This window comes from Phaenicophaeus curvirostris, chromosome 3 (genome assembly GCF_032191515.1).
Source record: "Phaenicophaeus curvirostris isolate KB17595 chromosome 3, BPBGC_Pcur_1.0, whole genome shotgun sequence".
Taxonomy (NCBI): domain Eukaryota; kingdom Metazoa; phylum Chordata; class Aves; order Cuculiformes; family Cuculidae; genus Phaenicophaeus; species Phaenicophaeus curvirostris.
In genome coordinates, this window is record NC_091394.1 from 30,050,538 (window position 1) to 30,627,253 (window position 576,716).

The 576,716-nt window shown below is 41.2% G+C and overlaps 15 protein-coding genes across 21 annotated transcripts; 11 read left to right on the top strand and 4 right to left on the bottom strand.

Moving 5' to 3' along the window:
- Positions 1–17,976: 17,976 nt before the first annotated feature.
- Positions 17,977–115,336, bottom strand: BCL2 (BCL2 apoptosis regulator). Its single transcript, XM_069853549.1, has 2 exons — positions 113,884–115,336; positions 17,977–22,766 (listed from the first exon to the last, which is right to left on the bottom strand). Exons 1-2 carry the CDS (start codon positions 114,466–114,468, stop codon positions 22,632–22,634), a joined length of 720 nt encoding a protein of 239 aa, XP_069709650.1. The 5' UTR covers positions 114,469–115,336; the 3' UTR covers positions 17,977–22,631.
- A 9,878-nt stretch (positions 115,337–125,214) lies between these two features.
- KDSR (3-ketodihydrosphingosine reductase) lies at positions 125,215–149,463 on the bottom strand. The gene is made up of 10 exons (XM_069853550.1): positions 149,308–149,463; positions 141,691–141,780; positions 140,531–140,587; positions 136,921–136,986; positions 136,675–136,770; positions 135,398–135,589; positions 133,530–133,613; positions 130,875–130,958; positions 128,926–129,027; positions 125,215–128,592 (listed from the first exon to the last, which is right to left on the bottom strand). Exons 1-10 carry the CDS (start codon positions 149,413–149,415, stop codon positions 128,473–128,475), a joined length of 999 nt encoding a protein of 332 aa, XP_069709651.1. The 5' UTR covers positions 149,416–149,463; the 3' UTR covers positions 125,215–128,472.
- A 17,597-nt stretch (positions 149,464–167,060) lies between these two features.
- On the bottom strand, positions 167,061–189,682 carry VPS4B (vacuolar protein sorting 4 homolog B). Its single transcript, XM_069853551.1, has 11 exons — positions 189,496–189,682; positions 183,400–183,511; positions 181,878–182,028; positions 180,538–180,605; positions 177,999–178,118; positions 177,600–177,756; positions 175,972–176,120; positions 175,716–175,797; positions 171,903–172,122; positions 168,929–169,066; positions 167,061–167,661 (listed from the first exon to the last, which is right to left on the bottom strand). The coding sequence occupies exons 1-11, from the start codon at positions 189,520–189,522 to the stop codon at positions 167,560–167,562; spliced, it is 1,326 nt and encodes a 441-aa protein (XP_069709652.1). The 5' UTR covers positions 189,523–189,682; the 3' UTR covers positions 167,061–167,559.
- A 13,043-nt stretch (positions 189,683–202,725) lies between these two features.
- Positions 202,726–219,364, top strand: SERPINB5 (serpin family B member 5). Its single transcript, XM_069853553.1, has 7 exons — positions 202,726–202,882; positions 208,461–208,635; positions 211,782–211,919; positions 212,981–213,098; positions 214,759–214,901; positions 216,429–216,596; positions 217,900–219,364. The coding sequence occupies exons 2-7, from the start codon at positions 208,462–208,464 to the stop codon at positions 218,290–218,292; spliced, it is 1,134 nt and encodes a 377-aa protein (XP_069709654.1). The 5' UTR covers positions 202,726–202,882; position 208,461; the 3' UTR covers positions 218,293–219,364.
- Positions 219,365–223,244: 3,880 nt separating this feature from the next.
- LOC138718873 (leukocyte elastase inhibitor-like) lies at positions 223,245–234,987 on the top strand. 2 transcript variants are annotated; one of them, XM_069853556.1, is made up of 8 exons: positions 223,245–223,402; positions 228,068–228,252; positions 230,273–230,386; positions 230,756–230,887; positions 231,746–231,863; positions 232,502–232,644; positions 234,275–234,445; positions 234,570–234,987. In XM_069853556.1, the coding sequence occupies exons 2-8, from the start codon at positions 228,082–228,084 to the stop codon at positions 234,972–234,974; spliced, it is 1,254 nt and encodes a 417-aa protein (XP_069709657.1). In that variant the 5' UTR covers positions 223,245–223,402; positions 228,068–228,081; the 3' UTR covers positions 234,975–234,987. The 2 variants fall into 2 exon arrangements, with proteins under 2 accessions (XP_069709657.1, XP_069709656.1); XM_069853555.1 differs by lacking the exon at positions 223,245–223,402 and adding an exon at positions 227,207–227,298.
- Positions 234,988–245,209: 10,222 nt separating this feature from the next.
- On the top strand, positions 245,210–250,563 carry LOC138718877 (serpin B11-like). Of its 2 annotated transcripts, XM_069853561.1 has the most exons (8): positions 245,210–245,436; positions 245,557–245,674; positions 246,190–246,252; positions 246,862–246,990; positions 248,190–248,307; positions 248,647–248,789; positions 249,546–249,710; positions 249,881–250,563. In XM_069853561.1, the coding sequence occupies exons 2-8, from the start codon at positions 245,627–245,629 to the stop codon at positions 250,283–250,285; spliced, it is 1,071 nt and encodes a 356-aa protein (XP_069709662.1). In that variant the 5' UTR covers positions 245,210–245,436; positions 245,557–245,626; the 3' UTR covers positions 250,286–250,563. The 2 variants fall into 2 exon arrangements, with proteins under 2 accessions (XP_069709662.1, XP_069709661.1); XM_069853560.1 differs by lacking the exon at positions 245,210–245,436 and having other exon boundaries at positions 245,469–245,674.
- An 8,620-nt stretch (positions 250,564–259,183) lies between these two features.
- Positions 259,184–374,046, top strand: LOC138718875 (ovalbumin-related protein X-like). 2 transcript variants are annotated; one of them, XR_011337151.1, is made up of 8 exons: positions 259,184–259,421; positions 260,089–260,154; positions 261,300–261,428; positions 262,203–262,320; positions 263,005–263,147; positions 263,448–263,603; positions 264,775–265,535; positions 374,034–374,046. XR_011337151.1 is itself a non-coding variant. In XM_069853557.1 (7 exons), exons 1-7 carry the CDS (start codon positions 259,197–259,199, stop codon positions 265,195–265,197), a joined length of 1,260 nt encoding a protein of 419 aa, XP_069709658.1. In that variant the 5' UTR covers positions 259,184–259,196; the 3' UTR covers positions 265,198–265,583. The 2 variants fall into 2 exon arrangements, 1 of the variants encoding a protein (XP_069709658.1); XM_069853557.1 differs by lacking the exon at positions 374,034–374,046 and having other exon boundaries at positions 264,775–265,583.
- On the top strand, positions 274,562–279,920 carry LOC138718881 (ovalbumin-related protein X-like). Its single transcript, XM_069853567.1, has 8 exons — positions 274,562–274,594; positions 275,309–275,493; positions 276,177–276,227; positions 276,879–277,007; positions 277,752–277,869; positions 278,097–278,239; positions 278,562–278,717; positions 279,513–279,920. The coding sequence occupies exons 2-8, from the start codon at positions 275,326–275,328 to the stop codon at positions 279,912–279,914; spliced, it is 1,167 nt and encodes a 388-aa protein (XP_069709668.1). The 5' UTR covers positions 274,562–274,594; positions 275,309–275,325; the 3' UTR covers positions 279,915–279,920.
- On the top strand, positions 293,148–299,245 carry LOC138718880 (ovalbumin-like). Its single transcript, XM_069853566.1, has 7 exons — positions 293,148–293,315; positions 293,908–293,958; positions 294,546–294,674; positions 295,347–295,464; positions 296,696–296,838; positions 297,004–297,159; positions 298,749–299,245. The coding sequence occupies exons 1-7, from the start codon at positions 293,148–293,150 to the stop codon at positions 299,142–299,144; spliced, it is 1,161 nt and encodes a 386-aa protein (XP_069709667.1). The 3' UTR covers positions 299,145–299,245.
- On the top strand, positions 307,456–315,545 carry LOC138718872 (serpin B10-like). The gene is made up of 8 exons (XM_069853554.1): positions 307,456–307,579; positions 308,667–308,844; positions 310,128–310,241; positions 311,867–312,001; positions 312,405–312,522; positions 312,905–313,047; positions 313,587–313,742; positions 314,618–315,545. Exons 1-8 carry the CDS (start codon positions 307,521–307,523, stop codon positions 315,020–315,022), a joined length of 1,308 nt encoding a protein of 435 aa, XP_069709655.1. The 5' UTR covers positions 307,456–307,520; the 3' UTR covers positions 315,023–315,545.
- LOC138718876 (heterochromatin-associated protein MENT-like) lies at positions 318,345–326,949 on the top strand. Its single transcript, XM_069853558.1, has 8 exons — positions 318,345–318,492; positions 319,825–320,001; positions 320,910–320,993; positions 321,365–321,502; positions 322,017–322,134; positions 322,700–322,842; positions 324,217–324,384; positions 325,427–326,949. Exons 2-8 carry the CDS (start codon positions 319,834–319,836, stop codon positions 325,838–325,840), a joined length of 1,233 nt encoding a protein of 410 aa, XP_069709659.1. The 5' UTR covers positions 318,345–318,492; positions 319,825–319,833; the 3' UTR covers positions 325,841–326,949.
- A 6,168-nt stretch (positions 374,047–380,214) lies between the features above and the next one.
- On the top strand, positions 380,215–387,549 carry LOC138718878 (serpin B6-like). Its single transcript, XM_069853562.1, has 7 exons — positions 380,215–380,263; positions 380,743–380,920; positions 381,953–382,090; positions 383,191–383,308; positions 383,526–383,665; positions 385,223–385,390; positions 386,123–387,549. The coding sequence occupies exons 2-7, from the start codon at positions 380,753–380,755 to the stop codon at positions 386,525–386,527; spliced, it is 1,137 nt and encodes a 378-aa protein (XP_069709663.1). The 5' UTR covers positions 380,215–380,263; positions 380,743–380,752; the 3' UTR covers positions 386,528–387,549.
- A 1,507-nt stretch (positions 387,550–389,056) lies between these two features.
- On the top strand, positions 389,057–399,496 carry LOC138718879 (leukocyte elastase inhibitor-like). Of its 3 annotated transcripts, none has more exons than XM_069853564.1 (7): positions 389,057–389,112; positions 390,909–391,084; positions 394,337–394,474; positions 395,267–395,384; positions 396,023–396,165; positions 396,918–397,085; positions 397,829–399,496. In XM_069853564.1, the coding sequence occupies exons 2-7, from the start codon at positions 390,917–390,919 to the stop codon at positions 398,228–398,230; spliced, it is 1,137 nt and encodes a 378-aa protein (XP_069709665.1). In that variant the 5' UTR covers positions 389,057–389,112; positions 390,909–390,916; the 3' UTR covers positions 398,231–399,496. The 3 variants fall into 3 exon arrangements, with proteins under 3 accessions (XP_069709665.1, XP_069709666.1, XP_069709664.1); XM_069853565.1 differs by lacking the exon at positions 389,057–389,112 and adding an exon at positions 389,378–389,489; XM_069853563.1 differs by lacking the exon at positions 389,057–389,112 and adding an exon at positions 390,274–390,413.
- A 6,837-nt stretch (positions 399,497–406,333) lies between these two features.
- WRNIP1 (WRN helicase interacting protein 1) lies at positions 406,334–434,267 on the bottom strand. The gene is made up of 7 exons (XM_069853570.1): positions 433,820–434,267; positions 421,736–421,927; positions 420,445–420,689; positions 413,676–413,905; positions 408,527–408,682; positions 407,589–407,668; positions 406,334–407,093 (listed from the first exon to the last, which is right to left on the bottom strand). Exons 1-7 carry the CDS (start codon positions 434,261–434,263, stop codon positions 406,818–406,820), a joined length of 1,623 nt encoding a protein of 540 aa, XP_069709671.1. The 5' UTR covers positions 434,264–434,267; the 3' UTR covers positions 406,334–406,817.
- Positions 434,268–480,695: 46,428 nt separating this feature from the next.
- MYLK4 (myosin light chain kinase family member 4) lies at positions 480,696–514,793 on the top strand. 2 transcript variants are annotated; one of them, XM_069853568.1, is made up of 14 exons: positions 480,696–482,078; positions 492,890–492,956; positions 493,445–493,904; positions 494,737–494,756; positions 497,527–497,632; positions 498,493–498,586; positions 501,235–501,344; positions 502,329–502,470; positions 504,735–504,805; positions 505,548–505,676; positions 506,199–506,351; positions 506,688–506,760; positions 508,271–508,346; positions 510,635–514,793. In XM_069853568.1, the coding sequence occupies exons 1-13, from the start codon at positions 481,419–481,421 to the stop codon at positions 508,316–508,318; spliced, it is 2,133 nt and encodes a 710-aa protein (XP_069709669.1). In that variant the 5' UTR covers positions 480,696–481,418; the 3' UTR covers positions 508,319–508,346; positions 510,635–514,793. The 2 variants fall into 2 exon arrangements, with proteins under 2 accessions (XP_069709669.1, XP_069709670.1); XM_069853569.1 differs by having other exon boundaries at positions 508,274–508,346.
- Positions 514,794–576,716: the final 61,923 nt, after the last annotated feature.

The window sequence follows — 576,716 nt, forward strand, 5'->3', positions numbered from 1 at the left end:
TCTCAAAAGACTGTTATCTGTGGGCCCCTTCATATTTATATCAGCTTTAAGTATGGAGCTGTAACAGCAGCTTCAGCAATGGTCTGCATCCTCACAGCTGTCATTTTCATGCTGACTTCCCTCAAGTCCTGTGTTGCTGGCCACCCAAGCTATATCTGAAACCTAATCATTCATTTTCTTTTTTCTGGTTCTTAAGCAGAATTGTAGTAGGCTGAAGCCATTTTTCCCCTTCAGGAATGATGAGCTAATCCAAAGTGGCTTTTGAAATTTGAGAAACTGTTAGCATTAATATTTCTCCCTTGTTTCTTATCAGTCCCTTCTCAAAAATTCCATCTACATTGTGCTGAAGTAGGGGGAGCTCCTCTCTGAGAAATCTTGGAGACCATCTGCAGTCCCATACTCGGTTTTCTGTAATAATACACCAATTAAATGTAGAAGTATTTCAGGACTGAAATTTGCTTTCAGAGGACATTTAGACCCTGTGCAGGTCTTTGCAGCCTTGGTGGCTCTAAATTTCACGCTGGTGGACCTTTGTGAGGTGTCTTGACTGACCCAGAGGTCTGAGGAGTCTTGGGTTTATCAATCTATTCACCAGCTTGCAACTTGCACAAAATTGCAGCAAGAGTTGCTGTCTGGGAGCTCGCACCACTTCCCTGTCTCCTGGCATGAATATGTAACATTCCATTTTATATTACTAAAATATTTATGAAGTTTTATTAACATGATAGGAGCTCTTGCCTCTTTTACAAGAGGTAGGAATTATGAGCAGTCTGCCTTCTCTCTCATTTAATCTATTTTCCCATCTAGTGTTTTTCTTTTCTCATCTGGACGTAGATAAAATCCAATAATAGGATATTTGTTTTGTGGTCAAAACTATCAGGGCTGGAGTCAACACTCCTGGCAGTCATTGGAGAAGTTTCTTGTGCATAGAAAATTTATGAAGACATTCAGTTACTACGTTCAGTAATCTGGCCTTAAAAGGCATCCAAACATTTTCTTCCTGATCAAAACACATAATCTTATGCAGCTCTGAGCTATTTACATCTTCTTCGTCTGTCTGGGTCTGTAACATTGGCAGTTGTATGTGTTAAGAAGGGAAAATAAGCATTAAATGTAGGTGTCCAGATCACACAAATGATTTGTCACTGGTTCTTTTGACCTCCTGAAAAAGAAATGCAACAGTGGCATCCTGTGGCCCGAGCAGTTCATGACAGGTGGGTCTGGTGGAGGGCAGAATCCACCACCGAGATCTTCCCACACCGGGCTGGAAACGAATCAAGTTATTTCTAAGGAAGTTTAGAAATGAAGTCCACAGTATTTCAACCCGGTGCAAGTTTTCAATCCGAAGTACAAAGCTGTTGTCTATTTATTAACAGGGGCTTTCCACCAATTTATCTTATATTCTGCTGCTTATATTCCTGCCAAACACTTTGGTGTTTGGGACGGAGAGGATGACTTCAGTTACCCACCAAGGAGACAGGACTTCTGTGTTACAGCCTCTGTCCTGCTGCACATTTCCTCAGAAAAAAGGAACAGAGGGGAGACTGAGTGTGTCCTGTTTTCAATAAACCCGTGTTTTTGTGCAGCATACTTGTTCTAAAAGTCGCTGTTTCAGGAAAGTTTGATGAAGAGAAGACTAATAAGAGTTGTTTTCCCTTGCACCTACATCATACTGAAGTGCTCACTCCCACACACCACGTGTGTGCGTATGTGTCTCTTGAGTTTTTCAAAGTCCTGGACTTTACTTGTTTAACTTGGACTGCCTGTGATTTGCTTACCCCCCTCAACAGCACATGTTGGCAGCTGTGACCACCAGGATCTTTAAAAGCTTGCAGGCATGCCAGAAGGTATGTTAATAAAGAACATACAGGCTCACCTGCACTCCTGTGGGCAGTTGTCAGGGAAGATGCGGTTGGCATGATTTTTTGTCTGGAAAAGAGACATTGAAGTGGTGTCTTTCAAAGCCTCTTCCTACTTTTTACCTTTGTACTTACAGCTGTAAATGCTGTTGAAGGCTCAGCATCAGGAAGGAGTAAAGGGTAGACGAAACATCTTTGTTCATTCTAATTTTGCATTTTCTTGTATCCAGAAAGCTCCAGCTCTGTATGTTTTGAGTGATCTACCTTGAGAACTGGCAAAACAGAGTAGGGGCAAGGTTGGCCCCTGCTGACTGGCTGTGGAGGAATTTGTGAGCATTAAGTTTTCTGTTGTGCAGGAAAGTCACCACAATCCCCTTCTTCGGAAGGCTGAAGCAGGAGGTGAGTGAACAAAACCAGCGGTGGGCAGGGGCTTAATTGTTGCCTTTAATAACAAGTGAGTTAAGATTTTTGTGAAATTGCTTAACTGAGCTTGCACCACAGTTTCTTGCCAGTATTAATCCTGGGCTGCCTCTTAAAACATGCACATTCATGAAAACAACCAAATGTTAAGACTGTCTGTGGCTCCAGTGTTGTTAACCCATGTTCCTTTTTGTCAGTTAAACTGACAGCCAAGATAAGAAGAGCCGGTGTTGGTATCGTCTCTTGCATAACAAACCACTCTCGACAAAAGAAGCAGCCTCCTGTCAAACGAATTTCCTTTACAACTGCCAGGGGACTATTTATAGTTTCATCTGCCATTCTTTACTCCTTAATCATCTCATTCACTTTTCTCCTTTCTTCTGTCTTTTCCCCCTTTCCTGCCAGCTCCGATACCAGGTACTGCTGTTAATGGGCTGTGGAAGAGGAGGGCACTGGGCTCTTGGCCCTTCCCTCTTCGCACATTGTCTGCACTGGGATGCCACCGGCCTCGCCACATCCAGCTCAACTCTGGCGTGTGAAGGGAGGAAGTCTTCAGAGAAAGACATATAGACCGCCCTGAATCTAGAGGAGGGATTTCGGAGACCAACGAGTAAATGAGATCAGTTCTTGTCAGGAAAGGGTTTTTGCTAAGGCTGCATTCAGAAAACAAGCTTTAAGTTGCGAGAGGGGAGCTATGAATGTCCAGTGTTCAAGCAATGTTGCAGGCATACTGCATCAGGCAATGAACTCTTCATATGCCATTAGTGAAGCATGGCTGAGCCCGGCTTTTCCACCGGAGATAAAACTAAAGTGCTTTAGGAATTATGGTGTTTATTCCATAGGTCTTGACTCTGTGGTACTGGCTGCTTTCTCTTTTGATCTGTTTGGCTCACTGCATGTTTTTAGCCTGCTGAGCAGCAGAACGATTCTTGTCTTCTGACTGAGATGTAAAACAGAAGTCCTGCCTATCTGTAACCCAGAAGAGATTTTCTGGTACTGTTTGCAAGCGTAAGAGTGTGTCCTAAGGCTTTGGTCATTCAGGAAATAACACTGCTTTGCTCTGTTGCACATTGTGGTTTGTTCAAGTCCATCATCCTCTGCAGCACCTTTCTAAGGTCTAATTTGTGTGGATTATTGTATATTCTATACCTCCACAGTACAGAAGAGCTTCACAATAATGAGTGCTTCTGTAAGGTACAAGTTGCTATAATACCCATATTATAGCTGGATTTGAGGAGTATAGAGGCAAAATGAATAGCCCAAAGTCAAGAGGGAAGTGTCTGGCAGCAGCAGGAGTTACGCTTCTGTTGCCTTAGTGAACACAGAGTCATAGAATGGTTTGAGTTGGAAGGGACCTTTAAGATCTTCTAGTTCCAAATTAGCACATGAAGATGTTCGAGGAAAGTTCTACAATTCTCATGAAGAAGGAATCACTAGAAATGGTTAAATTTTTTCACCTTTACAATTTTCATGTGAGTTTTCAAATGATACAGGGTTTTGGAAGAAAATGTCTGTATTTTGAGAAAGAGAGGTAAAATCTGTTGGATTCAAATCAAAACAAGTTAGGTGTATTTTGTAAATGTTTCAGTTGATCTCTTTTTCCCCAGTGGAAAAAGAAGGAGTAAAACCTTCGGAGGAGGAAAGCCAAAAACAGACCTGGTTTCTCAAAGGGAATGAAAAGACAGTTGTGTTGTTGATGGAAAAATAAAAGCTATATTACATCTTTTCTTCAGACTTCCCCCTCTCCAGTGCTAGTCTTTTCTTTTTTGTCTTCTGACTAATGCAAGAGTGACCAATCTCCTTAACCCTAAGAAATGTTGCAGTTTTTGCTGGCTCATCTCCTTCCAGTGCTTGGGTTTGAATTGCACAGTAGCTCCCAAATTCATGCCACTATGTTGGGAGTCATATGGTGTATTCCCAGTACACACATAGTAGAATCATTTGTGTGCTTCTCAAGGGCTGGTTACCCCTGCTGTGGCACACACTGCTGTGCAGCCTGTGGGCTGGCATAAAATTGTTCCTGCTTTTCTTTTCCCCTTTATTTGTTACTTTCAACAGTGTAATTCCTTAGTTTCAGCTTTCTTTATTAGGACATTGGTGAGCTCCATTTCTGATTCTACTGTTTTCAAGCCTCTGAATTTTTGTTTTAGGAGCTGCAAGTAGGGGAAGCACTAGAAGCAAGGTCAGTTTTGTATTTTTTGAAGATGCTTGGAAGTCTGCCAGAAAAATGTCAGGTTAGTGGCTTGTTACATATCAAAGCAGACAAGCAAGGGTTCATAGTAATTCAAGATCTGTTGAAAACCAGATTGAAACACAGCTAACAGTAAGGGCTTTTTAAAGGGAAAATTATAATCATGGACATTCAGACTTGTAGCTGTATTTCAGCCCTTGCTGTGGGAAGGACCTGCCATTTTATTCTCATGTGCGACCTTTAGATTTTGCCTGTCTTATTTAGATTTTCAGTGTTTTCATCCCAGTTCATATGCCACACACCTTGCTCGGGTGCCTGGCAGGGGCACTGGCCTTACATGCCTGCACATGTGGACTCCCATTTTCCCTGTCACCTGTGCACATGGAGCCTTTCTTTTAGGCACTTATCCGCTTGCGCACTAGTCCAGTTCCCTGCCTCTGTAGGGTCTTGTTGTTTGTAAAATAGAGCAGTTGCATCTTCTTCTGGATCAATGGCATGAGAAGTAGCAAGAAACTTCTTGGTGGAGAGCCTAGAAAAAAATCATTTAGGTTCCATCAGAAGAAGAGTGTCTGGCCCTCAAAATTTCTTGTGGAGTGTTAAGAGATTTTGGGCAAAGTTTTCAGGAAGAAATGGGAATGCTACTTTTGAAATGACTATTAAATGAGAAAGACAAAGGAAAAAAAAGTATTTTTCTCTCACAGTGTAAAGGGCCTCTTGTGCTGAAGACATCACCAGCTGAATGCATATAAGAAGTCACCAGCAATCATTAAGCTCAATTAATCTTATTCTTGAGCCCATGATAACATCTGTGGGTTGTGTAAACAAAGGGATGCTGAGCAATTGGGAGAGGAAAATTAAAGAAAATAGGTTCTGCTGTGAACACTCATACCACCATCACCCAAGTGACACTGTAACATAGAAACTGGGTCAGAAACACCCTTCCCCCTCCACACTGTCAAAGTTATTTGAGCGTCTATTGAAAACCTCACAATGAAGAGTTTGGCTCATGCATTCACTGAGCAAAACTGATTTGTGTTTCTTGGTTCAGAAAAAACTGCCGGGTAATTTTCCGTGCGACTACAATGTGGCAGTTCAGCTTATCCCTGAAAACTGCTTTCTTGGTGACTTGTTTTTCATTTAATAAGGCACTGCTACTTTTATTTAGTATTTCTAAATTTTCGTGCTGAATCTGTATTTAGAAGCCTTAAACCCCTCTGTTGCCTGTGTTAGTATTGGGAGTTGTACTGGTATCCTTCATTGAAAGTTCAAAAGATTGCTGTAAGTCTCTTCAGATGTTGTTCACTCTGTTGTCGTACTGATGATATAAATCTAAGTTAATTAGTTTATTTGCTTCTAGAATAATTGAATTAAGATATATTGGTTTGGAAGCATGGCTTGGATAGATTCAAACACAGCTCTTCTGTACTCTTCCCACTACCCTTCTTAATCCTGTGTTTGAGTCTTTCATCCTTGTTTACAGCTGTCCAATTGGCAATCTCAGCCTTCTGGTGTGCTCTGCCTGCTCTGGCTTCTTGTTTTCTGGCATGTTTTTCTATCTTCTGTCAAGGAGTCCCAGTGGCTGCACCTTGTCCTAAAAAGAAAACCAAGCTACTCTTCATATTCATAATGACAATCTGCACAGGTTGTTAATGAGCACAGAACCTGGGAATCGGGCTATCAGGAGTGACATTGTTTGGCAGTGGCTGTAAGCACTTTTTACAAAGGAGACACAAGTGAAGTGAAATAGCAGGGTCTAGAATATGAACCTGCTTTCTAATACTTAATTAATACATTCTCTAATCTTACTTCCCCTCCCTGCTTCCCTCAGCATGCAGTTTCACAGAGTGAGCACACGCCCTCTCACACTTTTTTCTCCTTATGTACAACATAATTTGTTTCTTGAAAACTGCCTGACTTGATGGGCAGTGTTGCCTGGAGGTGTCTGGGGGACCTACTTGGCCAAGGAGCCAAGAAGGCTGTTCGGGCAATGGCTGCTTGGAATCACATGCCCTAAGTAGTTGTATCATAGTGTGTTAAGAAGGCGTGCTTGGGGGTGGTGGAGGAGGAGGACAAGGAACATTTTTACCTTGTTTCCTCTGTAGCTTAGTCCAGTCCCCGGACAAGGTGCGTACTGTTACCAAGCAACAGTGAGAACCTTTCTGCCGATTCATGTCTCACTCCATTCTGACTCTTCATCTTATTGTGTGTTCAAAAAAAAAAGGGGGGGAAAAAAGATACCCCAGTTTATGTGTTAGTTTCAACAGTGAATGCTTCTTGAAGTACCTTTCTTGAACAGGCACATAACTATCGATGTCAACGTGCCTTTCTTGTATCCTCACTACTAAGAGTAAGAAATAGGAATTCTTGCTATTCCACCTCGTTGCCCAGATTTGGGGAGAAACTCAAGAAGGGAAGCCATTTGCACTCTGAAGTTTGATGGCAGAATGATTTCCCTTGTTATCAAGGCTAATCATTTTCTATCCCTGTCTCTGGCAAATACTCTATCTGTAATAATCAAATCAGTGCATGTGACATATTTTTTTGACAGGACAATATTTCTTAATTATTTAGTAGCATTGCACACACACAGACATAGAGCTATAATTAGCTCTCATCCCTAAAGTTGGAAGAGCTTTTCAGTTCATTTGAGGCTGCTGGCCAATTCTCTTATCTAATTGGATGAAGCTCCTACTTTCTCCCATTTGTGTGATGTCTGCTTTTGCACAAACTCATTAAGTGCAGCTGTACTCAAAGTTTATAACAACAGCCCCAGTGAAGACTACGCAGAAGTTTAATAGCCATTCTGTTCTCTCTTTTTCATCTGATCTCAATCCATTTTGGTGGTTGATGTGTGCCCAAACATATTTCCCTAGCACATAATTCTCCCCCCCTCCAGCTTTTTATTATGAATTACCTTAATAATTACAAACCAGACAAATTGCATAAGATTGTTCTGTCTGTTTTGAAACTGTAGAGCTTACAGCTTGCTTTCAGGGAAGATGGATTTAAAGCAATTACTTGTTTCTGTGAAGCATCCTAAAGTGATTTTTTCCCTTCATTTTAAAGCTAGAATGAAGGTGCAATCACATAATTGCTACACTATTCTTTAAATCTTCAGAGGCATTAAGCTGATTATACAGGTAGAATACCAGCACCATAGTTAACACTATATTAACCTTTTTTGTTTAGATGGAATTTTTGTCAAAATAAATACTTAAGAAACCCAACACTTCTGCCAGCACAACTGCTTTTTTTTCTCATATTCTTGTGTATAATTTTGATTTTCTACTTAGCAGAGTAATAGAAAGTCTTCATTTTCCAGAACTTGAATTTGTCTTACAGTATTGCCTACATATATTCAAATTACATTTACGAAAAAAGATTCACCGTGTAATTCCTGCAATATGGATACAGAAGCTTTAGAAATGATTTTATAACCCATGAATGTTTTTCTTCCACTGGAGAACTATTCCAAGGTTTCCTGGGGAACTTCCAGCTGTACAATTTCCTTCCCTTACTGTGTTCTGTCTTCTCACCAACAAGGTCAGGGAAGCTGGAGGAGAGAGGGGAAACTCAGGGAAAAATTTGTCTCACAACACTGATTGCTTCATGACGGTACTTATTTGTGATGGTAAATGCTCTCTACATAACGCAGTGGCTGGGAGACCTGCCTGACAGCAGAAAGGACATTCGTCGGTGCTGGAGCCTTGAGTTACAGCTATGTATGTGCCCACGTCAGCAGTGCAGAAGAGGGGAGTCAGTGAACAGAGTGAGACACCAATGGGAGGATTCTAAGGAACTCCATGCCAAGCCAAATTCCAATATGGAAAGAAACATCCTTCTGCTGGTACCCCACCTCCTCACACTGACATTCCCTTCAGGTTGTAATGCTCTCCCAGCTCTGAATCCTACCTGAATCCTACCTGAGCTTATTCTACCTTACAGTCCTCCCTCAGTTCAAGTAATCATAAAGAGGTACCCAAGTTGAGTAGAGTACTTTGTTTCTGTTCCTGTTGAAGTACGAACAATTAGCAGTGTCATAAACAAGTCTCTGGTTATTGCTGTTGGTAGACCTTTACAACAAAGCTTATGTGTGCAGGTTGATTATCAATCTTCTCTATGATGACACAAACAGGTGGTTTAATTGATTGTTCTAATATAAAACTTAATCTCAGTATGAGTCACAAGTAGGTCTGTCTGATAAATGTCTTTACAAGAAAAATGAAATCTGCTAACATCTCCTGTTTTCAGATAGTTGGCTCCATCTGTAGATACATCCCATCATGTGCTCAGATCCTGTTTAGACAAATATGAAATATGGGCATTCTTCTTGTTTAGAGTCCCATTGCTGCTGCCTGACATTTGTGAAAATATTTAGGTGTCTTCTACCTAGGAAAGATAATTTTTATAATTGCCCTCTACCACCCTTTTGATCTTTAAGTATGCAAGCTTACTTTTATAGGACATACTTTATGTATTGAAAGGGCTCATATAATACTGGAACATTTGTTTTGCTACAGGCATCATGGGCACATCATTAAAATGGCAATGGTAGCTGCTCAGTGCTGTCTAATTTCATAATGTTTTGACAGAATTTAAGATATCAATGTATGTTTGTGCTACTAGTCATCATACCACTTAGTTGGATGGGTCAACAAGGTAACTAGATGTGGTCTTTGGGAAATGAAAATGGCTTCTTTCATTTGTGACTTTGAGTTTGTTTGCACACTGCTTTTGTTGGAAGTAGCATTAGTCGATGAAGATTATGGAAAAAGTGGTGAATTATTTTCCTAACACTTGAGTGAGTGGTGATAGATGTTGGAGGATGTGATGACAGAAGAAAAGTGGGTTTTAATTTTGGTTCTGAAGTGGGTGGAGATGGGCAAATGGATACTTACAACACATTAATGAAGTTATGTTGACAACTGTTAAGTGTGAAGTCTGTCATGTATCTTATTGCAACGAATACATCTTTATGAGCACACTACATTAGAAGCATCTGTGCAATTGTCAGCTGTAATTAAAGAAAAGATGATTCGGCCGTGGGCATAGAGATGAAAATGAAGGACAGGGTGGGGTTTTTTAATGTGGATGTGTATACTTCTGTTTGCCAAAAGTGACGTATTTTTGACTGGCTAATTCTTTCCAAGTAACTATTAAATTAAAAAATTGAATTAAACCAGGGACTTTGTCTTTTTAAAAAATATTTTTTCTTCTGTTTGAGAGAATTTGAACATTTTCTCCAAGAAATGGAGACTTTTTGATCATGTACTTTTTGGTGCGATTCTAGAGGTACATAGAGAAATTACTTCCACAAAGCCTTGTGAAAGCATGAGGTAAAATGTCACTTGTCCAGCATGCAAAATAAGCAAAGAAACTGATACTGCTTAGACCAGGGTACATCTGTGTTTGCACATGTTGTGCACACTAGTGATACATGTCACAGTTGTGTGTCATGTTCGACTTCCCTAATACCATTCTGACATGTTCTGACATGTACTCGGTGCTGGTGAGACCGCTCCTTGAATACTGTGTTCAGTTCTGGGCCCCTCACCACAAGAAGGATGTTGAGGCTCTGGAGCGAGTCCAGAGAAGAGCAACAAAGCTGGTGAAGGGGCTGGAGAACAGGCCTTATGAGGAGTGGCTGAGGGAGCTGGGGTTGTTTAGCCTGGAGAAGAGGAGGCTGACGGGAGACCTCATTGCTCTCTACAACTACCTGAAAGAAGATTGTGGAGAGGAGGGAGCTGGCCTCTTCTCCCAAGTGACAGGGGACAGGACAAGAGGGAATGGCCTCAAGCTCTGCCAGGGGAGGTTTAGGCTGGACATTAGGAAAAAAATTTTCACAGAAAGGGTCATTGGGCACTGGAACAGGCTGCCCAGGGAAGTGATTGATTCACCTTCCCTGGAGGTGTTTAAGGGACAGGTGGATGAAGTGCTGAGGGACATGGTTTAGTGTTTGAATAGCAATGGTTGGACTCGATGATCCGGTGGGTCTCTTCCAACCTGGTTATTTTATGATTCTATGGATTTTGGTGTTTCTTTCAAAGGGGCTTACAAGTATTGTAAAGGAGCAGCTGGGGTTTTGTTCTTATTCGGGATGAACCAGACTTGGGATGGGTCTCTGATTTTTTCCAGCCACAGAGCTTCCCATCACAATCAACTTGAACTTAAAAAAAAAGTAAAGGTATTTGAAGAAAAAACCATACTTTTCTCAGATAATTGAATAAACTTAGCAGTTAAATTACTGTAGCTGTTACAGCTGTTCTGCAGCTATCAAAGACTCCCCTGCCAGTGCATGTACTAAAATATCTTTCCCTGGCTCTGGTTAAAATTAATGAGAGTTTCACAGTAGATAGTGATGGAAGTAGTTCTCAAGTTGGCAGCATGCTTTGAAAAGTGTGTGATGTGAAGAGGAGTCTACACCTGTCTGAACCTCAGATGCCTTCTTATCTCTTGTTGGATATAGTTGTTGAATTTTTTGCTTTTATACGTCTTGAATATCTTTTATGACCTATGAACTGGCCTTCCTTTCCGCCCTCCATCTTGGCAAGGAAGCAGCCACAAAGTAACAAGATTGACATCTAATTCCAGAACTGAAAGCTGTGACTTGAATGTAACTGGAAGCAGTGCTATTTGTCCTTGGTTAAAGATTGATTTTATGTCCCTAATGAAAACACTGGAACAATTCATCATGCTGATTTAGGTGGTTAGCAGCTAGAGCGAAGGGTTCATTAGACACCTTGTCTGTGGAGCCGAGGGGCAAGGAAGACCTGAATGTGGGCACTTTCATTTAAAATACATGTTTCTTTTCTATGGACAAGGTTCTTTTAGGTGTAAAATGTACCAGCTCCTTTTAAAGCTCTGTGATGGAGGAAGTTGCGTCTGCTGCTAGCAGCAAATGAATTACTTAATGGGAAGAACGTTTGCAAAGCCTGGAGAGTAATAACAGGTGCTGGTTTAAGTGCAAAAACCTCTATAACATTTTGAAACTGAAGCAAGATTGGGGATTTTTTTTATTAAGGCCTGGATGAAAGGGTATTATTAATGTGTATGGGGTGCTGACTGGCCAAGGCACCTCACCTGTTTTATCCCTAGGTGCAGAGGGAATTCAAAGTTCAATGCCAGATGGAAAACAAACGCAGAACCACCTGAACTACTAGCCAGTTTCCTTCAGCAACATTAATTTACAGTCTCATGAGAGAGCACCTTGGTTTGCTGCCAGTTTTGGCTTCAAGTGAAATTATCAGAGGACAGAGCAGTGCAGGCAGTGGTCCTTTTCAGGCCACGCTGTCTGGGCAGTGGAGCTGACGGCACAGGCTGCTGGCTGTGCTCTGCTGAAAGCATTACAGAGTACGTTTGTGTACTGGCTCCCTGCTGAAAAGGAACATTAATTATACTGCACCACTGTGGCCTCTTCTCCACCTGTCAGGCACATCACAGGGTGCTGGCATCTTTACTCTACAAAAGTTGGCTTGCCTGAACTCACATTTGAGGTTGGTTGATGTGTTTTGCATGGCTGGGTCCTGCCAGTGGGTTCCTCTGTTGTTTGGTGGGAGGGGCCTGGGGGATGTGGCACAGGTCGCAAAGAGGGACTATTTAGCCAAAGCCTCTTTGATTTGCTGTTTGCAGCACTGTGGGATCACATAGGAACAGGTATGGAGGTGTAATACCTCTCAGCCTTTTCCAGTGATATTGCCTTGAAGGATACATAATGCATGTTTCTAAACCGCCTTGTTGCCTCTTTGTGTTTCTCTCATGGTTTGGGTTCACTTTCTAATCTCTTTCTATTTTCTTTCCAAACTATCCAGTGTAATTTTTATTTTTTCAATGGTTCTGAAGTGCTGTTAAAGTTTGAGATGTAGAAGATTGTGATAGGACAAGGGACAATGGTTCAGGCTGAAAGAGGATAGGTTTGAATTAGACATAAGGAAGAAGTTTTTTATGATGAGGGTCATGAGACACTGAAAGAGGTTGGCCAGAGAAGTTGTGGATGCCCCGTCTATGGAACTGCTCAAGTTCAGGTTTGACAGAGCTTTGTGCAGCCTGATCTAGTGGAAGGTGTCCCTGCCCATGACAGGGGAGTTGGAACTAGGTGATCTTTGAAGGTTCTGTCCAACCCAAACCATTCTCTGATTCTGTGAAATGCTGCACAGTTTGAACATTGTTAAGCACGCTCAGACAAAGAGAGGTATGTGCTGGCACACAAGTGTCTGGGAGGGCTGAACCCCAGAAGAAAGCAAGAGACTTTTTGACAAGTAAGTTGTTTTTATTTTTTTCATGTAAACTTTTAGTAAATCATGGATAATAATTTCCATTGCAGCAGTAAAGTACAGCATAGCTTTTTGGCTTAGTGCTGAATGTAGCATTTTCTTCTTTCACAATTTATGATGTAGTTGTCCCAACAAAGACAAAGATTAGCAGTCAGTCAAAGCTATTATCATCCCAGTGTGAACAAGCAAGTTTATGGCTTCAGTCAGTGGACAGAGTAAACACCTTAGCATGGGCTGAGGCTGCTTTGACAGAAATGGCATCAGGAATCTGTTCATAGTTTTTGATGACATTTTCTGAGCTTGGTGGTCTAACAATGCAGAGATCACCACGGTGCTTATGATCACAGTAGCATAGTCTAAGATATGTACATTGCCCTCTGTTATTAATCCACTAATAGCATTGTCCACAAAAATTACACATATGTGACAAAAGTTCTTTAGTGTTCTCAGAGAGGTGAGAACAATAACATTCTGGAAGGCACAGGTGGGAAAGTGAAAAGTTTACTCACTGGATCAAATGGAGTGTTAATAATCTTTTTAGAGTGGGAATGTACAGGTGAGGAGAGATTTAAACCAGCATGAAACTCCAGATGACCTCATGAAAATTACTAACTATGACATTGGACAGCATCTCTGACCACACAGTCAGGTGAGTGTCTCTAGCTTATCAAGTGGACCAAGGAATAGAAGGTTACTTTTCTGTTTCATCTCCAAATAAATAGATTGACTGGCTTTTATTTCTGTCACCTGTGCCTTTATAAAGCTTTGTGCCAGTACTCTCTGTTCCAGATGCACATTTTTATCTGTGTGAGCAGGACCTTGTTTGAGTTTGAGTGCTGATTTCAGAGATTCTCGGTATAATCGAGGCATTGTATTCCCACCGTTGTAGTCATGCTTGTAAATGGGAGTTCTGGAGAACACATGCAGAAAAGATTGCATGAATACACTTGTCTAGGATATCCAAGATGCAAATCTATACATTTTAAATGAGTTTCACATGCCAGTAACAGAGGAGGTATCCCCACTGGGGAGGAAAAGGCATTTCCTGGGCAAACTCAGCCAGAAACTCTTTTGACTATATGGCAAGATCACGCCTGCAACTTGAGAAATCCTGAAAAAATTATCATAGAATCACAGAATGTCATGTTGGAAGGGACCTTAGGGTTCATCTGGTCCAACCTGTTAGGTAATGTATAGTTTAAATTAGATGGCCCAGAACCTTGAATTAGATGCTGTCGTTTTTTAGTGACTTGCTTATTTACTCTTAATGGTTTTAGAGAATCATACAGAACATTTTCTGTACTTGCACTCAATTGTAGTGAGGTGTGATAAACTACAAACTATGATGGGATGCTTCAAGAGCTATGGGTTTTTTTGTCCATCTATGCAGGTAAGTTTCTTTCAGGGCACAAATCTTGACTACTTTGTCTTTCACCCTGAGTAAAATGTCTTCAGAATCAGGTCTTGATACCAAAAATTTATTTAAAAGAAGACTAACCAGTTTAGGGTCAGGTGTTATGTGAAACAAATGTCATGCAGTTGTTATCTGGCCATTCATACTGGAACAAATTTCACTTCGTATTACTTGCAGTCTTCCATTAAATATTTAATAAGCTAGGGAGACAAAAGCAAGAGCTATAGGTACTATGGGACTGAGAACCAGCTGCTGCAGCACACTGTTAGCAGTGCAGCTTCTGTAGAGACACATGAGTGCTTGAAATTTGAGTATATTTTGAGAAGGGAGCTTCCTGGGTTTTGCCCAAAAAAACTTGTTTCAAATGTGCTCCTCACTAATTTTCAGATATCCAAAACCCACCTTAGTTATCAGGTCTAACGTTCATTTTGTCTTTAACCAGCTCTCTTCTATGGTCCCCATCTGTTCACTGTGCTTGGTCCCAATGGTGAGGTAGACATTTAATTATGGGTGCTAATCTGCTAGCTTTTCAGAAAAGCTTGAGTCATCTGTCCAGGCAGAAAGAGAAAAATCACTGAACTAATTTATCTGGTTTTGTTGAACTTGGTTTGCCTCCCTAGGGAAACTTAATCCCATCTTCCTTTGGTAGGTTTTTAGAAAAAAGACAGTGCTGAGGTTACTTTCTTTCAAGTCCTTTTCTCTTTTTTCACTCTCTCAGAATAATGGAGGGGGATGGCAGTACTTGCTGAACTGCAAATTTGTTTACCTTCTGCCTTGCAAAGGATTTAGCAACCTTGCTGGACAGTTTAATCCCAGAGTCTATTAGTTGTGTTCTGCTGTTGTTGCTTCTTGTTTCAGTTTCAGGCTGACTTCCCCCACCTCCTCAGTCTTCATGGACACAGACAGTGGGGCCGATGTTTCACACATGTGTCTGAATTGTCCTTGGAAGGCATTAAACTACAAACTTCAGGCGCTAACAACAAGTGCATCCCTGACAGCACAATGCACACCCTAGATTACAAAACCCATTCAAGAAGCTGGGTAAATTCTCAGGGCAGTTAAATAATAACTACCTCAGCTCAATTAGCTATGTTACACATGAACTAAAGCCACAGAAGGTATGTGTCAACAACTGTTATTTGAGGGCCAATTAATATGAGCCTTTAAGAAGCAAAATACCTCAATACTTGCTGGAAACCAGTCATAACTGGTAACAAACCTTAAGCAGTAATAAGAATGCTTCTTCTGCTGCTGAAACTTGCTAATATGCTTTCTCAGCTCCTTTCTTCAAGGATGAAAAGTAGTTTTAGCACATAAATAGAAGAGTCTTGCTGCACTTCCCACAAGATATGAGATGAATACGACAGAACAAGTGACACTGTCCTTGGGTCCCAAAGTGTACAGCTGTGGACTGCATGTCAATGATATTAGGATTGGAGGCAGCCTGGGCTGCAGTGATCATGCACTGGTGGAATTCAAGATCCAGAGGCATGTGGGACAGGTGAGGAGCACAGTCAGGACCCTAAATTTTAGGAGAGCATACTTCCAACTCTTCAAGGAGTTACTCGGTAGGACACCATGGGACATGGCCCTCAGGGTCAAGGGAGAGGAACAGAGCTCGCAAATATTCAAGGATGCTTTCCATAAAGCACAAGAGCGCTCAGTCCCCGTATGCAGAAAATCAGGCAGGAAAGGGAAGAGACTGGCGTGGATGAGTCAAGACCTGCTGGTTAAACTAAAGAAGAAGAGGGAACTGCACAGGCAGTGCAAGCAGGGACAGGTAACCTGGGATGTGTATAAGGACGCTGCCCAGTTGTGTAGGGATGGAATCAGGAAGGCCAAGGCACAGCTGGAGCTGAATTTGGCAAGGGAAGTAAAGACTGACAAGAAGGGCTTCTACAGGTACATCAATCAAAAGAGGAAGATTAAAGAGAACGTACCCCCACTGACGGTTGGAGGTGGTGAACTCGTATCAACAGATGAGGAGAAGGCTGAGGTACTTAACAACATTTTTGCCTCAGTCTTCACTGATAACTGCTCTCCTCAGCCCTCCAGGGTGATGGGATAACAAGATGGTGACCGGGGAGGCAACCCCCCTCCCACAGTAGAGGGTCAGGTTCATCACCACCTCAGGAACCTGATGAGATGCATCCCAGAGTCCTGAGGGAATTGGCTGATGTGGGTGCCAATCCGCTCTCCATGATGTTTGAAAAGTCATGGCAATCAGGAGAAGTCCCTGGTGACTGGAAGAAGGGTAACGTTGTGCCCATATTTAAAAAAGTGTAGAAAAGATGACCCTGGGAACTACTGACCTGTCAGCCTCACCTCTGTGCCTGGGAAGATCATGGAACAGATCTTACTAGAAGCTATGCTAAAGCACATGGAGGTTATGGAGGTGATTAATGGCAGCCAGCACAGCTTCACCGGGGACATATCCTGTATGACCAACTTAGTGGCTTTCTATGATGGGGTAACCACAGCAGTGGTGATGGATGTGATCTATCTAGACTTCTATAAAGCCTTTTGACATAGTCCCCCCCAACATCCTTCTCTCTAAACTGGAGAGATATGGATTTGGTGGGTGGGTGGTACAGTGGATAAGAAACTGGTTGGATGGTTGTATTCAAGGAGTACTGGTCAATGGCTCAAAGTCCAGATGGAGATCCAAGACAAGTGGTGTCCCTCAGGGGTCCTTACTGGGACTGATGCTGTTTAATATCTTCATCAATGATATCGACAGTGAGATCGAGTGCACCCTCAGCAAATTTGCAGATGACACCAAGCTGAGTGGTGTAGTTGCCACACTGGAAGGACAGGATGTTATCCACAGGGACCTAGACAGGCTGGAGAAGTGGGTCTGTGAAATCCTCATGAGGTTCAACAAGGCCAAGTGCAAAGTCCTGCGCCTGGGTTGGGGCAATCCCCGTTTTCAGTACATGATGTGGGGTGATGTGATTGAGAGCTGCCCTGCGGAGAAGGATACAATAAGGGTGCTGGTTGATGAGAAGCTTGACATGAGCTGCACTCACAGCCCAGAAGGCCAACCATATCCTGGGCTGCATCAAAAGAAACATGGCCAGCAGGTTGAGGGAGGTGATTCTGCCCCTCTATTCCTCTCTTGTGAGACCTCATCTGGAGTGCTGTGTTCAGTTCTGGAATCCTCAACATAAGAAGGCTATGGAACTGTTGGATCGGGTCCAGAGGAGGGCTACAAAGATGATCAGAGGGCTGGAGCACCTTCCATATGAGGACAGGCTGAGAGAGTTTGGTTTGTTCAGCCTGGAGAAGAGAAGGCTCTGAGGAGATCTTATAGCGACTTTCCAGTACCTGAAAGGGGCTACAAGAAAGCTGTGGAGGGACTACTCATAAAGGCTTGTGGTGATAGGATAAGGGGGAACAGGTATAAACTGGAGAGGGGCAGATTTAGTCTATGATATAAGGAAGAATTTCTTCATTATGGGAGTGGTGAGACACTGGAACAAGTTGCCCAGGGAAGCTGTGGCTGCCCCATCTCTGGAGGTGTTCAAGGCCAGGTTGGACGAGGCCTTGGGCAGCCTGGTCTAGAGGGATGTCCCTGTCCGCAGCAGGGGGGTTGGAACTGGATGATCTTTAAGGTCCAACCCGAACTATTCTATGATTTCACGCAGCAGCAGCTTATCAAACCTGTGTTACTGCACCTTGATGCACAGAGGCATTTGAGGAAGGCTGGCGAACGTGGGCCAATATTGAGCAGAACGTGTCAACATAACTATCAGGAAGGAAACATTGTGTTTCATTTATGGTATTACACTCAAAATGTTTGAGTAGTTTTTGTCAACAGATCCTGAACAATGCAAATGCAAAACAAATAACTCACAGTGTGCTTTATTATTTTTCACAATATCGACTAGACAGACATAGAAAGTTTAATGGCAGCATGTTCTTATAACATTTTAAAGACAAGGAACAACGTAATCATATTAAATGATGATAAACTGACAAACTACATTACCATACATACATCATCCAAAGGTACTGGATAAACAATATCTGCTTATGTACATTTATGCTGGTGATACTTAAAATTCAAATATTCAGAAGAAAAAGAAAAAATATGCTATTTAAATTATAAAAATATATAGTTTTCATGTGGAATTCTTAATGCTGTATAACTTCTTGAAAAAGACTTCACTGTGTGATGAAGCTGCATTAATGCAGTACAGGAGAGTGATTTAACTAAATACAGATTAAATTAGCTCTTTTATCGTCCTTGTATTTAGCCTTGCTTGAAAGAGAGATAGGGATGAAAAACAAAGCTAGGCTTTTGCAATGAGAAAGAATTTTAATACCCATAAATCAAAAGATCTTTAATTTTTCCTATTGTACTGAGCCATGAACTCATAATACAAATGAATCATTTTACTAGCTTGTTTAAAGATGAGAGGGGAAAAAAAAAAAAGGTAGGCTTTAAACACTCTACTTCACTATACTTTAATCAATAGGACTTGTAGATTTGCGGAGTGCAGGTGCCCAGCTAAGCACAGTGTCATGCTTCAGGGTCAAAGCATGCAGTCCTTACAGAGAGCTGACTCCCAGTGCCTCAGCTGGGGAGACTGTGTGCATGCAAGGATTAGGGATACTGAGTCTGCGTTCTTTGAACTGCACCACCTTCCTGTTGCTTTGCACATCTGGTTTCAAAGAAACATTTTTTTCATAATTCTTCCTTATTAGTGCAACCCTACTCAAGCAATGTAATCCCCAATCACAACAGCAAATCGATGCATTTTTAATTTTAAAATAATTTACAAATACTTTTGTAATTGAAAACTTTTAGCAACAGTAGTCGCATAGTATGCACATTTATAGATGGCTTTAGTTAAAATTTATTTTCAGAACATCTTCGGTGAACTAGTCCATCATATAAAACTTGAGATTTTCTTACATACCAATGTAATTCTCCGTATCTTCCAGCCCCCTTCCTTATCTGTACAGTCTCTGTTACCTCGACAGCCTCATTACTCCTTTGGTGGATCCAGTGCTTGTTCTACTAAGAAAAATCCTCTGTGTCAGCTCTGATTTCAGAATACTTAACTTGCAGATTTTTTTTCTTGTTTTTTCATCTGTTCCTAAGTTACTGATCTATAACAGATCTTAGGTGATCTTCCAAATTCTTTTTCAGAAGCAAAATATTTTCCTTTGTTATTTTTTTGATAAATGGAGTGAAAAAGAATTAATGACAAATAAATTGAATACAGCAAAATCAAGTATTTCTCTTAAATTCCTAGGGATATTCTGTTTTGCAAAAGACTGCCTTCGGTATTAACAGTGTTATAGTAAAGCATTATTGTGAGATCTCTGCAGTCTTTTAGTCTGCCCTTGTGTCATCCTTTTTCAAGGGAAAGGATGAGAGATGAGCAAATTCCAGGTAACAGTTGTCTTTAACAAAGATGTTTCAAGGATCTCTTTGTTCCCTCCACTTCTTCACTTCTTCCTTTGTTGTCTTCTGATCTTCCACACCTAACCAACTTCAGAAGTGTCCCTCTTTTTTTATGTTTTGCTTCTACAACTAGGATATGCTGGGAGTGGTCAGCTGCGCGTGCATATATAGTGATGGATTTTCACTGAAGCATAGTCTTGGAGCATGGAAGTCTATAAGGCATTTAGTGGGGAAAAAATCTTATGTGAATGTGTAATGAAGAAAAGGAAAGACAGGAATTACTGCAAAAGAAATGCAGGAGTGAGAGGAGAGGATTTTATTAAAGAAGTTCAAGCTTTTATATACATTCAATGTTTCTAATATGTTTCTTAATAAATGTATTATCAACTATCATTATACCTAATGCAGCCACAATACTGTACTATTCTGCAGTCAGGATGGGAAAACTCCATTAGCTCTTTAATAAAATAAAATCATCAACAGTCATCATGACTCTTCTTTTTGCCTGGTATTAACTAATACACTGGGAAGTCCAGTGAGTAGACACAACAGAACACAAAATCCTCAGTATTTATTTAGACATGTATCATGTGTCATCTTCATATTATTTCTAAAGCAGCTTTAAAAAACTTTTGCCATTGGAAGGTATTAAAAAATAAAACCCATTCAAATTATCCTGGCAGTATAGCAGCACTGGAATTGATACTTACTCTTTTACTACTTTTGAAAATGTAAACCTTTAATTAAATAAACAATATTGAAACAATTTGAGGTCTAATAGTTCATGAACTTTTATGGGCGTTTGGGCGCAAATTGAAATGAAGACTAGGTTGTGAAACGAAACATTAGCTCACTACCAGCCAATTCCAGTTGTGAAATTGGCTGCAGACAAATTTGACTTGGAAGCTTAAAAAAACCAAAGCCCACACTCAATCCACATAATTCCGTTGCTCCCATTTCAAATATTTTTGATATGAACCCTACATGAGCATGCCTACTTCTGAAGAAGCACTCTGAAAACACGGCAGGTGCTTTTTGTTTGATGGTGGGATTTTTCATTTTTCTTTAATCAAGCCTAGTTCACATTTTTTGTGTTCTTAGAAACATTTCCTTTCTATGTTTCTATAGAATTAAAAGCAATTGCAAATTTGAAATGTAAGCTTGCTCCATCTTTGCTCATACCAAGTGTAGGTGCCATGACTAAATAGCAGTAAAAATGCTGAGATGTACAACTCTTAAAATAAACAAACAAACAAACAAAAAAGCAGCTTTGAAGACACAACATCAACTACAGCCTTAACATTGAACATATTACATTCCCAAGTTAATGGAGATATCTTGCATATAATGCCACAAAATTATTTGACTGAAATCTTGAGGTTGAATCTACAGTTTCTTCACTGTATTTTTTCCTCCCTTAGAGCACTTATGTATTATACGGTACATTTTATCCAGAGCTTTGCAACCTTCTTTTTCGTCTGGAAATCCATTTACCCACAAATCCCAGATTTCAAGAGTTTCATAGAAAAAATAGGAGTGCTTGACTTAAACATTTGAAGCTGGACATTTCCATGCCTTGGAGCGGCCCGTGGGACATGCTTCAGGCCCTTCAGCTTTGTCAGGACTCCTGGCCCCTTCTGAGCATGTGGAAAGCCCCGCTTTAAAATGCATTGAGACATCTGGTTTCAGAACACAGGTCTGTTTATAAAACTGTACACTTAGTACTCTGCATTTACTTGAGTTGCATTTTGCTATGTGAGCAGATGACTTCACTCTCTGCCCCCTCCTTTCCCTCCACCCTATTTTCACTTGAAACGACAGTAGGCACCTGTGCAAATGAGGTGTCAAAGAGTCTCTGTCCAGAGAGAGGACTTGGAGTTTCATCAAATTTTCTTCTGTAGACAGTCTCAGGAAATTATTAGCATGAAAAAATTTTAAGGGCAAGGGGCAGGAGGATAAAGCTCACTTTCTTTTCCTCTTATGAAAATGAACTTGATTTTGGTGTCCAGTTTGATAAACAAGGATAGTCAGAGCTAATCTATAACTCAGCTGAGGTCTGCTTCTTGCCAAATAAAATTAAGATCTTTTTCAACTTTCAGGGATTTAGAGACCACATCTAATTGGTTTCAAACCCCTAGAGGAACTCAGTAAGTAAACAGGATTAGTTGCAGATATGAGCCCACTAAAGTGGGACACAGGTCAGGTCTTCAGACTCCAGCTCTGCTCTGTCGAAGCAGGCACTTAAGGTCTCCTGATGTGTCTGTGTCAGTAGCCGCAAAAAATGTTTTACTGCTGAGAAAATCATTGGAACTACAATTTCCTGCAAGCCCCAAAGATTTAACTCCACACTTCTATTAAAAAATAGTATTTGAGTTGACATGTACTAGGGTATTGTGATTATGACATGATGGCACAACTGGTAACTTGAAAATGCATGTTTACAAGGCATAGGCAATCATATTTCCAACTGTTCTCCTGTAGGGATAGCCAAGTGTCCTTCAAAAAGTTGCCATCTTGACTCCACGGATGTACCATGTTGAATTGTTTACTCCACCAGTTCTTGCCAGCAGGACAGGGTAAGAACTTTGTTCACGCTGACCGTGTCATTCAGATCCCTCCCAGCCATCCAGAAAATGCAAGGAAAACCAACACAATTATGCAGCCTTTAGCAGCTTAAGTAACTGTCCTCATAAGTGTAAGCAGGTAGGTCATTCTTTGTCAGTACATTTGCTCTTCACAGATAAAATAATCCAGCCAGCCGTGTGAATTAAAAAAAGAACCTAGAAGACTTTGGGGCTCATTAAAGTTAAGAATAACAACATGATGTGATGACAGATACAACTTGCAGAGTTTCTGAAAATAGCAGGTTAAAATGTAAATATCTTTTAATAAATAATTTTCCTGCAATGTAAAAATAAATGATATTTCCTTTGGCAGTAATAGCTGATTTAATCTTTAGCTGGGACGTTGTTTTGCTCATAAAATATAATTGTGCTACAGAAAAAAAATATTATTTTGTTGTTTTGAAAGACTTTTGTAATCCATGATAAACTGGGTGACTTTACTTATGTCCAAGATAAGCGCCAAGAGTGATGCAAGCTCCCACCAGAACCAGACTCAGGATAGTCTTCAGAGAGATCCAGGAGAAATCGAACAAAGGCCTCATATTGTTGCCATACAACTCCACGAAGGCATCCTAGAAAGGGAAATAACAGAATTTCAGAATTGCAGTAGCTTTTTCAGAGAAGGGAGGGACAGCTTCTTAGTGCTCACTGGTCATTCAGCAATCACACCAGCGCAAAAAAACCCATACAAGCCTATTAAAATAGAGATTTGGGAGCAATATGTTTATGCAATGCTTAGCACAAAGTTCTACTATTTCTTCACAAATATTTCTGTAATTACTTATCATCATGACTCCTTTAGGCACGCCCATTCTAACAGAAAATATAGAGGCAGCATTTTTAAATACAAGTACCACCGTTTTGGCTTCTGAATGTTGTGTATACAAACATACACCAAGGGGGTAAACAGACCTTCGTTCTCCAAACCTTTCATTTCCACTGGACATGGGGCATCTATATTGCTGGTCAGCTTCACTGAAAATAAGGCAGTGTTTATTTGGTTCTCTTGGGATGGGTTCAGAAGACTACATGCAGTACCACAGATATTTCTTTCACACGAACTGAAGTGTTAGGGTTGTGTTACATCTTTGATGATCTTTCACAGTCGTCACCAAAAGGGGTGACACCTTTGTCCTGTGTTCCTGTGTAATCACGCCTTGGATGTGGCAGTGGTCTGGCTATAGGGTCCCTTGGGCCAACCAGCCTATCTGACAGCTCTTCCTAAAAAAGAGCTGTCTTGCCATGGGATCATCCTGTCAGCCTGACTTGGCCTCTAGCCTCTGGCCAAGACATTCAGCTAGAGGAAGAGGAGGAGAAGCATACAGTGATGCCACTTCTCATGGCCACCCAGAAGTCACCTGGTGTGATGAGGAGGGGGAGTCCTCTCCTTCAGCCCAGCCCAAACCATCCCGGGTTTCTCGTTTGAGCTTTTTTGTAAAGCTGCTCTGTGAAAGTCTGGAGGTGCACGTAGGCATTGAATGGAAAGGCTGTTTAAGTAACAAAGATAAGTTTTTGTGACTCATAAATAAAAATGGATTTGACTGGGCTTGTGATTGGTTTGCGGACACTCTGCACGTAATGTCTTTCCTTCAGGCTGCAGTTCCTAACAAATATGAAGCTTCGGAGCATTCCTGAGAGATAGATAAACTGTACTGTTATGGCATGCAAGCAATAAATAGTGAAGCTGAATGACTTAAAAAATGTGACAAAACTGATAGCATCATTTAGAGTAACTCTTTTATTGTGCAGCCAGTGAGGTCCTCCCAAACTGTCATACTGAAATAAACCCATGAAGTAGCTATGTAATGTGAAGGTTTCTGCCTCTACCTTTATTACTCTAGACTTCTCATTTTTTAGTAGAAGTTAACAATCTCTCTGTTATAGTGCCATTAGCTGTTTTGCAATGTTACTATGCTAGGAGGTAACCTGCCTTCCAAAAATGCGTACATGTTATGGTTTATAGAAGAAGTTAAGGACAAAAAGGTCTCTGTTATTAATATAAACCTTCCAGCCAAGTTTATTTTCTGTAAATTGTGTGGTTAAATTAGCCACCGTCATTAGCCATCTCTAGCTATAGTCAGAATAAGTGTATTTGTTTTACCACGAGAGGGCGTGTAAGGTTTTTCAATATTTTGCCATTTTGACTCCTGTGCACTAGACACTGAATGAGATTCAAATAAATAGTAGGCATTTACTTCCAAAATAAGTTATTACACGAAGTAATATTCTAGGTAAGAGCGAGTGTCAGTAGGTAAGAGTCAGTAACAGAAGAGCTATAGGCTTTGTTCAATGGTTTGGCCTTCAGGCCAGTACGTCTGCCTCCTGCTATTTTTCAATGCTTATTCCTCCAGGCAATCATTTTCAGACTCGGGTTTCCACAGGTATATTCTCAAGTGAAAGCAGTTTAACCTTTGTGGGGAATGTTTTAATGCAAACTCTTCATTCCGGAGAAAATCCGGCAACCTTTTGGTTAGCTGCTTGGTTTTTGAATACACATTTGCAAACTCCGGCCTTAACATTCTGCTGTGCTGTTGCAGAGCTGAAAAAGCAAATTCAGTTCGCTGTGCAGCTCCTTGGAAAGCTGCTTTTATTTCTCCTTAAGGCTATGAAGTAACACAATATCCTACAACGTTAGAGACTGGGCTAAATCCTGTTGTCGCCAGTGCAGACTCACTGACTTCCATGGGAGCTTTGTCTGTACAGCGAGTTCAAGATTGGGCCTTATAAAAATACAGCAAGGGTGAAGTTCAGTACTCGGTGATATTACTATGGGTGGAAAAGAGAGGAAATGAAAAAAAAAACAAACCACCCATGGTAATGCAAGTCGTGCAAACATTGTAACGTTAAGATTTCCAGGGTTTCTTTATGTGGGGAAGGTCTCACTTCTCTATGTTCATGATAGACAATGCATATGCAATATCAATATCAAAATGAGCGTATTTTCTAACTCCCATTTATACCAGTTTAGGAACATTCCTCCCAGTTTTCCTGGGAGACCATTTCTAATGATTCAGTAGAGCTCCTGGTATTGGGTATGAATATGAACAGAGAGTTACAGTAAAACTTGAAGACAAGGCAAAAGTATGGCATAACCTATGGCTCAAAAGAGGAATGTTAACAAAAAATGTGCAGCATGCAGTACTTTTTCATCTGAGATTAATACAACAATAACATGAACTCAACCTAATGGTGTCTGCACTATATATTACAAGTAGCTCTTTATGATCATTCCCCCTCCCCTTCTCAAACATCCTGATTAGGCCTATTTCCGAAGCTTGTTTGAACAGCCTGTCACTATTTGTTTAAGTTTCAAACCTGTTTTAAATAAACACATGTCCATTTTATGTACTAAAACAAGGAGGGGGGGAGGGAAGTATGACCCGTTGCTGAAAACTATTTTAGCACAAAAAGAACCCTAAACGGATTCTCAACTGCTTCATAAGCTTTGTCTCCTTCTTTAAACCCGTGTATTTGTCACTGGAATTTTGTTGCCTAAACCAATCTGTATAAAATAACAGAGTCTCTGCTAAAACAAATAAAATTAGGAAAATTGCTTTAAACATTTGATGTCCCCTGAAAAGCATTTTTTATAATGAAAACAAGGGTCCCCTTGGCAAATAGACTGAGGCAAGCTCTGGCTTGGTCAGCCTTTCTGGAAGTCTTACACAATTGGAAAGAAAATCATTGCAGGGCTTGCTTTTAAGACCTACCTATTCAAAATTTAATGGAAAGTTATATCCTGGATGTAAAATTATATCAGGGCAGTTAAAAATTATATGGAAAAGAACTCTTCATTCAGCTCTGTAAGTTTCTAAAAAGTAATTTCTTAAGAAGCTTTTATTGAGTCAAATCAGTCTATTGCTGGTTTATTGTGCAACTTTACGTTGGCTGTTTCCATGATGCAAGAAAGGTAGCAGCAGGGAAGCAGAAGATGCTCTGCCTAAGCTCCTCTTAGCCCCAAAGCACCTGAGATGCCTGCCTCACCTGCTTGGGCTTGATTGGCAGGCCACGAAGATTGCCCTGAGGGCATTCCTCCCTACCCTCTTGCCTGTTCAACAATATGCAGGCATGACATAGTGCATTCCTGGCTGGAATTCCTGGGGTTTGCAGGGAACCCAGGAGGATTAGGAGGCATAATGATGCACTGAGTCAGGGCAGCCTCAAAATAAAGCATCCGTATCACACTACCCTGCTCTTCCACTGGCCCAAATTTGGCAGATCTGATCCAAGAGACAAATGTCATCTTTAACTACACAGGCACTCCTTGTTTGTGCATTGAGCTGAGCTTGTTCAGTCTCAATCCTTCTGCGACTCAACCTTCACCCCTGCTTGAAAGGCAAGGTGCAGCTTCTCGGCTACAGAGAAGTACATACTTCCCACAGGTTGAGCCCAGCTAAGCATTACGGAGCTGATTCCTTACTGAAAATACGGAGGGAGAAGGCAGTTTCAGCCTGGCATTTCTGACTGAGGGGGTGGTGGGGAGAGCAAACACAAGGAAGTAAAGGCTTCCTTTTTCTACCTGAATCAAACAGCTGGTAAGGAAGTGACTTTATTTCCCTCGTTATCATTGGGTTGACAGGATATCCTCTTGAGCCACATTGTATTGAATGAAGAGTCAGTGAGACTTCCATTTTACTGAACGGGAATTGCCTTTACGCTGCCCTCTCTGTGACTCCCAAAACAAATCAACAAACACACACTAGCTCCAGGCTTTTGGAGAAACTCGCACAGGTCTGAATGAGGCAGCTTTGCCACCCAGTACAGGGCAGGAGAGGGAATGGCATAAGCTCCAATGCCAAGGTTTAGCAGCTGAATGACTTCTCCCTCACCCTGCCTCCATATGAACAACATAAATTCTCATAAAAGCTTTTGTTCCTGAATGGTAACTCATTTCAGAAAGAGTTTGGGGAGGGAGAGAAGGAGCAGACAGAGTTGGTTATATTGTCCTATGCTTTCTATGCAGTGAAACCTCATTAAAATGTCATCTTGAAGCTAACAAGAAAAGTTCTTGGAACATAAAAAACCAGACAAATCTGTAGTTGTTCTTTTCCCAAAGAGTTTATGGGTCTTTTATGCAGGCCTAAGTTGGGAGTACATGAAAATAAGCACTGTGCAGATCTTGACTGTGCTGTGCTGAGGTGCAGTGTGTCAGGAGGTTGGTATCTTTAGAGAAGCTGATATCTTTTTACGCCTGGCAGTGCCGACATGCTGGCAGTTCAGCCAGGTGCATGTTATCGAATTATTATGGTAAGGAAAAGAAGGTGTCATCACACGAGCCCTGCTGACCACAGGCAGATAACCTGCCTAAGGATGGGCTTCGGCACGTGCATCCCTGATCAAATCCCCTTCCAAATTTTTCTTGCCCCATCATCTTTGCCTGGGGTAGAAATGGGTCTGTTTTGAATTCTATTTCCACAATGCCCAATATAGTCTTAGGTCTGCAGCTGATGTTTTAGTTGCTGGCTTCATACCCTTTTGTTTCTTCAGTAATATCTTAGGTTTCTGACTTTGGACAAAACTGGTTCTCAGCACAGCAGTCTTGCCTAACTTCTTTGTTCTTTGTCCATGCTATCTATTTGTATAAATTCTTACCTGAGCCTGTGATCTAGGGGGACAGAATGTCTTGGATGTCTTAGTCTTGCCAGGCTCTCACTGAAGTCTGTGTGAATTGAAATCAGTGGAAATCTTACTTGCGTAAGACTAACTAAACATGGCGCTCAGAAGGAAACATCTAAGGAGCAAGGACTAATCGTGGTTAGGTTTGTTCATGAAAACTGATGCCATCTGCTTAGAAATATACAAACATGAGTGGTTACAATAACAGGGATGACTATTCCTCCTATTTGTGCTCCCAGAGAGAGACCCCAAAGGCAGACAGATTTTCTCTGGACCTCTGCAAGACGAAGGGTAAACCCAGGCTCTGGTGAACGGTCAAGAAATCTCTTTAAACACAGGTTTTGAAAAGTGTTGATAATTCAGCTTGCGTGGAAACCCATGCCATGTTCAGACTACGCTACATTCTTGTTAAACCAAGTCAGCGTGAGAAATGTTTCAGTAATTTAGTCTTGGTGTCTCTACTTAATTCAGTTAGACGTGGCTCTGCAATATGCAAAAGCCCAGACCTAGTGGAGGCTGTCTTGTTTTCTTATTCCTGGAAAGACCCACACTAAAATGAGGTATTTCTGGCATCAGCATAATAGCCGTAACTACAGCTGTAGTGTGGTCACTACAGCAGCTAGCTGGTGGTACTCAATGGTTGCCACTTTTGAGGGATCAATATTAGCATTAACGCAAGAATGGAGGTGAGAAAGCCTTCTAGTCAAAATCCTCAGTGTTCAAACAACTTGGTCAAAGCTGCTCTACTCCATCCTTCACAATTTTCTTTTCAGATTTTTTGTGTGGATAATCCTATTCAACTAATTTGCCTTTTGTTTGCATAAATATTTAGCAGTCTCAGTTTTACTTTACAAAGGTATCCTACTTAGATAAAATGCTAGAAGCTGTGTGTAAAATGTGTCCCTGCATATATTTTCATGAATCTCAGTTGCATTGAGAAGTGTTCAGTTTTAGGCCACCTTCTTCTTCTACTCAAACTTATCAAACCCATTCTAGAGGGTTTACGTTCACGTACAACAGTAAACTTATCAAACACCCATTTATGGATTTGTGGATCACTTTGGAGGAGAGTACAAGTGTCAAAGGGTTGCTGGGGGCACTCATCTCAACCCGTAACATTGCTCTTACACCTGCATTCTCTCAAGAGAAGCTAAATGCATTAGGACACCTATCACATATTCAGAATTACTTTAAAATGAAAATAATAACAAAAAAGGTCTGAATGACAACGCAGGCCTATTTCTCTCAAATTCTTGTCTAAATTCTCCATCTTTCTTGTAACTTAGTTTCAGTATGAGTGCACTGACACTGAAATAGCCTATCTAATTTAAAAGCCCAAATCCGACTGCAGCAGGCACATTGGTAATAGAGGGAAATGTGAACACACCCCATGTTACGTTCCCTGCCTGCTCCAGCTCCTATGCCACTCTCAGGCTGCCACAAAAGAGTTAAACCACGTAATCACTGGAGAAAGGGGAAGCGAAAGTAGCTGCTTGTAGAAATGCTCAAAGTGCTGTGGCACAGCATTTGCCGTCAAGGCCATAAAGGTTTTTGTTTAAGAAGCCTGCGCAGCTTTGCTGGGCTTGAGGCGCAGGTATTAGGGGAGGTAGAGAGGGTAAAGCAAGACAGCAAGATTGTCAGTCTTGTGAGGAGGGCCTGGCTTGGGGCAGTCTCAGCCAGAAAAGGCAGAACGTTCTTGTGAACAAGAGGGTGAAATCAGACCAGTCTGAGCAGGTTGTCCCATCAGCTGAACCATGAGGGACCAGTCATGCATTTTTCTGCTTCTTGTTTTAACATCCCTCAGGGAAACACTCCATCCCATGTTTGTTTTCTCAACACTCAGCTCAGACCCAAATCCCTTTGGCTTGACTGACTCGTGCTTGGCATTGAGCAAGAGTAACGGAGAGCTGGGGTGGTGGCCTAGGCGCTCCTTGGTGGTCCAGCAGCAAAAGGTCACGCAGAGCCACTGGCACCTTCAACAGAAATGCCACCCATTCCTCATGTAACCTGAAACAGGTTCACATTTTTCTAAATTTGTGAAAATCAACTGATTTATAAGGGCAATGAGACAACACAGCAAACCTTATGATAAAGTAACCTCACAATAAATCTGCAGTTTAATGGATAAGTGCAAAAAAGGCTTATGCTGTAGACTTCAATGGACAGTTACGCTTCTACCAGCAGCCACCTGGAAAATATGAATTTGCGCATGTGTTTTTTTTGGCAGCCTACACCTCATTAGCAGCCCAAACCATTTCTGGTCACCTGTAAAAGCCTTATTTGAGGCAGAAAAGAGGGAGTATTTTTTGCTTATTGCTTTCTCTTGCCATTTCCTAAGTCAGCCCTCGGGCGCTGTACTCCACTGGGCATTGTGTGTCAGCATTAGTGGCAGGGGAGGCAGACACGTCCTGGGTGTCAGGCAGCCTGACGGAGCAAGCTGCAAGTCCCCCGCTTCCAACACGGTGCATGCTACAGTGGAGGGCCCCCAGCAGCTTGCTCCATGTTTTCATCATTTCACAGCTAAGTAATAATGGGAAATTAAAATAAGGGGAAGTTCCTGGTCTGCATCTGCTCAGAAGAGATTGGTTTTGGTCTGGGTGCTTCCTCTCCACTCCTCCTCCTTGTCCTTTCTTTCCTGTTCACCATGAGAACAAAAAAAAAAGAAGTAAAAAAAAAAGCATATGACCTAGAACACAAATGATGGAGGGTGAAGGATCAGGGTAGGAATGAGGAGGGTCTATGTAGACTGAGACAAGTGGGAATTTAGACAAAATGATCTGTCTGCATAGGACAGGTGAAAACTGCCTGTTGCCACAATAAGCTGAATCCTACTTTTAAGCCAAGACAGCTTTATGAGTTGCTTTGCCCTGTGAAGTGGGTTGGTAGGTCAAGGTTGTCTGGTAAACCTTGAGGCTTTGGGTTCATCCAGAAAGTCTTTTGGCAAATGTTATCAGGTACGAGCTAACAGGGACGATATGAAAAAAAAGGAAGAGTCAGAGTATAAGAATACTGTTCACAAACAGATGGAAAGATTTTGTTTTGTTATTCAAAAGAGCTCTTAAATTCATGTGCACGCACAGTTGTAACCCATTAAACATGACCATTAGATTTTATTCAAATGCCACCACACAAAACCAAAATATAGACTTAATAAAATGCAAACCACTTCTGCCCCTCCGCCTCCAAAACCAACATCAAAACAAACAACAAGCATCTACAAGAGAAGTGGGATCCTCCTCCTGTCCAAGAGCAAGTACCACTTGGATGTTTGAAAGTGACACACCTCCCACACGTGTATACTTTAATTCCTCTGTAAAAAGAAATAATGTCTTGCTGATACAAGACAGGGCATAGATGCTGTGTGTTTCCTTTTAGCAGGAAGCTTTAAAACTGACAAAATGTTGAGACTGGTAGCAGGAGAAAAAAGGGTTATTCTGTACTGCAGGGGCTTTGCTGATGTCACTGTTCTGGCCAAATCCCTTGATGGAGACGCGGCTTATACCAGGTCAAGGAGTCTGCCGGTATGGTTGAAGTACCTCCCAAACAACGTGAGTTATACTGGCAAAAGGACTCCTCTATTTGGTTTAAGTCTACGTAAGTCTACATAGTGGGGAAGGGAATTATGCCAAAATATTTATCTTTGTAGGCTAGGGATGTGATTTTTTACCCATGAGATAGTTAGGCTGGCCAGACTTTGTCATGTAGACCCTAGGAACTTTTATTTGCAAAATAAGACTGTAATTTATTTTAACCAGATGTTCAGCACTGATCTGTGTCTGTGCATTCACGGTGCACTCCAAGTAATTTTTACTGTTAAGGACGTATACCTTGGACACCGATAAGATTTTAAAAACATAACGCTGAAACTTCAAGACTTTGGTGGGCTTAACTTCCCTTTTGGTAGTGATGTGTAGCTGTCCATGAAGTAAGTTAGTGTTCTGGGTATTGAGTTTTGCTCCTATCAACTGGATCCTCTACAGGTCCTGTAAGGACAAAGGCTCAGCTCTCCAGTCTATTAGACATTCACATCAATTGCTAAAGGAAGTCATGCAGTTCCTTACAATCTAATGGTTGCTGGGAGTCCAGGGTGAGAGCAGAGGTGACCTAGGATCTCTCCTTTTTGGTAAAAAGCAGAAGGTATGAGTGCCAGTCCTTCGAAACAACAAATCCCTCTTTGTTTTCTTTCATGCCTGCTCTTACTCACAGGAGGCAGGGGCTGGTTCTGCTACAGGACAATGATCATTAGAGTGGTCACATAGCTGTCACTGGAGCCTGAAGTACCTACCACTATCAACAAGTTAACATACACATCCTTGAGAATAGCTGAAATACAGCTTAGCCTGCATTCCTATGGCCAGTCATTCAAAACAGAAACTAAAGGATTTGGTTAACTGCTGCTTTTTTTTTTTTATTATTATTATAAGCCTGCATGTCCTTGCAGATTATTCACAAAGGGCTGAGCATTTCTATTTCCTGTTGACATCCTTTGAAAGAGAGAACGCCAATGGAAATTGGATCTTTTAATGAACAATTTCTGTGGACAGAAAGTCAGATGAAAATTCATGAAGGATTTAAATCTATCATTGTGACCTTGGACTAACAGCATGAGGAAGGAGAAGGCCATTAACTTAGGCAGGAAAGATTGGTAATTACTTCATGTGCTGGTGTTTCTAAGTGAGTAGAAATTTCATGCAAAATTTCAGATACTCAAAGGAAAGAATAAAACCAAAATCAGATGTATCAGCCAAGAAAAAAAATAAACTCATCACTTATGAAATCAGTCTTGAAAGCTTTCCCACTAAATAAGACCCCACAGATTGGAAGCTGCAAATCAAAACTGATATAAGGTCCTAAACTTTATAATTTACTTTTCTTAATACTTCTAAGTGCAGGTGCATCCACACAGCAGAATGCAGTTCTATGGAGAGGAAGGGCGAGCTGACCTTGCACTGAACAAACTGACTCACGGGCAGGTACACGGTTGCAAGCAGTATAGGTATATTAACATTGTACTCCAGGTAGGCGAACTATTCCTGCTGTGAAACTAGTGCAACCGCTGTTTAGAGGCAGCTCAAGTATTCCTGTGCAAGGTTGCACTGTGCTGTGCAGATGTGCCCTGAGGCACTACCAGAGAAAAATGATGGATCCTGCTGTGCACAGAGAGTCTTATAACACTGCCTTCCCTGTACAGCAATGTGTGCTGTGACTCTTGCGCCAGGAGCTGATGCTGAAAGGCAAATCTCTCTTGCCCAGTCACTTCAAAGTAGCCTCAAGAATTTAATTAAAGCATTAATCTGCAATTAATAGCTACCCTTACTTAAGAGCCAGAGGAAGTGATTACAAGAGCTGAGGGATTCATGTGGTAGAAGGAGCGGGACTAGATCTGGAAGTACGTACAGCAATCATCAAGAGGATGACCACAAATAACTCCCATGTGCAACCACCGCCCGCACATGTCTCTCCTCAAAGGATGACCTGTGCACCTCTTGATGCTATTTTAATTGGAGTCCTCCCATTGCTGTTAACCCTCTTCTTGTCCCCCAGATCTTCCATCACCAATACCCACTGCTTCTACCCTTGAGTGCGAAGGCATAAGGATGGTTTCCACCAGCTTTCTATCAATAGGGGCTTCCTGCCACAGGGATAACTCTCAGCCAGCAATTTATGCCTGGAATCTGATGTATAAGTGACATAACTCACCCAGGAGATGCCTTCAGAACCTCCTATAATTAACTGTTGCTGCTATAAGTTTAGACAAACCCAGGAAATCACATGCAAAATTCTGTCTGATTTGCTACCTAATCTTTTTCTATCTTCATTCTTATACCACACACATTGCTGTTGTATCTACGTATCTTGGTGCCTGGACGCAATTCAGTTAGAAACTTTTCAAGCTAGCAGTCTAAGCTGCAGTCCTGACACTTCTACATGCAGCCGACTGTTTTGGTATGAGCAAACTGTGAAGAAGTTTCTTCAAAGGCTCCCTGAACGTACCAACTTCTCTTGTCTTCTTTTTCCAGATAATGTAAGGTTGGGAACTTGCCAAGTATCACGCTAAACCGAAAGAGACATTCAAATTGCAGTGAATACAGGAGCCAAGGGAGCCAGGGCTGCCAGAATCTTATTGTAGCATTCTCAAGAAGCTCACAGCATTAAGACTTCATTTTGCTGTGTGCCTGTCCGTCTGTCTAGGAGATGCTTCACTGGAGGGCAGAATGTCATTGCTTCCTCAATATTAAATACAAGTGTCTCGGCCAACTACAAACCACTTGTTAGCTTCAAACTTTTGAGTCAGTTTTCTTTCTTTTTCTTTTAAGATTGGAGGCATTTGATCCTGCGGTAGCTGTTGCTTGAAACAGAACTTCTGCTTTCAAGAGGATTTTAGGTATACCATTTTCTGATGACCATACAATCGAAGCAAGAACACAGAGAGACCAGCAATCAAAAAGGTGATGAAAAGAAGCTGTATTATTTCTAGATGGGAAATACTAGATGTGGGTTTGATTGATTTAAGTAAGTAAAGGAAGAGAAAAGTTCAGAACTTATCTACACTTTAACAGTAAAGAAGCAATCCTCCCCACAGGAGGAACCATTTACACCGATATCAAAGTGCATTCTGACTCATTAACTGAAATAAGTTGTGCTGTTGGAAGACAGTTATATCAGTAAGATTTTGTTTTCATATGGATTTGCAACAGTATAATTTATATCTATTAAAAAAAAAAGTAAGATGTCTAACTAACACAGGCATGCAGTATAGTGCAAAGCAGTCATGAAACATGGGACAATCTGCAGGTCAATGTTTTGGGCTGTGTTTTCAATTTTTACAAATTTTTGTTTTAAATGTTCCTGTATGTCTACAATGAGAGCAGTTAAAATGAAATAAAACCAAAAAAACCCAACTACCTAAACAACCTAAAGCAACACAAGCATCAAGAAACTAAAAGGAAACCAAAGTCTCTTCCTTTTTTGGCTATTTATTTCCACAGCTTTAGCCTTAAACTTGTTGAGGAGGAGGGGAAGAACCTGAACTGAGCTTGTGATCACCGCATTAAGTTGATTTGAATATTAGAAAATTTTAATTTAAATGTTCCCCATGGGGTTTCTGGTATTTATTTCCTTATTTACTTCTTGAGCCTATTTAATACTTTGACCTGAAGGAAGAAGACTTTGCACAAGCAAGAGGATTAAAGGTTCAAATTAGTTAAAGATGAAACAAATCTATTGATTCATTAGAGCCTGATGTTCTCAGTGTCACCAGTGATTCTATCGTATATCAAATTGTTAATATGCTTGAAGTGCAGAAAATAGACATTTTAGCATAGGATACAAATGACATTTGATTGGAAAAAAATACACTGGTCCTTTGCAATCTTTTTGCCTAACATTTTCTGTCCCATCCAAACGGACTTCCTATGTATGTAACAACCACGGGAGGTGTAGTGAATCTCTTGTCATGCCTGCCTGAGTGTGTACATTGGTTTTAGTCTGATTTTGTCATCTTTTTTCACTCCTAAATTGTACCTCTCAATTTGTACGCCTTTCATTCCTTGGGGTTTTCTGCATGCTTTGTTTACGTTCTCACTTCACTTCTCGTGTGTGTTTCTTCAGCTATTCCTTGCATGATTCTTTCTTTCTATGGTTGTGTAACCTGCCTTCATCCATTACCTCTGTTTTCACTATTCATTTTCATGCATCCAGTACGACCTTGCACAGTTTCTGCAAACCATTTGTGTGTACACAAGTTATGCCTTTCCTCGATGGTATATTGCTTATTCCTTTCTATAGAGTTGAAGTTAGCGGAGAGAAATACACGCTTGTCATCGTGCCAGCTAATTGTGTTTGAGCTGTGGTCCCAGCAGGTTTTGCTTGCAGCTGGCTGCCACAATGCTGAATGCAGCCTAGGTGGATGCAATTGCCAAGTCATCATGGGCACTGTGCCAAAGATGACTCTTCAAGGTTGTGTTGTGACACAGAGGTAGATTGCAATGAAGACTTAGCCATGCCCAGTACTCAGTGAGACTCCAATATCTGGTTTGTATCTTGAATAAACCTAAGTTTTAAGTGGCATTCCTTTAGAAGGATTAGGTTAAAACAAATCTTGATACAAACACCAATTGTGCCTGTTTTGTTGTGAAGTCAACACAAAACCATGCTCAGAAAGCAGGAATACCTGGGCACTGTGTAGCTGTAGTTCAGCCCTTCTTAGTGAATCCTAACACGTAGAAGGTGTAGCACATCTGTGTGTTTTATTAAGAAGCTGGTAGCTGCTAAGCCATATGAGGAGCTTTCTGAAGGCTTTCACACTCCTGGGAGGAGGAGGAGCTCATAAAGCTGTGTTTAATACTTCTCCTCTGGCAAATTTTTAAGAGTAGACTTAGGAAGAGAAAGATTAAATTGCTTTTTGTTGAATTTCTTAGATACTAAGATATGTGCTTATGTCACAGAGTTTAAAGAGGATGAAATAGCATCTCCTCTAAGAGATGAGAGGTATGATCCATGGACATAGGAGCTGCTACACTGAATTAGCCTTGTGGTCCACTTAGACGATAAGAGTCAGTGAGTCAGCTACAGTCGGTTTGTGATTAATACCCAAGTTAAGACTAGTTTCTTCCCTTTGTGTGTCACTTTTCCAAGATGCTGTTATGTCTTGTGTCAAGAAATCTCTCTTCTAACCTGTGTGCCTCTCATCTATCTGGACAGGCATAGGGGAGTAGCCAAAGTCCCTATTTCCACAATTTTGTTAGCAGTCCTTCTGAGTTCAACATTGGTCACTCCATTTCCTTTTTCTTAGGCTGGATATTAGCAACAAAGACATTCTAATGTCTTTAGTTACCAAAAGCTGTTAAAATGCATTGGAATTTTTAGTTTAGCATTTATTTATTGGTCTTCAGAGATGCAGTTGTATAGTGCTTCCCACTTAAAGTTCAGCTAAATAACGTTCAGATTATCCTTCTATAGAAGGTATCTCTATAGAGAATACCACTCTATAGAGCAGTATCTCCTTTGCCACTGTGGCCCAGACTTTCTTTCCTAAATGGATTGTAAGTATATAATGATACTGATCCACTACATTTCCCTATCACCCATTATTATTGAAATCACCCTCCACAGTAAAATACTTTGACAGTTCTTTTGCTTTTAAGCTTGGTACATTTGTCTGAATACTTATGCTTACTGAACTCCTTTTTCTAACATCTTCCCAGTTCTACTGAATTCCCTTTTATGCATTTAACAAAATTATGACTCTCCAATGGGTTTAATTGCATCACATTCTCTGAATTCACAAGACACTGCCATATGTACAGATGTCTTTAATAGACATATCTAACTAATATGTTCCCCAAATTCTCGTAACTTCTGGCTTATTTGCAGAATCTACTTCTGTTCTGGTCCTCTTCATTTTCTAGGCTCTTTTTTTCCCAGAAGATTTCCTCACTCTTTAACAAACCAAAACACCTTCTTGTACGATCTTTTCTGGCCACACTCAGAACTAGCATAGATCTCACTGCCTCGTGATGAAACTTGCAATGAAACTTGCAATGGAACTGGGAACAACTGAGTCAAAGTCATTAGCCTTGTCTTGGACCCAGAGTTTTCTATCTAGCCAACTGATGCTAGTTCCCAGACAGAGTCTATTGCTTACTGGTAAGAAAAGCTCATCCAGTGTCTCATGATATCCACTGTGTTGGCTGAATTTAAGAAGCTTGCTGAGTTAATGTTCCTCACGATTGCGTAGCTGAGGACAGTTGGGGATATTTGTCTCACCAGTCTCATTCTGATCAGTGGAAAAAGTTCAGTTGCAAAGAACTGCATTTTCTGCCAGACAAGGGTGATGCAACCCTCTGCTCTGTAGCCGAGCATGAGGAGGCTGGCTTCTTAAAACAAAACATTGGCTAGCTTGTGCCTAAGAGCCATCCCTCCCCTCCCAGGTGACCTTCAGCTTCTGAGGTTCCTCAGTTTCTCAGAGACATTTGTGGGATTTCAGACCATTTGAAAGTAAAGGGTCCTTAACATACATTAAGATGTTTTAACCAGCTCCCTAGTCAAAATAAGAGTTACTGTCTTTTTATCTACTTGCTCAAGTTTTAATAATGTGTTGGGCTTTTAGTTGGGCAAATAACTGTCAGTACTGTATTGCCCAAGGGAATTCTTTCTCATTCTCACTATACTGTATCCCATTTCCCTAAATCTTAAAAAAATAGGCTTTCAAGTTAGATTCCTAAATATATGAGCAGACACCTAAATGAATAGGCTGAGTTTCACAGGGGGGACCTCTTGCCTTGTTGTCAGATGTTAGGTAGATGTCAAGCATTGAAAGTATCGGGCCAAGTAACACAGTAAAAAACTACAGTTTGAATGGGGACAGAAGTTAAATACCGGATCCCATTTCTCAGATTTTAATATTATGCACTGATAATCCTTGCCTTGACAAAAATGTAATTAAAATTGTTGGGATTTAGAAAATCTTTCCTGAAAATTGTGTTTGAATTTTATGCACTATTTATTCGACAGGGATCAGAGCGGAGCAATGAGACTACAAAAATAGAATAAACATTTCAATAGGAAGAGCACTGGAACTATCCATAACATTAAGTAACCAACCAACTGAATAAGGAGTCCATTGAAGAATAACAGGGAGAAAGAATGTAGGTATGTCGAATCAGCACTCCTGGTCCTCACCACGCAAGAAATAAGGGGACTTCAATTACATGAAGAATGACAGGAAATTCACAGCTGGTAAGAGGATGTTCTTTTGCACAAGATCCACAATTAGACTATTTTATTATTTAAATTATTTAAATTAGATGATTGCTACAGGATACTGAGAAGTGAGTTTAGCAAGCTTCGAAGAATAATTAAATATTTCTATAGTAAACAAAAGCTGTTAAAAGTTATTTCAAAATAATATCAATAACAGTAGTAACAGTAATAGTTACGGTGGTAGTAATAATAATAAAAATAATAATAATAATAATGGAAGACTTATGCTTGAAGGATTAAATCAATCTCTGAATTCTTGGGATTAGTGTGAGGTCTCTAAGGGGACTATGCAGGACAGGGGGAACAATGGGAGAGAGAAGAGATTATCCTAAATCTACCCTGTGGCATTTCTTTGCCTTCATCTGAAGCAGGTGGTGCTGAGCACAGGCACAGGCACAGTGTGTGCTGGATAGGTCATGACTTTGGTGAAGGAGGATAATGTTTAATGCTTGTGTATTAGCTGAGGGGGAGTTTTGTGTCCTTCAATGTTTTACAACAATTTTTTTCTAAACTTTTTAGTGTTCATCAAACTAAAAAAGACATTGAGAAAAAAGCCATGGATTCCTAAATTAAGACTTGTATAGAAATTTTAAAAATGCAAAACATAGTACCTATAAATTAAGAAAAAAAATCATAATATGTCTTTTTATCTAGAAAACTAATGTGACTATTCAGTATTCAAAGAATTGCTGGAAGTTAAATGCTAGTCATAATAAGAGGTTAAGAAAAGAAGTTAAAGATGGATTTTTAAAACAGGCAACTTTTTTAATCTTAAAAGGCACATTTTCTTAAAATATATAATGAAAACTGAAAAGTAAACAGAATATTTGGCTTTGTGCATGTGATTTCTCTAAATGAAAGTAACAGTAATTAAACACATAACGATAGCAACATAAAGAGAGAGCTGGCATTGTTTAGCCTGGAGAAGAGGAGGCTGAGGGGAGACCTCATTGCTCTCTACAACTACCTGAAAGGAGGTTGTGGAGAGGAAGGAGCTGGCCTCTTCTGCCAAGTGACAGGGGACAGGACAAGAGGGAATGGCTTCAAGCTCCACCAGGGGAGGTTCAGGCTGGACATCAGGAAAAAATTTTTCATGGAAAGGGTCATTGGGCACTGGCAGAGGCTGCTCAGGGAGGTGGTTGATTCACCTTCCCTGGAGGCGTTTAAGGGACGGGTGGATGAGGTGCTGAGGGGCATGGTTTAGTGATTGATAGGAATGGTTGGACTCGATGATCTGGTGGGTCTTTTCCAACCTGGTGATTCTATGATTCTAAACGTAAGAGGCTGTATGAAAAAAAAAAACAAACCACAAACAAAAAACTGTGTTCCTATTTAACTGAAAATAAAGCAAACCAACTTTCTAATGATACTGAATTTAAAATTGTTCCAGGGTATAAAATACTACTGTTCACATACAGCTGCTTCACTCCTTTCCCAGTTACAGACAACCATGATGATTAGTTGTGCCTTCTTTTAACTAAATTCATTACATCAAGGGAGCAGGCTCTCCCAGGCTGCTCTGAGGTCAATCCCTTGCCCCCTACAGAGGCGTCTCTGCACCATGCTGAGCTGAGGTGCATCCTTGAAGAGGCCACAGAGGTATTACTGATGGCGCTGAGTAAGATGAGGCTCCACCAAGCCTTAGATGGGCAACTGGACCCCAGGAGTAGACCTAGGGGAAGAGGGGCAGCCTGAGTGCAGCTGTCCTCATGGAGGGCTACCTGTAGGACCAGCGTCCCAGACTATATCCCTGCACATGATAGTGCTGCAGAAGACAACAAAGCTACATTAAAATCTGTAAGGCTGTATCAGTCTTCGCTTCTTCTCTACTCTCCCTAGAGGATGCCTCAGTTTATTTTTGTTTTTCAGCCTTCCTTGAATCTCTTTCATTTCCTCTCCTCCTTAATTATACATCACTATATTATATATTTTTAGATAGAAGTATGTGAATATTTTTAATGATAACAAATCTTTTAAAATTGCATTCACAGAAGAGAATACAGCATATTTGCCTGTAGTGTGCCATGGGTAACATAGTGGTATCTTTCTCACGGTCACCGGTGCTTCCCAAACTCCCCTCCCCCCAACCCGGGTACTTTCACTCACCTATTTTCAGACCACTAACCAACCACTGTCAATCACCCTTCACACCCCATCCCACCACTTTCGCTCTCAGTCATAAGCCCACTGCCATGACTCTGTCAGGATGCACCTCACCAAACCATCGCAGACGCCCATCCCTTCTTACTCACCTCCCGAGTTCTTTCATGTGGGCAAGGATATTCAACAGTAGCTCGGCTAGAGCTGGTGGTACTGTGGTAAATGCACAAAATTGAAAGCAAGAGAGGGAGGAGGTAACTGAGTGATATGGGCACTAGGTGGGAAATTCCTTAGTCAGAAGATTTAGCAGGTATGACTGTCTTGGAGGGACTGGGTAGTGCAGGAAACTCATCTGCTTGAAGCACTTCTGCAATGCAACAACTACACCCAGAGGCGGTTCCCCTTAGGTTCAGTAAATACAATGATCAAGAGAGAGAGAAAATGTTCCATAAGGGGATTCAGAGAAGAAGCTGCCTAACCTGGCTATCTCCAACTTACTCTCTGGAGAAACCTATCTCCCCATCTGTTGAGTGTATAGGGAAAGTCCTTGCCTACATACCCAAGTGAGAATGCCTCACTTAATCTTTGTATCTCAGCCCATCATCTGTGGATGGTGGTAATGAAGTGCATGGCTGGGGCATGTGGAGGAGTGTTCCTGGAAGGTAAGTGCTACAGCAGCTGTGGAGGATCACCTGCAGCAGGAAATTATGAGTGGCTCTGTGTGTGCAGAGAGCTGGGAAGTCTCACACAAAGAAACTGTCTGTGCCTGCTCAGATCAAGGACAGATATTCTTCCCTCTGTTACTGTTACAGAAAGGGTCATGGTATTTCCCTTTGGGAACTGTGTATCATGGCAAGTCAGTTTTAGCTGTGCTTATCTTAAGTGGGGTTATATTCCCGCATTAGATTGCTGAAGCAAAAGAAAGATTCCTTTTGCATTTGCGTATCTCCTCAGTTTTTGAGTGGAAAATGATACCGAGAAGAAATTTCTCATCTACTCTTCAACCTGAACATTGCTTATCTTTTCTTTCAGCCTATTGTTAAATGAAATATTGTTTCAAGCTAAGGGAGGCACTATTTGACAGAACAATAGATATTCTCCACATCTGTCAAGTTAAAGAGTAACTGGAAGGTACTATATTTGGATCTATTCTCTTACGTAAGTATAACGCAGAAGCCAAACATATTTTTCTTTGTAAATAAATCTAAAGGCTAAATATTTGAGATACAGGTATATGCACATATATATCATATACATATGTCTATTATATGTATTTTTTATATATGTGTGTATATATACATCAATACATGTACATATATATATGTGTATATATACATCAATACATGCTGAATAGCCTGAACCACTAAGTGATAAATCAAGACCCATGTAAAGAAATTAAATTTGCTATTCCATAACTGTTTCCCCAGCTAATGACTGCCCTCTAAAATAGCTTGGTTCATTAGTGGAGTCAACTATGGAGCGGTTGCAGATGCAATAAATACATTCTAGACACTGTAAAGCCTGAGTGCTACAGCCTGCACATTCCTTACGCATCTGCTTCAGTCACAGCTTAGAGGTGAGCAGAGTTTCCCTGTTTTCATTTGACTTCAGTCAGGTCCTTGACATGCTAAACTGAACTCTCCCACAGTTCAAAGAAGAGTCTCCCATCTACGAAAAGGACCCCAGAGCTAAGCTCATTGTGTTATCAGGGCTTTGAGGGCAGTATCTGCACCGAGACCAAGCACACCCTGGAAGAGAACAGTCTGGACTGTGCGCTGAGGGTTTCAACTATGATGTCCACTTAACTCAAAAAGCCTGTTGCTGCTGCAGAAGGCCACGGATGTTTCGTTACTTTTCCTTGGTTCTTCCTATCTTTACAGACATCACAAAGACACCGTGCATAACGCAGATTTATTCAAGCTTTCCACTTGGGACTGTGACCTGACCCCACATCACTGAAGAGCCGATTTCATCCCAGCAAGCAGTTGCCTGTGTGAGATCTTACAGTTCTTGTCCTTCACAAATACTTCTTAGCCCCATCTATTGCCAATTAAATCTCCCTGTTGTGAAGCAAAGAATGATAGCAGCATTTTCCATGTCTACACGTTCCCTAGGCTGATAAAATGCTCTGTATATATTAAGAATATAAGTACGCTCAGTCCATTCACAACACACAATGAGTGTGCAATTCAATTAACTAATGCAATTCATATTTCATTAGGACAGAAGCTGTTTGTGACCTTAAACGGACAACAATTTCATGACAGCATTGCAGAATTTTAATTAAATATGAAAATAACAAAGACAAACGAAACAGAGGGAAAATGCGCTGCCTGGCAGAATTGTTCCAAAGAACTTAAAAACAAAAGATGCAGTTGTTCTGCTAAGTCCTTCTGCTCCTTCTCCCTTACTAATGATGCAGAGAACAAAGCATTACTGCCTTTCTTTGCCTCTGATTAACATTTGTAGAGAAGGATATCTCAACATGTGTGGCATGTACCTGGTATGGTACCAACAGGCACAGGAAAGAGAAATGGTTTGGTTTACCTTCTGTTTACGGGCATCTAAGGGAGAAGCAGCTACCCTAAGAAGAATGAATCACTGTTTTACATCTCTTTTTCAAATTTGTTTCAAAGGCTCAAATATTGGTCCCTAGATAATTTGTGAAGGGAAGTGGTAAACTAGCAACAATAACAGATATGATTAATAAAATTAATTGTTAGTATGATTACAGTACAAAGTAACACACAAAATCACTGTACATAAAGCACTGTGATTAAAGTAGAGGATTCCAATGCTAAGCTGTGATTGCTGTAATATTTCTTTTTGTGATACTCTTAAGAAAATGAGAAAAGATTAATAAGGTTAGTTATTACAGTCCCATAGTAATTTCATCCTTAATCCAAAGTATTACCATGTATGCTGGCCCATATGTGAGAAAAACGACTCCCTGCCGTCTGTAATTCCATTTTGTTATTTTACTGTATATTACCGAAACTGTGTCTTATATTACAGGAACATAAAAGGACAAAATCCTTTGGGTTTTAAATAGCACATTTTAAAGAGACGACAGAAGGATGAAACTACCAGATCAGAGTTCACAGACTGGAAAACATGTTCCCTTCCCCCTGCCCCTCTCCCGGACTATGTTTTCTGTCTTCTCTTTTGAAGATAAAATCAGTAAATAAATTTTGTACAAAGCTGTATTTGTATTAAAGGCAAGATGCTGTATAGGAAGCAATTGGATGTGTAGTGAGATGTGCCTGTTTAATCAGGATATTTCTTGATCTGGGTCAGTAACAGGATGGTTATTTGTCCCTGGCCAGTGGGTGGCAATGGCAGCAAATGGCTTATAGTAGACAAGGACTGATTTTGATAAACATGTCCAGATGGGTATGATTTAAATAAGTAAATATACTGCTTTGTATAAAGGGATATTTTAAAATTAATTTTAAACCAATGTTTACATCTATCAGTCACTAGATGCTACACACATACTCCTAAAATAATATTTGAAGGAGTATAAGCAGTGAATAAAATGGAAACCAGCCTTGCCTTCTCTAATCCTAGCACCTCCGATGTTTTTCTTCTTTATGACATATTAGATCAAAGCCCTGTTGTCTGTAAATTAATATTATTTAGTAGTGCTTTTCTCAAACATACTGTGAGCTGAAGCTAATTTTACTGGAACAGATGAAGTTATTTTATTGGCAGTATCGTCAAATAACTTTTTAATGCAATGAAAGCATCAAAACAGTACAGCTGCTAAACGAGAGAGATCATCAAAAGGGAGTTTCCAGAACTCACTGATATTAGCTGCTCACCCATACATTCCCTTCCTCTCAAGTTTCAAGATGAGATTATTATAAAAAAAGGCTGATTTGTCAAAAAAAAAAAAAAAAAGAAACTGTCTGAACAAATCTGCAAATAAACCAACTTGGGGGAATTCCCACGTCTGTGTGTGACCTCCACAATCAAAATAAAGCATCTTCAACCTGATAAAAGATTCTGCTATTTTTTTTAATACTTAACTCTTCACCCAACCGGGTATCTGACCGTCACAGCTCATGCTTCAGGAAAGGTGCATTTTAACTGTGGTCGGCCCAGCCCGTGTCAGACGCTCTGCAGGCTGGAGGGGTGACAGCTTGGGGATGAGCACCGCTCCGGGGACAAGGGTGGTGGCCACCAGTGGTCACAGCAGCAGTGGCTTGCCTGGACCCTGAGCACTGCGCTGAGTCCCCGCACCACGGAGGAGCTGGGCCGAGGCTATTCATTTGTAATGAGTACCACCGTGCAGCCAAATCGCTCTGTACAGCTTCCTTTTTATCTTTTTTCCTGTTAGGTTTTTGGCTTGGCTGATGGAGGACAGGGAGGAAATGCATCCCAGCAAAATTGCCTCTCTTCAGACTTGCAAGGGCCTCGTTCCAGTCTGTTTGCTGGCCTTGAGCTAACCATGTTAGAGACACTGCGCTGCAATTATTTTAATTTTTTTTTTTTTTGCCTTTTCTACATTTAAATTTAGTAATCTGATGTCAAATCTTTTTTCTTTCTCTTACAGCACTGCAAAACTGGAGTCACTCCGCAGCTGTGCTGGGTCCGGCTCTGCACTGCCAGTGATGCCACCGACAGCTTTTAGATAGAAGGAAGCTGAGGCTAAAGAGCACAGAATATTTCTCGCCCCACATTGTTCTTGGAGACTATTTCTGGCACACAGGAAGGACTCACAAAATCACCATCAAACTTATTTTAGCTTACACAACTTGAAGTATTCCAGAGGTATGTGCCAAGCATTGGAGAACTCATGGCAAATGCCATTCCCTGGTTAGACATAGAAATAAAACTATGACACTCTAGGGGCCGCCTGGAAGCACTTTCTTATGAACAGTGGAGAAAACACCCTTCAAACGACACACAAGAATATTAATGGGAGTGGGTCCAAATATTGTATTCTAAAATGAACACTTTGATAATCATAACAATGTGGTTTGAAAAGCATCGCTTTAAAAGGTCAGCTATACCACCCTCGGACTGCACATTGAAAGCATAGCGGATATATTGAGTCATACATATTGTTCATTGTCATTTGCATTTGGTGAAATCCCTGCATTTTACCCAATTTAGTAAGCAAGCACTGCTTGGGCTCCCTTGGCAATACTCACCTCTAAACGCAGTTACTGTTTGTTGTGCTAAAACAACATCTTGTCCCATCCAGCACCCGTAAATCACTCTTCAGTCTTTTGATCAATGTTTCCAAGCCTGTGAGTCATTTTGCATTAATGGAAAGAAAGGGAGCGGCACACTAGAGTAATGTGGGTATTTTGAGATTCACCTCTGAGATACTTTTGTGCCTGTTGTTCTGAACAAAATGACCACCTGTATCGGTTTGTAGACAGTCACTAGTGCACCGCAAGATCTAACTTCACAGCTGTGTGGATAAAGACCTGCTTAATTCTACAAACATCATCTAACATCATTGGGTTATGTGTCCTGGAAAAGCCTTACCAAAGTCAAGTACACTTTTTGCATTCCAGCCTTTTTGTAGAAAACTATCCGCAAGATTTGACCTCAGGGCCTTTTCCTTAGTTTTGCCTGTCACCTATCACTGGTAGGGACTGTTCGACTTTCCTACAGTCATGTGAGTGATATTTCCAACCAGAATACGGCGGAAGCTGTCCTCACCCTTCCGGGGTCTACACCTGAAGAGTAAGCAAATTTTGTGGGTGTTTAAACCTTTTTTTATTTTCTATGAGCAATGTGAAAATGACTCATTTGTGCTTCAGCTGGAATGTATAGTTGGTAAACACTGCAGGGGAGCAATTGTATTTCTAGATTTGTAAATAAAAACAGCTCATACCATGCTTACTTTTTGGTTCTGTTATTATTGTGAGTCTTCACTGGGAAGGGCAGGGCAGGCACTCAGCCCCACAGCCAGGGAGGTCTGAAACCTACAGCCACGGAGGTCTGAAACCTACAGCCACCGGTATCCGGTGGAGAAACCAAGAGCTGTCCAGCAACAAGGAAACTAGAAGGAGGCAGAAGAAAGAAACAGATGCACCTTCCTATCATAGTGCTGATAGAGACTACAAATCATTTTGAATAGGAAAAAAAAAAAAAATTCCCCTAATGGAGATGCATGGATATGCAAAGCAACATGGAGCCTAAACCAAAGACCACTGAAGGCAAAGGAAGACTGAAGTCGTCAGTGCTCCTAATAGAGCTCTGCATGGAGAATAGTCAAAACACATGCCTCTGCAAAACACAAACACTAGTAGGTTTGCTGCCTGAATAAGAAATAAGACTGAATTGTGTGAAAGCACATACGTCTCTTGCAGAAATTGCTCAGGAGAGAAGTCACCTCGAAGTGCATTTATAAAACCTAACACTTTTATAATGTCCTGGAAACCATAAAGTTTTTTGTAAGGATTCAATGAATACTCTCCATCCAAGAAGGTATATGCCTTCTCCCTTATATGGACAGAAAGACCAACGCTCATTTAGACCCCAAACCCAAGCTGCATGAGCACTTCAGAAAGAAAATTTGGAATGGAAACCTATTCTCCACTGTCTACCAGAAGGAGTGCATGGTAGTCCTACTGAGGCAAAACACTGTTATTTGTGGATCCTTCACATTTTCCCAGTTTTTTTGGGCTGGGGCATCTGGGCTGCCATGCCCAGATACCTGGTCCCCACAGTTGTTTGCCTGTTGACTCCTCAGTCTCCACTGCAGCTGCAGCTCATGCTGCTCTGCATTGGTCCCTTGCTGCTGGGCCATGAAAAGTTTTCTTTGAGAATCTGCACATTCCTCCAGTGACGCCGGTTCGCAGGTACTTGCTGATGAGTAATAGCATGTAAGAGTCAATTACATTTATATTCATAGCTGGCTGCTACTTTAAAATGTTAATGATGGGGAAGGTTGCCCTACAGGAATGAAGATGGGGGCAAACTTTTATTAGCCCCACACGGGTTTTTATCTGTTTTAAATGTTACATTGTCCTAGGGAAAGAAGGGGCATTGTTAACAGCATTGGAGGCAGTCAGCTGCACTCAATTTAAAATTAAAAGAGGAAGAAAAAATAAATGAAAAGGAAAAAAAACCCAACCAGTCTGCCTGATGCACTGCAGTATAGCAGGCTATGGTAACTTGCCCCAGAAACTTTTTATTGAATCCAGCCCTTCAGTACAAAAGAATTTGTTAACTACTTCATGATGTAAAGTCTGCTAAAGACATTACACTCACTGGCCAGCGTGAGGCTGTTCCCATATGCCATAAGCGTTGCCTTCACTGATCAGTGCTGAGTCCAGGGTTGCATCCACAAGACAATATTATCAAGTCATGTGCACAAATGGTGTCTCTCTGATTCTGACTCAAGCACCTGCCTAAGATAACACCACTCAAGTCAGCACTGGCAGAGCACAGCTCAGCCAAAGGCACGGACGAGGAGCATTAAATGCAAGGCTGGTGTTTAAAATCAGCTGGTGTTGGGGTTCTTGGCGGCTAAACTTTCTCCCCAAGTCTGCACAAAGAGGGCTGTACTGGGGCTTAAAGAGACCCCTTCACCTGCCTTCTCCAGCACATTGCCTGTGCCACACATGCTGTACAAGGATGGCATAAGAACCACTGTGCCAGCTGTATGCACCAGACTGATCGTGCACAGCTGGGTACACCTACCCTTGGGGCAGTGCAGGATCTACTCCAATAAAGTTATCACGGTGTAAAAACTAGCAGAACCAGATGTCTTCTGCGTGAAAATACTACATGAATGTAATCACTCTGTTATTGGGGGAACCTCACCTTTGAAAATGTTCTTTTATTTCACTTAGAAAGGCCAGGGGAAAAAGAAGTCAATGTGACTCTAGAAACTGCTACCATCTTCACATCCATTTAAGATTTCCATTCACTATTATACATTTTCCAGCTTGCACTTCATTGAGCTGAAAGAGATGCAGGAGGGGATGTTTATTATATTTATCGACCAGCTGTCCCTAACTGCCCAAATTACACTCATTGCCTCCTATTCATCACAACAACTTAATGAACAGAGAGGCTGGTGGATGTCAAACAACCACCCTGGAGAAACAAAAGAGAAGCCAGGCACGGTGTCACTCAGCTTGAACTAGCCCACCAGTACCTTTCACGCAGCTGTATCCATTCAGCTCCCCTGCAATCCTGGTGTGAATGAACCAGAGCCATTGTAAAGCAAACAGATAAGAGCCTGGAGGAACTGATCAATATATTTAGATAAGGTGTAACAAGAATACGTAGCAACCCACGCCTTTGTCCATGCTTGGTAAAAAGGCAAGGAGATGAAAATAAAAATCTCTGTACTGGCTGCTTCAGGACGAATTCTTCTCTTTGATACTACAGTCAATCGACACCACCGTAACCACGGAGTTAGCCTAAGTTCAGGATAACACGGTGGCTTTATTAAGAAACTCAAGCACAGAAATACAGTTGGAAAGTCCTGGGTCTCCTCGGCAAATTAATCCTTTGAACTCAGCTCAGCCACCTGCACCTTCATGTGCACTGCTGTTACAGAGAAGATGCTGGAAGTTTAAAAATAATTCAAAATAAGTTAGTCATGCTTGAAATGGCCAAATGAAGGCTAGAAAAAAGCTGAAAAAAACCCCCTCAACAACCTAACTGAACATGAGGTGACACTAAAGGGCATGTAAATATTTATGTGTAATTTTATAGCAGTACGCTATATGCTGTACTATTTTGCTCATGCACCGATTCCAGTGCTCACTAATTGGAATTTCTTCAACTCTAAAAAGGGTCTTTATGGGATTGAGAAACGAAAAACTAGGACAGCATTGAATATGAACTAGCTTTTTAGACAAGAGCCACTTACGTGACCAAGCCTGTATTCAGCTGCTTTTGCTGTTTTCTTGCAGAGAAGCAGCTGAGCAGTTTTAAATAATGGAAGAAAAGAGTTTGTAGAATAAACTGGAAATGAGAATGTACCTACAGAGGCCGAATACACAGCCCAAGTCTTCCTCTGGCTTCCCTTAAGTTTGAGTGTATTACAAAGCTACAGAAAGCCTATTTCATCTTTTTCTTCTCTAAACTATATTATATATACACATATATATACACACACGTAGATGTATAGAGGACAAAAAGAGCAAGTCAGCCTGTATAAAATCCCCTCTATCTTTAGCTAAAAATTTTCTGCCGTGTCAAACTCAGAATACAGTGCAAACCCAAAATCTAGAGAAGAGTATTTTGAGACCTGTTTAGTTTTCAGGGGATTTTTTCCTTATAGATAAAACCAAGCCTATAAGCTTACCTGTGGCTTGTGTAGGAATCTCTTAGCCTTCTTTCACTATATATTTGTAAGACAGGAAACCCACCGATTACATATCATAATAAAGCTGTTGCTAATAAAATTTTACAGAAAATCTTATCAAATTGCTTAGCAGGGATAAAACCCCTCACATATTGTATTCATGTTTGTCCAGATGTATTTGTTGTAAACACACACTGTATTATCCACTAGAAAAAAGGGCAACAAAGCTACATCCCAACAATAAAGTGCAAGGTGCATGGACAGGTACCTTGCTCTGCTTGGTTCCTTTAAAAACAATTTATCCTCAGTTTACTTAGGTACCTTATTTATAGCCTAGCCAAAACTTTCAGCTCTGGTTTTAGCTTCAGTTTTCACTCACTGAGTCTAGTAGATGTCAAGTGTTGTTTTGGCCTGAGAGGTGTCAATCATCCATCCCTTAGGAAGGCTTTGCTGCTTGGCATCTGGCAACGCTGAACTCTTCAACACCCAAGGGCATACAGGCAGGCCTACAAAATGATTCATACCTTTAGCTGTCATTTTAGGCATGCCAGTCCCAAATTCAGGTAATCCCTTGTAGTTTCTGTGAGCATTGATGCCCTAATTATGCTCAAGTAATATTTTCCTAGGTCTCTAGGTGTTGGCTGCCTATCTGAGTTTGCTCTGGCTTGATGTGGTATGCACCAACACAGATCCCTCAGGATAAGGTTCTACAAAAAAGGGACTTGTATTATCCTCATGATAATACTCCTCTCTATGGGAGAATCAATGTTTATTCCCTCCCTTACTCACTACAAGATGACCTACATGACTACTCTGTAAGAGAGTATCCCTTTTTAAGTAGGTTTCTCGCCTACTGAAGCTTTTCCATTTTGTTTTAAGTATCTAAAATTAGTCACTGGAAGAGGATGAATCCCATATCTTATGCCTGGGCAAGCATCAGGCTGCCCAGTCAGTCAGCAATGGTGTCTAACATGGTTATTGCAGGCAAAATGAAACCACATCTAGAGAAGACAACATAGATGAGGGCTTGCTGTGTAACTCAGGGCCGTGGCAAGATTCCTTGGGGATGGCCACTGCAGTCCTCAGCAGCTTCTTTGTGAAGACTAACCCAATACATGTTGAGATTATGCTTCCAGATTGCAATATGCAATATTCACAGTAATTATAACCCTAGCATTTGGACTCATCAAAAAGAAGCAGCTCATGGCCAAGTGCAATTGTAAATACCACTTACATTTTAGAAAAGCCTAAGCCAACAGATAGATCCCTACAATCCAGAAAATGCTGAGCTACAATGTTCCTGATTTGCCTGCTAAAGCCAGGGATGTTGTAATAACCACGGCCTTAAATTGCAGTCCCCGATCTTTTCCCTCACTAGTATTTGCTTTAAAGATCCTAAATTAACTGCAGACATAATAATGATACAAACTGCCTTGTGATCACCTAGGACAGGAACGTTATCACCTGTTGGAGCGTAACACTGTGCATTGGGTGTTTTTCCCCTGGTTGAAAAGAAAAAGTATTTTCTAGCAGAAAGTACTGTAAAACAACCAACAGCTGTGACAGGGGTGGTAGCAACACCATCTAGCTAGCAAAGACTAACACTCAGCTTTAGAAGCACTATTTCCAGTGAGGTGGAGATTTCTGGGGCAATCCCCACACTGACAGTGAGATACTGGCTCCTTAGAAAGGAAAAAGTAACATCACAGTGCGGAGACATTAGAGGTATGCAAGAGCAAAGCTTGACAGGGAGGACAAAGTCATCCACTAGCTCCTCTACCTCTGAGCCACCTGAAAGCCTTAGAATATCCCCCAACAACTGTTTCCCAGGACAAACACTTGAGATAAAAAAAGAACAAGAGCCTGGGAGCATCCTTAGCTGCATCTTCAGAGGCAGAGGGGCGTATTCTACTCAGAGGCACCAAAAGAAGTGCAGCTTGTTTTCTGCAGATGCAAACTTGCCTCAGCAGCCCCTCTCTCCTGCCCACGCTAGGGAGTAACTTTCAGCGAGGCTGCCCAGGTGGTTATGTGTTACTACTTGCAGATGAAGAACACCATGCTAAAGTGTATTTTAACTGCATATCCAAAATGCTCTACATCTGTTCAGCTTGGATGGGTTCAGTGGTTCAGTTAACGTAAGCTCAGGCTAGTCTGAACCTGTTAAGTGCTCAATTACGCCTGATCCACTGCGCTTCTTTCTTTATTTTCTGTTTAGCTGGATTCTGTTTTTTCCATGACACAAGCATTTCCCTAGCCTTTTGGAAAAGGCATTTAGCTGAAAAGCATGGAGTAGCAGGAAATTGTTTGCTCTCTGTATGCTGCGATGGAAATAAAGTCAACATGATAGATTGTACTGAGTGAGTGGAAGTTATTTTTCCCAAGATGTCACATTTGTGCTTCAGAGATGAGTGATCTTGAGCTTCAAATAAAGTACCGGCAGAAACACCAAAATATACACCATGTATAGCAAAACAAATGCCATAAAGAAAGGCGTTATAAGCTCGTGCTGAGCCATACAATGCCCAATAAACATTTTCTTGTTACAGTGCAAAACAATGGTTACAGCATGCAGAGGAAATTATATCTATACTGCAGGAGTGTGTGTCTGGACTTAACATTAGGTGAATGGATCAGATCTTCATCTGGTGTAAGTCAGAAAAGCTACAGAGATTTCAGTCAGGTTTTAAATGATTACTCCTAATGAGCTCTTGTTCCCTGAATTCTGCAGAGATGCTTGGTTTACAAGGCCTGGCTTACAAGGCTTTGAGAATTCATAATCTTCCTTTTAGGCTTCTCCATCAGGAATTCCTTATACAGATTTGTTGTTTGATCCTCCATGGGAGGAAATAAAGCTGAATAACTCCCATTCCATTTGGCTACCACTGACAAATTGACATAGGCACAAAAAATTAAAACTCTGCTCAATTTAATTTGAGAATGAAAGAAGAATCTGATCAGGGGGTTAAAAAGTAAAGCTCACACAGCAGATTGCCTCCAGCAGCTCTTCCAGGTCCTATGAGCTGCTATGACACAGACAAACTGCACCTCCCGAAGCAGGGATGACAGGGTGTCTCCCTTGAGGGCTGTAGATGTAGTTTATGAACGTACAACTTCATTGGCAGCCTGTGACCCCATTAGATGGGGCTCTTCATTTCTCGGCTCTGACAAGACTCTCCAGGGACCATCACAGCTGTATGCCACACAGAGAGATCTCATTGCTGGGGTGAAGGAGACGGCTTTCAAAGTCACCTTGAGGAAAGGCTCAGTTATTTGAAGATCATCCTTTGTACTTGCCCAAATAAAGTGTTTTGTTTTGCATTTTGCCAAATCCGATTGCTGTAACTTGTTAAGACAGCTATTCTGCACTACAGAAAACCACTCATCCTCTCAGGTGAAGAGCTGACACTGAAAATCACATGTAGCCTAACATATAGCTCTTTCTATAATTAAGAGAGAAGTATGAGAATATTTATTTCTAACATGACTTCATATGGTGGGGTTTTTTTAAGAAAAAATGAGAAATGAAAAGATGAAAACTCATAAGCAGTTGACGACCTGCTCCATGTAGATCAGTCACAGAGGAGCAACTGTGCTCTTCACAAAGGACTTTTGATGTAGGCAGCAGGCAAACAGTGATTTAAGACAGGCTGGGCTTGCAGGGTGGTGATGGCAGGGTATATTTGCAGCAAGCCTCAACTCTTTGTTGATTAGGTCAAACCACAACAGACCTCAGAGTCTTGCTCTCTGGGGATAAGGCTGTTTAGGAACTAAGTGACAATGTACGGCTAGCTGGGGGATGATGCTGAGGCCTGGAATCCCTTTACAATAAAGGAGAGGGAATAAAAGACCCTGCAACTACTGGTCCTGGTGGGATGGATGCAGTGAAGTGAGGTACATATCGGGTACTGAGACTAGAAAGACAGTAGAGATTCAAACACCTACAGAGAAAAACGGAGCTGTGAGAGCAGTGGGGAAGGAAAGGTCATGCTGAATGTCACTTTTTTCACTATTGAAATCCACTGAGTCACAGGTGCTTTCAAACAGCCTGTAATGCTTTAAGCCGGTTTGTTCAACTGAACATCACAAAACTTTTGACTTGAGTTTAAATTTTGGCTGGAGACATAAGCAACAGCAGTAGCATTCAGCAAAAATCTACAGAGACATCAAGATAACATGAACTTTGTACAAACAGAGTTTCAACAGTGTGCCCTAGCTGCTTCTGTAAGGTTCTCACATGTATTTTGGAGAGAAAGGGCATATATGTGTTGTCTTTTGTACATGCCGTATCAACTGCTGTTCCTAATGCGTTCGGTCTGGCATGATTTCTGTTCCTTTCCTTAAAAATCTCCTTTTATGGCTGTCACACAGTAGATCTGTTATTTTTAAACTACTGCATTTTTTCTCTCTTAATACTCATCTGATTGTTCAAAGCCCCACCATGGATTCTGAAAATATACATCTCCGTTTTTCCACAGCTTCATGCCATGTTCATTCTAGATTTTTATCAGTGGAAGATTTCAGGCTGGTTTTGTTGCTTCAGCCCCAGTGGCTGCAGGTGGTAAGTGTTGATTCCTTAGCAAGCAAGTTTGAAGGCTGCAAAACAACCTTCTGCCATGGCACTGAGGCTGAGCAATAAGCTATCTGACCCACCGGAATTTCCAATGAAAGGCGTTTTTCAAGAAGTATCAGCAGTTTTAAACTGCTGGTACGAGCAAAGGGTAGTTTTTAAAACTGTCCCAAACTCTCCCCTCTTCTCACTTTTGTGCTGCTGTTCTACTCTGGAAACTTCTTTTTGTTGTTGATTTCCTAATATCACTGCTTTCATATGAGAGAGCTGCTTTTCAAGGCAGCACCATGGCTGATGTGAAGTGGTTCAGTTCCACTGATTTTTCACCAGAGCTGTACCAGCTTGCACCACCTGAGACAGAGCCCTCCCTGTATTTTCAGAATCAGATCTGCTGTATTTAGAAGCAAAAATGAATTTCAACAGTTTCTTAATCCCGTTAGCTCTATAAAATCACACAGCAGGGCAGGGAATGGCAGCTGGCAAGCATCTGTTACAGAACAAATTTTACCAGTGAATGGAACATCTCCTCAACCATCTGTTTGTAATGTGTAGAAAGAGGAATTACCATCACTGGTGACTTCAGCCTTGGAGATATTTGCTGGAGATCTCATGCGGTCATTCAAAAAATACCTCAGACTGTCATGCACCCAGTATACTTGAGATGAGTACTGACCTCATCCAGGCAGACCAAAACAAAAAAAAAAGAAAAAGGGTTTACAGATTGAAGAATTAGCAGGTGTCTGTCCACAAAGATGACCATATTAGGATCAAGTAGAATAAAGCATCAACCAGGAAAATGTAAGACAGACATTCAAACTCATCAGTATCTCCAAACTAACATTAGCACAACTGACTGGCAAACTTGCAATACAAAGAATTGACAAAAAGTTGTTTTATAAAGAGATATTCACAATTCCACGGGCAAGCTCAAAGTAAAAAAATACCCTAAACCCATCAGTGTAGATAGAAGGATATTTCTACTAAAGAAGGAGATATCGAAGCAGTGATAAAACATACAAGTACAAAAGATGGTGGAAGAAACAAAAAGACAAATTCAGTTAGTAAAGTATTTAAAAATCAGTATAGGAGGCTGGTGTGAAAAGCCTACTGCCTGTTCCCATGGTCTCAACCCAGTGAAAGGGAGATGGGGCATATCTGAGGGGAAGCACCACATCTGGGAGCCACACAGACAACGGGGCATGGTGCAATGTTGTGTTTGTCCTGATTTGCTCTTGTGCTTCTTGATCCATAGCTAACCCAGAGCCTGCACATTACTGCCCCACACAGTATTGGCACAGCACGATTTGGAAAGGTCCCACCGTGGGGAGAGAAATGGGAAAACTCAAGAGAGAATAATGACCTGGTACTGGGAGACAAACCTACCACTGTGATCCATCCTCCTGCTGCGATCATCTGACCTAATTGTCTGGGCCCACCCGGTGACACTTGATTTTCCCTTCTCAATTGTGGTGTGAAACATTGCAATATAAAATTTTTCAGGTTGAGCAAATGTGGGGGAAAACTTATACATGACACACAGGCAAGAAAGCTAGAAAAGTCAATAGCCACTATGCACCTAGCCTCTACAAACCCAAGGAGACTCATATTCTTCCACAGATCAGAAATACAGTTAGCTACCCTCCAGCTAGTTCCCTTCCAGACAGTCTGAGACAAGACTTGCTCTTCATCTTGAGGCAGAAGGCATGCAAAGCCACACCGGGTTCAGTCTGGTGGCAGAGGAATGGTGCCAACCCTAGTGAATGAAGGCTGGAAGGTATTTGGATACATCTGCGGGTATCATATCATAAACAGACAAGCTTTACTTGGAAATTTTGCAATAACAAAGTCCAGTATTTACAAAGCCCTGTATGAAGGTACAGGAGCACTCCAGTGAGCTTTGCTGATTCACAGAAACTTTGCAGTGAAAGGAGACCACAAACTCTTAAGGAGAAGTGTATGTGTGGCAGAGGAGCTCTTGGGAGAGCAGAAGAGGATGTTTATTACCATCAGAGCTTCTGTCATCAAAGCTGAGCTCCTTTCCACCCACAGAGAAAAAAATTAAGGGCAAGAGAGTCTGGCCATTGGCCAGCAACAGTGGAATTTCTGTGAGGAGAGAAAGTCTGGTAGATGCTGTAGGAGGAAGGGTACTGCTGCTGGGCTGCTGAAATTTTGGTGTGGAGAGGGGGGAAGAGTCACATATTTCAGCATCTGAGAGCTGAAACATTTTGCAATGAACTTGCAAGTTCATTAGCTATGTAGATGGCACAGGTTGCACTGGGCCTACAGCTAGAAAAACGAAATCCTGTGGCACAGAGATCTTGAGAAAGATTCCTTATGACTAAGGATATCTTCACACATCCAAGCAGAGGGTGCCAAAGCCACAGGCATTCTAATAAGTCGCTGGCACTACACATGACAACCCACCTTGCCCTGGGAGAGGCTCACTACGACAGTCCCAAGCTCTGCAAGCACCACACTATTAGGGTAGAGTCTGGCCAACCCTACCTGTGGCACCAGGGTTCCCCTGCTCGAAGCACAGGGAGTTTTAAACATTTAAGAAAGGACTTAAAGGAAATCGGCTAGCTCAACAAAGAGCTAGCACAGACAAAATGTGGGAGACAAACCATGCCCTCACCCCAAGGCCAAAGTGTGGGGTTAACTCGGGACTGCAGAGTGATGCCTCCTCCTCGGGGAGTTTAGGCTCTTACATTTGGAAGCACTTACTTTCCTTCAAAGAAAAAAATAACCCCAAAGCCTGCACATTCCTTTTCCTTCCAAAATTACTTCTCTGATCTAATCCAAGGGGGTCTGAGCTCACCCCACGTTGTAGGGATATGGGAAGATCTGGGATCATTCCTCTTCCAGACTGAAGGGATTGCAGCCTGCTATTTCACGTCATTTCAAACCCAACACTGCGGGTTATCTGGAGGCAAAAACGCAGCAAGCCCCTGCTGCTGTAGGGTTTCCACAGCTCACAGCTAATTTATTGAGACAGAGAGAAGAATGAGCCCTGTGATCCAGCAGCAGATGCCCTCACCCAGGAAGAACCAGAGATCCAGTATGCACGGCACCAAATAAGGACCACATGCCCCAAAGTGCATCTGCTGCTCACTGCCACTCACTAGAGGAGGAATTTTATACCACCTCTGATTACAAAACCTGCCTCTCTCTGGCATTAGTATTTACCAGGGCAGGCAGCAAACTGCAGATCCCTACCCACCCCGCGTGGCACCTTAGGCCATAGAAATGCCACATTATCACTGTAGCAGTTCCTTTACAGGCATGCACCCCGTGCTTTCCTTCCTTTCTTTGAAAGCTGGCAGGAGCATTTAAAGGAAAATAATCCGTTATCCTTTGCTTTTGCAAATAGGAATTACCCTGTGTACCTAAAACTTCCTGTGGAACAAATGTAAGTCCCAAGTGCTAAAGTGGTGAAGAAAAAAAGGAATGTAAAGGATCTAAAAGGTATGAAAACCTCTTGCAAAACTTAATGGTTTCCATGTATCTTTGCGAAAGATAATTTTCTATGTTTGTTTCTTTATGCAATCACGCATATGTTATGTTATGAGGTAGCAGATACAAGCAATAGGGTTTACTTTACTTTTATTTTAACAATTGTTCTGGATACATTAGGTCTTGTGCTCTATACCTCCTATCACTTCATAGAATCATAGAACAGTTTGGGTTGAAAGGAACTTTACAGATCATCTACTTCAACCCCTCCACACACCGCGATGGGCTTCGCTTGACTTAAAACTGGAACTATTGCTCTTTGACCTAGGACTGATGAGTTTTTCTAGGCTGTTGCTCTACATGCTCATAATATGACAGCCCAGGTTATCCAATACGTGATTAACACAGGTGGATTTTGAATATCTGAGGGGAAGGGAGCAGAAACCATTTAGAGTTGACTGAAAAGGAAAGTAGAGATTTGGCAGGGAAGTGAAGAGAAGGTTGTGGGGAAAGCAGATTGCCTTTCCAAAAAAGTCACTAATAATGGTTTTAGCCTCTTCCAGAGTGATAGCCAGTAGATTAACTGTCTTCTATGAGCAAATATACTCCTAAATATTAAACTGGTCTGTATGCGAAATTTTGGTGGGTTTTTTTGTTTGTTTGTTGGGGGTTTTTTGCTAGTATCAGTTGCATTTAGAATTTCTTTAAGGATGAACAGCTTTATCTGTAACTTGGAAGCACCCAACAGCCCTCACTTAGAAGATACAATTAACCAATCCATACCCACATACCCACACCTGTTTTTTTCTGAGTCTTGAATGTACTTTGTATTAGGTTACTACTCCCTGTAAAAAGCACTGCACTTCTCACCTTCTGCCTGCAACTTTGCCATCGACAAAGTAAATATTTAGGCCTGCATTACTGAAAATGCAAAAGTACCCAGTTCTTTGAGTTCCACTTAAATATGCAGTTATTTCTAAATAAGCAGAGCTGTGCTGCCCTTAAATAAGCCCATCCCAAGTGAACAGTTTCATACTCTGCTTCCTAATGTGCCACAAACTCCATCGCTGTGACCTTGTCTCAGAAAGCTCCACTCCAAGAAAGGTCACAAACTCTGGGCCTCAGTTGTGACCTTAGCTCTTGCATTTTTTAGGTATGTCAACAGCCTTAAATACAATTGATTAAATACATGATACTTCCCTGCCACGGGACTGTGGAGCTGGATACCAAGGAGGTGATTCCAGTACTGCATTGTGAACCATCCATCCTCCCTGCTTCCTTATCAAAATGCTCCCTCATAAAAAATGCACCAGGTGTTGAATTTATATAGTGATTTCTGTCACTAGTAAGCAAGGCAGGTGACACCCACAGCTGTCGGCTGTCAGTGGTTGTCTAATGCCCCACCAAGTCCCTTGGCAGCATCATCTCAGTTACAGGCACATGCATGCCCATGCTACAAAACTGAAACTCCTTTGCACCATCTTTACTTGGATTGCCTCCTCAGCACTCTCCTTTTGAGTGTAAGGAAACAGCAAGAGGTAGAAGGACCTTGGAGCCACCTAGGTGAAGGCATTACTCGTGGTATGCCTTTAGGCAGCTGAAGACTGCGAAGGCAATGCATAAGATGAGCTGGAAGATGGAGCTCACCACCTCACTGACAAGTGTCTTCATCACAGCTTGTTTCAGGAGACTGCCCAGCCCAGTGCCCTAGAGAGATGGGGAGGCCAAAGTTAACATCAGCCTTCTCATGGCAGCAGGACACTGGCGTCTGAGTGTCTGTATGATCCTTGCAACTTGCTATTGCATTCGTAACATGGAAAACACTGGTGATCAGAGGCTGTATTTCTAGAAGAAGTTGTTCAACACCTATGGTCATGAATATAAGCACCCAGTATGGACACAAAACTTGTCCATATTACCCTGCCAGTGGCCTCAAGCCATGAAGCCCCCTGGAAAAAATGTCACTGCAGCTCCAGCTGTCAGCCTGTTGGGACTTTGCCCACGCTGGTGGACAGCCACGGCACGGGGGTGCCTGCCTGGCTCTGAGTACCAGTGGCAGCACTGCCGCTTGGGGTGCAGAGGCAAGGGCGCACCCCTTCTGAAGTCATTGTCAAGGTCACTGTCACTGCTGAGGTTTTCCCTTCCACTCTCTCCTCCATCTGCAGGAAGCCTCTCCGATGTGATGGCACGATGCGGCACAGCGGCAGCCCGTGCCTTCCCGGCTTCTAAGAACCCCAGCTCTCACCACTACCGGCCTTCTGCGAGGCTGTGTGCCGCAGCCAGCACGGCACCCGCCTGCTCTTTTCACTGGAATCCCCGTCTTTTCGCTATTTACATCCTTTTCTTAGAGAGAGACAGGAAGCCGAATGAATCAAAGCCATCTATGGTTACCTCCACCCTGGCCCTTACCAGGCTCCCAGCAGTGCCTTGTGCCTTGATGGAGATAACTACAGCTCTGCCCACACTCTGCACGATGCTAAGACAGGGACCAGAAGCACCCCAGCCTGCTCTATCCCTGCTGGGGCAATGGGTAGGACAGGTGAGAGAGAAGACAGGTCCTGGGGCAAAGGCGCAGCATCCCCAATGCTGCAGCCAAAATCCCAGTCCTGGGCACGCAGGGGTGCACACCAGAGGGAGGGAAGGAGGAAGGGAGGATGCAGGTGAAGCACTTCATGGTGAGATGGCTGGTTCCACAGAAAACTAAAAAGCAAACTGTTCCTCTGAATGAGCACACAGTGTACAAAAACACCCCACCAGAGGAAGTATATCCTTTGCTTTTCTCTCACAGAAGCTGGCTGACACACAGGGTTAAACACTAGCAAGCTCTGTTGCATGTCTTCTGCGGGAAGGTTTTCTTCTCTCCAAAACCCTGAAGGATAGGTGAAGCACAAGGCAGCAGCTTAAACTGACACTTCCCCAGCAAGGAAGCAAAGCCTCCGAGCAAGGACAGGGCACTTCCTTAGTGTGAGAGAATCAGTTACAATCTCTTCTGCCCATCAGATGTAGGAGGCTGCCTCTGAACCCAAGTGATGCATCTGTGCGCTCACCACTGCCCTGCTTTAAAGGATGCTTCTTGCTTTGGGGAATTATTTTGGCTGCCAGAAAAAAAAAACTACAGGGAGAAAATGAACATGGTATTTGGGCCACCTTTGTCCAATCCCACTGTCTGAGGCCTTATTATCTAAGGATTGCTGCTGTGAAGGAGTGCAACCCCCCACAGCTTTTAACAGGGCTGTGCTTGGCTGCCAGGCCTCCCTGGAGCTGCTGGGATTCCAGGTCTCAAAGCAGTTTTCCCACTGGCTTGCAGAGACAGATTCCTGCTGCTCCAAACACTACACAGGGTACTGCAAGGAAAGTCAGATGCCTCTGAATAGCACTTTCAGAGCATCAAATATTTCCTACAGAGCTCTGTCGAATGCCTAACAGGCAGCAGCATTCAGCTGAGCAGTGGAGTGGTGCTGGGAAGACCCCCTGCAGCCCTGGGAAACGCACTGTCCCACAGGCTGCAGGCTCCTGCTTGTTCTGCCGGACACAGCTCCTAGACCCTGTGTTGTCTCATGCTGCAGCCCTTGTACAGGAAACAAGAAGTGCTCAGGACTTCTGAGGTCCAGGTCCCTTTTGCCAACGTAAAATATTTACTGGCATGCCCAGAGGGCCAGAACAACACACCCTTTGTGTCTCAGTTGAATCTCCAAAACAAAGCGTATGTCTTCTCTTTTCCACTTCTTTCATTAAGGGAAAAAAATATCCATAAGTTACAGCAATAGGACATCCAAAATCCTCTTTCCAATCAAAAGAATGCTACATTTGCAAAGGCAAGTACTCAAAAGGTTGGAGATGCCAGAACTGAGACTGCCTGCTCAACACCAGAAGCAGCAGGTGATTGAAATAAAGGACATACGTCCTGCCCCTCTCGTGGAGAGAGGACCGCATTCTCTGGCCACGTCACACTGCCATAAAGTACCTGGAGAGAACAAATGGAAATATTTTCTTCAGCAGCATGAGAGTGACAGGGAGAGGCAACGCCAAGAAACTCTGAGCCAGGGAGCTCTAGCTTGGATGCAGTCCCTCCCGCACCCAAGCTCTGTCCCAATGTGTGTCCCAGTGGAGAAAAAAGGAAGCTCCAAGTCTGATTCAATATTGTCTTCCTCCAGTTTTACACCAGTTCAACTCCCATTATTTGAAAACAAGAAATCCCTAAGGCAAAAAAGTCAGACTTTTTCTCTTTTTAAGGAAGGGAAAGAGGAAAGAGAAGAGAAGGGAATAAAGGACTTTCTATTGATAATCCATTACAAGGAGCTGTGCCACAGGAATCACATTGCATAAAACCCAGAAACAAAGCAATGGGTTTAAGTCTTTCCCAAACAGAAGGTGCTTTTTATCAGTATGACAAATAACAAGCTATATATTTTGGAACTTGCACTCGGATGTATTTCTGCATTGCGAACCTAGTCATAACAGCTTGGGTTGTGAAACTAAACATACATGCTTACAAACAAACCAAAATATTCTGGAAGCCCAAATTCACACAGCTATACTGAGTGCACACCCTTTATTTTCTTAATCTAGCCTGCTTCCTAATGACCTTGTTCAAAACGTACCTTGTTTGGAAATTTAGGCAAACTCTAGCATTCATATGTGTTTCAAAGGAAAAGGTTTTGTTTCAAAGTTTCATGTGCTCCATGATTTCAGTCATTCAGTTTATCAGAGGGTGTGATTTATTAGAAAATACAAACGGCAAAGAGAAATTAAAAATCCAGTGATCTTTCACTGCAAAGAACAGCAGTTTCACAATGCATTCCTGGTTAGAAAAGAAGATCAATGAACCACATGCTGGTAGCTCAGCAACTGCAAAGCTGACTCTTTGCAACTACAAAATCATGATTTTATTTTTTATTTTTTCTTTATAAATTATAGACAGTCAGTGTTAGTGTTCCCAAGTGGAGAAAGTGCCTGAGGACTTATTTACAGATTTGAGAGGACAGGCTAATCCCTTGTCCTTGCAGCCACTTCTAGGAACTTTCAGGTTTTTCTTGGCAAATACTCAAATGTAACATTGATGTCTTGCTCAGGGAGCTTTAGTCAACACGATTTCTCTTAAACTCACCTGCAACATGAATTGGACAATTGTTTGGCCTTATTACTACCAAACAGTTATTTTAAAGAGTAATCCTTACGGTTAACGAAATGACAGCAGAAGCCTAGGTTTAGATATGCACCAGGAAGAGAGCTTTTTCTTAGAAAAGCATAGTTCTCGGTAAATGATAAACCACAGAGCTACTGCTGTGCACATTAAACCACAAAGCTCTATTTATATAGAATTAAGGGTCTTAAATCCCACCTCCATCCCCACCCCCTAGCTTCTGCCATCCAAAAGCAAGGATTTGCAGATGCACATCTAGCATTTTGACTCCCAACACAACCTCCTGACACACTCTATTAGGCATCCACACTACAGCCATGGGGAATGCAAGCTCTTTTTCCATATAATTGTTTAATTTAAGGCATCTGAAATGTCTCCAACACCTATTATTATTATTGATCTTCTGGGTTACAGTGGTGCTGAGAGGCCCTATCGTGTCAGCTTCAGAGCAAAGTAAGAGTCCCTCACTTTCAGAGCTGCAATCCAAAGAGAACACAGACACCAGGAGTCAGAGGAAGCAAGTGCTCTGATCCCAAACACATACAGGAGGAAATAAATCAGTCTCCAAAACAAGCAAGCATCCCGAGACAGATACATACTTTAAAAATGCCCACGCTTAACCCTTTGTGGAGACCTGTGGGACTAGCAATCTCCACAAGTTCCTGCTCGCCTGAGCAATGTGCTGTGGCCCAGCCACAGCTGGTGCTGCCACCAGCGCTGCTGGGTTAGCAGGGACACCTCAGTCTCACTTGATTTTTCCAGCAGAGAAGCTTGAACAGCCTTTACAGCATGCTGGTAACCAAAGTTGGGTCCACATGAGCTGCACCGTTACAAAATATTTGGTAAAACAGCTTCTGTCCTAGGGAGAGCAGAGGGCAAGCCTTGTGGAACAGGACAGCAAAACAACCCATGGAGATGTTTTCCTATGCCTAATTCAACAAACTGCCAGTAATATTACTTTTTGTGGGGTTTTTTTCACTATTTCATATAGGCAAGAAGAAATAGGAATTAACAGTGCTGCACCTGCACAGTGCAACCCAAATCTAAGCTTCAGAGACACAAAACCATCCTCAGGAGAAAAAGATTTGTCAAGCATGTCCTGCAGTCATCCAAGCTCACAAGTCTGTTCCCTTCCCAAGGAAACCAGTGAGAGGAAGAAAAGGGCACAGGGGTCTTGTTCCAGCACAGCCTTCAGCCATTGCTGAAGCACCCACTTGAATGTGGGAGTCAGACAGTAGATGGACTCACCTGAGGCTCTGTCAGTGTATTATAGCATTTCAAGAGCAACATGGAGCTTTCTAGGTGACTTGAAAATCTTCTATTCAGTCCAGGTTTAATCCTCCTGTCACAGAGCAGAGTTAGCTGAAGGGAAGGAGCACCTTTCAATGAAGCATTTATTGGCAGAATTTCCCGGGACTCAAGGGAAGCACCACTGATCAAGCACCACTCTCAATCCAAGCTTGCAAAGATTTTGTTCTCCAGCTGACAAACAGAAGTCTAACAAGCTCTGTCTGACAGAAGAGGCTCCAGGTGACCGCAGTCAGACAGTCTCTGGCCTTCACTGTTAGGTGAATGTCGGGACTCAGCAATAAAACCAGCAGAACTGAAAGGTTTCTCAATACTTCAACAGTAAAAACCAAGACGCTCTTTACAGGATTAGTGGCCTCTGGTTGTATCAAAGCCTCAGAGTGATAGCTGATATTTTCCCTGAATGTATTTACAAATTGGGGCAGTATTTGCTGTAAAATGACAACTGCCTGCATCGTATGGGTACAGAGTAATGCAGGACATCCACGTATCAGTGGAGCAAGACCTGTGAAAAGCAGTGAGTAGTAGAAAAATCAGTTTCTCAACTCCCTCAGCCCTCGAGAGAGCTAACAGACTCATAATTACAGAGGACAGAAATTAAAATGCAGTAATAGGCAGGACAGAGGCCACGTAAAAGTGGGATGTACCAGCTCAGCCTGGCAGTGCCTACTCCTATGCCTACTCCTACTCCTATGCTCAGGCATAGCCCTGAGCAGCTCTGCAGTAGTTTGTGCCATAATCTAAATACGGTCTGAGTACTATTGAACTGAGTAGTTACTAATTGCTACCTGCATTGCCTTGAATTGGGCAAAGATTTCATGCACCTGAACCTGTAAGGCTGACAGCTCTGGGGGGAAAGTGGAAAGGCTCCAGCAATGTCTAGAGAATAACAAAAACCACTGGGTGACTCACTTTTCCATATAAAATATGGTTATTTTGTATCTGTAAAGATATTCAATTCCACAGACTCCTACATCAAGTTCACTCATTTCACAAAATAAATAATAACTTTCCTCCTCTGAAGCCAGCTGATTCAGTGTGGCACCTGTTATCAGGGAGAGTCAAAACACGTTGGGCTGGGCTGAAGGTACAATTGGTAGTTTGACTAAGGCTGACCAAGCCAAAACACTACGTACCGCAATTTCCAGGCTGCTGAGGAAAGGGCAGACATGGGTTAATAGTGCTTAAATGACCCAGTGTGGAAATACAAATACAATTCTGGTACCACTGAATTCTGTATTAACAATATATTCACTGGCGGGAGGAAAGGAACATTTCTGTCACATTTTGAAAGCAAGTGGGAAAGGAGCGGTATGCTGGAAACACAAATAATGCTTCAATAGCCCTTACTATATCTAAAGGGGTTTCTGTTTGGGGATAAGTAACTTATTTTCCTTCCAGGGGCTGCCTTACTTAAGTGCCTTGAATAATGAGGAAAACAATGACAAAAATAATCATTGTGCTCTGTAAGCTCACGTGCCACATAATCTCCTATCGGGAGATACTTTGGACAAGTTTTATTCCCTGATCCACACATGCAGTCACCGAGAGCCTCGTTTATGCTTCTCCAAGATTGCACACATAATGTTTAACTACAATGAGCATGAAACAAATCTTATTAGATACTGGGTGACTGGAAAAATGCTCTGAGTATTTTCAGACAGCAACCTGAAGGACACCGCAGATCCCTGGGTTTACTGTGGCTCAGCTCTAATTTACGATACAACAGTCTGGCAAGAAGTAAAAAAAGCACATGGATGCAGGTATTGCACATCTCATGATCAGTTCTTAAACGGAAAAACAGGTGAGGTACCTGAGCTTGGAGTAAAACTGCTCCATTCAAAGGAAAACACAAACCAAGTTGGTTTTGAAGTATTTTAAAGTAGTAAGATAGCACTCTAACATTCCATCACTATATATTACACAGAAGCAGTCTCAGATGAGGGATCAACCAGTTTGTGCTTGTCACTCATATTATGCAGCACCTAAGATAAAGAGTTTAATTGCTGCATAAAATTAAGGTAGGCGATTCTAGTTTATGTCTCTAGAGTAACTGATTATATACTCTTAGCATTTCTATAACCTTAGAAACATTCAGATATAAATTTAAAAGAGTGGCTTAGAGCTGCAGAAACTATAGAAGGTAAGTGCCTAGGGAAGTGAGGAATCCCTGTTTAAAAGGAAAGGGATTGGGTAGAAGAAATGTCAAGAGAAAATATCAATGGAATTGTAGCAGAACCCTTACTTATGAGATCAGTTTAGCTACAGAAGGAGTAAAACCACTACCACTGGATGCATATAAAATTTTACTAGGCTCTCACAGACATCTTCCATCCTTACTCGCAACCTTTTCAGGTTAAAGCTTCCTTTGCACAGATGTGTAAGCATGAGGGAGCAAAGAATTGGTTCCCGAACACTTCTACTACCAAAAAAGTTACGTCATAAGACAGAAGGGAAACTTTTCAGTCTTGAAAGAGGTGAATTTAACAAAATCTGGAACACTACTGTACAAGTTCTGCACAGAGCGGAGGAGGCAATTTTACCTCTTTCTTTGGGTACTAACAGATAGGAAGCCTGGGAGGAGAAAATCTACTCAGTCATCTCTAGAAATTTTAATGGCATCAACAAATGTTTAGTTTGACTCCCCCCAGTACAATCAGCATTGAATAATCCTTCCTTTACCCTGCTGCTTGAGGTTTGAAGAAAATGGCATCTCCTTGCAACTGTGGCAATCGAAAGGACCTTATTTCGATTCCTCCCCCCATCTCCACTTTGCACTGAGAATACATGGCTTCAAGAGCGTTCACGAAGGGATTTTTTTCCTCCTCTGGCTTAAACAGTGAATGGCAGAGCTCCGAGTCTGAATAAACAGTGTGGGTGGTGACTGCTCTGTGAGGCCCATGTAAAGGATGCAATCATTTTCTGACTCTGTTCAGCATTAAATCATGTGAAACCAGCTTGATTACCACACATAACATTGACTTTGTTACAGACTATAACATACCGTGTATCCTTTCCTAACTTTGCAGGGGAAAAAAAATAACAATTAATTCTCCTAGCTTCAAGTGTTTAATTGTGTATAAAGTTCATTGACCTCACTGGTTGCTGTCAGATGATCTTGCTAAGGCCTGTGAAAAACATCCCAGGAATGCAGTGATGTGGGCAGAAACAAAGTGAGTTCATGCCACAAAATGCTTTAAATGGAACAAAATCAGCAACCATCCGGAGAGCCTGCACTGAAAACAGGACTTCGGAATAATCACTGGCTTAACCTCACCTAAGCACGGCTAGTGCTTGAAAAGGGGCCTTTATAAATCACAGCCTTTAAAAAAATAAATCCTTCAGGGATCCTGCATGTGACTACATGAAGTAACTTTGTTTACTGGGAAATCTCCACAGCTGACTGGGAGTCAATGTTTTGGAATGACTGGAGAAACTGGGACACGTAGGAGATAAGCTGAGAAGGGGGGAACCTGTTCTCGTGTCCTGCCCAGTTCCCTTAAGGGCAACCATAGATAAGTCGCTTTGCCACCATCCGACTCAATTTCTTCCTCTATAAAAATGGAAATAGGACTGCTTATCTACATGCAGACGCATGATGCTTTTTTCTAGGCAGGGAAGCCACTGTTAATGGGAGGAACTATCACATATTTGACACATACGTGAGTACTCATGCTGCACCATTTTTAACATCTCTCAGAAAAGCACCTTCTGAGCTGCTAGAGGAAATCTTTCCGTGAATGACCCCAAAGAAGCACATCACATTGCTCATTTCATATGCTGCTACCAAATGAATAAAATCAGCATGAATTTTGCTGGTAGCCCCTGTTAAAAGAGAAGATGCTTCTCTTAGGTACTTTTCACAATTGACCTATGCAATTTCAGAGGGATGTCATAGCCTAATTTTCTAGGGAAGCAGCACATGAATCACTGATTAGACGGCATTTTTCATTAAGCCTTAAATCTTAGCCCAAGTTGAAAGCACGTCTGCTGAATATTGGTTAGACTGCGAGGCCTTTGGGACACAGAACATGAACACCTATGGGCATGGATGGCATTTTGACCATCCCCACTCTGGCCTCAGGGAGACGCAGTCAGATGAGCCTCAGATCTCACCAGGGCTGGAAGCACTGCTGTAGAGCTCACCCTGCTTATGATGCTTTTGTGAACGATCCTGGCAGTGCCTGACTGTGTCCATAAAGTATGACCAGAAAAGCATCACCACACAGCACCTCTTCACAGCCTTTTATTTGTCATCCTCTCCTGTGCTGCTCTCACTGCTGCTTCCCTCCTCGCCTCCAAAGTATGATGTTCATGAGGAGTGAACAAATGGCTTGAAGACAGCAGTAAGGTGATTGAAAAGCCCATCAGAAGTGATGACCCTTCGCATCCAGTATGTTGCCTAGCAGCAGCTCTCCGTTTGCTTGGGGGCACCTTGTCCAAATCCTTTCCAATATACTTCTGATATTTTGCATGTCTTATAGCTGCTCCAGCAGATAAGCTCCTGAATAAATCATTCTGGTGAGACCATTTTCCATTTGGTTATTTGGTTCATTTTGGTGATCATAACAGGCTTGGATTATAACTTCTACCATCTGGAATTTAATCTTCTTCACAGACAGATAAAGCCAGATAATAGCCATATTAAATTGTGGATTATGATTTCTCCTGGTATTAAGTTCTAAAGTCTTACCCCAGAAGGGTATGGGATTAAGACAACCTATACTATTAAGCGCACTGGAAAAGATGTAGTTCATAATTTCTCATATCTATTTTATCTAGTCATTATCAGTGATAATAGTGGCCTTAATCTTTTAAGAAAATACTCTGATCAAACTCTATAACCAAAACAAAGTGTATGAGGGAGAAGGGGGTTTAATTTTTGCCTTCTATTGCTCAGTTGCAAATGTTTGGCTCGGAGGGGAGGTGGATGGACAAGGAAGGAAAACCCAGAAAGTGTGATGCAGCTTCATGTTTATGGGAAAAGTATTCGGAGGACAAGATATCTATGAAATCAATGGGTTCCAGGCTGCAGCCAGCATTTCATGCTTTTCACAGATGGTGACATATTGGAATGTTTTCCCAACAGCATGAAGTCAAAATGGGGTTTCTGCAGCTGCAAATAGGTAAGAAAACTCTAACCCATTTCTTCAAAAACCTGCAAAGTATTAAGCAATTTCAAAGTACTTTTGAAAAAAACCCTGTAATATGCAATGACATACCTTCCTTCTGGATTGCATTTTTGCTAATAATAGAGTTAAATACCTACGCAGTAACAATAAAAAATAGGTTTCTGAGCAACACCCACACATTTAAAGGTATCATGAAGACTTGGGTTTAGTTCAATCATTTGCAAAGTTCAAGAGAAATAATCTGTAACAAAGTATTTAATGTAACTGCAACCTTGTTTTATTACCCAGAAAACTACACTGCACCAGAATAAACTGGAGAGCAAATTCATGGGGTTTTCAGTGTGTCAAAAATGGAGAAGACGTTAAACTTGCCTTAGGGGAAATACACATATACACTACACAATACCTGGGCATTAATATTTTCTCTTACCTGAAAATGTCACTCTCTTTTGTTTGGAGCTGAAAAATACAACACTACTAATCCACAAACACTAGGTGAAAAAGCAAATAAACCTAGGAAACCGCCTGCATATTGATTCAGAAATTCTTGCCACATCGCTCCCTTTCTTCAATATTATTTCAGGAAACCTAATGGATCCTGGAAGTAGGAGTTTAATCTGAAAAAACTGTATACTTCAGACACATTTGATAACAAACAGCACCTTGAATCCTATCCTCCCTTCTCCTGTCTGTTGTTTAAATACAAAACTATTTTAGCAGCCCACAAGCTAAAATTTCCTTGGACTAGCAGCCCCTGCTTCGTACCATCTGAATGCTGCATTTCTGGAGTGTTTGAAGAAGGGGGTTGTTATGTCTAATAGTTCCTGACACAATGGACAGCAAAAGCATGTTGAAATTTGAATTAAGATGACAAGTATTATCTATATACACATGAATAAAGACTTATATTTATATAAGGTTAGTATCCTCAGATATACAGAGCTAGAACATTGTTTGGATACTGTTGCAACAGTATAATCCCAACATTCCCATGGGATATGGCATGTGTTTCTATCCCTGGTGATTTATGAGTTATTGGACTTTAAAACTCTTGCTGCTTCTTTCCTCTAGCAATGTTGCACTGGCACAGCTCCAGCTCTGAATATAGCCAGTCCACAGCCTTTGACTATTAAAAATACTCAGTGTCTGTTCATTTCATAGAATCACAGAATCATAGAACCATAGAATCATAGGATAATATGATCATAGAATCATAGAATAATTAGGGTTGGAAGGGATCTTAAAGATCATTAGTTCCAACCCCCCTGCCACGGGCAGGGACATCCCACTAGACCAGTCTGCCCAAGGCCCCATCGAATCTGGCCTTGAACACCTCCAGGGACGGGGCAGCAACAGCTTCCCTGGGCAACCTGTGCCACTCTCATGATGAAGAAATTCTTCCTAATGTCTAGTCTAGATCTGCCCTTCTCCAGTTTACACCCATTCCCCCATGTCCTGTAACCCCAAGCCTTTATGAATAGCCCCTCTCCAGCTTTCTTGTAGGCTCCTTTCAGATACTGGAAGGTCACTATAAGATCTCTTCAGAGCCTTCTCTTTCCAGGCTGAACAAGCCCAACTCTCTCAGCCTGTTCTCGTATGGGAAGTGCTTCAGCCCATTCCATTTCAAAGTGAGGGACCAGAAAGGTCTGCACAACCCACTCCACAAGGCCAATTTCTGGACTTGTGCAGACTTATACAACCCCACCAAGTTCAGCAGCACTGTCCTGATTTACAACCCTTCAGTATCTTTTCCATGATCCCACACTGATATGTTAAAGATACACCAAATTTTAAAAGCAAACAAACAAATCGACTCCACATTCCCATTATGATAAAAATGTGAAATTGCCATAAAACAAAGGGGGATACTGCTGTCACTTCAAGGAGTGAGGATTAAAGGACTCCCATCTCATCAGATAAGAGTCTGGATTTTCTTGTCTAGCACTCTTGTTTTAATCCATTTTTCAGTTCTATATAAAATGAATTATAGCTAGATCTGCATAGCATTTAAGGACATAAATCCATCCCACAGTGTATTTGAATTTAAAATACACACAGCCTAATATCTTTCATGCCTGAAAAAAAATGGAAGTGAAATCTCAGGGGGAACAGAGCAATTACCTATTTCAGTCAACGTGTGAAGATTAGTCAAATAAATGGGCTGACAGGCCCACCAGCTGGAAAAATTAAACTGAAAGCCTGCTTCTGAATATATGCATTATATCACCCTTAGCCAGAATGGGTTTAATTATTCTTAAATATACCAGTGGAATGAGAAATAGGAAAATCTTACAGCCCTTTGCTCCAACAATGGAGAAAGAGATGAAAAATGCCATCATTATAATTTTTATTGCCTTTAGATAGATGGGTAGTCTTGGGGTCACACTAATCCTTCTCAGCTTTTTATCATCTGTTTTGCCCAAGGATCTAAAGATTTTTTTTTTTAAAATGCTTGTGAATTCTGTCACTCCTCTGTCATCTGCTGAAGATAGAAATAGTGTTGTGCCCACTTTAAGGCGAGAATAAACACTGATGTGTCAGTGACAAAGCATGACTGCTGATTGAGCCCTAGCTATCAGCTCCCTGATCAGACAACTCACAGAAATTAAGACACATAGGTGGCATGCCTTTTACATAGCCAGAGTTATCTTAAAACTGCAAGTCCAGACTAAGGCCATCATGTAATTTTTTTTTCCCTGGACAAATCATCTCGTTTCACTCCAGTTACTTTAGGACAAGATGAAACCCTTTCTGAAAGCGTCTGTCTGGTGGATACCTAACTTTTGGTTTTCTCAAATCTGTCCTATGCAGAAAAGCATAATCATCTCTAGCTACTAAATAGTTAGTAAACTCCATAATGAATCTATCTAAGACTAGTAATGTACGTGTAATTTCTTGCATTCTTTGATGGTAATTGCAAAAAATACCAAATTCTTAATTGTCGTAATCTCAACAATTTCTCCTTTCAGAAAATGAATGAAAGAGCCACTACATCTCAACAGAAAATGCTTGAAGAAACTATTACTTCATCAGGCATGCTGAAATTGAAATCAAAGTCTCTCAGTTGAGATGGTGAGGAAGAGAAAACAAGCACTTCACTAAGCTTTGCAGCAAACTTGCCTTTTTCTGTAGTTCTAGTTTTCTACATATTTTTAAGAGGAGTTGAATTTACATTTGTGTTTTCTCTGCAGTCATCTGCTAGATGGATTCTTTCTTGAATATGTGTTGTCGTGAGACTTAATTTTGCGTGCAAAAATAGAGGAGAGCCAGACTCAACTCCACTTTGATGCTACAGCTGGACGCAAATCTCTACTGCCGATATAAACCTGTGCCTGTTGCTCACTCTACTCTTGGCATCCAGTCCTGAAGAAGATGGCGGAGCTCAGTACAAATCTAGCTGAAGGAATTAATTGCTTTAGGATGACAGAGATGACAAAGAGTTTCCCCTTTCGGGAAAACTCCCAAGAGAATTCCCACGTGAGAGCCAAAACCCTTCCAAGCCATCAGCTTAAAAATAACACATTAGGTTTCAGGAAAAACATATAATTCTGGGGGGAGTGGTAGGGGCTTGTAGCCTCTGGTTTTGACCCTTTAAGGTTGCACTGGTGTTGAGTTTTCAAAGGACTTCTCTGCAACCAACTCCAGAAGCAGAGCCCTTAAGAACAACAGTCAGGGTGGGACTCAGCCCTCTAAGACTTGGCCAATGCATGTGGCAGCTCAGAAGGCCTCCAAAACCCAAGAGGCCTGTCTGAGCAGAACTATAGACAGTCAAAAAGCATGTCTGCTCCCACAATGGCAAGTGCCTTAGAGATACCAAAAGGCACTTGCAACAGCAAGTAAACAGACCACCTCAAATTCAAACTGATGAGTCTCTACTTCATGACTGATTTCACTCTTACGGGTAATCCCCAGGGTAAAAATTTCTCCCTGTTTCATGCCAAACTGCTACCAACAGGTTTTGGGGAGGTTCTGCATAGCTTGGGGATTTTTCTTTAAGTATTTTAAAGCCTACATGATGAAAAATACAGTGACTAAAACTGAAAGCCTGGGCATTCTGCACCATGTTACTGCCTTGCCATAGAAAACTTCAGTGTTTTAGGGTTAGCAGCTAGGAAATTCTGACCTCCTGCCCACAAAACTGCAGGTATTTAGCATGCTACTGCACCATTAGTTCTTTGATTTCATTAGCGGAAGGAAAAGAGATGTTTGGGTTTTTTTCCTTAAATCTATTTTTCTAAAAAAATATCTTTTAAAACCTCACAGCAGAAATGGACTTAGTGGATGCACAGAAGGACTTCTCTTCTAGTCCTAAAATGCAGTTTCCCCACTTTATGCAGTCAGCTCTTACCTGATATGATGCTCATATTCTCAAGCCTACCAGCACACTCCGGGAATCAAATCCTGTTGAGCTATATGGCCAACTTAAATGATAACAGCATCAAATTGTTGCACTGCTGATAATATTAATGGAACAACTCCCTCCCCAGGTGTAATGGCAGAGCTGGTGGTTATGGATGAGCCTGAATATAGCCATACTTCTTTCCACTAACTTCTAACCTTATAATGCCTTCGCTGTTATAAAAAGCTGACAAAAATACAGAGGTTTATGAATCTTCCTCTACTTAAGCACTGAAATCTATGAAAGAGATTATATTACATTTTACCTTACGATGGACTAATTCCTTCTCAGCATGTCCATTCCAACGCCAGGTTTGTGAAATACGCCACGATAGTTAGAAAAACTGGCAGTAAGCACAACTTACTGCTAAGGAAGTTATTTATCTAAAAAAACAGCAAGGAGAGGGTTATAAGCTCCAAAATATTGCAACATAAGTTCTACTAAGATACATATGTAAAGTAAGAAGTGAATAAAGGGTGGTAAAACTGAAGGCACTTTCCCCTGTTCTGGGTGACAAGACTATTTGGGATTAACTTCTGCATTGGATGGATGACTCTGAGTACACTGTGGGTAAGAAGGAAATAATACACATTTTTGTGGCTACAAACACTAAACCAAAAAGCTAAACTGTCTGGCTTTATATTGCTGAAACAGAGAACTGTGGAAACACTGCTGAAGCCTTGTTGGTACAGACCACGATACAAATTTAGTCTCTTTCTCAGTTTCTTTATCTCATGCTTTATCTTCCCTTACTTTCTACTTTTTTCCCCTTTTTCCTTTTCTCCCCCTTTTTCTCACCCCTTCAGCATTCAGTTTCTTTCTGTCTCAGGTAGAGCAAGCTCAGTTATTAAGGAAATCCTGATGCAATCATGATGCTTTCCTGTCACCCTTCACTACTCACTAAGGCTACAAAACCATAATGAATGATATCATTATTGCTAAATAATTTCTGCACAGATTACATCTCAATAGTCTAAATTTTCCCCTTTTGTTTCATTAAAAAAAAAAAAGACAAACGCGTTTTTGGGTTTGGTTTTTTTTTTGGTACAACACACAGAGGGCACAAGCACATCGACATCTCACCCTGTGAGGCCACAGTGGCGGCGCAGGGTGCTCGTGGTTTTACCAGTGGGACGGCCCATCCTCCCATCTCCCACCAGCACTGTTTGTCCTGGTGGGACTTTGGACACTAAGGTGGGCAGCTGCTTCCTGAAGATGATGGACCACATCCCTCTACCTCTCTGTACCCATGGTGGAGAGGAATCTGAAACTCAATCCTAAGGCTTGAAAAGGCATGTCCTAATATCTCCTCTTCATTTGCTCCCCGCATAAAGCTGTAGCCACACTAAGGTCAGCAAGATAAAAGATATACATACTGTGTCTACTGCTTCCCCCTTGGCACTCTCCTACTGCTTCCATGCTAATTTCCATCTGTGCAAAGTGCATGTAAAACAACTTAACCCCTTGTCAGCCAGACACTGAACCATGGGATTTGAACCACTCTTGATTCCTGGGCTTCCTTAGGTACATAAAAGCTGCACTCGTGCTTCAGGAGGCAGCTGAATTGCAGCCTTTGTGTCCTGGGCTCAGGGGAAACGGAGCCCAGCTATGGGCATGTGCCAGTCCCTGCCGGGTAAGTGCTGGCATTGTCTGCGCAACAAAGCATTGACATTTCTACCAAGCGCACTGAGTAAATTCTCAATGGCATAATCGGGCTGTACACAGCAAAACAGACAAGTCTGAATTTCCTAAAAGTAGGAAAGCTTACAATCAAAACACACAACGAAACGACCTGGATTTCCTAGCCCGGGCAAAAAGCAGAGAGGGCAAAACGTTCGGAGCATCCTTGAACGCCAAATTTTAGAGCATCCTCAGCTGCAGCACCCAGCACCTAAGAAGAGGCACCACAGTGGGTATGAAGGATGCTCAGCACTGCAGGACATCACCCAGGGGTGCTCAAGGGGAATGTGCTGGGCATGCAGATGGTTCTGAATGTAGCAGCTCTATGCAAAATAGTCTTCACTGTGTCTTGTTTCCACCAGATGTATCTTGTGTCACGGGCACCAAGCTTATACGACATGACAAAACAGAAACAGAGGAGCCTTACAATGCCACAGTAATTGCAGCACACATCTTCCAAGAAAAGAAGAAAATAACTTCCAGCCTTCCGTGTTACAAGGTCTTTCAGCAAAGTTTTTTCCAGCTACAGTGAGATGCACATAGCTACATATTTACATTTAGGACACCAGGGAGATAATCTATGTACATATACTTCCAAAGTGCGTTTGGACAAGAACTGGAATTTTCCTCTTCAAGTAGCATAACAACTAAATATTTAAATGGTTAGAAGGCCAAACAATTGCAAACAAGTCAGTAACAACCATATTCCTCTCAGTTCTTGGTATCGCCCACTAAGGACAGCTGTAAAATACAGTCTGCATAAACCCAAAACTACTCCTTAAAACTGAACATAATATTTAATAAACAGGTATATGGAGTGGAAATATGCATACCTCCCTTGGAAAATCTACAAAAAGACAAGATCAGTGTTTTAGAGAGCTCACCATTTTTTCATGTACCAATCACTAAACAATTCTCTGGCAAATTGTTATGCAAACTGATGCGTGATGGTGTTTGGACTAATTAATAGTCTTATGTCAGAGACAGACTTGTAGAAGAGCCTTATATGGGCACTCAGCATCTCAGTAAATACACCAAATTCTTCCTGCTCAACTGATGCTGTGTCCTGCAGACAATATGTGATCACTGGCACCTTAACGAGCCCACACTTTGGGAGTAATGACCAACTGGGCTGATATTTCCTGGTCAAAGGCTGCTGTTCTCCTCGATGCAAGAGAGAGGAGAAGGAGGGGGGACACGGGGAAAGATATCATATGAAGGAAGAAGCGACACACTACAGATGTCCCGCTTGGGACAATGCTGTAGTGTTCCCTCTACATCTCAACAAAGAGGAACATGAGCAATGCGAGCGCAAGCGGGGTTTGTATGCATTCAATGACATTTTTTTTTGTATACAAAGAGGATTTCAGCTGCTGTGAGGCAGATGGAAGATGCTTTTGGCCGCACTGAAATGTCTGGTACTGCCTGCATTCAGAAGTATGTGTAGGGCAAGAACAAAATACACTACTATGCAATTTAAATTGTCTGGTAAAAAAATTAATTCAGCACAGAGCTACCCAAACTACAGGAAAACACGGGGGAGTGGATGGTTTACTCTGCCATTCTGCTCTTTCCTTTCTCTTAGAAGAAGGAGAGCTGCTCGCGCTGTTAGTCATGAACCCAGGCAACTCAAAGGAAGGTGAGAGGACAGTAAATGTCAAAGGTCAGCAACAACCATGAGAAACTTCTTTTTCAGAGCAGAGGACAGTGAACAAGGAGCAGCTACAAATGAGGAACCTTTACCTTTCACAGGACACTGCTTACCTCCTTTAGTTGCTGGCAGCAGCTCATTCTCTGGGCTGGGGGCAGGCACAGTCACCTCCAGCCTGTGACTTACAGCTCACCCTCCCTCTGTTCAGGAGTCAAGTTGCTTTTGCATGGCTTTCAGGGTGGCACAGAAACAGGTGAGGCAAAGGGGAGCCACGCTTTCAGAAAGTTTGAGAAACTCCTCACTAAACCCGCCAGTTCATCCTTCTAGGGTGACTGCATGACTTAAATATCTGGTTTGCTAGAGCCTTAATTGGGCAAGTGTTTTTCTACTGAAATTTGCAGGTCTCCGTAGATCATTTACCTTCCAGTACCCCATGCCTGTTAAAAATCTTTCTCCAGCCCTGTTTTGTATGGTGCTAATGTCAATCCACATCAAAGTCCACAGGAATTCTACACATGTGAATCCAAGTTTAAGCAAGAAAAAAAAAAAAGGGCTCAGATTTTTATTACGTGAATTTTATTGGAACATTCCCTTCACGTCCCTACATACAGAAGAGCGTCTGGATTCAGTTACAGCTGCACTTACTCCCACACATCTGCTACGTTATTGTTATAGTTACCTTTTCTCAGGGGATTTAAGAAACTACCCCCCAAAAAAGCCCTTCACCTTTAGGTCCATGACAACAAAGATCAAAAAGCCTTCAGCATTCCTGTACCATGACATGAATTATGCTTTGAAGCTGTTTAAAAATTGCTTTTCTAATTCAAACGCTGCCGTCTGACTGCTGGGTTTCTAACACCGGCATGCAGCAGGGCCAGTGCCCTTCTTCTCCATGTAGGTGTACAGCTTTTGTTTATAACGCATAACCTGTCGATGAGTGGTGTTTCACTGGAAGGGATGTAAGGCAAGGTATAGCAGAGCTCCTTAGCAACAAATGTAGAAACAGAAAAATAAACTTTGGATGTGCAGGGTTCAATTGATTACACAAGCTGCCGGGCTGGCTGTGTGATGGAAAGCAGTAGGACAGCCCCAAACGGGGCTGAGTCCATCGGCGGGATTAAAGGTACCCGGCACATAGAAACATAAGGTCCCAATTGTGTAAAAAAATCTCACTTTAATAGAATAATACAGCATGAGGCAAGATACCTCCCTACTTGCCAACTACTCCTATGTGCAGACCCTCCGCAAAGCTGTCAAGACCAGATCTTAAAATGGTCTCACTGCAAAGATGAATCCCACTCCAACTGAAGTCTGGAGCAAAGTTCTGGTTTATTTCAGTACTAACAAGGGTGGGCACTAAATGCACATGTTGATGAACCTCAACACGGGAAGGCAGATGAGGATGCCAGGACCTCAGGGATGAAGCACTGCAGCAGCACACCTAAACATACACTGGGGAGGGCTTGGAGAAAGGGGGGAGCGTGGGGAAAAGGGGTATTTCTTAAAGGATCCCTAGCACAAAAGGTTGGGAATGAAACGAGGAACCAGCAAACTCCTGCAGTGACTGCAGTGGCTATTACTGACATGAACATAAAGACATGGTCCATGTTGCATTGTTCTCGTTAGCTGGTTAAGGCCAGCTAGTGCATATTTGGGGTTGGAGCTTGAACTGATTGAAAGATAGACACTGGCTTCATTTTTTATGCAGAAAAACATGAGTAAGTCCCAGAAGCTGTCATTTTCCAGGGAGACAGTTTAAAATTATTTGGTTTTAAGGATGGATGGACATGATTTTCAAGAACCAAAGTGGCCTATCAAGAATCATATGTATAGCAGGAATAAAGGTTAAGACAAGGGGAAGCGTAGCTTATCTGAACTATCTCCTAGTAACCTAACATTACTGGGACCTGAAATGATGTGGGCAGACAGAAGTGCAGGCTGCAAGGCTGCTTTTGCCCTGGCCAACGTGCTGACTGCCCCCGGAAGATGCTGGTCTCGACAGCAATATGCGCATTATCCTTCCAACCATACAGTAGCAGTCCTATTTGGAACCTGTAAGTAAGGAGAAACAGCGTATTCCTCAGCTTGTAAATTAATTTAATTCCTGGAGTGCATTTATAGAGTAATGCCTGAGGCTTACGAAAGCAGAATGGAGCTAGAGACAGCACATTAGTCTCTGGAGAGACATACCAGCTGTTTCACATCCTGATGGGGGTAGGGTGGAAAACAGTTGTATACGGTCTGCACCATCCACTTGAAACCAGAATATTTTCCCTTTACTTTCCGATACTATTTTAAAATCATATACTTGAGTAGATATAGGAAAACAGCAACTTCACAGAGATGCTTTAAGTCCTGTGGTATACCTCTGGGGTGCAATGCTGAAATAAAACAGCAGCCTTCTCCTCCTACAGAGCAATACCTAGAAATCATGATTCTTTCTGATGAAGAAACAGATTAAGAGGCAAATTAAACCGTAGATTTAATTTCAATAGTAGTGCATCCAAGTCAGCCCGTAAATAAGCCAATCTCACCATCTAAATTAGGCATCGAGAGAGAATTGAGGTTGACCTTAGGAAAATTTTAAGCCTTAAGAAAAGGAAAGGATAGATGAGCATCCCCCTTGCAAACATGAATCTATAACCAACCCTCTAAAAAATAAAGATGGTTAGGGGCTGATGGCAGGCAAATTTAATTTAATAGATCTGTAAAGGGTTTTCATCTCCCTGAAAGGGGAGAGTTGAGCCAAATTTGAGATCCAACTACTCCTAAACTTTGTGGAGGTCCAAACTTATATCCAGACATTGTGACTAGTCCATATATTTTTAATATGCTATATCAAGAGCCTGCATTTGGATACCTAACCACATTGAGATACCTCACCACATTGAGATACCTCAGATACAAAGCTCCTCTCTAGATCCCAAGCGTTGATTTCCAGAAGAAAATCCTTTCCAGAAGCTTACAGTAAGTACTAGGGGTTTCTGTTTTGGCATCTTCATTTCTGTCTCCCAGTGAACAGCGGTTTGCACAGTACTGAGCCAGAATATCATGTCTCCAGCTCAGCTTGAATCAGCCAGGTAAGGCACAATGCAGCTGATAGCTTAGAGCACGTAATTATAGCATCCCTGAGCAGCTCAGAGGATGCTGGCACTGACAAAGTGGGAAAGGCTAAAAGCATCATATTAAAATGTCATAAAACATTCATTTTGCGTGATTAGAGAAACTGGTAATTAGCATTTTTCTTCTAGTGCTTGACTTTTTATTCCAGCTGCTCTAATCCAGCTTCTTTCTACGACAATTATTGCCAGGAAAGCTGAATTTGGCATTCTTTTCATGTCCACTTTAAAACCTGCTCTGTAATCTGTCAGCTAGGCAGGTCTCACATGCAGTATTTGAAGATAAGTGAGGGTTTTTTTTTCCCCATAGCCAAATTATGTTCACAGTAAGCTTCAGTTGCTAGACACTGAATTGTAGGAATTGTCCATGCTTTATTAAACAAATCATACAAATACATTCCTTCTCTGCTAGTCTAGATTTATCTTGCCAAGGCTGAAGTTTTGTGTAAAAGGACTGACCCAAGGAGTGCATATATCAAGCTGAACTAAGGAAAAGCAAAAAAAAAAAAAAAAAAAAAAAAGTAGAGCCCTATCTAAACTTCCTAAGAATAATAGGATGTTGATTAAATTGTTAGAAAGTTAAATAAACAAGTGAAACAAGTGATTTTTTTATAACTGTCCTTTGAACACCTCAGACTTTCATTGCCCTAGCTGTCTCTGAAGGTAAAGAGGAGTAACAGCCCATTGCTAGAGGACATGTGGATTTCAGGAGGCAGTGCACTGCCAAAGCTTTTTGAGTGACGTTGGGTAAGTTAGTTAAGCCTGGGGCATTTTGACATCTAATTTCCATCAAACAAATTGAGTTGTTGAAGGAGTAAACGGAGAACACAGCTTTGCAGCAGGAGGGTAAGCTAAGGTCTGTTTCAATGGGTAAGGTGAGCAGCCTTGTTCCCCTAGCCAAGAGCCACGCATGGATGGTGGGCTGCCCTCTTGGAATGCAAACACCAGCATCATCCTGTTAGGAGTACAGTTGGAAAACCCAAGTCAGGAAGCATTGAGAAAACAAGCTGTTGCAGGGCTCTGGCCATGCACTGTTGTGCTAGTGGTACCAAGAGAAAAAGACAAAAGCCATCAGGTATCCCCAAACCTGGTGGCTGCTTCTGACCATGAGAAGGTCATACACTATCTGGTGCAGACTTAGGCAACACTGCCATATCTGTGCCACAGGCAGGGAACCACATGAGGGATGGAAAGCATATGTTTTGGAGGCTAAAGCAGTCATCCATCCCTCCCCTGACTCTGAAGGTTTTTCAACTGGGTACCATTTTTGTCTGGCCTTTGGAGTGCTATCCCAGCTCATGTTCTGCAAACAGTTTGCCAACTCTCATTTCCCTCAGGAGACAACTGCAAACTCTAAAAGCTCCTAACCTATGGGAGAAAGTTTTCCTTGGCACTTAAGCTGAATTTTCGCTTTTTCACTGGTGTTTTGCCCCCACCGAGCTCTTCTGTCAGTCCTCGTTATACCAGTTCTGCTTAGCAACAGCCAGTCACTCCACAGACCCATAAGCTGAACTGCCTTCACATCTCTGGAAGGACCTGTGTCCATGTTAGGGTGGCACCATTCTCCAGGCACTGTTTCCAGCCTCCCAGCAAGTGCTTTACCTTGAGAACAGCCTCATGCTCACCCACATAAATAGATATTGAACTGGAACTAGCTTAGCTTTTACACCGCCCTTGCTGGGTAAGTGGGGCAAGTGCAGGATTTTCTGCATCCCCTCACTGTAACCCATAACCACTTAGAAAAACAACAGGCACCTTTCCTTATACGTACCCTTCTAGCACTCCTCCACTAACATGCTTTTGTTCCGTCCTGAACCCCTGCAGAGCTATCCATCTCTGACAAAAAGTGTCAGTTTTTACAATTATAGCAAAGCCATACAGAAATGCAATAGTATGTCTTGGCTCATTAACAATTTCAGAGAGATAACCCCATTTTCCCTGTGTTGTATGATTTACAAGTTCGTTTGTCACCTCAGATCAGATATCATAGGTAGACATTAATGAGCTAAACAGAGATACTATTATTTCTCTAAAATAAGGCAGAAAGTTCCAGATGTTTAGCCTGGAGAAAAGAAGACTGAGCAGGGATCTTATCAATGCTTACAAATATCTAAAAGGTGTCAAGAGGATGGGTCAGACTCTTTTCAATGGTGCCCAGCGACAGGACAAGGGTCAACAGGCACAACCTGGAACACAGGAAGTTTCACCTGAACATGAGGAAAAACTTCTTTACTGTGAGGATGACAGAGCACTGGAACAGGCTGCCCAGACAGGTTGTGGAGTCTCCTTCTCTGGAGATATTCAAAACCTGCTTGGATGCACTCCTGTGAAACCTGGTGTAGGTAAACCTGCTTTAGCAGGGAGATTGGACTAGATGATCTCCAGAGGTCCTTTCCAGTCCCTACTATTCTGTGATTCTGTGATATTTCAAGTTCCAGTCACATAAATTCCTAATTAAAAAAGTAACTAATAAATTATCTTCTTCAATATGTTAATAAGTAACCTCAGTATGTCCGCACATGGCCATAGAGCTCTTTAATATTAGAGAAACTTAGAAAGGTGCTTGTATTAGTTTTACTTACTTACAAAAGGGTCTCATCAGCATTTGAGGAAGAAAAACATGAAAATCATGAAAAAACAAGAAATATAAATACAAACAAGATATTAAGCCACACAGGAGAAGTTCATATGTCAATGGACATATGACATGTAACCTATTTTTATACTACATAAAGTATTTAAGTGAGCACATCTGCAATAATTTTCTATGGGAACTTATACTGGTGACCTTGTTCACACAATGTAAGCAGGAGAATTCACATTTAGATGATGGACTCTGGAGCATTGCAAGCCACCTCTACTTTCTGCCCACTTTCACTGTTACACACAGCTTTGAAAAACTGGTTCAGCCTTGCTTGTCAGCATTTTCAAGATCTCTCTGCATATGGATGTGTATTTTCCTATTGCCTCTCTGGCTTTGCTGGAAGAAACTGTGATAACCAGCACTTCGGTTTCCCCCTACTATTTCCCCACAGCATGCAGGCAAAAGTACCTCTCTTTACCAAATCGAATCTGGAGCCTGGTGAATGCCTCTAAGGAAAGCGCCTGCCTTGCTCTCCTTCATCACCCCTTCCCCTTTTGGGATCCTTTGGCCTTTCTGTATGCGACCTGGCACACCGAATCAATATGAAAGGCTTCCGTGTTGCAAACAGCTTCCCAGCAGCTGAAATTATTCCAGTGGAGCTGACTGCAATGCAATGCCCAGGGGAAATGGCAATTCCTGACAGATACCATCTCCTGCCTTCAGATAGGATGTCAGCAGTGCTCTTCATTTACCTTAGCAGGCGATAAGACAAAGTAGCAAGGTAATGTTGGACCTCACAAGAGAAACCTGAAGAGCAAAACTTTCAGGGCTGATCAAAACCAGTCCTTTCTAGTCACTCTTCTCTTTAGCTTGCAGAAATGGTGAGCTCTGTAAATGTTTTCATTAGGCTGTAATTCCTTTTTGTGCAATTATAAATATTTTAACATATGACATCAGTACAATATGTTTTCATTGTGTTTAGATCTCTTTAATTAGGATGGGGCCTGAGTTCTCCTTGCTGCCTTTGGTACTTGGACTTGGCAACCAAATTTGTTTTGTCTCAACTTACTGTTCGTTCTTCCAGAGCAGAAGGAGCAATGCGCACTTCTTTTTTATTTATTGTTCTTGATAATTGGCTTCGTTTTCAGTCAGAACTGATCTGATCATCATGGAAAAAGAAATAAAACACATAAAAAAACCATTAAGGGATATTTATCTCCAAGTTAGAAGGGTAGTGAAAATAATCAGAAGGATGAGATAAGTGGTATTTCTAATCTAAAGGATAAAATCCCCACTTAAACATCTACAGATGATGATACAGCTTTCAAATGCAACTATTTATGTCCCTTTATTTCTGGACTTTGCACTTAATATGGTGGTGAATTTATAGCAAGTAAAGGCATAATTTACAGGATTGCAATAAGCCAGGAGTTCAGTACTGATATGAAAGAAGCCAATGACACACCAGCCGTTCCCTGTTGGTAAGATGTGTGCTGAGTCGCACCTGGGCAATGCCACCAGCCACAGCCCCGGATACTGACTGGAGCAGGGCCACTCCAGGCACCAACCACCCCCTTCACCAGGTGAAGACAAGAAGAGGGCCCTGTTCCATTCAGCTGCTTCAAAAAGCCCTCAGCACCCTCCCAGTTCCAAGTCCCACCACCTCACAACTGTGCTGGAAAACTATGAGATTATTCACCCTACATCTAGAGCCCTCATGCGCCACTTCATAGTGTGAGAAGTGCCAGCTAAGGGTACTTTCCATAGCTTGTTTAATGTTTCCTGGTAATTGCTTAGGTGAGAAACAGGCCCAGAGGCTGGGCAGAGGGAGCTACTTCACTGGGGCTTAGATGAACCACATGTAGGGGGCGAGAAATTTCTGTTTCGGTATGGCCGACTACTAGAATTAGTCTGCAACTTTTCCTTGATCATTTGTGGTCATTGAAAATGCACTCCTACACCACATTATTAGTCAAGGCAGACATTAAAATGACCAAATAGCTAGAAACAAGCTAGTTAGAGTGAAAGATGACAAATTAGCAAAGTACACAGAGTAAGAATGCGACTCCCTTTGTGAGCCAATATGGCAAGGACAACTGGTTTTTTCCCTCTAAGCAAGCTAATAAGGAATGTTAAGCAGGGCTCCATTTACTCTCGAGAGGGAGGCTTTTTAAGTAGATTTAAATGTATTAACTAACATACCAAGATACTTTATGAGAAATCCTAGCAATAGAATTACAGAGGTTGACAGCACATTTGAAGTGAAAAATTAAATCATAACTGGTGTGTCCCATCTAATCCCATTCACTTCAATCAGTATGAGAGCAAAACTTGTTGTAGAAAGGGCAAGAACTAAATGAACAATATGCCTGGGGACTTTTGGGTTCTTTCCTCAGTGTCTCCTAGGGGCCTACAGAAGAAGTTTCATCTTGTGTTTCAGCCAACCAGCCAAAGATTGCTCATATGTGGGTCTGATTCTCTGCTCCCTGTCTGACTCTGGCCACATCATACACGGCCAGATCCAGAAAAGGCAATTGCAGGCATTTAAGCAGGACATCAGCTCCACGGGTCTCTGTAAGACCCACAGCAAGAATGAGAGCCCAGCTCAGCACCACTTAGTGCTCACACCAGGGGAACTTGCTGTGTCACCACAACTTTACTTCTTGAAGCTGCCCAACCCAATCACGTAGGCTCCCTGTTACCTATGGAGCCAAACCAGTAGAGCATGCCTGACACATACAGAGGACTAACTTCTTCCATGTAATATAGCCGCTTACCTAGGGAGTGGCATTCTCAGTCTGAAGGCTTTCAAGGTTTCCACCACCAAGAAAGCAGACTACCCAGCTGAATGGGAGCTGTCAGTGAGGAAAAGAGGCCAAGCATGGAAAAAAAAGGAGATGGTGCATTACAACCTCACATGAACACTGAGAGCTAAATTCATTAACCTGTACAAAGTGCCTGGGAAATCAAACTTTACAGTGTATCCTCCCGGAGAAAGAACAACAACACTGCAGATGTAACAAAAATGTGTTTCTCTGAATTAAAAAAATATTTTATGTATTTTATTAGACAGCATTAAATGCGCAGATAGGGCACGTGGAAGTACTGAAGCAGCAACATGAAAGAGATGGATATTTATGTTTAAAACCCTCCAACTGTTATGCAACTTACATCTTTTCCTTTAAGGATAAAAATTTGCATACAAAAGAGAGAAAATGTTTGGGGGATAAAAATAAGGACGAGGATCTTCCTTCAAGTTGTGAAAGAAATCGGGAAGGAAAGCAAAGGCAAAGCTTCCAATGATACCATAAGTTACTCAGTAAAAATCTTTCGGAGCACATGTCTTTGAAGTAATAGGGAAGGCTCAATCCTATTACAGCCCTCCTGAGGAAGCGCTAATCTTTTTGACAAAGAAACCAAGGCTCACTTTTTATGAACTCGCATGTATTTTTGATTGCTTCTGGCTTGGTTTATTTGTTTCTTTAAGGCTCATCAACCCCAATTTTTTTTTCTGAACCACTAAAACTACAGTTCAAGTCAAACGCAAACGGAAGCTGCTACAAAACACCAGGCCACTTTCTTTTAAGAAGGCAAATTTATGGGCCTATATTTAACTGTTATTGATGAAATGCTGGCATTGTGGAAATCAATAAAATAGCCTATTGCCAAAAACAGCACTAGGATTTTGCTCTTGATTTAGAAATTGCTGGCTATGTTAAAAGAAAACAGAAAAGGAAAAAACATGTTTTGCAGGTGCATAAAAAAGGACGCAACAAAAATGGCACAGTACTAGGAGATAAGCTATATTGATAAAATGCAATCCTTTTATCTTGGAATTAAAAAGGATTCAAGGTTTACATTTCTGGTGCTTTAGATTACATTTCATAAATAAGCCTAAGTTAGTATAGTATTGTGGCACAGTCTGTTGAGAAAAATTTATAAATCAGCCCCTTTATTAGGATTATTGTTATTACTTTAAGGAAGGGCACTCACATCCGAACTCTGGGCTTTTTCATATCTTCCAGAGACAGACAAACAGCTTTTGGTTGGGTTTTCTTTTTTTTTTAAGTATAAAAACCAATTACTGGTCTTGACTGAAGCTGAATTCAATTCCTTTTTTGATGTTCTGCAGTGCACTTCTGAGCAGCTTTTGCAAGCTATGACTAGCATAAAGCACTCATAGTCCCTCCAACAAAACAGAAAACATATTTGTAAGCTTATTACTACTAGAATAATGGCACGGACACGACTCACACAGTTTGTTCTGACAGCGACGATACAGAAAATTCCCAGTACGAGCAAGGGGAAAATCACAGCAATCAATTTCTGATTTATTTCATCAGCTGGGGATTTTTTACATTTAGGTGTGGATTCATCAAATCAGACATTTTTTGTCACCCTCACCTTCTTGGAGAAACACTGGCAAGTCCCAAAGGCAAGTTGTCTCAGAGGGCAGACCACATCTTATGCGAGCCCATACCCTGCTCAGGCGGCCTTCAAACTGTGTTTAAAGGATTTAAAGACATGTTGTATTTCTTTTTCCTTCATGAGGATCAAGGATGCATCGTATTACTCTTACTCTAGTTGACGAGCGGATCAGCTGCCTGAGGCTTGCCTGCTGTTTCCCTGGGGGGCCCAGCCTTGTTCCTGGGCTGTGCGTCGTCCTGCCTGCATTGAACAAGAAATGCTGCACGCGGCCAACCCATGGACAAGGAGAAGGTTTTGTGACCTACAAGGAGAAGGCTTTGTGACCTACACACAGGCTCCTTGGTATCCAAGACCAGGATCAAGACTTAAATGCAGCAAATGCATTTGTTGTCACACTAAGGCTGGTCTGCTTGCACACCACAAGCCGCTCAAGTCAGATATTAAGATGGGAAAAAATGCACTGTGGAATTTATTTATTACGTTAATTTGATTTTGTTAAAGAAGGAAAGGGAATAAAAAAGATACATGAAAGCAGCTTCAGACATAAACAAAGGGAGTATCCCATTCTGGACAGCTTCACGTACTGTGTATGGCACATCATGTAGTTTTCTTCTTTTTGTTTGTTGTTTTCCGTTTAGGTTTTATCCAATTATATATCTATTGTGTGACAGGCCTGGCATGAGAGATCCCATTTACAGGAAATATTTCTGAGATCACAGGCCCTGCAGGCTAAATGCAAACACTGGAGCAGATGGTAACTGATCCAGTAGAGCAGTACCTAGGGGTGCTGGAAGGGGGAAAAGACTTGGAAAGTAAAGCTGCTAAGAAAATAACCTCGCATTATTAAAAACTACAACCAGATCAGCCCAGCGAGCAGCTAGGGACCTCATTAGGGATGCCTCCGACCACTGCCGTCAACCTGTTCACAGCAAGAGGCCGGGGAAGAAGGGAGGACGGGCAAAAGAGGGTGCTTGGTTATAAAATGACCTTCTACCAGCCCAAAAGGAGGGCAAAGGGGGTGTTTTACCTGTCAAGAAATCATCACTGGATAGCAGCAAAACTCTTAGAGAAGAAACATGAGAGCTAAATGTCAACCACCCTTTAACACAGTCATTCCCAGGCTCTCCCTTTGGCACGGCCAGAGGATGTTGAGACTAGCTCTGCGAGACGAGCTCCCTCCCGCTCCTAACAATACGACGTCTGTGACTACCCTGGGCCCGCTGATGCTCCTATTCTATCTGCAACGCATCTCGTGTTTACAGCAGCCTGGGCTGAGACCAGGTCAGTACCAGGGAATAGCTGACCAGCTTAACTACAGCTGCTTAATCGCACAGGCAAGCTTAGGCGGTGCAAACGCCATTTATCCTGGGGGAGGGTGGGGATTAAGGAAGGAAACTTGCATCAATATGCTCTCTATCACTTTCTTGCAGCAAAACCCACCCTTTTGATGGTAAAACTGCATTTATGTTAGGGTTATAAAAGCACCATTACAAGGAATCACAGCCCTAATGAACTGTACTATAGCAGGAAAACAATTCAACCACAGACCTGCAGAAGCAGGTAACTCTGCCTCCCTGTATATTTAAGTAGCATCCACCACAGTGAATTTCCAACCTCAATACTATGACAGTATCTCAGTTCAATGACAGTAATTGGTTTTAAACACACGAGAAGAAGCTCAGGGAGACTGGATGATAAAAGTGAGATTCCAGACCAGTAAATGGGAACAGCTGACCAAAGCTCTTGAGAAACACTGACTCATTCACAATCAGTATTTTAAAGGTTGGTAAAAGTTACATCATTTCATAAGCCAAAGCGCAAAATATCAGCTTAAGTTACTTTACCTACTTCATTTGCTGGAGAGGACTAATTATGTCCACTTTCCCTTGTTAACGGCACTGCCTCATTGTTACAAAGTAAAGTTTCATTAAGATAGAGGTAGTCCCTCAACTATGCCTATGTAATTTTTGACACTTCTGCTTTGACACAGAACCTTTCGGGCTCTGTGGCTGTTTCTCACTTATTTAAGACTTATCCTGCCATCCCTTAACCTTCTGTGCTTTCATAGACCAGACAAGCAGTATTTGCTCTGGTTTTCCTTGTGGGTGACACTCCCCAGGCCACAAGCAAACCCTCCGGATTCCCTCTCAGACTGGTCAACTACTTTTCTGTTGAAAGCAGGACACAGAATCCAGCTGAGACTTCACCAGCGTGGAAGCATCTGTATAAAGATTTCTTCACATGCCTAAAGTCTCACTCCCCTCATATGACTTTTTCACCCTTTGGAATGCAAAATAAGCCTTGATTTACATGAACAGTTCAGTTTTACCAGGATCCTCTAACATAAACCCCGCTGCTGCTGCAGAGCCCTGTTTAAATCAAGAGGCCTTCACATGGGTGAAGATAGATGTCTTAAAGAAAGACTGGGATGTAACTCTGTCACAATTATTATGATTAGGTAACATTTAGCAGCTGTGTTTTCTTGCTGTAGACATCAGTTTTATAGCTGAAACTGTTCCTTTAATTTTTTTTGCAAGAATGTTTCGCTATTTTTTTGTCATTGTTGTTTCCTGGACTCCTAAATATAGCCAAGTGGAATAACTAGCACCTCTGTAAACTGTCGGTTAAATGCCACACTGAGTTTCATTCTGCACTCTGGAAGGCCATTTAAAACACATAAGACTTCTAGAGCTCAAAATTTAGGAAATTATTTACATTCTGGGAATAGCTTCTAACCATTTCCTCAGGCTTTTCTGCCTTTAATACATGTTAATGCTATTCTCACCAAATAAAAGCATGGCCTGAAAAATACCAGGTGTCAAAATAAATGGCACTTCAAAGTTTAAAAAACACAATTGTGAAATGAAAAACTGGAAAGGTTGCTCTGCTGTCATGAGGTGTTTTGTTACTGGGATGATAAACAGCAAGTGGACCACTCTGGGCTTCACAGAAAATTTCAGGCAAAGCCAGAGACGCAAACTCACTGGCAGCAGATGAAGCCACTGCTGCACTTAACCCTACAGAGCGGAGTTCAATAATGTCGTTATTTAGTATAAAGGCACACTACTTCAAACCTAAAAACATCACAGAATTGAGTGTCACATTTCTGCCTGAAGGGGAAGTACGACGTCGATCCCTCTAGAGTCTACACGCCACAACGTGCATGATGGTGAACGGCATGGCCATTGGAGGCAAGGCATGAATCCATCACTCCATGCCGAACCACCACCCCTGATAACAGAAAGCTGATGTATGAGGCCCAGCACTGGAAAACTCGGTGATCCAGAAGCCTATGTTACGTCCCTTGACTCTCAAGTCATTTCAAAGAATGGAAGCTCTGAAGTCCCTTTGAAAACAAGACTGACCAACCCACAGAGTAAAACCTGCTTATTTATTCAATTTTCTGTCAACTTTTCAATGGAATTGTCATCCTCATTTTGCAGCAACCAAGCTGTTTGCCTAAGGTCAAAGAGTGAATTAACTTTAAAATAGATTACGGAGTATCGTGGTTCCCATTCCTGTGGTCAACCAGCTAACATCTGATTAAGTCACCCCAGTACATTTAATTTAAAAAGAATGTTGAATGTAACACTCTGCATAAGAAGTGCTGGAGCCCCTCAGTAAAAAGTCATGTGAAAGTGAGAGAGGGAACAATAAACAAAAAGGCTTCCGAAGTCTCAGTAACTTCCAAACCCAATGAGACAAGAGAGCCATGCAAAGTTCTGTACTGAAACATTGGCATTTGCTGCAAAAAAGGTCACATAAATACTCTCAGCTTTTTTGGCATACATGCAGCCTGCAGGGCCTGACCATTCCTGCAGCCCGGGGCCAGAGCAAGCAGCTCTGGGGTGGCTCAGCGGCTGCTCTCCAACAGCCCCAGAAGTCAGCATCACAGCCTGGCCAGAGAATATATGATGACAAGTAGGTAGAAAGAATACCACTTCAAATGACTTTTTGTATTTTCCAGCTTTTAAGCAGAAGTTAGGCTATGGGACCTGTCCAGAAGCACAAACGAAGAGAGTCTCTTTCAGAAACATCAGCTGGCCTCTGATGGAAGGAAGACTGGAGAGGTTTTAAATTATGAACTACATCACATTCCTCTTTCAGGTGCCGATGAAATCCATGACACCAAAACAATGAAAACTTTGCTAAATTTTTTTTTATCTGCTGAAAGGGCTGGAGCTTCTCAGAAGAAGAGAAACACATGTTTTTGCAAGGCCCAGCTATTGCTTCTGTTACCGTTGGCTACCCAGCAAACAGCTGCCTGCCCAAACCACACTGAAGCACCTCACACATGAGCACTTGTACCCATGCACATCTAATATTCTCAAACCAACCCTGACCTCTGAATTTGTACTCTGAGGCAGTAGGAAACTTACAAAGGTGTTGATGAAAATACATATTCAACATCATTTGTTGACAACTGCAGACATCAAATAGCCTCCTGTACCTGTTTGGTTTTTCAGCAAAGCTTGTTCAGTTTGCCTGCCAAGCTAAACGTTTTTGAAATGACCAGACAACCACTGAGTAACATAAACTCTGACGACAGGTTTTCAGATGCCCCAAACATAGCCCTGCAGCACATCCAGAGCCCACTGAAAGAACAGAGCTTGACTTTATGTGGGATTGCGCAAGAGCCGCTATTTCTGTATTTTTCTGTGAGTTGCCACACTTGCTCTGCAATAAGAGGGCTTTGTACCTCTTTAGCCAAACCCAATGCTGTAATACAATAAAGACTGTTCAGGAGCAAAGCAGCCTCTTTCCAAAAAAAAGGCTACTGGTTCATGGACTTGTTTAGGAACAGCTGCTCCTCCATACGTGTTTCTGAACAATATGTGAGTAGAAATCTGTGTCATCAAAAATGTCAAGCTATGGACTACTGAGATATGTTAGCTACCCACATGCAGGTCACCGCGGACCAAATACGAACAGTGGGGGCTAACGAACTGTCCTAGATGAGCTCTATGAAAACCTCTTAGGAGATCAAAAGAATGGTCACTTACAAACCCTTAAAGATCAAAGCGCAGAATCTCTGATAGCAGAATCACCATGGGTTTCCCAGAGGGCTTCTGTGGAGCCTTCACCATGGTACCTCCTTTCAGCTTAGGTATAACCAAATCACTGGCGATTTTCATGGCCTATCACTCCGTATCCATGTGATCCCTCATGAACATGCCTTTTCACACAAAAATTGGTATTCTCTCATGGAAAATACGCAATTTATTTTGTATTTTTGCAGTCTTTGTATATGAAAGATAAGATGCAAACAAGTACGTGAAAATCAGTGTCATGTTTTCTAAATTTAATTCAATTTAATTGCACAAGGAGTACCAAGAAGACATAATGAACAGCTAAGTACAATTCATACATTTTAAGATAATACTTTCTTCTCCTACCCTTGCCTCTCTGAAGATCTTTTCTTAATTCAGCCGAGTTGGCCACATACCCACTTGCCTTCAAAACATCCCACAAAGGTTTGTGAATCTGTAATAATGTACAAGATGTGACTCCCATGGGTTGAATTAATAAGAGTAAGGTTACATTTCAATCAAAGGGATGGTAATTATGTACTTAAAGAAACTTTTCTTAATGGGCAAGCAGCAGTGAAAAAGAATGTATTCATGCATCTGCGCAATGTGGTCTCTGTCCATAAAAATCCATCAAGGCTTAATAGTTGCATAAGAAGGATGTGGGATGCTTTTCCTCCTGTCATCTTCTCCTGTCTCATGCACTTCTGAAAGGTCCTCCCAACGCAGATCTACAGCTCTATTGGTAATTTCACCATCCAGTTTTACCAAGCCTCTCCTCCAAACTCCCACACAGCAGAAGTATCCAGCTTGCATCCACATCTTGTATGCTAGCATGGATGGAAGCTCAAGAGATACCACTACACCCACAGCTGTTTTCCACAAATCTGAAGAACACAATCAGCTTAATTGTTTCCTTGAAGATAGACCTTCCTTTTCCAGTGGCCTAATTTAGACTCAACATTAAAAGCATACAAAGCTAAAAATGGAAAATCAGTCATAACTGAACTTGTAAAATATAGAATCTATTCTTTGTAAAACAATCTCAAATTCTACTGTTTTTTTTTTTCTCATACAGACCATTATCTACCTGAAATGGAAAACACTGATCAGTTATCAACTCCAGCACATCTGACCTGTAGCAATTAGGACACAACCTGAGGTGAAAAAGGACAGCTTCAGATCTGATTCAAAGTGTACCAAGGTCAAGTGAGAGTAGGCTGGGACTGGGTCATGCCTGTAAGGACTGTAGACCTTCTGAGACAAAAGCAGTACATGACAGAAGAGCAGATAGACAACAGCAAGAGGCCAATTGGCCTTCCGCTGAAAATAAGCAGCTGTTGGGTGTTATGATAAGCCGCTAAAATAATGCTGTTTACTGACAGTGAGTAAGCGGTTTCAGAGCATGCTTAGTAGAGAGAACGTGACACTAGTTATTATACTATTTGCAACACACTCAGTAACCTGTTTGGCTCAGACCTCAGGGTCCAAGCTGCACCCAGCTGATGGTATTACCTCCACACAGACACCAGCATGCAAGAAAGATAGTAAAATGTCCCCATATGAGAAGTCTTAACGGGTCCTCGCAAAACCCGGGAACTGTGCTATCCATTCTTCAGCACCATCTACTGGTACCGTACCAATCATCAAACTTTTTATTGTGTTTGCCTGCAGGCCACGGCCAGCTGCCACTTGCCCATTACTCTAAGAAAACCATGGATCCCACCAGGTCAAGGGTCCCTCTGTTGGTAACAACAGCCTTTCCCGAATGGCAGATACACACCAATGGCACTTCTGGGACTTACCAAACTCCTTCCCATGCTCAGATGCCCAGAGCTTGGACTTGAACTAGCTCAGATGATACCTGGGGCCTGAATTAAGGCCATGCCAGCTCAAGAAATGAGATGATGTATTCCCACGACCAAGGAATTCCCGACCATACTGCAATACCGACCTACAAATACCCTTGGATCTGCTAACTACAGAGTGCTATCTGACAAGGGCTATCCTCCTTCCTTTTCATGTCTCTAACACCTTTTGGGCCTCAGTTACATCTAAGTGGCATCATGACGCTCAAGTGACTTGGATACTCTGCTCATTCAAGAGTGGCTTCAGGAGTTCAAGAGACAAAATGCAAGGTATGTCAGCATTTTCAAGGATGGTACACATGCTAACCACATGCAAATATATTAGCTTTGCATGGTGCAAGTGCAGACCACCCCAGATGAGCCTTCTAAAAATGGAAAGGTGTTTGTGTCTCAGCACACAAGCTCTGAGCAGCACTTGCAAAACTGGCCCTCAGCAAATATCGAAAATGCGGGTCACAGCTGGTTAGGCTGCTTCTGGAAAGCAAAGCAGTTGAAGGAAATGTTTTCATTAATAGAAAGAGGCTTTCTGGGCCCATGTGGACAGTTCTGGAGACTGGAGTCCTTACAATGCACAGGCTCTCATCTCTGCTTCAGTGTCCTCACGCCCTGTTGTTTCACTGCTTTAGTTGAATGTTGGGAAAGTGTTGACAGGGATTTCAAAGGGAAGTTTCAAGTTTAAATGCATTGTTGAGTCCAGGCCCTTGGTAGTTGTTTTGTTGCACAAGAGAAAGAAGGGAACACATAAAACAAAAAGCCACTGCAAGCACTTTCCCAGGGCACAGGCAAAATCACCCAAAGGATTGAAGTGCAGCCCCAGGCTGCGCGCAGGGAGTTGCAGCCAGTCTCACACCCTGCCCACCCACCAACTCCCTCATATCATCCTTCCACCAGCCTCCAAATATCATGCTGTTAAGTTGGTCAGCATCGTTTCCTTTGTTTAAATGGTGACTGCACGGGAGCTGATCGGCACCTCCACTGTCGTGGAGCTAAGCCCTATCACACCTGGTTTTCCCCTTGCCTGCCCACCACCCAGCTGGAAGTAATGACCGTTCCTCAGGGATGCTGCCAGGCTACTTAGCAGAGCATAGCCTAAAGAGAAAATGAAAATCACTACTGGCAAAAAAAAAAAAAAATCCGACTGGGATTTTTTCTTCCTCTTTTGGGAAGACATAGTACATGCAAAGACCAAAAAAACCTCCAATCATCTTTCTTATCTTATTGCATAAGGAATCATCTTCGAAGATTCAGAATAAAAAAGATTTACCCAAGTGGAAGGCAAAGGAGGACCCAAATAAAGATGATGATGACTACTGACACTCCACTTTAAGCCCATTCTTTAGGTCTGAACACGGAATTTAAATATACAATATATCATGTAGGCAGAAGAGAATTTCTCTCTCTGATACCCATGAGATTTTTCCTGTTTGGCTCAGTCATTTAAAGGAACAACTTTCCCCTTGAACTCTAATCATTTTTGAATGAATTATTAAAAAGCCTGACTTTACAAGCAGATTTCCTTTTATATACAACAGCACACAAATAAAAGAGGAAACTGATTAAACAGAGAACATGACAGTATTCACTTGACAGCATACTTTGTAAAAAACAAATTGGGCATGTGTGGTGCACGTGCACACATCTGCAGGTGAGGAGGGGTGATTTATTTTTTCAGTCTTCTTTCTCATGTAGAACAACCAAGTGCCGTTCTGGCACTTTTAATTTTAATATATAAAGCTAATTATGATTTTTTTTAAGTCGGTAGTGCCTCTTTAAAGAGGTAAAATATTTTAGCTTGCAGTTATATTTATTTCTATAAATTTACTTTGAGGTAATGAAGCTTAAGTTGCATCCTTGAATGGCTGGCATTTCATCTCAAAGAAATCCTAATAACTCTGGAATATATAACTTATTCTTTCTTGCTGCAAACAGACTCTAGATTATATTCAAAATAAAAACCAAGGGATGCTGCCAGCTCTCTTTTGAAAAGTCACAGCAATAAGATGTCTACATTTTGCAACTCCATGTACTTATTCAAGAGTGATAAAAGGCTTCTTTTGAAGTAAATTACAAGCATGCAGTACCTTGAAGTGATTAAAGACTAATAAAATAGCTAAATATGCCTATTTTATTGAGAAAACAATCACTTTTTTTAACAGTAAGGATGTAGCATGAACGCAAACAATTTTCCCATAACTCCATGCATTAAAGCAAAGCTTCTCTTGGGATGGGTTGGTGCATGGGACCAACCACAGTTTTTGTGCCAGAGCCATCCAGCCCCCGCACCACTCATTGAAGTGTTTCTCACCTGTGTTACCTTTGCCTTCAAAGATCAATTTAACACAAAACATAGCAGACAGAGTTCCCTTAGCTCTGTGCTTCCTCTGCAACACACTTTTTTCAGATACTTTCCGTCGATTTCTGTGGAGGGCATACACGTTCAATAACTTCCACATTTGTCCATATTACAAACTACTAGCTTCACATATGAATCTCATTAAAAAAAGAGAAAGATTAACGAGGAACATGAACATACTAGCCAGCTTGCTTTCAGAAAACTACAAATCCATGCAAGAACATGATGACAAGATGATTTTGAATGAAAATAACACCAGTATAATCCAAGCCTAGGAAAGAATTCCTCTGATGATAAGGTCACAAAACACTAAGGCTCATTTTGTTGGGGACAAATCAGACTGTGAATCTCAGCCTACATGGCTACCCAGCATGATACCAGTTATCTCTGTAAAACTCCCCTGCTCTTCAGAGGACCAGCGCAAGCCTACTCATCACTAAAGCCAGCTGAGGCTCCTTGGGAGCAGCACTGTGACGCTGATGCCTTGCCCTGACTCTCAGCAGTGGGATGACTTCTGCCGACAGTGAGTAACGGGAGGGGACACGCTGCCTAGTGACATACTCGATACCAACCAGCCAGATCACGTACCCAATTACTGGCTAACGGCACAAAGCAGACGGCATGTATCCTCTCCAGTGTGCGATCCTGCAGCTTCGAGTGACGCTGACGTCCAAGGACTGTTTGCCAAGATACTGACTGCTGCACCGGGCCCTGGGGTCATACATCAAATGTTCACATGCACTGACAGATGTTTATGTTGGTCATCCTGATTTAACTCCCATTACATCATTTACCAAGCTACTAATGTTATCATAAACGATTAAACAAACCGGCAAAGGAGACTTGAATACAAATTTGATTCCCTCGTGGTATGAGGGCATTACACTCCAGACTGCACTTTGCTTTTAAATCAAATTGAACAACTGTGCATGTTCTTTAATTCACTTGAATTCAGTATGAAAAGGAGCCTTTTTTCCTTTTTTTCTTTTTCTTCCTTTTTTTCCCCCTAGGAGACTGACTTCATTCATCATTTGACCATCTCAGGATGAATGAAAGGTATTTAAAGGTAGTGGGGGAGGGTAAAGGTTTGAATCACAAATTACAGGTATAAAACTAAAAAGTTTTGTCTTTTAATTAAGGGACTGTTCAGGCTTGGATTCATTTCAGTTACCTTAATTCCTGAATGTCTACCGCATTACTTAGTGCTTCCAGTTACTTCTGGTTTGTGTCTGCACTATTTTAACATACTGAAAATAACTGAAAGTTTTGAGGGAGCAAAATTAATAAGCAGAGGAAGTCCTCAATCTAATGTTTACATAACATGCTTGCTGCCTGCCACCAGCATACAGCATTATTATCAAATACAAGGGGTTAAATTTAAACTCCATGACCACCTCCCTGCCTGCTTGGTTGTCATTAAGTGTGGGGAGGGAATAGGAAACACTTCACACATCTTGTTTTCCGCTTCTAATATATTTTCGAGTTTTCTAGTGCAGGCTTTGCTTGGATGTGTAATCACTGTGGAATGGCTACTATACCCTTGCTACACTGCATAATACTTTCCCTTCCTCGTTCTGTAGGATTCCTCATGAAAATAGGCACTTTGTGTTTTTGGCCCTAAGGACAGAACATAATGTACTGTCTCTAGGAAAAAATAATAAAAAAAAAATCATTAAAACATTTTCCACTACTTAAAAAAAACCCAACACATGAAGTACTACTGTATTTCTTTCACACACATGACCTCATAGATAGATGTGTGCATCCACACACACACACACACAAATGCATTCAATTTTCAATTTAGCTATTTATAGAGCTCTGTAATTTTTCCTGGCTCAAGCTTTAGTAAGCCTTCCCTGATGGGGTTCAGTTCACACGGTTTTGCAGCTCTTTATTTTGCTTTGAGTTCATATCCATGGAACATCCCTTCCCCATCCCCACCTCCTCCCAGAATTCCATTTACTGTTTTGTTGATTAAATCAGCTGGTTGCTTTACTAAACTCATCACAAAAACTAGTGTTTCTTTTCTTTCCCAGTGTGCCCCATGTGTTTTGTCAGTTTTTCTTGCAGTCTCCTAGTGGCAAAGCTCATGGATGCAGTTGCGTCTGTCTACAAGCACCTTTTTTTTGATCTAGAGGGTCTTGGCAGAGAGTCACATAAAGGTCTTCCAGCCATGCTGCTGTTCCCTTAAGTAGAAGCAATGCAGGTTTTGGGAATATTTGAGAGTCATGGAGCCTTCCAGCCAATCTGGCAGCAGTTCTGGAAGATGGGCACCCACAGGATGCTGTTGGCTTGCTCCACTTCCAGTGAGATGAGCAGTAAGATCTTAGTGCTCAGAGACCTCAAGGCTGGGGAAACTTTTTCTCACACTGGAGTCAGTCCACTCTTCTGTCCCCTCATATTTCATCAAACTGGCTTGTCCCAGGGTGAAGGACACTGCTGGCTGACTTAGGACAGTTGGCTCTGGTGGTACTTCATCTCTTCCCATTCCCTTTCCAGCTTTCCAGGCGGGGAGGCAAGTCAGAACTGCACTGCAACGCAGCAAGCTTCTGTTGCGTGCATGCCTGCTGAGAGCTGAAGGCCTGTTTGTGTAACTTCCAGTTAAGCTCTGCTTTCTTCTGGTAAGAAATCACCTCCCTGCCATGTCAAGGTGCAGTGCTGGAGCAAACAGGCACACAGCAACAAGAGAGAAACAATTAATTGCCCCCTCTCTCCACTTTACAGAGTTCAGCCGACATGGGCCAGAGGCGCACAGCCTGCATAAAGGACAGAGAGGTAGAGCTCCGAAAGTAAAAAGCTATTAAAGCGAAAACCCATGAGGCAGATAACAGCTTGCTGCCAGACTTTTCAAAATTTAAGTGTTGATTGTTCAGAATTTATGTCTAGATTTTTCTTAAGAATGCAATTTCCTGGCACATGGTACAAGTCGCTCTAGACCTGCATGTCAGCACAGCAGGCATCCTGTTGCAAAGGTTATTATGGAACTATTGAATGTTTTCATGCCAAATTTGTCCAAATTAAACTGAGAGGAATGGAAACACTTTCCCTGGATAGGTGGTGGTTGCATTACGTGGGTTTGTTTATAAGGAGAATAAAAGTTACAGCTAAATATAAAAGCAGATATATCACAATATTGTCTGAAAACTTGAATAACATGTCATTCAGCCTGCATGCTGTGGAAAGAACACGAAGGTCAAGTCTAAAATAAGATCAGTGACTGTTTGACAATAGAAACATGTAGGAGGTAGAACAGGAGAATTTTCCACATTTTTTTAAATGACATTTTTCTTTCAAAAAATATTCTTGCCTACCTCGCTATGGGTCCATTGCAAAACCCCATTGAACTTCATGCAAAATATACTGCTGAATTCGGCATGGTTTTGATCATAACTTGGCATTAGTCATTTGTGCCAACTGTTTACTTTTTGCATTATGCTTAGCTGGGAAAATGAAAGAAGGCTGCTCTGTTGCATTTTTTGTTTTGAGAGTTTCACTTTCTGCTTCAGCCCTCTCATCCTGCTTCCCTGGAAGTCAGGGACTTCAGCGAGGCTACTGCTACCTCTTAAGGTAAGCACATTGGAGTTCACAGTACTGGGGAGCTAGCAGAATCCCCGGCAAACTCAGAAAGGGGGAGAGGGCGTAAGGAAAAAGACCCACATCACTACTTAAAACACTTTATAAAATCTGAAGTGTTCCTTTTATTCATCCACCAAAACCTGGGGTGAAGGTTTGACATCAAGGAGTTGCCATTTCCAAAAGTGCAACCAAAGCTGGGATCCCAGCCCCTGCTGGGGTATCCACCCCTCAGCAAATCTTGTAGGAGAAATGGGGAACTCGCACATCAGTCTTGACAGAGACATCCCGCGTACTCTTACTTCAGTCAGTGATGTTGGAGGCACATTTCTCTTTCCTCCCCTATATTCACTTTTAAATATAGTTACAGCCACCTACCTGTAAAAGGTCTTACAAAATGAGCCTTGCAAATGCCCTAATCCCCCTCCCCAACAACCCCACTGACAAAATCCCATGATTTTGAAGCAATGTGGAGACAGAAGTCAAGTCCAAGGCCAAGTTCTGAAGGCAACCCCCCCGCTTTCCTTCAGCTGTGGCAGACAGTCCACACAGTTTACAGAGCTAACACTAAAACAGTCATTGCCTTCATGTCACACTGCAAGCGGACTCAGGGTTTCCAGGAGCAAGGGTCTGGGGCACAGGAGGGAGGTGTGTGGTTAGAGCATCCTCTCCACAGCTCCCCCAATTTGCCACTGTTCTCTGGAGATTCTGCATCAAAGCTAAGTGTGGATGAGGGATGCCAGCTGCCCTTTGGCAAGCCCAGCCCCACAGCCATCCTTTTGCTAACAGGCAGCCCTGTATTTCACGAGGGAAGTCACATCAAAACGAGCCATAAGGTGCCTTCTTGCTTCTCAAGTGCAAAGATGCTTCTCTGAAGCAGCAGGGGAAAGGAGGTATGGAAATGTTCTGCAAGGTGTCTGCCCAGGGGAAGACTAGTCTCCTCTGAGGGACCTCTGATGAGGCTGCAGGAGAGGTAGAACAAGGAGCCAGTGGCTGGTAGCACACCAGCCTTGCTGGAGGAATCAGGAGAGCCCCCAGGCGCAGCCCAGCCAGAGCTTGCTGTGGGGCACGGGGGCTGCAGGGACAGGTCCTGCTTGGGTCCATGCTTCATGGTCCCCTTCTGCCTGACCTCCAAACCTTGGAGCAAACACAGCCAAAATTAGTATCATACTGAGGGCTGGCACATGATGGCTTTGACCCTAACGATCCCACTGGGAATGAAGTATTGTTCTGGCCCTATTAAATATAATTTGCATGTTGTCTAATGACTCTGGCAGGAAAAAAATTAAAAATAAAAAAGGGTGGCAGGCCCTGAGGGAGAAGAAGAGGAAATGGGAGTGCTGCCATTTTCTTCTGAGAACTGGCAAAATAAGAAAGCTGACTTTCTTACAGAGCCAGAGGTAAAACTAGTCATTGCAAAACTTTTTAATATCTAACTAATCATCCAGCCTTCGTCACTTCAAGGCACAATTTTACGAACCTGGGTCATTTAGCTATACCGAAGAGCTTTTGTCAAACCAGCCTGGTAGAGAACTTTCATGATAAGGAGTTGCCCTCAATAGAAGAATCTGAGCACAGAGACAAGGGACTTCTGCATGCAGCATTTCTCCATCATACTTAGAGCCTTATGTATAAAAACTAGTCAGTAACACCAAGATGCCACAGTTCCAGTCTTTTTTTCTGTTGTTGAAAGGAGTTTCTTTAGGGATCAAAGCATCCAAACCAAACAAGCTAGCTGTCCATCCCTTCCAAAGGAACAGGTAGTTTATTCCAGCTGTTGGTGACTACAAATCAAACAGCTCCTCTCCCACTGTCAGTTTTAGCTCTAGGCCAGTTATTAAAATTAAACAGTTTCGTTCATGAGAATGATGTATTCGTGTCTGCAGGAGGGAGAGAAGGGAGCAGAGAGGGAAAAAAGAGAGCAAGTTTTCTAAAACAAACCCTAAGCCCGCTGACACAGCCTAACAGCGTGCCAGCGCTGCCTCTTCCTTCAGCCCATCAAACTGCCACAGAAGTCCCAGCCTGCAGGATGTGCTACCATGCCCCAAACATACTCTTTCTGGGTTGGGAAAAATAAAACAATTTTTAAAAAGGCAAAAAATTCCAAGTGCTTGCAAAATAAACATAATATTCCCTCGTGAAACAACCAACTTCAACTGATATGAAAAAAGGTATGAAGGGATACCTTGACAGGTTTCCCCATCACTTATGCCACACAGGAGGGAGCTCCTCCTCTCGTGGTCCTTAAGCACCAATGGAGGCTCATCAGCTTGCCCCTGGGGCTGAGACATGGCTTTACTTAACCTGAACGGGACCGATTTCCAGAAAGCCACTGTGGTTTTGGTGGGACACCACCATCACTGGTCCACGCAGGCATTGTCAGAGGGACATCTGTAGCACCCCGCACCAGGTCCCCCTTACAGCAAGGATGCCTAGGAAAGCTGAGGAACACTCTCCAGGCAAAACCTGAAGCAGCATCACTCTAGTTTTCCACCACTGCACAGACACACCCCACCATCCACTACAACCAAGGCTTTGTACGACACTTTATAGATCCCTTTTTGGGTCTGCCCACATGGTCACTGCTATACAAGGCTAGACACCACTGGTTTTAGCATCCATACTGGAAAAAACAGCTATTGACTCCAACCGGGCAACGATTTCACACATTCAGTCCAGAGCCAAATACACAAATTTTCTATGGGATGAATTCTTTGCAGACAGCCATAAGTTGCTGTAGAAGCCTGAACAGACTCCAGGCTGGCTCCTTTACTCATCGCCTTGATTGCCACCTGACATTTCAAGCAGCTGGTTTTATTTTCTCCCTTGCCGGTGCGTCCTGCAGCCGCACTCCAGCCCCACAAGGTGGGCAGCCTCTCCCTTTCCCAGGCTTCATGGCAGCACTGCTACCTATTGTACATCTGGAGAACAGAGAAAGGAACAGGTCAAGCAGGAACCTGAAAATAATACGAGCATTAGGCGTCCTTCTCAGTTGTATTCGGGACCTTTCAAATCCAGCAGCAGACTGGGGATTAGATATTTAGACAGAGTGATTTACTGTGATTTGCCAGATGACTTGAGGAGAGGGGCTTTGGCTATGTCTAACTTGAACTAAAGTTTGCAGACACTTGGAGCACGACGCAGGATTTGCTTCTGTTATGAATGAGGGAGTTTTCACTTCAGTTTTTCATTTTTTTTAAGGTCATTTTTCACTTGAGCTGTGCGTACATTCTTGAGGAGTTGAAAAGCTTTTACTAATCTACAACACTGACCATCTTATTCTGCTAATGGAAATGCCAACTCCTTTACTACTGTATTTGAATATGTCTTTGCATTATTTTTAATTCTTTTTTCTTTAAAAGAAAGATTAGAAACAGGCTCTTCTCCCACACTTCATAATACACCGTCTGAACATGTGAGGAGTTTTCTTTAGTAAGGAGTTCTTTCCTTTAGAGACAAAGATGGCAATATTCTGTCACAAAGACATACTACAGGACTGTCTCAGACCAAGAATGGAGGCATTTCACTGGCCTCTTGTCTGAGGACCTATCCTGACTTTCAGTGACTCATGCAAGCTTCTCCAGAGCATGAAACAGGAATTTTGTCTCCTAAGTCTGAGCTCAGCAAGACAGTTAAAACTAACTTCAACCTCATGGCCAAGGCCAAAGACTTGATTACTACTAATTTTTTTTTTAATGTTTTACAATTGTGTTTTCTGCCTGTATCTGAACACTTAATAAAGCTTGAGAATGGAAGTAAAAGAATATGTGTGCATGAAGGTACTTCTCACAGGTGAAAGTAATACTGCTTGTTGCCCCTTCCTCTGAAGTGACACAGACAGGTTTAACATAGGGTACAAATGGAAAAGGAAGGACAATTTATTTCATGAAACATCTGATGAACTGTGCTCATACATAAAGGGAAACATTACCACTGCCAGTTGCCATTTCTCACACTGGTTACCCTTTTCCTAAATAAAAACTAGAAATCAACACCTGAAACTCATCTCTCTGATCTGTTTCCATCACAAGTGTTGCTAAACACAACTAAACAGTACAGCTGAAAAAGTTTAAGCCGAATTTCCATTCAACTTCTTTTTCCTCCTTCTTAAATTTTTCTTTCTTTCTTCTACCTCCACTCTCCACTCAAATCTCACCCCTAGGTAGTTTCACAGTCTGACTCACTTTGCACTTTCCCAGGCTAGCAAGCTCCAGAAACGACAAGATGTGATGCTACAGATTTGAATTTTACCGTACGCCCCAAGTTACCATGACAGACATTTTGTTCAATGTTGTACCTTATATGACTTTATTTCTAATAAAAAAACCCATTAGCTCAGCTCATGACAGTGTTGTGGGTAACAATACATTTCCCAGATCTGGTGTGCTGTCAAGCTAGCAAGAATACCATTTCATAGCTGGATTAACCAAAACAGAGAGAGATTAATCATTTGCCCCATATCCTATCATGTACTGAGTACTAGAGCCAAGAAGAGGAAGTTAAGTTTTGACTCTCAGCTGCTTTCTCGAACAACTGCGTGACAGCCTCTTTCAGTCACTGTGGGGGAAAATGGGGCCTTTTCTTTTTGATCGTACCTGGACCATGTACATAAATTACTCACAAAAGTACCCCAGAACCCATCGCGTTGCCTTTTCAATCAACAAAATGGAATCATCCTTTTTATGCTCCAATAAAATAAAATAACAATAAAATTATGTGTGAGCTGAAGGATGCTGACTATTTGTTTTAACTCACTCTAAACTCTTCATGGAAAGGGTCATTGGGCACTGGAACAGGCTGCCCAGGGAGGTGGTTGAGTCACCTTCCCTGGAGGTGTTTAAAGGATGAGGTGCTAAGGGGCATGGTTTAGTGATTGATAGGAATGGTTGGACTCGATGATCCTCTGGGTCTTTTCCAACCTAGTGATTCTGTGATTCTGTAAACGTGGCAATTCATAATACATCTTCAGTCAGTGCAGGAGTTCATTCAGTGAAGAGGGTGCTCTTAGCAACAAAATAAACACATTTACAATTACCTTTACTTTCACAAAATACATGCAGAAGTAAGATGATTTCCCTGGCTGGATAAGACTGGCAGTGCATCTATCTCAGTACCCCCAGTCACTGACCAGCACCAGGTGCTCTGGGGAAGAAGCAATGCAATACATAATTTCACAATAGCATTCCCTGGAGAAAGGTCTACCCTCAGCACCTGGTGATCTCGTTTCAGCAGCTGATGTTAAATTTACCCCATTTCATCAAGGTGTATGGTTGTCCTTACCAACAATTTTATTTTAACATAAATGTAGATGTTTTCCTTACACTTATAAATACCTAAAACCTTCCTGAATGCAACTTAGTACTTCCATTCACAGCTTTCCCATTAAAACAGCTCCCAAAAGTTAATCATGCATTGCAAAAAAGGCTGTTTTTCTCTATTAGGTAAAAAACTGTGGCTCTTTCATTTGATCTTACTTTTCTTGCCGCATATACGAAGTAAACATAACCACAATTGTCCAATTAAGTGCCTCTTCCTGTTCCTACTGAAGTCAATGGCAACACTTTCTAAAATCGGATTTGTTTTCTTACTCATTAACTGTAAAATCCAGAAACCCCCAAGGAACTTTCCAGCTAGGGGGATTTAGCAAAGTCTATCAGTATACTATAATCATGACAGCAAAGTAACATTAGGATAAAATAACAGAAAATAAATTCCAGACTTTTAGATGCATTTGGAAAAGTTATCCAGTTTCATAGTCTTTCAGGAGCCAAAAACAGTAAAAAAAAAAAAGGGAAGGAAAAAAAAAAGTCATCAGATTGTTAATGAGACTGAAAGCCAGAGTAAAATAAAAATCCCTCAAATCTGTCATCGGTGTTCGTGTTTGCCAAAAAGGCCTGGATGTTATCCTGCTGGGGAAGAGAAGATTTATGGCACCACACACCTTCACCCATCCTACTATTATATATGAAATGGAAAATAAAACAGGCCGGTACTGCCTTCAGATATAATCAGTATTTTGCTGCCACCAAGTAATAAGTGTTATTATTATTACTACATCAGCAGGTACAGGAGCAGCCGCGAGGTTCTCATAAATAAATTATTTCAAAGCCCCAATAAAATGAAGAGGGCTGGGCTCCACCCCACCAAAGGCATAAAGAAAAATAAAACAGGCAAGGGAGGGAGGAGGCAAGGGCTGGACCCGGCACACCCTGCGGCTGATGGTGGGGCAGCAGTGCCCAGGATTATGTCCAGCACCCAGTGCCCGGTGCCAGCAGTGGTGATGGGAAGGGAAGGTCAGAAATGCCTGCAGAAAGCTGAGGACTGTCAGCTCTCTGTGAAGTGGAAAGACGAAATAGGCAAAGAACCAGACACCCGCCAAATACACGCGTGCTGTCCACGGGAGCAGGGAGCATGCCTAGCCAACATGCCATAGGGTGCATGGCTGCGTGCTCACCCCTGACCGGCTGTGCCGTTCACCGTAACCCCCGTCACTGAAAGGCATGGAAAAGAAATGGCCAGAAAATAAAAATTCACTTTGCCACAGAAGTGTTGTTATTTAATCAGACATATCGTGTTGTTCTCTAGCTACAGCTGCTTGACTGCCAAGGCTGCTGACCCAGTTTGCAGCTGCCCAGACCCCAAGCCAGTAACGAGCGCCCACTGCCCCGTTGGCAGACTTTGGGTAGGACTGCAGCGCTAAAACAGCAAGGGCTGGCTGGGCAATGCAGCTGCAGAGGGAGAGAAGGAGATGAGGACACAGTAAGATTGTTGGCAGCTCACATTAGGGAGTTGAGTGGCGTACAGAGAGCCCCGTGCCCGGCATCCCTTGGTGGTGACGGTAGAGTGTGAGGCTGGTTCATTGGTGTGCCTGGCACAAACCCTCACACGAGACCAAAACCACAGCAGAGGTTTCGGAGCGACACTCTAGTGCTGCTCCTGTTTCTACATTCACCTCCCTCCACTATCCCAGGTCCAGCCCACTGAGAGATGACTTTCTTGTACAGGACGCCTGTATCCAGCACAAGGGCTTAATGTTTGCCTGTGATGCAGTACAAAGTTCCCATGCTGCCTTAGGAAGCCTGGGCCCTGGTATCTGGCCACTGAGAAAATGCTTCTGCTCCACATTCAATTTCACACATCATTGCATAGGTCTTGTGATTTTCCTGCTAGAGCCATGCTTTGCCATTGCAGAAACGCTTGGTGTCTCGGCAGAAAAATTCAACCGGATTTTCTTCATGGATTACCGGCTCCAAATTTCAAGCTACATACTCAAAAAACTAAGCTACTTACTACCCAGCAGAGCTAATGCAGCAGCTTGAGAGAGGCCCACGCTGATGCAGGCACAGACTAACTTCTTTCTCAATATTGAAAGTAAAGTAAAACTTTTTAGTAGGATTGCTGTTTGAACTTTACAGTTCTTTGCAAGATCAAGGCAAATGACATCATCTCCACAACCGAGACCCCTAGTTCTGAAATGTTAAAGGTTACGGTCAATACATATATGAAAAGAAAAGAAAAGAGAGAAAGAGAAAAAGAGAAAAAGAGAGAGAGAGAGAAAGAAAGAGAGAGAGAAAGAAAGAGAGAGAGAAAGAAAGAGAGAGAGAGAAAGGAAGGAAGGAAGGAAGAAAAAGAAAGAAAGAAAGAAAGAAAGAGAGAAAGAAAGAGAGAAAGAAAGAGAGAAAGAAAGAAAGAAAGAAAGAAAGAAAGAAAGAAAGAAAGAAAGAAAGAAAGAAAGAAAGAAAGAAAGAAAGAAAGAAAGAAAGAAAGAAAGAAAGAAAGAAAGAAAGAAAGAAAGAGAAAGAAAGAAAGAGAAAGAAAGAAAGAGAGAAAGGAAGGAAGGAAGAAAAAGAAAGAAAGAAAGAAAGAAAGAAAGAAAGAAAGAAAGAAAGAAAGAAAGAAAGAAAGAAAGAAAGAAAGAAAGAAAGAAAGAAAGAAAGAAAGAAAGAAAGAAAGAGAAAGAGAAAGAAAGAGAGAAAGGAAGGAAGGAAGGAAGAAAAAGAAAGAAAGAAAGAAAGAAAGAAAGAAAGAAAGAAAGAAAGAAAGAAAGAAAGAAAGAAAGAAAGAAAGAAAGAAAGAAAGAAAGAAAGAAAGAAAGAAAGAAAGAAAGAAAGAAAGAAAGAGAAAGAGAAAGAGAGAAAGAGAGAAAGAGAGAAAGAAAGAAAGAAAGAAAGAAAGAAAGAAAGAAAGAAAGAAAGAAAGAAAGAAAGAAAGAAAGAAAGAAAGAAAGAAAGAAAGAAAGAAAGAAAGAAAGAGAAAGAAAGACAAACTATTCTTCTGAGAAAATACGCAACCTAATGCTGTTGCAAGATGCAAAGAAAGCTATTATAAATGAAAGGGACTAACGACCCACAATCATTTTCTCTTTCTGCCCTAGCTCTTCTTGCTTCAGTACAAATCCTCCACAGACTGAATTTCTTGCTGCTCTTCAGCAACAGCAAAAAGAAAAATATTTTGATAATATTTTGAGTATTCAATTATAAACCCACAAAGCCACAAAAACTGGCAAAGGACCTAGAAGGTGTAACACTTGAAACTGACAATTCATTTTTTTATCTGAGTGGATTTCAGACAGTTTCCTTTTACCAGTCAAACAGCGACTTGGGGTTAGCCCCGCTGGGGATTGAGTCGTTACAAGGCCGCATGTCGCTGGCAAAAAAACCTCAAAGTGCCTCTGCTCCAGTGCGGGGCATCTGGCTCCATGCAAGGCACCATTCTGTGTGGTATGAGCGAGAGGCTTTTGCTCAGGACTTGCAACAGAAGCAACGTGCTGCACAGGTGGGTGCCTGGCTGAGGTGCTGCGTGAACAGCTCTGGAGCTTGAAAAGGCTGAGATTTCAGTTGGTGTTCCTCACCACAAGCACGGGAAGGCCCTTGTGGCACTGATACCCATGACCTGTAGCACTGTCCTGGAGTCAGATGCATCTGCCACCCCTCACCTTTTATGAGGGGCCTACGGACCATCACGGGGCATGGCAACTCTCCACATTTCCTCTCCAAGGCGTGCCACTGAGCAAAGAGAATTAATGATTTACTAAGGAAAAAAAAAAAAAGAGGAAGTTTAGTGATTAGGGCAGTCGACCCAGGAGAAGGGAGACCTAGTTGCTGGTCCAAGAAACATTTAATCATTTGGCCCAATACAGCCACGTGAGAAAACGTGTCAGACAGCAGCAATTAGATACTCTGGTTCTTCCTTCTCCACCAAATGAAATCTCACCCCTGGAGAAGGAGGAGGAGCCCTGTTGCCAAAGGGGAAGACACCTTGGCAAAACCAGCAGCCATCTGGCAGGCGAAGCCTCCTGATATGTTGGAAATGTAACTACATACCCCCCCGTCAGGCTGGAGAGGGTCTTGTAGGCAAACTTCCCATTACCTCAAGAGAGGCTTTAACCAAGGAGCCACAAGGAAAAGCAAGGTCTTCTCCCTGGCTTCATTTGCAAATAAGGATGACATGCGATTGACAGCAGCCAGGACAAAGGACGTCTGCCAGCTTTGGAACATGGAGGTTCTTGGGAAGGGTGTCCCCCAACAGCGTGCCGAGTGGCTCCCCTTTCTCAAGGTAGGAGCAGCTCCTGGCTGGCCTGGACGAGGAACAGTGAGAAGCCAGGGACTTCTGCCACCGATCTGGCTAGGCAGGCAAATCCTTTGCCACACCTGGCCTTTACCCTCAAACAGAATAAAGAACCACAATAAGAGAACAGAATTGGATGAAAACATACAATCATCACATTCCTGGTTCAAATGTAAACATTGTCCTTTAAAATGATGCTTTCTTGGCTGAATTTTCATGACAATGCTGCTTTTCTCATCTAGGCTTCTTTAAATTCTTTACACTAAAAATGTACTTGTCTACGCATGTAAGATGGTGCCTGTGTCTCCTTTTACAGTTCTCACACTCTTGCTTTTTCTTGAACAGCTTCAAGAGGATGCCATATGTTGGACTAGAAGCACCCGGAGCTGTGCTCCCACATATGCTGAGCTGTGTCCAAAGAGGGAAGCCATCACTGCAAGGCAAACACAGTTATTTCCCCTGCACTCACTGCATCACTTCAACATTCCCTGCATCAAAGTCAAAAGTCACCAAGTGCAACAGCCCGCTGCCAAGCCAGTCCTTCTGCAGCTCGAACATCAGGCTCTAAAAAATGAAATGAGGCCATTAAGTTGTCGGTCAGAAAGCATACATTATACCAAGTACCATAAAATTGCAGAGATGAGCTGGTTCTCCTCTTATTTCTTTTGTAACTCGCTTAAGATGTTATCAGGCCAAAAGTACAATATTGTGGTATCCTGGCCTACGTGAAAATCTTTGAAAGCTGCATTTATTTGCCACCAGAACCACAAGGTAATAATACAGGCTGCGTGCAGGCAGTCCCCATCTGCTGCTTTTTCTAAGTTTTGAACAAACCCACGATGCTGGGTATTGTAAGGCTATTAAATAATCCCCAGACACCATTAACAATGATGTCTAGTGGCTAAAATCTATACTCCACCGGCTATATCCTCTCCCAACCTGCACTTTGATATTCTTCCTTCCCTCTTTGTTTTCCTTGCAATGTCAAGAATTCATGCCCTGAAAATACATTGTCAATTTACAGAACAGATTCAAAAGAGACAGATGAATACAAAAGACATTTCAACTGAAATTCAGACCTGAGTGTGAGACAGGCTCATAAAACAGACTCGAAGCACGCACTGTCCAACTTACTCATTGGGAAACGTATGCTCATGACTAACTTCGATGCTCTCTTCTCTAGTACTACACAGCCTCTAATAAACTCACCCTTCTGCAACATACTGGGGAGCCACAATGTGAAAGGTTACAAGAGCAGGCACTCCCCACTTACTGCAGGAAACTATGACAGGGAAATCTCACACGCAACTGTGCTGAGGTCCTCCAAAGCATCTACCTACCAGGTGATCAGCTACTCTGGAAGAGCCATTTATGATGTTTCATTTGTACTTAGGGTATGGTGCAAGTGCCAAGCTGAAGACTGAGTGCATATGTGAATGTTTGCTTTTCCACTGACAGATCCTGAAAGCTAGAAAAAGGAAAAAAAAAGAAAAATCCACTGCCCCATATCATCTGTGATTTCCTCTCTCTGAAGAGGAGATCCCAAAAGCTGTGTCTGCAACTACACGTTAGTCTTTTGCTCTTTGTAATGAGCTAGAAGATTTTGTCTGTGTTTAATAATCCTGTGACTCAAAGGTACGAGCTGTTTACCAGACAGACAGGCAAAAAGCCACCCTGGCATAATACTTTACACATCTTCTTCCATGTGTACATTACAAATAACATGTGGCAGTAAATGGCATCACATGCAGCCAAACTCTGGAGCTTTTGTTTATAGGAAACCTTAATAAACAACTAAACAGCTATCGATAAGAAGCATCTTTACCTTTTAAAGGCAGTCGGTGCTTATGGCTCCAGTTTCTTGTATTTCTAACTGTCATGAAACAGCTCCAGTACTCGCCTCATCTGACCCATCACACCTGGTAACACCTGTCTTTTCACGTTCTCAGTTTTATTCATTATTTATGTTTCTCTTTACACAATACACCCACAGGACAATGCATCTCCAGCATGCTTGCAGATTTGATCCAAAGCTCACTGGAGTCAACAGAATGACTTCACTGGCTCTGGAGCGAACTGAGGGCCCCAGCTCCGCAAACAGGCTTCCAGCCTGAGGAAGGACTTACGCACAAGTCAGGCATCCCAGCCCAGAAGTGTGATCGCAAAATCCCTAACCCTTTAGCTGCTCGTCTTTTAAACGGCCAAGGTCTCCAAAAGCCTGAACTACCTCCTGCCCCTCCGTTATCTGTTTTGTGAAAACGAACCCACAAACCCTCTGCAGTGATCAGTGAAACAGGGGGTCAGGGGATAGGACTCCCTTTCCGAAGTGTGGTCCCAACCACTAGGCGCTGGAGTAATTTTATGTGTGTGTGCGTGTGTACGTATACTTGTATATGTGTGGGTCCGTATACGTATTCATATTTGTATATGCATATGTATGTAAATACACAGACACACACACACATGCACGCACACACATTTTTTGTTCCCTGTTCTGGCCCCATGAATCTTGAATCTTTTTTCTTCTTGGTGGAAGCAGGGGACGGCAAGAGAATGATCCTGCTTCCAACATAACTTGTAGCCAGGGATGAGCAGCACTCCTCTGGGAGGTGCACAGTGAGGATTCCTGCTCAGAAAAGGGCCCCAGACTTACTCCCTCTGTTACAGCAGCATGTATATGTCCTCTGGATCCCTGGACAAAAATATCCTTTAGTCAGGCAGGTTCAGCTGCAGGAAGGCAACATCTTCATTTTTTCGCAGAGGTGGTCAATGCGGGTGGCACATCACTGTGCCTAACACTGCCTTAGCAAGAGACTCAATGCTGAGAATTTAATGTGGTAAAGCTTCACAAACTCTGGGCTTGCAAACCATGTTAACTGGGAAACATCCTGTACTTCACATTCCTCTACACCACCTCTTAAAGATGTGCTGCTCAAATGAGTCAGCTCTCTCGTTTCACAGGGGACCAGATCTGAAATTGCCGGTCTCCAGCCTAGCAGACCTCCATTTCTAGGTGACTTACACCAGCTCCCAGCCCATGTGTAAAGTTTCTTCTTCAACATAACTCTTACTGTTGCTTTCCCCAATGCATTAATATTATAAGCGTCACATATACAACAGGTTTGGTTTGCAAGGGAGCAGCTGGGACCACATTTTTTTACAGTCCATCAATTAATACAGGAAAAAAAGAGATACCCTTCCAAGTTCAATGTGGATATTTATTCTGGAAAGAGAGAGGGAGAAAAAGGAAAAGGTTTTGATTGACTATCAGCGTAAAAGCTGTCCATTCTCCACAAGTGGAAATCTTCTCTTTCTGGAAGATGCTGAAGCCAGCCCTGGCCAGACGCGATCTCTACCCCAGACACACAGTCACCCACTGGATTACCGCAAACACACATTTTCCAGAACAGTCCCACACACACACGGGTCCTGGCACCTTTGTTTCATCTCGAGACAAAGACAGATTTTTCACACTAGACATATCCTACACCGTAAAACCCCGTCGCCACCGCAGCTGTAGACGCCAGCACCAACCCGTCAACTGCCTGCCCACAGCACCAGGATTTCATGTTTGTTGTGCACCTGCCCAGCGCGTCACCCTTAGCGGGCAGGGATGCCTGCAGGCACACGTACACCCGTGGTCCCTGCTGGCCCCAAGACCTGCCGTGACCTCCCTGGCCCAGGCAGCTGGACGGGCATCTCCGCTGCCCCTTCCCAACCTGCTGTGGGACCCTGCCTTTTGGCCAGGTATGGTGCTGCCAGCAGGTGAGGGTAGACGGGAGTAGGAGAGCAGAGACTGCTGATGAGGAAGGTTCCTAGCTCACTCTTTTTTTGCTCCCGAACCGCAGCCACGCTCCACCTCAAATTGCCCCACCGTAACCCCACGGCAAGGTGAAACGCGACAGCCGGCCAAAGGCTGATGCTGCTTCGGCACACAGCAGTGCAGGTGACCATCAGGCACACGGTTTGCTCCCCACAACGCGAGTGCAACCCCCCGGGGCACTGCCCACCCCACGGCCCCGCGAGCCAGAGCTAGGAGAAGGAACAAGCAATCCGGGGACGTACCCAGCCTCCGTTGTCCTGGATCCAGTTGTGCAGGTGCCGGTTCAGGTACTCGGTCATCCAGGTGGCGATGCTGTCCACGAGGGGAGACATCTCCCGGTTGACGCTCTCCACGCACATGACACCACCGAACTCAAAGAAGGCCACGATCCTGCCCCAGTTAACCCCATCTCGGAAAAGCTCCTCCACCACCGCCACGAAGCGGCCCCTGGCCGTGAAGGGTGTCAGGTGCAGCTGGCCAGACATCTGGGCAAAGTCCCTCTGGTAGCGTCGGGAGAACTCATCCCCTGCTTGGCGCAGGGTGAGGTGGACAACCTGGGGCGCGGGACGCAAGCCCTCGGCCGGGGGCGCGTGGCTAGCAGCAGCCGAGCCGGGGGGCTCGGGGTGCGGAGACACCAGCCCAGTGTGATCAGAGGAAGTCCCAGCAGCAGCAACCGCAGCAGCAGCAGGAGGAGGAGAGAGACCTGGAGGCAGGGGTGCCCTGTCCTCGCCGGCAGCCCAGTCGTATCCCCTCTGCGAGAGTTTATAGTGGATGTACTTCAGCACTATCTCCCGGTTATCGTAGCCTCTTCTCCCCGGATGAGCCATAATTCCCAAGAAGAAGCAGCAAGAGGAAGGGAGAGAGGAAGAAGAGGAGCAGGATGAACCCAAAAATGTAAAGCAGCCAATGACACTAAAACTAATAACACCAAAAATTATAATCCAGTTACTGTATTGGGCACGGTTTCATTCATGGTGACGTGGGGGAGTTCTCGGGGGTCTTGGAGGTACTTCTGTCTTCTCAAGCGTTTCCTCCTCGGTCTGAGATGCGCGGTATAAATAGGGATTAAAATGCTGCGAATACTTTACTTCCAGGTGTGCGTTTATTACTTAGTCTAAATTTACTTTAGGGCCATTTCCTCCTCGGTGTCGAAACGTATCGTAAAAAATTCTATCCCGATTCAAAATCAAGTGCATCTTCCCCTGGGCACTGAACTACCGCGGACACGAAGGAGCAGATCAACGCACACCGTAAAAACGATTTGCTAAACAGCCTCGGATGAATATTAATCCAATGCGCTTTAAGCTAGAGACCTCAACACCGCTTTTTTTTTTTTTTAAGTTACACAAACTAAATTTCCTCTGTAAAGTACTTACTCGGACTATAAATATGTTCCTCTGTCAAGTTTCCTCTAAAAAAAAAATAGCAACAACGAACCCCAAACACCGCAAGTCTTCAGAAAGGTTAAGTTCTGGCCGCTTTGATGCTACAAGTCACCAAGGGGACGGGAAAGGGACAAAAATCTCTCTCTCTCTACGATTGGGACTGTTTTTTCCCAGACTCGCGTTTAAGAGGCATCTCCAAAGATGCGTCAAAGCTCAGAGAATCCCGCCTGGCAGCGACGGGAAGGCGAACGACCCCAAAGAGACGGCAACTCCCGGCGAGCAGCTGCAGCGCGATGCGGATCGAGGCTCTGGCCGCGCGGCTCCGCTCTTCCCTCCGGCGCCGGGCGCAGCCACAGGCATTTACGTAGTTTCATTCAGACACCGATCGCAGGAGCCCGGGGCTTCCACACACGCGCACGTAAAAAATAAAATAAAATATACGCATAGAAAAAGGAGAAAAAAAAAAAAGGAAAATTGCACCTATTTCAGAAATTCTTTTTCACAAGGGCGAGCGTGAAAAAATTGGTGGAAAATAAAGCAGGCGGATGGTTTCTGGCTGCGGGGAGCGATGCCATTTCCCGAGCAGCTTTGCATGGGAGGAGGAGGAGGGAGGGAGGGAAGGAGGGAGGGAAGGAGGGAGGGAGGGAGAGCCCCGGGCTGCCGCGAGCGCCCCGGTGACCGGAGCCCCAGCGGCTCCTCCGGGCGCGGCGGCGGCGGCGGGAGGGGCGGCGGCGGGGGGGGCTTCCTGCGGCTCCGCCCCGCGCCTCCATTCAAGAAATGGGGGAACGGGGAGGGGGGGCTGGAAAAAAACCAACCGGGGAGGCGGAGGGACCCGGGACCGCCCTCTGCATGGCGGGGCGGGGCGGCGCCGCGGGGAGGGAGAGAATGGATGGAGAGACGGAGGGAGAGGCGGAGGGGAGGGGGCTGCCGGGGGGAGGGAGCGCTGCAGCTGCGCGGAGGCGAGTGGAAAGGGGGGGGGGGAAGGAAAAAAGGGGAAAAAGAAAAAAAGGAAAGAAAAAAAAGGAAAAGAAAAAATAGGAAAAAGGAGAGGAGAGGAGAGGAGAGGAGAGGAGAGGAGAGGAGAGGAGAGGAGAGGAGAGGAGAGGAGAGGAGAGAGAGGAGAGGAGAGGAGAGGAGAGGAGAGAGAGGGAGAGGAGAGAGAGAGGAGAGGAGAGAGAGGAGAGGAGAGGAGAGGAGAGGAGAGGAGAGGAGAGGAGAGGAGAGGAGAGAGAGAGAGGAGAGGAGAGGAGAGGAGAGGAGAGGAGAGGAGAGGAGAGGAGAGGAGAGGAGAGGAAGAGGAGGAGAGGAGAGGAGAGGAGAGGAGAGGAGAGGAGAGGAGAGGAGAGGAGAGGGAGGAGAGGAGAGGAGAGGAGAGGAGAGGAGAGGAGAGGAGAGGAGAGGACGAGGAGAGGAGAGGAGAGGAGAGGAGAGGAGAGGAGAGGAGGAGGAGAGGAGAGGAGAGGAGAGGAGAGGAGAGGAGAGGAGAGGAGAGGAGAGGAGAGGAGGAGAGTGAGAGGAGGAGGAGGAGAGGAGAGGAGAGGAGAGGAGAGGAGGAGGAGAGAGAGGAGAGGAGAGGAGAGGAGAGGAGAGGAGAGGAGAGGAGAGGAGGAGGAGAGGAGCATAGAAAAAAAATGAAAACATGGAAAAAAAGAAAATAGAGAAAAAAGAAGAAAAATTAAAAAAAAAGAAGAAAAAAGGAAGAAAAAAGACGGAAAGAAAACATAACAGGAAAACAAGAATGGGGGAACAGAAAAAAGAAAATAGAGAAAAAAGAAAGAAAAAAGGAAGAAAAAAGACGGAAAGAAAACATAACAGGAAAACAAGAATGGGGGAACAGAAAAAAGAAAAATAAATAAGAAGAAAAAAGAAAAATGTAAAAATGAAAAAATAATGGGGGAAAATTAATGTAGAAAAAGAAGGAGAAAAAAGGAAAGAAAAAGAAAAGAGAAATGAACAAAGAAAAATAGAAAAAGGAGAAAAAAGAAAATAGAGAAAAAAGAAAAAAATAAAAAAGAAGAAAAAACGGAAGAAAAAGAGAACATGAAAGGAAAACTTGAATGAGGAAAAGAAAGAAAAATAAATAAGAAGAAAAAAGAAAGAAAAAAGTGAAAATGAAAACAAGTATGGGGGCAAAATTAATGTAGAAAAAGAAAGAAGAGGAGGAAAAAAGGAAAGAAGGAAAATGAACAAAGAAAAATAGAAAAAGGGAAAAAAGAAAATAGAGAAAAAAGAAAAAAAATAAGAAAAAAGGAAGAAAAAAGACAGAAATAAAACATAAAAGGAAAACAAGAATGGGGGAAAAGAAAAATAAATAAGAAGAAAAAAGAAAAAAATGAAAACAAGTATGGGGGCAAAATTTATGTAGAAAAATAAAGAAGGAGATAAAAGGAAGGAAAAAGAAAAGAAAAAAGAATAAAGAAAAATAGAGAAAGGGAAAAAAGAAAATAGAGAAAAAGATAAAGAAAGAAAAAATAAAAAGGAAAAAATAAAATAGGAAAAATAATGCAGGAAAAAGGAAAAAAAATGAATGAAGAAAAGGGTAGGAGAGGAAGAAAACGTAATTAATTGCCTTTTCTAAAAGAAAAGTGTCCCAGGGGCTCCAGGAGGGGTGTTTTGGGTGGTCTGCCCTGGCAGCAGCCCCTACACAGAGGGACAGGCTGGTCCCCACCTCTGCAGGTGGCCTGGCTGCGATGCGGGGTCCTGCACACCTGCTCCATTCACAGCACTCTGTCGGCTTTCAGGAGTTGGATTTTGGGAGTTGGTTGCAGAAACGGGACTCTGACTTGTCCCTGCACCTGGGAGGACAAATTTTCACATTGAAGAGGAGGGAATCAAAGTGCTTGGAGGTGAGATTAATCTGGAGCTTGACCAAAGAAGTGGAGTTAGTCTTGAAAGTAGGTTAAACCCACAGCACTAGGAAATAGGGATGGCTTAGCCCCTCTGCTACTCCCAACAAGTGACACCAGGGCAGGGATAAGGGATGCTGGGACAGACCTGGCTGAAATGGGGAGCCAACTTTGGATAAAACCAAGTGAACAGGAGCAGGAGATAGCCGTCACCTTGCTCTGCTGACCTGGGAGGTGGGTGGGTGGGTGACAGGCTGGCAGCTCCCCTTTTTGAGGAAAATGAAGTGGAGTGGGGAGGGTAATCAGCTTTCAGTCCAACCAAAAGTCTTGGCATCCCATTGGGAAGGATTCTCTATGTACTAGGAAGAATTCTAGACATAAGGAAGAAATTCTTCACCATGACAGAATGGTGAAGAGCACGGGTTGCCCAGGGAAGTTGTGGCTGCCCCATCCCTGGAGGTGTTCAAGGCCGGGTTGGATGGGGCCTTGGGCAGCCTGGGCTGATGGGAGGTGTCCCTGCCCATGGCAGGGAGGTTGGGACTGAATGATCTTTAAGGTCCCTTCCAACCTAAACCATTCTATGATTCTGTGATCACTTCAGGAAAAAACTTGTGGAGCCTGAGCCTCTTCAAGCTAATCTAAGCGTGAAAGCCAGAGTCTCCACTTAGAGATGCCTGACCAGTGCCTAGCACGGATCTCCAGGTCCTTGGCAGAGGGGGACCTTAGCATGACTTGCTTTAGCTTGAGGAGCCGGGTCTGCTCTCTGCTCTGCGCAGAGAAGGATGCTCTCTATCCACAGGGGCCAGAAAGGAAGCCTAAAAGCCTTTTATTAAGGTTGTCCATATTAATTGGCTGCAGTGGCCCTTTTGCAGCCTCCTCCGGGATATTCTCGCTTGTGCCTCGGCTGACGCGGCGACTGGTTTCAAGGCCGCGGTGCGGAATTTGGTCTGTAACGCGCGCAAACCGGCACCTCCGCAGGTACCCGAAGAGGCGCTCGGGATATCGAATGGCTCTGGTGTCTCTCCGTTAGAGAGGGGCAGGGGCAGGCGCTCGGCCCCTTCCTTGGGGACAGCGTTTTGCATCCCCCCTGCCATCTCTGCTGGATGCTCCGTGTCCCGGCGGGCGGCTGTTGCCCCCCAGCGGCCGGTGCTCGCCCCGGGAATCCCCCCCACTCCCACCCCTCCTACTCCCACCCGCCTGATGGTTTTTTAAAACGGCGTTCTCGGGAATTAAGAGGGACCAGAGGCTGCTGGGCTCACCTGGAGCTCAGTGGAGCTCTCACCTGAGTGAGACTTCACCTGGAGCGCTGTGTTCAGCTCTGGAGTCCTCAGCACAGGAAGGACACGGATCTGTTAGAGCGAAGATGATCCGAGGGCTGGAGCACCTCCCATAGGAGAACAGGCTGAGAGAGTTGGGGTTGTTCAGCCTGGAGAAGAGAAGGCTCCGGGGAGACCTTATAGAGACCTTCCAGACCCTGAAGGGGCTGCAGGAAAGCTGGGACGGATTTCTTATCAGGGAGTGCAGTGATAAGATAAGGGGGAACAGTTTCAAGCTGAAAAAGGGGAGATTTAGATTAGATACTAGGAAAAAATATTTTCCTGTGAGGGTGATGAGGCATCCTCAACCCCAGGTTGCCCTAAGAATTCGTGGATCCTCTGTCCATGGAGGTGTTCAAAACCAGGTTGGATGGGGCTTTGAGCAGCCTGGTCTGGTGGGAGGTGTCCCTGCCCATGGCAGGGAGGTTGGAACTGGATGATCTTTAAGGTCCCTTCCAACCCAATTCTATGATTCTGTGCCAGGAGGTAAAATGAGGTCAAAAGAAAATGCACGATGCCGTAGCCCACCAGTGCATGCAGGTGTGGCTAAATGCTAGGGTGCAGACACGCCTCATCTCTCTATGAACAACTTCAGAAAGTAAAGCATTTGCAATGAGCTGAGGGATTGTTTTGGATGACAGAAATGCAGACAAGGGATCTGTTAACCAAGTAAAATTGCTGCCTTTATACTCTTGCACCAAGAGGAACAAGAAAAAAAAAAATCTCCTCTGAATACAGAAAGTAACCTGACATTTCCATGTAACATGCTACGGCTTAAATGGAACAAGCAATACAGAAAATCAAAACAGACATAATCAACCGGGCTGCTGATTCAGTCTGTCACTGTGCTAGTGACTAAATCTAATGTAGTTGGTCCTGCAAGTAAAAATATATCAGACACAGATGTTAAGTAATGCAGAAGAACTGTCTGGGTAAGCTGCATAACAATGTCATAGCAGGATCAGTTTTAAAGCCCAGAGGATAAATCAGTGTGGGACTGATGCAGAAAACAAAGATGCATATAAAGTCAATAGGCCTTTGTAAGGAGAAATTGAAAATATTACTGAATTCACTTATTTAGATGTCTTTTGTATGCAGAAAAGGAAATGAGACCGACTAAAACACAGTACGGAGTGCATGTGATTAGTAAACTAAGAGTTTCAGAGTTCATAACTGATTTCTGACAGGAACAGGTACAGCAAAACTCTATGAGATACTTACTGTTTGGAATGGATTTAGTAATAATGCTGTTTCACCACCAGCTCCACATCCAGCACTTGGCTGCAGGAATGAGAGATCCCAGCATTTTTTAAATGTTAATAGGGAAGTAGTGATGATGGTTCACAAGCAAGCTTGCTAATAGCAAACACGGCTGTACCAAAAAAGAAAAAAAAAAAAAAGAAAAACACTAGGGAAAATCCTAGGAGCTGTTTGCTTTAGACGAGGATATTAGAGATGAGTCATGGGAAACAAAAACTGTGCCTTGAAGAATGACAAATTAGGACTCTGTAAGAAAGCAAAACAAAATTGTGTCCATTTAAACAGTCATTCTTGTTCTTAACCTAATGTGTCAAATGCATTGCATCTGACCTGCATTTATGGCTGTAATTGAAGGGAGCGGCACCTTAAAACCAATTATAATGCTACCTGACTGGTTGATAAGCATCTATTAAAGTGTCAAAAGTTTGCATCACAGTACTGCTTTTTACCTTGCTCAGCGGGATAAAACAACACTTAAATCCAAAATAAAGGCATTAGGGTTTTGGAGGTAGATATAAGAAACTGGCAAGAGAGGCTCAGGATTTATCAAGTAACATGGAATGAGCACATTAAGTCAGGTAAGAAATTATTACTCTGCTTTTAGGTAGGAGAATAATATGCTGACTACTGAAGATCTGATCCTGCAAATCCTTCCACATGCACATTTACCTTTATGTGAGCTGGCCCACTGAAGTTAATCAGATTAAGGAGGAGAACTAGCTGTATCAAAGACTGGAACTCAATTAGGAATGCAACACAAACCATTGTGAAAAAAGCTCCCCTGACAATTAGAGAAGCAGGAGCATCAACAACAGGCATCAGTCAGTGTAAAGGGCAGATTATTTTTGAGAGACAGCTTTCTTATCCGTGGTTGGGCAACTGACCAAACAGGCAGGATCCTGCAAAGCCTGCTGTTTCTTTGATAGCTTCCCAGATGCTCGATGCACAGTGGATGCATTATTAACAAAAGTTCATAATGCCTGGCAACACTGAGCTTCCTGACAATCTGAAAGTGGACACCTTTTCCCTGTACCTTCTTTATTAGCATCAACAGGATTTCAACAGCAACCAATTGTCAACAGTCACAGTTCCTGGTGACTTGCCCACCCTTTTATTTCCTTGGCTCATGAGCAGGCAAGTTGGAGAAAAGCAAGCTATTGTTCAAAGCCCTGCCCGAGCAGGCATGAAATAAGTAGAGTGTATGTTTGCACTGCTGCATGACAGCACTCAAAGAGAGCAAGGACACTGATGCATGTTTTGTTGTGCATCTGCAGAGATTTTTTCAATTTTGCAACAAATCAAAACACAACACACCTCCCAAAATACATTTGAGTAAACCAAAAGTAGTATTTAGAGTGTTATAGGTAAATACAGTTATGAAAAATGAAGTTCTTTGCCTTATGATGTTCTAGCACAGCTTAAAGATTGTGCCCATGGGTGGGAAATTTGCACATATGGAAATCAGCAGTCACTGGCACTGTGAAGCAGAGTAGTTTGGGTTGGAAAGGACCTTAAAGATCATTCAGTCCCAACCCCCCTGCCATGGGCAGGGACACCTCCCACTAGACCAGGCTGCCCAAGGCCCCGTCCAACCTGGCCTTGAACACCTCCAGGGATGGGGCAGCCACAACTTCCCTGGGCAACCTGTGCCAGTGCCTCACCACCCTCACGGTGAAGAATTTCCTCCTTATGTCTTGTCTAAATTTTCCCCTCTCCACTTTACAGCCATGACCCCTAGTCCTGTCACTAAAAGCCTTTGTAAATAGTCCCATCCCAGCTTTCTTGTAGGCCCCCTTCAGCTACTGGAGTAAATGCTTGTTGGTGCTTATGCCCAGTGAGGCATTTGTGTGCGCCACCCACAGCCGTGCTTCACCTGTGTTCCTCTGTTCAAGGCATTCAGCCCTCCTTTCCACTCCAGCATGCATGTGCTTTGCACACCTTTGTGCTTGCAAGAGCTTTGTCTTGCCCTAGCTAAAACTAGCCATCAACTGCGTTATCTTTCATGTTTGTGTCTGTCCATCAGACCACCATACCACAGACCTGCAGTGTCTTGCCAAAGCTGCACAAAATGCCTTGAAAACAATGTTCTTCTAAAGACTTCCATGTGTGCACGTAATTCTCTGTTATTAAACACACACCTCCATCGATTGCCGAGCCGGTCTCATCTGTTTTGCTCAACGTGTTACCCATCTAGGCAGCAGCTAGGGTCTGTCGTGTCCAAGGTTTTAAAGAACAGTTTTCTGCATGTAAACACCACAGGGAAAAGTGGCACCCACAAAGCCTGGATGCACATTTTGCTCATTTTTAACCAGGACTGTGGCAAGTTAACCTGAACAATCTTCTTCATTTCTCCAGAGTGCATTCCTGAGATGGGAGACTGCTTTCATCCTGCCGACACTGCAAATGCTACAGGTGTGGAGTGGATCCTTTTTGGCTGGAAGCACTTGCAGAGCAGAGTATGGTACTGTAAAATGCTTAAAGCATGCTCAACCTGCAATTACGGTTTATTTCATGGGGTTTAATTGCACTCATCAGGAAAGGCAGCTGGATGAGATCCTCTGATAATACCCTCAGGGTCAAACACAGCAAATCGCTCCTGACTTTCAGACCCCTTCTATTGTACTTATCCCTCAACCATCTTCATTTCTTGTCAAGATAGAGGCCACATAGTTTGGATCGGATGGAGGCAAAACAACTGCATTCAGGTTCCAGAAATCCTTCTCTTCGACATCTCTGCTTTGCTATGTGGCAAAAGCATCTTGCCTCTACAGTACCCGAGTTGTCTTACCACCTTTCGCAAAGCTACCAACTGATTCTTGGGATTTGGGTAGTGCCGTGTTATGCACTTTTTTCTTTCTGCTATGGAAAAAAGAATCAGAGGCCAACTTCCCAGTTGAAACAACAGAAGAGCGAAGAGGACTGTTTCAGCATGAAGGAATACGAAATGGGAAGAGTCTGCTTGACAAACAGGAACATCCACCTCTGATCCATAAATCTTTATTACACTCGTTAAAACCTCTCAAAGTAAAAAGGGGGAAGGCATTTTTTGAGTAAATGCTTTGAAATAAAGACTGACGTACCTCATTTTAACTTTCTTTGAAGCACCCATTACCTCTAAAAAGGATATTTCCCTTTAGTTTCAAGTTACCTAGAACATTTAAAATTTGGTTTTAGACTTATTTTTATACACATTATTTACAGCTGATATCTGTATAGATTTAGCATCCTATTTTGCCCAAGAAAGTTGATTCTAAGTACTTGGTAGCGTGATTTAGTGTTAGTCAGGCAAGTTTTACTTTTGCTCCTTGTGTTTATTTACACTGCTCTAGCAGCACTACTACAGAATGAACTTCATAGTTAGAACTCGAAAGGTTTAAAATTAACATGGGGATTCCCCTCCAAGCTGAAAACAAACTTGTTTTCTACTCTGAAAAATAAAATTTAAGACTGGCTTGGTGGTGTTCTGTCACAGAGGAGGTTTGGTATTATATTCCCTCATCAACCTTTCCCCAAGCAGCAAACCTCCCCAATAAGCTTTATGAAATGCTCCCCCCCAATTAGATATGCATCTTTGGGGTTTTAAAAAAGCATTTACACTTTCCACTTCCTTCAGTGCAAGTTTCTGTCCAAAAGCTTAACAGCATTATTTCCCACCCACCGCAGACCACCAACAACGGAAGATTAGCACAGTTGCCTTTTTCACCAATTTAGCGCATCTAGGTCGAAAGAAAGGAAATAAAAGAGTACCGGAGGTGTGGCAAGTCATGTCATTTAGAGGTCTTTGTCTCTCATGAGAGTCTCCCCCCAGCGACAGAGGAAAGGAAATGACTTCATGAGGTTTTACTACCATCTATGACAGACCATCAAACATGCACCTACTCTTAAAACATGCTCAGTACTGGCTAGACTAACAAAAAAAAACCCCAAAAACACAAACCAGAAAAACAAAAATGAAGAGCAATTATTTTGGTCTGCTCTTTTACTGTAGTGGAAAAATCAGAAGCTCCACTTGCAACGTGTCTTTCTTCCATTTCAAAGCTCTTAATTCTCCAGTGTTCCAAGATTAATGTCAGCCCCATAGCTTTAACACACACTGTAGGCAGCACGCACTTCCCTCAATCCATCTTTGATTTTGGCCCTCTAATAATTTAATAAGAAAGTCTTTCTAAAAGATTGAACTTCAGCGATTTTGGGTTTACTTTGAGAATAAGTATCTTAGGGCTATTTATCCGCTACTATCATCTTTCAGCTGGCCATCCACTCAAGTCCCCCTACCACAGAGCTGAAACATAATACAGTAATTTTCTGCACAACTTCATGCTCAGAGGTGGTACAGAAAGACAGCTACTGTAACTGTGATTTCTATTGTTTTGCACTAGGAAGAATGAGTATCACTTAGCTCAGCAGGATTCACAAGCACTTCCAGACAGCACAAGCACTGGTTATACTGGCACGGCCTGCAATAAAGGCAGATTTTGTCAATTTAATCCCACGTCCATTATGGATCGATGACACTGAATCTGCTGACAAAATTCAGCTGAGTTCTTTAAAATCCTACATCTGCTGTACACCTCCGCTCTAAGCTGCCAAAATGGAGAGACATACTGCTCCCCCTGCTGTCCTACAAAATTAAGAGGATCTTGCTGAACTAAACCCATATCATTTTTTTAAAAAAAGAAAATAAAAAAGAAAAATACCAAGCCCTGCAGGTGAATTTGTCTCTTCATCCTCTCAAAGAACTTAGAAGTTACAGGCTTTGTTGATTCGCCATTTATTTTGAGAAATATAAAATATGAAAACTAGTTTACAGTTCTGGCACAAAAATGATGAACCAATAAGCACAAAATCTCTTTTTTACAAATAATGCTATATATTTTTACCATTTAAAAGTGCCTAGAGTTTTTCACAGCAAAGAAAGTTGATTTACCTGTATTTCTTTTCTTAGTAAAATATTAAATTTATTTAAATTGCACATGAACACCTTCGTGAAGTAAACTATAGGTAGAGTTACAATAAATCTGTATTTAAAGCAGACAGTCATTAGAAACTACATGGAATGGAAAAGACTATCAAAGCCTAAATTGAATCTAAGATTGACCAAGAAAACTAGAGACAAGACACCAAATGATATGGCACAAGTGATCAAATTATTGACAATGTGACAAAAAGTAAATAAAGCCTATTTGAAGTTCTTCATGGATCAAATACACTGCTAAAACATTTCAATGCAGAGGTTTTGTAACATTTCAACTGGCAAAACAGTTTTTTAGCTGCTAAACATTTTCCCACAAAATTACAAAGCATCTCCTTCACTTAATATTGGACCTTAAAATGAGTACATTGGCAGATAAGAGAATGTGCATAAGAAAACAAAATTTACTCCAAAGGTTGCTGTAATTGACCGCTTACTATGTTTTGACAAGAAAACAATTGAAAAGTTCATCAGTTAATTTTAACTGCATTAACTTTCATCAGCAGAAACTAGAACATTTAAAAAGATTATTATTTACTTATTCCTTCAAATAACTTGCCTCATTTCATTTTCCAGAACTGCTGAGGGGTTCAACCTACAGTTTTACTGTCAATACAACCACTTACACTATGCAAAAAACAGGTGTGAACTGAAGTCTCTGTAGATCAGAGCAATAATTTTTACCCAGTAGTCTTACTTCTCTTTCAGAAACACTTGCATTGAATTACATCAGTCATTATTTGGAGGGCTCTTCAGTCAAGAAAGTGATTAGTGGTCTAAGTTATCCAACCTGAAATATTTCAGAGGCCCAAGTCCCATAGTGTCTCGTGTGCGCTCTGACCTTCTGGATTATGTTTATTGAATGCAAAGCATTTAACATTCCAAGTTGAAGATCCAAAAATTCAAGTATCAAAAGTCTTACTTACTGGTTTTAAGTCCTGACCTTCAAGCGTGTGTTGATGTCAGTCATCTACATAAGCATTTCTTTCAAACTACAGCACAACTGATTCACTCATCCTGGTATCTCTCACAGGTGGTCAAAGGAGTATTTGATTTGCATCAAACTAAGCATTAACATAGTTAATAGGGTCCAAATATCATTGTTATGTTGCTGTACGAAACCCAGCACTGTTGACAATGGATGTATGATAAATGCTCCATTAAGTCATTCACATTAAGTAGCACAGGAAACGAATAAGCACATTAGATTTCTTTGCACTGAGGCCCAGCTGTTTAAAAATGCAGGAATACACTCTGTTCTCAAAATTAGTATTATAATACAGGCATGCACAACTTCACGTATCTAAACAAAATCAGGAGGCAGGACCTAAAACAGTCTTTGTAAAGAATTCTACAATGCCTTAATGTTTGCAATCTAATGGAAGCCTAACCACTTAAAGTAAGAGTGCCAATGTGACCCTCCCCAAAATACATGTTTGTAAACCAGGCATTAAAGCCAGTTTAGTCTATGTGAAGAGAATTTGGAAAGCAATCAACCAAATTGAGAGGGAAAGTGAAACAGCCTCAATAAATTACATTTTAAAGGTTTTCCAGTTAACCACCCATTATTTAACTGAATACCTCTTCTTAAATAGATGTAGAGAATATCTTAACAAAAGCAAATCAATTTTGCCTATTTTGCTACTAAATACTGCTTTCAAAGAAGAAGTGCCCAGTTTTATGAGTAATTTTAGATTCAGAGTACTGAATGGAAAATACAACACTGAAAACACAGCAGTGCTAACAAATACAAAATATGCAGCCTTTGGGGGAAAAAAAGCAGCTCACAAGGCACTTGCTATAGTGGTCCATTAAATAAACAGTATCTATAGTGCATCCTTAAAACATCATTGTTACGCATCAAGCTTTTTCAGTGTTAAAATCTATTAGAAACAACCACTGGGTTCTGTGTATTCTGAAGCAGTTATTGAGCAGCCTTATTTCATATAACGTGAATGAAATGAAGCAGAAGTGGGGCATAGAAGGAGAGTATTTTCAATCATTTCTTGCCATGTGGAAATTTTTCCATGTAGGGGTAAAAGTGAATGTGGAATGCCATTCTGACACACACCCCTCCCCTCTCTGCTCACCCTGTCCCTTCCCCCCAAAAAGCTACATTCCTGCTACTGGAAGAGCCTGGCAGGTTGATTACAGTTGAATTCTATCATCAACTACTGGTTTGGCTCATCATTTGCAGCTTTGAAAAATAATGAACATAACAGTAGCATTAAGTACTTTCCAGAGCAAAAGCTGGCAGATAAGAAAAAGTAAGTATTTGTAAAACTTGTACATTATTTCAATGGCTTAAAATGCTGAAAGTCATAATCAACACACTAGATACTGGTTTGATTTTTTTTTTTGTTCACAACATACTTCAAAGGCCAGAAGAGCTACCGATCCAGCCACATCTCCAAGCATTTCTCTTTGGGAACGGGTTCTTCATCTCCCTTTATAAAGTATGCATATATTAAATCATACTTTTTAATTACTCCCAGAATGAAAAAGCTTGGATCATACAAATGTATCTGCCATCTTATGGCTTCCGCAGTTGCATGTTGGATAGAGTAAGGAAGGCTGTCGCTGACAGAAGGATCTGTAGATTGGCCAAAGGTAAAATTAACATTCTAAATTAAAAACCATCCCAAAACATTAGCAAAAAGTACCAACTTGTTCAGGGGACTTCAATCGACTTCAGCCCAGTCTGTTATGGTACTTATTTTCCCCATAAGCACCAAAGTGAGAAAACTTAAGCATTTATCCAGAATTACCATTCCATTACCATGTCCATTCTCAAACTCTACACTTTCAAGTTCCCTAAATTCTCTCAAACTCAAATCATCAAAAAAAAAATTCTGCTCCTCATTCACACTTCTGCTGAGTTTGGCACTTTCTGGAGTTATACTTTTGTTTTCTTTCATGGCTTTTAAGGAGACTCATCTGTCACATACACAAGTACTTCCAGTCTAAATCCTTCAGGATAGAAACCGAGTCTCACTTAAGCAGCAAGCTGTCCAGGACTTTTTGACATTCTTCTTTCATTTCAAAGTAAGAATTACTCAGTTTTATCTGCACTTTCAGATTTTTCCCTTTGCATCATGCAGCGACGAACTATGCTGTCAAAACTTCCTAGGTAAAACAGGCCAACGATGCGAAAAATGCCCATGCAAACGACCTGGAAACAGACAGAAACATCTTTCAATTCGTTCAAGATCCTAGATTGCAGCATAGTATTTACTTGTAAAATAAAGAAGTTCCAGGCAGGTACGTTACATGACCTCAAGAAAACAAACAAACAGTTCAGGACTGAACAGCAGACAGTAATCTTAACTTTCCCACCAACTTGCTGCTTCAGCTTGAAAATACTACTTCAGTTTTCTAAACCCAGGTCTCAACATTATTAACAGCCATTTGATGAAAAAAATAATGAATGCTTGCATAACGTTCTACATTTTCAAGTATTTTAAGCTACAAGAAGCTGTGACTACAGGGCCTTCCCAAAGCTTACCTGCTGAAGACCTTCAGTAATAGAAGTGACTGGTGACATTCCACTGGTCAATATTGACAGCATGTAACCATCTGAACCAACTGAGCTGTTAAAGTTTCCTTGCTGGATGGAAGGAAAAACAGCAATTAAGAAAAGAAAGAAGTAATCTACTCAGTTGTGGCAAATCATGATGTATCTTATTTTAACAGCTATTCTTGACGAAAAAAGCTGACTGATGTCACTAACAACAAATATTTTTATGTTAAAGATATTAACACAAGAATCAAAATATTCAAAAATATTTTCTGCTATACAACAATATTGTGAAAGGCACGCACTAAAAAATGGACAAGGAAGCCAGCCTCTCTTAGAATCACTCTCAGAGTGGTGTGTTAATTTACTAGGTTTCTTTACAAGATAGAAAGGTTCTAAATTTCTTCTTGAAGCATGCTTACTGGCAGCAAATGCATGACAGTCTCCCCATCCGTAAATATATCTCAGAGACAGAATTACACCCTAACCTGGTCAGATCACCAATCGCTGCTATAATTGCAGAATAAAATACTGTTTGCTTTTTGTTAAAATTACTTCGGTATCATGCGGCAGGGGGTGTACCTCAAATTCTAGGTAACAGCTCCTCCTCCATCTATGCCAAGGATTTTTAACTTGCCCTCCCCAAAACCCCAAGACACACAGCCTGCTAAGCATTTCAACAGGCAGAAGAGCGGGGACAGACAGTGTAAAAAGTTGTTTGGTGGGCTTTTGACAATTCATTAGGAAAATTGCAGCTCTATAGCTCTGACTCCTAGGCTTCTCCCATTTGTTTTCAGCAGACTTAATGCTGGAAAACTGACTTTCTGCAACATTGCAAGAATAAACCTATGTAATGCAGAAGTGAAAGGAGGAGGTAGTGTTCCTGAATCAGGGTTAGGATTGAATCTATGCAAAGCAGTAGAGGATGTAAGATTTGATTATTTCCCCATATAAACCTGATAGGCCTGCGAGTTCCTATACTACAGAGCTACCTACCTTTTGATCGCTATTTTAGTCTCTCAGCTGATGGCTTGAGAGCATATCTGAATATATGTATCATCCAGAGTGAGGGAAAGTATGGCATAGAAATACTGAATGCTTAAAATTAGAGAGGAGATAATTTTTCCTTAAGCACCAAAGCAGACTACTATGTGACATAGTACCTGCTTTTAAAACTCACCACCCCCAAACCAGACCTAAGTATGTATTTGTGTGTTGTATTTGTAAAAATATTGTAAAAGCTTCACAACTGAACACCTGCTGTTGATGCAAATCATGTTGAAATTCACAGATATTTGGAACTGTGAAATAATTAGACTTAAGGATTGCTGTGCTTTAAGAATACAAAATTTCATGTTTATTTCCATTCTGAGGTGCTTTACTAAGCAAGCCTTCCATAGCACAAAACATTAAAAAAAAATCCTCAGAAAGGCAATACACCTTTAACCACAAAAAGCAGCGTTTTACATATTCTAATCACACATAAATCATGTACTTAAGACATTAAAAGCCAAAAAGGCTAGACTGCCTTCATTACCTCTAAAATTATTTTTATATGAACTCATCTTCCAGAAAAATAGTCCAACAAGCTTTTAAGGTTAGACAAATGGTATTTGATATATAAAAAGTCAATAGAGTTTAGTGCTTTAAAGTCAGCATAATCTGCCTTTGAGACATTGCATCATACTGGTGCATCATTTTGTTATGTCTAATGTACAACTTCAGATACATTTCTAAGAGATTGTATAAAATCATTTGTGGGTACAGTGGCAAAAGAAAAATGAAAATACTTCTTGTTCAAACTAACCAAAGAGTACTGTTTCAGGTAAATTGATTTTGCATTTAGCTTAGCCACTGTCTTGTAGTCTTAAACAAGCATTACAGGCGATCCTAATCTCTCCAATGATGAATACAAGTTAAAAAAATAATTTACTTACTATGGCATCTTTGACTATAACTCTGGCGACTTGTTCTGCTTGGCAAACAGATGAGGTTTCAGAGATTAGCTTCGTTTCTAAGGGCTTTAGTAGAAAAACACCAATATAAGTTTGACTAACATAGGAGAGAAAAATATGAAGGTCAGATTTTGGGTTTGGGTCTTTTGTCATGAATGACATCATTGTTAGCAAGCAGTATCATACTGTTACCTAAAACTTAAAGGCAGAAGCACCTTCATAAATAAAAGTGGATTTTATGGAGGGAAATGCCAACCTTTTCTTGACCAGTACTTTAACAGTTTATTACTAACAAAATAGTGGTATTTTATTTGCCATAAAAGCTATAGAAATTCTTAAATTATATCTCTTGAACACCTGTATGAGTTCTTTTATGTTTTTTTTTTCCAGAAATGAAGTAAAAGGTAAGCTTGAAATATTTTATAATCCTACAAAACAAATTTATTATTTTCTTTTTTTAAAAAAGTAAGTTTCTCAAACTTCACACTGATATCCACCAAAATCCATGGCTACGTTTTTTTCTTTGTGTTTTAGAGCATTCATGCCACTTTACCTCATTAGAAGAAAGTAGTTATGGCAGTTAGTTTAGTAATCACACTTTCTTCCATAGGAAATATAAAACCAAGTCTGGTTTGTGACAAAACAAACTGCAAAAACATGCTTTGAAATATTTAGAAGCATGCCTGTCATTCATGAATTTTAAACAAATAAAACAATGATGGAGCTAACTGCACAGCATTAAATGCGCAGCATTTAAATGCTCAATGTTAGGATAGATGCTTTTGTTGATAAATTAAAATCAGAACTAAAATAGGGAGAAAGGAGTGCTTGATTGCAAGCCAACCTGTTGTAATGTGTCTTTGCCAGCAGAAACCACATAAAAACAACTTTTACATGCCTTCCTACAAAGATATGGATTACGCCATCAGATCCCCTTCTTGTAACCCCCATGTACTTTTGAGCTTACTGGCCTGTATCAACCAAGTCTGAAAGAGGTATAGGGTTGTCAACATTACAATACTGTAAGTTTGGGGGAAAAAAAAAAAAGTAGCAGCTGTTCAGCTAAAGTGAATGACATGTTGAAAAAAAGGCAAGACAGAAATCAGCCATTAAATACTTGATCTGGCGAGTCAGCCAGCCAAAGCACAGTTGTTATTTATAAAGCAGTTCTCTCTCTCAAAAGAAAAAAAAACCAACAAAAAAACCCAACAAAAAAAACGCTTAATGATTAAACACAGAAAATATGTATCCTAGTTCCTGAAACCATCTTTAACTGTATCAATGGTTGCAAGAGAAAAACAGCTTAGTCCTAAAGAGATGCAAACTACAGAGACAGATGTTCTTAGCTAGGCAGTATTAAATAAATGCAACAATGATAAATTAATACCTGAACTGTTACAGCAATGCAATATTGCAGATTTAAGGTGCACTATCACAACAGAAGCAAGTTACTCAAATTTCATGTACACTAAAAGGAAGTGTAAGTCTTTACTTAAAAGACAACACCTTTTCAAAAAATGAGAAAAATGTCACTGAATCTTTTTTAAAGAGGAATCTTAGCTGAACAGTGCATTTTGCTGGTGAATATTTCCCTGAAACATGCTATTATGAAGAAACAATCCCCCAGAGAACATGCGAGCTATACAAGTAGCTGCAGATGTCTAATTCTGGCACTTTGTGGGAATATGTGGAATTAAACATTTAATACAGAATATCTACATCAAGAAATGATGAAGTAAGAATTGAATTATAATATCCCTGCTGATTCCTATACAAAGGATGGAAGACAAAATGGAATTCAGCCCCAATAATTTTGTATTATGCATGATGGGCCATCTTGAAAAGGCTGATCTCCTTAGATATTAGGTTTCTAGTTCACAGTACGCAAATCAAAAATAGACACATTTTTCTCTGGTTACCTGATACTTCAGTCTGAACAAGGGGCTTGAACATAGTTTTTGGAATTACACTTCATGCGTAGATACATGACAAATTACAAGAGGCAAGTAAAGTTTTGAAGGTCAAAACATTCACTTTTAAAGTAAGCCAAATGATGAAGGCGTACTGTTGACATGCCCTTCTGAGAAGTAGTAGTGTCATTTGCACTACAAACACAATGCAAGAGTTTCCTTCCTACCTTAACACTAGACAACAGCCACTACTGAACTGTATCATTACAAATATTCATAGAGCATGGTTAGCTTGCAGACTTCACTGAAGGAAATGAGCTTTATTGTAATCTGTCACATCTATCAGAACAACTCCATGTTACCAAAGACACAAAATAAGAATATTAATTTTGGCTCATTAAGCTTTGGCATCAAAACAAATAGTGGTTTTACAGTTTACTATTCCAAAACAGTATTTTGATTGTGTACAGAAGACTTTGCAGCATTTCAGACATTAAGGGTAGGTAGTTCTTCTATTTAAAGTCAGAAAAAGAAACTATGCAAAATTATGCTACAACCTATTTAACTCCGACTGGTTAAGTTGATAAAACCGCAGTGTTTAAAAGTACTTCTTAAAATCCTTATATGCACTGATTTCAAAAGTACTACAGAAATGAATGAAATCTGAAATGTAATCCTTACTACAAAGTGAAGCTTAAAAACATTACATTACTGAAGGAAAATTTACCTTTGTTTTACTTTCTTCTACAAAGCCAGGTGTGTCAGTATCTGGAGGATAGGCCACTGTTACGTAGATATTATAAGGTTTTACCTGTATTATACAAAAGTGAGTGTTATCTTAATAATGATAGTCTTCACATGCCCCTCATAACTTCACTGATTTCTCTTGTACTGAAGAAATACAGCAAACATGAATTTAAACTGCTTCTAGTGTTAAGTAACCCTCACGTTCAGCAACTGCCAAGACTCGAAGCTTTGTCAAATGGGAAAGCAGAACAACAAATACTTTAGAGACAATTTTGTTGTTTTGTTTAATAAAAATATTTTGCGTTCAATGTAAGTTATTTGATGAATCTTAGCCCTTTTTTAAGACATTTAGGAGGAATGAGAGCAGTTTAGCTCTATGATTTTACCCATTTCAGTTTTAAAAGAATACTAAACCATTTCAAAACACCAGTACTCAGCATTCATAAACACAAGATCAAATAGGCTTTCACTGAGGCTTGTGAGCATTGTGTTGTTGTTTATATCAATATATTTTCACTGGTGGACAAATATGACAAAAAAAGCCCAGAAATGTAAAACTCAAATTTGATGTCTAAGAGCCAGGAACAAGTCACAAGGTTTTTTAACCCATGGTATAAACTTGCAAGGGGTCAAAGTCTAAGAAGACAAAAAATAAGTAGAAAGTGTGAGAAAAAAATTGAATGTCTCACAGTAAGAATTATATTTAGTTACATCACTTACTGCACTACTATTCATAAACTCCTACAATGCCAGTATGTGCTCCAATATAAATAAAGAAGCTTTTAATGAAAGTATTCAGAGAGTTAAGATAAACCAGAATGCTGTAAAACACTAAGCATTTTTAATCGTATTATGAAACATTCTATATTGAAAACACTTATTGAAATACCACATCACAGGTCCATAAACACCCTCTTTTTAGTTTTGAATAATTCAGTCTTCACAAAAATAGCTGTTGCCAGTCTGAAGAAGGACCCTGCCGTCATGTTATTCTATTTAGCAGGTCAGAAGTGACTGGAGACAGTTTTACACCACATATTCTTATTCTGATCAAGGCATACAACTACATCGAGCAGAACAGGGTAACAATAGGGACTAAGCAAGGGTCAAGAACTACATACAGGCACTTAGTGTATAAACACTTAACTAAAATATACATTCCTAACAGAAGAATAACGGAAGCAATTTTCAAATCAATTTTACCCATCTTACTACAACGTACTTACCAACCTCATTCCATTCACCACTGCAAACAGCATTTGGTTGTTTTTTAGCCTTAAGTGTAAGCTTAGATAATTGCACTAGGAAAAGCTCATATATACCAACATTTAGAGGGGTGAACCACTTTCAACACATTTTTCTCTCCATGAAGAATCCTCAGATTCTAGCTTGTGAGTTTTACTGTTTCATATGGTTCACATACTGCCTACCACAGCCTCGCAAACAAGCCAGGAATCACTGACCTGCCCCTCATGCCTCCATAATATCTTCAATATCATTCTGCACTTAAGAGCCTAGAAGACTTCTACTTTTAAAAGACTTAAAATCCCAGCCCTTTTAGTTAAAATAAAGGTTAAAAAAACCCCACATGTCTGCACATGTGGTCATCTTCAGTTCTAGGAAGAGATTCAATCTGTTCTCTTTTATGCAACTGAAATCAGCTTAGTTTCTGCAACCCCATGCAGAGCAATAGGATTGTACTGCTGCCAAGAAAAGGGCCAACATAGTGCACATATCAGCAGTGCTGCACAAGAGAAAGAGAACTATTTAAACGAGAATGTGCTGTGCTGCTAGTAAAAAAAATATTTTTGTTTACAGTCAAAAATACTTAAATTATTGCACACATACCTCCATTTGCAGGGCTTCAGCCAACCCTCGAAGAGCAAACTTTGTTGGAGAATAAGCTGTATAACCAAACAGGCCTAATTGCCCAGCCTGAGATGATACAAAAACAAGCCTTCCCATTCTTCGTTCTTTCATGGTAGCGATTACTGCTCGGCTTGGGTAAACACTACCCAGATAATTGACTGCCATTAATCTCTGTACAAACGATATTAATATGGTATTTAAGCCACAGGTTCAGAAACCTTCAGCTGTTATTTATCAAAAATTCCTATTCCAGTCTGCTTTAACAATGAAGTTCACTAGATTTGTAGTTCTATCAGTTGGAAAAAGAAACATATTTTTCTATTCCACAGCTTCATAAACTGTTTTATAGCTACAATTCTCACTTTAAGCCAAAAGAAATCCAGTCTATCTACAAGCCTCAATAGCATCCGGGATACTGATAATACAGCTAACCATATGGCCTGCAAGGAACAACTATTTGAAGGGAAAATCTAACCTCAACAGTGTCCAGGAAGCAATCCATTTAATGCCTGATGTATGAAAACATATTGAAATGAAGTTTAAAGAGCTTTCTAAAGCAGGAAACAGGAAAAATATCATGTATTTAATTTGTGCATTTCAGAGATTTAATCTTCGGCAGGATAAGGGAAGTCTTCAGTTTGACACTCTACAAGATCTAAACCACAACCGATAGCCTATAAAAGCAATAGGATGGATGATTAAAATTTATTATAAAACTATGTCTAATTAGTATTTTCAGATGATTCAATACCATCTGTAGATGACTGGGGGCCTGAGAGCCGTGGGCATAAAGTAACCAGCATACAGGAGTTTTGGCAATTTTTTTTTTTGTCTTTTAATCAGAGCATCAGCTTCTCAAGCTGCAAACAATTTGTGCACCTCAGAGTTGGAACACTGATTACAGCCAAATTTTTCTTACACTGGTTAAAAACATATGTAAAATCTTCACCAGAAAAAAAATGAGACCATGTGAAATCCAGTGCCTTTCGTGGCACTATAAAAATTCAGGCAAAGCTTTTTTCTGATCTTAAGGATGCTCTCTATCCCAGACAGAATCCACTGTTCTGACCCATCAAAGGAGTAACAGGTGATAAATTAGAGGCAATACCTAAAGATACACTCTAATTCTGATATCTACTACAAATCAAGTGTGTAATTACTTATAGAAAGTCTGTAAAGACACAGAAGTACAATTTATTTGTTAGAACGGTTGAATAAGAAATCACATAATAAAATAAAAAAGTATGCTCACTCACTTCAAAAGAATTCACTTCAATATCCTCAAATTTTCCTGTAACTGATGTTCCTGCACAGTTTACAAGCATGTCAACTGGTCCCAGTTTCTCCTGAGCCTGGAAGAGGGACAGAGGTCAAAATGTTCTTTAGCAGGAAAAAGCCCCACCTTCCTACAGTACAGTATCAGTATAAGAAACTATTCCCATTGGAAACATGACACACACCAGTAAATTTAAGATACATAGGTGAATCAGTTGCTTCCTCACCTGTTTTAGAACATTCTCCACCTGTTCGTAGTCTCTAGATACATCAACAGAAATACATAGTACAACCTAGAAAAGGAAAGTGAAAGAACATTTTTACAACACAGTTACGTCCAGTAACTGTTGACTCTGAGCCTTTCAAAATGAAATAAAACCCACCGACATATCTTTTCCAGAAAAACAAGAAATCTTTTTGACAGGACAGTCTGCACTTCTCCCACACTGGAGAAAGCAATACCTGCCCCCTCTGAGCTCCTCCTCACACACACACAGATATTCTAGTATAACAGAGATTCTATTAAGAACAAATAAGCACTTTAGTAGCTGTTTCGAAGATCCTGAAGTGCAAAGTATAATTTCTAATATAAGAAAGAAGAATATATAAGAATATACTAAGACTATTCCAATGTGCTACATTTAGCTTTCTTCAGTGTTGAACACAAATCAAACCATTTGTGTGGCTTTGGCTCATCTTAAAAAAAGACAAACAAACAAACAAAAAAAACCCCCAAACATTAAAAAAATGAAAATAAGCATTGCCCCAGGGAGACAGGCAGGACAGGATGACAAGAATAGATGACAGTAATATCCAAGTCTTGTTGCAGCTAAAAGTCAGGGCCTGTTTTAATTTGAAGTTACTGATTACTTTCAGCAAGATTATCTCAGAATCTACATTTTGATGTACCTACAAAACCAACTTATGGCCAAAGGAAGCACTGCCTTTGGGTTACCACTTAGAAACTGTAAGATCACCACAAATTCTATCTTGGCCAGGTATTCGGGGCAACCAATAATCTTAAAAGGAGAGGCAATCTCATATCACAATAAAAGGAGGGACTCCTGTATTCCTTTTCCAATTTCTACCCTTTCTATTATTTTGGTCAAATAATTTAAAGTCAATTTGAGAGAAAATAAAACAAAGACATCACTAGTTTTGTAACAAATATTATCATGACCACTTGTTCTGGAGCAAATGGACACACATAAACAAAACAAACAAACAAACAAAAGCTTACCACGGTGCAACCAACTGCTTTAGCAGTTGGTCATTTGTCAGTTCTGCCTCTGGTCAGACTGCAACACTTCTTACATGCATGAACAGAATCTGCTTGCCATTCCTGTACAGCAGGTTGGCTATTCCTGCCTCCTAGCACTGTGTATAGTTAGACATCAGAGTAAACTTGTGGTGCATGTTAATGGTGGGTTAATGCGTGCATCTTCCCTTAGGGCATTTATTACATTCTGGAAATATTTCTCTTTTATGTAAGTTTGAGAACAAAAAAGGAGTGGAATGAAAACACTGCTTTATTGCTTGGTGTCCTTGCTAGATCAGTAAGGAGGCTAAAAATCACAGTTCTGTATCAAAATTGGAGCAGCTGGACTAGTTAGCTATACTGCATGAAATCCACATTGGGGAACTACCACAGTTTTTAACTGTCACATTATCACATTATATTACCACAATATATATATCACATTATATATATTACCACTATCACATTATACAATCCACCTCTTTGCTTCCATTACCATACGTTCTTTCATCTGCTACAATATACCTTCACTCCAAAACACACATTAAAGATCCATGACCAAGACACAGAAAATGCTGCCAGAAACACCCACCCTGTTCCTCATCTTTCATTCAAAATATTGCACAGTGTTGGGTTATTAAAGCTTTCACAACAAAAGATCAATTCAAGTACCAGTGATGAAATTAGGAATACTATATACTAGGAAAGGTATTTAAAATAATATTGAAAAAAACCTCTAAGGGCAAGGATTTTGTGCTGTTGCACACTTACACATATAAAGGCTGTGCACTGTCAGCATTTTAAATAAATTGCATGTAAACGCCTTTAAAAGAACATTAGCTAAGTCGAATGCTAAAATGTACTTAGATGCCAGACCCTGGTTGTCAATGCAACCTGCTTTCACATATCTATCATGTATATATCCAAGCGCTGAAGGGTGAGAGCATACCCTGACATAAAAAGTAACCTTTCCTGAGAACCTCTGCCTCTTAGCTCAACAGCCAGGACACTTAATAGTCTGTGTAAATGATCTGTATCAGACAACACCTTTCTTCATGCTCTTTCAGCAATCCTTTTGTACAGCTTCTCCCAGTTCAGCTACCCTCACTTCCTAGTCCTAGCTTCTGGTCTGCTGTTCCAGTGAGCTCTGCCCCAGTCTCCCTGCTTTTTCCAGTTCTGTTCTTTGCATTTAGATCAGGCAAGCTTCCCTGAGACATTATCTACCACCCAACAAAAGCTAGAGAAGGACCAGAATCTGTTAGTTCCACTGCTTATGCTTAACCTTGCTGCAAGTCTAAAGCTGCTTCTGGAAAAGCAGTCCTGTTCAGTCCACACTGGAGCCCACCTAAACCCTGAAGGTACTTTCTGAGATTTCAACTGAAACTCATATGAACACACACCAAGAGATGTTCTTTTTAAAAGTTTGCATCTATCAAGCTTGGGCAAGAACATCCTGACACAACGTTTGTCAAGGGATTAACTTTAAAGCTAAGCTTGGGAAACTACTAGAACAGCTAAAAGAAAATGGTTATCGGGATTTTTTTTTTTTAATTGGCAAAATATAGTTTCTTCTCACCTCATATGGCTTAGTTTTTCAAATAAAGTCGATCTGAGTAAGGCAGCATGCACAGAAAAAAAGTCAGCTTGAGCCATTTGACAAGAATATAAGGAACTGAAGGCAGAATCTTATCTAATAAGAGGTGAGAATATTGAGGTGCTAAGAATATTTTCTATTGGCTAGTACTAACATTAGTGCCTCTAAATATTCAGCTTCTTTTCAACAGAATAACCAATTAATCAACTCAAATCCCTTTTCACAGGCAAATAAATTTATTCTATTTGTAACCATGACAGTAACAAAAAAGTTCTGGAATACAAGAAAGAAGAAGTTAGAGATGTTAACAGTCTCAATATTGGTTTCCCTCTCCCCTTGACTGTTAGTACTGCAAAAAAGTAGTTTTACTATTTCATCTTGAGGTTGCGTATTTTGAAAATAGTTAGCTTACCTATTTTAATCTGCCCATGCTCTAGAACAGTGCCTTTATGCACAAGCACGCTCTCTATTCACTACAGCAGCTTCAGTGTTTAGAAGTCTCAGAACTTCAGAAATTTAACTTGTGTACCTGTTACAGTATTTTGCCAGGGAAAGGAATGAAAGTATGATGTAGTGAATGAAACCTGGAAGCAAGTATCCAAATTTCTTTCCCAAGACAAAAGCTGTATTTACGAACTGCAAAAAGTGAGATATTTGAAAAAAATTTGTTCTTCCACTTCGTCTTGAAGAACACAAACGCTTGTCAAGTGACAGTCAATTGCAGCTATCCAAAAATGCTCGCTACTCCTACAGCTGAAGACATCAACCTTTTTCTCCAAGAAAAGCAGGTTAACGCACAAGCTATGCAACATCAAACATAGTATAGTTCAGAACATCTCATGTTACCAGAACAGTATTGCTGAATTCAAACACTGAGTCGTCACTAATTTCTGTCAAACAGCTTTTAAAGATAGGATTACTGAACTATGTTGTAGTGACTATCTCAACCAAAATGCACAACAGCCACCGTTAGCAGTGATCTTACCTGCTTGTCATTAACAGAGTACTTTTCTATCTCTTTCTTTGTCTGCAACAGCTTTTTCTGAAACAGATACAAGAACAGATAAAGCACTGCAGTTCTGAGAGTAATATTCATCTTCAGTGTTCCAATAAAGCTTAAATAACCCTAACCCCCATCCCCCCAAAAAGATAGCCTCAACACTATAACACTTAACACTTCATGATTGTCATTTTACAGATTTATGAATATATGCTGAAAACATGAACTCAATCAAGCTACTAGAACTTGCTTTTCTATTTTCCATTTCACCTCCTAAAGCCAGTAATGACTTCTATAATAGATTTAATGCTTTTGCTTCATACAACTACACAGAGCGCATAAGACTGCAGGTGTTAATTTTTCTCCTGTATTTTGGTTCTGGTTTACAAGAACTACTCTAAAGAACCATAAATATAATGGAATTATCGTAAAATTTAAACTAAAACTTGCTAAATTCAAACTGTCAGTCCTTTCAAGAAAAAATGCATTAGTTCTGGCTGTATTCCAAGTTATGCAAATTAAGTTCTCAAGTAAGTAAGCAATCAAAGACAGCTGGGACTGAAGCCCCTCCCCTCCAAGTGCTTTTATTTCCTTAATAATTAGCTTTTTCTCTACAAATAAAATAAAAAAACATTATGAAAAGAGAGTCATTCCAACTCAATTCTGAATACCTCATACATAAAAAAATGAAAGCAACCCTTTTTCTTCCAAAGCTACTTTGAAGAACAGCTTTTCTCTAGTAACAAGTATGATAAAACACTGATTAGATACCAAAATATTCTGTGAAGAATTGCCCTTAAACCCTCAGTTGTCACTTATGGTAGGTAACTACTAACTTTTTAAAGAATATAGCTTTTTTCCTGCTTTTGTCCTCTACCACATAGCTGGACAGTAACAAAATGAATTCTATTAACAGAAGTGATAGCACTGGCAGTTTTAAGGCAAGCTAATCTTAAATTCTACGTTAGGCTATACTCCTTAAAAAGGCATACACCTCTGCTATTCAAATGCAGTGACTTGTAATGCTTAGGATCCTCCTAAAATATACACTGAAGAAAGCATGAATAATTATCAATTCCAAAATTATTCTCCGCCCATACAGATTTTGTGAAGAGTTTAGTCAGTAAGAATACACATACACTTACCTCATCCCTTGCAATCAGTGTTATGAAAGCACCTTGCTTATAGCATTCGATAGCAATACATTTTCCAATTCCACTCGAGCCTCCAGTTACCTAAAAGTTATTTGAAAATTGCAGTTAGTCCACTATTCTCATCCCTCCTCCCATACGACAGCAGTAAAATCAAATGAAAACTGTAAAAATATATTGAGATTAAAATATCACCCCATGACGGATGAATAGAGAAGTTACAAAGCTAATTTACTTATTAAGTATGAATAAAAGTGAAAACAAAAAATCTGAGTAGATCGATGAGTATTTGTTTCTACCCCAAAACCAGTTTTACCCTCAGGGGGATTTTTTGCTTATTTCTTACATCAGGCATGCTAAGACCCACTCCCACCTGAGTTCCATGCTTTTGACCAAGTTCTGTAAGTTATTTCTAAAAGCAGAAGTAGTTAACAGTTTGAAATCACTATCACTGTTAGCCATAATAACAATTATGTACTGCCCCTCCATACGTGGTCACAGTAGAAATTTAAAGCGACAATTGTAGATTGCCTGTTGAAGATAGAAACAGAAAACACCTTCTGTCTTATTTAAAAAGAATCCAACAATTGGCCCACTGTACAGTATTTCTCAGTCACCCCATCTGGACCTTAAACTGCCTGTGCCATCCCACAATTCCAGTTTTGTGGGGATGCCAGCACCTAAACTTCCATTATATTTTCTTCTTCCTCTAAACTGTAACACTGAATAGTCTTATGCACAAACAGGAAATTAGTAATTCATCTACAGACAAACACAGCGATGCCTACAGCCCTGGATCGTATGTTGCAGCAGGATACACTGCCAAATTATACTAATATACACGTTAAAGTTACCTTAACACCTCTCTCAATACCTTCAGTAAGCCAACTTACGAACTCCATGTGGAACAAGATGTAGACAACAATCCTGACCCCTCTTTTTGACTAAAATAAAAATGTCTGCCTGCCTAATATTGCCTTCAGCCGACTTGTTCATTTAAGCCCAGTTTCAGTTTGCACATGCCTTCAGTCCTTAAACAAACACTGGTATCTTACTTACATACCCAAATTATTTGAATTTTCTTTCAACAGCATATTAAGAGGCTCTAATTGAGAAAATACTAGAACAAAATGCCTAGAAGCAGTTATTGTAAAAAAATTAATTTATGAATCTAGTTCTGAAATACAGACTTCCTAATAACTAGAAAAAAGAAGTGATTCAGATTGCTCTGGAAATTGTCATTTTTTTGTTCTTTATCAAAACCTTTCAAAAGTCTTCAGAGCAAGTAAGTTATCAGCTCCATTCAAGTATAAGAAAAGGCAGGCATTGAGCTAATTAATGGAAGAACAAAGGCCCCCAAGTCTCTATCAAAAGCCTCGTGTTGTCTCTTCATTTGACAATGCTTTAAGAGTTTTATTTCAGAGATGCATTACCCTTAGAATTCTTTCCACTGCTGGAGGCAATAGTCAGAAAAATCAGAAGAACATTACCATGTGTCACTAAACTCATCTTTCATATGAATATTTTATCACTAACCTTCAAAAGTAGTTTAGTGCAAATCAAATAATCTCAGCAAACAAAGATTTACAACATGTTTCATGATTTCTGGCTGCAAGCCACAAATGCCCAAGAACGGGTGTAACATCCACAAAGACTAATTTCAGTTCTTTAGGCTTCCTCTGCTAGAAATAGCTGCTTCAGATTAGCTTCTAACCGACTCTCTCTGCAAGACTGGCTTCATGCTTTACTAACCTGTGAGGATGACTCCAAGATGCGTGTTGTGTTCTGGAAATGTGAAACGTAGAACACAGAGTTCTGAATCAAGGACGACTGCTTTCGAAGAAAATGAAATCCATAAGAGTACAATGTTAGCTAACTATTTGGGACTTCACCAGAACCCAGAATTAATTTAATGCTTCATGACGGAAAGAAGTTAAGAATTTTAGTGTATTCCCAAACTAACCTGCAAGGTTTCAATATATCTCTGAAAAGATTAAAAGACACAGTTCAATACTCTCAGGCAGGACTCAGTTCCACAGCACTCATGAGCTGCTTCTACAGATTTTCAACAGCAGAAGGCACATCAGCACATGAACTCAACTGCACATGGAAGACTGCTCTAATTCCCATTTTTGGCATAGCACTGAGAGACAGCTGATTATTAACTGCACAAACTGCTGAGTATTGCGCACAGATCAACTACACCAGTGCCTGAGGAATTCCTTGAAGGTGAAGGTACTGAGAACAAGCCTCTGGCTTGTCAGAACGCTAACATTCTTTTCAGAAAGACAAGGTCTGAAGTTATGCAAGAAACAGCAAAAATATTTTCTTCACAGTGATACCCAAAACCGCTAGATAGGGCTCATGTCAGATAGGTCAGTGACAGAAGCAATATCAATTAGATGCTAATATCATTAGCACTTAGGTGGGAGGCTGTTACTAGTATGCAGCAGGTTGTTATTAATACGCACACTCTTCAGGAACATTCACCATCAATACTAATGAAACAGAAACACGCCTAGCACTAGTGAAAACTGCTTTGTCGTACAATGAAGTTAGCCTAAGCCAGCCTATGAAGTCTGTTAGGTGTGTCAGTTATTAACACAGATGCTCAGAATTAAAGGAGGAGCATACATGTGCTCCATTAAACAAGACGTTATTACGGTTACTTATCCTTGTGGCATACAGTTCTACAGTGCTACCGCATTTTATTAGTTCCAGACATTTGAATTGACACCGATCTTGGTTTTAAATTTCATTGTATCCCAGCCTCAGAGGAGTTAGCAAAACCAAAAATGTGGTGAGACCAACTCAAAACACAGACTAATTTCTTAACAGGAAGTGACAATTAAATCACAGCATAAATTCAGATGTTAAGAATGCAATACTACAAGCCCTTGAGCGGTGCTTTTTTAGCTGTGTTTCCGTGTTAGAGAAGAACAAGTACCAAATCAGGTATTCCAGAAAGGGTCTGCTCTAACTTCAACCTATGATCCTTGATAACAGTTCCGCTTCTAAGGATCACAGGGTTCATTTCCCTTTGATAAATGGAAATGTTGGGGTGAGGTACACAGAATTGCTGTTTGACTTTCAAACTGGGGATACTACAATTTCGCTTCAATTGATGAGACAGTCCAACTCCAAATTAAAAGAACCATCACCAGGTACGATCAAATTCAAAACTTGATTCATATGGTATCTCCAGTACACCTTAACTTTCACTTAGCACTGGATTGCAAGATGACTTCATGCTTTCAGACAGTGCTCTGACGAGAGATAGTTAATCCACTGAAACAAAACATCTCTGTAATCTAGTTTAAGCAGTTAGCACATCTGATTAGACTTTAAGACCTCTTGTCAAACCACTTGGATGCACCTAAACTACAGATTGTATCACTCCCAACACAAGAGCTACAAGCTTGGTGCTGACATACCAAGACTGGCCATCCTTAAAGCTGATGGCAATTATTAAGTTGGGCTCTGCACAGAAGTGGTGAATCTACTTGTAAACCAGAGACTACCCTTTTGCATGTGGATTTAGCAAGAACATCCTGAAGTGTGTCCAAACAAAAGGCCCTCGTCAATCTGAATGTTCCCAGGCAGAGAATATCTTTACATTTCCTGCCATTGTTAGTCTATAAACTTTAATAAACTGCATTCGTGTCACTAAGATCTTGGGGCTGTGCATTTTTTTGCAGAAGTTTCAACTTGGTTTTAGAAAGATTAAGGCTGAAACCAGGAGGGTAAGGTTAGCATTGGCATTTCAGCAGGGCAGTTTCAAAGTGTTACTCATCATATTTACAGAAGGCTGCTTTTGCCCTAACATCTTTTGTTGCATTCTGCTCCATCAAGCAATGTACTTTCCTAGAGAAATGGAAAGAAAGAGCAGAGAGAAGAGGTGTAGGGCAGGTCTAAGTTCCCTGGCAAAGGGATGCAAGTGAGGATGATGCACACAAAGCAATGATGACTGCCTCATCCTACTTTCATTTTCCTGTCTACTGTTATGACCAGCTACCAGAAGAACAGCTTATTCTCACAGAAGAGCTTATCCTCACATCTCACAGATGTGAGCTAGGTTGTAGCCTAAGATCCAAGGAAAGAGTTAAAGGCAATGGCAAAATAAAAGATGTATAAAGTAGTCCTCTGGATTTCAAAACAGTTCAGGGCAAGAAGTAGCAGTTCTACAGCACAAAAATAACTTTTACACCCTTTATTTGTGGACAGTTTCCTAGCCGTGCTAGAAACAAAGAAGTAGTATTAAACATCTAAGAAGTCTTTGGTTTCAAATAAACTAAATCTGATGCTTGAGCCAATTTGATAGCAGAGATGTCCTTTTTATTTAACCATGTTCACTAAGATCACCAAAATACATAACAGCTATGACAAGGCGTGGGGCGGGGGAGGGAAACACACAAGATGAGACCATTACTACTTTGGAGTTCTGTAGACTCTCACTCTGCATAGCAATCCTCCTTTTTCCTAAGAAAAAGAGACTCCTATGACCAGGACTCTACCAGAAAGAAAGCCTTACTTAACAAAGTGAGTGCTTCCATCACAAACGCTCTGGGAGAGGACAGAGAAAAAACCTTCAGCATTTCTGCTTCAAGTTCCGATCTCAAAAGGCAGCCAGAGACAGTTACTGAGCCATAACTCAAACACCTATTAACCCTAATTGTTAGGGGTGAAGAGAAATACTTTTTATGAAGGATTAAAAGCGAGAAGAACACTGACTTAAGCTAAAAATTCAGTAACTGGTTTTTAATAGCATCTGAAAACGCCCAATGACCTTCCTTCAGAAACGCAACAGTTGCATTTTCAGGGTACTTTCAACGGGCCCCCAGAAACAGAAGTTTCTAGATAAGACTGACTTTTTCTGCTTCAGAAAAACTATTTATTCAATTCTACCTTGAAAATTATATTTACTGTGCAGTGGCAATCACTTGCTCTCTTGAGAGGGCTTAACCAGCAAAATATGCTATTTGCAGGTCTTTATTCTTTGTTTCAAGACCAAGTTTAACTGAGGCCCGAAAAAAAATTACCAAATTTTAATCTACAGTCTTATCTTAATCGAGTTACAAACTAAAAAGAGCATACACAGATCACTTAAACAGATTTTGATTATTTTTTTTTTGTGTGTGAAGACCCAAAGAAGCCCTTATATAAGTATATGGTCTGTAAATATTTTCATGAAGTCTCTCGGTCATTTCAGTAGCAGAGAACATTCACTCCCAGTATACAATGTAAAAATTCACTTTACACGCACAGTGTGGAAAACCTCTCTGAACAAATTTTCTGATTTACAGTACCATCATCCAATAATATTTCTTATGCATTACAATGGGAAATCTGAAATCCAAAGGTACAAGTGTACAGTCCTATTAACAGCATCTATGAATCTAAGAACTAGTGAATTCTGAAACAAACGTTCCATATTTCATTAGTTTGCACGAATACTTTAAGAGCACAACTAAAGCCAAAATAAAACAAGTAGTTCTGCAAGTCATGACACTAGTAAAACAGTTTACTTGCAGACTTTGATTTGTGTCATCAAGTGTATAAAGAGCCTTTTCCTCCGTCAATATACTATACAGTTACTTCTGTAGCCAGACTTAATACTAAAAGACATGCAGAAATACTGCTTTTGAGACTTCCCCTTGTATCAAACTGAGCTTAAATTCCCAATATAAGTAGGGGCAGTGGTTATAAGGAGATTTCTCCAACACAAACATTCTCATTATTTTCAATGCGAACTTTTGAAAATGAACCACTGATCAGAAGAATCAACACAGCAGCTTTTAAAGAGTTTAATCACATAAAGAACAGGTAAAACATTGGATAATCACATTACAAATAAGAAAACCAAACTAACAGAAGTTCGGAACAAAATCCATTAAACTTTTTATTGTTTGCTCTTCTGTTCCTGCATAGAACTCACAGCAAATCTGCTTCACCTCTACTTTCCCATAGTATTGAAGGGCTGCTAAAATCCTGTTGAAGGGTTTCCCCTTAACAAGTACTAGTCCTGCGGGAAGAACCCTAACCAAAGTACTTTAATGCAAGCTTGAACACACCTCACATAGTATATGGTGCTGTAAAGCTAGTTACAGCATCCAAGTTAACACCTATTGCATAAAACAACTTGGGAATACTGTTGCAACTTGGACAGGTGTAAATTATTCTGGAGACAGCTCTATCCTCCAAGGAGGAGCTCCAAAAATAATAATAAAAAACTCGAAACAAAACAAGAAAAGCACCACAGAGAGCTAGAAGAAAAAGTTTAACTGTAAGCTGTAAATTCACTTGCACCTAGAAGGCCTAACTTCTGGGTTATCCCAAACTTCCACTGTAACAAGGGGCACCTGCAACAATATTCAGCCCTTACAAGCAAAGTTAACCAAACAGTAAACTACCGGTTCTCCGCTTAAAATATATTTCAGGAATTTCAAGCTAAATTAAAAGAGCTGATTCTAGGACAATGATTCTTTCAACTGCCTAACTTACTTTTTCCTCATACATCCAAATTCATTACTTTGCGATCCACCTGGATGTTGCTCCCTTTCCTTCCTCCCCCAAAGCCACACACCCATACAACTTCTAGCGGTGTTACTGCTCACAACCTGTTTCAACCGTATGTACCTCTGAAAAGTTCCTTCTGAAGGTCAATTCCTACCCTCTCAACTATGGACAGTAAAAATATTGCTCACAGACATCGATGACATCTAGGTACTTAAAGATGAGAAGGTGCATGAGTGTCACCTGACTACTTCCTTCGCATTAGTCTTCCACTTCCCCACATCTGACTTGGTTTTATAGACTAAAGAAAACACGCATTTTTTGCCTAGGAATGCACACACCGCTTTGCAACCTTGGGAGGTGATAAAAGAAAACAAAAAGGTAAACGGTAACTTCGAGAGTACAAAAGAAACGACTCAAAAAGTCAACACGAAGCCCGAGGAGGGTTGGCATTCCTGGTGACTCTGAAGATCGCCTTCAGCGACCCGAGCAAGAAAGCGGCTGTAGGAGTCATCAACACGGGTCATTTCCTTATCATTCGGACTCGTGCCTCCCATCTGTAGGTAGCTCGGGGTGCTACCGCCAACAGCCTCCGCAAACCGGCGGGGGACCCCTAACGCGGGACCCTTCCCAGCGCTGCCGCAGGGATTCACCGCCGCCATTCCCATCGGCGGGAAACACGTCCTCCTCTCCCCCTTACCCTGGAGAGGGTCATCCCGGAGGGCTGGGAGGGGGGCTGGGCCTCACGCCGCCCCGCTTTCCCCTCTCCCCGTGTGCCAAGAGCGCCGGGAGCTGCCCCACTCGCTCCCACCCGCCAGGGACCCGAGCGGCCGGAAGTGGGGGGCGCGCGCGCGGAAGCCCCCACCCAGGACCCGCAACTGACACAAATGGTCGTGGTCGGCGCGCGCGGAAGCGCCCACTGTCCTCGGCCGGGGGTGTCTGTGGGGGCTTCCCGACTCTCCCCGCTCGCGCGACGGACGGAACGGAGCGATCGGCGCGCGCGGACTCCCCCCCGCCCCCCGCAGCCCTTTCACGGCGTAGTAGGGGCCGAAAAGCCAGGCCGCTCGCTGCGCCTCCCTTCACCCCCGCCTCACTCACCACGACGTGAGCGCCGGGCAGCTTGAGGGGCTTGGGGCTAATGAGCGGCGACACCATGTAGAGGAGGAGGACGAAGGCCACGATGAAGGCGGCCGCCAGGAGCAGCATGGCTCGGTCTGCGCTCGCGGGAAGGGTCGGGTCGGAGCGAGCAGCGGCTGATGCGGAAGGATGCGGGTGGGGGTAGCGTGAAGCCCGTGAGGCAGCGGCGGCTGCTATGGGTAGGGGGGCGCGCAGCGATGCACCCGCCGGCCCGCGCGCGCCGCGGCACCCGGCGGGAGGGGGAGGGGGAGGGAGAGGAGAGGGGGCGGGGCGGCCCGAGGCCACCGCGCCGTCTGATTGGCCGCCGCGGCGGGCGCGCGCCCGGGTTGGGCGGTGAAAGGGGCAGGGCGCCCGCGGATTGGCCGAGGGGCGGGCGGCGCGCGGGGATTGGCGCGCGAGGACCGCGCCTGCGGGGATGTGTCCGGCAGCCCCAGCGTGTGGAGGGTGCGGAGCTGTTGGAGCGGGTCCGGAGGGGGGCCACGGGGATCGTCAGAGCACAGGAGCACCTCCCATACCATTACCGACTGAACATGAGCCAGCAGTGTGCCTAGGTGGCCAAGAAGGCCAATGGCATCTGGGCTTGTATCAGAAACGGTGTGACCAGCAGGTCCAGGGAGGTTATTCTCCCTCTGTACTCGGCACTGGTGAGACCGCACCTCGAATCCTGTGTTCAGTTCTGGGCCCCTCACCACAAGAAGGATGTTGAGGCTCTGGAACGAGTCCAGAGAAGAGCAACAAAACTGGTGAGGGGGCTGGAGAACAAGTCTTATGAGGAGCTGCTGAGAGAGCTGGGGTTGTTTAGCCTGGAGAAGAGGCTGAGGGGAGACCTCATTGCTCTCTCCAACTCCCTGAAAGGAGGTTGTAGAGAGGAGGGTGCTGGCCTCTTCTGCCAAGTGACAGGGGACAGGACAAGAGGGAATGGCCTCAAGCTGCGCCAAGGGAGATTCAAACTGGATATCAGGAAAAAAATTTTCATGAAAAGGGTCATTGGTCACTGGCACAGGCTGCCCAGGGAGGTGGTTGAGTCACCATGCCTAGAGGTATTTAAAAGATGAGTAAACGAGGTGCTCAGGGACATGGTTTAGTGGTTGATAGGAATAGTTGGACTCAGTGATCCAAGAGGTCTTTTCCAGCCTTGTGATTCCATGATTCGATATGAGGACAGGCTGAGAGATTTGTGCTTGTTCAGTCTGGAGAAGAGAAGGAGAGGAGACCTTATAGCGGCCTTCCAGTACCTGAAGGGCCTACAGAAAAGCTGGTGAGCAACTTGTTACAAGGGCATGGAGTGATAGGATGGGGGGAATGGCTTTAAACTGGAGGGGGGAAGATTTATGTTAGACATTAGGAAAAAGTTGTTCATGTAGGAAACACTTAGTCACTGGTAAAATATTGAAAAGGACAAAGTCTTTGAAGCAAAGGCAATAATATTTTTATTTTACAATTCAGTGCTGAATCGGATGCCCTTCTAAAAAAGGCATGCCATCTTACAAAAGCAGTGGGTATATATACAAGTTTTAGACAAAGAACTGTGTAAGTACTTAAAGAATGTTTTATTTTTTTTAGGTTATACATCCATGTCTGGTGACTCCCTTCAGGTTATCTCCTGACCCAAGACAACTACACCTCACAAGTCAATTAAGCACATCCATAAATTCTTGCAACTCTTAAGACAGGCTATCTCTTGACCTAAACCAGCTACATCTTACAAGACAATTAAGCATATCAATAAATTCTTGCAACTGTAAAAAGAGTGTTTATTCTTTCAGGTTATTTACCCATGTCTGGAGTTTGTCTGTATATTATCTCTTGATACAAAGCAGATTTATACTACAAGATAATTAAACATACAAACCAGCTGCAGCAAAGCTTATCAATTCATTCTCACATTCATGATGAGGGCAGTGAGGCACTGGCACAGGTTGCCCAGGGAAGTTATGGATGTCCCCCTCCCTGGGGATGTTCAAGGCCAGGTTGGATGGGGCCTTAGGCAGCCTGGTCTGGCGGGTTGGCGCTTTCTGAGGACCAGCTTTAATGTTATGATGAACTTAACAACAGTCAGATCTCTTGCTAATGTGGCGCTGGCTCCAGCCCTCTGCCTGAGCTTGCATTTGAGATAGAATCGTAGAATAGTTTGGGTTGGAAGGGACCTTAAAGATCATCCAGTTCCAACCCCCCTGCCACGGGCAGGGACATCCCACCAGACCAGGCTGCCCAAGGCCTCATCCAGCCTGGCCTTGAACACCTCTGGGGATGGGGCAGCCACAACTTCCCTGGGCAACCTGTGCCAGTGCCTCACCACCCTCATAGTGAAGAAATTCCCCCCCATGTCTGGTCTAAAATCTCGGAGCCTCCTCCAGGCTGAACAACTCCAACTCTCAGCCTGTCCTTGTATGGGAGGCGCTCCAGGCCTCCCATACGAGATGGGGAAAGACTCCAAACAGTGATTACAGAAGAAGACATATCTGTTCAGCTCAGATCACACTGAACATGAAATGTTGTGGTTCTTCAAGGAGCGAACAGTGTCTGGGGAAACGCTGCTTGAAACAAAGCACGCTGTCAGAGAGATAATCTGCATAACTTTCAAAAACATACAGTTATCACGATGAAACTTTAGCTCACATCAAAAATATTCTATTTTCTGTAATAATAAGTACTTCTTGTTTCAGCACTGGGTGATCTTGCAACCCAAACCGTTCGCGATTCCCTGGGGGCGGTTGCGTTGTGGGGCCGCAGGGCGGGGCTGCGAGGGGCACCGGGGAAACCTCGGTCGGGAGAGCTTGGCTCTTCCGAAGGCTCCGGGTCTCAGAGAGACGCCAGCTCAGGGGCAGGGGGCTTAAGAAGCGGGCATTCGGTACCGGATGACGGGGCGGGGGATCAATCTATAAGTAGCAGGTTTTCTAAAACACTGAATTTATACAGGCGTCTTATATTTCTTGTAAAAACCATGGGTATTAATAACATTTCGATCCACGCCCTCCGTGGATCTGGTACCGAATGAAGGGACACCCTGCCTCTTAAGCCCCCCGTGTTCATGAGTTCCCTTTTCCCAATTTCGGTGACATGGCGCTGGTCGCCAGCGCGCCCCAGTGTGCTCGGCACTGGCCCTGAGCACCCCTTCGTCGAGGGGGTAACACCGGTTTGGGGAAAGGAAGGGGGGCAAAAGCAGTGGTGGTGACGTATGGCGATAGTAGGCGGCTGTCGTGGCTCCCTGCAGTGCCCACGAAATGCCTTGGATGCCAAGCGCCTGTTTGTATACCAGCTTTTTTAATACGTCGCCTGAGGTCACCAGTCGGCGTGATTGTAATGTTGGTGATGTGTCAGAGTGCTCCTGGGACACGCACCGGGAAAGGGACGGAGGCAGGAAGTGCTCCCTTGCACGGGGAGGTTTATGGGAGGTAATTAACTGGCTTTGTCACGGGTGGGTTTGAAAACCCGCTTCATGTCATCGCCTTACAGCATAAACAAATGAGGGTTCTGCGAGGCTCGGTTTTCAGTGTGGTTGAGCTCCCCTGGTTTCTCCTGGCTACAGTTTTGCTCCCTTATTCTAAAATCTAAATCCAGTGCTGTACTCTGCTGGGTGAAACTATGGCTTTTTTTTTGTGTGTGTTATTTGCATGAAAAAAAAGATAAAAGCAGTGTTTTCAGCTTTAAGGCATAATAGTAGAACAAAGATTGAAACAAAGAAATAAAACACCCTTCCAGAGCAGTTCACATAAAATAATTCCATGTATTTTACTTGTATATTTAGGTGCTTGTTTAGTATAAATATCTGCGTCTGGCTTTTAAAAAATTTTAGAGTATAACAAAAGAACAAAATAATATAAAGAACGGGTTGCCCAGAAATATAGTGGAAGCCCCATCCCTAGACATATTGAAGACCAGGCTGGATGAGGTTTTGAGCAACTAATCGAGTGGAACGTGATTCAGCCCATGGCACGGGGGTTGAAACTGGATGATCTTTAAGGTCCCTTCTAACCCAAACCACTCTATGATAATTATTTGTAACTGAACCGCCCCCTCAAATCATTTTTTCTCACTGGTTATTATAGACTCGTTGACTTGTACAAAATAGTTTAAGAAAAAAAAAGAAAACCCAAAACCCCCTAGGCAATAGGGTGTGCAGAAGGGTGTGAGAGTAATATTGGAGAGGAGATTAGAAGCAGCGAGTAGGTGGAAATGAGAACAGAGATGTGAGCAGGGATTGTGCAGTTTTCCAGATGAAAACAAAACCTCTGCATTTGATGCAGTAGAAGGATAAGAAGCCAGGAATTAGGTCTGGGATAGGATTGACCTGGAGTACGTCTTTGTTAGCAGGTTCAGTGCTGGGGAGGCAGAGGTATGAGGAAGTGAGAGGAGGAAATAGTGGATAAGGTGCTAGCTACTACAGTGACAACAATGGAAGTTGACTAGTAATCCATCTAAAGAAAGACAGTATATTAATTACATTGTTAGCAGGTGTCAGAATGAGTTGTGGACTGTAAAAAGCTGCAATCAGATATGCTAATTTCCTCCTTTTACATATAGTACAGTCTTTATGTGTTATCTTTCCAACAACATTAACACAAGAAAGAAAATTGATAGGGTAATAACTATAGACTGTTTATAGACTTCTGCTGCACAAGATGGGGAGACTTTCCAAAGCATAACAGCAGTATGGAGATAAAGCATAGCGCATGGAGATAAATGTGTCTTTCACAATACAATATGACTCTCAGCATCAAGGTGAGGGTGTGGGTGAAAAATAGTCTGCAGTAAGTTTCTAGTAAAATGAAGGTTAAACATATTGGTAGGGAGCCTTTGAACGTGTGATATGGTCCATATCAGTCACAGGTATGATCACATCTTACTAACCACATTTTAAAAGCCCCTCAAGACTAATGTGGTGTTCCCTTACAATAGATTTTTATGGAGAGAACCATACTGCTTTTTCCTTTTTGCCATAAGGCCACCTTACAACCTTGGGGTTGACAGTGCAGCCCAGGTGTTTTGTTCTCTGGATTGTAAAATGTCTGTGTGAAAAGTATATTCAAAGGTGAACCCTGTGAACTGAATATAAGTCACCACCGAATTCCCTAGCAGATTTTTTGATTCTTTTAAAGTATATGAGTAGAAACTAAAGTTTTCCCTTTTTGAGTTGTCTGCTTTGTATTGATTTCACATGACCTCATTCACAGAGAAAAGGTGTTCCTGGCACAAGGGAATTGTTTACTATAAAACTGTTTTCTCAATGACAGTGAAACTGGAACACCAATGTAAACATCATCGTTCTCCAGTCCAAACTGCAGTCGTACATAAAGCAATACTTAATTAGTCTGTCCTTCATAAATAACTTCACCAAGTGTATAATTTTAAAGAGCAAGCTGACCAATGTCTATATATACCTTGAAGATGGGGAGGGAAAAAGAAGGGATAAAACATGCTCATTGCTTTGCTAGTTAATCTTTAGAAGAAGTTTCAATACAACAGTGATGTATTTAGAGAAGGAGAGGGAATACAGTAAAAGTGTGTGAAAGCAACCAGGCTACAAGAGCTGTTGCAGCTGTCGTTTTCCGATTCCTCAGTCTTGTTAATTGAAGTCTTTCAACAGACTTTTGCAATAGCAGCGTTGTGGGTTGAGATATTCAGTATGAACCAAAGGTGGCAACTGAAGAATCAAAATAGCCATTCAAATGTAGAATCAAATTTGTGAATTGATTATCCGCAAATAAAATGCACAAATGGCTGATGTTAGAAATGTTCTCTTGATCATCTTCTTAAAAGATAAATGCTCCCAAAATATACCTGGTATGTGTGTGTGAAAGAAATACGGCTTGTTTTAAGATGCCTTCATGTCAAGGGATGAAGTTTTAAAAGAGCAGGTAGCAAGGCTGCAGCCTCTGGAGTCACTATTTGCTGGATGGAATTTCTGGTCACGTTATCTGCGTATTGGGAAGGGGCAGGTAGAAGACCAGGATTTATAGGCTACCCTGTGATGAAGCCAGAAACTTCTTTGATCCAGCCTGTCCTATTGCATTTAGAAAAAAATGCGTCAGTGAAAGAGTAACTTCCATTGTTGAGGAAAACAACCTTTTCCTTTTATCCTTCCAAATTAACTTGGTTTCTTTTCCAGCCTTCCCCTTTGTTCTGTAGCAAGCAGAGGTGTGGTATCCGCCAGCCCTCTTAAGAAATGAGCATAAATGGTTAGAAGAAGTTAAAGCTTTGTTAGTGATTCTGGGATTTCAGTGAAGCTCCAGGTTTTAGAGCAATGGCAGCCTAGATGGGTGGTTCCTGTCAGCCAACTTTCTTGATCCTTTATTTCTTGGTTGACAGTTGCTGTTGGGAACATAAAAGCTGCTGCGCTTGATCAGAAAAGTAACTTACTGCCTATCCTTGACAGTTACCCTTAAAGGGTACTGAGGAAAGAAATGATGGCCTGTAAATGATGGTGGCTAAAGTAGTGTGTGTGAAATATGTATTACACCCATTTGTCTGCCAAGCTACACTTCCCTGAACAAAAAAACAGGCCCCCTGTTGCAGAGAGGATTGAGACACGGACTCCAATCTGATGGATCAAAGACCTTTTATTGTGTTAACTGTGTCTTTATATACCATTCTAAATTGAACATAAGGCACAAAACGTTATATGATTGGTCAAATCTCTGCTTGAGTGTTAGTACCTGATAACGCAACATCCTTTCTTATTTTCAGTTGGTTAATAGTTGCGTCAGTTTAAGCTATTATTATTTTGTCCAAAAAGCGCTTATGATATTCATCACAAGATAGTCTATTTTGGGCTAGACTTGTTTTTCGCTGAGCCAGTGCTTCTTGTGCAGACCTCTCTTGTAGTGTTAAACCACAGACTTGCTCAATCCTTGTCCTGCTTGCAGCTCATGGCTAGAGGAGCTCCACATAACTTCCTTCTTCGAGGGCATTATCAATCAAGGAGGTCTCCACACCCTGTAGGTGGACAATGGCTTGTGTACTGGGCGTCACGCTAGGCAGAGATTGTAGAGTTGTCCTTGTATTGCAGGGTGTAATGGGAAAAGCGCTACCCAGCCCAGCGCAGCCTGTCTAGGTACCTTCTCTGCTGGAGAGCCACCAGGCTGATCTTGTTTTCCTCAAAAGACATTTCCAGTTCTGCCATATTCACTGTATCTCTTAAGCAGGTGCTTGCTTGCAGCCAGAACAAATCCTGGTGCTCTCACAGCTGCCAGCTATTCTGGGTGACCTTATCACGATCACTTGGGCAGTGCTGATGGCATATGGGCTTCTGCAGAATCACTCTCCAAGGCTGTCAGCACACAGGCAGGTGGTGGTTGTAGGCAGGTTGGGCTCAGGTCAAACCAAGGCTGCCTGCTAGGAGCAGAGGAGGTGGTGGTGGTGGTTGGTTGTGTCGTACAAAAGCAGGCAATGTACACTGGGCTGTATAGCCCAGTCACTAACCTAGTTTTTCAGGGCTTCTGCAGCTCTTTTGGGATGAACAAACTGGAAACAAGAATGTTGAAAGCACCATTTAAATCAGAATTTTGTCTTTACACTGATCTTTAAGCTTATTTAACCATTTAATGTGTTTGCCATAGATGTTAAAAAAAAAAAGGTAAAACGATATCCAGAATTAACCACTTATAAATTGTGAATCATTATCTGTTAATAATTAGGGTCTTTTTGTTTTATGCAGAAGAAATAACTGTACCAATATTTTGCATATTGTGCAATAGATTTATTGAAATAAAATTAATGACAATCCAGTAGCAAGAGAGAATATCTACTGTCTAAATTCAGAAGGCATAAATAAAACTTGGGACAAAGATGACTTTGAATTCCATTTAGTATCCATCTTTCTTTTCACTTGGTACACCTACTTAAACCACACTTCACACTGGAAGAATTTCCTGTTCACACTTGGACACAGGAGACTTCTTTAACTTGCTAAACGTTCCTAGGGATGCTGGGGATTGTGGGTTGGAGGTGAAGGCTAAGTGGTTTCCCCTTCCATGTGTGGTACAGAAAATGCACTGAAGCAAGTAGTGCTGAAAGCAGGCCGGAATGGGCACAGGAAGGAATGGCTGTAGCTGTCCTTTGCATTGGAAGGCTCAGTGCTAGAACTTCTAAGTATCTATAAGAAGCGAATGCAGGTTTTTTTTGCACAGAGACATTCATTTTGCCTCTTGACATCAGAGCACCTATTAATTGTTCTTATTGCCTCAAAAATTAGACTTAAGCAAATGATTACTATGGAAGTTCATGTTACAACACAGTCCATGTAACATTATCAATAACAGCAGTTGTCTGACAGAAGGAAGCCACAAAGGAACAAAGTGTGCGTTTGCCTTACCCGGAAGCAGAAGCCATAACAGGCTGCATAGCACCCTTTTGCCTTTCTACCTGTCCAACCACAATTGCACTCAGCACCGAAGAACCTGCTATTGGGCCACTATGATTGAACATGTACAGGAAAATTCCTTATACAAGTAGAACCGACACACTTGTGATTTTGAAAATGTAGTTTCACCAAAATCTCCTTCCTCTCAGGTGTACCAAGTACGATTTTCATAGAATCATAGAATCACCAAGTTGGAAAAGACCCACCGGATTATTGAGTCCAACCATTCCTATCAAACACTAAACCATGCCCCTCAGCACCTTGTCCACCCGTGCCTTAAACACCTCCAGGGAAGGTGACCCAACCACCTCCCTGGGCAGCCTGTTCCAGTGCTCAATGACCCTTTCTGTAAAGAATTTTTTCCTAACGTCTAGCCTAAACCTCCCCTGGCGGAGCTTGAGGCCATTCCCTCTTGTCCTGTCCCCCGTCACTTGGGAGAAGAGGCCAGCACCCTCCTCTCTACAACCTCCTTTCAGGTAGTTGTAGAGAGCAATGAGGTCTCCCCTCAGCCTCCTCTTCTCCAGGCTAAACAACCCCAGCTCTCTCAGCCGTTCCTCATAAGGCCTGTTCTCCAGCCCCTTCACCAGCTTTGTTGCTCTTCTCTGGACTCACTCCAGAGCCTCAACATCCTTCTTGTGGTGAGGGGCCCAGAACTGAACACAGGATTCGAGGTGCGGTCTCACCAGTGCCGAGTACAGAGGGAGAATAACCTCCCTGGACCTGCTGGTCACACCATTTCTGATACAAGCCAAGATGCCATTGGCCTTCTTGGCCACCTGGGCACACTGCTGGCTCATGTTCAGTCGCTGCCAACCAACACCCCCAGGTCCCTCTCCTCCAGGCAGCTTTCTAGACAGACTTCTCCTAGTCTGTAGCACTGCATAGGGTTGTTGTGCCCCAAGTGCAGGACCCGGCATTTGGCCTTGTTAAACCTCATGCCATTGGACCCAGCCCAGCGGTCCAGCCTGTTCAGATCCCTTTGCAGAGCCTCCCTACCCTCCAGCAGATCCACACTTCCACCCAGCTTAGTGTCGTCCGCAAACTTGCTAAGGGTGCACTCAATGCCTTCATCCAGGTCATTGATAAAGACATTGAACAGGGCTGGACCCAGCACTGAGCCCTGGGGAACCCCACTTGTCACTGGCCTCCAGCTGGATTTCACACCATCTACCACCACTCTCTGGGCCCGGCCATCCAACCAGTTTTCCACCCAGGAGAGTGTGCGCCTGTCCAGGCCAGAGGCTGACAGTTTCTCACAGCATTCTGCTTGCCTTTCTCAGCATTCTCCACAGCCTTTCCCTCATCCAGTAGGTGGGTCACTTTATCATAGAAGGCGATCAGGTTAGTTTGGCAAGACCTGCCTTTTGTGAGCCCATGTTGACTGGGCCTGATCACCTGGTTCTCTTGCATGTGCTTTATGATAGCACTCAAGATCACCTGTTCCACGACTTTCCCTGGCACTGAGGTCAGACTGACAGGCCTGTAGTTCCCTGGATCCTCCCTGCAACCCGTCTTGTAGATGGGCACAACATCAGCCAGCCTCCAGTCCAGTGGGACTTCCCCAGTCTTCCAGGACTGTTGGAAGATGATGGAAAGGGGTTTGGCCAGCACATCTGCCAGCTCCTTTTATACCCTTGGGTGGATCCCATCCAGCCCCATAGACTTGTGGGTGTCTAGCTGGGCAAGTAAGTCTCTAACCGCCTCCTCTTGGATCATGGGAGCCTCATTCTGCTCCTCTAGCTCCTGGGTTTGTACACAGAGGGAACAACTCTCTTTACAATTAAAGACTGAGGCAAAGAAGGCATTAAGTACCTCAGCTTTTTCCTCATCCCCTGTCACTATTGTTACCTCTACATCCAATATGGACTGTATATTCTCCCTAGTCCTTCTTTTATTGTTAATATATTTATAAAAGTTTTCTTATTATCTTTCACAGACTTTACTACTTACAGTAACTTGAATCCTGGGTATGAGCATGACAAGTGATTTTGTAACAGCAGACATGCATTTGTGTTTATTGTAAAAACCTTACTCCTTGTATTTTGAAGGTCTTCATCCTAATATTGATCTGTAGTGCCATTCTTACAATGACAGCATTTCAAGATGTCACACATCAGTCTTTTCTGGAGTTGCTTTGGCTTTCTGTGCCTTCTGCCTGCAGCCTTCCACTTGTCAGTGCTGTGGAGAGCCTCTCTTCCTTTGCCAGTGAACTCAGATGCCATAGCTTCTTTCTCCACCCTCGTGGCAGCTGCCTTCTGGTATCCTAGGGAAGAGCTGAACTGCTGAGCACATAAAGCAAAGATCTGCAGACTGGAGGGAGTGAAGAAGTTGTGCTTTGACAGGGAATCTTTGCTTCAGGGGAACAGAAAAAGAGACGACAGCAGCCCTGTGCTTACTGTGGGGTGGCATTTACCTCCTGCTGGAAAATTTGATAATGTGAGAAAGGAAAGCCTTGCAGACCTACGAAACCCCACAGACCTCCTGTGTAAAAAACCTAAAGTGCATGTGGGCATCATAATACTTTTCTGAGAACAGTAAGGTGAAGACTACTGTAGTTTCACCTGCCCTCGCTCCCTACCTGTCTAGGAAATCCACAGCTGCTGTGGCTTGCACTTACTGTCTCTAAGCTCGTGTTTGTTACTGGGGTAAAGAGAGCTTTAATACAGAATTTCAGCTGTGAAGAAAGATGTTAATTCTAGGTGGAGAGCTGAGGGAGGAAGCCTTTCCTGGCTGTTTTCAGTTAAGTCATTCAGGAATTGCCATGGAAGACATCTTATTGCTTGAGCGGTGTTTGTGTTGTGTTTTGTCATTACTTTCCTGGATCTGTATTTTCATGAATGCTTTCACTTTTTAGCCAGATAGGGAATATTTTTTTAATTATACTTCTAGTAACTTCTGGCCTGTTTCTTTCACTTTAACTTATGTCTGCTGAGCAATTTGGTGGTGAAGGGGCTCCCACCCAAGCCACTATTGCTGGTTTTCCAAAACAGGCATAATTTTGTGCTATATATCATGCCTTTGGAAACAGGTACCTCAAGGTAATCATTAAAGATTGACAGATCCTAGACTTTTATAAGTTTCCTCTGTTTTGGGATTAAGCCACCAGTTATTCCACCTCAAGCCATTCTATTATGTGCACAGTCCTGCAGCTCAATCTTATTACAAAAGGCTGAGTTAATAATTTGCAGTCACGGTAAGCCTCCGGTTTCTTACAGACTTACCTTTGGTAGGTGATTTAGGTAGTTTCTGTACTTGTAAACTGCTGTGTTGCTCTTGAGATCTTTGTGCTTGTTGTTGACAACGTTTCATGTTTCTAGAGCTGCTTGTCCTTTCCCATGGGGCTGCGTGGGAAAGCTTCGCACTCTTGTGTTGCTCTTTGCTTTATTGCTGCCCTCTTAAAAATACTGGAAGAACTGAAATTACCTCCTCCAGTTTTGTGCCAGGTTCTCTTTCAAAGCAATTCAGGGAACTTGTTTGCTAAATCTTTTAAGAGGAATTAAGTCTGTTTCCAGTTCCAGGTAATGCACTGGATATCCACAGCGCTGGCACAAAGCTGGTGTTTATTTCTCAGGTGCAATTACACAACATCTACCTATGCTCTCAGTTCCTGGTAGATCTTTGGCATGCAATGCAGAGAAGCTGCTGTCATACAGTAGAAATTTAGGAGATCTCTTGTTCATACCTCAGTTGTTCTCTAAACCAAGAAATAAGTACAAAATAGCTTGCTGAAAACAAGTAAACTTCCCACTTTCAGCAGTTACTCCCCCTTGCATTGCTATCAGATACATCACTTGCACTCCTGTCTCTGTCCTCTTAACAGTGCAGCCCATTGCTGTCCTGCTGTAAGCCAGGGAAAGAACAGCACATACAGATGCCCCCTGTCACTCTGAAGGAAAAAAGGGAAATTGGAGACACGGTGAGCTTTTACTTTGCTGCATATAAGCTCACTTTGGTATGAACACTGGAGAAACAGGAACACAGAGCTTTGAAATAGGATTTAAAAAGGAGTTGGGGCCTTATCTTCTGAGACAAAAAACGGTGTGAAGGACAGAGGATGTCAGACAAAAAAAAGAAACGGAAATCGGAGAAAAAAGCAAAAAAAGAATACTACTCAAAAGCATCAGGCAAGAGGCAGGCATAGATTGCCAATTAACATTTCACATCAAAGGAAAATTCTGATCAAAACCGCTTTCTTCTTCTAAGAAGCATCCTGTGTTTCCAGTATTGGCTGCGGTTAAGCGAGCTTTCTTTGCACAAAAGAAGGCCCAAAGGAATAAGCCCAAGAGCTGCAAAGCTTGTGAAAACCATTTTACACAGCTGACAACTAGAAAAAAACAGGACAAAACCTCATAGGAGCCTGGAGCATCAGCACTGCTGCCCTTGTTCACCAGTCTATTTCCACCCTGTGTCAGCTGCAGGAGATCACAGACCTGTGTCTCTCACCCCATGCGTGTGCGTGTAGATGTTGTTTACCCTGCGTACAGCCTCAGACTGCCCAACACCACCACCACTACACGCCCGCGGTCACCCCCCCCCCCAAAAAAAAGAACCCCAAACCTCCACAAATGCTCCAACAAGTACATTTCTTGCTGGGCTCAGCCCACCTAAACCTGGAATGCACAGGCACCTTGCAATGCTGGATGAAGGTAACTTTGCAGCAACTACCTGCTGCGCATTTGATGGGTCGTCACGCAAGTACACACACCTTTTGGAGCTGTTACCAGCATTCATGTGGCTGGCTGTGCATGTGCATCACAGCCCTCTGTGTGCATATAAGGCAGGGGTAGTATCTGTTTATACAGGCATCCCTTTGTGTCATGAGGCTAGTGAGGGGACAGTGAAGATGAAGGGCAGAGAGAAGATTTTAAGGCTCTGTTAGCAGGCCCCGTGACTTCTGCAGAAACTCTTGCTGTGCTGCAAATGCACAAGGTTTGCTGTTAGGCAGGCAAACCACCTAATTATTTCCACACTGATGGTGGGCACGTGCATCATGGTTTTCAGGCAGGTAAAAACAGACCCGAAAAAGAAAACATTTTTAAATTATACAGAGAGCGCAAGGCTGGACGTGAACACGCAAGTCCACAACAAAACAAGAGCAGGTGTAAAGATTAAAAAAAACAGTAATTGCTGTTCAGTTGTGCACATAGCAATTAATGGCTGTGATTAATTAATTGAAACCATTAAAACTTGTAAGTAAGCTCAGTCTCAGCCAGGCAAGAGCTTGAGCATTTCAGCTGGAATTTTAAATGGCACATTTGAGAACAGTAGTCAGCTACTTCTCCAGATTTTCTGAAATCTTACTTAAGAAAAAAAAAAAAAAAAAGTCATTGACAAATCAGAGACTCTTAGTACAGCCCATGCTCCAGCCTTCGAGGAGGAAGAAAGGAGAAAAAATCATTTGAATTTATGTAGTTTTAATTTTTATTTTCCTAGCTTTCTATTTTGCAAATGATTCATTTGGCTCTTTCAGAGCCCAAGATCACAGCTGTAAGTAGCAGTCCTCATTTGCCATTATGTCCTCTGTGAGCTGGCCATATTTATAGCAACTTTCTCAGTCCCTCACCTAGCTGACTCTTTATTGCCAAGGCATTGACAGACCAGTAGCAGAAGGCAGCTACTCCAGCCAAGGTTTTTTGAACAAATTGCCTGTGGACAGTCATCCACAGACGAAAGTGAGTCAGAGGAAATTATTGTTTACAGAACGCATGTGACACTAAGCATGTTTGAAAACAAAGTCTCTGCCGTGAAATAGCTTAGATTTAAATTTGCTGAGGCAGCAGAGAAGGCATGGCAAGCAAAAGTAAGTCTTGTCAGTTCATGGCGTGGTGCCTGGTAATAAGTCACCAAGCAGGAAACAAAATGTTGGCTCCATCATCAACATCCGGCCTGTGTTCAAGTGTCTGTGACTTTTTTCCTGGAGATGTCTTAAAACGCAACCAGAGCCTTTTTAGAAGGGAACCCATCTCCTGCTATGATGCAGTTAGGACATTGTATTTTGTCTTCATGACGAATGGTTGAGAAGTGCAAACAAATAGGCCCTAAAATGTGAAGTATTTCTGCAACACATGTACTCGTGGCAGGTACTGTGAGCAGATGGTAGAGACAGATGGACTCTGGTGTCCCCAAGTGCTAAGTTGATGTGTGGAAGGGGAAGAAGTACCCTTAAGTGTTCATTCATCAAGTTGGACCTGCTTAGGTAGGATAAAGGATGCAAAAGTGAGTAGAAAATGGCACAAAACCAGTGACCTAGTCAAAAAGCTCCCATCAGATGGGGGTGTGTGTGCATGCAGAGGAAGGGAGGGAGATGAAAGATTGTAATTAGGTCACAGGACCAAAAGACAAGCAACAGGACAAGCTTATCTAATACCTGGGCTGTCAGTACCCAAGCATCAGGAAAGAGAATGAATGAACAATTAAAGAGTTTTAACACAGCTAATTATGATGACAGAGGATTTGTGAAATAAAATCACTGGATTAAAATATTGTTAATAAGCAAAATAAAAACTGAAGCAGAAAGCACTGGAGCTGTGCCACAAGAGCTACAGCAGAAGTACCTGCTCAAGAATAAAAGGAATGTTTTGCTAAGAATTAAGTAGCACAGTAGGAAGGAGTCCACCAAGTTCTTGCAATAGTTTACGTATGGGAATGGCTTTAAGTCAACCATGATTACTAGGATGAATCTGGTTAAGACCAAAACCATGTATGGAAGCCAGTCATGAAACAACCATGTCATTCTGGAGGAAGGGAAAAGTAAACAGCAAAATAAAGGTGTTCATGCATATTTCAACAAATTCAGAACTATCAGAAAGCTTCCTGTTAAGATAATCCTCAGAAATAACATGGAAAAAACTCAGAATATATGATTAGAAATAAGACTGAATAATAAACACAAAAAGTAGATCAAATTGTCTGACCAGAGAATATTCAATGGCTTTTTTGTTTCAGTTGGAAAAAAGGGCAAACTATGATCAGACACCTCTGATAGACAGGAGCATGAACAAAAGCTTATTCAGGAGTATCTGCCCCAGCTACTTGTGTTCTACTCCACTAATTAAAACAAAAGCATATTCGAAGACCAGCAGATAATCTGAAAAACAAAACCAATCAAAGAACTTAAAGAAGTACATTTTCTCTGTGCTACAGAATGACAAGACAAAGACAACAGATAACTCGGGGAAGGAACAAGACTGGAATTTGAAGTCAATCAACACGGGAAAAAAAAAATAGAACAAGTTAATTTACTGAGCTTTTCTGACCCTACAAGTATACGCATTGAGATACATACCACAAATTCAAAGTTTAATGTCAACATGAAGAAATCATCTGTGAAGAACACAACAAGCATACATACAACTAATTTAATCGAAAAACTCTTTTACCCACAGGAAGGAAAGAAAATGACATTTTCATATTGCAGTCAGAGTAAGCAGTAACACCAGAAGTCAGGAAAAAAAAATGGTAAGCTGACTAGCCAAAGCTGAGTCATACACCAGACCTTACGAAAAATGCATAACTAACTTACCAGGTATTTACAGATGTTTTGATGGTGTAAAACAAGTAAGACCTTTCGTTAATGCTTTAATTTAGAGTAGTTTTGATTAACACTGAAAACTAAAAGGTGATTCTGCACCCCATCCCCAATTTGGTGATATCCATTCTGGGATAACTAAGCTAGGAAGCTCTGTGGTATGTATTAATTGATTCCCATTTTACAAAGACAGCAAACAAAAAAAAGTGTCCTTGTAGCTGCAATTCTAAGCAGCAATGTTTATTTGGAATATGTTTCTAAAAACAACTTGAAACATCAAACATTAATGCTTCTGTTACAGATGTCATCCCACAATGCGCAAGCAGCAAGATATAAATTTAAAACGTACAGTATCCTTTTCTTCTACATTAAAGCTGAGGGATTACACATTTAAGCTTATGGAAACCTAGAGGACAAATCAGCCTACCGGAAAAAAAAAGTTCCTGAGAATTTTAATATTGCAGTAAAGACTCCTGTTTTAAAAAGGGCAAGAGACAAGTCCTTCAGATGGTAGCCAAACCTCTGAGTGTGAGCCCTGCCACTATGTGGCTCACTTCTAAAGCATTCACTAGAGGCAACTAAGAAAAAGCAATCCAGTTACAACAAGATTAAGTTTACTAACCATAGTTACTTGCACCAACAGTGGGATTTCTACCTCCCTGCTCCCACAAAGGTCCACAAAAAGATTTGCAGTCACAATGACACACATTTACATGTTCCCATGTGAGACAAAGGTAAACCTGTGTGTAACTGAACTATTTTGGAAAGAATGTTTCATCATGTTAGTAAACAACAGCTCAGCACCCTGTAAATCAAAGAATTTTAAATATTTTGTTTAGCTGTTAAATATAGAAACCAAAGTCTAAAATAGTTTTTTAAAAATATCAAGCAGTAAATTCTTGGACATTAAATTGAAGAAATACTCAAAGAACATAGCTGATGTTGTACTGTAACATTTTACTTAATTTAAGTACAGCAATTTTCACCCATCCTGTGATTATGAAGTACACAAAATATGTACATAAAGGAAACCAAACCCCATCAAAAGATGATCATATATGTGTATATGTACCTATAACATACACACACAAAATGTGCAAATTTCTCTCAATGCAAGTTAAACAAAGCATACGCAGGATAGAGTTGTACCACAATAATGGAACACAGAGTACTCTAGGTATCCTAACGATATTTCATATCTACAGCCAGTGCAAACTTACAAGGCACAAACTCAATGCTGACGCTGTAGTGTGGTGAGTTACATTCAGGCACATCTCAATTTGTAGTTCTTCAGAAAAAGATCACTGGAAGTGCTACCTCTGTACTAAAGTGCCCACCTTCTCTCAAAGTTTAAGCACTAAATTCATGTAACCTATATGCAGTAGGATTCTGAGTTAATTTATCACTGTAGAGTCTGTGGTTAAAACATACATTCTACTCTCCTCGCATGTGAAAGGATGCTATTTGCCGAAACACCTCCCATCACACTCTCCAAAGACTATCCTGACAGCCTTGACACGCAGAATCTTAGAGGATATTACCAATGCTTTTTTCAAACTTTAGTCAGACTCATATAGAAAGTAAATCCAAATTTAAAAGAAATGGGAACAGCCAGCAAAACCTTCTGAGACACTTGCATTTGACAAACTTTTGCTAAATTGCATAGTGACATGTGTGTATCAGCTAGTAAAGAGTTAAAAGCTTGCTGTCGTAAGCTAAATTTTTAACACAGCATAGCAGAAATAGCCAAATATCAGTTCAATCAATATTTAAAACAAGCTACTGGCCCACGCAATCTTATCCTCACAGTGTTTTCTGTCTTAATCTTTAATAGTGAACCCACACTTGCAGTATGCTTGATCAGCAAATTTTGTTGCATTTTTCTACATGAAATGAGAGCAATTAATATACAGGTTGATTGATACTGAAAACACGTGACAAATATATTCTCTTCCACCCCTCAAAAAAGGGGTTTTTTTGAGCCTACTTGGAATTTAAAACTCACTTGTACCCAGGTCTAATATAATACCTAAAATTGAACTAATAATTTAAAGTTTTCTAGTATTTAATAGATGTTACCACATCACTTTGCTGTCTCACCCAAAAATTGTATTTTCATATTACTTTTTCAATAGAAGACATTTAATAGACATCTGAGGAAAACAATACAAAAGCTTAAGAGCCTTTGCAGAGGTTTCTTCTATTCCTTCTGCAAAGTGAGAAAGGAGTGATTTTATTGGCATTTATTTGAAGTGCCATCAGTAAAGACACAAGAATACTTAAAGAAAGCAAAAAAAGTTCTAATGCGCCACAAATCTTTGGTTTAGCCTTCCTGACCAAAGTCTTCTGTAAACTTCTTTAACTTCTCCAGATCCTGTTCATTAACTGTTGGTTTTGTGTTAGCTAGTGACCTGAGCATATCAGCCTGCCAGAAAAAAAAGAAAACAAGTCTTTTCAGAAACGACCATAGCACCCTTGCTAACAATCTTGTTGCCAAGACAAATATGCATTAAAACAAGATGACCATAGGAGCTTCTATTTACACAAAGCTTTAAGTAAGCGTCAACATTTCTGCACAGAGGCAGAATTTTAAACTTGTGAAGACAGACGACTGTCAATGAGTTCTGTAATAACAAACCTAAACCTGAGGTTGTGGTTTCAAGCTACTCATCCATTCAGGTTTTATTAATCTATTTTTATTGAAAAGAACTGAACTTCCTTTTTTTTTTTGTCAGTTACTTCTTTCAATCCATCTTTAACTACAGCAGTTTGAAGTGGAAAATAATTATGTGTTCCCATATACTCTTCATACTCCAACAATATAGAACAGTAGCTTCTGAGTCATCTCTAGCAAAGTTTTACTATTCATGACTAGTACTTCTGTCTCTTCAATCAATTTCTCAGATAAATATTTAGGCATCAGAAAATAGAGCAGAAAAAAATCACAGGTCTATGAAGTTGAAAGCAGCAGTTAAGACACGTTATGAATAAGAAGGAGCAAGAAAACTAATCAAACTCTAGCTGAAGATGACTGGAGAAAGTAGGTGCCTAACACCTCATATTATTATAAAATTATGGGTAAAATCACAAGTTAGCATCATTATTTCCCAAACTTGAGATTTACCTCAGACTAGAAATACTCTGCTTAGAAAACATTCTGTATCACGTGTGATAAACTTTAACCAAACACTACCATTACATCTACCCTCTTTTTACATTTGATTGTTTATGCTTGAATTTATTTCATGGGCAATGTTTACCTACAGCACATCACTTCCCAATTTACACTGAATATCATTTTCCATCTCCTAGTATCAATATTAATGCTACAGAGTGGCAGAATGGAAACACATCATTGGGTAGGGATTCCAAAGGTTTTACATGAACAGAACACAAGAAAGAACAGTGGAAGAGCCAGATGCTGTCTATGGATGAAAGGACAGCAGCTGCACGCCAGCAGACAAGAACAATAAGAAAGAAATGCTTTTCAGGGATAGAGAGCTGGCTTTTTCAAAAGTGTGCTGTACTGCAGCGCTTCATGTTGGGAATGCTAGTGTTATGCATCGTGTTCAGCATTCCTAAAAACAAACAACTTATCCAATTGCTTTGCATAACCATTTGGAAAAGTCTTTAACTTCAGGTCTTTCAGAGTTCTACAAAGCAAGAAAGAAATGCTACAAAAGAATACCTACCATGGAAACTTTAGGCTCCAATAATTTATCACCTGGAACATCCATCCATGTCATTTCTATGGCTCCATGATCACCTGGAGAGCACGGAGTGAACAAATCTACCATCACATTTGGATTAGACACTGATGGTCCTTTTACCTAAAAATAAGAAAACATTTAGTTTATAGGAGTTATTTTACAGGCAAAAGCCAGAAGCTGAACAGCATCTTAAGAGCAAAAAAGTTGCTTGATTTTATGCAGATGCCCCCCACACTGGGAAGACATGTCCTGTAAAAGAGAAACTGTATAAATGTATTGGCCTCATTCACTTTGAAAACATGCAGCTGTAACCAGATACTCAAATTCACATTGGGTCAAATCCCAGCAGCTGCTTCCTCCTAAGGTTGAGGATTTCTGCAGAAAATTAGTATGCCAGGAAATCTTGTTGGAGACAACCACCTTCCTGGTCCTTAGTCATTTTGGGAGGCCGTTCATCACCACTTAACAGCTTTCTAAAAACGTCTCAATACTTACCCTTGAGTGCTTCTCAAGTCAGGAAGCCAGAGACAGCTTTTCCATCTTTGACATACTGTACTACAATGTTCTGAGCATCTTTTTTGACACAACCTCAGCAGCACTCTATAGAAAACAGGGCCATCTAGTGGGAGGACACCAACCATCTTTTTTTTCCAGACACGCACAAACCCAAAAAAGCTGCCCCAGGTCTGTTGCCTTTCTGCAAAACTTTATCTAGGACCCAGGGTCTTATTTTCCTTCATCGTTTCCTGAAGCATCACACACATCCACAGGAACTCAAAACATATGCATAGGTTGAAATCTGGCTATTTTTAAGAGCAGAGAATTGAGTTATTTCAAACTGCATTTAAAGCATGACACTGAAGAACACAGATCGCAATATTCAAAATGCGCTCCGACAAACCTGCATTATCACAAAGAGCAAGGAATGGTTTACAGTCAATTAGTAATAACTGAAGAAAGCACTGTTTAATTGGGGAAAACTGTCTGTTATGATGCAATTAATAAAGCTAAGACCTTGCTTGTAAAAATAGGAAAACACATCCAATTAAAGTAGTAAAGACACAAGTGGAATCAGCTTGGTTTCTGTCAGAGCCCTCAGAAGTACTGCACTTGCGAGGTTTTCCTTCTTTTTTTTTCTGGGGGTAAAAGGATGTAAGAGATAAGAATTGCTTTTGGTTTACTCTTCAAACTGTGACAACTGAGGTTGTCTCATTGCTCCATGGCAGTCCAAGACATGCCTCAGTCTCCTCCAAATTTGAATGAAAGGCTAAAAAGTAACAGCCCTTTACCCAGAAAGGCCATTGTCACTTAATGTCAGATAAATACTTCAGGCATCACTGCTTAAGGGAAGGAAGCATCTAGAAAATCCTTGCTGTATCAAAACAACTGTTTATTTTTAAACAAACACAGTTTACACTACCTGTTACTGCTGAGTTAAGCACAGGAAAAAAATTATAAAATTGGTGTTTCAAAGTACTCTTTGTTTTTTTTTTTTAACTAGGAAAAGCTCCTCAAAAACCCTTAAAAATATTTGGGTTTTTTTTCTCCCTCACCAAAATGAGGGGCTGCAGGTTTATTTTAATAACTAGGAAGCTGACAAAGGCTTCCTCAATGCAGATCTGGAAACTTAAATAGTTCTCTCATATTCTGATCCATATTTGATTTAACCATTCCTTTTTCTTTACATCTTAAGAAAAAAGTAATTTCTTTCCTTGGAAGAAATTACATGGGGAAAACAAGCCTATCTGCAATTTAAAATAACTGTAGCTGTCCACTTTAGGGCCCTTACCCTTTCTATGTCAGGCTCAGTTACTGTGAAAACAATTGTAATTTTAACTGAGATGACAAAGAACTGCTGCCAACACAAGTTAAGTTGTGAAGAGATACTTACCACGTAAGACTTGAAATTTTTCCTATCTTACCCAACCCCACACCTACTCTCTTTAATGAAAAACAAAAAGAAACCTTCTCTTTAAAGCAGCAAAACTCTGCAGAATACCTTGACCCATCTTCACCCAAGATACACGAATTTATGTAAACAAGTTTGCAGTAAAAAAGTAAACAAAAAAATACTTGTAGTCTGAGTCTGCTTTAGAAAAATAACACTATACTTTTTCTGTGTATTAACTAATGCACTGCCAGGTTTAATGAATTTAGACTGGTGCTAAATAACTCCAGCTGGTTCTTTGTCACATAGATCTCAAAATACAAACATTTAGAAGAAATGTTTAAGTCAGTACATAGTACGTAGAGATAACTGCAAGATAAGCCAAACAGTATAGTTGAAGTAGTCCCTTTAAGAATGCACCTAAGTAAGTGTAAACTATTTTCACATTACAGCAGCATCCACACGATACTGCACACTGCTCGATGAAACACAGACCTTGCTCAGTTGTCTTGCATCTTTACTACTGTCACAAGTAACATCGATCCAATGTTTTTACCAGAACTTTACTGGTTCAAAATAAAGGCTGAATACAGCCTTTATTTTTCAGTTTCAAAAACACACCAAGTAAGCAGAATATGCATAATTATAATCCATCTGTTCCCATGCAGATGAAAGATACATTTATTTCAACATGCTAGAAAAACATCAAGAGCCAAGTAACTTGATCCAGAAAAAGAGCACCCCTCTAACATTCCTATTTAAGTCAAACTTCAAACTGAATGCTTTCAACACTCTCTAGAGTCATGAAGAGCCATCAAAGCTTGGATTACATAGCAAGAATTCCCAGAAACTAGCTCAGCCTTACAAAGCAGGCCTGAGGGGGATTGGTAAAGGGGAGGAAAAAAAAAAAACCAACGAGGACTGCCCAAGTTTTTCCCTAGTTGATAGAGGACATTCATAAGCGTGCAGCATCACCCCAAACCAAATTCAGTTTACTTGCAAGGAATTTTCAAATTATGATAGCACTCAGAGACAGAAGGACTCAAAAAATTTTTGCTTCCTACTTACTTTTTTAAAGTGAGTAGCTGATTGCACTTTTCTAACAGGCTGCATCAGTGCATCGCGAACAACGATGCTTATATCTGCACCAGAATAACCATCAGTTCTTTTCCCAAGCTCTCGATAATCTGATTCTTCTAGGAGATTTGGAGTTGAACCAAGGTGAATTTTGAACATTGCAGCCCTGGCATGGTCTTCAGGTAAAGGAATATAAATACGCTTCTCAAACCTGGTTTAAAAAAGAAGGAAACAAGATGTACCACAGAAGCTAATTCATGCAGGTGCAGAGTGGAAAGAATCTTATGCAAATAAGTACATACAGTTTGTTCCTAACACTATTAGAAAGAAGCAGTTTCAGTATTATAAACGTTAAAAAATAAAATATAACACAAGTCTTCAACAACCTGCTCTCATAAATAATACTGTAGCTAGCATGGGCTAACATTCAGAATACAACAGCTACTTCCTTTTCATGACAAAAGACCTCTTCAGACTGATTTTTTTTCCAGATTCTCTCCAGCAGAGTTTGTGTTTTAGAATTAAAAAATTGAAAGGAAAAAGCCTTTATGTGTTGAAGTACATTTGAATAATTTCCACACTCAAAAAAAGAGCTGTGTGGTAACAAGCCGTCACAACCACTTTCTACAGCCTCCAAATAAACTAAAGGAAACTTTGTAGTTGAAGGCAAATTCAAAGTCATATTCTCAACGCCATTGTCAGTAGAAAACAGTGGTAATGGCAGTTCTTCCTTTGAAGCAGCATCTGTTCTCACAGTGGGGATTACCTCCCACCAACAAAATAACAGCAACACCAAATTCCATAGAACACAATTAACTTGATACACATGAAGCAGGCCAAATCAATGAAAAACTGATTTGATTACTGCCATTGTTGTACATAGAATCACCTGGATGGAACAGAACCACTGGATCATCAAGTCTAACCATTCTTATCAAACACTAAACCATGCCCCTCAGCACCTCATCCACCTGTCCCTTAAAAACCTCCAGGGAAAGTGACTCAACCACCTCCCTGGGCAGCCTGTTCCAGTGCCCAATGACCCTTTCTGTAAAGAATTTTTTCCTAACGTCTAGCCTAAACCTCCCCTGGAGGAGCTTGAGGCCATTCCCTCTTGTCCTGTCCCCTGTCACTTGGGAGAAGAGGCCAGCACCCTCCTCTCTACAACCTCCTTTCAGGTAGTTGTAGAGAGCAATGAGGTCTCCCCTCAGCCTCCTCTTCTCCAGGCTAAACAACCCCAGCTCTCTCAGCCGTTCCTCATAAGGCCTGTTCTCCAGCCCCTTCACCAGCTTCATTGCTCTTCTCTGGACTCATTCCAGAGCCTCAACATCCTTCTTGTGGTGAGGGGCCCAGAACTGAACACAGGATTCGAGGAGCAGTCTCACCAGTGCTGAGTACAGAGGGAGAATAACCTTCCTGGACCTGCTGGTCACACCATTTCTGATACAAGCCCAGATGCCATTGGCCTTCTTGGCCACCTGGGCACACTGCTGGCTCATCTTCAGTCACTGTCAACCAACACACCCAGGTCCCTCTCCTCCAGGCAACTTTCTAGACAGACTTCTCCTAGTCTGTAGCACTGCATAGGGTTGTTGTGCCCCAAGTGCAGGACCCGGCATTTGGCCTTGTTAAACCTCATGCCATTGGACCCAGCCCAGCGGTCCAGCCTGTTCAGATCCCTTTGCAGAGCCTCCCTACCCTCCAGCAGATCCACACTTCCACCCAGCTTAGTGTCGTCCGCAAACTTGCTAAGGGTGCACTCAATGCCTTCATCCAGGTCATTGATAAAGACATTGAACAGGGCTGGACCCAGCACTGAGCCCTGGGGAACCCCACTTGTCACTGGCCTCCAGCTGGATTTCACACCATTTACCACCACTCTCTGGGCCCGGCCAGCCAACCAGTTTTCCACCCAGGAGAGTGTGCGCCTGTCCAGGCCAGAGGCTGACAGTTTCCGAAGCAGAATGCTGTGAGAAACTGTGTCAAGGGCTTTACTGAAGTCCAGGAAGATACATCTACAGCCTGTCCCTCATCCAGTAGGTGGGTCACTTTGTCATAGAAGACGATCAGGTTAGTTTGGCAAGACCTGCCTTTTGTGAACCCATGTTGACTGGGCCTGATCACCCAGTTCTCTTGCATGTGCTTCATGATAGCACTCAAGATCACCTCCTCCATGACTTTCCCTGGCACTGAGGTCAGACTGACAGACCTGTAATTCCCTGGATCCAACCTGTGACCCTTCTTGTATATGGGCACAACATCAGCCAGCCTCCAGTCCAGTGTAACCTCCCCAGTCTTCCAGGACGGTTGGAAGATGATGGAAACGTGTTTGGCCAGCACATCTGCCAGCTCCTTTAATACCCTTGGGTGGATCCCATCCGGCCCTGTAGACTTGTGGGTTTCTAGCTGGGCAAGCAAGTCTCATGTTCCTTTAAGTCTGATGGACGAGTCAGAGAGCTACTCTGTCACACCACAGAGAACCAGAGAATGCTTTGGGTTGTAAGGGGCTTTAAAGATGTAGTTCAACCCCCCGTCACAGGCAGGGACACCTTCCACTGGATCAGGTTGCTCAACATCTCATCCAACCTTACAACGAACACTTCTAATGACGGGGCATCCACGACTTCTCTGGGCAACCTGTTCCACTGCCTCACCACCCTCACAGTAAAAAACGTCTTTCTTTTGTCCAACCTAAACGTACCCTCTTTCAGTTTAATAACATTGCCCCATGTCCTGTCACTACTGCCCTTGGTAAAACAAACAAAAACCAACCAAACAAAAAACCAAAACAAACCCCTCTCTCCTTCTTTCTTCTAAGCCCCCTTCATACACTGAAAGGCTGCATAAGGTCTCCCTGGAGCCTTCTGTTCTCCAGGCTGAACAACTCCAATTCTCTCAGCTTTTCTTCACATGTGAGGTGTTCCAGCTTTCTTATTAATTTTCATGGCCCCACTCTGGACCTACTACATCAGGTCCATATCTGTCTTTCCAGAAATGACTTGAAGAATGACTTGAAATTGTATGCAACATATTCACCTCTAAATTTACCTCACGTAAATCTATAGTCAATACAGGGTGGAATTGACCTCCGGAGGTCACCTGGTCTAACACCCAATCAAAGTATGACCAGTTTGAATTAAGGATATAAATAAAAGTCAATGACAGTCACAAAAAAGCAATGTTTCTTTAGCCTACAAAAAAGGACCTTTATCCAAGTTGCGTCCTCGGTACAACATCATTGTACTTGTCACATAGCTGTATTTGTACTCTGCTGCTCTACAGCTCTAAGAAAGATTCAGCTACTCAGATACAGGAGTCTAAGCCCTTTATCTACAAAAAAAGCAGCTAAAATGTGCACTACAAGATGATGACTTATGCCTGACCAATAAAAAAAAAAAAGTTGTTTCTCAGTAACATAAGGTTATCTTTCCATGAAATATTTCAAGCTATTCAACAGTTTGTTGACAGCTGAAAAGGAAAGCTCCCACCCCTCTTGCCCTTCCAAGGCACCTATTTTGTAACTTGTCACCTAGCCCACCAGAAAACAAACCAACAGGGAAACAGAATAGTTTTCTGCTTGCTCAAGCACAGTCAGCTAACAGAGAGATCAGACAAGCTACAGGACCAATATAGGAATGAACAACCTACTTCTTTAAAGGGGGAGGGGGCTCAGTCCATCTCAGGGAACTAAGTTGTAGAACATGAGACATGTTTGCGAACATGAGTTGGACTGCCTCAAGTAATCTCAGACTGGACCCTCGCAACAGCTCAGAATCTCATACCATGAAAAAAATGCCACCATACCTTCTCCTGATAGCAGAATCCAAAACCCAGGGTATGTTTGTCGCTCCTAAGACCAATATTCCTTCATTGTCAACACCAACCCCTATATCAGGGCAGAAATAATTTCACCATTTAGATCATGAACACAGACTGTTTCAAAATGCTGTCAAAATTCAACAGGGCGGAACCACAGAACTTTCCAGTGTTCTTGTGCAAGCTACACTTAAAATACGTATGTTAATTCCTTTGACTGATTCTGAAAACCTAGTAAACTTACCTTGCATTTGGACTAGAAATTCTGTTTTTATCCGTCTAGCAGCCTCACTCTCATTTTCACTTCTTGACCCACAGAGGGAATCGATCTCATCAATGAAGATAATAGAAGGTTTGTTTTCTCTGGCAAGCTGGAACAAGTTTTTCACTAATCTTAAGAAAAAGAGCTTCAGTTATCTTAATGATTACACTCATAAAAACACATAACTTAAGATTATGATACAGTCACTTCCTTCAGAGCAAGCTAAAAAAAAGAAAAGAATTAACATAAAGCTGCTCAAAGATAAAACATTATTCCAGCTCCAAGACTCAGCACTACACTGAGTGAGACAGGCGAGCATAAAGGGAAGTGAAACATTTTAGAGTACTCCCAGCATGGTTTTGCAAGAAAAAGCTCTTTTTCAGTTTATATTTCTACAAGACAGACTGGACTACACAAAACCACCACTCAAGCCAGATTCAAAACAACATGGCTTTTTCTTATTTAACATTTGTACCCTGATCAGATTAACTCTATAGAGATTTTGTAAGAAATAACACTTATTTACTTTATACAACTCTACTAATACTTTATATATGACAATAAAAGTCGGGTTCGCATAAAGAAACAAAAAATCTCTGGCCATATGGTATTAACACATTTTTACTAAGTTGAGAAGGAAAATAAATAGGAACCCGCAGGGAAATTCTTCACATTATCAGCACTAAATCTCAGGCAACAGTCTCAAATGAAGTCAAACAGAAAAAATGCCAAGCTGGACTCAAGCTCTGCATTCCTTTTGCAACAGAAGAGAAGCAGATTAGTTTCCAGGTCTAGGGGAAAAAATACTCAGTTCAAACACATATCTCATGGACTTTCTTCCTCATCCTATCAACTTTAAATAGCGTTGCTCAGTTGTCTCACACTTCAAAACCACTAAAGCATTGTTTTGACAACTACTATCATCATATCAAAGTCCTTTCTGTACAGCAAACCCAGAGCTTTTTCTTAATTGAGGGAATCATCACTGGAAGCCTAGACAGACAAATTCCTGCATTTCTAGAAAGCAGCCAGTATGTCACTTCAGGCTTCCTGGTCTTCTTCACATACCACATAGTAACAAATGAAGAGTGAGCATGGAGAACCATGACATTTTCTTTCATGGCTGCTCCTTACCCGTTCAACCCATTTTTTGCAAGTCTCTCGTATCTTCCAGATTTTGTTTGAAATCAAGATAGAGAAAACACAGCTCCATGTAGACAAATAAATGCCACATGTTAACAGCACAGCTGCCGGGACATGAGAAGGGAGATGCCAAGAGACAGAGGACCCCAACACTTCAGAGTGATGTTGTGTACAATCACAGCTGAATTCAGAAGTGGAATAAACTCTATGGTGGTCACAAAACCTTTCTGAGCTGGTTTTAAATACTAATCTTGTGCACTGAAGAGCATCCCAGCTGCAGCAGCACAAAATGTAGCACATATCTTCACACAGCACTGCATACGCATGAAGCATAGAAACACCTGAAGCTTGTTTTCAAAAAGTCATGACTGCCCCCTCAAATTCAACTTCTTTACAGCAACTTATCTAGCTCTATATTATTTTCTTCTTGTCAATGTTTTCCTAGACCTCTGACAGCTCCAACTTACTTTTCACTTTCACCTAACCACTTTGAGACAAGGTCAGAGGAAGATACTGAGAAAAAGGTAGAGTTGTTTGCTTCTGTTGCCACAGCTTTTGCTAAGTAGGACTTTCCTGTTCCTGGTGGTCCAAACAAGAGAATCCCTCTCCATGGTGTTCTCTTTCCTGCAAGACAGAAACCAGCAGTCTTCAAAATACTGTAGAAAAACAGGACCTATTTTTCTGATGAAGCCCCTCTTATTTACTTGGAGGCTTTCCACATCTACCCGTGAAACCTCTGTCAGATGAATCGTAACCTCTTTGTTTAGAGCTCCGCTTGAGATTCTGATACATTGGCACAACACTATTCTCAGAGCCTACTGCCAGTCCTGACTGGACAATAGCAAAAAAAATGCCGTAATTCTGACCTGTAAACAGGTGCGGAAATTTAATGGGCAAGATCACTGCTTCTTTAAGTGCTTCTTTAGCACCTTCAAGGCCAGCAACATCACTCCATTTGACATTTGGTCGCTCCATAACAATTGCTCCTGTAAGAAAAGATTGTATAAATTAGTGATGCGCAACTTCAATAAATTCAATTTCGGAAAAAAATCCAAACAATTAAGAAATCTATGCCCATGTCCATACTGAACAAAACCAAGGCATTTCTAAGTAGATACAAACACTGACTACTGTTAGTGAGACTAATGGACGTTATTTCTACAGAAATCTATCACGTTGTTTTACCACAATAAACCATAGATAAGCAGAATACCTGAAAGTTACTAAAAGTCTGCAATGGTCAAAGCTAGTCCATAACTGACCAGCAAATGTACATTTAGTAGTCATAGATGAGTACCGCCTCTAATATGTAACCAGGCACCATGTCCTCCCTAAACCATCATTGTACTCCCTGAAAATTTTGAATGTAGCTGCACTAGCCCGGGATTTATATCTGTCCAGCAGATGACCTGGCTGGGTTGCTCCAGATGTGCAGCAAACAACTGGACCATCTAATGATAAAGAGCTCTGAGAGCCAGGGCTGAACGGATCAGAAAGGTTGCAGGGAGCCTGCTTAGTCTAGGCATGTTCTCTCGAAGTTTATCACCAAGTCTCATCTTCCTCAATCAACAAGTTCAGCTTGATTTTAGCCAACTAAGCTGTAATTTAGCATTTTCTTCAGATTTAAGATTGGTTAGTCTGACGTGCTAAAAATTTTGTCTTGACTACTTTTAGATGGAACAACTTGAATCTGAGCTAGTGGCTGAATGCTAGATCTTGTAATCATAACCAAGGCAAATCTAGACGATTCAAAGATGATCTCAGATGAACAAATGCTAACCAGCCCAATGCTCATGCCAGTACTCAAACACACCGGAAGTTTCAGTTGCCCTATTTCTCTACAAAAAGCTTTCTATAATTTCACAGTTGGCTTTCACCAGCTATTTTTCTTGACACTTTCACCTTATGCCTTCAAAGCTCTGAAGTAATTTAAGGCTTTTTTTTTTCTTCTACAGGTTTGACAATTTACTGTTCCTCACTGGCTAATGAATAAAGCATGTATTGCTTACTTTTCAAGTATGTCCTTTGAGATTTTTTCTTTTGCTGCATTCCTTTCCCATCAGATTGAAATGAACCATTTCTGTTAACAATTGCAATTGTTAACAATTTGGAATTTAGAGCCCAAAAGCAACGTCATATTGTTAAAGATGTTAAAAACGTTATAGAGAAAGCTGACTGCAAACTGTCTTAGCTTGCAATCTATATACTTGTCATTAATTCAACAACCCAGTTCCAATGAGGTTTAACAACGCCAAGTGCCGGGTCCTGCACTTGGGGCACAACAACCCTATGCAGTGCTACAGACTAGGAGAAGTCTGTCTAGAAAGCTGCCTGAAGGAGAGGGACCTGGGGGTGTTGGTTGACAGCCGACTGAATATGAGCCAGCAGTGTGCCCAGGTGGCCAAGAAGGCCAATGGCATCTTGCCTTGTATCAGAAATGGTGTGACCAGCAGGTCCAGGAAGGTTATCCTCCCTCTGTACTCAGCACTGGTGAGACCACTCCTCGAATACTGTGTTCAGTTCTGGGCCCCTCACCACAAGAAGGATGTTGAGGCTCTGGAACGAGTCCAGAGAAGAGCAATGAAGCTGGTGAAGGGGCTGGAGAACAGGCCTTATGAGGAGCGGCTAAGAGAGCTGGGGTTGTTTAGCCTGGAGAAGAGGAGGCTGAGGGGTGACCTCATTGCTCTCTACAACTACCTGAAAGGAGGTTGTAGAGAGGAGGGTGCTGGCCTCTTCTTCCAAGTGACAGGGGACAGGACAAGAGGCAAGCTCCTCCCAAGCTCCGCCAGGGGAGGTTTAGGCTAGATGTTAGGAAAAAATTCTTTACAGAAAGGGTCATTGGGCACTGGAACAGGCTGCCCAGGGAGATGGTTGATTCACCTTCCCTGGAAGTGTTTAAGGCACGGGTGGATGAGGTGCTGAGGGATATGATTTAGTGTTTGATAGGAACGGTTGGACTCGATGATCCGGTGGGTCTCTTCCAACCTGGTTATTCTGTGATTCTGTAATGCATTTATTTTGATAAGTTAATCACCTCTCAGTTTTTTTTAAAGTAAAAATATAATCACATGCTCCATCAGTAAAATAATTAGCAAAATGGGTATCACTGATTCAGTTTAGGCAATAGCTACCTAGGATCTTGCAGCTCCTCCCTTTGGAAAATGCTATCCTGATAAATGGTACAATTTTAACATGAAACACAGGGTACAGGAGATAAATTTCAACACAGTCACTATAATTTCATGCCAAATAAACCCATACTTCCATGAGGACTACGCTTTTGTATGTGTACGGTTGAGTCACCTACAGACAGTAAGTTAATCCATAACACTCAGGCAGCAAAAATATAGGAATTTGCTTGCCTGAAGCCACCCCTATTTTAAGAAAAAGATGCTTCAAAATTACCTTGAAGTTGATTCTGTAGCTTCTTTTTTTCAGGATCATCTGATTCCCCTTCCCCATCACTGTCATTCCTAATTTGAAAACAAGAAAAAAAAAGTTGAAATACAGCAAGAGAGACTGCTGTCTTAAGATAAAAATCAGAATACAAAAAGCACTTAATCCACCAGCCTAAGGAATGAAAGAAATTTTGAAATGCTTTCAGATCTCTACAAGTTTACAACATTATACCCCTGCTTTTCTACACCACATTCTTTCTAATTCACTCTCCTCACCATTTCAACTTCCTCTTATAGATCTGAGCCCTCTTAACACACTTCTATGTGCTTTGAGCCAGCCTCTAGGCAACAAAAGACCTTGCATCAAGGAACATGGAAGCACTAAAACGTTTTATATGTAGATACTGGCACTTGCTCCCTATCTGGAACTGCAACAGGGCTTGGTCAATTCCATCTAACACTATGAAACTCTACACCCTTGCCTTCCCAGAGCAAAGGAAACTGGAAGATAAATAAAAAAAGAGACTAGATATTGAACAACTGGAGCAGCGGTCATGAAAACACATATAGCTTCAGTGATACTAACACCTTCTTCTATTACAAGCCGGCAGAACATGGTACAGCTCAAAAAATAACACTGATGAGGCAAGTAGACAACGAAGGAGAATGAAAATCAGGTGAAGTTTGAAGAGACAATTTAGCAACTCTAGCTGTTTGGTACTGCTAAAAAGGGTCTTAAGGGGGATACTAGAAGGTATCATCTTGAACCTTTCCTCTCTCCTATCCCAATAAAGGAAGCATCAGATGCAAAAGAGGCTCCACTTGTCCAAGTGGCTCTGCTTGCTCAGCTCTCCAGTACACAAAATGAAAAACAAATATAATAAAAGGAGAGGGACCAGATGGCAGCAGTAAAGTATTAGAACAATTCAGTCCATCTCACAGAGCCTCAGCCTACATACAGCTTTGCACCTCTTATCAAGTGTGAGACAGAACAAACTCGGGCCACAGTAATCAGTCTGAATTTATGTCCTAGTTAGTATTTACATATAGAAAAATTTTAAGAGTTGAGCTTATAGCCATTAAATCTGCTAAGCATGCATTAGTCTGAAACAGCCTACATTCTTCAATGAATTTCCTATGCAACTGTTCACATATTTTAGTAAACAAGCACAGAAATGCCTGCAATGCTAATCCATGTTATTTATCTTTTAGCAGCCCACTGTTTCTCAGCACCAGTAGTCATGTGAAGCATTTCAAAAACACTAGTTAAGATGATCTTTGAAAAGTTGAATTTTAGAATAAGCTGAGTTCAGAAAGTACTTTGCTTTACCTTCTCCAAAAACATACCCTTTTCCATCAGTAGGACCAGACTCTTTAACTGGTTTTGGTGCAGTTTTTTCTCTCTTTTTCAGATATTCTTTCAGCTTCTCTGCTCTGTCCAAGTATTCTGTACATTTCATTCTAATGCTCTGTTTTGCTTTATCACCCTGTGCTTCATCTAAGAGTTTGAAGAGAAACAATGCTTTGTTAACAGCAAAACACATGCACATCAATCAGAAAACAAATCTAAATCTCTGCTTTCTTTGTATCTTATTAATATGCCTCTCTTGGGGCTTACCACATAAGTAAACACCTTAATTACTTTTTTTTTTCCACTATGCCATGAAAAGAAGTGACTGGATGGATGTCATCACCTACCAGAAATGAGATACACACCTGAATAATGCTTTGGCTTAAAATTTGACTGTAAAGGATTAAGGACAGTGGCACTGGGACAGTGGCACTGGAAGATTTTCTGTCAGCCTTTCAGGCTGCTATATATTGTCTTAAATTCTTTTCTAAAATAGCTCATGAAGAACATCCTTGTGCTGACCTATTTTTATTTGGAAGCATGCTTTATTTTTCCATAGCCTGATGTTCACATCAGGGAAAAACATTTAAAAGATGTTCACATCAGGGAAAAACAAAAACCCACATAAAACATCTGAAAAAGTTAAGTGTGATTCAACAGCCACACAGTCCTAAATCAGCAACCAAAATTTAACATATTATGTTTGTGTGTTAAGTTTCCAAAAGTGCATCAGAATTGTTAAAAGCACAGAAAGTGACATTCTGATAAAGTTCGTAAGATATACATGGATAGGAAGCAATAAACACAAATGATCCTCAGTGACTATAAAGAAAATAGTGCTTCTTTCAAATCATGGAGATCTTGAAGTGCACTTATGACAGGTGAGCAATCCTAGCCCACTTATATTAGGGTTGTATCTACAATAAGAAAGCCCACTTTTTGCATACAAATACAGGACATGATGCAAAAGGTACAGAAAAGCGTGAAAAGCAAAGTGTAAAATATTATTATGAGAATATGGAAACTGAAGAAAAATTACAACATACAAACCCATTTCACACATTTTGTTGGCTGAGATGAACAGCAAGACTATGACATTAAAGAGCGAAAAAAAATCAGCAGAGAAGTTGTAGAAAGGCAAGTGTCATGAGTTAAAGGAGCAAAAAACACTCCACAGATACCACAAAGACTTCTTGTGTGACAGCAGAAATACAGAGATTCCTGTACTCACTGTCACATTTCTTCATGTGCAGTGGCCAGCCTGAAACATTGGTACAGAAGTCCAGAGAAAAGACAGCAAACCCCTGCCCCCTGGACTGAATGTGATTTCTTATGAGAATGGAGAAAGCACACAATGTAGTAAAGGCAAAAGATGTAAAATATATAACCTCAGTCAAACTACAATTAGTGAGTGTCAACTGATGACAGAAGTGGCAATTTAAATACTGATGTCAATGTAAGAGTACTGAGTAATTTGACCACTAAACACTTCTTAATCATCTAATACATCATACTTACATTTAACCACATGGAGAAAATACTGCACAGCATGTTGGTACAAGTGGAAGGCTTCCTCATAGTTTCCTGCTTTATCTTCTTGCGCTGCCTTGCTAGCAAGCTCTATTGCTTTCTGTAACACAAGCAAATAATTAAGTGCTGTGTGAAAACATTTTGCATGATCAAAGAGACATTTTAAGCTGTTGCTCTGACGGTTTTTTGATGGCCAGTTTTTCTGCTCTTCAAAATTTACCCTAAAAAGTTGAAGGCAATGGATTGCAAGTCTTCGGTGGTGCTTTGTACGTAACACAGTATTTCTAGCCCTTTGTGAACAGTGATTAACAAATCAGTGATTAACAAATTTCCTAGAACACAAAAAAGTGTGAGAAAAACAAGTTTCTGCGTACTGGTTTGTTTAGGCAAGTTTTCCCTACCAATCCCTTCCATTTACTATGGAAAGATCTGGAAATCCATTCTAAGTTTTTTCACTGCAGACCTAGAGACTCTGAACAATGACTGATGATCCTGTCAATAGCAGAGTCAACACAAGAAGTATGTGATTACAATCACTAAAACTAGCACTATCACTTTTCCAGCTCTGGGCTTGGAGACAGCCTAAAAGACTTTTGGTTTGGTTTCTTTAGAAGGATTTAGGTTCTTGATATTCAAATGAGAAATTCCAATTACCGCTCCAGGAGACAGGCAGGAAAAAAACATTAGAAAACATAATTAAATCATCAGCATCAAGAGATGTTCTAGGAGAAGTTATGGATGGATTTTTAATTTGTTTACTGAGCTAGTTTCAAATAAAACTGAATGCAATCTAAGCCATCATATTGCATACACTGGCCTGTAGATTTGTTGGCACCACCATTATTCCTTTGTTTTTAAGTGCTTATTACCTTTTATTATACTTTGTTCCTTGGAATACCTATGCCACCTCAGGACAACTGAAACTGTCAGTTTGAATGACTAGTTCACATAAGCTTAAAAAGGCAGTTGGTTAGCCAGAGTCAACACACACTAACTAAATCCTCTATGGCCCCACATACAATTCCCATATTCTGTCAATTTATTTTCCTAAATATTGTTAGCATGCTCAGGACAATCATGGTAATGTTAAGAATCAGGGTGGAGAGCTTCAGTGACAGCAAGGAATTCTCATTAGACATTCCAGTACAGATACTCTTGCCACCATCTGGACACTGATGCGTTTCATGCAAAAAAAACCCGCAAACCCTAGTAAACAGCAGCCGTGAGAGAAGAAACAGCAAAATCTCTCGTTCCACTGCTTTGTGTCACCGTCTCGGAAGCAAAGCTCATCTAATCAGATGGTCAAGTCCACTCTTTGATCATGAATCCACCAATATGTTGCATATCTTCCTTGATGGCCTGAGGTGCCAAGGGCCCACCAAGCTGTAAATAATTCACCGTTATGTTGCCAGTCCAAATCCATCTGAGCTGCTTCAACCTTAGCAGCCTGGTCAACCTGATGGTTGTTTCGATGTTCTTTAGTGGCACAACTCTTGGGTATATGGGCATCTTTGTGACGTACTTTTACAACCAGATTCTCAAGCCAGACAGCAATATCCTGCCACAATGGGCCGGCCCAGATGGGTTTGCCTCTGCGCTGCCAGCTGCTGTGCTCCCATTGCTGTAACCACCCCCAGAGGCACTGGCCACCATCCATGAGTCAGTATAAAGTACTGGTCATTTTTCTCAATCAGCAATACCTAAAGCCAGCTGGTTTGCTTTCACCTCTGCAAACTGACTGGATTCACCTTCTCTCTCAGCAGCTTCTTCAACTCATTGTGTAGAACTCCACACAGCAGCTTTTCACTTTTCACCTCGAAAGTTTTCCTACAATGCAATAGGACCCATTAGTGAACAGTCCATACTGCTTCCCTATTTCTGGTAGTTTATTACATACATTCCTTCAGCATGCGTCAGCTCCATCTCTGGTGACATTCTTTGCCTTTTGGCCAGTCCGTGATCACTTCCAACATTCCTGAGTGACAGGGGTTTCCTATCTGAGCTTGCTGTGTGATCAGTGTGACCCACTTACTCCACACAGTTGTTCAAATGCTTGTCGTTGCTCAGGGTTTCATTTAAAATCATTCTTCTTCCAGGTCACTTGATAGAGAGGGTTTACAATCAGACCAGAATATGCATCCTCCACAAACCCACAATGCCTAAGAAAGCTCGTGTTTCCTCTTTGGTAGTTGGCAGAGACATAGCTGCTATTTTGTTGAGCACATCCATCGAAATCTGATGACACTCAGCTTGCCATTTCATTCATAAGATCTGGATCTCCTGTGCAAGTCCCTTTACCTTACTTTGTTTTATGGCAAAAACTGTTTTCAGAAGGATTCGAACTATTTTTTCACCCCCTTCTCAAAAATCTCTGCTGTGTTCCCTCATACAGAGTTGTTAATGTGTTGCAGGTGTTCCACAACCTCACCCTGTTCCAGTGCAGTCTGGACCAGTGCATCGCAAGTGCTGGGGTTGTTTCCACCCCTGGTGCACTCGATTACAGGGGAACTGGATGCCCCTTCAAGTGAAAGCAAACTGCGGCCTCCACTCTGCTGCCAAAGGGATTGAGAAAAACGCATTAACGATATCCATTGTGGCATGCTGCTTGGCTGCTTTTGACTCCGGTTCATACCGAAGTTCTAGAATCTCTGGCATAGCAGCACTCAGCAGTGATGTGACTTCATCCAGGCCACAATAGTCTTCTGTCAGTCTTCACTCTCCTTTAGATTTTCACACTGGCCATATGGAACTAGTAAAGGGTGAGCAAGTCTTGTTGATCATTCCTTGACTCTCCAGTTGACAAATCAGCTTATGGATGGGAACCAGAGAGTCTCGTTTGTTGCAATATTGCCATTGGTGCACCACTGGGGTAGCAACTGGCACCTGTTGTTCTTTAATCCCCAGCAACCCCACAACAGAAGGGTCCTCTGAGAGACCAAGTAAGGTAGACCACTGTTTAGTTTCCATTGTTTCCAAGGCTGCTATACCAAAAGCCCACTGGTACCCTTTCAGGTCCTTGAAATACCCTCTCCTGAGGCAGCCTGCACCAAGGATGCACAGAGCTTTTGGGCCAGTCACAACAGGATGCTTTTGCCACTTCTTCCCAGTCAGACTCACTTTGGCTTCTAATACAGTCATCTCTTGGGATTCCCCTGTTACTCCAGAAATATGGATGGGTTCTGCCCCTTTATAGCTTGATAGCATTAGGGAGTATTTTGCACTGGTGCCCACTAGAGCCTTATGCTCTTGTAGGTCTCACTTGCCAGGCCATCAAACCCACACAGTCAAATAAATCCAGCTGGCCCTTTCCTCCACCTGGCTGGAGGCAGGGCCCCTCTAATCCCAGTCATAATATTCATTCCTCACTTCTCGTAAACATGAGGTAGAAGTCCCTTCAAGAAGATCAGAATTAAGATCAGCCCTTCTATTTTATCTGGGCAACTGCCACTTCCTCATGTCCTCTCCATGGTCATGCAGGTAAGAACCACAAGGTGCCTTGCGGTATGTATCCTCTACATCCTCTCTCTTGAGCATAGGAACCCTTACTCTTAATAGTGAGTCTGTACAAGCATCTATCCTCTTCAGGTTGCTGGACTTCCTAGGACTGTCTCTCCACAGCCTAGATGCAGGCTTATATGGAACAACAGAGATAATATGAATGCCAGAGTTGACCAGCCAATTCATCCACTGTTTCATGATGATGGTAAAAACTTCATGACTCTGTAAAAACTTCTGCCACACAGACTGCATGTATTGAACTTCATGTGGATCTATGAGTAACTGCTTGTTATTCACACCATTATAAATCACCTCCATCACAGCTAGCTCCCTCAGGTACTGGATATCTCTCTCCGTGGTGGACCTCTTGCCTGGGTGACATGTAACATATTCCTATACTCCTTGAAGGGATACCTTTCCCTCATGCCTGAAAGAAGTTGCTTCTAGAGGCTGAGAGCTTTTTTTTTTCCCCCAATCTCCTCATCAATGCCTCCTTTCCTGGGCAGGGATCCTAGCTGCTTGAATTCCCTGCCCTCTAATTCCAAGCTACCGGCCCCATCATCCCAGCACTGCAGCAGCCAGGTAACAATGTGCTCACCCGGATGATGGCTGTAACCCATCCACATCTTCCTACTGCTCTTGTGATGGCCCCGTTTCATCACCTTCTCTCACTAAGTGAGTGGGGTTTTTTGGTATTTTTTTTTGCATATTTATTCTGTATAGGGGCAATTGATAATGGCACGGCTTGGTTCTCTCATTCAGCCGCGGTGCTTGTCACCAAGTTTGGAGTAGCCACAGTGCTTGTCAGACTGTTTTCTCCCTTTTGCCCATAAGGGTGCTGCTGCACATTGTTGAACACAGCTCAGTAGCCACGAGCTAGGCCTCAGCACACTGCAGTGCTTTCTGTCTCCCTGCAATTGTCAGGGTGACAGCATGCTTATTCCAAATATTCTTCTAGTCTTTCAAGACTCATTCAGGGGTGAAGTTCCAAAACACTGGGGGTGCCCATTGCCCTAGGCTTTTGCTCATGTTATTCCACACACCCTGCCACTCCTAACTACCTAGCCTCAGGGCAGATCTCTGGGTGGTGGTTTCGGTTTTTTGGTTTTTTTTAAACAGTTTTTTAACCGTAAACAAGACCTGAAACACATTCAAGAGACAGAAGCAATAGCAGCATGCAGGCCTGAACATCCCAAAGATATTCAGAATTTTCAAAAGCTGTTGTACCACACCTGATAGGAAGAGGGAGGTGAAAGAGAAGGGGAAAGTGTCCCCCCTGCTCCTACCTTCTCTGTCGATAAATGGGTGTGATTATCAACAAATTCTTAGAAATGGTGCCTGAAGTACAGTAATGACAGCAATGCCACATAGAGCTACCACATTAATCTTATGATCAATAACGTTATCATACCATATGCCAGCATTACACAAGACAGCAACATGACAATCTTGATTCATCTCTCAGAGGTGATAAACAGCATAGCAAGGAATATACACCAAGTGTAAGGATTTATATAACACAACTTTGCAAACAAATAAAACAACACTTGTGACCAGCAACTATTTACATTAAGTGCTTATAACAAATATGTTTTAACTCACTCTAGTCAGATCTGCCATTATCTCAATGCTTTGGGGCCCACAACGGGTACCAAACAGGGCTGTTGTGGTTTAGCCCCAGCCAGCAACAAAATAACTATGTGGTTGCTCCCTCCCTGCTTCTCCCACAATGGGATGAGGAGCAGAATTTTAAAGAAAAAGGTAAAGCTCACAGGTTGGGATAAAAAGAGTTTAATGGAACAGCAAAAGAAAAGGAAACCAATGAAAAAATATACAAAGCAAATGATACATAGTGTAAACTGCTCATGGCCAGAAACAAACAATGTCCCATACATTCCCAATCCAGAATCTCAAGCCATGAAGCCAAGCTTTGCATGCAGCCCCCATCCAGCTACCCCCCTTATACACTGAGCATGACACCATGGTACTGAATATCCCTTTGGCCAGTCTGAATGAGCTGTCCACGCTGCAAACCCTCCTGCTTCTTGTGAAAATTAACTCTATCCCAGCTGAACTAGGACAGGCTTAAACAGCTGCACTCTCATTTTTATTCTAGACTCTGCACGATACCTTCCCCAGATTCACCAGTATTAAGCATTACATAGCAACGAGCCTATAAATATGAGCAGCCAAAGAGAAAAATACTATTTTTAACACTGCTGACTTCCTGATTTGTTTTGCCAACGAGCCTCAGATCCAACTATGCAGTCCCAGTGGAGGGTTAACGCTAACAGAAAAACAGAGCAGGCAAGGATTTCCCACAGTCAGTAGCCTCAAGAGAAATCCAAGCCAAGCGATGTGCCTAGACCACGAGAGGCAGCAGCGCTTCCCAGGGGGACATCAGGCCTGCTGCCCCACCCCGGGGACCCGCTGACGCGGGACTAACCCGCGGCGCCTGTCACTCCCGAGCCCCAGCCCGAGCCCCCTCCGCCCCGCTGCGGCTGCGGCAGCGCCCGCCGGCGCATCCGGCCCCGCGCTCCCCACCCGGCCCAGGGCCGCACCGCCCCACCGCCGCCGCCGCCGTACCTGCAGGTTGCCGGCGTTGCCCGCCATGGCGGCGCGACGCGGAAGGAGACGGGAGAAGAGGACGCGGGACCGCGGCTGCCGGAGCTCAGCTCCCTCCCCTTACTCCCGCCGCCGCCCACGGAACCGAAACCGCGGCCTCCACCGGCCGCTTCCGCACCGCGAGCGCCCACCGAGCCGCTTCCGCTTCCGGGAACCGCCCCGCGCGCCGCGTCTGACGTCACTGCCGCGCGACGAGCCCCACCCCACCCCTACCCCAGCCGCACGCCCGGCGCGCCTCGCCTGACGTCAGTGCCGTGCGCACGAGCCCCGCCCCTTCCGCATCGCGCCCCGCCCCCCGCGGTTAGCCCCGCCCACCCCGCGCATGGCCCCGCCCCCTGCGCAGCTTGCGTGCGTCCCCCCCTTCACGCTGAGCTTAATACATTTTCTTTTCTTTCATATGTGGGGGGACAAATCGTGTTCCACAGCTTCCTCACAGCGGGAGGAGGAAAAGCAGGAGCCGAGCTCTTCGCTCAGTGACCTCTGCTAGGGCCTGAGGGAATGGCAGGAGGATGTGCCGGGGCGGTTTGGATTGGATATTGGAAACATGGAGTCGCACACTTGTTGAGTTGGAAAAGACCTTTAAGACCATAGAGTCCAACCGTACCTATCCACTACTAAACCATGCCCTTGAGCACTTCATCTACCCGTCTTTTAAATACCTCCGGGGTGGTGACTCAACCACCTTCCTGGCAGACTGTTACAGTGCTTGATAACCCTTCTGACAAATCAATTTTTCCTAATATCCAGTCCCATCCCCCCCAGGTGCAACCTGAGGCCATTTCCTCTTGTCCTATCATTCATCACTTGGGAGAGGAGCTACAAGGTCCTTTCAGGTAGCTGTAGAGAGCAATGAGGTCTTCCCTCAGCCTCTTCTTCTCCACCCTAAACAACCCCAGCTCCCTCAGCTGCTCCTCATAAGGCTTTTCCTCCAACCCTTCACCAGCTTCGTTGCCCTTCTCTGGACACGCTCCAGAGCCTCAATGTCTTTCTTTTAGTGAGGGACCCAAAATTGAATGCAGTGTTCAAGGTGTGGCCTCACCGATGCTGAGTACAGGGGTACAATCGCTTAGGAAAAGGCTTTTCACCCACAAGGTGGCGGAGCACTGGATCAGGCTTGCCAGGGAAACAGTCATGGCACCAAGCCTGACAATATTCAAGAAGCATTTGGCCAATGCCCTCAGACATGTGGTGTGAATGTTGGGGTTGTCCTATGCAGGGACAGATGAACTTGATGATCCTTGTGGGTTTCGTCCAAGTCACGATATTCTGTGATTCTATGATTCTGCGATTCTAAGATTCTAAGTTTTGATTGCATCCCGTGGCACTGTCTTCTGCATAATCCAGCGGGAGTACTGAACACTCATAGTTCACAGAACCAGCTCTTAATGAGCTCATACACGGTCATGAGCAGTCAAGCATTACTCACCTGTGGGTTAGCAATAAAACTCGCATAACGTGTGATGCCCGCAGAGTGCGAAGGAGGAAGTGACTCAGAACACACAGCACATTATAAACCAGACCTGTGAATTTAACTTGCTGCACGGGTTTATGAACATCGGCTAAATTAGCGCCATAACCTTCCCTCTGCTGCTGTAATTCCTGTAGGGCCAAAAGGAATATCTGGGGAACTCTTCGCTAGATTAATAAAGCCCACTCTTCTTACTACTTCCAAGTAACTATGATGCGAGATTGACTTAATTAATTTCAGCGTCACTTTTTGATTTTGTTTTGTAATAACCTGGTTCACTGAACCTTTTCAATACTGCCACTAGGCTGCCTGTTCTGGGCAGAGCATAAAAGGTAGACCCGCAATCATTCCTGTACGTGGGAAGCTTGTGGTACTCTCTTCCTCAAGTTACCTGGCTGGAAGTTTATATTGAAGGATGCTTTGGTCAATTTTTGGGCATGGTCAGTAGGAGCTGTTCTCCTTGGCTCAACTGCAAATGTGGAAAGAATCATAGAACCATAGAATCATAGAATGGTTTAGGTTGGAAGACACCTTAGAGATCATCTAGTTCCAGCCTCCCTGCAATAGGCAGGGACGCCTCCCACTAGATCGGGCTGCCTAAGGCCCCATCCAACCTGGCCTTGAAAAGAGAGGATGTACCAAAGATTAAGTCGCGTGTTCGGGCTTAGGGAAATTAGGTATGGTAAGGATATATGGTTGAGAAAGTGCGGTTTATTGAGTTGGCCTCAAAAGACAATTGGCCAAGTGACAGGAGAGCTGATGATTTCTAGAAGAATCTTTTAGCTATGTTATCATTGGGATTCAAGCATAGATTCTCATGGTGTGAAGTGTTCAAGAAAACTGTATATATTGAATCATGTGTATGTGTTTCTTTCTTAATACCATCTTCACAGTGTGAGGTAGAACCATCTTTTTTATCCTTTCAATGTTGATTATGCCATCATAGTGCCTTTGGTCTACATTTTTTCTACATTTTATTTGAAACATTTCCTCAGGGATGTAATTTCCCTTCTCTCTTTACCTTCTCATTCTGATAAGTGTATCAGAGTATACTCAAATACATTCCTTTCACTAATATTTCTGTCTGTGTCATCTGTACTTACGATTTTCAAATCTGTAATGTTATACTTAGCTTTTAGACCTAGGTCTAAAATTATAAGCACGTCACAGACATGTAAGTAGTAAATACCTTTTCTGTCACACTGAACTGGCTTCTGAAACTCTAGGAAAAAAACCAACTGTTTTCTGGAAATGTGAATGAGATTAAAAAAATAAACTCAGAAAAGGCACACATGTGTCTATAGATAACAGGCTAAATCTTGTTCTCTCAACTTAAGTCTTAGTCATACAATGTTCCTACTATAATTTGACTTTGCAGCTAGGTTTGCCTGAGGAAAGACTGGCTGAACGCTAAGTAATGACATCAAGATTCATTCCTGAGAAGCTAATGAAGTGTCACATCAAGGGTACTACTTCAGTTTGAGGAACAAGTACAGTCACATTATCTTAACACTTCCCAGTGCTGAAGTTCCTGTTTTACCATGTTCTAAGAATCTTTATCATAATGATTGTATAAAACTAAGTGTAATGAAAATAAAACACATTAAAGATATTAATGTTGGTACTTATTTGCCTGAGCTAAGCCCTCCTCCTAGTTGCCTGGGACATTGTTATGATGTTAAGTGGCACAGGCGTGCATGATCACCTGTGTTTCTTAAGGCTGAGTTAGCTGTTGTGTAAAATGCTTCCCCTTGGTATAGACAGAAGGGGTTGACACGGCACATCACGTGAACACCTTGGGTCAAGAATAGATAGATACGTCAATAAAACAAGTCATGTCTACAGCCCAACCAGGCGTGATATCTGTGAGTCTTCTCCACTGTGGCAGCTGAGATGTAGCTAGGGATGACTAATAGTGTCAGAGTGAGACTTTGATATTAATTAGATGGCAGGAGACCCATGCAGTTAATCATTGACTTAATGAACTTAACAGTGCAGATAGACAAGGCAGAGAAGAAAGGTAGGAAAATATAACCTCTATTTTTCTATATGTTTCTATATTTTTCTGGCTGCTGAAATGCTGCAGAAAAATCAGTCTGATCTAGGTAACAAAGGCTGTCAGTAACAAAATTAGTGAGTAAAATTCAGGTTTTCCAAATCCAATTATTTTACCTTGATCCATCGCAGCGTACACATGATTTCATGCACCAGAGACTGAACCTCCAATAGACAAGCAGTGCAGCTGGGTTGAGCAGAGACAGTCGGTCTGGCCATGTAGCCTGTAAGCCTCTGCATTAGGAAACATGCTGGGCTAAAAAAGCAGGAGCACTGTTCTAAGAAATCCAAGCAACCAGCTGGCCTTGGGAACATGTCCAGCTGTAATGTAGTGCCTTTGGGAGCGGTGCTTCTATGCTATTCCCAGGTAGATGGCTGCCGTCAGTCATCACTTTTAATAGCACGAACCCCATGACAGCATCGTGGAGGAGGACTGTGTTCTAAGAGCCCTTATTTTTAATGCACACAAGAGACTGGGCACAGAGGAAGTGTTGCATAGCTATGGAGATCAGGAGAGAGAGTTTAAACTGTACTCCGCACAAGAAAGGCTGAAGCCAAAATAAAGCCATATTACATCTATGGCACTAGAGGCAACGGTGAGCTTTGGGGAACGACTTGAAGCATTGGATTTTGAGGAGTAAGTGGTTCTCAGACTCTGTATCCCATCCCATGGCCTGAGGTGTCAGTGCAAGCATCTCCACCACAGGTCAGAGATCCTTTTCACGGAGACTTCACGTCACACTCCTTTCTTCAGCAGCTGCAGCAGCAACTGAAGGAAAATAGAGCCCTGCTTTGAAAGCCAGAAACTTTCTGCTTTGACATGCCCCCTTCCCACCATCTCCTGTGTCTGTGGAGGTAAAAGCAGTGGGCGTGAGAGGCAGAGACTTCCCTGGACAAACCCAGCCTTTCTAGGAGAGCCTGCAGACTCGGCACAGGTGCAGAAGAGGGAGAAGTAGCTTTTGGGCAGAGATTTCCTCCATGCCTGAACCTTCCCCCACGTAAGTGTCATTGGTCACGTATCATGCCCATGTGCCATTGTCCCTTCCTGCACAACAGAGATGGTGGCTTGCAGGGGGGACAACCCACTGCTGCTGCCACCAGCCACCAGTTTCAGATTTTGTTCCACGGGAATGATCAGTTCTTGAGCACATCTGAGCTGCACCAGCTAGGAGCAGGGCAGCTCAGGGCACTGGAGCAGCCCCAGCCCCAGGCATCACGCTCCTCCCTGGGGTTAAGCCAAGGCCAGGCTGGGACATGGACCAGTGGATGGGGATCAGATTCAGCCCCCACGAAGGGCAGTGGGGTAAAACACAGCCCCAGCATGGCTAGGCGGGGTCATGGGGTCACAGGTTGTTGAGAAGAATCAAATTTAAACCAAGTTTGGAAGGTGAAGCATCTACTTCTGCAAAACTGATATTCAAAACCTAACATTTTATCTCCACCTCCTACTTTTACCATCTGGCTTGAGAGAACATGAAGCCTGCTGGTAGACCTTGGTATTGCTCATTCATTTTGCTAGGAAAACATTCAAAATCTGTGATGGATGGTGGTAATGTATTTTCTGGCATAGTACAGTAATGGGTCTGGTTGAGTATCCCTGGAAAAGAAAATCTAAATTTGTACCTTTTTAGCTAAACTCTTCAGATTTCTTAGTTTTGTTAATTTTCACTCTACTCTCTGTTTTATTTTTTCAACGTTGAAATGTCAAAATATGTGAATGCTGGAAGGTGAACAATGGTTTTGATTCAGGTATGTGTATATACAAAATGTGTTCTGGACTAAGTTGCTATACACTAGACAGTAGAATTACTCCAGACGTACTTCGTAGTGAAATTAATCCAGGACATCAGGAAAATAGCCTGAAAAAAATATTGCAGCTATAACTGAGGATGTATTTTGGAACTGTTCACTTGATCCTTTGATGAAACAAAACAGTAAAAATGTAGCTTATTTTCTTAAATAGTAAAAAATACAGTCCACTACTACGCCTTTTGAACAATATCTAGCACAGTGAATTTCAGTATTTTTTTTGCTGTTAGGTGAGTACCAGCAGAAATTTTCAGGAACAAAAATGTAATCTGAAACAATATTTTTCTTAGTTCTGTCTTTATTGTCTTCAAGGGTAATATTTGCCCTATTGAACATAAGTCTGGGAATTTCTGAGGCTTTCCTCATCATGAAATCACCAAACAGGGTCGCTTATATTGACATTTTATACAGGCCAAGGACAACATTTCACCTAGGTCTTCTCTGCATAGCATGTCATATGTTAGGTCTTGCTAACTCATTGAGATTGCATGGAATAAAGTCTCTTTGATGATGACTTCATGCACAGTTGAGCATATCTGGCTTCAGGGCTGTATTGGTTGACCCATGTTCATTTAAGATATCCAGTTTTGGCAGCTGGAACTGCCAACTCTTCTACGCGTATATGAGTTCAGGGAGGGATTTTGTGCTATGCATTGTAGAGTTCGGTGTAGCAGCATTTTGCTTTGAAATGTCTTTACAATCACAGTGTCAAACAGGCTTGCAGCCCTACCACTTCATAGATTTTATTGTTAAAAAAATTGAAAAATACTCCTCAGCCAATGTTTCTTCGAGTTTAGAAAGCTTCAGGTTTGGACTGTACACTTTGGATTGCTTCATGCTGCCTTCATTTAAGATTCTGATGACCTGTAAAATCTTTGGAACAACTCCTAAGGATATTGTGGATGCTCTCTTCACCTGGGGGTCTTTTTTAATCACTGCCAGATTTTTCAAAAATATATGCTATGGTCCAAAGAGAAATCACAGTTCTCATAAAATCAGTAGATCAGGTTCTACAGCCTGTGTTATGCAAGGATTCAAGCCAGCTGGTTGTCACAGCTTGTGTCTCACTATCTTAAAAACAAGACACAAATCTGTGAGTTGACCCAGATTTTCTTTCCGGAAATCTGCTCTCCTGTGCAATAGAAAGCCTGTAGTATTTACTGTTGCCAGAGTGCCAGAAATATAAATTGTGTCAGACAACGAGAAGCAGAAAAGCAGTTCTGCTCCAGTAGGTACTTTTAAAAGTCTTACCAGACTCCTCTATCTAGATGACAAGGGAATAATTTTTGCCATTCCAATATACAGCAGAACAACTGAATTGAGCTGTTCCAAAACAGAGTCGTACTGCATGAGTAAGTTTTAAAACTGATGTGCTACTTCTGATGCTGCCAGCAGACAGCACACTAAATTCAAAGTGGCTTTTGCCTGTGTGACTGTAGGGAGCAGTGTTTACAACATTACAGAATGACTTTCAGTCTGAATGAAGAAGAAGATAAAGGGGAAGGGGAGTGGTCTGGGACTGCAGCTCCTTCAAGTAATTTTTTCTTTGGAATGGCTCCCTCTTTCCACAGTACAGAAGATGCAGTGGTGGTGTGCTGGGGGATGAGCATCGTAGTGGTAAGACACTTGCTGTTGTCCCTCTCGATTATGCAGGCTTAGAGGAGCATAAGAAAGTCCCATGACCACCAAAGGCCAGCAGCTGTACTAGGAGTAACACGCTGCACAGCTGCTGCAATCCAATCTGCACTGGATTTCTGGGTTACCATTTCTGTCCTAGATTCTTTTTTAGTAATCCCTAAGACTTTTAATTAGATCTTGTATGGAAAGGAGCAGAAACTGGATAGAGAAGTCATTTAACTTCCTCTTCATCCAAGCCGGTCTTAGCAGAATAATTTTCTTCTTAAGCAGCAAGCTCTTTGAACGAGGCTATTATTCTGCCATAAGCTGTCTATAATCCTTCCACATGTACAACACTTTCTCCAGACCTTTCAATACAACTAGCGCTGGCAAGTCTGCTCTTGCCCTATATTACTCCAAACCCACTGAAGTTGATAGCCATCTTTGCAGTGGGCTTTGAATCTTGACCTTAGATAGACAGACAAATAGGCAATTGCATTACCTCAAGTCTCCATAGACCTAATGACATGTTTACATCGTACTCCTGTTACAGAAATGTTAATGGGTTTGTGCTAATAAGTTTATTAGGGTGCTAGAATATGCATGCAATATCCTCTGAAGTTTCCTCATAAAGCTTAGTGGAACTACTAGATCTCAGAAGGACTCAAAAAATCTACTTCTCATTAGGTTACCTAAGGTCTGGGTAAATGTAACTGGGACAATGAAAAGGAAGCATTCTATTATAAAGTCCTAGCACTTTCTTTTGTAAAATATGGAGTAATTTTTTACAATTTAGAAATTCTTTATATTTTTCCTGTTATGAGGCAACATAATATTCTTTTCTATGTGTTTTGAGGTGCAAGTCTAGTGGTCCTCAGTTAGTGGTGATATGAGCTGAATCTAATGCTGAGTATGGGAATAGCTCCCCTGCTTTCATGGGCACTAATCAGTTTATATTAGCTGGTGTTCTGGACCATTATTTGTAAATGTTATATCTGGAAGTCAAGACAGGTTTGCAGGTATAGCTTTTATAATTTACTGATCATACAGACAGTGTGCAGGGTGTGTTCCTTCAAGTAGTGCATAAGTATGTGCACTGTGATTTGGCTGCCTTTAACAGGTCTGTCAAACAACAGCTGGAGAAACAAGAATTAACACGTTCACACCTCTTCTTAGCTGCATTCAAGAATAAACAAAGGCCTTCACTGAAAACACACCAACAGGAGAAAATTCAGCCTATGAAGGCATGCCTATTTCTAGTGAAATCTTCAGCAAATATTTATTCTAAGTTTTTATTTTCCTCTAATACCCATATATTCAGGCTGTGAGACTGCACTAAGCAGCTCTGGAAAAGTGTTGGCCTTCACCCACACTAATCACACAGACGAATAACTACTTGGATTGCAGAAGAAAGTGACTCATCTACTGATGACAATGGATAAAAGAAATATGGGAAAGAAATCCCTAATTCTCACACCCCCTTCCTCTTTGCAGTAAAAGGAGACACTTAAGAGAGTAATAAAAACACAGAGCCAGAAGGCAAGCTGCGTGTCAAGAGTCCAGGTCTGCTACAGTGTGCAGTGAAGGTTGTGTAATCCCTTCCAGAAACTGCAGAAGCTCTGAGTTAAACCTACTTTGGTGTCTGAGGGAGAAGGCTGCTTGGTCCCTTTACTCCTCTTGGGAAAGGTACTGCTGCCAGTTACGTCAATGTGATCTCCATTCTTTTTAGGGCTTCCACATTGATCTAGTAACAGGAGCAATCCTATCCACATGTAGTTTTTATTTTGCTAGGTGAAGGGCAATAATTCTAAAATTGCTCCTTTGCTCAGCTCAGAATTTACTGATGGATTATTATGCTGCCAGTAATTCACTAGCTGAGGTCCTCCACAGATTTGTAATCAATCATGATAAATTAAAATAGGTAGAGAAAGCATTCTCAGAAATGGTACTTCCATGGTCTCAATAAGGTGAATCCATTCACCTTAACAACTAAATGAAAAGAAAATAACTAAGGAAAGATGACAAATGTGAATGTGTTTGTATTTTTTCCTGGGACCATGATGCACGTGATGCAGGGAGGCTGGTACAGTAACTGCAGGCATCACTGACAAAGGAAGTCAGAGAGTATTGTCTGTGTCCCCATGAGATGGCACCCTGGACAAGCAGGGATAGGTTCAAAATTTTTTCTTCCTCTCTGTTTTGTTTCACAGAAGTTGGTTTTATGTGGGAAAAAGATAATTTTTCAGAATTATATGTTTGGGTTTTTTGTCTCTTTTACATGCGTGGATTTCACTTCTTAGTCACGTTGCAAGGCTATTTTCACAGGTTCTTCCAAGTAGTCAGTCAAATCTATCTCTTTATTAAGCTGATTTATTTTTATTACATCAAGCATTATGCATGGTTCTAAGTGTTGAGAGCAACACCATTAGGGAAAATATTCAGGTCCTCAATAACCCGATTCCAGTATATGGGATCCTTCATTTCCCATTCACTGGATTAAAGGTTTTGTTCTCACTGAAAGTTCTCAGTTATTTAGTTGCCTAATTAATCTTTTTCACAGTGAAATATATACCCTAGTCCAGAACAGCCTCACTAAAAAAACCCCAAAGTGAGCACATGTAAGTATGAGTAATTAATTTCCTGTCCATTATTAGAAATAATCACCAGTGAGTAATACTTCTATGTCAGCAGGCATGTCTGAAGAAAACTGTAATGATAGCATACATGTTGAATCAGTGTGTTGCTATGTGACGCCATCCTTTCTGTGTATCAGTGCAAACACCTTGGGAAGAAAGAGAAAAGAGAGTGAGACAGCTTGTTACTGTTCAGTTTGTGTCTCTCTCAATGGAACAATAGAATAACAACTTATTATTGTGTTATTTTAATTTCAAATTAACTTGTGGTTTATAACTGTTGGCCTGATCTTTGCTAGCACTTCTTAATGAAAATGAAAAGTATTTTGGCTATGGCTTATTCCTGTTGATATTTGAGTAATCTAGAGCCGTGTCACGTGAAGAGTATGAAATGTTCTGCTGTGTAAGCCTGTTTACAGACACTGCAGCCTCACCCTCTAAATTTTTCTAATTGGGTTAAAATTGTAGAATCAAGATAAAAGCGTACAAGAAGACCTCCTGTCATTGTCTTCCTTATAAGATCCACAGATCACTGTGATAGCTGTGACTCGATTAGAAGACCTTTCATGACTGGCATTGTAGAAAGAACACACCAGTTTGTTCTATTCATTATTCAGTCCTGCTTGTAGATGGTTCCCCATGCGGTCTCCAAAGCAGGACAGCATGAATTGCAGTCAGACGTGCACTGCGAATTAGCGAGTTTGGGGAAAGAAAAACCCAAACAACTACAGTGGATGCTTTGAGTTCCTGAAACAGCTGAAATACTTCTCCATGCTGTGTTGAGCAGCAGGAATATTCCCTCCCACCAAATGAACTTGTTCAAAGAGCAGAGAGGAGGAGGCTGTTTTTCTTTCCTTTCCAGTGGCTTGTAGGAACAGTGTTCCTAGGAGGTGTCACAGGGAGGGGCAGGGAAGAGCTGTGGAGTGAGGGCAGAAAGCAGTCTGAGTAACAGGAGAGTCATCTCACCAGTTGCATCCCTTCTGCAATGAAGCGTGTCCAGCTTGCTGGCTCGTATATGAGGGCACACATACATCCCTGATGGATCCCAGTGCCCAGCAAGGTCTTTGTTTGTGTTTTCCCATGGGTTATTAAAGACCTGGAAGAGTGGGGACAAAAGCACAGTAGTTACATTGTCAGTGTACTGTAGTTTATCTGAGTTACAAGGATTCAGATTTAAATAAAGTGTTCCATGTCAGACCCCCATTATTTCTATATTATTTACCTTATTTTCTGAGATAATATTACAGTAGAAGGTTTCCAACACACAGGGAGCTTAAAATAGCTTTGATTTTTTGATAAATAAAAACCCTGCTACTGGCTATATTTTTTTTAATCTCTGTGATAGAAATACAGGCCATAATAGATGTGTGCGTTCAAAATGTTTAGAGTTTAAACAGAACAAGACTAACTTAGTGAAACATAAATGCAGGAGATGGAGAAGCTGATGCAAATAGTTTTCATTCAGTCAAACTGAGAAGAGTGTTCCCAGACTAGGGGAGAACTGCTTCATTTCTTGTCCCTGGCAGACCTGACACATCTGAAGCCAAGCACCTTCATATGTCAGGAATTTCCATAAATACAAAAAAGAAGATACTGAGAAGTCACATTTCTTTTAATTTTACCTCCAAAGCAAATGAACCCAAAATATCCATTCCTGAGGGAAGTAGGACTGCCTTCTGATATACTTGGATAGCTGTGCCCATGTAGACTCCTTCATTTGAAGCATCACAGTTCCAGCAGTGATTATTAGTGTCATGGTACCTCGACAAGAAATAATTATTCTCAGCAGTAACTAGGTCAGGTTGAAGGATTCTGTACAGTCACACAGTGCCAGACCTCAGCTATTAAATAGCAGCAATCTAGTGGAAGGTAAGTGATTTTTAGCCACTTCCAGCCTGGCAGGGTTGAGTCCTTTTTCAACTGTTCAGCCTTTAACAGAAATTGCTGCAGCTACTTCCATCTGTGTTTCCCACTGATCACTAGCATGGAAATGGATCTGGTGAGTTGTGCTGTCTCTGTCAAGGCAGTCTGGTTGTTGCCTGTGTCCTGGCAGGTTATCCAGAAGCTCCTGAGCTACTTCCCAGTCACTATACTTGGTAGACCTAGATCTGAAGGTAAGTTTGCTCCTGCAGAGATGGCAATGTTTGGCCTTAGATTACCTGCAGACATCTGAGAAGAACCTGGCAGCCAACATTAATGTAGATTTTCATAAAAATTTCTCTTACAGAGGCATAATTATATACATAATAATAATAATGACCCAGAAGGCACAGTTTAGGCAGCTGGCCTATATCTTATTTTGATTGCTTAAACATAGCCACACCCTGTCATTGTTATGAATTCACTTATGGGGAAGCATACAAATTTTAAATTTGCTGTCTGGTAAATGATAGAAGGTGATCCTCATCAGCATCGCAGCAGAAAGTAAAATACAATTTCCTTTGGGTAATAAGATCTTAGGAGACTTTTGGAAGGAAGCATGGGTAGGATCTGATGGAGTGGAGTAATTTATGCTCAAAGCAAAATAGGAACATGTCATTCCAGAAGGAGATAACAGCTCCCCAGTTTCCACTGTCACTAAGGAGGCACTGTGTCAGTGAAAACAGATCCTTTGGTTTCCCAGCCCTTTCATTTGAGCAGCCAGGCATGCCAGCACTGCAAACCTGAAAGCAAATTCAATTACCTTGTATTTATCTCTTTTTTTTGTAGAACACTGGAAGCCTAAAAGCATGCAAGGCTGCCTGAGGTTTCCAAGGTGTGAACTTGAGCTGTGCCTGTGGTGTAGCACACTGTTTCCTTATGGGGACTGAAGTGAAGCTGCCCAACCAGGGAATGGTGTAGAGCAGGGGTAGCCCACCTCTTCTGTGCTAAGGTGTGCTACACCTGGTGGCCTGCACCATCACCTTTCTCTCTCACTTTCTTCTCCCCATCATGTTCATCAATGGTAACGTGGACTGTATGACATGAACCCAGCAGTCCCTATCCTGGAGGTGAAGGGATGAGACTTTCTGTTCCCCTCCCACCTCTGGGGACAGATAGCAGGAGGAATGGCTGCTCCCCTGCAGAGGACCTGGCTGCCTGTGAGAGGAACCTCTCACTTTACAGCAACAAGAGCAGAAGATATTTTTCCTTGAGTATTAGCTGCACTCTGGCCTTGGGCTTTTGAGGCAATCAAATGCACACGTACATCCATTACAAAGACAGAGTTAAGATGCTGTCTTAATGCATACACAGATGAGAACTGCCTGGCTACACACTCCTACGTGTTTTGGTTGTCTTCCTACGTGCTTTTTCACAATTACAATTTTTCTTCAAATAGCGGCACTTCCAATGTAACTTGGAGTACTGGTTTTGCTTGCGAAGTCTTTTGCTTGCTCATCCATTCCTATGTTCTCTCCTAGGAGTCTTCGTTCATTCTTGTCTGGTACCTTTTGTATTGTGCTTGCTGAAGGCAACACACAAAGGCTGCTTTTGCCTGCCAGAGCTTGTTGTTGTCTTCAGTAGCTGGGCAGGCAAAGACAACTCTGGTGTGAATCATTTTGCTCCTCCTGCTGTGAAGAATGATTAAGGGGAAAAAAAAAAAAGAAAGCGAGAGTGAGAGCGAGTGCGTGTGTTTGCACAAATTAAGGTTGGGAAAGTGGGAGTGGTGTCAATGAGCAGGCAAGCTAACAGAGTCTTTTGCTCGGCAAGCTTTCACCACAGGTAGCTAGTTCTTCGTGCTGTACCTATTTCATTGATTCGTTTACCAGGATTATAGCCTTGCAAAGTAAGTACAGCTTTTTTTCTTCCTCTGGTAGTTTAAACAATGCCTAATGAATAGCTAACAAATCTCCATTGTGAACCATTATTACACAGAGGGAGTGGGGTAAGAAAATTTGGGAAAAAAGATATCATCTGGAATTAAAGGAGCAACAACTCTTTCCCAAATAGCAACGTTTTGGTTTCATCCCCAAATTGCTGCATTTGCCATGCCATGTTTCTTCTCCCAAAAAGATTCACTGGAAACAGTGAGTAGTATCTGGCAGGTAAGACAGCAAGGGCATTAGTTATTATTAAAATGTGGTGGCTTATTGCAAATGGCTTTCCCCATATCAGAAAAACCAGATTGTGTATGACACCATGAAAATGCCTCATGTCAAAGTAGGATTTAGACTGTTTTGTAAATCTCTGTTACAGAGGAATATTCCTCTCATTTTCTACAGAGGTGTGTACACTCTGCTTTGTTTGCTTTGAGTTATTAATCAAGTGACTAATCTGCTCTTATTTAAAGTGAAGGGCAGGAATTTAGGCCCAGTAATTACCAGTTTATTTTCAGTGTGACCATTTAGTTTGAAGAATTCACTGGCTATTGAGGTACAACAGAGCATGTTGCGGTGGCTCATTTATCTCTTTCCTTCTTGGAGCGACTCTCCCTGATATATTTTGCTGACATTCCTTTTTTTTCCAACCATACGAGACGCTCTGGTCCCACATCAGTCTGATGTCTTGTGTTCCACAAAGAAATGTCTGCTCAGAAGAAACAGTGTCCTTGTTGCATAGCCAGGTGGTCTGTGAGGTGGAGAGTTGTTGTTTGTGTAGAAATAAGAAGAAAAAGCTCATAAAAATCTTTTATTTACTTTATATTTTGTGTTTCCTGAGTAAGAGCTGAAGTGGGGTCATGTTAAATACTTAAACTAGTTTCAAAGATTAATGCCTCACTTGTGAAACATGTGTGGTTTTTTCCCTATCATTTATACTCTTGGTGGAACTTTGTTTGAACTGGAGACACTACAGCACAGGTGCTCACAGCTCCTGAGCTGTAAACCAAATGCATTCCCCCAAGCACTGGATGGCCAAGACTGTCCACGCTTTATCTGCCACAGACATGTTCTCCTGGAAGGACTGCTTAACCCAGACACGAATAAAATAGATACTTATTCTACTTTATCAGATTATCCCTACCATATAGCTCATTTGACTTGTCAGACATTTCCACACAGACGTAGCTATTCTCCTGATTATGTTTTTGCAAGATAGGTTATATTTAGCTTTTCTCTTAGTAGGCAGATAGTAAACAAAGCTGTTGTTGCTTTCTGGTTTTTTTTTTGTTGTTGTTGTTGCATTCAAGAGTAACTAAGCAAAAACTTATACCAATAAACAAGTTTAAATCAGGCTCTTCGAAACAGATTCTATAGCCTCCCAGCTCCCTTCTATATCTGAAAGTGTTTCTACAATGCTGTGTCAGAGTCACAGTTTTAAGCAAAGCTGGGTGGATCACAAGCTACCTGTGCTTAGAGGATGTCCCAGTGCCGCGGGCATCTCTGGAAACGCTGACATACTGCTTTCCTGGGAAAGAAGGGACTCAGCAAGAATCCACTCAGCAGACCTTTTTAAAATCACATTTTTCAACTTTTTGACTCCTCCTTGTTTGAGAGTGCCTGTGATTACTGACTCAGGAGCAGTGTCTAGTTTCTAAGACTGCTAATGGGCAACTAGTGGGCTTTCCTTTCGAGATGAGCTTCAACTCTACTCACTTGACTCCAATGGGCTTTAATGGACCCACAAGGCTTGGGAGCTCAAGGCTTTATCAAGATTCAAGATTTTGTAATCTTTAATACAGTAAATTCCTTTCAATAATACGAATGTCTTGAGCTTCTAAGTATCACAACATGATGTCATAAATGGAGCATAAAAGAACTGACTGACCAGGTGTAGTTGAAAGAGATGATAGAATAGAGATTATTCTTGGCTACCCAGCCCATCATTCAAAGTTAAAGCTGAAATGGAAGGTTTTTTTCCAGCAAAATGCCCTGAGTGGATATTACTTCAATAGTAACAGTAAAAGAAATAAATTATAAGAATGGACAGCTATCAGAAATAGTTTCACTTAGCAGAAAATAAACTTTGAGAGTATCAGCTGTTACTGGATGAATACAAGCTGAATAAAAGTTTCACCATGAAATATGCCGCTGTTCTTCACTGAAGAGGAACACGGAAACTTTGTTGAAAAATATCCTACATGAACAGTATCAGAGTTACAATGAGGACAGAAGAGTTTTTAAGCTTTCCACTGGCATGAAGAAGAAGTTTCATTTGAAATACTAATGTTAGCAGGACAGCATAACATTCGCAGTTTTAAGCCAGAAATGAACAAGAAGTATTTTTAGGTGGATATGATTGCATATTGGTTTTTAGCCTGTAAGGAAGATCCAGAGGCTTAAAAAGAATAATGTTCTTTAGCCAGTACTAAAGAATTATATTCTACCCCACTAAAAAATGAGATTTTTTTTTTCAGATGAACTGTGTGCCTCATTCTGCATCGTCAGATCCTTGATATTGTTTGTCTTCTTGAGGGTGGTAGATGTCAGATGACATATTCTTAGTTCCCTGGGTAGTTTTCCATCAGCTCTTCAGTGAGAAAAACCTGGGAAGCTGGTACTTGCCCCAAATCTTAAAATTTTACCTGAGGAGTGGGCAAATAGAGAAGGAGAGTGAAGGAGACAAAGTATATGTATGTATCATGCGTTCATGTGTGGATGATTGAGTTAATGGGGAAGGTAAGATAGGTAGGCTATGCAAGGGAGTTTATTTAAGACATGAACAGGCACAAAGATACAGGTCTGGGATAAGCAACAGCAGAGAGGCATTTTAAAGGATGATTTAATGTTTGCTCCTTTGCCTCTGGTGTTCCAAGTTACTCCCTCAGCAGCAGTTAACAGTTCTTCAAATTCATTTTAACTGTATTTTTGCCACTGTTGTGCCCAAAGCTCTCCTCTTTTAAGATGTGTGCTGAGCCCATGGTTTCTGGTGAGCTTGACTTTTCTGGTAATTAGTTGCTTTGATGTGTGAGAAATTGTGACTACATAAATGAGGCAGATGGTTGCAGTGCTGGGCTGACACTTAATTCTCCCTTTACATGCATAAGTTCTCTGAGACGCGTTTCCTGAACTTCACTCTGACATCAGCTCGATGCCTGCTGGCGCTGTAAAATGGGATTTCACATGGATAATCTCTTTTTACCAAGCATCTGCTGAGTGCTGCCATGCTACTGGAAGATGGACCGTTCTAGTCAGACCCATTCTGAGTTCGGGGTTCTTGCAAAGCCCCTAGATGTTGCAAAGTGTACTCTTCTATATATTTATATGGGGACAACTTTTTTCAGTGATATATAGTTAACGTTTCCCCTTCTCAAGACAAATTCCTTTCTTGTTTCTCTGTGGGATGGGATTTGTTAGCAAACAATTTGTTGTTGCTACCAAGAGCCAAAACATTTTGCCAGAGTGCAGTGCTGGTCAGGTGTGCTTCTCAAACATGGATTTAAAAAACCTTGGTTTTATGCCAGTATCTTTGCTTTTTTTTTATTTAATTAGATTGTGCAATGCATTTCAGTAACCTTTTGTACAGCATCTTTTAGTACCAAACAAACCAGCTGCCAAATAAACCAGCTGCCTTACCAAACAGATCCAGGAACAGGTATAAAGTAATTAAAATAAAAATAAAGACATTTATTTTGTAAAAAGCCTTCTGTAATCAAACAGGCCTTACAAGTAAATCTAAGTGCTTTCTCTACTGTGTTGCAAGCAAATGATGCACCATTCTGTTATTCCCATAAAAATGTGTAAATGCTACAGATTGTTTGGAAGTCGTTTGCTACTGTCAAGTACCACAACTACTCCACAGCACCTATGTACAATGGTGTCAGATGTTCAGCTAAGTTTGAGCAGTATGACACACGCACTCAAATGGGAGATTGTTCTCATTTAAAATGACTTCCAAACTGCGATATAGTCAATGGTGAATAGTCAAGAAAAGTACCTGGCTGGAGACAGTTCCCTGCACATACGTTCCTTCTTACCCTTTCTGTCTTCTCATACCTTGCTGCTCTCACCAAGTGAGATTTTTCCTGGCTAGGATGCAAATGATATGAGTTAGGGAAGTAAATGTTTGAGACTGCAGTATTCCCAGTTATTGGAGAGAAATCCCTGTCCTTAAGGTGTTTCTCAAAAGATTGGCAAACCTCTACCGATGTAAGAAGTAACTGACTTTCCTTTTCATAATAGGATAAAATAGGACCCCTAGACCTTCCATGTCAGATCTTGAAATGCAAATGCAGGTAGACATGTGTCTGAATAAGAACACACCTTTTAAAACCATCTCTCTATACTATATTTATTCCACTATTTTGATGTTTTTCCTGGAATGAGCGAATGCTGGAGGTACCTCTTAGGTTCTGTGTGAAATATTGTACCTTTCAAAGCATTCCCCATTATTCATCTTTTCCATTTCCATTCTGTCTTTGTCAATTGCTTTGGTGGAGCTGTTTAATAACATTTTTTTTACAGATTACTGTGGCTTTTTTAGAGATACAGGATACTGGGGGCAGAGTAGGGTCAAATTCATTATGACAAAGGTGTTGTCTTCTGTGTTCTTGCTGATCTAAAGCCAGACTTGTGTTATTGACTGAAATTCTATGGTTCACCGTTGTTATCTTGAATCTAAACTGATGTGCTTACACCAGAGTGCAATTTCAGATATGTGAAAGCAGTCTGGAAGAAGGGAATACTCCCTGGCATTCCCAGAGCATGGACTTCAGCAACTGTCCCTTGGGCACCACCCATCCCATTCCTGACTGCACAGATCATCTAACATCCGTGTGGCAACTGCAGTTATTAAAAACATCTAGGAAAAACCAGTGATGAGTGGCACACAGGAGTATTTATTTAGGAGACCTCCTTTAAGTTTCTAAGGCAATCTCAACCTCCAGGACCAGACAGCTTACTCGAGAATTTTAGCAAGGATAGGAAGGGTAGGAATCATCCCTTAGAGGAAGAACATATACCAAAGGTAAAGCTTTAATAAACAATTAGCCATGAAGCAAGAGACAGGAACATTATGAGACTATTAAAGGCCTGTCTGAGAGCCAGGAGAGCCCACAGATAGGCAAAGTATCCTATAAGTTTGCACATTTTATAAGTAACAATTAAAAACAGATTAAATTCATAAGTGTTCCAATTTTACCCGATATGCGTGGGTTACACTGACCTACCCAGGTTTTCCCTATTGGCACTAGTGGCTCCACATTAGACTTGGCACTGCCAGCAGTCACTTCAACATGATGGCTCTTACCAAACTATTCATATTTCCTTGGCTGGACATGGATGAGACCTTCCCTGCTCCTCAGGAGCTGCTAGTGTGCTGTGAAGCTGAATGAATTCGGTCAGGCCCTCCCTTCCTCTCACAGAAGGTTCAAGCTGCCCGGTCCCCATACTGATATCTAGCCTCCCTCAGTGCTCTGACTGAGCCCCACTACAGAAAGAGCTAGAATTATGTTCTGAATCATCTCTCTTTTCCCTTTTCTGTTCCAGGATGACAATGGATGCTCTGCAACTAGCAAACACTGCCTTTGCAGTTGATATGTTCAAAAAGCTATGCGACAATGACAAAACAGCCAATGTTATTTTTGCCCCACTGTGTACCTCAACATCTCTGGCTCTGGCATATAAAGCTACAAAAGGTGATACTGCAGACCAGATGAAACAGGTGAGCTGTCAGCATCCTGCTTTGTAGCTGCAAAATTATACGGCTTCCAGAGGTGGTTTTCTTACTTATTAATATTCTACTGGACATCTGGTTCCCTTGTAAGCCAGGCTACAAACCCTCCATCCAAAATTCCTGAATGGTTTCACATTCTATGGCCACATACAGCAAAAGACGTTGAAAATCTGTCATAAAGAAAAAGATTTCTCCAACATGTGCAGGGTGGGAGGGGATATTGCAGAGTCCTCACAAGATGCATTAAAGCCTTGTCTCCTTTTAGGGTAGTGTTGATTGTGTCTGCAAGTCATAGTCAAGCTCACTTGACTCTGAGCATTTGCTGGATAACTGGCTTTTCATTATTCAAGAATGCATTATTCAAGAAGCTTTATAGAACTGAAAATAATTTTGCCATTATCTCTCAGCAGCCCTGTTGCTTCCATTTCCCCTTTCTCCTGCAGTACAGCTAAGAGGAAGCTAATGCAGTAAAAGAGGGCACAACCTGAATTTTTGTCCTTACAAGCAGCTCATGGTGTTCAAGAGGTTTCCATCACCATGATGCAACATGGCAGTCATGATGCAATCAGTTTGTCAAGCTCACCCCATGATGCAGGGAGGCAGCCTTGCAACATCTTTTGCTGCCTTTGTGCAAGCAAAAATTTGTGTAGTTCCTTTTTATCCCAGTGAGGGTGACCAAAATTTCTGCAGTTACCTGGAGATGAATAAGCAGCAAATTCTGTGTACATTTATTTGCTGGTTATCACCTTGCTCTGAGGGCTGTTCTACATATCTGAATATATTTTCTCTCCTTTGGGAATTCCTCCTTGTACTTCCTCATCCACTGAAGGTACTCCCAAGTGCAGTCTCCTGTGCCCTCACTCAGGACACAGCTTAGAATGAACCTTGTGCTATTCACAGACCTGCACAGCAATGCATTCATTAAGATACTCTTAGCATTGCAGATTTTCCAAACGAGACTTTTTTTTTTTAAAAAAAAATTAACTCTAGGTTATTTTTTATGTTTAAATGACATCCTGCAGCTTCCTTACCATTTCAAGATTCAATCACTTTCTTTCTAATGAGAGAGTTCAGAACATTAACCTGTGCTTAATTTCATTTACCCTTGTGCCTATAATTTGCTTTGAACTATCCCATAATAAGTTAATGAACATATCCACAAATGGAGTTTGGTTTATGTTTCATATTTCTCAAGTGGAGTCTAAAAAGTGCTGACTACAGATGCTAATGAGATCTTCTTCGTATGATTTTAAGTGCAATATCTCCTAGTTTTCATGTCTGTTCTAGCTTCTGCCTGCCCCTGAGTTCGTGCTTGGGTTTTAAATGCCAGAAACAAAAGGAGACAGGTTGACAATCTTATTCTGGAATATCAGTTGAAAAACTTGTGCCAAAAGCTCTTCCAGGCAGAGAAGATGCAGGATCATAGCTTTCTCCCCAGACACAGTTTCCAGGCACAGAAGCTTTCTGCACCTAACATGCTAAGTAATAAATGTGTTGAAGGGAAAGGAAATAAGCTAAGAAAACTGAGGAAATTACCGTAAGATTTGGCTATGTGAGATGTGCTGGCGCTGTGTTCTTGGCAGCTTATTTCTTTCTGCTCCCACTGAGCAAGGAGAAGGAGGAAATGAAGTGGTGGCTAAGGCAGAACAGCAATTTGTTGTGTCTGTGTGTGAAGGTCTGTGTTCAGGGAGAAAGAGCATGAGTGAGAGACAAAGAGAAGCAAAAGTCCCAGTGCCTACTATGCCTCATGCAGGAATTTGAGACAGATGAGGGCTGGGCAGGCTGCTTGTCATGAAACAGGCACAATCAAAGATCCTGTAATAAGCAGGCATAGAAATTCAATTCATATTTATAGGGTTATTTTCAAACAAAACCAGCAGGAGCCTCTCACCTCTGGTGCCTAAAAGCAATGAGTTTTAGATCACACCACCACTTCCTAGAACTGGACTTGTCATTCCCAGGAGCTTTGAGGTGGGCATGTGTGGATCAGCAGCCAATCCAAATACAGTTATCTGATCAAATTTTGCTGAAATATCATGTGATGTCATGTATCAGTCACAGCAATCAGATAACTTGATGATCTGCTAAGCATCTTAAAAGGTGTAGCCCAATTCTAGAAAGGATACTATCTGGAACCCTCATTTGTCTGGCTTAAAAGCTCCAGGATTTTGGACAGGAATGTGGGTTTGGGGAGAGCATTGTGATGCCATTCTGCAGAGTTTTAATCAACTGAGTCACATCACCAGCATGAACAGGTCTATTGATTTCTTTGGACTGCTCCCAGGAAAGAGACACATTTCATTAAAGTTCTGATAGGATTTTAGGTTTATGTGAGGGTGTCAAAACAATAAATGTTTTTTGAGTAACAACAGCAAGAGCCTGTGTTGTTAGCTTAAATACAAAAAGCCATGGCTTTGGTCACAAACTAACATTAGTTTTTGCTAAGCTTGCAGCCCAGAGGGCCAACCGTATCCTGGGCTGCATCCAAAGAAGCGTGGCCAGCAGGTTGAGGGAGGTGATTCTGCCCCTCTATTCCTCTCTTGTGAGACATCACCTGGAGTAATGTGTCCAGTTCTGGAATCCTCAACATATGAAGGATATGGAACTGTTGGGTCGGGTCCAGAGGAGGGCTACAAAGGTGATCAGAGGGCTGGAGCACCTTCCATATGAGGACAGGCTGAGAGAGTTGGGCTTGTTCAGCCTGGAGAAGAGAAGGCTCTGAGGAGACCTTATAGCAACCTTCCAGTACCAGAAGGAGCTACAGGAAAGAGAGGGAGGGATTATTTGCAAAGGCATGTAGTGATAGGACTAGGGGGAATTTGTATAAATTGGAGAGGTGCAGGTTTAGGCTAGACATAAGGAGGAATTTCTTCGCGAGGAGAGTGCTGAGGCATTGGCACAGGTTGCCCAGGGAAGTCGTGGGTGCCCCATCCCTGGAGGTGTTCGAGGCCAGGTTGGATGGGGCTTTGGGCAGCCTGGTCTGGTGGGAGGTGTCCCTCCCCATTGCAGCAGGGTTAGAATTAGATCATCTTTAATTTCCCTTGCAACCCAAACCATTCTATGATTCTATGATTCTATGTTTAGATAATAAATAAACCAAAGATACTTAGTATTTTGTTATGTTCATTTAACAGGTGCTCCATTTACAAGATGTCAAAGATGTTTCTTTTGGGTTTCAAACAGTAACTTCAGATGTTTCCAAACTGAGCTCTTTCTTTGCACTAAAAATGGTGAAACGGCTCTTTGTAGACAAATCTCTTAATCCTACCACAGTAAGTATTTCAGAAAAGCCCTGATGCTATGAATTGCTTGGCCAGCATGTTGACAAATTATGGTGTCAGCCATCTATGTTATTTAAAATAAATTCTCTCTCTTTGGGTTGTAATTTGACTAGATTCAGATGATGAACAGCAAAATGTTCTCTGCTACCATAAAAGTTTGCAGGAGGATGAGCGTGCTGCTTGACCCCAAGCTATGCAACTATTACAACATTTGTAATTCTTTCATTAATATGCTTTAGGTCAGCAGGCTTAGTAAGTTTTGAATGCAATATAACTTCTATGCCACATCAAGGTCTTTGCATTGTCAGTATGACTGAAGAAGAGTTTTAAAACAAGTCAGTGGCGCAAGTGTGTGTCCAGTTCACACACCCAAGTAATTACTACTTAAGCCATAGTTTTCTTAATCTGTCTGAGGAAGCAGAAGCCTGGCTACAGAAACAGCATGAATAAGGAGGGTGTTGTTTGGCCCTATTCCTTATGGACCTTGCAAATGACTGAGAAAAATGCTGTGGTGTTCCCCCTCCCCTGGAGTTGCCTTTGAATAGGAATCCAAGGAAGGGCAGCATCAGCCTAAGGATGATGTTTCAGAAAACTTGCGCTATGCTGAATGATTTTACAATCAGATTGTCTGCTGTTCTGCCTCTGCTATGGTGAAGGCCAATACCCACCCACAGCAATGAACATTTCATCTTCTAAGGACAGACACAATGTGAGCAGTCCGTAGCCTTCATGTCAGCCCTTTTTCTTACCCAGGCCTGGACTGTTGGTTGTTTTATCCTTTCAAACACTGGCAGCATTCTCACTCGTCCTGTACCAGAGTTACTTTAGTTACTGATGTAACACCACTGGACTGAGGACACAGTTGGAAGTGATGTCCTGAATGAGCTGAGCATCCTTATTGTCACCTTCTATTATTTAATATCTATCCACCATAATAAACTCCCCAGCTACCCCGTGGTGAAACTCGGGATGCTGATGTTGCAGGCTGTGTAAGGAGTTGTTGAGTGGGTGACATTCAACCAATGACGACTTTGGTACCTTGCATATTTCAGGACTTTGTCAATTCCACAAAGAGGCCTTTTCCATCTGAACTGGAATTAGTGGATTTCAAAGAGAAAACTGAGGAAACTCGACTGAAGATCAACAAATCTCTTTCAGACCTAACTGATGGTGAGTCCAGCTTAACATAAACAAAACCTTTCAAACCTTGGGGATACTGCTTACCTCTTTGAAGAAAGATATTTTTGTCCTCATTACACCCCTTTACTAATGCTTATAGAAATGAATATATAGTAAAAGTGATGGGACAAGACCTATTATTTGGATTCATGAGGATTAGCAACATTAGCCTGTTATTGAAATTACTAACTGTAATCCTGCAGCATTTCTGTAGGTGGAAATGTGAGACTGACCTTGCCTTAGCCTTGCAGAAAGCTGTTGATATTTGACTGCAGCAGGAAAGTTTGGGAGAATGACAGCTCCTGGATCTGGAACTTCACATTAATCTGACATCTGTGCATGGAATCCAGGCCCTGGTTTCCCTTAAAAGTTTTATTGTAATGGGAAATATTTGCAGGGCTCTGAATTTTGGGCTGTTAATTAATAGCTCAGCTCAGTGCCTTTGCTCCTTTTGCCAGCAAGGGTGCCACACGCAGAAGTGTGTCTCTTATTTGGAGGTACATTCCTGCAGAAATGCATCTATGGACACTTTTCCAGCAGTGATGCTGAGCTACCAGCTGCTGGGCCAGGTCACAGGATATGCACATCACTGACTGTAAGGGTGTCCAGGCAAAGCCTGCCCGGTCTGTGGGAGGCAGAGGCTTGTCTTTGGCCCATGCGAGCACACAGCACCCATAGCAGAGCCTGTTTGCAGCCTATGCACAGACTCTGGAGTCGGTTGCTGCTTGTTGCCCTCGTGTGGTACAAATATGAAAACATAAATTTATGAGTTACGCCTGGTCCCTCCCAGGCCAGCTGAGGTGGCCGTGTGGAAGTGTCTTTCCCTGCTTGTGTAATTCATGCAGGAAGGCAGGACTTGCCTCCCCAGTACTCTGGGTTCAGTTTCTTCTAAGGCAGTGCTTCAACAGGTCTAAAACAGAGTAAGGAGGGGATACAACATTTTCATACTCTTTTTGAAGTCTGTAGCAGTATTTGATTATGAACTGTAATCACAGCAGCATTTTTTGTTATTCTGGGCATTTTATTCTCAGGTATCACCCCTGAAGTGAGTAGCTGTTAATCTGGAGCTTCCCTTCAAGTCTGGGTCTCCAAATGACAAATGATTTTTGGCTAATGCTTGTTCACTTCCGTTGAAAATACAGTGCCTTCTTTAAGATACTGAACAAAAGCAGTAGACTTATTTTTGATTCCATCCTATATAAGCCAAGAAGACATGTCATTTGGAAGATCTGCGTTAGTCTCAAATCCCATTTCAAACATTAAGTAGCAGTTTAAAATAAATGTTTCTTTTTTGCAACTTTCCATTAGAATTTAAATCTTTTATCTGTAAGGTGTAGGAGACAATGTTTTTAATTCAGTGAAATATTTCCATATTCAGTTGAAGCAATTGATATTAGGACAAAAGTTTTTACTCTGAGGATGGTGAGGCGCTGGCCCAGATTGACCAGAGAAGTCATGGATGCCCCCTCCCTGGAGGTGTTCGAGACCAGGTTGGATGAGGCTAATGATGATCTAATGGAAGATGTCCCAACGCATGACAGGGGGTTGAAACTGTATGACCTTTAATGTCCTTTCCAACCCAAACCATTCTATGATTCTATTATTCTGTGACAATGTATTGTATTAACAGCTATCTTAAACCTGTTCACAGGCAAAATGGAGAATGTCGTGAATGAGGACAGTGTAAGTGACCAGACTCAAATTCTCCTAGTTAATGCAGCTTATTTTGTCACAAACTGGATGAAGAAGTTTCCAGAGGCAGAAATCAAAGAATGTCCTTTTAAAGTCAACAAGGTATGTTCTGGAAAAAAAAACAAACAACAAAACAAACATGCACGCACGCACACACACACTCTATTTCCACTCAAGAAGTTGAAAACTTTGAGCTAAGGAAATCTCAATAAGAGAAAATGAGAGATGTTTATTATTACCATGGCATTCTTACACTTGATCTAAACCTATGCTATTGCAAGAGTCCCTAAACCAGTTTGCCTACTGTCTTGCTTTAAAACTTTTTTGGTGCTTTCATATCCATTTTTGAAAGGCCTAGAGGGAGAACAGAGTGTCCTTCTAGTATATTTAGACGACAAGAACTGTACAAGTGATCAGAAGTAGCTATTGCCTAGAAGGAGATACACATTCTCAGGAGCAGCTTCTTCCAAGAGGTTGCAGCCTGTACAAGAAGCTATATCCTAAAACCAGCAGGGGTGAAGCATTTGTCGTGGTCACAGAGGTAGTGAAATAGATGCACCCATGGGGTATCTTTGAGTATACCTCTTAGGTGCCCGGCCCTGTGCTTTCCTGTCCACGGATGGCATCCCATCAGTCTCTCCCTTTTCTGTCGGGCTCAGGACTGCAGCCTTCTGCATATCAAGCCCTGCTTAGCCATGATTCCAAGTGGGTGCAGCACTCATGGCTGTTCCCTTCAGGAAGCTGTCATCAGTGATGAATATTGTGATCAGACAGTCAGCTTTAAACCAAGATATAAAGCTGGGCAGCATTTGTGAGATAAAAAGGTTGTACTCCGAATATATGCATACATGTGTTCATGCATATATATGTGTGTGTATGTGTGTGCATGAGAAGTTAGTTTCAGATTCACTGAAATTATTCATAAATTCCCACATAAGCCAATGGTTTTAGCCCAAAATTTAAATTTTAAATTTAACTTTTTAAAATTTCATTTTTAAAATTACACAAACAATACTAAAATTTTAAGTTAACAACTTTTTCCCCCCAAATTAACATTTTTACACAGAATTTGAATTTTAAATGAGTTTTGAGGTGAACCGAACAGTTTGTAAATCTTCCCTGTGAAGTAGTTTTGTTTGGTTTCATTCATGAAAAGTAAAGACATAGGGCCTTAGGTATGCCTGAAATTTCTTCTTTTTCTGTTTCAGCTCCTGAACCAAAATATCAATTATTCATATGAACAGCTTGACCTTTACTGTTGACGTGTGCTCAGTGCTTGAAACTTACTGGCATTGTGATGCTCTGTAGACAATATAGTTTGTAGCAGTCAGTGACATAGGCACAATAGACCACTGATATTAGGTAATTTTCTCCTTTAAGGCACATCCCCAATATGTAGCTATTGTATCAACATGAATTCTGTTCCACCTCTCTTTGGAAAGCTGCCTACTGTAAAAAATCAACAGCATCTCTTGCAGCTGGTTTCACTACCTATGAAAGCCAATAAATTCTTTGATGGTAACTCAACGTACCACTTCCATGCAAGCTTATAAATATTCCTCTCTCCCCATCTTATTCAGGAATTAAAAGGAATGCTAGGTTGTTTTTTTTTAACTTTATGTTTTTCAGACTGAAACTAAACCAGTGCAGATGATGAATCTGGAAGCTACTTTTTGCCTGGGCTATGTAAAAGAATTAAGTGTTGCCATCCTGGAACTTCCATGCCTTAACAAACATATAAGCATGCTCATTCTGCTGCCCAAAGAGATTGAAGATGAGACTACTGGCTTGGAGCAGGTGAGAGAAAAAAATTAGAGAAGTGTCCCTTAGAAACAGTTGTTTTATAACGCCATACATTTATGGAAGGTTTTTGTTATTTAGACACTATACGTGAGGAAATAAAAGCTAAGTTTCGTGTGAATTTACCTTCTCATTCTACTTCTTTGTTCCTGAGCTCATATTTGCGATATCATTGTGTCCACTGTGGCCAAGTGTGAGGTTGTGAACAAGTCTCTCTTTTAGATAAGGTGTGCAAAAAAGAAAGCTGAAAGTGCCGAAGGTATCCATGATGCACTCTAGAAATCCGCATCAGTTCAAAAATCGGGACCGCAAAATAATTTTTGTATTAAAATTTTTGTTCTTGCTACAGTAAAGTGCAAGAGTAAAGTAAAGGTCATTCTGGGTACTCAGTATTGCTGACTTAATTTAGTCTGCTGCCCTTTTTTTTCAGTTAACATCTATCTGTGTTTTATTTTACTGGCCTGAAAATGAGCCAGTTTTTATTACAATTACACATAATTTTGAAGATTAATAAGGCATTTACTAAAGAACAACTATTTTTTATATCATTTCTCTACGAAAATTTTAGAACATACTTTCACCTCTCTTCAAAGGCTAAGAATTCAGAGAGAGATGATCATGCTGGTCTCCTTTGTGATTTGCCGCAACTGTGATTTGCCGCAACTGTGATTTGCTGTATATTTTAAAGGCAGGAGTAATCTGCCTTTGCAGCTGTAAGGTACTTCTATATGTAGAAGTCAATTACAGAACACACATATCTTAAAATGCAAGTGAGGCCTCTCCTGATACCAGTTTGTTGTGGCCCCAAGTTCTGCCTCCTCATTCCTCATTTTTCAAGAAATTCAGCTGCATGTTTGATTGAAATCAGGCTCTGGATTTAGAGTCGTCTTCCTCTGTCCCAAATGACAGACATTTCATTACTCTGTAGTGTCAGGAATCAAGACTTTTGGATCTGCCCAATGGTTGGTGGTAACCTGGGCAGGGACTGTCTTTCTTAGGTTCCTTCACAGGGTTGTTGAGGTGGTTGCATATCAAAAGCTTGTAAGGAACTAATAGGCAGAACATTGACATACAGTGGAGTTGCCCCAGAGGCCTGTCCTATGGATTAAATCATACTCACATCAATATAACTGAGAATCTCTTAACCCTGAATGCTACAGTTGTGAATTCAGAAGCAAAGATTGCCTTTTGGACTTCATTTGTTGGGGGCTTGATAGGAATGGGAAGTTCAGGAACAGTCCTTCTTTAATTTGTTTCCTTGCACTGCTCATTAATTTCCCTTTTTCCTTTGTGTCTCCAGCTGGAAAAGGCACTCACCCCTGAGACATTATTACAGTGGACCAATCCCAGCATGATGGCCAACACCAAAGTGAATGTATTTCTTCCGAAGTTTAGTGTGGAAGGTGACTATGACCTGAAGCCACTTCTAGAAGGCCTGGGAATGAAAAATGTCTTCAATGAGAATGAATCAGATTTTTCTGAGATGTGTGAGACAAAAGGTGTTGTTTTGTCAAAGATCATCCATAAAGTCTCTCTGGAAGTAAATGAACAAGGTGGTGAGTCCCGAGAGGTACCAGGATATCGGATTCTGCAACACAAAGATGAATTTAAAGCCGACCATCCATTCATCTTTTTCTTTAGGCACAACAAAACTCGCAACGTGATACTTTCAGGCCGATTCTGTTCCCCATAAGCAGGGTGTATTCATTATGAAAAAGCACAATTACATTTATGGTGGTGCATGTTCCTGTAAAGCTTGGCATCCTGACTATCACCTTTGAAAGGAAATCTAAGAGGTTCTTATATCAGCTGGGTAATACAATGTACTCTACATATGCAGCAGAACTAGTTTATCTCCTTATGTTTCATTCCCTCAAGCTGAAGGATTTCCACTGTGAAGAACGAATCATATTTTACTGAGAAGTATCCCGACCTCTACAAGTATATTTTGTTCCTCTGTGACATCTTTCTTCCCTGTTTTAGATAGACTGGGAGCTGGAAAAGGGTTTTGAGAGGAAGAGCTACAGTCTTGCTTCCTAGCCAAACCATTCTCCCTTGTGATCCACACTCTGGATTCCTACTGCATAGAAGGAGAAAATGCGGACATGTGGTGTGCTAGCCCTCCCCTTGTACCTGCCTACCGGACCCTGGCAATGCCTGATGAAACAGTGTCCAAGTTCTGCAGCGTAGCTAGATAATTCAGGCTAGCATCAGGGTTTGCATCTATGAAACAGCAGCTGCACTGAGATCTTTGGACGCGAGAGGCAATAATCATGGTGAATAAACTTATACCCTGAAGACCCTTCAGTGTGAGTTACGTCAGTTTGTATATTGGGGAAGCCGGACTGTTCTGCGTGGGATTTTTTGACTCGTCCTTCAGACGTAGAAGAGAGGACCAGTTCACTGCAGCTCATTGGAGTCCTGTTGTACATATCATGGGAAAAATCACATTATGCAGTTCTAGGAGAGAAAACAGTTGGATTAATACTAAGTGTCACATTTTTCACACACAAATTATCTGCAGTTTCTAGTTCTGGATTCATCATTAAGGAGACTTTATACAATTACCTAATATCTGAGGCATGAGAAAGAAAAGACTTAAACTTGAGTCAGATTAACACTGTAATTAACAGTCTCCAAATATCATATGAAACCATAGTAATCAGATTTCATTTCTACCTGAAGACTGTCTGCTGCATATGCTCAGTACTGGTTTACCTAATTACTGTTCAGAATAAAGTACTATAAAACCCGTGTCAAATGTCTGCAACACCTCCAGTGTGAGTCTATGTATTCACTCTTATGTGTTCACTGACAGTGTCAGTGTTCACTCACGACCTCCAATAAATGATAGAAATCAAAATGAACAGATTCACTTAGGCCACAAAGTCAAAATAAAAAACTGAATGAATGTCTGGATTGCCCTCCTGCACCACGTGGTGATAGCTGCCAGTAAGGGCTATGCTACTAGTTAATCACAATATACAAGGAATTCAATTATGAATCTTCAAAAAATAGGAGCATTTTACTTGAGAATTCCTCTTAGTGCTTCAAGATCTGAAAGAAACTGGAAAGAAATTTCTAAATGGGAAGATGCAACCCCTAATAAGCATACTTCTCTTCGAACACCAGAGAATGGCACAGGGGTTTTGATTACTGACCTTTCCAACCCATGAGAAGCCTTTAGTCACAATGATTCAGTGGTTTTACCAGTTCCTGCTGTGGACCTTTAGTGGGATCTAACACATTTTAATGCCAGAGGGTTAACTGGAGTCATTGGTCCATATATTTGAAGGTACTGAAAGGGAGTAACTTCCACCAAAAATAGTGGGAAGTGAGACGCTGCAGACCTCTGGGCATCTTTGCTGATATGGATCAGGTGTTGTGATGTACAAATAGTAGTGAGAAGAAGAAAATCTAACTATTTTGCAGCCCATCCTGTCTGAGAAGGAATTGTCTGCAAAGATCTTTACCAGCTTAAGAACTTTAGCAATAGCTGAAAGACTGGGAAATGTTTCATACATTTCATCATTGTCTTATCTGTTTTGGAGGCTAAGTTAGGTCAGAGCTATCCATCGCTGCCATCACTGTAGTTTCTACTGGTTCTCCTGTAGGAGGTGGATTGGAATATTGCACATGGGGTCGATGGCTGAATAAGCAGCTGTGAGAGGAGTCCATACACAGACAAGATTCACCTACAGTCTGTACAGTTTGTGTTTGGGCACTGTCTCTTGGTCAGGTAGTTCCAGTTGTCCAGTGGGACAAATCACACTTATTGCTACATATGTGCTGCTCTGCTAGACTGATGAAAACCTCTAGCAGATTGCACTGTTCCTCTTTTTCTGCCTGAATGAGATTTCTGGAAGGAGAAAAGTCCAGACATCACTCTCTCAGCTTTATCAGGTTTTGAAAATATTCCATCACTGAAGTCAGTCTTCATTTAGTGGAAGTCATACTCTGTTTAAATGCTGATCAGAGCACTTAGCACATCTATACAAATTTAAGTAAGTATGTCTTCTCAGAGAGCTCCTTGTCGATACCTTTGCCAGAAGGGTTGTCCCATGAAAGCAGAGAGAAACACAGCCTCTGGGTGGGGCTCTCCTTTTTCCACCTACTGACTAATATCAAGGTACCACAGCCTATGCAAGGCAAGCAGATGTAGAGATACAAAGCTGCCTTAGTCTACAGAGTGCAAACCCATTTATTGATCATTTATAAACAGGGTAGCTTGACCATGAAAACCTCAGATCAGTATTTTACTTTTGCCTCTTCTCTCCACCCTTTCCAGTATGATTATCCATCTTGCAGCACACGAGGGAGAAGTAATGGTGAGATTCCTGCCGGTGTGAGGAACGCTGTTATGGTCTGTTGTTTGGTTCCACCCATGTTGGCCTCTGGGCCTTGAGCAAGAAATTGCATGGAAGGACATGGGAAAATGTGTGTGGGAGCTTGTGTATAGGAACACTTCTGTGCTGAAATGTGTTGGTTGCGATGGAGAAAGCGAATATTGTTGAGGACTTGCTTAGATCACCAAGCTGCTCCACCTCACCTTTCAACAGAACATTACAATGCAGTGATGGGTGACAGCTTTGATGGAAGCAAGCAAGCTGTGGCTGGCTTTTGCAGGCAGTTGCAAACCACAGTGTTATGTGTTTAGTCATCTCAACACTTGTTCAGCTGCACAAGCATTGCCTGCTTCCCGCTCTGAGCATTTTGCAGAAGGGATACATTTTAATGCCTTGTGATAGCAAAAGTTGTTTGTGGGGAAGAGCGGTTTGTGTTTGGAATGCCATGTGGAGCCAATTGGCCCCATGGAAAAGTAGTACAGTTTTGAAACCTGAATATCCTATCTCAAGGGCCTTGAAAAGACAGAATTTGCAAATACTTTGACGTTTCCTGAGGCAAAGCAGTTAAACTGATCTCAAGGAAGTTCTGAGGGAATATATGTACAGAGCAATAAAATAAATCAGTGGAGGAACAATGTTAACATAGGAGGGAGGGAGAAAACACAGAAACTAGAAGAAGAAAAGTCTTGAAACGTACTCAAAAATACTTGACTGCCACTGAAAAGAGGTTAGAGTCATGAAGGTAGAATAAGAAAAGATACACGGTAAGGTTATGTGCAGAAGTAGATTTAGAAAAGAAAATCAGATAAAGAGACAGAAAGAGCTGAGGAGGAAGACTATGGAACACAGAAACATGCAGGAAGTAAAACCAGAAGCAAAGAAGTGAGTGGCAAATGGAAGCAAGAAAAAAGTGAGGAAAATAATAGAAGTAACTTGTTTTGTGACTGTATCTTGCATTGCTTGCAAATCACTCTTTTCTGATGGGCACTGGAGCCTTGACAGCTGGACTAAGACCTTAGCAGAGGAACAGGGAACAACAAAGCTGGTGGGAGCCACACCTGAGGAAGAGTGTGGCCCAGCTTCAGCACTAGCAGGGAAGTGTGGGAAGGGCAAGATGGTGCTGAGAGACCTTCTTCTTCTTTAATCCTTTCCCACTCACCATGCCTGAGCCTTCACGTGTCCTCTGAATCCAAAGCCAGTTTTGTGCTTTGTAGGAAGAAAGAAGAGGTGAGAAAGGAAAGAAAAAAAATTTCAGGGTTGTGAAGCTGTTGTCTGAAGAGTCAGATTTGTTGCCTTGCGAGTGAATAGCCAGTCTCACGTGCCAAGTTGAGACGCTGTTTTTAGTACAGAGTTGTGCAAGTTTGGGTGCTTGATGGCTTTTCCATGAACCTTAGCACATTTGAGCCTCTGCGCTCCATTTATTACAAAAGTTACAGGCGATTGTTTCATACAAGTTTTCTATTACACATGCTCAGCAAGTAGGGAAACTGCTTCTGGAGGTGGGTTTCTTGCATTTGTTGGCCAAATTGGCAATCTTGATGGCAAGGCCTTATTCAATATGCCCTTCCTTGGTAAATTATGAATGCTTTGATCTTCTACTTTGTGGAATTTCTACTATTTCGTTTAATATTTGCACTCTTTTTGCAATAAAGTCACATACATCCCCAGAGGACTTAATTTTGATCCCTGAGTCCAGCTACCATAGCCCAGTGTGGTACCTTAGCTCCACATTGTGTTGGTGCAGCTCCATGCTTCCCATCTCATTATTTCCATCTCGCTTTATGTTGGAGATGTAACCTAAGTAATCAAACACTCCTTTTATTCTTAACTCGAACAATTTAAAAAAATACCTGCTGGCTGGGGATTCCTGTTACAGTTCAAGGAAATACTTTTTCCCCTCTCTAATTAAGCTCCTTCCATACACATGAAGCTGACTCCTTACCTGAAAGAGAGAGATGGCTGCAGGCAACATGAAGCTTACGCAGTTCCCATTCATTTGCTCTGTCTCTGCAGGCAAGCTCAGTTCCAGACTAGGCTTTGCTCAAACCTGGCATGAACCCTGAACACCCTTGGTCCAGGCCAGACTCTATCAGATTTTAATGGGACTACACACAGCAGTACAGCCGTGGATCTTGAGGCTTAATGCTTAGTTTTCCTGCTGAGGGTGACTTGGCTTTGCACTCAGGAGATGTTGCCAGCAGATATTGCCTGCCAAACCTGTTGGGCAGCTTTGAGAGGAATACTATAAACATTTTGCTAGATACACATTTCCTAGTCTTCTGCGGGGAACTTCATGTTGATGACATTTGCATTAAATTGCAACATGTTGTGCTATCATCAATAATTGGTTAGAGGCTGAACTTTCTCACGAGAGAGCTTTTTGTAATACAGTATTCACAAGAACATGTTCCAGAGCTCAGCTGTAGTGCTCTTCATTTAAACTCTTCAGGCAAGAAGGTAAACAATTTTTTTTTTTCCAACATAACTTGTTACTTTTTCTTGGCAGATCAAAAGTAGTCTGCAGACTGGTAAAGCAGACACAACGTTTATCGATGGGACAGAGGAGGAGATACCTTTACAGTCTGCAGGCAGAAAAGCACACTGCTTAAATCCAGGTGACACAAGAGCTCACAAAATGGGAGCTGGTCTTCAGTGAGATTTAGATGGGGAATTTGGGAACACACATCCAAAGCTATGAACCTAAAGATTATTGCCTAAACTTCACAGACTTTTGAATCTCAGATTTCCCCAGGACCTCTCTACCCACCCAGAAAGCTCTTAATTGCTGCAGAACAGATCAGCTCAGTGGCTTCTACCAAAAAGCAGATTCTATTCTGCCTAGATCTCCAGAAGGGCTGAGGGGCAGGCACTTCTACCCACTCTTGTAGAAATGGGCTTCATATGAAGTGATGGTGCTAATGACCTTGGCAAACTCACCCACAAAGTGGGAGATACAGGTTTATTTCCCTTCTTTCCTCAGGTTTTCATAGCACAAGAAAAAACCCATTGATATTTTCACCAGATGAGAGAGAAGGCGTGCAGTTCTTTGACTGGGTGCTTAAGCGTTTCCCCTGTACCCTAATTCATGCTGCCGGGGGATTGTTTATGCTCTTGAAACAAAGACTATATAAAATAGGAAGGGTGGAGTAGTATTTAGATTTTGGTTTGTTAGTGGGAAAGCTAGTCTTTGCTGCCAACTTATTAGCTCTTGGATTTGGCAACGATGTTTGGAAGCTTGCTGAGAAGCCTGTGCAGCTGCACCAGGCATAGCAATAAATTGCCACTGTACAGCCTGTGACAGGACAGTGTATATCCTTTTCTGTTCATGCAAAAATAATTATCCTAGAAAGGGGTAGAAAAGATACATCCTTGAGGTGCTGATGGAAAAGAATAAAATCAGTCAGTATAAGTCCTTTCTGGCATAAAAGTGACAGCCTGAGAGGCTGAGTTGTTTGGAAAATGGACTGTAAGATTTCCCTTGTAAAGTTATTGTATATTGAAATGTATTAGTCTTTTAGTTCTAGGCATGTTACTTTGGAAATGTTTTGTGTCAATGGGGATGATTAGAGTTTCTGTGTTGTAGGAAATTTCGTTTTTCTCGTGTGTTGTTTGTCCTTTTCATTCCAAATCAGCACAGAAACACTTGGAAATGTCTTTTTGCCTGATGGGTTGTGAAAAGTAAGAAAGTAACTTCTGGCAATCATTGAATTTTTTTATGTAGAGACAGCATTATCTGGCATATGCTCCTTTTCTAGGACAGACACAGGTAATTTCTTCCAATTCTGTTTTCCTTCATGTATGAGAAAAGAATGTGCATTAAAGCATGTTAATGTGAGCCAGGTGGAATAATTAAAGCATGAGATGGGAATTAACATGTGGCACCAAGGAAAACAGGTTCCTTCTTGCTTTACCTTGTACTAAACATAGGATTACCTTAAAAACAAGGCTATACCTCTCTTAGCCTCCCCACCTTATTTACTGCCTCCTCCTGTTGACTGCATAATATAATCTAATACACCTATTAATTATGATGGCTTTGAGCACAGCTTTTTATTCTCTGAGAGGTTTTGCCTTGATTTCACCTACCCTTAGCTGAAAACAAAATGTAAAGAGATAGCAGATCATAAATAGTTACAGAAAATGAGTGTTTATCATCTCACACAGCCACGGAAGTTGTCATCTTTACAAGATCTCTGGTATACACTGTTTTTTTCTGAAGGAAGCACTTTTCCTGGGTAGCTTCTTGCTCACCTATAACACTGCTAGTGATTTCCATCTGCCAGACTATGTTGAAAGCTACTGAACCATTATGCAAAGTATCTCCCTTCATCAGGTCTAAAGCCCCAATCCTGCTGGCTGTCTCTGCACTATTGCTGATATTCAGAGCAGACGATTTGACTAGTGCTGAGCAGCAGCTATGGTCTTCCTGGAACACTCATTTTAATCTTATATTTTCTTTCCTTATCACACCAAGCTCTTATAAAAGTAATGTTACCATTTGTTGTTCATGATGTAGTTATTCTCTGAACTCCACTGTCCTCGCAGTAACTCTGAAACTCTGACTGATTTTATGGTTACACATTTTACACACTTGGCTCTGTGGTGTGGAATCATTCATGTGCTTGTGCCTGCCCCAACATACATTGATGAAACCCTTTCATTCTACAGTGTTCTACCAGCCCACACCTCTCCTCCCTTGCTCTGGGTTTCCAGGATGGCTGTCTAACTAGTTCCCACTTACAAAACCACAGAGTTGGCTGTAACATTTGCACCTGGACATCACCCTGATGACAGCCTACTGATTTTTTCTAAAGGAGTGGCCACCTTGCTAAGCCATCCAGGCATTCACTTTTAAAACCTGTTCCCAGATCCTGGGCTCTCCCTGTAGGGTGGGGTGGAGGTACCTTCTTCCTGCTGAGGATGTTCATTAACTCTTTTTTATTCCTTGACTCGTTCTGAGGTCTGGGCACACCTTCAATATGCCTCATGACCTACATTCACCATGAATGATTTCACAGCTCCATTTCAGATCTTTCAAGCATTGCAGAGGTGGAGCAATACAAACTTCAGCACTAAAGAAGCACTGAGTTTTGTTTTCAGAAGGCTCTGTCTAGTAGGTAATGAAGGTGCAAGAAATGAGAAATTATTCAGTGTCTTTTTCTTGTGGTAAGATGACTATGCTGTTAAAAGAAAAATAGACACAAACAGCAGAGCTCAGAAAAGCTGTTCAAAAGGATTTAAGTAAATATTTAATTTGTTTGTTCAGAGAACCTTTTTGGGGTATTTCTCTTCTGTTTCACTCCATTTTTTATTAGATCTTCACGTGAAGTACTTCTGGACTTCAGAGTAAAACAAACATCCTGGTATGAGGCATATATGAACTTTTTCTTTCTGCAGAGCGTCAGTCACAAACGTGTTGAAGCATTGATTATTGCTGTACTTTTCAGGTTAGTCAAAAGGCAAGAAACGTCTACAGTTGCCACATATGGCACCTTCATATATTTAGCACCTTGACTTTTCAGCTATTCCAAGCCACTGCAGCAATCCGTCTTAGGCTGTTTTCCTGTGAGCTGAGTTAATTCCTATTTTTTTGGCACTTGCTGCAGGCTGAGATGGTTTGTGCAGACAAATGCTGCATCTCAGCTGAGCCACATCCCCTCTCTATGTTCTGGTAAATTCTAGCACCTGAACCTCATCTTCTCATGAAAAGTTTATGTCTGGCTTGTGGCTGAGCAAGCGACAGCCTTTTGGTGACGTAGGTTGGAGCTCTTCACATAACTTGGCCTTGCGGTCTGCAGCTGCTGGGCGGCACAGGGCTGAGAAAGGGCACTTGCAGTGGGAATAATCACCCAGCATGCCTTCACCCATCGTTTCAACGGACAGGAGCTCTGGCAGCTTGCTAGGGACCTGACCCACACCTGTCCCAGTGAAGGCTGAAAGCTGGAGCCATCCAGATGCACGCTGTGGAAGATGTGAGGGCCTTCTCTCCATACCATCCCCCTGAATAAAAGATCTTTCTGGATCGCAGGCCACAGCTGTACGTCTGCAAGCAGGCAGGAGTGTATGCTTTGTTTTTCACAAATTTTTCTGATGTTCTGTCTAAAATATCATCTGTTTGATGCTGAAAGTGATGTGAGAGGTTTTTTTGGGATATAATAATTCCAGAAAAGGTTGTGTGATCCCACTGCTATCTACACAACAGCTTTACAATTCCTCTCCTAAGGGACAGGAAGGGAGTTTCTAAACATCTTTTTTTTTTCTCAAATGGCCTCCTGCTTGCAAGGAGCAAGCTGAAACTTAGTCCCAACTTGTTCTTAGCAGAGTGGATTTAATGTAAATGACCCACGGGAAAGGTATCAGACTGTTGTGTTTCTAATACAAGAGAAAACAGTGACACTGACCTTGTCATATGATTGAGCATGAACTTAGAGACTTCTTTTCAGAGCTGTTGAGCTATTGCATTGTTTGGAAATTATAACTGTTTATCCTTCCTGAATCTGTGGCTCCAGGAAAACCCATGAGGTGGGAAAGAATCTATTTCAAACTGTTCGTGTCTCTATATGTGGTCCAGCCTCCATAGCTATTATTGACTCTTTTAATATGTATGAAAGCATTTAATTAATAGTGATTTTAGTTTTATAAACCTGTTGTTTGAAACCCTCATACCACAGCTGTGGTTACCAAACGTGTCTATATGCAAACATAGTTTCTGTCTCCAAGTTTCTGTCACTAATTGTATGTTGCTACAATAGGAAAGAGCTGATATAACTGTACGCACCAAACCAGTTTGGAGAAGGAAAATGTTAATCCACAGTTGACTGATCTCAATACCATGATCTGAAGTAAGGTACACCATGGAATAAGACAGAAAATTGGTCCTTTCTGGAAAAGTCACATATGCTGTGACCATGGGTCCTTTTTCAGATGTGCTGTGTCCTTGCCCCTACTCTGGAGTATGGACCAACAGATATGTGCAAGGCTAGCTGTTTCAAACACACAGAATTTAGTAAATTTATATATTTAGTAACTAACTATGGGACAATTTCAGGGTAGACAGATGCTTCGCAGTGTGATCTAGCTAAGCAACAAGCTGTGTTATATTTCCTTCTTTTGTGCTCCCAGGCAACAGCTGCTTCATGATGGCTTCCATTTCTAGATCAATTACTGAGTTTTGCCTTGATCTCTACAACAAGCTCAACAGAAATGCAGAGGACACAAACATTGTCTTCTCTCCAATGAGCATCTCTTTTGCCCTGGCCCTGGTCTATCTGGGAGCAAAAAACAACACTGCTGCTGAGATAGAAAAAGTAAGTATTAATGAAACCTGCAGCAATGCTTCCACGTTGCCTGCTGTTCTCTTAATTGAAATGTTTGGCATATTAGCACAGCACGTGTGCTAGGGTTTTGTAGGAAACAAGCATTACACGAGCACAGGTGCTACCTTCAAAGTTGTGCTTGGTACATTATGATTCCTGCCACCACTTACCATGATTTGACTAAAGCTCCCACCCAGACCCCGGCACATGGAGCAAAAGCTGAGTGAGGAGAGGTGATGCTCCACAGCGTGGCACTCTGGCCTTCTCCCAGCCTCTTGCTGGAATATCAGACTTTGTTTCAGAATTACAGACAGACTTTTTCTCTCATGGTTGGTAGGAGAGTCCTGAAAGCATGAGTCCGTGTGGGTAATGGGAAGAGTTTTGGAAACCTGAAATGATTGCACGTGAATGTCTGGAAACATTAGCTCACTTATCACAGCAATAAAGAGTGAAAATATGTCACCTGCAGAGCTCACAGTGACACAGGGAGACAGGGAAAGGGTGAAGAAGTCCACCCTTCTGATCACTGTGACTTTACTCCCCACAGTGCAAGTTCTGGTCTCTGTGATCTTTCTTCTCTTTTCATATTTGTGCCCATAAGCAGCAAAAGACCGCTAATCCTAAGGTATAGGTACTCGTCAGTAGCTGGCTCTGTATTGATAGATCTTCATCCATTATATCCTAACACTGCCATGTCCATGGTCTGGCTGCTGTCACCCACAGTGAAGTTAGACATGCCTTCCTCACAAGGTTACTAGGGTGTTGTGGGTTGACCTTGGCTGGTAGCTGCCAGCTGCCCACCCATCCACTCTTTCACCCCACCTCTTCAACAGGACAGAGGGAGAAAAGTTGAAAAAGCTTGTGGGTCAAGGTAAGCACTAGGAGATCACTCACCAGTCACAGCACAACAGACTTGACTCATTTTGGACTCAGGTCAAACCAGCTCTGTCAGGTCTGGCACAGCCCCCAGGTTACCATAACCTGGTGAAGGGGCTGGAGAACAAGTCTTATGAGGAGCGGCTGAGAGAGCTGGGGTTGTTTAGCCTGGAGAAGAGGAGGCTGAGGGGAGACCTCATTGCTCTCTACAACTACCCGAAAGGAGGTTGTGGACAGGAGGGTGCTGGCCTCTTCTCTCAAGTGATGGGGGACAGGACAAGAGGGAATGGCCTCAAGCTATGCCAGGGGTGGTTCAGGCTGAACACTAGGAAAAAAAATGTCATGGAAAGGGTCATTTGGCACTGGAACAGGCTGCCCAGGGAGGTGGTTGAGTCACCTTCCCTGGAGGTGTTTAAAGGACGGGTGGACGAGGTGCTGAGGGGCATGGTTTAGTGATTGATAGGAATGGTTGGACTCGATGATCGGATGGGTCTTTTCCAACCTGGTGATTCTGTGATTCTATAACCTTACCACCTAAACCCAATGCACAGGGACCCTTGCTTATCATAAAAAAACCCAATGGGGTTCCAGTATCCTCAGTAAAAAAGATGAAGTCTATGTGTGATGCAACATTATTATAATGGGTAAGCTGCTGGAAATTTTTCAGTGAGATATCTGCGCATTGGGAACAAGAAACTGTTTCCATTAGGTCCATTGTGGTTTTGATATATTTCCTAAGATAACAGAAAGATTAGGAATGATTGCAGAAGGTCAGTTTTGATGTTTTCAAAGAAAAACTTCTTTTTGTCTCTTTGCCCGAGACAACTTTTTATTTGGAAATTTAAGGTAACTGTAGCAATAAAAATGCAAATAAAATGTAAATATTTTGAGGTAGTGAAGAGCAGCGTTTTGGGGGACTAACTGCAAGTTCTTCTTGGCTTGCTGATATAAAAATGTGAATTTGAACATCAATATAGGAACAATTCCAAGTTTGTCTTTTCAGCGTGACTCAATCTGAGAAAATATCTTCCATAAATTTTTGCCATTTAGACAGGAAGGCACAGTGAATGTTCTAAACGAGAAAAACTCTTTTATCCCAGTTATAATTGCCATAATTTGGCATCTTAAACTGCAGGTGCTCCACGTTGGGGAAGCTGAAGGAAGAATTAGCCTTGGATCTGACCTTGAGAGAGTAGCTCCAGAAATGGAGCCAGAACAAAGCCGGAAAAGACGGTCATCCCTCTTACAGGTACGTCCACACATCCTTGGGTGGGTAGCTCAGGAACCTTTTCTTCACAGCTGGGCAGGTTACCAGGTAGAAAAAACTATAGTCTACCACTGGAGGGAGTCAAGGTCACACGCACAGTCTGCCTAATGCCCTAGGAAATGGCCAACATAGGGTGTTTCCTTATGAACGTCTAAGTCTTCCATGAAGTCAATAACAAAGCCTTCGGTGATTTCACCTGAAGGAGTACCAGGCTATCAAGGTTAGAGTATCTGGACTTAAAAATCAGTACAACAGGAATTAGACTGATAGCATAATCTAATTAGGATGCAAATTAGCAACCAAATCTGTATGGAGGAATTGTTATAATTGTCGTGTTTGTAATATTCCTAGTGTAATAAGGAAGGAGACCTTAACCATAAAGCATTCCAGGCACTGCTTTTACAACTACAAAACCTTGGTGAAAGCTATGTTTTAACCCTGGCCAACAACCTCTTCATACAACAAGGATTTGAACTCCGGCAGGTAAGTTACCTGTGTCTGCTACCTGCTGTGGCCCTGACCTCATGCTTCCCTGTAACTGTGAGCCCTGATAATGCGTCCCTCACATGTATTTTGGAGCATTTGATGTGCTTCTTGAAGCTGTATCACTCAGGGCTGATGGGAAAGAGACAAGAATGTCAGCTTCCAGTTGTTTTGTTTTGAAAAAAAACCACCCTATGGATATCAGTGGCTATGGAACAGAAAAAAAGCAGATATCTATTCACTTTTGGCATATGTTTACAGTCAGCCAGAGGTCTGACTACTGCCAAAAAATGGCCTGTTCAAGCTGTCTGTAAGCTACTTACTTCTGGGCTTACGAGTGGCACAACTGGGGCAGCAGTAAGCTTAGAGTGGGTTTATCACCTGAGATGTCATATAGTTTCATGCACAGAGCTCTTGTGCTGAGCTCCCTCCTTTCCACTGAATGACAGTTGTTTCCAGACTACCTACTACAGGTATCTTGATAGTCACATCTTTGCTTTGCTGTCAATTATTTCTGTTGAATGATTTGGATACTTTGGCATTAAACAGCACATCTTGCATCTTCTCTAATTTTTCACACCTATCGGCACTTCAGGTATGCTGTCCTTCATGGGAAGACTGTTATGGCTTTCTTTTTGCTTGTTCACTTTTTTGTCTATACAATAGAATAATTCTCTCTTCTTCAAAGATTCTCTCAATAAACTTCAGATAGTTGATGTTTCCAACATGAAATTTTGCCTCATGGAGTCAACAAATCCCTCACCATTTCTGAAATAGTTCTACACCATCGATTTCTTTCAAAAAAGAAAAGATGCTTAACAGATTTGGCCAATTGATAATCTTTATTTTGATTTACAGCAATTTCTAATGTGTGCTAAGGAACTGTATGGAGCAGTGCTGCAGACAGTGGACTTCCAACATGCTACAGAAGATGCCAGAATAAAAATTAACACTTGGGTTGAAAATGAGACACAAGGTAAAACAAAGTAAAACCATAGCCATACTGTCACTACGTTCTTCCACTGCTCTAAAAAAAAAAGAAATTCTGGAGTATGAAAAGCAAAGACTTGTTCATGTTTCTGGGTGTTCAGTCTTATACTGCTTAAAGATGATTTGTCTTCCCATCCATCTTGACATATTAGAGTAAGTTACCAAGTAAATTCTTTCAGAATTAAAGGTGTGTTTGTTGTCAAATACTTCTGTATTCCCACCCTTATGCCTGGCATGATAATTGCAATAATACCTATAAAGCTTGACCAGACAAACTGCTTCAGCCAAGAGCCACAAATGCAGAGACAGGACAGAAGGAGATGGAAACTGTGGGCTCCGTGGTGAGACTTGGAACCGCCTGGCGGTGAAGGGAGGATGACCAAGGACCTGGTTATATATAGATCAATGCTTGCAAATACGAGAGATGTGACCACCAGCAAGACTCACTGTCACAAGTGACAATCAGCCAGCTTTTGCCCTTAATATTGTCCCTGTCCTCAGAATAAACCAAGAACTGAATTTATATGTTTCTCCAATAATAAGTTCACAGACAAGTAACTGAGTCTCAGTCTGGAGTCTTAATGACAGCTAACAAATCCTTGTGTATCCCAAAATTTTCTTTAGGTAAAATCAAGGAACTCTTCCCTCCTGGTGTGATCGATACAAAGGCATTGCTGGTGCTGGCAAATGTAATCTACTTCAAAGCATCCTGGAAATACAAGTTTGAGGAACAAAAGACAGTACAGAGAGACTTTAAACTGAATCAGGTACATCTGTGTTCTTTGAATCTTAACATTATTTACCCTAGATACTGTGAGAAATGAAGCAAGCGTAACATAGAAGCACAATGTCCAGAGCTCAGCTGCCCTGTGGGTGTACTGTGTACTTAACGGGCCTCTCCTGTCGGGTAGAGGTGGCTGGAGAGTTTTTCACAGAATACTGTAATCTTCACCGAAAAGCGTGCAAGGCTTAGAATTCGCAACAACTCGGTTTTGCTTTGATGACTGGCAAGGCACAAGTGTTAGCCCTGATTAGCACTTTTGAACATAGTGGTCATTACAAAGAGTTGTCATTGATGACAGCAAACCTGAACGTCCCACTTCATATAGACTCCAAAGGGGTCATCCTGGCATTCATCTGTTCGATGCATTTTAACATTAGCTATGCATTTGAGAGGTTAAAATGGACCCAACAAACTACAAAAGTATAGTTGTAATTTGAAAAAGGAGAAATTCTTGTAGAGTATTTCCATTTATTTATAGTACCTGCAACACCTGAAACTTTATTTTAAATATATTTTAATTTTTAGCCTTTTTCTTTTTCTGCCAAAGGGATATCACCAAAGCCTTCATTGTTTAACTGAGGTATTGTAAATATTGTTGCAAAGTTTTTTCTTTAACAAGTACATTCCTCCGAGTACTGTATGTACCCTTTAAGACTAACAGATATTGTCAAAAAAGATAAGAAAAAACATTTATTTTCATTTAATTCAGTTTTGTCTTCTTTCCCCATGTTGTGCCAATATTCTATTAGTTTTCATCCATAACAAAAGAAAAAAAATCCACAAGATCTAAGTCTGATCATAAGCTGCAGAGCTTTGTATGGGTAAAGGTATCTTCTGAGTGTTCCTCATATATCAAAGGAAAAAGTTAGAGATACATGTATTCTAGTTATCATGTCACATTCCATTGTTAAGACACTGGTGAGGAGCTGTCATACTGATTACTTATATTTGAGACTTTAAAAATGTGGTTTTGAATACGGATATTGACAATGGTCTATAGCTGCGAATATTTGGTGCATTGCAGCAGCGGGAGAAACTGTAACTCACCATTTTCTTCTTATGCTCATCAATACTAACAGAATTTTTTTTCTGAAAATATGTCATCTACCAGAATTCTTTCACTGCTTTAGAAGTTAGCTAAGAAGATAGCTAACTGTAAAATGAAACTTGATCCTTTCAGCTTTCAAACAACCCCATCACAAAAAAAAAGGGAAGATAAGACCTAGAAGAGTATGCCTGAGAAAGGCTATGAAGACAGCCTGATTCTTGCAGTGCTATTTCTCCTTATGCCAGTCCAAGTTAAGACTTGCAAATCCAACCAGCATCAGCCTGTTTGGAAGTGCAACCCTATTAAGTAACTTCACTATCTGATCAGTTACAGGGAAAATGTTTTTGCTTTGTTTTGTTTTTTTCTTTCCAAAGAATTATCCCTTTATTCATTAAGACTGGCAAAGCTGATATTTTGTGTCATTGTAGATACAACAAAATAAAGAGAAATATTCAGCCTAACAACAATTTCTGCTGAAACTCTGAGTGCTGATATTAAACTTATAATGAGTTTAAATGTTAAGAGCTGCATTGCTTAAGCAACTGTGTAATCCTCTTTCTAACAGAATGAGAAAAAACCTGTGCAGATGATGTATCAGAAAGGCCGATTTAAATTAGGCTACATTGAGGAGATAAGTGCTCAAATCCTTGAACTCCCTTATGCTCAGGAGTCACTGAGCATGATCATCCTGCTGCCTGGTGACATGGCTGATGGATCTACCAGTGGGCTGGAGCAGGTAAGGCAGTACGTATCATGGACTATCGCTGAAAGTTGGTTGTCTGAATTAATGCTGTGTGAAGATCTAAATGCCTCAATGCTGCCCACCTATTTTAAACTCTTTCCCCATTCCCATCTTGTAGATTGAAAGCACAATGACCTATGAAAATTTAATCCTCTGGGCCTCTTCAGAACACATGTTTGAGACAACAGTGGAAGTATATCTCCCCCGATTCAAACTTGAAGGCACCTTTAATCTCAATGATGTATTGCAAGAGATGGGGATGACTGACATCTTCACAGAATCAAAAGCTGATCTTTCTGCAATGTCATTTGCAAAATATCTGGTGCTGTCAAGTGTTGTCCATAAGACGTATGTGGAAGTCAATGAGGAAGGCACCGTAGCAGCGGCTGGTACAGGAGCTGTCATTGTGAGGAGGTCTCTTCCTCTTACAGAGGAGTTCCTGGCTGACCACCCTTTCTTATTCTTTATTAGACACAATTCTACCAATACCATTCTTTTCTTTGGCAAACTCTGCTCACCTTAAAAGCAGGGTCATTTACAAACATCGTGAGAAACACCTGCATGAAAATCATAAACTGTATTTTCTCCCCAATGCATTCTTAATCCTTTGACAGCTAGCTTGTGTTTCAAAGTAATTACTGCAACCAGTTTAGCTGAATGCTCTGTCTCTAGGCTCCTTGTCTTGCAAACATTGATCTGAATCCGGAATAAGAGTAAATTTTGCCTTAACCTCCCTAGATATGAGTAGCAATTCGTTCCCTCTGTGTCCACATATGCTCATGTATTCCTTACGGTTCCCCAGCCTAGCCAGGTAGTGTGCAGTACAGCACCTGCTTTGGCTTGCAAAGGTGAATTTGATCTGCTGTAGTCTGAAGAGGGTTGTCTGCAACAGTTTTCAGGAACTGCCAGTAAAAGCAGAGCAACCCCGCACTGCATTTTTTTTATTCCTGGCCAGCTGGGTCCTGGTCAGCAGAGACGTGCTATAGAGTCACTCTTTGCTTATGTGTGTTTGCTAGCTGTACCAAATCCTTCCCACAGCGGAGATCTGATCTCAGTAATTCTCTTCCCTGTAGCAACTGTTCACAGCCAGGTAGGAAATATTTACTTACAGCAAATACAGCTGTGTACTATTAGCTGTACCACTTTTTTCCCCAGTAATGTGTACTGGATCTGTCTTTTTGCTAGTCTGCATTATATAAAGAGTTTAAACTTTTGGCTTCAGCTTTATTTATTTATTTAGATGTACGCCAACATCTAAAATGTCATCTCACCAATTGGAAGAATGATGTGACATGTACTCCTTTCACAAGCCTTGGATCTTTATTTGTGAGAGTTTTTATTAGTGGCACTGTTTTTTATAATAATAACAGTAGAAATAGTCAGGAAAAAGGGCAGCATTTTGCCCTCATGGACACCTCTAGAAAGGTTGATTGCAGCAGTAATTATGCATACAGAAGGGCAGGTATCGGGCTGTCTTTTTACTGGGCTTTTTATGCATTAACTTTTGAAATAAAAGTTCATAAGACGGTTCCGGTCAGAAAGGACCCCTGGAGATCACCTTGTCCACCTCTCTTGTCCAAGCAGGGCCACCTATAGCCAGTTGCCCAAAACTACGTCCAGATGGCTTTTGAGTGTCTGCACGGACAGAGACTCCATTGCTTCTCTGGACAGCCTCTCCTAAGTCCTCTTTTAAATCCTCAATTGACTCTAGAGAGAACCTTGTATGCGTGATATCTGCGGGAACAGGATACAAATCCAAACATTTCTGAAGATGTTTTTTTACATACTAAAGAAGGCTGCCTTTTACATGAGGATAAATCAAGTGGTTTCAGTCTCAAGTAACAGTAGGAAAATGGTCTAAAGAACCCCATTGAAGTTACTGATGTGAATAATTCTAGCCATGAACTTCTGAGGAACCTGTTCTCTTCCTTGCATGCTGCTGTCTAGCAAACTTCAACATATATGATGCATCATAAAGACAGGGCTCTCTCCATCCTCTGAGAAATGAAGAAATGTTTTCTAAAGGGCAGTGTAAATCATGGAAATCACAGTTAAACATAACCTGGTGAGGTTTGTAGTCTGAATGAGAAAAATAAAACTTACCATTTACAGAGAGACATAACTGTTTATTTTCTCATTTAACATAGTATCTTCCTCAGAGGATTCTGTATGAGGTTTAACACATTATCATTTGCAACATGCTTTATGACCCATAAAAAGGGAAACATACATTAGCCATTCACCTTATAATTGGGTGCAAAGCACCCTAATGTTCTCCATGTTTCCTGTCTGGAGGCTGGCAGCCCAAATTGTCTCTTATGTGACATAAAGCTGTCATCATACAGCATTTACATTCCTCGGGGAAGTTCTGAGCATTGAAACCTTAAAACCCCACAACTTTCTGAAGAGTCAAGGATGAGTTTTCCTGTGGTGAAGTCACAAATGCCACAGGGAAAAAAACCTCTTCCGTTTATTCCCATCCTTTCTCAGAAATGAGTGTACAGTCTCCAACCCCAAGCATATCCTTTTTCGGCACCCTTGAGGTAAAACAGGAGTTTATGATGACACAGAGGGTTAGCAGGGGGATGGATCTGCACTTGCTACCAGTGAAGAAAGCAGAAGCTTACACGTGAAAGTGAAAGAAATAGAGGGAGAGGTGTGCAATAAATATCTCCATTTAGCACTGACTGGGCCATTCCTCTGCTTCCAGAGCACAGAAGTAATGAAGTGATGTGGTGAGCCCTGCATGGTGTAAGCAGTGTGAAGGGCCACTTCTGTACGTGTATATAGCAGTGGTTTTACTACTGCCACAATCTCATGAACTTTGAAAATAAAATTAATGCCATGAAGGAGAAGTACAAATGTTTATGCAACATAGATTTTTTTTTTTTAATTTTATTTTTGCCCCTTGCGGTGAACTCTGCCAAAGGGAGTGTCTCTCTCTACCAGCTTCCATCCATGCAAACAAGGTCCAATGCTTCTTCTCTCCCCACAGCTCGCAGCTCGCCAGGGGAGCAGGCACGCACTTTGCAAATAGCAAGGTGTTTGTTGCCCTGCCCTGAGACCCCAGGCTTGGACTAGATGATCTTAAAAGGTTCCTCCCAACTCAAATCCTCTTTATGGTTCTGTGTCTCACACACTGTTTAGCTGGATTTGACCAACTCCACTCAGCTCTGTTCAGTTACTGATTTACAGCTGGTCTAACTAGTTTAGAGTAACCATGTTACATCACAAAATATCCAGCTTTCATATCCCACATTACACTTACTGACCAGTGTAGAACCTGTCTTGCTTTCTATTCCCACCTGGAAGTGGAAGTGGGAGAAACTCAACTAAGATTGGGTTAATGGTTATTGGCAAAATATGTAGCTTTTAAGCTGTGAGGTGAAGAAATGCTACTTTTTCAGTGTTTGTGGCCTGAGACTAGATTTAGAGACATAATCAATGTTGAAAGTTCACTTTCACGATATCACTTTTAATGTTTGTGTCAGGGGGAGCAAAGAAACCCCTGTAGTGATGTGTTGCCTGTCCATGGAAAGCTGGCAGCATCTCCTTTGTCCTCGGATGTGCCATGCCTCTGTGTTGTTCCCGGGAAAAGCTGAATATTACTTTCTTCCCTTTTTTTCTCTCCTACTGCAAGCATCATTTGTAGACACATAGTCTAACACATTGCATGTAATGAGTTCATGTGGTTTTCCAAAGCTTAATACATTTACAGCAATGAACCATATAGATTGGAAGCCATTTTAACTGTAGTAGTCCTGTTAAACTGGTAGTTTCATGAACTGTATAGTATGGCACCAATGAAGGTATTCGAAGTATTTAATTGGTCTGGCTTTTTGAATCCTCAGCTCAATGCTTTTGAACATCTTGCCACATGTCTTGCCCATGAACTAAAAGCACGTGTAGATGTAATTTACCACCACCAGGAATTTAAATGTTCTCCACCTGCATTTATCTGACTTGCCATTCTAAAAATAAAAATGGATGCCAAAGGTGGTGTTTTTCTTTTTCAGTATAATTGAGAAAACTTTCAAAGATAACTCTTCCAAAAAGCTCTGGTGTTTGATAAGTGCCTGAAAGAAAATCACACTCCTTCAAGCCCATAAGACATTTGGCCTTAAGGGAGATTGTTCTCAGTCTGTAATCTCTCATCTGCCAGTTCTATAGCCCTCTGCCTGATGAGTGGGAAGTAATGTTACTAAATAGTAGAGGGGCAACCACTGAGGGGAAAGCTTTTCTCAGTCTGGAGTTACATAACGGATGAAAGTCACTCTGAAGTACCATATCCTCCAAATCGTATTTTCAGTATATATTAATCTCATATGCATACTGGGGTGAACTGAATGTGACTAGAATAGAGTTAATTTTCTTCATAGCAGCCTATATGGTGGTCTTTTGGATTTCTGGCTAAAAGAGTGTTGACTGATAATGCTAATATTTTGGCTATTGCCTGCACAGTGTTGAGGCTTTCTCTTTTCTCACTCTGCCCCTGTCCCTAGCAAGTGAGTTGGAGGTGGACAAGAAGCTACGAAGAACGTAGCAAGCATAGCTGACCTGAATTGGTCAAAGTGATGTTCCATACTATATAACATCATGTCAGCAATAAAAATTGGACTGGAATAGAGAAGAAGAAGGTGGTGGGGTGGTGTTTTTTTGCTTCCTGAGTGTCTGTTTCTCAGAGACTGGCTGGGCATCAGTCTGCTTCTGTGAAATGGTGAACTTCTGCACTGTTTGTTTACTCGTTCCTTTACCTATTAAACTGCCTTTATCTCCTCTCACAATCTTTACCCCTTTTGCTCTTCCTAATCCTCTCCCCGATCCCTTTAGGGATGGAAGGAAATGAGCAAGTGGTTATGTGGGCACTTGGCTGTTGGCTGAGTTCGACCTAAAGCACAGGGTTTAGCTGCAGTTTTCCAAATGTGGTAATATAAAGGGAAGTGTTTTAAAACAGCAAACAAGTGGCAATACTTTTTGGTTTATTTTTCTTGCATGACATCCATAGGTTTTAATACCCATTTTACAATATACTGTGAAATAGTGAGTTGAGTGTTTTTTGTGCCTACACCCACTTCAGGTAAGGCCTTGTATCATTAAATTTGTCTTTACTAATTTTCAGTGGTAAGAATTGTTAAGTGTATATATGCAGTTCTCTCAGTTTGCTTCTGCATAGCAAAGCTCATTTTCTGTGTGTACAAGAGTGAGTGAAGTACTGCAGTACTCATAGTTTGTATGGAATGTTAGTATCTCCAAAGTCTGCAAACCCGTGGGCCTGATTGTTGATATTCATAACTGGGACAGAGACTGGAACTATACTGTGGAATTAAATTGGGTCCAATTCTGTTCTCTTCTGCCTATAAATTTTTTCTGCCCTTACACAGTATAGGTTTATAAGCTATTAAAACATCAGTGAACTGATATTGAGGAATTATGGTAGATATTAACCCATGCCTGAGAAAAGAATTCAAACCCTAGTCTCCAGCTGAGTTGCTCAGTCACTTGTGCATAGCAGGAAGAAAAAAGGGCCATCAGGAAGTCTCTGTTTAGAAATGAACCCACATTGCTGTGTCTCTCCATGTAGCACAAAGGCACACAAAAGGGGAATATATTTATGGCACATCCTGTAGCTGGTTACCAAATACAGGGCAAATAAATGAACCGTGTCTTAAATATATAGTAAGCTGCAGCTCTGTGAATGAAGATACTTGGTTGCAGTCTTTCCCTGCTCTCAAATGAGAAGGCTTGCTGGCATGATCAGAGCTTTGAAGAGAGTCCACAAACATTTGATGTTGTTCTAGCTCCTGCTTACCTCCTGTGTGTTAGTGCCAGAGTTTACTTTGTACAAGATGGAGGTTTAGAAAAAGGGTCAAATGGTGCTTTCCACCCATAGCAGCAGTGGGTGTGTGTGCTGCTGTACCACAAGGACACTCTTCCACTGGCCCATAATTAGGTAGTTGGGTGGGAAGTGTTGTGTCATGTTTTTCCAGACACCCTTAATGTCCCTTCATAAGCATTTTGTAGTTAGAGATCTGCTGTTATCTGAAAGAGCATGAGACACTTCTGTGAGTGTATAGATTTCATATGGGTGTCCCAGGTCAAATACTGAAGCTACTGAACATCACCTTCTGTCAAGACATTGTTGTTCACATCCAACAACCTTGCAAGACCAAAAGAGCAGGGACTATTTTGCCTGTTCTGCATGAAATAATTGTTCATAGAAGGAAATTTTTTTACTATCAATTTTTATTTAGTATCTTATTCTGTGTAGTAAACGTATCTTGGTTTTATGAAGGTTGTTGTTAAGTGATACTGGTCACAGGTTCTAAATCAGATTACATATAAATGTTTACAAACACCTGGGACACAGTGTATAGTACTTACAAGGTGATTACTTGGGTTATGGGCAGGTCAGAAATTAAGAGGCTATTGGATTTTATCCAGGACTGTATGAGAACGACAACTTTATTGATGATAAAAAAAAAATAAGTACGACTTACAGAAAGTAGAAATGTGGAGAGATGCAGAGAACTTTATTTTTGGGACAGTTCAGTAGTCCTTGGATACCTCAGATACGTAGAAGGGAATTTGAATTGCAGATTGATGAAATCATACAGTATACAGCTTCCACATCAGGATGAGGAAAACATACCATTTGCACATCCACATTATTCTGTGGCCTGAAGAAGAGCCTTTTTCCATGGGAACGAATTCTCTTTTCGCACCTCCTCTTGAGCTGAATCAGTTTACACTGGCTGAAAATTTGACCCTGCATTTTCAAATTACACACCTGCCAGTTCTTCACAGGTCTTGGCAGCTTGGGAAGTGTATTTCCAAATTTTATTTGTTTTCAGAAACTCAGTTGCTTGCAGTATGTGCACAATATTGGCTATCACTAACACTTTGCTTCTGGACAGCAGTACATCTGACTTCACTAGCTGTAGGGATTGGCAAGAACATCCCCACACTAACTTTTATGCTAATAACGTTAGACTACCAAGAAACTGCATAATTTAACTAGTTATGGAAATCATACCACAAGGATGGCGACAAGAGTGAGGAAGAGTAATTACATTTAACATCCAGTTTGATGGCCAAAAGCAATACCTTTCTTCTCAGAATACTGAAAATTATATAGTGCTCTACTGCTGACCAGCCCTGAAGGGTGTTTCAGGTTTCCAAGTCCATAATTTCTTGAAGAAGCTCAGTAGCTAACAATACCCACAGTGTTTTGGGTACTGTGATTAGTGCAGTAATAAGTTCTTGGTCATGAGTACGTCTACAATAATTATCTTTTAAGACCAGGGAGACACTCCCAAACACTGCACCTTGTGCAAAGAATAAATTGACTAATAAGTATTGACATGATGTGGCTGGTACCATATGTCAAAGTTAAAAGATTCCTGGATGAAACTGTTCTAATTTACAACCAGGATGATTTAGGACAGAGGTGAGCTAAAACTGCAGGGATAAGGAAACACTGAAACATAACAGAGGTTTGGAAACTGTTTGTCTAGAAGCTCCTAAAACCAGGTTCTACAAACCCCTATCAACTGTAATCTAGAAATCTTTGATCTTGCTTTAGGGCAGCACTTAAACCATCTCAAGACTCCTTCCAGCCACATGTTTCTGTCATTTCCCATCAAAGCTAACTAATGACTACATGGAGTTGCGAAAGAACAACAGAGATTTGCTCAATGTATCTATTCAGAGTTATTACAAGATGTATAAATTCTTGTGGTGATCCCCATTTCTCTGAAGATATACCTTGTTCTGTGTAATTACCTATTCCTTTATCAGTGATAAAACAATAAATGCTTGTGATGAGAGTTCATCACTCCGCAGTATCCCTGATAACATTGAAAAAATCTTGAATGTTCTAAGAAGAAATGCTTAAGTGATAAAACCCAAGGAATTTCCTTTTCACAAGTGCATAAACATGCCTAATTCCTGTTTCCTTCACTCAAAGCATCACCAAGACCATCAGCATTATCATAGACAAGTTTCATTTTGAATTTGTGCTCTGGGTTTTTGTCATTTTCTGGGTACCAGAATGACTAGTTTGGAGGATTATCAGCACCTCAGTAATGAAGTAAGAAGAAGTGATGTCCGGAGAGACCACTGCAGTATCATCTATTGACCGTTGCCTAGATTGGAATGCCAAAATCCTGATGTTTCATCTCAGCAGAATTTTCATACATGCATACATTTCATTGTTAAAAAAGATTTAATTTCCATTTCCTCCAAGAAAATAGATGTGTGAAAATTCAAACAGGAAAAGAAATAAACTCAAGAGTGTATTACAGATGATATGAAATTGCCTTCAGAGCTTCCTAAATACCAGAGAAGCCTAGTGTATGATTGGGTTGATATGTAAGTGTACTTACAAAACAGTGTTGTAAGTGTTTGAGCTTGCATACGCTCACACAAATACTTGTCCATCCACCCACCATATCAACCTAAATGTGAATTAAGTGTTTTTTCAGGAAAATAACCCCAGAAACATACTATTACTCATACTTAGGTTACTCTGTGCCTTCTGCCTATGCCTTGTCGAAGCAATATAAGGCAAGGACTGAACTTTCTCAGAGTCACTGGTAAAAATGGAGAGTAATTAGAAGATCTGGGGTAAACTTAGCTGACATGTCAACATCTGGGTAAAACTCATCCAGCTTTCCTGTAAACTCATCTGAAGAATGCAAGGGTTTCAAAGAAGACCATATGGACAGGAATAGCGTCCCTCTGTTTTGCCCCTTGTGCCACAAATACCTTCCCAGCCAGCAGTAAAAATATCACAATGCCAGTAACCCACAATAGAGGAACAGGGCTCTCATATTTCCATCAGGAACACCTAAGGAAATGCAGATAATACATGGGCACCCCCTAACTCCAATTTCTCAATGGGAAGTGTAGCATCCCAGGCATATTGGTTTGTCTGCACATGCTGCGTGGTTGATAGGAATGCTCTTTATCTGTGCTACATCACTGCAACAACTAGAGTGCTCAGCTGCAGCATAGCCAGTGCACACGCTCTGCACAGTTGTGCTGTGCATGTACCATGCCCGCTCTTCTAGGATGTCATGCAAATGAAAGCAAGCTCCTGGTTGTCCAAGCTGTTGGATATTCAACAAACTCTGTAACAAATGGCTGAATTCCTCTCCTCCATTAAGGACAAAATTTCCAGATGAAGAAGAGAACAGGTAGGGAAAAATCCCTGGAAGAGTTCTTTAAGAAAGAAGTCTTCAGAAGCACACAGCTGGAGCAGGAAAAGGGTATTGACCTACTTCCACTCTGGGACCACTGCCTCATGTCACAATTGGCCTATTAGGTACTTTTATATTTTGAATTTTTCTTTCCTCTGCTACTACGCTAACTGTAGAGGCTTTAAGAGTTAATTTCTATTATGGAAACATATGTGTTTCCACTTGGTAGTGTTGTTTCTGACAGTAACACACATCAAATTTTGTAGAATTTATTTTTTTTTGCTGGTAAAACCCCAGAAAAGTCCTTTTTTTAATAACTAGGTAATTTTTTTTTTTTACTTCTTATTACGCACTTATAATTGTGACTTTTTTCTGACTTCCTGGGGATAAGGAAAAAGTCCAGATTCCACAAAAGGTTCCCTGATTATACTAACTGCTTGCAACAGACAGGAATGTGATTCATCATGAATGAATATTATGCTGCCACTGGGAGTGGCAATGGCATTATATCCCAGTGCTCCAGAAGCCCTGTCATCAAGCTGAAGAGTCCAGTTGACACCGTCAGTCCTGAGGAGAAGGTAAATATCTCACTGACCTTTAATTCTAACATTTAAATTACAAATCACATAACTATGAAAGCTGTAAAGACTGATACGTGCTTTAGTGATGCAGATATCTGCTTAACACATATAAACTGTATTTAACTTATATTGAGGAAGTGAGAATATTTTCAAGACCTGTGCAATGTTTTGGATAGCATTGAAATGTATGGGCTATGTGATGAAGCTGTGCTTAACTTATACAATGGCTTTACTTTTTTTCTTCTCCTCAAAAATTAAAAGCAAACCTTTTCCCACTTCTGCATGACACAGACTGGTAGTGTATGAGAACCTAATCTTTCTACACCATTATTAATTAAAATGGTATTATAAATGTTTATATGGATAATTGTATTCTTCTTGTGTAATGGGGGAGGAGTATATTTCACATCTGTGAGGAAAGTTATTCAGACTCAGTAGGAATCAAAACAAAAGGGACTTAGAATAGCTGGAAAGTCTGAAATTCCAAGCTGACTTTCTAATGGATCAGATGCCTCTACATAACTTTACTGCATGAAGACACTGGGAAAAGGCTTTCATTAGAAAGGAACTCTGTCCTAAGCAGATGTGAAGAGTTTTGCAGAACATTCAAGATCATCTGCTACTAATAGTTGTGATCATAACTATATATATACCATATCTCAAAAAAACGTTAAAGCTGCAGATGAAAAAAATGTCTGGAATTTTCCACTAATACACAATGCGCCCTTGTTCAAAAATCTTGCTAAGTGAGTCTACGTGTGGTTCAGTTTTCTACTGAATGTTCATTATCAGTCATCCTTGGAAGGACACAGTATGTGAGGCACAGCTGATTAATATACACGAGGTTTTGAAAGACACACACACAGAGTAAGGTAAGATCAAGGAGTGTAATTAATAAGTTCTGTGCCTAGAGGATTTGAGGCAATAAAGATCAGGGCATAAAGTGAGCTAGGACTGTTCTTAGGACAAGATTAGGACTAAGTAACAAAGCTGTAGCTATTGCTTCAGCTGGAGAAACAGCAGAACTCAGAATACTGTTTCGGAAAACGTGATGCTCCTGCCATTCAGGGTGCCAGCTTTCAGATGAGTTGTTTCAATCTGAGGTTCACTGTGAAATCCCAGACATGACAAATCAGGAATCATCTGTGAAATGCTGCACAATTTAGCCAGCGTACTGCAGAAAACCTTACTGTGCTTCACCAAGGTATCTAAGGGCATTAGGATGGGAAGCCTAAATCTTTGTTTCCCTTGTTGCAGGTGACCATAGTACCACAATGTGCTCTCTCAGCGCAGCCAATGCCAAGTTCTGTCTTGACTTTTTCAGAGAGCTGAGCAAAAGAAAAAGAAATGAAAACATCTTCTTCTGCCCACTAAGTCTCTCAGCTGCCTTTGGGATGGTTATCCTCGGAGCCAGGGGCAATACACTCAAACAGATTGAGAAGGTGGGTTTCGTTTGTTCTGAAAAGGGGATAATGACAAGATATGAGCCAAGAGGCTGATAGTAACATCTGATATATTTCCTAAGTGTCCAACGGAGTGGTGCACACAGGGGGCCTTTAATAATACCCTCTCTTATACAATTCCTAATATCAAACTTTTTCAGATTAAACACTATTACAGTAATTGATTATTCAATAAATGCATTGGTGCTGAAGAGAGTGTTTTGGAGGTATCCTTCCACTCTCTAGGGCTCAGAAGTTGTGGTTCCCTTTGACATGGTCTTCTGTCTTCTCTGAATACCCCAAATCTTCTTTCTTAAGATGGAATATTACAAAGATTTTATGAGCTCACCTTCTAAGAAAACTTCTTGTTCACTTGCAAGGATCTCATGATAAAGGGAAAATGAGACTTTCCCCATTGACTGTGTCTGGCTGCATTTTAGGATAGGCTTGCAACACTCCGTTTGAGCTTTGAAGTACAGCCACTCAGCTGTGTTTACCCAACATTTACATTGCAGGTATTTCATTTCAGTGAAGTCTTGAACAGTACAAAAGAGAGAAACAAATACCCTTCTGAGAAGGTAAGATACAGTTGCAGCTCTGAGAAATAAAAAGAGGTGCTGGTTTCCAATCGTTTTCCTTGCAAACCATCACTTAATCAGAAAGTACAGCAGGGTGGAACAGCCTCTCTGTATAGATTCCTAAACCTTCTCATTATTATTCTTTTATTAGCTATTTAAGGGGCCTTGTGAGATCACGTATTTCAATACCTAAGCTTTATTATTACAAGTTTCTTACTAAAAGAGCAGTACCAATCTAAAATGTAAGAAGAGTTTAAATTGCACCCTCAAAGGTTTGTATACAGAGAATGTCAAAGCCTTGGAGCTTGCTCTTCCCAGGCTCTAAGCCATCAGACTTTTGCCCAGTGTGTGCAGAGCCCACCCCTGTGGGGTTCAATGTGATTTGGAGGTGGACGAGTGCGGGCTCGAAGGGGAGTTATTGTGCTACTCTGTACATCTGGAACAGAGGTAGTTGGAGGTGATGTCCTGATGCATTTATTCCAATAGGCGCAGCAAGTGGACTCAGTTGCACTCACAGAGAGAGGTTGAAACTCACCATCAGATCTAGCTTTGCACAGGAAAGCCCAAGCCTACAATGAAACTTCCATACTTCTGTTTTCCTGTTTGAAGTGTGAAGAAGCTAGAGAAGTCCATTCCCAGTTCCAGGTTCTGTTGGATGCAGTCAGTGAACCCAGACCAGGATGCTCCCTTACCATTGCCAACAGGCTCTTTGGAGAAATTACTTATCCGTTCTTCCAGGTAAGTGGCCTTGGTGTCTGTTTTAACAACTCTTGGGAGTTATAAGCTCAGTAGAATTTCTTCCATCATGAACTACAGAGGGAAATCAAACGCAATGGCGCTGTCAGGTTGCACTGCTAAATGACCGCACTCCACAGCTCTTGCAGTCAGGGAACCTATCCATCTCTGTGGTTAGACATAAGGAACAGCAGAGCACAGACAAGATGTGACTTAAAAGCTTTTGTACAAGAAAAAGATCTGTGGTAACAGCTCTCCCTGTGCATTCTGGAAAATGTGATAGCATTAACCACTGTCAGTATATACTTGCCATGCGCAACTGGTGCCTAATACAGCTGGTACTTGCTGCATAATTTCTATCCAAGGAACAAAGGTCTGTGACCAGCAGAAGACTTCTTTTCTCCCCTAGTGTCTTTTCTATTTCTATTTTTTAAAACTATTGGACTCAGTCTCGAATCTTTCCTTCAGAGTCTATGTGAATGAGTCCTGCTGCCTTTTCAAACAAGGCTCAGAAGAAAGCAGCATCTCTGAGATGTTTGCCAATTAGCCTATTTTAAGCGTAAGTGAACATCTCACAACATTCCTGTGGAACACTGGCAGCTCAGGCAATGCAAATGCGGAAACCAGACATACAGTGTTTATAAGAGTATGGATAAAAATAGTGCTGTAGCCACCTTTTTCTTTTCAAGTCAAGATTTCAAGGTATTTTCAGAGCCAGAGAAAAGATGACCAGCTGCCTGGAAAAGTTTTATATTTAATGCAAGTTTTATAGTGTATATACCTGCACAGAGAAATATATATGCACACACCTGACTATGATACTATTAGGCCTGGTTATTTGTTCAAAATAAGGCAGCCTTCTTCATTTGGTGACTGGGGGAAGACCAGCAGCATAACATTGACACATAAACTTAAAGAAAGGCACTAAGTTTTAGTATCTGAACTTTTTTACTGTTATGAAATATTTCTGCTGCTCAGTACAGCTTGAAAATACATAAAAATATATTTGCAAATATAATTTATTATAAATAATCTCCCTCTAAAAAGTGCATGCTTTAGTTAATTAATTTTTTTTATACATGTCTGTTTTACTCATTTCTTTCTTGTGGATCTGCCACATGAAGTTATACGGAACCCATGAAATTATCAAACTTGTAAAAATCATCACATTGCGATAAAATTCTGTCATTTGTACTCTCTAGCAATATTTGGATTCCACAAAGAAATTCTATCGAGCAGAACTAGAAGCTGTCAATTTTAGATACACTGAAGAAGAAGCCAGAGAGAAGATTAACTTCTGGGTGGAAAATGTGACAAAAGGTAAAGAACAATATGTTCAGGTTGTTTGGTTTGCATCCAGCCAGTTAGGAATATCACATCTGAATTTCAGTTTCCTTCTCTGTTTTTCAAAGAGTCAAAGAGTGTGAGATTTTTATATATTAAACTCTTACTGATTTTTTTTGATCAAGAGAAAATAAATGTCAGACATAGTACAAAAATGCCTTCAATTCCTGGCCTCAAAAGCTGTACATAAACTTTTTGTTGTTTTTCTGACACCATTGTACTACTTAACAGATTTAAAGGAGTAATTATTAATAGTCAAATGCAGGTGCTTAACTGAATAAAGTAATAATTCTTCTTAATTCACTGTTTTTAAAGGTAAAATCAAAGATCTATTTGCGGCTGGATTTATTGATCCCTCTACTGTACTTGTCCTGGTCAATGCTATATATTTTAAAGGAAAGTGGGCAGCAGAATTTAACAAAGATGACACTAAGGAAATGTATTTCCAGCTGAGTGAGGTACAGTATGGACAAGAACTGAAACACCTGGGGATGGAAATCAGATGTCAGTTTCCTATAACAGCAGAATGGAGATATTCTCCTCTCTGTTATCCCAAGACAAAGGACTGGTCTTCAGCTAGGAGAATGGAAAGCTACGTCTTCTCTCCAGTTTGAAACTCAAATATATATGTGTTTCTATCACTTCCCATAAGAAATGCCTCTCATGCAGCTGAAAGACTGGCAGGGTTAAAGTCACTAAGCACGTGCACTAACTTTGTTGAGGATTTCACAACTAAGGATGCTGTTTCAAAACCAGTCTGCTTCAGGGACTGAGTATGAGGATTCTGTTAATTTGCTACTATTTACTAACAGAACAGTGTTTGTTTTCAGGAAAAAAAATGAGCTAAAGACAAGCATCTTAGGAGAATGTATACATTATCCACGAAGAATTTAAATTCATTGGTTGCATTAGATGCATATTCTCCCTTATCTTACATACCAGAAAAAAAGAATGACATAACGAGGGAGATGTGTGTAAAGTGATCTGGCCTAAGTAGAAAAGGAAAAGTAGGTTTTATGCTTCTAAAATGGATAACTTCATTTAAGCTACAGTTAAGAGAGGAACATGTGAATGCTGCAAGTGCATTAAACCCATGGCCAGTGTAAATAACATTTTCTGGACTGAACTTTAATCACAATAGTGAAACCAAGTACAATCAGAGTGATTGCTCCTGTATTTCTATATTTCTGCTTAATATGTTTCCTGTGTTCCAGAACGAGAAAAAGACAGTGCAGATGATGTTCCAAGAAGGTTATTTTAACATGGCCTTCATAGATGAACTGAAAATGAAAGTGATAGAGCTCCCATACTTTAATAATGAACTGAGCATGTTCATTCTGCTTCCTGATGTCTGTGAGGACTTTACTGGTCTAGAACAGGTAATATTTCCTTTTATTCTCTAGCAACAGACATAAGGGGCTGCAAACAAAGCAATAATTTTTAAACTTCTCCAGTGTGGGCAGGAGACAAGTGGGAAAAACTGAACCTTGTTATCTTTTTTTTTCTGTTCATTATGGTGTCAATCATTATTATTAATACTGCCTTACAGCTTGAATGCATGCTGACATATGAAAAACTAGCAGAATGGACCAGCTCAGCTAGGATGCAGCAGCTGAGAGTGAAGGTGTACCTGCCTCGGTTCAAAATGGAGGAAAGTTATGTCCTCAACAGGATTCTCCAGGAGATGGGAGTGATGAATGTTTTTGACTGGGGAGAAGCTGATTTGTCAGGAATCTCTAGGAAAGATGGTTTGGCTGTGTCCAAGGTCATCCAGAAGTCATTCATAGAAGTCAATGAAGAGGGCACTGAAGCAGCAGGTTCTATGGAGCTTGCTGTAGTGCCTCTGTGTTGCCCAGTTTCTTATGAGTTCAAAGCTGACCACCCATTCCTCTTCTTCATCAGGCACAACACAACCAACACCATTCTCTTCTTCGGACGATATTCCTCCCCATAATTGGAGGTTATTTTGGAAATTAGATCTTTTTTTTCCCCACTAATATCTGCATCGGCAAGCACTGAGGACAAAATACAAGCACATTTTCACTATGCTTCATCCTAATGTGTTAATGTGCTGTAAAAAAGACTACCTGATGAGAGCCAAATTAGAGATAAAAACCTAAAAAACAGTAACTATTTCTTTCTAACATCAACTTTAGGCATGTTTTACTTTTGGAAGGCCTCACTACGATGACATCTACCTTAAAATACCCCATGTGATATTTGCCAAAGAGCTGTAGGCCTCTGGAGACATCTGCATAGATAATCTTACTTTGATCTTTTCCTAGTGTAGCATGTCTCCAATAAACCTATGATTTTTGTGCCATAAAGATAAGTGATAGATTCTCCCACATGAAGGAGTCAGGAGGACAGGGATCTGCATGGAAAGGATAAACTTAGATACTCAGTATCTTTTAGCTTTACCTACCCAACTTCTGTATAGGTCTCAAGGAAAATGCCACTTTATATGGTAGAGCAGCAAAGTATTCTTGTGGGACCTCTCTTTTAAATGTAGATCAGGGGTCAGGGTTCAAGCTGGAATGAGGCTCTCAGGATTTGTTCTCAGAGAACAGAGAAAGCAGAAGACTTTTCTGTTGTAGTCTTGCTTGTTCTTAAGCAGGGCAGGCCTATTCCTTATTTTTTCCTGTGAGGAAAATGGTATGTGCTACAAAGTTCTCCAACTCCTCCATAAACTTCCATGTAACAAAGAGAAGGTTCAGAATAAAGGAAGGCCTTTTCTGACAAGATCTGCTCTGCAGTGGTTGTGAATTAGACACTTAATTCCCACATAAAACTTTAAGCTGTGATCAGCCATTCTTGGTTTCAAAAAAACCCAGCTCTTTTTCTTTGTGCCTCTAATATTATGAGCTTCTTGTTCCAACTGTTTTATTCCTCATCAGCATAAATACTAATAAAAACATCTGTAGTGATGGTATTAAGGTGGGTAGCCTCTATTTGTTCCATTTATCATAATAAAGCTATTCCAAATTAAATATGAAATGTAGTAGTCTGCAGAAATAAGCAGACAGAGGAATAGTCTACTACAGCAGGTAAAAATACTGGCAATCCTAAAGGGACACTGAAGCCTACCTCCCATTTGAAAATATTCATTTTGTTAAATTGAAACACTTGACAACTTGACATCAGGATTGGTAAACATTGAAACACACCTACTCCTTCTCTCTTGTATGTGATTTTACCAGGGAATTACTAGCGCAGTTTTAGGACACAGCTGAGCCATTCTATTACCAGGAGATGGATGCTGCTCCCCTTGTCTCCATCCTTCCATGTGTTTCTGCTCCCTCCCTTAAGCTACCATGATTAGTTGCCTGCCTAGGTGATGAGCAGTTCTCTGGGACTAAAGAGGAAGGTTTTTTTTCCCTCTTAAGAAGAAAATTTTTGGTAAAGTTAATTTTCTTGCCAATGACCTAGTTCCCTAAAAGACCTCCTGGATGTTGCAGACTAGGTGGTGTGAAGGCATTGTGAGGGATCATGGAGAAGAGAGCAGCCTGCCCAGTTTGGTAGTAGGCAATGTCCAAAATCCACAGACACTTGAAAAATACTGGTTTTCAAAGGAAAAATACTCCACCTCACTCTCCTTTTCCTGTTGCTCACTGATGGGAAGAAGGCAATTACTGTGAGCAGTGTTCTTTCTGAACTGTGGATTCCAAGGGCTCTTCCAAATGCTGAGATCTACAGGAAAATTTACAGTAAATAACTGTACTCAAAACAAATTCAATTGCTAAATAAAACAGACAGATGATAGTCTGTAGAACAGTCTTACATGGCTGCAATTCCATTATGAAATGCAGCCTGAAATTACCAGTGGAGACACAGTTTTCACGTTAATGAGAAGAGAAGAGAAGAGAAGAGAAGAGAAGAGAAGAGAAGAGAAGAGAAGAGAAGAGAAGAGAAGAGAAGAGAAGAGAAGAGAAGAGAAGAGAAGAGAAGAGAAGAGAAGAGAAGAGAAGAGAAGAGAAGAGAAGAGAAGAGAAGAGAAGAGAAGAGAAGAGAAGAGAAGAGAAGAGAAGAGAAGAGAAGAGAAGAGAAGAGAAGAGAAAAAACCCAGGCTGTGGAATGCAAAAAAATAGCCACTCATGATTTTCAATAACTGCCTTCGGTGTTTTGTGCGTACCTGGTTTGCCTCAAATGCAAATTACTTACGCTAAAAAAAGGAGTGAAATGAATAGTATTAGAATGTATTAATTTGCATAGTCAGACCTGTACATTTTCAGATAAAATGTAAAAGAAAAACAATTAATGACATGTGTGATAAAGAATATAGCTGTAAAATATTATGCTGAAGAGCACAAGTCTCGCAAGAATTCTGTGTGTGAGCAGAGGAGGTGTGGCTGAAGCAACAGTTGTCATTTCGCTTACTACAGCAGAGACAGTCACTTAAAATCTTTGTATTATTATTTTTTTTAAACTTGCTCCAGGGATACCCAGATCATTTTGAAACCGGGAACAACATACAGCATAAATTAAAAAATACCTATTTTCTCTTTACATACTTCTTTTTGTAATTGCCATCTTAATGTATAAAGCATCTAAAATATGTGGTGAAAACAACCAGCAGCTGAAAAATAGCCTCCTGCTGCTAATGTAGTGGTAGCAGCTTCTAGTGTAGAGGGCAGTGCTTCTGCAAAATCAGAGATATTTACTTAAAAATAGAAGGTAAACCCTCTACTCTGGCAGCAAGTGATTTTCCTGTGGCAAACTGTAGCTTGTAAATGTGCAATGCCAAACAACAGAGCTTGCAAAGCAAAGAAGACACAGAGACTCCAAATGGTGCCTGAAGCAGACATAATCATGAAAGGGATGCCACTGCCTTTTCCCCAGGGACAGGCTTAGTGTTGAGTGTTGCTGTACAGAGTGTTGCTGTGGTGTTGAACCACAGCAGCATACCTCACAGCTGATAAACCTGTACATTGTCAAAAAGCAGAGCAAAAGAATTTAAATACTATTAGCATGAGCATCCATGGAAAGATAATGCCCATTTGTCCTACACAAGACAGATCTATGTCTTTCCAAGGTCTGATTACTGGTTAACTCTTAACTTACCTTCTCATCTTTCCACTGGACTCACACCTCTCTGATGGTCACAGTACTCAATTTTCTCTGATATTTTGCTTTCCTTTAAACATTTTCTTAGTACATATGCATAACTGAATTGTTAGTATATCTTCAAAACATTTTCAAGGGATGGACAAGAAGGACAGAGTATTTCTGGGTTGTCACTAAAAAAGCCAATGAGAGCAGTTTTGAGGAATACTTCCTCCCTCCCATCCCACCCCCATGAAGACCAGCATGTATTTTTTCAAATTGCAACTTAATAGAAGGTTTTATGCCATGAAGTCCAGGTTCCTTATGATCCCAGTAAGAGAAGCACTCAGACTCTGTAAGACTCTGTAGCTAATACTACAAAGAGGAAGAAGAAGCATTGATGAACCAAGGTCCCCTTAGAGGCTGCACAGATGATCTACTCAGCAGCTGTATGCACTGGGCAATGAGCAGCACTGCTTGCCAAGGAGCACCATGAGCATGACACAGTTAGAGTGAGTGAGATCCAGCTACCTGAGGAGTGACAAATGAACAAAGCCTTTTGCTTTCTTTTGGCAAGTGTGTGCAGTAGAAAAAAAAAAGTCACTATTTCACTGCTACTTTATTATATCAAATTGAGTTATTGCAAGAGCCAACCAACAATCAAGGGGCATAAAGGACTGGTGGATGTGCTTGGTGTCCTTTTACCTTGAGTTGCTGTGCAAACACAATACACATTGACACACCAACTACTATGGGCTGTGAAGGGGAAAGGACATGTTAGGCATTAACTTTACCCCAAGCCCGACACACTGACTCTCTGAGAGGTTTAATACAAGGTGCTGGTTGTCTTAAAAGTGTTAGCACCCATACTAATGACAGCCTGGGACAGGGAATGCAATGAAGCTCCATTAATCAAGGAGAAATGGTCAGATGGGATCCATTCAAGGGTACTGAGGGAGCTGGCTGAACTGCTTGCCATGCCCCGTTCAATCATTTGTCAGCAGTCCTGGCCAAGCATCAAGGTCCCAGCTGACCGGAGTTTAGCAAATGTGATACCCATCTACAAGAAGAGGTGGAAGGAGGATCCAGGGAACTACAGGCCTGTCAGTCTGACCTTGATGCTGGGGAAGGTTATGGAGCAGATCATCTTATGTGCCATCATACAGCACATACAGGACAACCAGGTGATCAGGACCAGTCAGTATGGGTTTATGAAAGGCAGATCTTCCTTGTTTAACCTGATTGCCATCTATGACAGGGTGACCTGCTTAGTGGACGAGGGCTAGGCTGTGGATATTTTCTACTTAGACTCTAGTAGAGCCTTTGACACCATTTCTCACAGCATTCTCCTGGAGAAACTGGCTGCTCTTGACTTGCATGGGCATATGATTCGCTGGGCAAAAACGGGCTGGATGGCTAGGTCCAAAGAGTGGTGGTCAATGGAGCTAAATCCAGTTGGAAGCTGATCATAAGTGGTGTTGCCCATGGATCAGTATTGGGCCCAGTTCTGTTTAATATCTTTATCAACAATCTGTATGCGGGGACTGAGTTCCACCTCAGTAAGTTTGTAGATGAGACCAAGTTGGGTGGAGTGTTGTTCCGCTCAACAGTGGGATCAGAACAAGCTGGATCAATGGGCTGAGGCCAATTATATGAGGTTCAACAAGGTCAAGTGCCAGGTACTGCCCTTGAGTCACAATAATCCCATGCAATGTTACAGGCTTGGAGAAGAGTGGCTGGAAAGCTACTCGGCAGAAAAGGAGCTGGGGGTGTAGATCGATAGCTGCCTGAATATGAGCCAGCAGTGTGCCCAGGTGGCCAAGAAGGCCAACATCTTCCTGACTTGTATCAGAAATGGTGTGGCCAGCAGGAATAGAGTAGTACTCAGTGCTGGTGAGGCCGCACCTCAAATACTGTGTTCAGTTTTGGGCCACTCACTACATGAAAAACATTGAGGTAAGAATGGTAAACCCCATTAATCGGTTTAGGAACAGCTCCACAATGAACAGATAAAGGTCAGCAGAAACCCTGCTGATCTTTTTACCGGGACGAACATGGATATGGAACTGAATATAAGTTATTTGTCTTGTTTTACAGCACTATACTTTTAGCTTTTGAATTTTCAGAAGAAATTTCCCCAGGTCCAATGTCCTAGCTAAAGCTGCAAAAAAGTCCTTGTCTGCTGATGTCTGCACATTGATAGCCTATTCTGATCAAAATTTTCAGCTACTCACAGGCTGCTTCCGCATCCACTTTTGACCTAACAATTATTGTAGAAAAAAACCCAAACCAAATCTAAGCGTGTGTAATGAGAGATTGCTGTCTGGAGAAGTTGTACTCCCTCATCCATGACTACTGGTGGAAGCAAACTTCCTCTCTTCCATGAACTCATTTACTTTGGGTGTTTTAAAGTTTCTTGCCTGCCTTGGAAAAAGTAGTTTTTCACATTAGGGAAGCCAGCATAATTCAGAAACTGAGCAGTTATTCAACCAGTTTACCTGTGTGGAGAAGTGTTGAGGTGACAGTGCTGCTGCAGACATGTGAAATGTAGAGTATACAAAGAAGGAAAATATATTGGCTGGGTGAACATACCAGAAATACTGACATGGCCTGTTCTAGAGGATTTTGTGCAAGAAAAACCTCTGTTGAGAAAATCTTGGATATTAGGCAAAGAACTGGCCATCTGGGCAGGGTCAGTTGTGCCTGTTGGGTACACAGACATCCATGCAGGGCAAACACATTGAGCCAAAGCATACAAAGGGGTGTGGGTGCCAAGGAAAGCTCTTCACAGAGGTCCCAAAGGCAGGTTTGAGCAACTGCTGATGAGTAGTTATTACTCTAATGTGAATATGTGAAAATGGGAGAGTAAGACAGTACACACTAGAGCTCTTTCCACACAAAACCTGTGCCCTTGGTCAGTAAAGATTTGATAGGATTAAGTATAAGTTACAGCAGCCTAGCTCACAGAATAAGGAACATTGAAGAAGAAGATAGGAAAGTTGCTTACTGTCTTTAGATTCTCCCATCCTCATTATGCTATAACATCCACAAACGAAAAGCTCATTCTGAGTTGGGAAACTGAAAGCCACCTCAGTTATCAGGCTCTGCACAAAAGTGCCTGTATTTCAGCAAAAAAAGAGCACACTTTTAAGGGCAAAGTAGCTCCCTTTCCTTTCACAGAGGGTGCACCTAATGCTGTGCGATGTGTAACTTAATACGTACAAATTTGGGATTTCTATTATCCACCCCTATGGCCTTTACAAATGCCAGGTTTGTTACTTTACTGTTCATCAAGTCTATTATTCTATAAAGAGTAATAGCTTTTTACAATTGAATTATATTTTATATTGTGCATTGTGATTGTCTAACAGACCATGAAAGTTCCTGCAGGTAGATTCTGTAGTTTATTCACCTGCCATAGTAAAAAGGTAAGTATGGAAGATCTATGAGAATGGTATGTGTGTGTACCATAGGCCTTTTTGCCATGACCTGTGGAGAATGCAAATCAAAAGCTGACACTCAATCATCCTTCAAATCCTACTGGCTGCTTAAAATCCATTTCTGAATATCTGAATACTCTGGGTTCTGACTTATGAAACAGCAAATACATGATTTCTGACTACTTTTCAAATCTTTCCCTCTGCCATGCCCCACTCCACAGATCTCTAATTCATCTCAATGCTGGTGCTCAGAACGTTTCCAACAAAATGAAGTTTTAGACAAATGTGCTTTCTCCTCAGAGACTCTCTCCCCTCCTCCACATCTATGCTGCAGATGATATGCTTTGATCTTAGGTAAAAAAACTTGGTCTCACTTAGGTACAGAAATAGATTTGATTGTGCTTGTAGCAAGTATGAGCTATAAACCACAGCAGTCCTTAGACTCCAGGAACATACTTCTGCATTTTTGCAGACCAAACCACCTTTCAACACTATTTTGGTCTTGAAAAATAATCAGAAAGTTTGGGGTTTGTTCTTACATGGAAAAAAATCTATTTCAAAACCCTCTGAATAGAATAACCATCCTGCAGCTGGTTTTGCTTGAAATGGTACTATTTTGGAAACTTCAGGTGATCAGTGTCTGTGAGGAACTTCCCCCTGTTCCAGTGCACAGGTGCTGTAGTGAGTTGTTGCATATATGTCAGACCTTCAGCAGTTAGCCCAGTACCTGCTTTTCCCTTCACCCTTGGCAGGAGTACTGAGTTACAGTGCTGGCTGTACTTACAGTGCCTCAAAAGCCAGAAAAGGAGAAACAGCTAGGTTTTCAGGGACTGAGACACTTTTTTTGCACTCCTTGGTTACTCAGGACTCTTTCCTCTGCTGTATCTGTGGATTCTCACTAACAACGGACTGCAGTGGGAACCATTTACTCACTCCCAGAATCACTGTACTATTACTAGACCTTTGGCTTCACTTGACTGTGAGAAGTACCTGATCTGTGTTGCAGCTAGGTTTATTAAAAACGTATTACATTTCACCTGATATGTTTGTAACACTGTTTTTTCCTCAGCTTTTTTGCATTTGTTTTTCATTTGACTCTAGTTACCTAGATGGCCCAATTGCATTAATGCATAACTTCAAAAGAACTGCATGAAGCATAGTTTATAGACTTGAACTCTGATTGCTTTGGTACAGCCTTATAAATTACAGCAAAATATGAAATAATTACATTTTTTTCATTAGGTTTTAATTCAATAAATAAAGGTTGACTTGCTGCAGGGAGTCTAACATTGGTCTACTCAATGTTTCAAAGTGCAATGAATCAAAAGGTCATGACAAAAGGTAGCGACTCAAAAGATGACTCCACAAAGGCTAACTGTGGGAGTGTCTCAAATGGTACGATATATATCACCAAGAACTCATAGAATGTGTTTAGGTTCAGCTGGCAAGCTTCTTTATTACGTGACTCTGAATTTTGTGGGGTAAGTATTTATCCAAGTAAAATATAATTTCTAATTTGTATTTTTTAATATGGAAAAAAGTGATATTACATTTCAGAACTTTAAGGTAAGTAAAAGTTAGCATGTGCAGTAATTTTACTTTGACTTATTAATATATCTTACACTGTTTGACTGACTGCCAAATACTTTTTGGTGTTCAGAGATTAAATGTCTAAAATGGGACTACACGAAAGTATCCCCCTAAACCTAGAGTTCAGCACCTAAGCAACTGTCTGTATTTACAAAGCAACCAGGTTGCCCAGGGGAGCTGTGGCTGCCCCATCCCTGGAGGTGTTCAAGGCCAGGTTGGATGGGGCCTTGGGCAGCCTGGGCTGGTGGGAGGTGGGGGATTGGAATCAGATGATGTTTAAGGTCCAACCCAAACAATTCAATGATTCTATGATTCTATTCCTATAAGCTACAGGAAAGCAATCTCCAAATTTGTGTCTGGTTGTACTAAGCAACAGCAAGAAGTACACTAAGAATATAGTGAGTTGACTACTCTTCATTTAAAGATCCAGAGCATGGTCCAGAGCAGCCACAGGAAAAATGAAATATGAAGTTTACACTGTTTCAAACACAATTTAGAGTCCTCTGGATGGCCATGGGGAAACTCATCCATTCAGTGTTATTTTTATTATATCGAAGAATGGCTGAAACTATCTATTTCCTAAAAGGCAAGTACAAGACACTCAGTTGAAGATGAGCTAGTGTCTTGCTGACAGAAAACAAACATGTATTTGGAGATAAATGGGTCATAGTTACAATATTTCTAATGATCACAGAATTTGTAGTCTTCACATCATTCATTGGTTCAGCATCCCAAAACCAGCAACAAACTAGCAGTTTCTGGGCTGTTGATAGTACCTGATAAAAAAGTGCAATGTATCACCAGATTACAATAGTATTTCTGTTTGCTTCAGACAACACTGGTTTCACAATGGGCTCCATCAGCGCAGCAAATGCAGAATTTACTTTTGATGTATTCAAAGAGCTGAAAGTCCACCATCCCAACGACAACATCTTCTGTTCCCCCCTGGGCATCATTACAGCCTTGGCCATGGTTTATCTGGGAGCAAGAGGTAACACTGAGTATGAGATGGAGAAGGTACGTTATATAACTGCTTACAAACTCCTTTTGATCCTAATGAGTGCAGCAACAGATTTATATTACATTTACAGCATTTACATCTTTGGGATGTCCTCCACTTGAGGGTAGAATGTCACATAGTCACATTCTGCACTTAATTAAAACTTGCCTAGAAAAAGAATGGCATTCCAAACCATGAGTTTTCAGTGTGGAGTTGAATTTTCACTTTTCATTGCTTTTCCCCAGGAAGAATATGAATAGCTTTTGATTTCTACTAAGAAAAAGCAGCCTTGGAGAATGGTTAAGGTAGTTTTCTTGCTTCAGCTTATATTATCTCATAGACCTGAATCCTTCCAGGTGGAAAGGACAACTTGTAATACACAAAAATGAAATTTCAGAAAACAATAGTCACAGTTATAAAAACGATACAGTAAGGCTGTAGCTGGTTTATAGACTGAATCTCACTAACTGGAAAACAAGGGATCTAAGCTGAGGATCATAGTCACAAATTTTCAGTGTGGCACATGCAGTAAAATAACTGATTTAAAGCTCATATGAAAATTTTCCGTTCGTCTATGTACTTATCACACCCGGTTAGTTCCAACCTTTGCTTTCAAGAGTAATATTGGTGACTCTCTGTGGACTTCACATACTCAATTCCTTCTATTGCTACTTTTAATTGCAGGTTCTTCACTTTGACAAAATTGCAGGAGTTGGAGGAACTATTCAGAGTAAAGTACAGAAATCTAAGGTACATTCATTTCCATGTGTTTCTTCTGAGAACAGACTGTTCTGACTGTGCTTCAAGTAGGCTCAACACCTGCCCAAACCTTTGCCAGTGCTCTGAGTCTAAGAGGCATAAGTTAAAAATAAAACAGAAGAAGGCAGGCTGCACATGTTGCATCAGAACCAGTGATGGGACAGGATGGAATGCTTTAGGTGCCAGAATATCTTCTTGTGCTAGGGGACAGCACTTAAAAGTGGCTCAGCACCTGTGGCCAGGGCACAGCAATCAGACTCACAGCTGAGACTGCAAAGCTGGGCAGGAAGGTGCTTCAGCAGAAAGGAGCCCAGAAGCCTCAAAGGCTGGAAAGTAGCAACACTCTTACAAAAGCTGCAGGGAATTTTCCATCCTGCAATTCCCACCGGTGCCCCAGAAGCACCATGAGGGATCCTAGTATATTGATAATACTCATGTGCTTTCCTCTATGTTAATCTTCTGCCTCATGCTCCCTGATCTGTCCCTGTCCACTTGAGAAGGTGGGACTTGCAAAGAACAACAATATATGTATATGTTTATAAAAACAAAGAAAAGTAAAGGTAATATCACCTAGACCTTTAAGTGACTTTTAAAATATTTAGAGAGAAGTTAAACACAATTCTCCTTTCCATAAAATGAAGGCCCAGCCACTATTTATCATTGTGCATTTTTAATACCCTCTTAGCCTGTGTCATCTGGGACACTATTCTCTGGGCATTAGACAGCTGGTCCGTTTTTCCATGATATTTTGAGATGTTTCCTGACTGCCTTGTCATCCATCACTCATCCCCCATCTGCAGCTTCAGCAGAAAGCTACCAAGAAAATGCAAACAAAAGCTGGGAACTAGAGGCTCTGTATCTGTGACAACTCAACAATTGCAATCATTGACACTTGAATATATGGGGTTTTTGTTACCTCGCCCTCGAGTGTGTCATCACATGCTATGAATTAGAGGTGCATCATTAGGTGCTTATACTTAACATCCCTCCCGTGGAGCTTTTAGACTGTAATACATGTTCATTTGCTAGTGTTCAAACACTGCATTTTCCCATGTTATTTGTATCTTATAAGTAATTGTCTTTCTAGTAAAATAAGCTGAGAGTTATACCTTTTTATCTCCTTATCAACAACTCAGTGTGGCAAGTCGATGAATATCCACATACTGTTTAAAGAACTTCTCTCTGATATCACTGCACCAAAAGCCAATTATTCATTCCACATTGCCAACAGACTCTACGCTGAAAAGAAACGTCCAATCCTACCGGTGAGTCACACATTAGATAGATTTCTAGCTAAACCCCGCATAAAGCTGTAGTCCAGGAGGACTGGCCAGAGTAATTGATCTGTTAATCCAGCTATCCCCACAGGTGTAGGCTTCCATGTTTTTTGCTTTGCAACAGCCCTGACAACAGTGTGAATGAAAAGCAATTCCAGGCAAAAAGATGGCTGTAATGAAAAATGAATTGAGTAAAAATTAAAAATTCAACACCCCCCTTGCTTCCCAACTTGCTCCTTCCCAAGCCTTTTAATTTTGATAGATTTTTTTTTCCAGGAAATAATTTGATCTCAGTACATTTCTTCAATCGAAAACCCCACATAAAAACCAACTTTTGAAAGTGTCAAAATCTTTCATTTTACATTTTCAAAACAAAATACAAAAATATCCTAAATCAAAGGAACTTCTTCTCTTTAAAAATAAAGAAAAATGTTTTTTTAAAAAAGGAGTGGACATAATATTATTAAAACACACTCAAATTAACTGAAAAAAATGTTTTTTGGTCAGATTTTCTTCCAGAATATGTTTAAGCATGTCTAATATATATTCTTAACTAGTCAAGTAATAAAAAGCCAGATCTGAAAATGTTATGGATAAGAATATTATTTCTGGGCCAGTTTTAGCAGGTTCTTCCAGGCGATAAGCAATGATAACAGCCCATTCATGATATCAAAATAAAAATCCTTTTAGCCATTTTTTGTTTCACATTTATACAGTATTTTAAAAATGACTAGTTTGGTGCTATGATTGCTGTCCTTACAGATCTACTTAAAATGTGTGAAGAAACTGTACAGAGGAGGTCTGGAAACAGTCAGCTTCAAAACAGCATCAGATCAAGCCAGACGGCTCATTAATTCCTGGGTGCAAAATCAGACAAATGGTAAGTCAGACAAGATTTTGAAATATAATTCCCTCTCACAACTGTATTTGAGCAACTTGTAGAAAGACTAAGCATTAGAAGAGAAATGTCCTCCTCCCATTCCCAATAGTGAATACCTTCTGTGGAAGGGGTGACTGTTGCTCATATATGCACAGTGTCTTAAACATAGCTGGCAAAGGCAGAGATGCCAGGAGATGCACACTCCATATGCACAATTTTTGTGTTTGAAGAGCTCAGCTCATGCAAGGCTAGTCTCAGGTTCTCTGGAATATTGGCATAATTTTACAAGCATGTGCTGGAAGGGGAAGAAATGAGCTTCCAGGGGAGACAGTAATGCGTGCACTAGGCTGATAGGAAAGGAATGATTAAGGAGTTTGTAGATATTTATTGTGCTGAGGTAGGAGAAAAAATAAGAGTAATATTTTCTATATAAATCTTTTTTCCAAGCACTGGTTAGAAATACTCCCGGGGATGTATGCGGCTCTTGAACCTACAACCTTCTTGCAGAAATGCCTGGCTAGGTGCCAGTTGTTCTGTATTAAATCACTGTCTTGAGCCTGAATTACACATACTGACTTTTGAAGAAAAGAAAGTCAAGTAAAGGTGGGACACATTGATTAACCACTAAAACACAAGAATACTGCCATGAAACTTATCATTCTCTGCCTCGCTTCTTTCTTAAAGGACAGAGTAAAGATTTCCTTGAAGCAGGTACTGTTCATCGCGATACTGTGCTGGTCCTTGTGAATGCCATTTACTTCAAAGGAATATGGAAGACTGCATTTAAAGAAGAACACACTCGGGAAGTGTCCTTCAGTGTGACAGAGGTAGGGGGGCATAGACTCAACTCCTGGCCAGGAAGCCAGGCTTGTGGCTCACACAACCATTTGGCTGGGTTATACAAATACAACTGGCTGTGGTCATATGCTGGGTGATTTATCTGAGCCCCTCACTGTCAGGTTTGCAAGAGCTGTGTCTGACCAGAGAAGGAAATGGAGACGAAGCTCTTCTTCAAAGGCAACATGCCTGAAGATTGAGTATTGTCCTTTTCAAAGGCTTGCAAATCTGTCTGCCTAAAGAAAATAACTGCTTCCTGGTCATGTTGTCCCATGTTTCTGCTTCTGCAGCAAGAAAGCAGACCTGTGCAAATGATGTGTGTGAACAGCACCTTCAAAGTGGCAGAGGTGGCTGCAGACCAAATGAAGATCCTGGAGCTTCCATTCGCCAGGGGGGAGCTGAGCATGTTGGTGATGTTGCCTGATGATGTCTCTGGCCTGGAGCAGGTATGGCCCTGGTCAGGGGAGCAGAAAAGTTATCATTTCCATGGGACTAGGCTTCTACAGACCTTTTGCTGTCCGTTTGTATCCCAGCTGCCAAGTTCACTGCTGTGTTGGGTAGGCAGGGGAGAGCAAGAGCCCCCACAAGTGCTACCAGGTGCTCAGGCAGGGACTGGCCTCTGAGGAGAGCCCTGGGCTCAGTTTCATGAAATGAAGGTAAAGGAGCATAGTGCTGCTGTAACTCTGCAGAATAGGTTGTACGTATGGGCAGATATTTTTTTTCATGGAGACATAATTTCACACAACCCCCTCCCATATAAACTGTTCGGCAAATACTGCTAAAACTGGTAAGAATTAGTTGTTCTTTGCGGGAATCACTAATGAATTTTCCTTAACAAAATCCTCATTAAATATCATAAATCAGCTGCTTTCAAAAATTGCTCTTATTATGTCATCACAGAATAAAAAAAAAGCTAGATAAAGCACATTCTTAATAAAATATTCTTGATTTTGAAATGATGAATCCAATCAAGATAAACTAACTGATCAATAACACTTCATCAGTTAAGATTTCAGAGTCTCTGAAATAGAGATGGAAAGGAAATGCATGGAAGATATTTGTATATTATACATCAAACAAAGAAATCAGAAGAGGCTTGGGTCTAATGGGATGAACATCAACAGCGGAAGGAATCCACGATCATACAAAGACTGAAAATGAAAACAGCATAGAATGTAAAAGAAGACATCAAAACTACTTTAAGACAGGCCGAGTCAATTTTTGCCAGATGCATGAAAACTAGTAAGAAACTGGTTTTGTCCTTTATAGGAAAGAAAAGTGGAACTAGTAAGCAAGAATATAAATATAATCTGCTGACCATGCAAAATTAATTTAACATTTGCCTTGGTCTTGGTAGGAAACAAAGCTAAGAACCTGAGCGATTGCAGGATGCTAATGGTAAGGAAGAAATAAAAATGGACAGATGCAGGGGAAAAACAAAATTCAAACTCTTAATTTACTTCAGTCAGGAGGACTGGATTATCTTCATGCAGGATTTATGAAAAAAGTAGCAAAAAAATCAGAATTCCATGTCAATGATTTAAAAGAAAATTATTAAGGTGTTACTAAATTACCTATTCACATCCCAGACACTTTATTCCCTATCTCTCTTTGCAGCTTGAGAAGAAAATCAGCTTTGAAAAACTTACAGAATGGACTAGTCCCAGTGTGATGGAAAGGAAAAGAGTGAAAGTGTACCTCCCGCGCATGAAGATTGAGGAAAAATATAACCTCACGTCTGTCTTAATGGGCTTGGGTATGACTGACCTATTCAGTCCTTCAGCCAATCTGTCTGGCATTTCTTCAGCAGAGAGCCTGAAGATATCTGAGGCCATTCATGAAGCGTACATGGAAGTTAATGAAGAGGGCACTGAGATGGCAGGCTCAGCAGGGGTGGTGGGAGACATCCAAGAGTCCTCTGGGCTTAAAGAATTTAAGGCTGACCACCCATTCCTTTTCATAATCAGACACAACCCAACCAACAGCATCCTCTTCTTTGGTAGATATTGTTCCCCTAAAGAAGGAAAGAGATGGAAGTAATGCTTGCCTTCCCCTCAGAAACAGACCCTGTTTACTGTAATATTGTAATCTCATTTTGTCAATTTTTTCTCAAAGTGGAAATACTAACATAAGAGATGACCGCTTGGGAAGCTTCTATAGCAAAGGCATATCTGCAGGTGAGGAAAGAGCAGAATGCATGTTTACTCCTTTCCTTTCTCATACTGGTTTCAGGATTGCTTAGGTTGAGCAAAGACTGAGCCAAAAGGTAATAGAAGCATCCACTAACCAAGAAGGGGCCAATTGATTTTCACTCGAGAAACAAGTTGCAGGCATGACCTCAAGTCTTTGTGAGTCTATGACACAGAAAGCCATGGTCTGTGCTCATTCCATTCCCTGGTAGCACCCTGCTGACAAATCCATGTTGTTGTTCCCGAAACATGGGCTTTGAGATGTCCAGTCTGAAGTGGATGCTTGTGGACTAGATTCTGCTGCACAGGTTACTGACTATGTAAATTTTATTTTTTTTTTACTTATTTGTTGGGAAATGGTGTACATGTCCACAATCATGAGACCTGTCCTCTCACCATGAGTTCCTCATCTCATTCTGAATTTCTTGTGGAGGTTCTCCAATGTCATGGAGAGTCTCCCTTCAGAGAGGGCTTCGCTTTGTGAAGGTGCCTTCTCACAGAGTGTAGATTCAAAGCCTGAAACATGGATACCTGGAAGATTCAAATGATCCAGAACTTAGTGAGAACTGCCAGGCAAAAAAACTGTCTGAATTATTTTTTGAAACACTAGAAGACACTTCATAATTGAGAATATTTTGATTTTAGTGAAAAAACCTACAAGTGTTATTAAAGATATAATTAGTCTCTGGAAAGCCCTCAGATGAAGTTCAAGACTTGAGTACATTATTCTTCCATGAATGCATCTGGGCGTCATTGTTCCTATGATAGTTCAAGTCTATGCCTCTTGCTTTTAAAAAAATATGAGAATCCTAACATTTTCTCTCTTCTTCTTCCTATGCGTCCATTGCAATATGCAAATATGGATATATTGGCTCAATACTATTTTCTGTTTTCATTCTAATCATATATTACTGATTTTGATGCATACATTTGATTTTTTTTGTTAACGTAATAAACAAATCACAAATGCTTGTCATGAGAATTATATTAATTTTCTGGACAATGAACCCTTAGAAATATCATTACATCGGTAACTGTTGTAAGTAAAATGGGATTTAGTATGAAATCCTCTTTCTAAAATGAATAGAACATTTAGATCTGAAGTTTCCTAGGCATTTATCACAGAAGCATAGAATCATAGAATCATAGAATGCTTTAGATGGGAAGGGACCATTATAAGTCACCTTGGCCAACACCCTTGCAGTGAGTCGGGACATATTCAAGATCAGGTTGCTCAAAACCCCGTCCAATCTGGCCTTAAGTATTTCCAGTAATGGGGCTTCTGCCATTAGTTTGGGCAATCTGTTTCAGTGTTTCATCACCCCCATCATAAAAAATGTCTTCCTTATATCTAGTCTAAATCTACCCTCTTTTAGTTTAAAACCATTGCCTCTTATGCTATTGCAACAGGCCCTGCTAAAAAGATTGTCCCCATCATTCTTACAGATCCCTTTAAGTACAAGGCTGCAATAAGGTCTCCTCAGAGTCTTCTCTTCCCCAGGCTGAACAACCCCAACTTCCTCAGCCTTTCTTCACTAGAGATGTTCTCCTTCCCTCTGACTATTTTGTGATCCTCCTCTAGACCCACTCCAACAGGTCCATGTCTTTCTTGTGCTGAGGGCTTCAGAACTGAACGCAGTTCTCCAAATGGGGTCTCATGAAAGTGGAGTAGAGGGCGAGAATCAGTACCCTCGACCTGCTGGTCACACTTAGAATCATAGAATCATAGAATAACCAGGTTGGAAGAGACCCACCTGATCATCGAGTCCAACCATTCCTATCAAACACTAAACCATGACCCTCAGCACCTCGTCCATCCGTTCCTTAAACACCTCCAGGGAAGGTGACTTGACCACCTCCCTGGGCAGCCTGTTCCAGTGCCCAATGACCCTTTCTGTGAAAAACTTTTTCCTAATGTCCATCCTGAACCTCCCCTGGCGGAGCTTGAGGCCATTCCCCCTTGTCCTGTCCCCTGTCACTTGGGAGAAGAGGCCAGCTCCCTCCTCTCCACAACCTCCTTTCAGGTAGTTGTAGAGAGCAATGAGGTCTCCCCTCAGCCTCCTCTTCTCCAGGCTAAACAACCCCAGCTCTCTCAGCCGTTCCTCATAAGGCCTGTTCTCCAGCCCCTTCACCAGCTTCCTTGCTCTTCTCTGGACTTCTTTTGATGCAGCCCAGGATACGGTTGGCCTTCTGAGCTGTGAGTGCACATTGCTGGTTATGTGCAGCTTTTCGTCCACAGATACCCTCAAGTCCTTCTTTTCAGGGCTGCTCTCAATCCCTCCATTCCCCAGCCTTCATTCCCCAGCCCTCCCCAACCAGAGATTGCTCCGACCCAAGTCCCCCTGGGAGCATGGCAAGGAGGATCACGGCAGTTTGAGTGGGCAGGGCGAGAAGGCAGGCGCAGAGAGGACCTAGAGACTAGACAGGAGACACCGAAGACCATGGTGGCCATCCAGCAGAAGATTAAAGCTGCTCCATGTGCTGCAGCAGGCAGGATGGATGCTGCCACCCAGCCAGAGCCACAGTGGGTGCAGACAGCTCCCCAGACCCTGGGCAGCAGGCAGCGCCCCCTCCCACACCGGCTCGTGCCTCTGTTACTGGCTCCACTTGTGAAAGCTGCACTCGAGTGGGGGAACTGCATCGTATGGTGGAGGAGTTAAGGGAGAAGGTAAAGAGGCTGAGGACCATCAGGGAGTGTGAGAGGGAGATAGACCAGTGGAGTAGTGCCCTCTCACTAACTCAGCAGCCTGCTGGAGCTGGTGTGTCTGAACACCATCCACCTGCAAACTGCAAGGTTGGGGTTACAAGAGATGGGGAATGGCAGCAAGTTCCTGCCAGACGAAGGAAACCTGCTCCCCTTAACGAGAGAGCAAAACCCCAGATCCCCCTGGTGAACAAGTACCAGGTGCTGCAGGCAGAATCCAACCCTGAGGATGAGGACGATGGCTCCCACAGCCTAGAATCTTTCCCCAGGTCACGCCATCCTCAGAAAAAGATAAAAACATCCTCCATTAGGAAGAAGAGGAGGGTGATTGTTGTAGGGGACTCCCTCCTAAAAGGAATGGAGGGACCCATTTGCAGACCGGACCCGCTCCACAGAGAGGTCTGCTGCTTACCAGGGACATCAGTGAAGGAGGTAGCTAGAAAACTTCTGTCCCTGGTCCACGAGACAGACTACTATCCTCTGATAGTCCAAACTGGTAACAATGATCTAGTAAACAGAAAGACCAAAGCCATTAAGAAAGACTTCAGGGCCATTGGGAAAATGATGGAGGGCTCTGGGGCACAAATAGTATTCTGCTCCATCCCAAGGCTAAATAAAGAGAAGCTGGAAGTCAGGAAGAAGAATTCAATTAATGCCTGGCTCTGAGCCTGGTGTGAGGAAAAGGGCTTTCGCTTCTTTGATCATGGGGTGGCTCACGCACCCCCCGGCTTTGTTGCTAAGGAGGGGACATGTGTGCCTCCTAGGAGGGCAAAAGCCCTTGCTAAAAACCTAGCTAAGCTCATAAATTGAGCTTTAAACTAGATGTGAAGGGGGGAGGGGGTTAAGACCAGGCTAGACAGGAACGAGCCTGGACATGGGGCAATGGTGGTTGGGAGAGGGTGTGCTGGTGAGGACCACCAGTATATCACCACGCAGCAAGTGGGGGAGAACACACCTTGGGGTGCTAAGGGAGATACGGGCACTCTGGTGCTAGCTACTCCAGTTACCAGGCAATTGGGAACAAACTCTGTTCCCTCTAAGAGGGCTGAAGGCTCGGCAGCTCAGCTGAAGTGCATTTACACCAATACACGCAGCATGGGGAATAAGAAGGAAGAGCTGGAAGCTGTCGTAGGGCAAGGAGCCTATGATGTCATTGCCATCACAGAAACGTGGTGGGATGACTCATATAACTGGAGTACAGCTATGGTGGGGTACAAACTCTTCAGGCGGGATAGGAAGGGTAGGAGAGGAGGTGGGGTAGCCCTCTTTGTAAGGGAGGACTTGGACTCCATTGAGATGGATTGTGGTGATAAGGAGATTGAGTGCCTGTGGGTTAAAATCAGAGGAGCCCACCAGAAGGTAGATTTTGTGATGGGAGTCTGTTACAGACCACCCAGCTAAGGAGAAGCAGCTGATGAGCTCTTCTATAAACAGCTGGGGTTAATCTCTAGATCTATGCCTCTTGTTCTTGTGGGAGACTTCAATCTTCCTGATATCTGCTGGAAGTGCAATAGAGCAGAAAGGAAGCAGTCTAGGAGGTTCCTGGAGTGCGTGGAAGACAACTTCCTTGCACAGCTGGTGAATGAACCAACAAGGGAAGGTGCCCTCCTGGACCTGCTGTTTGTGAACAGAGAAGGCCTTGTGGGGGATGTGGCAGTAGGTGGATGCCTAGGACAAAGCGATCATGAGATGATAGGGTTTTCTGTTCTAGGTGAAGGAAAGAGGGTGGTTAGTAGGACAGCAGCATTAAATTTCCAGAGGGCAGACTTTGAACTCTTCAGAAGGCTGGTTGGCCTGTTCACTGGAGGAACTCGTTTCATCTACTTTTCACTCTCCCATCAAAGAAGCTACACACATGGATAACATCTGCTCTGCCTTTTCTCCTCTCCGTGGTTACCAGTCTCATCTCTCTCAGCCTCTTCTTTCATGACAGGTGCTTTAATCACTGCAGCAGCCTTGGTCCTACTCCAGTATATCCATATTACTTTTGTACCAGAAAGCCCAGAGCTGGATACACCGCTCCAACTGTGTTCCCACCAGTGCTGAGCAGAGGGGAAGTATAGTCTACCCTTAGCTATTGGCAATGCTTTTTTTAATGCAGTCCATGATGCTGTTGACCTTCTTTGCCACAAGGCCACATTGTTGACTCACAGTCCATTTGGTGTATGCCAGCTGTATGTTTTTCCTTCTCTCCTCTTTTGCAGAAGTCTTTTCCTGCAGGGGGAGCAGGACACATTGCAGTAGGCTACTAGTCAGAGGAGAGGAAGACTTTGTGGAAGTATGTCTGTGTTGAAGCAAACCAAAAGATCAATTTCTCCTATTTTGTGCAAAAGCCGAACATTATCATTTCTGGGAGCACGTGCCAATAAAATTGACATGCTGGGTAGCCTCCCAGTGAGCAGTGGAAGGGAAGTTGACAGGCATGGTGACATGAACAGTGCCAGTCACACATTTCCATGACCACTCTTCCATGTGGGGAGGAACTCTGCTACCTAAGATCCTGTATGGCACAGTCTGTGAACAAGCCATGCTAATGCCAGTGGCCACCTGTGCTGCACCATGTGCATGCTGGGCATGAGAGCCTGGGTTCCATGCTGCCTCTTTAAGACCCTGTGAAGTAAGACCATACACAGCCTCACCCTGGTTGTTGGCTGATCCCAGGGACTTGAGGGATGAATAAAGTCACAGCATATGCTGTGGTGACTGACAAAGGGAGTGCTGTATGTGATGGTCCAGAATCTATGTAGCAGCAGCCCCTGGATACTGTGAGCAATGCTAAGCAAATGCAGCAAATAGGTGTGAGAGACTTGTGCCTAAGGCCATCACAGGATTCTTCGGAAGATGGCTTCCCTGGAGAAACCCATTCTGCCAACACTGAGACGTGCATGACACTGTCACAGTCTGTGAGAACTCAAGGTAGCACCGCATGTGACAATGTCAGTCTCTTCAGAATCACACAGCACTGCTGCAGAAATGTTCCAGGTAAGCTAAGGGATCTTATCTGACAAAGTTTTACCTGACACCTCATTTTCTTCTAATGAAAGAAAACCCACAGTCCTACCAGACAGCTGAGAGAGAAATCATCATGGATAGCTACACATTGAAGTGTGCAATGGCAGCTAACTGAACAATCACTGGCAGTCACTCAGAGCAAGACAAACACAAAACAATCAACATGCTCCTTTGTACTGGCCAAAGAGCAGCAGTGTGGATGAGAACAAAATCTTGAGTCCTTTGTGTGGTTTTGTGATTGGATGAGAGGCTTTGCTCTGTGGGCTGACCTGGACTTCATATCCCTTTGGAAAGGCTCAAATGTCCAAGAGTCTGTTGGTTTAGGGACAGCTCCACAATGAAATGCCTGGCAGAGCAAAGGACAGCAGAGTCTTAGCTGACCTCTTTCTTGGGACATGCATTGTCGAAACAAGGACATGTGGCAAAACACATCCTTTTGTGTTCGTGCTGCATTACACAGCAGTGCTGGACAGGGCAAGCCATTATCTTTTATCTCAGAAAGTCTTTCAGCTACAGGAAAGTTTGCTTAATCTCACTAGACTCCATGACAGATCTAAAGTAGACCATGCAGTACCTCTTATGTTGTTATGATTCTGCATTGATGGCTGATCATGATCAAGATTTTTACTTCTACAACTTCCTTTACATTAATCATTCATTTGACCAATAAAAGATTTCCTGTCACTAGTGAATATATTCAACTCAGAAGTATTTTGAAAACCATACCATTGCTCACAAAATTAATACTCCAAATTGGCTCTTATGAAACAACTGTAATGACCCATTGGACATCTTTGTATCTACTCAGTCATAGGCTATCTGTGATGATACAAATGTGATTCAGATGGTGCATAAATGCCAAGGTGATTCACATACAGTGAGCTGAAGCGTACTGCTAGGCAATTTGATTGTCTAGGAAAAATATTCAAAGCATACTCCAAAGTTAGAAGAGACAGGGTAAAAACACGTTGGCTATTCCTTTGACTTCTCAGCTGTAAAGTATACAGCAATGGACCGTGGCTGTGAGTGTTAAAGCTTTTTTTGAGCTGAAACAAAGAAGTCTTAAGCAGGAAAGGCAGAAAGGGCAGCAGCCACAGGAACAGCTTGCAGTTTTGGGAGCACTCCTAGTTGTGTGATTAAAGGTATTTGTCATGTACAGACACCTCCACCCATTTGACCTGTTATTTCCACCAGTGTGATGATACAATTATTAGCTAAACAGGATTCAAACCAGTGATGATCAATTTATGTACTGCTGCTCGTTTTCTTTACAACACATTTGTGATGATGGGCCACAAATGTGAGGCAAGGCCTAATGACCTTTCCTCAAAAGTACTGTTGATGCACAGCAATGGCTGTAGCAGAATGCCCATGGCTGTGCCATGCAAAGTACTAGTTGTATGTAAGTGCAACAGTCTGGATTCAGCTTTTCAGCGTTACTATTGCATTAGCATCTTCAGCTGAATGGGACTAACAAGAATTGTATAAGGGAGAAAGGTATGGATGATTCAGAGGCTTTTCACTTGCATAGAAAACTAAAAGGGTTAAAGAGTCCACCTCTTCTCTCCAGAAGCATAATTTGTTCTAAACAATTTCAGATGTATTTTGTATATTGACTTTGGATTTCTGTTTCAAAATCTCATGACATTTAAAGAGGTCAAGGTAGTTTCTTTTATTGTCTGTTCATTCTGTTGTTTCAAAGAGTTTCAAAGGAATTATGTGACTGCTTTCTGCTTGCTATTGTATATTATCACTGTCCTGCAGACCATGAATGTTTCTTCAGGTGGTTTGTTCATCTGATGTGAAATGAAGTTACTTGTGAAAGATCTGTAAGAATGGTCTCTGTACAAAAGGCACATTTTGAACCTAGCATCTGGTGCTGTGATCTGTGGAGAAGGAAAAGAACAACTCATCTTAAACCACCCTTCAAAACTTTTACAGCAAGTTCAAAGTCTTTTCAGGTAGTACCTGACTCGGTTTGAAATATCCCGATGTCTGAACTTAAAAAGCCACAGAAACCTTGTCTTTCTTCTCTGCTAAGCCCCTCTTTCTCTAATACACCTTTCTTTAGCTCTGTAATTCTTCTCTACACAGATGTTCTGAATATTGTTTTTAAGGGTTAATTTGTATTCCCATGATATGCTCCCTGAGAGTTTTGTTCTACTGATGTGCTGCACAGACTGTCACTGTGTCCAAGATCCCTAAGCTAGATTGCTCTAGGATGAAAAACTGTGCTCTGTGAAACATTATGTCCGTGATCTTCTAGGACGCAGACTGTTAGTTGCACTAGGCAACTGCATACAAGTGTCTGCAGAATAAACTATGTCAATTTTATTACAGTTAGCAATTAAAACTTGAAGGATGTGCTCTTTCACAAGTTCCTTGGTAGTCGCAGTTTCTCCATTCTTCATCAAAAGCTACAGATTCTGGTGAAGAAAGACTTGGTGGTAGTCCAGCCAATAACTGGAGAGATAAAAGTTGTGATAAGTATAGTAAGGGCAGTCCTGCAGGTGCTGGTCTTAGCAAAGTTTTTGAGTTCACAGAATGGTGATCCTGAGAGAAATGTGGCCTGTCGGTAACCTTTACAGAGGCATAATAAGGAAATTAACTCTAAGTTCCTTAGAGACATTCTGCAAGACTCAGTTTGCCACCTTTTTTGGTTTTCTCTAGCTATGCCACACTATTTGTTGCCATTTGCTGGAGCGAGTCCAGAGAAGAGCAACAAAGCTGGTGAGGGGGTTGGAGAACAGGCCTTATGCGGAAAAGCTGAGAGAGCTGGGGTTGTTTAGCCTGGAGAAGAGGAGGCTGAGGGGAGACCACATTGCTGTCTACAACTACCTAAAAAAAGTTGTGGAGAGGAGGGTGCTGGCCTCTTCTCCCAAGTGACAGGGGACAGGACGAGAGGAAATGGCCTCAAGCTCCACGAGGGGAGGTTTAGACTGAACATTAGGGAAAAAATTTTCACAGAAAGGGTCATTGGCACTGGCAGAGGCTGCCCAGGGAGGTGGTTGAGTCACCTTCCCCAGAGGTGTTTAAGGCACAGGTGGACGAGGTGCTGAGGGGCATGGTTTAGTGTTTGATAGGAATGGTTGGACTCGATGATCTGGTGGGTCTCTCCCAGCCTGGTGATTCTATGATTCTATGATAAGCTAATCACACTTACTATTCAAGTTCCAATCAATACCTTTCAGAATTATTTTTTTCTTCAGGCATTTTAATAGGCTCCTTCCTTTTCAGGTATGTTCCACTTGCTATGATGAATTAATCTTCCATTCTGAATATTTTAGGGTAAAATCCATTAATTCAGGCTTTTGCTTTTTATTTTTTGAAACTGGACATTTTTTATGGACTTCTTCCAAGTAAAAATGCATGTCTGGCATCAAGCTCCATCCATCACTTTCTTTGGTAAACACAGAACAGGCATTGTGGGGCGGGTCACAAAATTACACGATATATTTCAAGGAGTTCAGCAAGCATACCCCAAGTACAGCTAAGGAGCTGTACTATTAGGTTCACAGGTGAAGCTGATAAGGTAAGCCTTTCTTTTATGATTTAAGTTCTAATGTGCAGTTTAATAGACTCCTCTCTTGTACAAAATTTACAAAAAGATTGATGGAACCTCATGTTTATGGCCTTCAATATCCATTGAAGAAACATATGATTAAAGTATGTCTTCTGCAGGAACCTCATCTAAACTTCACATGTGTGTTCTGCATTATTTTACTATTTCACATTCTACCATGCATAAAGTCGAAGTATTTTTTGTACGAACTATAGCTTTGTTTACTAACTCTTCCACATTGAAAAGCTGGGGATATATTATGACACCCTTTCTTTCTTCTTCTTCCTTCCCTTTAACTTTTCATTTAGAATTAAAAAGCAAAATGAAATTCGTTTAAATTCAAGAGGATGAAACTAAAGCTCAGTTTCAGAATTTATGGACGATATTCTCTGAATGAAATTAATGAATGTGGCATGTTCAGCTGACCCCAGTGTACTGCAGTTCTGCATTATCTTCAACAGTTACATTTTCTAAAATGAAATAAAAAGCATTTGCTTCATGAATAGTTTCTTCACCAAAACCATAAATAGATCTTAAAGCCTAAAACATAGTAGCTAGTAGAATTTGTAAGTAATAAAACCCCCTACCTCATATCACCCAGATAAGCAGTTCAGTTTAGAGAGTTTCTTGCACTACAATTAATATATTTCATCATCTTAAGTCAGACTTCTCTGTTTGTTTTAGACAAAAGTAATTTCACAATGGAGTCCATCGCTGCAGCAAATGCAGAATTTTGTTTTGATGTATTCAGAGAGATGAAAGTCCACCACCCCAATGACAACATGTTCTATTCCCCCCTGAGCATCTTTACAGCCCTGGCCCTGGTCTGTATGGGAGCAAGAGATAACACGCAATCTCAGATGGAGAAGGTAGGTTACTTACATAGGTGTACAGTGACTTCTATTTGTGCTTGTTGTTTTCTAAGTAATGTCTCTGAGATATATTATCCTCTGAAGATTTTCTCACCTCTTCTAATGCACCAGAAGTAAGCCAAAGTCACAGAAATTGTCAACTGGATTGAGAGTCATGTAGAGAATAAACGTATATTTTCACTACGAGGGGCAGCTAGTTTTGACCTCGGAAAAAATTTACCCCAATAACAAAATGGATTACAAGTTAGCAAATGATATGATATGATATGATATGATATGATATGATATGATATGATATGATATGATATGATATGATATATTTTTCCTAAATTCTGACATCTTCCAGATAATTTGATCAGATTTTTTTCTTTAAATACATAAAAGAGATAAATCCCAGGAAGAGAGACTACAAGCAGTACATAATAGGTAACTCAGTTAATTTTTAAACATTCAGTAGAAAAATATAGTCTAAGCAAAGAGTGATATTTACTTTTCTCTGAAGGCTGTAGAGAGCATAAACCAGTTTCAAGCTCACTTATAAATTTTTACTTCATTGATATTCTCAGTTAGCACTTTTTGTTCCTGAGCCAACAGCTTTACCTCAAGCATCATGTAAATCTCAGATCTGTATAATTTTTGATAATTCTTTTCATTTCTACCACTGCCATTTTCTCTTGCAGGTTCTTCGCTTTGATAACATTACAGGAGTTGGAGACCCTACTGACTCCCAGGTAGGGAAATAACTTGATTTCCCTTTTTGTCTTATTTTTTCCTTGGAACAAAACTAGAACTGTTCTGGCTCTCCTCCTTGCAGTTTCAGACTCTGTCAAAACTTGTTATAATGCTCTCAAACCAAGGAGACCTATGGAGGCAGGAAAGGAGAGTGTAACTCACCTTTATGTTAAAAACGATGGAAAGAAGGCAGGTTGCACATCTTACACCAGAAGAAGTGACACTGTGGGCCAGGATGCTCTGGGCACCATGGTGCATTCTTGGGCACGTGCTCCTGGGAGACAGCATGTGAAAGGGGTTCAGCATCTGGAGCCAGGGTACAGCAGTCAGACTTGCAGCTGGGAGACTCCAAAGCAGAGCAGGAAGATGTTGGGTAGAGAAGAGCCCAGAAATCTCAATGTCAGGAACACAACTACATTCTTACAAAAAGCACATTTCAGGGGACTTATCTTGAGAGGATAAGTCACCTTGTCAATTGAATGCCGTTGTCACAGCACTTGCTGTCCCAAAGGTGATAGTCTTATGTCTGTGGGGGAGGACTCCACTGCAGCATGACTCTTAACCGATAGGGACAATCCTTTAGGGTGTTATTTCCTAGATAAGAATAAACTAATGCAATGTATCTTCTCATTTTCATGCCATAACCTCAGTGCGGCACTTCTGATTACATCCACAATTCACTCAAGGATCTTCTCTCAGACATCACCCAGACAAATGCTACACACTCACTGAAGATGGCTGATAGGCTCTATATTGAAAAGACATACCCCGTTCTTCAGGTGAGTTGTACTGCGACCTGACTTCGGCAAGATTCCCCGCAAAGACCCATGTGACTCTATCCTGGAGAAGTACCACCACCAACAGTGCACTGTCAATGAAGAGGTGGTTGTGAGCCATAAGGGGAAATGGTTAGGAGGAGTTTGAACCTTCCTGTGGCTTTTAGGTGGAAGCCGGGAAAACCTATGGCATGAATATGCTCATGTTGCAACAGCCACAGGGATTAATCAAGGTTACTGTTCTCTGCAAAATGGCTTTTAATGGAAATGGTAACCTTTAAGGGAAATGAAATATCTTTTATGACTTGAAAGAATGAAGACTGAAACTGTCAAATTTGGAGTTTTCCAAAATCAAATACCAAATCTTCCCTGTGAGAGGAAGCTTTGGTTTTGAAATCTAAGAATGTAGGAACACAGTATTCAAAATAAAAAGCTGGCACAAAGAGAATGAAGGAAACATTCTCTGTCCTTGAAAATGTTTTTTAAACTGAAAGTGTTTTAGTAGAATGAAAAAAATATTTCAAAATTTTAACTTAGAATCCTATCTGAAAAGAAGTGGCAGACCTAAATATGTGAAGTAGTCTTTTCTTCCAGCTTAAAGATTCAGGTGCAGGAAGGTATCTGTGACTGACATGCAAATCCAAGGATAAAAGTTCACCATTTGGCTTTATTTCACAATCTTGCATTTCACATTCATACATTTTCAAGTTCTCATCAGGCTGACAACTGTAATCCTTTGGCTTACAGGAATACTTAAAGTGTGCGAAGAAATTCTACAACTCAGAGGTGGAAGAAGTTGCCTTCAAAACAGCTACAGAGGAAGCAAGACAGCTCATTAATTCCTGGGTGGAAAAAGAGACAAATGGTAAGGACTCAGAAATGGATGGCAGATATTTTCCCCTACCTGCTATTTTCTCTACCCTTGTCTTCCTTCCTCATTACATCTAGAAGTAGGTCAAATAAGAATAGATTGCTTATTGTTATGAATACATAACTTCAAAAAGTTGCACAGCCCATTGCCCTTTATTGCAGGCATTTGTGCACACCAGAGGAAGTGCATATTACCACTCTCTGCTTGTTTCTTTCTTAAAGGACAAATCCAAGATTTCCTTAAACCAGGCTCTGTTGATCTTGATACTGTGCTGGTCCTTGTGAATGCCATTTACTTCAAAGGGGTATGGAAGACTGCATTTAAAGAAGAACACACTCGGGAAGTGCCCTTCAATGTTACAGAGGTAGGAGGGCACAGGCCAGAACCAGGGTGGCTGTTGGCTGGATGGTACATATACAACCTCCTGCTGTCACAGGTTGGGTAGTTTAGCTGGGACCCTCACTGTCAATACCTGGAGCTAAGGCCAAGGAGTGTTTGCAAGAGCTGTGTCTGACCAGAGAAGGAAGAGCTGTGTCTGACCAGAGAAGGAAATGGAGACAAAGCTCTTCTTCAAAGGCAACATGCCTGAAGATTGAGTATTGTCCCTTTCAAAGGCTTGCAAATCTGTCTGCCTAAAGAAAATAACTGCTTCCTGGTCATGTTGTCCCATGTTTCTGCTTCTGCAGCAAGAAAGCAGACCTGTGCAAATGATGTGTGTGAACAGCACCTTCAAAGTGGCAGAGATGGCTGCAGACCAAATGAAGATCCTGGAGCTTCCATTCGCCAGCGGGAAGCTGAGCATGTTGGTGATGTTGCCTGATGATGTCTCTGGCCTGAAGCAGGTATGGCCCTGGTGAGGGAAGGAGAAGAGTTATCACTTCCGTGGGCCTTGGCTGCTATCAGACCTTTTGCTGTCCGTTTGTATCCCAGCTGCCAAGATCACTGCTGTGTTGAGTAGGCAGGAGAGAGCAAAAGCCCTCCCAAGTGCTACCAGGTGCTCAGGCAGGGACTGGCCTCTGAGCAGAGCCCTGGGCTCAGTTTAATGAAATGCAGGTAGAGCAGCACAGTGCTGCTGTAGCTCTGCAGAATAGGGTGTTGCTATGTGCAACAATCTCCATTGGGTAACAGAAACAGGTAAGCGAGCAGGACATTCTTTCATTTCGAGTGATTTCAGTCTTCCAGGAGAGCAGTCGATAGTTTGTTAGAAAAGTTAATCCCAGGGGAAATAAAAAAAAAAAGGAAATGATGAAGAAAGAATTTCAAGAGCTGACTAGAAGGAAAATGGGAAAAGCAGCTTTGAAAAGGAACCATAATGAGGGAAGTGGTCTATAAAATATCTTCCAGGAGGAACAATCTGGGGCAAATTTGATGTTTTCAAGAACTATTTTCAGAAAAAAAGCCTTGATCTGATGAAAAAAATTTCAGCTGACGAGGTTTTGGAGAACTTCATCAAGACAGATGAGATATAGGCTGTAGCCAGGAGAAAGCATAGAGATAAACAAATATATTTATATTCTGCATCAGTTCTATTGTGTACACAAAGTAAATGGGAAAAAAGACTAACAAGTGTTATAAACACAACTGTTAAGGTCATCACAGTAGTCTCAGACATTTTTTTTCCCTATCTCTCTTTGCAGCTTGAGAAGAAAATCAGCTTTGAAAAACTTACAGAATGGACCAGTCCCAGTGTGATGGAAAGGAAAAGAATGAAAGTGTACCTCCCGCGCATGAAGATTGAGGAAAAATATAACCTCACGTCTGTCTTAATGGGCTTGGGTATGACTGACCTATTCAGTCCTTCAGCCAATCTGTCTGGCATTTCTTCAGCAGAGAGCCTGAAGATGTCTGAGGCCATTCATGAAGTGTACATGGAAGTCAATGAAGAGGGCACTGAGATGGCAGGCTCAGCAGGGGTGGTGGGAGACATCCAAGAGTCCTCAGGATTTGAAGAATTTAAGGCTGACCACCCATTCCTTTTCATAATCAGACACAACCCAACCAACATGATTTTCTTTTTTGGTAGATATTGTTCCCCCTAAGGAGAAAGAGAGCTGGAAATACTGCTTGCCTTCCCCTCAGAAACAGGCCCACCTTTCTGTAGTATTGTAGATCTCATCTCTTCAATATTTTCTCGAAGTGGAAAGCCTTCAGTATCTAGGGAGGTATTCCCGAGGAAGCATGTGACTTTTCAGATCTTTAGGTGCGGGCTTTTCTGTTCACACAACTTCTATTCAGGAATTAAATCCAGGAGTGAATGAGAATTTCAGGAGGTAACTTAGAAATATTTCTGACCATGAGAGACAGGTACAGTGTTTTGATTTTTGTTTGAAATCCTGCCACTGCTATTAAGAATCTGGTTTCTCTGTAAGAGTTCAGTGAAATAAACATAGCTTTCAGAATAATCTGAATAATCCTTTCTGCTGAGCTTTCTGGGCCACCATCCTCGAGCTGATGCCTGGACAACTTGCAGATGAAACTTCAAGTTTCTAAACTTCATCAACGCATTCTTCTTCCAGGAATGCATTTGGGCTCCTTTGTGCTGCACATACTATAAGGCTGTGTCTCTTGTTCTGAGGGAGCATGCAGAAATTTAACATTTCTTCATAAATTATTATTTCCAAATACAACATCTTCCTGACGGATAAAATTTCCCATCTTCATTCCAGTGACTGGTAATTGATTTTGTAAATGTTAATTGGTGGTCCTTCTATTTATTATAATAAAAGCATTGCAAACTAAATGTGTCATTATCTGTTCTGTGTTATAACACCACAGAATCTGCAACGCAATACAGTGGGTAGTGCTTATTGACAGAAGTGTCTTAGACTAGGATTTAGATCGTATTTTGGAAACCAGAATGTATTCATACATGAAGTCACTAAACAACTTGGGAATGTTTTTTATTATTTTGACCTTTTCAAGGTAAACCCTACAGCTCCTTTTATTACCTTGAGCTTATTGCTATATAGTATATCAAATAAATAAATACTTTTAATTCATCATTATATTTCCAGGTAGTTTTAAAAGATGTCCTCTCAGTGTCATTAGCAAATATATAAAGATGTTGCCTAAGAGCTATAACTTCAAAAACGTGAGAAGAATGTTTATCTTAAAAGGTGGACTTCTTCAGCTCTCTCATGCCCACAAGAATCACGCAAGGAACTCTTTCCTCTTTTGTGATAGTCCTATAGAGATGTTATTTCCTAATTCGCAGTTTTATATAGGGAAGGTTCTTTAGGTTAAGGTTTATCCAATTTAAAATTTATTATTATTAATTGATGAGTCAAGCAATCTCCCTTCCGCTGGTGTACACGTGCAGAACTGCAAAGTACAGTATCAGTGCTTAAAAAGTATTTAAAAAAGGAGATACATGGCAGTATTTGGAGCTGCTCCAACCATTTTCAAAGTCAGCATTCAATATAACTTGAAATGATGATGCTGGCAGCAGGGAAAATATATATATGTATCTGCTATGAAGTCTATGGGAGAACTGCAAATACTGGTACTCCCAAGGCAGTCATAAGGGATTAACTATGATTTAAAAAAAGTATTCAAGCAAAAAAATATTTCAAGAGATATGACATTTCAATCTTTACTATGTAGATTATATCTGTTACCCTTATAGCAATAGCAGTCAACAGTTTTGCTACAACCTTAAAAAAAAAAAGAAAAAAGCCCAGATTAGTACAATATTGCCCTAAGGAGCAGAGTGTGTAAGGTAATTAAGCAATTATAAAATCGTTATTAAACTCAAATAAGCATATCTGTCATTCTACACTTTCTAGGTACAACGACAACACTAAGTATGGACATTTATTATGGAAGTATTTATTATATAACATGAAGAAACAAGTAGCTATTCACTTGCTTAATCATTCTTTTGCTCAGTGATTATTTTAAAGCAAAGAAATGGAGAAAATCATGGCTGAAATTGGCTTCCTAAAACAACACAAGAGAGATTTTCAAGGCACAGAGCCCATCCAGTGTCCTCACTGTGAAACAGAAGCATTTGACTCATTTTCAGCTGGCCCATTAGGTGTCACTAGGGATATGTAGTGATGTTTATTAGTCTTATGAAAGACAGACATCTGTTGTAAACTAGGTTTGGGAACTTAATGTAGGCTCCAATTCTGGTCTTATTTTGATTTTTGTGCAAATAGATGCTTCTGATTGATATACTGAAAGTGTAAACCAGTGGCATTGTGCTTGGAATCTGGTAATTTTTAAAGAAAAAGAAATATTATTTGGCAAAAATCCAGAGGCATTTGAAAATGACCGTGCCCTGAACGATAAAATATTATCACAGTCATATACTGTAGAAGGGCTATAGCTGTTTGTTTTATGAAGGAGAAAATGTCCTCTGTAGAGGCTAGAATGAGGGCTGAAAGTGCAGATTCAACAAAGCTGAACAAAATCTATACACCCTGTACCAATAGCTGGGCCCAGAACTGTACCAGCAGGACCTGCTGTAAAGGAGCTGCCACAGTAGATGTGGCTGCTGCAGCCTCCATGGAAAGCGATTCAGCAAAGAGCAGCAGGGAGAGTATTACGAAGGGAAAAGAAGCCATGAAGGGAGCAAACACTGCCAGCTGTTTCTGAGCACTGAAGCTCAGCAAGAGTTTAGAAACGTGAATCTCAGTTTCCACAACGTCTAGGTACCGTCCATTGTCCTTTTTTGTTCCCTGGCAGTGTGACTGAATTTGGTATGTCAATAAATCACTGCCTGTCTATCTGCTACACTCCATTTTCACTGTATGTTGTATTGTTTTGGTTACACGCTACTGCTAAAGTTCTGTGGTACAAAAAACAGACACATGCGATCACGTTCTTTTAATGCTGCATACGACAGCATTAGAAGTGTTCTGTGGACTGTGTGCCTTTTATTCTCATGTCTTTTGGGGAAGGTCTGGAGCTGTTGTAATTTCTCTGCCTGTTCTTTGGGAAACATAGTTGTCTGAGACCATTCTACGCTTCTCTGCATATTTGACTTGCAAGAAAGGCCTGCCCTCTCCTAAGCAAACCAAACACATGGCTGAAGGCGCAAGACTTTGCAGGCAGCATGCTGTAATCACAGTCATGAGAAAAGAGCCCTCAGGAAACCTCCTGGACTCTGGGGGGAAAGCTGTCCTGGGCTCCAAAATGATATTCAAGAAAATGATATGCTGAATAATGTGCTGGTGAAGGGGCTGGAGAACAAGTCTTATGAGGAGTGGCTGAGGGAGCTGGGATTGTTTAGCCTGGAGAAGAGGAGGCTGAGGGGAGACCTCATTGCTCTCTACAACTACCTGAAAGGAGGTTGTAGAGAGGAGGGTGCTGGCCTCTTCTCCCAAGTGATAGGGGACAGGACGAGAGGGAATGGCCTCAAGCTCCACCAGGGGAGGTTCAGGCTTGACAACAGGAAAGATTTTTTATGAAAAGGGTCATTGGGCACTCGTAGAGGCTGCTCAGGGAGGTGGTTGAGTCACCTTCCCTGAAGGTGTTTAAGGGACAGGTAGATGAGGTGCTGAGGGGCATGGTTTAGTGATTGATAGGAATGATGATGGATGGATGACAGGATCGATGATCCTGTGAGTCCTTTCCAACCTAGTGATTCTATGATTCTATGATAAAAATGAAAGCTACATATCGGCTGGGAAGGCTTTGACATGGAGCAGTGGTTCAGTTTTCTGTTTCTTGTGGCTAGCGAGCTGAGATTGTCCAGTCTGGAAAACAGACAGCAGAGAGAAGTTTATCATCGTAAAGGGTGAGGCTGCTTGGCAAGGGAAGGGGACCCAGGGCAGCAGGTGACAGCAAGGGCAGGTGACTCCCTGATAAGGTGTTCAGTGATACAGCTCCCAGTGTTACTGCCACAGTCCCGCACAGGCACAAAAGCGAGCAAGGATCACAATAAATGATGCTTGTGAGAGGACGTGAAATGTCCTCTGCCAGTCATAGCCAGTTGCAGCTGATCCTGTAATGGATGAAAAGAACTCATTGTATGCCAAATCTTCAGACAGTCAGAGGAGTAGATGGCACCTCTGCTCAAAAATAATTAAGAAAGAGCAGGAGAAATGTAAGAGATGTGTTTGGAGAAACAAAACAGAAGACACAAGTAGGAAGAGATGTTACTGAGAGCTTAGCTGAAAGCACAGTTTTGAGATGAGGTGCTCCATGCCAAGGGAGACACTTCTGAAGTACAGCAGCTATAGGCAACCCAAGTCAGGCCAGTGACACCCCAGAGGGACAGCAGCCCGCAGGTGACTTATAATGGAGTAAGGACATTCCTGTGAGACTGCAGCCCATGGAGAAAACTAGAGCACAGTGAAAAAGTGAGCAGCAACAGCAGGCACATAGAAATACTTATACACTAACCCAACTTCCTGCATTGCCTGCTGCTTCACTAAAGAGACCGGAAAGTGCTGAGTGTAACAAGAAAGCTGAAACTCAGAAGCAGAGTTTTGGGACTGAAATTGAGTGTGGGAAGCAGGATGAAAGGTCTAAGTGTTTGTTTCATAGTTTGTTACATTGATTTTTGTCAATATTTGAATCATCAACAAAATTTTTATTTTAATCAGCAAGAAATTAAGTGAAAATCCGTAAGTCTAGACTGTTGCCCATTTCAGCTCAGTCTTGGTACCTCACTCCCTCTCCGAAGTGCCTGTCTCCAGGTCTGCTTCCTGATGGACTTCAGATCAAAGCCCTGTCACCAGGCCCGTCTCTTTTGCTTCTAAGTGGGTGACAGAACTCTGAGTGCACTAATAAGCATTTAATAGTCCTAAGCTATGACTTGGACCTTCAGTCTCTCTCTGTGCTACATCAGAGGTGTACTAGTCTCTAGTTCAAACACAGCTGTGCCCGTGCCTGGCCAAGCACTCCTAGTGTGACCTTGGCCCTGCCGTGTGATCACTGGACCTCAGTGTAGGTCTGATGTGTGAATTGACTTCATGGTTTATCTTTGGACTTGCCTCATAGCCATGACATTGCCTTATGATCTGGACACTTGGGTGGGCCTGTCTGTGCACTCTGGGTCTACTCTGTCCTGTGGGACTGAGTTCTGGCCAGTGAGGGTCCTGCCCAGCTGGCTGTGGGATCCCCCTTGCCTCCTGCTTTGTCTTGTCTTGGGTAAAGCTTGCCCTTGCTGCTTCCTGACAGTGAGCTCAGGCCTTCATGAGCCCTCTGCTGAGCAGTGAGGAGCCCGCTCTCTGGTCATGCAAGGGCTTGTCCTCACAAAACTTCCTGATCTCCACACAGCAGTCACCCATTATTCAGAGCCAGGCTTCTGAGTGAGCCCCCTTCCACCCAGGCAGACCTTCCTTTCTCCCCCATCTTGTGCCCAACGGGGTCTTTTGGGGTGGCCTGACCCCATCACTCGGCCCTGGGACTCTTATGACATGTCCCTTTCCAGTACACTGTCCCTGACCTTTGCATCCCCTGAAACAGCCTGCTGACACCCCACAGCCACTGAGCTGCTCCTGAGCCCAGCTCTCTGTAAGGAGTGAGGATACTCCTTGCTCAGAGGGGAGGCTCTTGTGACTGAGCCCTGAGGACATCAACACCACATGTTGTCCCTGATCTCTCATGGGGCTTCCCTCAAGTGGCCCATGTCACCTCACTGGGGCCATCAGCACTTGCCCCAGTGATGCCGCAGCAGGGCCAGTCTCTACCTCACACAGACCTGCCTTGCCTGGCCATGATCCTATCTTCCTAGCTTGCAAACTGATTCCCTGTCTTGACGTTGGACCTGCCCTGTCACTACGGCATTGCCTTATGATCTGAACACTTGGTTGGATCTAGCCATCATTTCAGGGTCCGTCCTCCTTCCATTGCTCAAGTACAGTGGGACTGGGCACCTCTCAGTGAGTCTCTTACCCCCTGTCTCTCATCCCCGTGTCACCCTTCCCACAGGAGCAATGAGCTCTCCCTGGTCCCTGACTCTGGGCTCCCCAGATGGACTGTGGTCCTAGTTCTTCTCTTGCTGTGTCCAGGGCTGTTGATGGACCCTGTTACTGGCATTTGGCTCTGCCTCCTTGGGATCAGACCTTGTGGTGTGGTGCCAGTTGGTGAGGGCATCATCCAGTCTGGGTCACCCTTAGTCTGGCTAGCTGTCCTCATGGAGCAGCCCTGCTCCTGCTGCTCCTGGCAGTCCACCCACCTTACTGTCTGCTTACTCAGCCACTGTCTCTCTAACTTGGCTACAAGGATGGTCTCAGAGATCATACTGAAGGCCTTATTAAAGCCAAGAAGTACAACATCCTCTGCTGTCCCCTTGTTTATAGAACAAGCATCCCATTCTAGAAGAAGATGAGGTTGGTCAAGAGAGATTTTCCCTTGGTAAATCCATCACGTCTTATTCTTTCATGTGTCTTGAAATGCTCCCAGGAGGTTTTGCTTCATAGCCTTCTCTAGTGATCTGAACTCAGACACAACTGTATATCAAGAAGCTAGTGATCCACATAACACTTAACAAAAGAAGGCACAGGCTGGTGTTGTGGCAAGTGCATAGGCTATCTTCCCATCCATTGTTTATACTATCCTCTTTTCCCTTTTAATGTTAGCTGCAATAAATGTTATTTTAAGAAATAGCTCACAGAGTCTGAATGCCTTTCTCAATGCAGATCATAATGAACACTAGCCCTAGAGCCTTGCTGTAATGCACTATGCCTTTTCAGTGACTGCAGTGACCTGTAGTGTCCTGAATTCTCCTCCTTTTCCTTTCTGAGAATTAGTCACTTATTTAAATCATCAGAAGCCTTCACCAATAATCCTGAGTTTTTCTTATTCTTCTTTTTGCTGATCTACCAAAAGAAGCTTTTCCTACTGCCTTTCACTTCTCTTGTCAGTTTTCCCTTCAGCAGAATTTTTGTTTTTCAAATTCCGTCACTGCATGCATGGGAAAAGCTTCTACATTCCCACCAGGTAGATAGTAATTGTTTCTATCTGTTGTACACTTTCTTTTTGCATTTGAGCTTAGTCAGAATGAAGGCACCTTCATCATAAGAGGCAGCCTGTATACTGCTTCAGCAGCTAGATATTTGACAAGTATGGGAGCAAGTGAAAGGCTTTGCATGTAGGAGAAGATAAAACTCATTCAGTCACAGCAAGGAAGAGCTTTGAGTTCTAGTTTGGATCCTACCATTCAATCTGTTGCTGGATTGTAGGATGTGGTCCTTGAAAGTTATGCCATGAAGGCCACATCAACCTAAGTCTGATCAAATATTCATGGAGAAGCAGTAAGAAATCATCAGCTGTACAATGAAGGCTGCCAGGTTAAAATGAATGTAAGACCTGAAGTGGGATATCCCAATGACAGTCAACAGCTACGACAAACGCCTCTGTCACAATCTGTGAGATCAAGGCAGCACTGCATGCAACATCATTCTCTTCAGAATGGCATAGCACTGCTGCAGAAAGATGCCAGGCAGGCCATGAGCTCGTCTCCAAAGGAGCTCGAGCATATACTTCATTTACTTTGTCCTGGGGAAAAAAAACAGTCCCACAGAATGACTGAGAGAGACACCATCATCAAGAACCACAGCACCAAGGTCCACAATGACAACCAGTTAGACAGCTGCAATCACTCTGGGTAAAATTATTTCTCTCTCTCTGAATGACTGCTTCTGTCCCTCATGGAAGGGCAGCTTCCAGATTTACAATGTGGAATGAAGACAAACATAAAACAATTAACATGCTCCTTCTTACTGGCAAAAGAGCAGGAACAAGGAGGACAAAAACATCTCAAGGTCTACATAGTTTTTTGAGATTGGTTGAGAGGCCTTGGCCTGTGAACTGACCCAGGCTTTGTATCCTTTTGGATAAAAAGTACCTTTTATACTTTCAGGTGTCCAAGGCTTAGGTACTCGGGAGTGTGTTGGTTTAGGGACAGCTCCACAATTAAATGCCTGCCAGATGAAAGGGCAGCAGAGCCTTAGCTGACCTCTTCCTTGGGACATGCATTGTCAAACAAAGATGTGTGACGGAACTGTTTGTACTGCTTTGCACAGCTGTGCTGGACAGGGTAATTCATTGCCAGTTGTCCCTCGTAGCCTTCCAGCTACAGGAAGGTCTGCTTACTCTCTATAGATCCCATACCAAGCAGACTACACAAGATGTTCTGTGTATTGACACCATGCTGATGGCCTGTTCTGTTCAAGATCTTCATTTGTTCATGCATGGATTCTGTTGCTTGCAGCTGGCCTTGTGATAACTATCACTTGAGCACAGAAAACTCAAACAGGCCTCTAGGAAAGACTGCAGCATGTCTTTCTCATCCACTATCAAAGCACAGCTTCTTCCAGTCCATGTTTTTGTTTATTTTGGGTCAGTTTTGAACCACCACCACCCAATTCCCAGAGAGAAAACATGGCTTTGGTATACATCATGAAACTAAGCTCTGCAGGTCAAAGACATGTGAAACTGTTATGAAGACAGAAGTCAAATTTAGCAGGTATAAAATTACATCTCTGGGATAATTTTTATTCTATACTTGCAGTGTGATGGTGTGAAAAAATAATCACTGGCAAAACTGCAGCTGCTTCCTGGATATGTTTGTAGGTTCTATAATACAGGCCATTCGTGATGAGCTGGGACTGTGACACAGTTCTGGACACTTAAGTGATTCATGTATGATAAATCAAATTAAAGGAAGAGAAATCATGGCTGTTTAGGAAAGAGGCTTGAGAGACATTTGGAAGACAGACTTGAGTAAGTTAAGCCTACTGGCAAAGTCTTATATGTAGGAATGGATGACCAGTGTGGTAGAAATAAAAAACCCCGTGAACACAAAGTAGCCCTAAAAAGAAAAGGGATGAAGAGTGAAAATAGTGGCACAGCCCTGAGGTTCACTATGAACAGTGTGAGAAAATAGCTTATTAGGTGTAGACATATCTGCCCATTTTGGCATGTCCTATTCAGGTTTTTCATCTTTAGCTTTGAAGTACTCTTAATACCACTGTTTTTGGGACATGAAGCTTAAAAGAAAAGCAAGGTGTGATACAATCCTTCCAACTTTTAGGGCCTAGGCACATGTCCCAGTATTTTATTAAATGTCAGATATTCTTCTGGCCACCTAGCACTGGAAAGCACTTCTGCCTCTCCTGATGCCTGTGCTACCACCTCACCTCCCAAGCTACACAAATGAAATGGAGACCCATTCTACCAGAGGAAGCAAAAGACAATAGTTTTTTCTGTTCACTGGTACACCAAACTATGGGGTGAGAAACACCCTGTTGTTATTCATCGCTCTTAAGACAGGTTATGGTAAAGTCTTAATAAAAGTGTTTATTCATAACATCCAAAAGAGACAACAAGTTAAATAATATTCATAAAAATGTAAGTAATTAGAAGAAAAAGAAAAAAAAAGTGTAATTATATGCCAGGGTGACTTTGGAAACACTTGCCCTTACTCACCTGACCTGGTGTCTGCACAGAGAAAATGACTGACTGTTTTGACCATAGTGGATAATTTGCCCCTTTCGTATAGCAAAGTCTCTCATAAGACAGAAGGCATTCAGGAGCCTCTATCTGACAACTCAGCCAAAGATAACACTTCTCCTATGGAGTGTTCATTAGGAAAGCACCATATTTGCCTAGTTTCACAAAGCTTGCTAACACTTACAGTTGCTCTCCCTTTGAATACAGTGGAGGTTGAGCTAGGAGTTGAGCTACTAGCTGAGCTGCCCAGTCCCCTGGCTATATCCATGTGACATGCTCACAGATAAGGCTTCCGGGGTGATTGAAGTTTTCCTACTAAACCTGCTTCCTTACAGCCTCCCTCTCAAGGAACTCTTCAGCCATTCTTCTCATCTATGGTAGTAGTATCTCAATGTTTTGAAGTATCCAGTGGCATCTCTTGGAGGCTGTATGTCCTCTCCAGCACCTGGCTGGCTGGTAAACAGTTTCTTGTCTCAGTGAGAGGCAATATTATCCTTCTTTCCCTTTTTATTTACCCAGAATGTTTCAGTGTGGCTAGAGCACCCAGTCTACATTGATCTGTATATTAACAAACACGAAGAGCTAGGTAGGATACCTGTACACAACTCATTACTAGTGTTTGATTGACCGGCAGGTTGAGATTTTTGATTAACAATGCACCTGGGAGATTCATTCCCCATTTCCTTTCCCCATCAGCATACTAACACATATTTTATAGTCAGGGATAATGTTTTCTGAGAAGCATTCCTAGAATTAGAAAAAGCAGACAAACTTTAATGTTTTAGGCTTCTTAAGGTCTGAAAGAGAATTAGTAGGCCTGACATAAAAGAAAGTGAGAAGAATTATTCTGTGATTAAGTCTACACACGCATCTGTTAGACTGCCTGTGGAGAAACCACAGCAAAACAAACCAGAAAATAGCACAACATTTGGCTGATCCCTGCCTAGTAGACATCTAACCAAAAAAAACCCAAAAAACTTCCACTACAATCTTGTCTTCCTGAAGCCCTCAGACTGCCTTGGTAACAAGTCAGCAAGGATAACATAGATTTCTACAGCACATTTATTTTTACAAAAAGAAGCAGACTGAGGCAAAGAAAACAGGACTGTCTAAACTTTTGACTGCAGTACAGGAGACTACCCCTTCTCCTTAATAGAGATCACAGTCATCTCCATGTAGGTTCTGAAGAATTATGTCATACTGACTTTGAGGTTCCTCCTCTCCTCCTGTTTAAAATCACATAGAGCTTTACAGAGGTCAGAATAGTTTCTTCACTGTTTGTCCTTTCTATTATTTCAATACAGAACAATGGCCTTTATAACTGAAATGTTTTTATACTGAAATATATTTGCTATTGTATATTATGATTGTCCCACAGACCATGAACAGTCCTTCAGCTGGATTTCACAGTTCCTCTGCCATCTGACAAGCCATTAAGTTACCCATGGAAGATCTGAGAGTTATATTGCAACTCCATACTACAGACACATTTGGAAATGACTACTTTTACTTTGCCTGGGGCTAGTACAGCCTGTGAATAAAATAGTTTGGTATAAAACCTTCACAAGCATCAAAAGATCTTTTTTAAGTATGCCAATTTTTCAAAGAAAAAAGTACTTGCTTTTGACTTTCATCTCAACTGGTCTTCTTGCATGCACTCTTCTTCATTTTCCCCAGTTTTGTTAGTAGAACAACAGGCCAAGTTCTGCTGCCACTTATCTCCTGTTTCTATCATGGCTCAGCTGCATTATGTACATTTAATTTGCCACTACAATCATAAAAATAAATTGACTAATTATTGACAGATTGATTAATAACTGATAATTATGTTTTCCATTATTACGATTTTCACGTTTTTTTGTTTCTATTAACATCTCGGTACCTAATTGCAAATGACGCTCAAAGGATCAAAAGCATTATTTCCCATTTTTTTCTCAAATTCAACAGTTCTGATGTCTGGTGGAAAACATTTTGTTATACAGAATAATAAGCAAATATTTGCTCTGTCTTCAATAAAAAACTGATCCATTGAAATGAAAATCTGACATAACCCCATTACATCATTATTATGTTGTCAAAGGTCAAGCTTCTGACGGGTAGCATTGGGCAGGTCACAATCCAATCTGTATAAATTCCCAAGGGCTCAGGCAGTCTGTCTACATACAGCTGGAAAGCTGTATTGCCTATTCAGCTTCAGCACAGCTGAAAAGGTAAGCATTTCTCTAGGAAAATTCACCTTCTCACTATATTATTTATTGCTTATGCCTAAATATAAAAAAGAAGAGCAATTATTCAGTTAAGTTTGGTAACTTTAAGGATAGAATGTTTAAATGATACCCTTTACAAAAACTTCTCTTCTCTGTGCCTGTATTCTATACTATTTTCCTACGTGTAAAACCTGAATATTCATTTAGAGGAGACTTTTAAGAGTTTCTTATTTGTTCTTAAAATACAATTTCTTTAATAGCTTATTCTCTCATTCACTATGTTTTAAATCTGATATTGGCAGGAAAAGAATAAGTTTTCTTGACTGACCTGCAGTTCAACAGTGTGCACTGAGAGCAAAATTGTGGTATTTAATGAATTTGCTGTGTTTGTTTTAGTGTTAAATTTCTCTGCCAGTTGCATCCCTTGAAAATGCATCTTCTGAACACTACGCAAGATAAAATATCTGTGGGTGTGCAGAAATATTTTTACAATAATCTATAAGCATGAACTTGTATACAGAAAGCAAAGTGAGAGACGTGTGTGTGACTGTATGTGTATATTCGTGTGCATGATCACTAAAGATTGTTGTGGGGTTTCATACTTCAAAGACAAACTTGAGGTCGGAGGATTAAGCATCTACATAATGGGGTGCATGTTGAAAGATAATAAGCATTCACGATTTCACGAGAAGGAAACTAGATCTATGATGACCTCAAAAGCTGTCTGTTACACAAGCACAGAGGCTACACAGCACTTATACTGTTCAGCACTTTCTAGCAGCCTCAGACAGAAACAAATGTAAAGATTTTATTGGTTTATGCCACAAACAAATATTAATTCAACAGTGCTGTATTACGTCAAACATTTCTGTTTTACTATGTCTGCATTTATATTCTATCTGAACATCACTAATAAAATATAATTACTCAGAATGATTATAAAGTATTATATAACGAACAGTTAAACACAGCAAGCTATAGTTGACCCCAAAATAGGGAGGAATATGAATCAGTCTCTCTTCTAGACTAGGTGACCTTAGACAAATTATATTGCCTATCCATGCTTCCATTACTAAAACAAGGGTAAACATATAAGCCTTTGAAGATCTAAGTACTGTGCAACAAGTAGATATTTTACTGCACTTACTTACTTTTAGAAAACAAAAATAGCCATCCATCCTCTATTTTTACTTACATCTGTTCAAACCTAGAGCAAGTTTACTAAAATTTGTACTTTAAATTTCCAGCTTGGCAAGTATGTCAAAGGCAGATCACATTTTCTTTTTTTCATCAAAGATGCTACAAATTAGCAAGGAATTCTGGCCTTCAGTAAATGAAAATAAGTACAGGTAATAGTTGTTTGACTGCTTTTGAAAGGTAAACAGAAATCACATACAGATTTCAGAACTCTGAGGAACTTTACTGTGAAAGAAGCAAGAGAATGCAAAGGCAAAAGAGATAGATTTATGAATAGAGTTTCTAACATGCATGCATAGCAACAGGCATGTTACCACAGAATGTTTTTGAAACTACTTGCTTATATTTCATTGCCTAAAAGCTACTATGAATGTGAATTGTGCTGTGTTTGTATTATATTCCATTATTACATTTTTCATTGTAATTCTGCTGTTTGCTCTAGACAATACTGATTTCACAATGGGCTCCATTGGTGCAGCAAGCACGGAATTTTGTTTTGATGTATTCAAGGAAATCAGAGTCCAGCATGTCAACGAAAACATCTTTTACTCCCCCCTAGCCATCATTTCTGCTCTGTCCATGGTCTCCCTAGGTGCAAAAGAAAACACCAGAGATCAGATAGACAAGGTGAGGCTACAGTTAAGAATTTAAACCTTCCTGCTGTTCAACAGAACCATAGCACTTAATTATATGAAAATGTCCCTTGCATAGTCGAGGGGAAAATAAAATCTGAATCCAGAGTTAGAAAAAGCTGCAGCCATCTCAAAGTCCTATAGCGTGAAGCAAATGGATCTTGAAATCTTGATCCAGAAATCTTGAAACTGGATTTATATTTTATTTTTGTCATTGTTAGCAACGAGATTCTCAAAAAGAACAACACATTCCAGTCGTTCCATGTTTAGAGTAAGGAAAGCAGATAAAACTCCAAAATGTGTCTCCAGCCTGCACAATGTTTCAAATTAATTTCCAACAGCTCTCAGTTCCTTCGTAGAGTGTCTGGATTGTAACCCAGAAGAAAGTTATTAAGAGCACACACCGGAGCTGATGTTTAGATGTTTGATAGATAAAGAGATCATACATGATACAGGGGGATGGCATCTTCTGAGTCATCCAACCTCTCAGTTAGCCAATAAGTTTACTTCAAATATCATGTGTTAATCTCAATTGCAAATCTTTTTGTTATACCTATTATTCCAACTACTTTGATTTTCAATTGCAGGTTTTTCACTTTGATAAAATCACAGGATTTGGAGAGGCTATTGAATCTCAGGTACAGAAATAATTTCATCTCTTTCTCTATGTCACTTTCTATTGGGAGCAAACCCTAGCGGATAAAGCAGTCTCTTAGCAGTTCCAGCCTTTTTCTGACAAGTAGCTAGTGCTCTGCATTCAGCAGTTGGGAGAACACTTAATTCTTAAGAATACAGAGAGAAGAACAGAGGATTCAGAACAATCAGAAAATGAAACCAGCTCCAAGATATTGGGCAAACAGGGAAAATTACTGATATTTTTATGCTTAAGCAAGCTAAGTAGGTGCTACTGGTTGAATGGGACTGGTTGGGAATGGAGGAAAGCCTACCTGATCTGCTGGAGCTAGTTTATTGCAGTGGGTAATTTGGAGTCCTTCTGAGACAGGTATGAGGAAATTACAGTAGAAAAACAGCACAGAACTGTAGCTATTAGAAAATTACTACATCGGTGTAGTTATAGCAATGAGATATACAGGACAAACAACTGTTTTGTAAGCAGAAGTGTCTGATCTACTTTACTCTTCTGTATAGTACGAAAAACCTACTGAGTACTAAGACTGGAATAACATAATCTATATTTTTATTTGTATTCATGCCAACAATTTAGTGCAGCACAGCTGTGGGTGTCCACACTTCACTTAAAAACGTGTTTGACCAAATCACCAAGCCAAGTGACAATTATTCACTCGCCTTTGCCAGTAGACTTTATGCTGAAAAGACATACCCAATCCTACCGGTGAGTTACTCTGAGATCTGATCTGAGTATATTTCCATGTCAAAGCCATAGCATTCTGTAATGCAAAACCAGTCAGAATTCTAGGTTCTGCTAAAGAAATTTTCTTCTGTATGAAATCAGGATTCATGACTCCTCTCTATCACAGCCCTAACCCTCTACAATCTTGACAAAAACTGTGCCTAGACAAAAAGATATTTGTGCAAAGTGCAATCACATCGAGGTATAATTAATAAAGGTAACTTTTGCTGGAAAGAATTAACTCCAATTGTTTTCTCCACTTGCAAAACAAACCTAAAAAATAACTTCAGGTTCTCAGAATATTCCATTTTTTCCCATTGAAAGGAGCATTTAATTTGAAATTAAAGAAAACTACCATTGCAATATTAAAAGTTAAACAATGGCCAAAATTAAAAAAAAAAAACTTACTCCAACTGAAATGAATGCCATTTTTGGACAAAACTCAGTTCTAGAAAACATTTTAAAATCTGTCAGCATATACTCATGCTTGAAGCTATGAATGTCAGATCTTAAGATGCTTATGAACTAGATTCATAGCTTACTGATAGGCCTTAATAAGCAGATTGTTTATATCTGTTAATTTCAGTGTTGCATTTCACATTCATAAAATGCTTTGAAATTCTGATCTGAAAACTGCATGCTCTTCCTTTGCAGGAATACTTACAATGTGTGAAGGATTTGTATAAAGGAGGCTTGGAAACTATCGACTTCCAAACAGCTGCAGATCAAGCCAGAGAGCTCATCAATTCCTGGGTTGAAGATGAGACAAATGGTAAGAGGAAGCCAAGTATAAGCATAGGTATTATCTCTTCTGTCATCATGTTTGAACAGCATATAAGAATGCTTAAGTCAGGAGAGAAATAAAACCCCAAGCCTCTCCCTCCATTCCTGCTCCTGGATAACAGATCAGTTCCCAGATATGGAACTAGCATTTAACAATTTTTTTCTTCCTCAGATGTACTCCTTTTAGAGGACTTTCTAGGGGCTTTGTGGTTATATAATACTCCCAGTCCTGATGAAAGGGACAGCACTAGAATATGCTTTGTACACAGCAACAAGTGGCTTGACACTAATATTGGGAATCAGAATATTGTTTCATCAGTGCGCTTTGCCCTCAGGCTTCCCAGAGTTGTTGTGTGGCTGTTAAGTAGGACATGCAGTCATAAGGTACTTGAGAAATCTTAACAGGTAAAGGGTAATGGAAAACCACACAGTTAAGAAATGGCAGGGAGGTATAAGAAATGCATAGAAAGAGGTATACCACATTTGGGATTTTTAGCCTACTGCATCTCCATGTCTTTCCTACATTCTTCTAGTCTCTTCCTGGCCCCCTCAAAATCATTCCTTTCCCTCATGCTTGAAACACATGGCCTGAACAGCAAACACATATAAAAGATTCAGAATTTTAACTGAAATGAAAATATTCACAATCACACAACTTCTTGTATGGTGTCATACTTTGAAGGAGAAAACCAGACCATGGTTAAGCTACCGATGGAAGGGACAAAAGGAGGAGCTTACTATATACAATAGGACTGCAGGATAAACAAGAAGCAAGTATAGGAAGAGAGCAGAGTGAAATTCTAGTTTCTTTCTTTTTTATTTTTTTTTCATATAGTAGACATCTCCTTTCAACTTTGGTTTGAAACAAGAACTGTTTTTGTTCACTGTTTGGGTTGGAGACCCTCCTTGGATAAAAGGTTCCAATGGTTCTTCCCATTGTAACAAAATATACAGAATTACTAATTTTTAATAAGTAATTATCTGGGTCTTATAACTCTCATCGTAATTCTTTGCAGAGAGTGAATCAATGGCTATTGTCAACAGCAGTGACCAAATCAAGCTCAGAAGATGACAGCTGAAAAACCAAAACAATGTCCCTGCCATAGACCCTGCTCCCCACAAATTCTACACCCTTCATTTAACATTGTGATTGCTAAGTAAGATGCATTATACACAGACATGTTAATATACTTGTTCTCTTTTCCTATTCGCTCTTAAAGGCATGATCCAAAATATCCTTCGACCAAGCTCTGTGAATCCCCAGACTAAAATTATCCTTGTCAATGCCATTTACTTCAAAGGAATATGGGAGAAAGCATTTAAGGATGAAGACACCCAGGAAGTGCCTTTCAGAATTACTGAGGTACGTGGGCATACCTCACCTTAAATGTGTAATCTTCTAGATTTTTTTAAAGAGAGTGGACACATTGTTATACAGTCTTCCTCAACAAAAGCAATCAGTAATTTAGACATTTTTACACTAAGAATAATCTTTGTGAAAGCAACATTCTCTTATTTGATTTTGCAGCAAGAAACCAAACCTGTACAGATGATGTATCAGATTGGTTCATTTAAAGTGGCAGAAGTGGCTTCTGAGAAAATTAAGATCCTGGAGCTTCCGTATGCCAGTAGGAAGCTGAGTATGTTGGTGCTGTTACCTGATGATGTCTATGGTCTGGAGCAGGTATGGACCTGGGTTTCAGAAAACCATAAACAGTGAAATTGAGGTGTGGCAAAGCCCTTCAAACTAAAGTTATCCTAAAACATTTCACTAGCATGGACCTGAGCACTGGCAACATGGGATTGTCGCATGGAAGCACGCAGCTGCCTCAGTGGTCCTGCAACAGATTTTGCTGAGCATAGCTTGCTTAAGGAACTGCTTTAGTGGGTTAAATATTGCTCACTGCAGAACAGATTTTTCTCAGCTAAGCAGCTGTTAGACCAGCAGCTTGAATTCCAAAGGTCTTACAGCTCCATTCCTTCTCCCTGAGCAGCTTCCTAAGAAGTTCATGTTAACTTTACAATTTGTAATTATTGTTGGTTTGGCAGTGCTCAACATGCTTCCTTATTGTCCTTATCTAAAACTGGATATGAAAGATACTGGGATGATTAAAGCAATTTCAGAAAGCAAAATGTACATGACACACTATTGTTGATATGAACAGACTACAGGCATGAGATATTGTCATTAGCAAGACTGTAGATTGTCTGAATAGGAAGTTATATAATAAATGAGTGTTCATTTGGACACTAACTTAAAGAATATAAATTATGAAAATGAGAAGGCATTTGAACACAGCTAAATATCCATCAGTTGTGACTGCAGGCATGCATAATGAAGATTACAGGCAGTTCTGCAAACAAAGAAAAAGTAGGTGTATGTATGAGAACAAGCATTGTGTATTATGATTAGAAAAAAAGGAGGAACTTGGATAAAAGACAATCTGTGTGCATAAGTAAAAACCACATTTGGATAAAGATGGTAAGAAAGACTATATTGACATGGTGCTGTTATACTATGCACTGTCGTGGCAAAATCTGCATACTTGGTAAGTTAGCAGAGAGATATTTAGTAAGTTAGCAGGAAAAGAAATATCACTATGTACAAAGCAACACTAGTAGTAATGAAAGAAATTAATTATTCTGGATGGCAATCACTAACAAGGATATCCACTGCTCTAATGGTCACCAATACAACTAGTGGCTATGCTATTTTAGTCATTCTTTCTTAATTGGCAAAACCAGCTTTGAACTGAGTGAGCCCGGACTCGCCCAGCGTAACTAAAATGGAAGGGTACTTTACAACTTAGCCTTTAATTTTCAAAAAGCCAAATTCTCATTAAAATATTAGTTCCCAGAATAGCAACAATTGATCATTCACCTTTTAATTATTGGTTACCATTAACACTTGATTCATTGGAGAGCTTAAATGTAGATAGAGCTTACAACTCAAAAGCACAGAATGATTTTTGGAATATATTTACCAAGCAAAGAAGATAAATAGGGAAAAGCTTTAGGTGAAAATTGCTGGGTAGATATCTCATTTAAAAAAATTGTCAGTGAGCCTATTAAAGAAATGGAAAGCAGGACAGTGCACAGAAGAAAAAGTCATAGTTTGCCTTCCTGTCCTAGATGCATTAATCTGCATATATCTAGAAACAGTGCCATGCCAAGAGCAGCCAGTTTAAAAGAAAAAAAGACCACTGGTACTGCATTGCCACAAAGGAAGTTGTACTCTCATCTCAGAGATCTCTTTCTCTTTTCTCCCTGTAGCTTGAGGCAGCCATCACCCTAGAAAAACTCAAGGAGTGGACCAGTTCTATTGTGATGGAAGAGAAGATAACGAAAGTGTACTTCCCCCGCATGAAGATAGTGGAAAAATATAATCTCACATCTGTCTTAACAGCCTTTGGTATAACTGACATTTTCAGCTCTTTGGCCAATTTGTCTGGCATCTCTTCAACAGAGAGTCTGAAGGTGTCTGAAGCTGTCCATGAGGCATTTGTGGAAATCCATGAAGCTGGCAGGGAGGTGGTAGGCTCAGCAAGATCTGGGATAGAGGCCACAAGTGTCCTTGAAGAATTTAAGGCTGACCACCCTTTCCTATTCTTGATCAAACACAACCCAACCAGCAGCATCCTCTTCTTTGGCAGATGCTTTTCCCCTTGAAGAAAAGAAAGCTGAAAGAGTTTCTGTTCCTCACAGCAAGACACAAAGCACTGCAGTATCAAGGGTGAAAAGAAAGGCAGAATCTCTCTTTCATCCATGTTTTCTAAAACTGGAAGTCTTCGCTTTAAAAAGAAAAGTTAAGTCAAGTCAGAGAAATGATTCCAGGGGTCCTTGACCTTTCCTTTCTGCATAGAGTAATATTATTTACTCATGGATGAAAGGCTAAGGGAATGAAAATTGGACCCAAAGAAAGCATAAGCATGAACAGAGATGTTCCTTGTGCAAACAGTCCTGAATCATCACACTGAAAAATCACAACCCCATTTATCAGCAGAAGTGTCACTAAAAAAAACCGCAGACTTCCAGTTAAGCTAGGTTTCTCTATGACCAAGCTTCATGGTGACCCCTCTGGAATTAGTCACTTGAAAACACGCAAATCAAACTCTAAACTGCCACAAACCATTCCTACTCTGACAAGGCAATTGCTTTTTCTTTGTGCTCCTGATACTGCAAGGCTCTTCCTCTCTTTCTCAAAATGCATTCGAGAAATCTTGTAATTCATATTTCTCCTTAAAGCTTTTTGGACCGATACTCATGACCAGATATGGCATGTTACTATTCAAATTGTTTTCCATGGATCCATATGTAATGAGTCTTGCAGATATACTCTTTTGTTCCTTTAATCATAATAAAAACATGTTAAAGCAAATGCATTTCATTTGGAGTACGTCAAGTGCACTTGGGACAGGGCAATCCTGGCTATACATACAAACTGGGGGCTGAGAGGCTGGAGATCAACCTCACAGAAAGACATCTAGGGGTCTGGGTTGATGGCAAGCTGAGTATGAGTCAAGTGTGCCCTAGCAGCCAAAAGAGCCGACCATGTCCTGGGGTGCATCAAGCACAGCACAGCTAGCCAGCTAGGGGAGGTGATTGCCCTACTTTACACTACACAGGTGCAGCCCCACCTTGAGTACTTTGCGAAGTTTTGGGCGCCTCAGTGTAAGAACGACATCCAACTGTTTGAGAGTGTCCAGAGGAGGGTGACCAAGATGGTGAAAGGCCTTGAGGGCAAGACATATGAGGAGCAGCTGAGGTCAGCTGGCTTGTTCAGCTTGGAGAAGAGAACGCTGAGGGGTGACTTCATCACGGTCTACAACTTCCTCAAGGTTTGCAGGGAAAAAAGGAGGTGCTGATCTCTCTTTGGTGACCAGCAAGGACATGAGGAAATAGAATGAAGCTGAGTCAGAGGAAGTTCAGACTGAGTACTAGGAAAAGGTTCTCCACTGAAAGGGTGACTGGTCACTAGAACAGGCTACCCAGGGGAGTGATCACAGCACCAAGCCTGGCAGAGTTTGAGGAGCAACTGTAGAATACTCTTAGTCATATCAGGGAATCACATACGGTTTAGTTTCAGATAGTGCTACAAGAAGCAGGGAGTTGGACTCAATGATCCTTCTGGGTCCCTTCTAACTTCAAATATTCTATAATTCTAGGATTCTTTTTTCAGAGGTGGTGTGTTGCTTGTGGAGACATGAGGAAGGAAAGTCTGTCCTAAATCTGGGCTATGATACAATACTGAGACCAATTTTCTGCGAGGAAGGGACCAGCATGACCCAGAATCCCTCATGCATGCAATTTGAACTACTCAGATACAACACCTACAGCACAAAACATGATACATCCAGGCTTTCTGAAACAGGAGTTGATAAGCAGTTTGGAAGGCTGTTAGATATGTCTAGATCCCACTGAGACAATAACACTGCTTCAGAGAACACATGGGAATGGGAAATGAGAAGGAATTTTCTAGTTATCTTTCTGGTGTATTTATAAAGCAATATAGTCTCTTATTTTGTGACTGAAGAGAATAATCATGCTAAAAGAAGCAATGCCTATAGCAAGTTATAGTTTGGAATGAATTATTCTTCCCTTTGTCATTGAAACAAGAAAGGAAACAGGCTTGTGAGGACTTGCCACAGAGAAGTATCAGTAGAGTGAAAGAGAAGGATTTGGGGGAGTGAAGTTACTGCAAGAAAGCTATGATTTTTCCCAACTCCAGTATGTATGCACAGCATGGCACTAGTGATGGGTGGTCTGTGGTGGTGTTTTTTCAGTTCCACCACACATTACTTAGTTTGTTCTATTTGTTTTCACTACTCTCTCTGCCCCTGGTCTCCCACCACCCTCAAGATAACATGTACCTTGGCAGTACTTGCTGGTAGTAAACATGATCTTGCAAAAGAAGGAAGATAACATGACACCACCTTCACTGGTGTATAATGAGTTCAAATATTTTCCTTCACTTTCCTGTATCTTGGTCAATTGCTGGTCAGGAGATAACAAATGGGGAAATTTATTGCAAGACAGGTAAGACAGTGTTTACTACTGTCCTGGAGCTTCTGTTGATCTGGTCATGGACATAGGGCACCTAAAATCCTCAGGACACTTAATTGTCAGCAGATTTGTTCTAAAATGACACTATTTCTAGGTCATTGCATTTCTTATCAATTAAAATATACTTCATCACAAACAGAAGGTGCAAAGAAGTACATCTGGTCCTGTATGTAGACAGATGGATTCAGTGCAGCTTCCTGTTTTCTGCTGAATTCTGCAAGCACAGCAACAGGCAGTCATTCTTGTTTTAAGTAGTCACTTTCTTAGCCTTCTTTAACATTCTCAGCCCTGTGTTGTCAGAGACTGAAAACTTTCAAACCATTTTGCGACTTGGCAAATCATACACCCACTGAGGAATAGATGCTGGAGTCCTCAGATCTCAGATACAGAAACATTTGTTTAACAGTTAAAAACTTCATCAGCCTTCCATATCTGAGGCACTGGAGCTTCTGTAATAACAGCACACATAGGACAGGCTTGGTGACAGATACCAGACCTCCATCACCTAACATAGAACAAGTCCCCTCCTTTGTGTCAGCGGAGGAGGCTACAGCTTTCTCTCTCCATCCCCAAAGAAGCAGAATAGTCAAGACTACATCCCAAAGACCCTCTGCTGTGCTGAGAAGAACAATTGAATCGCCCTCTCTTTAACCCCCCTGTATTTCTTTCAGCACAAGTATAGAAGAAGGCACAGACTCACAGCTTTAGGACCTGTCATAAGAAGCTTTTACTGCTCTGCCACCACACCCCAAATAAATTTGTAATTACACACGTGCAAAGAGGCACACTTAATTCAAAGGATTAGTGAGCTGCGCAGATACAAGACCACACTTGTTCACCTGCCTGCAGTCTTAGAGTCACGTAATGAAGTTCCATAGAGATGACAGAATTTGGCCCTAGGGCTTTATAGTTTATTCCAGTCCTAATTCTTCAAACATAAGAGTGTTATGAAAATTGCTCAGTTGAACAAAGTCAATTATTTCCAAAAATTGGCCTCCTGAAGTTCATAGATATAGAGCAACTTTGGTCAGAAAGGGCAGGTGACAGTCATCTGGTCTTCAAAGCTATACTAGGTTGCTTAGGTCCCTTCTCAGCCAAATGTTGCATATCTTTAATGTTGGAGAATCCACAACCTTCATATTAATTTCATTTTAAACATACAAATCTCACTGATGTAGAAGTAGTACAAGCCATTCAGATTAGCTTTCTCTCACCAAATAAGAGTTGGCCACACATGAGAATGAGCCCCACTAGTTCCTTTATTCTGATTCTGCCATGGTCAACCCACAAAGCTCTCACTGTTCCTCTTCACCTTAACCCCACTTTGAATCAAATTCTACAGAACATCTCTATAAATTCCCAGCAGTGTGTAGTCACCTCATGAACAGTAAGTTCATAGGATGATTAACAATGCTTAGGAACAAAGGTGAGATAATACACAATTTCATGCTACACATTATTATTAACAGTCTCAGTAGCATAATTTATACTTTGTCTTCATTTTGCTCTATGTGAATATCCATGTGCTGTCATTTGTACTTGGCCTCCCTTTCCTCAGTGCTGTACTGTTAAACATCACAAGATGAAGACTCTAATACCATACAATCTAACTGTCTTCTGACATGAGCAAATGCCCACAATTGTATGCTACTCCTGGGACAAAAAGATTCCAAACTAATTTTGAGCTTTTTTTTTTAACTCATACAACACTTCCCCACCTTTCCTAAATGTTAGCAAGAGCAACCCACAATCCAAAACCAATGAAGGTAATCAATGAACTCCTATTAGTGGCACCTTACAGATGACAGGAACAGGATTCTGGAGGGGAGCAAATCTTTACAGCAGAAGGTTGACTTTTTAGTCACACAAGTAATATTGCAATGCTTTGGCTCTGGTAAGAGTTCATTGTGGAGTGCTGGAGAATAGTGAGCTGCCAGGTGAGTTTCTGTAAAGAAGGCAGAGATACGGGAATGAAAGCTGAACAAATGGGGTAGAGGAGGAATCATTGAACTTCAAAAGGGTGAGTGTAAGTGCAGCTCCTCTTTCCTCTTCTCTCTCTTTCTGCCTCACTTCTCTCGGGCTCACTTCATTGCTGTCCAGTAACTCCCTTTCCCCATAGCACTGACCACCCCACACTCACCATATTCTCCTTTATCCTCCTTGCCCTTCAGCAGTCTCTGTCTGCTTCTTGGGGAAGTGAGGGAAGAGGGTAGGGCTGGGGTCAAGCCCCATTTCTAGGAGGAAAAGTATCAGGGAAAGGAAGGTTTGGGACTAGGGAAGGAAGCAGGAGGACAGTGTTGCCACTCCTACCTCCTAGGGGGATTATCTGCCATGCAATAAGGTTGCATGCTGCTCAGCTATGGAGCCCAAGCTGCACCTCAGCTGCATCTGCAGGAGATGGGGTCTGTTCCTCCAGCAATGACGAGTGCACAGCCTGGGAAACTCCCATTAGCACAAAGCAGGGATCAACTTTCTGATTCAGTAGTTGCACAGCTGACATACAGTTACACCCTTTGAGAGATTCCTTCAGAAAAACTACAAGTTTCGGCCAAAGTGCATATAAGCCACACATACATCATTACTCATAATGCAGCAGTGTGTATCATGATTGAGAAATTCAGGCCACTCTTCATATTTTTGATGTTAACTGCTACCTGGAATACTTCAAAAATGCTCACTGCCTGAGTCATTCAAAGGAAAACCGCACTCTTGCATATGTGAAAACTGTGTGCATATTCATAAACAAATTAACTATCTCTTTTCAGATATATAGATAAGTTCTTTCTCAGAAGTGTTGCCCTACTTAACAGGGACAAATTTCTCAGGACAAACACTACTTGTATTAATTACAGTGTCTAAGCCAAAGCATGTAGAAGTAATAGTAAAGTACGATGAATTGTGCCAGTACTGTCAAATTTCACCACACCTTTTCGTTCTGCAGGTGTGGAGCAAAATGCCTCAGTAATATGTATACAGGAACCACACCACACCTTCTGGCAACTCATAAGGTATCAAATATTGTTAGATTATGTCAGCAGGATTGCTTAGCAAGGGAAGGCTTGCAAACTTACTTGTAGGAGGTACGTAACAGATTGCTATCTACTATGTTTCAAAATAAAGACAGGTGTGCTCTCAACCAAAGCTAAAGAGAAACGGATACCCAGAGAACTATTCTCTATTAAACTTATAAACTATTTGAGATTTCAGGATGATGTGAACTTATCTGATGTAAAAATCTGTTATGTCACAGCCCAAAAGATGTTATAACCAGCCTTGACTATGTATATACATTACCTTCAGGAAAAGCTCACGCCATGCTCTCAGTTATACTGTGACAGAAGCATCTCACTCAGAGGACAGTCCTCCTTAGCCCCTGAGTCCTTCCATGCTTGTGTCGTCCTTACACTTTTGGCCCATAGTGCTTTGCTGGCTAAAACAGAAATTCTTTCCTCCTCAGGTGAATAAACAGTGCCAATACTGGTAAAAAAATCCACAAAAACGTCAGGGAAACTGAACAGCCTTCCTTTAATACCACATTTTCTTTTGATCTACCTAATATATACAATGTGTCAGTTTTTAATTAACTCAGATTTCAAATAACTATAAAGAGCTAATAGCTAAATTAAGCTACTGATGAACATGAAAACCTGTCATGGAAAGTTGTATCCTAAAATACTGTGTGAAAGCAGGAGTTGCCATTTTTCTGTGGCAGAAAGTCTTTCAAGAGCTTTACAGGGCATTTTAAAATGTTCTGTTTAGAAATAAAGCATTTCACCTACTCCTGAACCCAGGTCCTAACAAACAGAGTGACACACTGTGTAGGACAGTCACAATGACTTGTGCTAAGTTACACTGAAACTGGAGGAAAACAAAATACATTTATATAGCTGAGATCTGGCCAGGGCACTGCTGTGCTGCCAATATTTCTCCTAACCAAATGGAAACATAAATGACTACAGTGAAAGAGCCCATGGGTTTACTTCCCACAGGAAGCATATTATTAGTACAAATATAAGTATTTTATTGTGCGGCTGTATTGACTTAGTATAGAGTGGGAGTGAAAGTACCGTTGGCTACTGAGTCAGCAGTGGCACCACCCATTGAGCCCTGTCCTCTGGTAGTGCTAATTTTAAGTGATATTGGAAAACATTACCAATCCATCACATTGATTTAGCATATGTTGTCCTTTGAGACAAGTATAATTTTAGTTATTCAGTATGATATCTTTTTTTCTAATGACCAAGTCATGCCATTCAAGAAGTGTTTTTTTTAAAAAGCATCTTCAAAACCTTGTATGAAGGCACAAGCCTTTCATTCAGTTTAACCCAGCATTTCTGTATAAACAGAACACCTCAGCAACTTCTTGTAAAGCAGCAAGCGGTATTGCAGGTTAGAAAATTAAGTTAATCCCTGTTTTAGAAACAGAAAGTCCACAGTAATTGCGCTAAGGGATGATATCTATCCCATGTATCTATCATTCATTCAACAACACGGCTAAATTTCCAAAGATTACTCAAATCATTTAGGCTTTGGAAATCACTTAAGGCCAATATAAACAGATCAAAACTTTCCCAGGCATAATGGAAGCAATTAATTCTGCAGTGAACATCTCTTCTATGCTATGCTGCTCTCTGGAAAATGTAACACATGCATCTAATTACAGCTTACACTGAAACATGCTGGTTTTGTGTAGCTACTATTTCAAAAGACCTGAGGCGCAGGAAAACACCATCTCATTAAATTCACATGGTTCTTCACGAGTAGGAAAAAACTTTAAGGAGGCTTTTGTTCCCAAATTACATTGATGTAGAAGGTACACAATTGGCAAAGAACTCTTTGCCACTGTAACCTCCAACACCCTACACCAAATCTTGCAGGTACTCCCATGGCTTTTTCCTCATTACAGGATCCTTTGTGCAAGCCACTGGCCTACAAAATAAGCCCATGTTACATGTTATGTTCAGAAGAAAGCTCTCAGAAAGCAGTTTATGCCGAGGAGACAGACCTTGTGAGTCTTATTCACTATCAAGGAGGTCACCCTGGAGAGACAAGCAGCTCCTATCCAGATTTTCAAGGTGGTAGTATCAACAGTGCAGACAGGTAAAGAATGAAATAAAGAGCAAGGGTAGGATTACACAGAGTTTTTCAGTCAGGGGTGAGGATGGAGATGGACAGCTACAGAAAGGACAGCAGAGGAAGAGACAGTATGACTGCACTGAAAATCAGGGAAGGAGGTATTTTGGTAGCCAAGGCAAGAAGAAAAAGAGGATTTAACAGAATATACATTTCTAGAATGGAAAATAAGGAATGTATCTCTGAGATGCTACAATGGTCAAGCAGTAGTTTTCAGATTACGGTGGGGAAACAGAGCAGAAGACAAAAGAAGTCTAATCTAAGACCAACATCAGGTTTGAGTGATGTTGCCACTGATAATAAAAACGAGGGTCTGGTGCCTGTTTCTCAATCTTTGCTATCTCACAGTGACATCATTTCCCTTGTTGTAAAGTCTTAGAATCCTCCAAGATTAATAAAACCCATTTTTCTACAACAGAAACCCACCAGGAACTACAAATACTTTCTCAGTAGGAAACAGACAATAGAAAAACTCATAAAAAATTCACTTTCTTTTCTCTGTCAGTCTGTTCTTCCGAAATAATTTCTGTTAGAGGAATCATAAAAGAAGTAGGTCAGAACTGTATTTTTTTAAATCCTCCAAATCACAAAAGAAAGGTTGTTTAAAGAAGTGCAGCTTCAAGTTGTTACTAGCCTGTTGCCACAAAAAGTGTTTACAGAAATACTTCTGCAGTCAGTTTTGTAAGTTTGTTGTATGGTATCATACTCATAATTTCAAATCCTGTTCTGAGATGATTCAGGTCTTCCACAGGGATGTGACCTACAGGGCATAATAAATTGCACAGGCATGAGTCATAAGAACCTTTGCTGAACTGGCCAGACACACTATAAATTCACCCTACCCTTCATATGAACTGCAGAAAACTTGGACACCCACAGCAGCAGTGTTTCTTCCTGCGCAAAACAAGGTACTGTAACTATTTCTAGAGATTTTTTATTTCATATACTCTTGGATGGTGTTGCTTTGTTGACAAATGCATAGGGAAAAAAAAGGTAGCAGGGACCTGAATTGGAAACAACAAATGCTTGAAAAAGTAATTTGCTAAGCTGGCACAGGCATGGTCTAAAGGGTGGATGTCTTAAAAATATACAGGAAGAGAAATTTATTGTACAGAGTTCTATAGTTTCTAGAGCTCACTGGTTAGCATGTGTATCATAGCAGAGTAAGAACCACTGTACTTACTTAAGTCAGCTAATCTGTTCCTTTGCTCTTCAGTTCTTATGAACATCGGGTCAGCCCCTGGCTTGCAAGCTGCTAGGACACAAACTGCCTTTCTTTTAATGCCAACCTGTACCAACCAGAATAGCTCCTAGTCTCTGCCTAGAGGTCTGAGCTAAACCTGCAATACAAATGACAAAACAGCAGCATTTGCGATCTACTAATACAGAAACCTTGTCTGGCAGAAAGCTAGGGAAGCTAGGATCTGGGCTAGCACTGTAAGACAGAAAGTCAAAAAGGGAATTCAGGACACTTAGCATGTGTTGGGGCAGTGCTTGCTTAAGCGTTGGAAGGAATATTTTGTCCAAGCATTGGAAGGAATATTTTGTCCTTTGCTAAAGGAATAGTTTGTCTGTTGCTGTTACCAGACTATTTGCTTACTTACAGTTATAAGCATCAAAATGATTTTGCACAAATTGAAGCATAAGAGTTGTTATAAGAGGCAGTCTCTCAGTATTCTCTAGTTTGGGGACCAGTAAGTAATATTAGCAACAGTCACTCCAAGTTGGTGTAAAGGACAGTTAATAAATGTCATGGTGAACAAACTAAAAACAAGGTTGAGGCTGCTTTTTCCCTAACCCATTTGGTAGCTAGTGACTTCAGTGAAACCTTATTTGACTTTATTATAATTAATCCTCCTCATTCTTCATATAGATAAATATTTTTAGAAAGACTTTAAATCACAAAAGAAACTTCAAAAACAAGAGAAACATGCAGACACCTAACAGTCATAACTAGTCATTTGCTAACAACATATTTTCTCCCTTTCTGTGCAGGTTCAAAATAATGGAAGCTTTGAATAAAGCAAACATAAGCTTTGCTATCGACTTTTTTAAACATGAGTGTCAGGAAGATGGTGACAAGAATATTTTGTTCTCCCCTTTGAGTATTTCATCTGCCCTGGCCACTGTTTATTTGGGAGCCAAAGGTAACACTGCAGATCAGATGGCAAAGGTGAGTCTTGGCTTCTAAAGGCAGCTGTCTTAAAGGGTTATCTCTTGGAATAACATCCTCTATGCAGGAAGCGTACTATGGTGGAACAGAGGAAAGCCATAATCAGAAATTACTCTAATCCAAACTCTACACACACGTGCCAGCTCCTGTCTCATCCCTGATGCACACTGCAATACATAGATCAGTTGTCTCCTTGTGCAGGTAAAAGCAACAGTCTGCTTTAACCTCTGGAAATAGGACCCCAGGAAGTGAAAGAGGTGGCACTGGTGACATTGTTTCCTTTTAAATCTCATAGGTAGAAATAATGGATCTTCATCCCAAATCTCAGTAACCTGAGCACTGATCAGATCATGGGAGACCACAATTCTCCTATTACTCTGCCACAGATAATTCCCATTTCACATCTCATCTCTTTGGGAATACCCCCACATGAAAACCTCTTCCCTGTAGCTATTATAAGTTTTGCACTTCACTAAACAGAAATCCACATCCACAAGATCAGAGAAAAAACATGGTGAGACTACAGCCCATTATCTGTAGTATGTATTTTACATGCAAAAAAATCTCTTACTGAAATCCCTAAGTCGTATTTGTGTGAAGTCCACAGCTTCAGCAGGTAGCAGTAAGATCAGACTCAGCACGCAGCTACCTAGCTCCTATCATAAGAGGTGAAGCTCATGAGTCTGCATCTGCTAAGGCAGAAGAACTTGTCCCACTTGCTAAGGGAGTGATTTAACTCCTGATTTATAAGACAAAAGAGGGTCAGCAGGGTAACAAAGAAAGGAGTCATCTTCTGCTAGGAAAACGAATAAAACATGTAGTTCTTCTGAAAAGTGTTCCAAGGTTGGATGCACCCCTTTGTAGGGCATACATGTCCACAGCAAGGGATTGAAAGCATGGAACTGCCCCCATAATTTTCGTGCTTTCTGACACAGAGCAGTGCTCCATTTAGACTTCTGCTTTGATAGTCTCCATCTGCAGATAACTGGCTTTTCCCAGGTATTAACTGGTCAGCCCAGGGCATAACTCAAAGCAGGCAGATTCCTCTAGAAAGGCTAGTTACACAAAAGTTTTGTCCCATGACTCTTAGCTTTGTGTGCTCACGTCATTTTGTAGATATGGGCCTTAAGGCCTAACCAAAGATCTCATATTCAGTCAGGACTAGACACAAGAATAAAAGCTGAGTTTGACTCTCTTCATCAGCAGTCCCATGACATCACTGAAAGATTTTACTGCAAGAAAATGTTCTATCATCGCTTTTATTATTGTTTTTACCACTACAGGTACTTCACTTTAACAAAGCTGAAGGAGCCAGAAACATCACCACAACCATAAGAATGCAAATCTATTCCAGAATGGAAGAGCGTCTATCAAATCAATTAGCCTGTTTCCAGAAGGTATGTCGCCAAGTCTAATGACCAAGCTATGGGCATGGTCACATCTTCTTTCTTGTGTTTTCCTTCCACATTTGCCTTTCTCAGATGCAGCATACACAATTAATTAATTAATCTTGTGATACCCTCATCTAATGCAATAGTTATTATATGCTTTCCCCTTTTAGGCAGAATTGCAAAATCTAACCTCAAATTTGCAAAATTAAAAATTTAATATTACCATTATCTATCAATATATGTTTTAATCGTTTCTTTTAGCTTTGAGGAGAGATTTCTTTCCCAAATTATTACTGTTCATTACCTAGCTAATTAGCAAAACAAGATTCTTTGAACACACAGGGTCTCTACTTCAGAGAGCTTATCACAAGAGCAGAGCTGCCCTCCCATATATTTGATTGCAGCATCAAGACAACAAAGACCAGAGTATTAACTTTTCTGGACTACTTGTGCTTGATAGGCAAGCCTTCTTCAGAAATTAGTCTCCATTTCAGCTGACTAGTTAACAAAAAAATAACTGACATCTTGGAATTTCCCAAGGTAGACCATTTGCTTGCAATAAATCTTAGAAAAGTGGAAATCATTATAGACCTGAGATATTTCTTTGACATATTGGCAGGCATCTGGTACCAAAGTACATGTAATCTGAGATGGTAGAAAAATACAGTAAAAAATCCATAATCCCTCTGAGTCAGTAAAGACAGGTTTTCCTCACTGACAATTCAACCATAGTGATGTCAAACTCTTCTTCTTGCTCTTTCCCATCATCCTTATTGTTTGTGAGAGTGAGCCATTTCCCTGCAGGCTGACCACAAAGCCTCAGCGGTGGGGAGTTCTGATGAAAGGGAAATTAAATCTGCATTCCACAGCCAAATCCTACAGCAGGAAAATTTATTTTAGGGGCTAAGTCACCAAGTCATTTGTACTGCATGAACAGGAGAGGAATTGTTCCTCATGAGTAATGCTTGCCTGAACTGTAAGAATTATAGAACACTGTGGGTAAGGCAAAGAGACAATTCTAACAGATTAGAAATTCTGATGTAATGACAAGATGAATATAACACAGATTTTTAGTTTACTGATTCACAGCCTAACTTCCTTGTGCTTATGTGAGAGATTGAGCCCATGTTCATTTAATTCTGTTACTTTAAGATCACAAATTTAGTGCAATTACTGCAACATAAAAAAATGTATGAAATATTAACATTAAGAGTAAGATTAAGAAATGTAGGGGCAAACTTTCCATTTAATACACTCCACTGTCATAAATCAAAGGAGTCATAGAGCCAAAACTTCATGCATTGCTTAACAAATACATTCCGTTTATCACTCTCTGGATATACTTAGTTTCACAATCTTCACTTAGAAATTCTTAAATGTTTTACATAGTTCAGGCTCTTACTACTTGCATTCTGAGACACTTACGAGTGTGTATACTATGTCTGCAACTTTTAATACTTTCAAATGATTCTTTTAATAGCTGTGTGGTTTAGAACACCTCTTGTGTTGCAATACAGGTAACAGATCACCTCAACAGAAATCCTCTAGATGGACCTGCTTGAAGGCAGAAATTAGAAATTTTGAACTATTTTACACAACAGATGAGTAATTTTTTTTTCCTCTTCTCCAAGACAGAAACTGGCAAATTGGATAATATCCATTCTGGGTTTAAAGAACTCCACTTTGAAATCAACCGACCCACTAAAAACTACCTGCTTAAAAGTGTCAACCAGTTATATGGAGAAAAAACTCTGCCTTTCAGTAAGGTAGGTAGGCCATTTATTCAGATCATGTAGTGCCATTTAACGTTCATGATCTACCTAGGAGAACATAGCATAATCTCTGCTTTTACATATTTTCATTCAATCTGCAAATCACATTGTTATCCTCAATATAAATATTTTCTTTGAGACTTACTGAGATTTTGGACACTAAAATTTTGGTTTTAAGGGATATGTATTTAATTCCAGGTTTTTTTACAGATGTGGATATACGCAAACATTTAAAGTTACTATTTCCACTACAAAATACTTTGTTCTTTCGACAAAATGCTGTGACTGTAGTCTATGTCACTTATATCAGGCTTTCTCCCTATTTGGCTGTAGTTATTTATTAGCATTTATATTGGCAGCCAACAAACATAAGACGGTTGTTTCTCTTGCACTGCAGGAATACTTACAGTTAGCCAAAAAATACTACAATACAGTGCCACAATCAGTTGACTTTGTGGGGGCAGCAGATGAAATCAGAAAAGAGATCAATTCCAAGGTCGAACACCAGACTGAAGGTAAGCTCCTGCATTTCCTTTCTAAATTCACAAAGAAGCCATTTAAACACTGAACAAAGTCTGTGTACTCATGGGGCCCAAGGCAGGTAAAACAGTTCACCTCAGAAAGGTAAATCAGATCAATTTTCCTGAAACAGTCATCCACTGACATGCCCTCGCTAAAGTTAGAGTCCTCCCTCAAAACACGAGAGGAATGTGCCTTACTTTTTGTTGTGAATCAAGGTTACCTCAGTAACCACTTATTTGCGAATAACCTCAAACTAGAAGCAGGTTATATCAGCACTTAAAATTTCCCTGGCTTGTATCTGCAGAAATTGTGCCAACACTTACTCCAAAACAGTAAAACTGCACAAACGTGTAAATGTCCTTCTGCTTTCTCTAGGTAAAATCCAAAATCTGCTGCCTCCTGGATCTGTAGATTCGCTCACCAGACTCATCCTACTAAATGTACTCTACTTCAAAGGAAACTGGGCAACGAAGTTTGAAGCTGAAGCTACCAGACAAAGGCCTTTCAGAATAAACAAGGTGAGGGAATACACTGACCTATATCATAGTCCACTGAGAAATCACTGTCAGTCTTTAAATACACATGAAATCCATCATTTAAGTTATTTCGCTTTATGCATGCAATATATTTTCTTCACCTCATCTTCAGCACAAAGACTGCACACACATAACTAGCACCTGAGCCACAGGTAAAATTGTCAGAGGCTGACTTGAAACAATCTTCCATTTTCTGAAAGGAAAGGGAAGCAGAGGTGAACAGAACTGTATGCCTTAGTTCTTTACATTTTTCATTTTTAACCATTCAACAAATCAGAGTGGAATAGCTTCCTGTATCTGGTGTCATCTGAGACTGCCGAGTCTAGCTGCCAAGGGCCTTTCCAGAACACCAGAAGTTCTCTGTAGATCTTGTGTTTCAGCACTGAGAGACATAAGGATGTCTCAGACACACTGGGCAGCTTGTGCAGTAAATACAATAAAATTTCATTGTGCTACCCTAACTCAGACCTTTACTTTTCAGTCAGAGTATAACTGGCAAGCATCTATTTGTTTTGTTGCAGCATATGACTAAACCAGTGGCAATGATGTACCTGAGTGATAAATTTAATTGGACCTATGTAGAATCAGTCCAGATCGATGTTCTTGAGCTCCCATACGTCAATAATGACCTCAGCATGTTTATCCTGCTACCAAGTGACAACACCAGCCTACAAAAGGTAAAACGACTGAGAACATAAACTACGAGAAAAAACCAAGAGTGTCATTATTCACTTGTTTTATGCCTGTACAAGGTAAAAGATCAGGCTGCAGTCATGTTTCTAGGAAGGAGGGTACTGATCAGGCAAACACCAAACTTGGTCTAGCACTGTGAACTTGAACATCTTGGCCCTCTGACCAAATTTCTTACTCTTAGCAGCTGGCAACTCTGTAGTTCCTAATGTTGGTCAGCCCTGGAAACAGGTAACCCAAACCCTACAAGACTGGTTATTTTAGAAGAACAAAAATCAGGACAGAAAGGCAGCCCTGCTGAGAATCACTGTCTGTACTGATTCAGACACATATGATTTCATTTGAAAAAACCCCACAAATTGGATGGCCTCCATTACTTTCCAAGAAGTCTGGAGCTAATACATATGGACACTGCCACCTTCTGTAAAGAGATGGATCCTGCCTTTGGATAATGAACTCCATAAATTCTCATTTACATTAATGGATGTTCCATAGAAAAATAATAATAAAAAAAAATCTCTTTTCAGTAAATTCTGAAATTTAGGGGAGACAGAAAAGTGAACAGAAGATCAACCAGACTATTTTTTCTTGACATTGGTGTTTTTGTTCTACAACTATTTAACCCTGCTATATTCCCTGACAATTACTGAGAATAGTTCAAATACTGCATCTACCTACAGCAGAGCAATATAATCCTTTAGTGAAAAAGACATCCAAATTGGTCTTTCACTACTGTTCTGGGGTATTTTTGTACTACTAGAGCTTCAAAAGTTTTCCATTTAATAAATTAGAAGAAACAACCCTTAGGGCACCGGGTTTTGAACACTCTGTAATTTTATGATTTTCTTTTTACTAACTGCAGCTAGAAAGTGAATTGACTTTTGAAAACTTGTCTGCATGGACCAGCCCAGAGTTAATGGAGAAAATGAAAATGGAGGTTTATTTGCCTCGGTTCACATTAGAAGAGAAATATGACCTCAAATCTACTTTGAGCAGGATGGGGATACAAGATGCTTTCAATGAAGGTCAAGCTGATTTCACAGGAATGTCAGAAAATGGTGATCTAGTTTTATCACAAGTTTTTCACAAGTGTTACCTGGAAGTCAATGAAGAAGGCACAGAGGCAGCAGCTGTCAGTTCAGCAGCACTGGCTTCACGAAGTCTTGGTGCTACAATTATTTTTGTGGCAGATCACCCTTTTCTCTTCTTTATCAGGCACAACAAGACCAAGAGTATCCTCTTCTTGGGAAGGTTCTCTTCCCCCTAGAAATTCAACTATTACTGAGCAAGCTCTTTCAATAACAATAATGAACAAAATACACACCATGAAGAACATCTCAATAGTCTGTGCGCTGCTTAATTTTCCTGTACTGTTGACAAATCTCTCAATGTTTCAAGAGAGCAAATGTTAAAAATAACCTGGAATTCAAGCCTCTGCTTCATTTACCTCGCCAAAGAACATGAAAATTCTAGCACTACACTATAAGCACTGAACTGTGCACAGAACAACAATGAAGCATCTTTTCAGCACTTTCTGAACCAGAGCTGTCACGATGCAGAACAGACTAAGTAAACCTCTAAACCAGAAATTCCCAATACACTTGCTTCGGTATTTTAGAAGAAAAGAAACGAGAAAAACTCATCCCTGCAGAACACTGCTGTATCTCCACTGATTTCACCTCACTAAGCTTGTAACCACAGGAGGGCTGCCTCACCCATATTCTTGTCAGTATTATAACAACTTTGCAGCCCGGCACAGCCGGTAACAAAATAAACCTGCAAAATCCTCAGTGTTCTTGATACTAGTGTTTCTTTCATGCATGCAAAAGGGCTAAGTATTTTCCAACCTCTGTCCCATAGTAATTGGAAGATAAACCACATGCGCCTTGAAAACTTTTCCTTTGTAACCTTTCATGCATTCAACACTGTTATCAGCCCAGTACTGCAAAGCTTTACTCTCATTTTGCTTTGCCATTTATTTCACTGATTTGAGGCAAGATTTAATTGGAGAATCAAGCCTGTAATATTAATTCCCTGAGTTCTTTCTGGACTATTACATGTGAATCTCCCAGTACATATTTACTTCTGTCAAAGCTCGTTCTCCTAAGGTGGAGAATGTCCAATTAGTCATGTATGGTTGCAGGGTTGCTCCAAACAATCCGAACTCACAACAGAGAGCAGAGGACTGGGTCTCTTACAGGACTTGCACATGCCAACAACATCTTACTACAAACATCTCTTCTTGGGACAGCAGGACTCTCTTCCTGAAAGGGAGGAGACTGCTGACTGCCACTGAGTCCTTTCTGCTTTCTTCCACGTGGACCCTGCTTCCAGGGTCCCTTCTGGTCTGCTCCCCAAATAGGAAGGAGCATAGGAAAAATGTTGTGAAGCAAGTGGTTTATTCTGTCATCACACAATCTCAACAACATTGCCTTCTCTCTTACAGTTATGAGACATGAGACAGGATCATCATGCATTCAGGTGTAATTCTGCCATGTCCTGCTTCACCTAATGCAAGGCCTTCATGTTTCCACGGCCAAGCCTTTTAAGCACTTCCTGATGCGCCTCAGGAATAAGAACAGGAAAGCAATGCCTGGGAGGCCAATAAGAAACAAAATCATTAAATGTGCACCTAAATTCACTCACAGGCTTTTAAAGTCAATGGAAATATGAATCATCTTTTCCCCTCTCCTTCAAGTATTTTAAGAATGACTACAAGATGACAGAGTTAATGTCCTCTTGGCAATGTTAGGTCATTACCAAGTTAGGTCACTACTACAATACTTGAAGGGTGAGTTGCACATTAGGGGACAACTTTTTCCCAGGGTGAGCAGCACAGCACTGGAGAAGGCAGCCCAGAAAAGCTGGAGGATCTCCATCCTCGAAGGGTCTGTGGCTGACCTTGTCTACGGATGGCCCTGACCTCTGGGTGTCCCTTTCAATTAATGCGTGAATTTCTCTTTCTTGACAACAGTCATTCTCTCTTGTGTCCCTCTGTTCTCATCCTGCCTGGTATTCTTGCATCTTGACTAACAAGGGGAGCTGGCTTGCTCACTCTCAGTATACTTTGGGACTTGGAGATGTCTGGCATAGGCTTTCTCATCACTTAACCATTTGGCTGACCTTAATCCTACCCTGATCTCTTGAGGAATTACTCATCATACTAAAACCAACACTAGTTTAGTTTCTGGCATTTCTTCATTGCTTTGCACAACACTGATTACTGTCACTTTTTAGAAGACTTGACCCACTCTGTTCCTGTAATCAAGCTTGCAGCAAAATGCTTAGCACACAGTATGGTTTCCTTCCCTTCCTCCATGACCCTTCCCCTGTACACCAGGGGCTTATAGTTGTTGCCATCACCTTTTTCTTCTTCAACCACCCAACAGCAGCCCAGCTCTTTTCTGGGACTGCAGAGTGTCAACTACTCTGCCATGTTTGACCAGGGAAGTGATTCTCCCTCTGTACTCAGCACTGGTGAGGCCACACCTCAAGCACTGTATTCAGTTTGGGGCCTCTCACTGTAAGAAAGACATTGAGGTGCTGGAGCGTGTCCAGAGAAGAGCGATGAAGCTGGTGAAGGGGCTGGAGAACAAGTCTTACAAGGAAGAGCTGAGGAAAATGGTGTTGTTAAGCTTGGAGAAGAAGAGGCTGAGGGGGAGACCTTATTGCTCTCTACAACTACCTAAAAAGACGTTGTAGAGAGGTGGGTGTTGGTCTCTTCTCCCAAGTGATAGGACAACAGGGAATGGCCTTAAGCTGCACCAGGGGAAGTTTAGATTGGATATTAGGAAAAATTTCTTCACAGAAAGGGTTATCAAGCACTGGCAGAGGCTGTCCAGGAAGATGGTTGAGTCACCATCCCTGGAGGTGTTTAAAATGCAGGTAGATGAGGTGCTTGGGGATATGATTTAGTAGTGGACAAGTATGGTTGGAGTTGATGATCTCAAAGGTCTTTTCCAGCCTAACAATTGATTCCATGATTCCACAATTCTGTTTGCCTCTGCTGCATTTTTTCACTCAGTCCTTGGTAAAGCCCTCCTGGTGGTGTTGTTTCAGTCTTTTCCCTCCTCAGCTATATGCAAGCCCTAACTCAGTGTTTTGCAGTGCTTCTCTCAAGTGATTCCCAGCCATGACTGCAATGAGATTTCTTCATTGACACAACCAGTGGGGTTTCCATCCTTTATCCTGAATGGTTTTCTGTGTCTTGCCTCTGTCTGTGCTCCTAATGATCTTCAATCTGAAGCTGCATTTGAAATCCAAGAGTCACAGCTACACAAAGCTAGAGAGGAGAATCAGGCCTACAATATCTGCTTATAACCAGAAATCAAACCCAAGCATTCTAGTTGTGTAACCTTTTTACTAACCACTCATTTTAAACAACAGACCAGTTGTACCCACAACACCAGAAGACCATTGGAATGAATGAACTGTTCTGCTCTCCTGTCAGCAGGCTATTGTGGTGTAACAACAGAGTTGAGATTTTAATTCCATTGTCGTCTTGAAATGTCTAAAACTGAAAAATGACAAGATCAACAAGGAGGACAAAATTACATAAGATCCTTTAAGGACTTGGTAGAAAGGCACTTCGCATAGGCGGAAAACAACCTTGATGTAAGGGAGAAGGAAAGGGAGGTGCAAGCAGTACTATATTTCTAAATTTACTCATTGCTTAACACACAAGCGCAGAACCTGACGGAGGACAAGACTTAAGTCTTCTCTCTCACTGGGCCAGAGGTAAATATTTACATGAATTTCTGTAACTTTTGTGATGCTTTTAAAAAGTGATCTGTGACTGTATAGGTAAATAATAATATACCACCGTTACAGTGCATTATGCTTGTCTCATGTTTTTCTAGATGTCAAGCTTTAGCAAAAATAAATCTGTGAGGCTAAGGAAAACTCCTAATTTGGGGCAGAAATGATCACAAGAAGGAAAGTTTTCTTAGGGCAGTAACTGTCTTCTTACTAATTACTATCTTCAGTTTGATAAAGGAGCTCATACTTAAGGTGAATTAAAGACTACTGTCATTCTGCAAGGGCACACCTCTGCACATTATCAGTCCTGGAAGTCAGAGGAATATTTATTAGCAGAAAACAGATAAATTTCCCTCTGAATGCTCTCTTGGATGTGTTCTCCAAACAAAGAAAATCACGCTGTGGTACTGATTTGGTACTGGTAGCAAACTTACTGCCAGAAGAAACATAGTGGTTTGGCAACCAAATGCTAGGTAAATACAAGCAGACTTCAGAGACTGAACCACTATTTCTGTAGCTCCATTCCATAAATAGAATTCTTAATAATAATAATAACAACAACAATAACAATAGCAATAATAACAACATTTCTGGTTTCTTGACTGGAAAACAACATGAGGCTGGTATAACTGGGCAGATACATCACAATACTCTTGAAAATCCATAACCTCAAGGAATCTACCAGTTTCTGAGGAAAATAAAATTGCTGGGACATAGAGAGAGGCGGTAGCTACACATCATGAATAAAACTCTATCAATCTAAATGCAAGTAACAGCTTTGCTGTTCATGAGACTACTCAGAATAAGTGGCTGGCCAGGAAAATCACATAAAGCAAAGAATCATGCCTAAATTCTTTCTCTGTATCAGCTCTCAATTCCATACAGATCCAAAATGAAGTAGTGGGGCACTCAGGCATGTTGTGAACCTATGCACTAAAGATGCATTTAATTTCCCTGGGAACATTACTTTGATAAATTATTAGTTAAAGATAAAAGAGAATCAGCTTACAAATCAACAAATTTTTGAAGTCCGAATACAGAAAGAAACACAAAGATAAACGTAGCTCTGTAAAAGAGGACATATGTACAATTATAGGCAATTATTATTTGGACAATAGAAAACTTAAAAGAAATTGCTGCTCCTAACAGGTGGCAAACAGTATGCGTGGAAGATAAAACATACAACTAGGCTATTAGTTTTAGTGAATCCCAATGCATTGTGTTGCATATGTAACATTTCTCAAAGATATGCACGATTTACATAATTTTAAATATTCAAATAGTAAAATTCTGTCTGTTGCCTCTTTCCAGGTTGCAGCAATGGAACTGGTATCAACATCAGTTGGCAAGTTTACAGTTGATCTTTTCAACAAGCTGAATGAGACCAACAAGGGCAAAAACATTTTCTTTTCCCCTTGGAGCATATCATCTGCTCTCGCTCTGACGTATCTGGGTGCAAAAGGCAATACAGCAATGGAGATGGCGGAGGTAGGTTGGTCTAAGAAGCCTATATCCCATACAATAGCTCGCTCCTGCACTTGCTGCAAAATTATATAGAAAACCCACAATGACATGGAACTAAGACACATCAGAGAATGTAACAATTGAATGGCAAATTTTATGCACTTCACAGCAGGTCTCCAACTTCTACACTGAGAGAAAGCGTCCTGTGGGTATCAAACACCTGAAAACAAATGTTCTCTGAACCTGACTTTTTTAAATTATTCTAAACCTTCCAATTTATCCTAAGATTCTATGATTCTGTCACAGATGGGATATTCCTTTTGAGAAGCAAACAGCTGATGCCAGTAGCTCCTAACTAACTGGCAAGAGGCTTGCAGATCCCACCACCCTCTCTTCTTCTCTCCCCTGTCCAGGATGCATTTTTCTGTATTGATTTATGCTTTTCTGAATAACTGCCTGACAATCCTGCAGTAAAACAGGAAGGGCTTTGGTGTCTCCGCATTCCCCAACCCAGCCCTTCCTAATGCCACATAGGCTTATTGCTGTCTCAAAGGGAGCTGTGCTGCCACTCAGCACTGCCCAGCACTCTCCTCTGCGTCATCACAGTCCTGATCAGACGCCTTTGTACCATTATTGTGAGAAGAACCATTTGGGTTTGCATAAAGGCATTGCTGTTGCTGAGAGCAACAGCTGTGGAAGGAAGTTGCAGTGTGCAGACAGCAGCACTGCATTGATGCTCAGGGAGGACAGTGCTTGTTACTTTATGGGATTTACACATACTTCAGCATCCCTTTGATTAGTCACCTAAACAGAAGATAGCCCAGTAAATAACAATATGAAGCAAAACAAGACAACAATTTGACATCCATTTGGCTTTAAGTCACACCAGTTCCTTCATGCCTATTTCTTACCTTTGGAAACTCTGATTGCAGGTTCTTCATTTCATTCAAGAAGCAGGAGATGAAGGCTCTTCTTTGGCCAGACCTTCTCGAGGGAGACCAAAGAGAAGAAAAATGGTATATCTTAGAGCTAAAATACCAAGATAAAGAATTTCCAGAATCAAAATGTTCAGATACAACTTTAGGAGTCCAGTATATCTTGTCTGCGCTCCTATTTAAAGTACAATTCCCAACATACTTCACAACAGGTTCAAGTTCAGTTCCTTTCAGTCGCTCAGAGTCTATGGAGCGTGGAAGGACAATTCACTTGGATAGTCTGGAAGGTTTGCTATATGTCAAATCAGTCAATTCTGTCATAAACAGAGGACTCTAAATTGCAGTGTTGGTAAACTTGGGGAAAAAATATACTCCTACACATATCAGTTAACATGTTTTGTAAACTTCATGCAAAACCACAATTTCTAAATTTATGGTTTCCTTTTTCCAAGGATCCTGAGCTCAAGCAAGCTGAAGATATCCATTCTGGCTTCAAAGAGCTCCTGACTGCCATCAACAAACCCAGAAGCACCTACTCGCTAAGAACTGCCAACCGCATTTATGTGGAAAAGAACTTCCCCTTAGTGCCTGTAAGTTAAATCTCACAGAGGAGTAAGAGAAGGTGCAAAAAATATTTCTTGTTTTGATACTTGTCATTAATAGAACAGGTTTGAAGCTGACTCTGAATACTGCACTTGAAGAGCCCTGGATTCCAGTGATAAAGTTAATTGGAAATACCAGTTGGTCTGCTCACAATATTTAAGGTTGTTTTGCCTTAGTGTAGGGATTCCTGTTCATGCAATATGGCTTTACTATTGGAAAGCTCAATACATACGATTGTCAATGAGACATTAAAATAAGCATTTCTACAGGATGTGCACAGCCTTCCTAGCTTCTCCAAACAAAGGTGGGAACACAAGAAGGGAATTTTCTGTCCTTTGGTTATTTCTTAACACAACAGTTAACTCGCAGTACAGCAGAGTAACGAGCAAGATGCTGCAGTTCTCTAGGCTCAAGAAGCTATCAAGAAGTCCAAGACTCTGTTTGGGACTGAAAAATCCAGTACAGTATAGAACATTTTTTTTTCTCTGTTCTATTTTTCAGAGGTACATACAGCTCAGTAAGAACTACTACAAGGCAGAGCCACAGAAGGTTAACTTTAGTACAGCACCGGAGCAATCCAGAAAAGAAATCAACAGTTGGGTTGAAAAACAAACTGAGGGTAAGCTGAGCTCATAGAGAAAAAGCAGCATTTAAATAGCTTTAACTACTTGATCCAGACCTCCCTGGGGAGACTCCCATTGACTCTGCTGTGCTCTGCATTGGCTGGTCCTCAAGCACAACTGCTGCCCTTGTGCTGCCACCATACACCACAGGCAGAACAGACAGAGAGGAAACACCTCTGCCTACCAGTGTACTCCAGCCGGGGTGGGGATGGCTCCCTGGTTGTACCATTCTGCACTGACCAGAGGTGCTGGCCTACTTTTGCCTGGTGTAACCAGCTGGCAAGGCAGTATATGGTTTTCTATTTCCAGCTGCTTAACATGGAACTGTGACATTTTTCTGGGTAAGAAGTCAATCCCGTTCAGCTAGCCAGAAGAACTGGGCAGCAAACAACTTTGGAAACTGTAAACAGACTAACTGATTTGTGTTAGGGGAGTATTTTACAGACTAGGGCACAATGTATGGACTTTTTCTCTAAGGAGTTGAACCGAGAGAAAAAACAATCAAAACATGTCCTTACTACACTACACTGGAATAAAACCTGAGTCTTTTGATTCCAAAAGGCAAAATCAAGAATTTGCTGAGTTCACGAGATGTGACAAGCGCCACCAGGCTGATCCTTGTAAACGCCATTTACTTCAAGGCAGAATGGGAAGTGAAATTTCAGGCAGGAAAAACAGATCTGCAACCCTTCCGACTGAGCAAGGTAAGATTCTCCGGCATCCTTCTTACAGTAAACAGCCTGGTGACAACAGTGACTGCTGAAATCTTTGTTTCGCAAGTCTTCTAGGTGTCCCTGTGGTAACTAGACTCTCTGTGAAAAGCTGGTTACAGCAAAATGTGTCAGTGCTCTGCTCACTGCAACATTAAGATGTTGCTCAGGTAAATGTTAATGAGCTCCAGGTAACAGCTGCTGTTTCCAAAAGCAATAAGGTCACTTAAGACCTTTCCTTAAAACAGTGCTAAAAGGGTTAGATTGTGAAAATAAGATTTTGAAAGTCCAAGCTTTAAGTACAGGAACTATACATCATGCCATAGGTGAGTATGGTACCTGGGCCTCTGTGCTGTGCAGCCTACCTAGGAGCTCAGATACAGCTGCAACGGGGTACCCCAAGTAGTTGCATGGTTGGGCAAGACTAGAAGAAACTTTAATGCCATGTTTGCAGAAGGAATGTCAACAAATTAATCAGGGAATGCAGCGATAGGACAAGGGTTAATGGTTTTAAGCTGAAAGAGCATAGAGTTAGATTGGATATTGGGCTGAAATTTTTTACTGTGAGGGTGGTGAGGCACTGTAACAGATTGTCATGAGAAGCCACGGATGCCCCATCCTTGGAGGTGTTCAAGACCAGGATGGGTGAGGCCTGATCTAGGGGAAGGTGTCCCTGCCCGTGACAAGCAGGCTTGGAACTGGATGATCTTTAAGGTCCCTTCCAACCCAGACTATTCTATGATTCTATGAAATTTACATCAAAAGACAAAAGCTCTGTGCAATTTCCACCAACTGTAGCTTCTGCCTTCTGAATAGCACAGAGACACTGGCTGCTTCCCTGAATGAAAGGATGTAGATGTTAAGAGAGGCTGCATATTCCTGCAAAGTTAATGGCTTGCCAGGAACTCCCCTCCTGATGAGACTCCTTGCTCAGACATTAGTGTTATCTTCTGTTAAGGGTTGTAACACAAACAGCCAGAGAGAGGAGACTACAAAAAAGCTACAAAACACTCACCCTCTTAAACCACAGCTGTTTCTCTGCTGTAGTGTCATAAGGCCATACCCCATGCTGTCTTCATCCCCCTAATCCTTGCTGACATTTCTAACATTCTTCCTCCCTCCTCTGTGGGCTGCTGCACACATTCTGGGAAAAAGAGAAAATCAGTCACATAGCCCCACAACAAAATGCTCTGGGACAAACACTAGGATAAGCAATATTGTTCACCTGAGAAAAACTTTAGAAAATGATCAAGAAATAACTGTTATTAAAGCTACCAAAAGCTGCTTCCTCTCCCTCTGCTGCAATGAGTCATCATTATCCTTCCTTTCAAGGAATGATTTCTAACTTATAAAATAAATACTTTACAGAACAAGACCAAACCTGTGAAGATGATGTACATGAGACATACATTTCCAGTTCTCGTCATGGAAACAATGAGTTTCAAAATGATTGAGTTGCCATATGTGAAACATGAACTCAGTATGTTCATCCTCCTTCCCGATGACATCAAAGACAGCACTACGGGTCTCGAACAGGTAAAAAATTGTGCTGTATCCATTTTGTATCACCATTTAGTCATTAAAAAAAGGACAGGCTGGTGACCTTTACCTCCCTCTCTGAGAACTTGCTGTTTGATCTCCTCCACTAGCTGAATCTTTATTTCTTTTAACCCCTATCTAACGCCAAGGAAGTTCCTCCACAATGAGTGTCCTTAGTTTGGCAAGAACTGAAGACAGTCAAAGCTGCCCAATCAGATCTTTAGCTCTTCAACAGTCCCATGACTGACATCCAACCCTACATGATCTGTAAGAGTTAGATTTCCCTTCACTGCTCATTCAGCAGGAACAGTACTGCACAAGCAGTCACACTCACTTCCTGAGGTAACAGACAACTCTTCTCCATGGCATGGAAGTTCAGCTATCATCTTGTTCTCATTCTGTTTGTTCTCCCCTTCCCCCAATTTGTTTGCTATCCAGAAATCTAGAATTTTGGTGAGACTGTATTTGCTACAATAAGGATATCTGTAGTTGCTACAATTACAAGACTGTTAAATTCTTGGCATCTATCCTGCCAAGAACGCCATTCATTAATCTCCTCCATTTGACCTGAATTGAACCATGGTGACACAGTGCATAGAACACAGAGTGGCAGTGAAAGATTTTGCTGCAAGCAGTTTGTTTTAAAATTACCAAGGAAATACATGCAATATTAACACCTGTTTCTATAGAACTAGACCAAGCCCCCTGAAGCAAGTACAGCAGGGAATCTCCCAGAAATTTCCTTCACGTAAAGACTGAATTAAAAAAGAGGAAAGAACTACCTCAGGGGATGGGAGCTGCAAGGGTTGAGAGCCCTGTCTTTCTTTTGCAATGACTCTAGCTCAAAACCTTGCAGCATTAAGTCTCAAATGTTTGTTGCACAACCTGCCCCGATCATCTGTAAAACCAATTCATATTTCATGCTTTCAGCTCAATGTTGAATTTGCCATTTCAAAACTTTTTCATTCATTAAATTGCCATAAAAAATATAAATTCATTATTAATTAAGCATTTTTTCCTTCTCTTTCTTAAATAATAGCTGGAAAGAGAACTGACGTATGAGAAGCTGTCTGAATGGAGTGATTCCAAGAAGATGACCAAAACTGTTGTAGATTTGTACCTACCCAAGTTCACAATGGAGGAGAGATACGATCTCGGTGACAATCTGATCAGCATGGGAATGCGCAGTGCCTTCAGCAGTAGTGCTGATTTCAGCGGAATGGCTGGGAAGGGGGATGTGATGATCTCCAAAGTTTTTCACAAGTCTTTTGTTGCAGTTGATGAGAAAGGTACTGAGGCAGCTGCTGCTACTGCTGTCATTATAGAACTATCAAGTGCCCCTGTCAGCCATGTTCTCAAATTTAAGGTTGATCACCCCTTCTATTTCTTCATCAGACACAACAAATCTAAAAGCATCCTCTTTTTCGGCAGATTCTGCTCTCCCTTAGAATGAGTTATTACTTGCTTTCAGACAGCACTGAAGGTTCACTGTTCAATGGAAAAACGTGAACTGCAGTGTTAAAAGCTCAGCCTTAAGCCATATAGCCATATGTACTCAAGTTTATGTCCTTTCCTCTTTCCCCTCCAAGTAAGGCAGCACCAAGAGACCACCCTAAGCCTCAAAGACCATCCCTCTACTGCTTCTTTTCGTTGTTCTAATGAGACAATCCTCCACAGAAAACAGTGCTGAATTTTGCTCCCTTGCTTCAAACCTGCTCTTCTGGCACTGTTTTTCAAGAGTAAGGTGGGGCCGTAAAAGCTTTCTGCACACAGGCCATCATCTAGCCCCATGCCAAGTGCTTACTTCAAGGGAAATGCAGTTCATCTTGAATTCCAGAGAGGAAAAAAAAAAAAAATCCTCCCCCAGTCCTTCAAAAAAGAACTTGTAGAAATCTTTATATTCTTTACTGGGAAATCTGCATTTGCATTACATTGGAGTTTTCTTATGTTAATTCAAATTCAATGAAGTCAGAAGTTAAAAAAAATTAATACAAACCCAGAATAATCTCAAAGTGCCCCTCACCTTCTCCTGTCTCACCACGTGTATTGAGACACCTTACATTCAGACTATCCGGCCACTGCAGCTTCATGAAAAAAAATGGGGCAACAAAGAAAAATGGTCTAGCCCCTAATATTTAATCACTGACTTCTAATCACCTTGCATTTTTTCCTCATTTTTCTAGATTTTGTAGGTTAGGCTTGCTGACAGTTCCAGCCAGCAAAAATGCTAAGAAAACTATGAGCATTGTGCTTCTTGCTACCTCTCATTGACATACAATCTAAACCCTTCAGAATTCAAATCTGCTTAATCCTTTTAACTTTACCTAATTATATCCATTTCCTGCCCAACAGCTGCACAGTTTCATTGCTATCTGCATCACTGATCAATGTATGATTTGTCTAATGATTTATGATGAATTATGTAATGTATGAGTGCATCTCAGCTAAGATAGTCATGGTATTGACAGAAACACCAGTGAGATTTTGACTGATGGTATACATCATAATTTTCCCATGATCTGCATTTAATCCAATAAATGAATTTGGAGTTTGTTTGTGCTATTCAGGACACTGACTTACCTCGTTCTCTTAGAGCACCATATAAGGCTCATGGCATAAGCACATTTCCATTCTTGTCTTTCCAAATGAACCACCACATTACCCTCATTTACAAAGCTTACTGTCTTATTTCCACTAGGCTTCAAACATCCCCTAAAACATGGTTACACAGCATGTTATACTAGACATTTACTAAACATACCAAATCAAGTTAAACTGTGATAAGCAATTTTTTGCTCACTGGGTCAAGGCATTTGAACTTTTCAAGCATTCATTTTCCCATTTTAGACCACCACTTATTGCACTACCAGGCCCCTCTGGGGCATTCTGTGGAGGCTTTCCTGTCACAACATACTAGAAATAAAAAGTCTGACTAGCACCTATAGCTCACAAGAGCAACTTCCAAACATCCCTTTTGCCTATGTACAACAGTGAACAAGCAATGCTCCAGTGGCAGCATCTGTTCCCTCTGCTGGCTTGGGGTGGGGGCAGCAGTTGTGCTTTCTTGTGATCAGGAGGAATAGCATTAAGTTTTGTAGCCATTGCAGTACTCAATAACCACATGTTGGAGAATGTGACAAGTCAGGCAACAAGATTTGAATGCAGGAGAGAGGTAATGTAAAAATATTTACTCTCAGCAAAATTCCACCTGTAATTACGACTCTGTCCACCGCCACAAAAGGTATTCTATTTGGAAACACATCTCCACCCAACAAAGCATACCTGCATTTTCCTCCCTGTAAAAAAGGGCTGCTTCTAAAATCAGTGCCCTCCCTTACCTGTAACCCTCAGCTCAGGGTTCAGCTGTCTGTCATCCAGGACCTACCTTGGTGCAGCCTAGCTGTGTGCTATTGAGTCAGCTTTACTAAGTTTATTGTTTAGGTGTGGAAAACACAGGCTGAAAAGTCTGTATCCTTGCACTGCAGCACTCCAGTTGTGTGACCTATTCCACCATATCTTCATGATCCCAGTGAGGTAATAGCCCTGTAACCACACACAAACTTCTAAGTGCTCCGTTTTGTTGCCCGTGCCATTTCAGAGAGTCATTCAAGAGTGCTGATTCCCCTGTACAGGCTTGAGAGGTTTTCCCTTAAGGCTCTTCTGCAGGCACTTCATTCTTTACATGCCTGTGCTTGAACTGATTACTATGTCCCTCCCATTCCCATCACTCCAGGCCCTTGGCATGCCTACCACATTCACAAATTTTTATGTTGAGGAATTACTAACTACTCCATCCATTTCTAGTTTAAAACTCTGCTTAGCAGGTTGACCAGCCTGCTGACAAAGATACTTTTCCCTGTTTAGTTACAGAATCACAGAATCTTTGGAAAAGACCTTTAAGATCATCCATGGCCAACTCCACCACTAAACCATGTCTCTATGTGCCATGTCTACACATCTTTTAAATACTGCCAGGAATGGTGACTCAGCCACTTCCCTGGGCAGCCTGTTCCAATGCCTGATAACCCTTTCAATGGAATAATTTTTCCTAATATCCAGTCTAATTCTCCCCTGGTGCAACTCGAGGCTATTTCCTCTCATCCTATCACATGCTACTTGGTAGAAGAGACCAACACCCACCTTGTTACAACCTCCTTTCAGGTAGCTGTAAAGAGCCATAAGTTCTCCCCTCAGCCTCCTTTTCTCCAGATCTAACAACCCCAGTTCCTTCAGCCACTCCTCGTAAGACTTGTCTTCTAGACCCTTCACCATCTCATTGCCCTTCTCTGGACATGCTCCAGTAAGCTGCTCAAAGCAGCTGGTGATCCTCAGAGAGGTCCCATGGCTATAGAAAGCAAATCCCTGTTGTGACAACAGCAGTGCAATGAATTATTAAACCAAAGGATCTGTGAAGTCCTCCTCAAGCCCATTCACCTCACCAGCAAGATTGAAGAGAGCACCACCTAGGCCACCGTGACCTTGACCACTTCTCCCAGAGCCTTGTAGTCATGCTTTGTACTTCCTAAGTCATCCCTGGCAGTATCATTTATGCCCACATGGAAGAGCAGCAGGGAGAGGGACAGATCATGAAGGCATGATCCCAGGAAGGAGCAAATCTATACAGATGACAAATCAGGTCAGCAGACATGGGCCTCATATCCTGCAGTTACTTCTCATGCTTGTTAATGGCCTTTGAGATCTTGAAGGTGCATCTTACTGTGCTGGAAGTTAAGAAAAATTGCATTTTTTTTTAGTTTCCTTGGTTTCAGAATTATATCTCTTGCTAGTTTAGGATGTCACACTTGGATATAGCAAGGGACGCAGTCCTGTGAATGCGAATTTCACGTGCAGTGTGCTAGCCATGCTTGCTGTTGTTGTTCCAGGAGGCCTGGGGTCTCCTGGAGATGAAAGGCAGCCAGCAACAGGACTGGATGGGGGAAAGGAAGAGAAGACAAATCAGGATAAAAGCAGCTCCTCCACTATGAACAGGCCACAGTGTCTGATGTTCTTCTCAGCAAAGGCTCCCGAAAGCATGGTTCTTTCTCTCCTGTCTGCCACAAAGAGTGTCTTGATGTGTTTGAAAGGCAGTTCCATTTCATTCTTCCACACTGAGGAAAATATTATTTAATCATCTTTCTGAAATACTCAAAGGTAGCCAAGTAATAGGTGCTACATGACTGCACTTCCAAATAACTGCTTTCAAGAAATCCTGTGTTTGTCCTGTATCATCAAAATTTCAGGTCCCAAAACTCCTTCTTGAAAGGTCCCAGGCCTTTGAAAACCAGAGAAAGATATATATATATAGGAAAGTTCTGAAATAAGCGTCAATACAGACACTTTGTGACACTAAATGACTGCTTGTCACTTAATGATTCCATGCCTGTCAAACGACAGTAGATTAACATGCTTTCAGTTTATCCTACAATGAAAGATGGGGCTTTTGTCTCCCAGTGCAAATCTCAGCATCATAAAATAATCCCTGGCTTCTCTGTGGTTGACTGACCTCATGGCAAACAGAAACGGCAGACACAGAACACAATAATAAAAACTGTTGTGCTGGTGTATTGTCAGTATTCAAGATAAAGAAACTTTAGAACTGAAATGCAGATGCATCCGTATTTTTCATGGTTTTATTCTGCCATTAGTAACAGGCACAAGGAAATTCCTTTTTAAATGTTAAATATAGTCCAGTCCTTTAGTTCCATTGGAACAGATGTGATACTTGCTCTCATTTTCTTCCTGAAGGACATAGCTGATTGGGATTTCTTGCAGAGTAAAAATCCATAATTGGGTTTAGTCTAGTGTTGCTTTTCAACTGTGCTGCTTTTAACTAAATTTCTCTGAAAATAACTGATCTTCAAGAAATGCTCAGAGTTGATCATTTACAAAGTATAGGCATGGGAGAATGTCAATCAAACAGGCAAAAAGATACAATTTCAGACCCACGTTCAGCAAGATATGGATGAAAGATTGCATAGAAAAGGCCAAAATGACTTCATCAGTATGCCAGAGGAAAATTTCTGGTTTTATCATAAAGACATGTTGCGACCATTCATCGGAGGTCAATTGACTTGACTTCCACAGGTCAGGTGTTGTGATGCTGTGAAACCTTGTTTCTACCATTCTGGTTGCAGCAGTTTACTATTTCCTCTCACTATTTCTATCTGGCACAGCAAAACAAGAACATCTCCTCTCTGTCCAGTTTGCTCCCCTTTGAAACTCTCCTCACTCTTACTAAACAGGATCTTGCAGCAGATGGAATATACCACAAAGGCTGCCTACACAGTTTGGGTACCCTTTCTTCATTTTCCTGTATTTTTGGCTAATCTTTGCATTTTGTAGTACAAATAACTTGTTTATTTGTTTTTTTGTTTTTACTTCTCCTATTCATTTAGCTAAGAAACAGACATCAGTTTCAGATACATAGCAGAAACATCCCTTAAGCACATAACAAAACATAATACACTTCTGAAGCAAGAAAATAAGATGGATATTCCAAGCTCAAGACCTGCACACACTTACTAACAAAATGCATGAAAAAAAGAGAAGCACGTATACCACTCTCATATCTTTGTATGGTATATGTACCAGTCAGATTCAAAGTGACTATAAGCACAAAAACATAGTTCTAGTTCAAAATATGGACTTGTATGCTTTATACTAATCCTTTTTCTGTATAGGTTGTCTGGATGCTGGTAATTGGTTTCCTTTGCACGTGTCATGCTTGTGGGCAGAGATCATTCCTATATAACCACAAACATAGCAGAAAAGACATAATGATCACAAAAGAAATTTATCAATACAGCTTAATCTAAGTCACATGGATAAGAGCAGAGTACACCAGCAGAATTGCTAATTACATTGGTTTAAATTAAATCATTTGTGTACATGTAACTGTTTTGTATTACACCTTTGCTGAGATCCAATTTTACACATTCTGCTGTTTTGTCTCTTTACTCCAACACAAATAAACACTTTCAGTAAAAGAAATTACTACAAAAAGAGCTTCCAAGCAGTTTTGAAGCTTTTGGTGGATAAGCCAAACTCCTTCACTCCATCACAGAGGAATAATAAGCTCAGTACAGTGTAGGACCTGAAGTTGTCTAAAGCACCATCACCTCATCTGCTTGGAGCAGCAGTCTCAAAGCAACATCCACCAGTTCAAATGAGTCCAGTGTTCACTCCTCTTTCCTCACTTATTTTAGCTGACTATGTAAATACCTTCTGAGCTCCCCTTGTGATCTACTTTCTGAAGCAGAAGAGCAAAAATGTAAAACATCACAAAATAAGAGCTTTATGTGACCTGAGGGCCACCAAGATTCAAATCCTTCCCCTCTCAAATTTAACCACAGGATGAATGAGACTAACAGCCTATTTCAGTGTTCCCTTTTAGCCCTTTCTTTGAGATTAGTTTCTATTCATTTCCCCAGTTTGTAGAGTAAAAATAAAAGGAAGCCCTAAAATTATTTCAACATATCTCTTATCAAAGCTACGTGGTTGATTTATTTTCTGCAATTCCTACATTTTTGCAGGCAGATGCCAAGGTTGAGGATACCTGTGGGAGAAAGGCATACTGGCCTTCACATTTCAGAACATATACCCACTAACAGTGCCCTTGAATTGAAGAAATATCTCTCTCTTGAAGTTCTGAAAGCAGGTGATAGAGGAGAAGTAGGAATAAATGACGAAACATGCACATTAATAGAAGAAAAGGATGCAGAAAAGAAAAAGGAGGTGCAAACTTTTCTACGTTTCTGTAAGTATTCATTGCTCACAGACTGCCTCAGGATTTCAGGCAATGAAATATTCATATCAAAATAACTAGCTTTATTTTGGAAGCCTTAAAAATACATGTTAAATTATTTTGAACTGAGTGGTTAAATGGTGGTGTAAAAGTCATGCAGGAGAATGGATTTTTTAGTACAAAGTGTAGCCCTTGGGAAAACCCCAGGCCATGGCACAATGGTCAGAATGCCAGCCCAGCATGGGCAAAACCTACACAGCATGGGAGGGCAGAAAGTTTCCTTACTTGTATGAAGGATGCCTTAATTATCAGGCTACCAGTCATCTTAGGATCAGAGGACTGTGAACAGGCTGCAGGAGAGAATATCCTCCTACTGATCCTGGAACTGAACACACAAGACAGCATGAGTCTGTAGGATGGTTTTTGGATGCTCAGCATGGGTATATTCTGTTCAGACCTCTGCTTTATTAACATCAAATAACTCCTAGGTCAAGCATCCAGACTTTTGCTTTACCAGATGACCAAAGTGGCTAGTAGACCAGTGAACCTCACAAAAACACATACCTGTTTTCTCTCTAAAGTCTGCAAAATGCTTGATTGCTCCATGTAGATTCAGCTCAAGTACTCTCTGGGAACAGGAGATGGGAGATGTCAGTTTGAAATTCTTTAGGCAAAAATGTTCAGCTCAGCCCTGTTCTCTAGATATGCTCTGGGAGTATCAGCACCTCCAGGCACAGCAGTAAGAGATATCTGATACAAAAGTCCTAAAAATCCTTAGGTATGAGCTATCCTGCAGGGTATTCACCTCTGAAGTACTCCTGAGAATGCCTCAAATCAGTTGTGAAGTCCTAAGACACTTCTGAAAACAAAACTTGAGGATCACAGAGGCTCCAGGCATTTCCAAAACTGCATGGCAGCTGGCTTTGAAGAATGCAGTTTTTTTTTAATTTAAGCATGTAAATTATAGGTGAAGATATGTCCAGATACTTCTGTTGATCTAACGCTTAACTTTTCACTTGATGCCATCCTACACTGACTTTAGTACATGTTTTAGTAGTCCTTACACTGGTGAAGACAATGGAAATTTCAGTATTTATCCTAATATTTTTCAACAGTATTAGATTGACCTAAAATACACTAATAAGAAGCACAGGTTTGTTCTGGACCCATATGTCAAAACTCAGTTTGTTCCTGAGTTGTTTTTTCTGTTTGCATTCGGTTTGTCCTCTAAAAATACACTTAGAAAAATAACTAGAATAAGGATAGAAAATCTGCTAGTTCTGGTAAGACATCAGGAAATAAGGAAAAATGTGTTGTTGTTTAAAACAGGAGCTATTTCATGTTATATGTACGATACAAGAGTTTACTTGAAAAATAGTAATTAACAAATCCAGTCACGGCTTCCAAGTGTGGGTTTACATACACCAAGAACATATAAATCTACAGATTTCCAGTAGCCTTCAAGACAGATGCAGTGAATTGCATGAATTTACCACACTTTTTTCAGCAGAAAACAACAGCAGAGGAAGTTTAAAGAAATAGAAAAAGAAGTTGAAAGCAGTACAGTGAGAAATCATTCCATTTCATTGCCTCATAACTGAAGAATGATGCTATGAAATTGAAGCAAATCAGGTTTTGAAACAAGTTTGGTCTGTGAAAACATTTCTAGCTGAAATTGTGCTCATCTGATACAGAAGAAATAAAAAAGCTGAGGACACTGAGGAGTGATAGGGAAGGGAGAAACAATGCAGATGTTAAAAACAGATCTACTAGCTGACTATACTTGGTCTCTGTGAAGTAGTTTACCCTTTGCAGGGACAATCCTCACACCACATTTGACAGGCTGAAGGCAATCTCCCACTAGCAACTTTGAATTTTCTTAAAGAGGTGAAGAAGCAGTCATCATCTTTCTTTTGACACCCGTTTAAATGTCTCAGGCTGTACCACAGAATCACTAGTTTGGAAAAGACCCCCAGGATCATCGAGTCCAACCATTCCTATCAACCACTAAACCATGCCCCTCAGCACTTCATCCACCCATCTTTTAAATACCTCCAGGGATGGTGACTCAACCACCTCCATGGGCAGCCTGTTCCAGTGCCCAATGACCAATTTATTTTCTGATGTCCAGATCAACGGACTCTCTCTCTGTGTCAATCAACAGCTTCACTCTGGACATTTACAAAAAGCTGAACGAAATGTCCAAAGGCCAAAACATTTTCTTTTCTCCTTGGAGTAATTCAACTGCTCTCACCATGGTTCACCTAGGTGCAAAAGGTGACACTGCAACCCAGATGGCCAGGGTAAGCTCTGAAATTAGCTGTATACCACCTTATAGGTAGTTCCCACATAAACAGGGAATTATTCCAGTTATTCTTCTCCCTGTGGGGAACAGAATGCCACAACATGCGAGAACAGTGAACTGTGATAATGTCGGGTACAGGAAATAACCTCATTCACACTGCTGGCAGTCCTGCAGGTCACTTGATCTTCCATTTGATTTCCACGATCTCCCAGCTCTGCACTGCCCCTGCCTTTAGCTTACACTTACAGTTCCCACAACATTGCAAGCAGTCTGCCAGCGGGAAGTTATTGACAGTAGAGAGTCCTGCTGGTCTTGCTTGGAACTCTACCATTTGTTTTAATTACCTTTTGAACACAATAATTCACCTGCTACTGTGCTCAAACAGGAATAAGGAGACAGCTTTATTAGCAAAATTAACATGGAGATAAGATAATCTAGGAAAAGGAGTGCCAGAGATAAAACCACTGCTTCTAGACCACAGCTGGTTCCATGTAGCCAAGCCTGAGCTGACCATTCATATAAATAAATTCATATTTGAGCCACAGTATTGATCTGTCATTAAGCAGAAAATGTGACTAAAAGCTATATAATAATGATGCCGTTATAGAGACTAAATCACAAGCAAGGTCTTGTCCTCAGGAACTGGAGACTCTCATTGGGCACGATTGGTGAATTACCACAGAATACTAACATCATTACAAAACCCTTGGGTACATTTATCTTCAAAAAATAAACTGTCTTTCTGAACATTTATCATCATCACAGGTTCATCATTTTAACCAGACTGCAGAAGAAGGTTTATCTGAAACAATAAGGCCTTCTCTGGGGACACCAAAGAAAAGAATGGTGGTGTATATTACAACAGAAGACTCAGAGAAAAAAAAAATCTCTGAAAGCTATACTTTATCAAAACTACTGCTTTAGCCTTCTCACATTTGCTTGCCTTCAGTCTATATATACTCTCTCACTTCATTAAGAACTCCAGGTCATTGACCAGATAGAGTGCACGGAGCTTCACCTACAGATGGATGAGGAACTGACTGAAAGTTTATGCGTCAGGATTGAAGAGAGGGCAGGGACAGGTGACATTTTAGTGGGAGTCTGCTACAGGCCACCAGATCAGGAGGACCAAGTAGATGAGGCCCTCTACAGACAGACAGAAGCAGCCTGTCACAAGTTCTCGTCACCATGGGAGATTTCAACTACCCCGATATCTGTCGGAGGGACAACACAGCAGGGCAAAAGCAATACAGGAGGTTCCTGGAATTAATGATAAACTCCCTCCCCAAGTGACAGAGGAGCAAACAAGGAGAGGTGCTCTGCTGGATCATGTTCTCACAAATAAGGAGCAGCTAGTGGGGAATGTGAAGCTCAAAGGCAGCCTTGGCTGCAATGACCATGAAAAGGTGGAGTTCAAGTTCAGAACTGGACAAGCCCAAACTCCTTAGCTGCTTCTCACAGGAATCATTCCAGCACCCTCATGAGCTTTGTTGCCCTCCTCTGCACACATTCAAGGACCTTCATATCCTTCTTAAATTGTGGGTCCCAGGACTGCACATAGTACTCATGTAAGGCTGCACCAGTGCTGAGTACAGTGGGATAATACCCTCTTTTGATCAGCTGGTTATACTCTGTTTGATGCACCCCAGGCTAAAAGTTTGCTCTCTTGGCTGCCAGGGCACACTGCTGACTCATATGGAGCTTGCTGCCAACCAGCATCCCCAGACCCCGTTCTGCAGGGCTGCTCCCTAGCCACTCCTCTCCTAGTTTATATTTGTGCCCAGTATTACTTCCTCCTGCATACAGAATCCAGCATTTCGACTTAGAATCATAGAATAGAATAACCAGGTTGGAAGAGACCCACCGGATCATCGAGTCCAACCATTACGTTTCTTGTTAAGACTTGTTAAGTTTCACCCAATTAATCATAGCCCAATGCCCCAATTTATCTAGATCCCCCTGAAAGGCCTCTTTTCCCTCAATGCGAGTCAACAGCACCTCTCAGTTTGGTATCACCAGCAAACCTGCTAACGGTGCATTAAACTCCTGCACTCAGATCATTAGTAAATGTATTGAACAGGACTAGCCTCAGAGCCGAACCCTGAGGAACAGCACTAGTGACCAGTCAGCCAGCCAGCCAGCCAGATGTAGCCTCATTCAATAAAACCCTTTGAGACCTGCTGTTCAGCCAGATCCTCACCTAGCGCACCATGAATCTGCTCATCCCACAGCTGTACAACTGCTCCAGAGGGACACTTCGAGGGATGGTACCAAAAGCCTTATTAAAATCCAGAAAAAGTACATCCAGTGCCTTCCCTTTGTCCACTAGGTGGGTGACTTAGCACAGAAGGATATCAAATTTGTTAAATAGGATTTTCCCTTTGTGAACCCAAATTGACCATGCCTGGTGACTGCACTATCCTTGAAATGCCTTTTAATAGCATGCAGTAGTAGTACTCATAATTTTTCCAGGAACTGATGTTACTCTAACAGTTCTGTAATTCCCTGGGTCTTCCTTCACACTCTTCTTGTAAACTGGAATAAGCTGGCCAGCTTCCAGTCAGCAGGGACCTCCCCAGACTCTCAAGACCTTTGTTAGATGGAGAAGGATGCTGCTGTAACATTCTCTAGCTCCTTCAGTACTCTGGGATGAATCCCATCAGGCCTCATGGACTTGTGAACATTCAGCTGATGCAGCTGGTCCCTTACAATTCTGGTGTCCACAAATGGAAAATTGCTGTGCTCACACTTGTGGTGGACCAAGTCAAGAGCATGTGGCAGCCCAAGGTCTATTGGGCTGAGGCAAAATAACACATTGAATGCCTCTACTTTTTCTTCATTCCTGTTAGGTAAATGACCATCTTCTACAAGTGTGGTGCAATGTTTTCTTTAGACCTCCTCTTGCTTTAACATACTTTAAAAAGCCCTTCTTAATATCTGAAGCAACCCTACCAGTTTCAATTCTAGCTGAGCTTCAACCTTTTCTGTCTTCTCCCTGCTCTGTTCTCTTCCTGCAAAGCCTGACCTTGCTTCCAGAGATCAATTTATTTTTCTTCTTGAGCTCCACAGGGATTTCCCTGTTCGGCCAAACTTGTCTTCTACCCTGCCTGCTTGCCTTATAACATAGTGGAATTGCCTGCTCCTGTGCTTCTAAAAGGTGGGTCCCAGACTATTCTGCTAAGTAGAATCATAGAATCTTAGAACCATAGAAGGGTTTGGGTTGGAAGGGACCTTAAAGATCATCCACTTCCAACCCCCCTGCCATGGGCAGGGACACCTCCCACCAGACCAGGAGGTGCTCAAGGCTCCATCTAACCTGTCTTTGAACAACTCCAGGAATGGGGCATCCACAGCTTCCCTGGGCAACCTGTGCCAGTGTCTCACCACCCTCATACTCATGAATTTCTTCCTGATGTCTAATCTAAATTTTCCCCTCTCCAGTTTATACTGGGTTTTCTCATAGACCCTTCACATACTGGAAGGCTGCAATGAGGTCTTCCCAGAGCCTTCTCTTCTCCAGGCTGAACCCCAACTCTCCAAGCCTCATAGAGCTCCCCTTATGGCTTCAAGTTTGACCTCCTGAAGTCCAGGGTAGCAACTCAACTGCTCCTTATTTCTCATCGCACTGAAAATTTTAAACTCAACCGCTTAATGAGCACTCCTTCTTGTTCACGGCACCCCCTTCCCCTTGGCCCCCAGCTCACCCCATGCTGGTTCTGCCGCTTTCCAGCCCTGCCAGACTTTTCTCAGCCCCATGTGTTGTGTTCCAGGGTGCCACATGCCCAGGTGTGGCACACAGATGCCGTGTCCTCAGGTGCTGGGAGCATCTCTGTGGCTGCTTGTGCCTCCTGTGGGTTCCCAGGCTTCTCCGCCTCAGTGTGCAGCCTTGGAACCTCTGTTGGGGTGGCCCCGGCTGGAGGCACCTTGCCCACCAAAGCTGCCCTGTCCCTGCCCTCCTCAGCTGTGCAGGTCAGAGACAACACAATGGGAGGCAGCCGGGTCGAGATAAGGATGGAAAGAGATCCCCCACCCATTGCTGTCTCAGGCAAACCAGATTCCACTCAGGAAAATCAACTTAGTAATTACTAATAAATAAATCAGAGTAGGGTGATGGAAAATAAACGCTCACTCTTAAAACACCTCCCCCCACAGTCCTCTTTTCTTACTTGGCTCAACTTCACCCCAATTTTCCTTCATCTCCTCCTCACAACCTGCATAGAGTGACAGGGAATGCAAGTTGCGATCAGTTATCCCACATTGTCTCTGCAGCTCCTTCATCCTTGTGCTCTTACCCTGCTCCAGCGTGAGATCCATCCCATGGGACACAGTACTCCATGAACTGCTCCAGCACGGGTCCTTTCCATGGAGTGCAGTCCTTCAGCAATGGACTGCTCCAGCATACAGTTCCCCATGGAACAGCAAACCTGTTCCAGCATGGACTCCTCTATCCATGGGTTCACAGGTCCTGCCAGGGGTCTGCTCCAGCATGTGCTCTCTGTGGGGTCACAGACTCCTTCAGGTGCATCCACCTGCTCTGATGTGGGGCCCTCCACAGGCTGTAGGTGGATATCTGCTCCACCATGGACCTACACAGGCTGCAGAGGGACAGCCTGCTTCACCATGGTTTTCACTGCAGGCTGCGGGGGAATCTCTGCTCCAGTGACAGCAACACCTCCTCCCCCTCCTTCTTCACTGACCTTGGCATCTGCAGAGTTGTTCCTCTCGCATAGTCTCACTCCTTCCTCTTGCCCATCATTTTCCCCCCCCTTATTCAGTATGTTATCATAGAGGTGCTACCACAATCACTGATGGTCTTAGCCTTGGCTAGCAGTGGGTCCATCCAGTGTCAGTCCATCCAGTCCTGTGACAGTGGTTTAATATTTTTCTTCAAAGAATCACAAGCAACATGCACTCCTGGTGGTGATAAGACCCACCAGTCCTCTGGCTTTAATTCTGCCTAGTATCTGCCTCCCTTCTCTTTGGCTTCATCTGTATCCCTATTGCTCTTTAAGTGATGGCATTCTTCTCTTTTGGGGTTGCAGCTCCTTTTCCTTTCTGCTCTTCCTTTTATGTTTTCCTTGAAAAGCCCCAGGTTTTGGTCTAACAGTGCTCTGAAGGGTTCATCTCCAAGTCACTGATGTTGCTGAGGGCTGTAAATGTGACCTGAGTCCTGGGGGATAACAGCATGCCTTCCTGTTTTTCAGGGCTAAAATTTCATACCCCTCTGAGATGTTTTTGGTTCAGAGGCAGCCTAAGACCTGAATGGGAACAGGGAAGTTAATCAGAGGCACAGGTGTATGCTGTTCTCTCTGCTTTTGCTGTAGCAGTGGACATCGTGGAAGCAATGAAGCCCAACCATGGAAGCAGTTAACAGCTAACAGAAAGCAGCAAGTTTCTCCCTCCAAAGAAAGAGGTACAGCAAGAACAACACAGGGCACAAGGATTTTGGTTAAAAACACTCAAAGAAAAAGGTTTGTTTTTTGTGGTATCAAAGATTTGTTCCTACATCGAAAAACTGAGCATGATTTAAGCCCCATTTTGTTCCATTTTACATTCAAGAAACATCAGAATGGGAGGTTCTTTGAAGCAATTCGATGTTCTGCACTTTACTCTGAAGCAATGGAAGTACAGGAAGGTGTTCAAGCTGGACCGCTCACAGCCCAACACCTTGCTGAACGCCTGCAGTTGGAGGAGCCGTTGGAACTTTCAAAGGGCAGCACCCTGTACTGGCCAGCAACTGCCGTTGTTGTGGGGCCAGCAGACCTGCAGAAGGTACTCCCTCCTGCATTCCCACGTATTTTGCTGTCATTTAGCATTTTTTGTCAAAAAGAAAGTGGAGCTAAGGCTCTGAAGGTCCACTTTTTGAAAGGAAACTACTGCTTTCAGTGTAACGTTTTGCCACATGTCCTGCCAAGAGCAAGAGGATGGAGAACCAGCACAAGAGGTGAAAATGGCCACACCTGGAGATTCCAGTCGTCTTTCCCCCACTGCACAGGTAAATGCTGTAGGGTTTAGAGTAGTTTGTACCTTTGAATTTCTTGACACGTAGGTGTTCAAAGGGAGGGGGCTTATGTAATGTTAGAAGTTGACACATCACCCTGTCTGGGTTAGGGCAGCATCTGTAGACCAAATATCTGATTTTTGGAAGTGGTGAGAAGAGCTAAGGACATCTAAACTTCAGACAATTTCTCCTTTCTCCTGTGCTCAGATACTTAAGGAACACATAAGTTAAAAATGGCACGTAAAGATCACTCATCACTTTCTTATTAAAACAATGTCATGTTAATTCTGAACAAAGACTGTGAGTATAATTTCTGCTTCTAGCACTCACCTGTGAAGATCTGTGAAATCAGTTATTTAAAATAAAGTCCTTAAAAAATAGGTTTGTACTGCAGACAGATATTTCTATTCCACCAGGTGAAAATCCAGGGGTAGTTGTAGGGCTCTTGGTTGTTGTATCCTACGAGGATGTAGGTCTAGGAAATGGGCTTTGGCTCCAGACACCAGCAGGTCTCCATGGATGGCCCCGTTGCAGCAACTACAGTCCAAAAGTGGCATGTTTTTGAGATGCTGCTCCTAGACCCAGCTGTTAATGTCTGGAACTGGGTGAAACTTGCCTTCAAGTATTCAAGTATTTTCAAGTGATTTGTCTTTCCTTCAGAAAATTACATAGAATCTCATTAAGAAATAACCGCTAACCTGGAATTTACAGCTCTCAGCTGTGATGTAGTACATAGCCAGGATAGAAACATGTTACCCTGTGATCAGGGTAACATGTATGAGCACTTGTCTTACTGGAATGATGAATTATCACGTGCTTGAGGGAGATACATCAGGTTATAACGATAAGTGAATTGCACAACCAGTGATGATGCTAAAATCTGTAAACCTTAATAAAGCAGAGATATGGAAAACTAATTTGAAGTATGACTAACCAATGTGACTCTTGTTGTCAAAGTGCTCTTTCTGCAATATTATGCAGATATCTTAGCTGGCGACATATTGATGAATAGAGGGAGTGCAGCATTGTGAGTGCATGTATGAGTAGAACAGTAGACTGAATTAAATAATTAAACAAAGCCATGTAGATTTATGGAGACATTATAGATTCTTTTAAAACCTCTCTAAAAACAGCTGGGAGATGGTGTGAGCAGTGTCATGGCAGTCGTCTTGAAACATCAATTCCTGCATTTTTTTCAGTTTTTCAGGTTTTGTTAGGCGTCTTTCTGGGTTTGATTTCTGACACCTTATTTTCCCACAGACGCATGTCCTTCAATAGTAAGAGTGTACTAGTGCAGGAGATCCCTTGTACAACAGATTTCACTTGAGGTTGAGCTGATTATTCCATTGTTTAGGAAAGGAATTTCAGCCACATGTCCACCAAGTGACCAATAGTTTTTTTGTCTCCCAGGCTGCTTTGCTCCTGTTCTTGTCTAGGAACAGTTTTCCATCACAACAGCTCCAGTCACTTAACTAAAGATAACTTTAGAATTATCTGGGGCTTCATATAACTTCCAAGACAACTTTTAATGTTCTAAAATACCAGAATGTGGTCCCACAAAATCTTATCATGTGTTCACAGCACTAAACCATGTCTTGATGCATGTAGTCCTTCTTTATTGTTATATTTACAATAGCTGAGAACTGTTTTCTCCTGCAGCACAAGCACAGCAACAGACCCTGTTTCTGGGAAACACGACCTGGAGGCTGCCTGAAGATCCACTGTGCCTTTGGTCATAGCAAACCTCGTTATATAAACGGACTTTTTTTGCCACCTAATAGAAGTGAGTAAAAATATTTTCCTAATGATTTGTTCATTAGAGTAAGGAAATACACATAGGAGCAAGGCAAGAACTTGTGCTCTTTCTGTGAATGTCCCTACTGCTTTTAGTGCAGGCCCCTCATCCACAGCATTGGCCCCTGGCAGCTCATGCTGTTGTAAACCCCACGTAGGCAGGCTTTTGGGCGTGATGTGAGCCAGAGACCATGCCCCAGAGGCACTATGGACAAGAGTAACCAGTAGATAAGCAATGTCCAACACTCAGAAGAAGAAAATCAACCTGACCTTTCTTCTTTTTACTGCAGTAGCTATAAATCCAAAGTCCACAGGCTCCACAATAACAGTGCAAACATTTGATTTTATGCGTTTTAAGACTCAGGAATCTTGTTCAACTCAATTAAATTGGATTTGGCGGCTTCTACTTCCCAGAGCTAGTATTATCCTCTTCTCTGAAAATGGTGCTATCAAGTTTAATATTTTTAATATTTTCAGTGCTATTTAATATTTCTAATATTTTCATCAATAATATAGATAGTGAGATCAAATGCATCCTTAGCAAGTTTGCAGATGACACCAAGCTGAGTGATGCAGTTTCCACACCAGAAGGACTGGATGTCATCCAGAGGGACCTGGAAAAGCTGGAGAAGTGGGCCTGTGTGAACCTCATGAGGTTCGGTAAGGCCAAGTGCAAGGTCCTACATCTGGGTCAGGGCAATCCACAGGATGGGGAATAACGTGAGTGAGAGCAGCCCTGCAGAGAAGGACTTAGGGGTGCTGATTGATGAGAAGCTCAGCATGAGTTGGTAATGTGCGCTCACAGCCCAGAAGGCCAACCGTATCCTGGATTGCATCAAAAGAAGTGTGGCTGGCAGGTCAAAGGAGATGATTCTGCTCATCTACTTCCCTCTTGTGAGATCACATATGAAGTGTTGTGTCCAGTTCTGGAATCCTCAGCATAGGAAGGATATGAAACTGTTGGAACGGGTCCAGTGGAGGGCTATGAAGCTGATCAGAGGGGTAAAGCACCTCTGCTATGAGGACAGGTTGAGAGATTTGGGGTTGTTCAGCCTGGAGAAGAGAAGCCTCCAGCGAGACCTTATAGTGGCCTTCCAGTATTTGAAAGGGACCTAAAAGAAAGCTGTGGAGGGACTTTTTATACAAGGGCATGTAGTGACAGGACAAAGGGGAATGGCTTTAAATTGGAATGGGGAAAATTTAAATCAGACATTAGGAAGAAATTCATGAGTATGAGGGTGGTGAGACACTGGCACAGGTTGCCCAGGGAAGCTGTGGATGCCCCATTCCTGGAGTTGTTCAAAGACAGGTTAGATGGAGCCTTGAGCAACTCCTGGTCTGGTGGGAGGTGTCCCTGCCCATGGCAGGGGGGTTGGAAGTGGATGATCTTTAAGGTCCCTTCCAACCCAAACCCTTCTATGATTCTATGATTGTAAGTTCAAATATGCGTCTCACTTTCTTTTGCATGAGATAACAAATCTGATCATCAGTAGTGTTACTAAAATGGGTTTCATACAACACACATGCTACTCACAGGCAAGCAAGAGACACACAAGACTAACAACCAATGGAATCGAAGAAAATGTCCATGTTTGATCTTATTTCTTTAAAACTGGAGAACATATCTAACTTCTATATTTTTACTATCACGCATAGTATTCTGTTTGTATCCTTATCTGCAAATTGGTTAGCTTGAACCATACAAATAGACACAGTATTTTTCATCCTTTTTATATTCAGTCTGTGGCACTATCTGGCTCACAGAAAATGCTTCCCAATACTGAAATAGCTTTGCTGCAAATGTTACAGTTAAACAGAAATTCCTAAGAAAAAGAATGCCTTTTATGACGTTCTTCTAATTAAGTGTAAATTATTTTCATGAACTTCATATTCTTTCTCAAAGTCTACATTTTGTACTTGGTAAAGAGAGCTGTGATTCAGAAAGTTTTGATAGAGAAAAAAAGATGTCTACAAGCTAAAAATGGGTAATCCTGTGCTTAGCACTGCTAACTTCTTCCAAATTGATGCCACGGGGAGAGATATAGGTCTGCCTATTATTCAGCATATTTAAAAAAAAATTGCAGGTGGACTCCTAAACTCATTTACTCTATTCAGCCTTGGTACTACTGATCAGACCTTTCCCTCTGTTGTAACTATCTATCTGGTTTTCCCTACTTTCTGTAGTTGGAAGATACTCCTTTGCCAGCCTTCACTGAAGATCGTGACTAAAGGTCACAATCTGTCAATTTAATGATACCTTCAGGATGATGATCTCAAAACTACAGCTGCTGGTCTGAACTTGGATTTGATAACAAAATAAATACAATGTTCCTTTCTGCAGATGCTCCAGTGCCAGAGGAGGTCCAAGAACAGTATCTCCATTCAAACCATCACCAAGAATCACCCAGAAATCTAGAGAATATTTCACCCCCAATTCATCCTCCACTGATTATAAACCTGAATGATGAAGACGATGAAGATGATGAGGATGAGGAAGAGAACTGTAAGCAGGGTTTTTTTTTTCTTTCTTTTACAAGGAAGTACAATGGGTTGGTTTGATTCTTGCAATATACTTAATCTTTGTTTACCAATGACAGTTGTGTGACTTCAAATTAAATAGTTCATTCAACTGATTTCCTAAATTCTGGAGGCAGTCTTGTTCTATTATAGAAATTTATTCTTCAGTCTAGCAAAGAGAAATACAAAACTCTTAACTAGTTTCACTGAATGTGTATGTGTACACAGTTATGTATATATCTCTCCTTTTTAAAAAACTCTTAAAATGTAGCAAATGGTTCACTGCTTCTCACTTAGAGATGAGAGACTCCTAGGGAAGGAATAAATTGCACATTCCTGCAGACTGAGAATGACAGAATGACCTACTCTCATGAGTGCACCCCTCAAATTACTGTGCCAGTTCTCAGGCTGCTGCAAGCTGCTTTTCACTTTCCCCCTGCCCTTCATGTTGGCTGGCAGGACTGCCTGTATGTGCTTCCGAATTCAGTTTCAGTTTGAGTGAGCCCCATTCACGTTGAGGGCTTTGCTAATCTTCGTAGCCTTGACTGAGACGCAGAAGGAGCACTTGCTGCACCAGCTCTGCTGGCAAACATTACAGGACAGTCATTTTGGGCAGAGGTTTGGTGACAAGCACTCCCTGCTGACACCTGCAATCAGAAGGTTTCCTTTGAGTATAAAAGAAGGATTATTTTGAAAATGAGCACTGAAGATGTTTTTGAATAATTTTAAATCAACAAACACTAGCTTCTTAATCTGAGTTGTAACTGCAATTCCATTGTGCTTGGAAATTTCTAATATTAAGGAATCATTTTCCCATCCAGAAGGAGAGGATTTAGACAGGAAAAAAAAAATTACTGAAAAGAAATCCATTATGGTACTTGATCACTGAGAATTGTTGAAAGTTTGGATAGATACCTACTAATCTTGCAAAAATATTTCCTACAGGTGTTTTGAATAGGGTACCTAAGACTGCAGCAGATCTCGAAGAGGAAAGAGCAATAAAGGAAATATGCTATAAATCTGGTAAATATGAAATGAGTTGCTCTTTCCTAAACAGCAATCATGCCACTGTAGTAAACTTTGGTGTTTTTTCCTTCTTGGGGTATGCTTAGGAGAGTATTATGGGATTCAGTGCCCTTATGAATGCCAGTCAAGAACGGCTGTGTTTTCACCTCAGACAAAAACTGTCTCTTCACCTCAAGAAAAGGAGTTACTGACCTTGGATGCTACCAAGACAGACATGCACAAAGGTAAGTACTTCTTGGACCGTTTACCACTTCTAAAATTACTTTTACAGGGAGAAACTATGACAGAGTTTGCCTCTCCTCCCCTCATTTATATTTAGTTACAATAAAGAGAATATATTACAAAGAGCGTAAAACGATAGTGAAATGGAGCAATGCATCGAACTTATATAGAACTAAATTTAGATGAAATAAATACATGGTTGTATAATAATAAATATTCACTTCCTTTTTTATGTTTCTCCTTCATTCTTGACCACGCGACGTCTGAAAAAGAATCTGTATTCATGATTTTCCTGAACAAGTAATAATGTAATGCCAGTTTAAAAGACAGAATTACGTTCTTACTATAACAAGACACCAGAGTGATTGGCAGATCAGTCATCAAGACCTGCTAGTTTTAATAAAAAGAATATTACTGTTTATTACAAACACTTGAAGTCATGATTTTCTGACTGACTGCTTTTGCCAGCCTAAATTGTTCAACAGAATTGAGCAAAACAATTTTCTTATTTCTGCATTTGAAATGTCTCTTTTGAATTTAGTTTTGAGAAGCTATTTCTGGCAGATGTTTTGATATATTTTGACCATCATTTATATGGTATTTCACTAGGGAGCAAGAGAGTTACACATCATTTACACTAGACAGGATCCAAATAACTGGCAAAATAGAAAGAAGGAAATAAAGCAAAAGGTTAAAGGAAATGTCACTACACTAATTCCTAGCTTGCGGAGGTGGGAGGAAGAGAACAGCAGTGCCATTCCCTTTGCTTACACACAAGCAGCTAAAACATTCTTTCTTCTGCCTTTCCAGGTGACGGAAACTCAATACCTACACAAATCAATACCACAAAAAGACAAGGACAGAGTACAGGTAGAAGAGGACCAGCAAAGACTAAATCCAGAAGAGCTCATAGATCCTTTGGCAATGGAGGTAATATACTTTAGCATCAGCTTCTCATTGCTGCACATCCTGTGATGTAAACAGAGTAACTGAATATGCACGCATTAAGCTTCACCAGTTTATATTTGAGTTATCCTTTGCTCTGTATGTTCTAGAGACCTTTTCTCATGCTGCACTACTAATTATAACAACCAAAACCACAGCTTACGATTCTGTTTGGTTTAGGATTATACTGGAAAAAAAAAAAAAGTCCTCTATCCTGATTACAAACCATCATATAGAGAAATAACAAAGCTGCAATCCTACCTCTTGTATGATTGCAGCTAATCCCTCTGCACAACCAGTTATCTTGATAAAGACACACTGGTTTTGCTTCATTGAGTTCCGTATTAGACTCATGTCATTATCGTTGAGGAATGTCCTTTGTGGCACAACCCCGTGCAGCGCAACAGGCTTGGGGAACAGTGGCTGGAAAGCTGCCTGGCAGAGAAAGACCTGAGGGTGTTGGCTGACAGCCGACTGAACACGAGCCACCAGTGTGCCCAGGTGGCCAAGAAGGCCAATAGCATCTCGGCTTGTATCAGAAATAGTGTGGCAAGCAGGACAAGGAAAATGATTCTGCCCTTGTACTCAGCACTGGTGAGGCCGCACTTCGAATACTGTGTTCAATTTTGGTTCCCCCACTATAGGAAAGACATTGAGGCTCTGGAGCACGTTCAGAGAGAAGCAACGAGGCTGGTGAAGGGTCTGGAGAACAAGTCGTAGAAGGAGAGGCTGAGGGAACTGGGGTTGTATAGCCTGGAGAAGAGGAGGCTGAGGGGAGACTTTATAGCTCTCTACAACTACCAACAGGAAGGTTGTAGAGAGGTGAGTGTTGGTCTCTTCTCCCAAGTGACAGGTGATAGGACAAGAGGGAATGGCCTTACGCTGCATCAGGGGAGGTTTAGATTAGATATTAGGGAAAATTTCTTCACTGAAAGGGTTATTGGACACTGGCAGACGCCTGGCAGACGCTGCCAGGGAGGTGGTTGAGTCGCTATCCTTGGAGATGTTTAAAAGGTGGGTAGATGAAGTGCTTAGGGATATGATTTAGTAGTGGACAGGTACGGTTGGAGTTGATGGCTCAAAGGTCTTTTCCAACCTAATGATTGATTCCATGATTCTATGAATGTATTTAACAGTTATGGTATATAATCCTTTTTCTTCAAAAATATTTGCTAGTGTTAAAAATACTAATAACTGTGTAGTATTCTTTTTCCCCTCCTTATTCTGTCATTGCAAAATAATACAGTCCCAAACTAGGGATGCTTGGTCTGGCTTTGAGGAAACTGGTAAGCATTTTATAGTTCCAGAATTGTATTGCACAGTACAAATGGATTGTACGTGCTATTGCTTTTCCTATGTGTTATTCTTTGCAATGTTCTTCACTGTCAGTAATAGTTACCACTGAGAGAGAATTCAATAATTAAATCTCTGTTCATATTCATATCTATTTAAACTTTTTCAATGACTCTTTAAATTTTTTTTGTGAGCCTTAATGACTCAGTTATTTGGTTTCATCATATTCTTTCCACGTTTTAGTTCATTTAAGTGAAAAACCTAATGTTGTTTTAAGAAGAGCAAACTCTTTGCATTGGTCTCATTTCCAGGGTGCTCTTGAGTATGGATAACTTTGGAGACTCTTTTCCTTTTACGAGGATTTGCTCTGTGGCACAGAGGAATGCATTTATTGAAGGGGAAAGATGTGAGCCATTACCCTGGGAAAAAGAAACAATTACATTAAAGTATTCCACTGAGAAAGGAACTTCATTATTCTGTTTCCTAATTCTCAGATTAGATTATTTCTGTTTCTCTGCAAGTGCAGTGGACATGAAATATTTTGCATCAAAACAATCTGAAGTGAATTTCTCATTAACAGTGAGATTTCTTTTAACAGCAGTTGTCGTATCTCATGACCCAGCTTTGCTTCCTTTAGCCAACCGGCATGCTCTGCTAGATTCACTGTGAGCTTGCCAGTTCCTGAGTTATCAAAATCTTTGAAGCCAATGGGTTTGATCCTGTGAGGGGCTGTGCACTTTCCACTTCCAGCAAAGAACAGACTTGAATGTAGCTTGCACCTCACAGACCGTGGTCCTTAAGAGAACCTGTAAACACACAGTCAAGGAAAAAACATGACACTTCGTAAAGTGTGCTTAAGAACTAGGCACATATAGCAAATTGAAATATCTACGCCTGAGTACCTTGAGGCATGGGCTCCATCCTTTTCACAAAAAAAAAATCTAGAATATATTTGGCAGTGTAGCAAATGTGTCAATCTGATTATGGTAGGTAACTTTTCACCTGATTATTACTTTGCTGTTTGAGGGTAAAAAGAAAACCAGGAGAGATATGGGCTTTAAGCTACCCCCAGAAACTGCAGCAGAAGTACAGAATTTCCGCTGCCTTCTGGAATAAACTGAAAGGAACAAAAAGTGCTTATTGATACTAGCAGGAGAAAAGGAAGAACAGGCAAAGCCACATCTTCCTGCAGAGCAGCAGGGGGCAGGGAAGAGCACTGTGGTTACTTTACACTGCAACTTGCCTTGTGAGGTTCTGCTTGTAGCTTGAAGTGGGCTCACATAGGCAACCACCCCTACTACAATTTTAGCCTCAGTATTTCTGGTATTTTATTATGTTCACGAACTGCCTGAGTAAAGGATGTAGCCAGATGCTTCAGGCAGAAGAAGTAATTCATACTGCAGCCAGAAGATGTCCTTCAGAGTGTGTTGGTCTCCATGGCCTCAGCCATGGATGTTCCAGAGGTCCGAATACCTCCTATGCAGAATAGAGAAAGGATGTATCCATGTAGGTAGCCAGCACCTGGGGAAGAGTAGTGGATGAGGGGGTTGTTTTCATGGCTGCTCTTGAAGCAGCCTGCAAATACAGAGATATTCAGAGGAAAAGGATAAAGATGTTTCCACAAAGCATTTCTTCAACAGAATTCTCAGAGGTGTTAGATACCAGGATGATATGCGTCTCAGAAATATCATAAATTTAATCGATAGCATTCTCAAAGATCATTCCTGAAAAGTGAGAAGCTAAAGAATGAGCAAGTAATTTGTAGCCGGTTCTTTACTTTGGAGCCATGGTTGTCCTCAACCTGTATATTACAGCATTTTCCTAGAGAACACGGGAGTTATACATCAGTTACACTAGACAGGACCCAACTAACTGAAAAAAAGAGAAAGGAATTCTCCTTTCAACAAGAGGCTAAATGAAATGGCACTAGACTAATCCCTAGCTCACAGAGGTGGGAGGAAGAGACTGGCCATTCTCTGTGTTTACACACAAGCAAATAAAGCATTCTTACTGTTGCCTTTCCAGGTGATGGCAATACAACACCTGCAAAAATTAATAACACTAAAAGAGAAGGATATACTTCAGAAAGGAGAGGATCAACAGAGAGTATTCTGAGAAAAGATTGTACATCCTTAGAAAACAGAGGTAATACACTTCAGCATCAGCTTCTCATTGCTAAACACACTGTGGTAAATAAAAATAACTGCGCATATTTTGATTGGGCTATCTACAAATAACATCTTCTTTAATCTTGTCTTCCAGTCTCCAGTCTCCTGCCATAAGGCAATTTTTCAGCAATGGCACATTTTTCTTTAAGTTTGTTTTTTCATTTCTAGGAATTCACACTCCAGAACCCAAAGTAAAATCAGAATACCAACAAAAGGCTCAGAGAAAGAACAATGAGAGTGCTCCTTCTAATCCTTATGGGAGAGAAAATGGAAGAAGGGCTAATTTTGATTCTTCAAAACCTCAAAGATCAGTATATGTAGTTTATCGCAGTATCGCTGCTACCCAAGAACCACAGTTCAATGGCTCTACAGGTGGGTTCCTGCTTACACAGGATTCTTAAAAGCGTAAAATATACCTGACTGCACTGTGCTGTTTTGGGGCTTTATCCCCGAAGGTGTGAAACAAGTTATTTATGCCTAAATCAGGGCAAGAGTAAACTTGACCCAGTACAATTTTCATAAGTAGATTCCAGCAACACCCACAGACAGAAATGTAAAGCTTTGTGAAGCTTTACAATTAGTTGACAGAATACTCATGAACCCTAACTTAGCAACCTTCATAGCAGGAATTTGTTTCTCTGTCCAACAAAGAGTGCAATGATGTGCTGATGTGCACTAACATACTGATCCCTGTATGAGTATTAAGTCACAAATTCGACAAGAAGCCTACAGGTGGAATTCTGAGTCTTGTCTCTCTTTTTGGCAATCTGTTACAAAAACACCCGTAATTTTACAACTTGTGCTTTATTTTTAACTTGCTAATATAGTTTCACACAATCTAGTACACCACTTGGGGTTTATTTGCCTTTCTACTGCTCCATTTCCACAGTTTCTCTTGATCATTGTGTTTTTTCATCTGTCACTTTATCAAGAAATTTCGTAGTAAATAATTTCTGTCACTCTAATTTAAGAAAGGGAATTCCTCTTGTCAGTTTCATCTTTCTTGGGCACTCTCATGAGTGCACCCCTCAAATTACTGTGCCAGTTCTCAGGCTGCTGCAAGCTGCTTTTCACTTTCCCCCTGCCCTTCATGTTGGCTGGCAGGACTGCCTGTATGTGCTTCCGAATTCAGTTTCAGTTTGAGTGAGCCCCATTCACGTTGAGGGCTTTGCTAATCTTCGTAGCCTTGACTGAGACGCAGAAGGAGCACTCGGTGCACCAGCTCTGCCGGCAAACATTACAGGACAGTCATTTTGGGCAGAGGTTTGGTGACAAGCACTCCCTGCTGACACCTGCAATCAGAAGGTTTCCTTTGAGTATAAAAGAAGGATTATTTTGAAAATGAGCACTGAAGATGTTTTTGAATAATTTTAAATCAACAAACACTAGCTTCTTAATCTGAGTTGTAACTGCAATTCCATTGTGCTTAGAAATTTCTAATATTAAGGAATCATTTTCCCATCCAGAAGGACAGGATTTAGACAGGAAAAAAAAAATTACTGAAAAGAAATCCATTATGGTACTTGATCACTGAGAATTGTTGAAAGTTTGGATAGATACCTACTAATCTTGCAAAAATATTTCCTACAGGTGTTTTGAATAGGGTACCTAAGACTGCAGCAGATCTCGAAGAGGAAAGAGCAATAAAGGAAATATGCTATAAATCTGGTAAATATGAAATGAGTTGCTCTTTCCTAAACAGCAATCATGCCACTGTAGTAAACTTTGGTGTTTTTTCCTTCTTGGGGTATGCTTAGGAGAGTATTATGGGATTCAGTGCCCTTATGAATGCCAGTCAAGAACGGCTGTGTTTTCACCTCAGACAAAAACTGTCTCTTCACCTCAAGAAAAGGAGTTACTGACCTTGGATGCTACCAAGACAGACATGCACAAAGGTAAGTACTTCTTGGACCGTTTACCACTTCTAAAATTACTTTTACAGGGAGAAACTATGACAGAGTTTGCCTCTCCTCCCCTCATTTATATTTAGTTACAATAAAGAGAATATATTACAAAGAACATAAAACGATAGTGAAATGGAGAAATGCATCGAACTTATATAGAACTAAATTTAGATGAAATAAATACATGGTTGTATAATAATAAATATTCACTTCCTTTTTTATGTTTCTCCTTCATTCTTGACCACGCGACGTCTGAATAAGAATCTGTATTCATGATTTTCCTGAACAAGTAATAATGTAATGCCAGTTTAAAAGACAGAATTATGTTCTTACTATAACAAGACACCAGAGTGATTGGCAGATCAGTCATCAAGACCTGCTAGTTTTAATAAAAAGAATATTACTGTTTATTACAAACACTTGAAGTCATGATTTTCTGACTGACTGCTTTTGCCAGCCTAAATTGTTCAACAGAATTGAGCAAAACAATTTTCTTATTTCTGCATTTGAAATGTCTCTTTTGAATTTAGTTTTGAGAAGCTATTTCTGGCAGATGTTTTGATATATTTTGACCATCATTTATATGGTATTTCACTAGGGAGCAAGAGAGTTACACATCATTTACACTAGACAGGATCCAAATAACTGGCAAAATAGAAAGAAGGAAATAAAGCAAAAGGTTAAAGGAAATGTCACTACACTAATTCCTAGCTTGCAGAGGTGGGAGGAAGAGAACAGCAGTGCCATTCCCTTTGCTTACACACAAGCAGCTAAAACATTCTTTCTTCTGCCTTTCCAGGTGACGGAAACTCAATACCTACACAAATCAATACCACAAAAAGACAAGGACAGAGTACAGGTAGAAGAGGACCAGCAGAGACTAAATCCAGAAGAGCTCATAGATCCTTTGGCAATGGAGGTAATATACTTTAGCATCAGCTTCTCATTGCTGCACATCCTGTGATGTAAACAGAGTAACTGAATATGCACGCATTAAGCTTCACCAGTTTATATTTGAGTTATCCTTTGCTCTGTATGTTCTAGAGACCTTTTCTCATGCTGCACTACTAATTATAACAACCAAAACCACAGCTTACGATTCTGTTTGGTTTAGGATTATACTGGAAAAAAAAAAAAAGTCCTCTATCCTGATTACAAACCATCATATAGAGAAATAACAAAGCTGCAATCCTACCTCTTGTATGATTGCAGCTAATCCCTCTGCACAACCAGTTATCTTGATAAAGACACACTGGTTTTGCTTCATTGAGTTCCGTATTAGACTCATGTCATTATCGTTGAGGAATGTCCTTTGTGGCACAACCCCGTGCAGCGCAACAGGCTTGGGGAACAGTGGCTGGAAAGCTGCCTGGCAGAGAAAGACCTGAGGGTGTTGGCTGACAGCCGACTGAACACGAGCCACCAGTGTGCCCAGGTGGCCAAGAAGGCCAATAGCATCTCGGCTTGTATCAGAAATAGTGTGGCAAGCAGGACAAGGAAAATGATTCTGCCCTTGTACTCAGCACTGGTGAGGCCGCACTTCGAATACTGTGTTCAATTTTGGTTCCCCCACTATAGGAAAGACATTGAGGCTCTGGAGCACGTTCAGAGAGAAGCAACGAGGCTGGTGAAGGGTCTGGAGAACAAGTCGTAGAAGGAGAGGCTGAGGGAACTGGGGTTGTATAGCCTGGAGAAGAGGAGGCTGAGGGGAGACTTTATAGCTCTCTACAACTACCAACAGGAAGGTTGTAGAGAGGTGAGTGTTGGTCTCTTCTCCCAAGTGACAGGTGATAGGACAAGAGGGAATGGCCTTACGCTGCATCAGGGGAGGTTTAGATTAGATATTAGGGAAAATTTCTTCACTGAAAGGGTTATTGGACACTGGCAGACGCTGCCCAGGGAGGTGGTTGAGTCGCTATCCTTGGAGATGTTTAAAAGGTGGGTAGATGAAGTGCTTAGGGATATGATTTAGTAGTGGACAGGTACGGTTGGAGTTGATGGCCTCAAAGGTCTTTTCCAACCTAATGATTGATTCCATGATTCTATGAATGTATTTAACAGTTATGGTATATAATCCTTTTTCTTCAAAAATATTTGCTAGTGTTAAAAATACTAATAACTGGTGTAGTATTCTTTTTCCCCTCCTTATTCTGTCATTGCAAAATAATACAGTCCCAAACTAGGGATGCTTGGTCTGGCTTTGAGGAAACTGGTAAGCATTTTATAGTTCCAGAATTGTATTGCACAGTACAAATGGATTGTACGTGCTATTGCTTTTCCTATGTGTTATTCTTTGCAATGTTCTTCACTGTCAGTAATAGTTACCACTGAGAGAGAATTCAATAATTAAATCTCTGTTCATATTCATATCTATTTAAAACTTTTTCAATGGACTCTTTAAATTTTTTTTGTGAGCCTTAATGACTCAGTTATTTGGTTTCATCATATTCTTTCCACGTTTTAGTTCATTTAAGTGAAAAACCTAATGTTGTTTTAAGAAGAGCAAACTCTTTGCATTGGTCTCATTTCCCAGGGTGCTCTTGAGTATGGATAACTTTGGGAGACTCTTTTCCTTTACGAGGAATTTGCTCTGTGGCACAGAGGAATGCATTTATTGAAGGGGAAAGATGTGAGCCATTACCCTGGGAAAAAGAACCAATTACATTAAAGTATTCCACTGAGAAAGGAACTTCATTATTCTGTTTCCTAATTCTCAGATTAGATTATTTCTGTTTCTCTGCAAGTGCAGTGGACATGAAATATTTTGCATCAAAACAATCTGAAGTGAAATTTCTCATTAACAGTGAGATTTCTTTTAACAGCAGTTGTCGTATCTCATGACCCAGCTTTGCTTCCTTTAGCCAACTGGCATCCTCTGCTAGATTCACTGTGAGCTTGCCCAGTTCCTGAGTTATCAAAATCTTTGAAGCCAATGGGTTTGATCCTGTGAGGGGCTGTGCACTTTCCACTTCCAGCAAAAGAAACAGACTTGAATGTAGCTTGCACCTCACAGACCGTGGTCCTTAAGAGAACCTGTAAACACACAGTCAAGGAAAAAACATGACACTTCGTAAAGTGTGCTTAAGAACTAGGCACATATAGCAAATTGAAATATCTACGCCTGAGTACCTTGAGGCATGGGCTCCATCCTTTTCACAAAAAAAAAATCTAGAATATATTTGGCAGTGTAGCAAATGTGTCAATCTGATTATGGTAGGTAACTTTTCACCTGATTATTACTTTGCTGTTTGAGGGTAAAAAGAAAACCAGGAGAGATATGGGCTTTAAGCTACCCCAGAAACTGCAGCAGAAGTACAGAATTTCCGCTGCCTTCTGGAATAAACTGAAAGGAACAAAAAGTGCTTATTGATACTAGCAGGAGAAAAGGAAGAACAGGCAAAGCCACATCTTCCTGCAGAGCAGCAGGGGGCAGGGGAAGAGCACTGTGGTTACTTTACACTGCAACTTGCCTTGTGAGGTTCTGCTTGTAGCTTGAAGTGGGCTCACATAGGCAACCACCCCTACTACAATTTTAGCCTCAGTATTTCTGGTATTTTATTATGTTCACGAACTGCCTGAGTAAAGGATGTAGCCAGATGCTTCAGGCAGAAGAAGTAATTCATACTGCAGCCAGAAGATGTCCTTCAGAGTGTGTTGGTCTCCATGGCCTCAGCCATGGATGTTCCAGAGGTCCGAATACCTCCTATGCAGTATAGAGAAAGGATGTATCCATGTAGGTAGCCAGCACCTGGGGAAGAGTAGTGGATGAGGGGGTTGTTTTCATGGCTGCTCTTGAAGCAGCCTGCAAATACAGAGATATTCAGAGGAAAAGGATAAAGATGTTTCCACAAAGCATTTCTTCAACAGAATTCTCAGAGGTGTTAGATACCAGGATGATATGCGTCTCAGAAATATCATAAATTTAATCGATAGCATTCTCAAAGATCGTTCCTGAAAAGTGAGAAGCTAAAGAATGAGCAAGTAATTTGTAGCCGGTTCTTTACTTTGGAGCCATGGTTGTCCTCAACCTGTATATTACAGCATTTTCCTAGAGAACACGGGAGTTATACATCAGTTACACTAGACAGGACCCAACTAACTGAAAAAAAGAGAAAGGAATTCTCCTTTCAACAAGAGGCTAAATGAAATGGCACTAGACTAATCCCTAGCTCACAGAGGTGGGAGGAAGAGACTGGCCATTCTCTGTGTTTACACACAAGCAAATAAAGCATTCTTACTGTTGCCTTTCCAGGTGATGGCAATACAACACCTGCAAAAATTAATAACACTAAAAGAGAAGGATATACTTCAGAAAGGAGAGGATCAACAGAGAGTATTCTGAGAAAAGATTGTACATCCTTAGAAAACAGAGGTAATACACTTCAGCATCAGCTTCTCATTGCTAAACACACTGTGGTAAATAAAAATAACTGCGCATATTTTGATTGGGCTATCTACAAATAACATCTTCTTTAATCTTGTCTTCCAGTCTCCAGTCTCCTGCCATAAGGCAATTTTTCAGCAATGGCACATTTTTCTTTAAGTTTGTTTTTTCATTTCTAGGAATTCACACTCCAGAACCCAAAGTAAAATCAGAATACCAACAAAAGGCTCAGAGAAAGAACAATGAGAGTGCTCCTTCTAATCCTTATGGGAGAGAAAATGGAAGAAGGGCTAATTTTGATTCTTCAAAACCTCAAAGATCAGTATATGTAGTTTATCGCAGTATCGCTGCTACCCAAGAACCACAGTTCAATGGCTCTACAGGTGGGTTCCTGCTTACACAGGATTCTTAAAAGCGTAAAATATACCTGACTGCACTGTGCTGTTTTGGGGCTTTATCCCCGAAGGTGTGAAACAAGTTATTTATGCCTAAATCAGGGCAAGAGTAAACTTGACCCAGTACAATTTTCATAAGTAGATTCCAGCAACACCCACAGACAGAAATGTAAAGCTTTGTGAAGCTTTACAATTAGTTGACAGAATACTCATGAACCCTAACTTAGCAACCTTCATAGCAGGAATTTGTTTCTCTGTCCAACAAAGAGTGCAATGATGTGCTGATGTGCACTAACATACTGATCCCTGTATGAGTATTAAGTCACAAATTCGACAAGAAGCCTACAGGTGGAATTCTGAGTCTTGTCTCTCTTTTTGGCAATCTGTTACAAAAACACCCGTAATTTTACAACTTGTGCTTTATTTTTAGCTTGCTAATATAGTTTCACACAATCTAGTACACCACTTGGGGTTTATTTGCCTTTCTACTGCTCCATTTCCACAGTTTCTCTTGATCATTGTGTTTTTTCATCTGTCACTTTATCAAGAAATTTCGTAGTAAATAATTTCTGTCACTCTAATTTAAGAAAGGGAATTCCTCTTGTCAGTTTCATCTTTCTTGGGCACTCTCATGAGTGCACCCCTCAAATTACTGTGCCAGTTCTCAGGCTGCTGCAAGCTGCTTTTCACTTTCCCCCTGCCCTTCATGTTGGCTGGCAGGACTGCCTGTATGTGCTTCCGAATTCAGTTTCAGTTTGAGTGAGCCCCATTCACGTTGAGGGCTTTGCTAATCTTCGTAGCCTTGACTGAGACGCAGAAGGAGCACTCGGTGCACCAGCTCTGCCGGCAAACATTACAGGACAGTCATTTTGGGCAGAGGTTTGGTGACAAGCACTCCCTGCTGACACCTGCAATCAGAAGGTTTCCTTTGAGTATAAAAGAAGGATTATTTTGAAAATGAGCACTGAAGATGTTTTTGAATAATTTTAAATCAACAAACACTAGCTTCTTAATCTGAGTTGTAACTGCAATTCCATTGTGCTTGGAAATTTCTAATATTAAGGAATCATTTTCCCATCCAGAAGGACAGGATTTAGACAGGAAAAAAAAAATTACTGAAAAGAAATCCATTATGGTACTTGATCACTGAGAATTGTTGAAAGTTTGGATAGATACCTACTAATCTTGCAAAAATATTTCCTACAGGTGTTTTGAATAGGGTACCTAAGACTGCAGCAGATCTCGAAGAGGAAAGAGCAATAAAGGAAATATGCTATAAATCTGGTAAATATGAAATGAGTTGCTCTTTCCTAAACAGCAATCATGCCACTGTAGTAAACTTTGGTGTTTTTTCCTTCTTGGGGTACGCTTAGGAGAGTATTATGGGATTCAGTGCCCTTATGAATGCCAGTCAAGAAAAGCTGTGTTTTCACCTCAGACAAAAACTGTCTCTTCACCTCAAGAAAAGGAGTTACTGACCTTGGATGCTACCAAGACAGACATGCACAAAGGTAAGTACTTCTTGGACCGTTTACCACTTCTAAAATTACTTTTACAGGGAGAAACTATGACAGAGTTTGCCTCTCCTCCCCTCATTTATATTTAGTTACAATAAAGAGAATATATTACAAAGAGCGTAAAACGATAGTGAAATGGAGCAATGCATCGAACTTATATAGAACTAAATTTAGATGAAATAAATACATGGTTGTATAATAATAAATATTCACTTCCTTTTTTATGTTTCTCCTTCATTCTTGACCACGCGACGTCTGAATAAGAATCTGTATTCATGATTTTCCTGAACAAGTAATAATGTAATGCCAGTTTAAAAGACAGAATTATGTTCTTACTATAACAAGACACCAGAGTGATTGGCAGATCAGTCATCAAGACCTGCTAGTTTTAATAAAAAGAATATTACTGTTTATTACAAACACTTGAAGTCATGATTTTCTGACTGACTGCTTTTGCCAGCCTAAATTGTTCAACAGAATTGAGCAAAACAATTTTCTTATTTCTGCATTTGAAATGTCTCTTTTGAATTTAGTTTTGAGAAGCTATTTCTGCAGATGTTTTGATATATTTTGACCATCATTTATATGGTATTTCACTAGGGAGCAAGAGAGTTACACATCATTTACACTAGACAGGATCCAAATAACTGGCAAAATAGAAAGAAAGAAATAAAGCAAAAGGTTAAAGGAAATGTCACTACACTAATTCCTAGCTTGCAGAGGTGGGAGGAAGAGAACAGCAGTGCCATTCCCTTTGCTTACACACAAGCAGCTAAAACATTCTTTCTTCTGCCTTTCCAGGTGACGGAAACTCAATACCTACACAAATCAATACCACAAAAAGACAAGGACAGAGTACAGGTAGAAGAGGACCAGCAGAGACTAAATCCAGAAGAGCTCATAGATCCTTTGGCAATGGAGGTAATATACTTTAGCATCAGCTTCTCATTGCTGCACATCCTGTGATGTAAACAGAGTAACTGAATATGCACACATTAAGCTTCACCAGTTTATATTTGAGTTATCCTTTGCTCTGTATGTTCTAGAGACCTTTTCTCATGCTGCACTACTAATTATAACAACCAAAACCACAGCTTACGATTCTGTTTGGTTTAGGATTATACTGGAAAAAAAAAAAAAAGTCCTCTATGCTGATTACAAACCATCATATAGAGAAATAACAAAGCTGCAATCCTACCTCTTGTATGATTGCAGCTAATCCCTCTGCACAACCAGTTATCTTGATAAAGACACACTGGTTTTGCTTCATTGAGTTCCGTATTAGACTCATGTCATTATCGTTGAGGAATGTCCTTTGTGGCACAACCCCGTGCAGCGCAACAGGCTTGGGGAACAGTGGCTGGAAAGCTGCCTGGCAGAGAAAGACCTGAGGGTGTTGGCTGACAGCCGACTGAACACGAGCCACCAGTGTGCCCAGGTGGCCAAGAAGGCCAATAGCATCTCGGCTTGTATCAGAAATAGTGTGGCAAGCAGGACAAGGAAAATGATTCTGCCCTTGTACTCAGCACTGGTGAGGCCGCACTTCGAATACTGTGTTCAATTTTGGTTCCCCCACTATAGGAAAGACATTGAGGCTCTGGAGCACGTTCAGAGAGAAGCAACGAGGCTGGTGAAGGGTCTGGAGAACAAGTCGTAGAAGGAGAGGCTGAGGGAACTGGGGTTGTATAGCCTGGAGAAGAGGAGGCTGAGGGGAGACTTTATAGCTCTCTACAACTACCTACAGGAAGGTTGTAGAGAGGTGAGTGTTGGTCTCTTCTCCCAAGTGACAGGTGATAGGACAAGAGGGAATGGCCTTACGCTGCATCAGGGGAGGTTTAGATTAGATATTAGGGAAAATTTCTTCACTGAAAGGGTTATTGGACACTGGCAGACGCTGCCCAGGGAGGTGGTTGAGTCGCTATCCTTGGAGATGTTTAAAAGGTGGGTAGATGAAGTGCTTAGGGATATGATTTAGTAGTGGACAGGTACGGTTGGAGTTGATGGCCTCAAAGGTCTTTTCCAACCTAATGATTGATTCCATGATTCTATGAATGTACTTAACAGTTATGGTATATAATCCTTTTTCTTCAAAGATATTTGCTAGTGTTAAAAATACTAATAACTGGTGTAGTATTCTTTTTCCCCTCCTTATTCTGTCATTGCAAAATAATACAGTCCCAAGCTAGGGATGCTTGGTCTGGCTTTGAGGAAACTGGTAAGCATTTTATAGTTCCAGAATTGTATTGCACAGTACAAATGGATTGTACGTGCTATTGCTTTTCCTATGTGTTATTCTTTGCAATGTTCTTCACTGTCAGTAATAGTTACCACTGAGAGAGAATTCAATAATTAAATCTCTGTTCATATTCATATCTATTTAAAACTTTTTCAATGGACTCTTTAAATTTTTTTTGTGAGCCTTAATGACTCAGTTATTTGGTTTCATCATATTCTTTCCACGTTTTAGTTCATTTAAGTGAAAAACCTAATGTTGTTTTAAGAAGAGCAAACTCTTTGCATTGGTCTCATTTCCCAGGGTGCTCTTGAGTATGGATAACTTTGGGAGACTCTTTTCCTTTACGAGGAATTTGCTCTGTGGCACAGAGGAATGCATTTATTGAAGGGGAAAGATGTGAGCCATTACCCTGGGAAAAAGAACCAATTACATTAAAGTATTCCACTGAGAAAGGAACTTCATTATTCTGTTTCCTAATTCTCAGATTAGATTATTTCTGTTTCTCTGCAAGTGCAGTGGACATGAAATATTTTGCATCAAAACAATCTGAAGTGAAATTTCTCATTAACAGTGAGATTTCTTTTAACAGCAGTTGTCGTATCTCATGACCCAGCTTTGCTTCCTTTAGCCAACCGGCATGCTCTGCTAGATTCACTGTGAGCTTGCCCAGTTCCTGAGTTATCAAAATCTTTGAAGCCAATGGGTTTGATCCTGTGAGGGGCTGTGCACTTTCCACTTCCAGCAAAAGAAACAGACTTGAATGTAGCTTGCATCTCACAGACCGTGGTCCTTAAGAGAACCTGTAAACACACAGTCAAGGAAAAAACATGACACTTCGTAAAGTGTGCTTAAGAACTAGGCACATATAGCAAATTGAAATATCTACGCCTGAGTACCTTGAGGCATGGGCTCCATCCTTTTCACAAAAAAAAAATCTAGAATATATTTGGCAGTGTAGCAAATGTGTCAATCTGATTATGGTAGGTAACTTTTCACCTGATTATTACTTTGCTGTTTGAGGGTAAAAAGAAAACCAGGAGAGATATGGGCTTTAAGCTACCCCAGAAACTGCAGCAGAAGTACAGAATTTCCGCTGCCTTCTGGAATAAACTGAAAGGAACAAAAAGTGCTTATTGATACTAGCAGGAGAAAAGGAAGAACAGGCAAAGCCACATCTTCCTGCAGAGCAGCAGGGGGCAGGGGAAGAGCACTGTGGTTACTTTACACTGCAACTTGCCTTGTGAGGTTCTGCTTGTAGCTTGAAGTGGGCTCACATAGGCAACCACCCCTACTACAATTTTAGCCTCAGTATTTCTGGTATTTTATTATGTTCACGAACTGCCTGAGTAAAGGATGTAGCCAGATGCTTCAGGCAGAAGAAGTAATTCATACTGCAGCCAGAAGATGTCCTTCAGAGTGTGTTGGTCTCCATGGCCTCAGCCATGGATGTTCCAGAGGTCCGAATACCTCCTATGCAGAATAGAGAAAGGATGTATCCATGTAGGTAGCCAGCACCTGGGGAAGAGTAGTGGATGAGGGGGTTGTTTTCATGGCTGCTCTTGAAGCAGCCTGCAAATACAGAGACATTCAGAGGAAAAGGATAAAGATGTTTCCACAAAGCATTTCTTCAACAGAATTCTCAGAGGTGTTAGATACCAGGATGATATGCGTCTCAGAAATATCATAAATTTAATCGATAGCATTCTCAAAGATCGTTCCTGAAAAGTGAGAAGCTAAAGAATGAGCAAGTAATTTGTAGCCAGTTCTTTACTTTGGAGCCATGGTTGTCCTCAACCTGTATATTACAGCATTTTCCTAGAGAACACGGGAGTTATACATCAGTTACACTAGACAGGATCCAACTAAGTGAAAAAAAGAGAAAGGAATTCTCCTTTCAACAAGAGGCTAAATGAAATGGCACTAGACTAATCCCTAGCTCACAGAGGTGGGAGGAAGAGACTGGCCATTCTCTGTGTTTACACACAAGCAAATAAAGCATTCTTACTGTTGCCTTTCCAGGTGATGGCAATACAACACCTGCAAAAATTAATAACACTAAAAGAGAAGGATATACTTCAGAAAGGAGAGGATCAACAGAGAGTATTCTGAGAAAAGATTGTACATCCTTAGAAAACAGAGGTAATACACTTCAGCATCAGCTTCTCATTGCTAAACACACTGTGGTAAATAAAAATAACTGCGCATATTTTGATTGGGCTATCTACAAATAACATCTTCTTTAATCTTGTCTTCCAGTCTCCAGTCTCCTGCCATAAGGCAATTTTTCAGCAATGGCACATTTTTCTTTAAGTTTGTTTTTTCATTTCTAGGAATTCACACTCCAGAACCCAAAGTAAAATCAGAATACCAACAAAAGGCTCAGAGAAAGAACAATGAGAGTGCTCCTTCTAATCCTTATGGGAGAGAAAATGGAAGAAGGGCTAATTTTGATTCTTCAAAACCTCAAAGATCAGTATATGTAGTTTATCGCAGTATCGCTGCTACCCAAGAACCACAGTTCAATGGCTCTACAGGTGGGTTCCTGCTTACACAGGATTCTTAAAAGCATAAAATATACCTGACTGCACTGTGCTGTTTTGGGGCTTTATCCCCGAAGGTGTGAAACAAGTTATTTATGCCTAAATCAGGGCAAGAGTAAACTTGACCCAGTACAATTTTCATAAGTAGATTCCAGCAACACCCACAGACAGAAATGTAAAGCTTTGTGAAGCTTTACAATTAGTTGACAGAATACTCATGAACCCTAACTTAGCAACCTTCATAGCAGGAATTTGTTTCTCTGTCCAACAAAGAGTGCAATGATGTGCTGATGTGCACTAACATACTGATCCCTGTATGAGTATTAAGTCACAAATTCGACAAGAAGCCTACAGGTGGAATTCTGAGTCTTGTCTCTCTTTTTGGCAGTCTGTTACAAAAACACCCGTAATTTTACAACTTGTGCTTTATTTTTAACTTGCTAATATAGTTTCACACAATCTAGTACACCACTTGGGGTTTATTTGCCTTTCTACTGCTCCATTTCCACAGTTTCTCTTGATCATTGTGTTTTTTCATCTGTCACTTTATCAAGAAATTTCGTAGTAAATAATTTCTGTCACTCTAATTTAAGAAAGGGAATTCCTCTTGTCAGTTTCATCTTTCTTGGGCTGGTGGAATCTCCACCTAGAGGTGCCTCCCTGTCTTAATTTCCAATAAAAGGAACCTACTTGAGACAGAGTAACTCCTGTTTTCAGATTAATCAAGTTAAATAAAATGAATCCCAACATGGCTGCTTTATCTCAGGGACAAAGAGTTGCAGGTTTTTCTTTGAATGTTTGCACTGGTTAAATGTGGACAGATTAGTAGACAGAGCACAGAAAGAACATGCCTTAACAAACTCCCAGGCTAAAAAAGGATGGAGCATTTTTAAAAAACAGGTAATTAGCATTTTTGTCGTAAGAACAACTATTACCATTTTCACCACCCTTCTTTTCAGGAGCACCTGAGCCATATGGGAGAAAATACTCTAAGCAGAAGGAACAGCTTGACAAAAAAATATTTTGCGGCCAAACGGAAAACTATGGTAATATTTACATGTTGTGTATAAAGTGCAAATTTTAGTATTCTTGTGCAACTAGTAATTTGAATTAATGGAATTAATCTGGAATTAACAGAAAACAAGCAGAATGATTTTCAACCAAATTTTATAGAAAACAGTTTGTCATTAAGCAGCACACAATAGAAGAAGAGGACAATGGGAAATGGCCTCAATTTGCATGAGGGGAGGCTTAGACTGTATATTATGAAAAATTTCTTCACTGATAGGGTTGTCAAGCACTGGAAGAGGCTGCCCAGGGAAGTGGTGGAGTCGCCATCCCTGGAAGTGTTTAAAAGATGTGGGGCTTAGAGACATTGTTTAGTGGTGGGCTCAGAAGTGTTAGGTTTACAGTTGGATGATCTTAGGTTTACAGTTTATGATCTTAAAGGTCTTCTCCAACCTAAATGATTCTGTGATTCTATGATTCTATACTGTGATGCAAAATCAACTGCCAAGCACAGAAACATAATATTGCCTTGCACCTAGTGCTTTCACAAGCAGAGATAAAAAAGGAGATTGGATAATGAATTTGTTTAATGTAAAAGCAATGGCTACCTTTGGGAAGATTTTCAACATAGAAACATTCACTTTGTTCGAGTCAAGGATGTCCATGGCAGAGTGGCCTCATTTGGAAGATAATGCCCAATGGAAATGCTGCAAGTTTACAAATGGTCTTTCAAGTATTAGAGAGAAAGTGTATTTAACACTAGCTTGTATTTCAGAAGTGACATGAGTCACCTGATGCATTCATTGATACTTTCACTAATGTAATACTTAGTTCACATATCAGACTGAGAGTGCCTTTCCTGAAATTGTAGCTGAAATTAAGAAATTATGCATATGTTTTTTTTCTGTAGACAAATATTCTTCAAGATCTCATAATACACCAGCTTGGACGAAAAGAAATCCACATGCAAAAATGTTCTCAAATTTTAAGGCAACCATTCAGGTAACAGTTGGATAGAAATTTGTACATCTCAGTCTTTTCAGTAAAAGTAAAGTGAGTCTCCCCACCTAGAAAATGGAAAAGGGCTCTTAAAACTTGTCCAGCCCAAACCCACCAGATTCTAGTCCAGGTGGAGTGGTCAGAAAGAGCAGTTCATGGTTTCATTTGTTGCCTGCGTAACTATCCCCTGATTTCTAATTTTTCACACTACTACTGATATGACAGCAAAATCTGTACCTGGCTTTAAAGCGAGGAGCTACAAGAAGTGGGCTTCAGCTTGTGGCACTGGACACAGCCCAGCAGAGTCTCTAAGAGTCTCTTCACCACTCTCTGATTGTTCGTGAAGTATTTATGGACTGCTGATCAGCCAAGGTCAAAGCTCATGAAAGGACTTGGGCTACAAAACATTCAGAAGAAATCCTAAGGACCATTAATACATTTTACAGCTGCCTTGAAAGCAGAGATTAGCAGCTCTATCTTGTGTCCCTTGGATGAATGGCCAAACTTTTAGTCTTCAATCTGTGCTTCCATGTGACATTTCCTTCTTAACTCCCACCTCTGTGTCCCCTACAAAACCAACAGCGACTTTGCTCTGCAGTTGCACAGTTTGAAATATGGACTAGCAGAGCGTCCTCGGAATTCTGTTGAGGCACCACATAGTTACAAAGTACCTCAGACCACGACCACCTTCCCTAATCCCTCACTAGGCTTGCTACTGTATTTGGTTTCTTTGCGCCAGTACCATGGTCCTCAAACAGCTGCTAGGGAAAGGTTTCAGAGGAAAAATACTTGAACAGAACATTTTGAAAAATGGGTGAATTATATTAGAATGCAAACTGTTTGTTGGTTCTGGGGTTTTTTTGCTGTTGTTTCAAGAAGTTTTGAGAGTTTACTTCTTCAAATGTTTCCAAAAGAGCATACAGTTTTACTCTATTACATTGTGCACAAAATGTTCTGTATATCTGTTTTGGCAGCAGAGCCAAGAAGACATGGAAGCGAATAGAAAAGGAGAACAATTTGTAGACAGGAGAAAGAGATGAAGCGATTTCATCATTTTACAAGAACAATCTAAATTGAAGTAAGGAAATTATCAACTGGAGCACAGAAGATAATAAAATTGCAAATTCTGAAAATATGATGTAAGGTTCTGTAAAGTTTAGAAGCTAACAAAAATGGAAATTTGCATTTAAAAATAGAATTTGTCTATTCATAAATGAACAATTAATGTCCCTAGTAAAAAGGGAGATGTATTATATTGTATATGTTATTTTTCTTGCTTTTAACATGACTGTCACTAGTTAAAATAAATTTCATTGAGCTTTGACTACATTGAATTGAGCATAAAAGCATGCCTTTTTTCAGACTCACATTTCAACTTTAAAGCTATTTGTAGAAACTTCTGCACCTCAAATCAGCAAATTATCTTCCCCTTTCTGATTCCTACCCCAGCTCCATAACTGGCAGTGCCCTGTGCATGGAGGAGTAAGGGATCCACAAGACAGTTAGCCTGAGCAGGCACAGGTTGTGCTGTGCCATGCTGCAACTGAGGGAATGGGCATTGTTTACCCTGGAGAAGAGGAGGCTGAGGGGAGACCTTATTGCTCTCTACAACCATCTCAAAGGAGGTTGTAGGCAGGTGGGTGTTGGTCTCTTCTCTCAGGTAATAGGATGAGGGGAAATGGCCTCAAGCTGCACCAGGGGAGATTCAGACTGGATGTTAGGAAGAATTTCTTCACTTGAAAGGGCTACAAGGCATTGAAACTGGCTGCTCAGGGAAGCAGTTGAGTTACCATCCCTGGAGGTGACTAAAAGACATGTAGATGTGGCATGCAGGGACATGGTTCAGTGGTAGACTTGGCAGTGTTAGGTTTACGGTTGGACTCAACAATCTTAAGAGTCTTTTCCAACCTAAATGATTCTGTGGTTCTGTGATCTAGAAGTACTCAGTGAAAGAAGAAATGAAGCGACACCACAGCTTTGGAGTGCACACCAGTAATCAACATGATGTGATATTTTTGCTATATAGCTTCCCTTTGTGGAAGGAGAGAGACATCTTTTTACAGGAAGGCTGGTTTTCCTATTTGGAGGATGACAGTGCCAGCAGAGGTGCACACAGACAACTGTATAAGTTTCCATATTGTAACTTCATCCTGCAAAACTCCAGGTAGAAGAGCTTATCCTGAACACATAACCTAGTACACAGAACACTATAAGCAAGTAAGTGATGTCAGCCCAACTCCCCATATTTTGACTACAGGATTATGCATGTTATGGTCAAAGTCTTCAGAAAGTAAGGGTCTTCCTACCATTCCCAGATAAAGAAGAATCTGATTTTAACTAACTAGAACAGACTTATAATATTGAAGGTCAGGTTTCCATTTATTTCCACTGTTCCTCATTATGGTTGTGTACTGTTAAGTTATTACATACCAACACGCACTAAAATGTTTCACATTCCAGTTGTTGGCTCCCCCATGCCTCTCAGCAGTTTCCAGGTGTGGTCTAACAGACTTGCTAGGCCCCGTGGATGGCAAAGAGCTTGGTTTTGCAAAAGAGAGGGGTTGGCAAGAGGGAGTGACCGGCAATGGACAACTGCATCTGGTAAAACAGATAGATTGGGTAGTGGTCTAATGTTCATGTCAACTAAGTGACACCTGGGGTGAGACAGAGGCCTCACAGACTGATGTTGTTTCAGTTAAGAGCTGAAACAGCCCCAAAAGCATGTACTGAGCTCCTTGCCTCAAAGGGGTGGCAAACCACCAAGTCTTGGCTTCTAACAACACAAGTGGCCTTGCCAAGGGCAAATCAACACATACTAATTTACTCAGTCCTACCTTGCCAAGAGGCATCAAAGAGTTTTTCAAAAAGTATAAAACCAATATCTGAAAACCCCTTCTTTGGGAAAGAGAAAATGACCACCTCGCCTGACAGATGGCTGATGGGCCTGGACCTCTCTTCCTCCACCAAGAAATACCTTGGTAAGAATTGTGCACATCTGACTCTGTCAGATGTTTCCCTAGGAAAATAACTACTGACTCAAGTTTTTACTGTTACTTGTTACATATATATATATTTATGCTAATCATTAGCTGGTTATAAGTCTTAAGTGCTAACGCAGCAAGTGAATTTATCAAGGCAATCCCAAATTAGTTTTAATCTACCACTTGAATTAAATTACTTACTGCCTCCAGCATGGTGAAGTTGTCTCTCTGACAGGCACTGCTGCAAGCGGCTGCCGGCTGCCACATTTGGGCTGCGAAGTACACATATTAACCTTGTGTGTACCAGTCCTGGAGACTCTCACAGGTAACTGGATTCTGACTTGTGGCAAAACCACATATAGGCACATAAACAATCCTTTAGTCATAAACTGTTGGCCAAGTCTGGGACTAAGAAATGGATTTAGCTGCACCTAGGCTCCTCTCTGAGGCGATGCCTAGAAAGCAAGAGTGTCAATTTTCAACCTTATGACTCGACGGGATGGTCTTCTTAGCCACCTGTCAGAATCTCACCTGTTTAATGTGAGGGATATTGGATTTTTCTTTAAAAAGCTAAGGTATGGAAAGAGAAAGGAAAGATTAAAGATTTCCTTTCAGTCTTTCTAGACTCCAGCAGCCAGGTAGAAACTTTTGATTTCAATACTATAGAACAAAAAGTAAAAGTTATTGGCAAAACCCTCTTGAAAATAATGTAAGAGAGTAGTTGATGATTAGAGAAGGAATGAGAGAGGCTCAAAGGAAAATTTTGCTGTGAAGAAAACTGAGTAACATCTTATTGCATGAAAAACACTGGGGAAAAAAACAGGGATGTACTTGGTAATCGCAACATAGCTGCAAGATTCTGAGCTCTTTATCACGTTTCCTTTTTTTTTAATACACTGCAGAAAACAATGATATTCTAAGACAGTTGTAAGCTCAGCAAATTACTTCATGTGGTTTCCACCTCATGTTCAATTCCTCTTTTTTCTCCCATATCCTACTGATGTCCTGTAAATATTATTATTCTTTTTTCACATGTTCCTACCTAGCGAGTTCTAAAAAAACCTAGATAAAAGAAACACATTTTGTGTATTTCACTTTCTCTCTATTTTCCTCCATTTTTTTTGCATTTCCATCCTTTTCCTTTTTTTTTTTCCAAGTATGCAATGCAGGTAAAAGCAAAGTAATGAAGAGATTGTGTAGGGTTAAACAGAGATAAGAGAGGAGAACTAGGATTAATAGAAAAGATAAGAAAGAAAATTTTGGCTGAATATAAAGAAAAAAACTTGGCATGGAAATGTACTGGATTGTGAAATATCATTCTATGGAAAGTGTCAGAACCTTCACTTTAAACGGTACAAGGCAGCACTGGCCTCCAGAAGGCAAGTTCACCATTTCCTTAGTCTTCTCTGCTCCCCATCCAGACAGAAACACCATCAGATATTGTGTTGCTTTGGCATTTTGCTGCATTCAGTTCTGCCATGTTTTGGAATTGCAGAACTAACAACAGAAATACAACTTGTAATACGGTTACTGGAATTTCTCTTGAGCCTGTACAAGTTCCAGGGGTTTAGTTCTGGTTTAACTAGGCAAAAGCATTCAGGTTAGTTCTAGGGATTCTAAGAAAGCTCATTCATTCTCATTGACAATTATTTTCTTTATATGAAAGTATTACAGAATTACAGTCATTTCCAAGCTATTTTTTTCACCTCTGTGACTAAAGTTGCAGGTGACTACTGACTGATGTAATTTGGTGTCATTTACCAATGCATTGAGGACAGTATCTTTTACACAAAATAAATTGATATTTTATTGAATTGGAATTCATGGAACTACTAAGATCTGTATTCCAAAGACTACTTCTAAAAACAGCCCTATGATTAAAAAAAAACACTATTAAAATTACTGCTTTCTGTACACATTTTTAAGCAAACTTCAGCTTCAGGAATCTTCAGGACGTCTATTCAGTATAATCCATTCCATTTGCTTTGGAAAGTTTAGAGACTCAAGTTTGTTTACTTTAAGACTCTATCACTAGTATTCTTATTTGTTACTGTTGGTGCCATAAAGCTGATAATATTCAGATCACTAAGACATAAGAATTTATGAAGACATACCAATTTACTCACTGGGAGTGACATCATCCTACCTGGTTTCTTGGATTCCTCATGGATAATGCTGATCACAGGTCCCGTCTTGCTCATCTGCATCATGGCAAAGTTTTCTAACTCTGATAAAAAATATAGTCCATTATCTCCTCTGTTACAAAACTCCCGGTATTTCAACTAAGAATAATTTCCCCAATAACAAAGGTTTCTGTAGCCTATGAAATCCAGTAAGAATCAGTAAGAATCATTCTTACCATGGTGTTCAAAGGCTGCACACAGCCTCTGTGAGCAGTGTGCCATTGACATTTACTGTACTAAGCTAACAATCTATGGGTTACTGTACAGTCATAACTGCTAAGATCAGAAGCAACAAACCTTCAGGAACAGTAGCCCTAGCAACAGCAAGTGAGCTTGTGATGGAGAATACACTTCCGATGTTAAGTCACTGATATGGAGTCTCTTTTAAAAGTAGGGAATCTGTCTGTGAGCTACATTTCTACTTATATGCTCGCCCAAGATTTTCAAACAAGAAAATAATTTGAAAGAGTAGATCACTTATTCACAAAGTTCTGTCATGAGGAAACATCACAAATCAATACATAACAATTTCCTCAAGCAGAAACCATGCCAAATTCCTGCAAATTTCAGTTCTTGATGGTAATCTTCCAAGATCTCTGTGCGCTCAAGTACAATTGAGCTGTTGAAGGTGGTCAGTAAGTGGCAGACTTTCATCTACAGAAGAACGCATTGAATCTATCAATATCTGCTAGCAAGGCCCCTCCCTGGTGCAATAGCAGGTGGACTTTTTAATGATATCTTTCCACTTGAATAACACTCAAAGAAAGTATAATATGAAGAGAGACAAAACAACATATAAATCTGTTTCTTCTTGTCATGTGCTTAACTTGGTAAAAATAATTTTCTAATTGTTCATGATTTTTGAGTCTTTCACAATTTACGTTCCTGCTTAAATAATTTTCCTCTGCTCAGGTTGCATCAAGTCAGCAGCTTTTTTCAATATAACAGGAAGTTTCTTGGGTGGTGTGAGTAGCATCCATGCCATTATAATATTGAGTATAGGATATGAAAACAAGCACACAAGGATAAACAGAAAAATAAAATCTTATGGAACACTTAGCTGCAGTCACTGCTGCCGTAAAGATATTCTCACTTAATATTAAGTAAGTTGGCTGTGACACTGGTAATAGTTTAGTTCTGATATCATACATCTGAGCAGGGACTATAAAAACCACAAGAGGTGCTTCAAAAATATTTGAACAGTTAGAACTCCGAACACTCTGGCATCTGAGCTGCAACTTCAAGACTGCCCACACTTATGCAGACCTCTACCTCTATAGTAGAGGTAGATTTTGGAAGAGTGCCTACACACATTTAAACACATTTGGTGCTGCTAACAGGATCACAGTTGGTCCCTTCAGATATTTTAGATTATGTGGGCCACTAAAGTTACTTTGAAAAACAATGTACTTCATCACTTTGTGGCAATATAAATAGATTGAATGTATCATACATCTTGACAAATTTTAAAGCCAGGCAGCTCATCAATTAATGAACAACAGTCTTGTCCAATGTAAAATTTCAATGAAATAAGAAATTAGGTATGTACTATAACTTTGGTTATTGTGTCCTCAGACACACTAATCCAGTTCTACAAAACAAAACATTTAGGGTTTAATTTTATGGCGCCCCCTCTTTGATCAGAATCAATTATAGAAGCTCTGCTTCTCCTGGGCTTCTAGCACTCAGTGCTTTTGAACTATTCCTTTTGTCAAAGGGCAGTTGCTTGGCTTAATCCATTGGAAAATCTATTATGAATTTAATAATAAGCATATTCTACTGTGTAGTCCTCTTGTGACAGCAATTCAGAAAGTGGATTTTGGTGCTTTAATACAAGTACCACTATTGTCAACATCAACAGGAATTACAATTTTGCAAACAAAACCCATCATCTACTATAACATGCAGAAGCAAAATTGAGGCCATTAACCAGTGTATTTATAAATTCATTTAAAATAAGAATAATGGTGGGCAGAAGGATTCTTTTCTGCCTCCTTCTATATGGCATAATAGGCTTTCATAGCTCTAGGGGCTGGTTACTAGAGCTTAACAGAGGTACATTTTTATTAGATCTTTATAAGGATCCCTTATAAATTTATGTCTGTCTCAGAGTAGGAATTTAATCCAGAGGGTAATGTTTGTTCTGTCTTATATTAATTAGAGAAGTTGTAATATGCAGCAGAAAATCTCCAAGTTCTTCTATCTCATTCAGAATCAAGGAGAAGTAAGAATTAAACCAACTTTCCTATACTAATGGAACTTCCCAGTATTTTTTAATATATTGTTACTCAGCACCGTTCAGCAGAAAAACAAGTCACTTTTAGGATCAGCTCTATTTTCTACTTCTTTTCCACCTGCATATTCCTTTCAGTGTTCCACCCTCTACCATCAGGCCTCTGTCCTGTTATCTGCCTCTCCTCTTTTTTCTGCTTTTTATTTCCCTTATTTTCCATCATTTGCCATCCCACAGAGACAAGGGGACTGTGGGAAAAACTCATAACCGCAGGACCATGTCACTAAAATTCTATGCTTGATACCATACATTACATCATCTATATTATATTGTATATGCACTCATGCTAAATAAAGCTTTCATATGGAACTTGAACTATCAAGTTCCCATAATTTGAGGACTTATCTTTGAAACTGTAAGGTTATTTAAACATAATTTTAAAAATCAATAATGAAGATTCAGAAATATATATGTGTAAAAAAATAGAGATATAACCCATTCGTCAAAACAGTGAGAGATTCACAGCTTTCAATCACTATTGGAGCAGGTTTTGAGGTCTGGAAAGAGAACACTGTGCCACTTCACAATGCATTTACACCCAAAATGTTACCCTTTCAATGATCAGAGCAAAAAAAAATCTCCCTGTTAGTGAACAGATACATTCTGAATATGCCACATGAGCTACTTAAACACTTCAAGTGCACAATATCTCGGCTGTGAATCCAAGCATTTGATATATCTCATTAAGAGCATAAATTTTGGGGGCATGTATGATTATCTAAAATAGTGTCATTCTGCTCTTATCTGAGGTTTCTTTGTGCTATTGCCTTACAAACATTTAAAAACAAACAGGAACTTACTGTCTGTGCATTTTATCCTACACCTTTAGTTGTACTGTGATTAGTTCTTGCTGGGAATGTTCACATGCCTACTAAATCTGGAAAACAGTACTTCAGTTTCTGTTCCCTGCATATAACTCCCTTCAAAGGCAGAGCCAAAGAACTGCTGCTCTGGACATTCTTTCGTTGCTTACACATACACAAACAAAGGCATTCGGGTTCCTCAGCTAGTGTTCTGAATTGTCACACAGAAAGAAGCCTTTGTCTTGCTACAATCCAAGTCATCACATGTTCAAGTGAAAGGAAACCGTCAAAAGCCAGTTCCCCTACAAACAGTCAATACCTGAAATGATGTCAGTGGCTTACAAGAAATGTAAGATATTTCTTGTTGCATCCAAGAAACTGAAGTAAGCATTCATTCCCTGTCAGTCTCTACAGTCCCTGTAGAGGACAAAAGTGGACAAATCCTAACCCTTTCCCTAAGGTGCAGCCAAAAGGGAATTAATCAATTTAAAAAGGAATCTAATTTTCTAAGCTATGTCATACCATATCCCACTTAGCACTACTGAAGAGCAGCTACCTCTAAGGCATCTGGTGTTCACACTGCTGCTCACAACAGTCAGCAAAGACAGTTCTGGCTAACCGCAGCAAATTCCACTGTGATTATCCAGGCACACGCCACAGGCTTCGTGTGAAGTTTTTAAAAAGCTGCAACATTTTACCAAAGAAGAGTCCTCAGTTATTAAACTCTTAACAAGAAAAATCAACACAGCACACAGTACAGTATTCTTATTTCTTTTTCAACAGTCAATTTTCTTCAAATAAAAGTTAAGACTAAACAGATAAAAAGGATCATAAACAAGCCTAATTTTTTCATTCCACACCAACTACTTCAACAACAAATAGCTGCTGTATGGTTGCTGAATGCTGTCTAGGCACCCACATGGTCTTATCAGAGTACACAGATGGCATTGAAAAAAATCAGAAAATCTGATAAAATATAGGCAAGAAGCAATCCCTCTCTTTCTCACATCTCAGAACTGGAGAGCATGCCTACAGAGATAAGAGCTTGGGGTTTTTTTTCTGTGCTGTTTTGTTTCTTTGACAGGCTGGAACCGAGACCAGAGAAAACCATAAGTGAAAAAAAATGCTTAAATATTTCCATCTTTCAGATGGTGCATTAATTTCTTACCTTCCTCATTTGTGAAGTTCAGTGCAGCAAACAACATCCAACAGAAAGTAATTAATTATCATGGCTAAGCTGTTGAAAAGGCATCAATCATAACAGACCTCAGGCTCACGGCTCCTTGACTTTCTGGATTAGGAATTGGGCTGGAACACACCCCTTTTAGGCCTCCACGGAAACACCAATGCAGAGAGGACTGATGCACGGCTCCCTCAGGGCCCTGACTACACCGAAGACTCTAGCGGTCTTGATAAACCACATCTGAGGCTCTTGTCCATGCAAACTCCACCCATTGGCGTGAGAGCTGAATTTAAGCTCTGGCCTTGGCTTTGGCCCACGTGCGAGCAATGCTGCAAGTATGCTGTGCCTCGTGTTGTACCTTCCTGCCTTGATACTATGCGTGGAGACCATTGGACTAGTAGCTGACCATCTGACCTGGTCTGCAATTCCGCCTTTGGTGTGGTGGGCATGGGGTCTGCCTCCCTTCCCGTCACCCCACGTTTCTGGCTTGCCCTGCCTCCTAGCTTGCCGGCTCCTGCTGCTGCCTCACAAGCCGAGTCCTACACCCAGATGGACGTGAGCTGCAGCTGTGATAGAAAGAAACGTTAGCCTTTTCCCTTTTTGGTGCTTGGTTTCTTTGCTGGAAGGATGCACGTTTCACGCATCCATGGGTTGCACCTCAATATCTTTCTTGTCCTTCTCCATCCAGAGGGATATTACACAGTCCCTCTTCTCACCCTCACGACAACCCCTGATCCGACATGGTCTTAGCGCCTTCTCCCAGCCGGCGGTGGTGAGACCCGGGTCCTGTCCAGCTCCTGACAAGGCCCTCGCATTGCAGCTGTAGGCCAGCCCCCCCCGACCCAAGGCCCAGGGCCAGCCCCTCGCCTTCCCTCCGCATCCCGTCATCAGCCCCCTGTGTCACCTCAATTAGCTTCACATGCTACTCCACAGATTCTCTTGTAAAAAAAAGAAAATTAATAAATACACCTCTGTAAGGGCTACCCACTCGCCTCACTCAGGCCTTCAGGCATACAAGGCGAGGCCAAGCCCGTACAGTCTCCGTCTACTGTGACAGCTCACTTTCATCCAAAACAACCCCCAATTCAAAAATAATTCATAGAAACATAAAATCTTACTGTTGGAAAAGACCTTTGAGATCATCAACTCCGACCATACCTGTTCACTACTAAACCAGATCCCTGAGCACCTCATCTACCTGTCTTTTAAACACTTCCAGGGATGGTGAATCCACCACAGCCTCTGCCAGTGTCTGAGAACCCTTTCAGTGAAGAATTTTTTCCTGATGTCTCATGTAAACCTCCTTGTAAATTGAGGCCATTTCTTCTCATCCTTTCACCTGTCACTTGGGAGAACAGACGAACACCCCCCTAGTTCCAACCTCTTTTCAAGCAGTTGTAGACAGTGATAAGGTCTTAGTCTCCCTCTCAGCCTCCTCCAAGCTAAACAATATGTTCCCTCAGCCGCTCCTCATAAAACTTGGGCTGCAACCCCTTCCTCAGCTTTGTTGCTCCTCTCTGGACACGCTCCAGCCCTTCAATGTCCTTCTTGTACTGAGGGAACCAAAACTGAACACAGTATTCCAGGTGTGGCCTCACCAGTGCCAAATAGAGGGGCACAATCACTACCCTGGACCTGCTGGACACGCCGTTTCTGATACAAGCCAAGATGCCATTGGCCTTCTTGGCCACCTGGGCACACTGCTGCCTCACGTTCAGCCAGCTGTCAACAAACACCCCCAGCCCCCAGATCCTTCTCTGCCAGGCATCTTTCCAGCCACTCTTCCCCAATAACAACCCCTTGCAGCCTGGTGGTATTTTCTATCAGCTCTGCAGAGTGGGAAATCACCGGCTGTGGCAGCAGTTTCACAGAATCACAGAATGTCCTGAGTTGGAAGGGACCCACAGGGATTATTGAGTCCAGCTGCTATCCCTGCATAGGACAACCCCAACATCCACACCATGGGGCTGAGAGTGTTATCCAAATGCTTTGTGAATATTGTCAAGCTTGGTGCCGTGACTGCGTCCCCGGGGAGCCTGTTCCAATCCTCCACCACCCTCTGGGTGAGGAAAACTTTTACCAATATCCAACCTAAACCTCCCTGGCACATCTTCCTGCTGTTCCCTCGGGTCCTAGTGACATGCAGAATCATGACTCTATAACTTATGAAGTTATAAAGTAGGTATGTTTACTCAGCGCTGAGATGCACGGGAGAATTATTTCTCATAAAAAAACCCATGTGTGCCCACTGTGCAACTTGCCTTGGCTTTATACAGTAAAATGTTACATACTCATAAAATTTTAAAAAAGCCTATACATATTCATAACCTTTCCCTGCTTCTTATTATAATGGGTTCAAGAAGAGTCTCTTCCTGTTTGTGCCTGTGTGGTGACCTCTCAAGGATAAGGCCAACTGTCTTAACTCCCTTTAACTTCAATCTGCACCCATGTTCTCCGGATCCCTGGCATTCTTGTCAGTGTTCTTTTCCGCTCTTATCACAGTTTCAGATAACTTGTCTTGCTTATCAGAAGTCATCTAGCAACAGACTCCCTTCCTCCATAAAGGATTATAGAAATATGTTGCTTTAGCTGAACAACCGTCATCCTGTGTGTTCTTTAAGTGTGAGCGGCTACTATTCTGCTATTCTTTAGGTGTCAGTTGCTTCGGCTAAATTATTACTATTCTGTTTACCCCTAAGTGTTAGTCCATTCTTTGTGCTGAGTAGGTGAACATTGAGAAAATAATCTTTGAGGTGTTTATTACTTTCATGGGACAAGTTGAATGATTTCTTTTGTTGCTTTTTAAAAGTGTGGTTCAGTTGAGAGATCTTGTTCCTCAGCAGCAACATATGGAGCGTGGAAATGATCATCTGCGATCTTGTCTAAATGTTTTCTAATTAGCAGTGAAAATAACTTCTCTGTGTTTAGCGGGAATTTTAGTCCATTCTCTCTGGCTTTGGGGAGGGAGGGGTGAGGATAAGGCACAACCTTATTGATGGAAGAAACTTTGGACTTGGCAGTGTTGGGTTTACAGTTGGACTTGATCTTAAAGGTCTTTTCCAACCTAAATGGTTCTGTGGTTCTGTTCTGCTAAAAAGCTACACAATTGTTACCCTTTTAAAGCTAAATGTCATCAATTGTTAGTTCACCTAGCCCCGTATCACTAAGAGGACTCCTAAAGGTGGGAGTGAAGGGGGCTGCAAAGGTTTTCCCCGGCGGCCGGGGCTGGACTGGGTTGTGGCTGTGCTCTGCTCAGCTGTTCTGGGCTGGGGCTGGGCTCGGCTGGGCTGGGCTGCGCTGCATTGTGGCTGGGCTGTATCTGTGCTCTGCGGGGCTGGGCCGCAGCTGGGCTAGGCTGCGGCCGGTCTGTGCGCTATGCTGGGCTGGGCTGTGCCTCTCCCCCGCCCCCGGGCACACGGCACGGGGGAGGCGGGGCCGGGCCGGGCCGTTCCCCGATCCCGGCAAAGCTTCCGGGGAAAGGCGAGGCGAGGTCTGGGCTGCGGGAGCGGCGGCTGTGGGGGCGGTGGGGGCGGGGGCTGCGCTGCCCGCTAGCGAGCGGGATGGGGGGGTCTTGCGCATCTGCCTTGATTTTTTTTCTCTTAAAGCGGCAGAGGCTGCATGGCGTTTCGTTTGTTGTTGTTGCTGTTTTTTCCTCTTTCGCGGCGCGGTGTCCGCTGCTTGTGCGCTGGGGGCGTGCAGGGAACTCCTAACTCTCGAGTCCTGAATGAGGCGCCTTTACCCTAAGGAAGCTCGCTTAGGTTCGAAGGCTGGGAATGGGGAAGTCCGTGCTCCACGGCTTCCTCTGTGGAGATGGACGCTGCCTGATGTTCATGGCCCTCAGTTCCTCCTCTGGCTGTGTTTGTCGCTTCTCTGAGACAGCTGGGGCAAGACATGCCAGGAGTTAATTCATATCATAGTCTTGGTGGGATGGGTCTCCTGGCTGCAGACTGGAGGAGAGCTGTATTCTGCTTTGGTCTGATCCCCCTGCTGAAACCTGAAATTAGGAGATGATGCAGTGTGTATCTGCCATTTAGTCTAGATACGGTCTTTCTGTCTGCAGGGCTTGTCCTGAAGCATAGGTGACTACCACTTGAGAATATATGTTTCAAATTCATAGTGGTAGGATTACACAGGGTCAGGGTATGCAACAACCTCTCTGCAGGAATGAGTTGCTCTGGCCAAACCTGATTCCTGAGGGTTTTGCAGCAAGCAGTTTACAATTGACTGGCAAATGAGTGCTTGTATCATGGTGGTTTTTTTTTTGTTTCTTGACGTCTGGTTCTGTATCATCTCTAAAACCATTCTGAGAAGGATATCGGTAGTTATATTGCTATTCCTGAGCTGCAAAGAAAGCATCATTGTCCTTTGAAGGAATAGGAGTTGGACTCTATGATCCTTGTGGGTCCCTTCCAACTCGGGTCATTCTGTAATTTTGCAGAGATACAACTCCTAGCCTTGCATCCCAGCTGTTGAAATGTTACTTACAATTTGGTTAAATGCATGGATTTTGGCATAGACAAATAGTGTTCATTGTATGATTTTTGTCTCCAAGTTCTTGCCTGTTACGGAAGCCCTACAAAATCTTTCTAGCTAATTCTGCTGTCAGTGTTCCTGTGTGTTTTGATCTCTAGGTCAAAACATGTTGTTGCTTGCAATCTGACTAATATCAGGACAGTAGGAAAATTCTGGTCTTCACTGTAACCAACATGAACTGAAAAGGCCAAATGCCTCCTACTTACGCTGTGAAGTACATGTATTTAAATTACTAGTTTCAGACAGAATTGGAGGATTGTTTCCATCTAAGTTGCCTTCTTTTTTTTTTTTTTTCCTCCTGTTTCAGTTATGGGAGAAGAGAAACAGGAGAAAAGTTATTACTATTGTAAAGCTACTAGCAAGAAGTTTTCTTAGATGGGAAATCATGCATGAAGAAACTTGTTCTTTCCACCTATTTGTTTGAGATGATGAGTTAGTAATATGAATTAGGTGTTGGTTTTGTATTTTGTAGCAACACATCAACACTGCCTTAGGAGAAAAACAAAACACAGAAACCTTAACTATTAGGTGAGATCTTACCCTATCTGGTAATACTTGTGTAGCGTTCTGGTACTATTGCGCTTTTACAGGTATGTGGTTTTATCTCAGGTTAGTTAACTACCTACACAGCTAATGTATGCTGAGTATGACAGGCATCACGTTACACACGTTGAAGCGTGTGTGTACTATATAGCTATCTATTAGCAGGTATTTTTATTGTGTGTGTTTCTGTGTTGTATGCAATAAAATGGAACTGAAATGGACTTAGATTTTTCTTTTTACTGCAGCAGGAAATTACATGCTGGCCAAACCTTTTTTCTTTTTATCTTGTAGGTCAAGTCATTCTGCTGTTTTCTACCAGTCTGGCTGTTAGGTTTAAAACCCAGCGTGCACACGTACAAGTAAGCCAAAGGCAATACTGAAGATATATAGACTTAGAGAAGTTAAGAGTTTATAATTCTGCCATTCTGATGCCTAACTCTTTGCACTGATTTTCCTATAAAGGCAAATAATTGTCTTTGTGAAGTCAAGGGAGATATGTTTTATTAAATTCTAAACAAAATATTGTTGGATATGATAATCTCAAAAGATGTAATATTATTTACCCAGTGAAGAGTCTAACGACACCAGTCTGAATTACTGTCTCTGTTAAAGGTAGGGGTTTGAAATAGAAAAGAAAACAAATCCCTGAAATAACTGAAGTGCCTAGTATTAGGGGATTTAAGGTGCTTGTTCCACTACGTTGTTTTTTCAGTGGGTGGATAATTTTCCAGCCCAATTCTGACATTTACTGAATAGTTCATACAAGGAAATGTAGAAGACAAAAATAACTTATCAGTTTATATTCAAATAAATCTGAGCTGTTTGTGTTTTTTCCCAGGGTCTGAACCATGGATACACTTTGTGCAGCTAATACCACTTTCGCACTTGACCTCTTAAAGAAGTTGTGTGAGAACAAACGCACGCAGAATATATTCTTTTCTCCCTTTAGTATTTCTTCTGCTTTGTCAATGATTTTGCTGGGTTCAAAAGGTGACACCGAAGCCCAAATAGCAAAGGTATGTGTAAATGACTTAGTGTATGGAATTTGATGGGATCGTATGAACAATAGATCTGTATTATAGTCTGTGACCTGCACTTATGCTGAACTATTACTGTCACTCTGGTCTCGGAGAGCAGAGATCATCCTTTGGTATGTATGTAAGCTTTACCTGACTTCATTGTTTTTAAAGGAGGAGCTGCCTTCAGTATAGAATTAAGAGTCTGCTTGGTCTTCCTCTGTGGTTATTCCTGTGTTCTAGGGGTTTTTATTTTTGAAACAGAGAGATCTTCCGTCAGTATATATTTATGGGGTAGTTAGGATTCTTTTTTGTAGGCAGGTTTGATGAATCTACTTATATAAATATTTTCTTCTACTGTCTTCTTTGGGCTTAATACCAGACAATACGTGTTTTGAAAATGTAGGCATATTTGAAAAAAACAAACAAACTGAAATCCACCCTGTATGTGTTTCAAAAGGGTAGCTGCACCTTTGCTGATTTTTTTCAGATGGCAAATACTGCTTGACATATTTTTTACACTTGCATTTGACAGTATTAAATGTATAATCCGTTACTTTTTTATTATGCTTGTCTCTTCTGCAAAGTGGAATAATAGTATAAGCATATATCTTGTTTTCATTTAAATTATAGAAAATTCTCAAAAATTATATTGTATTACATTATCGCCATCCTTGGAGATATTCAAAAGCTGCCTGGAAATCCTTGAGCAGGGGAGTTGTACCAGATGACCCTCAGAAGCCCCTTCTGACGTCAACCATTCTGTGATCCTCTAATGCTTGGCTTGAGTGAAGGAAACTAAATCCTGATGACTCTTGTGCACATTAATTTAGTACTTGTACAAAATCTGGCTGGGTGCATCATATATTTCTTGCATGATAAGCTCCAGAAGGGAGTGTGATGAAAAAACTTCTGGCTTCAAGGCACAGTTTTTAAACCCAAACGTTATTTAAAATAAAAATAATAAATTGTGCTGAAGCAAGTGTGTTTAGATAAGGCATGGACTCCACTGGGATGTTTGTCTTTCCACAGGTCCTTTCTCTGGAGAAAGCTGAGGATGCTCACAATAGGTATCAATCACTTCTGTCTGAAATTAATGATCCAAGCAACAAATATGTACTGAAAACTGCTAATCGACTTTATGGAGAGAAGACATTTGAGTTTCTCTCAGTAAGTGACCATTAAATTTGTGCTGGTTTTTGGTATAATGTCCTTGCTACCTGTTTCCTTTGGAAGTTGTACAAAGGCTTTTGGTTTTTCTTCCCAGGTTTTCTGGGCTGAGACCTACCAGTGCAATGGATTATGCAGGAGTCTAATATCTAAACTTGGAGAGACTCCTTTTAGGTAGACTGGGATCTGAATGAGCAACTAATGCAAAGCACTATAAAATACATATGGGCCCTAAATCTCTAGGGTTCCACGATCCATTCGTGTTTTTGGCTGTGGGACAAATGGTTGACATATTTATTTTCCCTTGATTGTTTGTAAATCTGATAAATAATTGCTACTGCTCTCCAGCATGGGTAGTATTTTACAGGTTTTCTCCTTTATGTAAGTCATCCAGAGAACATACTGAGAGGAGTACATGACATTAGATCTAATAAGGAAGATATTAAGAAGGATAATGGATACTGGTTTGTAAGTTCCCTTTGATGCTTCCCTAGAAACAAGATTATGTAAGGGACTTTTTTTTTTTTCCCCTGGAAGTGATTTACAGTATTTTTTTTTTCTATGAAGAATGTTAGTGTTTCGTTCTTCTAGTAGATAGAGTGTTGTCCATGTAATCTTTAAAGCATCTGTGTAATAAAAATCCAGCTATAATAAATCAGAGAGAAGATAAGGGTTTTTTCCTGTCTATGCAAAAAATTGGTGTCCCCTCTGAACTAAAGGTTTTCTATCAGTCTGGTGGGTTTAACAATGAAAATTATGTAGAGAGAAGCTTACAAAGTCATACGTTCTCTCATTGAAGCAACCAAAAACCACTCCAAAACCAAAACGCAAACCCCAAACTAGCCACACTGCTTTTTGATTGAGTTCTGTAGAACTTGAGCATGCTAAACAAGCCATTTGACTTAACATATACTGGAGAACAATTTATAGTTCAAATAAGTGATATGAAACTTAATAGCAGTGTCAGACCAACCTTTAATGGCTCCATATGAAGCGAGGGGAGGAAAGGAGGTAGATTTTCTTGATGTATTTAAGAATCATCTGTGGCTGAATGAGAGTAAAATATTTTGCTGAAAAGCTGTTCTGGATGTTGATGTTAGTCATTTATAGAGTTGAGTCAGAAATTCTACCATGCTGGACTAGAACAGACTGACTTCAAGAATGCCTCGGAGGATTCCAGAAAACAAATAAATGCCTGGGTAGAAGAAAAGACTGAAGGTGAGTGTTCTGCAGAATGCCCTCTTGTATTTAATGGTAGCCAAGACTTTGGTAAGCAGCTATTTCAAGATACAATATTGTAATTTAAAAAACCCCAGACTCTGAGCTGTTACTCTGTTTGGTACATAATTCTCTTATCTATCGTGTATTAATTACAGAGTAGATATTATATTAGGTATGTGTCAAACTGTTGAATTTTTTTCTATGTATCATAAAGGTAAAATTCAGAACCTGTTGGCTCAGGGGATTGTCAATTCAATGACCAGACTTGTATTGGTGAATGCCATCTATTTCAAAGGCAACTGGGAAAAGCAGTTCAGCAAAAATACAACAGAAATGCCATTTCAGATTAACAAGGTATGGTGCACTAAAATGCTGACAATACAGTGTTAATATGAAGTACTCTGAAATGAATACATTTACTGTGAATGGCATATCATTCAAGCAGAGTTTCCTTGAGTAAGCTGTGTGAAATTCCTTATATCCCCCTTTCCCTTTAACATGAACACTCTCTCTGTTTAGTTTGTGTTAAGTTTCACATAATTACTGGAAACTTTTCAATATAAAAAAATAAGTATTTCTTTCATTCTGTCTCTTCTTTTTTCCTTTTACCTTTTCTTGTTTGTGTAAGAGAGGTAGGTCTCCTACGTACTTATAGAACTGAAGAGAAGAAAACAGTTAGTGAAGCTGTCAGGCTATTTGAGTTGTGAACCGTTACAAAAAAAGTCAATCAGCTTTATTCTTTCAGCATAAAACTGCTGTGGATAAGAGAAGAGATGTTCTGTTAGGTTGTAGGCAAAAAAAAAAAAAAGTACTTCTGCATGTACAGAAACTTCTGAATGCAAATTTTCAGACAATATTTTAAGATTGGAGTCTTTGGGATCCAGGTAGCTATTGGACAAAGTTGTAAGACATAAGGTTGCAGAATGCTGTCTTGGCTCACCCAGGCAACTCCCTTTTGGTTATGCAAACAGCTGCAAATCTCTTTTCTTGTAAAACTAAATGATTTAAGTCTGTATTTTCATCCTGCTAATGACTAGCCACTGATGAGCTGCAGAAGTCTGAGCGGGCTCAAAGGAGCGATTGGAAATCCCAGGTGTAATGTGAAGTTTTAAGCTAGTTATTTGACAGTCTGTCCAGTGGCAGAGTTTATTTTAACATGCTAGGAGCCTTTCCAGAATCTTGAAACATTATTTCTGCGACTCCTGCACTTTTTACAACTCACTGGATGGTTTTCACAAACTGTGGCCTTTGCTTATCCATCCTTTTCATGTGTCATTGTTGCTGCAAAATAATTTCTGCCATATTCCCTGTAGGTATTGTTTCAGTGGGCTTAGTTTTAAAGACAAAAAACTACTTGCATGGTTGTCTTGTGAAAGAAAGCAACGAAACTCTTTTAACTGAAAAGGAGGAAATAGCGATGTAAACAATATTATGTGATGCCCCATGTGAAACTGACTTTTAAGAATTCAAAATAATGCTCTCACTTTCCTGGCATTTTTAGTATATCTCTAAAATATTTTAATTCCCCTTTGTTATAGCACTTTGAGCCATATGGACTAAAACTTACAATAACTACATTGGAATTACTTTGCATTCATTTAAAACAAGGAACACAGCCACTGCTTCTTACCAGCTCTGTTTAGTCCTTATCTCTAGTTCATAAGTGAGCAGCTATATGTCCTTGCATCTTTGTCTTAAAAGAAACTTCACAACTGTTTCCACATTAAGAATTAAATCTCAGGGATCCTTACTCCTTATCTCCTGCTTTACAAAAGACAGTGATGGGGCTGTACTGTGGCGTGTTTAGTTCTCTTCAGTCAAATTTCGAAAAGCCCTGAGTAACTGGATGTCTGTTTTGTATTTGAGACCAGCAATACTAGCTCAGTACTCGCTGTTGCTCTCTATTTTTAGAAAGAGACCAAACCTGTTCAGATGATGTTCAAGAAGGATAGTTTTAACATGACCTATATTGGGGACTTCCAGACCAAAATCCTCGAGCTTTCTTATGTTGGTAATGAACTCAGCATGATCATCCTGCTCCCTGATGCAATCCAGGATGAATCCACTGGCTTGGAAAGTGTAAGTTGTTGAGCTAAATGCAAGACAGTCCGTATCCTTCCAGGGAATCCTGAGTTTGATATTGCATATAGACCTGCAGTTCAGTTCCAAAGCTAGTAAGTCATTAATGCTTAACACCAGCTGAAATGTCCCACACCTCGCTGCCATCAAAGTGATTGGCATGGCTTGTGTCACTAATGGTTAAGCTGTGTGCTGCCCTGTTAGCCAGCCGGCCTTCTCGGGCGGAGACCTCACACAAGTAAGGGGCAGAAGTTAGCTGTTGTTATGGTGAAGACATAGTATGATGAGCGTCATGCGTAGTGAGAGGGAATTTGGGGGAGCTCTTGGGAAGTCCTATAGCTTGTCCCATAGATCGCTGGTTCTGAACAACTGGCAGATTGTCTCTGGTCCACCACTTAGAAAAGTATAGGACCACAGAGGGGTGTAGGATCTCTTCTGCTGTGGAGATGTCATACAAGTTTTGGTTCGTTCATGCTCAGGACAAGGAATTTATTAATAAGGTTTGCTAACACAGACTGCAGAGGGCATTGTGAGCAGATTTTCATTAGCCTGAAGGAGGGACTGTGGTCTCTAGTGAGAAGTGTAACTTGAATTTTTGGCTTGAGAGCCTCTAAGTCCTGGAAAAAAGATCCATGTTATGTGCTAGGTAAACACACAGTAATTGCCACTTTTGCCTGTATGAAACTGATTCTTTTCTCATTTTAGTTTTCTAACTTCTGGGTTTTTCTTTAGCTGGAAAGAGAACTTACGTATGAGAAGCTGATAGACTGGATCAATCCTGAAATGATGGACTGTACACAGGTGAGGGTGTCTTTACCCAAATTTAAACTGGAAGAAAATTATGATCTGAAACCCCTTCTTAGTAGCATGGGAATGCCTGATGCATTTGACATGTTGAAGTCAGACTTCTCAGGAATTTCAGCTGACAACGAGCTGGTGCTCTCTGAAGTGGTTCACAAGTCCTTTGTGGAAGTCAACGAAGAGGGCACTGAAGCGGCAGCTGCCACGGCTGGAGTGATGATGTTGCGTTGTGCGATGATCGTTCCAGAATTCACTGCAGATCATCCCTTCCTCTTCTTCATCCGGCACAACAAAACTTCCAGCATTTTGTTCTGTGGCAGGTTTTGCTCTCCCTAAAAAGGAGATGCTTTGGCAGAAGAGCTGACATTGCACAATAATGTTTTGTTTCTTTAGAATAGAGCTGCTTTTTTTTTGGCGCTAATTGTCTCAACTGTGCCTTGAATCCACTTCTGTGATCTTCAGCTCAGGCTTGAATAGATTAACAGAGACACTTAGACATATGCTGCCACTTGGAACACCTCTTGCACTATGCACCTGAGTGCAGAGGTCTCAGCTTCTTGCTGACACAAAAACCAAACTCCTTGCTCAATGAACGCTGCTTCTATCCTTCTATCCACTACACTTCACTTTTTTGTGGCCACCAGGCAGCAAGTCAGGCAGTGGCATCTTATAGGAAAGAAGTTAATTTTGTTGCATGTGAGCCTGAAGCACTTTACCTCCCATCCCCCCCATTTCTTTTTTCTTCTGGACTCATCCATTTGATGGCTTGATACATTCGCTAGAGATGAAAGGAGTCTTTGGCAGTGTGTTCCAAGTGTTGCCAAGCATCCTGACTAGACAGGGGTTTTTTTGGATAGTAACTGGACAAGCACTTAGGCAAGAATGGGAATACAAGTGTGCCTTTGTACCACATGTCCTTACAGGGTATTCAGGAGGTGAGAATTTTTGTTTTGTCACCACAGAACACCTGTGTTTATTACCTATCACCCCGTTTTAGTCCTTTAACGAAGAATGTAAAGAAAAAGCATGTGGTGCCTATGCACTGTTTAAATGACACAGGTTTAATTTTTGCTCTTGTTGTGTATTTTTTCCTGTTCGTGGTTTCTGAAACAGTTTAACTGAATTAATACCAAAGGCATAACTGAAATAGCTTTCCTAATACAATGGTAGTTTTGCTGTTTCTATTCCTGAAATAATAAAATGTCTCTAAGTGCTGTAGAACTTTGCAACCATACATAATGCATTTCTTCCATCTGTAGTATGAAGAAAAACATTAATTCTTGACAGTGGACATTCAGCTTCTATGTATCTTGTTTGGAATTGATTATTAAACGTGGGATTTTTCTGGATACTACAAACATGAGGTACTTGCTTGGGTTGCCATGAAGCCTGGAGTTACTTTTTGCGAGGATGCATAGGGAGAAGCCTCTGTAATGAAGGGGTCCTGAGCCAAGGCTTTGTTTCTGGGTCAGAGTCCAGTGCTTCCTCTGGATTTGTTCACAGCTCCAAATTAAGGCTTAGTGGTCATCATACAAATGATGCTGGATTGCCCTGTACTTAATTCAGTGCACAGTAATGCAGCTGTCTCTTGTGAAGAAAATAAAAGCGTTATTTGAAGGGAGTAGTAACTCACCCAACAGTTGAGTCACCTTCAGCTCCAGTTAAAGGGTGGCTGCTACCCACCTAAAACCAAATGGGCGGTGTGGGTGGGGTGGCACGTTCCTGCTGGCCAGGTCAAGGGCCGATAAAGAAAAAGCACATTAAACTAAAGAGAAGCTGCCGTGCTGTTAATTTCATAGTCATGTAAGGGTTTCGGTTGGAAAAGACCTTAAAGATCTTCCAGTTCAAATGCGCCCTGCCAGGGGCCAGGACACCTTCCGCTACATCAGGTTGCTCGTGGCTTCATCCAGCCTGGCCTTGAACATGTCTAGGGCTGGGGCATCCACAGCTTCTATGGGCAACATGCTCCAGTGCCTCACCACCCTCACAGTAAAAAATTTCTTTCCAATAGCTAATCTCCCATCTTTCAGCTTAAAACCGATACCTCTTGTCTTGTCATTACACTTCCTGATAAAGAACCCCTCCCCAGCTTTCCCATAGGCCTCCCTTTAAGTACTGGAAGGCTGCTGTAAGGTCTTTCCTGGAGCCTTCTCTTATTTAGGCTGAACAATTCCAGCTCTCTCAGCTTTTCCTTATAGCAGAAGTCCTCCAGCCCTCTGATGATTTTCCTGGCCCTCCTCTGGACTCGCTGTAACAGATCAATGTCCTTCCTGTACTGAGGGCTCTGGAACTGAGTGCTGTACTCCAGGTGAAGTCTCATGAGAGTGGAGTAGAGAGGCAGAACTGCCTCCCTTGCCCAGCTGGTCACACTTCTTTTGATGGAGCCCAGGATACAGTTGGCTCTCTGGCCTGCAAGTGCACATTGTGAATTCATGGAATCATAGAATAGTTTGGGCTGGAAGGGACCTTAAAGCCCACCTAGTTCCAAGCCCCTTGCTGTGGGCAGGGACACCTCCCACCAGACCAGGCTGCTCAAGGTCCCATCCAACCTGGCTTTGAACACCTCCAGGGACAGGGCATCCACAACTTCCCTGGGCAACCTCTGCCAGTGTCTCACCACCCTCATCATCTGATCTAAATCTTCCCCCATCCAATTTAAAAGTATTTCCCTGGGTCCTATCGCTCCATGCCCTTGTAAGAAGTCCCTCCCCACCTTTCCTGTAGCCCCTTCAGTACTGGAAGACTGCAATAAGGTCTTCCTGGAGCCTTCTCCAGGTTGAAAAACCCCAGGTCTCTCAGCCTGTCCTCCGATGGGAGGTGCTCCAGCTCTCAGATCGTCTCTGTGGCCCTCTGTGGGCTTGTTCGAACGGGTGCATTGTCTTCCTGTGTTGAGGACTCCAGAACTGAACACAATACTCCAGGTAGGGTCTTACAAAAGTGGAGTAGAGGGGCAGAATCACCTCCCTTGCCCTGCTAGCTGTGCTTCTTTTGATGCAGCCCAGGATATGGTTGGCTTTTTGGGCTGTAAATGCACATTGCTGTCTCATGTTGAGCTTGTTATCACATTAGAAAAGCAAAGATAACTGTGACCTAAGTGTTGAGGGGAATTGAGCAGCACAATGGGGAGACAGAGACAACAACGCTTGCCTCGGCAGCCCCAGGTGTGCTTTTCCCACGGGGCAATAAAACCCCACCCCAATCCTGCATTGCTCATGCTGGAGACGTTTGCTTTTCAACCATCCCCTGCAGGGCTCAGTGGCTCCTGCTGCTCCGCACCACGCAGCGGCAGCCCAGGCAGGTGGCTCTTGGCTGCAGGGGACCCCTGACCCCAGGTGCTTTATACAGGAATGGGGGCGATAACGGGATGGAAAGTGACGTTTTCCCTCCTCTGCTCCCTGGACAGCATTGGGAGGGAGCTGCTCCGTGGCTGGTTTCGGGGGAACGATCGCCCAGCACGGTGGTGTAAGGAAATGAAAGTAAAAGTACGCTTAAGGGTTTGTGTTTGGGGTTTTTTTGCTTTGCTTTTGGATTTTTTGTTTTGTTTATTTTGTAACTTAGCATAGAGCTTAATAAAAGAAAATGGCAAAGACACAGGGTGTTTACCCATCTCGCCATGAAAGCAGATGGTGTTATTTTGCAGTTCCCATAAAAGGACTGTGCTGTAAATACCTAAATTCTGGTGCAAACGCCTCCATGCAGTTGAGTCTGGGCAGTGATTCTAACAATATTACTGGGGGAAATGCACAAATGCTTTCCTCCTGAATGAAAAGCCTTGGGGAAACAAGCTAGAAACAGCCAAATCCCAAAGTCCCACTGCAAGCAAGCAAAGAGAAGTAGGAGTCTGAGCTAGGTGAGCAGGAAGGTCTTACAGCATTAAGGAGTACTAGCCCTTGTGTAGGTTTTGATCCTGACCCAGCCCTTGCACCTTTCTCCCCACCCTGCTCCGCCAGCTTCCTGGGCAGCATCTCACCAAAATGAATCACAGTTCTGGCTGCGTAGTGTCAGTCCTGAAGCTTTGTCTGTTCTACGCTTCACTTCTGCTTTTGCTGGATAGTACATTATCTGCAGCTAACAAAAGCCCCAGGTTCTTTGCCTGTGCATTTATGGCCACTCAGCCCTGATAGGAATCAGATGTGTTTGTGTGTGGTTACAGTGCAGAGGTAGCTCACTTGTCCTTGGCAGAGCAGGCTGGTGAAGGTAGTGGTGCTTTACACACCTGAAGGTAAGTGAATGCTTCAGTCTCTGATACCTTTTTGTGGCATGGTTTGTGCTATGAAAATGGGCAGCTTTCTGAAAGGTGTCTATATCTCCGTGAGCCATTACTGTGAATGCTTTGGCTTGGGTAGAAGAGCGAGGGAAAAGCTGGATGAGTGAGCTGTCTAGGGCGTGCTGGGTCTGTGAGACTGAAAGAGTTTGACTTGCAACCCTGCCAACACACTTCCAACTTCAAAGTAAAAGGAAAGGTATTTTTAAAAATAATATCTTTCAATTTGGCGTCATAGGGAAGGTTGGGATACACACTTCACATGGAAAAAAATATGCTTTTAAGTGTGACTGATATTTTTTGATGATGATGATGCGTGGGCAATGAAATTCTTCCTGTTCCTGTACCCACCTGCAATAAGATTAATCCAGTCTTTACTCTGAGTCACACAGGGTTAGGCTAGGGTTTTGAGGGTTGTTTCACTGAGTCCTAACCAATTGTTTTATTTTTCAGCTATAACCATGGAGAACTTGTGTAATGCCAACAGCAGATTTGCACTTGATCTGCTCAGAAGATTTAATGAGACCAACCCTACTGGAAATGTTTTTTTCTCACCTGTCAGTGTCTCTGCTGCCATGGCCATGGTCCTCTTAGGGGCCAAAGGTAATACAGAGGCTGAGATGCTGAAGGTTAGTGAAAAAAACCCACCAACTGTCTTTTACTTTATCTTTTTTTTACATTAAATGTTGTGGCTTACAGGAGGGAAAATTAAAACAGAGTATTATTTTTATATACTCGGGACAAAAATTCTGTCATGCTCGTTGAGTCTTCTTCAGGCTCCCTTCTGCAGCTACCTTCTTCCTGCTCTGTGCTCTTGGCATGTTTGCTATGGCCCTTGTTGCTCACTTAATTTCATTTAATAAGTTAATTCTTGAAGTAGGAAACTAATTTCATTAATTAATCTGTCTTCATTTAAATTGACTGGAGTTTCCAGCAGCAAGACATTATTAGTTTTCCTAAGTCATTTTGACAGAGTAATTTGACAGAGTAATTGCTTTGTAATACAAGGCTGTGAATGGTATGCCTATTACTAATTATACTGTGTATTTTGTGAGAAACACAATAATAATATGTAGATTTATATTTAAAGCATAACCATGTATGATAATACATGGCGATGCTACCTAAATATCCATCTCATAGTAACAGCTGGGCACTTGGATGCTGCAGAGAAGCTGTGCCTGCACACTTATTCTTACCATAACCTTAGGTAAGATAGGATAGTTAACAAAAGCTCATTACAAGTTGCAAAAGTGGAGTATGTAGGAGTGTGCCAGTTTCCCTTGAGGCCTCCTGCACAGAAGGGGCTCAGTCACTATTATTTTTACCCTAACCAAATTCAAGGAGCTTGGTCTCATAAAGTAACATTTTCACAGCTGGCTTTCTGTAGGGAATTCTATGTATGAAGTTGAACATGAACTTTAGAGAATATTAGCAGAACTGATAATGGAGATGTCTTTTTTGAACTGTCTTTTCTTGAACTGAACTAAAATAAACCACAGACATCTGTTCTCTAACATTCTTCAAGGAAGAAAGAGGCATGTTGTTACGCTTTTTTGCACCGGGGTATAGAAAAGAAGTTTAAATCCATGATGAAAGCAAAACTCAGTGCAAGTTTACTCCTGGGACTGGGTGGCTATGGTAATGAAAAAAAACCCAAACTATTTGGTTTGTTAAGACTCAGTAGGGAAAAGAAAATACAAAACCCAAATGAATGATGATATGTAATGCCAACTATTCTCAACCATTCTGAGAATAATTTTCAACTATATGTATTTTTTGTTTAAAAGAATACATATACATACTTTATTTGAAAGAAGAGGCTTTGGTCTCCAGATGTATAAAATATTTTTCAACATTTTGGTTTTTCTGTAAGTGAGTTCATGTATGTTCATCCTATTACCAAATAAAAACAATGAGGCCTTCACCCCGTTTGAATTAAAGTCGTAGAAGGGTTCATTTTGTTCTGATGCTTTCTACATCTTACCCAGGCATGTCACTTGCTATTTGCTTTCCAACGTCCAGCTCCCTGTAGAGTCCTACCAATACTTTTTTAAGTGCAGTGGGAGCATTGCTTGGATAGCAGTCATTGCTAACCACTTTCCCCTGTGAGCAGGAGGAGGTGGTGGCATTACCGAATTTCTGAAGACAGGGAAATTGAGGTAGAGAGTTGAAATACCTTATCTAAGGACCCTGAGGTAAATCTGCGTCTGTTTGGGAATTAGAAATGCCAATCTCACTTTTTCACTATTCTCATTTGACCAAAATCACATCTCTACAGTAACACCTTCTACAAAGGTAGAGTTGGGCAGTGTCTGTGCAGTAGTCATCAAACCACACAAGTAATGACCAGGATTTTCCCATGCTGATACTGATTTTTCTGTTTGATCATTTCCTTAAAAAAAGGGGAAAAAAAATATTGGTAAACGGCGGTAGGGAGAGTCATACTTTCTGAGGAGAATGTAATATTCAGACAGTCAATACCAGCATGAAAGGTTTTGTACATTTCCTTTTGCCTGAAATTCCAGATTTAATTCACTCCGTTCCTCTGTGTGAGGTTCACTGGTATTGATTGCCTTTGTTAGACTAACGCCCAGTAGAGCAAAAGGGTGTATGAGACTTCTCAGTCTAGTCATCATCATGTATTTGCCTATGAATAATTTCACCTTTGTATTCTGGACTTCAGGAGGAACGGTTTTATACTATGAATGGTGCTGTGCTTACTGAATAAGACAATAAAATTCTTTTCTCACTACTTGCTCAAACAGACTTTGAACGCGCATGCCATGTAATCAAACTGACAGCCCCACCTAGGATAAACTACTGACTGGAGAAATAATGCAAAAGTAACCTGGGGAAAAAGAACATGTTTCAGCACAGTCACATTTGATAATTCATGTTCCCATACCATAGAGCCTTACTTATGGACACAGTTAATTAGGGAGGCAGTGATCGATAAATGTCAAGGACTGTTTGCAAGTGTATAGAAATTTGTTTCTGCGATGATAATCCTGTTGTGAGTTGCCTCCATGATGTTTTTGCTCAGCTATTCATGCGTACAACACAGCTTGTGTTAATGTGGGGAGCAAGGCCTGACCAAAAACCCATTGAGATAAACTGAGGGCTTTCCTTTGAACCCAGTGGTTGTTTGGCAGTGGTCTTTCCTAATGAGAAATACCTGATTTAAGTTTTAATGCAAACATCTCTGCTTTGGTCTAGTCTTCCCTGTCAATGAGGTCTGGCAACTTCTGCTGTCCTTATCTTTAAGCCTTGGCTAGCCAGCTTGCTTCTGGTAAAGACAAAGTGCAGTGATTTTTAAGATGATACAGTTGGGGCAGTTGGGGCTTTTAATGTGTGTGTGTGTGTGTGTATATATATATATAAGCAGTTATATTTTCATAAAACAACAATAGACTATTGTTGTAAATTTTCTTAAGATCTCACCTGTGCTACTTTCAGTTGTGTGTTCTGAAAAGCAAAAAAGAAAAGTTCCCTTGGCCCAAACAGGGAAGCAAGAAAGCTAAAATGTCTCTATGGCATTGTCTCCCTTTTTAGTTCTCCATCTGGGAATGAGTCCTTGTGCCCAGTGGCCTGCAGAGGGGAGACACGCAGAGGACACGTGAGCAGGAATTGGGGTTATGATCAACAGCTTCAGTTGTGACTATGTGTAAAGGATCTTAATATAAGTGGCTGATGCAGTCAGTGTAGCACCAAGAAACAGTTTCATGCATTCTTTGAGGCTTATAGAAGTCTCTAAGCTGCTTCCAGCCTCTTTTCTATTTCTTCAACCTACCTACCTGCCAGATCAGACCCACCCTATAGATTTACTGTGTTCTTTTAAGACATTGTTAGAAGCAGCCACTTCTCTTCTGTTATTTCAGACGCTTCATTTTGACGAAGTTGAAGATATTCATTCAAGGTTTCAGACTCTGAATATGGACATGAACAGAAGCAGTGCTCCCTATCTCTTATGCCTTGCCAATCGGCTTTTTGGAGAGAAATCCTACAGCTTTTTGCCGGTACGGTGGTGCAGATTGTGATGGTGTGGTGGAACCTCGTGGGAAAGTGTAGCTTTTTGAATATTTATGAAGTAGAAATATTTCTAGGTATATTTCTGAATGTTTCTGGGCAGTCAGTACATGCGTGTGCATTTCCGTATCTGTAGGCATCTGGGCATCTCACCTAATGGCTGTTACACAGCAAATCCTTCTTATTGCTTGTTTGGTTCTGCTGCTCTTGGGCTCAAGAAAAAAAATCACTTGTTTAGATTCTTAGTTTACAATAACTATCATAACATCCCACTCTGTTGCAACCAGCTTTTTAGCACACAAGCAGCCCCGTGTCTGTTGCAATCAACTCTAAGCGTTTTCATTGGTCTAGTACCACATTACTTAAATATTTTTGAAAATACTGTGTCTGTTGGGAGGGGATGCCCAATAAGTCTAAATAACATGCCTCTTCAGCAGGCAATTATATCTTTCTCTGTACCTAGGTTGCTATTTTTAACCCTCTTGGGCTCTTTCAAAGAGTTTTGTTCTAGCTGTGCTTGAGCCTGTTCCAGGAGAATGACAGGTTAATATTGCAACACCTGCAGGAAGCACCTTATCAGTTGTAACGTGGCAGGTATACTATGAGGTTTACTCACAGAGGGGGAAAAGAACCTCAACCCCAGAAACCTCCCAGGCAGTGCACTGTTAGAGCCCCACCTAGAGTGGATGGTAATCTTTTTGACATGCACCTTATCTACATCATAAAGAGGTGTTTTCTTATCAACATGCAATGAAAGCTATTCTTATCATTCCAAAATCTAGGATTTCCTGAATAATACTCAGAAATTATATGGAGCTGATTTGGCTACAGTCGATTTTCTTCAGGCTTACGGTGAAGCCAGGAAAGAAATTAACCAGTGGGTAGAGGAGAAAACTGAAGGTAAACTACTTGGGTTAATAAACTAACTCACACTGTTTCATACTTTGGCAGCAGGAATAGGCTTTATTTTTGTCCACCTTTAGAACAGTTTGATTTTGCCCTAGATGTCCAACTGATGGACTGACAGAACCAGAAAATACCTAAGCAAGACACACACACATTTTCGTAGCTTCAGAGATATTTCCACTTTTTGTGTTCAGGCCAATGAGAGCAGGATGCCTAAAAATAGATTTATACTGATGAGTTGGAGAACTTGTTATAGACAGTCCTGGTTCATGGGGGCAGTGTGTGCATATATATAGTGTATATGTGTGTGTGTATATATATATTTCTAATTCTGGTGATCCTAAATGTGGATGTTTTCTAGTTCTTGTATGGTGAGGGATATGTGACAGCTTAAGCTAAAAATATTGCATTTCATCAAATTACTGTATATCAACAATTGTTGTAGTGTGTACTGTTAAAAAGTATGGTGAAGTAAGGACACAGATACTGAAACACAATTTATTACAGGAATGGACTGCAGTTTTTGATTTGTAGTATTTCTGTGGCATCAGTTTCTGCATGTATGTTTTATATGCCATCAACTTATTACAAGAGTTTGTTGTGATTTTTTTTTTCTCCTACCCTATCTGAAGGCAAAATCCCTAATCTGCTGTCTGAAGGCTCAATTGATAACACAACCAAGCTTGTACTGGTGAATGCTATTTATTTCAAAGGGAACTGGGCAGAGAAATTTAAAGAAGCTGACACTGCTGACATGCCTTTTTGGTTAAATAAGGTAATGCAGATACCCCTTGGTCGTATATACTAACAGAAAGGTCAGACAATGCTGGTGCTTAAGTGAAGCTTTACTTACACATAATTAAAAAAATATGAATAGAAAGTCTTTCATGAGTGTTTTCAGTTCACATGAAAGAGTTTTTTAGAGATTTTAGTATTTTTCTATATTCAGCAAGCTATTTGTTCTCTCACTTACTGGAATATTATCAGAGGCAATTCTCACGTATAGATCAGGACCCTGCCTGTGCCTGGCAGAGTTTGTCTGCTAGCAGTTTCAGCTGCTATGAACCATGCCTGCTTGTGATGCTAGGTAAGCAGTATTAAAATGATCACACATTTTGGTTGAGTCCTATTTTCTTGTTTTATATTCTGCTTATTTCAATAGCTTTACAAGATACTGTATACAGACATCTGCTTTATTCTGAAAAGAGTTAGTCTTTGTTGACTTTTAACATTGTCATTTTTGGGGCTAGAGCAATATAAAGTTACAGGAACTAGAAGAAATTGCTTCAGTTTCTTCAAGGACTGTGCTATAGAAGCCAAAAGAGAACCAAATATAATACAAACTCATTATGTTTTCAGAAGAAACTGTTCTTAGTCAGTTTCTAATGAAAGCAGTTTTATAATCACCTGGTATAATGGAGGAAGAGTTTTTTTGCAAGGAAGCAAGTTTTACCTTACTTATTTTCTGTAAGTCCTTTAAATTAGTGTTTTCCTAACTGTTACTTTTGTAACCTTTTTCCTATCCAGAATGAAAGAAAGACAGTGAAAATGATGTATCAGAAAAACAAATTTCATTACGGGTATATCCCTGAAGTGAAGATTCGTGTTTTAGAGCTGCCTTATGGTGAAGCAGAACTTAGTATGATCATCCTTTTACCTGATGACATTGAAGATGATTCCACTGGACTGCAGAAGGTGACCTATCTAAGTTAATGCAGTTATTTTGTGGATAATTCCAGCCAATCAGAATTAAAACACTTATGAACCCATGTTCTCAGAACCCCCATATCCGTCAAACTTTTTTAGACAATGCTGTACTAGCACTGCCATAAAGAATACATGCATGTGCCGCACCAGGAAGATAAGTTGTCTTCTGGTTTTGTAGCTTGTGTTCACGTGTCCTTTGGCTTGCTGAACTGAACCATGAGGGCCACTGTGAAAACAGTATTAACTATGAGAATTAACTTGCCTTGCTTTTTTTTTTTTAATGACAGAACTTTTCTTTCGCTACCTTTGAAAGTCTTTTATTTTCTTAGCCTTAGTGACAACTGTTTTTCATTAAATGACCATGGACACATCAGCTTCTTCAAGCTTTCTGATGATTATTTTTGTTTGTTGTTTTTAATTACATAATTCCATTGAGTTAAACAGTAAGAATGACTGGATTTAGTTACTATCAGAGCATGTTTTTCCCTTCTGTACATTTCAGCAATAAGCAAGAGTTTGCATTACTTTGTAAGGTAAAAAATGTTCTGACTCCACTTAATTTTAATAGCATTTGTTTGACCTATGTAAAGCTGTCAAAGATACGGGTTATGGTAGTTTTTGTATAGTTGCTTTATAGTTGTATAGTGTTCTGTAAAGCCTCATAAATGTTACTGAAAATCAAATACTAATACACTGGTGATTTGTAGTGATCTCTGTCTTTTTATTTTTAGCTGGAAAAGCAGCTTACCTTGAAGAAGCTCCAGGAATGGACAGGTCCAGAGCATCTATATTCTACTGATGTTCACGTGCGTTTGCCAAAGTTTAAGCTAGAAGAAAGCTATGACCTTAAATCAGATTTAGCTGCTTTGGGCTTGTTGGATGTATTTGACAGTGGTAGGGCTGACTTGTCGGGAATGTCAGGGGCACGTGACCTCTTTCTCTCTAAAATCATCCACAAGGCTTTTGTAGAAGTGAATGAGGAAGGCACAGAAGCTGCAGCTGCCACTGCTGGCATTGCTATGCTCTGCATGGTTATAGAAGAGGATTTCACTGCTGACCATCCTTTCCTTTTCTTTATTCGGCACAACCTGACACAAAGCATACTTTTCTTCGGCAGGTATGCTTCTCCATAGAAGAGTACATAGCATTTGCAGACCAGTTCCTGCTGTAGTCACTTAAAGCTTTGCTCCTGAATGAGTTGGATTTTGATGTAGGAAGTTAATGCTCCTGTCTTGAGTTTCTAGTAACTTTGACTGAGATTCTCCCATTCCCTTTAAAACAATTCCAGAGAAAGGGAGGAGTAATTTCTTTTTCTTTCTTAAGATCAACATCATCTTTGATAAGGAAATCTTAATTGTAGGCAGAAGAAATCTTTTGAAATTGGTCTATAAATACTCTTGGAAGAAACTTGCATCTTTTTAAGCATTAGTTCACCCTTCTTTGCATGGGTTTCTCTGTTGACAGCCTCTTGTTGTAATGGTTTATAATAATCCTGTAATTCCTTAAGCATGTGTACTAGGATGTTCTTGCAAAGCTGTTCTTCCCCCGAAGTCTTGCTTTTCAAAGATACTTCTAGGCGCCAAAAAAGTATGTTCCTGAACAGCTGAGTATACCCAGTTCTGTCACGAAATAGAAGGTCAGATAACATTTGTTTAGAGACATCTATTAATAGAGAAAGGATTAAGCTATTTAAACAAAAGTAACCCCTTCCAGTCATTAGTCAGAAAATTTGCATTACAACTTTTAAATGAGAAGGAAAAGTACTGAGTAGTAACTTTGTGTGGCATGCTTAAAGAGGATTTTTAAAATTTATAGACTGGTGCTATTTTATTATTGAAAATGTGTCAAGGCTTAGAAGTTTATAGGTGCTTGAAGCCAATGAATGCCTTTCTGCAAGTTCCGAAGTAGCATTATGACAATAGATTCTGGTCAGAACCTATGCGATCCTCAAAAAAAACCAAACTTCAGATTACCAGAGAATGACTGTGTATAATCTGCAACAAATTTCTGATGTGTCTCTTTACGTACAAGGATTCAGTATTTACTCAGCTGACTTCCACTATCTCTTCAGACACAAACCTTTTGTACTGTACACAGTCTTATGCCTGGGAGCCACTGTAACCACACACTGTTGGTGTTCTGTGTTTATTTCTGGAGGTTATTTTTTTTTATCGTTTTTATCTTGGGTACTGTAACATTTACTTCTACATTCTATAATTGCAAACTGTATATTATTTTTGTCTTTAAGTCACAAATAAAAGCCTTTTCCTTAAACTCATGTTCAAAGTGGAGATTTCTGCACAAAATTTAGTTTTTCAGAGTAGAAAAACAACTGTCCTCCTGAAGGCTGGCTCCAAAGACAACCACTGGTGCAGGAGGTGTGATCAGCTGTATGAAGTCCATGGTCTGTTCAGAGTAGGTGGAAATACTGAAAACCAAATTACTCAAAGCAGAGGTGACTATGTGAACCATCAGCTTCCCCTGTAAGTGTAATGTCCCCAGTTGCTAGCACCTACAGGTTGCAAGGGAGAGAGTAGTAGTTTACATGAAATGACACAAGCACTGGGTCTGCACATCAGTAAACAAGTTCTGTGTATTTAGCAATGCCTCAGTTGCAAACGCTCTGGTGGGTTTGTAAAGGAAAGCATTATTGCAGTGTGCAGATGTGAACGTAACCCTTTCTGTACTGACTGCCTTGAAAAAACAATGCTTTATAAATCAGTGAGAAAAATAAAAATTTGGAATGGTTTGACATTGCATTAATTCTCAGTTTCTGGGCCTTAGTCTTCAGCCTTTTAGCAAATAAAGCTGCTGCTGCTATTGATGGGTTTTGACTAAGTAAGGTTCAAAACCTGATTGTAATTAATTACACCCTTATCTTTATATGCTCAGACTCAGTCAATGCATGCAAGATAGATGACGTCTGAAGACTTTTAGGGCTGTAATTACCAGGAGATCAGATGGAAGATAAAACCTTGCCTAACAGTACAAATCAGTGTAGCTTTATGAGGAGACTCATGTATTTCTTTATTACTTTGGTCCCAGTATTCAGAAACTAAACTATTATATTGAGACACAAAGTAAAATCTCAGCAATGAGAATATCAATGAAGAATATCATTATTTACTTCACACTCAACCGTTAAATGCCTACTGGCAAATATTCCCCTCCCATAATTCCTGCCCCACAGTAAGACCATGGTGAGTGTTTTTCCTTAATATTTTTTTTCTGTGCTCCTATCAGAACAAGTGGCTGACAGGAAAAAATGGAATGCAAACTACATTCACGTTTCTAAAAAATAAAGTGCTCCTTCAATTAGCTCATGCAAAGGACTTCATGTTTTTAGAACTACTGAGTGAACACAGGCCTTACTAATGTTCAAAGCTTGGTTATTATTTTTCACACAGACAATAAATAAAGAAATTACTTTCTGTATATAAAATCTTTTGTTTGTATCAACCTAGGAGACTGCAAAATTAAAGTCAGACTGACTGTAGTTAAAATTTCCAGGAGGGAACTACTTGAGCATAAACTCTGTTCAAAACCAATTTGCAACAGGTTGCTGGTTTGACAGGTTGACATGCGAGTTTCTTCCAGTGGAAGAAAGGATTGCAACAGCAGAGTTCACGCCTTGAATTGGCCTTTCCTGAGCAGATCAGGCTTTATAGCAATCCAAAACTCAGAGCAATATTTGCTCACCATGATGTGATGAGTAAGCCAGACTTTGTACTACTGCTTACATGGATTCTTTATGATGGCATTTTAAGGTCAGTAATTTAAAAAGAAAAAATGCCACCCACCACTCTTTTCTGTCTGATTCATACAATCTAAGTTGCTCTTCCTAAAAAGTAAATAACAGTGTGGATAAAGAGGACAGCTAGCTCTGGGTTTTAAGTCACATTACCGTAGAGATAAAATCATTTTTCTTTTATTTTGGAGGGAAAAAATGGGAAACAGTACAAAGAACTATGGGAAACACCATATACATGGAACGACCAGTGCAAGAGCAGCTTGGTGAAACCTCTTGGCCCTCTTCCACATCAAATACACAACATAAAATTTTTGGGAACCCAGGACTTTGTCTCATCTCATGCTACATCTACTTAGCTCCCTTCTTGCAGGCTAAGTTCGTCTTAGCAGTAGTCATGTAGAAACTCACCACCTGTGTTCAGCTCCAGTCCTGAAACAGCTGCTTCGCAGGCAACTGTCAGTCCTTGCTGCCTGGGTTGTTCTGAACCAGTGTTCCAGAGGTACCTCCTCTGTTCATTACTCTTCTGTGTAGATTCATCTACATTTGTGCAATCAGTGCTCAAAATCTCTCAGGTGAGCACCAGACAAGATCCCTGGCTCAGACCTACAGGTTATGAAAACTTCTCCTAATCTGGACTTGCACAGAATCAAAGTCATTAACCCTGCAAGGTGACCCTATTGTGATCAGATCTTGCCTTATTTCTACATACGCCTTTCACAGGACTGGCAGGATAAAAATACTAAACTAATTAATTATGGCATTAATTCAAGCAACAAGAAAATTCCAACCAAACAACAAAACCAAGTGAATTTTGGGTTTGAAAGAAAAACATGCACGTTTACAGAAATGAAGTTTGTTGAAAGACTTACTTATCTTTAGAATGCGCTTAGCTCAAAGCTTTCAAAACCCATCAGTATTATTAGCTTCTGGACCTCATCAGATGCCATGGAGAGATACCAAGCCAACTGCCAGTTTTATAACCCACTGTTTAGACAAGACAAGACACCTGTTGTCCAAGACCTTTGGCAATGTGTATCCAACTCCCGAAGAGAATAGTTGTTGAATTATCTTGTAAGTTTCAATTTCTTGCAATGTATAAAAACCAGAATTACCAAGAATAAGAGTCTGAAATGTCTTGCTAGCAATTCTAATCCTGTCTTCACACTTTGCTAGTATTCTTCATCACTAAAACCCCTGCCTAGCACACTCCACAGGCATGCACCAGGAATGTCCTCTAATATCTGACTCAAATAGCAATTCTTTATGTCCTCCAAGTACTAGCCCAGCAAAGCAAAACAAACCCATGTTTTTGTGACTGTCTTCAGTGTTTGCCAGTAAGTAAATCCTGAGCCAAACTGGTCTTGAAAAAATAATTACAGCTTACTACTTGATTATAAATAAGCAATACATCCTCTGTTCTAGGCAATGACATCTCATATGCATGCCATAGAATGTAAATGCTTATATACAAGCCTCCACAGATATGGAACCCATTCCCTGCATTAATACAAGTATAACCCTGGTAAATCACTCTGCATTTAATCTCAGAGCTCCAAGAGTAATAATCTTCTGGCTATCATGCACTGTGTCATGAAAGGCTGTGGAAAAGTTTTACGAAGTGTGAGAAATTCTTCCCCCTCAAGCATAATTTTTGGTGTCATATATTTTATTATTCTGCTATCCTGAAGGTCATCATGTGCTTTTTTCCCCCAAATCAGTTAATCTTTATTATGGGACAGGCACTACAATTATTAATTAAAAAAAAATTAGTTATATTATGATTTTATCCATCTCAGTTCTTTTTTACCAGATAAAACACAGCATCCCTTCTAGACAGCTGAGTTTACAGTTTATGCTTTACAGTTATGGTATAGTATTTTCTCTGTAATATGAAGAAAAAGGAATGACCCTTTGTGGGTACTTACTGAAACAATCTTATGCAACTTCTATTATTGCATAATTTGTCTGTAAAATTACCTAAAATTACACAATTCCTACATTTCCGTCACAGCACATCCATTAAAGTCATATCTCATCTATTATTACAGAATACTTCATTGATTACTTCATGATATATCTGATCTGGAAGTTTTTTCTGCAGATTTTAGAGAATTTGCAACGTGGTGCATGAACAGGTGTAGCCTCATTGCTAGTAGAGGAGTGTGGAGAATAGATCCTTCATCCTTTTTGCTTAACATCACAACAAATTAATAAGTAATATCTATGTATCATGTCGCACGCAGATGTGAGGCTGTAGATGAGGAAAGACCCAGGCTCTGCACAGGGCTATAGGCCTTTGTGTCCTTCCAAATAGCACACAGGTCCTTCTATCAGGTCAGCGAAAACTTGCAATATAGCAGTCTATGGATAAAGCATGATCGCTTAGAGGCTGACGGTGGGAGAAAGAAGCATTTACAGAGGGAGAATCCACAGTCTATTCAGACTATAGCAGAAAAATCTGTATTTACTTAGACCACAATTCATACAGATTACAGAGGATGTGTAACTATCACCCTTAGACCATCTTCCACTGGAAATGTAAGGCACTTGTTGCACACACTATACTGCTTTGCTGCAGTTTCCTGCCACCTTCAGCCCTTGGTTCTATTGATGCAGAAATTCTTAGGCCACATTTAAGGGGAGGAATGGCTACTGTCAATAACTTTTCTAAATTACTTCAAATTACCTGCAGGCTTCCTTGCCTCACTTCTCACTATCTCCATTTAGCAGCATATGTTATTTTTCCTCATTTCAGCCACAAGCTCAGCAATGCTTATTTTCTTCCTCTGTACTTTCTCTGCAGGACAGAGGCGGGACCATAACAGGAGCACTAGAAACGTAGGAGAGACTCTGTTTGCAGTTTTGCAGTACCCTGCTAGCAACTAACAGGTGACAGTGCAGAGGGTATAATAATCTTTGCACCGCTGGACTGGCTGTAGCCTCTAGAGCCACAGGGTTTTTTAGCTGAAAAAGACTTACCAGCTAAATCCCACCAAGTCTTTGCTGCCTGCAGCCCACCAGAGAATTTTCATCAGCCCACCAGAGAATTTTCATCATTTTTACCCCAAGCTGCTTCAGAACAGTGAGCACCAGAGAGGCATATGTGGCAAAACACAAAATCATCCTTCTGCAAAACCTTTGTGCAACTTTTTCTGTAACATCTGGGACACAATTTGTTTTAACAGCGGAAGTCTAATCAATGAAGAAAAAAGAAGACCTGTAAATAGAAAGTTAAGGCTTTGAGTAAAGATTTCTGTCAACTGCAGGCAAGAAACCATAGCCTTGGGTATCACTTGGGCAAAACTGTAGAGTGAATTATATTTAGGCATTAGTAGGTACTAGGGAAGTTAAGAAAGATCTGGTGAGGTTATCTTATTCTTTTTTGCTAAGAAAAGAAAATAAGAATGGCAAATATCTCATACTGCATTAGCCCAACAATGCTAACTGCCAGTTGCATCAAAGGAAGCACACGAACCTCTCCTACACCTGTAAGGCAAAAAAAATGTCTTGAAGTTTATCAGTCTATTGATTTGTTTGCAAGCTGACCCCAACTTGCAAATTAAGGGTCATTTAAAGAAATATTTACATCAACTCTCTGTGTCATATGAATTAAAATGAACATTGGTTGATAGCACAAGTAATTTTGCCAAGAGTATTTGGGATAAATATGGTCTGTGTTTTCACCTTTGTTTTCATCTTTTTACATACCCTGAAGGGCAGAACACTAACTCAGAGAAGTAGCTCCTAGCCTTCTAAACCATGCTGCTTCTGAAGAATTAGAGTACTTACTTGGGAAAGGAGAACACACAAAAATGTTTAAAGAATCTGACTTAAATCCGCTAATAGTATGCAGTCATGCAATCAGTTTAATTTCTCAAACATTTCATTTACACCACGATCCTTGGTTTGTCTTACATTTTTGCCATGCAGAAGAACTTAACGACTACCAAACTGGGAACTTCACAATAAAATTGATCTCTGATACAAACACCACCCTTTCATCAAGAGAAGAATCTATCTCAAAACATAAAGAGTAATCATCTGAATTTCTTGCTGCAGGGAAGTTACAAGTCAGATTTCTGAGTTGGAACTGCATCCTCAGACCACAGACCTGGTCTGCAAAAGCTGCTTTGAATGAACTCTGGATGCGTGGTTGTGGCATCCCCTCTGATCTAAGCTCCACACAGCACCAAATATCTCTGCTGCCAAGAAATACCCACCTGTAATTTGTGAATAACGAGCAGCAGACCAACAGGTGGCTAGGGCGCTCGAGAGGGGTTCAGTATGACTCCATCACAAACCAGTTTTCTTCCTGTGCCAGGAAATTAAATTCTTACAAATTGAACTAGGTAGCTGGATGACAGTTTTAAAATTGTCAAATGCAATAATGTAAACATGAAGTGAAGCACCAGTTATTGTTCAGCCAACTGAACATGTCAGAAAAACCAAAATGATTCAATATTATAGAAAAAACCTAATCCAAACCTCTGTTGTGCATACTCCTTTTGGAGAAGAATTAGTAGCCTTCTGACATCTCTTAGAGAAGTCAGGAGAGCCATTTCGTTCCTTCAGCAGGTACATGCCATTCTTAGTTGAACAGCAAAAGATCAGAAGCTAAGCATAAAGCATTATAAGCTTTGACCTAATCACATTACATAAATCAAGCAGGATCTGGACAGGAATCCTTGAAGTCCATCAGGTAACCAGTATGCACCCAGTAACAATGGTATATGGGGTGTGTAGAAGCAAATTCTGAGGTAGCTACTCAGCAAATCCCGCTGTAACTGTACTGAGCCACTGTGTAGGTGCTAATTTTCAGTGGAGACATGCATCCTCATCACTTGTGGCCAGTTTACTCCACAACACTTACAAGCATGGACAGTTGCCCAAGTGGCTCCTCAGCATTTCAGTAATGAAAATCTTCACTCATTATCTGCTGTAATTCTAGCCAAACACGGTCGTCTTCTGCTACCCAACTGTTAGTTAGCACCGTCATTTGCTAGTTCAGCAGCTGCTGGCTTTTCAGTGCATCAGACCACTTAAGGAGGATTGAGGAGAAGAAAAATAACCAGCACTTACATGAAGGAATGTTGTCAACATTAAGGCCATATGTTCTGCTTACTGAAATGTTCAGTCAACAGCAATCTTGGACGTGGTTATGTTTTCAGTAGGAAGAGGAAGCCAAACCCTCTATTATAACAGCACTAAGTCAATTTGTCTGTTGCAGCTTTCCAATTCAAAGTTACCGGAATTCCTAATGCGCAACTGGAAATGCATAAGTGTGTTTCACTCCTAGGAGACTCCTTTCCAAAACCGCACTTCCCAAAATGTCATCACACAATAAAAAATTCAGCTGTTTTCATGACTATTCTACTTCTAAAATGTTTAAACTTGCTCTGGAAAGCAAGTATGATAAAGTTAAAGGAACCTCAAACTTTCAAAACCACACTGATGTCATAAGAATATTTAAACAAATGCAAACACACTATTTTTAACAAATTTATTTGTTTAATAAATTCACAAAGTTTGTCTCTGGAACATTTTTAAGAGCAAGAATTACAATGTAATGTTATTTTGTATACTGTATTTTATCAGAAGGGGTACAGTACACTATTTTTCAGGAAAATAAACATTCTCAAAATCTAAAATAGATACTGATTTTAAAAAGCAGCACAATAATATTCCTTGTCTCACAGCAAGACTAGTCTCATTTTTTCTCCATTTCCTTTGAACCAGAGGGTGGTAGAACTATACTGATAAAGCTTATTTTTGCATTTCTATACCGCCTAACTACAACTCTTTACCGTCAAAATAACAGCAGTAAAACCAGAAGGATATGGAAGTATCTGAAAGGCTCAGTGGCTTAATACTTTCAATCACAAGAATAGACGACTGAAACACTAAGGGGAACTTACATCCCAGTACAAATGTCTGAGTCATAAAACCAAAAGCCATTCTGAGCAAGGTGGTCATGTTTTTCGTTCCTTGAAGAAGTCTGTTCCTTTCAGCTCTTCTGGTAGATATTCCTGCTCTACAGGCTCCTTGTACATGGGGTTATATTTGTAGCCTTTACCATAGCCCAAGTTCTTCATGAGCTTTGTTGGGGCATTTCTCAGGTGCAGTGGAACAGGTGGCAGAGGTCCCGTGTGCATTCTCAGACATTCTTTGACATTGTTATACGCCTTGTACACCTCTATAGACTTCGGTGCTCTTGCAAAGTACACTACACATTGTGCTAGAATGACCTGTAAAAAAAGAAAAAGAAAAATGTTAAATTACTTCTTTTAAGCTCTTCAGGGAAAGGTCTGTTATTCAGATTGTTTGTGCACCATGACAGAGGTTATGTTTTCAAACTGACATCTGTCTGCTACTACAGTATGAATATTATTATTTAACAAGAACACAGGTGTTCATTATTTTCACTACTAGAAAAGAACAGCTACTTGAGACTATCAGAATATATAATTTTATTTATAACAGAGAGGAAAAAAAATGGCCAGAGCAAAATGACATTAGTTCACATACCTCATTATAACAATAAATATACAGTGAATTTTATTTCAAATTACATAATCTATTTTAAGAGCTACAACATCCTTTCGCTTTTCAAAGAAGGGGCATGCTGTATGAACAAGTAACTAAATTCGCCTTGTCCTTGCAATCTCTGCTTCTTTTTATAACTACAACTACGTTTTACAGTTTGCAGTACTTTCAAAACAGTGAATTAATGAAGCCTTTACCTCGCATTCTGGCATTCCAATAAAGTGACAACCTTGATAAGCAGCAACTGCTTGTGTTAAAGCCAGAGGATCTGCCAGCCCTACAAAAAGGGATCAAATAAAAGCATGTTGAAGTCAGTTTACTTTAGTCACTGTCTCCTCTTTTTTTTTTCCCACTCTGCTCCCCTGCCTTCTTACGAGAGGGAAGGTTATCCATGCACATTTCAAATTTACTTTCTCAGATGCTGGTACTTCTGGTACAATACCTTGCACACATAAGTTGTACTCTCTCCATCTACGGCCTTCCTTCTTCTGTTCTCCCCTCCCCGCCAAAAAAAGAAAGGTAAATTGTGGGTATGATTTACAGACTGAATCTTTTACCACATGGTGGCAGCCTGAGCAGCAGCTGCTGGTGTACAATTTGCTTACCTTTAGGAAGTGAGAAAGAAATGGGGAAGTACTGCTATACAAACATAGCTTCACCAGATTTCGTTAACTGTTCACCCACCACATACGTGCTGAAATTATGCTGCATTAGTTCCTCTGGATAAGTCAATCAAGACACTTTGCAACTAGGGAGATATCAAATTTGAGGCTTACAAGTCAGGGTAGGCATTCAACCTCCACAGCTTTGAAAAAAAACCCCAGACATCCCTGAAATACACATTTTCTGTGACACAAGTTTACTGGTGACCTACAGTCCAGAGTTTAGAAGAATCCATATTAATGCACTGATAAAACCTAATCTCAAAAATCTTTGTTTCTCCTGCAACAGTTAATCATCACAATGACACCATGTGCAGGTTTCTGTCTGGAAATACAGGAAATTTTGTCGTGTCCACTTTAGACATAGCAATTTTGGGGTTGTTTCTTTTCCAAACACCAATCTTTGGAAACCAGAAACCAGGCAGATGTTCATTTAACATAAAGTTCCAGCACAAAATATCACAAATACTTACCTATATCTTCACTTGCAAACCTCACCAGCCTCCTCGCCACATAGAGTGGATCCTCACCACCTTCAAGCATTCGACCAAGCCAGTAAAGGGAAGCGTTTTCATCTGAGCCTCTCATAGACTTATGCAGGGCAGAGATGCAATTGTAATGTTCTTCTCCTATTTAGGATGGGGGAGAAGAGATACACAAAGCTGTCTGGAGGAAATTAAGTGAAATACATCTAAGGGAACAGAATACATTTTACCAGATCACTGCAGGTAAACATAACTTGCTTTTTCAAGTTCCTTTCATGTATATGTGACTATGGTGTTAATTAATGTTTTCAGTACCTTCATGTTTTGCCACATGGATCATTCCACTAACTACATAAGCATAACAGAGCAACAGAAGTTGAAGAGGAGGGTGTTTTTAAAAATATTACAAGGCAAAAAAATTGGTTTTGGTAGCCTAATGATCTTTCCTTCAAAAGCAAGAAAATATCGATGTTTTAAGCAGTTAGGAAGAAGACTGTATGTAAATATCTCCTAATTGACAAAGACTGCAGTATGAGCACATACAAACTACTGACTACGGATTTTGGACACACACAGAGCTCTGAGAAGGCAATAGAAGAACTGCAGAAACTGCAGAAACCCGGTTCTATACACTAGCAATATTAAAAAGTATTGCACATCACCTAAAACTTGAGAATAAAATGTACAGTAGATCAGACATGCATTTTCGGTATGACACAGGGAAAAAAAGGAAAGGTTGCTGTGGACCTACAATGATGGCACATTACACAATCTGGAGGAGACAGGATCACAGCACACAATCCTGGAAAACCCCTATGAAATGCTGGGCTCAGTGACAGACACCTGCTCTAATGAAAAGGTACTGAAAACTCGGCAGCTCAAACAAAAAAACCATGAACAAAATGAAACAAAAAAAGCCAACAACCTGAAATGCCAAACTGCTAAGTAAGGAGTGGGAAGACTCAATTATTTACAAGGAGTTTCTTTTTTTACATTAAAGTTTAATGCAAGACTATGGACTCCAAGGAGATACGAAGCCATCTAAAAGAGCCAGTTTAAAATAGACGGTTAACATTACAAACACTGAATGAGACCCTTTCTGCTTGCAAATATTCTCCCTGCAGCTCATTTTCATTCTTACACGTTTCTTTAAATCAAAGTTGTAAAGAGTATTTTTGCTGTGTTATTGTGATATTGTTGTTAAACTTACCACATAATCTGCCTTTTTTATTTTTTAAAGTGTCTGGCATTCCTTGGCTTGCGGCTAACTGCATTTTATAGAGCAACTGGCTGCATGCACAGCCATCTGTTAATACATCTCTTCTTCCTACGGCTAAAAGGATTTACAGCCTCAGGACTCTATCAGTAAACATTACTGTTGCTTGCAGGCATTGCAAAATAAAAGGCTGCACACATGAGTTTGAAAACCAAAGGCCCCACACCGCTGCAATTGCTCCTTTGAAAGCCAACAAGACCTTCACTGCCCAGGTGAGAAACCGGGTCCATCTTCCTGTGTCATTGCTCATGCTGCAGTGTGGTTCAGTGGGGAATTCAATGCGTGCACTGCCAGCATATGCAGGCCAACAGGCAGCTATTTTTGATAGGACTCCACACAAAGAGCTCTGTGGTATGCAGTCATCCCTCGTGCCAACACAAACAGCATGTCTGTGCTCTGTCATAACACTTGAGTTAGCAGCAGTAAACCGAAGCAGCTGAACTCGCATCGTCCTCTTGGAAGAGGCGTCTCTTGGTCTCTTAAAAGTAAGGAAGACAGCCTTTAAATATCTCCAGAAGTCGCACTCATCCAGATTTTTTTTTGCTGGAGTGCTTTTATACACTGTTTGGGCTACGGTACAGTGTCATACTTGGGGACATCACCTGGCGAGGCAGAAGGAATCCAGTGGATAGGTTGGAACTAACGATACATTCCTGCAGGGGACTTCAGAGTATGCAGGCTAAGAAAGGGAACAGTTTTCTCCCTTTATGTCCTTCCTCACAATGTTGGTGACTGAGTCATCAACATAATGACAATACTCACACACTAGATTTCTTCAGAAAAACTGCAGTTGTACATGAAATGCAGTTTCAATGAAAGGCAAAATACAGTTACATGAATTGGACAAAGAGGTTTTAAGTTTCTTTTTGAAAAATAGAGTTTAGAGATACCAGAGGCAGTTAAAAAAAAATAGAACTTTTTACAGGCCTTAATTTACTAGCTCTGTCTCTCAGGCTGCTTAGCCAACATATAGATTTTAGCCTTATCAAGTCATTTAAGAGACAGACAAACGTCAACTTACCTGTCACTGCTGTCACTCATCTTGGATGCCTCTTAAAATCAAAACTCTAAGGAGTTTTTAAATGAAAACACATTTGCTCTATGCAGTTCACACAAAGGCAAATGCGTCTCTGAAGAGAAACAAGATACTACACGAGAGGACAGGATTTTCTAGAGTCTAACGTATGCAAATCTTGTTGATTTATGCCCCTAAATAGCTTCATGGGCTCACAAAGTGTTTTCCAGATAATTTATGATGTTGATTTATCCAAAGTCTTATTGGTAGAAGAAAGAGAAAAGTCCTCATTCACTGACCAAAATTAATATCTGGATTTCTTAAGCAATTCCTATTTATAAGGTAGTGGGCAAAAGTAAAATCACAGTCCCCAACTCACATTATTTTCTGTCTTAGCTAATGGTAAACATCAGCTGCTCATCAATAAGGACAGAAGAAAGACTAGAGCAACATTATGGATAAAAAGACTTCTCATTCTGCTCCAGCAGAAAATAGTAAAGCTGGCAAAAAAAACATTATGGTGTGAGATGCCTTCTCTTTCCTCCTCCACAGAAGAGGACGGAACAACTCTGTTTCAGATTATAGAATAAATTAACTTCAGTTTAATAGATTCCCAATCTTTCCCATAACTGAAGTTATGTTACCACATAGACAATTAGACAAAATCCTGCAATTACTCTGATGTTTATCTTTGGTATTTGTTATTAAATCAGTGTTAGCAGAGAGACACCATACATATGAGGAAAAAGAGGCAAGATGACTCTATCTTAAAAATCTATTTGTTGTCCATCTGCAGCTGAATTAATTTGGTTGCTGCATAATTTTCTCCAAAAACCAAGAGTTAAAAAAATGCAATTAAAAGCTAAAATATGATTAAACAGTTTGTTTCCTCTCTCACTACAAGAGCGGCACACAGCTGCTGGCAATAAAATTTGACTGGAGCGGTTTCTTTGTCCTTCCAGCTAAAACACAAACATTATCTGCACAAAGATCTTGTCTTTACATGTCTGCACACAGAACACAACAATAGCGTAATGACTGGATTATGAATAATTTCCTTTCTAGACTACTTGTTTAAAGTACATAAAAGAACACCCAACTACATATATTTGGCAAATTTTGCAGAAGGTGACCAGGAATAAATAATTATATAAAAATCAAAATTCCATTATTTTTGCTTTTTATGTGAACACATACACACTGAAATGTATGCTGCCCCTATCATGATCAGACAGCATCACGTTCCTCCACTTTATGAGGCTGAAATGCTTTGTGCTGGAGGACTGTAGACTCCACCACCACAACTGTAATTCAAAGCTAAAACATGCCACAATAACATCTGTCTTTATATAGCAGCCTCTATCCAGAAGCCCTTTGTACACAAAAGGCCAAACAGCTACCTCTGCTATGGATAAAAGTGGCCACCTGAGCCACAGACTACTCCACAGAAGAGAGATAATTTTGTAAATCATGTACTTGGGCAACCTGCTACTGTGATGATACCCGTGTCAGGCTCTCTGGCATTTGTACAATTAAGAAAAAGTAGTTTTCACTGCTCTCACCCATCTCTGAAAATCTCTGACAAACCCTACACAGAGCTCAAAGGTTTCTGTCACGGTGAAGTGGCTTACAGATGCTACCTAGACTTGACACAAGCCTCAGGAATGAACACCCTGTGCCATCTCTAACAGAGAAAATAGCCGTAGGAGGGCTTGGAGCAAACAGACAAGAGTTCTGCATGACAGTGGCCACAAGGCGACAGCAGATGCACAAGGGACCTGCACGGCACAACAGATTCCCACCAGTAAACTGGTCAGCTTTTTCTGCTTCCTCCTAATCACGACTCCTTCCTGCCACAGACCCCACAGCATTTTTCTTATCTCCCCCTTCGACTTCTCAGATGCCATCATATCAACATCTGCTCAGCTGACTGCTTCCTGACAATAAGCCATCGTTTCCTCTTTGTAGCAAGGAGGCTGCAAGCAGGCATATATGTTACAACCAGCCCCCAGAAATCTCTCATTTCAGGTCACAGTAGTGACAGTTAATTCGGAATATTGGATACAGTGGCAAAACAAAAAATCAATCAGTTCTCCAAATACTGCTTGGCATAATAATTTGATATGATACTGCACCATGATTCAAGTATTGCTGAAGAACTAGCAAGTGTGTTCAAGGGGATTCACCTAGTATCTAATATTCACTCACTGATTTTCAACCCTCTCACATAAAATGCTATAGTGGCCAACTACTGCAATGCCTAACATTGCCAAGTCACAAATTTAGCAGGTGTGGTTATGACATTAGAAAGCCTTAAATGCAATTAGATTTATGTGGCCTGCCCTAAGTAAACTACAAAATTCGTTACCTTAAAAAGCAACTCTAAAAATAAAGCAAACTGCTTGGGTTTTCACATACATATTGTCGTGAATGTGAGTGCTTCCAAGCCTTTCAAAGTAGCAGAAGTGCAGTGGAAGATTTCCAACCCTCCAAGAACAAATCTCCTCATCAGATTATTGCCCTCTATTTACACTGCAACCATCACAGATGACAATTCTTCCAATAACCTTAAGGAACAAATAATTTCACCACACAGCTATTTGCAGGGCAGCAAATAAGTCTTTCAGCTAACTTATGCTTCCTAAGTGGTAAGAGGAAACCCTGTTTAGAAGGAATTTCTGAGTGAGCCTGCTACACTGTAAAGGAAAAGTAATTTTTAGGCCAAAATTCAGGGCAAACACTGCTTCACCAGAGCAGATGGCATAAAAGTGGGAGAAGAAATTTAAATGATAGAGGCTATCAGCTCTTGAGAATGCTGCATCTCAGAAACTGTTTCAGTTACTCACCTGCTCGGTCATACAGGATATGAGATCGCTGTAGTCCTTCCTTTACATGCTCTTCTGTTATCAGAATGCCATCTGTAGAACCATCTTTGGAAATATTCAAAGGAGTTGTCCCCCCCACTGCTAATCTGGCCTGAACCGCTAACTGGAGTCCATTCAGTCCAGTCCTTGCATCACCATCGCAAAGGTAGGCTAGGGTATTCAGAGCTTTCTCCTCTATAAACACAGGGAATCTGAAAAAGAATAAGCATACACTGTTAGCCCCTATCACACTCCTCTTCTTGCATATTATGCTAGAGACAGCATTTCTTTATAAAGTTTGTAGAGAGGCAGCTGGGTTGAAGTTTTGTTCCTAATTCATTTTGACATGATTAAGCACTGCAAAGCCTGGCAGAATGCTGTGGGACCCAATCCCTCTTCCTCCTGTCTGAATGCATGTTAAATACCATTGCACATTAAAGAGGTAGGGCAGTAGCTCTCATCTATTTAACCCCCTTATTTTTCCTGATCTCATGAAGTTCAGTGGAACCTAGGGTTAGGATTATTGTCAGAGCACAATTTTGGCACAGCCAGTTCAAATTTAAAAGGTCTTACTTCATCAGCATTTCACAGCTCACACTCCAAACTTCTTGTTGGAAGGACAATGAAAAGTCAGGAATTTACCCAAATGCATGAGAGAATATATTGACATATGAAGTAATTAGCATAATGTTTTGAACTAACTACCAACAGCAAGAGCTGTTCTTTAAAAAGCAACTGGAAGGATTGTTTACATTGTAAAGCATATATACAACCTACATTCCTTTTTAAAAATAGTAACAGGTATTACAACTTATTCACTGGAGGGGTGGGGGGGGCACAAGAATTATCTTACTAGACAGAAAAGGCATCCCAGTGCATACAAGTCACTGTTCTTGCCATCTACTACTCTAAGTGTGCCAGGACTATACAAAAACATCAAAAAGGCCAAACTCCAGTGAATACATAATGTAAGTGAAAAAGATGAGGAGAGCTGAGAAATGCAGCAGCAGGCGAATGATCTCTGGAGATCTCGTGGTGCATCTGTGAAAAATCTGAGACGGTAACAAAGTCTACAAGTCTCCAGGTTTTCATCTGCTGGTCTGCAGTCCCCACTGTTGGGATATGTACAAATCAACTCGCCTCTGCACATTTCCCATGCATGCTGTTGAGGATTTGACCCTTAAACTTCAGTTACATAGACAAGAAAGTAACAGCTAAGGCAGGCAAAGGGTACAACTGATTTGATTTGGAAACAGCAGCTAATGGACTTTATGCACGGCATTAATTAATGGCCCTAACTTAGCCATTTCTAGCAACTGGACTGAAAATCAAGAGCGATGCGTATCAGTGGGGATTAACATACAGAGCTTGTTACGAGAGGCAATCTCTTATGAAGCCTCTGTGTGCCAAATAATTAAGGATTCACAACAGCCCTGCATTTCATTCACCAGAAAGATTTATTACTGTTATTACCAGTGGTGTACAAAAAGGCAATGCAGGGTTCCCAGACGTACACATACACTAATATTCATTACTTGCCTCCTCTCCCTCTGTGCACTTTACACTTGCCACATGAAAACATGCCCTGTAGGCGCTGGAAAAACTTCAGCAGTCGGTATTTGAGCCCTCTCATGCCCACAGGTAAAAGGGAAAACTTGTAGAGAAGAAATCATAGAATCATAGAATCATTTGGCTGGAAAAGACCTTTGAGATCATCGGGTCCAACTGTACCTGTCCACTACTAAACCATATCCCTGAGCACCTCTTCTACTCATCTGTTAAATACTTCCAGGAATGCTGACTTAATCACTTCCCTGGGTAGCCTCTTCCAGAGCCTGACAGCCCTTTCAGTGAAGAAATTTTTCCTGATGTCTAATCATAGCCCACACCACTGCAAAGTGGACGCTGACAAATGTCTTCTAGGGCTGTAATGCATGCTGCAGAGAACAGGCAGCAGGAATCATATCCTGTGTGAAAAATAAATCTATCTATACACACATGAGCACCTCATCATATTTTTATTTCTATCTCTTTGCTTTTCATGTATTTGATAAAGCTAGAAAAAAAAAAAATCAAGATGCACACACAGTGGCACTCCAAAATAACTGCACTTTCTCCAAGCTGTTTCAAACAACATCTTTGTATTTCAACAGGGAAGCAGAAGAATATAACAGCACAGGGATTTATTCAGTCAAGTAGCGTGTGCATCAGATGCCTTGCAAATCAGGGAGTGATGTTCCCCCCTCAGCACTACAGATGGGCACCACATTTTTTATACACATTGAATGAAGCCAGCAAAGAAAGAAAAAGCTATTTTAAGAAACCCAGGAGGCCCTACACACCCAGATAGCCTGCTGCTAAAGCCTCCATCAACAGGGAACAAAATCAAACGTGCTGCGCAGTGAGCAAACACTTTGGATATACCAGCAGGGCAGACTGAAGAGAAAGGTTTACCTGCAAGGACTAAGCTCTTTGCCTGCTGTTTGCAGAGAACACCACTATGCACTTAAGACTTCCTCACATCGATATCCACAACTGCAATCCATGACTACGTGTGAAAGGGGAAAAGTTAAGAGCACCAAAAAGCAGGTACTATGCTTGCAACAAGCTAAGAACAGTCTGTTCCAAAACTGCGGCCTCAAAGCACTTTTGCCATTTAATATATTTACTAATTAGAAGCTGGGCAAGAAAGCTGAGTTCTATTCTGTTCAGTTTCATTACAGGATTCTAAGTGCCCTGTTGACTCAACACAAGCAATTAGTATTACAGGAATACACACAAGCTAATACACACAAGAAAGTGTGGAAAACTTGGTTTAAGCACAGGTCTTGTTCACTTCCATGGTGAAATTCCATTTGGTTTTTTTTGGATGATTTAACTTCACTAGGCAGGAGAGCTATTTTAAATTCAAGATAACAATTATTTCAATACCTTGGCTTTCAAAAGACTGCAATTTAGATCTTTAAGCTCTCCCTGTCTTCAGAAGCTCCAAGTGCCCTACACCCTTCCCCTTTATCCGACTTCTGCACACCCTAGAACTGCAGGGCAGAATAACTCCCACACTTTCTGACCTCTTCCCAAGCTCCTGATCCTCTTGCAGATAGGCAATCTAGTATTTTTTTCCCTCTCCAAAATTATCGCTGAACACCCACTGGATGCCAGTGCTCAACGCTGGTACCTTGTAACCGATGATACTTGGAGACAAAAACACAAACAAGCCAAAAGAGACACCCTGGGATCCATCACTCACTGAGCTGAAGGTGATACATCTAGATTAAGCAATGGAAAACTACCACTACAGGATAATAAATCCTTCTTCCAATTCCTCCTTACCTCCATACCCTCAAGGCAGTTTGTGCCAAGAAACAACATGAAACTACCCATAAAACCTGTACAACACTGCAGTGTTTAATCCAATAACAAGAAGAGTGTAAGCAATATCAAAGTAAACAGAAGGAAGTTCAAGCAAGGAGAACTTGTAGGATGAAGGGTTTAAAAATAATTGAGTAGAACATGAGATAAAGTACCTATTGCTTCTTTCACATATAAATCAGTACTTTCTTCCTTTCTTTCTCAGTGCAATTACTCTCGGTATATTCACTCCTTGACAGATGGCAGCACTTTCATGGGTAAATACTGTTCTTAATCTGAAATACTACAGTGTGATATGCACTACTCACAGCCTTACAGCACTGTCTTTGAATGTCACCTCTCATCCCAGAAACTCTATTTCCTGCAAGGAAATTGGATGGATGTGCCCAAAAGGGAACAATTTTCAAAAAGATACTGAACACTGAAGATCCATAGGAAGCCCATCTTTAACACTGTGATTTACAAACTAGTGAATTCAAAACCTGTCAGTACTTGCAATGCAGCCACTAACAAGCTGAACTGCATGATGTCTGGGCTTGCCAAAAGGAAATTGGGGATCTTTCAATTTCCCTCAGCTGTGCACCTTCAGTGCTATCTAACTTCAAATAAATTAATCCACCATCCAGTTTACTGTCTGACTTCAATTGGAGATATCACTCTGACGGCAGCACTTGAATGATAAAAACAAAGAGCCAAGAAAAGAAGAATTTTATTTCCTCCATCACTGACACAGTACAAATGTAGTATATCAGTGTACACCTGGAACAGTTTGTGCTATTACTGAGCGTAAACTGCGGAAAGCACAAACAAACTTTCAGCAGCATAAAGCCTTTTAACACTGACTTCTCCTTAGTTTTCACCTTCAAGAGTACATTTTTTTCTTTCATATTCCCCTGCCTTTCAGCTTAATTTATTGAAGGCTTTAAGAAGCACAATTTGATGGTAGTAAAGTTGATGAAAATATAACACAAAGCACACCTTATCCTGAAGAAATACAGTAACTAATATAAAAATCATTAAAGACGCTTTATGAGTGGGATGACATAAGAGAGAAAATGATACCAACGTACCTAACACTTCCTGCTAGTTCTATTTGAGCTTCACAGCAAGAAAACGCCACAGTGAGATAAAAGAGAAGCCAGGTGTCCTAACCTTAACAGAAATTTGCAGCAATGGTGGAGGCAAGATAAGAAAAAGCCATCAAGAAAATTTACAGAAACAGATTTGGGTAGAGCATTTTCCTTTTGATAACTGCTGCTTATGCATGGAGTGCATAAAGATGATGAAACCTATGGAGTCACTCAGCAATGGCTGCATTCGTGTTGAGCACAGAAGATGCCAGCAGAGACCAAGGAAGATCCACCCTGACCTTATTCCTCAATATAACAGAAGAGACCACAAAGAACCAACCTCCTCTTCAAAATCTCACCTAAGTCAGCCATCATGTCAGAAAAGTGATGTGACACCAACACCATCTGATAAACTGAGGCCAAGCAGCACATGCAGGACTTTATACTACACCTCATAGTTTGGGAAGGGAGACTCACATGGGAAATGTAACCCAAAATTCAATGTATGCAACTCTTGTGACTTCTGGCTAGAGCTCTGCAGCATTTTCAAAGTGTGAATGCCTCATATTTGGGGACACGCTGCCTTACAGCTTCTTTTCCAACTGTGGAACAAGGGTGAGCAGAGTGAACAACCAATTCAACTGTAATTGGTGGCTTTCATTTCCTCCTCAGGACAGCACACTATTACCTCCCTGTATCTAATCACAGTCCTGCTTCATGAGAGCAGGGTGGTGAGGAGCTAAAAGATGAGACACAGCTGCTCCTGCGGAGTAGTAGGTGGAGAGGAAATTAAGGAGCAGAAACGATATGGACACTGAAGCAAGAAGGCGGCATTAACAATGAGACCAAAACTGGGACCACAGTAAGGAACAGGATGGCTCATAAAAAGCCAAACTCATCAGCAACAATATGTACCAACTACAGATAGGAACTCGATAGCACCAGGAAAGACAAGAAAGATGTAACGCAACACTGCAACAAAGGCTCCTAAATTCTGAAGTCCATTTTTATTTTTAAATACTTGGTTCCCATGCTATCCATCAGAGTGGGGCCCTCTCTTTCTATGGATAGATTTCTGAAACTGTGCAAGTCTGACAGTCTGCCTGTCAGACTTCTTTCAGTTTGATGAAACACCACATCGTGCTGTTTAAATCATCCATAGCTAATGGAAGGTTACCAATACGAAGTCCAGCAACTGCAGCTGAAACTATGCCTTGTACTTTAATCCCTAACAGAAAGGAAAGTCTCCGAACCCCAGTCAGGGTGTAGCCACAACCACAGCTGTGCCATTACATTAAGGCTGACATGCAATACTACCCTCTCTTATAAATTCACATTATTACAATACGTACACGCTACAACAGAGTAAACCATGAGGCAGGACACCCTAAAAAACCCCAAAGGAAATAGCTTTTCTTCCCTGCCCTGACCTCAGTGTTCAGGTTAGGGCTTCTTAGTGCTTACATTCTGTGATAATGCTAAAGGACAAGGTGGATTCCCTTTCATTTATTTCATACAGAATGCCTGCCCGACTACTACCATGTCAATATACTGTAAATTACAAGGAGTACAGGCAAGCCTCAACATGAAAGTGTAGTAACTTGCATGAAAGTAGAAGAGTATCAAGCATTATTCTCATTTGCCAGTTAGCAATTTCAGAATATCCTAAATGTTGAATGTGACTCTATCTGGGTTGGACAACAAGGAGCAGAGAAAAACAAAGTCTCTCTTAAAGCAATCTATTAACCCCTCACAGTGACAGCCCCCTCTCTCCAAAGCATACCATAAAACATACCATAGCATTTATCTTGCAACTGAGGAACAGTAGTATCCTTCCTGATCTTATTAAAAACATTTCCCAGAAACCAAATTTTTGTCAGGCACTTACAAATTAATTTAAAAGGGGATGCCCCATCCACCACTTAATGGTAACATGATACTTTTACTATCAGTAGCAAGAAGTAACACACATTAGGATATGACAAAGACCCAGTTATGAGCTTCCACAGCAAATCCTCAGCAGCAGAACAGATTGAAATATCCAGGCAGAGTGAGTCAGGAGCTACAGATCCAAGTATAAAACTCTCTCCTAATCCTGACAGTAAGATTATGTTTTGGATGGAGAGGCAGTGCTTTGAATTCTCTCTCTCCTCTCACCCCCCGGCCCCTGCCATATGCTGCCACTTCTTTACTATCAGAAGTGGCTAGGGTTTCTCTTCCCACCCCTCAACTGCTTCATTCTCTCCCTGGCAGGCAGTCAATTCCCCAGGCTGTGTGCGTTAACACCCTGCAGCCCATAAAGTACTCACTCTGAGCTCTCGCTGCTGCCGCCAGTTGCAGAGCTGTTGTGCTGGTTGTCCTGGCCCAAAACCTGGACTCCTAAGGACCTGACAGCCCGCAACAGAATTGCCTCCATTGCTTCAACTGAGAGCTTCTCCAGGACGATCACCCGGCATCGGCTCAGAAGAGCAGCGTTGACTTGGAAGGAAGGGTTTTCTGTGGTCGCTCCTATCAGGGTCACCGTCCCACACTCGACGTGAGGAAGGAAAGTGTCCTGAGGATGGGAGGGAAGCAGAAAAAGCTGATCTCGATCAATGACAACCTGAAACATCCCAAGTGAGTAGGCTACATTTTTCGTGTCTTGTGAATCTTTGGGCTCCCTGTTGATATGACAAATAACCTCACTGACAAGGCAGCTCATCTGCTCAGCTACCTAAATGATTTAATTTCATGTATATAGCATGTTACAGGCTGTTCACCTTCATAACTCATGTTTGCACCGAGAATGGCCCAACTGAAAAGAAACAGCGTCAAAAATCTGCAAATTTTTAGTTTATTTATGTGACTTTGGTTTATTGCTTGGCAAACCTAAGTTATCATTAAACTGCCTTATCAAATCTAGCAAATAGTGAGGCTACTTCTAAATACTCTTTGAATCAACCTTCAGGATTACAATTCCCTATATAATTCTATAGGATGGCTCAGAAAAATATAGGAAGATTTCAGAATAGTTCAATATAAAAAAATTAACTTCTAGTACAGAATTCAAGCTTTACATAGTATGACTAAAGAAAATTTATACCTAAGAAAGGAAAAGTAAAAAAAAACCCCAAGTCATGGCTGCAGAAATGTCTTATTTTGAAGTACAATTCCACGCTTTATTTTTTTCTTTTCTTGTAGAGAAGAGGAGACAACATTAAAACACACATCCACCCCAGGCACATTCACATTCCAGACCTTTTTAAAGGTAATGCAGAATGCTATGCCCAGGGCATGAAGTGAAATGAAGATGTGTGCAGCAAACATTACTAACATGACTTCGCAGAAATAAAATGTCAGAAAAATGTGATAAAAAGCCCGACACATCAGTCAACTATAAATACAGCTCAGCCTTTTATTTAAATATTTGAATCACAATAATCAAACATTAATTGGAAATTAGTTACAGAATTTAATTTTTATGTTTCTCCCTAATTCATCTACTTAAAACATTAACATTAAAATCAAAAGTCAGAAGTAACCCATTATCTTAAGGCAGAGAGGGAAATTTTACAGAAGTGCTGACAAAGGCATTTTTCAAAAATCAGTGTATTGCAATACCTGCTGAGATTTATTGAAACGATGGATCTCGTCAATAAAGAGGATGGTTTTTCTCTTGAGAAGTCTTTTTTCATTCTGGGCTTGGCTGATGACATCTCGAACATCATTTGTCTTGGCACTTGTGGCTGACAGCGTCACAAACCTCGTGCCATTCTTTTTGCTGCTGTTGGCTATGATGTGTGCCAGTGTAGTCTGCAACAGCAATGTGAGAAATCTTTGTAAAAATAATTATAGACGCAGAAAGAGCTCATTTGAAGAAAATATGTAAAAAAGAAAGCTATATATTCTGTACACAGAGACAGTGTTGACAGTTTGTAGAGTAAGGTATTTTACTTCACGTTATTCTAGCACACAGAAGACTTCAAAACTTCCTGCTAGATGTAGCTGCCAATTCCACCACTGCATTTCTAATGCCTGCACTTTTATGTAGCAGAAGTATTCAGTCTCAGTACTGAAGAGGCCAGCAATGACAGCTGTCGTCTTTACCACGGAAGAAATCTTTGACAGATAGGAAGAGGGTCTGACTGCAATTTGCTGTGCAGTTATTTTGCGGGGTGCCTTAATGGATAAAGAGCTAGACTACTCCAAGACACCTGCAGAAGAGTTTACAGTGTAACCACACTTAAGAAATAAAAAGCTAGAATGTTGCTAATTAAGGCCTTTTCTATTTCCTCTAGGCAAAGATGAAATTAACCAGAAAAGTTTTCTAGAGAAGCGTGAGAATGTTAGTACTGAAAAATTATAGTTGCACTTAGGAAAATGTAACGCTTTAAATCTGAATAGTTAACAGCAATCAAACGCTGGCCAGGGGAAGTAAAAGGCAGTTGATTGAACAAACTGTTGGCTAGCGTTAGCAAGCAGTTATGTTGGTTTTCCTTTCTTTGCACACAACTCCTTCAAATTACAATTTATTTATAGTGAATTTCGCTGAGCCTAACAAAGCACAGAAGCAGCCGCCGCTTCTACATCGCAGGAAGATTTACTACACCTGAGCACATCACAAGCATAATTTTCAGACTTTCCTTCACAACCCTTAGTAAAGACAGATGTATTGCTCTTTGAAAGTAATACTAGAGAAAAACAGGTGACTGCCATAAAGCTCACTCTTCTATTAAAGAAAGGGCCAAGGAGACTGAAGATAGGAGAGCCCCAGCAGATGAGGAGTGGGACAGGTGCTGATAAAAATGCTTCAGAAGATATGCCAAGTACTGAGGTTAAAGCAGCAAGTGCTGCCAGCCTGATCCTTCTGCAAGGAGGCTACCAGTGGTGTTGCAGCACTGCTCTGTCTCTTTAATGGATCTCCTCATCCCTGAAATGGCAACCAGCCCAAGATGTGAAAGGGGAGCCTGTATGACTATTTATTCTTATTCTAGTTTTAGTAAGGGCTTCCTGATTGTCCTGATACAAGATTTGCACCCATGTCAGATTCTCTTTCACCCCCTACAGCTCAAAGCACCAGTCACTCCTCTCCTCGTACTGCTGTGGAAGACAAGACTGGAAAGATAGCTAGAAAGGGCTTACAGCAAAGCCTAGAAAAATCAGGAAGATCTGGGAAACCACAAAAGTGAAACTATCTTTGCAACTAAGCTAACAAAATAAATCCAAATTTGTTGTTTCCTTAGAAAATGGCCTTGATTCAGAATGTATTCTCAGAGGATGTACCCACGCCTTAGAAATCACTGAAAGCATGGAAACCCCTAATATATCAAATCTAGGGACAAAAAAAACCCAACACAAAAACGTACCTCTTCCTTCTCTAAAAGTGGTCAGCAGGGAAAATCTAGTGGCTATTCTTCTTGTAGCTCAACTTAAACTGGTAACTCATACTGAATCCTGGCCTTACCAGGTCACAGGTAGTTTTGTTGTTTACAAAAAACCCAGAGAGGAACTGTTTCTAAACATATACACAGAAGCCTGTATTTCTACCCCTAATTTAGGAAGAAAGATTATAAAGAGATTTGTTTGAAAGTTACTAATAGACCAATAATCTACTTGGAAAACTACTGCTGCACAGCTCTCAGCTGGCATGCACTTCCCTTGCTCTGCCAACTTCTGGGTCAACAAAAGTTGTAATAATAATAACATACATAGCCTTTCAAAAGCAGTGCTCGACATGGACAGGCATGTTCACAGCCCCTTCCTTCTGTTGTGCACAATCAACCATTTAGCAAGTTAAACTGCCCATCACATAGAGGTTGGACTTACCCTATTACTCTGAAAGCCCATTATTTCCTATGAGCTCAAATTTTTTATGCTGCTTTTTCTCCTGTCACCTCAAGCAAAAGTCAGTAACATGCTATACGTTTTTCTCCCTATTTGTTACAATCAGGTTACAACCTAGGCAACACAGAACCCAGAGACTTAACTGAGTAGGGTAGCCTAATCATGAGGGAACTAGCATGGAAGTACTACAACTAGTATGCTAAACCCCTAGTTTCTTTCATGAAATTCAGAGGCAATGCATTTGAGGGATAAGAAGAAAGTTAAAAATCTGACATGGAATAATGCAGAAGAAAACACACTTAATACCCTTTATCATCTGAAATAAATTTCCAGGTAGGCTTGACTGTTGTACTTGGAAAAAGTCTTTTAATATCATGACACTAAGGTTGCAATTTAATATCAACAAATATATCCATATCAGAACCAGCAGAACAAGCAAGAAGAGGAAATCTAAACATGTTAATATTCTTCTTTAGATGATGTTTTTTCCGTACGGGGAGGAGATGGATTGTTTCTGGTAAATTACATAGTATTTATATCAATGAGAATAGGTGTGATCCTGCAAACTAACCTTTTGCTAACTTCACTAAAAATTACACCTTACAAAGCTCACAGAGTAATATTCTTGCCCCTTCCAGAAATCATTCTCAGTTCTCTTCCATTAGCCCACCAACGTGTCCAAACTCACATCTTTCATCTCAAGTTTTATGCTGAAACTGCAAGACCTTACTGACTTATGTGTTAAGACAGGCTAAACAACCGCCACCATAAGAGACCTTCCGAAATGTGGTAACATATAAACCAAGAAACTTGTGAGCCATTACTCACCAATGAACAACTTTCAACTTGAGTCTGTGGTCACTTATTTCCATTACTCACAGGACAAACACTTAACTACCATAACTGTCCTCCATCATATTGCAAATTTCTTCATGTCAACCCAAATGAGAATGTCCTTTCCTAAGGGCTGCAGTCATCTGAGACTTATGAAAAACCCAGCAACCAAACAAAAAACAGCCAAACAAGCCCACTGCTGGCCACTGTGCTACTGTTTCTTTCAGGCTATGATAAGAATTAGGGATGAAATACAAGTAACCCATAAAGTGTGCTTGGCTCCACATACCTCTCACTCTCACACCAGACAAGTCAATGAGACCTGTTATTTTACTTACTTGGATGTTTGTACTAGGAGACAAGAATTTTCTGTATATCTGGGTTTACCTTGTTATCTGTTTTTCTGTATATTCTGTGTTTCCTTGCCTGGGGAACTCTCTTTGAGTGTAATCTATTTACCTGTTCTCTGCACTGCTACTAGTCAATGCAACCGCATATCCACAGCTGGAAGAAAACAGTTAAAAGCAAGCCTGTCCTATTGATGCTGATGTTTAATGACCAACATTACCCGCTTAGAAGTAAGGCAGTCTTTTCATTTTTGTACCTCTTTACCACACCATTAAACTATACCCACTGCTTTAGCTCACCAAAAGCCCCTTGCAAGAATAAAAAGTGGTACTGCCTAGCTTTCTTCAGAAAGTGGAATTGAAAAAAATCAGGAAGAGATCAGCATATAAAGTCAGATGATAGTCAAGAAGTTGACTGGGAAACCAATAGTCATTCTTACCTCACCCTTGTGGAAGATATGGTAGACCCTGTTTAGGGATCTGCCTTTGGCTGTCTGTTCATGGACCTTCCTTATTCATTTTTGAATTGCATACATTTCACAAAAGAGCCATTTTAGATATCAGTCACCGAAAAAACCAGACTCTCAGGTTACATCTACGCTGCCTTTAGCAGTCACATTGGAGAGCTCCTGCAAGGTGTGCACAAGAGCCCATTGCAGGGGGGTTGGAAATAGATGATTTTTAAGGTCCCTTTCAACCCAAACTATTCTATGATTCTACGTTCTGCTCCAGCCCCACAGCCCTTTTCACCTCCCTGAGCCTTTTCATGAGGAGCTGACACTCACACTACACTTCATGGGAGCACAGCACACTAGTGCAAGAGCTCTCCTTGCACCTGGACAGGCTCTTCCAACATATATGCTTCTCACAACAAGTCTGGAAGGTTGTATCCTCTGCTAGGCCATGTTTAGGGGACAAAAGCAGATCTGGCCCAGCTCTGCACTAGCGCATAGACTGTAGTGCAGCATGGATTATTCCTGAGCAGGGATAATCTAGCTGGCATCTAGGCTTCCCCACCAAGTGACTTTGCTGGTTTGTTCCAGAGCAAATCACAGTGTGAATTATGTGGGCCGCAGGGATGACAAAAGATTGACAGCCTAGTGCAGAACAAAAGCTCAATGGGCAAGCTACACCTACAGATTCGTAGGGTCTAAACTACATTATCTGAGTTCTGAACTGGCATCTTGTTTTTTTTCTCCTGCCCTCTGACCATGATATTCCCTGTATTTTTGTCTCTGCCTCTATTCTGGCCAGGATTTCCATATCTTTACTTACACAGTATTGCTATTAATGCCCTCTCCTCACCCTCCAACCTCCCTTTGAGGGCAGCAAGGCTATACTGTGGTTGATAAGCAGTCAGGAAAGACTACACTTTGTTTCAGTGCCTTGAGTGAGACACCAACAGTATCGGCATCCTTGAATGCCAGCCAGGGGAGCAGTTCCCTGGGATGCAGCTTAAAAAGCTGGGGTCTATCCTACTCAATGCTGCTCAGCTGACCCCAAGCCACCACATTGCATCACAGGAGATGAGCTGGGCTATGTCTAAAGGAAACTGGCAGGATAGCAGACAAACATGGCCCAGCGACACCATCTATAGAAATAAACACAATCAAAAGTGGCAGCAGTTGGCATTAATATAAGGGCAGACGCTATTCTTACCCATCTTGTTTGGTTCCTCACACCCCAAATAGCCCACTGTGAGACTACTGGAGGAGTAAGGTGTCACTGAACAACAGTCACAGCATGTGGGTAACAGCACTTCCAGAATCCAAGTCCGACCAAGCATAAACAGATGCAAGGTCATTGCGTAATGTTTACTGAAATGAAGCTGTGCCTCCATTTGCTGCATCCAGATTTGTCTCCTTATATTCCCACTGCTTTACAAACACAATTGTATTTTCTCTTCCAGTTTTCTCTTCCCGGAAGGCTACCCTAAGTTATTTGTGATTCAGATTGGCAAAGGCAAAATCAAGCATACTGTATTCGAAGGCTTCTCCCAGACAACTGCAAAGACAAACCCATTTTTCAGAGTTGTTCTGGACTTCCACTCAACGCTACTGTAAAAGCCACTATGCATTTTCAGTTAAAAATGTCATAGCGATAATCAAAAGAACTCATTATTTCAAATGGTGAATAAGAGAAGATAAAATACACTGAAGTAATCAACAAGCCATTTAGGTAATCACTTGAATTAGCAAAACTGAAAACACTGGAGGAAAGGGACAATACGTATGCAGGGGGTGAAATATGTAAGTTGGACTTACTGTCTCTGTTTCAATATGTCATATAGCAAAGTCTGAAATAAAAAAAAAGAAAAGAAATGCAAGGGAGCCTTAGAAATAAAATACAATCTCAATGGAGATTTGTTAGAAATTTCATAGACCACTTACTAGGGTTTTTAATGTTTTGCACGCCTATCAACGCGGCATATTCTACCTTAGTAGTAGACTGCAGATATGGACCTCAGAAAATCATGCATTAATGTTCTTTGTCTGACCTTTTGCAGATTCCAGACACTTGCTGCCTACATTTTTTCCTTGTTAAACAGCAAACATGAGAGGGAATGTTTACCGTATTTAAATACAGAATGTTCAGGTTTATAAGGCTTAAACTGCATCTGTGGCAGCAAAACTATTCAGTGCTCAAGTTACGCTGTATCCCCCCGCTAACTCTACTAAAATTGGTGCCCCATGGCAGACAAGCAAAAATCTAAATCCCTGTATTAAGGTGTCATAAATCACCATACGGCTTACTCGGATTACACTAGGATTCATACAGGCTTAAAAAAATTTGCATAGTCAGGATGAACAAGCTAACTGTTCCTAAGTTAATAACCACGGAATCTCTTTGAGGCAGTGTTTCTTGTTCTGGTCTGTTGGGTCAGCTTCTTAAAAGCAGAAAACATGTCATTGTGTTCAACACTTAATAGTGACAAAAGTAAAAACAAACCCAAAGAATCGAAGCCTTTTCACCTGGAGCACCTTGGCTTCCTAAGAAATGAGGATGGTAAATTAAAAGTACAAAGATCACATTCCCTTAAAATAAGACTACTCAATACAGGTGGAAACTCAAATGAAAACAAACTCACAACAGAAGTACCCTGACTTTGTCTTTTCAATTCTGGTTGCTTCCTTAAATACGCACGTGCAGCTGAAATCAACTCGGGCAGAGCAGTACAGAATACATGTATTTTTACTCAGCTACCCAGCTTTACTACTTTAATGATAAAAAATTTCCAGAAGTATTCTTGACCTACAATAAGAAGTACTGCATTTACAGCAGTTTCATAGGCAAGATTATTCTCTTCTTGCGTAGAAAAGGTCTCCTGAACTGCTACTTCTCATAAAAAATCCAGATTGATAAATAATACATAAATTAATTTCAATTTTGGCCCTAAGGATTAATTACATTTCCAATTTATTTTTTTTAACTTACTCCTGCTCTACCTTTTCAAAAGAAGTATCAGTTAGCATGGGATTTGGCTGTGGAAATGGAAGGCAGCATAGATGGGCTTCAATAACCAGATTCCATGGGTAGCAGGAGTGTGCAGAGGTTTAAGGAGTCTATGACCATCTTACACAGCACTTCTGAATTTAGACCAACATATCTAATTATACTCCTGTTTTAGCATCTACCCTCTAATTTAAGGCTATTTTCTTTGATGGGCAGAACTTAGTATGTGGACTTGTTACATTTTAAACCACATAACGCAGAGTTATTTATTAATATTTTTTTCCCCCATGGAAAAAGACTGTAGTTAAAAGACGTTGGTTTTGATTATCAGTCCAATCAGGTCCTGAGGCAGTGAGAACTCTTATTTCTCCTTCACAAGACCTTTCAAGTTTGAAGCACCAAGTTAAGTGTTTCTTTTTTTCCATAGCCAAAAAAAAGTGGATTAATCAGATCATAACCCAAAGGACACTGAATTCAGTTCTAATTTCCAGACACTGGATGTGGCCCTTGCATTGTTACCACTGTATGTGTAACAGCATTTTTTTTCTAAAGAAAAGGGCATCAAGAGCAAGCAGACAGTGTTGACACAGATAACAAGAAGGCAAATGCAGAAGAGTATGAATAAACATAGAAGCAAGCCCCTGAACATATTACTTATTCAATAAGGTAGATTCCTATTATTAATTAATTCAATTCCAATTCTCCCTCTGACCATCTTGCTTCAGTCAATCCACCTTCCTTTTAATGAGCTTTTATAAACAGCCCTTCTTTACCTCATGTCCTCTGATCTCTATCTTTCTGATATCACCTTGTTATTTTATAGAAAGTATCAATTATTTAAATTGACCAGTTGGTTCTCTTCAGGTTTATGTTATCTAACCTAAACAAACTGTCACGTCGTTGCTAACAAGATTTATCTATCAGCTATTCTCATATCTGCTCCTTATTAACTGTGATTAACTGGCATTATTATTCAAATGCCATACATATTAAGTCTCTTATCTTTAAGTAAGTATGCTGAGATGAGCAAGCAGCTGCTATGTCCTCACCTCTGCTAGCATTAATTCATTAGTCACCATTTTCCCTATCCCAGATTCCCCACACTCTCACACATAGGCAAAACATCTATCTACCCATGTAATCTGCAAAACTTAGCACTGTACACACATAAGACTGCCAGAGATAACCAAGTATTTTGCTTGTTCAGATTCTCCCTCCTCCCTCCCAATCTGGAATACAGAGAAAAAGGACAAAATGAAGTTTAGACCATTGACTGCTCCCTCCTGACCACACCTGAGACATTTATTTGTCCTTCCCTCACCTACAGCTGTGGATCCTTCCGCTGCTGTGCTGTAATTACAATACTTCTGGGATTTACCACAGTCAGTCCCCAGTATCTTAAAAGAGGTAAAACAAGAGTGTGCAACAGTCAAATCCTGGAAAATCCCATCAGTTTCAGCAGGTTTGTTTACAGGTGCACGAGTGCAATGTTCGCTCTCTTCCACACCACAGCCACCTTCTGTCAGGGGCCAAAATTTGTGAGCTAAAGTACGCCCTATGTTAGTAATCTGCTAGTATGTCAATCCATTTTCTTGATCCTAGAATGGTTGGAAGGGACCTTAAATATCATCCAGTTCCAGCCCCTCTGCCACGGACAGGGACATCTTCCACTAAACCAGGCTGCTCAAAGTCTCATCCAGTATGGCCTTGAACACGTCCAGGGATGGGGCATCCATGACTTCTCTGGGCAATATGTTCCAGTGCTTAACCACAATCATAGTAAAAAATTTCTTCCTAATAGCCAGTCGAAATCAATCAGCTTGAATGATCATATGCCCACACATCGATTTTACCCCTCATCCTATCACTGTACTCCTCAATAAGGAGCCATTCCTCAGCTTTCCAGTAGTCCCCTTAGGTGTTTTTAAAGATTCTGTTTAGTTGTTTGTTTTAGGGTTCCGTGTTGTAGCTAACAGCTTTGGAGTTTACCACATCTAAATTTTGTGAAACCAACAAAGGTGTGTGTATCAAAATGCCAGTGGCAGGGAGTGAGGTTGGTGGGCTGAGCCACCTATATTTTATTCAGGAGGCAGGTTATGTTTTCGTAATTCAAGTGAAAACTTACAGCCATCAGCCAGCATAAAGACATCATGCAGCACTAAGATGAGGGGAATGGCTTTAAACTGGAAGGGGGAAGATTTAGAGTAGACATTAGAAAGACATTCTTCACAATGAGGGAGGGTGGTGAACCACTGGCACAGGTTGCCCAGGAAAGCTGTAGATGCCTCATCCCTCGAGGTGTTCAAGGCCAGGTTGGATGGGACTTTGGGCAGCCTGGTCTAGCGGGATGTGTCCCTGCCCGTGGCAGGGGGCTTGGAACTGGATGGGCTTTAAGGTCCCTTCCAACCCAAACCATTCAACCATAAACAACTGGAAGAAGTCTCAAAATTGCTAGATCTCATCCTTGTGGGAGACTTCAACCTTCTGGACATCTGCTGGAAGTACAATACAGCAGAAAGGAAGCAGTCTAGGAGGTTCCTGGAGTGCATGGAAGACAACCTCCTCGCACAGCTGGTGAGTGAACCGACAAGGGAAGGTGCCCTCCTGGACCTGCTGTTTGTGAACAGAGAAGGCCTTGTGGGGGATGTGATGGTCAGAGGACACCTGGGACAAAGCGATCATGAGATGGTAGAATTTTCAGTTCTAGGTGAGGTGAGGAGGGGGATTAGCAGAACAGCCACATTAAACTTCCAGAGGGCAGACTTTGGACTGTTCAGAAAGCTGGTTGACAAAGTCTCATGGGAGACAGTCCTTAAGGGCAAGGGAGCCCATGAGGGCTGGGAGCTCTTCAAAAAGGAAATCCTAGCAGCTCAGGAGAAAGCCATCCCCATGTTCCGGATAAGGAGCTGTCAGGGAAAAAAACCAGCTTGGTTGAGCAGGGAGATCTTGAGGGACATCAAAAAGATGAGAAATGACTATGAACTTCGGAAGAAGGGACAGGCATCTTGGGTGGACTACAGGAAGGAAGTGAGATTGTGCAGAGAAAAAATCAGGAGGGCTAAATCTCAACTAGAGCTCAGATTGGCTAAGTCTGTGAAAGACAACAAAAAATCTTTCTATAAATATATAAATAATAAAAGGAGGACCAGGGAGAATATTCAGTCCTTATTGGATGTAAATGGAACAACTGTGACAAAGGATGAGGACAACATTGAGGTACTTAATGCCTTCTTTGCCTCAACCTTTAATTGTAAAGAAAGTTGTTCCATCTGTGTACAAACCCAGGAGCTAGAGGAACAAAATGACGCTCCCATGATCCAAGAGGAGGCAGTTATAGACTTGCTTGCCCAGTTAGACACACACGTCCATGGGGCCAGATGGGATCCATCCAAGGGTATTGAAGGAGCTGGTGGATGTGCTGGCCAAACCCCTTTCCATCATCTTCCAACAGTCCTGGAAGACTGGGGAAGTTCCACTGCACTGGAGGCTGGCTGATGTTGTGCCCATCTACAAGAAGGGTCGCAGGGAGGACCCAGGGAACTACAGGCCTGTCAGTCTGACCTCAGTGCCAGGGAAAGTAAGGAACAGGTGATCTTGAGTGCTCTCATGAAGCACATGCAAGAGAACCAGGTGATCAGGCCCAGTCAACACGGGTTCATAAAAGGCAAGTCTTGCCAAACTAACCTGATCACCTTCTATGACAAAGTGACTCGGCTGCTGGATGAGGGAAAGGCTGTGGATGTATCTTCCTGGACTTCAGTAAAGCCTTTGACACAGTTTCTCACAGCATTCTGCTTCAGGCACTGTCAACCTCTGGCCTGGACAGGCGCACACTCTCCTGGGTGGAAAACTGGTTGGATGGCTGGGCCCAGAGAGTGGTGGGAAATGGTGTGAAATCCAGCTGGAGGCCAGTGACAAGTGGGGTTCCCCAGGGCTCAGTGCTGGGTCCAGCCCTGTTCAATGTCTTTATCAATGACCTGGATGAAGGCATTGAGTGCACCCTTAGCAAGTTTGTGGATGACACTAAGCTGGGTGGAAGTGTGGATCTGCTGGAGGGTAGGGAGGCTCTGCACAGGGATCTGAACAGGCTGGACCGCTGGGCTGAGTCCAATGGCATGGTTTAGTGGTTTATAGGAATTGTTGGACTTGATGATCCTGTGGGTCTTTCCAACCTAGTGATTCTGTGATTCTATGATCCTTTATAATAGAGCAGTTTTTAAAGTATTCGGAGTATTTTTTCATTCAGATGATACCCTGGAGCAATGGTGTAAAGCACATTTCATGATGCTTCCATTTGCATCACAACTCAAGAAGCCGAGTTCTTGGTATTTCTTAACCTGCTGGGCCACTTTTGTACAAAATTATTCCAGTCTTCAGTGAGCTACAATTTTTACTTCCTAGAGAAGGAAAAGGACCTTTATATTCTATGATTTCATAAGATGGGAGTGGGGGAAGGTGATGAGGAACCCAACAAGAGTTCAGGAAATGAAACAGGTGTAATCCTGAAGTTTGCAAGGAGCTTGGGAAATTAAATGGGTACAAACCAGAAGTTTGCAAGCAACTCGGTAAAAGAAACAGATCCAATCCTGAAGTTTGCAAAGAGCTCAGGAATAGAAATGGGTCCAGTCCTGAAGTTCATAAAGAGCTCAGGAAATGAAAGAGGTCCAATCCTGAACTTTGCAAAGAGTTCAGGAAAAGAAAAAACATCAATCCAGAAGTTTGTAAAAAGCTCAGGAATAGAAACAGATCCAATCCTGAAGTTTGCAAAGAGCTCAGGAAATGAAACAGGTCCAATCCTGAGATTTGCAAAGAGGTCAGGAAAAGGAACAGGTCCAATCAAGAAGTTCGTAAAGAGCTCAGGAAAAGAAACAGATCCAATCGTGAAGCTTGCAAGGCGCTCAGGAATAGAAACGAGTCCAATCCTGAAGTTCATAAAGAGCCCAGGAAATGAAACAGGTCCAACCCTGAAGTTCACAAAGAGTTCAGGAAACAAGACCAATCCTGAAGTTTGAAAAGAGCTCAGAAACAGGCCAAATCCTGAAGTTTGCAAAGAGGTCAGGAAAAGGAACAGATCCAATTCTGAAGTTTGGCAAGAGCTCAGGAAAAGGAGCGGGTGCAATCCTGACATTCTGAGGCGCTCAGGGAAGGGCCGAGAGCCCCGGGGCGGAGCGCAGGGCTGGCTCACCCTCCGGCCGCCGGGGGAAGCCCCGCGGGCGCTGCCACTCACCTTCCCGCATCCCGGCGGCCCCCACAGGATGAGGGAGGGGATTTCGTGCGCCTCCAGCAGGGAGCGGAGCAGGGTGCGGGCTCCCAGCACCCGCTCCTGCCCCACGAAGTCCCGCAGCGTGCTGGGCCGCAGCCGCTCGGCCAGGGGCTGCCCCTGCAGCCGCCGCGCCAGCGCCTCCCGGCCCCCCGCGTCCTCCGTCCCGCTCCGCCCGCCGCCCTCCTGCAAGAGGGGAAACACGGGAGACAGGGCGGCGCGGGTCCCCCCGGGCTCCCCATCGGGCTCCCCATCGGGGTCCCCCTGGGCCGGGGGGCCCAGGCGCGGCCGCTTGTGCGGGGGAGAGGCGCCCGGCTGCGGGTCGCCCTGCAGGCAGCGGTCGAGGTGCGCGTTGATGCGGGCGGGCGGCAGCTCCCGCAGGCAGACCGGGCACCTCACCGGTGCCTCCATCCCCGCGGCCCCGCCCCAGGAAACCCGCTGCCTGCCGGGAGCCGGGGCAGAGGCGGGACCGGGGAATAAAACCTCCCCCGAGGCGCGCTTTGGAGTGTTAGAAAGCGGGGGGTCCCGTAATGGGGCTGGGTAGAGCGAGTGAGAGACCTCAGAGCATCCTTCCCTCTAAACTGGAGATGGGGGGAACGCTTGTTCACTCGTAAAATCTTGAAAAGGACAAAGTCTTGGAAGCAAAGGCAATAGGGAATGGCCTCAAGTTACACCACGGGAGGTTTAGGCTGCACATTAGGAAAAAAAATTTCACGGAAAGGGTCATTGGGCACTGGCAGAGGATGCTCAGGGCGGTGGTTGAGTCCCTTTCCCTGGAGGTGTTTAAGGCACGGGTGGACGAGGTGCTAAGGGGAATGGTTTAGTGTTTGATAGGAATGGTTGGACTCGATGATCCAGTGGGTCTCTTCCAACCTGGTGATTCTATGATTTTATGATTCTATGATTTTACAATTGCATCATTTACAAAAGCACTGGGTATGTATACCAGTTTTAGACAAAGGACCATCTAAATCCTCAAAGAATGTTCATTCTTTTTTTAAGATTATCCAGCTGTTTCCGGAGACCCCCTTTTGGGTATCACCTAACCTACAACAGCTGCATCTTACAAGACAATTAAGTGTGTTAATAAATTCTTGCAGCTCTAAGACAGGTTATCTCTCAACTTAAAACAACTACGTCCTACAAGATGGGCTTATATGACGAGATAATTAATCATAGAATCATAGAATAGTTAGGTTTGGAAGGGACCTAGTTCCAACCCCCCTACCATTGGCAGGGACATCCCACCAGACCAGGCTGCCCAAGGCCCCATCCAACCTGGCCTTGAACACCTCCAGGAATGGGGCATCCACAACTTCCCTGGGAAAACTCTTTCAGTGTCTCACCACTCTCATGGTGAAGAAATCCTTCCTAATGTCTAGTCTAAATCTGCCCCTCTCCAGTTCATACCTGTTCCCCCTCGTCCTATCACCACAAGCCTTTACGAATAGCCCCTCTCCAGCTTTCTTGGAGGCTCTTTTCAGGTACTGGAAGGTCGCTATAAGATCTCCTCTGAGCCTTCCCTCCTCCAGGCTGAACCAGCTGCAGCAAACTTATCAATTAATTCTCACAGAGCGATATGGATTTGATGGGTGGATGGTTTGGTGTGGAAGAAGCTGGTTGGATGGTCAAATTCAGAGAGTACTGGTCAATGGCTCGATGTCCAGATGGAGAGCCATGACAGGTGGTGTCCCTCAGGGGTCCATATTGTGACTGGTGCTGTTTAATATCTTCATCAATGATATAGACAGCGAGATTGAGTGCACCCTCAGCATGTCCGCAGATGACACCAAGCTGAGCGGTGCAGTAGCCACAGTGGAAGGACAGGATGTCATCCAGAGGGACCTGGACAGGCTGGAGAAGTGGGCCTCTGAGAACCTCACGAGGTTCAACAAGGCCAAGTGGAAGGTCCTACACCTGGGCCGGGGTGATCTCCAATTTCAGTACAGGATAGGAAATGATTTATTTGAGAGCTGCCCTGCAGAGAAGGACTTGGGAGTGCTGGTTGATGAGAAGCTTGACATGAGCTGGCGGTGTGTGCTTGCAGCCCAGGCCAGACATATCCTGGGCTGCATCAAAAGAAGCGCGGCCAGCAGGTCCAGGGAGGTGATTCTGCCCCTCTACTCCTCTCTTGTGTGACTTCATCTGGGGTACTGTGTCCAGTTCTGGAGTCCTCAACATAATAAGGATATGGAACTTTATAAGAAAACATGCTATCAGACAGATATTCAATCTAACTTTCAAAGAACACAATTACTCAGATGAAACCTGACTTTAGCTTAAATCAAAATATTCCACTTTTTGTAACTTCTTCTTGTATCAGAATCATAGAATCATATGTCTATTTGATGGTCCCAGTGTCCTTAGGTTGTGAGGTCCTGATACCTCTCCAAAGAGCTCCCCATCCCACCTCTTTGCATGCTGTGAATACAGCAGAACTGCCCAGAGGCAGCCACTTCTTTAGGGTCTCTTAGATAAGGCCTATTCCCTTGGGAGAGCATGTTTGGTGGGAAGGAGATGCTGTTTACTTGGGTTGTTCCATATCTTGATGATGACTGTATTTTTTTTCCTCTGTATGTTAAAAAGCATGAATCACTGGCATCCGGGAGCTGTAGTCATAGAATCATAGAATCACAGAATCACAGAATCATACAATGGTTTGGGTCAGAAGGGACCTTAAAGCTCATCTGTTCCCAACCTCCCTACCGTGGGCAGGGACACCTCCCACCAGATCAGGTTGCTCAAAGCCTCACACAGCATGGCCTTGAACACTTCCAGGGAGGGGGCATCCACAGCTTCCCTGGACAACCTCTGCCAGTGCTTCACCACCCTCATCATCAATAATTTCTTCCTAATGTCTACTCTAAATCTTCCTCCTTTCAATTTAAAGCCATTCCCCCTTGTCCTATCACTACATGCTCTTGTAAAAAGTCCCTCCCCAGCTTTCCTGTAGCCCCTCTTCGGGTACTGGAAGGTCTCTCTAAGGTCTCTGTGGAGCCTTCTCTTCTCCAGGCTGAACAACCACAACTCTCTCAGCCTGTCCTCATAGCAGAGGTGCTCCAGCCCTCTGATATCTTTGTGGTCCTCCCAGCCCCACTGCAAGAGGAGGCGGCCGCTGCTTTCCTGCCCCACAGGGAGCATCTCTGGCTTTGGGTAGAGAAAGACAATAAAGCCCTTTGTAGGCCCGCAAAGTGTTCCCAGGAGCCACCTGCCGTGGACTCCTGCTCTCTGGCCCTGCACACCCCTCTACAGCTACCTGAAAGGAGGTTGTAGTGAGGTGGATGCTGGTCTCTTCTCCCAAGTAACAAGCGATAGGACCAGAGGAAATGGCCTCAAGTTACACCAGGGGATGTTTAGACTGGATATTTGGAAAAATCTCTTCACCAAAAACGTCATCAGGTACTGGAACAGACTGACCAGGGAAGTGGTTGAATCACCATTCCTGGAGACAGTTAAAAGATGGGTAGATGAGGTGCTCAAGGATATGGTTTGGTAGTGGACAGGTATGGTTGGAGTCAATGATCTCAAAGGTCTTTTTCAAACAAACTGTTCTGTGATTCTCAGTTCCTCAGAGGCAGAGACCTGCCCACTTTTAGTTGTGTCTGTAACCTGTGCAACTGCTTTTATACCTTGACATAAGACATTGAAAAATTCTATGTGCAGTATCTCCATGGCCTCTCAGGCTGCAATTCCAGGACACCATCACGTTGTCAGTGGTGGCTTTCTGGTGTGCAGATTTTCATCCAGTGTGCTCCGTCAGTGGGGCTGTGCAGCCAGACCTGAGGGAGGGGGGAGAAGAGCAAGAATGCGCTGACCCCAGTTCCCTCATCTGCTCCTCATGGGACTTGTGCTACAGACCCTTCCCAAGCTTCACTGCTTTTCTCTGCACATGCTCCAGCACCTCAACATCTTTCTTGAAGTGAGGGGCCCAAAGCTGAGCACAGTGTTTGAGGTGCAGCCTCCTACTTTGGGGTCACGCTAATAAATGTTGTCATGGTCTGTGTATCTTGGGGTCCATCTGGTTGTTTTTTGAAATATGTGAAAACTTCATTCTCAGTTGAAGAGCTACCAATAACTATTTCTTGTTTTAAATAGAGGCAATGCATCTTTTGTATTACACAGAAGGCAGGGCAAGTTGTCTTTGAAAGAAAAGCAAAGCAAGCAGTACCATTTGCATCCTAATTTACCATGTGAACTTGACCCACTGGTAATTCTTTCCACATTACATCTTGTTTTCTTTCTGAAATTATATATTTAGGTTTAATTATATACCATTACATAATCGTTCCCAGCTTGTAAAATTCAGGTCAGTCTAATGTCAAGATGTACTGGGAGGTAAACAAGTCTGGCTGCAGGGTAATGGTACCTGTCCTCAGGCTTAAATCTTGAAAATGGATGGTTTGCAAATGACTAGAAATAAAGGTTTTATTTGAACTGAAGATGGAGTCCAAAGGACTGAGTTTTGAGCAAAGTGCTTTACAGCCTGCCATGTAAACCTAGTTCTGACTGAAAGGGTTCCAATCTAAAAGCAGATGGTGAAAGAAAAAAGGGTTGTTTGTGGGTTCTTCATTTTGGCTAATACCTATTTGCCTACACATTTCTATTTCTGACCAGTTTTATAAGCATTTACTGTATTATTTTTATTTTTATTGTGCAAATTTTGTTACTTTTTATTTTTTTATGCAAATATATTTATTTTCTGCTATTGGGAAGAAAAGACAGCAGGACTGTAGGTATTTACCCCTTGTGCATGATAAAGCTAGGCAAGTTTCTGTGTTTTTTATGATGCGTGTGTGGTTTCTGAGAGTGTTAGTGAAGATGTGGTTCATGAAGCAAGTTATTTTGCTTAAAGGTACATAGTGAGGGCCTATAGGGAGAAGGAACCCGGCTGAGGACTGTGCTCTTCTGCAGCCTTCAACAGAGGGCCCAAAGTCATCACCGTTTTGGCAATTAACTATTTGCATGATATAGGATGCTGGGAAGACAGGGAAGGACTGTGTTCAGGCTTAAGCCACTCTGTATAATATCTGAAAACTTAATGGACTTAATAACAGAGTCCTCACATGTCAACTTGCTGGAACTGCAACAGAGGGCAAGAGGACACGTTGAGGAACAAGGAACCACTGAAGTGCTTAAAAAGTAGGGAGTGACCCATAAGCAAGTTCTGCAAGTAACAGCAATACATATGTTGATTTGATAGAGCTAAATGCTTTCCATGAACAATTTAAATGGCGTTGGTCTTGTAGGCTGCTTAATTTACCTGGTGTTGAAAGTAGATGGTAGAACAGCAGCTACTGCTGTTAGCTGTATTTGTGTATTGGTTCAGATAGTGCAAGGAGAGAATTGAAATATAAAATACTGCAACAACAGCAGTTTTCTAAGCTGAAATGCATGAATAACACCGATGCTTCTTATTTGTCTTTCTTTTGTACAGCCAAGAAGGAGGAGAAATCAGAAGTTACGAGTGTTCACTGGTTTACGAATCTAAGGTGGAGAGGAAAACAGACGGTAGATTAACTGGGCATAGTATGACGCTATTTAAGATTAACAGGCTGGAAGAGATCAATAGACGATACAACAGCAGCAGACTGGAGAAAACATCCTTTTTTCAGAGCATGGAAAAAGTGGAGGGGACTAGAAGATTTCAGGAAGAAGAATTCAGTGAATCAGATCCTGGAACAGAAGATGAAAAGGTACCTAACTAACTGCATACTTAATTTTGTCTTCCCGAAGCACTGTCTGTTTCTTCTTTCAGCTAGTTAAAGAGTTTCTTATGTGTGTTTCCCAGTGCAGCTGAATTTTCCATTATCTCCTGTGAAAATGTATTGCAGCTGTGAAAGACTCATCAGCATCTTTTTATCTTTTGGATTAATTGAAGCAAGCACGTGTGGTTTTATTATGGGGTTTATTTACAGCTGGACTTCTATTCAGAAATTGTAAAGAAGTTGCATGGTTCTGCAGCTCTTCAAAATCAGAAAGTAAACATGGATTCTGTTGGATTCATGTTTTGAAAGCATTTGTCCTATCTAACAGCTCTGGAGTTAGTGGGAACTGAACAAATGCCAGGGCAAGAGCACATTTCCCAGAGGAACCAAGGCAGCTTTTCCCTTTGCTCCTCTCTAACACTGGGTGAACAGGGCATAATTACATGCTGAATGCCTGACTTGCAGGCCCAAATGTATGTCTGTGCCACCCTTGTCTCCAGTAAGTATGGTCCTGGGCATCATAATCTGAGGTCTCTAGCAGGAAAATGACTCTGTGGTAAGCTCAAATGTGTTTAGAAATAGCAACACGTTTTCCTGTATTATGCTTTTTTTTTTCGGTGGGATAGTCTAAAGGAGCCAGTATTTTTAGAGAAAAACTAAGAAAATGTGCTTGCAATGGGAAATGAAAAATTAATTTTACATACCGATTTGTGAAAAGATTTGAAAAATTTGTGCTGTGGCTGTTTGCATGCCGATTGTGCCAATAGGGTAGAGCATTTTTTCAAATGTTCTGAGTGCTTTTTCATTCAGATGACATCCTGGAGTAGTGGTGTAAGGTGTATTTCATGATGTTTTCATTTGTATTCACAACTCAAGTGTTGCCTTCGGGTGGCGTTGCCTCCCGTGGCGTGGCGACCTGGTTCAGGAACGACACGGTGGCCAACCCCAGGCCACTCGGACCATCAGCTCGCAGACACCAATGTGGTGGACGGCAAATGGCGTTTATTGATACTTAACACAGCCTTATATAGCTTGGGCTTACGACGTCACTTCCGTCTGCTTACATCATGAACTGATACGCAATTGGCTACCCGGGAGGGGGTCCTACCTTCCCGTACATCGCGAGATCTTCCGACCGCCGGGCCCTAGCTACCCACATTTCCCCCCTCCCTATGCTTAACGAAATAGCCAAAAAATTATAAAGTATAAAAATCTTAGCAAATATAAACTCTTAACCATACATAATCTTACCAAATTTAAATAAATTAACAAATATAAAAATCTTAACAAGTTTCAAATATAACATCAAAAGTCTGAATTTAAAATATAAAGTCTAAAACGTGTAAACAACAGTTCCATAGTAACAAACACTTTGCACACTTGGGCCCAAGGTAACTTAAATGTAACTGGGTGTAGCGCTAACCCAATACCTTCTTAAAGCAGCTGCTGGTATTCTACAAACATAAAATTAACCTTCGCTGGCCAGCTCTTAACAAACGACGCAAGCTTACTCAATACACAGGGTCTAAAGACCAATACCAATATGATTATTACAATCAGTTCTAAAATCAAAATTACACAAACAGATAGCAGCCCCTTCCCATAGAGGCTACGTCGCTGTTGTTTGGATTTCGCCGGTGCGGTGCTCCCAGGTGCGGACAGGATGCTTGTCGACTTGTCGTCTTCTCCTGTCACCGGGGCACACGGGTTACGAGGGCGTCTGATAACTCGGTCCTGTGGACAGAAATTCTGAACAAAAACCGTTAACGAGTCCCTCAACCGAGGGCAGTTTGCTACAACGTGGCCCGCCTGGCCACATGTGAAACATGCCGTCTGGATTGGGGCCAGATGCTCTTCCTTCGCGACATGCTTGATCATGTCTGCGATACTCGACCCCACCGGCAATGACCGTAGAATTTCTTTGGTTGTCAAGTTGCACTGTTGACGCAAGCATTCTGCTACCACCGGGCCTTTTGCTTCCGCAGGCAGGCTCGAAGAATCGACTGCTGCCTGGAGACGGTCCACGAATTGTGTGAAACTCTCTCTTTCACTTTGTCTTATCGCGGACCATGGAGATAGCTTGGCGATGACTCTAGAAGCTGTGCGAATGGCTTCTCTGGCCGCACGGGTAGTTGCCATGACTTCATGGGCCCGCAGGCCCTGAGCTTGCGCCTGAGGGGTGATCATGGTTGGGTCTGTTCCCATGAGCCGCTGCAGGCTGGAGCCGTGCAGTGGGTGATCTGCCCCAGCTACTTGGGCCAGCTGCTTCACGCAGTTGTCCTCCCATTCTTGTTTGAACACAATCATCCCTGCCCCGTCGAATATTAATCTGCAAGCTTGTTTTATATCAAAGGGCAGCATGTCATCTCCACCGAAAACGCTGTCTATGAGGGTGGAGACCATGGCAGAATTAAGTCCTTTATCTGCAATTGCTTTAACAATTGCTTGTATGTCCTTAGGGTTTATTGGTGAGTGGACCCTCTGTCCCCCGTCTGTGATCCGGACCGGGAATGCTAGCTTGGCCGATGGGGCCCAATCGGCACATGCTATCTTTATTTTTCTCCAATCCGTGAGAGGGATTTGTCCCCCTCTCGGCTTTTCTTTAATTTGAGTGGGGATGTGTCGGCTTTCAACCCTATGCACCCCCACTCCCTCCTCCTCTGAGCTCGAGTCGGTTGTGACCCACCCGCCCGGACTAGTGTCCGAGCCGGAGTCAGAACTCGACTGACCGGCCACTTCCGGGCCCCGATCTCTTTTTGTTGGGCCCCGGCCCCGCCCACCTCCCTTGCGGGTGGGGCCGCCCCCTCCCCCCGGCTCGCCCCGCCTGCTGCTCGGAGCAGACGGGCGCTGACTGGCTCTCCGCCCCTCGCGCGCACCACCCTTCTCTTTCATGTTCTCCTCCCCCTCACGCTTGCACGCGCTATTCAATTCCAGCGCTACCTCCCTGTTTCCGCCGCGAGCGTTCTCACCCCGCCTTTCCCTTTCCTGCTCGGCGCCATCTTGGGGCGCATAAGGTGGCGGCCTTTCCGAGATTTCCTCGGGCTCCGCTTTTCCAGCGGCGCCCCTGGCCTCCTCGGCCAGCCCGCCCCAGAAGGATTCCGCTCGTTTCTGTCCCTCCGTAAGCGGGCCGGGGTTTGAGGATTGAGGGGACGCATCCCCCTCTCGCAAACATTTAGATTCTGTATAATCATCACCACGTGGGGGATGCAGGGTCCGCGGGGCCGCCCCGACCCCCAGTCCCGGGGTGGCCGACAAACAGTCCCTTGCCGCCCCCCAGGTCTCCTGCTCCTGCGTGGCCTCCTGCAGGGCCTGTACAACTTTCCCCCACGACTTAAGGCTTTTTGCACAACCCGAGGACATCGCCTCCTCAGCTAACGCTTTGGTGCATTCATCCCGCACCTCGGGGTGGAGAATATCCACCGGCTGGTCAATGACCCTAAGCTCTAAAAGCCTCGCAACTGCGAGAATAAAATCTTTAGGCTTACACTCTGTCTCATATAATTGCGATACGACCTTCACAAGGGCTTCCATCTTCCTTGCGGGTCCGGGAGCGTCCTCCCCGCCGGGCTGGTCCAGCCGCACCGGCCGTCGTTCACCCGATTCCAAGCGACTTCCCGATTCCCGGAGCTCCTTGCCGGCTCCCGGGTTTCGGCACCACTTGTTGCCTTCGGGTGGCGTTGCCTCCCGTGGCGTGGCGACCTGGTTCAGGAACGACACGGTGGCCAACCCCAGGCCACTCGGACCATCAGCTCGCAGACACCAATGTGGTGGACGGCAAATGGCGTTTATTGATACTTAACACAGCCTTATATAGCTTGGGCTTACGACGTCACTTCCGTCTGCTTACATCATGAACTGATACGCAATTGGCTACCCGGGAGGGGGTCCTACCTTCCCGTACATCGCGAGATCTTCCGACCGCCGGGCCCTAGCTACCCACACTCAAGAAGCTGATTTCTTAATCTGCTGGGCCACTTTTGTACAAAATTATTCGAGTCTTCAGTGAGCTACTACAAGTTTTGCTTTCTAGAGAAAGAAAACTATCTGTATATTAAAACGAACACTGAATGCTTCATATAAATAGAATGCGTGTACTTTAGAGTGTTTCATTTAGTGTTACAGTGAAAATGAGAATTAAAAAAAAATAAATATGGGTGGTTGGGGTTTGGAGGATGTTTTTCGCTCTTTTAAAATAGTTTTCTTCCAGTGTGAAAACCACAGCTTGCACAGGTGAGAAAGTAAAAAGTGCTCTTTCTTCCATGCAGCTCTTCCTCTGTGTTTTGTCCGTTTAGGATAAAGAAAAGGCTATGTGAGCTGTGTTGCCTGTGTTACCGTATCTTAGTTTGATGATAAATTGCAGATAGTAGCTCAAGTGGTGGGATTTTTTCCATGCTTTTTGCTGCAAAGTCTCCAACCCTTTGCCTTGATGTTTGCTTCTTCAGTCTAATGGTTGGAACTGGCTCTTTGTTAAGAAAATGTAGGGAGAGTTTGGAGCTGCAGTAGGGGAGAAAGGAATACCTTTAAAAGATGAACAGGTGGTGACTAGTTGCAAGCGGGGGAAATAACTCTGTATTCCCATTTTAGCTCAACAGTCTCCTGGGGATGAGACTTCAAAGGTGAAAGGCTGAACTCTGGTAATATGCCTCACTGGAGTGGGGTTTCCAGATACATAAACATTAGCTATATTTCTCCTAATCTTTTACAGGCTTAGAAGTTAATTGCAAAACTTAACTTTTACACATTTTTTTTACAAATTTCTCAATGAGATGCAGAATTAGGCCCTAGCTGTGCTGTTAATGTTGATGAAAGGAAAACCAAGATCTTCCATGGAAAGTTCTGGGCTTGATCTGCTTGCCTGACAGGCAGTTTTATTGTACTGATCAGGAAAGGAAGGAAAGAATGTTGTGCTGGCAAGAAATACAGTAATGTTTGAGAAAGTGAGCAGAAATCCCGCTCACTTTGAAAGAAATAACAAAACATCCATTCAGTTCAATGGGAGTGGCTCACAACTCAAGAGATATCTAGAAAAGAGTGGCTGAAGTGTTTACTTGCTGGAAGAAATAGTGCTGTCTGAAAATAATTGACTGTAATTAAAGATGAAAACAACCCTCTTCCTTAACTGTTTTTCTAGACATTTTTTTTACTAAATAAGCAAACACAATTTTCATCTTTCAGTACAGTATATTCTTGTGAGAACAAAAACCTACTCTAAAAAAAAAGGCTTTCAGAACCATTAAAATACAGCTATAGAAAGCATACCCAGCAAATGCTAACCAACAGTTATGAATAATGACTTTACAGTGTAATGTATATCTTGGCAGTGTGCACAAGCTGTAGTGTTGCTGTCCTCTAGATGGCAATCTTGGCCACATCAGCTCTCCACCAGGACCACTTTGCTCTTGGAGAGGATGACTCAAAATAACTCATCACAAAACCTGGCTTACATATATTTTGTTCAGAATATCCTCTTGCCCCCCATTTGTACAGTTAGCAGCTCATGTATTTGTATCTTGACTAAGTTCTGTCTTCAGAGATGAACACAAAGTTTTGCTTTAGGTTATACATTAGAAAATGAAGGACATTTTGTTTACAAGAACAGTTTTCATGTGTGAGAACCAGATTAAAAAAAAAAAGAAAGAATAAAAATACAGATCTGTTCTTGACCCATCGCACTGAACAGCCACAACAAGGGGTTGTGCTAATTCAAAGAGGGGGTGTCATAGGATAGGAACAATCAGGTGTGAGAAGGTGAGACCACCTCTTTTGACAATGGCACCAGCTTATTTATGTAAGGGTAAATTGATTGTGAAACTATTGTGCAATTTACCCAGCTGCATTAGCTTCAATGAGTTACCTGTTCCTCATCTAGACTGATTCTGATGACCCAGACAAAGCAGCAAACTGTTGGTCAACAAACCTGCAGTCTCTTCCTTCTGGCTCTTACCTGGTTAATAATGGGTGTAAGAATGCAATTCAGATTGTTTGATTTTTAATTGCTCTCTGAAATTAGGACACCACTTCCCTCTCCTTAATGACTGTTCAGTTTTAAACGCTGTAAAATTATCTTCTTCAGAATCAGTGACATGTTTTTAAACCCCGTCTCCATGATTCTGATGCATGCGGCTTGATTCTTTTGTGTTAGTAACTTTAAGAACTATAGAAGCTCCGAGGCTCTTATTTAGCAAGTTAATAACAAAAGTAACCCACATACGTTGGCTAATAATTACATGATCACTTTTTCAGAAGAGAATGATTAAATAAACATTCAACAAAAGCTAAATCTAATCCTAAATGGATCTTCAAAGCTTTCTGAACTCTGGCAGACTACCCAGGAGAAAGATTTGAAATTCAGGGTCTCTTTGCAGATGTAATGCTTCTGCTCTTAAAGTTCTGGCAACCTAGAAAGCTGCAGCTATAACTGTAGTTCCTGTGGTTGAAGCTATTACTAGTTTTCATACCAGAGATGTTCCAGGCCTCTGATGATCTTCAAGGCCCTCTTCTGGACCCGATCCAACAGGTCCATGTCTTTCCTGTACTGAGCATTCCATAGGTGGATGCAGTAGTCAGGGTGGGGTCACTACAGTGGAGTAGAGGGGCAGAATCACCTCCCTTGACCTTCTGGCTGCTCTTCTTTTGATGCAGCCCAGGATATGGTTGGCCTTCTGGGCTGTGAGCGCACGTTGCTGACTCATGTCCAGCTTTTCATCCACCAGAACTCCCAAGTCCTTCTTGGCAGAGTTGTTCTCAATTCCTTCTTCCCCCAGCCTGTATTAATACAGGGGATCACCCCATCCCATGGACAGGATCTTGCATTTGGCCTTGTGGAACTTTATGAGTTCATGTGCCCCCACCTCACAAGCTGTCAAGATCCCTCTGGATGGTATCCTGTCCCTTCGAGCCTGTCAACCATGCCACACAGCTTGGTATTGTCGGCAAACTTGCTGAGGGTGCACTCAATTCCACTTTCCATGTCAATAACAAAGGTGTTAAACAGTATGTGACCCAATACTGATCCCTGAAGTCCACCACTCATCGCTAGTCTCCACTTGGGCATTGAACTATTGACTGCAGCTCTTTGAGTGTGACCATCCAACCAAATCCTTCTCCACTGAGTGGTCCATCCATCAAATGCACATCTCTCCAGTTCAGTGACAAGGATGTTGTGTGGGAGAATATCAAATGCTTTGCACAGGTCCAAGTAGATGATGTCAGTTGCTCTTCCTTTATGCATCAGCTATGTATCCCAGTCCTGGAAGGCCACCAAATTTGTCAGGCATGATTTGCCCTTTGTAAAGCTATGTTGGCTGTTATCAGTCACTCTTTATTTTCCATGTGGCTTAGTATAGTTTCCTGGAAGATCAGCTCCATGATCTTTCAAGGCACAGAGGTGAGACTGATTAGCCTTTGGTTTCCCAGCATTTCCTTATTTCCACCTTTAAAAATGGGTTTTATGTTTACCCTGTTCCAGTCAGTGGGAACTCACCAGACTGTCACATCAAATATGATTGATAGTGAATAGCAACTTCATCTGCCAGTTCCCTCAAGATCCCTGGATGCATCTCATCAGATCCCTTGGACTTGTGCACCTTCAAGTTCCTTAGATGGTCTCAAACCTGATCTTCTCCTACAGTGGGCAGTTCTTCAATCTCCCAGTCCCTGCCCTTTCCTCCTGTGACTTGGACAGTGTGGTTAGAGCCCAGCCAGTGAAGACTGAGGCAAAAAATTTGTTGAGTACCTCAGCCTTCTCTGTATCCTGGGTAACCAGGTCATCTCTTTCCTTCTGGAGAGAGCCAACATTTTCCCTAGTCTTCCTTTTATCACCAGTGTACCTATAGAAGCTTTTCTTGTTGCCGTTGATGTCCTTGGCCAGATTTAATTCTGTTAGGGCTTTAGCTTTCCTAATCTGTTTCCTGGCTGCTCAAACAAGTCCTCTGTATTGCTCCCAGGATACCCGTCCTTGCTTACGCCTTCTGTAGGCTTCTTTTCTGTGTTCGTGTTGGTCCGGGAGCTCCTTGTTCATTTGTGTAGGCCTCTTGTCATTTTTGCCTGACTTCCTCTTTGCTGGGATGCATCACTCCTGAGCTTGAAGGAGGTGATCCTTGAATATTAACCAGCTTCCTTGGGCCCCTCTGCCCTGCAGGGCTTCATCCCGTGGTATTATACCACGTTGACTCCTGAAGAGGTCAAAATCTCCTCTCCTGAGTCCGAGACAGGGAGCTTGTTGTGTACCCTTTTCACTGCCCTGTGCACCCTCTTCTCTGTCTTGAACTTCACAATTTCGTGGCCTCTGCAGCCAAGACTTCACATTCCCTGCCAGCTTCACATTCCCTGCCAGCCCTTCCTTGCTGGTAAGAACAAGATTCAGTGTAGCACCGCTCCTCTGTCACTTGAAAAAGGAAGTTATCATCAATGCATTAAGTCTCATGTCCATGCAATTGAAATCATTGCGCACATCCATCCTTTGGATCAAGGACTTGATGGCTGGTAGGTGAGAAGATGCTGGATATGAGATGCAGAGACAGCTGGGACCCTCTTTCTGCATGGTGTTGGTTTGGATATGGGAGCAACGTAGATAGACTGCAACCACGGGAACAGAAGGGACTGCAGACAGCAAAGCCTTGGCATTTAAAATTGACCTTCCTCAGCATATGCACCATAACACTTATTAAGTGATTGTCTTGAATTTTGCTCTTTGGGTGGGTTTTTTTTCCTATTTCTTGCCTATTAAAAAGCAAAAAAAGATGGCCAGTGGCCTGAAGAGCAAAGGGATTATGCTAACAGTTTGCTTTCATTTAAGTAGTTCTGGGATGTCAGAGTAATTGCCTTTCAGGTCCGTGCAACAGACATCTCATGTAGATCCCTGCACCTGTTTTACACTTGTCAGTAGGCCATCACTTCTTTTCCTTATAGGTTCAGGGAATGTGCTGAAGTGTGAGATGGGATCCTGCTGCGTGTCTGAGCCTTGTCTAGCTAGGTGGTACTCACAGAACTGGGGAGGGTCTTAAGAGTGCCTGCCAAATTGCATCTACTAGAGCAGGAGAACTAAGATAATCAGTTGATTAAAAACAAAGGGATGTATCTACCCCTGCAAAGAAATGCTGCTTGGATTGCAGGAAATTTCTGCCTTTTGGCTTCATATCTGTGGCACACCTTGTGGACTGTGTTAAGCTGTGGAAGAAAGAAAGAGATCTCTGCATCTGGAAATGCACAGGTAGCAAATTTACTTTTAATAAGCTAGATTTATTTCACTGGTCAGTATCAATATTGTTTAACTGGATGAATGCTGCTTGTGTTCGGATGTAGACGGTTAAACTTATCTATTCCTTCATGGAGCGGTGCACATTCGTCTCTTTTATGAGAGTCTGTCGGGCAGTAATACCTGGACAGTTTATATGCTTTTCAGGATGGTGCATCTCTCCTCTTGCTGTCGTAAAACATAATTCCTCTAGTGACCTCTACTGGGTGCAGAACAAGGGACTGCCCCAAGGTTACGCCCCTCTTTCACTACGTGGGGAGCGAGGTTGCAAGCCCTTCTTGTCGAAGGGCTCTCAGATGCCCGGTAAGGCTCATGCCCATTATTTTCCTGTTGTCAAGTGAACCTAGCATTATCTCCCCAAAGAAGTAACATCACTAGTTATTAGATCGCTGGATGTTGCAGTCAAAGATAGTACGTACGTTTGCAGTGGTTTCCCAGAAAACAATACAGTGCAGTGATAACCCATCATGTTTTAACTCAATTTTAGAAGAATTCCTGACAGTAAATGTTGCTTAAACAAAAGGAATAGCTGAATTTGGAAAGGCAAAAAGGAAGACATTTGTTTTAAAAAAGCTCCAAAGATGTAGATTGCCAGGATGCTTAAGATTTTTTGTTAGTTTGCTGCAAATGGAATTTTTCATTCCTTCTATGAAAAGATCCACCTGTAGAATCTCAAAACTGATTTAATATCAAAGCTTTGAGATCTGAAAAGTTTGTGACTTGTGTATTCTTCTAGTTCTGTTAGCCAAAAGAGCCATGTTGTAGTGTGAATATATAACAGAGTTTTCCACACATTGTGTGAAGAGCTCACAGGACAGTGATAAGGAGAATAATTGAACTGTCACTACACATATCAGCACTCTAGATTAATAAGATTCACAAAGAAATTGAAGAAAGCAATAAAAAAAAAAAAGGAAGTGTGGAATTCTTTGTATACTTGTCCATGGTGACCTAAGTAGCTCATTATAAGAATGTCCTCTAATTAATCAAAAAATTCTTTTGGAAATATATGCTAATATTTTGCTCAGTAAAAGCGAACCAGCCGTATATTATAAAGGTTTATGATGCTGTTTCTGTTTATACTGATTCTAGTTCTATGGCATATATCCACTTCTATGTCATATATCCACAGATAAATAGAAAGGAAAAACTAAGACACTCAGAAAATAAAAACATGTTAGAAATGGCATTTTCCATGTTGTTAATTAACTTGGTAGTCCAGTTACTAAATGATGATTCCTTCTTGAACATTCACTTTAGTATTGATCTTTAAGTCCATTCTTTAACCAACTTGATAGAAGATGAAGAGCTGGCTATTCAGTACCATACTGTCAAGGAGAATATTGTCCCTGATATGCAGCTCTCTTGAATTAGAAGTTCAGTCACATTAAATTACTGAAACCACTAACAGGGTAGGATAGTGCATTTCATGGAGAGTGGTAAAGAGGAAATAATAGGTATATAAAGAACATATTAGTGCTCTGTTCTTCATAGAAAGTAGTTTCTGTGGACTCACTGGCAAATTAAAAAAAATCAAGTCTATGGTTGGATGTTTGCATTTTGTCTCTGCTGCTGTCTGAAGCTGTTACTGCACTCACAGATGACTGTGAAAAAAGATTCTTTGTTTATACCTAGCTCACTAAGATTTTGCATTTTTTTTCTTGGATGATTATAGTTTGTAAGGAAAATGAAGTTTGTTTCATTTCACTGTTTTATTTTTATTGAACTTCTACTGTTTTGCCACTGTCAATATATTTTCCATTTTTAAGACCTTAGGCTAGCATATTAAATTATATTTTTAGCAAGAGAACTGTACCCATTGCATTGTGAAGAAAACAGATTTTTAAATACCCTTTGTTGAGACTGCCAAATATTGGTTTCTACTTCCCTGAAGTATTTTTCCCCTGAATTTTGCATAAGTTAGTGAATGTCAGAGCTTTTTGCCAGTTTTGTCTCACATTGTGAACCCGCTTTTGAAATTCAGAGTAGTAACGCATAAAGCATTTGGTTTTTTTGATTGCTCCACATATAAATTACATTTGTTCTTTTGAATTAAGAGGTCTGTCATGAAATCCAAGTTTCCCAGGTGATATCATAAGTCCTCATACATAGAAATGTGGTATGGCCTCAGAAGTATTTCAAGAGCAGAGCAAGCTTCCATGCCAGAGACTGGCAGTGGGACTGTGCTTGTGCGGCTACTCGTGGATAATCTGAATCCTTAGCTTTGGGAGGAAATGAGCCAACAGCAGCCTGAGATTAAGATTGCTCTGTCATCTCAGGACTCCATGGCATGTCCATTCTAGACTCACCTTTCTCCCTCTCTTTCTAGAAAAGTATTATTGTAAACTGCAAGTGAACCATTCCTAGAACTCTCTTGTTCCTGTGCATGCTGATATGCATCCCATGGCTTTCAGACCTGTGAAGGTTTGGACACATGACTGGTATGATCAGAACAGCTGATGATCTCTGCCAGAGTTCATATTTGAGAGCAGTACTTCCTTGAACTCCCAAAATGAGGAAAGAAGGGGGATGGAATCTGAAGAGCTCTATGGTTCTTCATCACTTTTCTGTGATTTTGGAGAAAAATGTGAGTTTGGCCTCCTAAGGGAGTGTGAGGGAACAGTGCTACCCTTTGGTCCTGAAGCTCCTTCCTCAAAGAAGCATTAATTGAGAAGGAAACCTTAGTGTTATAACAGGTAGCTTTCAGTAAATCCATTTTCTTTCTGTATGTGATACTACAGCAGAATACTACTGCCAGTGGTAGGCAGCTGTACTTTTGGTAGGCTTGTGTCTGTTCAGTGGGTTGTAAAGAGCCCTTGGTAGTAAGTCTGTGTTATTATGAACAAGCAGAGACCCTAACTGAGATAGCATGAGACACAGTACAGATCAGATCCACTAAACAGAATTAATAGTCTGAACACCTGGATAAGGGAGAAGTAGAATGAGAAACAGGTACAGAGATGGATGAAGAGTCTCCTCAGGTCATGCTTGCAGCCAGTAATATCCGTACAGAGACATCTGTAATATGGAAATGAAATTGCTGACTCTCTGTCTAGTAACCTCTTTACATAGCTATATGCCAAGATCTGAGGGAAGGCATGCTGCTGAGCCCTCAGCCTGCTGGATCTCAGCCATTTAATGAATGCTGATTGCTTTGCAAAGGTCCTGCACACCATTTGGTCCAGGATCTGAAATGTCAAAAAATCTGTAGCAGCCTCTAGGTGTTTTCTTTGTTTTTCTGGTGTTCATTTGCATGCAATTCACTCGTTCCTTCCCCAGTTCGTTCTCCTTGGTTTAGATCCTATGAATACTATGGTGAGAGGTTTATCATAACCTTTGGAATACATGACTGTTAATACATATGAAAATCAGATCAGTTTTGATACAGCAAAGTCACAGATATTTATTTCAGTGTAAAAAATATTTAATCTTGTCTGTCTTCCCTTAAAAACTCCTCTTTGACCTTAGATACATGGCTGAGCAAAGAATTCTTTTGGCCGTGATCATTCAAAGGTATCTTGTTACAGGTCACCTACACAGCCAGTTTGTAATATACACGGAGGTCCAGGGAGATACATCCAGACTGTCCCTGTGACCTTTCTCTTCTGGCACCCTTGCGCAGTGTCCAGTGGACACGTTTAGCAGAAGTCACGGTGCAGTAAAAGTGACTTTCCAGTGCTGAGTGCAGTGTGAGGATTCCAAACAAGGGCCCTTGCACAGGAGAGGTCACATTTCTGTCACCTCCAACAGAAACCTCACGTGTAATGAACCATTTGAGAAGCTGAGAATCTTCATTTTTCCCCGTATATGGACAATCCAACATAATTCCTGGTGTTTGGTCTTTTTGTGTTTACTGAAAAGGGTTTATTTTTCACTCCCGAGTAAAACAAATCCCTTAAATGCTTCTATTGAAAACAGAACTGTTTGTTAGGCATGCATTGATTGGTATATAAGGAAGGATTTTTTTCAAGTATTATGTAGTCAAGTACTTTAAAGTTTTTTATTGACATTTTCAAATGACATTCCTGAGATAAATGAAAATGGGACTCTATAATATCACTTCATGCTAAAGAAAGCACACAGGATGTTGTTACAATGCACATAAAGGAATTTGTTATTGATACTAAAAAGAGAAGAGAGAGTATTTTTCCATAGCTCCCTGCTTTCAGGGCTGACTAAGCAGACGTACTGGTACACAAGATCTCCCTAATTCCATGCCTGGGCTAAACAGTGATGGAGCAGATATGTGGGCAGATAGGCTTTATTTCAGCTACGTCCTTATCTAGTTGTGATCCTGTCTAGTTGACCTCCTGTTTTAAATAGTGATTGTAGTTGAAAACAATAGGAGAAAATTGCAGTGTTTTAGCTTAACTGTTGGCAGCGAGACAAGATGCAGGACAGTTTTCTGCTGACTTTTGACGATGCCGCAGCCCTTAATTTCATCATTAATTTTAAAGGTCATGTTTACCAAGAGAGTTGTTGCTTTTGTCAAACTGAACACTTTCTGCTGTCTTTCTGAAATTCGCGTTAAGCCCAGTTTCGTAGTTCTAAATTTAGAAAAATTGCCTAAAGCCTCTTGGTTCTGCACGTTTTAGAGCATCCCAAAGGCTTCCTAGGTCTCCTGTTTGTACCTACCTTATGTATTTCTTCCAACTCATGTTAATAAGGCTCTAATATGGTTTCATAAGAAAATATTCTATTCTATAAGAACAGAAATGTACAGTATAGAAATGTAGCATGCTAGTGAGGGCATCTAAAGTGTTGGAGGGGCTAAACATAAGTCCTTATTACACCACCAAAATCAAATAATTAACAAAATTCTGAAGACTGGGACAAATGAATCAAATTGATTAAAACTATTAACGTATATTTCTATAAAGAGGTGTCTTTTATTTTAGTAACTTCTAATCCTCTAAGCTGTCTTTTTCTCAAGACAGTATTCTAGCCACTAAAAGGAAGATTTGTTTCCCTGTTGCAGCTTTCCAGCACTACCTTTAAGATCTCTATCTTTAAACAACATTGTGTTGCTTAATTTTCAGTTGTAGAACAACTCCCTTTTTGTTAAAACAGAGACACTTGCAAAGGTATGGACTTAACCAAATACTTAAATTGCCTAGGTTTCTGAAGGCAATTTATCTCTATTGTCCTGATTCCACATACAACTACTGCCTCTCCTGTTACGTTAATTATCAGGATCATTAAACAGTATTTATAGCACTTTCCTTGCTGTGAGGAGAACATCTTGTATGCATAACACTACATAATAAAATCTGTATAACAAATCTTTACAATAAAGTAGTACAACAAATACAAGTTGTGAATTCAAGCACAAGTTACTTATTAAAATTTGTTTATGCTTATCGGGCAGCAACTCCAGAGCAGATGCATGAAAATGTTTAGACAGGAATTCTTAGCTAGAATTCCTAACAAGTCAAACAGATTTTATTGAACGATCTTCTTTAAAGAATCCCTATGAAATAAATTCTGTCTGTCACCAGTTGCCAACAGATTGATTCAAAATGTTTGTGAGGGCTAGCATGGGACTTGTAAAGAAAGCTTGTGTGCTGCCTCTTTGCACTATTGCTGGCTTACGCCTGTGCTGTCCCCCTACATAGTCCCCCTGCTTCATTATCAGTAATTTTATATGTGATTAGATAGTTCAAGAGGCCAGTTTCAGATGAGCATTTGAACCTTATGTCCTCAGGCAATACAAAGTTTCACTGCATTAGAGATTATTTATGGACACAGTAAGTGAGTGACAGTTGTGTCAGAAACAGAACAGGCTAAGTAGGCTGTTACAGAACTATGTGGAGAAGCAGGGGCTCAGAGGGATGGAAAGAAGCGCCCAAGGTCACCCAGCAGATCTGTCACAGAAGCAGGGCTATAAGCCAGACTTTCTGACATCCAGGCCAGGGCCTCCTTCTGCAGGGTGACCACCTTGCAATGGAAGAAATGTCTTCCTTATAACACCTGTTTCTTATATCTGGAATTGTATTCTCTGACACACATTGTATGGAAGCCTTCGTGTTATTAGCTAGCATCTGCCAAGTATATGGGAGATCTTCCCCCCTCTTGCAGTTTCTTCAGTCATCTTCATTTCAGTATCATGTGGCTGTGATAGAGAAAATTGGCTTCTTAGCTGCCTCTGGGTTCCAAAATCAGTGGAATGCTTAATTGAAAGAATATGGGTTGGCAATAATGATTTAAGATCTATTACTAGATCTGCCAAGTTTCCCATAGTTCCCAGGATCTCCTGTATCTGGAATCGTAACCTTAATGTAAGTTTCTGCAACTATGAATGGTTTTCCAAAATCTTCAGCAGACACCAAAGAAAAATTAGACTTAAAAGTATAAAAATAATAACCCACGTTATCTTTCACCTACATTTGGCTTTAGAAAGTGCACTTTGTGTTTTACCTTGGAAATTATTATAATTTATAGGGACCCATCAATGAAAGGAAGATCAAGAAGAAAGTTGCATGCCTGTAGTGTTATATACAAGTTATATCAGCATGAATTTTTAATGGAAATTAATTTTGATGTCAAATGAAACCCTGATGTTTATGCCAAATAAACATTTTACAGAAAAAAAATACTGCTTTGGAGCATCTGTTATTATCTGTTATTCAGTGTCTGTCCTGTTTTTTTTTCCTTCTCAGGTTATAAAGCTTTGCTTCCTTTGTTTTTTGTGGTACTCCACTGTAGTCCAAAACAATCATTCAGTATTAGAAAGAAGTAGATTAAGTGAAAGCACGGCTTTCTAAAATATGTAAGGCAATTAAAGTACTGCTATCTGTCAGTCAATTACAATTACAAACAAGCAGGTACTGTTTGTTCCAGTGGAAAGCTGAGGTTTTCTACCTTCCAGTGAGCTAAAATGACATGCTAAAGCGTATGGCCAGAGATGCTTCACCATGTGGGTGGTCTTGGATTACACATTACTTACAGAGAGCCTGTTCACATTCTTGAAGTTAAGCATGTGCTGTGAAATGCTTTGTTAAATCAGGGTTGATAGGTATTATGTGTTTATTTACATCTAGGCTGTCTGAGCAGACATCCAGTAGAAAAGCAGTTACTCTTTCAAGGAGATCATATTCTAGGTGTAAATAAAAACAAAAGGAGAATGACTCAAGAAAGCAATAAAGTGATTGTTTAGTGAACTTTTCTTTGTAGCTAGCCTTTGGCTTAACCAGTATAATGCATTAATCACATCAGAGGATTTTTTTTTAAGCTTCATTCTGCAGGGTTTGGGTTTTGTTAGGATTTTGCTGTACCATGGATTATGTGATAAGCCTTTTGTTGCTGATTCCTTGAAACAGGTTAAAGTGGAAAAGAATAAAGGGAAAGCTAAGAGATAAATTGGAGGAGTGAAGAAAAGCAGGTCTGTTTTTTATTTCATTTTAAATTTTCAGAGACCAAGATTCCTTCTCTTTTACAGAAGTTCTCCATTTAGATCAAACCTGGCCAAGCTCCTTTGGAGTTATTCTGGTTGACATAAGCCAAGAACTGGTCTGCTGTGTTTCACTGAGCAGAAAATAAAAAAAAAAAAAAAAGTGTTAAGATGATACCCTCTCTACACCAAAAAGTGGAACTTCAGTATATAAAATGTGCATTTCGGATACAACTTGCTCAGCTGCCACTGATTCTTTATTAGAACTGTGGTCCAATGGGAATTTCAGTTGTCTCCCTGAAATGTACATTCTTTGTTTTACAAAACTGTTTTCTAGGTTTTTTTAGGGCATTGGAAACTAGCTGGGCTCATTTCCCTTTATTCTTTTCCAGTGCTTTCGTGCTAGTTTTCCCTGAAAGTGACCCAGCATCTCTGTTTTGTGAACATCAGCTGTTCCTTCTGATATTCGTATCAGTAGGACTCCTATAACATGGGAGACAGGAGCTTGGACTAACATCCCTTAACTGTCTGAGCATTGGTTTTAAGTCTGTAATGTATATAGAATATGCACTGCTATCTGATTGAATGCGGTGGGCTAGAATTGTTTGAAAAATTGTTCCTAATAATGGTCATCTGGATGCAATGAAAAGAGAGAAGAAAATTGTGTTCAGATGAACTGTGATCTATGGATTACATAGGATGTAAACATTCAAACATAGCAGGCTTGTGTTTTTGTAAGGAAATGTTGCCAAACATTGGTTTTGGGTTTTTTTTGTTTTTGTTCTTTTTTTTCCTTGAGATCCTAATCCTAGATTTGTATTCTAAAAAAAAAAATCCCCATGATTTCTATAAGCTGCAGTAGTCGGTTGCCCATTATGTGCCCATCACCTTGACTGTTGTTCGCTTACTGGTCTTCAGGAAGACCAGCAAGAGAGGCAGGTTGACATATGCAAAACCGGTCCTTCGTGTACATAGGCACATGTGGAACTCTCAGCAGTCTGCCAATAGCTCTGCTTGGAATAAGTTGGAACAAGACTAAGTCTGTCCTCAGCAAAGGGAAGTCCTCACCAATTAGCTATAAGTAATTTTCAAATACTCTGCAACTGATATTTCAGTTCTGTCTTACCCCAAAACGTGGATGCTACATACTTTGCATACATTGTATTTTTTTCTTTTCACTGACTGATAGAGCAACCACAGTTTATAGTGACCTCCAGTGGTGAAAAATCTCTCTGCAAGAGTAACAGCTAATGTCCCAATTTTGCCTGAAAGTCACTCCTCAGAGGGTTCAAGTGATGCAGTTTTCAGGCTTATAAAACATTTTACATTCAGATTTTTTTTTTTATTTTGTGGCTTGTTTCTGTTGTTTCTTTTTAAAGAAATATTGGATTTTTCTTCTTTCTGCTCTTTCTCCTTTCAAGATCTTCTTGATTTTTTTATTTGAGAATAATTGAGAATAGTCATACTGGAGCAATATTCTGTATGAGCTGTATGAGCCTTGCTGATTATGTGTTTCCTGGCATAATAGCATGAGTCCAGGCTAGACAGGAGCGAGCCTGGACGTGGGGCACTGGTGATTCGGAGAGGGTGTGCTGGTGAGGACCACCAGTACATCACCACAGAGAAAGTGGGGGTGAACACACCTGGGGGTGGTAAGGGAGATACAGGCACTCTGGTGCTAGCTACTCCAGTTACCAGGCAATTGGGAATGAACTCTGTTCCCTCTAAGAGGGCTGAAGGCTCAGCAGCTCAGCTGAAGTGCATTTACACCAATGCACGCAGCATGGGGAATAAGAAGGAAGAGCTGGAAGCTGTCGTAGGGCAAGGAGCCTATGATGTCGTTGCTATCACAGAAACGTGGTGGGATGACTCATATAACTGGAGTGCAGCTATGGTGGGGTACAAACTCTTCAGGCGGGATAGGAAGGGTAGGAGAGGAGGCGGGGTAGCCCTCTTTGTAAGGGAGGACTTGGACACTGTTGAGATGGATTGTGGCGATGAGGAGATTGAGTGCCTGTGGGTTAAAATCAGAGGAGCCCACCAGAAGGTAGATTTTGTGATGGGAGTCTGTTACAGACCACCCAGCCAAGGAGAAGCAGCTGATGAGCTCTTCTATAAACACCTGGGGTTAATCTCTAGATCTATGCCTCTTGTTCTTGTGGGAGATTTCAATCTTCCTGATATCTGCTGGAAGTGCAATAGAGCAGAAAGGAAGCAGTCTAGGAGGTTCCTGGAGTGCATGGAAGACAACTTCCTTGCACAGCTGGTGAATGAACCAACAAAGGAGGGTGCCCTCCTGGACCTGCTGTTTGTGAACAGAGAAGGCCTTGTGGGGAATGTGGCAGTAGGTGGACACCTAGGACAAAGCGATCATGAGATGATAGGGTTTTCTGTTCTAGGTGAAGGAAAGAGGGTGGTTAGTAGGACAGTAGCATTAAATTTCCAGAGGGCAGACTTTGAACTCTTCAGAAGGCTGGTTGGCAAAGTCTCATGAGAGACAGTACTTAAGGGCAAGGGAGCCCATGAGGGCTGGGAGCTCTTCAAAAAGCAGCTCAGGAGAAAGCCATCCCCATGTTCCGGAAAAAAAGCTGGCAGGAGAAAAAACCAGCTAGGTTGAACAGAGAGATCTTGAGTGATATCAAGAAGAAGAGAAATGTTTATGGGCTCTGGAAGAGGGGACAGGCCTCTTGGGTGGACTACAGGAGGGAAGTGAGATTGTGTAGAGAAAAAATCAGAAGGGCTAAGGCTCAACTAGAAATTAGTTTGGCAAAGTCTGTGAAAGATAACAAAAAATCTTTCTATAAATATATAAATAATAAAAGGAGGACTAGGGAGACAATACAGTCCCTATTGGACGCAGAAGGAACAACAGTGACAGGGGATGAGGAAAAGGCTGAGGTACTTAATGCCTTCTTTGCCTCATTCTTTAATACTAAGGGAAGTTGTTCCCTCTGTGTACAAACCCAGGAGCTAGAGGTTCCCATGATCCAAGAGGAGGTGGTCAGAGCCTTGCTAGCCCAACTAGACACCCACAAGTCTATGGGGCCGGACAGGATTCACCCAAGGGTATTGAAGGAGCTGGTGGATGTGCTGGCCAAACCCCTTTCCATCATCTTCCAACAGTCCTGGAAGACTGGGGAAGTTCCACTGGACTGGAGGCTGGCTGATGTTGTGCCCATCTACAAGAAGGGTCACAGGGAGTATCCAGGGAACTCAATGAACCAGGCCTGTCGGTCTGACCTCAGTGCCAGGGAAAGTCATGGAACAGGTGATCTTGAGTGCTATCATGAAGCACATGCAAGAGAACCGGGTGATCAGGCCCAGTCAACATGGGTTCACAAAAGGCAGGTCTTGCCAAACTAATCTGATCACCTTCTATGATAAAGTGACTTCGCTACTTGACGAGGGAAAGGCTGTGGATGTATCTTCCTGGACTTCAGTAAAGCCTTTGACACAGTTTCTCACAGCATTCTGCTTGAGAAACTGTCAGCCTCTGGCCTGGACAGGCGCACACTCTCCTGGGTGGAAAACTGGTTGGCTGGCCGGGCCCAGAGAGTGGTGGGAAATGGTGTGAAATCCAGCTGGAGGCCAGTGACAAGTGGGGTTCCCCAGGGCTCAGTGCTGGGTCCAGCCCTGTTCAATGTCTTTATCAATGACCTGGATGAAGGCATTGAGTGCACCCTTAGCAAGTTTGCAGACAACAGTATGCTGGGTGGAAGTGTGGATCTGCTGGAGGGTAGGGAGGCTCTGCAAAGGGATCCGAACAGGCTGGACCGCTGGGCAGAGTCCAATGGCATGAGGTTTAACAAGGCCAAATGCCGGGTCCTGCACTTGGGGCACAACAACCCTATGCAGTGCTACAGACTAGGAGAAGTCTGGCTAGAAAGCTGCCTGGAGGAGAGGGACCTGGGGGTGTTGGTTGGCAGCAACTGAACATGAGCCAGCAGTGTGCCCAGGTGGCCAAGAAGGCCAATGGCATCTTGGCTTGTATCAGAAACGGCGTGACCAGCAGGTCCAGGGAGGTTATTCTCCCTCTGTACTCGGCACTGGTGAGACTGCTCCTCGAATCCTGTGTTCAGTTCTGGGCCCCTCACCGCAAGAAGGATGTTGAGGCTCTGGAGCAAGTCCAGAGAAAAGCAACAAAGCTGGTGAGGGGGCTGGAGAACAGGCCTTATGAGGAACGGCTGAGAGAGCTGGGGTTGTTTAGCCTGGAGAAGAGGAGGCTGAGGGGAGACCTCATTGCTCTGAAAGGAGCTCTGAAACTACCTGAAAAGAGGTTGTGGAGAGGAGGGTGCTGGCCTCTTCTCCCAAGTGACAGGGGACAGGACAAGGGGGAATGGCCTCAAGCTCCTCCAGGGGAGGTTTAGGCTGGACATTAGGAAAAAATTTTTCACAGAAAGGGTCATTGGGCACTGGAACAGGCTGCCCAGGGAGGTGGTTGATTCACCTTCCCTGGAGGTGTTTAAGGCACGGGTGGACGAGGTGCTTAGGGGCATGGTTTAGTGTTTGATAGGAATGGTTGGACTCGGTGATCCGGTGGGTCTCTTCCAACCTGGTTATTCTATGATTCTATGATTCTATGAGATCAGTTCTGGTCTTCCGCCCCTCAGAAATCTTACTTTCTGTAGTTTCAATACACATAATTTCTTTCAGATGTTTCCACATTGGCTTTTCTGGCTTTCCCATATATTTACAAAGTCTCTCATATGTTGTTCATTGAGGTCTTTTTTCATTTCACTGAAACTGGCTTCTTCAGTGTTCTATGTTAAGGGTTGATTCTGCAATGGTTTGGACATCTGCTAGCCCAGACCCCATGAGTAGAATGAAAGAGTACATTTTTGGAATTGGTGATGCTGGAATAGAGCATTCGGGGTGGAGGAAAAATAAATGCATGTTCCAGAAGGCAGAATATACCTTTATACTTCAGAGTCATTCGTAGCAATTTTTATTAGAATACTTGTCTTTGCCTATGGTGACTTTTACTATGGGCAGCTTGGATTATCCTGATTGCTGGCCAGTGTCTGGCATTCTTTGCTTCCATTTCTTAGCATTGCTGACCTTTCCCTGTAGAAAATAGAGAGCTGTCTTCAGGAATGAAGATGGAGCAGGATTCTACAAAGAGCAGCAAGATATCAGGTGATTTGTGGTTTTATAGGGGTGGGGAGGAAATTTTTTGGGGTTAATATGATACAGGAATCACTTGCCTTTCCCAGATGATTTTCATTCTTTTACACTTCATATACCAAGTAAATGTGCTCTGTGGTAGACATGCAAGGGATCAGAAATCATCAGACTTCAGCCAGCTGCTGTGAATGTAAATTCACATGTGCGTGACTTGAGTGGACATAATCTGAGTTGCCAGTGAACTCATAATGGGGGTTGTCTTTTCCTGGGAATATCTAGATAGAGGAACAGAAGAAACAGGTTTCAGAATTTGCAAGAGAAATTTTTTCTGCTGACTTTCTGAGCTAGGTTTTGCTAATTATAATGGATCTCTAATTCTTGGGGACTTCCTTTGGGATGGTATTTGAGAGGCTGTTGGAACAGAGTACCTTGTGTTGCTTGAGATGGGCTAAAATTTGGCAAAGAAACCAAGCAATCAAATAGCACAGTAGAGCTGCCCATTGAAAGATAAAGCATGAAATATTCTTCTGCAAACTGTGCTTGGGCTGGCTCTGTCATAAATTCTTCCCAAAGAGATCAGTTGTGCGCTGCATATCTCCTTTAGAGAGGCTTTCCTTACCTTTGCCATGACCACACTGCCTGGAAGTGAAGGATCCTGTTGCCCTTGTAAAAGAAAAGGGGTTGTTGTCTTCTTGACCTCATTTCTGCTTTCCTTACTCTGGGCCGCAAGGGTGCAAACTGTGTTCATAAATGGGATTATTCAAATCCTAAGGGATATCGAACTTGGATGCCATGCTTGCAAGGAGCCAGTTAACTTTCTGGGACTCTCTTGGTAGCCTCCTCTTTGTGAACCCTGCAAATGCCTGGAAATTGAGTGCATGTTTCTAATAGCTGTGGAATAAACATATATAAGAATAGCCCATTAGTTTGATTTTCCAGGCCCACAATAAAATAACGCTCACATTGGAGTTGAGGTAAAGAACTCGTGACAGACATAGCCACGGCTGGTTCTGCAGTGACAGACATGTACTGCTCACCCTGAAAGGTTTCACCAGTAATCTCCAGGCAGTGGAACACAGTCATCAGGTTTCATTCCCCTCTGAGAGGTTGTGGACCTCTGAAGAGATGCTGATGGTGTCAGAGTAGCTTGAAAAGTTAGAAGACTGTAGTTGTCAGCAGTGCAGCAGGTGCTGGAGTGACAAAGGTTCAGACCAGTGACAGGAAATGTAATGGTGCAATGGCTGTAGCTGGCTCCTCTGTTCTGGTTTATAAACCATTTATATGAAAGTTAGCTGGGATCTGAAGTACCTGCAGATGATAATGAGCCTTGTGGGCTTAGGAGACTTTCTAAATGTGATGTTCAGTGATACGAGTGTTAACTATAACAAGTCCGCATCTCTTCAATTGTTTCTGCTCCTTAAATGGCTCCAGGCATATTTCTTTATTCCTGCTAATAATAGATGGGATTTACAGATGGCTCATATACCAAAGACCTAATACCAAGCTCTATCAAAATGTGTCATAGCCTCAAACCGTAGTTTTGGATGTTCTCCATGAACCTACTGTGTCAGTACTTTCCAGGAGTGCTTCCTGAGGACAATGCTGTTTCCTTTTTTGGCTCAATAATGGTAGGCATCTTGAAAATGAGATATTTTCTGAGAGAGTCTCAAGAAGCAAAAAATAATCTTTAGGACCTAATGCAAGCTAATTGGAATACATTATTATAAACTGTTCATCCTATCCTAAAATCTACAGATCTGTGACTGTGTATTAATATAAAACAATTAAGCTGCTTACATACACCGATCTTATTTCCCAGCTCAAGTTGAAGCAGAGCAGGAAAAAGATTTGTGCCTCCAGGTGATCAGTACCTAGATAAGGAGTGAAGGATATCACTGTACAAGGCACTTTGAATGCCTTCCTTAGAGATTTTAATCTATCCCACCTTACATGAAGAAAAGCCAGGATGCCAGCCACTGAAACACTTTCCTGTTTAAAGATATTTGAAGATGTCATGTTTTGAATGATTATTATATCTACCTATAGACTGGTGGGGTAAAGCAGGAAGAGTGGGGAGAGTGGAAGAGTGGAATTTATTTATTTATTATTTTTCTTCCAATCTACCTGTCTGTTTCACCTTTGTGCTTTGTTGCTGCACATTCTTCTACTAAATATTTAAAAAAGCTAAATATTAAAACAATTGTACTCAAATAGTCCTGAGTTTGGGAAGGCTTGTACTGCTGTGAGGGGGACTGCAACACTACTGAAGCAGACTGAAGTCTTTTACTTTGCAATCAGGTTTAAATCTCTCTCTGCAATTTCTGTTGAGCCCCGAGAGTCTAAGAAACCTCAAAAAAGCAAATTGCATTATTTATTCATATTAGGGCACACCTCTATGTGTCTGTTTTGGATGTGTATGTCCCTGACAATGGAATGAGGTATTCAATGTTCATGTAAATTATTTGCTTTGTGTAATGCTCCATCACTGTCCCCTGCCCAGTGAAAATTTCTCTTTGATCAGGATTAGTCTGTTCAGGCAGGTGAACACATGTTAGTGCACTGAAATGGTGTGAATTTAGAGCCTACCAGCAACTCCCTGATTAATATTTGCATATAAATTATTAGCACATGGATTAAATGAACTTTGAGAGTTTATTCATATTTTGAAGGCCTTCAATTCACTGCCCCATGCAAACTCACTGTTTAGCCCTGACCTGGCTAATTTTGGCATCTAAAACCATGCAGCTTCACTCCAAACTCTCCCACTCAGGGAAAGGGGAAAGGAAAGTGAGAGAAAAAAGACTACAAAATTAATGAAATAAGAATAATGATAGTAATAATAATGATGAAAATAACTATAAAGTCACAAAATATATATAAAAATACATAAGATTGCACTCTCTCCCCTCAATGACTATAAGCCACCACAAATACTGTAGAGCAGACACAAGGGAACGGGTCCATGGCTAAGAGAGAGCCGGACCCAGGAACTGGATTCGGGAATGCAGGAATCCGGGGCCAGGGTCAACCAGACAGGCAGGGTTCTCACTGGACACCAACCATTGCAGAAGAGGACAAGACCCTTGTGATCTCTCACGTTTATACCAAGTATGTTTTATATGGGATGGAATACTCTGTTCGTCAGTTTGGGGTCACCTGTCCTGTCTGCCCCTCTGCAGGTGCAGCCTTTTTTTGCCAGCTCAATTATGGCCTTGGTTTCTATAGGAGTAAGTATAAATCTTGGCCTCTCTGCATACCACTGTCTCATGTTATCACTTCTCGAGAGAAACTGTATGAAAAACATGCAGTTAGCTTTCAGAAAACAAAGTCACTTATATGAAATTGAGTGAAGAATCAGAAAACTGACTCTAATTGAGCTCAAATTGCAAGAGAGATGCTGTGTGTGGAGTTAGTGTAAGGCAGGGAGCATGCTGCTAACGGCTGTTCTGTCACGTCCAACACCCAGGTTACAAGAACCAAGAGCTTTGCACAAAATACTTCTGAACAGTGACCTTAGCACAGTGATAATGTGCTCAAGAGGAGCAGATGGATGCCTGGTCCTTGATGTTCAAGTTGTAGCATTTCAGGAAATTATGTCCCTTCAGCTGTTGCTCATGGCTTTGTGTCTATGGGTTATTTTTTCCTGTAGCAGTAAGCAATCATGTGAATGCTCCTTCAGAAAGTGGAAAGGTTAGAATAGATTGCTTACTTTAGGTATCATTGCTTAAAAGATGCATAATATTTCTTTCTGTTAGTGTGAGTCGTATTCATTCCACTGATTACATTCACAACGGTTAAAAATGCTCCTGTGGATAGCTTTCAACGTAACAGTTATTTGCATTTTCATTACTTAAGCTCCCTGATATTTTCCCTTTATCTCAAAACCTGAATCATGGACCAAAGGAGAAGGTTTTGGGTTTTTTGAGTATTAAAAAAAATCCTAGATTTTTTCCTTCCAATTCTTTTTCTTTTCTTCATATGCCACTACAGTTCCAAGCTTCAGCCAGGTCTGAAAGCAGTGGGCAGAGTGATAATGTGCTCAAGAGGAACAGAGAACATTGACATATCCTTGAGATACAAACTGGACAATTTGATGAAATGATCCCACTCCATTGCACGTGCAATTTTGCAAGTACTGCTTGCTCAGAGACACATCTATATGACCAAGTCCACATTTGGCAAAGAGGCATTGGGATCCCCTAAGAACAATCACTTGACCACTTTTTGCCCTTGCTGCACTAATCCTTGATGCCCAGTGGTGAGGCTATGGAGACATAGTCCCTTCCCACTGAGGTCCATGGCAATATCTGCTCCCTGCTCTGCCACACGTGACACACTATTCCGTGCTGTTACAGTCCTGATATGTGACACTTGATTCTGGATGGTAGCAGTGCAGACACCTGATCCTTCATGTTTGATCTCTGACACTGGATCTCCATTAGGAAAATTACTGGTGTCTAATCTGCCTGATCATAGCTACTTGATATATGGCGATGTGCTCCATTGTGGCATGTTTACTACTGCGAGGAAATTTGAAACAGCTAGTACAGCAAAACCAAAGAATTAAAAGGATTTGGCTGTACTTTCTGGATACCATGGCCAAAATATGATGTTAAGAAACCAGCTTTTTAAGAAAAATAGCAAGAATTAGTAGTACAGGGGTAGAAGGAGAAAATAAAGAAGAAATATTGAAAAAAGCCCCACTAAAAATCCCAACAGTTATATCTATTGCCAGACCTTCATGCTCTGCCTTAACTCCATATGCTGTATTCAACACAGAGTAGCATTTAAAACAAAATCAAAAATAGCTACCCACAGTTTCATGTAAAATTGTCTCTTTAATGTAAAATTTAGTGGATTCTGTTTCACAATAAGTATACTTCGGTTTGGTCAGTACATTTCCAAAAGCTAACAGAGCCTTTGACTAAGCAAGCTGGTTGAAATTAATTAGAAAAGAAATTTATAATCTTGCTCATTTCATAAGGTTTTTGGTTTCGTTGTAATCATCTTGTGCCCCTGAAGAGAGGGCTGCAGTAAGCAGAACTACACTGAGATGAAAAATAGGCATGCTTCATTCCAGTAGGGTTGCAAGCATTGCTTTGCCTTCTTCCCCAGTGAATTTTATTTGGAAGTAGCACATCCTCATGTGTCTATCAAAGTCTTCTGTTTTCATGAGCCATCATTTTCTGACACATTCCAGTGTTTTGTTTCAAAACTCTTTGGTTGGTTCCAGTGACAACTATTTTTAATTCTCGCACTGGATCATGTGAATTGGTCAGGGAGTAGAGACTTGCACTCCTGGTAATCACAATTCATTTTCCATAGTGTCAGATGAAAAATTTAGTAAAAAAAAAATATGCAGCAGTCACGAAATTGGATCTCAGGAGCAGAAAGATGAGTGAGGTCACAGCAAGGCTTCCAAATGTTTCCAGGTGCAAGCAGGATGGAAGAGAAGACAAAGAGCCCAAACTCTTCTATGCTGTTACGTAGGACAGAACTAGAAGTAATTAGTATCTCTGCTATGTTCTAGTGGCAGAAAGAAAGGATTACAAGAAGTTAAGCAGGGGTTTTCATATGAATATTCTGGATTTAGAGGTCAGCCAGCACCAAAGCTGCAGGTGGCCAGCAGCAGTATCTAAGACCAGGGAATATAAAGTGAGAATCTTCACCAGTGAGACCCTATTAGCTTCTGACTTGTGTTGTGTCTCTATCCTCTTGCACTGGGAGAAATGGAAGTCATTCCCCTTTTGTCTTGTCACAGGAGTAATGATTTTCTAGAGCCGTGATACTACTTACAGGCATATGTATGACTTTTAAGTGAGTACTGAGATCAAGGCAAAAACATTAGAGACAGCATATTTCTTTAAAAAATGCAAAAATAAAAAGCAGAGCAAGTGAAAAAGAGAGGAATGAACTATTTTATGAGACCATAAAAACGGTGAGCAGACTAACAAGAAACAAAACAGTATGGTCTAATTACAAAGTGAGATTTACTTGTGTAATTGCCCTGCCTTTCCAAAGAGTGTGGATTTTTTTCCAGCTCGTGAAAATTGTCTTTCCAAAACAAGGAAGTCAGATACTTTGAGTGGAATAATCCCTTTTGTAATGCTCATCTGTGCTGTGTATGCAGAGTGAGGAAATAATTTGTGATTTCTTATCACTCCTCATACATTTCATATCATTCGGACAAGGTGTAATCCATGATTTCTGCTGATGTTATTTCTCAAACAACATTCATGACAGATACATTGATAGGAGTTATGGTGAAAATGCCATCTGCCATGTCTTCTCACAAAATCAAAGACCTTAAAAACTTAATGTTTTGAGATGAGAATAGGCTGTTTTATTGTTCTTTTGTTAAAGCCTGCCCTGATAGTGCAGATGAAGCAGGGTTACAAGACTGGATCTTGTACGTTATGGACAGGACGAGGGCAGACATAATTTAAATCATGCTGGAAGTAGCAATCTGAGTTTCTTTGGTGATGGTGGACTGTTTTCTAAGCATAGTTGTAACCATTTTCCAAGTGGAGGAAAAAGATAAGAACAGAATTCTCTGCCCAGAGTCCCTGAAAAATTATGTGTCTAATTGAAGCTGGTCCCCTCCTGTAGTCAAGAGGGAGGGCAGAACCACCAGGGACACTTCTTCCCGTTTGTCTTCCATTGTAACATGGCATGAACTGTCCTGTAGACATCACTCGCATTTTCTCTCCCTTAACTATAGAGGATGGTTACCTTAGGTAAAACATCTTTTAGATTACTAGGATTAGATTCATGGGTTTTAGAAGTTCTGTAAATTCATTTTCTTTGTGTTTATGTCCAGCTTGAACCACTCTAATAGTACTAATTGCTGACTATCCTTCTGAATAGGAGACAAAAACCAGACAGGAGTATCAGTAGGGTTTTATCTACCTATTCCTTCCCTCCACAAAGGAAAGAGAAAAACTGTGTTATGTGTATCTGTGATCCCAAAGATATTACAGAATTTAAAAGAGAGAGGGAAAAAGCCTGTAACATAAACTTCCACCATCTGCACATAGTGAAAAGAGACTGTTTTGATCCTCTGCTCTGTCATTCCACAGGGCAGAGGCTGTGGAAATCAGTCAGGTGGTTTCTGTATGGAGCCTAAAAACTTGTGATCAAATTAGAGTGAGTAACATTAATGGAGTTCTATAAATAGAAAACATGAGCAGATGAGGATAGGTCAGGGGAAGAGAGAAGAGGGCCTTTGAGGTAAGAGGAGAGTTTGTTTCATAACAAGACTGCTCTTCTCATGTTTCCCTGTCCCAGAAGCAGTCACTAGATGCTCAGGAATCCAGATCTTATCTTTCATTAACGTAAATACAACAATCTTAGAATAAGCCATGTTATGTTTACTTTTTTTGAACCCCAAAAAATAGGTAACAAGTAAGCCTGAAAACACATCAAGAAATTCAAAAGATCTGGCTCCCAGGGAATGCTAGTTTTCTTACATTTCATAGCTACAATATTTCTTAATCTTGCTGTTTTTTTTCAAGACAGTTTCCTATATATGAGGTTTTGTTAACCGTTACATATACTATTGCATAACACAGGATGTTCAGCTGTATGATGCAGCAAGAGTCCTAAGACATTTTTGTCCCTGTTTTATTGCCTTTTTATAATGCAAAGTGAGAGATAGCCTATAGTCCCCCTTATGAAGAAGAACAGGGATGTTACGGGTCCAAGAAGATCATGCTCACTAAACATCATCATCCACTTTTCTGTTCTCAGATAGGATAAGAAATCCAATTAGCGATTGGGGCAACGACATGTTAGGGCAAGTGGGAAAGGTAAGGATGCAAACTCTTTATCCGTCTTCCTTGTTGCTGGAAAAGTTTTTAAGAGAGTAGTGAGGCTTTCCAGAGGACTGTGCTTGCTCTGAGCACCTGCTTCACTAATGTACTAGGCCTGTTTACCAGTGTGTGCAGCTGGTGTCCCGCATGAGTTGCTCAGAGGATGACTGCTCTTCTCTCCAGCTTCTGAAGAAAAACTCCTATAACACAGCAGTGCAGTTGTTTTCACCTAAATGTTCAAGTAAGCACTTCAGAAGTTCACAAATAAGTATGAAAAGTTGGCAAAACTTTTCCCCCAAAGGTTTTTCAAAGAGCAGACAGAAACACTTCTGGATGTACATAATGATATGAGATGGTGAAGCATGCCGAAACATGACTATTCTCAGCAAAGGTTGCCTTGTACCTATTCTGGCTGCCTGTGTGCAAGTTACTTCCTAATTGGGTTATACTTCAGTTCAGGTGTCTTTAGATCAAAATCCTCCTCATAAAACTAACGCAGAATCTTGCAGCATGGACTTAACAAGGGCTTAAATCCTCCACTTCAGTAGCTTGCAGGTGTGCACTGTAACTGAATTTTAATTTGAAGAGGGTGACAACAGCAAAGCGCAATGTGTGCATTTTGGCAAAGAAGTGCTACAACTGCTGAGCTCAAGTAGGCAGATTGAGTCCATTGGTTTTATTCTTTGGCACTTGCTGGGAAAAAATATCTGACTTGAGACACTCATACACTAATTTAAGCTGTTCTTCAGCCATTCTGTTAACACAAGGCTTTCATTCTGGGCTCTAGTTTAATACTGATGAATACTAGAGTTCTTCAAAGTCTAATGAAAGATAGCCTCATATTATCTGGAAGGAAAAAAAAAAAAGAGAAAATCATGGTAGTTGCATGAAATTTGAGATTTAAGAGTTAGGGCTGCAATTGTGTAAGTGAGATGCTGTGGTAGGGAGGTGAGGCTTCTCGGCTGGCAGCGTAGCACTAATAAAATAACTTTTCCTCAAAAGAAGTAAAAAAGAGTAAATCCTCAGTGTTTACAGGCTGAAAAACACTGTTTCAGCAGTGGAATATTAATGAACCAGTAACACCAGACTCTGTTTTATTTAGCCAACTTCTGTAACACTGGTGTACTTTATTGTTTATTCAAGCTGCAGACTTATCCAGCATTACATGTTGATAAAATTTCTATGAAAAGAAACTTCTGTCTGGGAAAAGCTATGGCTGGCCAAAGGAAGCACTCTTTTTGCTTAGCCAGTTGGCCCAAAGGCCAAGTACTTTAAATCTTACATGATTTTACTTAGCCCACACATTAATGTAGTGAAATAGTGTTTCAGTTATAGGTGCTGTAATCCAACTGTGTGTCTTTTGGGTCATTGTGCTCATCAGATGCCAAAACTGACCTCTAAAAGCAGTTTCCCTGCAGAATTTCTGTGAAATTAAAACTTAGCTCATCCTCTTTACTTAACAATGCAGCTGTTATTTTACTCCTGGTCTGCCTTAAGGAACACTGCTTCCCAAGAAAAGCACTGAGAAATTAAAAAATGGCAAACGTGCACCCTCCAAGTTTCTCCCCAAATTCTTATGGACTCCCCTAACATCCGGTCACATAATATTTTTTTGGGGACCCTCCTGGATGATGCAAAGGAGGCTGTTCACAACAACTTCCTTCTCAGGACTTTTGTTTCTTCCCACTAAGTGCATCCTTTCTTGGGTTACTCACTATGGTTGATTTAAACAGGTTCTTTGCTAGATTGCCTGAAGGGAGTCATAGAGAGAACTGAAAACACAGGAGAAAAGATGTCATTGTGCAGGGGTGCTTCTGCTAGTGCTGCTGCAGGCTCCTGAAAGCCAGAAAAACTCCTGCAAGGTAAATCCTACCCAGACTTCCCTGCAAGGGAAGTCCTCCCTTGAGTTGATGGCCTCCAGGAAAGCAAACCCCATGCAGCTTGCAAGTAGCTATGAAAAAACTCTATGAAATCTCTGGCACAAGAGCTTTAAAACTTGTTGAGGTCTAAGCATTTTGTTTTATTCAGCTCAGCTTTTGTGTAAGTTGTGATAACAACACATTTAGCTCCCACAAAATGTCTTTTTAAGTTTATATTTTTCTTGGAAATAATTAATTTTGAAATTTCTAACAACATTAAGGCCAGGACTGACGTTCATTTTTGGAAGTTTCAAGCTGAACTATGAAATCTTGACAAATTAAAACAAAAAGGCTTTATTGTAGAGAAGATCTGGTGGATCTCAGCTTGTTTGATATATTATTGTCCTACCATCTACGGTAGCACCTTTTAGATCTCACCAGGTATTTGAAGAAGTGCCACACAGGATCTTTCAGATAGTTGTTGATATTGTTCTTTCGCTGAATGCCTTTGGTTGGGCACTGAATGGGGCTAATCTTTACATTCGGGTAGCTGGGGCACCTGCAATCATTGTTTAGTTGGAATATATGATAAGATTAAAGAAGACAAAAAGAGGTAGTGATTGTGAAGGCTTTCAAGGTTCAGCTATAAGGCTGAGAAGTTGCAATGTTTCATCTTGGAATTAATGCACTAGGGAGAAGAAAGTAGCTACAGGAGAAGACATGTGACTAAAAGGCATTTCTGTCTCTGGGAACATCCACCAACGCAGAATATATTAGCATGTGCACCATGAACAGGATAGAAATACAAGGAGAAAGATTTCTGATTTCTGTGACCTTTATTTACCTCGTGTCCATTCTGTCACATGAAATTCAGCAGAATGGTCTATTTACATTGGTATAAAACAAACAGATCAAAGGGGAGAAAAACTATGATACTTAACTTCCTGGATTTTAGGGCTTTTTACTGTAGCTCAGAAATTAAATTTTCTGTAATACCCTTCCTTTGAATTCTTCATCCCCAAAGCATAAACGTATGCTATGGAAACTTGTCAGGTGCAAATTACAATCTATTAAAACATTAACAATTATTCACTAGAATCAGCAAACCCTACAAATAAAATCAGCTCAGATTACCCTCTCCCTAAAACCACTGGTGACCAGTATATGTGTCTTATGGTGCTTTCTCTTCTTCTACACAGTCCTGGAGTCTGGCATTCATGCTGAATGTGCCATTTATTTCACTTTTTTTGACACTAGACTTTTGAGAAGAAGAAGAGATGGGTCAAGGTATTTTCTGCATGAAGCTTTTTGTGCTGATTTACTTGCTTAAAGTCTGTTTAATTCCAAATCTGTTTGAAGTCATACTCGTAAAAAAATGTTTGCTTCAACAGAGCCTGCCTGTATAAATAACCAATGCCCTGGTTCATCTACGGAATGACAGGATTCCTGGTTTTAGTGTAGTGCCTTGCAATGGAGCAGGATAAAATAATTTCTTAGTGAGTATATGGTGCAGAAATAGGTTAATAGCCGTTGTGGAGGGTGTTTACTGGTATTTTTAAAAGACAAACAAGCAGAAATCCCCAAGCTCTCCCTGCCACTTCTGCACTCTTGTAGCAGGTCTCATAGTAGCAGGCAGCAAGCCATAGCAGGTGAAAACAAATCGGTAGTAACTCAGTAGAACAGCAGAAGAGCACTACATTCTGCTTGTTGCCACATGGGAACTTTGATTAGAACTGGGTAATGCCATCTTTGTAGTTTTCTTAGAGCAGGGCAAATAGCTTAACTTATGATGAATCCAAATATAATTTCCTTTGCTTTTTAACGGTTAGTTTCATAAAGCTAGCTAATCACAAAGTGACAGCCTGGGACATGCATGGACCTCAACTGTGCTTTCTATTGATAATCTGTTGGGTGGGCAGCCACCACAGAGGATGTCCACTGTTCCTTTCCAGGGCTCTGGTATCGTGGGCTGGACAGTAGTTAAATTTTGCAGCTTGAAGGAAGCTGAGCCATCAGTATGTTTCTTCTGGAGAAGATAATATATCCTTTGTAAAACTTCTACCTCCTAACAGACCAGGCAGCTTTGGGACTCTTCTCTACAGATCTTTTAATCAATACAGTTTCCCTTTCTCACTGAAATTACACTTGATGTATTTTTAGTATGTTCTGATGGAGCGAAAGGTGTTACTTACATCCAATTTTCCATATAACCACTTCTGATGACTGTCCCTTTCAAGTCTTTTCAGTCTATCCATCCTGAATTAACTTTTTTGTAAGAAAAGGCCTTTCGTGGTTTATAAATTTTAATACAGGATGCTAGCTGCCAGAAAGTTTTGGATTGCAACCAAAGATTTTAACCAGTCTACCCAGCAGATGAAATGAGGTACAGCTCCTGCTGCACCTGGAGACAGTACTTCTTTCATTGCTCTGTTTCAGAGTTATGACACCTCTGCTTAGCCTCAGAAAGTCAGGAATTTTCCTTTAAACAGGCTTCCTGGAAATAGAGTTTAAAGCTATTAATGGGTAATTTATCACACAGTATTTTTCAGCCTCAAAAAACTCTGGGTTTTGAGGTTTGTTTTGTTTTTAGTATAGAAAAATGGGGACAGCTGAGCAGAAGTGAGACTCTTGATGTGATATCTTGACAGCAGGAGATGGTGATACTGGAGACCAACCCTCAGTGAAAGAACACCATGCACATTGATGGTGAAGTGCTTTGAACTTCAGTGTCGGCTGTTAAGCAGGCAAATGCTGATTATGGTGGCATTTGCATGTGTTGTGCAGTTCTTCTGCACCAAATGAAACCCATTAACAGTGAGAGTGCTTGATGTGGATAAATGCTGCACCATGCGACTTGCAGTGGATTGCCTCTTCTGGTAGGAATATCACCCCCTGAACATGGGTAGCGCCTCCCATTATCACTTGCACTTTCAAAGATCTAGGTATTTTCTACAGAGAGATCTACAGTTCAATTAACATCTTTTTTTCTGAAAAAAGTGGTCATATGAGTGCTTATAGAGAGGCTCAAGTGTTGAAGGTGGTAGTTTATCTAAAGGACCAGTACATGGCATCTGGAGATTGATCACTGAACTGTAACAGGGATCTCTCTGTAGTTTGTTGTGGGGCCTTGCTCTCATGATTTATCACTAGGGTATCTCCAGGATACTTAGTTACTGGGGTCATTATAGTAAAGGAAGTTAGAACTCATAATTAATTAACAGGTTGTAGAGCAGTTCTATGCAGAGTGCCCTGTGGAGCAGTAAATTCCCTAGTCCTACCTCATGAAGTTCAGTGCCAGACTTTTCTTACTGTATGCTCCTGTCCTGTATACAGTTGTTTCCTTTCCTGACCTTAAGCAGAGTTCCAGACTAATGTTTTGGGCAGACCCTGGGAGAGCCATAAAAGTATATCACTTATGACACAGTATGTCACTTAATCTTAGGCATATAGTTATTTCAACCCCCACGGTGAAAGGGTCCAACAGGACTGCTGATTGTAGAAATGTATCATTTTGTGTAAGTTCCCTGATCCACGTCAATGATTCTTTTTTGGTTGGAAGGAATGGTAGGGAGGAGGGAAAGGGTAGGAGAATGGTTTTCCTGTTCTACCATCATGGACGTCTGTGAACTTTCAGTAAACAGCGTAAATTTCTGAGTCTGGTTCATAGCTTTCAGGCTCACTTTCAAATCTGTTTCAGAGTTGAGCAGCTGTAAGCTTCTATTGTTTCTCAGGGAGCTGTTGTTGTATACTAGAGAAAGAGCAGACATGCTTTAGCTCTCACTTGTGCACTGCCATGCACAGTACTTTCTCTGCTTTGTGCCTAGCGTAGAGAAATGCTTGAATATTTTAGATAGTGGCTCTCCTGTTCCCTGGAGAATCTAGAATGGTTTCTTCTGTGAGGTCATCTTCAAAACACTTTATGTGCAAATGATTAAAGGAGGCAGCCTTCTTTGCTAGGGATGTTGACAGTTTATGAACACTATCACAATAGGGAAAAATACAAAGATGTGATGTTCTCTGTAAAACACAATTGATCATAGAATCATAGAATAACCAGGTTGGAAGAGACCCAACGGATCATTGAGTCCAACCATTGAAACTTCTGTGCCAGGTCCTGTGATGAGTCCAGCCACAAAACATGCATCTCAATGGCAAATCAGAGAACAAAATCTGCATGTCCCTTGATCAGAGTTTCAGAAAGACTTTATTTTTTTCTTATTTGTGAAAGTTATAGCATTAGAATTATGAATTTGAAATAGAATGTCATAGAAGTCGGCCAACATATATTCCCTACCCTTTCTTAGTTTATGACTGAGTTTTCATTAAGTGCATGAATACAGAAAGGATAAAAGTTGAAGGCAGAAAGGTAGTCAAAATTGCTGGAGAGAATTAATTTTTAAGGAATGAAGAGAAATATGGAAGTTCCAGATATATAGAACAGGGATGTATACGGCATGAGGTAGACACTGAAAGGCATAAAAATAAAGGTCAGCAGGAATCTCAGAGTGTGGTAGATACTAAAAGTCTTAAAATACCAATTGGTAGATACCAGTTAGTCTTAAAATAAATAATTAGAATATGAAACAGTAGATAATTGTATTATCTGAGCTTCTGAATAGTTGAATTTTGCTATATCTCTATCAAATAATGTTTTTCTTTTATCTGTCCTGAGATTATATTTTAGGGATTTGAGCAATTTTTTTAATAGAAGAGGAAATCAGTATGTTCAAACAAAGCCAAGTCTTACATTGTTTTCTGGGAGATACAGCATAACATGTTGACTTGTATAATTTTAACAAAGGAATTTATGACCTGTTCACAGACACACACACGGAGTATCTTCAATTTCTTTTCATATAGGAAGGCAACTTCCTCTGTTTTCTCAGCACTGATCAGTTCTAGAAAATCCTAATATATTTTTGCATGCAATATAACTGCATACTTGAGAGAATACTGAGAGGGAGATGCAACAATCAAACTACATTACAGGCATCTGCAGAGGAGAAGATAATAAACTATTCTTGGCATCCATGGACAGGACAAGAAGAAATCAACTTCAATTGTACTGAGGGAAATTTAAAGTATGCATTGGGAAAACCCTCTAACAGAGAAAATTGTCAGCACTGTGCCAGGTTGGTTAGAGAATTTACAGAAGCTCCAGAATTGGGAATTTTTAAGAATCAGCTTAACGTATGAGAAAAAAACTTCCATACAAGTTCAAGCACTGTGTTTGCCCCACACTGTATTTCAGCTGCATAAATGCAGCTGACTTTCCTCCAGATCTTCCCACTGTTTTAGAATTAAATGTGCAGAAAGATTCAGTATGGGTATAACTTGAAATACATCTTGCCCTGTACACCCTTACCTAGATTGTATAACATTTCATATAATGCACCTCTGAGTGACTGAAGGACCTTGTTTCATAACATCTTTTTTGTCCGGAGGTGGAGTTCAGAGTGGCATGGTCTAAATTACCACTTGTAAGTCAGAACTAATTGTTCAAAATTCCTCCCCCTCCCCCTTGACCTTAATATATACCCTATGTAAACCTGATCCTTGACAGTACATAGGTACAGAAATGTCAGGAGAACTTATGTTGTTTACACCTTTGAGTGCACAATGGCTGGAATGTAGAGCATGTCTCATACCTGTGCTGCTGACTCATGCATGACAGGCATTCCCATGTTATTTCTTCGAGGGGAGACATCCCAAGCCTCCCTAGTAGTAAAATATGAAACTGGACTTGGGAGTTTTGGAGGTATCTTGTCTAGAATGGCTTGAGATTGATGAACGTAGTATCATATTCTCCAGAAAAATTTCGGTGATAGCAGCCTTCCATGAAATTCAGCATATCCCAGTACCCAGCTTACAGCCTAAGAAAACAGGAGTAAGACTCTACGATAAACATTTCCACTTCTGCTCTTGTTTATAATGTTTGATGCCAGCAGCCATAAATTTACGAGGTGCTCTGTCTGAGCCTTTAGTGGTTAGGAAATAGGAAGAACTGAACTGAACTGAAGTGAAAATACTGAGGCTAAAAAAGCAGGGAGGTGAGGTAAAAAATCCTTTTAACATAGAAGAAGGGAAGGTAGGGCAGGGTAGTTAACATCTCAGCATTACAATCCATGGACCAAGAGTCGGTGAAAACTAAGTGAACATCTTTTTAAAAGAAAGCAGGATTTCTTGGCACTGATAACTTGTCATGTGAAATAAAAAAAACCCCATTACTTCTTTATACTGATTAGAGATTAGATATTTTGAGCTATGATAATTTTTTTAAAGATGTTTTTCTTTAGTACGTATGAGGCTGGCATCCAAATGCTGTTGAACTTCAGGTCCTCCTGTCCTTCACAGGCTTTGGGTCAGGACTTTGGTCTGGGCATCTCTGAACTGGAGGCTTGCTGTTCAGAAGCAGATGGCTAACAGAGCTGGGGTAGCAAATAGACCTGTCTGTGATAATTTCCTAATCCTAGCCAGCTTTCCATATTTGTGTGTGCAGAGAAAATATCAGTGACCACAGTTTGAGTTCAAGAGAGAGAAAGTGAAAGGAAGACTTGACTTCTCTAGCCTGTCCACTCATCACCTTTAGCCCCTTTTCTGTGTCTATACAATGTATGGTGTTTCAGCAGAGCTCTTACAGACTCATATCATACCTGCAGACATGTAAAAAATATGAAAGTCAGTAGCAGCAGCTTATCCATTGATATTTTGTTGCTATTTCTTCCAAATTTTAGATGACTATGCTTTGAAAATCACGTGCTGTTTTAACGCTTTTTTCAACTGAACTCAAAGAGGAAAAATGGGTTTTTTACATAAAAGCCGATTAAAAGAGTTCAGCATCAATGGTGCAGCAATTGCATGGAAGAAATAATCTGGCAAAAGAGTTTTATTAGGTACCATCCATTTTCACTGATGATTATCATTAAGTTATAAAGTGCAGGTGTTTGTTACACCTGTGTGCAAAAATTCCCAGGGTTCTGTGTCAGCCTTTGGGCTGGTTCTGCCACCACCGTGGTGCAGTGGCCTAGTGTTAATATTCTGTAATATTAGACTTATGGGGAATTGTGTCTTCTTCAAAACTAGTGCAATTGTTTTCTTTATACAGTATTTCAGTTGGGCATTTTTCTTTGTTTTCAGTTCACGAAGGGTAACCATTGCTGCAGCTCATACCTTTAATATCCAACAGGCTTTTTAGCAGCTTTTATGCTGTGCAAATCCAATGACCAATAATCTCTAAAAATTGCAAGATGAAAATAAGAAAGCTGCTCTGTGGTCTTATTTTGTGTGTTAATGATCAGTACAGTTGCTAAGAGATTCTTTCAGTGACTAGGAGAAGTACATTTGGGAATTAACAGTATCTCAAATTATTTATATATAATATTATTGAATTTCATAGAATACCTGTGATAACCCCACAAAGAAATGTTGAAATCCTTTGAATAATGCTATTTTTTTACTGAAGACTTTCTCATAAGTAATTAATTCTGGCTGAACTCATGAAAGGTATCAGAATAGGTAAGATTATTTCCAGTTTACAAAGCAAAAGGCAAGGATCACAGATTCCCAGCTGTGAAGAAGTTACTGGCAAGAGTTATCAGAGACCAGAAAGCAAGCCGACATTAGCTTTCTTTCATTTATTCCTCTTTTCTAGCCACTACAAAGCAGTTCTCTCTTCGAGTTCACTTCAGCTTCAGACACAACTATTAACACATACTGATGAGGTTTTAATGAAGCATTTTTATAGTTTGCTTGCTACATTTTAAAAGTATCTGGCATTTTTTAATGTTATGGCATAGTATTAAATCAATAGGACTTTACGGATGATACTTGATAATAGGATCTTACCTCACAGAGCTTAAAATTTTTATTAGTGTTTATAGTATTGGTTTGAGGTATTTCACATAACGTTTCCCTGGGCAACTGTTAGGAGAGATTTAAATGTTTAACATATGTGGCTGTGTGCACTAATATAACACATGATTTTACCATTACTATCTGCATGTCTCCCTTTTTTTTTAATAATTTCCTTGCTTTTACAGAATTATGTTCCTTTTGGAGAGGATCCTTGAGGCTGATAGGTTTTGCCTATGCAATCCCCCAGAGCAGGAATCCTAGCTGAATGGGTGGCAAGGTCTAATAAACCTTTAACCTTTTTGTTGTGCAGAGGGCATGGGGGGACAGGGGAAGCTCACTGTGAACTCCTGCAGGGATGTTTCATCCAAGATAAATGGCTCTTCAAACCTGGCCATTTTACAGACATGCAGACACTTTGCCTGGAAGTTTGTGTCTAAAAGGGGCTTCTGCAGATGTGAAACTGTCAGGAGGGTTTAGTTTATGTTTCAAACAGAGATGAATGGAAGAAGGCAAAGGGATTTAAACGTAACTGCTCTCTGTTGAAACCAACGCGATGTTCTTTGTTTCAATGTTCTTTCCTTTTTTTTTTTTAACTGCTGCCTTGCATATTATTCTTACCATGATATATGGATCCCTAAACTCTCTGTCTTTTTTTTTTCCTCCTATCCTGTTTCCTATTTTAAAATCATTTAACCTTCTCAATCTTCTCAATGAATATGCTATGCACAATAACACGTGGTGGTCACCTCTTGGTTATGCCTGTTATGTAATGAAGAGATTTCAGTCCACGTTTTAGGGTCATGCATGGCCACAGTTCACCTTTCACTTGCAGTAACATGCTACTCTCAGAGGGTGACAAACACACCTAGGAACTTTTTTCCTTTATTAACCTGTTGTAACTGGAGAACAAGCTCCTGAATTACCATATCAACACTGACTACATGTTGATTAATAAATGACTGTGGGAGAATGCCTTTGGAAACTTTTGAAAACTTCAGCTGTGATTGACTCTAAAAGATGTCTTTGGCACCTAAAAATAAAGAGAAGGCCATTTGTGTTCTTCATTTAGTGAACAGGTGCAGTTTTGAAAGGCTATTTAGTATGTTAGATATTCAAAACGCACTACATGCTTTACCTGATTATCCCTCGTGCTCCCTATTTAAAGGATGGAGAAACAGAAGTTGGTGTAAGAAATAATACCCAGTCACAAAAGAAGCTCTTGATTCTTTGAGTAGAGCAGTAGTCTGTCTGTTTTATAACCAGATGGCTGACTTTGTGTGTGCATTTCTGTAAGAGGTATGGCACAAGTGCAGAGTGACCTGTGTGTGGTCAGTCTATGACAGTCATTTCTCCAAGGTAGGCTTTTCTTTGTATTTCAGAGGCAGCCTTTCTCTGTCAAGGTGATCCATACTGAGCTGCTTCTTGCTCATGTGGAATATAATTGACTTTAGATGAGAGGTTCTGGTTTTATTCTTCCTTTTTAATAGTGTTTTTATTTTTCTCATTAACATGAAAAATGTTCAACAATTCAGACTTACACCTGGGAGGGACCTGTTCTGAGTCATTGTGTTTATTCTTTGTCTTTCTGAAAGAAATTAAGGCCTTTTGCAAAACCAAAATTTAAATGAACTATTTGCGTTACAAGTGCTAATCACTGGTTTTGAGACATTTACTGGCAAGCAAGCAAAGCAAAGAACTGATTCTCTCTATCAAGCTTTGTATTTTGAAATTTGTATGACCAGATCACAGTAAAACATAACAGCGTCTTCATTTGTGGCAAATTAGTACAGTCATGATAAATATAGAAATAGATAAAGGTGTTTACTATGAAGTTAATTGCTAGCTATGTCGTAGCTGAAATATCGATTAGAAAAAGGCAATCTGATTTTCTCAAATATCTGCATTGCAGTATCTCCTTCTTCTTTTACTTTCTTTAAGGTATTTGGTTTTTAACCACTCTATTGATGTGCTGACTGGCATAATAGGCTTCTGAAGCAACAGAGGTTTTAATCTGAAAAGCTCACCTTAAGACATAGTAATTTCAAGCAGCAATATTTAAGGTCCCAGTAAAGGCCCTTATTCTCTTCAGAGGAGGGATCACATTTCATACGAGGCTTTTGAAAAGCAACAACACCACTGCCAAAGTATCTCTACCCTTAGTGACTTCTCACATATCGCATAGCCTTTTTGCTGTCAAATTCCATTGGAGCGCAAATAGTTCAGTCCCTGCTAGGGCTGATGTCACTGAACTGAGTGCATTTAGGATGTGCATTCACTTCATTTGGAGATAGATAGATAGATAGATAGATAGATAGATAGATAGATAGATAGATAGATAGATAGATAGAAAGAAGAATGGATCAAAGGTTTTTTTCTTCCTAAATAATTTGGGTGTCTCTTTCCTCTCTTTTCATCAAATATATGAGAGCAGTTTATAAATTATTTTAGCTGGAGTTGCCAAACTTGGCTGTGTGTCTGAGCAGTCTGGATGGAAAGCCTTTGCAACTGATATTGTCCTCAAGCAGCTGATCATCAGAGCATTTCCTTTCCCTACCCAAACCAGCAAAATGACCACATCCAGCAGGCAGAGCTGTTCTACGTCTATGGTCAACAACTTGGCCAAAATATTTGATCCAAATCCTTTGCAAAACCAAGGGCCTGATAATGGAATGGAACATCCCCAAATTCTTCATGTTGCAAGCAGTGATGTCAGCACATCTGAAAGTTTTAACATCATGGATAAGAAGTTTGCCTCCCTCGAACAGAAAATAGATCAGCTGTTGACTCTGCAGGACAATGTCCTTATGAAGCTTAACAGCGTTTCCCATGAAGTCTGTTGCATTGAAAAAGACATTGAGATTGTAAAGGCAGAAACAACTGAACCTGGATTAAGGATGGAAAGAAACAAAAATTTGAGAAGTAATAAAATGAAGAGGCTTTGCCTTAAAATGGAAAAATCTCTTTCTGATATAAACAGGAATGCAGAACGGCAGGTTAAAAGACTAGATGGACTGGAACAAAGTGTTTCTGGACTACAGAAGCTTGTAGGGCCTTTGGTTGAGAAGGTTAAAACATTAGTAATCCATAATTCAAGTGTAAAACGCCATATTCAAAAACGTAAACTTTGCAAGGCAGGAGATTATACGAAAGAAGATGGACATCTTTTTAGGATGCAAATTTTCTCGGAGACAACAGCTGATGACCTGCGCAAGAAAAAAAGTGAAAAGGTGAGCCCAGGCTTGTGTTTCATGTTGTCAGGAATGATTACAAGCTACAAATATCTTTTGCTACATGCTTAGCTTTTGTATTTTGTTAACATTTAAGAGAAGCAACCGATATTCTCTAAACATGAAAAATGTGAGAAAAAAATGAGCAATTTTCACTGGAAAAGAGGCAGAAAATCTGCAGACTGATAAATTCATTCATTTCTTCCTAATAATTTCTTTACAGTTGTAAAACATAAACAGGGGTCATTGACATAGGTGACAAAGATTGACACCAGTGTCAGGAGGCTTGGATCCTGGTCATACTTTTTACTGTGATCTTCTCTGGATTTATAATTATCTAGGGGTATCAAATTGCAGCAGTTATTATATGCAGTGGGGTCTAGAGCTTAGTGAAACTGATAAAAATCCTCCTTGGGTCAGGTCATGTACGCATGCATGTCCTTTATTTCAAAGAACAACTTAAGTGTGCTGTTCCAGTCTGGTATTTCTGCTGACATCCAGAGGGAGGGAGGTACTTCTAAACTGGGGTCTGAGGTAGAGTTACTGTAATTGGAGCTACAGCTTGTGTAAACTTCCTCAGGGGAAAAAATGCCTGTGTCCCCATAATGGGAGTTTCATCGTGTTCTTTACAGGTCAGATTAAAAGACCACAAAAAATTCTTGAAAGGCTCCATTGATGTTGATAGGCTCTTGTAAGGTAGTTTAAATAGTCTATGTTTGGTAAAGAAGCCCAGTAGCATTAGAAAATCAAGGAATTAAATAAGTTTGTTGATATTTAATTAACCTGAGGTGAACCAAAAAGGTTGCCTTTCATATAAATTTTTGCTTCCCCCTCTCCCCCGCCTTTTTATGCAAAACAGTCACTTACAGGCTTTGCTTTTGATGCATTTGAAGAGTAATTTTTGAATTTATTTTCCTAAAGTTTTTGAGCAGGAAAACATTGTGTGGAGGAATTATTGGAAATGGCATTCCTTGAAAAAAGAAGCACTCAACATTACTCAGACTGGTCTGGCCAGCAAACCAGGTGCTTTTCAGCTTTGTTACTCTTAGGCAGCCTCACCTCTCAGGCAGGCAAAAAGCATTTGAGCCATTATAGGAAATGTAAAAATAGTGGTCAGTGTTGAGTAGCATTTTATAAAGCTCTGTCAGCTGAACTGGCTGATCTGCTACTACGTAAGGATATAAAATAGGCAGCCCTGTTTCCAGAGCTTCATTAACTGAAGGGAGAAGTTGCTGCCCTACCAAAGGAGACTGACAGCAAAAGTGCTTTTTACAGGCCTTCCTTAAGCATTCAGGTTGGACTGGTTTTAATAAAGGAGTTTTAACAAAAGAGAAGGTTTCTTCTTTTGTACCTTTACTTTGATGAGAAAAGATCATATAATTTGAGCACCTGAGTTTAGGGCTTCTTTTACTTTTCTAAACATCAATAAAAACACCTGATATAAAACCCCCGTCATAATGAGACCCACAGGTCATTTCTGCAATCACTGCAGTTTGTGGTAGAGCTCTACCTGTCTGGGTGAAATTACATATTCATCTACACTATTTATAAATATTAATTGAATCAGGCCTGGGATGTTAATGAACTGGCGGTTCCTGGAGGCCTGAGTAGGTGTAAGGCTCTCTGTGCTAGAAATGCAGGCTAAGAGAAAAGAGGAGACTGATGAGTTTGTAGGAGCTGGTGGGTGTGGTGGAAGGAGCAGATCAGTGCTCCTGGGAGGCCACAGAGGACCTAGAATGGTAGAGACACAGTAGAGAGTTTACAGCTTATTTGTTCAGCTATACTGACGAATAGCCAAGGAGGAGAGGGGTTAGCAGAGTCTCTTTTTCCCCCACAACATCTCCATTTGTAATCTTCTTACTGATTCATTTTTGTTTAGGCAGACTTTCAGCAATGTTGAGTGGACTTGGTAGGAGCTTGTCTAGTAGAAGAATTTAAGTAAGATGACATGAACATGTCTGGAATCATGCTGATAGTATTATTACATTGTTAATATTTTGTTTGTTTTATGAGATAGCATACATATGTTAGCTTGTCATTACCTTCCTCTCTGTGTGTTTGATTTATTAGTAAAGAACCATCATAAAATTATCGAGCTATCCTGTGAACAACAGCTGGTTTTAGTAAACACTTAGTCATCTTGTGTTTAAGTAAAACCAGACTTAGATTCAGCCCTGCATTAAGAATAATGGAACACGGTGGGATATCTTTCAGTAGAGACTGCTGAGATCGTCTGTCAGTTTGGTAGGAGCCAGCATTTACCCGCATTCAGGACAGACTGTCCTCTGTCTGAGGGAGAAGGAACAGCATTTCCGAGCAAGTTAGGGAAAAGACTGGTCCATGAGACTGTGAAGTTGATTGCTTGTGCCTCTGCCTGCTGTGTATTCAAACTGGATTTATAAGAGAGGTTTCCAATTGTGACAAAAGCAAAAAGAAAAACAAAGGAATAAAGAAATAGGGGATCTCACCCTTGAAGAGTTTTACACCTGAAACATACCACTGATACTTGGTGGCATAGCAATGAACAAAATTACCTGATTATGCAGAAATCAATCCTTGCTTCTGTTAACACAGTCCTTGTCCCTGTCTCTAGTCCCTATCTGATGACAATTTTGAACAATGCTGACTGTGCAGAAGTGCTGGCAGCCAGGCAGTAAGACCAACAACTCTTTTATCCACGATGGCCTGCATATGGCAACATTGAGCAATCCTACAATCACTTCAGGCATACACAGTCCTATTCTGTTTCCTTATGGCCATAAGCAAGGTGATCCATTTGCTACAGATAATTTGGAAGGACAGTACCTACCTTTGTGCAATGCTACAAATGGTCAGATATTTTGGGTGATGTGCCTATTTGTCATCCACCTTGCCCCAGCTACAATCAAATGCCACCTTTTAATCCTAATGGCTGAGCTCTCTGATGAATACAACCTGGTCCTGCAAAAGAATCCAATAATTCTTAATTACTAGTAGATGGTGCAGTAGGTGGCCCTGGATACATCTGGATAAGGTAGTAGATTGTGTTTACATACTGCTTAATCACCTACCTTCCCATCCTTTCCTCTTTGGAGAGGTGCTGCTCTTTGCTTTATTAATTGCAGGATTGTTTTTTAATGTTTCCTAATTGGCTTATTTTACAGAACCAGATTAAGCAGAGAGCAGCGGAAAAGGCGGAACAAAGGGAAGGAAAGAGGGGGAATGGGAGAGAGGTAAAGAGTGGGTAATAAGCAGCTAGGGCATGTAATCTCTGTTATGGCTTCAGCAGCAGATAGAACAGTTTTCTTCAGATCACAGGCTCCACAGGGACTATTGGTGCTCTTGCAAAATATAGGGATCACTCTTCTCTGAAGCAAAATTTCTGGTTTTCCTACCTTTTTTTTTGACATTCTGAAATACCTCCACTGCCTCATACAGGAGGCTAGTTTATTTCTGCTGTGGGTTGGAGTTATAATATTTTGTAGTCGGCAGATACTCCCAGCTTTGTTGATGCGGCCAAATGTCTCTCAGCTTAGTGCCACAAGGCTGAGAAAAGTAGCATGTATTACTTGTCATTTTAAGCTATTTTCTCACTATTGTCACCTAGGGAAATCAACAGCTCTACAGTAAGGGTCTTTAAAAATTTTGAGGTTTTCCTCAAACTCACCTTTTTAAGTAGTCTGTGATAATCCTGTTGTGAAATGACTCTGTAATTCTGTTTTCAGTCCTTTTCCTTTTACTTATAAAGAAAGAGGTAAAATAATACTTCACTTATTTCCTCCAAATTAAACAGTTTAGGGGTACTATACTATTAACCTGCAAATACTCACCTGGAGAGTCAGAAAATCACTGTTGTTACCATTGTAAAGTTAGTATTTGCAGGTTGCTGTAACCTTGGTCTCCTGCTGTTTCTACAGGCTTTGCCATAGGACTAATAACTATTAGCAGTTTGAGGGTGTTTCCCACACACAACACACCCCAGCAGTGGGAACTGTTCCTTCTGTCTGAACCCTCTGTCCCTGCTGGGCAGGTATCACACTGCAATTACAACTTACTGGCTGTTTTAGTAGGAGTCTGCAATGAAACTGCTGTTTGCCACCTGTGTTTTAAGATTCATTCAGCCTCAGTCTATAACCATTCTTCTGATTCCTTCTTTTTGCCTACAAATACTAACAGGCCCCTTATGCACTATTTAAATTCTCTCCAGATTGGCCATGTTCTGTATATTTTTCATATTACAGCCAAATAGGCAGGAACTGTTTAATTTTCTTTTCTTTCTTTTTTTTTTTTTTTTGTTTGTCTGCAAGAGTTTCTGGCATCCCTGGTGTTTTTGAGAGTAGAGGCTTTCCACAGAATTTCAGCAGATGGGTTATCTGTTGCTTGGGTAATGTAGCCAGTCAGCGCCTTCAGCTGCTGTTCTGCTAGGGAATGCTCCTCTTCTCTTCAGGACTGATGGTTCTTGGTAGAAGTAGTCCAGGTTTTGAGTAAGCTATTCTATATTAGAGTTATAATTCTCTCTGTGACTTTGTTTATAAACGATATGTTTTCTCCAGATGACATTTTCATCTTGTTTTCCCCATTCTCTTCTTTACTGGCAGCCATGGGAGGTTTTTCATGCCCTTTCAATTCAGAATGCTATTTAATTTTGCTTTCATTTCACCTCAGAATTTGCTCTCTGCTCTACAATGTTCCCTGGTAGGATACTGCCCTTGGCACTGTTGTTGCTGTGCTGCTTTTTCTACAACTCTGAGGAATGTGTGGAATCAAAGCAGGCACAGCTGATTTCTAAATAACCTGCATGCCACCTTGAATGGCTTATGGGCATGACATTAATGCCTGTGTTACAGCAACTGTTTTAGGAGTCCATTACAATTCTATTGCAAAGCTAGGGAGACCTCATGATGAAGATGAAGAGATAACTGATAAGTCCAGGAGAGCAAGTCGAGGCAGGAGTCTCCACCACACTGGCTTTTGATGACAAAGGTAGCTGCTCTGGGGTGCGATTAATTTGGTGCCATCCCGGCAGTATCCTGGGTTTTGCACACACATGCACCAGTGAGGAGGAGCAGTGATGGCTGGCTAGGCAGCAGCACCGGCAGAACCTGGGAGGAGTCTCACCACACTCCATTCGCTGGGCACTGCTTGCATGGTGAGATGGCACAGGAGAAAATCTGTCTGTAAAGGGTAGATAAAGAGATCTTTCTGCTTCATCCTCCCTCGCCCCGCTCCCCGTCTTGTTAAATGAAGTGTGTTATTAGGAAACTTGCATTTCTAGAGTCCAATTTAAAGTGAGTCATCAGAGCTGTAGGGATGATTTCTGAAGTTTGTGACCCAGTGTGATTTCCCCAGAGCAGCTTAGGAAAGGCAGTTCAAGAAATCTGAAGATATTTGCCATTCATATCATTGCATGCTTAGTTCAGATAAGTTGGTAAAGCTGAGAAATACTCTCTTAACAATGAGACTACTTAACTGGTATTGTAGCAAAATATTGCCTGAGTAGTTTGACAGATGGGGGGTTTATGTCTGCAGTTATAAATATCTGCCACTGATTTGGCTTTTAAGCTGGATTTTTTTTTCTCTTCTTTCTCACACTGTGACAATAATCGAGCCCACTTTAGCAACGTAAAGTGGGAAAACGTGGAGTATATTACCTAGAAAGTTTTAGGGATACGACACAGGTGCATATGAGGCACACGTGTACCTCTGAAGCACACGGCACCCTGTTATTCATCATACACGCAAGGGCGTTGAGCAGTATAGAGAAGGGGTCGATGTGAGTCTATCTTGGTAAGACAAGCCGCCAAAGTCTCCAACATTTGTGCTTGCCTGATGTTGCCTCTGATTTGTTCAGGTGAGAAACCCAAAACTAATAGTAACAGGTTAGTTTGATTTCCCAGATGTGGTGAAAGGACATGTCAATGCCAGGCAATGTTGAATGCTGTGATTTTAGGAGGTGGCACCCTCAGTAGGTTTGCAAGATGACACCAAGTTGGGCAGGAGTGTTGGTCTGTTTAAGGGCAGGAAGTCTCTACAGAGGGATCTGGACAGGTTTGATTGATAGGCTGAGGCCAATTGTATGAGGTTTAACAAGGCCAAGTGCTGGTCCTGCACTTGGGTGACAGAAACCCAATGCAACGCTACAGGCTTGGGGAAGAGTGGCTGGAAAGCTGCCTGGTGAGACCTGGGGTTGTTGATTGACAGCTGGCTGAATATAAGCCAGCAGCATGCCCAGGTGGCCAAGAAGACCTGTAGCATACTGTCTTGTATCAGATATGGTGTGGCCAGCAGGACAAGGGAAGTGATTGTCATTCTATACTGGACCCTGGTGAGGCCATACCTTGAATACTGTATTCAGTTTTGGGCTCCTCACTACAAGAAAGACTTTGAGGGGCTGGAGTATGTCCAGAAGAGGACAACAAAGCTTGTAAAGGGGCTGGAACATAAGTCTTAAGAGGAGCACCTGAGGGAACTGGTATTGTTTAGTCTGGAGAAAAGGAGGCTCAGGGTGGACCTTATTGCTCTCTACAACTGCCTGAAAGGAGGTTGTAGCAAGGTGAATGTTGGTCTCTTCTCCCATGTAACAAGCAATAGGATGAGAGGAAGGTGCTTCAAGTTGTGCCAGGGAAGATTCAGATTAGATATCAGCAAAAATTTCTTCACCGAAAGAGTTATCACACACGGGAGCAGGTTGCCCAGTGAGGTGGTTGAGTCACCATCCCTGGAGGGATGTAGAAGTTGTGTAGATGTCGCACTTAGGAACATGGTTAAGAGGTAGAGGTGACCCTGTTAGGTTTATGGTCAGACTTTATGACCTCAAAGGTCTTTTCCAACCTAAACAATTCTATGATTCTATGGATTGGTAGCCTTGGATTTTTTGGCCATTTTTACAGGCCTCCCTGTATTCCAGAGACATTAAAATTATACCGATCAATTTGAGATAAAAAAAAATCTTACTTCAAAGCTCATCATGTATGCCTGTCATACACAATGCACTCTCCCACATGCCGATGTGGAGATACTAGGAGCATCCACCATAACATGCTCAGGTGGCAAAGCCCGTAGCTGATTTGTGGCTGTCTGTGAAATGAATACATCACAAAGCTCAAGTAACTTAGTCATGTTGATAAATGGATAGTGATCAGGTCTTACACAAACGCAGGATGTCTTGCCATAACAAAGCTCTGAAAAGTATCTTAAGAATGTGAGAAACAGACACTGAGTAAGAAATGTGGTTTGGGCATATGCAGGTTTTTTTTTACTCAATATCAGCTGATTGAAGTTGACAATAATGTCTTGACATCAAATGAAATGTGATGGGGTGATAAAGGATCTCTAATTAAAAGGTTGGGGCTGCTTCATGAGGCCATTCATTACAAAAATTTTTGCAGCAGGAAAAAAAAATCAGAGAGTTTTATTAGGTGAATAAAAAAAAATCTGAAAGTTAGCTAGGAAAACATTCCAGGGGTAGGACTGCTACAGTATAAAGAAAGAATTTAACTAAGTACAGCTCATTAAAAATGAGTCAGATGTCTATAAAAAACATTAATTTTTCTCTGCATTTCAAATTTCTGTTTAAATATATTATACTTTTTAATATGATTGCTTATTGCTTAATTTCTACAGGTTTCATAATGTACTTTCTAAGTAAGTTTAAATAATTTCCAAAAGTGTTTTTTTCTATTGATTTGTACTGAAGTTTTAGCCTCCTGAGTCTCTTGCATTATTGTGTTATCATCACATGGGCTTTTATTCCATGCAACAGCATGTTTAAGTCTGGAAAACGTAGTTTTGGGGATAATACTAACTTGTATAGGTACAAACACCTTTTTGCTTTGGTATATTTTGCAGGATCACAATGCAACCTTTCATATTTAACCTTCTGTGAAATATAAATGAAAAATACAAAGAAAACTTAGGACTCGTATGAATAGAGTGACTGTAGTGTCATTAACCTCATTTTGCATATTCAAGTCATTAAAGAAAAGGGAAAAGATAAGCTGGAGGTATAAATTCCACTAAGAAATATTGATTTCCATAGTTTTAGAAAATACAGACTGGCAAAAGGTATCTGCCACCAAAGTTCGGGAAGAACAATAAATAAATGAAGTCCCATAAGAATTAAGTTCGGAGGATCCTTAAGAAAGCACTGCTAACAGACTGAAGGAAGAGGGGTGTTACGAAGAATAGTAGTCAAGTGGGATGGAAGACATTGATGAACTACCACACCTTTAAGATTAGATTTTCAGAGGAGTGTGATGGCCTTGCGTGCTGTCTTAAAGAGGCTGGCCTGACTGCCTGGGGTCAGACATCCTGGGAGCACATGCCCCTGGCAAGCTACAAGGAGGTCTTTGTACCTCCTGTGGTTGGGCTGGAAGGGATCCATTGCCTCTTGTCAGCTCCAGAGAACCTGGTGCAACCCTACCCTTTACAGGGAAGAAATAATGAGCAACAGTTCATGTTTTTATGGCCGAGTCAAGATTTGTCAAGTTGAAATAACACATTGCTACAGTTAACAAAACATGGAGAAAACTGTGATGCTTATGTATAGACTACTTATGTATCTACAGATAGTTCCATATCTATTTATCTGGGCACTGGAACAGATTCCCCAGAGAAGTTGTGAATGCCCCATCCCTGGAGATGTTCAGAACCAGGCTGGATGAGACTTTGGCCAAACTGATCTAGTGGAAGGTGTCCCTGCCCCTGCAGGGGGTTTGGAACTGTATGATCTTTAAGGACCTTTCCAACCCAAACCATTCTATGATTCTAAGATTCTATAATTCTATGACCTAGTCCTTGTATCTGTGTTTTATTCTAGTGCACTACTGACAATATATTTATTGCAGATAGCTACTTTTATTGATTTTGAGGGATACCAGTAAATATTTCATTTGTATTCTTTTTTTTTTTTCTCATGCAAATTAGTATGAACTCTGCTGTTAAAATCTAAAAGATCAGGAGTTATGCTTGAATAAACATTGTAGTAATTTATGTAACACCCTGGCAGTTTCAGATATTCAGCATCGTCCGGTGTTCCACCAGAAGGATTTTCAAAGCTGGCTTCTGTATTTCACACCTGCAAACTACAGCAATATTTAGTAGGAAGCACTGTGTGCCTGCAATTAATTCTGAATGTAGAAGTGAAATCTGGCCCCAAGCATCAAAGAGCTTGGAGGCCGTTTCTCTGGTTATTTGTTCAGCTGACTGTATTTGGTCAGAGCTGATGTCCTCAGTGGTACGGTGAGTTTGACATACTTACAGGAATCTGAGTGCATTACTAATTGCGGTCACATTGCAGAATGAATAAGTCTGAGGCTTTTCCCTGCTTCTTTTAGTGCTTTTCACCATTAAAAAAACAAACCAAACCAAACCAGAATGAGCATTGGTTTATTCCCTGTGATCCATCTGTAATTGTGACATTTGCATTTAAGTTCTGCATGAACAAGGCTCCAATTTTTATTTCAAGGATACTTACCTAGTTGTATATAGGCATTTTTCACCTTGCAGATTATGTCTTCCTGGGAACAACTGCGTTGCAAATAGATGTCAGTTCAAGTCCTTATGCTCATGTTACAGTTTCTTTGTCTCTTGCAGATCAAGATTTTCTGAAGAAATCCTGCTGAAAACCTTTCATGCAGTTTCACACAGTTTTTCTCAACTATTTTTGCGTCTCTTGGAATCTTCTTTCCCATGAACTCTGTGTTTATAGCTGATACACATTTCTTTAATATCATGTCCATTTTCTGTATAGTCTGATGAAATTAAAACCCAAAAGATAAAGCATAAAAAATGCAGAGGGTTTACAAGAACAAATGTTTAGTAGTAGGACTGATTCAAGCCTGGAGTACAATATGAAGAAGCAGTGGTACTGGTTGCATGATTAAGACACTCAAAATTAAGTGCATGGCCTGTGTATTTTGTTTAAATATGTATTACTCTGCTTCAGCTGGTATCTCAAAGACCAAAACTAGACTCTCTGGAAAATGTTGGAGAGTATCTGCATTTTTCACTCCCTGTGGATCTATTACTAATGGTCATGCCAGTTTCATAGTACTATGAGAGAAAAAAAGGCAGGTGGAACAGGAGCACCGAACAACAAAAGACACCGTGATTTATTCTGGTCATTGTCCTACTACAAGTCTAGGAGTGGCCAATGAAAATGCACACTGAGCCATAGGAATATGAATAAATAATCATAAAGGTAACAGTAATAGATTTTTAGGAGGAGCTGGCTTGATATAAAGCACCTCTAGATGTCACTGTAACATTGTAAAACGTAGATAAGTGAAAGCCACAAGGCTGACATTACGGTTTATATGCTCTGGTTCCTGGTAACTGTTTCAGTCAGTCTGTAATAAATTATTGGATCATTAAAAATGCTGTTACCAGATGTTGATTAACAGCAAAAAACTTTTTGAAATATGTTAGTAGAACTGTTACTGAACATTTTACTAGAATAGTAAATATTCCTAGCTTCAGTTTAACTAACTTTGGTTTTAGCAGACAAAGCTAGTGCAGAGCAACAGCTCATTTCTGGATGCTTTTTTTTTTTTTTTCAGTCCCAGAGGCTCCATCCTGATCTTTTCTGGGCTACGTTTATGCCAACACTGATGTTGATTACAACTGAGATAATTTCTTTTGCTTCACAGTGGTACCAATCTGATTAGCTTGGTAGTGATTAAAATAAGGACCATAATTTGTAGGAAAAGTGTTGAGTTAGAACATGCTGTACTTGGATTTGATGAAAAAAATATCAGGCTTCAGTTTCATGAGGAACAATACAGCATGAACACTGTATACACTGACTAATGCATTAATTGCCTTCTCCACAGGTGATCAAAGAAAAGTCACATTTGAATGAGACAAGAACAAAAGAGAAGAAGCCACCGGATTCAAAAGGTTAGAATATCTTTTTTTTTCTGGTTAGTTTCTAGTTCGCAAGTGTACAGCTGCACAGAAACAGCCCTCGCTGTCCTGAGCAGCTCCAGTGAAATTGCTTGGGTTATGGGTGTGCTCACTGACATAAGTGAGAATTGTCTAAGCAACACCGTCATATTTTTCACATGACTGTGCACATAGTGGCGAACTGCTCAAAAAAGTGTTTTGCATGAGAACTTTATTAACCTTGACTTGGCGGATAATAAATTTGAGTGAGGAAAAATGTTTTCTGGTGCTGTGTTTGAGAGGAAGAGTTTGTGATCCATGATAACCTTGTAGTCTTCTCTTACTTAGGAGACATTTACACTGACCTTGAAAGTGGAAGATGAAAGCAAGTTCCTACTTTAAAATGCAACAAAAAATTATGCTCAGTGTGCACCCTACTTTAATATTGTTACTGACTATCAGTGAATGACTGACAGATTCCTTGGTAATCTGTTCACTTACAGAGGGGGCCATCCAGAAGAGACAGTCCTGCTCTCAGGAACAAGTTGATAAGCTCAACAAGGAAAATGAGAGGGAAAGTTCTGTTCTGCTTCAAATGGATCCTCCCAAATTTCATACTGAAGGGCCAGCGGAGAAAGGAGAAAGTTTGGCTTTTGAAAGCTATTATAATTACAGGAGAAGCTCTGTTCAGAAATCCTTCACTACAGAAAAACAGCAAGAAGAAGGTGGTGGTGATGATGCCTGTGAACGGATAACTGATCAGGAGATAAAGAGTGAGTCCCCAGCAGGTGGGGAGAAGAAGGAGGAGTATCAGGTGTCTAGAGATGAAAGACAAGAGGAGAGGAAGGATGAAGGGAAGAGAAATGCTGGTAAGAGCGAAAAAGAAGTTGAGGAGCCACCAGCTCCTTCCCAAAATGAAGATGAGGCAGGACAAAGCCATGATCAAGAGGCACCAGATGGAAGGTAAGGTCTGAAGCTCAGGCTGCACATTCTTAAGGGACCCATGCTTTGAAACAAAGCGTAGCTCAAAATCCATGTCAAATTGGCTGGTTGATATAAATATTGGTGAAATTCCAGCCAAATATAGAAGGGTAAAATGAGTTTAATTCTATGACCTGAGCTGTAAAATGAAATTACACCCTTAAAAATACAGGCAAACAGTCTGCTGTACACAGTACTAGCAATGTGCCTTGGCATTTTCTTGGGAAATAGGTGAGGAACAGGGGAAATGTGTTAGGCTATTCTTAGTCTCTGAGGAGAATGCTCTCATTGTTACTGCAACTTTGTATAAACTGTGAGCAAAATAAAGTTAGATTAGGCCATATACCAATTGGGAATTAAGTTACTGCAAAATTTAGTAACTTAAGTGATAACATAAAACAGTGGAACTTTGCCCAGGCAATTGAAATGATAAATTTGCTTACTGTGGTTCCTTTTTTGCTGCATTGATCTATAGCCCTTCAGGGACAAAGAATTTTAAGTTCTTAGGAATCTATATGAACAAAATGAAATCCTAGTGCTCTCCCACTGTTTTAAAGGTGAGAATGGTAGCTAAATGTTAGATTTAGAAGAAGTTGGGCAAAGATTTCAATAATGGAGAAACATTTTACTGTTATGAATAAATTTGGGGTCGTTTTTATTTAAGTGAATATTCAAACTGTTTCTTTTAAACCCTGAAGCAAAATAACCTGATGTTGTTTGAATGCAATATACATGTAGAAATTTTTCACCTGTGTTTCTAAATTTGCTCTTCTTTAAGTGTACCCTGCTCTAATGCCATGTTTTGTCCTTGCAGGTGTAAAGGCTGCGAAAAAGGTACAGGAAATTAGTGTTCAGTCACTGAGCAGACCTGCCAATTTGAGCATAAGCATTGAGTGAATGATGAAAACCTAATCAAAGATGACAAAAAAAAGAGCAGGCTAGATGCAGAAAGTGCTAACAACATATATAAAACTTAAAAAAGCTCTTATAGGATGTATTCTTAAGGGCAAAGCATTTGATTCCACTGCTATTAGAGAGACAAATCTGTAGACCAGACTGATTTCACAATTGTAATTAGTAGGGTGAAAAGGTGTGCATGGTAACTCTGATGGTAAGCAGTTTTTCATGGGCCACATCCTAAGCTGATGGGAAAGAACACAATACTGTTTGCTTGCATATTAGAGGCTTCTGTTCTGGCAGAAATTAGTCATGACTAATTTGCTTCTACCACAGCTACTTCCCTAATACTATCCTTTTCCCCTTTTCTTTTAAAAACAGTGCTAAAACTTCTGAGTATAGAGTGGTGGGAGAAATTATATCATGTGTGGCAAAATTGGTTGATCTGTGGAAGCGCTGAGAACATCCATTAACACAGAATCTGCAGTGCATTGAGTGTAGCCTGCAAAACCAGCTTGATTGCATTTGTACCATTGCAATCTGAGTGAGAACGACTGCAGCCTATAAAATAAAGAAATACAGATTTTCATGTGGAAGCCTGACTGATGCTGTTGAATAGTCAGATGAATGGTGCTTAGGCACTGAGCTCTGAAGCAGTGCTTACAGGGGTGAGGCAGAGATTTCTAATATTAGACCTCCAGCTTGAGAATTTCAGTGCCTATCACTGTATGTGAAATGATGGCACATGAGAAGATGGCCAGAAGAATTTGAAGATATGTGTGTGCGTGTGCATGCATAGGACTCAGAATTAATTTCTTTGCTTTGGGAATGGGGGGAGGATTGGAAAGGGAAAAAAAAAATATTAAATATTTTTGCTAGGCTTTTGTAGCAAGAAATAGGAGATAGTGTACTGAAACTTTAAACTCTATAATGTGTCCTGAGCTCTGACAGATTGTTAGGGATGATTGTTAGGTTAGACTGTCTCTCTTGGAGCATCTTTGATCTATAATGGGAGGTTGTTCTTGATCAGGGAGAAGTCCCCTCTAGTTTGCAAGAAAATAAAAACAGATGATCTGTCACTGGGAAAATCTTGAAGGCTAGAACTTAGGCATACTTTCAAAAAGGCACACTGGGCTCTTTAAAAGAATTCGTCCTTGCCCGAACTTTAGTAACATTTGGAAGCTGAGCTTTCAGAAACACATTTTCTTCTGTCACATACATGCTGGGGTCTTTGGAGTTTGCATTGTTGGAGTCAAATTCTGCCTTTCAGGCAGAGGTTTTCTTGACTTCTTGTGGGTCTCAGTAACATGCAAAGGCCCATACTTAAGGATGTGCAAGTCAAACTGCAGAATCCCAAGTAGGTGGCAAACTTCCAGAAGCTCCAGCTTTTCACAATTCCTTGACCATGAACTAACTTCCTGACCATGTAAGTTATTAACACTGTCAAAAAAAAATCTAGGTACACAGGTGGTGCCCTGGAAAAATGGACATTCACCATGAATAAGGACAATCCACTGCTACATTAATGACCAAACTGCTCCTGCCAGCTACATGCTGTCATGCGGGGTTTTTTTTGTTTGTGTTTTTAATCATTTTCACTGGAGTAATGAATGGTTTTAAAATTGCTCAACAAGCCTCACACAAAAGGGAGCCGGCATTCCAAACCAGAGAGCTCATATTGAAACACTGGGGCTCTAGCCCTCCCAACCAGTTGGAGAAATATTTGCCACCTTGGTCAGCCAAAGGTCATTCTCAGGAATATCAATCAAGTGAAAATCAACATGGGTATGAAACTGAAGTCGCAACACCCTGCAAAAAATCCAAAGAGAAATTGGGCATGCAGGGCTAGTTGCCAGCAGGGATTTTGACATCAGGATGGCAGAATGGTCCAGCATGTGGCGGTCCAGACAATAATACCAGAGACCTGCATTTGTGCTAAAACTCCATAGCTCATGTAGTGTGATGTTGGGAACCCATCCCTTCTCTGTGCCTCTCTTTACCTTTTTTCTGCTGTCTTTTTTTAAGGATAGAAATTCTTCAAAGCAGCATGTGATGGTTACGATGTGTCCTACCACATCAGGTCCTGAGCCAATACAATAAACCCCAGGTGCCTGCCAGGGTCAAACTCCCTCATGTGCACAAGATTAAATGCAATCTTTAAAGATGATGACAACACTGTGGAGAATGACAAGTTGTGTCAAGCAGGGAAGAGGATTCTTCACTATGAAGCGCAAAAATTGGGAAATAGCCTCTTTTATCTGGGCCTAGAGGAGAGCTCAGTCTCTCTTCCTGCCCCACTGGAGAGTTACAGGAAATACTCAACAGTTCCTGAGGTGGAAAAAAAAAGTCAGAAAAGCTGAAATCCTTCCAAACAAATTGCTGAGGCCCTTTGTTGGCTTGAAGCTACACTGATATAGTCTGGCATTTTTCTCTTTACCTCTTGCTACTGTTGTGCGGAAGATGCTAACTTAGTAAAGGAGTTCTTGTCTTTGTAGTATGTTGCCACAACACCACCCTTTTTTCTGAATTGGAGCTCCTGCAGTAAAGCCCTTCTTAAACAACAGAGAAGTACCTGTCTACAAAACTGATGGTAGGCGTACTCAGTTCTTAAATGAGCTTATCCAGGGAAAAGAGGGACTAAAATATGAGATAGACAAGCACTGTGTGGGACCGCTGATATACTATCTGTCTGTTTTGTCTTTTGTAGATGATAGCCCAACTCCACCAGCACCATTTGATCACCGGATTGTCTCAGCCAAAAGGGTGGGGATCAGCAGTTACTATAATGTCAGCGAGAATGAAATCCTGGGAGGGTAAGTTGGGTGAACCCACTCAACATGGAAAGCAAGGCACAAATTTACAGCCAAGTACCCCAGGAGGTGAATGGAAACAACATGCCTCACAACAGCCAAAGTAATCAAGTCTAAGCTCTAGCAGTGCTTAAGAGAGGAACGAGAACAGGAGGCAGATTTTACTGTTTGAGTAAATTTTGGCTTCATGTTTGGCACCAACAAAATTGGCTTGTATTTGGTATTGTTCTAGGTCAGCCAAATGCCCTTAGGCTTTATGACAGGGCTCCTAGGATGCTGTAATACTTCACCTCACATTGCAGCCAGCAGGACATAGAGACATGATTTAATCTTCTTTCTCTCAGTGGGTCCCATCCCTGAAAAAACATGTATGTTTTCCGATAGATCAGCAGACTAATCTGACAGGCGATGTAGTTACTTGGTTTCTTATCCTGGTATTGTTTGAGAGACAGTGATGTTGTCAGTTTTGATGGCAGCCTGGTCTTGGGTGAAGCTCTATTTAATCATGAAATCATAACCCTCCCTTGAAGGAGAATGATGAGATGGAGGGGGTCACATTGTGCACACAAATGAGTTATTATCCTTATGGTATGTTGACTTCCCCAGGATTAGTCATTGCATGTTATGAGGTGAGCATAGTGAATCAGACAAGTGAGATAATATCAGCTAGAACAGTGTGTGATTTTGGTGTGCCTGAATAAATAGTAGCAAGTGTAATCTACATGAGAAAACAGCAGCAACAGACCAATTGAAATGGAACTCAGTAGGGCAAGGATAATTTCTTTTGTTTATAACCTGGTTTACATTCAGAGTCAACACAAGTACTACCGAATGATATTTTTTCTCTTTTCTTTTTTCCCTAGAGGGCGATTTGGTCAAGTGCACAAGTGTGAAGAGAAAGCAACAGGTCTCAAGCTAGCAGCCAAAATTATAAAAGCAAAAGGTCCTAAACAGAAGGTTGGTAGTCTTTTGTTCCCTAATCAATCCCACATCGTCCTTCAGCTACATGACAGATCATCGCCAAGTGGCTCACAGGCCATCACAGTCATAGGACCTGCTAGATTACCATTGGCTCTAGTTCTATTTCTGTTCTCCAGAACATATAGTAACTCATTAAAGTACCTTTTTTTTGGTTTTCTCTCTTTATTTTTTTTTTAAATCTCAATTTTTCCAACTTTCTTTTCCACTCTTTGTGTCTCTTCGGCTTTCCTTTTATTCTTTTTTCTTTCTGCTGTTAATTCTATTAGTGTTTTCTATAATGGTAAATACATTTGTCAGACATGTGACATAGCTTTTTCCCTCTCAAGCACACTGTAGCCTTTGTTGCAATGACCTGATGTCATTGTGAGGGATCCTGATAATAGACATGATCTGGGCTCCTGACATCAACACAAATCATAGAATTACCAGATTGGAAAAGACCTCTTGGATCATCGAGTCCAACCATTCCTACCTGCCACTAAACCTTGTCCCTGAGAACCTCATCTACTCGTCTTTTAAACGTTTCCAGGGATGGTGACTCAGCCACCTCCCTGGGCAGCCTGTTCCAGTGTCCAATGACTCTTTCTGTGAAAAATTTCTTCCTGATGTCTAGTCTGAACCTCCCCTTGGCTCAGCTTGAAGCCATTGCCCCTTGTCCTGTCCCCTGTCACTTGGGAGAAGAGGCCAGCACCCTCCTCTCTACAACCTCCTTTCAGGTAGTTGTGGACAGCAATAAGGTCACCCCTCATCCTCCTCTTCTCCAGGCTAAACAACCCCAGCTCTCTCAGCCGTTCCTCGTAAGGCCTGTTCTCCAGCCCTTTCACCAGCTTTGTTGCTCTTCTCTGGACTCGCTCCAGAGCCTCAACATCCTTCTTGTGGTGAGGGGCCCAGAACTGAACACAGGATTCGAGGAGCGTTCTCACCAGTGCCGAGTACAGAGGGAGAATAACCTCCCTGGACCTGCTGGTCACGCCGTTTCTGATACAAGCCAAGATGCCATTGGCCTTCTTGGCCACCTGTGCACGCTGCTGGCTCATGTTCAGTCGCTGTCAACCAACACCCCTGGGTCCTTCTCCTCCAGGCAGCTTATTAGCCACTCTTCCCCCAGTCTGTAGCACTGCACAAGATTGTTATGCCTCAAGTGCAGAACCTGGCATTTAGCCTTGTTAAACCTCATGCCACTGGTCTCAGCCCAGTGATCCAGCCTGTTTAGATCCCATTGGAGAGCCTCCCTACCCTCCAGCAGATCAGAACTACCTCCCAGCTTAGTGTAATCTACAAACTTACTAAAGACTGTCCATATGAGGACAGGCTGAGAGAGTTGGGCTTGTTCAGCCTGGAGAAGAGAAGGCTCCAAGGAGACCTTCCAGTACCTGAAAGGAGCCTACAAGAAAGCAGGAGAGGGACAATTCATAAAAGGTTGTGGAGATAGGATGAGGGGGAATGGGTATAAACTGGAGAAGGGAAGATTTAGACTAGACATTAGGAAGAATTTCTTCACCATGAGAGTAGTGAGGCACTGGAACAGTTTGCCAAGGAAAGTTGTAGGTGCCCCATCCCTGGAGGTGTTTAAGGCCAAGTTGAATGGGGCCTTGGGTAACCTGATCTAGTGGGATGTCCTGTCCATGGCATGGGGGTTGGAACTAGATGATCTTTAAGGTCCCTTCCAACCCTAACTATTCTATTATTCTATGATTCTATAAGGGTGTACTGAATGCCTTCATCCAGGTCATTGATAAAGGTGTTGAACAGGACTGGACCCAGCACTGAGCCCTGGGGGCACCACTCGTGACTGGCCACCAGCTGGAGTTAATTCTATTTACCACCACTCTCTGGGACCGGCCATCCAATCAGTTTTCCACCCAGGAGAATGTGCACCTGTCCAGTCCAGAGGCAGCCAGTTTCCTAAACAGAATGAGAATGAAATACAGATGAAGAGAATTAATCTGGTCTGTTTTGCAAACCTCATGACCATCTGGGGCTTTCTTGCACAGGAAAGACAGGCATAGCATTGTATCATCCTTTATGTGACAGTGATGTCGTTATTGGCATCCAAGGGTGGGGTTTGTCCTAGCAGATTGGGGTTGCTAAGGCATAGCTGTGGCAAAACTTATCATGAAGGATCCCTTTACAGTCAATGTAGAGAGAGAGGCACCACCAGAGAATGATCCAGCCCATCCTAAACCGCATGTCTGAAATAGCTGGGCTGAGTGGAAGTAGCACTCTGTCTCCCCTGACTGCACAAGGAGGTTTTGAGGACTGCCCTGGACTTTTCTGTGTTAAGAAAAGTATACCTACAGCTGGTTGAAGCAAGTCCTGATCTGCTTCTTTCTTTTTATTACAACCCTGTGAATCCACCACTTGTCCATGTGGATTCTCCCTTTTCTTTTCTCCCCAAATAACTTACTACTGAAGCAGTCCCACACTCAAGCTCTTAATTCAATCTAGTAGATCCTATAGCGTGGACATCTACTACTGCAGGAACAATCAAAGGAAAACCCTGTGTTTCACTGCCATGAGTGAAAACGTGAAGATAATGTAAATGTCTGGGTCAAACCATGTCCTGTTTCATGTAGCTTTCTTAGAGAAAAAGCTTCTGAAACAGTGCCCATGATTCTTTACAGGACGAAGTAAAGAATGAAATCAATGTCATGAACCAGCTGAATCACGTGAACCTCATCCAGCTATATGACGCCTTTGAATCAAAAAATGACATTGTCCTAGTCATGGAATAGTAAGTGTGTTTTTTTCTTTCCCTTTCTGTCTTTACCACTTTTGCTAGAATTATCCATTTCCTTCTTATTTTCTCCTGAAATTAGAAATAGAGCATCTTACGGGTGGAAAAACATTTGAATGATGTTCTCAAAAAAAAAAATAAAAGAGGAATTTAAGACAAAAGTGCAGCCATTTTTTGCATTTTTTCCTGTAATGTGCCACATTCCTGATGCTGTAAAGCGACTGCTTTACCGAGTTATATATCTTCTCTTTAATTTCAAGTTTTAATTTGTGTCAGCAAGGAAACAGACCTCTCAGAGTATCTCCAGTTCTGTGAAGTAAATGAGAAGACATTTTACACCAAAGAGGAACCACCTGTAGGTGTTGTGCCTAATCCTTCTACTGGGTGCCTGAATGGATAGAACTCGGGTTTTTTTGTGCTCGGTTATTAGGCTAAATAGATACAAACTCACTGCCTTAAAGTCAAATTAAGTAGATGTTGTCTTAAGGCAGCCAAAAAGGGTCTAATTTACACATTGAAAAGCTTGGAAGATCATTCAAAGTTACATGAGTTTATATATTCTGGATCATCTCAGACAGTCCTCTGGATCTGGTCTACATGGTTAGCACATCACAAAAGATAAATGTCTGTATAGCTTTGAATGGGTAATCTGAAGGCATTCTGAAATGTCATGAGAAATTGACATTTTTGTTGACTTTAGATAGTTTCAAATTAAAATTTTAAAACATTTCCCTCTTAAACTCTAAGGGAGGAGATCACGAATTTAAATGCAGATTATCCAACATATTGTCTTGGTTTTCCATGCATCACAACCCAGTTCTTGGTAAGTTCAGATCGGAGTCCAAGTTTATATTGTAGACCTACCTTACAGAACTCAATTGTGAATTATTAAAATAATCAATTGTCCAAATCTGATTTTACTATATCTGCATGGGATTGGATTTGGACTTGGTCACCACTTTATTTTTTTTCTCTCGTCAGTGTGGAAGGAGGAGAGTTATTTGACCGAATTATTGATGAAAACTGCAATTTGACGGAGTTGGATACCATCATGTTCATAAAACAGATCTGCGAGGGAATTCAGTACATGCACCAGATGTACATTCTTCATTTGGATCTAAAGGTAGAAAACTGAGATATGTGTTTTGTGCAATGACAGCTGTGGAAAGTCTTATTCTTGATATTAGGCCATACTTCTTAGCAGATTCTCATGGCAGAAAGGGTAAAGGACCTATTCTGCTTTCCTTATACTAATAAGTATTCACTTTAACTGCATTGAGATCAGTTAAGCTACTACAGGAGTAAGTAAATTAGATGAGAATTGTGATCGTAAGTCATCAAGCTTTATAGAATTTGAATTTTCCACAGACTGATTTTACAGAAAGCTGCCAGCTGACTACAAATATCTTGGTATTTTCAGTTTTGATATTTGGATCTCAGGGTATTATGCAAATATTATTTAATTCAACTGCACAAGATCTCTTTTACATATCAGTCATGAGGTAGCAGTTACCAAGGCATGAGTCAGTGGTATTAAATTCAGTGGTTAATCAGGATCAGTGGAAACCCTGCACATCTTTCTGAGGACTACACTATATTGTCAGGGTGATTAAAAGGCATCAATAGATAGGGAACTTAAGGGAAAATACATTCAAATGAAAGAAATAAAAATACTCAGTGGCAGATGTAGGAAATACAGTAGGTATGTATTGGGTTAGGCAATAGGTGCTAGTGCAGCTGGAAGTCCAGAGCAGGGTGCAGCAAATATGCTGCCACATATTTGCTTAGTTATCTAAAATATTAAACTATATATGCAAAAAGTCCTCCTTTTTAAAAACAAATCTACCAATTTCACATTCTTGGGCTGGCTTTTTCTCCCTTAACCCAAGTTTCTATCAAATAATAGACTTGTTTCTTACCTCTGTTTAGTGTAAGAATAAAACAGGATGATGTCTTTAGTTTTATGACTGGCTATAAAGCTTCCTAGTGATCCCTGAGCTTTGCAACAAAGCAAAAAGAAACAAAAATTGCACAAGACACTTTTTTCTTTGGTGAGAATTTGGTTACGGCTGCTGTTTTTGGCTTGCAGTAACTCAGTTAATATAGTACATCTTTAATGTTGTTAGCGTATATGTTATTGCAGTGGTTAAGTGAATGAGCAGATGCTTGTGGGGGCCTTCTTCCATTGCTAATCAATGACCAGACTCACTTTTCTCTTTCTTTATAAGCATCTAGTTACCTAGAAACCTGTCAAGAAGATGTTTTCATGGTTCCTTGAAACACGTTAATTATATTCTTGGAGATGGCACAAGTTTAATATGAGGTCAAAATGCTGACAAAATGATACATGTACAGTCCAAGATATTCTTCCCAGAGATCTCTTTTTGTTTGCTTGCCAGCTATGGCTTCTCCCTTCTGTTTGACTTGTTCGTAAATTGCTGTCAGTAACCAATGAATTTGGGGAGGAAAGCTTGAAACTGAGAGAAAATCATCCTGACCATAATCATCCAGGACCTCAGAAACTATGGACATATGGTCCTGTGGTGTTTAAAAGTCCTACATATAAAATGAATTAGTAATGGTGACAAAGGTTAACTAATGTTTTAAGTGTTGAGGGCTGTTTAATTTCAAAGAGGACTCAATGAGCAACAAGACAGAGTAGCTATAAAACTGCTGGCAGTGAATATGAGACTCTATTTTAGGCATTTACGTTTCAAAGACAATTGGCTAAGTTCTGTTCTCGGTCCCTTCTGTATGAATTTGGAGTAATTCTAGGAAGTTAATGGATTCCTTCCATGGAAGTGAAGAATAGCATTTGGCCCTATGAAAATCTAGAGGGATTTAATGTGCGAATCCTATTTTTTACTAAAATATCTGAGAAAAGCACAAAGTCGATGTGACTACCTTAATACATCAGTGTTAATCAGACAGTTACTGCCAGAATATTTATGAAATCAGAAACTTGAAGCTATAAGAGATACCTCAAAGCCCATCAAATTTGTGGGGATTTTGCCTTTATTTATTTATATTCAAAATTAATGTCGGCTCATTAGGGTCTGTAAAATCAAAGTGCCAGCATCCTGGAACTCCTCTTTGGAAGTCTTCATTCTCTGTCTACTTCCACTAATGAGTTCTTTATCTGAACTACTGTCATATGTCAAATTGAAAAGGCAAGGATAAGAAAAGCAAGGCACAGAACACATGACCCCAACTGCTGTGGGACAGCTGCAGGGGCTACCCATGCAGAGAAATCTGGACAAGGAGGAAAGTTAAAGACGCTTAAGAGATGATTGCTATGTTTTTAATGTTTTTCTCCCTACAGTTTTCTACAAGCCCAGTTTTTCATACTTTTTTCTCATGAAGGTGTTTTTTGTTTTCTCTTGGCAGCCTGAAAATATCCTGTGTGTAAACCGAGCAGCAAATCAAATAAAAATAATTGATTTTGGATTGGCAAGAAGGTACATGCATGTATGCTTGCTAATTGCAAATGAATTAGGAAACAATGAAAAATATATTACGTATCTACAATGACATATTAGATAAATAATGTTCTACTTTTTTTCAGACATATTTAATGTGGCTCTTTTAACCACAGATATCTTTTAATAAGGAATGTTTAGCACTGAGTAAAAAAGATTTGTTATGAAGACTTTTTTTCAGGCAGAAGATTGAAGGAGGGCTGATGCTGACAAAGCATGCACATAAGTAGCTTGGAACACCTAAAATGGACCAGAACAATGACACATCTTGTCTGGTCTCTTGTCTCCAATGTTACACAAGATTCTTCAAAAGAGACTGTAAAAGACCATCAAGGGCTGTTACAGTATCCCATGCTATATCACTTTCGAGTTTAATTAGGTACCATAACCTTAGTGAAAGATTTACTGGTTAAAAATTCCATACCTATGATATGGAGAGGTCCCAAAAGGATGATAACAGCAGCTTTTAGGAGTCCTTGAAATCTGAACGTCTTCCTTTGTGTAGCAGTTGTGTTTTGCCCTGAAGTATGATATAAAGCTTGTGAACAGTTTTCATTCCATATATGAACGTGTTTATTTTTACTTAGTACCTCTGTCTGTCCTTGTTTTCCTGCAGAATTTCCTTTATGCTTCTGAAATCCCTGTAAGTGCTAAATAACTTCTGTTACAACTTTAATTAGAGCTATAATTGATGTTCTCTGTTAATGTTTCCATTTCCTAGATATAAGCCCAGGGAAAAACTTCGGGTAAACTTTGGGACTCCAGAATTTCTTGCTCCTGAAGTTGTGAATTATGAGTTTGTCTCCTTCCCTACAGACATGTGGAGTGTAGGAGTCATTGCTTATATGCTGTAAGTAGGATTCAGTCTCTGCTTTGTAAGCTGTTTCTCGGTTGAACTGTGTCACTCATCTAAACTTGTTGTTTTACTGGAAGGTTGACAAAATCTGTACCCGAAATAGAAAATGTTGGCTTCTTTCCAAATTCAATATTCGATAATCTCTCTCTTTTCCCAGTCACCATGAACTTTAATTCTGTGTTTCACTGCACATTTCACATTACTGTTAGAACATCACACTTACAGAATAATATATACTTCTTGGTAAGTTCCCAGTAGGTATGTGCAAGAGTGGTTGGAGGTCTAGAAAATATGACCTAACACAAAATACAGTAGTTCTTGGTTTGATAGATTAGAAGGGTGCTTATTTAAACATTTAAATAGAAGAGAGGAGTGGAACTGTCTGGTAACTTTCTTAGACAGTAACGTGTTGCAAGACAGGCAAGGAGTGATAGAACAATCATAGGCAGCACATTGGAGATCAGGTACAAATATGGGAAAAGACAAGAGGATTGAACATTTTTTTTTTTGCTTTAGCCTCAGTGGATTGTCTCCTTTTTTGGGTGATGATGACAATGAGACTCTCAACAATATCCTGTCCTGTAGCTGGGATTTTGAAGATGAGGAATTTCGAGGTGTTTCTGAGCAGGCCAAAGATTTCATCTCAAAGCTTCTCATCAAGGAAAAATGGTATATAATCCCTGTATCTTTAAAATAAGTGTTCGATGCCATCATGTCACAATTGTGTCACCTGTGCTGCTGTATTGTAGAACTATCATTACTCCATGTACAGTATTATAATACCATTTCATTGATATTGTTAATTGTGTTCATAAGATCTTCTAAAGTTACCTGAATGCCTTTTTGCTGTGAAGCAAAAGTTACTTTTATGGACTAGCTGTCATCTGGTATAGTGTCCTGAAATGACAGCATTGCATGATGGCAGAACACGTGACCTGTACAAGATAATGGTTGACTTGTAAGATTCTGGGGAAAACACTGAATAGCATTCTGTTTTTCATTTAGCTGGAGGATAAGTGCAACTGCTGCCTTGAAACACCCATGGTTATCAGACCACAAGCTCCACTGCAAACTCCAGGTCCCTTAATTGAAATATCCTTGTGCATCGTAGATCTGCTATTGCCGTCTTGTATTTCCACATCACTATTTCTTAACTGGTTTTGAGTCTTTCTTGCTGCTGCATTTCTTGCCACCGCTAGCCACATGCATCTCCTTGCTTTTTTTTAGCTGTTATGATTTGCTTGTTCACACTTGCTCATCGGTTCTTGCATGTCTGGGAAAAAATATAAGATCATGCAATTGCAGTGTGTGGCTGAGTAGAACCATTTCTTAGCAAAGCAAGTATATTAACAAAATTGGCAATGAATTACTGTATGAAAAGAGATTTCCAGCTGGGTGATTCTGCTTCCTAATTTCAAAACCCTTCCAGGTTCTCCTGAAGTCCCCCATAAATGCTGTTGGATTTCATGCTAGCTTTGGAACTTCACCCATTGTGTATCTTTGTACTTAATCACCTTCTTGCCCTTTGAGGACAGCCAGTTTAGTGGGCAACACAAACAACTCAGCTGGGCTGAGCTGTAGGATCAACAAGATAATTTTGATTGTTCTTCTGTTAAGTAGTCAGTGGGTATGGGAGATTCATGCTGTTGATGAGCTTGCTGTTGGCTGATTTTAAGTGAGTCCACTCTGTTGTTCAGTCGTTCATAAGGGATGACTTTAAGCAAGTTTCAGATTTTTTACAACATTTACAAGTAGCTGGTTCCTCCTTTGCAGGCAAAGCACATCTATGTTAAATAAAATGACTGCTGTATTGCCTAGGATCTATATGACAAGGTACCTTTTGAATTACAGCCATCATTAAGAATTACGAGACCATATTATTAATCAATGAAATAATCATATTAAAATAAGAGGGAAATTTTACGATGATGATAAAGCAGTAGTAGCTCTGCTGATGAGGTGGTGTGGGTTCTGGACATGGTGGAGTGAGCAGTGCTCTGACAGCTCTGCTCTTCCGAGATATTCCTGGTATGCGGAGTAAGGATAACAGAAATTAGTATGAAATGGGAAATAGTATCAATCAAATACATTGTTATAATTTTCATTGAAATTTAGTTTTCATTATAATCTCCCAGAACAGCAATGCTCATGAAGTTATTAGAAGATTTATAAGGGTGCATACACAGTAAAGATGGGATAATTTGCCATGGTTTAGTATTTCTTTAGTGGGTTTCATAGGATACGGTTTGACAGATTAGCTGGGCTCCAGTGAAGCTCCGATTCTGGCAACCTGGAGAACAGACTGTCTTGTGTAAATGCTGCAAGAACATGGGCTGCTTATCTGCTGTGCTGCTTCCCATCACCAATTTTCTTCCAAAACACTACCTTAATAGAATCTTCTGTAGCACATCCCCTGATATTTTTTGTTCACACTTCTTTGGCTTTGTGAAATAGCGTCACTAAATGTGCTGATGTTGCAGTGTTCTGCAGTTACCTTAACTAGAAGTAAAATGTGATTGATCATCAGTTCATGCTCCAATAATGGCATCTTTCTTTCTTTTCTTTTTTTTGGTTTTCTTTTCCAATAGAAGAAGACTAAAGGTGGCTGTGTTTCTCAAGCATCTCCTGCTCAATAACCTCTCTGAAAGACCTGCCGAACAGAAGGTTTGTTTCAGGTCTCAAGTGTTTCTTCAGACATAAATCCTGTAGCCTCTGTGGAAGTGATCAGTAGGCGGCCGCAAACGTTGCGTAGTCCAAAGTGCACAGTTAAAACTGTACTCACCAGGACCATACTCACCGTTGTCTGGAAAGCATTCAAAATGTAAACTAGGCCTATCACTTATACCAAGTCACAGCAATGTGCAAAAAAAATCTTATATATGGAGCCATATGTGCTGCAAACCCTGGCCATTTTAGGGGGAATGGTTATGCTCCCACTGACTCTCAAGGGGTAAGATTTAATCCAATAATTTTTCAGTGTTGAAAGCTTCCAGGTTTTCATGTTGTGGTTAAGAGTATGGTGTAAAAAGGGTAGAAATATGAAAAGTAATTACTTTTTAGCAGAGGCAGAGGCCAGACCCCCAGAGCAGCTCTGCTAGCAGTAGCAAAATGAAAGCAAGGTGTCCCCTAAAAGAAGCTGCTTCACACTTTCGAGGACCCAGTTCTGACAGGACCTACCCTCCTATCCTGTAGCAACCCAAAAAATTTTGACAGAGCATCTCTCTGCCCATTTTTCCTGGCTCCCTGTCCTTGCCCTTTCATTAAGAAACACTTCATTAGTGGTTCTCTGTCTGGCTTAGTTGCCTCCCTCAGGGATCAGGGAGACTCAAATCTGCTCTCACATTCTCTCTCTGGTCTTTGACTAAAGCATACTCACTCAGCTGCTTTGAAATCAAGCTACTTCATGCAGTACAGTATCTCCATAAACCGGTACACTAATTCCCAGAACCCCTTTTACCAACTACCGCAGAAGTTGGTGTCTCCATTGAAGGACCATGGGAACCACTCAGAGCTTCAGGGGGCATCTCTGGGCAAAACTCAGTGGTGGGTCAAGATGTGAAAGAGGCTGAGAACACACACACTGTTAAAACCACTTCCTTTCAGTTCATGCGTCATGACTAACAACCAGAATTCCAAAATAAAAGTACTCTAAGTTTTCACCACAAGCAAGTTTTTAATACTGCCATCCTCCATCATCTCCTTGGTAGGGCAACTGATGCACTGGGTTTTGTATGCAACAGGTTTTGTCCAGAAACCTGTGAAAAACAGGGTATTGTGAGAGGTTGAAATTTTTGTTCTGTTTTGACTAAGTATGATTAGAACAGATTTTATATAGTAAAAGCAGATTTTATACAGTATAGAGTAGAAACACAGAAGCTAATGATCTTTAAGTGTCCTAGGGACTTGAAGCTGCCTTTCCACGGTACACTGGAGGTCAGTGAGAGCTAAGGTACCATTATTATACTCTTGTGTTCTCTGAAGCTACAGAACTCCCTGATAGAGTAATATGTGAGCATCAACCTGTGTAGTGGGAATCCAGTGGGAATTAACATCTCTTTGTGATCCTCAGCATTCACCACCTCTTCAGTGATGCTGGGACAAGTTACATAAAGCTTTGATCTTCTCACCTGTGTGCTTCTATGAAGTAGTTTTCTAAACAGGTTTTCCTGACGTGTTACAAGACTAGTGTTTTTATATGTATTTCCCATTTCAAGCCACTAACTGTGAAGCAACCAAATGGTGAAAATTCACCTTCTCTAGTGCAGGAAGCTTTGTGTTACACAATTTTCTATTACAACCAAATCAACTTTGAGATAAACTGACTGTCCGACAGCAGTTGAAATTATTTTTAAATAAACTTTTTATAGCTTTGTAACATAGTAACCTAACCATGATCTAACCTACAGGAAAACCCGGTTTTGGCTTTTGCAGTGTTATTTCCTCTATGTGTGTTTTTCTTTTTGGATTTTATTTGAGTTTACCTAATGAGTGGACCTAAAGTCATAGCCATTCTTTGTTTTTAAAGAATCCCTTTAGCTATTTTTATCAGGCAAGCAGCATGGTTACCACATTTAACCCAAAATAATACACTCAAGTGCCAGTTGATTTAGACCTGGCATTATAAATGCTTGCAGTGGTAACACAAATAAATGGAGAGGTTTGCAACGGGCCTTTTCATGCTGTGATCTGTGTGAGAAGATAGGCAAAAAAAGCAGATAGCTGCATTTCAAGAGGGACCTCCAGGACCACTTCTGCACTTAACAAAGAGGCCTTGTCTTTGTAAAGTTGTGTAAAACATCTCACAAATAGGGTGGCTGGAAGAACCCTTTGTAAGCAAGAAGCTTAGTTTTCCTTATGCACAAGAAACCACCATGTAGTTGTCCTAGAACACTTAACCAAATAAAAAAGTATACTGCTGAATTAACTGGATTCTTGGTTTGTTTATTTTGCAGAAAAGCTGCTGTGTGGTTACTGCTGCTAAGAGATTTGAAAATATCAGCAGTCTTGGTGCTTTACCCTTCTGCCATGACTGAGACTTCTGCTAAATGGACCAACAGCACTTTAGCTGCAGGACAAGTCCCAGAGTTGCCAAGCTGCTCTTCTCTATTCAACTGTTGAAAGAATGAAAGTATTTCTCCAGGTTGCAGGGAGGTGCTTCTTCTGGAGCACCAATTTCACCATGTCTGGGAGTGCTACATTAGCTTGGATTCATAATGAACTTTTCTTTATCTTGTCTTACATCCTCCTTTATTTATCAAAGGTTCCCTAAGGTTCAAATTATCAGGTTAAATTGACTGTTTCTCATCTCAGCCCAGAAGGCAGGCTGTCACTGCGTCATATCTTGTAGCCAAGGCTGATTTGCAACTGGAGTCAAATAATTAAAGAAAAAAAAATTGCATCTAATTTAAGCTGCCTTATGTAGGAGATGAAGTCTGTTTTTCCTGTCATACTAAAATGAGCTAAGGATTTGCTCAACCACAGTTAAAGCCATGTTAGTGTAATGCCAGTGGAAGTGAGAAATGAAGCTTTCCTTGCACATAGGTGAATTTTCTGCAACTGGGATATGATACATTACAGAATTTTTAGCCTGATGAATTACTGTTTTCTTTAAATACACTCAGATTAATTAAACAAGAAAAAACAAGGCACTATTCATTTGTACCCATGCAGATGCTGTTCTCCAAAATGCAAATATACTTCAGTGTTATTTTAACAGTTATTTTAACAGAGGATGATTTTGCACCAGCTGATTTGTTTAATGCTGATAGGATTGTTTAAGACCATTAGCAAAGAGGAGGGAGAGTCAGCCTTCTGCTCATTATAACCTATGGGTACAGGCCCAAATGGAAATCCTCTGTTTTTACAGTTTTCTTTTCTTATCTTGCTCCCAAGCCTTTCTGATTCTTTACCAGATAAAAAACTTGGAGTTAGAACAGCTGAACTCTTTACCTGAATTTATTTGAGTATGGCTCATCGTTAAGTGAATCTGAGTCTTAGTTGCCTAGACTGTGAAGTTAAAATAGTGAAACTTATCCTTGCTGTATATGGCTTTCAGACTGCTTGGTTTCAAAACTACATGAATGCAAACTATAGTGAGTATTTTGTTCAATGATGCTGACATATTGTTGTGCATTTAATTTTCTTTGATTAATCTAGTTCTGATCAAACTACATATTAACATAGCTATTTCTATATAGTTACCTATACGTTTCTTATGTATTTATATCTAAATTATGTCTTTTTTTCGAAAGGGATCAACATAAAGGCAAACCAATATTATTCATCACTACCCAATGAATTCTTTTTAATATCTTTGTCCTTTGTGGACAGCATTCATATTGAAATAAAAGGGGCCCATTAATGGGACATCAAGGCCATGACATTCTTTACAGCCAGTTTGATCCAATGTTTTAAAGCCATTGTGGTAAATCTCTTAATACTGCTTCTGTAAATGAACAGGGCTTCTTAGAGCTGTGAAATGTAAGAAACACTGATGTGTTGTACTAATTGCAAATACACGAGACCCATTACTGTTATCACACAATGACTCACCATGTAACTGTGATAACATGTAAAGCATTGCAACCTTCAAATCCTCATCTGTAGTCTTAACTAAAGTAAACTTTGACTAGCGGAAGTTGAGATTTCTTTGGGAAAAGACTAAGCAGCCTCAAAGCAAATAAACAGGCATATGACTTTTGGATAGAAACTGGGCTGCTTATTTTTAGTCACCATTTGTAATTGCCTGTGCAAAATAAGTAGAAAAGCTACCTTTCTGTTAGGGCTGGAGTTCCTACTACTGTTCTGGCTACCTTCAAGATATTGTAGGTTTTTGTACAGCAAACAACTCAATAATCAGACTAAAATGTAGCAGACCACTTTGGAATGACAAGATCTCATTATGCCCTTCAGCGCCAGTATTGTAGGATTGGGTTGGGGTTTGTTTTTTTCCTGTGGTAGATTTTACATGGGTATGAATAAATTGCATGTCATTTTGAATCTTATTAACGATACTAAAATAACAATGTGACTATGGTCTTATCTGTGTTGTTGCTCAGTTGAATTAAGAGGTTTTATCATTTGTGGATGTATACATCTGAGTAGTAATTAATAGCATAGTGCCGTAAAGACCAGTCCTGTGTTGGTGAGTGCAGTGCTGACTCCGCTGCAAATCCTCTAGGAGCAATAGCAGAATGTGGTCTCTGTTACGCGCATCCACAGAGTTCATCTGTCAGTAATACATGCATGAGAATTACTTGGGGAGCATGGAAGAGCTTGGCATATTTCACATGCTCTGGGAGGTTAGACTGTTTCAGAAGGCATGGACTGAGGAGGGGGCACCTCACTAGCCACTTACTTGTGCAACAGGACAGTGTGCTAACATCCTCAAGGGATTTAACTTTCGTTCTCACTAACATGGATAGTCATGGTCACACTCTTGAGTCTTATCTATTAATTGCCCCACTATTTCATCCTTGGAACAGCTCCTGTAGTGGTAGATGAGGTTGAGGTTGGGGCAATTGGAGGAGGTGGGACTGAATGAGCCTTTACAGTGACTGAAGGTGCCATTTGGTGCCCAGGGTTAAGCACAAATGTGGACCTGCAGGTGCCCAGTGGAGGAGGAAAATATCCCAGGGATACTCCTTGTTATTGCCCCATAGACTCTAGCTCTGCAGCACTGCGTCAAAAGGCAGGCACATTACCAAGATCGTTATTGTTATTAAGGGTAGAAAAATTATACTGCTGTGTAATTATCACTTTTATGTATAGTATTGTGCCTAATAGAAATGTCTCTAGAGGTGTTTGCCTATATCTTTTCTGGCTGTTATAATTTCAGTTAAATAACAACTTGACACAGCTTCTCTTTAGTGGCCTTCTAATTCTATCTTGTTGCACTTTGAGGGGCATGCCTTTTTGTGTGTGTGTGTGTGTGCGCGTGCAAGTTTGGGTTTGGTTCTGTTTTCCTTAAATATGTTTTCTAATGGCTAATAGCTAGAGGCTGCTGTATTAAATTGTTGTTTTGACAGATCATTATTTATTTTTTACTAGGTAATAATAATAAGCCAGCTAGATTCTACTAAGTCAACTGCATCTGTGTAAGTTTGCTTATTATAATTTCTGATGTATATTGGTTTACACAATTTGTTTGGAAACTGTGTATTACTGTGCTTGAGAGCAGGTGTGGGTGTAGGCGTGGTTGTGTTGGGTTGAAGGTTGGACTTGATGATCTGAGAAGTCTTTTCTAGCTTTAATGATGCTATGATTCTATGAAAGGTGCTGTGCTAACTGCTGTTACTCCATTTAGTTGTGTGCCCAGAGACAGCCAGAGACAGCTGCAGTTACTACAACGCTGATTCAGAAACATCAATGGTGGTGAAAGGGGTGGTATCAAGATGCAGTGTCTGCTCTGAGTACACCATCCTGACATGTAAAAATTAAAGGCCATATCATGGGAGCATAGTGATTTACATTAGGTGAAGATTCGACCCCCAGGTTTGCATACAGACTCCCTGAGGGCTTTCTGCTCTGAGAGGCAGCTTTAGCAGTAATGACACATGGGGGCTGTTCTCCAGGGGCAGCCTGTGGGAAATCACTGGAAGTTGAAGGCACTCGGTAACTGACAGAATTTCCCACGGTATCAGATGTAGTTGTACTCAGAAAAGCACAGCTTTACTTGTCGGGCACTGCAAGACAGCTATCACCTGGCACTTGTAAAAATTAGGATACTGTTCTTCCCGTTTCTATGAATTCTGTAGAGATTCAGCTAGAGAAAATCCCAGAGAGTTTTGCCCAAGATATACCAGAGTAGTCTAATGTTAGCACCAGGATTAGAAGCAAATGTATTTGTCTCAAGGTGAGACACTGGTGGCTTTCCAACCTGAGCACCTGCAGCCAGTCACTCCCCTGAGTACACCCACAGCATAAACAATTGACAATCTATGATAATCCACTCTGGAGTTACGACGGAAGTTACTTCTTAATTTCTTTTTCATATTCCTCCTGATGTCAGAAATTCAATAAAGTTAAAACCTAAGTTAAATTCGGCTAAAACTTGATTCTAATCAGGAATAACAGTGTAGTAATAGTGTAGAATTAAATAAGGGAAGGGCTTGGTCAACCTTTTGTGATGCAAGTAGCACAACAGCCTGGCTTAACCTCTGCAGCCCTTGCAAAAAGTATCTTACTTTACACCAGTCTTGACCGGAAAAGGTAAAAAGAACCTTAATGTTTTAATGGTTAAGGAATCTCAATCAAGATACAGTTTTTCTGCAGTGCTTAAATTACTGCAGTATGAATCAAGGTATTTTAGCATCCTCTTCTTCACCATGAGAGTGGTGAGACACTGGAACATGTTGCCAAGGGAGGCTGTGGATGCCCCATCCCTGGAGGTGTTGAAGGCCAGGTTGGATGTGGCCTTGGGCAGCCTGATCTGGTGGGATGTCCCTGCCCATGGCAGGGGGGTTGGAGCTAGGTGATCTATAAGGTCCCTCCCAACCCTAACTATTCTATGATTCTATGACTCTATGATTCTATGGTCCTCAGTTTAATGCTGACATACAAATCACTGAGACCCTCTTTCAGCAAAATGGCCCCAACCAGTAGGAGTTGTGAGAAAAGCCAGTGTTTGTCAGCTCTTCTCCACTGATGGGGACCTGCAAACATCTCATTCCCTTCCCCTGGCCCAACCAGTGAGCAGGGCAATTCTTAGCTTGTGGACTCTTAATATATGAAAACAATTGGAGTTTTGCTCAGTGTCAAACACACAGCAGTGATGAATGAACACCGAAACTCCAAATTTGTTCCAGAAGGAGGCTGCATCTTGACGTACTACTGATAGATACTTGTCCTTGTGTCTTGCGTGAATGAAACTAAACACTGCATGAATCCATTTAGGGATATTAGACTGTTTCACCTTCCATGAAGGCTTGGTAGCTGAACAACTAACTACCTGCTTCCAATCTTAGATAAAGACTACTAGAACACTTTGTAAATATGGTGTTTAGCTATGTTAGTAGAGTTAGTGATCACGTGTTGGTGGGGCAGAACTAAGATTTGTATACTCCACAGCAACTTAAATGGCATGTAAGAACTAAATTATGAAGCATGTGGATTTTCATGTACCATATCACTTCAGCTTGTCTGGTTTTGTAGATTAACTCATGTATCTTTGGTATGTGGTTTCATTTTATTTTTTTTGAAAAACATGAAGCAGTCTTGTAAAAAGATGACTGAGAAATAAATGCTGATTTTCTTTACTCCAGGCCTTTTGTTTGCTGTATTTAATGTGCCTGTCATTATAGCAGAAAGTAATAGAAATACGGCCTTTTCTCCGACTGCTGTTTCTGGGTATGTGAACATAACAGAAAAGTAATTTCCATTGAAACAAATCCACCTAAGTTGAAGGTTTGCTCAGGCTAGCAGTTTATACTTGCTGCTTGTATATAAGCCTCAGCGCTGTCTGCAAATTACTAGGGTTTGAGGTGTTCTTGGCTGCAGGTCCTTAGACCAGGTCACTAGGGAGGAAAGAAGAGTTTGCTGAGATTTCTGGTGCTTGGTCACTCAAGGGAGCCAGTGTCACTCTTTTCTCCCTGAATCTCCCTGAATTGTCACACTTGGACTAATGGCTTGTTATTCAATATTGCTCTCTGGGTGATGCACTTCAACCTTACCGTATCTAGAAGTTCACTGACTAATAAAGCAGCCTGAAATCAGGAGGAAGGTTTCCTGCAGAGTTAAATAAAACTTAAATTGTGCTGGCAAGTGAAAAAAAATTAAGAGCAAGTGCAAAAAATTAGAAAAAATTACAAGACAAGAAAGCAGGAAGCAACTTCTGACTGACACTGGTTTATAATCAGTAAGCAGCTCTTTTCCTTCGTGGTTTATCTGCAACTCTGGTTGCAGCAGTGGAGACATTCACCATGCCTGGGGAGCAACTTTCGCTTCTTACCCTGGCAAGATTCTATTTAATATCAACCTGTATTTGACCAGCCTGAGCTTGATGAGAGCTTTCCCTTCCAAATTAGGGGATTGTATAGCCTTTGCACAAAGACTTTATTTCCTCTTTCCTCTGAAAAATGTCTCCTAGCTGTCCCTGTGTCATAAGTGCTGGTAGTGACACTGTTCTGCTGGGAACTTCGTGGTACCGTACCCACATCTGGAGCCTGTGTTCAGGCTTCAGCATGTGTCTGCGTGGGGCCCAGTTGAATTCAGTAGGTCTCCAAAAAGCTTTTGTGGTGAAACCCCAGGGTGAGTTCCTATGTGTGACCAGGCCTTACACATTTGTTCTTCATTTGCCTTTCTGAAGCCAGTCACTGTGTTTTAGCTTTCGGTGCCTTTGACCCTGACGTAGGAGGTTTTTTTCCTGAAAATATTACTGTCTGTGTTTTATAGCTGATGAGGAAGACTTTGCCATAGTGCCTCGGTCCTCTCAACAGCTCCTGCTAAATGCGTGCCACTGGAGAAAATAAAATAAATGGGGATAAAATATCACTCAGCTCCCTGTATGTGTCTGTAAAGCAACTCCACACTTTTAAAATGTGTTCGCTAAGATCATGTGGTTAAAAATATGTTGACTACAGGAAAAAAATCCAACAAGGGACATTCATAATTCTTCATTAATTAATAGTCAACCCTTTTTCTCCCCCAATTATTTCAAACACCTGCTCACAGTAAATTTCCTTTGCCATTTTTTTAATGTTTCTTTAATATTACCCAGAACTTGGAAACATACACTAAGCTTCTCTTATTTTTAATTATTTTCAAATTAATTTTAATTTTCTGAATATTTTCAGTGCTGCCCATTTATTCAATAAAACTGAATTTTAATTTTAATTTTTTTCTTAAAGGCCTCCTAAAGTTTCCAGAGACTGCTTTTATGGGCTGTTTTAATGAAAGCTTTTGGAAAAGGGACTGGAGATTTCCAAATTCCTTTCTTGAAACCTCCTTATCCCCAAAAAGGAGGGAAAAAAAAAATCACTTCATCAGGGGTGACTCACATCTCTTGCATATAACAGTACTCCTCTGGGAACTAAGCAATCTTGTACTTAGAGTGTAGGCTGGCAATGTATATGGGAGGCAAGGGGCCAGCCCCTCCTCAGCTGTGGGTGACTGCAGTGAGAAGCAAGGGTGCCTGGCCTCAAGCTCTCACAGCTCCAGGCTATGCTATCTGAAGGCTTGTTCTAAAACTTTCAGAAAGTGAGGAGCACCTTTACCTTCTTTGGACCAGATCCTAAATCTGTGAAAGCCTTGGCAGGGAGCGCAGTGCTTGGGAGGTCTGCCCCCATTGCCACCGATGGGACTTAACTGCAAAGGGAGGCTGTGCCAGAGTATTTGCTCTATGAGTCACAGTTTTCAGGCTCTTCTGAGTGCAGCAGGGCCACCACCCTAAGTGGCACTACTCCTGTGCCAGCGGGTGCACAATGAACATCTTCAGTGCCCCCCTCAAATCACATATAAAGTTGTCTCCATGGCACAACATACTGTTGTCCACTGTGGATGCAGGGTTGTGACTGTGGCAGAGATAAGGGAGAAGAAAAGAAGGTGAAAGTCATTCTTCTCCAGAGCTATCCACTCCTCCCCAACCAATTTGAATACACCTCTTTGCTTTATGTGTCCAGCCACTGTTTCATAAACTCTTGTCTTTGGCTATCTCTATAACATCTGTGGGATGTGACATCTGACCACTGAAAAAAGCAAGTGACCTTTGAGGTGGGCCCAGTCCTGCAGGAACACAAGTACTTTCATGGACAAGATACCAAGAACCCCTGCTCTGAAGCAGAAGTGTCTTTGGAAGCATCAACCCCATCTCAGACGGCGTGGTTTCAGGGGCTGGAGATAATTTAGAGACATGTCGTAGGATCTTGCCTCATTAAAATGTGATGGCTGTGATGTGGCAACTGAGCATTCCCACTGCAGAGCTGTGTCACCAGCCACTTGGTACCCCTCTGTTTTATCAGATGGTTCATAACAGACACTGTGATCCCTCACTGACAAAGCTCACTTCATGAGTAACACCTTGGTAAGCCAAACCACCAGAGTACTGAAAGGAGCTATTTAACTAGCACCAGCTTACACTAGGTTTCTTCATTTTGCTTTTAGCCTTATTTTTAGTTACAGTTCACCTGTGCAGACTTAAGAAATATCCATTGTGAGGATCTTTCACTTAGTCTCACAGGCATTAGTAGGTGGAAAATAAAGCAAAATTCATAGGTGATTAAAAATGTGGTATGTCACAAAATGCTACATTTTGTTGTTTGGGTGGCACTGCCACATATAAGTGATTAATAATTTTTCCTGTAATGTATTTTACACCAACTCAGGGTAGAATTTTTTCTTGTTGTAACCTGTTTTCCCAATGCTTTTTCTGCTGCTGCTGTTGCATTGCAATAATTCATACAGTTTCAGCAGCACTTGACCATGCTCAGTGCTCCCTAATAACTCTTCTTCAGGTAGGTCACTGTTCAGCAGACAAGCAAATGAGTGCAGACACTTTGATTTCTGTGCAATAGCAGCAATTTGGATCCTGACCATGGCTGCCTTCCTGAGCTGGGGCTAAAATTAGCAGTCAGTCAGTACCACTGGTGTGGAGCTGGTTAGCAATGGGAAAGTGATGCCCCTGTTATGAGGTGCATCTCAAGAGACAAAGCGTGGGTCAGCTGATTGTTCCCTTTGTGTCTCCTTACCAGGGCGAGAGAGCCTCAGACCTATTGGTACCCAGCAGAGCCTGGTAGCTACGTGCAGTTGATGCTCAAAGATGCCACTTGTGTTACCTTGCCGCAAACAGCTAGTATGGCCACGAGAGGTCAGCATTGTTGTTTCTGAGTTTAAAAAAATGGTTACTGCCATATCTTTGTCGAGGGGCTGCTGTGGAAAGTTAAGTTACATACAGCACTGACAGCACTGGCTGGAGTATGTAGTGCTGTGGCACTCGCAAACTGCAGTTAGGGACCACTTTGCCAGCCCATGCTTGTGGAGATGAGTGACCTTTGAAATATCTCTGACTAATATACCAATATTTATTTTCAGGCACAAACTGTGTTAAATACAGCTTTGAACTTCTCCCCACTCCAAACCTGTTCTTAGCACACCAAGCGAAAGGATGCAGGGAAGCATCTGAGGTGTGATATCAGAAAAGGATCAGAGAGTTTGTGCATTGTGGAGACCGGCCAAGATGAATGTGGGATAACGAAAGGTAGAGCTGGGAGGGCTTATTATTTGCTGCCATTCAGACGTTATTGTTAAGCTGCCATCCATTATCTTTGAAAGATCATGGAGAAGAGGAGAGGTACCTGAGGGCTGGAGAAAAGCCAACCTCACTCCAGTCTTCAAAAAGGGCAACAAGGATGATGCAGGGAACTATAGGCCAGTCAGCCACTCCTCCATCAGAAAGGTGATGGAACAGCTCATCCTGGATGTCATCTCTAAGCATCTAGAGGAAAAGAAAGTTGTTGGAAATGGTCAACATGAATTAATAAAAGGGAAATCATGCTTGACCAATATGATAATCTTCCATGATGGCATAACTGAGTAAAAAGCAGTGGTTGTGGTCTACCTTATCTTCAGCAAGGCTTTTGACACTGTCTCCCACAACATCCTCACAGGTAAGATTAGGAAATGTGGGTTAGATGAGTGGGCAGTGAAGCAGACTGAGAACTGGCTGGATGGCAAAGCTTAGAGGGTTATGATCAGAGGCAGAGAGTCTTGTTGGAAGCCTGTGCCTAGTGGTGTTCCCTGGAGGTTTGTACTGGGTCCAGTCTTGCTTAACAGATTCATCAGTGACCTGGATGAAGGGACAGAGTGTACCCTCATCAGTCTGTTGATGACACGATGCTGGGAGGAGTGGCTGATGCACCAGAAGGCTGTGTTGCCATTCAGTGAGACCCCAGACAAGCTGGGAAGTTCAACAAAGGCAGGTGCAGAGTCCTGCACCTAGGGCGGAACAAACCCATGCACCAGAACAGAGTAGGGGTTGACCTGCTGGAATGCAGCTCTGTGGAGAAGGACCTGGGAGTCCTGGTGGACACCAAGTTAACTGTGAGCCCGCAATGTGCTCTCAGATCCAAGAAGGCTGTTATTATCCTGGGGTGCATTAAGAAGAGTGTGGCTAGTGTCCAGCAGAGGGCCATGGATATGATTATGGGACTGGCACATCTCTCTTGTGAGGAAAGTCTGAGACCTGTGTCTGCATAGCCTGGAGAAGAGAATACTGAGAAGGGATCTTAGCAATGCTTATAAATATTGAAAGTGTGGGTGTCAAGAGAACGGAGCCAGACTCTTTTCACTGTTGTCCAGTGGCAGGACAAAAGGGACAATGTGTACAACTGGAACACAGGAAGTTCCACCTGAACATAAAGAATAGCTTTACTTTGAGAGTGATGGAGCACTGGAACAGGCTGCCCAGAAAGGTTGTGAAATCTCCTCTAGAGATATTCAAAACTCACCTGGACATGCTCCTGTGCAACCTGCTGTAGGTGAACCTGCTTTATTAGGGTGGTTGGACTAGATGATCTCCAGAGATCCCTTCCCAGCCTCTACAATTCTGTGATTCTGTGACTCTTGTGATAAATAGAAGTGTTCACACTACATCATTTTTATGTTCAGAAAGTGACTCTGTAGGAAGTTAAACACATCAAGCGAGATGATGAGTACCCTTCTACTGGCTTTAATGGAGTGTAAGGGCATTCAGCATTTGCCAGGGTTGGTCCTTTGTGTACTAAAACACCTATTCTTTCTTTGCTCTGTACACAAAAGTCCTATTGCTGTCCTGAAAGACAGGACAAGAATTGAGATCTCAAGTTCCATATATTACCTCTCTTGCTATTTGTATGAAGGCTGAATAATTATTAATAAAATAGAACCAGTAATTATTTGGTCATAGAAGACTGCTGTGATGACATTTTCTGATCATCAGTACATTAGATGACATAAAACCATCTCAATTAATTTCTTTTTGAACTATAGCACATTTTTTTTAAAAAATCTTATATCTCATCTGATTTTGTTCACCTTCTAGCTATTGTCTCTTGCTTTATATTAGTCAAGCTGAACAAAACCCAACTAGCAAATATCTCCTCCTCACCAAAGTTATTCTAGACTGACTGTCCAAGCCCACCCTTAACCATCTCCATAAGATAGAAGGGTTGCTTTTTCCCATCTTTTACTGCAAAATGTTTGGATCATTCTCATGATTCTCTTTTCTAAGTATATGTTGTTTTTCTGAGGCCATTCTTATACTGTAGCCACTGTAGTACAACACAGTATACCACTATCTGTCGCCTCACCATCAGGAGTAACAGGAGCACAGAGTTCTTTCTGTTTATTTCCTGAGTGCCTGTTTCCACACATTTGAATGCCTTAAGCCTCACTGGTCATTAGGTCACAAACTTTAGGCTATGAGCTGCAAGTTCCCAGCACCTGGCTTTCACCATTGCCAGGACAGAAGTTCCCAGTCCACGAGCAGGACCTGTGATCCTTTGGCATCTGGTTAACAGCATTGATAGTTAAGTGGCAGTCACTGGGCTCAAGAAATGGATAGGAATGGTTGGACTCGATGATTCAGTGGGTCCTTTCCAACCTAGTGATTCTATGATTCTGTAAAACAATGTCAGTGTTTGCTGAGTGGCCTTGTCCTCTCTCTGTGTGCCAGTTGAAAAAACCATGTGACAGCAGTATTTCAGGTCACTACAAAGGTTTTCATCCCAGCCACCAATGGCTAGACCTATATAATCTTTCAAACAAGTTTGAATTCACAAGAAATAGGTTGGGTTAACAGTGGAGACTTGTTACAGAAATATGGCTTAAATCAAGAAAGGGCTTGTTTGTGATGGTCAAGGGAAGGAAGACATCCACAGATAGTATGGGAGCAAAGTAGAAACAAGCCTTAAGAAAAGTCAGAAGTCTGGCTCATTCTAAGCATATGATAGTGATGGCAATAGGAACAGTATCGTATTTGCCAACAAGGCAAAGAAAATACTCTTGAGGGTTTATCAGAACATTTTAAAGTAAGCCTGAAAGAACTGAGAGCTAATTCATCTGCTGTCATTCATTTTGGTTTTCCAGCCCATAGCTAAGAGAGTTCCTTACCTGCATAGTTTACAATTCAAGCGAACGAGCAAGCCAAAGGCAGCAAGGAGAGCAGAGGTTCAAAGTGTCTTGACTGGAGTCCACTCCTATTCCAGGCTTGGTCACGCAATACCTGTCTAGTCCTGTCTAAACAAGATAAATCACCAGCTACTGGCCACCTCCCTTCCATACTGCCATAAACCACTGCCACTCCAGTGTGCTACTTCACTGCTAGTGTAAGCATGAGCTGGTTTTGGCAAGGATGGAGTTAATTTTCTTCATCGTTGTTATGTAGCTATGTTTTGAATTTGTGCTGAAAACATTGTTGGTAACACAGGGATGTTTTCATTATTGCTGAGCAGTGCTTACACGGAGTCAAGGCCTTTCCTATTGCTCATCCCACCCCACCAGTGAGCAGCCTGGGGATGCACAAGAAGCTGGGAAGGGGCACAGCTCAGGCAGTTGACCCCAACTGACTAAAGGGATATTCTACACCATATGATGTCATCCTCAGCATATAAAGCTGGGGAAAGCAGAGGAAAGAGGAGGCCATTTGGAGTTATGATGTTTGTCTTCCCAAATAAACATTATACCTGATGGAGCCTTGCTTTCCTGAGGATGACTGAATACCTGCCTACCTATGGGAAGCAGTGAATGAATTCATTGTTTTGCTTTGTCTGCCTGTGCAGCTTTTGCTTTACCTATTAAGCTGTCTTTATCTCAACCATGAGTTTTCTATTTTTTTCTCTTACAGTTCTCTCCCTTATCTCAACTGTAGTGAGTGAGCAGCTGTGAGGTGCTTAGTTGCTGGCTGGGATTATCCATGACACAGCACTATTCAGCCTTTTCCAAGCAAAAACTGACCTCAGGCAGTTGATCATTGCAAACCAAACTCATACTGACAGAGAGCAGTGACTAAACACCCACAAAAGCAGCTCTGCCAGAGGGAAGACAATGAATGGCCATGGGTGGTATGAAGCTCCTTACATCCACAGACAGTTTCATATGTGTCATAGCTTCAACTTGAATCTCTGGTGCTTATCCCAGCTGCAACTCACAGTGCCTGCACAAATCCTTGGCATAGGTAGGGAATATGGGTAGTTCACTCAAGAAAAGTTAATGTGAGCCCCTGTAGCCCAGTCTGTCGGTGACAAATCTGTTGGTCATTTGAAGGATACAATGGGTAGAGGAGAGCAAAAGGCTGCAGAAAGTAATTCATTACAAATAAGCAAAGCCAGATAGAAGGAAGTTGAGGACACCAATCGTCCCACTTACATCATTATCACCATTGAAGTTATGGCAATGTTACTAGTGATTTTGCTAAATAGGGTCAGGACCTTTGGTTGCTCTGCTCTGTGGGAAATGATCTCACCCTAGGACAGTGAGAGATCAGCCATTGGCCACATTCTCCTGTATTCATGTGTTCTCACTTAAATATGAAAAAAGCTCCATACTATACAGCGTATTCTGACACCAGCTTTTTTGTAAGTGGTGAGGTATCATGGGTGTGTAATAGGCAAAGGCATGAGGGATGGGCATTCTCAACAGGCAGTGAAGGTGAGATGGGCAAAGTCTTCTCTCTTTGCCGCTACTTGAACCAAGAGAATAAGAAATAAACTGAAAGGGCTGACAAAGCAGATGGAGGGAGTCCTTACTCTAAGTTTCTTGAGCAAACTTATGCGTGGGGGTACACTCAACATAAAGGCAGTATTGTGAATTTCGAGCATCAAAGCATTTTGCCTTCCAGAATCCTGAGAATGGCTTAAAGATCCTGAGACTTTTTAAAAACAACAAATGTCAATTTCCTTTTATTTTCCTATGGGTTTTGGAGCCTTTGGGGGAGAATTTTCTTCCTCTTTGTTGCAAAAGTAAAGGTTTACCTTTTGCTCTGAATAAATGCAGAGGGCCTTATGGACTCCCTTGATTCCAGCTTCTGGGTCTTGAAGGGAAACACCAGAAGTCATTAAGATGTGCAATTAAATCACAACCATGGCTAACACAGCAAATATAAATGCAAACCCTGCCCTAGAGAACAAAGAGCCATTCATTCTGCTTAAGTTGACTTGATTGCTGCTTCATTTTTTCTTTTTTTTTATCCATGTCCTTATTTCCTCAGAAGGAGGGAAAACTTTCTTGGCTTATGCCATATCCTGGATAATCAGAAAAGCCGGTGCTCGGCTGCCTGAGTCTGTCTTGCTTCTTGTCTGCCAGCCCTCTAGAAAAGTAAGGTTACAGGCAACCATCATCAATGAGTGTGCAGAAATAGAGACTTGATAGCTGAGGCAAAGTTGCCCTTATGCAACTACGAAGGATAGGGGTACAAAAATAGGAGCTGGAAATACTGAAAGGCAGCTGAGGTTGCATTCCTTATTGGACATAAGAGGTGGAGGAAGATCAGTCGGTGGCAAGCATTCTTGCTCCATACACGGAAAGGGATTTGCCAGCAAAGGATATTAATGATCTGAGAGTGAATGCAAGTCCGCAAGGGAAATCTGAACTGAAAATGGAAAAGACAGAAAGCTAGGCAGAGGGATTTGTATCAGGTTAAAGTGTCAACATTTAGAGATGGATGGATCACTGGAGCTCAGACTAGGAGGAACGAAAAAAAACCACCTTCTCAACAAAGAAACCAAAGAAACCAGGAAAACATAACATTAGCGTCTCTCTTTCTCCCAAAGTTAAGGCTCTGTCAGATTCATCTTTTTTAATTGGTCATATTTGTGCATCAGGATTGGCTCAGAGGTTAAAAGTTGCAGGCTGCAGAAGGGGGCAGATTGCCTCTGCCAACTTCTTAAACTGGTTTTGTCCCTTTTCCCCCACACTCTTTTTTTTTTAACTATCAAAAGGCACCTCTGTGGTATTCACTGAGATTTACCTGACCGAATCTCTGTTACCAGATGAAGGGCATTCAGAAGCTAACCCATCTAAAGGGATTGCTGGCCAGGAAAGCAGAAAAGCCCATGGTGCAATATTTGGGGATTTGGTTTTTTTGGAGACCACAGTTTGTATTGGACTAGTCTGTTTTATAATCCTATCTCTGTTCCTATCAAGAATATATTACAAGGCTGAATATGTGAAAAACATCTCCTATATTTTTTGCTGAGCAAAAAAACTATATTTAAACAAGAGGACCACACATTTGAAATGTTAAGTAAGTTCCGTACTAATGTTGCAATTTACAGAAATGCGGCTTTGATTTTTTTTTTCCCCCTTCTTAGGAGTCAATTGAGTTCCAGCCATTTCCAGGACTATTTATGCCCTTTAATCCTAGAAACTGGCTGAAAGCCTTGGATTTGTCCTCCTCTTTCTGAAATGAGGTATGGTCCACTTGAGCCCTGTTATTTGCTAATGAAAAAGTGGCAAGGTGTGAGCCAGGAGAGGGGCCAAAGGTGAAGACAGGGAGTTCTGTGCTCCCCCCTCCACTCTGACCCACTACAGGGCAGGTCACTGAAGAGCCTCTCCTGAAGAGACAGTTAAGTGTCGATCCAAAGAACAACATAAAAATGGCACAAAATTAGTTTCTCCATCAAACCACAAAACTTTTCAATCAAATACAGATTTTAGCAGCAAGATGTGAATTTTGGCTGCTCCTTAGGATTAAATTATTAACAGTTTAATTCAAACCTGCAGGCAATTCACCAAATTTGTTACTTTGCATGGTCAAACTAGAAACTGGTCCTTGTTCCATTAGAGAAAGGGATTCCTTACAAGTTCCCCAGGATGCCTTGGTTTTGGGTACCCAAGAAACGCAGATTCACCAAAGCTTATTCCCCCCCACCTCCATTTCCCTCTTTCTTCTTCCACTTCTAAATGTAAGATATGCTGAAGTGTGTGAAAAAGATTTACATGCATTTCCCACACTTTCCCAGAACCCAGCCCATATTCCAGGGGAACATGTGAGCTATCGTTTTCCCAAAGCCGTTCAGCCTCTGCTAAATAACATAAAAGAAGGAGTTGGGCTACTTCAGGATGTCATAGCATGGCATTATGATTGTTGATTTTTATATTAGCTGGGAAATAGTCAAAACTTCCTTCATGTTACCTTTCTGATGACAATTTCCCTTAAATTTAAATTTAAAATTAAATTAAAAATTAAGTTGTCTCCTAGAAGAATGTCCCCATGACATTTTTGTCAGCTTTTCCACGGTTGCTGATTGCCTTATGGATCTGGTAAAAAACATTCTTACAGCATCAGGATTTGTGGGCAGTTCAAAATAAAACTAAAACGTTGATACAAGTAGTAAAAATTTTCTGAAATCCTCTTATATACTTTTTTTGTGCATTTAAGTGAATAAGTTGATTAGGTAAAGCACTTAGATCAGGTAGAAACTGAACATGACCGTTCCCTCATTTTTACAAGAAAGGCTTAAGACATTAAGAAGCAAAATCTATGATGAAGGTTCCCAACTTACCTATCTCAATGAATTGTCAATTAAATCTCCATTGACTGAAGCTATTGCCCTGCTCGCTTCTATTTTATAGCAGAAAGATAACAGCCATACATTTTCCAGAACCCCCAGAGAGACTGTCTCGTTTCTGGAGCATTACTTCCATCATGACAGGAAAAAGAACAGAATATTTGCAAAGTGTGGGATTCAAGAAAGGGGAATGTATTTATTAGCTGGCAAACACTGCAGAAGGCTGGAGAACTGAGCAGGGAATGGAGGTGGCCATGTGCTCTGAGGAAATTCTCTTCTGCAATATTGTGGTGGATATCTCTGCTGCTGCTCTTCTTTCTTTCTTTCTTTTTTTGTTTAATCTAACTTGTAAGGAAGAAATGGATTTTCACTAGTCTAGAAACTGCCAGCCACTAGTTAAAATATAGCCTGGGTCAACAGAGAGCAAAGCCCAGAAGCACACAGGCTTCATTTGAAATGAAGAACCTGTGTACACCTGTACACAGGTTAGTTTCCATGTGATGCAAAACCAGGCATAGGAGCTGGGAAGGAGCTGCTTCTTCTCACCCCAGGGGACAGAAATTGCCTGCCAAGAAGGGGGGAGCCATGCACAGTGAATGAGAAGCCACAGGGCACAGCCGGAGGAAGACCAGGTAGGTAGGCTCTGGAAAACCGTGCTTCTGCGCCTCAAGTGAGAGTTAAAAAAGCAGGAGGTCTCCCAAGGCACATGGTATGTAAGAGCTGGGGGTTGTCACGTCCAGCTGGGGCTGCCTCATCACTTTTGGTGACACTGGCTGAGTCACTGTTGGCAAATGGTGTCCCAAGGAAGTCACACAGACCGCCTCTGAGTAATTGCTCACTGGCACGGACCTCCCAACCCGTCTCTCCTGTGCTCTTGCCAATGGTGCTTAGAGTGAAAACATATAAATAAAACCAAAAAAACTCCCTCGCCCCCCAAGCTAGTGTTTTCCAATGTGTTTGAAGCCTGTAACAAAATATTGGAACATATTCTCAGAAAAAGTTCCAAAGGTTTCCCAAAGCCCAGATTTGTCTAGACTCTCCCATTCTCAGTGCAGGGAAACAGGGTGAATGGATAGGGTACGATATGGATTTTTTTGAAAGTTTGTTTGGATTTCAGGAAGCGAACAAGATAAGCCAAATGGCCCTTTCCTGCTTTTGCTCTTTTAATTTTTTTTTCCTCAGTAAGTCCTGAGAAGAAATGCTTGAATTAAAGAAAACTCAGATGAGTTTGCTGAGTTCCCCCCTGCCTTGCCTCTCTGCTAAAAAATGATCCAAACCTGGGCCTGGGAGATAGCACCAAATCATTCTTTACAGTCTGAACCCCTGGGCACATATGAAAGTTGTTTCTTTTGTCATTTCTGCAACGCAGAAAACTGGTTTCCTTCTTTTTCCATCTCGTTCAAAACTCGTAGGGAGACAGTGGGAAATTATCCTCTGGGGGATTCAAGATGCACGAGATGCATAGAGGTTCTGATCTCGAAGGGAAGGAAGGAAATGACCCTCATTGCACTGAGTCCCATGTGCTGATGTATGAAGGAGCCCTTTTATGTCATATTAGTTTCACTGACAGAAAAGCCTGAGCAAAGACAAGTGGGAGAGGCAGGTCTCCAGCCCAGCCACACTATGCCCAATGCAGGTGTCTGCATAATGGCCAGAAATCACTCCTCTTCTGTATGTGTTTGTTTCTAAGAATACTAATTTCCTTGGAATAAGGTCTGGTGAAGGAAGTTTCACGATCCTTCCATTTTTGTTTAGCTTAATGTGTCCATGGGTGCTCCATTTACCCATAGATGTCTGACCTCAACACAGCCCTTTGTATCCTAGTTTGGACAGACTTCTGAAATTCAGATTTAAGAAATATGGATTTCATCTGACTCCCTTATATCTACAGACTGGTTTCTGTGTCTTCTAGAACAGCACACTTGTAAGAAAGAGAAAATCAGATGTCCCAATATAAACAAATTTTCTTTACTTGCTACCCAGCTCTGGAAGTACCATACCACTCTCCTTCCTCCTAGCTCTCTGGCCTTACTCCTGTAGAAAATATGAACTTTTGCCAACCCTACTTTGTAGAAAGCAGAGTTTTAATATTTGATCAGAAAAATCTCTGGAACCCTGTATGTTTTTGTAACTTTGAGTCTGGGGAAATAACTTCTGTTCCTCTGATGGAACATGCTGACCTTCTTCCCCTCTTGTTTATTTGTATGATCTGAACTGATTTCTTATTTGAAATCTAGGCCACCTAAAAGCATTTCTTGGAACTACTTTTTAAAGCAGCTTGTTAGACTGACTCTAGAAATTGCTCAGTGGTTGTTGGGTATCTGAGGGTCATTTACAGTAGCAGAAACTTTTCCACCAACAGATGTTACCATCACATAGCAGGAAGATGGAGAAAGACCACAATAGGCAGGATATTAATGCAACAAAAGGAATGTAAGGTCTTAATGCACCAGATAGCCTTTGAAAAGACATGCCATAAATCCTCAGAACAATTTGAAATCTGTAGCAGCCAAGTAAACAGCATGTCATACAGGATCTATAGTGATAAGACATTGTTCCAAAGCAGCGTCTCTCTTTGCAATATCAGGCAATCTGCACTGTTCTTGCAAGATTTCCTGAAATAATTTTTTTTTTGTACAGGCCTCTAAGTAACTTGCAGATAGTTGGTGGTCCTTTCTTTGAAGATACATCCCTGTTGTGAAAAATATAAGTACTGAAAAAATCTTAATAAAGCGCACATAGAAGTGTAAATATCTGCCCTTCCAAGGAGCTTTAGAGATCTCTAAAATGGTAAAAGAATAGTTTCTTTTCCACATTTATTTGGTCCTAAGCCTTTTTGATGAGGCTGTGTACTGTGAATTATGAGTTACATGTTATCTAGTCTCCAAAAAGAAACAGCTTCTCTGCAGTTGCCTGAGTACCATATATCCATATTTACCCCTACTACCCTAGGCCTTTTCTTCTAACCTGTCCCTAATTCAAGAGGTTTACTGGCTCTGGATCTCTTAATCAGTAAATTACAACTAATTCTCTACCATAAGTGTGCCATAAATTCACAAAACTGCAATATTAAATGATTCCTAGACTTCCAGGTAAAACACATGCCTGCCATGGTGTTCCCATAGTGCCAGGTAATGCCAGTCATGTTGCAGGATGTGTGTATGTCTGTGTGCACGTGTGCATGCCTGTGTGCCTGTCCAGTCCTTTGCAGACTCAAACTGCATTGCTATAAAACCTTTTCCAAAAAATCCTTTTTAAAAAACAATATGTATGTTTCATCACTCATTCTGCTGCAGCTGCTATTTTTGCCTTTTCCCTCATTTTGTTTCTTCCAACTATTCATTTATCTCCCTGGTGGGAAGAGAGATGAGACACTAATGTACAGAAACTGTAAATGGCCTCCCTTTCAGGATATCTGGAACAAAGACAGAGAAGTTGTAATTTGGACAGACTGGGGAGGTCTGAAGAAAGAGAGTCCCAAAGAAATTTTCGCCCAAGAATCAAATGAAGGAAATATTACTCCAACTAGCTTATTATCATGCATTTTGGGCTGCCCAATTGCTAGTAAGATCGGGTTGGGTCAAAATTTCAAAAATAAGTGCATGAAGTGCACACATAGGGCACCGCAAATGCACCTTCCTCATACATTTACCTATCTCATTATAAGTGCCAAGATTTGACTAGAAACTCTTGCTAATAGGCGTCTTCTTTAAAGATTTTACTGCTCCAACTGTACCTAAAACATGTGAAGGGCCAAGGAAACTCTTTCCAGTTTGAGTGGCTATGCAAAACTTAAACACCGCTGACAGGCAGTTTGACTGCCTCAATCTGTAATGCCTAATTTCACCATTTATGGCTACAATACATTATGTTTGATGAGGGAGTATCAGCAGCATTCCATGCATTAATCCAAAGGGTGAATTCCTTAATAGATGAAATAGCCTTAATCTCTGATAAGTGATTGTATTTCTGGTGCATGAATGGTACTGTGAAGCACATAACACTGTTAATAGCTGGGAAAGAATACACCATGAGAAAGTCCCTTTCCAGACTCACTTCCTCAGGATGTCAGTTGGACTTAGAAATATCTGTGGGCTGCAAAACTTCCACCCACATTTCTAACTTCAACCTTTCCTGGATGCTTTAGTTCCCTTAGGACCAACATGTCACAGTATACCAAAAAACATCATATATAGCTCTGCCCTCTAGATCAACAGTGCTCTCTGGAAGAGCCCTTTGCTTTATTGGCAGCAGCAAATACACATGTTATCTAAAGTTGCAAGATCAGCAGAAATGGGAAGCTTTTCTCTGTGACAGCCGCTGTAGTTGTCTGGTCTAAAATACCTCAGACTGGAACAACAGTTTACTGCAAAATGTCCCCATCCTACCAAAGAGCCTGCCCAAAACATGCCCCTTCTCTCATTACCTTCCAAGGCAGCACACAAATACTTATTTTTTCTGTCTATCACATAAGAAAGTCCGAAGAAGTGTTCTTTCCTCAGTTATTTCTGCTAGCTCTGTAACAAAAGGTTAAAATGCAAGGGGATAAAACTACAGAAAACTCTTTATCAAGGGAACAGAGCAAACTATATTTCTACAACACAGAAGTGATAAAGAGCAGTCTATAACCAGAGGTCAACGTCAATGCTGCTTTTAGATCTGAGATAATCACCAAAGCATTTAGCAGAACAAAATGCTATACTTTATGGCATGCTCTCTGCCTGAAATTGCTACTTAATGGACTGAAGTGACAGTAAAAGACACATTTTTAAGAATTTGGACAGCACAAATGTACTCTGAAAAGTAAGACATGCCCTTGCATTCTGAAAGCTGAAATAAATGTGGAGTTAAATTTATTGCTTAACTAATAGAAAAGTAATTTGCTCTAGCTTCACCATTGAATCTGAAAAAAAATCAAACTAAGTTCTTGCGGGCTTCTGAGACTTTATTAATAAAAAAGATTGTGAAAATCCAATTCCACACTTTTTTTTTTTTCTGCCACATTGTCCAGTTCCAGATATAACTGAAGGAGCAGTTCAGTATTTTCACCTGAACTTAGAAACCCTGTTGGTCTTGTAAGAACTGGAAGAGATCATTGGTCATTCTACTGGAGCTGCATGATGTCTCAGAAATATAATATTATCAGGAACAGAGAGTAGCCACAAATGATTGATAAGTTATGAGATTAACTCTCCATGCCCAAGCAATTTAGTGTACTGCTTACTATTCATTCACAATCTGACTTCACAGGGCTTCTGACTATACTGCCTTGGCAATACTGTATGCTAGGGTGCTGTTTTATGCATATATTTGACATAAACACCCTCTCCAATAGTCGTGTGTGTGTGAAAGCAGGGACAAAGTCTTTTTTCCTTTGTTCCCTCGTATATCTTGCTGCAAAGGAGTGTACTTCCATCTCGAGAGTGCAAGTCTAGTCACTGATACAACTATCTCTTGTGAGTCAATGGATCAATGGGTTGGTCTTGAAGGTTGTTCAAGACCTACCTGACCTTTTTTGTTTTGTTGCTTGATTTTTATTTCTTTTTCCTTTTTTAATTGACTGCAGTCTCTGGGGCCATTTTCCAAGGAGTCTTGTTCAAAAGTCGGTTCTTTACAACGTTGAGTAAGTAGACATAGGGTGAAAAATGAAATCGTAGTTCTTCTCTTGCTGACACAGTCTTCTTGCTCTGAAGATACCATGGCTAAATTAAAAGAAAGTGAAGGATCTGGAGGTTAAAACTCACAGCTGGTAATCATCCAGAGAAGCCATGAAGCTTTCCTGTTTGTTATGATCTACACAGATAACCAGAGGCAGTGAACACAAAAAAATGCAGAAGCACTTTGGGAGAAATATTACATGGAAACGAATCCAAACCTTTGGATTTCAGTTTAGGGAAATTCACCCCTGGTTAGCTTTTCTCCTCTGGCAGTTTGGTTGTCAGTTTACATTAATCTTTGAAATGATGTCACACTACACTCTGAATTTTAAGCATTAAGAAGTCTGAAATCTATCACTCATCATGCTCCAAACGCAGAAATGATGTCATTCCTTTAGTATCACTTGGGCATTGCTCGTCCTCACAACACACTGATTGATCAGTAGGAAAATGTTCTTAGTAAAAGGCATGATACGTGTAAAACGGTTTGTGCATACCCATGTATATACTCTTCATTACTGCACAAACCCCCTGAACTAGAGGGTTTTCTTCATAGCCACATACAAAAGAGGAAAATTTCAAGAGGACTGGAAATATTCATGGCTCCACATTTCTACTTCATTATTCCTCTCCCATAAGAGGACAGTGCAGAAACTATTTTTACCTCTTTTATTCCACCAGACACAAAGTACCCTCAAAGTATTCTCCAAAGGATTTCCTTGCCATACTGTTCAGGACAGTGACATTTACTTTTCACTCCATTTAAAAAAAGCCCATGTGCATCAGTCTGAGATTTCTAGCTCTGACCATAACCACCTAACCTAGGCCTTTCTTAGAGCCAGTAAGGGTGGTATTCCCCATGTGCTTGTCAGGTAGTCAGTGGCCAGTAACCACGCTTGTCTGTGGGGTGTTTGGGTATTTGTTATGGGGCATTTACAGGTATCTTTAGCACTAAATGTTGTGATAAGTCTCCCATCCATGGCCTTGAAGCACAGATAGGATCACTGAAAGCACCCTGGTGTATGTCAGATCTTAGCTTAATTCTTGCTTCTGTTTGAGGGGACCTGGATACACATCTGCTTCCAATGTAGGTGCATGTGAGCCATGGTCAGGCTTTATATGGTATTCCAGCCTGGGCCTTTCCCTACACAGATACTGCTTCACTTTGTTGGGAATAAGTCTTCACCAGACTGGAGAAGGTGAGGACTAGAGGTCAAGGCATTTATGTGGGAATATGAAGATCTGCATCATTCATCAGAAGGGAAGGCTTTGTGTGTGGCCGGTGACATTACCACTCGCTCTCTGTCTGGCACACTCGCTGTTTATGCAGGTTCAAATTACTGCAGAGAGAGAAAAGATCTGAGCCAGGGTCTCCCAGATCCTCAGTGAGTTCTTTAACCTTTCAGACCCTGGGGGGAGACAGTGAGGGGTGACCACCTTCCCTGGCTGTGTTTTCTGTTGGCACCAGTTGGAGTATCCAAGATCAACTGCACAAGCAAAATGGGTGAGTTTTGTGGATAACCGCAAACCTCAGATGTGGAGGACCTTCTTTGCCAACTAGCATGGTCATCAATGAGAGATGTAAACAATGCTAAGTCTATCTAAAAGCCTAAGCTTTGTGTGGCTAAAAGATGTCAATGCTGGAAATGCAAGTGACAAGGAGCTTCACACCCCCCTACAATCAGGGGATAGTTGAGTAAGGGCTTTAGGCATTCTCAGGATATTTAAGCCTCTGGAGCCTTTTGAATTGAGACCAGTGTGATTTCCTTAGGCAGAGCCCTCAGAGTTTGAGTCCCAGGACTTTGCCAGGAGACTTAACATGCAAAGGTAAATCCTCAATGCCAGCACCAATTCCAGAAGAATCCAAAATGCGCCCATCCTTGTCTCCAGTCCCACTTGGCACTTGGTGCATATTTGGAGAAAGGGTGTTACTGGCTGCAACGATCACCTTTACCTAAGTGAGGGAGCCTTCTGGCCATCTCTACTGCAAAAGGATGCAGAGGCTACAGACAATCTCATATCATAATGAACCTAAATCCCTCGGTTATCTTCTTCTGGCCCCGGCTTCAGCAGAGTCAGTGCATAAGTATGATAGCTATATAATATATAGGTGAGACAAAGAGCTCATAAGACAGCATAGCAGGGAGCAGAGTTAGAAACGGTAAAGTATGTTTTTCCATCTTGCTGGAAAAAGAGGTTTGTCAGAAACAAATGTAAGTATTAAGACCTGTGCTCTCCTGCAGAGTTTGGTGCTGGCTAAGTAATTTCTGCTGGAGGCTGGCAAGGAGTCATGCAAGCTAAGAGACCGAAAGAGAGTGATTATTTAACGCCAGCAAGATTGTGAGTGCCTGCAACAGAGGATTAACATGTGACACACCAGCAAATCATGGCATAATGCTGACTGTGCCATTTTGGATTCAGTGAATCTCAGTTGCAGGAGTTACACAAGCACAGCTATAATCACAGCTCTGTGGTTACTATTTATAGAAGATCAAATTGGTCAGGGAAGTCCTGAGTGTCCCAAGCATGGACATGTTGTTTCTTTTGAGTCAAATGTCTTCATGGGTTTTACTCAGAAGTGGACGGCACAGATAGGAGAGTAGTTACAACATTTATCCCAGTGTGACTAAGAATCTGTGTAAGTGCTCACAAGCATGTACAAAGGTTATGAAAACAAACTTAAGGCATTCACTCTGTTCTCATGCATGGAAATTCTCATTGAAGGCGATGGGAGATTTTTGCCAAAGTAAAGACTGAATTAATACCCAGACATTTGCACATTAGAGCCTCTTTCTTATTTACACTAATGTTCTTTTGCATGGTTGTGATATCACAAAAGATGCTAGGACCCAATTTACTCAGCATAAGATAGGTCTAAGCTATCAAAATAAGGTAAAAAAAAATGCAGCATAAATGGATCTGTCCCTTTGCAGTTTCCATTGACAGATTTAGTTAAGAAGACTGGAAAAAGTATATTCCTTCAGGAAAAAAAATAATTTTAACAGCACTGATGTTTTCTCAAAACATCCATACATTAGTAAGCTTAGAAACTCAAAATTAAGATTCTCCTTGAAAGAGAGAGAGCAAAATTCAAAGCAGGAATGCATGAGGCATTATGCAGAAGAGCTAAATTAGGCAGAGATCTAAGTGTGTCCTGCCTGGAAATCGGTGGTGGTGCAAAAGCAGACAAACCCCGCTCTGACACCCGCTGCCACAGTGTTTTTATTAAAGGTTCCCTGGGGGAAGTGGGAAAGGATGTAGGAGCAGGATTTAGGCAGGGTTACTCAATCCTCAACCTCACTGCTGTCAGGGGTCAAGACCAGCAACTGGAAACTCCTGCAGAACCAGCCCGCCCATTTGATTTCCTCTTCTCTGTGCCACCCCTGAAGCAACTTCTGAGACAGCAGGCACCTGATCTGACGGAGGCTGTGGAGAGCATTTGTGTTCAGTTTTGTAGCATAGCATGGCCAGAGGAGCAGAGCCCTGGAGGGTACAGCCGCCTGGCTAGCTGGGAAAGGCAAGGGAGAAGTCTGAACACCAAAGGAAGGAGATTGCAGGGTCACAAGTCTGCAAGCCATGCGAGGACCAAAGAGAGGGCAGGCTACAAAAGGCAAAGGCTGAAACTCAGCGGTGAGGCAGTGCTGACATGGGTAAGAAATGGCAGACAAAAAGGGTCTGCAGAGCATGCCTCCAGCTCGTGCTGCGTGGCCCATCTGGATATTGTTAGGTCCCCTGCCCACCCACCCACCATGCCTGGAACGTGAAAGTACCTTATCTTACATTTCTTGTAATGCGGAACACCAACTTCTTTTTATGCTTCTTGGCACAGTTTATGACCTTTTTTACAACTCCTTCCCTGTCAGGATATAGGCCATAAAGATATTTTAAATGGCTCCTCTTGGTGGTGATCTATTAGTTGGAATAATGGCTCCATATGCAAAATATGAACCCATAACCACTGTAAGCTAGCCCTATACCTTCACATAGTTCAAATCCTGCTTTGAGAGCCACTTGTGCTTTGAAGCTACAAGAAAATAGGCAGCAAATAACTAAGTAGAAGGACTGTTGAGCATAATTTATGTAACCTTTCCCATTTTAAAACTGCAATTACCTATGTAGGGACTGGATGAATAGTGGGTTTTCAGTTCAGTTGCTGAGCAGAAGTATCAGAGAAAAAACATTTGGTTTAAACCATGGTAGAATTTTTTAGATTTTCTTGAAATGCAAAAGACAGGAATTATTTATTTTCTGTTTCAAATTACTTAATCCTTTTTAAATGTTTTAGAAGCTGTAGATTGTCTGTGAAGTGAAAAATGTCATTTCAGAGTGGAAAGCCACAGTGCCAATTCAGCCTTTAAACAGAGAGGTTTGGCTTCCTGAAACATATTGCTTTCTAAGACTATCAGGAGAAATTCCTTCAACAATTTAAAGTCTTCCCAGAAGCATGTGGATTTTGTTCCAAATTTGCAAAAAATCTTGTCCCAGAAATGCATTTTTTCAGCTAATTTGTTGTTTGAAAGAAGAAAGAGAAGACCAAAAATAGAATGCTGTGTTTGCTGCTATTACTTTGATCCCTCTGCCTCCTTACCATCTTTCTCCCTTGTACTGTCCACGAATTTCCATCTTTTGCACTGCAAACCTTTTGGGTTGTGCTTGCTACATTTGCTGGGAGCACAGCCATTACTCTGTGAGTATTCCCAAGACCAATTCCTGGGCAGAAAACTGTTTTCCCCTCAGACACAGGCAAACAGCACTGTTGCACCCATATTCTGGAGAGGAAAAAATTGTTCCTCGGAACATAGGGAGCGTGGAGACAAATTAAATACCAGGAAAAAATTGTCCATTCCTCTAGATAATGTCACCAAGGTGCAGTGAACATAAGCTAGGTTCTTTCCTGAATTCCTACAGGTCTCTCAACTGCCAGAGGAAGAAAAGCACCCAAACTTGGAGCCCTTTCCACAGCCCAGCACATGAGTGGCATCCCTGATCTCTCTGGTTCATCACACTTCTTCACTGCTGCTGACATGCTTGATATGTTGTGCCCTACACTGGCCAGCCAGAAAAAGAAAATATGAATCCATCAACATGAAAGCAATCAACTCAGTCAAAGGCCTGTGAAACAGCCAGGGCAGAACACAGCTGTTTCCTCAACCTTTTGCAGGACTTCTCTGGTACTGTCACATTCTGGGGTGGAAGGGTTTTTTATCCTAACTACTTACGCTACTCATTCAATCACTACAAAAAACATACTACTATATTTTTAGGAAGAGATGATTGCAAACTGTTGCATGTATTTACATATACTGTATGTATATAAAGCATCTTGTCAATGATGACTGTCCATAAAGTGTGCTACACGCAGCATTTCATCAGAAGAAGAGTCCAGAGGAGCTGGAACACAGATGTGTGTGTCTGCCTGAGGGTGCTGGTGGACATGTGTGTGCATGGGAGTACCACCAACATTCAACACACACAGCAGCAACAAACTACTATAAGCAACAGCAACAGAGTACCAGTGTCCCGTTGTGTACCAAGACGATGTGGTCATGCAGCAGATTTGAGCAGGACGGAGTGATGAATGGCAAGGTCACACACAGCACAGCTGTTATAGCTGAAAACTTGGACAGTAACTACGAATGTCTCCTGTAAGCTGGTGAAATGCCTTTTATCACTTAATTTTCAAACCCATGAAGGCAATTCCCATTGCAGGAGTCCAGCCAATGTTAATGGCAGTCACGTGCCTTGAACATCCCTGCACGGTGCCTTGAAACTTCAGTTGGCAATTTGTTGGACTTCTCCTGGCTTTCTTGCCCTGCTTACCTGGGAGATAAGGAGAAGCTGGCCAGAAGGCCAGGAGCTTAAAAACAAAGTCTATTATAGCACATCAGGTCTCCATCACCTGCTTGACCTTCCATGCAGTGTGGGGGACCCTGTGGCTGTCTTGTGTCATTACAGCCAGTTTCTCCTGTGAGACATCCCCCTCCCCTCAGGGAAGTGGTTGTGAGGTTAAACTTTAGAAACTGGTTCTTTGCAGCTAAAAAATGTGTGGTTTTACCCTAACCGTAAAATATCTCAAATCGTTGGGATTAGCCCTTTTCTGCTTTCCCGTGTGCCTTCAATTAGCCGCATGAAAGCAAACCCACGGCTTTAGGACTGAAAATAGCTGGAGCGAAGTGACGCAGGCTTCGCCTGAGATGAAAGAGCGGCTTCCAGAAGCCTAATTAAAAGCAACTGAGAAACCAGTACTTGATACAGCCTCTACTCACCTGAAAAAATAAACGAAGAGCTGCAGCCAGGCTTCAGCACGGCGTTGTGGGAAAGCGGCTGGAGGGTTTCGCCCGGGTCACGGGAAGGCCCAGCTCTGCCGGAGCACAAAATCTTTCTGTTTCTGCCTGCCTTAAGTCAGGGAGAGGTCAGCCAGCCAGCTGAGGCCACCATTGCACTGGCGGTCCTTTGCCTTACCTGGGGCGGAAGGACGGCAGCATCTGCCACCACAACAGCCCCCCCATCACCCCTCTCTTTCTTCTGCATTCTGGCCATGAGTTAAGGGAGAAAAGGAGCTTCAGACAGGTTTTCCAAATTTTTCTGTAGACTTGTGCTTGTAAGCAACCCTATCCCCACTGTAAAATGACATCTGGATACAGCTGTCATTTAGAAAACAGCCAGGAAAGCTGATAAGTTACTGAAGAAACCCATTTCTCTTTCAAACTTCAGTGTTATTGGGGTCATCCCCTTGATGCCTTGCACCATTCCTGTGAGACAGTAACGGTTTCATCAATTTTGTTCTTCGATTCAACACATTTTTTTCCCATCAAATATCCCTCTTTTAGCTCACCTGCAGTCAAAATTATAGGGGTGGAGGTAAAGCTAAAAATCCTGCAGGAAGGTTTAACCACAGCGTAGAAGCACTTGCTGTGGCTGTGGTCCAGATCTTTGATGTTTAGTCTTTTTCCTGATTTTGGTGAAGGATCTTGACTGGGGAAAAAACAAAACCCTCCACAGAATGTGAGGGAACTTCATAACACTGATTTGACATTCTCAAACTAAAATGATTAATTTTTTTTTCTGAAAATAAAAATATTTCCAGATATATTTTACCAGAATTAAATTTTAATGGGAAGGCAATCCAGGAAATGAAATGCCTTGAATAAAATAATTGGGTCACAATGAAGTTTTTATCCTATTAGGGTGGAAAATATTTGCAGAATAAGGTGAAAATGAATAAAGAATTACTCTGTTTTAACCAGCAATCTTAAAAATCAAATAGCTTTATGGTTACGTATCAATTAGGAGTGCTATATCTGCTCTAACATAAGTATGAGTCAACAGTTTATATATGAATGTAAAGAAGTGAGTAGGTGCTTGCAACATGCAGTTAGTATTCTGTGACATGGGCACAGGAGTGGGACAACACAGTTTGAATAGATTTGAAATTCAGGGAGGTAAAACTGGAAGCAGCAGAAAAGATGGGAGCAAGACAAAACAACACGTCACATTTTTTTGTTCTGAACTTTTTTCGTTCTCAGATGAAACATTTGGTTTCAGTTAGAAATAGTCATACTTCTGCTAGTTTTCATCTTAGAGAAAAAGAGCGGCCAGTTGATCTTTACAGCACACTTCTGTGTGTTTCACAGGTAGCCTGAATTAGGAGCTGAGAAGCTGTCAAGAAACCCCACTAGAAGCAGCAGTATGCAGCTAAGAAAAACATGGTTCTTATAACTTCAACCTGATTTAGGATCTGATAAAGTGGATAGAAGTCGCTCAGAAGTTGTAGCTCAGACCCCTGAGCAGAGACACACAGCACACTGAAAGGGATCATCACGTGTGGCACAGAGGTTTCTTAAATTGTATAGCAAGGTGAGATATAATACTTTTTTTTTCTCTTGTAACAGGATAGATCAAATAGCTCGGACAAAAAGCAAAACCTAAGCAGGCAATTGGCAGTTTTTGCAGTGGGGATTTTCTGTAACTGCTGCTTAAACTATAAGTTAATGAGAGGAGAGGCTTTTTCCATTGGTATATTCTTTTTCATGCCCAGTGGGAACAGATGTATGTGTGATCTGTGACTACAGTGCATATTCTGCTGTTCTGATGGAGCTGTGAATTCAAAGTTGAGAGAAACAGGAAACGTTTAAAAAATACACAGCCCCCCCAAAAAAACAACAAAACCCAAACCCAGCGAAAAGCAGAAAAGAAAATCTGTGGGTTTTGAGAAACACTTTACGATGGGGGTGAGGGTGGCACTAGCAAACACTGAGAGCTCAGTAATAAAATTGGACGTATGGAGTGACAAGGGCGACTTGAGACTGAAGAATATAGGTAATTATTTTGCACTGAAGGAAATACAGTCATATGGAGGCAAAGCTCGACAGAAAGCAGTTCTGTATTTTACAAGGCTGTGTAAGGAACTCTTTTCCCTAAACTTCATTGGAGTAACATATTCTCATTTCTTGAGGTAGCTGAAGTGTGAAACATTATCCTGAAAGCTGTTTATTTATGAGCCCTCCGCAAGGCACGTAGAATTCTTAAGGACAAATCTTTCCGTTTCTTGTAAAAATATTTGAAAAGCATTTCAGAGGCCACACTGCACCTCTGAATCCACCACTACTGACTGAACGGTCGTACCTATGGGGCAGATCATCTCGGGGGCTCCTTTGAAAGTCACACCAGAGACGTGGGTGTTTTCTCTGCTTTTTTTCTGTGTAGCACTCAGCACAGAACAGTCTCAGCCTACACAATGAAGTGTGAAATCGGCATAGAGCATAAGACCTCCAATTTTAAAGTCAAAGTTTTACGTTTATGGGTATAATTTCTAGAAGCACACCTAGGAATGAAGTACAACTGGTCCTCAGTAGGATCAGGCACGACTGACAAACGGAATTATGAATTAGTTTTTTTCTTAGCAATAAAAAATGATTAACTACTGAAAGGTTTCACTGTGAATTATTCAACTTTTCAGGAAAAGTTCTCAAAAAAGCATTAATAATTTCAATTAGTACTCAAAAGTGAAATACCGTTTTTGTTTAAATGTGAGTAATTTAAATGCATTTCTTTCTATAATACTAAGACATTTAAGTGGTAAAATTTATTAGATTCCTTAGTGAGATTTTTTAAAACGCTTTTTACTCCTGACATCAGGAAAAAAGGCTGCTTTGTTATTTCTCTGTTTTTCTTTACACCAATGTGTAAGGTATGAGTGGAGGATTGTGCATTGGAGGGGTGAGGTGTAAAACGGAACTTGTGTACAATGAGGAGAGAGAAATAAATGGATATGTGATGAGACACATATTTAAAAGGTATAGTTTCTTATGAAGACAAAATTGCCAATGATTCTGTAAGGGAGGTGTTATTAGTCTCATTTAAAAATATGTGTAGAGATTCAGGTATGAAAGAAAGTGCATCATCTACACTTTCTGAATTGCATTACAAAAAGAAAATATCATTATCAAATGAATTTACATCTTCTAGTTTATGAATTTGGAGATCAATATAGATGCTTTATAACATATAGCTCTTACTTAAGTGATTTCCAGTCCTCTAATAGCAGTACTGGTAGAACCACATCACTGCATTTCAACTCTCAGCTGCTAGTTTTCTTAATATAATTACTATTCTTTCACAGATTTTAACAGATTTTGTGGCACATTAATCCTTCATCAACTTTTTCTAAAGCTGTGTTGTCATTTGCTTATGAGGTTTCCCTGTATGTTTTGAAAAATAAAAATTAATTGGGGAACAAAAGGGCCTATTGAATGCTCCAAAATCTTTGCGTGACAAAGTTCGCATTGATCTTAGTTGCAGTCAACAGATTTAACTGTGCAAAACCATAAGAAAGTGGATCTGAATAAGATCCAGAAAAGTAACTTATAATAGCAAAATCCCCTTAAAACTCCAATCTTTCTGTGAAGAAGCAGTTGACGGACAGCTCTGCTGCTTTCTTTGCTTACTCTGCCATACCTGTGGCTCCTATGCACAGATCCTGGTTTTCAGAAACATTGCAAACCATCCATCACAGGGAAGATTAGCATGAGATTTGGGTGCTTAGCAGCATCTCCAGACTGGAAACTTCTGGATATTGTGCAAATCCCAGTGAAATTATTAACTTTGAACGACTATAGAGCAGGCCTGTCTGGAGGAGCAGAATTTATGCAGGGACAACTAGTCACCCACAAGATTTCGCTGTACTGGTGGGGGTGGTGGGATCAGGACCTCTCTGCTGGCTGCTGCACAGGGGAATGCTGGGGAGCTGGCAGAGCTCAGGATGATGGAAAGGGATAGAGGAAGGGTTCAGTGTGAGGGAAACAGGAGACAGGACGTAAAGAGGGGAGAAGAAAAGTTAAATAGCCTGAATCTAACCCAGGCTATTCTTCTGTGTTTGGAGGCCATTGGTATGGCTGGGAACAGAGGCAGATCTGCCTCTCCACCTGACCCTTCACAGCCCTGCTGTCTTCACAGGTGAAGCTAGAAAAGAGGAAAACATGCTACCTAAACCTTAGTCTACTCAATCTAATGCTAAAGGGAGGCACAAGGTGCTATATTTCCAAACTCGATAAAAGATATGTTTTACTTTTTAAAACTTGATCTGAGTAGAAGAAGCCTGGTGGCAGCAGCAAGATCTTGCTTTTGATTATATGGTGAGGTTTCAAGATTAACCTATGTTTTTCTTAGCCTAGACTTAATTCTAAGAATTAGGCTCCAAACATGAAAAAATTGATTTTTTTCAACTTACCTGTTACTCCATTTCTCCCCAGTGTCTTCTCCACTAAGGAAAAACAGGAGAGAAATTTATCACTCCCAGGGGGCAACTTATTCATTACATGCCTCAGCATGGGGGGGAAAACTGAACTTAAAATTTAATTTTAATGTCACTAAATTAAGCCACTAAATTATCTTCTTAAAATGAGCCTAGTAATCCAAGAGGGAAAATCTCTCTCTCTGGGCTTAATTGAGAAAACAATTAGATCTAGATAAAGCCAGCTCCTGCCAGATGACACAATCCAGAGCACACTGGAAGAAACCAAATCCTCAAAAGCAGGAACAAGAAAAGATCATTATAAAAGCCGCCTTTTCCAGGTTTTCTGGTTTTTCTCTGGGAGCTCTTGCAACTGCAGCTGCCACGTGGAGCTTCATGAAAGATGCATCAAAATGACGGTGCCTGTATCGTGGGCTGGCAGATCCTGAGCAAACCCCTAACTTGCTGGAGACAGAGCCCTGGCACAGAGCTGTGTCTCCCCCTCTGTGGGCACTGCACTTGCCTCATTGTGGTGCTCACAAATCAACTTCACTGGGTGAGGACCTGGGCAAAGAAGGGAGATGTTCCCATGTGGCAGACACTCCTAAACATCAATTTGAGGTGACAGCTCTTCTATTTGGGTTAGGATTGGGCTTTAGTCCGAGGATGAGGATGTCTTTTTGGGGCTACAGAGAGCTGAAAGTATTAATCTAGAGTAGAAAATCAGTTGTGAGCACCAGCCCCCCCATTTTTTTTTTTTTTGGTGGTAAAATTCTTCAATTATTCATGTTTCCTGTAGGTTTGCCCGGCACTACCCGATGGAGCTCCCCAGGCCAGTCTGGGAGCAGGGGAGTGTTGATCCAGCTGGGCCTGGCGGCCTCGAGCAGCCGGTCCTTGCAACAAACCAGCGATTGTTCGGTGGCCCTGGGGGCCCGAGGGAGCCCCCGTGCCCCCCAGGCAGGAGGTCAGTGGAGCAGGGCAGGTAGCTCCTGCAGCCCAATCACACCATGCAACCACCCTGCCAGGGCTTGCTTCTAGTAATGCTAATTTTTTTTTTTCTGACAAACCTTTTTTTGACTTTGCTTTTGAAAAAATAAAATAGTTGCCCCCTTATTTGTTCACTTTGAACAGCTCTAGAGACATCAGCAGTGAGTGCAGCCCTAGTGGGAATTTACTTCCCCTGTCTCTTCCAGCGACAGAACAGAAGCAGCGCATACTCTTTTTCATATGGCTTTTGTCCAATAAGCTGGCAGCACAAAGTATTTTGGTCATTGCCCTTACTTACCGTGCATCTCAAATGTCATTTTGTATGTCAGTATGGTGATATTTTCCAGGAAAATGTGATTCCTCCCCAGTTCCCTGAAAAATAACTATTGCCAAATAACTGCGCAGCAATCATCAATATGTTAATGTGTATGTTTATGCATGTGTGTATTTGTGAGAAAGGCAGGGTCTAGAGGGGATGAGGAAAGAATTAAATACCATACATGCCTATAGTAACAAGAGACTTCTATCTCAATGCGCAGTCAAGATCTTTGGAGAATATGTCACTTAAATTTCAACAAAACAGCAGTTTATCTGCTTGCAAAGAAGATCACAAGCAGTATGTGCAAAAGGTCTTATGTTTATCCTTTATGTTCACTGGTTAGGAAATTATTCTTTCTTCTCAAGCTGAAGGAAGTGGTCTGCAGGGAATAAAAGGTATCTCTTTCAGCCTCTGCGAAGTCTAGTGCATTTTGCAAAGAAAGGTAGTCCTTCCAAAAACCACTTCATACTTTCTTGTTGCTGCCTTCTGGAATGACTATTGCAAAGGCCAACTGGCAACCATTCATGTGCATTCTTAATTCAGTGGGGAGTGAAACAAGGAAAACATTTTTATAAGACTGTTTAAAAATTATATGCAAGGGAAACAAAAAAGCATGCAGCCATTTTCTTGATGGTGCAGAAATGCCATATCCAATGTCCAATTCAAATGGGCCAATATTTTCTAACTAGATTTATATAGCAAAACTTGCCAGGCAGACAGAAGGCTAAATAGTGAAGTGTTTCACTTTAATATAACTTTAATTTAGCAATAATGCCAGAAATACCCGGACAGGCTTATGGTGCACAAGTTATAGTACTCTACTACTTCTCTTCTGGCTGTCCCAAGATGATATTCAGGTTTTTGTACACATCTTGAAAAATAATGGTTAGTGGTTATCTGATTGGAATTGGTTTGCATTTAAAATCTTCTAAACCTTCCTAGGATCCCAGTTTTCAACCTTAATTCCCTCAAATGCCTTTGGGAGTACTCAGGCCACAACTGCTACTAACTGAGGGCTCTCCACTGCTCCAAATTTTGTACCTCTCAGACTGTTTTCACTATAAGTCTGTCTATGCTTAATATTTGTAATTTGACAATGAAAAAATAAGAGCAGAAATAGCTCAGTGCCATAAAAAATCATCAACATTTTTTTTGTTGTGTTTTGAATTCAGGAATTTCAAGAAACTCTTGCATATACAATCTTCTCCAGCCTGTGCTAAACCTCACTCTCTGAACTCAGTGTAAGCACTTGTGGAAACAGTGGCTTTTCTGATACACTTAACTTTCTTCTGTGGGGGAAAGAGTTTAAGATGTAATGAAAAAAGTAATTGTTTAACTGTAGTAAGACAGCCAGATCAGGTTGCCTGATAACACATATAGAGGTCAGGCCAAAATGCCAATGATGTTCCCTTCTGGCTTTAAAATCTGCGATCTATAAATGTGCCTGTGCCCTCATTCACAGCATGGCAATAGGATCTGTTGGACTGGGAGAGGTTGCAGCCCCTAATCTCTCTTTACCATGGAGATGGCTAAATTGCTTGTGGAGGACCTGCTGTGCTTTAAGGTATGGTGTTTTAAGGTAAAACTTATGGTGTTTTAAGGTAAACTGTCAGTACGTGCCTTTCAATGCCCCTCTAAAAATTGCAGCGAGTCAGGATTTTGGTCACGTGAAGAAGAACCATCCGCACACAAAGGACAGGGAAAACATATGGGGATTATTTTCTTCTTAGCTGCAACAGCTGTGCCAGCCCTTCATGACTTAGATCCCCAAGGCTAAGTAATGAAACTTTCAGGTGTATAATACACCTGTGTCTTGATATCTTCTGTGAATGATACAAAGCATCAAGCGTGGAAAAACATTGCTTATGCAATACCCAATAGTAGCTAACTCCAGGTACGATGTGAGTACTCAAAGATAAAGTCCATTTTTTTGCTTGATGCTTTCATGTAAAATTTCAGCACAGAAAGAAGAGAGGGAATGCAAAGAAAAGGCTAAGGAAAAAAAAATGCATTCATCTGGGTTTTTTTTTAAGTCAAAGAAACAAGAAGAATGGATTGAAGCATGGGTAAAGGTTAGGAACTGAATAAAATTTGTACATCCATGGCACATCTTTTCCATGCCTTTCACAAGGATCATAGGTGAGATTGAAATGTTCTGGTTCTTGATGTGCATCTTAGGTGGTTGCAAATGAGGTTCTTTCCCTTCCTGCAAAATGGAGATATACAGCTCACAGCTAAACAGTCCGATTTACTTTATTCCTATACATAAATTTATTCATGTAATTAAATTCTTGGATAGTCTGCAGAATTGTTTCACAGAGCTCTACAGAAGCATAACTGTTTCTGAGCATGTTGCCATACAACCACTAGACCAAGGTTGCTGTTTGGTTGTGCAACTTATTCAAGTCAGTGGTGAAAATCAAGTATTTGTGAAGATCAGCTGCTTGAGGAAAGAGGGATCGACACTATAGTAAACGTGTCTAGAAGTAGTAGCATGGTATTTTCTATTGCTATGAGTAAAAAAATGCACATTGGATCACACTCTGTGTATAGAATATTTGAGGGCTGAGAAAAGGAAACAGACAATTGAATAAATTGAAATAGAAAATTGAATAAATTGAAATATAGATGCTGAAACAAAACACATTTTCAAATCCATTTCATTCTATCTTTTCTTCTCTTTCATGGCTTAAAATTTTTTGACTTTGCTATAGAGTATTTTAAATTATAGTATTTTTTTCTAACATAGAAATATTACATTTTCCATTGTCTTTTTGCTACATAAAGAGATGTATGGCAAACAAAGGCCAATTTCATTCTGATTTTCTGGACATTTAGTATTGTAAAAATGGGTCATTTCTTCCGAAAACTCGCTTCTGATTTACTTCATACCTTTTAAATATTGTAAATCACTTGAACAAATAAAGTACTTATGGTTACAGTTAATTTTAAAGATCTAGTTAAAAAAAAGTAGGAAATAAAACCTCTATGGATTTCTGGGGAAAAATAATTAAAGTATATTTTCTATGCACTTACTTAAAACTATTTAAGAACCATCAGTATAATGCTACTGACTGCATGCATCCCTCCATAGATACCTACATTCTTTTTTTCTGCCTTCATCCTGTATCTTGCCTTTTTCAACATCTGTATGACGTAGTAAATTAAAACAGATATTTTCTTTACTAATTTTTAATTTTATTTTAAAAAATATACAAATCATGAAATATATATATTGTTCTGAATTTACAGATTTACACGTAAGAATTATATGATTTACTAAGAGTGAAAGACAAACAGTACAAGATTTTGTAGAGAGAAAACCTAAAAACCAGGATGTCTAAAAAAAGGATTTTTCCAACCTGTTTTGTTCATGTCCTTCATTTTTAGAGCATGTTTCTTCTGCAGTTTTGACATTCTTACTGCTTCTGTGTGCTTTCTGTGGCTGTGATCTATTTCAACCAGCTTAAATCTGATTTCTTTTTTCTTGGTAGTCTAAATATTTTGCTTTTATTGTTAGACTGTAGCTGTTGGAAAATATTTGGTGGAAAGAAAGATGAGAAAGGTAAAGAGGAAAAGCATACATCATTGTAAAATAGCTTACTGAAAAAACAAAGAAGTACTGAGATTTTTGGTTTTTAAATTATTTCTGCCTTCTTATATTTTAGCTAAGAGAATAGAAAGGAGGCAGGAAAAATTGTTCTGAACTGATTTCAGCATTAGAGTGGGCTTTGAGAGAGGCCAGGTCACAAATCATGGTCAGTGGAGTTGTGTCAGCTGCAGCACAGAGGCCCCATGTTATTCTGTTAACTGTGATCCTCAGCTCCTGCAGTAACAGGGGCACAGACTTTTTTCCAGGGCTTTCCCCAGTCCTTGTCTCCTCAGTCTGCCCACAGCAAACAATACTCCCACACTCCCGCTGCTACTATTCAGCTGGTGACATTTGGTCTGCATGACTTGGAAGGCAAAAATCGCCACACTCAATGGCCTTCCCTTTGATTCGTCTCTTCCCTAAGGATATATGGGGGAGATGATAAACACTAAAGATGTCAATTCGATGGTCACCTTGAGGTGAACTGTCTTGGTTGCCTCTGCATGAACTTTGTTAGCTTAGAAAGGGCCATTGCTGTGTGCACTGCTACCTAAATGAGGTCAGTGTGGGTGGAGGGAAGCATCCCACCGTAGAAATTAAGCGTGTTTTCTTTTTTGATTGTTCCCATTCCTTTCTGTGATTCGCAGCCTAGAGAAACACTGCAAGAATGAGGAGAATTTCGTAGGTTGGTTGCAAAGGCAAGGCAGCATGTCAGAAGTGGCCAAAAGATAAGAAGTTGCATTCACGTAGAGTTTGCAAAGTCAGACTGGCAGTTTTAGAAAAAACTAGACAGAGCTTTTCAGGGCAGTAAGTGTGGAAATCAGCTATCAGTCTCAAAGGCTGCTGTTATTACTCTTGCCTTTATGGTGAACAACACCTTACTCCCTTCTGTAAGAAATGCAGATGATGAGATGTTAGAATGGACTGGTATCAAGAGGGATGCCAGAACCACATCCTAAGTGGGTATGCTGTGGGCATGCCTTTGTCTACGTCCTGCCTCCGTGTCCCAGACCTGAGTGATGCTATGACAAGTAAATGAAGGAGAGTGGAAGAGAACCGTGACCTACATAATGCTGTCAGTGTGACGACAAGCTCGAAGTGACACCCCTAATAACACAAATAGATATATAGATCTGAGAGTGTTTTTGTCTTTTTCTTTTTTAAAACGTAAGAGTAAACTCTGAGGAGATGGGGAAGACATTGTCTGAAAGCTCTGCCCATGTGTTTCATTAACAGGGTGGGTCAGTGACCCTCCTGTTGGTATCAGAACAGTCACAGAAGTGAATTTTCACAGCGCTCCTCAAATGCCAAGAGAGATGTCATATGGTATTCCATTTACGAGAATGGGGATCCCACAAAGATGGCAGGGTCTCCATCTGGTAGAAAGCTGCTGTAGGAGACCACATACAGCCATGCAGGCAATGAGAAGACATCCCTCAGGTGTTCTCAAGCAGCTGAGGATCCTAGAATTGGCTGAAGGAAACACCCAAATACTTTGCGGCTTTTCATCTCTGTCAGCCTGCCAAAGAATTTCACACTCAGAAAAATTGTCCCCAAAATGATGGATTTAATGGACAAAAGAACTTTGACTTTAGCGTTAGGTTCCTCTTTTGGTTTATGGCCAGTGTTCCTTTCAGCATCCTTCACCTCTCTTCCTTTGTTCAGAGCCCAGTCATGAAACTGGGAACTGCAACCATTTGCATGCTATGCAGAAATGTTTGCCCCATGGGAGCACCCACACAACAAGGTATGATATTCACATCAAACAGTGATTTATGTAAAAGGTATAGTGATAAATTATGAGGACACTTTTAAAAGCAAATTCTACTCAGACATTGGGTACATGAATTGAGCATGCATATGAGGTACCTTTCTTGAGATGCCCAAAGAGTACGGGAAGTAGTGTGTTAAATATTAGCTATTAAATATTGGAGGAAAATAGTATCAACATGGCTTTTTACACTTTCTTGGGCTTTCATATCAGAAAACATCCAGTTTTCTTGCTCTGTAGGTTTAGGAGAGGGAGCTGGCACAGCTGGTCAACATTTTTTTAAAAAGATGTTAACATATAAAACATTTTAAGGGAAGTTCAGTAATTTTTCCTTGGGAATGACACCCTTCTCTGCAAAAAGCTATACAGATGGTTTATATTTTTATAACATTTTAGTTTTGCAAAATATGGAATAATACTTCTGAAAAATGCCAACAGTATGATTCTTTTTATTCCTTCAGCCAGATCTAGGATATGGAATTTCTTTGATGCCATTTTAAAATATCTGTGTGAGGATTATTATTTTATACAAAGGGGCTTGTTTTATTCATTTTATTAAGGTATGTCTATCTACACTTAGATGGCATGACAAGTATGTATCACAAATGTAATTTCTTAATCTCTATGACAGGTGAAGCTTATAAAACAAGACATAAGAGGAGCTACTGCAAGGAAAAATGCACGACACAACAAAGTATAAAGAAATGGAATTATGATATGGGGAAAATAGATAATAGATAAAACAAAAAGTGCCCCATGTTTTGTTCTGAAGGTTGCTCAAGTGGAGCATGGACGAATGAGAGAGTGAAGAGTTACAGAATGGTATCTTCTGTCCAGTGGTTTCCCAGAGTGTTTTGCAGAGCATCTTGCATGACCAAAAGGCACCACTGGAATGCCACAAATTTATGGGTAATAAAATGTGTTGTGAGAGTGGAGTTAATTAGAGATGTTTGCACGGAGCCAGAAGCCTCTTACATTCTTTCCTTTCTAAGTTTGCCTGAGAGTCTTTCCCATAAGCTATGAAAGACACTGGCTGCGAGGACATGTTGATACACTCTGCCAGTAAATTGTGTCAGAAGTGAGTGCTGTTTCAAACTTTTTAGCATCCCAGGAGCTAATCAACCAGTTCTGCTGCTGGAAGGGACTGTGTCTAGGGGAAGGAGGACTCGGTTTTCTCAGGCACTGAAGCAGTCCTTTCTGGAAGGCCAGGTGAGACTTCATTGCCTAAAAGCAGGGGCAAGTCTGGTATTGGTACAAAGAGAGCTGGGAAGTATGAGATGGTGAATGACAAGAATACTCCCTTCCCCTCTTCACCTCAGACAGTAACTTAAATAGCTTTTCTAAGGAGGACGAACAAGTTGAACAGCTCTTTGCAGCCAGATCTCCTTGCCAGGCTACAATGCCCCAGACAGAAAGGAGTGGAGAACAGGCAGCAGTCTCTCTGCAACTAATTTAAAGGGACACACAAAGATATGTGACAGGCAGGGTTGAGAAAAGTTCATCTCCCCACTTTCTTTCACTCTTTTTTTTTTTTTGTTCTTTTTACATCAGAACACATGTGGTGAAGTATCTGATTGCACTAATAGTTTTATTACTTTTAGCATGTACTCACTTAGCCAAACAGGTGAAACTGATTTGTGCCAGGTTTTTATGAGCCCAAGGGCCGAGCAAGTAAAACGGGAGTTTTGTGTGATAGGGCCCAGCTTCTTCTGGTTCTCGTCCCAGTTTGAAATTTGTGAGAAAATTCAATTTGAGCAAAGCACCCTTTTCAACTCTGAGACAAGCTCACGGCCACCTGAATCAAAACCAGATGTACTTATCAGGCCTAAAGATAACAAATAGTGGTTTGAGATCCTGTCAGCAGAGGACCACCAGAGCAAGGGCTACAAAACTCGCTTGCCTCATGAAATTCTAGCACGATGCATATTAATGCTCACCAGATCTGGAGTCAAGTCTCCTCGGCTCCTTCCCACCTATCCCACCCCTCCTTTAATAAATTCTGAAGAACATCGCTGCATTGTAAACTGGTTATTTGAGACTGTTTAAGTAAAACCAAAAGCCCCCACATCCCTCTAATTCCTCCCTCCTTGACCCCTCCCTTTCCCTTTTCTCCAGGCTGACAAAAGCAGGTCTTTTCAAGTATGCCCATAGCAGGAGATGGTTTGTTTTGGCAAGGGAGCAGGTGCCTTCCCCAGCTTGGAGATCTGGAGTGTCAGCAGTGACCCTGAGGTCTTGGGTGGTCAGCTTCACGCTTACACTTCCCTATGTCAGCCGATACACCTACCACCCACATGCTGAAAGCTTCCAGCAGGCTCAGAAACACTTAAAAAGGGAGCTGACCTTTCTCTCCTCTCTTCCCTCCTCCTCCTCCCTCCCCATCCCGCTCCTGTTCCCGTGGAGCAGCCTGGGAACATTATGAATGTCAGACCCCTCTTCTTATAAACAGCAAGGTAGGAGATCATTTGAACGCTGGGGTTGTGTAACCTTAGCTTCTTGCAGATGATTAAAATATGACCATGTAAACAAATGATGCCTTAAATCCCTGGAATAGTCTGCCCCGCTCTTATCTAAAGAGAAAAAGAAGATGGGAGGATTAGGTGGATATTTTTCAGTGTAATTTTATTTGGTGCTTCTAAGCCCATGGTGTCTGTTTCATCACTAACTGGACCGGTCTTCTGTTACCTTTTAATTATTCTTTTCTATTTGCATCTTCCAAACAAAATCATTTTCCCACATGGTCTTCTAATAAGACTCAGTAGTCTCCATTGTGCAAAACAGGGCTTGAAAATTACACTGAAAGATTTCTTCCCTTTTCTTTTTAACCAGTTCTGTTTACTGAGTTATGTTCATTCTGTTATGATGGGGAAATCTAGTCTTTCTCCTTGATTTTTTTTTGGTATTCAGATCCAGTGTAGCTGATTTTCGGCTACACTAACTATCTGAAAACCACTAAGATCTCAGAAAGTGTGGAAATGCTCACACCAGACATCTTCCACAGCCCACAGAGACCCCACCTTAGGGGTCTCTCAGAATATGTGCTAGCTTGGGAAACGTGCAACATGATAAGGCAGGGAGATGGCATAGCTAAAATGCACCATCAAAATGAATTGTAATGTATGACCTAAACTAGTCCTTGGGCTGCTCTCCACTGACATGTAAGCAGGCCCCGAAAAATCTCTGGCTGCCCGCATTTGAGGATTTCCAGCCCATGCTGAGATGAATGCCTATTAATTGATAAGTACATTGACTTAAGCAGTTAATTTAACAGAACTAAGGAAAATCTCACTATAGCTTTCCAACGTTTAATAATACAACCATAAAATACGTCAATCATGAAGATACCATTTTATTATTGCTCCTGGCCTGTGTGACCCTCAACTGAAGTTAGTGTCTATGGCACTTTAAATTTTTGTTTTAAACACACACATGAAAACCCTTGCCTAGAAAAGGCTCTTGAGACACAATTCATGAATTCCTCATATGTAATGGTGATAGACTGATAGATATAGTAGAGCATAGGCCCAGATTTTGCTCTCATGCACCCCCGCTGAAACCTTATCACTGTCCAAGCAGCCACCCAGGGGAAAGAGAGGCAGATTTTGACCCAATAAAGAACTGTGAAATGGCTTTTTCTGAGAGAAAACCACCAAGGGCCCAATGTATGAAAAAAGAAAGATACAGTTCATTGTATGTTCTTTCAAAGAAAATTACACAGGGAGCATGACGCTAAGCTTAATTCAGCAGTTTCTTTACAAGTTACTTGGCTTTCCAGTTAACACTACCAATGCGGTCACTGGAACAGAGGGAACGAAGTTCCCATGATTATATTCAGGCCAAATAAGCCACTTCCTCTGCTAAGTGCTAATCAACAGTTTCCTTTCACCCTCCTAAGCAGTTGCAAGGGGAATATTGCCTCCTCCATGGAGGCCAAAAGAATTAGGCAACCAAAACACAGCTTTACTAGAATTGCATGTCCCACTCACCCTGGCCATAGAGAGCCCAGGGCAACTTTCTTAAATGGGCCAGCAGCCCTCAGACTCCTACTCAGCTTCTGCTCTCTTTTTCTATCACTCACTCTAATCAAGTCATGCCCTCCTTCCAACTGGCTCTTGGGGGCAGGGGGGATCAAGTTTCCAGAGGCTTTTGGGTCACCTATCATGTTGGGGGTTTTCCTTTGTGTTCACAATTTCCCAGTCAGTTTTTGTTCTCTGGTGCTCCTTGTAGGGCTCCAGTCAATGGTGGCCACTTCTGGTTGTGCTGAAGATTTCAATGCTGGATGTTCTCTTCCCCTCTCCCTCAAGCTCCTTTTCTGCTTCTCTGCTTCCCAATATTATTCGTACATTTTTTTCAGCAGTCTGATGAATTGCAAATCCAGCTGCACCTTGAACTAAAAAGATCAAAAAATGTGTTTGGATTTGCAGTCTAACTCAGGCCCACATCTACAAGAAAGCTCTGTCTTGCTTGTGCCATGTGGTAGCTTACTCCCCTAGAAAGAGCAGCACTCAGTTCACAGGAGTGATTTTTGCAACTACCTCCTTTTGACAGCCACTTGTTCTAGCAGAATCTGGCCACAGGATGGCAATGTATGTATGGAGCCAGATGGACCTGCTGCAGGGTCAGAGCTAAAGTTGAAAGCTACACCCAGGGACAAGAGGGAAGAGGCCACAATTTTTCCTGTGCTCTACTGTTTTTCGTAGTTGTTTAGGTCAAATACACTGCTTGCTGGAAAGTACCTCTCTCCAAGAAGAGACTAGTATTTAGCTAATTATCCCACACCAAGCCATACGTAATTACAGTTTCTGTTTTCAAAGGCATTTGCCAGTGTGGGCCAGTTGCCATTTTGTGAATAACTTTTTGTTGCAAGCTTGCTGGCAGGCTGATGTAAGTGGCTGCTATGCATTAAATTTGAGCTATATGATTGGTCATGTATTTTAGAATGGCATATAACTCCTCTCTCTTTCAGTCACTATAACTCTTAAAAAGAACTTGTGGGGAGGAAGAATGACACAGTGATTAACACTTCAGTATAGACTGCAGGACACCAGAGGTCCAAGACCTTGGACTGTTGCACCCTTCCTATGCAATCTTTGGCAAACCTTGTACAGATAGATCCAAAAAACTACCTAAGTGTCTGGAATTCAGGTGCTGAAAAGCTTAGCTGTTGGCCAATGTCAAGGCCAGAACAGTATATTAAGAATCAGTGCTCCCTGACTGGTGCGTGGGAAAAGTATGGCCCTTCCAGAAGAAGTTCATCGCCACTTTTCTCTTGTTCCTTGCTGAGCAGGGAAATGCTTGCACCTGGCTGGTAGGGTCTGTGAAGGAGAAGGGTCAGCCTTCAGCCCTGCTCCTTTCTCCTGGGTGACAGAGATGACTTAATCTGCTTTGGAGCTGCAGCCTGAAGCCTTCTCCTGAGGTAGGCACTGTCAGCCTTTCTTTCCAGGCAAGGTTGTTGTTTTATGTTCTTACATGGTGAAATTTCCCTCACTCCCTTGCCCTTAATCTTCCTGTGTTTCTCCTTGCTGTTCTGCATTAGCTTGTGGGGACATTATACAAATGTTTCTCTTTTTAAGGATAAGAAGGCGCTGAGGCACTTTAGTAAGGAAGCATCAGATGAGAGATTTGAGTGTTGACTGATTTTGGAAATGTAGTTCATACAAGTGTATAAGACACTGTAGACCTCTCAAAATGTCTTGTGCTTATACAGCTTACAGTGAGATTTACACTAGTCACAGACTGAAAACTTTGGACTCTTCAAGCGTGTGATGGTAGTTATGGCTTTCAAAGGGAACCTAGCTCCAGAAACTGAATAAAAGTAGATCTGAGTGTTATTTTTCAGCAACCCCCCTATTAGAGGCACTCAATTTACAAGGACTGATTTCCATTCTTCCTGCAGTAAGCCATTCTGCTCAGCTGGCAATCAGTCTGTTTGATTTTGCTTTTTTTCCCCTCATCTAGCATAAGGGGGCTTTGGGCTTCCAGGGTAAGTGGAGCCCTTCAAACAGCAGCTGAAGGACAGGGGCAGCCAAGTGGCATTTGTCATAAGTGGGTATGAGGGGCCTGTGGTTCCCCTGCCCAGCTTAGTGTCCCATGCTTTCACTGCAGGGCTTAGAAGAGGCAATAGCCGTTTTCTGGTGGTCACTGCAACAAGGCATTGGGAAGAAGCGGCTACTGTTGAGCGTCTTATGCCTCTGCTCCAGCCAAATGAGGGTTAATTTAGCTTTAAATATTGGACACCTGACTTTAAGTGGCTAGTGTGGGCACATACTTGTTTCTCGTAAATATGACTGGTTCAGAAGAAAGGCTCAGTATCTGGGGGTTTTCCCACCCTGGCTGCTCTTTAAGACTTTCATCAGTTGTCTTCCACTGTTGAAATAATTGCCCTTCTTCTGAAGCCACCCTTTTGTTGTCACATGTTACTACACTGGGCACAAGCTTTCACCTGTGTCACTTATTACATGATAGAATATGAGCCTCTGGAGAAGATCTGGATCCCTGAAGGCCCTATTGAGGACAGCATATAATCCACTGTTGGTCTGGGAAACCTTGGGAGAAAGAAGACCAAAGGCTGTTGATATGAAGTCAAAGACTGCATGAGGTTCAGTTGGCTTTGAAAATGAAGTATTAATGTAACTTACTTTACGGCTTATATGTCCTGCAGGGTAAATAAAACTCACATTTGAATTCTTTCATAATCTGGAGTCCTTCCCAAGAGGGGAGGATTGCGTGTTTGTAGGTGGACTGGAGACTATTTCTCAGCTAAAGAGAAAACGTAGCAACTCCAATAAAACATTGGAACAGTAAATACAACTACTTTTCCATTACTGTATTTTCAGTCATAAAACCTAAAGGGGAGCTCTTCTTTCTGTTTCCCACAGAATGAGACTCCTACACGTTTTTTTTTTACGGTCTTTCTAGGCATCGAGATCAATTGATTGTAAGCTCCATTTATATAGGTCACATTAATATTGTCTGCTGTGCTATTTGATATGCCCTATACGATGATACTGGTACGATAGATTCTGGAGACACTGTGAGGTTAAGATATCTATTTCTTGCTCTGAAGAACTAGTAAGGAGTTTAATCTTCAGGGGTAGTAAAAATCCTTGATGGAAATTAACAGGCATGTAATTGAAGCATTTCAGCTGCCTTGTATTACCGAAGCACTGAAAATCACTGGTGTAAGATATATGAGTCCTACAAGCTGCATTTTTGGTAGCTGTCATCCATAATATTAGCATAGTATGGGCATCTCCGTCATATTTCTGTGTCTTGACTTGAATATAGTTTACAAGGTCTTCCTTAGAAAACTTCTCTGCTCTCAGAATGTAGAGCTGAATCCTGAAGTCCTCTTGGATAAAACTGCATTAGAATCAAATGGTTTTAAGCCTGCATATGCTGAAAAGTTGTGTCCTCTAGGAAGAAAGCCCATTTCAGGAAAGAAAGGCCCCTTTACTTTTCTCCCTCTCTTTCTTCCTGCGGCTTTCCCCGCTGTCCTTTCCTTGCAGGAAGGGCTGAGTTTGTAGTGGCTGTGCCCATCCTGTTCTAAGTGTAGGTTCATGTCTGCATGTATCTGCTTCTACGTGGTTTTCCCCTATTCTATGCTAGTTCTTCATCTGTGACTTTCTCAGCTGCCACCCTGGTGATCTTGCCTCAGGGGACATGCCTAGGGTTTGAGAAAGACAGTTTAGAAACCCTGTTGTGTAGCTCCTACAGCAGCAGATATGCAAGTAGGAATTACATAACATGCTATGTGTGGGCTAAATAAAGCTGCTAAGGTTGATTAATTCAGGTCAGAATAGGGCTGAGGCCTCCAGCTGCCCTGTGGGGATGACTAGGCTTTGCTACCAACACAAAACCAATGTGTAAGACTGTCAGACTGACTCTTCAGAAAGAATGAACTAAAGGTGATGTCCTCAAAAAAACCTTATTCACATAAGCCAAGAAATCAGGAAAAGAAAGGATTGCCCTTGGTTAAGCTGAGGAAAGGAATTAAATAAGAAAGCCATATCCCTTATGAATGAACAGACTGGCTTCTATATTTTGATTTCTTTTTTTTTTCTTGTTTTCTTTTTTTTTTTTTCTCTGCACTCTCTATGTCTGTTATATATGTGACTATAGTAATAGGTTTAGCAAAATTTTTCCAGCTTTTCATGGAGCACTGCAATGCCAGATTCTGGAACCTAGTTGTATACATTGAGGAAAGAGAGAATTGGGTGGGAAAAAAGGTTGGACCATCTCAAAATTGAACTGTGCTTGCACATTATGAGGTTAGAATGTTGCAAGGCCTCTTCCTAATAACCAACTTGTCTGACTCAGGATTGAATAATGTTATTGTTAAAAGGTTTGTTCTTTCAAATAAGTTCTGCACAGTCAATCAGACATCAGTTCATTCTGAGTGTATAACGCAGTTGACACAAAGACAAATAATTTGGTGAAAGAGCTCTGAGAGTGAGTGTGGAATTACCTAATTTGGGGTAAATAAGAGTAGAGGTCATCAGCATCCCAGCTTTTACAAAATTTAGGTTTACTGCTTAAGAAAGGAAAAGGTTTGCAAGAAAATTTGGAATGCTCACCAAGATGTTAGGTGATGGAAAGATCATAAAAGGACTTTACATTCGACTTTACAAACTGAAGGATAACTGGGAACTTTTCTGATTACAAAATAAAAAACTGTAAGAGATGTACCCTACCATGCTATCAGAATACAGCAAGTTTTGAGACTGAACAAAGACATTACTTGAAAATCCAAGTGTGAAAAAATGTGAATGAGCTCTCATATGTACATGCCCTAACCATAACAAGCCATAAACAAAATCTAACTGGTTACAATTACTTTAAACTCAGTTTGTTTCATCTTGTTATGTGGATCTGTGAAAAAATTCATAGATTAATTTTATAGATGATAAATTTAGCTCCTTAGAATCACACTTAGATGTTGCCCTCTCTTTTTCTTCTCTCTGCCAGCAACCTTTTTCCCCTGTATCAACCTTCTGCAGACACTTTTCTCCCTTAACGTGCAGTCACTCAAACAATTACCTTAACTTTTGTTGAAACTGAGAGGTTGGGAACTTTAAGGGAGAGGGAGAAGGTATAAGATAAAAAGAGAGAAAAGAAGCTGAAATAAGTAGTTGGAGGAAAAGAAACTCTAAAATACATTAGCAACTGACTGGAAGTGTTCTCTGTCAGTCAGTCTGCTTTAGGAAAGACTACTCACTTCTGGAAATCCCAGTTTCTTTATTATCTTCTTGTGTGACATATGTTGATAGGGTTTGTACTGATGAATACATGAAGAGCATTCCCTTTGTAGTGTAAAACAAATAAAAATCCATTTCTCTCCTCTGATCCTGTCACAGGATGTAAGCAAAACTCACTACCTCAATACTAAGGCCAGATAAATCTAAAACTAAGTAAATTACATAGGTCACCATTCAGAGTTAATTTCACTGTCATATTGGTTCAATGTTATATCCAGATTATTTTTTTTAAATTCCTGACTTCTACAATGAGTCTATTGATAAGTGCCAGCTCACCTCTTGCATCATAATTAAGGACAGAAGTTTGTGCCAGACAGGAGGGTATTCTTATACCAATAAGCATCTCTGGATATCACTCTTGCTTACTGCAAGGACTTTGGGGTGGGTGTGGTGTGTAAGTTGAGCAATATGAAGAGATTTCCTTAATACTCTGTCCCTCCTGAACAAGTGGCATAGGGAGCAATGTGGGGGCCTATAGCAAATTGCCAGTTTGGAGATGTGTCAGTCAGAGCAAATTATGAGCCCAGATCAGGATTTCAAGATGTTAAACAGATTTGGTTTGTAGGAGTCAAACTCATCCAGTGACATGGGCACTGGGAGTGAACCCACAGATATTAAAGAGTTTTGAATCGATTTTAGGATTGTGCTGTAAATAGAGTCAGTCTCAGTTAGTCCTAACTAGAAAATATCATGCCTCCTAAGTGCTTAGGAATTGAAGGGTTTGGATTTTGAGATCTGTGTTTTCTCGGGTTTCTTTGGAGCGTGTGATTTGGGTTTTTTCTATTTTGTTGTGGCTGTGTGGGGTTTTTTTACTCCCCAAACCTTACACTGCTGCACAAGAAAAAGCCAGGTGAGTAAACTCTCTGAACAGACATGGGGTAAAAAAAGGAAGACTGTCTCTTGTTGCAGTCAAGGTACAGAGCCAGAATTTTGAACTTCAGCAGTCACTACAATTATATGAACTAGCAAGAGTCTTTGTGTATGTGTGTTTGGGGAACCTGAGTCAAAAGAGAGAAGGTAAAAAGAGCAGTAAAAAAAGAAAAGGAGAATTAAACTGCCAATCAGGCTTAAGTTTCTTTTAGCCACTAGCTTGTTGTTGATCCATTAAACGGCAATTTAAATAGTAACATACAAGTATTCACAGTCTGCTTTTCAGCAAACTTTTTTTTTTTTTAAACTGTGAGACAGTGCTGACGTGATTATAGCAATAAATTATTATGGGCTGAAAAAAAGAAGAAGAATTGCGCTGCATTTTGAACGCTGTAAAACTTACAGTAAGTCTGTGGTTTCAATACCAGTAAATAGCTCTTATTCTATTACAGAATAATCATTCTTTGTTTGGAGACTGAAAGCAGAAATTAAAAAATATGGTTCATATATGAAAAAAAAATTTTAAAAAAGTCTCATAAGGTCATATTACTGCAGTGAAACAGCTGAAACCAAAAAAAAGCTCAACAAGGACCCTATTTCAGGGTATGATGAGTGGTGTGATGGAGCAGGCTAGATGACTGTATATTGCACCAAAAGCAATGAAATACGAACCAGGTGATTTCAGATCCATTGCTCCACGTGGGCTACACTACTGCTGTAACAGCAGGCCCTTGCCTCTTTATAGAGGTTTACAGGGTTTAGGGTATACAGAATGATCAGTTCCTTAAACTGCTACACAAGGGTGCTTATGTCTGCTAAGACTTAGCGTAGTCATCTTTTTTTTTTCCCTTAGAATCATAATGCTGCTTATCACACAGTCCAAGGTCTTGTCTCCAGACTGTGCTGACCTGTCTTTCACTTAAACAGTCCTATCATGCCCAATGTCCAAAAGGAGAGTCATCTCAAAAAGTCTTCTGAAATACCTCATGCTTGGATACAGCAATGAAGGGTGACTCTGGGAGGGTCTAGTTTAAGTATTACAGAGAGAACCTGCTTCTCGCAGTGGTCAGATGTTGGGATCGTTGTTTTTATTGAGCACTAGATCACTTTGGGACCTATTGAAACACTGCTCAGTACCTTGGAAATTGCTCAGGTGTTTGCAGGAGGGAGGTACGCCTGGGTTGCAAACAGACTGCCTGTGTGTAATTATATGCAACACTGATTCAACTGTAAATAACTGCTATGGTACTCTTATAACCCCCGGAGCTTGGATGTGACACCCAACAAGAGCTTGGGTTTAATAAACCCTCAGTCCAGGTACTAGCCATTTCCTGGAAAGGTATAGGAGGGATGTGCTTAGGACCTGGCCTGTGTGAGGAGGCAAGAGAGGGATTCAGACAGTGCAGGGGATAACTGAAGTGGCACACAGCTTTTCAGGGTGGAAACTGTGCATGGGATTCAGCTCCAAGCACAAATTAAGGTTTCTGCAAGTAACTATTTAAATATGAGCTAATACCCAAGCTCCTGTCATTATTGGTTGAGACCTCATTAATATGGTCAGCGAAGAGTAGCAAAATAATTGGTTTATCTGAGATAGACATCTACTTTCTATCTGAAGAACTCTTGTGGCTCTGTTGATTGTATAATTCATGTTGAAAAGTCGTAATAAAATGTTAACCCACTGTGTACATCAGTACTAAACTACCTTAGTTTATTTGAAGTCCCTTAAATTTAAAAGAGGTACGTCACATTATTAAAAAATAAGTAAATGGAGAAACACTCTGTTCCTCAGCTGAAGTAACTCAACTCATGTAGGAAGACTGAAAGTGTGTATAGTTATGCTGATGAGGTACCAAGATCATTGCCATTGGAAACTATAAATCTATAGGTCTGCGGTGGAGTCTGCTGGAAGAAGTTGTGTGCTGGCTGTGGTAGAGCAAACGTCTTACTTCTGATGAACTGCATGACTTGTGCTTGACTGGAGTACTGGGAGAAGCTGGATTTATATCCTTAGAAAAGAAGATCGTTTGGTCTTGATAGGATGATGTGGCAGATATGATTGCATATCTCTGATAAGGTTTCCACTGTTGTGGTAAATAAGCAGGAGATTGATGGATTCCCTTCTAAAATGCCTATTGTTCCTACTACCATTTTTCTTTAGTGTATTTGTGTATCCTCTGGAGTTATATTACAGAGAGGAAGCCTTTTATAAACAGTCATCTCTTTTTACCTTTTTAAGTCCCCTGAAAATGTTGCAAACTGCTAAATAATGCTTTGTGCCTGCAAAGGATCAGTCACTAAATGATGAGAGACTGATTGGTCCTTTTAATTGATATTAAGTACAGCAGAGTCTAAAAATTGACAAGTTTCTTTTTTAAGGACTAGCAAAGGGTACATTCTTCCAAGAACTTTCTCTGCTAGGTTGAATGAGAAGTATTATTTTTAGTCAGTACAGATTTGGCAGAATTGAGTTGTTAGCACATTACTAGTTCTTCAAGTGAAATGCCAATTAGACTGTTCATTATATTTCTAAATCCTTTTAGAAACACTCTGAGAAACTGCTTTGGAATTTTCCCTAGACAGGGAAATAACCAGATTGGTAGCTAGCAAAGATGATTTTCCATAGACTCGAGGGAACTTCACAGAGAGAAAGAAAAGAACCTTACCTTTACTTTTACTTTCAACTTCAAATGTGTAGGGCAGAAAAACACAAAAGCATGGTAAAGACTAGGAGAGAATGGACAGCAGAAGTGAAAGAGATGTGAAAAAATAAGGCAATAAGAAATGATAAGATGACTATGAATTGTTTCTGTCTTGTGCATTAATTTCTCTTGTAAGGATGAGTCCTGTGTAGGGAAAAAAAAAAAAAGAAAAAAGAGAGGTCAAGGAATAGCCCAGACTGAAATAAGCAACATATTGAGTCCTTTCCTTGATGGAGAAAGGAGAATAACTCAGTTGCCTTTAATGGTCTTTCACCCCACCCCTTTAAGTTAAATTCACACATTTTCCTATAGTGGCCCATCTTTTGATTAACAGTGTAATGTACTGTGCATGTAATTGTCTCTTTCTTTGCTTATTATGTCATCTTGGTACATTGCAAGCTGAGACTCCATTAGTCTATTTTCCTGTCTGTCATTCAGACTGAGAATTATGAGGTTAATGCTTCTTTAGTGTCCTTTGCTGACCCTTTAGAAGTGATATACTGGCTCCACCAATGTCAATGCCAAAGATCATGTTGACTAAAGTGGGCCTTGAATCCTCCTAAGAAAAGGGGGTAGGGTAAAGGGCAGGGGAAGAGAAATATTTTCAACTAAAAACTTCTAGGAAAGGTTTTCCTATATCAATATGTACTTTTATAGCAGTACAGATGTATAAAACAAGAATTTTTACTCTGAATAGTTTTGAAAGAGTTACCAGATCCTAATCATCTAGTGATGGCTAAGCTAGTGTCTAATCATCCAATAAAGACAGCCAGCCACTTAAATGAAAGAAAATAATTAAACTGTGCTGAATCAAAGCAATGATGGTTTTGGCATTGCCCTACACACTTTGGTTTTATCCGGATCAGTCTTAGGCAAATGCTTAAAATATTGTGTCAACAGCATTTCATTTGTATTTCAAAAACAATTGTTACAGTTTGGTCTCCATTTGTAGTACACACCCATAAGAAGTGGACACTGGAAAATGAGAGAAGTAAAGTGCTTACCCTGAAAAAAGTAGTAAAATTTATGTGTCGGCTTTACTAAAGGACATGCAGAAAAGCAGTACTGTTTACCCATGATGGCTTTCATGTGTCACATTATTCTTTCATGGTATTATAATGAGGAGCTGAATCACAGAATGGTTCGAGCTTGAAGGGACCTTCAAGATCATTTAGTTCCAACCCCTCCTGCCATGGGCAGGAACACCTCATCCTAGATTAGGTTTCTTGTAGCCTCATCCAGCCTGGTCTTGAACACCCCCCAGGATGGGGCATCCACGACTTCTCTGGGCAACTTATTCCAGTGTCTCATCACCCTCATTGTGAATAGCTTTTTCCTTATATCTAATGCAAATATCCCCTCATTCAGTTTAAAGCCATTATCCCTTGTCCTATCTCTACACGCCCCTGTAAAAAGTCCTTCTCCAGCTTTCTTGTAGGTTCCCTTTACTGGAAGGCTGCTCTAAGGTCTCCCCTTACTGTCAAATAGATGAATCTTTAAAAAAAGGGTTTGTATAGCACATCTAATAACGTTACTGGATGTTGCATGGTTTTGGGGGGTTTTCCTCCTTCTAACTTATTTGAAAATATTATTATTTAATATCAATTGTTTATTTAAAACCACCACACTTCTTAAGGTGCTGCAGATTCTTACATGCAGACTGATTTTTTTCCCCATTTAAAACAAAACAAAACAAAACGAACCTCTGTTTTTTCCTCTGCAGTAATCACAGTATTGAATAGAGAGAGAAGATGAAACTGCCCACTTGAAAAGAGTTTAACTGCTGAAGAAGAATTTCCAAAAAAGATGAAGTATTGTAAAGATTTTGTTGCTGTTTTTGTTGTTGTTATTTGGTACTTATTTATCTTCCTTGAAGAAACTTTAAAGTTGCCCTCCATCTCCTCAGTTTTTTTAAAGAAGAGATTCTTTCAACCTTCACTAAGTATATTTTAACTTGTTTTCTTAAGTGCTCTGAAATCTAGGGCCCAAAACTTTTGCATCCCCAGAGAATAACACATCATATCCCTTCATGCCATGTGCCTGGTCCAGCTGAGTTGAAGTGAGCTGGAGCTTTGCCTATTTTTTTTCTTTTTTTTTTTTTAACGTAACTTTCCATAACAGCTGAGATTCTTCTTATTGGAGCCCAAAGGACCTTTTATATTTATATAGAGCTTTCATTGACCTATGTGATTATTTCCCACACTAATCAATGCTATCTCTCCAAAATCTGCTTCTGAGGAAAATGAGCTCTTGGTTGTGGGGGTGGGGAAGTTGTTTGATTATTTTTAAAGATGCACAGATAAGTCTTTATTAATATTCTTGGATTTAGTGGCTGTCTTGCTGTACTATGCTGAATGGGTCTTATTTCTGGTCTTCATCATTTTACTTTCCATATTATTCAGGGGGATGGGGAGGGAAGGTTTGCCAGTCTTCTCTGCTAATGTTTCATTGAAATGCTTATTAAATGCAGATATAATGAGGTCCGAATGTACTAGTTACACTATTTTTCATTCTAGTTCCTAGTTTGATACTGTTTTTTAATATAATACTTCCGTGGCAAAACCACTGCTGTATATATCCAATAGTGCTTTTGATTAATCTAGGCGTATACTGCACATGAATCCATCATTAAAGACAATGGTGACTCTCAGAGTGTAAAAGGACATGAAGAGGTTTTTGGCATTGTTCTAATATAAATGCAAAATAATAGTCCTTGTGTCTCATTGTATTATATACACCTAATGAGACAACCCAAATATGCGATATGAACATTCACATGAAAGGAATAAATTTAATAAATTTGTAGGTGTTAACTCAGATTTGACTGGGACGAAATAAGCATCAAATGACTTCATTAAAATAGATGAAAAGCAGATGTTTCTGTTTCCAAACTGTTTGATGTCCTACCATTACACAGTATATCTCTCTTCAGTAAAGTCACATCCTTGAGTTGTATGTTACTATAAGAATTAAAATGACGGGTAAAAATAATCTGATGTTCGAGCCAAATGGTTTACTTCACTGTACGTGCAGGTAAATATGTAGCGAAACCACTGATCTGTACATGAATGAGGTATATGTGTGATTTAAATTCTTGTATCAGGAAGTAAGTTTATAAAATGTCAAAATATACCTGATTGGCTCAAATTTATGCCAGGGCGGTCCTATTGCAGTGGTTCAGGTTGGAATTCAGTCTTTCCCAGCTCCTGATAGCTCTGACACTGAGCTTTTTTAATTGATCAGCTACTAGCAGTGGTGAAGGTTTGCATGTCTTTTCCAAAATTTACATGCAGGATATTCTTGACCCCAAGTGTTTGTGCTGAAGGACCTGGGAGCTAGGAGCTGCTCCGAGTGTTTGAGTGCATGTGTATTTGTGCACATGTGTATGCATCTCAACAAGTACAAAGATTGCACAGACAGGTGTACCTCTGACTCGGGTCTAGCTAACTCAAGCTAATCTTGTCATCAAAGAGAGGAAGAGGGTTTAATACTCGGTTGAGGCGTAAAGTTCTGTCACATCCTCAAAATCTCAGTTGCTCTGCTGGTCAGAAACACCTGTATTTAAAGATACAGAAAACGAAACTTCTGTTTACCTTCCATACATGCCTACACCTTCTATAAATCATATTTATGAAGTCTTCATACAGTGTTCATTACTTCAAGTTGCCACTGCAGTTCTGTCCTGTGGTTAGAGATATGGCAGGGCACTGCCATAGTGTTTTTGCATTGTTTCCCTGTTGCAGAAAAACCCATTTTACAGTATAGAGAAGTCACACACAGAATCACACACAGAATAACCAGGTTGGAAGAGACCCACCGGATCACCGAGTCCAACCGTTCCTACCAAACACTAAACCATATCCCTCAGCACCTCGTCGACCCGTGCCTTAAACACCTCCAGGGAAGGTGACTCAACCACCTCCCTGGGCAGCCTGTTCCAAGTCTTGGTAAATGCAAGGATCAAGATAAGTGTTCTAGATGGGGAAGGATTCAACCATTATATTTGCAATAGTACCTATTTCAGATTCATTTTATGAACGGTTCAATTGTCATTAGAAAGAGGGAAATGCACTTTAAGTAACACTTCTGGTTTTCAGTATTGCAGTTCAATATTTTCCATGTATTCAAGGAATGCCAGGGGATAAAATGATGAACGTTTGATATTAAAATCTAAGCCCTACTAAACAGTTTACCATTGACCAACTGTTGTAAAATGCACAACATTTTTGTTCTATCATAAACTGCTGTTCAGACATCCAGTCTGTGCACTTTTAATCCTGCTGTCATTAGTGATTGGATTTCACTCTGGCAGCTTTTTGGATAGAAACCGAAAACTTTTGACAAGCTCCATAAAGACATTATTTTGGCAAAGGGTCTTTTTGGCAATTAAAACATTTCACTCTGCAATTGCCATCAGGGGCTGACTAGTGCAGACCTAGTTCATTTTTCTGTCTGACTTTTTTTTTACTATTTTTTTAGCATTCGGAGAAAAAGAACAATTATTCTGGTAAATGGTTCTTGTGTGTTTAAAAGGACATGCATTTCATTGGAAGAAGAATGCTTTGTTGGGAATAAAAATGGCTTCAGGGGCAGATAAATTCATAACTGGTGTAAACTCTAGTACCTCCAGTGGGTGCGCTGTGTCTTAGCTACTTGCATTGTAGAAGTGATTCTCAGTTTAGGAGGTATATTCCTGGTGATTAAGAGTGAGCTCATGAGCTTGACACAGAAAATCAACTTAACAAAGTGTTTATATATTTGTTTTAAAGAGATAATGTGCCAATCCATAATATAGCTGCCATCGCAAAACTCATTGGTTCCTAGAACATGGGTGCTCTTCTTATATAGACAAATATTTCAGACCTGACACCTTTCCCCACCAACCGTTCTCCCATATTTTGGGAGGCTGAGGATCTTCTTAAAACATGTTTTGCACAGTGCCTGCTGCTGTGAGATCAAGAACTTTGACAGGCTTGCTTCGGTGATCTCGGTACTAAGTCATTCTAATAAGGAATACAAAATGTGGGCCAGTGTTGCCTCAGCTGTGCTGCAGACTCAGTTCTCTGTGTTCTGCAAAAGTCCCTCTTGGCCAACATTTAACACTGTGGCTGGCACAGCAGAAATTGCTCTGAAGCCTCGTTCACACAAATTTGCTCCATAGGAACAGCTGGACGCCTCTTTTGTGCTACTAATAAAAATTCTGCATGTTTAAATTATCTTGCTCTTAGAAATGATTTAAATGCTCTATAATAAAGTGTCATTTGAAACTCATGGGGTTTTTAAATCTGCATTTATAGAGAAAGTGTGTGTAATAATGCACAGAATACCCAAAGGGAAATTTAGAGTGACATAGTTACAAGTACTTCTAGGGTCTTTCATAATTTATGATGTCAGTAAGATTCAGATGTAATTATCCACATCTTCTTAACTTTCATTTTTATTTATTTACTTTGTCGCATATGAATTTTTTTACAAATAAAAATTAACAAGATTTGGCTACAGTCTAGAGGTTTAAACTTTAAAATAATAGTAAAAAATAGTAAATTATTCACATAAAGATTAACATTCTGTCTTGATAGTGAAGGTTGCTTCTCACCCCTTGAAATGGAGGGAGTGGGAAGAACTGAAGTTTTAAAGTGCGACCATCTCCTTCATCTGCAGTGTTACTTCTTTTTGGCTCCATACCTATCCATTCTTTGTCAAGTTTATACATGCAGTATATATTCTGTTGTGAACTCTTTAATGTGCTGTTCAGTAACCATATTTGAGGACAACTATCTGCTTGAAAAAGTGCTGTAAAGGTGATCCATGAACCCTGAGAGCAGTGTAGCATGAGTGCAATTATGGGGAGACACCCTGAAGTGTGAAAATCCACTGTTATGAGTTAGGAGTATTGGTCCTCTTTTGTGTAAGACAGTGGTGGGAAGCAGTTCTAAAGCTGGGGACTGAGGGACACTTTGGAAAGGAATCTTCTCTGGAGGGAGGATGATCACCTACTGATGGAGCTTCAGGCACACAGCATCTGTGTGCATATCTCTCCTGTAATGCCATTATAAGTGTAGCCTTCTGCCCTGAAGTACAATCACTTAGAATAAACACAGCTTTTCTTTTTTTACAATTATTTTTTTCCTCCAGTCTTTCTTGTTTCTTCTTCAACCATGCACATGAAACAGTTCTGTTAATGTTATATGCTTATGGCCTCAGTCAATAAAGCCTTCAAGTGGCTGTCCTGGGTTTGGCTGGGATAGAGTTTGGCTGGGATGGAGCGATGATCTTCAGCTTCTGATGCTGGCCTGCTAATGAGAAGGCAGGGGTGTGCACAAGAAGCTGGAAGAGGACACAGTGAGGACAGATGATCCAAACTGTCCAAAAGGGTATCCAATATGGTTTAATGTCATTTCCAGTATATAAGCTTAGGGAGTTGGCCAAGGGGCAACGGGACTACTACTCAGGAATGGGCTGTACATTGGCTTCTGTGTGGTGAGCAATTGCATTGTTCATTACTCACTTCATATGTATTGTTATTATTGTTATTATTATTGTTGTTATTATCTTCCTTTGCTGTTCTATTAAACTTCCTTTACCCCAACACAATTTTAACTTATTCTTTCCGGTTCTTCTCACCATCCCATCATGGGGGAAAAGTAAGTGAGTGACCATATGGTATTTTGTGGCCAGCTGGGGCTAAACCACAACAGTGGCTTAACAACTTTACGTAGTTTTCTTTGATCTCAGCTGTAATGAAGTACTTCTGTGCTTTGTTAAAATCAAACCCAAAACAGGCATCAAGATGAAGATTTCGGAGCGAGGTTAAAACAAAAACCACACAAGGCCCAACCAAATTTCTAAACCACGTTCTGGGTTTCAAAGCACCCACAGCTGCATATTCGGTTCTTCTGCTCCTCTCCTTTTCTCTTATATGCCTCTCATCTACTTAAAAACCTTCTCAAACACAAATATTATTGTTAGTGAAAAGCTTCCTTACCGCCCTCAGTGCTGATTTCACTGTTTATTCCTTTTGTTCTTTTCATGATCCAGGTTAATTAAAAAAAATCAATAGATGAAATAGACATATTTAAAGTAGTTGTGATTATTTTGGAGATTCTTGGGTGTGATAAACACTTTTATCTTGCATTCAAGTTTTCTTTTAAAATTATTTGGTAGGACCTGGAATTTATTTCTGCTAGAAATTGTTCTCCTATACTCTGTTAGATAAAGCATATAATGAAGATCAGGTCACTGCAACAGTGTAATCCCAAGAGATGTATTTCTTGGTCTGGTGGTATACACTGTTGGAGACAAGAAAAACATAAATAATTTGAGGTTTGGGGAGTTTGGTGTGCTGGCCAAGTGGAGAAAAATAAATAAATTATCTTGGGCTGACCTAAAAACAAATGTGCATTTTTGAAATTGTTGGCAAAACAGAGAGAAGAAACTTGGTCTGTCCTAAGCAGCGGGCTGTGATTACTCTTCAGAGAATCAAGAGGAACAAAGTTCATATCACTTCTTTACCTGTTCCAGAGCAGGCATTCTACCTTGAGTAATGTTATGTTAAATTCTAATCTGCCTTTCCTTGCCTTGTCCTCCTGAAGCTACTCCACATTATATGAGGATCTAAATGGATGAATCATTAAAAGACAGAATGAAAAAGGCATATATATTCTGGCTGTGACTCTCACAATGGAGTGAAAGGGAGATACTGTTTTCATCCAAATTCAAGTGTGTTCTATAGTAGGATCTATTAAACTGGCTCTACCTAGAAATTTTGTGTAGCCAATTCTGGTTTTGTGGCCTGTGCTAAAGTGCTCTTGGAATCCAGTTTGTTAGTTAAAGTATTTAAATACTAGTAAAATAATATGTTAGCACTTCCAAAAACAGTTATTTTCTTCCTTATTTTTATCCAAGTGCCATCTCTCACTGGTAATTCTAAGATTAAGTGGTTTTGAGTAGAGAGATTTGGAACATAAGCTTTTTATTTATTTTTTTTTTTTCCTTTTTAACTCCTCATCCCTCTTTCTGTCCCAAAAGACTGCTTAGCCATCCTGGAAACACTAAAAATCTGCTCTTATATGAGTTTTCTGTGGTAAAAATGATTTAAGCAATGCAAATTGAAGAAAGCTCCTCAGTATGTCCTACTGGTTTCACTGGGGCCAGAGCTGTGAGATTTCATCCATGAGACAAATTCTGCCCTCACTTTCAACGCATCCAAAATTGTAGTAGTTGAATGCTGCACAACTTGTCCCATAAAACCTGTCTGCTTTCCCTTGCCTGCCCTTCCTTCTGTCTCAAAGGAGAGAACTGAACTCAGCTGGAAAACTCAACTCTCCTTGAGTTGACAAGATTTCATTCACAGAAACTTTCATCTACATATGATTTCATCGATTCAAAAAAAGCCATGTGTGCCCACACACAGAGATCACTGAATGCTGATATAATGTCTTTATTAATGCTCTAAGGTAACATGCGATAAAGGTGTACAGCACTTCCATTAAGTATTTTTTCTCCTCAGTTGGAGACTATGGGGCAAATCTGCAGGTTGTGTAAACTGGCAGTGGATGGATCTATCCTGATTTATATCATTACAAGATCTGTGTTCAAATCTTCTAACAGGGTTTTCTCCATTCACCACACTAGCTGATGGTTTGTGAACTGTCCACTGAAGGTGTAATACTATAAAGAAAACTGGTCTTCTTCTAAATCACCTACAGGAGTATTTACTATATTGCTTAGTAGCTCCTATATCTCTTAGGCAGGAACTGGGGCAGGATTAGTATAAACTGTAACTGGGAGGGCAATGGTGGGGCAATACTGGGAAAGTTGTCCCTACCTATGTTGGAGGAAGAACAATAAGGTTAATAGATGCTTTAAACCTGATGGTAAAAGACAGACTCTCTCAGGTGCTTTGAATGCTGTACGTCATCCAGATTTCTCCTGAGACCATTTAAAGTTATTATTTGCTGGCCCCAAATCCTCCAGAAACCATTACCTTATATAAAATGCAAAGCCACTGAATTCTTTCCTAACGACAGTCATTCAAAATGGATAGTTTAGAAGAGTTATAGCTAGCCTACGCCAGGGACATTTTGTAGTGAAACAAGACCTAAGCGATATCTTTCTTAAGTATAACTTTTGATCAACACAACAAAAATGGCCACAGTCTAATAGAAGAGAGAATTAAACAGGAGAAAGGTAATGATTTTCTTCTCTCTCTTTGCCTAGTGATATCTATACTGGCTATCCTGTGCTGAAGTAGAATAGATTTGACATCAGGGTGTGCTGATTTTAATGAGTGGCATTTTAACCAAATTCTTTGTGTTCTTGTCTCGCTCCACCAAACTTGTTATTAACTGATGATACTGATGTCATTGATTACACAAAGGCTTTATTTGCTTTAAATATTTGGGCCACACCTGTTTAAATTTGGAGTGTCTTTGAAAAGTGCTTCATATCTGTTCACTATTTTTTCACATTTCTTCCTTATGCTTCTGTTTAAATGTGTCCATGGGACTTAAAACTGTTTAGTTACTCAGCCAGGAATCAGGAACATGATTATGGGGCCTAACTGATGAATTGTGCAGCACAAATGGTGAATGGAGAAAGTAGTTCCCTTGTGAACAACTTACAAGCAAGAAATTGTTGACTTGCACTACCTGAACACTTACAAGTAATTAATCCAGTCACAAACATCTGGATTGAATTTTTTTACGTTGATGTAAATTTTACTACTATTGCAGGCACTGTCTCTTTATAGATTGCTTCGGATTTATAAGGCTTTCCTCAATATCACACAGTTAATGGAAAATATGGATATTAAACTTGCAGTGGTCTGGCAGTGAGGTGGCTTCCATTCAACTTGAAATGTTCTTAACCTGAGTCCAGAGCAGGTGTCAACGTGTCTCCTTTCTATGCGCCTACATGTAGGAGCCTTCCATTTCCATGAAGTTCAGGTTAGCAGAGAAACCACCTTCTGGTGAATTTTATTTGTGTATAAATGCATGTTCTCTCTCTCTCTCTCTCCAAAGTGCAACAGAGTCCAGAAAGTCATGCTGCCAGGCCGTCCAAGTTTTTGTCAGATGTCTCTGAGTGGTTCATTTGCATAAAATAAAAGCTGAGATACTTCTAAAGCCAAACATAACACACACCGGCTAACAAGAATGCCTATAACACACGGTCTATAATAGTTCAAAGTTTATTAGTGAACTTTTACTGAACAGCCTCTGGCACTTAGGTTTGTTTTCCACTGGCGAGGGAGTATGGAAGTAGCTGCCAGGCACAACTTTCACAGACCTGCATATTTTCAGGAAGTTTAGCAAATAATCTCTGCATCTGACCTGGTCTTTCTTGGGCAGTTTTGAAGCCTGAGCCTGAAACAGGCAAAACACTGGAAGGGTGAAGGCTACAAAAGTACAGCATACCCCCTGCATGTCTCAGAATATGTGAAGGTCAGCTATTTTACTCCAAAATGAGAATAAGGTGCTTCCTGTGTGTAAAGTTTGACACCATCTCTCTTATTACATTTCACATGTTTTTCCTTAATACTTCAAACGTACAGAAATGGTTTATGACAGTGTCAAATTGTTTAGTCTTTCTCACTGGTAAGCAGATACAGTCAAAAGATATCAGCTAGTCCAATATCACATGTATTTGCATGAAATCTAGTCACAGCACCTCTACAGTTTTCAGAAGTTCTGAAATGTCTATGAATTATTGTAGGACAAGGGCATGAGCTAAGAGGAAAGGGCATCTGGACAACGCCTCATCAATATATGTCTGTCTTGAATTGGAGAACAACGCAAGACCTCTAACTCCACAGTTGGATGTTGAAGAATAGCTCTTGTTCTCATGAGTGGTGCTGACATGCTAAGTTTTCAGTGTAGGCTGATGAAATTCTACCTCTTGATTTATGTGTTGAAATGTACATACAGGGCTTCACCCTGCCTCCACTGAAAACATCCATTTAGCCACAGCACTGCTTTCCAAAATGCTGTAGGATCTCCATGAGAGCCGTGGGGGAAGGATTGAATCAGGGTAGCATGGTCATTAACCATTTCTAGTATCCTGAATTTCTCCCAAGGTTGACATCCATCCTTTATTGGTTGTACCATGATTCATTGGATTGTGAGGAGCAACCTGACAGGATGACTATCTCCAGGCCTAGTTGACAATGTCTTGGTGGGATTAGCCCCTGAGCAACTCCTGTAGCATGAGTAGCCCAATTGCAGATGTTTCACTAGGTTCATTCTGCACTTGTGGAACAGCTGTAAGGGGTGTGCCCCGAGTAAGGGGACATTGCTCTTCTCCCATCACAGCCCCATCAGAAGATAACACAGTCATTTGTCCTCTGAAAAGTAATATCACCCATACTAAAACCCATTGTGACTTCTGCTCATAATAACGAATTGCTATGTTCTTTCTTTCTCATCACCTCCTATATCTACTATCTTTGCTATAAAGCAATTTTTAAATGGTCATTCCTGCCCTTTTTCATAAAAATAGGAATTCCCAGATTTCCTCCATTTAAAACTCCACACTAAGACATGTGACTGCTTTGTTCTGTATCCTCCATTAACAGCACATTAATTCATTTTAACGTTTCACACATGTTACACAGGAAGGCTCAATATATTCTGTTAAGAGTTGAAGGAAACAGTGAGCTATTTATTTCCATCTCTGAGCTCTGCAAAAGTCAGCGTTGTGAAGAACTGCTGTATGCATGACTGTATGTTGTGTTTTGAGCTAAATTAGAGGCGGATTTTGGACCCTAAGTGACTTCATTTTATGGAAGCTAACTGTATTTTTTTTAGATATCGTTCCTTTCTAGAAGTGATAACACAGGGCACTGGTATGTGAAAGGACCAATGCTTATACTTATCGCTCTGGTAACAAAGGCAGAAAAAGGCTGCACCCGTGAGGAAGGGCATAGTGCAGGTGACCCTAAACTGATGAACAGTGTTCCATCCCATATAAATCATACTCAGTATAAAAACAGAGAGATCACAAGAGTCTTACTCCTTCTCTGTGGTGGCCTGCATTCAGTGAGGATCTCATCTCTCTGTTGCTCCTGATTCTGGATCCATGCACTCCTATATCCAGTTCCTGAGCTCAGCTCCTTCCTAGCTGTAGACCCAGTCCCTCGTGTCTGCCCTACAGCACTTGTGGTGATGTATAGTCATCGAGGGGTGGGGGTGCGATCTCATATATTTGTATGTATTTTATTACTTTCTAATTATTTTAATCATCTTCATTATTATTATTTTATTAAAGCTGCAGTTTTAGTTTCCAAATGCACAAGTCTTTTTCCTCTCATTTCCCTTTCTCTAGGGGCCAGGGAGAAAGGTATTTGGGAGTCCAACTGCATGGTTCTAGTTGCTGAAATTAACCAAGCCAGGGCTCGCAACACTGCAACAACAGTTACTGAAAGCTACAATACCACACAAGAGCAAAACTCTGTTACTGACCTATGGCCAGACTATGGGACAGAGCTAGTATCTTTTATTTGACCAATTATTTTTTATTTTATGTGCTTAAAACAAGGCATTACCGCTCCCTATCAGTCTTGTCTCACCTCAGTTTTGATCCTTAGACTTCTGTCTTTGAAAGATCATGGAGAAAAGGAGAGGTGCTTGAGGTCTGGAGTAAAAAACAATGTCACTTCAGTCTTCAAAAAGGGCAACGAGGAAGGCCCAGAAAACTACAGACCAGTCAGGTGCATCTCCATCCCTGGAAAGGTGGTGAACACCTCATCCTGGATGTCATCTCTAAGTATCTAGAGGAAAAGAAGGTTATTGGGAGTGATCAACGTGGATTAAGCAAGGGGGAAATATACTTGACCAATCTGATAACCTTCTACTGGCTGAGGAGATGAGGGGAAAGCAGTAGATGATACCTACCTAAACTTCATCAAGGCTTTTGACACTGTCTCTCACAACATCCTCATAGGTAAGCTTAGGAAGTGTGGGTTAGATGAGTGGGCAGCAAGGCGGATTGAAAACTGGCTGGATGTCAGAGTACGGAAGGTTGTTATCAGAGGTATAGAGTCCAGTTGGAAGACTATATCTAGTGGTATGCCCCAGGGGCTGGTACTGTGTCCAATCTGGTTCAACATGTTCATCAATGACCTGGATGAGGGGGTAGAGTGTATCCTCAGCAATTTGTCAATGACAGAAAGCTGGGAAGAGTGGATGATCCACTGGAAAGCTGTGCTGCCATTCAACAAGACCTGGACAGGCTGGGGAGGTGGGTGAAGAAGAACCTAATGAAGTTCAACAAAGTCAAGTGCAGAGTATGGGGGTTAACCTGCTGGAAAGCAGCTCTGTGGAGGAGAACATGGGAGTCCTGGTGGACACCAAGTTAACTGTGAACCAGCAATGTGCCCTTGTGGCCTGAAGGGCCAATGTTATTCTGGGGTACATGAAGAAGAGTGTGGCTAGCAGATCAAGGGAGGTCATCCTCCCCATCTACTCTGCCCTAGTGAGGCTACATCTGGAGTCCTGCGTCCACCTCTGGGCTCCCCAGTTCAAGAAAGACAAGGAACTATTTGGAAGAGTCCAATGGAGGATGATGAAGATGATTAGGGAACAGGCACATCTCTCTAACGAGGAAAGGCTGAGAGACCTGAGTCTGTTTAGCCTGCAGAAGAAAAGACTGAAAGGGAGTCTTATCGTTGCTTAT

What these genes read in the sequence shown, in the direction of transcription:
- LOC138718880 (XM_069853566.1), top strand. Translation starts at nt 293,148, where the DNA reads ATGGGCTCCATTGGTGCAGCAAGCACGGAATTTTGTTTTGATGTATTC. An exon ending in AGACATACCCAATCCTACCG is followed by an intron (nt 294,675 to 295,346) that starts GTGAGTTACTCT and finishes CTTCCTTTGCAG; the next exon opens with GAATACTTACAATGTGTGAA. An exon ending in TGCCTTTCAGAATTACTGAG is followed by an intron (nt 296,839 to 297,003) that starts GTACGTGGGCAT and finishes TTGATTTTGCAG; the next exon opens with CAAGAAACCAAACCTGTACA.
- LOC138718872 (XM_069853554.1), top strand. Translation starts at nt 307,521, where the DNA reads ATGAACTGCAGAAAACTTGGACACCCACAGCAGCAGTGTTTCTTCCTG. An exon ending in AAACTCTGCCTTTCAGTAAG is followed by an intron (nt 312,002 to 312,404) that starts GTAGGTAGGCCA and finishes CTTGCACTGCAG; the next exon opens with GAATACTTACAGTTAGCCAA. An exon ending in GGCCTTTCAGAATAAACAAG is followed by an intron (nt 313,048 to 313,586) that starts GTGAGGGAATAC and finishes GTTTTGTTGCAG; the next exon opens with CATATGACTAAACCAGTGGC.
- MYLK4 (XM_069853568.1), top strand. Translation starts at nt 481,419, where the DNA reads ATGACCACATCCAGCAGGCAGAGCTGTTCTACGTCTATGGTCAACAAC. An exon ending in ATTGTCCTAGTCATGGAATA is followed by an intron (nt 501,345 to 502,328) that starts GTAAGTGTGTTT and finishes TTCTCTCGTCAG; the next exon opens with TGTGGAAGGAGGAGAGTTAT. An exon ending in GATTTTGGATTGGCAAGAAG is followed by an intron (nt 504,806 to 505,547) that starts GTACATGCATGT and finishes TCCATTTCCTAG; the next exon opens with ATATAAGCCCAGGGAAAAAC.
- LOC138718876 (XM_069853558.1), top strand. Translation starts at nt 319,834, where the DNA reads ATGGAACTGGTATCAACATCAGTTGGCAAGTTTACAGTTGATCTTTTC. An exon ending in CAGCAATGGAGATGGCGGAG is followed by an intron (nt 320,002 to 320,909) that starts GTAGGTTGGTCT and finishes CTCTGATTGCAG; the next exon opens with GTTCTTCATTTCATTCAAGA. An exon ending in GCACTACGGGTCTCGAACAG is followed by an intron (nt 324,385 to 325,426) that starts GTAAAAAATTGT and finishes CTTAAATAATAG; the next exon opens with CTGGAAAGAGAACTGACGTA.
- WRNIP1 (XM_069853570.1), bottom strand. Translation starts at nt 434,263, where the DNA reads ATGGAGGCACCGGTGAGGTGCCCGGTCTGCCTGCGGGAGCTGCCGCCC. An exon ending in GTTTCAATAAATCTCAGCAG is followed by an intron (nt 420,690 to 421,735) that starts GTATTGCAATAC and finishes TCCCATCCTCAG; the next exon opens with GACACTTTCCTTCCTCACGT. An exon ending in GTTTGCAAGTGAAGATATAG is followed by an intron (nt 407,669 to 408,526) that starts GTAAGTATTTGT and finishes CCCTTTTTGTAG; the next exon opens with GGCTGGCAGATCCTCTGGCT.
- LOC138718875 (XM_069853557.1), top strand. Translation starts at nt 259,197, where the DNA reads ATGTATCACCAGATTACAATAGTATTTCTGTTTGCTTCAGACAACACT. An exon ending in GTAAAGTACAGAAATCTAAG is followed by an intron (nt 260,155 to 261,299) that starts GTACATTCATTT and finishes TCAACAACTCAG; the next exon opens with TGTGGCAAGTCGATGAATAT. An exon ending in GGTGCAAAATCAGACAAATG is followed by an intron (nt 262,321 to 263,004) that starts GTAAGTCAGACA and finishes TCTTTCTTAAAG; the next exon opens with GACAGAGTAAAGATTTCCTT.
- KDSR (XM_069853550.1), bottom strand. Translation starts at nt 149,415, where the DNA reads ATGCTGCTCCTGGCGGCCGCCTTCATCGTGGCCTTCGTCCTCCTCCTC. An exon ending in ACTCTGTTAATGACAAGCAG is followed by an intron (nt 136,987 to 140,530) that starts GTAAGATCACTG and finishes TTCCTTTTCTAG; the next exon opens with GTTGTACTATGTATTTCTGT. An exon ending in TAGAAGAAAGTAAAACAAAG is followed by an intron (nt 130,959 to 133,529) that starts GTAAATTTTCCT and finishes TTTCTACTAAAG; the next exon opens with CCCTTAGAAACGAAGCTAAT.
- LOC138718873 (XM_069853555.1), top strand. An exon ending in CTGCTGCTGAGATAGAAAAA is followed by an intron (nt 228,253 to 230,272) that starts GTAAGTATTAAT and finishes CTTAAACTGCAG; the next exon opens with GTGCTCCACGTTGGGGAAGC. An exon ending in AAGGATTTGAACTCCGGCAG is followed by an intron (nt 230,888 to 231,745) that starts GTAAGTTACCTG and finishes TTTGATTTACAG; the next exon opens with CAATTTCTAATGTGTGCTAA.
- LOC138718877 (XM_069853560.1), top strand. Translation starts at nt 245,507, where the DNA reads ATGTGCTCTCTCAGCGCAGCCAATGCCAAGTTCTGTCTTGACTTTTTC. An exon ending in ACAAATACCCTTCTGAGAAG is followed by an intron (nt 246,253 to 246,861) that starts GTAAGATACAGT and finishes TCCTGTTTGAAG; the next exon opens with TGTGAAGAAGCTAGAGAAGT. An exon ending in ACTTTACTGGTCTAGAACAG is followed by an intron (nt 249,711 to 249,880) that starts GTAATATTTCCT and finishes ACTGCCTTACAG; the next exon opens with CTTGAATGCATGCTGACATA.
- LOC138718878 (XM_069853562.1), top strand. Translation starts at nt 380,753, where the DNA reads ATGGATACACTTTGTGCAGCTAATACCACTTTCGCACTTGACCTCTTA. An exon ending in GGTAGAAGAAAAGACTGAAG is followed by an intron (nt 383,309 to 383,525) that starts GTGAGTGTTCTG and finishes TGTATCATAAAG; the next exon opens with GTAAAATTCAGAACCTGTTG. An exon ending in TGCCATTTCAGATTAACAAG is followed by an intron (nt 383,666 to 385,222) that starts GTATGGTGCACT and finishes CTCTATTTTTAG; the next exon opens with AAAGAGACCAAACCTGTTCA.
- BCL2 (XM_069853549.1), bottom strand. Translation starts at nt 114,468, where the DNA reads ATGGCTCATCCGGGGAGAAGAGGCTACGATAACCGGGAGATAGTGCTG. An exon ending in TCCAGGACAACGGAGGCTGG is followed by an intron (nt 22,767 to 113,883) that starts GTACGTCCCCGG and finishes TTCCCTTTCTAG; the next exon opens with GATGCCTTCGTGGAGTTGTA.
- LOC138718879 (XM_069853564.1), top strand. Translation starts at nt 390,917, where the DNA reads ATGGAGAACTTGTGTAATGCCAACAGCAGATTTGCACTTGATCTGCTC. An exon ending in AATCCTACAGCTTTTTGCCG is followed by an intron (nt 394,475 to 395,266) that starts GTACGGTGGTGC and finishes TCCAAAATCTAG; the next exon opens with GATTTCCTGAATAATACTCA. An exon ending in GGTAGAGGAGAAAACTGAAG is followed by an intron (nt 395,385 to 396,022) that starts GTAAACTACTTG and finishes CCCTATCTGAAG; the next exon opens with GCAAAATCCCTAATCTGCTG.
- SERPINB5 (XM_069853553.1), top strand. Translation starts at nt 208,462, where the DNA reads ATGACAATGGATGCTCTGCAACTAGCAAACACTGCCTTTGCAGTTGAT. An exon ending in CTGCAGACCAGATGAAACAG is followed by an intron (nt 208,636 to 211,781) that starts GTGAGCTGTCAG and finishes TTCATTTAACAG; the next exon opens with GTGCTCCATTTACAAGATGT. An exon ending in AGACTACTGGCTTGGAGCAG is followed by an intron (nt 216,597 to 217,899) that starts GTGAGAGAAAAA and finishes TTGTGTCTCCAG; the next exon opens with CTGGAAAAGGCACTCACCCC.
- VPS4B (XM_069853551.1), bottom strand. Translation starts at nt 189,522, where the DNA reads ATGGCGGGCAACGCCGGCAACCTGCAG. An exon ending in GCTACAGAATCAACTTCAAG is followed by an intron (nt 178,119 to 180,537) that starts GTAATTTTGAAG and finishes CTTTTCTTACAG; the next exon opens with GAGCAATTGTTATGGAGCGA. An exon ending in ATTTCCGCACCTGTTTACAG is followed by an intron (nt 177,757 to 177,998) that starts GTCAGAATTACG and finishes TCTGTCTTGCAG; the next exon opens with GAAAGAGAACACCATGGAGA.
- LOC138718881 (XM_069853567.1), top strand. Translation starts at nt 275,326, where the DNA reads ATGGAGTCCATCGCTGCAGCAAATGCAGAATTTTGTTTTGATGTATTC. An exon ending in GAGACCCTACTGACTCCCAG is followed by an intron (nt 276,228 to 276,878) that starts GTAGGGAAATAA and finishes CCATAACCTCAG; the next exon opens with TGCGGCACTTCTGATTACAT. An exon ending in ATGTCTCTGGCCTGAAGCAG is followed by an intron (nt 278,718 to 279,512) that starts GTATGGCCCTGG and finishes CTCTCTTTGCAG; the next exon opens with CTTGAGAAGAAAATCAGCTT.